The sequence below is a fragment of the Saccopteryx leptura genome, chromosome 1 (genome assembly GCF_036850995.1).
Source record: "Saccopteryx leptura isolate mSacLep1 chromosome 1, mSacLep1_pri_phased_curated, whole genome shotgun sequence".
NCBI lineage: Eukaryota > Metazoa > Chordata > Mammalia > Chiroptera > Emballonuridae > Saccopteryx > Saccopteryx leptura.
This window is the reverse complement of record NC_089503.1, coordinates 159,542,676-160,119,391: the sequence shown is the minus strand read 5'-3', so window position 1 is coordinate 160,119,391 and position 576,716 is coordinate 159,542,676. Positions and strand designations below refer to the sequence as shown.

Here is a 576,716-nt window from a genome sequence, read left to right as displayed (position 1 = left end):
CTCAGAGACAAAAATGGTCACTTCATACTGATTAAGGGGACACTGAATCAAGAAGACATAACAATCCTTAATATATATGCACCAAACCAAGGAGCACCAAAATATATAAGACAGCTACTTATTGACCTTAAAACAAAAACTAACAAAAATACAATCATACTTGGAGACCTCAATACTCCGCTGACGGCTCTAGATCGGTCATCCAAACAGAGAATCAATAAAGATATAGTGGCCTTAAACGAAATACTAGAACACCTGGATATGATAGACATCTATAGGACACTTCATCCCAAAGCGACAGAGTATACATTTTTCTCTAGTGTACATGGAACATTCTCAAGAATTGACCATATGTTGGGCCACAAAGACAATATCAGCAAATTTAGAAAAATTGAAATTGTACCAAGCATATTTTCTGATCATAAAGCCTTGAAATTAGAATTCAACTACAAAAAAAGAGGGGGAAAAACCCACAAAAATGTGGAAACTAAACAACATGCTTCTAAAAAATGAATGGGTCAAAGAAGAAATAAGCGCAGAGATCAAAAGATATATACAGAGAAATGAAAATGAAAATATGACATATCAGAATCTCTGGGATGCAGCAAAAGCAGTAATAAGAGGAAAGTTCATATCACTTCAGGCCTATATGAACAAACAAGAGAGAGCTGAAGTAAACCACTTAACTTCACACCTTAAGGAACTAGAAAAAGAAGAACAAAGACAACCCAAAACCAGCCGAAGAAAGGAGATAATAAAAATCAGAGCAGAAATAAATGAAATAGAGAACAGAAAAACTATAGAAAAAATCAATAAAACAAGGAGCTGGTTCTTTGAAAAGATCAACAAAATTGACAAACCCTTGGCAAGACTCACCAAGGAAAAAAGGCACAGGACTCAAATAAATAAAATCCAAAATGAAAGAGGAGAGATCACCACAGACATCATAGATATACAAAGAATTATTGTAGAATACTATGAAAAATTATATGCCACCAAATACAACAATCTAGAAGAAATGGATAAATTCCTAGAACAATACAACCTTCCTAGAGTGAATCATGAAGAAGCAGAAAGCCTAAACAGACCAATCAGCAGGGAGGAAATAGAAAATACTATTAAAAACCTCCCCAAAAATAAAAGTCCAGGCCCAGACGGTTATACTAGTGAATTCTATCAAACATTCAAAGAAGACTTGGTTCCTATTCTACTCAAAGTCTTCTAAAAAATTGAAGAAGAAGCAATACTTCCAAACACATTTTATGAGGCCAACATAACCCTCATACCAAAACCTGGCAAGGATGGCACAAAGAAATAAAACTACAGACCAATATCTCTAATGAATACAGATGCTAAAATTCTAAACAAAATACTGGCAAACTGAATACAACAACATATTAAAAAAATAATACATCATGATCAAGTGGGATTCATCCCAGAATCTCAAGGATGGTTCAACATACGCAAAATGGTTAACGTAATACACCATATCAACAAAACAAAGAACAAAAACCACATGATCTTATCAATTGATGCAGAAAAGGCTTTTGATAAAATACAACACAATTTTATGTTTAAGACTCTCAACAAAATGGGTATAGAAGGAAAATATCTCAACATGATAAAGGCCATATATGATAAACCATCAGCCAACATCATTTTAAACGGCATAAAACTGAGGACTTTCTACCTTAAATCAGGAACAAGACAGGGTTGTCCACTCTCTCCACTCTTATTTAACGTGGTGCTAGAAATTCTGGCCAGAGCAATCAGACAAGACAAAGAAATAAAAGGCATCCATATCGGAAAAGAAGAAGTAAAGGTATCACTTTTTGCTGATGATATGATCCTATACATCGAAAACCCGAAGGACTCCACAAAAAGATTATTAGAAACAATAAACCAATACAGTAAGGTCGCAGGATACAAAATTAACATACAGAAGTCCATAGCCTTTCTCTATGCCAACAATGAAATATTAGAAAACGAACTCAAAAAAATAATCCCCTTCACGATTGCAACAAAAAAAATAAAATACCTAGGAATAAACATAACAAAGAATGTAAAGGACCTATATAATGAAAATTACAAAGCATTGTTAAGAGAAATCGAAAAAGATACAATGAGATGGAAAAATATTCCTTGTTCTTGGATAGGAAGAATAAATATAATCAAAATGGCCATATTACCCAAAGCAATATACAAATTTAATGCAATTCCCATCAAAATCCCTATGAGATTTTTTAAAGAAATGGAACAAAAAATCATCAGATTTATATGGAACTATAAAAAACCCCGAATAGCCAAAACAATCCTAAGGAAAAAGAATGAAGCTGGGGGCATTACAATACCTGACTTTAAACTATATTATAGGGCCACAATAATCAAAACAGCATGGTATTGGCAGAAAAATAGACACTCAGACCAATGGAACAGAATAGAAAGCCCAGAAATAAAACCACATATATATGGTCAAATAATCTTTGATAAAGGGGCCAACAACACACAATGGAGAAAAGAAAGCCTCTTCAACAAATGGTGTTGGGAAAACTGGAAAGCCACATGCAAAAGAATGAAACTCGACTACAGCCTGTCCCCGTGTACTAAAATTAATTCAAAATGGATCAAAGACCTAAATATAAGACCTGAAACAATAAAGTACATAGAAGAAGACATAGGTACTAAACTGATGGACCTGGGTTTTGAAGAACATTTTATGAACTTGACTCCAATGGCAAGAGAAGTGAAGGCAAAGATAAATGAATGGGACTACATCAGAATAAAAAGTTTTTGCTCAGCAAGAGAAACTGATATAAAAATAAACAGACAGCCAACTAAATGGGAAATGATATTTTCAAACAACAGCTCAGATAAGGGCCTAATTTCCAAAATTTACAAAGAACTCATAAAACTCAACAACAAACAAACAAACAATCCAATAAAAAAATGGGAAGAGGACATGAACAGACACTTCTCCCAGGAAGAGATACAAATGGCCAACAGATATATGAAAAGATGCTCAGCTTCATTAGTTATTAGGGAAATGCAAATCAAAACTACAATGAGATACCACCTCACCCCTGTTAGATTAGCTATTATCAACAAGACGGGTAATAGCAAATGTTGGAGAGGCTGTGGAGAAAAAGGAACCCTCATTCACTGTTGGTGGGACTGTAAAGTAGTACAACCATTATGGAGGAAAGTATGGTGGTTCCTCAAAAAACTGCAAATAGAACTACCTTATGACCCAGCAATCCCTCTACTGGGTATATACCCCAAAACCTCAGAAACATTGATACGGGAAGACACATGTAGCCCCATGTTCATTGCAGCACTGTTCACAGTGGCCAAGACATGGAAACAACCAAAAAGCCCTTCAATAGAAGACTGGATAAAGAAGATGTGGCACATATACACTATGGAATACTACTCAGCCATAAGAAATGATGACATCAGATCATTTACAGCAAAATGGTGGGATCTTGATAACATTATAAGGAGTGAAATAAGTAAATCAGAAAAAAACAAGAACTACATGATTCCATACATTGGTGGAACATAAAAATGAGACTAAGAGACATGGACAAGAGTGTGGTGGTTACCAGGGGTGGGGGGAGGGAGGACAGGGGGAGAGTTAGGGGGAGGGGGAGGGGCACAGAGAACTAGATAGAGGGTGGCGAAGGACAATCTGACTTTGGGCGAGGGGTATGCAACATAATTTAATGACAAAATAACCTAGACATGTTTTCTTTGAATATATGTACCCTGATTTATTAATGTCATCCCATTACCATTAATAAAAATTTATTAAAAAAAAAAAAAAAAAGTAAATTTTTAAAAACCCAGTTAACTGTAGGAAAAGGATAAAGGGTGGTCACACATTAGTTAGTCTGTTATCTGCGGCTGGTATGGCTGGCAATGGGGGATAGAATTCAAGGTCCCTGGCTGCCCCAAGTCAAACCAATATTTGTCAGTAGGATTTAGAGTGTGGAGATTATAGCGTCCATTATATTAAAGGCAGGTGGACTCGGAGAGGAAGTGAGTATGATTAAGGAGGGGGAGGATCATTTAGGAGAGACAGATGGGACCAGCTGTGAAAGTTTTTTGGAAACTGGAAGAAAATAAAAGGGTTCCAAGTATAAGAAAATTAGGAGCTTCAGACCAGGAAATATGAGAAAAGACCAGAGGAATAAGAAGTACAAAGTGTAATAGAGAGAAACAGAAGGGATAAAGGAAAGAAAAAGAAATAGGGCTCAGTAGGGAAAAAAATATAAAAGAAGGATAGTTAGGGAACAGGTCAGGAAGGAACAGAAAGTAAGACTGTTGACATGTCCTACCCAGCGCCGGACATCTGGTCTCCTGCTGGTAGTAGATCTGCCTCATTCAGCCCTCCAGGTGTAGCTATCAGAGCCAAAGGTCCTGCAGGGACTCCTGCGAAGTCCCCTTTGGGCCACTTTTCTTTGGGAGGTTTTTTCTTCCCAACTTAAGTGCACTGGGCCTCTGGTGTGAGCCATTTATTTACATTTTGAAATGTGAGCGTTCCCTCTAGCCTGCTGTATCTGTGTGCCTGGGACAAAAGACATGGCTTAGCTGTCAGTGCACTGATGTCTGCAGCCTGCTTGTGGGTCAGGTCACGAAGCAGAGCTGTTTAAAAAGCATGGGGCTCCTCTGGGGAGACAGCTGCATGTCCACGCAGCACTTGTCAGCCGTGCCAAAGATGGAATTGAGGACAGGAAGGAACATCCAGTGGAGCACTATAGGAATGGAAGGGTGCCACGAAGTGTTTTAAACTGGTGTGAAGTCAGGTTTGAAGTGTGGAGGTCAGAGGACAAGTTCTCTTTCCCCTGGAGTCCTTCTCTGGCAGATTTCCAGAAACCTAGCTGTGGTAGGTACAAAATGGCCGCACTGAAGCACGTTGACCTTGAGTCCTCCTGCTGGTTTACTAAGGTACAGCCTCTAGGGGGAGCCCCATGGTGATCATGTTTCCTCGGGCCCAGGAGGAGGTAGCAGTCATACTCTATCATTTATTTTCTCTTCCTGCCATAGATTCTACTTTTAACCATGGACAGTTGATCTTGGAAATACACACTCTTGGCCAATGTTCAGTGAGTCTGCTTCATAAAATTGACCTTGAAATTGAAAGGGCTAAAGCAGGTGGCTAAATTGCCTTTATTATTCTTGGGGAAGAACTTAACTATCATAAGGTGATTAAATTCAGTACATGGGACAACATGGGTTGAGTAAGAAAAAACTTGCTTTACACTGTGGCCTTGAATTTATTTATGAGGCGAGAGAGATGATTGTGGAGTTGTGCTGTTCAATTTGTGAGCAGTCGCAGAAAGTGGAGTTAGGCAGAGCTGGGACGGCCCAGTGGCTCTAGCGACTCATCCTTTCCTGTTCTTGGCATAGATGGTAGGTAACTTTCCACTTTTTGGTGTTGCTCTCTCATTGGAGTGATTCACATCTAGTACAATGTAGTCCAGAATTTGAACGTAATATTTTATGACCCATGGTGGAAACTATTCTGTTTGTAGATACTCACGCTCATATGGAAAACATTGAAGTTCATTGATGTCTCTGTCTTTGGGAAATTATTATGAAGTTGTGGACATGGCATGGATTTGGGAATGAGATAGCCCTAGATTCAAATCTGGGCTCTGCCATATACTTACTGGAAAACCTCAAAGTCTCACTGTTTTCTCACCTGTAAGATGAGGATAATAATATCTACTCATGCAAATTGTTATGAATGCTAAATAAGAAAATGAGTATAGGCCCTGGCCAGTTGGCTCAGTGGTAGAGCATCAGCCCAGTGTGTAGATGTCCTGGGTTCAAATCCTGGTCAGGGCACACAGGAGAAGTGACCATCTGCTTTTCCACACCTCCCTTTCTCTCTCTCTCTCTCTTCCCTTCCCACAGCCATAGCTCGATTGGTTCAAGCACATCAGCCCTGGGTGCTGAGGATGGCTCTGTGGAGCCTCCACCTCAGGTGCTAAAAATAGCTCAGTTGGGAACATGGCCCCAGGTGGGCAGAGCGTTGGCCCTAGACGGTGTTGCCAGGTGGATCCCAGTTGGGGTGCATGTGGGAGTCTATCTCCCCTCTTTTCCCTTAGAAAGGAAGAAAAAAAAATTAAGGAAAATAAAATGGATATATGTTAGAGTTTTTAGTTATTTGCAACAGAATTTGCTTTTGCTAATTTAAACAGAAAGGCATTTATTAGGTGACGTTAGCTCACGGAATTATTGGGAGTGCAGAAAGAATGGCCTCAAGGCTAGGTTTCCAAGAACCACACTGCAGAACAGGCATGCTAAGAGCATTGCTTCCACAATGAGGCCCAGATCAGCCTCCTGCTGCCTCTGTCCTGATCAGATACTGATAAATCAGAAGCTGTTATGGCTGCTGCCAGTCCTGGGCAAATCAGATGCTTCTACCTTCATGCTCACCAGAAAAGCTGGACTCACCTGAGTGGCTTCCACCTCTCACTGTGCCCTTCTCCCACCTCCAGGCCTTACGCATTCTTCCTCACTGACGAAGATTGCTTCCAGATGCCTTGCATTTTGCCCTCTGATCTTTTATTGCTGCCTTGCTACCCAGAATGACTTCGTTCCTGCTCCGCACCCATCAAACACTCTTGCAACCTTAAAGACACCACTCAGGTCCTCCTATTCCAGGCTTCACAGAATCAAGTCATCCCTCTGCCCTTCAGATTTCATAATGCTCTTTGTCTGATTGCCCTCATTTCTCTGGTAATGTTGTCTTTTCCTGTTATTTTAAATTTTTATTGTGTGATTTTGTTTTTGCATTTTCATCTGTTCTCTGCAACCAAACTGTTTCATGATAGCAAAGAGATAGATAAAATGTGATGGCCTTCAGGGCAGTGAGCACATGGTGTATAGTCAACAAATACTGGCTGGTAACATACCAACTGGACTATTACATGCTTAGAACGGGCTCTGTTTGAACTGTAGTGGAGGCTGTGATGAGCTGCACAGCCCCCGCTTTGCGGGGGGATTTATTCTTCCTGGTGCTTTACTGCAACCTGGAGCAATTCTGCAAGGCTGTTCTGGCTTTAGAAGTCCCTCTGGGGTTAGCAGAAGTGTTTGCCGAGACTGCATCACAGCCCTGAATTTTCCTCGTTCTCAGTCCCGCCCTGAGTTCCTTCCTTTCCTTTGGTGCTGATCTTGAGAGCCCTCCCTGATGAACTGCCCACACACCAACCTGGGTGTCTGCCTGGGACTTCCACCTGCAACGGGAATAGTGTGGTATGATAAAACCAATCAACTTTTTGATTCTGAGCTTGGTTTGAAGTGCTTGAGAGAAAAAGTGGTTCCAATTTTGGCAAGGGTTTTTTTTTATGCCTGCATGTTTGAAATGAGAGCCATGTAATTATTATTATTATTTTCAAATGAGGATCCGAAAAATAAATTAATGACCAAGGTGTGTCTTTGCCGTCAGGTAGGATCTATCACCTTATTCAGAGCATGCTATATGAATGTACAAATGGGACAGTGTTAACGTGCATGTCTTATTTCTGAAATGCTGAAACTTTGAAAAATGACAGTTGAATCCTGCCTGATGGAAACTGAACGTATCATAATGTTGATAAAAGACCATTGCTTATTTGAGTTATATAAATGGGCTCAACATCAAAGGAAGCAAAACTAGAAATAATAAAAGCATGTATAAATTTGTTAAAGAATTAACAGATTTTCAAAGACTCCCTGTCAGTTGAATATAAATTTATTAACTAACTTTACTGATTTGCAGTGAGAATTATGAATTTGGGAAGATACTAACTTTTATTTTTCAATTCTATTTACAAACAGCACTATGTTTTTTTGTTTTTGTTTTTGGTTTTCACATATTCTTTTTTTTATCTTATTTTTATTAATTTTAATGCAGTGTCATTGATAAATCAGGGTACATATGTTCCGAGAAAACATCTCCAGATTATTTTGACATTTGATTATGCTGCATACCCCTCACCCAAAGTCAAATTGTCTTCTGTCACCTTCTATCTGGTTTTCTTCATGCCCCTCCCCTCCCCCAACCCCCTCCCTCCTTCCTTGTCCCCTCCCCACCCCTCCACCCCACCCTCTGTTACCATCACATTCTTGTCCATGTCTCTGAGTCTCATTTTTATGTCCCATCTATGTATGGGTTCATATAGTTCTTAGTTTTTTCTGATTTACTTATTTCACTTCATATAATGTTATCAAGGTCCATCCATGTTATTGTAAATGATCCGATGACATCATTTCCTATGGCTGAGTAGTATTCCATAGTATATATGTACCAAAGCTTTTTAATCCACTCGTCCTCTGACGGACACTTGGGCTGTTTCCAGATCTTCGCTATTGTGAACAATGCTGCTGCCATACCACCCTGAACACGCCCGATCTGGTCTGATTTCAGAAGCTAAGCAGGGTCGGGCCTGGTTAGTACTTGGATGGGAGACTATGTTTTTTTTTTATGGCATTTGTAATTATACTACATGAGTAACATGGCTGTTTCCCCATCCCCCCCAAATCAGAGTCACACGGCTAGAAGCCGTCTGTCGTCCGGCGCACCTAAGTGTATTAGTTTACATATACGGATAAAGGAGATGAGAAAACATGTCCAGGCTCAAGGTCCATCTAATGCCAACTCAGGCATCTAGTCCAGGGCCTTCAAATTCCATCCATTGTGTGTGCGAGTCCCTCCTCTGTGTCTGTCTTTTGGGGATTAGCGATCTACATTATCTCTCGCTCAGGGTTGAAGGATGACTTTTTCTTCCTTGAAATTTTTATGCTATGCAAAACAATTCAGAGCACTCACAGATCAGAGTGCCTGAATTCTATAAAATAACAAAAACCCAAACAAGTTTAATCTGGTCAGGATATTGGTTATTGTGGCCTCCGTGATGCTCAGAAGGCGCGTTGACAGAACTATTTACTTCTTCAATTACTGTTGTCCCAGCAATAATGGCATGTGGCTGCTTGACATGAACAAATACAAAAGAAGTGGAGAGGGAACAATAGCCTTCCCGACCTCAGCTGTGATTGAGTTCAAATCAAAGGCTGAGGAATACAAGAAGGTAGATTCTTAGAGTGTCTCTCCCTCCATGCCCCATAAACCAGCTTTTTGCATTCCTCCCACATGGGGTCGAGTGGCTGGCAAACATGGAGTGGCCAAGTGGCCATGGCCCCTCTGATGGGGTGCATTTCTGGATTTGTTTAGAAACTCGGAATAGAGGAGGAGGAGTGTGTCCATCAGCTTAGCCTAGAACCAGAGACAGAACCAGTGGTACCTGGGCCCAGGGTCAATGGCGATTGAGATTTTATTTGCCAGATCTACTTCTTTATAGACAGCCAAATGAAGATACCAAGTAGAGAAAATGTTTTGACTGTCTTTGTGATCCAAAGCTACCACGTGTCTTTGTGATCCTGCTGCTTCTGGAGTGGTCAGGGCTATCTAGAGCTGTTTTCCTGCAACAAAACAAAAACAAAACAAACCTGATCTATAACCAGAAAAAAAAAAGGGAACATCGAAGTTATGAATATATACACACATTCCAAGAGTAAACTTGCTCTTTGACTCCGATGAACTTTAAGGTATCAGTTACCTAAATTATTTTGTTGGAATTATCACACATTTTTGAAAGGAATTTTTTGGGATATGACCTCCTCAACCTTGAACAGATCTTGCTTATAATTGCTATACATCAGATGATAGAAGCTTGGTTCCAGACCTCAACCCTTTGGTGATAACTCCCTTATTGAATACAATTATTTCTTTAAGGTGAAATAAAATGTCAGCTTGAAATTGTGCAGTTGCCACCTGTCTTGGGAAGGACTCATTCCCTAGTCCTCACACAAGGGTGTTTATATTCTCATTTCCCAAGAGATATTGATTTTGTGCAGAGAGATCACCCCTGACATGCTAACCAGTACTCACAGGTCTTGTGAAGTAGATACTCTTCACCAAATGCAGTCTTCAAAGTTACAACTCTTACCAGTGATACCCCATTATATTCAAGGATTATCATTATGCATGCTGGGGTTTTGCATTTGTACTTGTAAGCTTCAATGTTGCACAAGTCACAGAGGCCAAATCTCCATTATTACCACTATTACTTCCACAATGCCCACTTATTGGATGCTGACCATGTGTTAGGCACTGTGTAGATGCTTTGTAGTTATTAAATTCCTTCTGTAACAGTGCAACTGAGGTATTATAATATCTATTACATTTATGAAAAATACTGAGACCAGAGTAAGTAAAATAACTTACCCAGGCTCCCTCGTCTGATTTGTAACAGATTTGGGATTCAAAGCCATTCTCTATGGATTCAAAGCTCTTAATTTTTCATTTTCACCAGAAAAATAATATCTTGAAAAGCATATACTTTGGAGATGGATTAACCTGCCCATTTTTTCATTTAATAGCTTAATACAGAAAACTATTCTGCTCTCCTTAAAAAAAAACCCCAGTAAATGCTACAAATAACCTTGTCTGTTGAACCTGACATGGTAGTTGTCCTACTCAAAGTCACAAGCTCTCTAGGGCCGTGGTAAAGAGTGCCTGGGGCCTTGGCCGGTTGGCTCAGTGGTAGAGCATTGGCCTGGCGTGTGGGAGTCCCGGGTTCGATTCCCAGTCAGGGCACGCAGGAGAAGCACCCATCTGCTTTTCCACCCCTCCCCCTCTCCTTCCTCTCTATCTCTCTCTTCCCCTCCCGCAGCCAAGGCTCCATTGGAGCAGCGATTGCCCGGGCGCTGAGGATGGCTCTGTGGCCTCTGCCTCAGGCGCTGGAATGGCTCTGATTGCGACAGAGCGACGCCCCAGATGGGCAGAGCATCGCCCCCTGGTGGGCGTGCCGGGTGGATCCCGGTCGGGCGCATGCGGGAGTCTGTCGGACTGCCTCCCCGTTTCCAACTTCAGAGAAATACAAAAAAGAAAAAAAAAAAAAAAGAGTGCCTGGGTTTAAGCCCTGTCTTGGCCACTTACTAGACATTTGACCCCAGGTAGTCTCTTTGCTCAGTCCCACAGAGAGTTCTGCAACCCAAGCTCACCTTCAGTTTGGCTCGCCTGGAGGGAAGGGAGCTGGGCTTTCATACTCCCTCATCAGTCAACTGTTGGCTAAGGGTCCAGAAATGGAGGCGAGAGATACAGAAGTCCAGGCACTTTCAGTGACCTGCATTTATGACAAAGTGGTGTGGCCTGTGTCAGCCACTTACAGCATCAAGAACCTGGGGAAGGTGGGCACACAATTGGCTAACCAGGTCCGGGGCTTGCAGCCAGAGCACAGGCATGGCCCCGTGCCTGTGGGAACCGTCCGTGTTTATCTCGTGTACTGTCGGCGTGTCCTGGGCTGCAGGGGTGGTTGCCTGGCTAGACTGCTTGGGGCAGATTCTCACTGCTCCTCTGTGAGCCCAGGGCTGGGATTCCTGCCATTCTTGAGGGCACCTGGGATGCTTTTCTCTCTCCCTCCTCTTTCTGCCCCGATAAGCAGAGCAATGCTCTCGCCCCCGGTGCCGGGACTCGGAGTGCATGAGAGGAGTACGCCAAGGTCTCTGCCATCTGCAGAGCTCACCATCTGCTAAAGGAGGTATGTACATGGCTATGTACATACACGGACTAAAATAATTTCTAAGGACGATGACATTGGGGCTGGAAAAACTGTGCTATGGGAATATAAGAAGCAGAGAATTCAAATCAAGGCTTTAGGGAAAGCTTCATGGCAGTGGTGGTATTTCACAAAAGCCCTGAAGGTTAAATATCTGTGAGGTTTTAAGTGGGAAAGGGGAGGGCATCCGTGGACTGCGGGACCTGCGTGAGCGAGTACCGTGAGAACTGAAGCATGGACTTTGCTCAGGTTCCCAGACAGCCTTGTGGGACGTGAGTCAGGGGCAGCAGGGCCCAGGAGCTGGGGGAACTCGCACAGGGATAGTGCAGTGAAGGCGGGCTTGGGTAAATTTCCCCTATACCTGACCTGGAACAGGAGATTCTAATGGATGTTTCTATTGAGGCCCAAGGACAATAAAAATAACATTCCAAACTAAAGGGCAAGACCAGGTTTTGCAAAGCAGGTGACTGAAAACTTAGAACCTTGAAACTTCGTCCATATGGAGGGTGGAAAAGGGTTGAGGAGAGGAATACTTTTGAAGGGGACTTGTGGAGAGCATTTTGGGAGAGAGTAGGTTCCAACCAAAGAAAGTCTCCAAATAAGTTGCCCCTCATAACCTCCAAGTGGAGAGAAAGGGGCTTCTAGGACTCCAGGGGGAGTTGTGTGTCCCTTCGAGCTCAGAGGATACAGTGGCCTCGTGTCTGTTATCACCTGGGAAGTCCAGGGGCTGAAGATGGACGCGTGAGTGCCCTGAGCTGGGGAGTGGAGGAGGGATGGCTTGTGTGGGATTAGTCAGCACTTTCGGAGTTGTCTGGGCAGAAAAACAGGGGTCGCAGCAAGAGACAGCTGATTGGGGTCACCCGAAGTCCTATCTGGAAGGGCTTCCTGGAGGGGCACTCAGACCTCACAGACAGAAGCTGGAGAGACAGCAAGATTTCTTAGGGCTGTGGTGGTGGGAGTAGAGGTGCCTTCTGCTGGTGGCGGAGCCATAGTTTTGGAGCATCTCTACGGAACCCAGAGGAGTGCCCAAGAGAGATCCATCTTAGATGTCTGCCAGGTCCCGGGAGTGGCAATGTGGATCTATGACAATCATCTCAGTCCAGTAAGAACGTACCTACCCGATTTCTTTAACCTCTTCTAAGACTTCCAATTCAGAAGGATTTGCAAGCATATTTAGCAAGCTGAAGGAGAAGGAATAAGAGTACTGGGCCACGGGAGAGGGCAGAAATTCTCTTTAGCCTGTTTCCTGCCCTTAGGCTTCCTACAAATCTTGGGGTGTGCCACAAGGAGCGTGAAGAAGTCTGAACTCAACAGCAAGACTGAGGTTTACATGGAACTGGACATTTTATGATGGATTGAGAATAATCATATTTCTTAAAGGTTATCAGAACAGTCATGAGGCTGCCCAAATTTTCATCTAAGGGTAACCATCAATTCAGTTCCACTGAATAAGTTGTTTTTATGGGTAAATCTTATGAGTTATGCTTGTTTAATGTAATGGTGACACTACTAATTATTCTTAAAATTGTTTCTATGGGAAAAGCTCATTTATTTCCCACATGATGGGTGACAGCACATCAATACTACCTTAGTTGCCCATGTTAGGTAATGCCATAATATTTATAAGCATGTCAGCCAATGAACTAATGATTTTGCTATAAGAGCCAAATAAGTGACTTCTATGCTCCGAGGAGCGTACCTAATCTAGTGTGAAATGAGACTGTCTTCAGCTGATTTGCTTCAAGTGGTTCCCGCATCAGATATGTGGGCTTTTGGCACCAGGGTCTGGGCTTTCACCTTTTTTCCTTTGTGCTGAAGCCACAGACCCTTTGGTAAGCTCACCAGCTCCCACCAGGCCTCTTAGCAGGGCACTGATCCCACTGGTTCCCTATCATATGAAAGGGGACATTACTTGTTCCCCAGTGTGGTCCTGGTAGGCCTTCAGGACTTGAATAAAAGGCAAGCGTAGCCTGACCAGGTGGTGGCACAGTGGATAGAACATTGGGCTGGGGCGCAGAGGACTCAGGTTCGAAACTCGCAGTCGCTGGCTTGAGTGTGGGCTCATCTGGCTTTAGCGCAGAATTACCAGCTTGAGCACAAGGTTGCTGGCTTGAGCAGGGGATCATAGACATGACCCCATGGTCACTGGCTTGAGCCCAAGGTCACTGGCTTGAGTAAGGGGTCACTCACTCTGCTGTAGCCCCTTGGTCAAAGCACATATGAGAAAACAATCAATGAACAACTAAGATGCTGCAACAAAGAATTGATGCTTCTCATCTCTCTCCCTTCCTGCCTGTCTGTCCCTCTCTCTCTAAAAAAAAAAAAAAAAAGCAAGTGTTAATGCTCAGAGAGTGACTACATTGAGCTCTTCTAAGAACTATGTCCTAACACTTTAAAGAACCCGTATGTCCTATTCAGTCCTGCTTGAGTGGTTTGTGGAGCCAAGTTTTCTTTCAAACCAAGGTCAGCAAACTTTGGTCCATGGGCCAAATCTAGCCCTCTTCCTATTTTTCTGTGTCCTCTGAGCTAGTAATGGAATTAAAGGAAGTATAGCATTCTGTGATATTTGAAATTATATGAAATTTGTATTATAGAGTCCGTAAATAAAGTTTTATTGGAACACAGTATTGTCTAGGACAGGGGTAGTCAACTTTTTTATACCTACTGCCCACTGTTGTATCTCTGTTAGTAGTAAAATTTTCTAATCGCCCACCGGTTCCACAGTAATCGTGATTTATAAAGTACGGAAGTAACTTTATTTTATAAAATTTATAAAGCAGAGTTACAGCAAGTTAAAGCATATAATAATAATTACTTACTAAGTACTTTATGTCGAATATTTGCTAAGTTTGGCAGAATAAATCTTTATAAAACAACTTACTATAGTTAAATCTATCTTTTTATTTATACTTTGGTTGCTCTGCTACCGCCCACCATGAAAGCTGGAACACCCCCAGTGGGCAGTAGGGACCAGGTTGACTACCATTGATCTAGGATGACTCCAATGAAAGCTGAATACTTTCAACATAGACCTTATGGCAAAACCTAAACTATTTACTGTCAGGTTTTTTAGGGGAAAATGTATGCCAATTCCTGATCTAAACGATTATACTACCTCCCATTTATGGTTCTGTCTTGATCCAAGAAGGTTCTCTTTTCCATACATTAACCATTTACTTTTGATCCTGGTGTTTAGGTCAGCGATTTTCAACTGGTATGCTGCAGGAATTTTGAAAACATGCAATATGTGACTGTTTAGTCAGAGGCACTGACCTCTTTTCCCCTAAATTATTAAGTAAAAAAAATATGACAACACCAACACAACAATAGTCATCTGGTGTGAATGCCTGTCTTGAACCATAGGTCACATAACAGAGTTGCATCTTATCAGTCATGTTGCATAAGTTTGCACCTGATTGGTTAATTCTTGGTACCAGAAATCCTTATAGACAAGTATAGGCACTTGGTTTCTTAAAAAGTCACTTTGGAGCAAAAAGGGGAAGTAATTACTACTACTATTTGTTTTTGTAAAGCAATGCAAAATATAGCTATATTTGTTATCAGATTGGTAATATATATATATGGTTGTGCCACAGAATTTTAGTATTTAATATGCGCCATGAGATGAAATTGGTTAAAAATCACTGGTTTAGGTTATAACAGTCATGGGGTTGCTGATATGGAAAACGAACTCTTCCCCTGCTAGGAGATTTCAGTATATAGCAGGTCCCCACATAACATCATTTCGTTCAAGGTCGTGTCATTCAATGCCCTTTTGTTAGAAGGTTGATGAAAAAAAATAAAATGGGTTCTTGGCCAGGGGCACTGTCTGTGTGGAGTTTGTGTTCTCCCTACACTGTGTGGGTTTCCTCTGGGCAGTCTGGTCTCCTCCCATACCCCAAGGACATGAAATGAGTTGAACTTGCCTGTCGAATTGTCCCAGTCTGAATGAGTGTGGGATATGGGTGTGAATGTGCCCTGTGTTGAAAGAGTGTCATATCCAGGGTGACTTTCTGCCTTGTACCCCGAGCTGCCCATATAGGCTCCAGCCACCTGTCCCCCTGAACTGGAAGAAGCAGGTTATGAAATAGTGGTCTTACTTGTTTCTATTAATCTTTCTTAAATATATGTATAGCTGACATTTATTTCAGTGTTTAATATTAGAAGTGTTTTGAATCCTTATTTAAAAGTTTGGTGATATTTTTGTGACCAGAAACATGTCATAGAAACTGGACTCTTGTTTATATCAATTAGCCTGTAGTAAAAATGTTTTGTTTCGTGTCATTTGGCTTAAAGTCATAGTTTCCAAAAACCTGTTGATGATGTTACTGCAATGTATTGGGCAAAGTATTCACCAGAAAGTTAAGGACCAGGGCTTTAGGCTTGGCTCTGTCATTAGCTTAGAGAGTCTAGGCAAGTCATTTACCTTTTGGGGCTTAAAGGAATAAACTGTTTCACAACTTGTACTTACTTTTAGGAGTCCTTGTAGGATCAAATGGATGAGGGCTCCCTGTACTCAACAACTTGATCTTCAACCAGAGTCCCCTCAACAGTGTGGACTTTCCATGTTGGCCGTTTACATAAATAAGCTTTTAATGGATAGAAAGGACTGGCTATTAAGCATTTTTTTTCTGAAAAGTCCTGGGATCAGACCATTCCCAAGGTAGCTCACTGCTCTGTGAAATGAAGAGGAAGGAAGAAATTTGGGATATGATACTGCTCAGAAGTTTAAGCCGTAGACAGAAGGTGCTGACCTTCAAATTCTAAATCCAGCTTGGGGCACGTTATGTAATAGCCCACCTGTTTCAGTTTTCCCATCTGGGTAACAGAAGGAACACGAAACTTTGTTCTCTAAAACATATGGTTCTGAGGGCAGTGTACACTATTTGAAGAAGAAATGATGGCCTGGCTCATTTATTACAATTTTTGGCTTACTAAAAACTTGTGATTGTGGATTTGACCAGGGAAGCTAAAAGATAAAGAGCCTCTTCTTCCTTTCATGTCAAACCTCAGGGTTGACAGAGCTTTGATAAGTCATTCTAGAAAACATATATAAACTCAGTGTTGTTTTCTATACTCAAGTGTAGAGCAAGATGATTTTGAGTGAAGTTTATTAGAAAGCCTGAAAAGGGTGGAGGTAACGAGCCACAATTTCCCTTACTCCCTGACATAGAATGGGCTGGGTATGTTTGGAGTCTGCATTATGTCTAAATTGATCAACATTTTCAGTTTTCTTTGGAAGGCAAGCTGAACTGAATTTGCAGCTCACATTCTCTGTGTTTTAGGCTCATTTGCAAATGACTATTCATCTGCCTGCTTGAAAAGATTAACCACGGAAAGACAGGCAAATTGCTTAAGGTATAGATCTGATGTGTTTTTACTAAATAATGCTTAATAGTGCGTGCACAGGGAGATGAGGCTGATAATTATTCTACAGTTTAATTTTGGAAGTACGGGTGAGAGAAGAGATGGGAAGGGATGTTCAAAGGAACAATAGAAGAGTCCATTAAGTTATTTTCAATAACCACACTCAGTTTACTCAGTAAAAGTTTATTGACAATCCTATACCAAGCATTGTGTTGGGTATGATGATGGGTGAATTGGACAGAGACCTGCTCGCAAGGTACCTGTTCTCAGGAGAGGAGTTCAGAGGCAAAGAGTGGGTCTTCCTTGTTGAACTCAGACAAGACCATCTTTGTCTGGCCCCTAACCAGTAGCAACTCAGGGTCCAGCTAACAAGGAGGGCTCAGCTTGATGAAAACATCATGAAATGGATAATTCTCATCTTTCCTGATGTTCTTCCTGGTTTCCATTTTTGATAGCATTGACTTAGGTTTGAAATAATCTTCAGATAGGATGTCTGAAGAGACTACGTGGGCTTTTTCTCTCATCTGTTCAGTTTGAGGTCTGAAACATTGGAACATTTGGGAAAAAATCATAGAAGCTCTGAGTCTAAATCTTCCAACTATGATGTTTTACCATCAGGGTTCCCAGGGAAAGCCTGAAATCCCACCCTCTGTCTGCAGATGAGACTGAGTTGTTGGCTTGTCCCCAACCACTTTGTCACTCCTGGCCAATCACTCGGTTTCCCTTGTCAGGTTCCTGGAGGGTGGGTGAGTGTACCTTCCGCCATCTGCTCTCCCTCGCAGCAGTATGATGGCAATTCACTGAAAGACAGCTCTTAATTAGCTTTCTTTGGAAGCCTCCACAAATGTCTATAATCAAGAATGAGAGGGTGTGGTGGAATGAATTATCCCAAGATTTACAGTCACTCTGGGGTGGCTACGGGGATAGAGGGTGTATTTCAAAGCCTGGTTCTATCTCCTGAGTTGGGAACTTTGAAAGGAACTTGGACTTTGGAGAGTTTGAATTTGCTAGTTCTTGGCCAAGCACAACTTTCCATTCCTAAGGAAGAAGTCTATAAAAAGGCCATTTGGACATCAAAGAGATGATGTTTTGATGCATTAAGTATACATATGAATCAGAAACATGTGGATTAAATTTCCCGTTCAAATACGTGGCCTTGAAAATTTCAGGGGAAAGTGTTTGGCAAAGTGTGCCTGGGATTTGGATCAAGACAGTTTTCGTGATTGAGAAGTTTTCTCTTCTTCCACATGCCCCCCGTGAGGTGATTGACGTAGCCCTAACGTGCAGTCCGAGGACGGCAGGGGAAACGTTGTCTTCTGACAAAGGCATCGTGAGTTTAGGAAAGGGGTGGAGGATGTGGACCTTCCTCAGAAGAGTCACTGCAGTTTACAAAACCCCAAACCCAACCAAATAATTTTTTCCTGGAATAAAGGCATGGGAAAGCAAGACACCAATTACACTGGCGACAAGTGCTGTGGGACAGTTGGGTCTGGTTTAATGACTAGTGTCCTGCCCTCTCCGGCCAAGGCCACCATCAATCAATATTAGTGATCTTTGCTAGATGGCCTCTAAAAAACTCAAGAGGAAAACCAGCCCTTCTGAGTTTGCTGCCAAGGCACGGGGCTCTGCACAGACTGTGGTTCATCTACAGTTCACTGGCTGTAGCATGTGTAGGATGCCTCCTTGGGTTCCCTGGGAGACAATGCCCGTGTGACAGAGGGACTAGAAAACCATGCTGGTGTCCATGCAAATGCAGCTCTCCAATAGGCATGTGTGATGACCTTCTGTAAAGCCAGAAGCCAAGGCCACCATCACAGCAGCCTGGCCCATGCAGGTTCGCATTGGATTCGGACAGTCGGCAAAGAAACAACGGAGCCAAAAACTGGTGGGCCATCATCTTTAATCCTAGCTTGCACCCGGCGGGCAAGTAGAAACACACACTGGGCTCCAAAACCCACTCACATTCAGTGCTCACAAAGCTACTGACTTATCCGAGTTTCCTAGAATCAAAGGTTTCTAGCTCACCAGACTTATTCACCTCTGTTCCCCATCTCCTTCCTTCTCCCTGCACAAACTCTGCACAAACTGGCTTCTCACTCAACACTCCGCCATCTTGGCTGCTTCTCCTGGCCTCCTCCACGTGTACTTACTCTGCTCTCCTCTCTGCTCTCTCCTCTAATGATAATCTCAGGAACCAAGAGAGCAAGCTCCTGTTCTGCCCCCATTTTATAATGTAGAAATCAAAACCTTTAATCCAATATACAAAATAGGGAAGTCTCTAATACAAAGTCACTTATCTGAGGCATGATGGGATTGCACCACCCCACATCAAAAAGGGTGGTAAAGGCTTAATCCCAAAACCAAGCCCCAGGCTACAAGGATCCTGCCTACCCACAGCCCGCCCCCAACATACATTAATGTCACGTGGGCGACAGCTTCCATGTGGGCAGTGCCATCTTTAACAAAATTAACATAATATATTTTATCTGCCCAATACCTTCTATCCAAATACTGCAGGGTCCTCCATCCATCCTAGGGAAAGAATATGGAGCCCACATCATGGTTTACCTGGATGTTAGTTACAACATTCTTTCTTTTTGTTCTATGATAATGTATTTTTTTCCCTAAGTATAAATAATTCTTGCTAATTGTATAAAATTTGAAAAAAACCACAACTCTACAGAAGAAAATAAAAATCACCGTAATTCAGTAACTCAGTCACCTGAACAAGGACATTTTCCCATGTCATTACATATTTTTCAAAACCATTACTTTTAACAGCCTTTGTAAATTCCACAGTACAGATGTTTTAGAATATATTTGACCAGTCTCCTGTTGTTAATATTTAGTTTGTTTCCAGTATTTTTTTTGTTATGATAATGCAGAGATAAACATTCTTGTACATAAATCTGTGTTCCCATCTCTGATTATTTCCTTAAGGTAGATTCTTAGGGAGGATATTGTTATATTGCTGATTTAAAGTGTGTGAACATTTTTATACATTTTGATATCTTATGCCAAGTAGGTTTCCAGGAAAGATGCATTAATTTATTCTCCCACCTGCAGTGCATTTGAGGGTCTCATCCATTCTTTGAAGTCATTGCAGTATCGGAGGGCACCCTCTGTATTCATGCACAGACTCACAGATGGGGATATTGACGAATCCTTTGCCATGCTGGGTCCTTCAGTAAGAATGCAGGTGGCCTTGGATGCTACCCCTGTGCCATGGAAGAGATGAGAACCCTGCAGAGCATTTAAAAGAACCTTATTGGTTTTAGAGTGTATTGGCTAAAGTTTCCTCCTCACCCAGCATATCAGGGCTACAATGATCTCCTCTTTTCTTAGAGTTGTTCTAAGGATCTGCATGGCTGCTTCCCCTGGGGGCTCTCTACAAACCGGCTCTAGGTTGAATACGTGGGGTGGGCATCTTCTTCCTATCCCGTTGTATAGTTTATCTCCCAAAGACTTAGGGACCACACCCTTGACTTCCCAACCCAACGTGGCTATATGAGAACTAGGTAGGGACAATTAGGCAGTACATGGCCCAAAGCCAGGCTGTTCTCTGCAGAAGTCTCAGGAAGGGCTGACCATTCCTTAACTGTTAGTCCAGGCAAGGGACTCCTGAACTGTATTATTATCTTACCAATCTCTCCTGGCTACAAAAGCCAGTGGGTCTTTGCATCAAGGGGACAGCACTTGGCATAGAAATGGGAATCCTGTCTCCGGAAATGAAGCAGGGGGTGCCTTCCAGGATCCCTCGGGCCCGCCCACTGCCTCTCTCCCTGTGCCCTCCTGCCCATTTCCCCATGGCTACTCTATGTAGAAATGCAAATTTTCATTAATATTACGTTAAGGAACTCATACTTTGGGAAAGTAAATTTTCTATTAAGCCATCAATTAACAAATTCCAAAGTCAAATACATCGATTTTGATGTTATTTTGTTGAAAAAAAAATCCACTCTCTTCATTAAGGAGGTGCTTATAAGTAGAGTCTATTATAAGCAATACTTTATTGTGAAAACAATATTTTAAAAACATTTTAAAAACTAAAAGCAAAATAAAACAGAAACCCTAAAAAATTTCCATTTACTCTAGGCCACATAGTGCTTTGACAGGCATAATTAACGATATAATTTCCTGAGTGTCCTTATGTCCTGTGTTTTTTTTTTTTTTAAACATATAGCACACACATATATAACAAAAATACAAACAGGTAATTAAAGTGCTTCCCACTTTTAACGAGTGAACCCTTCAGAGACCTGACAGGCAGCATCCGGGCCCCCCTCCCACTCTTTATTAAGGGACATGTCAAAAAAGAAGGCCATAAGATTTTTATGTTCCCATGGCACAGAAACTAATTTCGGGTATTTTGGGCCAGGGAGATTTATAGATCAGCATCCGAAACTTCTCTTGGGCTCCTGAGAGAGCAGTAACATTCCAGGAGTTGGATGAATTTAGTATCCCCCCGGTTTAAAATATGGGCTCCTGTCAAATCTATGGGTATCCCTGAGTAACCCTCTATTATGGCCCAGCTGTTTCTTAAGAGAGGCCATGGAAAATGTCAGGTCAGCGGGGCGAGTGTCCCCTCCTTTGCAGGGTCTCCCCTCCTTTGCAGGGTCACCCTGGGGAGAGTAGAGTTGAGCAGCAAAACTGCCAGAGTTCTCTACGGCCCTCAGGACAATCTCCCACCACATGCCGCTGATGGTGGCCCTTGGAGCTGAGCATTTAGGGGGAAGGGAGAGAAAGGATACATGAGCTTCCACATTTTGGAGCAAATGGTAGATCTTTCCTTAGCTCAACCTCAGGAAGCCTCTGGAGGGAAGAAGTTGATGTTTCAGAGCACAAATTAAAAATAAAAAACCATACCAGATTAAATAAAGGATGCATTTGTTTATTTTTATTTTTATTGATGATGAGTATTTTTTTTTTTTAGAGAGACAGAGAGAAGGGGGTAAGAGAGAAAGAGAAAGAAGCATTTATTTGTTGTTTCACTTAGTTGTGCATTCATTGGTTACTTCTCATATGCGCCCTAGCTGGGATTCAAACTCACAACCTTGGTAGTCTGGGATGATGCTCTAACCAACTGAGCAAACTGGCCAGGGCCAGTATGCATTTGTTTAGATATTCGGTGTTAAAAATTTGTTGTTTCTTTGCTGGCTAAGGAGAAATAAAGATATAATGTCAATTTGATTGGATGATCTACTTTATGATAGCCGCAAAATAAGCTTTTAAAACCTCACATCTATCTGCAACATATTTCTTTTCATTCTAATGGCAGTGATAACAAAATGCTCTTCCTAAGGCCCTTATGCTGCACAACTGGATCTTCAAGGGACACCTCATAAAATAAGCAATGTTGCGATCTGAGAGGCTTAGATCTCAATTCTTTCACGCTATGTGAACTTGGGTCAAATTTTAACCTCTCTGGGCCTGATTTCCTAAACTCAAAATGAGGATAATCACACTGATGTTATAAGGTTGGTTTGAGGATTCAGTGAGATAATGTTAGTTAAGTTTTTAGTGGTGCCTGAAACATGGTATGCCCTCAGTGAATGGAACCTTTAGGACGGTTATCAGGGAAGCACAAGGAGACGTGAGAATAGGCCACTAACTGCAGGGAACATGTAGAGGCTAAACCAAGGACTTGGGAACTGCCACCATTCATACTATATGAAAATTTGACGAGGTCTGGCTGCCTCTTAGCTGGTAAGCTGTGTGAGCGTGAGTACTGAGTTTTGTTTTCACCATCATAATTCCAATGACTGGTACGTGTGTGTGTGTGTGTGTGTGTGTGTGTGTGTGTGTGTGTGTGACGACTTGGTGGATGAAAACGTGAGTGAATAAATGAACACTTCACTTTCTTATCCTCCATGGAGAGTTCTGTAATCCATTCTGATTTCTCTCTTTGAATTTTACAGCCTGACCTACATTTTGGAAACTTCATCACTTCCTCCCTTGTACCGTTATCTAATGGTTGTGTAGGTGTGCATGCACATGCGCACATGTGACTCTGGACAGCAGGAGTTCTGCGTTACACTTATCCCAAGCCTTCTCCGGGCCTCCCCTCACCACTCCCAACACCTCGGACTCCACCCTGAGGCACATAGCAGGAACTAAATACACACACATTGAATTGAACTGAACTTCTGCAGTGGCCTTAGTGCAGTAGTCCCCAATCTTTTTTGGGCCATGGACCGGTTTAATGTCAGAAAATATTTTTATGGACCAGCCTTTAGGGTGGGACGGATAAATATATCACGTGACCGAGACAAGCATCAAGAGTGAGTCTTAGATGGATGTAACAGAGGGGATCTGGTCATTTTTTAAAAATAAAACATAGTTCAGATTTAAATATAAATAAAAAGGAAATAATGTAAGTTATTTATTCTTTCTCTGCAGACTGGTACCAAATGGCCCACGGACCGGTACCGGTCCGCAGCTCGGGGGTTGGGGACCACTACCTTAGTGGATGAATAAGCAAATAGGGTTGGAGATTTGTGGAAATGCAGTCTGCAAGACAGGCTAGGTTTTCTGTGCTCCCCTCATCATTTCAGGAGTGTCCACTTGTCTTCTTTTGAAGAACAGCTCCACCTCTCTAAGCGGGGTCGTCATGTGGTTAAAAGTTCCTTTGCTGCCTTCTCGTGAAATGCATCTTCTCAGGAAGTCCCCCCTTTAAACTTTAGTTGACAGCAGTTTACAAATCTTTGCCAACAGAGAAAATCCTGCTGCTTTTGCAGTCGCTGGCTCTTTGAGTAGACGAGCTGGGGTAGATTGATCGGTTTCTCCACGACTTGGGTTTCCAAGCTGAACAGGTATGAGGAATACGACTCCTGTCCGATCATATTTCATGGCCACCACAAATGGCTGCTGAGAGGTTCCGCTTCAGGCTGCACCTGGGGCTAGCTGGGTGTCAGCCAAGAGCAGACCATGATATATTTGTGTGGTGTATGTGGATGTCTGTTTTCATAGGTATAATATTCATATATATTGCTTTGGGGATTGAGGGGAAGAATGTGAATACTCTGTTCCCCCCACAGTGGTTTGTAGGTTGATTCTCCCTTCTGCCTACTTGGCTTCTAACAGGACCCTAAAAGGACAAGCCCTCAGGAAAAGCTAGTACTCGACAAGGGGCCTTCCAGGAGGAAAGCTATGCATGCCATTCACGAGGCTAGAGTAGGGATTAGGCACAGGGGTTTTAGGACTTGTTGATACGCAATTGTCACGGGTAGCATATATGCTTCTACATTTTCTCTGGGAGCTTCAAGCTCTGTTGTGACCCCTCCCCTCACTAATTACCCTGCCTCAGTCTGGATACCCACCTTAAGGGAATGGCTTGTGGAAGATTTCCAACATCACCCTCCTTTTTATTTAAGGAAGATTCTACAGAGAAGATAGGATTTCAGAAACTGTTTGAATAAAGGCAGGGAGGTCTCTATGACACAAACTTCTATCTCACTTTATTTTTTAATTCTTCAGTGTAAACTTTGGGTCCATCTTTAAAACCCCTGTCATATTGTGTACCTCAGTGCTTTTAATATATTCAGCCCTCTTTAAATATCTTGACGTTTTCATAGATTATAGTAGTGAAGACATCCCGTATTGACCATAGGTAAGAATTAGTGCTTTTCTGAGAACTGCAGGTTCTAGGTCAAGGGAGAGGGGCTGTGTGTGTGTGTCTTAGGTTCTGAGGAGCGGGTGTGAGTGAAGCAGACGATAACCTCTGAGCACTTACTACATACCGGGCTTGGCAGGCACCTCATGTCTACTTCCCAAATTTCCAAAATAGGTATGAGGCCGGCGTTATTGTGACCCTCGCTTTACAGATGAGGAACTTGATGTCTCCAGGGAAATAGCTTACTCAGGGTCACATGGCTCATACTTGGCAAAGTCAGGATTCAAACTCATGTTTTTTCTCACTCTAGAGTTTTAGTTCTTCCTAATGTTAAATCGCCTGAAGGCCCCTAATAGATTCACTCCCCACACCACTATCCCTATCCCCACTGAAGAGTCAGGACCTTTCTCTGAGCGGTGGGATGTTCGATGAGCAAAAGCTCCTGTTACTGAAAGCCAGGATGCCATTTAGGGACCTAATGGTTCAGGTTTCCTCAGGGGAAGGGGCTCATGGTTGTCACTGGCGGGTGGGCCGGTGGGCCATTCTTCAGCTGGTCAGTGTGACTTACAAAGAGGCGTGTGAGCTCACGAGCCCTGCGGTTGTCAGAGGCCACTCACCTGCTGATCTGCAGAGACCAGCCCCTGTCGGATTCCTGGACCTGGACAATCAGCTCGGGCGTCCTGGATCTCTCCCTGTCTGTGCGTCTCCCTGTTCCTGAAGCTGCCCTTGTTCTTGGTTGGTAGCGTGTCTGTTTACTATTGAGCACCATGTTTGCTGGGTGCCTCCGGAGTGTTTTGGAAAGACACGTCTCATCTGCTGTGGGGGGAGAGCTGTTGGCCCAGCTCTCCTTATCGTCTCTTTCACTTTCTCCTCCCATCAGCGACAGAGCATCCTGATCTGGTTTGAAGATTGTGTCTGTAGCCCTTGGACTGTTGACCATAGCTACCTGGGTCCCTAATTATCTCAGAAATGGACCTGGGATTGGGTTCTAATGTAATGTTCAACCTAGGAGCAGAGAGCCAGCTTAAACATCTCAAAGAATAGCTCCTGAAGTGATTTAAAGCAACACTTTGCAAACTGTGATCAATATCCTCAGCTCAGCTCTCACTGAAAGTCAGAGCACCCATAGATTCGATTTCAGTAGGCATTATGCAGCTGCTTCAAGGAGAATCAGCAAGCCACATTGCCTTCACGTGGGTTGCATACATGATGCTCAATAGGGGTGTAGGTGAGTGGAATCCCAAAGAGAGGAGGAATTCCATGAATAGCTCATCAGTCACCGATGACAATAAAATGTCGACCAGCTTAATGGAGCTGGTCACCTGCTTCCAGGAAGCCGCTTAATTCAATTTGTCAGCCTTTAGCAGACGCTGAGGACCGAGGCTCTTCTCCGCGACTCCTAAGGACCTGTATTGAATTCCGATGTCCGTGGTTCTTCATTTCCTTCAAGCGGCATGTACAGAGGGGTCCGCCGGCCCCTACGGCAGGTGGTGTTGTGAGAAGGTTGCTCTGAACTGGCAAAGAACAAAAGTGCTGCAGAAAATTGGTTAAGCAGCAACCTGACACGGTCTTCCTAGCCACCCCCCTCCAGCCCCCCGGAGCTGTACTGCTGCTGGAATACCTTTGAGGTGCCTCTGCACGACCAGAGACACTGGGGAATGGTATCTGAGCCTCATGTTTACTTTTTCATTGAGAATTACAGAATCATCTTCCCTCAGATTGAAAGACATTTTCCTGTGTGTGTACCTAAATTCCTCACTAACACTTCCTTGATTGTGGAAGGTGAGGCAGTAAGTTCCCCTTGAGCCTACCCATTCTCAATAAAAAACAACTCCCCTGGTTCGTTAGACATATATATATATATCATCCCATGATACTTAATATTTACTTAGCAATTCGCCTCTGCAGGGTGTCCAGTTTGTATGGATATTGTTCAGAGACATTGAAAAAGGTATAGAACTACAAAGATCAGGTGCTATTACTTGTTTTAGAACCTAGATGTAAGACCTGGTGTAAAAGTCTTATTCCCTCTTTTAGGGGCAGATGCTAGTGATAACAGAGTCACGACCTGATTTCTCCACCAGGAAAAAAAAAAAAGAGCAAAAATTCAGGAGAGTAGGATTCCTTTTGGGAATGACCAAGTCATTTGCAAGCACCTGCCTTTTGTGAGTGACCTAATTAGCATTCTTGAGGCAACACAGCTTTAAGCAAGGGTCCACAGAGTGTGGCTCTGAGAGCTTCCAGCAAGCGAGGTTATTCAAGAACTTTCCCGGGCCCCGTGGCACTATTGAATATCAATGACCAGTTCCAGGTTGGGAGTGAGGGCAGTGTACAGTTACAGAAGGAGTTGAGCGGGGGACATTTTTTGTGTCTGGCCTGCTATGCAAACAGGCTGCTTGGGTAAACAACATCTAAATTTTATAGGCTTTCAACATGTGGCATTGCACATTTATTGAGCTTTTGAATTGACCGGTAATTTTGACTAAGTAGGATTTTTTGTTGTGTTCACTTGAATTTCCCTGTCATATGTTTTTGATTTTCAAAGCAGTGAACCAGGAGCTTGGAGCTTCCAGTTATTAGGGAACCCAATCTGAGCCGTGCCAGAGACCAAGATCTTAGAAAATTAAATAATCTTCATAACACTTCATAATGCTGGGAATGCTTATCACTTTAGGAGGCAGAAGTCTTACTGAGGGAGTTTTTTTGTTTTTTTTTTTTTTGCAAAGTTAATTGGATCCAGTTGCTCCCCTCCTCTCCGCCTGGATTTGACACAGTCTTGAGAGTGGTTTCATATCTCACCTTTCTGCAATAAGATTTTAAACCCTGTTTTAGAAAAATCTATTTTCCTCTTATCTTATTTCTTCACTCATGTCTTTGATTCCCAAGCTTTAAAAAAAAACAACAACCCATTCTAGATTAGTATAATGGGCCTCCCATAGGCTTGATTTTAGCTAGAATTGACTTGAGTCAAATTTGAAGGTGCATCCGAAGATCTAGAGACCAGGTCAATGAAAAAGTGAACTTAGAATTTTCCCGCAGTCAATGAACTACGCAATTAGCTGGAACAACGCTGGAAGGCACGTGTAGAATAAGCTCACGCATGTGACTCTACGGCTCGCTGTCTTCTACAAAGCACACCCTAGACTGTCCTGTGGGCCCATTCCCTACTCCCCTTTCCGCACACAGCCTCATTCACCGGCGACTCCAGTCCCTGCTCTGGATTCAGTTAGCACTTCTGTCGTCCATGCAGTTTAGAATTTATGCCACCCCTGCACTGTTGCACACACGGTCTTTCTTCTGCGTTGGCATTATATGCTCTTCGCTGGGGCTAGTTGGCAGGAGTGAGGAAGGCACCATGTCCTCCTTTTCTTTTAAACTCCACAGGACCAGGCACACTGCTGAGCACATAATCGTGCACAATAAGTACTGACGAATTCATGCAACTTTTATATTATGCAATGAAAAGGGGCCAGGACCAAAAGAAGGAAGGATTCCTGTCCTGCCTGCTAACATATTAGATGCTGTGGTGTAAAATTATGTTTTTTTAACAGTATAACTTTTTTTCCCTCTACATGAAATATTTCATCTAAAGTACCAGTAGGCAAGAGTTCATTAAGCGCTCTATTTCATAAGTTGCCAAGTAGCCGTTCCTCATAGCTCCTTGTTACAAGGCAGTTGTGTGTGCAGTGCAACTTTCTTTATGAACATGAGCATGGAAACCCAGGCTCATAGTAGCCAGTGCCTTGGCTCCCTACACATTGGGGTGCTTTGGTTAGGTTGCACAATATTGAGAAAACTCCGATTCACAGATCCTGTTTGCAAATAGGAGCAGCTTTTCTTTTTATAAATAGAACACCTTGTTGTTGCAGGCAACCCACCAATTAAACCTACCCAGGAGATTAAAAGAAGAATGGGGAGACACTTTTGATTTACATTTTAATCACTAATAACTTCTAACACCTGACAGTATTATTTCAACAGGCAGATGGGAAAGCACCCCTGTTTTATGAATGTAAAACTGTAAGATGTTATTCATACATCTCATTGTATTAATATTTATCTACTTGTTACACAGTGGACAGCAACACTATAATAAGACAGGCTTCAAACATGCAAATTAAAGAATGTTAGCTTTATTAAAATAGAAACATAAGAAGAAGGACATTAGAAATTTGTGGAATGGTACAATTAAGATTTGTGTATTTTGTTCAATGTAAATTTAACCTAAAAAAAAGAAACAGTATATAAGTACTGCAGGCCGGTTTGAACTGCACACACTGATGTGTTTAGGAGTAAAGGGTTCTGATGTCTGCAGCTTACTTTGAAACATATTGAAGAAATTAAATGGACTGTTGGATGGATAGTTGAACTCACAACGTCCATACACCAGGTCAACTCTCTATCCACTGAGCAACCGGCCAGGGCCTCCCTTTCTTTCTTTCTTTCTTTCTTTCTTTCTTTCTTTCTTTCTTTCTTTCTTTCTTTCTTTCTTTCTTTCTTCCTTCCTTCCTTCCTTCCTTCCTTCCTTCCTTCCTTCCTTCCTTCCTTCCTTCCTTCCTTCCTTCCTTCCTTCCTTTCTTTCTTTCTTTCTTTCTTTCTTTCTTTCTTTCTTTCTTTCTTTCTTTCTTTCTTTCTTTTCCTTTTCCTTCCTTCCTTCCTTCCTTCCTTCCTTCCTTCCTTCCTTCCTTCCTTCCTTCCTTCCTTCCTTCCTTCCTCCCTCCTTCCCTCCCTCCCTCCCTCCCTTCCTTCTTCCTTTTTTAGTAAGAAAGATGAGAAGCATCAACTTATAATTCATCGCTTTAGTTACTCACTGATTGCTTTCTCATATGTGCCTTGACTGGGGGGCTCCAGACAAGCCAGTGATCCCTTGCTTAAGCCAGTGACCTTGGGCTCAAGCCAGCAACCTGGGGCTTCAAGCCAGTGATCTTTGGCTCAAGCTAGCAAACATAGGGTCATTTCTATGATCCCATGCTCAAACCGGCAACCCTGCACTCAAGCCGGTGACCTTGGGATTTTGAACCTGGGTCTTCAGCATCCCAGATCAACACTTTATCCACTGCACTACTGCCTGGTCAGGCACTTTGAGCCATCCAGTGGGGTCATATCACTGATGCGATACCAGTCCAGTGAAATGTTTGTAAGTTACATTTTGTGGCGCCTTGCTCTTTTGGGTGCCAGTATGAAAGTCAGCACCTGTGAGCAGACAGATAATGCTGCACTATCCCAGCTTTGCTTTCTGGTCCAGTTTGGGCAACAAAGCTGCTAGATCTCCCCCTCCCGCCTTCCCACCCCAGTTCCCCACGACCCTGACCTCTCCCCTCATTATTTCCTAGGAAATGGCAGCCCTCATCCTCATTGCCACAAGATAACAGTGGTGCTGTGCCTTGTTGGTAACTTACACCGCCAAGCCAAGTCTCCTTTATGGAGGAAGTGTGTTACTGTTTTTCTTCTTAGTTGTGTAGTCGAGGTTGAAGGACAGCTCTCCTGAGTCCCACTTCCAAACACATGAAGATACAGAGGATTAGTTCAAGGGTCTTCTTAATGATGTAGCTTACTCTTTGGCTTCCACCTGAAGGCTCAGGCGCTGAGGAGGAAAACTGGAAATTACTGGCATCTGTGATGGTCTCCCAGCTGCGGTCCCTGTGCCTGGCTTCCTGTCTCTTCAGCCTCTTCAATGTACCACATCCCGTTTAATCGTCCTACAATACCATGCTTGCTTTTCCTTCCTTCCTTCCTTCCTTCCTTCCTTCCTTCCTTCCTTCCTTCCTTCCTTCCTTCCTTCCTTCCTTCCTTCCTTCCTTCCTTCTTTCTTCCCTCCCTCCCTCTCTCCCTCCCTCCCTCCACTCCTTCCTTCTCTCCTTTCTTTCAAATGTTCTCTTTCAAATTCATCACTACCTTCCTATTGCTTATAGGATAAAATATAGTCTTTTTAACCTCTTGCCCAAGAACTTCTCACAGAGGACTATGGCTCTAATCTGTGTTTTTAGATTTAATTTCCTCAGCTCTTTAGAAACTCTGTCTGCTTCAGCTTGATTGGTTCCACTGTCTTCCTCTGCTCCCTGTACTTCCTAAATATGTGCAAAAATTCCAAGTAAGAGGTGTGCATGTGTGTCCCTTCCTCCAATTGGCGGAGGCAGCCCTTTCTTCCTCAGAGTTTCTGCGTCAGTGACAGAAACAGGATCAGGATGCTTTGGGCTGCGAGTACCAGAAAACCAGTGTTTTTCTTTAGCTTGAGCATGCACCATTGTCTTTTTTGTGGCTTGTTAAACCACATTTTCTAATTCAGTAGGTCAAGGGGGACCTAATATGTGTATTTCAAACAAGTTCCCAGGTGATGCTTATGTTGCTGATGGGGGCTAGGAAGAACAACACATTTTGAGAACTATTGGCTTAAATAATAGGAAATTTGTATCAAACTCGACAAAAAAATCTAGAGCAGTGGTTCTCACACTTGGCTGCACAGTAAAACCAACTGGGAATTTTTTCTTTTTTGAGAGAAAGAGAGACAGGAAGGGAGAGAGAGAGAGAGAGAGAGAGAGAGAGAGAGAGAGAGAAGTGTCAACTCATAGTTGCTTTCACTTTAGTTGTACCATGATTGCTTCTTGTATGTGCCTTCACCAGGGGTCAGACCATGGGCTCAAGCTGAGCAGTGTCCCCTTGCTCAGGCCAGTGACTGTGGGCTTTTCATGCCAGCCACCTTTGGGCTCAAGCTGGCAACCTTAGAATTCCTGGTGATCGTACATCACCACTTACCAGTTAAATCAGATCTCTAGTAATGAAACCAAGGTTTAAGTATTTTTAAGAATACACCAGAAGGTTAGCATGTACAGCCAAGGTTTAGATCTGCTGGTTTCGGGGTTGGTTTCCTCATCTTTCTCCTCTGCTGTCCTCTGGGTGTTAGTCTTTGTTTATTTTTCTCTTCACTGTTGCAGTCACTTGTACCTTTTCAAACCTCACCATTTTTTTAAAAAAGAAACACCGTTCAAAGTTCAGAGAAGGAGAAGCAGGCATGTACCTTTGTATTGTCTCCTAAAACAGAAAAAAAAAATTTCCTAGAAGCTTCCCAGAAGATGCCTTTTCCCATCTTTGACCCGAGCTAAAAAATCACATGACCAGTCCTAAGCTAATCACTAATGATGGGAGAAAATAATTATGTTGACTTAGACCAGTGGTTCTCAACTCTGGCACAACATCAGAGTCACCTGGCAAACTTCTAACATTATCATATGCTGGGACCCATGTTCAACCAATTCAATCAGAGTCTTGGGTGGTGCCCTGTCAGTGAATGTGTTAGCCACTCCGGAACACCACGGCCTCCCTACGCCCACCCATCCGAAGTCCTCCTAGATCAAGGGCAGAAGTGCAGGGTGGCAAGGCGATTTGAATGTGCGGGCAGAATTTAGAACTGTTGGTGTTGTCCAATCAGGGTTTACTTCTAGGACTCTGAAGAAGCTCACCCTTTAGGAAAACACATAGCCACCTGATAATTGAACAAAGTCAGGTGTCTGTTAGCAGGGGGAAGAAGAGTAATGGCTACTGGATGGACAGCTGTCACTCATGGGGCATCCATATACTGCTGTAATTGCCTGGGCTCACCTCCCCAGGGACTGCGGGGCCTTGATCCACTTCTTCATAACTTAACAAGTGCTTATCTTACTGCCTTGCACCGAGAGTAGGTATTCAGTACATTACTGTTTATTATTAATTGCTTTGTCAGTCTTCTGGGAGATTCACTAATGGAGTGAAGTTACTTTGCCTTGACATTTAAACCTGTTAGAAAGACGACTTCATGTCCCCAGCACTGAAGCCAGAGAGAAGACCATGAGAAGTCCAGCTCTTTTCCTTGATTAGCGTATCTGCCTCTTGACCCCGCCGTGGTTTTATGTGACAGGGATATTCCACACTCCCAGAGTGAACACTCGGCCTGACCTGGGCTGTGCGGGAGCTGCTGTGGCGTTCATGTGTGCCTGCTTTTGTCCTCGGGGGGCTGGGGGCCACATTTGTCCTTCCAAGGCCACTCGGGCAAGTCAGCACTGGGCCTCTTTTGTGTGATAAATACATTTGGATGCATAATGAAGAAACTTTCCCCTTTTTGCAGAGAGCTTGACATTTCCCTGTCCTGGTCAGAGAATAGGCATTTGAAGATTGATAGGGTAAAAAGACAGGCCATCAACTTTAAATTAAAGAAGTTGGTGGGGCGGGGGGTTAGGGGAGGGCTGGCTGTGACTTGAGAAGCACAAACTCTCTTTCATTCTGCAAAAGCCTGTGCGTAGCCCGTCACTCACAAGTCCCACAGGAGAGGGCGCTGACTGAGGTCCTTGAGCAGTGGAGGGTCATGTGGTATCTTAACCTGTAAGCTGGCTCATGTTGGGCAGAAAAGCATGTTGTAAGAGCAAGGTCTGTGAGATAATCACTTGGGCTTTTTCCAAAAATTAAATTTATTGGGGTGACATTGGTTAATAAAAGTACATAGGTTTCAAGTGTGCAATCCTCTGATACATCACCTATACATTGCGTATGTGCCCACCGCCCAGAATCACACCAACGTCTGTCACCATGTATTTGGTCCCCTTTTCCCTCTGGGGACCGCCACCCTTCGCCCCTCTGGTGACCACCATGCTGTTGTCTGTGTCTATGAGTTTTTTTTTGTCTGTCTTGTTTGTTCATTTGTTGCGTTCAGTTTTATTATCTCAAGGTGGGAGGAGGGGTCTGATAGTTATTCCCTTTCCTGTAATAAAGTCTGAAATGAGGACTTTATATTCTGTTACACAAAACCTCATTCCCAGGGCATGTTGCTTCCTCTCATTTCCTTCCACTCCAAACTCATAATTAGCGGGGCCGCCCGTATTAGTGACTCGGTTCTTGGTAACTAGAGATGTGCACTGGTCCAGCTGCCTCGATGCTCACCTTGGAGGACTGTCTCACCTCTAACAAGCCGGAGTATGAAGGTCAGCACATGACTTTGGGGAAATGACTATTCTTCTTCTATCATTTGGCTCCGAATTGAAAATCCTTATATCACCACCACTTTGTAGGTGGGCGATTTTGCAAATGTTTTATTTCCAGGACAATTTTCTAGGTATTTAGGGTGGGGAGGCTATGAAGATATTGCCATCTGGTTGAAGCTGACACCAGACTCCCTCTGTGCTTCTGTAAGGGAAACAAGCCCAGGCTGATGCACTTGGAGGCCACAGCTGGCAGTGGGACGGCATGAATGGGGTTGATTTCGCCTTTATTTTCAGTTATGTGCTTTGAGAGCTGCAAAGCCCAGACTGCAGCTTTATGGGGCCAGAGCAGGACTGAATCCCTGCTCTGCCAATTGGCATTCCCTGTAACTTACAAAGCCCCTCCCCACACTGTTTACAAAGATGCGGTGTTTGAGTGGCAGAGCAAGGATTTGATTGCTCTTCTGAAACTTCATGAAGCACGACTCTCATCCTTCTCCCATGAAGAATTACTGTAGAACATAAAAACTCCCCTATGTGTGTTCCTGAGCCCAATATAAGCACCTTTAATTGGCCAAGTTGACCACCATCCAAGGAAGGGGCGTGTGCCGGCCCCTACTCCTCATCATTTCTTTCCTAAGAATTCCTATTAAAGTGTAAAATGAGTATAAACTTGCTTCAACTCTTAAAAAAACAAAGAAACCTCAGTTTTTCTTCTCCTGCTGCTAATTGGTTGGTGCCCAAGTTGAGAGAAGTATAAACTCCACAGCTGGGGATTTTCCAGTTCCTGGCCACACTGGCATGGTGGAGGCGTGACAAGGAGGGGAGAGTGTGCTGTTCTTCTCGGGAGACCTGAAGAAGAGAGAGTGGCCAGGTGCCTCCTCCATTCCCTGCAAACAGCCTCCTGCCGCCTGTCCAGTTCTTCAGGGGTTGGGGGGGAAGTGTGGTTATAAGAGCACCTTGAGGATTTTAGATTTGGCCCTGGCTGTCCTCTGCTCCCCGTGAGTCCCTGGTGCAGGGAGGGGCGGCGAGGGCAGTGCGGGGTGGTGAGCCTGAACCGGTGGGGTTGAGCACCTGGAGCCTCCCCAGGGAGCAGGGGGTGGGCCTGGGCACAAGGCCGAGGCCTGACTCTGGCGCTCCCTGATCCTGCAGGTGATGGATGGATTACTTACTCAACTTTCATACTCATCGCTTGTTCTGAAAAATAGGATGACACCATCGAAGTACTCAGGGTTTCCAACACAGATGACTACCTCGGAATTTGTCGACGGGAAATATTGACTGTTCTGCCTGTTCACGAGCCTGGCCTCCCTGCCACGGGGCCTCCCTGCCACGGGGCCTCCCTGCCACGGAGCCTCCCAGCCACGGGGCCTTACCAACACAGCCCCATCCACAATGCTTTCTCCAGGCCCACCAGGCCTTTGAGTCTGAATCCTGACAGCGTCCTGACAAGGCGTTTTGTGGGCTGGCTAGTTAGCTTTTGTGGGACTGGGAACATGCCAAGTGAAGGCCCCTGGTAAATTGCAGCTTTGTTCCTTGTGGAGAAGCTGAGATGCTAACGAGGAGAGCCATGAAGAGATGTTTGAACCTCTCAGGAACTTGTCCTTCTCCTGGGTGGTTCTCCTTCAGGAGACAGTTGCCTTCCAACTCTGTCAGCCAAAAAACAAAGGATTCATCATAACTTGAAAAATCTGGAAGGAAGGAAGAAAGAAAGGAAAAGAGAAAGGAAGGAAGGGAAAGAAGGAGGGAGGGAGGGAAGGAGGGAGGAAGGGGAGAGGAGAAGACAATCCAATACATTATTATTTGACTGTGGGTCAATGAAAACATCTTATTTGGTGGCTCCCTAGACTAAAGACAAAACAAAAGAAAAACGACAAAAAACCCCCAAACATAGGAGGCTCTGGCTAGTTGGCTCAGTGGTAGAGCATCGGCCTGGTGTGCAGGAGTCCCAGGTTCAATTCCCGGCCAGGGCACACAGGAGAAGCACCCATCTGCTTCTCCACCCCTCCCCCTCTCCTTCCTCTCTGTCTCTCTCTTCCCCTCCTGCAGCCAAGGCTCCATTGGAGCAATGTTGGCCTGGACACTGAGGATGGCTTTATGGCCTCTGCCTCAGGCGCTAGAATGGCTCTGGTTGCAATGCCCCAGATGGGCAGAGCATCGCCCCCTGGTGGGCATGCCGGGTGGATACCAGTCTGGTGCATGTGGGAGTCTGTCTGACTGCCTCCCCATTTCCAACTTCAGAAAAATACAAAAACAAAACAAAAAACCCAAACATAAGGGAAAAAATGTGTATAGCAAAGATATAAATTGGCTTCTATATAAGACTGTGAAGCCCTCAGTTCCTAAGGACATTCTTGTGAAGAAAGCATTATAGTGAATGAACATGGTCATAGACTAGATTAGATTTATGCCTGTTTTATTCCTTCATCCCCACAGTTTTAAGACAGGATCTGGGAGTTTCTGAGGGTATAAAAAGGGGCAGCAAGGTTATCTAAGTTTCCCAAATTAAAACACAATCAAGCCCATCAAAGATGACGTCTTCCCCAACTTTCATCAAGATTCTAGACAGGATCTCATAGGAGTAATAGCAATTGTTACAGGCCAGAGAGAAGAACTCCATTTGTATTTTTATCACTAAGACTCCTTACCACAGATTTAGTGCTGGTCAGGCTGCAGTAGGAAAAGGAATCAATACAAATGAACTGGAAGAGTGTAACTAAGCTTGCAGAGAAGGAAAACAAATGCATTTCTAGAGATTAGAAGGCACTAATTTCCCCATAAAAGGGGCGTGGGTAGGTGGGACCTAATCTTTTTTTCAGCTAAATTTATCACATAGAGGGGCATGCGTATATGTTTGCTCTTCTCTAGAAACTTCCCTTTATTTGTTTTTTAAGGCTGATTTAGACCAGATTTGATAATATGGAAATAGTCTAACCATGATGGTGTTTAATAATTAAGGGTGTTTTAAGAACCCCCCTGGCACTGGGGAAATTAAAGGTGCTGTGGTCATCCTGGGCCATTGGGAAACTGGAGCCACAAGCTGTGTGGTGAGTACCGCCCTGCGCGCTTATGGTTCTCATCAGGTTCGGAGCATGAGGACGCCAAGTGGAGGCGGGGCTCCGAGCCTGACCCTCCGACTGCTCGCTGCTCATCCATGGCTTCCTCTCATCGCCTTTACAGGTCAGGAGCTCCATAACATTTCAAAGCCCTTACACTGCCTGATAGCATTCCTTAGAGTAGAAGGAAGAGTGAATGTTGAACTGAATTAGGGGATGCCTCCTGAGGCCAACGAAGTTTTTATTGAGCCCTAACTGGAGGTTCTGAAAACATGAAGTGGCTTTCTTTGTTTTGTGTTTTATTGTTTCTTTCTATTTCCCTGGAAAGGTAATCTGCACTGGAGTTCCATCCAGCTGAGGTCGGCTGAGAAGTGGGACATCATTCATAGGATAAAAGGAGAGGAGAAGGCTGTGGGAGGGGACATTTTAAAATACTGGGATAGACAGACCACTTGGCTGACCTGGAAAGGGAGTCTGAGAATTTCAGAGCGACCGTTAGAGGCCTTGGTGCACTTACTGGGTGTATCACCGGTCAGGTGGTGAGGGCTTGCTGGGGAGTCTCAAGAGGTTCCCAGCGAAAGGTACCAAAACAGGAAGATGTTCTGGATGCAAAAGTAACTAAGGTGAAGGTTGTGGAACCTGATAAATAAGGACAAGTTGTGACAGAACTAAAGGGTAACAGAGTTATATCACAGAGTCAAACTAGGATAAAGTTATAGATGTGTGTGTGCGTACATGCGCCTATGCTTGTGTGTAAATGTGTAGTCACTACAGATGTAAACATTTTCAACCTAACCCTTATGGAATGCTTACTGTGTACCAGGCACATCTCAAGACTTCTTCCCTCTGAGTGGTGCTTTGCTTTCAACAAGCAAGCTTAACCCACAGACACAAGATTACCCTTGTTTGCCTACAAGGGAATTAAAAACAAACAAACAAACAAAAAACCAATAAGACACAAAAGATATAAACCCACAATGCAATTCAATGTAAGTACTATTATTAATCTCATTTCACAGAGAAGTTGAATAATTTACCCAAAGTCACACAGTTAAGAAGTAGAATTACTGGGAATTGAACACAGGGAGTTTGTAACCACAGTATGGCTGTTTACTGTACAGGCACTTCTCAGTCTTTGCTGTTTGTCATAATGCCAAAATGCACATACAACGATGTTGGTGGGAACATCATCGATAAGTATGTAAATGATCTAGCAGAAGGAAAGGGGGTAATGTTCACATGAGAGAACACTGTGCAGCTCTTAAAAAGACTATTCTGGCCCTGACCAGGTTGCTCAGTGGTTAAAGTGGTATCCTGGCACACTGAAGTCATGGGTTTGATCCCGGTCAGGGCACATATAGAAGCAACCAATGAGTGCACAACTAAAAATGGAAGAACTGAGTGGAACAGTGAGCTGGTGCTTCCTCCCCCTTTCCTTCTTCCCCATTCCCTCCCTTGTCTCCTACATCAATGGGGAAAAAATAATATTCTCAAAGAATATGTATGAATACAAGGTAATATTAAGTGAAAAAGCAGGCAACAACTTTGTATGTATAACTGATACTAATTTAGTTTTTAACAATTGTAAAGGGGAAAAATGGAGGCAATCTGTGTGTCAGTAGAATAAGCAAATGAACTATAATGTAGTCATACTGAGGAATACCACATTTTCTTCAACTGAATGAAAGGGATTTCTGTGGGTCCACCTGGGGAAGTTTTAAAATAGACTGTTGACTGAAAAAAAAGCAACATGCACAAATTCAAATGTACAAAGGTAATATGTTTTTATGGGTGTATAAAACAGTAATACACAGAAAATATGCACAGAATCTATACACTCCAGCTTCAGAATGGCACTTCTTGATTTCTTTTAGGTAAAAGAATGAATTGGATGAGGTTGGGTTCTAGCTGGACCCATTTCATTTTTAAAGAAAAGAGAAAACTTAAGCAAATATGGCAAAATGTTCACATTTGTTAAACTGGGTGGTGTATATTCAGTTGTATCTAAGGTGGCACATAAGGTTCTTTTATATTACCTTTATATATTTGAAATATTTGATAATTAAAAATTAATATAGATAATAGATACTCAAAAATATGTGGAAGAGATTAGCAGATAGGCATCAAAATACAAACAATTCCTATTTTCTTAAGTTGTTCAGTGTTCCCCAAATTTCAGAGTACACCCAAGATAAGGAATACAGACAGCAAATGACTTTTTAGAAAGTGTCAATAGTTTGGGCAAGCAGCACTGCATCGGAAGACACAACCTGCTCCTGTGTGACAGTGGACGGTTGTCTCACTTGCATGGTGGTGGCGTTTGGAGTCGATGTAAGAGAGGGGTGCATGCTCAGGAAACCTACTTATTTTTCTTGGTAACCTTGGTGTTTTGTTGGCCATCTGACTAAGGCTTGTCTGTAGAATAGAAGAAGGCAGTTTGAAGTACGCACATCATCTGTGAAGTTTCTCTCTTCCCTCTGTCTGCTGGCTGGACAAGCTGGGTGTCGTGACACCTTTAGTTGAAATAGTAAAGCCACAGTGTGGCAGTAGCCTGGATCCCATATGTCCCCACATGGAGAAGAGTCATGGCATACGACAGACACGAACATCTAAGGCTGTCTGTCCCAGCTGTTGCCCTACTCTGCCCAATGCACGCTCCATCTCTAGGGTTCTTTCAGGTTCTGTGTTCTATGAGTACGAAGAGGTCCTTGGTTTCAAGTGGTCTCTCCACACATCTGACTCCTAATGAGGCCACTAGTCTCAGGGACAGACTAATTTGAGCCATTAATTGCAATGTGTCCAAAAGAAAGGAATTGTTGTAAGAACAAGTAAATTGGAAAAGATCAAGAATAACATAAAGCAAGCCAAGCAAAAACCCAGAACCAAGTACATTTGGGATGTGAACAATTTGAGGCTATTATATTTTACATTTCCTGAGAAAAAGGACCTGTGCATCTTTGATCTCCTTATAATCCCTTATTTATATATATCATATATATATCATGGCACTTAATCAATACTGGTAGATGAATAAACGAATGTGTGAGAAGAGGCTATCAAGTTCTAACGGTCACATACCTTAAGAAGTGCCATGGTGTAAATGTGTCTCCCTTAAACTTATGCTGAAACCCTACCCCCCCCTCGTGAATGGGATTAGTGCTCTTGTAAAAGAGGCTCCAGAGAGACCTGGAGCCCCTCCTCCCATGGAGGTCACCGTGAGAAGGTAGTGGCTAACCCAGGGAGTCAGCCTCGCCCAGAGCCGACCTTGCTGGTGCCTTGATCTTAGACTTCAGCCTCCGAAACTGTGAGAAATACATTTCAGCAGTTTATACGCCACCCAGGCTGTGGCATGTTGTTATGGCATCCCTAACAGACTAAGATAAGAAGCCAGTACTGCTTCATTTCTAGGGTTATCGTCCTCTTGGACTCAGTTCTCTCATACACAGGTGACAGTGCCCTTTCTGTCTGGTGAAGGGGCTAAGAGCATGTGCCCTGTACCTGAAGGTGTCAGACAGGCTGGCTTAGAACCCCCCATGGCCCTTCCTTAGCCTTTCTAAGCCTCAGTGTTCTTAGGTATAAAATCGAGATAAAAATGCTACAAAACTCCTAGGGTTCATTTGAGGATGAAAGAAATTAATACAGCAAAAGCAATTAGTATAGACCTGCCATAAATTTGAGTAACTTGGAGCTATGACATGAATTCAGAGTGGCCCTAAATTAAATCAAGATGAGACTCTCCCATCCCCCATCTAGGTCTCCCATAGCCACCAGTCTAAGCCAGCACAGCTGTGGTTGGCCTTGAGACAAGATGTAGCATTGCACTAGTAGTGTGCTCCAAAATTGCCTTATTTTAACTCAGGTCATAATCGTTAAAGTAATCAATGGTCCTCATGTAGCAGGAGCAGTTGTCCTGCAGGGTTACTTACTAGCTGCATGACCTAAATAGAGAAGGTGACTCAAGCTCCCTGAGTTTCATTTTCCCATCTGTAAAGTGGGAGAAGAAATACCTATCTGTCATGCAGGTGACTGTGAGGATGTAATCAAATTCTTTAATCTCAATGCCTGGCATGGAGGGGCACTCTGGGATGTCACTCTGACCCTCCATGTCATCTCTTTGAAACCCAGCCGTGGTGGAAGCTCAGAAGACACTTTTCCAGTTTTTATTCAGAACACTATGGTTTTGTTAAAACTCATGTACATTTTGGGAAGCTTTTATTTGTTTGTGTATTTTTTCCCCCAAACACCCATTTTCTTGAAGGAAAATGGAATCTGTCTGGTTTTGATTCATTTACACTCAACTTGTTAGTATTGTTTTTTAGTGCCAGCCAACATCCAAGTAGCCCTTGGAACCTTGTTTTAAAAGCTGCATTTTTTAAAGTCTGGAAAGTTTATTTTTCCTTCTTTCTTCTTTCTCAAAAAATGCTAAAAGGGAACTGGACTTTAGCACTACTTTGAGTTTGGGTTTATTCTCGGGGCATGACTGGCTTCCAACAAATTTAGTAAAAAAAAATACACTGCCATTCCTGCTTTCATAATTTCAACTCAATTTAATTTACTCTTGAAAAATAAAAAAGGTTCTCATATTCCAACTAAGGGAGTGTTTGTGCCTTCTGTTGCTTGTTTTGCTGGATCATAAGATTGTCGCCTCTTGAAGACTTTCGGTTTGCCACTTCAGATGAAAAAATGAAGAGCTTTATTGTATATTTGCACGATACTGGTTTTCTGTTGACTCTGTCCCTTCATTGATTTGGTAGAGGGTTCGGGGTGGAACTTAGTAAGAAGTTTCGTTCATGTAGTCAGACATGAGAAATTACATATAATTATCCAAACCCATACTCAACAAGAGGAAAAACAGAAAGGAGTTGGATGCTACCCTTGGTGTTTCTCAGAGGTTTCTAATGAGTGGGGACCCTGGCTTCCCTGTCTACTTTATCATTTTACCCACCAAACCAGTATAGTAAACACAACCTCAAGACAATGGGCCGCTTACTTTCCATTGTGTACTAATAGGCTTCCTCTGCTGTTTCTGAGCGAACAATTGTTCATTGTCTGTGTTGCTTCAAGGATTAGGAATTGAATTTTCTCCTTGTTTCCCCTGGGAAAAAGGGAGACAGGAAACTGACAAGGAGTAGCCACGAGCATTTGCTGTGGGTCTCAAGTTGTATATCTGTGTATTTTAGGAGATGAGTATGCAACATGTTAGGTTTATGTAAATCTCAGAAAGGAAATCAAGTCGGCTCTTCGGTTTGCAAGTGGGCGCTGGAGGCTCAGAGGGGCGTTCTGGGCAGACTGGGTAAGCCTTGGCAAATTTGATTCGAGTGTTTGTTTGTAGGCAAGGAAGGTGGACGTCTGGTCTTATTAGAGGAGCAGTATATTCCAATCTTTTAGTCTTCCACTTTGCTCTTGTCTGGAGGCAGTGTATAGAATGCCACTCTGATGATTTTTATCTCCCCCTTGATTGTCAGCATTTTCAGCTAAATAAGGGAGACCTGTAAGTATCAAGTCAGTTTTCTTTGCACCTGTACCCAAATTTTCATACAGGAAAAATAGCCAGAGGCCATAGGGAATACAGCTCTTCCTAGCTTAACTAGGTAGGTGGAGCCCAGGGAGAACCTGCCTACTCAAAGCAAAAAATAGGAGTGAAACCTCCTCACACACACACCAACAAAATACTAACAGAGGTGGGATCTGAGAGGAGTGGTTATGTTTACGGTTTGTTTGACTTTCTTTTTCTTTTCTGAATTTTTATGCAATGAATGTGTGTGTATGTGTGTGTATATATCTTCAGTTTTTGTTTACCAAAAAGATGAGCATATATGTTTGTTTCTTTTTAATCAGACTAGTGTATAGAAGTGTGCAGAATGAAATGCACAGGTTCTTTCCATTCATCCCCTAAGCACACTCTGCTGTCTAGAGATCACAGTTGGTTTTGTGTGTAAACTTCCAGACGGTTTCCTGTTAGAGATGTGTAACTATAGGTGTTAAATTAAGAGTGGAGCTCCATATGGTGTTGGTAGAAAACAGTTCCCCCTTGCTGTGTCTATAAATATGATTTGCAGGCTCATTCTAACTTTTCTTGGATACTCATATATATATATAAGGTCTACAAGAAAGTTCTGTCCGTTTCTATCACAAGTTTTGACACGTAAGCATGTGTTTATTTGGCGCATGTATGCCTCTCTATTTTTATCCCTTAATGTATACATACTGACGTAGCAAATTAACTAAAACAAAGTTTATTCACGTTAGTCTTATGTGTGAAGTGATAGTGTACTCATGGCTACTGATAAAGTTCATTTATACCACTGTAATTTTTACAAATTTCAACAAGGAAGAAATGCTACAGAAGCATGTCTGTCGTATCCACCATATTCCCTGGACTTAGCACCCTCTGACTATCACTTGTTTTTGTCCTTACAAAATTTTTTGAAGGGCAAAAAATTCAAAAATGAAGAAGATATCAAACAAGCACTGGTTCAATTTTTCGCATCAAAAGATAAAACATTTTTCAAAAATAGGATATATAAATTTCACTCACGCTGGCAAGAAATCATTAATAATAATTCAAATTATATTATTTAATAAAGTTTATTGATGGTAAGAAAAATTTGTATTTTGTTTTATTCCAAAAACGGACAGAACTTTCCGGTAGACCATATATATATATATATATATATACATATATATATATATATATATATATATATATATACACATACACACACTGTTCCTCCAGTTTTTTCGAGTCCCAAGCGCAGTCCCCAGGCTCTCTGGTTCTCCGTGCACAGAGGCTTCCACCAGCGTGAGGGCATCCTCTGATGGGAGATGCGGGGGCTGCCAGGGAGGGTGCCCCCTCGCCCCTGGAGCAGGTGTGTACGTATGATCCAGAGACTGGACGGGGATGAGTGGTGAGCACTGACTGTCTCTACAGCAGGGTCCCCTTTAGACCGATTCTGGCTGGTTCCCTTGCATGTGGCCCAAAGGGAGCACAGGTACAGTCTTGCTCCTGTGCTTAGAAGTACATTCTGCTGCAATGCAATACACTCAGTGCTTGAGCCTCTCTGTGCTGCTTGGACGTAGCTGCTTGCCAGGGAACAGACTGGACCCGCATCAGTCTGAGCCTTGTGGACTCCAGTGTTCTGAGAAATCTCCTTGAAACTCCTTATATTCAGATCAAGGTCAATGTGGAAATACCACCACACACCAACAAATCATTCCGGAGGAATTCTCTCTCAGGCTTGTCAATTTCTGTCCTTTTACACCCTTGAAGGGGGTGAAGGGCTGGTGGTGCAGGGGAGGTCTTCTTTGCCAGTCCTGTCTAGGGGGCCCAGCTGCTCATTCTGTAATGAGAGAGCACTAATCCCCTATTGCTTTGTTCTGAGTCTCTTGGGGCCTTAGACAAAGCTAAAGAAAAAAATAAGTCTCACTCTAACATGTTGTTTTAGACCTAGAGATGTCATTGTAGGGTGGTGGGCAAGGGGAAAAGTCACGTGAGACACCAGACCCGGGAACTTGGCTAGAACCGCCCACATCTATATGTGCCAAAAGAAACTTCCCAGGGGCCCTTTGGGAAAAAGCGACTGTCCATCAGCCAGTGAGATTTCACCATGTCATATTAGCTCAACCACCCTAGAGACCCTTTTAAATATCCCCCACATGGATCACCCTAGGTGACTTCTCTGGCCTCTGTCCCTGGGACCAGAGAACCTCATCGGGTGGTAAGCGCTGTACTCAATAAAGCCTTTTATTATTCCACACTTCGTGGCTCCAGTCTTCCTTCTTCCTCGGCGGAGAAAAATACCTTACAGTCACCGTTTTCCATAAACTGTAACATATTAATATTCTTAACTGTCAATCTATCTATCTAGCAACCCCTTCATGTCAGACGATGTTAGGCCGCCCCACTTATTTTAATGGCAGCAAAATACTCCCGCAGGTAGATGAACTATGGTGAGTCTAACCATTTCCCTATTGGTAGGCTGTTTCCAATGTTTGGACCTTATAACAATGCTGCTATGAGTAATTTCTGTATTTACGTATTTTGCATGTGTGTCCACAGGCTAGTATTTTTCTAGACTAGAGACATGGGGGTGAAGCAAAGGCTTCTCAAAGGTTTGCACCAGAAAGTTTTCCTGAGATGCGGCCCACGTGCCCCCCGGGAGAGTTGCACGAACGCACTCCCTTCCCCCCGCAGTGCTGAAGAGTACCCGTCTCCCCACAGCCTCCTGAAATGTTTTCATTGTTTTTTCATCTTTGCTGTTTTGTGGGGCTACTGGTGATCTCCTCGTTATTTTATTCTCTATTCCCTTGACCACTAATTAGGTGAGCTATCTCTTCTCATTTCTATCACATAGCCTTCTCCAGTTTAGGGTTCCTAGGGCTTCCCCAGCAGCTTGTAGTTCCAAGCCAGGGGGAATGACCAAGTGATAAAGGAGGGGGAGATCGTGGAGACTGGGTGAGAACCCTGGCCCAGCTCCACGAGGACAGGAAATGGCAGAAATTCTACCACTCAGATTTTATCACTTCTATTTCCAAAACTCTTTGCAAGTCTGAATCTGAAACACAGGCTACCTTTTCCCTCCAATTGACACATATAATTTTATTAGCAAAATCTCAACCAATTCCTTGTGTTTGAGAACATGTACGAACTTACTTTGAATCTTAAGCCCAAGTAGTTGCATCTTTGTCTCTTGGCCTTTATTTTATACGTATTAAAAATTACCAAAGGCATATTGGGTGTAGAGGAAGAACCAAAGGAGATTATTTAGGAACACCTAGCAGCCATGGCAACATGCCCTTTGAAGGAGCTTTTACTCTGCTAAAAAATATTCCACTTACAGGTAATGACATACATTTGCCAAACAGCCCCAAGCTAACCTGAGAAAGAATAGACAGATGGTTTGAGGTGTGTCAGGAGTAGGATTTACAAAATAAGATTATGGTTATGTTGGAAAGTAAGCAATCATTGTAAACAAACAGAACAGACTCACTTTTTGCGTGGGGCAGAGGAAGAAAGGGGTTTTGCATTGCTGCATGTGAATTAGAATTTTCTTCCCTGGATACATAGCTCTCTGCGGTTTTATAGATTCCGTAGGCACTTGTAGAGACCACATGGCTAGGCCTCCCATTGGGCTTCTTCAGCTCTAAAGCAGGGGAGCTGCATTTTAATTCTAGACATCCCTTGGTATTGGACCTGGTTTGGTTGTGATTGGCATACTAATCTACATCCTTTTCTACATGCACAGAACTGTCATACCGTCAGTTGAAAAGATGTTGAAGAGAGTTAGCCTGTTTATTCTTCAATGTCTATTTTTTTTTTAGCTGGGTGAATTAGATTTACAGCAGAAGAGGGTATGGTTGCCCCATGTATTATTAGGCTATTTGTTTATAAGGCCAAATTATAGGCTTTGCAGGTGTAATGAGTAAATCTGCTTCTTTTCAATTTAACTAAGAATTTAGAAAGAGAATGCTTCCTCCTGAGAATATTTTGGCAGCTTCCAAGGGAAGAGAGGCAGGGATGTCAATGGGGATTTGCTGACCACACGAGGATAAGGTGGTCCCAAAGAAGACTGGCGATCTGTGGACTGGGATGCAGATGAGGCTTGCTTGCCTGGTTAGCAACTGTCTCCATGAAAGCAAAGGGTGAAATTTGGCCTCTAGAATACATTTCCATTAGTCCTAGGGTTTGACGGTCGTTCCCAGTGGCTGCCCACAAAGCAGGTGAGGTCTCCAAATTGGCAAGGCCAATCTCTGACTAATGGGGAAAATTACCCAATGAGAATGAACAATATTGCATCACTGATCAAAATTCTTGCATTGCCTTTCATGTAGGTAACAGAACAAGACTACCAAAAGGAATTGGGACTGGTTTTAACATGGCCTGTTGGTCACAGGAAATACTTAACATGAATCAGACTCATTTGGAATATTTTGTATTTGTCTTGATGCTAGGGTTTCCAGGTGTTAGTATTATTGAACACTCATTTAGCCCATTGAAAATGTGCCCTCTCATCATTCCTGGGTAGATTCAGTTGGCCTGATGTGGCTCTATCATGTTCTTTATTTGTACCAGATTTTTCAACTTAACACTTTTTGGAGAAATGGAGTCTCTCAAATACTAAGTTAAGAAAACTAGTCCTGGCCAACTATCCCAAAGAACAGTGTTGCTGTCATAGGCTGAATTGATTCCAGATGGATTCTGGAATGGGAGGGTTAACAATTACGCAGAATGGTCCAAATATGAATTACACAATGGTGACCTTCTGGTAAACGGCTTGACCCACAGCCACAAAGCATCCTCGGGGATGGGGCTTAAATACATTTCCTTCAGCCTTTGGATGGCATGAGATGGTCAAAATAGTTTTAAAATGTTCGGTTAAGCTGGTGTTGGCGACGGTATGGTTTGAGAACAGCTGCCACAAACCACCGAGGCAGTAAACCTGCCTTCCTCCTCACTGATGTCAGAAACGAGGAGCAGAGGGTCCAGGGCAGAGATGATCAGCTCCTCTGTATTTCTGACTGTGGTGAGAAATCTGCTTTTGTACATTTGCTGCCCTGTCCTTTGGTAATAATAACAGCTGAGCAGAGGAAGAAATAGTTGTGGCTTCTGACCCATCTCTAACTGGAGAGTAAATATAATAACAATAATGAAAACACCCAGAGTGCTTCCTTATTTGTTTCTTCATGGGAAGTCATAAGATTGAATGGGGCTTTCATTTAGTGGATTCCATTGCAGGGAAGATATACAGACTATGAGCTGCACCAAGCCTATGCCATCTATCCTGGACCAGAGTTTCCATGTCTGACCCTACGTAACTGGGCTACCCTGAGCAGACTGGAGGATTAGATGGGACTACCTCTTCATATGCTATTTTTAAGAGATATGGGAACTGTGTGGTCAGAAATGGGTTTTTCAGGGCACAGACTACAACATATATAGGCTATGAAATGACTAAGAACCTGGGTCAAAATTATAAATTTTAACAAAGTGCTTTCCTTACCACAAATCCAATTGCAAAGTCCAAATGGCCTTTGTGAACATCTCCATGATGTACAAGCAGTGTGGGACTCTGGGAACATCTACCCACAAACACTATAAATCAAGACTTTTCGGGGGAAGAGTTCTAAGTATTAGGCCAGTGGTTATCATACAAATCAGGCTGCATATTAGAATTATTTGGGAATTTTTTTTTGAGGGGAGACCAATTTTCCTGACCCCATCCCAGACCAGTTAAATCAGAATCTCAGGGCACTGAGTTGTTGTTGTTTTTTAAAGCTCCCAGCTGATTTTAATGTGTGGCCGGAGTTGAGAATCATTTTCTCAGGTTGTTACCCTGACATTCCCTCATCTCTTCCAGGTTTGCTAGAATTTTCCACTCTAGGCTCTTTGAGAGCAGCGGCCACCTTACATAGCTTTTGGCTTTCTAGAGTGTCTAACTTTCAAGGAATAATTTGTGTGTGAGTGAATACTTTCACACTAGAAAGGGGACCTGTTCTAATGCTGGATTCTTTCATTCGTTAGCTGGCTGACCCACAGGGAAGGTAGCTAGATAAAAAACAGGATGTCTAGTTCAATTTGAACTTTAGAGGAACAATGAATAATTTTTTAGCATGAATATTTCCCATGCAATGTATGTATAAGTATTTGTATTTTCTAAATCTGGCTACCCTACCCTGGTCTCAGATTTTGATTTGTACGATGGGAAATGTAGGCTTCAGGGATTAAAAGATTTCATTGGAAAGAAAAAAAATATTTTAACAAATCAGATCCCTTTTAAATATTGTAACTTTAAACTGAAGTGTCTCAAATTCTTTTCTGCCATTTAGGATTTGTAAAACAGGTCCTTAAAATGTGTGTCTGGGTATAGATATGGTGACCAGATTGGGAGGCACAATGGTTATTATAAAAGTTCTTCTTTTTCTCCATTTAATAATGTTTGTTTGGATTTCAAGGGATTCTTTCAGGTTGTTTAACACCAAAATGTGGTCTTTTCAGTTTCTATAAAAATTGGAGATATTTGATTTTGAAAAGCCCTTTTATCATCAAATAGTTTCTTAATTTCAAAGCACACAGAGAGTCTCTAGTCCACCTAACTGAGAGTATATTTATCAAAAAATTTTTTTGTTTCTTTCACACCTAAAATGAAATATTATTGTGTGTCTATGTGTTTCTGTGTTTGCATGTATAAAATTTTGTCCTAGTTCATCAAATGCTGTAATAAGCGGCAATATGGAGTTCTAATGCTTTGTTCTACAATATCTATTATATAGTATTTGTGTGTGTACTGTTTGTTACCCAGTGCGAAGGTGAAGGAAATGGAGTTTGCATCTGAAGGCAATTTCTGTAAATTGAGGTATCATTAAAATTTAAATTTCCAAATAAATTTTTTCCTGTCTTAAACGTCACAGAATGGATTAAGTCAGATGTCCAGGAAGGTAATGCTTTTAAAGACAATCACAACATTTGTGAGGTAAGGACCTTCCTAGTTTCACCTCACACTAATTTAATCACACCAGGAAGCATTCACTGCCTGATGGCAGTGTGCTTTTTAAGAGCACCTGATGGAAATTTGAGGATTTTTCAGACCAAAGTGAATTTTACAATATGGCCAACATTAAAAACAAAAGAAAAACAAAAGAAATATTATAATGTGAGTGGTTTTTTTTTTTTTTTTTTAAATGACTGTCGTAATATCTAAAAGAATGCCCCTCTCTGTTATATTAATGGGAAGGTCAAATGGAAAATAGAAGCCACAGAATCTTCCGGATTGGAATTCCTTTCCTGTTCTCCAGCCTCTTCCCTCCTTCCCCTCTAAGTGTTTAGGGAGCATGCTGGTTACTTTTTTTATTTCAATTGGGATTCTCAGAGGACAATTTATACTCCCATTTCCTCCTTTTAATTCCCCCTTCCCCACGATGTCCCTTGGGACCAGATATCTCAGCCAATGAGGCAAATCCTACCCCTTGTGTGGCTAGTCAACAAGCCTCTCAAAAAGATTGCAGTCCTTGCTGTGTGTTTCTATTTTAGTACCCCAACTTCTAGCATATTCTACTATAAAACACATTATGCAATTCTTTATGCTAATCCTGGTGCCAATCACTTTATGTGCATGATCTCATTTAATCTTCAGAACAATCTTATGAAATAGGCACAATTATCTTCCATTAACAGTTGAGAATTTTGAAGTGTATGGAAGTTAAACATCTTCCCCAAGGTCACACAGGTGGTACGCAGTGCTGGTAGAACTTGAACCCCGGACTCAACAGTTCTTGACCACTATGTTGTGGTAAAATTCTAGGTTTATAATGGTGATATCACTTATTAAATAATGCTTATTATTTTTATAGCAACACTAATTGAGTATTTATGGTGTCAAATATCATGCAAGGTGTTTTACTGAGCTTCTTATTTGTACCAGAGTTAAGTAGGATGATATCTATTCTACGGTAAGACTCCACATCCAACTTTTTCATTCACACAGCTGAAAAGAAGCAGACCCAGCTACCCAAACCAGAAGCATTTATCTCAGACCTCCCTAATCTTTTCTCCTCGCCCCTTCTTTAGGGAGTCTTCTGGCTGTTGCCAGTTCTAATGTAGAAGGGCTTGAGTACAAAAGGCCCTTCCTTCAGCATTGGTCTTCCATCTGCCCTTCTCCTTCCTTTTCTACAAGGCCGGAGTATGGAGCCATTGCAGTTATCACCTGCCTGCCCCATTGAATGTGACACTGGTGCTGCCTGTCCTGAAGTCAATTTGGATTGGATATCCAAGATGGTATCAGCTGCCCTTTTCATGAAGCAGCCTTTCCCTTGGGCTCCTTGAGCCAAGACCATTATTATCAATGAAGACATGCTCACAGCCATGCTGAAGGGAGAATGCTCAGCCTTGCTGGAACTGATGATGGTGACACAGATGGCACTGTTCTATGGAAACATCAAGTTGAAGATTTGGTCCTGAACCAAAGGATTCTGGTCTTCACAAAAGGGACATGATTTAGCAAGTGATGTCTAAAGACACTGTGTGTTTTGAGAACATAGTTGGTAAAGATGGGACATGGAGGAGGAGATGTGGGGCATGGTGACCATATACCCTGGTTTATGCCTGTTTTATTAAGTATTTATAATTAATACTTAACATTCCCCTTTACCCTCAAAAGTGTCCTGGTGTTAATGATCATTTATATGGTTGCCCTTCATAAGAAAGGCAAAAATGAAATGCTATTGGATTTGTATCTAGTCATTTATTTATTCAACAGATATTCATTGAGTGTCCACCTACGCTGAAGCATAGGCAGGGTGCTGGGGAAGTAATGCAGGTGGGGTGCTTGTCCTTGCTGGAGATTAAAATGTAGGTGTGGCCATCAAGTAACAGGTGAATGAATAAATCCATTTTTACCAATTGTGATAGGAATTATGAAGGAAATGGTTGGGAAAAAGAAAAGAGTGCAGGAGCAGCCTTTTGGGGGGAAATCTAGACACGGAGGACTTAAAGGATGAAGAGGAGTCACCAGTGGGTTGTGTGGGTGGTGGTCCAAGCGGAGAGACTGCATCCAGATTGTGAGGTGGACAGAGGTAAGTATGTTCTGAAATTGAAAAGATTAAAAGTTAGCATCCAATTGTGGGAATGAAGAGAAGGTTCAAGGAGAAGGGAGGAGGAGGCTTGTTAGCAGATTCTTGAAAGGTGACGGGGGGGGGTGTTCCACTGGGGAGGGAGCATGATCCAGGTCCAGGGTGGGCTTGTTGAGTTGCAGGTGTGTTAGTTGGACTGGTCTATGAGATCCTATCAAAAAGCAATGGACGCACAGAACCTGAAGATGGCAGTGGAGTAGGCAGATGCACAGACTCCCAGCTCACACCACCAAACTGGATTAAAAATTAATTTAGGAATAATCAGCATGAAAAACCAACTCTGGACCACAAGACCAGCTCTCAAAAACCAAGGAGCAAAGAAGAAGCCACACTGAGCCTGGTAGGGAGCGCCAAGGAGCGGTGAGTCTCCCCTGCTTATAAGAACAAAGGGGGTGTGAGGCTGAGAGCCCAGAAATGCTCTCATTCCAAGGAACAGAGTAGAAAATATCGCTCACAGCCACTTGTCTGGGGACCTGGGAACAAAGTGTGTTGAAAGGGCTGGCTTATCTTTCAAAAGGAAAGGGGGGAGAGAGAAACACATGGTGACTGGCAGAGAAATGCATGGGAGAATCTGAGAAGCTGACTCATCCAGTGCTGGAGGCAGCCATAGCTGGGGGAGGGGTTGATCCTTCCACATAACACAAGACTAAAGTGCTTCTGGATCATACATCTCCAGACATCTCTCCAGCTCCTATCAGTGCAACAAGACTCAGCTAAAAACAAGAAATGGGGAGAAGGAGCAGTAACTCAGGTCTCCATGAAGATCTGAGATACACCCTCCCTTACTAAAGCAGAGAAAGCACACCCAGTCCTCAGAGAGAGTAACTGGTAGATGAGGCCTTCAGAGTCTCAGGTTATACCCACAGCATTCCTCTATACAGTTTTAAATAAGCCCCCTGCTGAGATCAGTAAACAAGACTACAAGTGAGAAGAAAACAAACAAATCAACACTTCAAAGCAGCCCAAATCCAAAAGTAGATTACAAATAACAGCTGATGCCAACCCAAGAAGACCTAGAAATAACACAACTGAAAATTGGAGGCAGACAACACCAACCCTAGACTCAACCAGCCCTATAAACAACACACCCAAACACACAGACATAATGAGAAGACAAAGAAGTGCAATCCAAATGAAACCACAAGAGAAATCTCCAGAAAAGGAACTGAGTGATATGGAAATAACCAAACTGCCTGAAACAAAAGATGCACATAGATAGAGTTTAGAATAATGATTGTAAGGATGCTTAGGGATCTTAGACCAACAATGGATGGTCATTATGAACACCTAAATAAAGAGATAGCAAGTATAAAAAAGGACATTGAAATATTAAAAAAGAACCAGTCAAAGGTGACAAATATAATATCAGAAATGAAGACTACAATGGAAGGAATTAAAAGCAGGATGGAGAAAGCTGAGGATTGAATCAGCGAGTTGGAGGACAAGATGAACAAAGGCATGAAAACAGAGCAGGAAAAAGAAAAGAGATTCAAAAAGTCTGAGGAAACTCTGAGAGAGCTCTGTGACAACATGAAGAGAAATAACATCTGCATCATAGGGGTTCCTGAAGAAGAAGAGAAAGAACAAGGGATAGAAACTTTATTCAATCAAATCATAGCTGAAAACTTCCCTAAATTGATGCAAGGAAAGGTCTCACAAATTCAAGAAGCACAGAGAACTCCATTAAAGAGAAACCCAAAAAGACCTACACCAAGATACATCATAATTAAAATACCAAAGGTAAGTGATAAAGAGAAAATATTAAAAGCTGTTAGAGAAAAGAAGGCTATCACCTACAAAGGAGCCCGCATAAGGATGACATCCAACTTCTCAACAGAAACACTTGAGGCCAGAAGGGAATGGCAAGAAATATTCAAAGTAATGCAGAACAAGAGCCTACAACCCAGACTACTTTATCCAGCAAGGCTATCACTTAAAATTGAAGGAGACATAAAAAGCTTCCCAGACAAAAAAAAACACAAAAACTCAAGGAATTCATTACAACCAAACCAATGCTGAAGGAAATGTTAAAGGGCCTGTTGTAAACAGATAAAAGAGGGAAAAGAATATAGCAAAAGAGGAATACAGCTTTAAAGAATAAAATGGCAATAAACAACTACATATCAATAATAACCTTAAATGTAAATGGATAAAATGATTCAATCAAAAGACATAGGGTAGCTGCTTGGATAAGAAAACAGGACCCTTACATATGCTGTCTACAAGAGACACACCTTAAAACAAAAGATGCACATAGACTGAAGGAAAAAGGATGGAAAAAAATATTTCATGCAAATGGAAATGAAAAAAAAGCTGGAGTAGCAATACTTATATCAGACAAAATGGACTTTAAAACAAAGACTATAGTAAGAGATAAAGAAAGTCACTACATAATGATAAAGGGAGCAATTTAACAGGAAGATATAACCATCATAAATATCTATGCATCTTATATAGGAGCACCTAAGTATATAAAGCATACTTTGATGGATATAAAGGGTGAGATCAACAGCAATACTATAATAGTAGGAGATTTCAATACCCCACTAACATCTCTAGATAGATCCTCAAAGAAAATTAACAAAGAAACAGCAGACTTAAAGGACACACTAGATCAACTTGATTTAATAGATATCTTTAGAACCTTTTACCCTAAGGCAGCAGAATATACATTCTTTTCAAGTGCTCATGGTGCATTCTCTAAGATAGACCACATGTTAGCACATAAAAGCAGTCTCAACAAATTTAAGAAGATTGAAATCATATCAAGCATTTTCTCTGATCACAATGGCATAAAACTAGAAATCAACCACAACAGAAAAACTGAAAAATACTCAAACACATGGAAACTAAATAGCATGTTATTAAATAACAAATGGGTTAACAATGAAATCAAAGAAGAAATAAAAAATTTTTTAGAAACAAATGATAATGAGCAAATACAACTCAAAATATATGGGACACAGCAAAAGCAGTACTGAGAGGGAAGTTCATAGCACTACAGGCATTCCTTAAGAAGCTTGAAAAAGCTCAAATAAACAACCTAACCCTTCATCTAAAAGAACTAGAAAAAGAATAGCAAGTAAGGCCCAGAGGTAGTAGAAGGAAGGAAATAATAAAGATCAGAGAGGAAATAAATGACATAGAAGCTAAAGAAACAATACAGAGGATCAATGAAACCAAAAGCTGATTCTTTGAAAGGGTAAACAAGATCAATGAACCTTTAACAAGACTCACCAAGAAAAGAAGAGAGAGGATTCAAATAAATAAAATTAGAAAGGAGAATGAAGAAATAACAACTGACACAAATACAAAATATTGTAAGAAAATACTATGAAGAACTGTATGCCAACAAATTAAACAACCTAGGTGAAATGGACAAATTCCTTGAAACATATAATCTTTCAAAAATCAATCTGGAAGAATCAGAAAACCTATACAGACCGATTACAACAAAAGAGATCGAAACAGTTATCAAAAAGCTCCCAAAAAACAAAACTCCTGGGCCTGATGGCTTCACTGGTGAATTCTACCAAATATTCAAAGAAGAACTAACTCCTATCCTTTTCAAGCTATTTCAAAAAATTCAGGGAAATGAACACTTCCAAGTTCCGTTTATGAGGCGAGCATAATTCTGATTCCAAAACCAGGCAAAGACAACACAAAGAAAGAAAATTATAGGCCAATATCCCTGATGAATTTAGATGCTAAAATACTCAACAAAATATTAGCAAACCAGATCCAGCAATACATGAAAAGAATCATACATCATGATCAAGTGGGATTTATTCTGGGGAGGCAAGGGTGGTACAACATTCGTAAATCAATTAATGTGATTCACCACATAAACAAAACGAAGGAGAAAAACCACATGATAATTTCTTTTTATTTATTTATTTATTAATTTTACTAGGGTGACATCAATAAATCAGGGTACATATGTTCAAAGAAAACATGTCCAGGTTATCTTGTCAATCACTTATGTTGCATACTCATCACCCAAAGTCAGATTGTCCTCTGTCACCTTCTATCTAGTTTTCTTTGTGCCCCTCCCCTCCCCCTTTTCCTCTCCCTTCCCCACCCCACCCCATAACCACTACACTCTTATCAATGTCTCTTAGTCTCGTTTTTATGTCCCACCTACATATGGAATAATGCAGTTCTTGTTTTTTTCTGATTTATTCAATACTTATTTCACTTCATATAATGTTATCAAGATCCCATTATTTTGTTGTAAATGATCCAATGTCATCATTTCTTATGGCTGAGTAGTATTCCATAGTGTATATGTGCCACATCTTCTTTATCCAGTCATCTATTGATGGGCTTTTTGGTTGTTTCCATGTCCTGGCCACTGTGAACAATGCTGCAGTGAACATGGGGCTGCATGTGTCTTGACGTATCAATATTTCTGAGTTTTTGGGGTATATACCCAGTAGAGGGATTGCTGGGTCATAAGGTAGTTCTATTTTCAGTTTTTTGAGGAACCACCATACTTTCTTCCATAATGGTTGTACTACTTTACATTCCCACCAACAGTGAATGAGGGTTCCTTTTTCTCCACAGCCTCTCCAACATTTGCTATTACCTGTCTTGTTAATAATAGCTAATCTAACAAGTGTGAGGTGATATCTCATTGCAGTTTTGATTTGCATTTCTCTAATAACTAATGAAGATGAACATATTTTCATATATCTGTTGGCCATTTGTATTTCTTCCTGGGAGAAGTGTCTGTTCATGTCCTTTTCCCATTTTTTTATTGGATTGTTTGTTTGTTTGTTGTTGAGTTTTATGAGTTCTTTGTATATTTTGGATATTAGGTCCTTATCTGAGCTGTTGTTTGAAAATATCATTTCCCATTTAGTTGGCTGTCTGTTTATTTTGTTGTCAGTTTCTCTTGCTGAGCAAAAACTTCTTAGTCTGATGTAGTCCCATTCATTTATTTTTGCCTTCACTTCCCTTGCCTTTGGAGTCAAATTCAAAAAATGCTCTTTAAAACCAAGGTCCATGAGTTTAGAACCTATGTCTTCTTCTATGTACTTTATTGTTTCAGGTCTTATATTTAGGTCTTTGATCCATTTTTAATTAATTTTAGTACAAGGGGACAAGCTGTAGTCGAGTTTCATTCTCTTGCATGTGGCTTTCCAGTTTTCCTAGCACCATTTGTTGAAGAGGCTTTCTTTTCTCATTGTGTGTTGTTGGCCCCTTTATCAAAAATTATTTGACTATATATATGTGGTTTTATTTCTGGACTTTCTATTCTGTTCCATTGGTCTGAATGTCTATTTTTCTGCCAATACCATGCTGTTTTGATTGTCGTGGCTCGATAATATAGTTTGAAGTCAGGTATTGTAATGCCTCCAGCTTCATTCTTTTTCTTTAGGATTGCTTTGGTTATTCATGGTTTTTTATAGTTCCATATAAATCTGATGATTTTTTGTTCCATTTCTTTAAAAAAGGTCATTGGAATTTTGATGGGAATTGCATTAAATTTGTATATTGCTTTGGGTAATATGGCCATCTTGATTATATTCATTCTTTCTATCCAAGAACAAGGAATATTCTTCCATCTCATTGTATCTTTTTCGATTTCCCTTAACAATGGTTTGTAGTTTTCATTATATAAGTCTTTTACATTCTTTGTTATGTTTATTCCTAGGTATTTTATTTTTTTTGTTGCAATCGTGAAAGGGATAATTTTTTTGAGTTCATTCTCAAATGTTTCATCATTGGCATATAGAAAGGCTATGGACTTTTGTATGTTAATTTTGTATCCTGCGATCTTACTGTATTGGCTTATTGTTTCTAGTAGTCTTTTTGTAGATTCTTTGGGGTTTTCGATGTATAGGATCATATCATCTGCAAAAAGTGATACCTTTACTTCTTCTTTTCTGATATGGATGCCTTTTATTTCTTTCTCTTGTCTGATTGCTCTGGCTAGAACCTCTAGCACCACATTAAATAAGAGTGGAGAGAGTGGACAACCCTGTCTTTTTACTGATTTAAGGGGGAAAGCCTTCAGTTTTGTGCCATTTAATATGATGTTGGGTGATGGTTTATCATATATGGCCTTCATCATGTTGAGATATTTTCCTTCTATACCCATTTTGTTGAGAGTCTTAAACATAAAATTGTGTTGTATTTTATCAAATGCCTTTTCTGCATCTATTGATAAGATCATGTGGTTTTTGTTCTTTGTTTTGTTGATATGGTGTATTACGTTAACCGTTTTACATATGTTGAACCATCCTTGAGATTCTGGGATGAATCCCACTTGATCGTGATGTATTATTTTTTTAATATGTTGTTGTATTTGATTTGCTAGTATTTTGTTTAGTATTTTAGCATCTGTATTCATTAGAGATATTGGTCTGTAGTTTTCTTTTTTTGTGCTGTCCTTGCCCGGTTTTGGTAGAGGATTATGTTGACCACATAAAATGTGTTTGGAAGTATTGCTTCTTCTTCAATTTTTTGAAAGACTTTGAGTAGAATAGAAACCAAGTCTTCTCTGAAAGTTTAATAGAATCTGCTAGTATAATCGTCTGGGCCTGGACTTTTATTTTGGGGGAGGTTTTTAATGATTTTTTCTATTTCTTCCCTACTAATTGGTCTGTTTAGGCTTTCTGCTTCTTCTTGACTCAGTCTAGGAAGGTTGTTTTGTTCTAGGAATTTATCCATTTCTTCTAGATTATTGAATTTAGTGGCATAAAGTTTTTCATAGTATTCTACAATAATTCTTTATATATCTATGATGTCCGTGGTGATTTCTCCTCTTTCTTTTTGGATTTTGTATATATGAGTTCTTTCTCTTTTTTCCTTGGTAAGTCTTGCCAAGGGTTTGTCAATTTTTTTGAACTTTTCAAAGAACCAGCTCCTTGTTCTATTCATTTTTTTCTATAGTTTTTCTGTTCTCTATTTCATTTATTTCTGCTCTGATTTTTATTATCTCCTTTCTTCAGCTAGTTTTGGGTTGTCTTTGTTTTTCTTTTTTCAGTTCCTTAAGGTGTGAAGTTAAGTGGTTCACTTGGGCTCTCTCTTTTTTGTTCATATAGGCCTGAAGTGATATGAACTTCCTTCTTATCACTGCTTTTGCTGCATCCCATAGATTCTGATATGTCATATTGTCATTTTCATTTGTCTGTATATATCTTTTGATCTCTGTGCTTATTTCTTCTTTGACCCATTCATTTTTTAAAAGTATGTTGTTTAGTTTCCACATTTTTGTGGGTTTTCTTTCCTCTTTTTTGCAGTTGAATTCTAGTTTCATGGCTTTATGATCAGAAAATATGCTTGGTACAAATTCAATTTTTCTGAATTTGCTGATGTTGTTTTTGTGGCCCAACATATGGTCAATTCTTGAGAATGATCCATGTACACTGGAGAAAAATGTATACTCTATGACTTTGGGATGAAATGTCTTGTAGATGTTTATCATATTCAGTTGCTCTAGTGTGTTGTTTAAGGCCATTATATCTTTATTGATTCTCTGTTTGGATAACCGATCTAGAGCCGTCAGCGGTGTATTGAGGTCTCCAAGTATGATTGTATTTTTGTCAGTTTTTGTTTTTAGGTCAATAAGTAGCTATCTTATATATTTTGGTGCTCCTTGGTTTGGTGCATATATATTAAGAATTGTTATGTCTTCTTGATTCAGTGTCCCCTTAATTATTATGAAATGACCATTTTTGTCTCTGAGTACTTTTGCTGTCTTGTAGTGAGCATGATCAGATATGAATATTGCTACGCCTGCTTTTTTTTTGGATGTTATTTGCTTGGAGTATTGTTTTCCAGCCTTTCACTTTGAATTTGTTTTTATCCTTGTTGCTTAGATGGGTTTCTTGTAGGCAGCATACACTTGGATTTTCTTTTTTAATCCATTCTGCTACTCTGTGCCTTTTTATTGGTGAGTTTAATCTGTTTACATTTAGTGTAATTATTGATACTTGTGAGTTCCCTGTTGCCATTTTATACATTCCTTTCTGTTAGTTTTGTGTCTTGTTTGATTCTTCACTTTCATTTTTCTATCTTTTGTTTTGTTTGGTTGTATTCCATACATCTTTCCTCTGTTGCTATCTTTTTTAAATCATGTGCTTCTGTGGTGGTTTTTTCCATGGTGGTTACCATTAAGTAATGAAAATGGTTCCTACCCTGTTCATTGTAGTGCACTATCTTGTGAGTACTTTTGCTCTCCATCGTCCTTTGCTACTGTTAATCTCCGTCCTCTCCTCTCCCTTTTTTTTGTTGTTGTCATAGTTTAAATTTGGTTTTATTGTGTTCTTGGTAGAGCTTTTTCTTGTGGTTTGGTTTTGTTTTGTTCTTTGTATCTGGTTGGAAAACCTCCTTTAGTAATTCCTGGAGTGGGGTTTTTCTGATGATAAATTCCCTCATCTTTTCTGTATCTGTGAATGTTTTTATTTCTCCTTCATATTTGAAAGATAGCTTTGATGGGTATAGTATTCATGGCTGAAAGTTCTTCTCTTTCAGGACTTTAAATATTGGGGTTCACTCTCTTCTAGCTTGCAGAGTTTCTGTTGAGAAATCTGATGATAATCTAATGGGCCTTCCTTTATATGTTGTATTCTTCTTTTCCCTGGCTGTCTTGAGAATTTTTTTGTTGTTGTTGGTTTGTGCCAATTTCATTATGATGTGCCTTGAAGTAGGTTTGTTGGGGTTAAGAAAACTCGGAGTTCTGTTTGCTTCTTGAATTTGAAGCTTTTGTTCTTTCCACAGGCGTGGGAAGTTCTCATCTATTATTTGTTTGAATATGTTCTCCATTCCATTTTCTTTCTCTTCTCCCTCTGATATACCTATTATTCTTATGTTATTCTTTTTGATGGAGTCAGATAATTCCTGTAGGGCTTTCTCATTTTTAAAAATTTTTGAGTCTCTTTCTTCTTCTCTCTGTTGTGCCTCAAGTTGCTTGTCTTCTATTTCACTAATCCTACCTTCTATCTGTCTTTTTCTATTAGCTAAGCTTGTTACCTCATTTTTTAGCTCGTGAATTGAGTTTTTCATCTGTTTGATTTGTTTTTATAGTTTCAATTTCCTTGGTAATATATTCTTTGTGTTCATTGAGTTGTTTTCTGAGCTCCCTAAATTACCTTTCTGTATTTTCTTGTATATCTCTGAGTATTTTTAGGATTTCTATTTTAAATTCTCTGTCATTTAGCTCTAAGCTTTTCAATATATTTAATTTTTTTTCCATAGATTTTTCCTCATCTATCTGTGCTACCTCTCTGTCTTTTGCATCCATGATATTTGATTTCTTTTTCCTTAATGGCATCTGAGAGTGGTTTTGTTTATAGTATTAATGAGATTTAATAAAGAATAAAAAGTTAACAAAATAAAAAAAAAAGAATAAATAAAAAAATTATTATTCCTCCCCTCCCTTTTTTTCCCTCTCCTCTCCTCTGCCCTCGTTCTTGAGAAAATCTTGTGGTAAACTGTGAATTATATTGTGCTAAATAGAACAAAAACTACCTATAATGATGGGCCTGATTTGGGGAGAAGTGATAAAGGGGCAAAAAAGGGGGTATGGACCCAAAAAATGCAAAAAAGGAAAAAATTTGGGTCAAGAATAAAATGATTTGCTTTTAGGTGATGGTTGACTAAGAGATATGATGAGAGAAATAAGAGGGAAACAGGAAAAAGGGGAAAAAATTAAAAAAATTACTATTGTATTTAGTGGAGCAAGAACTAGATGAAATGGACAGCCAGGGTTGGGAGCACTGCTAGTGAGTTAAAAAAGCGAAAAAAACCCCAAAGCGCCACAAAGAAAAATTTGAGACCCAGATAAAGTAATTATTCATGATTAAGAATTGAATGAGAGGAAAAGTAAAGGAGAAAAGAAGAAACTAATACAGAGGGAGAAAAAAAAAGAAAGAGGAAAACACAAAAAGAATAAAAAAGAATAAAAAGAGAGAGAGAGAGAGAGAGTTAAGGGTTTTTGAGTGCAACCCTCATATAGAGAAAGGAAGAAGAAAGAAAAGATAATGGGAGATGTAACATTTATGGGTAGTATAGTTCAAGGAGAGGAGAGACTAATACCAGCAGAGAATTAAATAACCAAATTGGAAGAGGAAGAAAATAATCAAGACAAGAAGAGAAACAAATTAACAAATATAATAAAATGGGATAGGTTATAAAGTCTGTGGATTATTCTTGATTTTGAGAGGTTATCTTCTTGCATTTTCTTTTCTCTCCTTCTTCCTGGTTGGTGACTCTGTACCTCGGGTTCTGCCCCTGTGGCACGCTTAGGTAGAGGTTTGCAGTTGATAAGTCTCTATGGCGATGTCATATATTGGGCTTCAGTCTCATTGGCAGTCAAGACTCATTAGCATTTGTAGGCTCCGCCAATGAGAGAGTCTGTATTCCTGGAGCTTCTCTCCTAGTCTTTGCTTCCTGAATTCGTAGCCTGATGATCCAGTTAAGGGGTTGCTGCTGCCTCTGCCTGGAGAGTAAGAAGCTCAAAGAGCTGGCAAATCCCCACTCTATTCCCACTCAGCGCAGGGCTCTGGGTAAGGCTCAATCAGTCAGAGCCGCTAGTATAATCAGGTGGGGTTTGGCCCACACAAAGACCTCTGACTCTGCCCCTCTGACTGGGAACACGGGCGCCCACTCCCAGGGGAATCTCTCGCCCACTATCTGTGCTTGCCGACCAAGATATTTGGCCAGCCGCCTCTCACTCCCGGTGAGGCCCCTGCCCACAGGGAAAAGTTCCAGCATAGGAAATTTCGCTTCCACTCACTCCCTGTGCGCTGCTTTTTGGGCGCAGGGGTGACCTCAAGACTTTGGTTTTGGCCCACACAAAGGCCTCTGACTCTGCCCCTCTGTCCAGGAACATGGGCACCCACTCCCAGGGTGCTCGGAGGAATCTCTCGCCCACTCTCCCCGCTCACTGACCAGGATATCAGGCCGGCTGCCTCTCACTCCGGGTGAGGCACCCTGCCAGCACGGAAAAGTTTGAGCGTAAGGAATTTCGCTCCTGCTCCCTCCCCGTGTGCTGCTTTTTCAGGGCGCAGGGGTGGCCCCAAGATTTCGCTTTTGGCCCACACAAAGGCTTCTGACTCTATCCCTCTGTCCAGGAACACGGGCGCCCACTCCCAGGGCTCTAGGAGGAATCTCTCACATGTGCTGGTCAGGAGATGGGGCGGATGGCTGCCCCAAGTGCCTTTCTTTGTCTGGGTTTGGTGCGAGTGTTAGCTTGTGTTGACTGGTTTGCCAAAAGCACAGTTTTTCCTCGGCTTGGATGTCCGTGCCACAGCCTGGTTCAGATGTTTGTGCAGTAGTCTGGTTCTATTCACACCCTATGCCCACCTTAGTTCCTATACTCTCAGTTCCCAGTGAAAGCAGCCCTTATTTAGGTTAGTAAGAAAGGCGGAGTGTTTCTTCCTCCTTATTTCCTTCAGGGTTGATTATATATTTAGTCAATTTTTCGCTCAATCATACCTTCACATTTAGTGTGGAACTTCTGGAAGCCCCAAGGATAGATTTTTCTGTCTCTGGTTGAAGATCTTGTTGAATTTTTGGGAAGATTTATTGGTATTGCTCCTTACAGTGCCATTTCTCTGACATCAGCTCCACATGATAATTTCAATAGATGCAGAAAAAGCATTTGATAAAATTCAGCACCCATTCATGATCAAAACTCTCAGCAAAGTGGGAATACAGGGAACATACCTCAACATGATAAAGGCCATCTATGACAAACCCACAGCCAACATTATAATTAATGGACAAAAATTAAAAGCAATTCCCCTAAAATCAGGAACAAGGCAGGGGTGCCCCCTTTCACCACTCTTATTCAACATAGTTCTGGAAGTCCTAGCCACAGCAATCAGACGAGAAGAAGAAATAAAAAGCATCCAATTTGGAAAAGAAGAAGTAAAACTATCACTATTTGCAGATGATATGACACTGTATATAGAAAACCCTAAAGTCTCAATCAAAAAACTACTGGACCTAATAAATGAATTCAGCAAGGTGGTAGGATATAAAATTAATACACAGAAATCAGAGGCATTTTTATATACAAACAATGAACTGTCAGAAAGAGATATTAGGAAACAATCCCCTTCACTATTGCAACAACAAAAAAATAAAGTACCTAGGAGTAAATTTAACCAAGGACGTTAAAGACTTGTACTCAGAAAATTATAAAACATTGATAAAAGAAATCAAGGAAGACACAAACAAGTGGAGGCATATACTGTGCTCATGGTTAGGAAGAATAAACATCATTAAAATGTCTATATTACCCAAAGAAATTTATAAATTCAATGCAATACCAATTAAAATACCAATGACATACTTCAAAGATATAGAACACATATTCCAAAAATTTATATGGAACCAAAAAAGAACACGAATAGCCTCAGCAATCTTGAAAAAGAAGAATAAAGTGGGAGGTATCGCACTTCCTGATATCAAGTTATACTACAAGGCCATTGTACTCAAAACAGCCTGGTACTGGCATAAGAACAGGCATATAGATCAATGGAACAGAACAGAGAACCCAGAAATAAACCCACATCTTTATGGACAGCTGATATTTGACAAAGGAGGTAAGAGCATACAGTGGAGTAAAGACAGTCTCTTTAACAAATGGTGGGAAAACTGGACAGCTTCCTGCAAAAAAGTGAAACTAGACCACCAACTTACATCATTTACAAAAATAAACTCAAAATGGATAAAGGACTTAAGTGTAAATCGTGAAACCATACGTATCCTAGAAGAAAACTTAGGCAGTAAGTTCACCGACATCTATTGCAGCAATATCTTTGCTGAATTATCTCCACAGGCAAATGAAATAAAAGACAGGATAAACAAATGGGACTCTATATCAAACTAAAAAGCTTTTGCACAGCTAAAGACAATATGAACAGAATAAAAAGACAAACCACACAATGGGAGAACATATTCGACAATACATTTGATAAGGGATTAATAACCAAAATTTATAAAGAACTTGTAAAACTCAACACCAGGAAGACAAACAATCCAATCAAAAAATGGGCACAAGAAATGAATAGACACTTCTCCAAAGAGGACATACAGATGGCCAATAGACAAATGAAAAAATGCTCAACATCACTAATCATTAGAGAAATGCAAATTAAAACCACAATGAGATACCACCTCAAACTAGTCAGAATGGCGCTCATTAACAAAAGAACACACGATAGGTGCTGGCGAGGATGTGGAGAAAGGGGAATCCTCCTGCACTGTTGGTGGGAATGCAGACTGGTGCAGCCACTGTGTGAAAACAGTATGGAGATTCCTCAAAAAATTAGAAATGTAACTGCCCTTTGCCCCAACCATCCCACTTATAGGAATATATCCCAAGGACACCATATCACTGACTGAAAAAAAGAAGTGCACCCCCATGTTAATGGCAGCATTGTTCACAATAGCAAAGATCTGGAAACAGCCCAAGTGTTCATCAGTGGACGAGTGGATTAAAAAGCAGCGGTACATATATACAATGGACTACTATGGGGCTATGAAAAAGAAGGAAATATTACCTTTTGCAACAATATGGAGGGACCTGGAAACTATTATGTTCAGTGAAATAAGCCAGGCAGAGAAAGAAAAATATCATATGACCTCACTCATTTGAGGAATCCAAGGAATAATGAGAACTGAGGAACGGAATTGAGACAGAGGAGGGATCAAAGGGACAGAGGAAAAGAGGACAGAGGGAAAGGGGATGAGAGGATGGGATAAACCTGAAGGGAAGGGGGGAGGGCGCTGTAGGGAGGGGGTAAGGGAGATGTTGAGGGGAAGAGGGGGGAGGGAAGGCATTCGGGGTGACCCTAGAATCTATGTAAACACAATTAATTAAACAATAATTTTAAAAAAGCAATGGGCACATTCTGGAAGCTGGGCTGGGGCTGGAACAAGGACATTGCTACATACAGTTTTCACTTTGATGCTTCTTAGTAGATGGCCTGGATTGGGAGTTATGCTGCACGAAGTCCTAAATTCTGCTACCTGCTTTTTATGCTCATGCACTCAGTGGTTAATTAACAACTGAAAGAACTAACCTGATGAGTTTGGGATAGAAACCAGTAGTTTTTCCAGATGGAAGAAATGTCTGTTTCTTCTAAAATTTGAGGTCAGAGTATAGAGTTATGGGGGACATACCAAAGCATAGCCTGTTTTAATGACCACAATTCTAGTTGGAGCCTACTCTAACATATGAGAAGAATAGTGTGTCACAGGGTCTCAGTTCTGATTCTCCCTCTCCCTCCATCTGGTCCCTTCGACCCCAGCTCTCATCTTCAAATTGCATGGGGATTTTTGAACTAAATTTGTAATAAATAAACCCTAAGGGAGCTTTATGACTACATTTTAAATAGATCCTAAGTACATGTAGCATTGGAGTAAGGCTCAGATTTCTAGATTAAAATACCAATTTATCCCTGTGGAGTTGGCTGGTATGTAAGAAGAATTGGGAGTGATCTGCAGTTTGTCTGAAGTAGGATAGAGCTAATGACTCACCCTTCCCCTCCCCATTTACAAAGTCTTCCACTAACACGTATGGTGCCTTATTGCTAACTCAAAAGAGGGACCTCTCCCTCTAGGCAGGAGCAGCCCAGTTCCAGGATGCACACTGGCCAGGACGAGCGAGAGCTGGATCTCAGCCTCCCTCCCGTCATCCTCTTGCCTGGGTGCGGTTGTGCAGTCAACAACCTGCACAGCAGCCCTGTCTATCTGTTGCTCTGGTTCTGAGCATCCAGAAGATCCTGGCTTCTGGCGGAGAGGAGCAATAGGCCTGACCTCTCAAGGAAAGAAACATTGTTTGAGATCAGTAACATCTCTAATTGTCTGCTTATGAAGCCTCAAGTTTTAACACTTTGATTTGGGTTTCTTGGTTCTTACTTGACTTGTCCTTTGCCCTCCTGAATAAGTTTGTCCCAGAGAAATGTTTAACTGTTCCATCCCAAGGCAATATTTTCAAAGACCCACACCAAATTGAAAAAGTAAGAAGTCAACTTTGTTCAGCTCACAAAAATTCCATTTGTTTCCCCCCCCCCCCCCAAGTGTATAGAGCTTCCAGGGAGAGCCCATTCAAGACATATCATTCCCTGTAAGACATACACTTGCCCTCATTATTTTATTATAAATCTCTGAAATCAAAATATATTTTATTATAGACACAGCATTTTTTTTTCCTTTCTAAGTGGTAGAATCATGGTTTCTTGCAATTAATGGCAACTGTGATTTGGTGTAGGTGTGTATTGAATTTCAATGTAAAATGTATTTCTTTCTGTGGGTAGTGACCGAAAGAATTGAAGCAGGCTGACTTAACCTAGGCTTTGCAAGTTTACTTCTCCACTGGAGGTTGGATGGTTGGTCTCTTGCTGCCTGGAGACTTTATGCAGAATTTCTGAGCCTCCAAGTCACCCCATTTTCTGATGGAGAATGGCTTTCCTCCCCGCATAGGAAAATAGGCATTCAAAAACTGCTCACTCCTGTGACATCTCTCTTTGGATGTTGAAAGTGACCGACCCAGGATGGTAATAGTGTCAAAAATCTTGAATAATGGGGCTTCTCTGGTCTAACCCTCTTTAACATCAAATGATCTGACCTTTTGTTCACGTGTGGTGAAGGGAGAGTTCTCTTTCTTTTCTTAGATTTTATTTATTGATTTTACAGAGAGAGGAAAGAGGGAGTGGGTGCGAGAAGCATCAACTCAGAGTTGCTTCACTTTAGTTTTTCATTGATTGGTTGTCATATGTGCTTTGACTGGGCAAGTCTAAGGTTTTGAACCAGTGACCTCAGCATCCCAGGTCGACACTTTACCCACTGTGCCACCACAGGCCAGGCCTCTTCCTTTTCTAATAAGGCCACTGGTCTTATTGGATTATGGCCTTACCCTCATTCAACCTTAATTACCTCTGAAAGACCCTATCTCTAAATACTGCCACATTGGCAGTTAGGGCTTAGATTTTGGGGGGACACAATTAAGTCTACAGCAGTCACTAACTCTCCCTGAATCCCTTTCTCATCTGTAAAATAGGAATAGTCATTTTGCCTCACTGGGTGAGTGGGTGCACGGAAAGATTACATGGCACTCAAAGGCAGGGAATGCTTTGTTTTCTCTCTCTCTTTTTTTTTTAAACTTCATTCTTTTGGAGACAAAATAGTGAAAGTGAGGAACGTCATAACTCCGTGGTGAGGTGAGATCCTATTGATAGGATCCTAAAGCCAGAAGCTCCCACAGATTTTAAATGACTAGTCCAAGGTCACGTCTGAAGTGAATGACAGAGACAGGCCAAACCCTCGGTCTCGGGACGACGAGGCCTGTGTTGTATGACAGCGTCTGACTTCTTTTGCTCAGGGTTGACAGGAGTGGGTGGACTGCTCAGCAGGCTTAGATTTGTCCTGGGTATTTCACAGCAGTGCCGCCCCCGGACACTTGCAGGCATTATGGGCTGAGTGGAACGCCATGTGCCCTGTGTAAAGCTATCCTCTCATTGGATTAGCGGGCCGGGCGGCCTCTTTTGCTATGCACAGGTCTGGCCTGAGAGTATCTAGTTTCAGAAGCGCATGATTGGCCAGCACGCAGGTCAGGGAGAAAAGGTTCTGCAGAGGTCACCGATGTCTTTGGGGAGAAGGGATCGTGCTTCTCTCTGGGCAGGAGGCTGTGCACCAAGTGCATAAAGCACCACAGCTCAAGCAGCTGAAATGATTTGTCCTCCAAGGGATTTGGGTTTTGAGGGGCAATGTCTGTGCTTTGAGTGACTCTTTCCAACTGAACTGCTCATGGCTCCAGTTACCCAGTCAGTCCAGGCTGCATGAACATTCTCTCTCTAGCCCCAGGCGGCTGGGTACATAATCTCAGGCCCAGCGGGCTAAGGGGTGGAGAATGTGCTGTTTACCAATTGTTAGGACTCAAGGGTCAATAGCTAGGCCCCGTGGTCCTCAAAGATTTCTTGGCAGAGTGGCTCTGTGCCTGAACTCCCACCATTAACAATGAATTCCTTTATGTATTGAGGGCTTTGGGGTCATGATTATCCCTCTTTGAGACTTTTAGAACAACTCCATGGGATGAGAGGGGGCCGAGCTATGTAAGTCTCAGTTGGCAAGCCGGTTAGCAGGCCGCTGACCCCAGGGAGGGGTGACAGAGCATACAGAGAACCGGTATAGCTGGAAGTCAGCCTGTCAGGGGTTTATCTCACCCCCTTGCTTTACCTTCAGGGAAACAAGAGTAAAAAGACTTGTCTGAGTTCACACAACTGGCTAGGACAGAGCCAAGTCAGGTATCCAGACTTCTGGCTTTTGCTTCAGTCTTTTTTTTTTTTTTTTCAGAGTAAGCAACAATGTGGAAAACAGAAGGGCTGCAGCAGGTAGGGCGTGGTGGCGCAGGACACAGGGAATGGGACGGAGCCCAGAGACAAACTCTAACTGCCTCCCGGCTGCGCCGAAGGCTGGCCCTGGTGTCTGCTCTTGCGCAGGAAAAACCCTCTTATAAACAGAGTCGTGTTCCAAAAGTTCCTGCGTACCAAAAGTTCCTGCGTATGTTTATTTCTTGAGTCGTGGGGCTTGTTTTCCCCCACGACTGTTTAATTGTTTAAATGTTTTAAATGGCAAACTAGGTTCTGCAAGATCTATCTACAGAAACCTGTTTAATTCATGGAGTACCTAAAGGATGGTGTTAATAGAAGAGTTTCAGTAGGTCCTACTCAATGCTTGTTCCTTGTGACTTCTGTGGGAATATTACATAGTATCCTGGATTTTAGGTCAGGTGTTAAGAAGGCATCCCCCGCACAGACAGGGCCAGGTGGCTGACCTTGGACAGAATCAGGAGGATGAGACTGGACACAGATTAGGGAGAGGGAGGGGAAGACGACGGGGAGGGGGGAGGGGGAGGGCAACCGCCTTCTCTGAACCCCAGCTCTAAAATAAGGACAGTAGGAATAACTTTTCCTTTACCACTTCATGGGTTTGAGTGGAAAACTGAGTGCGACATTAGATAAGAAAATGCTAAAAAAAATTTTGTCTCAGTAAAATAGCCTTTTTTAGGTCAGTTGCTCTCTAGACATTTTTGATGGGGTAGCTGAGGAGAGATGCTGGGGGTGGGTGGGTGGAGCTGTGGTGTGTGTTCAGGCCCCTGCTAACAGTCTAACAGTAGTGATGATGGTAACAACAGCAGTGACGGTAAACCAACAGTTGCAGAGCGCTTGCTAGGTGTCAGGCGTGGTCCTGGGTGCTTCATGATACTCCTCTATCATACCCGCTGTCGTGGTTAATTTTCTGTATGAAACTAGCAGGGCCACAATACCTAGAATTTGGTCACACACTAGTTTAGATGTTGTGAAAAGTAGGTTTCAGACTGAGATTCACATTTAAATCTGTAGACTTTGAATAAGGAGAGTCTACTCCTTATTCACTCCACTCTTTCTTACACACACACACACACACACACACACACACACACACACACACATACGTACACACACGCATGTTCTGTTTCTCTGGAGGACCCTGACTAATACACCCACTTAACAGGGAAAGAACTGGAAACACAGGTACTTTCATAAGTAAGAAGCTGTGGCAGAGACTGGGTAGTTGTTCACCAAACATTTTCCTTTTCCCTCTGGGCATACAGGTAGACTACATTTCCCAGCCACCCTTGCAGATTGGTGAGACCATGTAACTGAGTGCTGGCCCATGTGCTGGCAGGGGAGAGTGATACACACACCTCTAGACAATGATCACTGGGCCCTGACTGCTGACTCCAAGGTCCTGGGTGATGTAAGGGCCAGGAGATGGAAGGAGCCTGAGTCCCTGAATGACTCTGTGGAACAGAGCATCTCAGCCACTAGCACATGTGCAGTGACTTGAGGAACAGTAAGCTTGTGTTATGTTCAGTCTCTGAGACTTTGGGCTTTCTGTTGTTAATTATAGCACTTTCCCCGACAAATACAATTAAGGAGTTAGATTCCAATCAGGCTCCAGAGTCCAAATCTTTGTACCACTCAAATGTCCCTTGCATTCACTAATCAAGAGCTCAGAGTAGGAAATATTTCCTTCACTTTTTCATACCTGCTCCTGAAAACCAAGGATGAGGTACTCAGCACCACATCTTGGAGCAAAATGCTAGACACCATATGGTAGTGTGCCTGAAGCTATGCATACGACAGTGGGGGCCCTGGGGATGGAGAGGGGGCAGGAAAGAAATAAGATGGGCAGAGAGGTGCACTTGGTCTGTTTCCCAGTTTCCCTGGATGTGGCCTTTGTCTTCCCCACAGACAAGGGAGTCCTGACTCTTCATTGACTAATAAGTGTGGTCTGTTTACACTGGAGTAGACTGTGGAAACACACAGCCTGTACTGCCCGGTGCCAACCATTCCTCACTCTGCAGCGCTTTTTCCAAGCTGAGTTCAACAAAGGAAGAAAGAGCTGCCACAGCGCTGCTCAGGGAGGCTGGCGCGAGTGTGTTTTTCCACATAAAGCTTGCCATCTATAAACAAAATCAAGGTTTGGGGGAGAGTAGGCTGCTTTTTTCTCTCCCCCTCCCCCCCACCTTATGCAATTAGGACTGCTTGGCTGCTCCTATCTAGGAAAATCATCCTGTCTACCCCGAAGCGGTTACATTCCTTTGATTTGTCTAGGGTCAGAAAAACGTAGGTTGGAAGGTAAGATATTGGGCTCTTTTGAGCAGATTAAATGAGTTGACCAAGTCTTTCATCCCCTTAAACAAAGAAATCCCAGGGAGGAAATTTTGTATTAGAAAGAGATTTGCTGATACCTATGTGTTTCTATTGATGCCAACCCCAAAGCCAGCCCGTGCCAGCTTTCGGCACTGAAAGGTGACCCTACATACACGCTCCGGTGCAAAATCTGAACCTTGAGGCATGCGTTGTCCAGCTGAGCCTGTGGGAAGAATGTGTTTGGTTTAGGAAAATACAAAGTCAAATATAGTATAAGAACTAATATGAGGTCAAAAGATTTTTTACAGATTTTTCACTTTTCAAGTAGTGTTAATTTAACTTCAGTTTCTGTCTAGAAAGTTCTTTTCAAGTAAAAAAAAAAGAATTCAACAAAGGTTTAAATTGACCAGTTAATTTATTTTTACCATATAGACTGCTGACTATTTTTATTTAAATAAAACAACGGTCGATTTCCTCTGGTTTCGTAGGACTCAAGTGTTTCAACATGTCAGATTTTCAGGGATGTGGGTCTGTGATTTGACAAAGCTCTTCACGTACCTGTGAACTTTCCTACTTTACCACACTTCTCCGTCCTTAAGAATCCCCATTCCTTGGTGGATTGCTGCATACTTCTTGGAGCTTGAGACAATCAGGTTTCTTGATTGCAAGTAACAGGAGCAGGCTTTGACTCCTGTTCCTTTGTCAAGTAAGTGGAGAATGGATGAGGGGCTGGAATACCGACCTTGGGAGTGATGGGGCCCAAGAAGCAGGAAGTGGGAAACAGCGGAATCTCAGGAAGCAGGATGTGGGAAACAGAAGCAGCTGTGTCTGACTCCTAGCAGAAATGATTGGCCATGATAGTACCACCACTACTGCCTCTGCAATCAAGGTGACTTCCAGGCATCCCCTACCTGTGGTAGGAAGAATTCTACGGGTGTCCCAAGATTTTCATTTCCTGGTTATTCAATAGCTCACTAATCTAGGTACTGATGTGAAAGGATTTTGCAGGTATAAAGTCCAACGTCAATTGACCTTAAAATATGGAGATGATCAAAATGGGCCTTATCTAATTCAGGAAGCCCTTTAAAGCAGAAGAGGAAGGCAGAAAGGGATGTCAGAGAGATGAAAGTAGCAGAAGGATGCTCTGTGCCATGGCAGGCTTTGAATATGGAGGGGACCATATGCCAGGACCACAAAATGCCTGTAAGAAGCTGAGAGCAATCCCCAGCCAACAGCCAAAAGGGAAACAAGAAACTCAGTCCTACAACTGCAAGGAACTGTATCTTACTAATGAGAATGAGCTTGCCTGACCTGTGGTGGCGCAGTGGATAAAGTGTCAACCTGGAATACTGAGGTCCCGGGTTCAAGGCCCTGGGCTTACCCAGTCAAGGCACATACGAGCAGCAACTACAAGTTGCTTCCAGCTTCTCCCCCCATTTCCCCCCTCTTCTCTCTAAAAATCAATTTAAAACATCTTAAAAAAAAAGAAGAATGAGCTTGGAAGAGGCATGTCAGATGGGACCACAGCTGGCCAACAGCTTTTCCTTTTTTAAAAAAATGTTTATTTCTAGTATAGTTTAATCTTTTTTTTTTCCTTTTGACAGAGACAGAGAGAGTCAGAGAGAGGGACAGATAGGAAGGGAGAGAGATGAGGAGCATCAATTCTTTGTTGCAGCATCTTAGTTGTTCATTGATTGCTTGCTCATTGATTGCTTTCTCATATGTGCCTTGACCAGGGGACAACAGCAGAGCAAATGACCCCTTGCTTGAGCCAGAGACCTTGGGCTTCAAGCCAGCAACCTTTTGGGCTCAAGCCAGTGACCATAGGGTCATGTCTATGATCCCACACTCAAGCCAGTGACTCAGTGCTCAAGCTGGTGAGCCTGCACTCAAGCCTGATGAGCTCACACTCAAGCTGGTGACCTTGGAGTTTCAAACCTGGGTCCTCCATGTCCAAGTCCAACGCTCCATCTGCCACTGCCTAGGTCAGGCTAGGTGGCCAACATCTTGTATCTTACAGATTCTGTATTACTCAGAGTTCTCCAGAGAAATAGAACCAATAGAAGGTAAAGATATAGGTATAGATAAAGATATGGATATAGGTAGGTTTATTATAGGAACTGATTTGCATGATTATAAGGCTGAGAAGTCCCATGACCTGCCATCTGCAAACTGGATACCCAGGGAAGCCAGTGGTGTCACTCAGTCTGAGTCCAAAGGCCTGAGAACTGGGAGGCCAGTAGTGTAAGTGCTGATTCGAGTCTGAAGGCCTGATAGCCAGGACCATTGATGTCCAAGGACAGGGGACAATGAATGTCCCAGCTGAAACAGGCTAAATTTGCCCTTCCTCTAACTTTTTGTTCTACAGAAGCCTTCAGTTCAATGATGCCTACCCATATTGGTGAGAGCCATCTTTACTCAGTCTACTGACTTTAAATGCTGATGTCTACCTTACACACCCTAACAGACAGACCTAGAAACAATGTTTTGCCATCTATGCGGACATCCCTTAGCCTAATCAAGATGACACATAACATTAACCATCACAGACCCTAAGCAAAGAACCTAGCCATGACATCCCAGAATTCTGACCTCATACAGAATTATAAGCAAAAATTATTGTTTGAAGATGCTAAGTGAGTGACTGTTTGCTACATAGCAATCGGTAACTAATACAGGGTGAGGCAAAAGTAGGTTCACAGTTGTGAGAATACAAAACAAAGTTTATTCTTGGCTTATTTATTATTGTATTGTTTGCCATATGAAAAACTGTAAACCTACTTTTGCCCCACCCTGTATACTGTGCCCTGTTGTCATTTGCGAGTTATATAATCTGAGAGACCATATTCAACTGAGTGAGTTTAGGCCATGTATAGACCCCTAATTATGCCTGTGGGCAGGTATTGGATTAAATGGGTCTCTTTGTGATTGGAGGGTGGGCTCCGAGAGTTACCTCCAGCCGCAGCTTCACACTGTAGGAAAGAGCTGATTTCCCGAAATGGAATCGGGTGTGGTTACCAAAAGGCATGGGTGCTAGGTAGCTCTGGTAAACATCTGCCAAAGATTCCATCAGTACATGTCCTGCTGTACCTCCTGCTCCGCCTGCCCGTGGCTGCCTTATGGCCAGGTGCTCACCACACCTACGTCCTAACACACACTGAATTTGCAGAGCTCTTGTGTATAAATGTGGGTAACGTGTTGTGTCTAAAGTAGCAGCGTTTCAGGCTAGTCTTAGGGATGCTAAAAGGTGGAGTGATGTGATAAGAAAGTTCTGAGTGTGAGGGTCTGGACATCTGGACTGTAATCCTGGGTTCCCACCTGTTCCTTTGGGTAGTCACTGACACCCTGTGGATTTAAGCTGCCCTTCTGAGAACTGGATGGCTGTGATTAGTGGAGTCTGCAGCCTCTTCTAGCTGAAAGGGCTTCTGATTACCTGTCTTTAATTCACTCATTCACTGAATAATTTTAATTATTGAAAATTATATATATATCAGGTTCTAAGGATTTGGCAGTGAGCAAAGCCCCAAAGCTCAGGCTCAACATTACACAGAGGTTAGGGAAAATCTCCCCCGAAAGATGACATTTGAGTCAGACTTGGGCACCTAAACCTAGATCTAGTACCCGATTTTGAGCCATAGGTTGATGGCCAGGATGTTGAACCTATATGGTTGGGCTCAGTCTAGATATGGCGCACGGGCTCTATGTAACCTGCTGCCTGCCTCTGTTCATATGGCCCTTGAGTTAAGAAGTGTTTTTACATTTGAAATGGCCTGCTAGTTTTCTAGGGCTGCCACAATAAAGTACTACAAACAGACTGGCTTAAACAACAGATTTATTGTCTCACAGTGTGGAGTCCAGAATGAAGGTGTTGGCGGGGCTGGTTTCTCCTGAGGGTTGTGAGGGAGAGTCTGCCCCAAGTCCTTCTCCTGGCTCCTGGTGGCCTCAGGTGTTCCCTGGCTTGTTTCCCTGTGTCCCACATTCTCTTTCCTCTACATGTTTCTCTCTGTGTCCACATCTCCCCTTTCTATAAAGACACTAGTCACATTGGATTAGGGCCCTCCTCAATGACCTCGCCTTAACTTGATTGCCTCTAGGAAGACTCTGTTTCCAAACCAGGCCACTTTCTGAGGTACCAGAGATTAGGGCATTAACATATCTTATCTGGGGAGGGGGGAGGGCAGGACACAATTTAACCTACAATAAATGGGTACATTTTAAATAGTTATATAAGTGTGTACATCATATCTTCAGTTTTGCCTCTTGACCACCAAAGCCTCTTGACACATTTGCCATCTGGCTCTTCAGTAAAAAGTGTGTCCACTCTGCTCTAGGGCAGTACTGTACTTTCAAATTTTAGAATGCATCTGTCGTTTTTATGACCTCATCTCCAGGGTTTTGAGAATTTGCAAGTGATGGTGATGCTGCTAGTCCAGACAGTGGCTCCCAAATGCCAGTCCTTGGATGTGTCACATCATCTGGGGAGCTCGTTAACAGTACAAATTCCTGGTACTCCAGACTTAGTCAGAATTTCCAGGGGTGAGGCCGGAGATGATCCTAGTCTGCAGCCAGGTGTGGGAACTCTTGGTCTAGTTTAATTATCTTGGTCAGGAAATGTCACGGGCTGGATTATTCCTCTTCGATTGGATTGGTTGCTTGGGCCTCATCTGTCTGTAGGAGCTCAGGGCAACTGAGGACTCCTGTGCTTCTTGTCAAGACTCGTACTGAAGGAAAATATCATCGAGAAATGTATGGTCTGGATTTTTCCAAGGCCAGAGATCTTTGTTTAGGCTGTTTTTATAAATATTATCGTCATGAAGTGGCTTGTCAGCAGCTCACAGCAAAAAAAAAGACATATTGACTGTAAACCCAGTGGGAGCCAACAACAATGTGGGACGTCTGCCGAGCGACCTCGGGCCTTCTGGGCTGTTCAGAGAGCCATTTACTGCCCAGAGCAGAGAGGATGACAGCCCGGGCCCTGGGGCCCCAGCGCTGGGACTCCCGGGCAGTGAGGCAGGCTTTACGAGGGACATCGACACACAGGAACATTGCCAGGGGAGGGGCTGAGGGGTCTGGAAAGTATATTTAAGGAAGATGGGTTGAAAGAGGGCTTGTAAAGTGGTGGCCTGCAGGCCCAATCCAGCTACAGATATATTATGCTCAGCAGTCCTAATGGTTAAAATTTTTTGGAATTTAAGTGCCCTTGAGCAAAGTATGGTGCTCTGGCCAGGTCCATGGCCTCTTTTGCCACTTCCGACCTCTTTATCCCAACTTCATCCACAGGGGTGTGTTACCTCCTTGCTCTCTGGGCTTTGCAATTTGAAAACCCTCAGGAGGACTAAAGATATACGGTCAGCTTGTAGAAGCATAAGGAGTGGACATAAGCTATTTAAAAATATAAATAAATAAAAATACCTAAAGGCATGCACTCATGTATCCAGTGTCTACTGAGTGCCTAGGATGTGCACGTGCCATAACTAAGACAGCTCAGTGTGACCCCTCCACACATTCTTGCAGAAGAGACATATGAAAAACAATCGCAAATTGTTCTAAGCACTTTGAAGGGACCAACAAAGGTTTACCTAGAGAACAATAAGGAACCTCTTAGTTTGGAAGGTGTGGTCGGGCACCCTGGCTGCTGCACAAGTGGGGGAAGACCTGCCATGTGATGGGGAGGTGTGGCACTCTTGGCTTTCTTCCAGAGATGGATAAGGAAGCCCGAGGGGAGATTTGAAGGGGAGATTTTATTTCCTCATAAGAAAAAGCTCTCCAATTCGAGCTCTCCGTCCATGCAAGAAGGGACCTCGTGAGGCAGTGAGGTTCAAGACAATGGAAATGGTAGAGGTGACCACAGATCTCAGTAGGTGGGAGGTGGTGTGAGAGGGTGTTCTCATCTCCAAGAGATCCTTTGCAATTCCGAGATTCCCTGGCGTGATAAGGTAACAACAGTATAAAACCGGAGAAACCCTATTTGGTGCCTGGATTACACATCATCTCTACGGGGATCATTTCCAGATTTCATAAGTGAACAGAAAGGAGTTGATATGCCTTGTTCCACCGAGAACAGAGTTCGTAGACTGTACCAATAAGACCTTGACTTGGAAAAACCCTGAGTTATTATACAAAGGTTTTAGAAAATGGAGCTGAAACAGTCAATTGTTACTATAATTACATCCTTCTGAAAGAATGAGATTTGAAGTGATCTGGTGGTACAGTCCCTATTATCCTTAAAAGCTGAATACTGAACCTTTTCCAGACTGTGGAAAAACCCTGGTAGCCATTCTGAGCCCTGTTACTGTTTGCCTGTTTGTTTGTTTGTTTGTTTGTTCTGTGGGTGTGAAGGAGCTAACCTAGAATCAGCCTTGTGGAGCTGTCCAGTGAGGGAGGATGTGGTGGTTCCATTACTACAGAAAGTACCCTCTGAGGTTCAAACCTTCCGCACAGGCAGCACTGGGGTTGGCCGCTTTGCAAAGTGAGCCCCTCCCTCCCAACAACATTGGCTCCTGCCACCTCCCCTCAGGCGATCTCCTTTTCATTAGTCATAATTACAGTGACTAATTATGAGAGTCGCCTTCGTGCCAGGCACTAAGTGCTTCCCATATGTTATCTTCTTTAACGTTCAGAGCTGTCCTTTCTCCATTTTACTGATGAAGAAATGGAGGCCCAGGGAGGCAAGGCTCACAGCCCAGTGCCCGGAGAGCCCAGGCGGAGGCCAGCTCTGAACTAGGTTCACCTGGCTCCAGGGGCCAGTTTTTCCTGTCAAACTGCTACTCATTGTCTTTGAAAATAATCTCTGAAACTAGTATGTGACATTTCTATGGGGGGGGGGATCCTTCTTTGTCTTTTGTTTATAGCCTTCGTTTTAAAGTTTATTTTGTCTGATATAAGTATTGATATCCAGATATTTTCTTCGTTTCCATGTACATGAAATACCTGTTTCTACCCCCCTTGCTTTCCATCTGAAGCAAGTATCTTGTTTTCCTTTTTATTCAGCCACCCTGTGTCTTTTGGGAGCATTTAATCCATTTACATTTAAAGTAATTGTTGGTAGATATGTAGTTATTGCCATTTTATTCATATTTGTATCTTTTTTCTTTTTAAAAAAATTTTTTTATTGAATGTATGGGGGTGATACTGGTTAATAAAATTATATAGGTTTTAAGTGTACAGTTCTATAATACATCATCTCTGTATTGTCTTGTGTGTTCACCACCCCAAGTCAAGTCTCCGTCCATCAACACTTATCTCCTCTTCTACCGCCTCCCATCCCCCTTCTTTTCCTCTTGAAATCCCTGTACTGTTGTCTGTATCTGTGAGGGTATTTTTTCTTTGCTTAAACCCTTCCCCTATTTTACCCAACCCTCAACCCCCATAAAAATGTTAAGAAATTCCCCTCAGGCTGGCTCTGACAGTAAACATAGATTGCTAGAGGAGGACTCTCTCAGGTTGTGTAAAAATTTCTCTCTAGAAGAATCCTGATTTATGTGTATCTGTTTTTTAAAGTAAAACTTTGTTAGTTTAATTTAATATGACTCTGTTGCACTTTCCCCTTGCACTGTGAAGTCATGTTTTTTATAATAATTTTAATATTCTGGATAGAGAATAGAATTTAGAGTTTAGTGTGTCTGTGTTGTTTTTCATGGGGTTAGGTGTTTTCATTTTTTTCTCTTTTCTTTACTCAGTAAATAAGTTACAGACAGCAGAACACACAGATCTAAGTGCATGTGGGTTTTGCATTACCATTAATTTTCATTACCCTGAAACAGGGGTCGGGAAGCTTTTTGGCTGAGAAAGCCATGAACACCACATATTTTAAAATGTAACTCTGTAAGAGCCATACAACGACCCATGTACATTACGCATTATCCAATAAAAATTTGGTGTTGTCCAGAGGACAGCTGTGATTGGCTCCAGCCACCCACAACCATGAACATGAGTGGTAAGAAATGAATGGATTGTAATACATGAGAATGTTTTATATATTTTTTTTTTTCTGAAGCTGGAAACAGGGAGAGACAGTCAGACAGACTCCCGCATGCGCCCGACCGGGATCCACCCAGCACGCCCATCAGGGGCGATGCTCTGCCCACCAGGGGGCGATGCTCTGCCCATCCTGGGCGTCGCCATGTTGCAACCAGAGCCACTCTAGTGCCTGGGGCAGAGGCCACAGAGCCATCCCCAGCGCCCGGGCCATCTTTGCTCCAATGGAGCCTTGGCTGCGGGAGGGGAAGAGAGAGACAGAGAGGAAAGCGCGGCGGAGGGGTGGAGAAGCAAATGGGCGCTTCTCCTGTGTGCCCTGGCCGGAATCGAACCCGGGTCCTCCGCACACTAGGCCGACGCTCTACCGCTGAGCCAACCGGCCAGGGCTGTTTTATATTTTTAATGTTATTAAATTTTTTTATTAAAGATTTGTCTGCGAGCCAGATGCAGCCATCAAAAGAGCCACATCTGCCTCACGAGCCTGGTTCCTGACCCTGGCCCTGAGGGGTCCTGGGTGCCACTCTCTAGTCCATTTCCTCATTTCCCCCAGAGACAGCTCCTCTTCTGATTTAATCACCATATATTAGTTTGCTTGTTCTTGGACTTAAAATAAATGAAATCAGACAGTATGGCATCTTTCATGTCTAGCTCTTATTATTCTGTATTCATCTATATTGTTGCATGAATCTTTAGTTCTTTTCTTATGTCTGACTAGAAACCCATTGCATGAATACGCCACAGTTGACTTATTGGGTCTTTGTGATGGACAGCTAGTGTGTTGACAGTCTTTTTATAGTCACATGCTTTTATTTGTTTTAAGTCTGTTCCTACCCATGCAATTGTTGTGCTATAAGGCAGGGTATGTTTAACTTTATAAAAATCTGCCAAACTGTTTTCCAAAGTGATGGTCTCTTTACATTCCCATAATTAATGTATGGGAGTTTCCGCAGCTTCAATACTTGATACAGTAACTCTTTAAATTTAACCAAATTGTGTTATGTCATTGTGGCTTTTATTTATATTTTCCCAATAATATGATATTAAACATAGTTTTATGTGCTTATTGGCTATTCCTGTACCCTTTCTCGGGAAGATTTCTGTTTAAAATTTCTCTTCCATTTAAATTGGGTTATATTTTAAATTATTGATGTATAGAATTTCTTTATTCTGGAAATGAATCCATATATATATTTGGATCCATATACATAAATATAGTGAATATTTTCTCATAGTAGTTTGCCTTTTTTATTTTACTTTTAAAATGGTGTCTTTTATAAGCAGAAGCTTTTAATTTTGATGAAAGTAAACATTATTTTTTTCTCTTGATTAATACTTTTTGTTTCTGATCAAAAAAACAATCTTTGACTATTGCAATCACGAAGGTACTCTTTTTCCCCCTAGAAACATTTTAGATTACTTTTTTGCATTTACAATACATTCATGATCATGACAAAGTAATTTTCTTTTGCATGCTATAACATAGGGAATCATTATTTTTCACACAGAAATCCATTTGTCTTAGTAACATTTCGTGTTACAGCATCATTGAGATTTCTCTATTGAATTGCATTTAATTTTGTTGAAATTCTATTGCTTATATGTATGTGTGTATTTATCCACTCTATTCATTTTCTATTTGCTTTTTCTCATACTAATGCAATATCTTAATTAATGCAAGTTTATAATGTCTCAAAATCTGCGAAAAAAAATCCTGCTAAGATTTTGATTGGCATTATTTTCATCTATAGACTAATTTGGGGAGAATAGGTATCTTAACAATAGTAAATCCCTTAATCCTTGAGCATGATGAACCCCTCTATTTAGACTTTCTTTTTTTTTTTCTTTCTTTTTTTTTTTTTTACAGAGACAGAGAGAGTCAGGGTGAGGGATAGACAGGGACAGACAGACAGGAATGGAGAGATGAGAAGCATCAATCATTAGTTTTTTGTTGCGCATTGTGACACCTTAGTTGTTCATTGATTGCTTTCTCATATGTGCCTTGACCATGGGCCTTCAGCAGACCGAGCAACCCCTTGCTTGAGCCAGTGACCTTGGATCCAAGCTGGTGAAATTTTGCTCAAACCAGATGAGCCCACGCTCAAGTTGGCGACCTCGGGGTCTCAAACCTGGGTCTTCCGGATCCCAGTCCGACGCTCTATCCACTGTGCCACCACCTGGTCAGGCTCAGAGACTTCTTTACTGATTGCAGTTTCTGGTCATCAGTGGGTCAGCCTCTCTTGACTGTCCTTTTTTATTTTATTGAGGGTTACATTTTTATTCTTTGTATGTCTTACAATTTTTCATTGTATATCACACATTTGCATAAAAAAGCAATAAGGACTAAACAAGACTGTATTTTTTGTTTTGTTTTTCCCAGATGGGACCTTCCCTTTCCTTGGGAAGGAGACTTTTATCCAGGTCCTAGCATGAGCTTAGCTGATCTGGGACCGGGATACCACTCTAATTACAATAGTTTCAGTTTACCTCTTGCCGATGGGCTTATGGAGATTTCTCTTGGCCTTTTGTCCTAACCCCCTACTTCTTGCGTCGTATCTATGGGATTGATCGTTTTAGGATCATCAAGATTTGAAATAGCAAGGAATTTAGTTGCAGTTTTAGTTTGTTTGATTTCATCTCCAAGCCCAACTGCAGAAGGCTCTGGAACTCTAAGCAGCGCAATCTGGGTGACTTCTCTCCACTGCCCAGCTCTGCCCCAACTGCTGCTGACTCAGCAAAATTCCCGGGAGAAGAAATGCTGTCCTGACAGGCGTAGTTTTGTGTTTGGGACTTGTTCGGATTCTAATAGTTCACACTAGCCACACTATTGTTAAAAATTCAGCTGATTTCTCTTCATTCTGTCAAACTCTTTCTGTATCAGGCCTACGCTTCCACCTGCCTGGATTCAGGCAAGGCCATGTTTCCCAAGTGTGAAAATAATCACCACTTTTTCTTCTTCTTTGAAGGGCATTGTCTGTCTCTGGAATTCATTAATTAGACTTCTTGTGTGAATGTCTGGTAGTTTTCGATGGCTTTAAAGGAAAACGTAAATTTTATTTTATTTTATTTTTTATATGATGAAGGTGAGCACCTCCATGCCTTTCTATATCTTGACCAGAAGCAGAACTCCTACAGTTACTTCTAGTTTCTTCCTAGGTTAGCTCTGCAGGCAAGTGGAAGGCCTCAAAGCAACATTAACTAGTCGCAATTCTGGATTCAGCCTTATTTAGATTTAGAATGCCAGTTGCCTGAGTCATGAGCAGTATTTGGCCTTAAAAAGTATTGCTGTTGTGTTAACCCTCCCTCCCTCCAACCCAAAGCAGTTAGTTGTACTGCCGAGGCTTATTCCATAGGCCCTTTTTCTTATTCAAATTTAATCCGAGTCTTTCTGGTTTTTCCTTCTGGTCATCTCTGCTGCCAGATAACAGCATCCTGACCTAATCTACCATCGCCTGATAACAGCAGTAGCTTACTCCTGACATTCTGGCTGGTTCCCCTACAGCTGCTCTAGGCTCCCTCTAATGCAGTCCCCATACTGCATCCAGACCGATGGTTATGCAAATGTAACGCTGACCACGCCATCCTCCTGTTTAAATTCTCTCCATTGCTCTTAAGGCACAGACAGAACTCCTCACCATGGGCTCTCTAGCTCCATCTTGCACCCTCCCCCATTTCCCAATGATCCTCTGGCTTTCTTTAATCCCTACTCTCCCATCTTCCTCCCACCATACAGCCTTTGCACTTGTTGATCCCACCCCTGGGATACCCTTCCTTCCTCTTTTTACCTGGTTGATGCCTGTCCTCTTCCCCTTTCAGAACTCACCTCAAGTATCACTTCTCAGAGCATTCTGCCCTGACCTCCTTGGCTTTTCCAGACTCTCTTTTCTGTTTTCTTCTTGTGTGTAGCCACTTGACCCAGTGACAAATTTTGTATTTGTTTGTAAGATTATTTAATTATTGGCAATATCCTTCATTAGACTAGAAGCTCCAAAGAGGGCAAGAAAAGTATTTGTTTTTATGATCACCATTTCATTCTGAATGCCAAGAACAGGGACTGGCACTTAATAAAATGTGTGGAATAAATAAATTTTTCTTTTTTGTGTCAGAGACAGAGAGAGGGACAGATAGGGACAGACAGATAGGAAGAAGGAGAGATGAGAAGCATCAATTCTTTGTTGTGGCACCTTAGTTGTTCATTGACTACTTTCTCATATTTTCCTTGGCCAGGGGGCTACAGCAGAGCGAGTGACGTCTTGCTCAAGCCAGCGACCTTGGGCTCAAGCTAGCAACCTTGGGCTTCAAGCCAGAGACCCCACACTCAAGTTGGTGAGCCCACACTCAAGCTAGCAACATCGGGGTTTCGAACCTGGGTCCTCTGCATCCCAGGTTTATCCATTGCACCATTGCCTGGTCAGGCAACAGATTAATGAATTTGGAGAAAACAAATATATTTATATACTTTCTTTAATCTGGGGTTTATTCTTTATTTCCTTCCTTCCTTCCTTCCTTCTTTCCTTCCTTCCTGATTTCTTCCTTTCTCTCCTTCTATTCACTCTCCACCACCACCATCATTATCACCATCATCATCATCATTTCTCTACTTACTACTTTGTTTTCTAAAATCTTTAGAAGAAGGTCCTTGAACTTCAGAAGTTTGTCTTAAATGAGATTTAGCACAAGGCTATATATTAAGGAGTAAATATGCCTACTTTTAAACTCTGACTTGACCATAATAAGTGTATTATTTGGTTCACCATAGCAAAGTGCTATGGCTCACAGAACAGTAAAGGAATTCTCTAATTCTTCCTTTGCTGGCTGTGTTGACGGGTCAAATGCTATTGACCCTGACAACTAGGGTGGATGGGAATTAAACATTTGCCAACTAATTAACAACTTAAATCACATGTGAAAATGACTGTAAAATTCAACTCAAGCTGTTATAGCTGAATTTTCAGATGCCATGTAAACATAAGTGTTGTTTTCTTTTTCTGTGGTGGTGTCCAAGGAATTGTGGTCAAGACTTCAGATCATTTAAGACCTCCCCCATAGAGTCCTTCTTCAAAGACTGGGTCTAGTTACCTAAGCTATTCTTAAATTATCTCCAGGTTTCCAATTCCATTCCTCATCAGTCTTTTGATCCAGTGTGCAATTACTGGCATTGAAAATGGTGGAATTGTAGAGGAAACATCTTTCCTTTAAAAGTCAAGAAGATCAAGTTTCACTCTCACATGGGAGTGATTTTAATGTTTTGGTTCCTAATAATTCTCTGGCATAACATTTCAAATGCTACTGGCACCCCAAGATGACTCAGAGTTGAGAGGCTCACAAGTGTCTCCGTCAGTGACTTTGCCCTAGCACTTTAAACCTCAGGGAAAAATAGCACACGTGGCCACTCCACCTCTCATGTGCGGCTGGGATCCTCTGCCTCTCTGTCTGTTACATGTGGTAAGAGATACTGCTGGAGTGAAAGCAAGAAGACATAATTAAACTGTTGAAAGGTAGCAGTCGGCTACTTCCTGCCATATCTTTTTTTTTTTTTTTTAAAGAACAAGTAAATAAGTTGAAGAAAGACCAGATTGTATCTTTAATACTTAATTTTCTTGACATTTTAATATGACAAACTGGAATTGAGCCAATATGGAATGGCTTAAAATGTCAAGAAATGCCTGTTTATGGATTGTGTGTGTAAGTGCGTGTGTGTGTGCACACACATGTGAGTGTTATGTGACATAAATTATAAAAGAGGATAATTACACTGTAGTTGAACATGTTATGTGTCTCAAGAAAATAAGATTATGCTCCAACTACTAATTCCTATGCATTTTCCCTCTTTTTACTACCTCTCTTTTCTGTGTGTATGTAAACATGGGGTAATTATAGGCGAAAAGATGTACCATTAACTTTGAACAAGAGTCTTAATAGTTTTTATTGATTTACATGTTTAAGGAACATTATTAGTGAAGTTTTTCTTTCTCAGTATTCACTTCATATGAAATATTTAGCACTGCCTGGATAGAAAGACAGTGTGATTTCTTTATATTTACTAGTTCAACAATGTTATGAGCATCTGCGCTGCATATGTATTATATTGAGTGCTACTAATTACAGTATATATTAACTTGGAAAAAAAATTTTCAACTTTACTTGAAAAATACTACTGGCCTCCTTTCCTCTGCATCACTTATATCCTGATTACTCCTGTCGATAATTACTAGGCTCCTTATTTGAAATTTTTGTGTCTAATATAACAAAGGCTAATAAAAATAAATTAATTGTTTCAGGATTATTATGTTCCCTGTACTATGTGCTTTATATGCATTTTTCTTGTTTAGTCTTCACAGAAGCCCTGTGAAGAACTAACTTATAATTTCCACTTTATAAATGAAGCATCTGAGGTAGACAGTTGAGGTTACTTGCCCAATGTAACAGCCAGTAAGTGGGAGAACTCTGAATGACCTAAAGAACCACAAAATCATATCCATGGTGCTTGGTGATGAGAGCTGATTTGAGAAAAAATTGAGACGAGACACAAAAGAAATGACTCCTGTCAGTTTTAAGGGTGAGGAACCAAAGCATCTCTAAAAGTCACAAGTTCATTCTGCTGATTCCAGAAATATTGATATGAACCCTTTTGAAAATTGGCAGAGAGGCAAAAGTGAACAGATTGATCAATGGAAGAAACCCAAATTCTGGAAACAGTCCCACATATAGACAACTATTTAGTATGTCACAAAGGTAATATCTCAAGAGGAGAAATGAATAATAGATCTTTCAATAAACAGTAGTAATGACAATGTATGACATTTACTATTCTCTATGAAATGTTCTAATCTTATTTAGCCACTTAGAAAAAAGTAAGGTTATGGCCTGACATCATATCTTATGACAAAGAAAACTCTAGATGATTAGGATTTAAAAGAAATATGAAATAAATATACTAGAAGAAAATATAATTAAAAATTGAAATAATTGGGATGGGGAAGGTTATTTCTAAAATAAATATTTTAGACAGCAATCTCAAAAAATATTTTATAATTTTGATTACATCAAACCTAGGACTTTTATATAGAAAAACAACAAATAAACAAAGTAAAAAAAAAAGACAAATGAGAAAATTGTACAACATATGACAAATGTTTACTATTTTTAATATCAATATGTGAGCAGTCAACTGAGTAATGGTATCAACAGACATCTAATTAAATGTTAATAAATACAAAAATAGACATCAGTGGATAACTGATGTGAAAATTATTTTATCTTTAATAATGCTCAAAGAGATACATTTTTTAACCAATGAGATGTGATTTTTGCCTATTGAATTGGTGAGTGATATTATTTGGTGAGGTAGGTTATGGGAATCTGGAATTGCTATACACTGCTATTGGAACTATAACTTTTGGGCAAGGCAATTTGGCAAGATGTCTAAAAACATTAACTTGTGTATATTTTTTGATAAACAATTCAATTTTTAAGAATTTAGCCTAAAAGGATCATCTTATATGCATGCAAGAATTTGTGTACAATTGTGCAAGTTTAAGTGTTTATTCTAATAGTGAAATACTATAAACAACTATAAAACCAATGAGGAGACCGGTTAAATAAATAAAGCCCAGTGATGTGTGCATTGAAATCTATACATCAAAACTGGGATCATACACTATGAAGCATTTTATGGTCGTATTTTATTTAACAATAGAAAACATGATTTCATTTCTGGCTAACATCAATGTTTCTTAATTCTTGGTAATGGTATCTTATAACTCATTTGGGAAAGCACCACTCCCCCCACTGACCTTTTCTCACCTCCAGGGAAGGAAGCTGGTTGATTCAAGTAAATAATCATGTGATATCCTCTGGGCCACAGTGATGTTTCAGAAGAACATGTGTAACGTAAGCATTAGATCTAGCAGGGTGTACCTTATACCTTTTGCTGGGAACTGCAGGACAAAGGCTGTCTTGCTTCTCACAGCTTGCTAATGTGGAAGCAAGTGGCTTCACAAGCTATTGCTAACCACCTTTGCACCATAAAGAGAGAGCCTGAAGATGGAACTAATTAATGCAGCTGAAAGAAGAGATGGGAGGTGGTGAGAGAACCAGGTGCTCTTCTTATCCTTGAGTCCTGGCTAGAGACTTGTCTGAAGCAACTATTTTGCATGACTTCAGCCTCTGCAGGTATGTGAGCCAATCATTGCTCTTCCCCTTCCTGCTTTTCAGAGGCAGTTTGGGTAGGGAAGTCTGTTTCGTGCAATCGAAAGCATCCTAGCCGTCACATACCTTTCCATCTCAAACATATGACACTTTCATGTTTGGGACACACTGATTACAATTCTAAACAGCCAATGGCCAGGAAAGAAAATATGTTTTTTCCTGAAGCAGAGGCTATGGTCAAACATCGAGATGTTTGAAAGAATTTTTGAACTATAAGGGTAAATCTGAAATTGTGTGCAAATGTTTCAATCATTATGATAGTTTCATTGTTAATATTTAATAGTCAAAATTTTAAATTCTGCTATTATGTTCTAGGAACATAATAATAGTTTCTTAGACTTGGCAGTTGCTAGACGGTCCTTCCAGCACTGTTCTGCACATTTCAGTACTCAAGAGAAGGCCACTTCCAACTGGCACATTTAATGTCACCAACAATTTGCGCATAGCAGAATAGAATTCAAACAGGGGTTTCAACACTGTTTTCTAGGAGAAACTTTGTATCCAAGAGTCATAATGTTAGCAAATCTCAAAATCCCTTTATCTTTGTGGAGACAGTTAACTATAGTAATAATTTCAACAAGCTTTTTATTTGAAATGATAGCTTCTATAAGCTCAAAGACTGTAAAGAATTGCTTTATTAGCGAATTCTTAGAAACTTTGTAATTTTAAAATTGGATTAGTGAAAACAAATTGTACCATGCGGGCCCATTTCTCTCTCACACCTTGTTCTGTGATTTTATTCTCTTTATATTCTTATGCTTGGAAAAGATGTTTCATTGTGGGTGTTATGGTTCCTGATTTGGGAACTTTTTCTCCTTATAAAATTTTAAGGTGGCAGAGTTTCCACAGTGTTTTTAATTCACCTTTTTTTTAAAAAGTGAAGAATTCCAAAACAAACTTTTCATGTAAAAAAAAGAAGAAGAAATCATGGCCAAATAGAATTAAGTAACTGAATAATCAGTCTAGCCAATTTTATTATTTAAGTTGTTATAAGCATGGTTTGGTTTAGAAAGGATATCAGGATCTTCCTAAGTTATCTAGCTAATTCAATCTCCATTAATATTTGATTTGTGGATTCTATATTAATATTGTGTTAGTATTTGGAAACTATTTCTTTATTTAACTTCTTTAAAGTTTCCAATAATCATTTTAGTACATAAAATTAATAACTTTTGTAACCATCCTTAATTATTGGAGCATTTTACTCATATATTGTATATTTGCACTTATATATTTATACTTCCTAGATAGACTTATATTTATACTTACAATATTTGTATGCTACCTGTTATAATTTTAATATATAAAGCAACATATAAGAATTTTCTCTCCAAGTTACATCTAAAATGCTTATGTATATATATATATATAAATATATATATTTTGTATTTTTCTGAAGCTAGAAACGGGGAGAGACAGTCAGACAGACTCCCGCATGCGCCAGACCAGGATCCACCCGGCACGCCCACCAGGGGGCGACGCTCTGCCCACCAGGGGGCGATGCTCTGCCACTCTGGGGCATCGCTCTGTTGCGACCAGAGCCACTCTAGTGCCTGGGGCAGAGGCCAAGGAGCCATCCCCAGCGCCCGGGGCCATCTTTGCTCCAATGGAGCCTTGGCTGCGGGAGGGGAAGAGAGAGACAGAGAGGAAGGAGAGGGGGAGGGGTGGAGAAGTAGATGGGCGCCTCTCCTGTGTGCCCTGGCCGGGAATCGAACCTGGGACTTCTGCACGCCAGGCCGACGCTCTACCACTGAGCCAACTGGCCAGGGCCGCTTATGTATATTTTTAAGTGAGTATTCAGATATTAGCTCAAAACCGGAGTATGTCTTGTTGAAGTTACTGGCATTATTGTAGGTATGATAGTACCCTGCTGTACCATGCAATCACTGAACATGCATGAGTTCAAGGTTGCCAGATGGTGGAAAAGTTGGCATTCGGCTCTTTCACTTGCCAAGGCCAAGGCCAGAGATGAAACCAGAGAGCAAATTTTGGATAAACACTGAGGCCAAGGCCCAATGTTGGTGTCTCACACACGTATCCATTTTAGTGGCTACATTTTATGACTGTACCAGAATTTACTTAACCAATCTCCCAGAGAAAAATGTCTGAAAACACATGCCCTCAAATGATAACAGAGCTTATCTCTGGGTAATGGAATTACAGATAATTTTTTTTCTCATTGCTTATCAGTGTTTTCTACTTTTTCTACAATAAACATGTTTTACTTGAGGAATGAAGGAAAAAAACAAGCCTAAAACTTCAACAATTAAGAATGAATAGCCCTGGCCCGTTGGCTCAGCGGTAGAGTGTCGGCCTGGCGTGCGGGTGACCCGGGTTCGATTCCCGGCCAGGGCACATAGGAGAAGCGCCCATTTGCTTCTCCAACCCGCCCCCCTCCTTCCTCTCTGTCTCTCTCTTCCCCTCCCGCAGCCAAGGCTCCATTGGAGCAAAAGATGGCCCCGGGCGCTGGGGATGGCTCCTTGGCCGCTGCCCCAGGCGTTAGAGTGGCTCTGGTCTTGGCAGAGCGACGCCCCGGAGGGGCAGAGCATCGCCTCCTGGTGGGCAGAAAATCGCCCCTGGTGGGCGTGCCGGGTGGATCCCGGTCGGGCGCATGCGGGAGTCTGTCTATCTCTCCCTGTTTCCAGCTTCAGAAAAATACAAAAAAAAAAAAAAAAAAAAAAGAATGAATAACAGCAACAAAAAGTAGACACATTTACAAAAACATCACACTCAAAAAAAAAAAAAAAGTCTCAGGGTATAAGAGGCAGTCCCTTTTGCTAAGACATTGCCAGGATTTATATGGGTCAGGAAGCTTTTGCTAAGATGGATCCTCTATTCCTCTTGCTGTTAGTTAAGCCCTTTCATCAAAGGAGACAGAGCAGCTGCTAATCCCCATCTAAATCTACCTCCAGATCAGTTTTACATTTCCTTCCCTCTGTCTTCTCATTTTTATGTTAAATAAACTTTCCCCAGAATGTCTATTCACCACACCCTTATTCTGAACAATTATAGAATTAAGCCTAAAGGAACCACTTCCTCCTTCCAGGACACGCTCCAGTTGGTGCAATGCTTTGAACCTCACTGGCAGACCAGCTAAAGAGGGTTGGGGGCGGGTGAAATGGATGAAAGGGGTCAAGAGGAACAGACTTCCACTTATAAAATAAGTAAGTCATGAGGATGACATGCATAGCTTGGGGACTATGGTTAAGCTTATTGTGGTGCCTATCTGAAAGTTGCCAAGAGAGTAAATCTTGAAAAGTTTTCATCACAAGAGAAAAAAAATATGACTTTGTATGGTGAAGTAAGGTAACTAGGCTTATTGTGGTGATCATTTTGCAGTGTATCCAAATATCCAATCATTTTGCTGCACAAGTGAAACTAATAGATTGCTATATGTCAATTATAGCTTTAAAAAATGGTTTGTTGGAGACAGGCCTTGAAGCACCAATTTGTAGAGGGATTATAGAATATAGCAAATAAAGAGAGTCAGAATGGCTATCTTAGGAGCTCAAAGATAGAAAAATCATTCAAAACCCCCAAAACCCAAACAAACCACACACACACACACACATACACACACACACACACACATTTTCCGTATTCCCTTCCAGCAAACGCAGGATGAGCCATTTCCAAGTTCACGGGGCGGGCCTTGGCCAGAGGGAAGCACAGTCTTTTCCTGGATTGGGAGCAGCCAGAAAACAGGGTCAGGGCATGGCCTACCTTCCCTGGTGAGGCAGGGAGTTCTACCTGGGGTGATCCAGGCAATGTAGGTTCAAATGCTAGCTGTGTCTGTATAGTTTCAAAAACATAAAGCAAAGCAAAATGGAAAGAAAAAGTTCACAAAGAAGAGTGAGCAGCCTCCTGTTGTCCAGGCTTGTTCTCAGGTTGTGTGGGCCTCAGAGCTGTGTCTGCAGTTGGGCTTCTGTAAAGAATTGTTGATGTACTGTCTGACCCGTGTCACCAGGCAGCTGTCTGAGGGGAGTCTCTGTGATGACCTCCAAGCAATACCCACAGCCTTTGAGGAATGTAGTAAGTGATATATTTTGGGTTTATTTACAATTTTCCTCTTTTTTTTGAGCCTCTAAACTTATGGATTCAGATGAATGTCGGGGCAGGAGGTAGGGGCTGACCACAGCGATGCTGTTATGTTTCCAGAAGAACAACTAGTTGGATCAGTTATTCACCCTAGAACTGTGAAAGCACATTGAATTTTGACCATAAATGATATTATGCATTTTCTGATGGGGTTATGGAATGGCTACATATTGAAATCAAAGTTACAACTTTATTTGATGCAGTATATTATTCTAATTGGAAGAATCCAAAGAACAAATAATATGCCAAAGAATCTGGTGAATTTGTTTGGCATACACACTCAGGGATTTTAGACCCAAATCCTTTCCTTCTTCAAAATTAGAAACTTTTGGACATGATTTAAAAGAACCCCAAAATCTTCTTCCCAGTGTTTTGGTACATTGTTGTTTTCTCTGATTTACAGTATAGAGTGTATTAATTTAAAGCTGCAATTTAATAGATCTAAGCCAGCTGTTCAATCTTGGAAAATATAATATCCCAAGTAGTCTCCTTTTCTTTAAGTTTTAGACTTGGTGCTGAAGCATCCAGGGCTGGGAAGGGAGATGGACCTCATACAAGTCACTGAAATTTGATGACCCCACAATCTCAGAACTTCCCAGCCCAATTAATGCAGCAGGTTGTCATTGGCCAGTGGGTTTGGTCCTGAGATGGGCTATGCCCAAAGATGGAGCCATGCCACCTAGGGCTGTAATTCAAAAACACAGTGGGATTGTGTCCAGGAACTAAGCTCCTGGTGTCCCTAGAGCTGGCTTTGAGATGGCGCTGTTGTGACTGCTGTTGTCTAGGACCCTTAGCTTATAACGAAAGTGATGTCACCAGGGCTGAGTAGAGCAAAGTGTCTGTTCCTTTGCCAAGAGTGAGGCAGTTGCTATGGGAGAGGTAGTGTAAGGAGGGGCTCCCGGGCCTGCTTCCTGCAGAACCGTCTGAGGGAAGGCTGATTAGAGTCGACATACCACTGTGCTCTAGAAACCTAACAGGACACACTTTTCCCCCCTAGTAAGTGAGACAATTGCGGAATCCATGTTTCATAAATGCTCAAGAGGGGATCTCACACACACAAGAAAGTAAACTTATAACTCATAGTCCTCTGGGGGAAAATTGTATTTTCAATTACTAGGCTCACATGGCCTTCTAGTTACTTTGAAACGCTGTTGTCGGAACTGGGCTGGAAGCCAGTTCTCAAAATAGAGTAAATGGGAAATATTTAGGCAAGCCCTGTGATATACACTAGATGTGTTTGGTTATTGTAGCACATTTCCCTTTAGTGCTTTCAGGGTATGTGTGATGGATTATGGGGTTTGAGATTACTGTTGTAGGTGTCACTTCCCTTATATGACACACCTGGGCCAGAGGTCACAGGAATCTGAACTCACTTAGCAAAATCAGGGTACATACGCCTTATTTTGGGAGTGTGCTCAAAAATAGCAAAAGCTTCAGGTGGAGTAGAACACATGACCGTATTTACCTCATCTGTAAATGAGGGAGTGCTGATTGCTAGTTACTTGCAGCTCTAACATCGTACAAAAACCGCCTGACCTGTGGTGGCGCAGCGGATAAAGCATCAATGAGGTTGCCTGTTCGAAACCCTAGGCTTACCGAATCAAGGCACATATGGGAAGCAACTACTGCGAGTTAGTTAGTTGATGCTTCCCATTTCTCCCTCCTCTTTCTCTCTCTCTCTAAAAAAAAAAAAAAAAAAAAAAGGATAACAAAAATAAATTTGTAACCAGTTAATTTCAGATCATCTGTAAGACAGGACAAATCACTGTCAGTACTGTGGGTATCAACCTCAGCACTGATGTGAGGATTAAATGAGTTAGTGTATGGAAATTACCTACACCAGTGGCTGGTACTTAGGACACACTCAGAAAGCATTAGAGGCTGTGATTCCTGTTTTCATTGGTATGTGTTGTGAGACCTCTTTAAACCGAACACTACAGAGCCTGAGCTCTGCCTTCTGTCCCCTGGTCCTCACAGACAGCCTCATAGAAAGCACACATTACTTCCAATAATGTTGTCACTGTGTAATATCTCCAAATTTTGCCTTTAAAATGAAGACAATTGCTAATAGAATTAGAAGAATTATGATGGTACACATGAGATATTTGTAAACAAAAGGAAGCTATTCAAATATAACAAAACAATTTGGATTGGGCTCTTGCTGGTGTAGATGCCTTCCTATTGAAATCTCTTCAATATCTGTCTGTTTCACCATGTGGGTTTTATTATCAGTCGATATGGTGAGGCCAACCGATCAGGAGGTGATGACCATTGGAAAGGTAGGGGGCATCCTAGGCCTTGTGGGGTCACATGGGGAAGCACCAGGGTCAGTCAGGAGACAGAAGAATGAGGGGAAGCATGGGTAAGAGCCTTTCTGTGGTTATTGGAGGAAGAAATGGGCGAGGCTGGGTAAGCAGGATAGGCAGGTTTAAGGATCAGCTGGTTTGAATAATTTCAGCGGGTTCTGGGGTGTAGGGACTGTCCCAGATTGCCTGGTACCTAGCCCTCCAGTGATTAGAGCAAGAGATAGTGGCTCAGCCTGTGAGACCCTGAGAAAGCAGGAAGTTGGTAGATGTGAGCTCTGGTGTGGCCAGTTTGTTACATTTGAATAGCCCTCTTTTGTTTACAAAGTATCTCATGTATATCTCAATTGGTTTAATTCTGTCAGCAATTGTCTTCATTTTAGAGACAAAATTGGATGATATTTGGAGATGTTGAAGGAAAGGCATGCCCTTAGCAGAGTTATTTGCTGTCTTTGGAAATTACCTGATTCTGGGAGGGGCAATATCTCCAGGATCAACAAGGCTCCAGAATGCTAGAACATCAAGAATGTTGAACGTGGTCTGACCTGTGGTGGCGCCGTGAATAAAGCATCGACCTGGAAAGTGCTGAGGTCGCCGGTTTGAAACCCTGGGCTTGCCTGGTCAAGGCACATATGGGAGTTGATGCTTCCAGCTCCTCCCCACCTTCTCTCTCTCTGTCTCTCCTCTCTCTCTGTCTCTCCCTCTTCTCTCTAAAAAAATGAATAATAAAAAAAAAAGAATGTAGAACGTAAAGTTAATACATCATTTCATATTTCTACTATTTTTAGTTTTGTTGTGTTTTACCTAAAGACAGCCCAGGAGGTTTGGATAAAGATGTAAATAGCTGGGGTGGAAGCCATTTGACCCTACCGGGTCCCTTGGACTGATTTTGAGTTCTTTGTGAATAAAAGGGATGAAACTGATGAAACTTCTCTTATCTAGTCATCAGAGATGCTTAAGGTGGCTCCAAGTTAGAACCACAGCATGGAATTGGAGAGGAAACCCCCTTCCTCTCTGCTCTTCTGGCCTCTTCATATCACTCAACTCAGTTCAGGTTCCAAAGGAATTAGAGGATTTGGAGCATTTTGAAGTGGCCCCTGGGGCACAGTGGGGTCTTGGTGTTCCTTAGATGGGCAATGGAAGTAATGGGACATCTTCCAGTGTCGTTGCAAGCAGGTGTGAAGAAGTGGGAGCCATGGCAGAATGAGAACAAGACAGGCACACACATGAGGACTCTTTGGGCATTCCCAAGAATAACTTGGAGGTCCACGCTACACCGCTGAACCTGTAGACATTTAGGGCAAACTATAGAAGATGGCATCATTTTATTTCAGAACCTCATTTAATAGTGAACCAATATTCATTGATCTTTTTTTCCCCCTAGTAACACAAGGAAATCAATCTTACTTATTTTATAACCACTTGTCCTAAATAGGTGTTAAACAGATTGACCGCCGCCCCTTTTCAGCAAACTTGACGCTGTAGTCTGGGTCTGCTGAGAAGCAGGGGCCAAGAAGGTATTAGAAGTGCAAGGGAAAGGAAGAAGCAGGAAGGGAGGGAAGAGCCGTTAGGCTGTAGTGCAAGTCTGGCACCTGTGGAACGGGAGAGGGAAGGCAGAAGGCCTTGGCGGGAAGAATATCAGACTGCAGCACAGTTCAAAGAAATGTTCGGCTAGGCTGGTGGGGATCCCTGGAGTCCCATGTCTCCCCTAGAATGGGCCTGCCCTCGTTTCCCACGATGCTCTGTCACCGTCCTGGAAGCCTCTCGTGGGAGTAGGGTGGATCCCCAGGGACAGCAGCTAGGCTATCCGTCAGCCGTGCTCCCAGCAGCCAGGGCTCTGCGTGGTACATTTTCATTGCTGCCATCGCATAAATGGAATCAACATAAGTTTGACTGTTTCCCAAATCCAATTTAGTTTGAGCAGTTGGGGACTTGCTACCACTGGGAACAGTAAATGACTTCCCCAGGGTTTGAAGGCAATGCTGGATGAGGCATCCTGGAAGGAGGTGCCTTTGAATTAGTAGAGTTCCAGTCACTGGGGGGTGACTGAGCAGGTCTTACAGAGGGGCCGAGATCCAGCCCCCAGTTTGTTTATTAGGATGCCTTCCCGGGGCGGGTGGCCTTGTCCAGAGAGGCCGTTCTTTCTCACTTGCACAAACGTTAACACTGGGGTCTGGTTTTCTGTACATTTGTTGAAAGTTCAATTGCATATATTATAGAGCCACACTTTTGGGAAGAGGGGCATCTATCTACATCTGCCTCAAGGAGACCTTTGAAAACTTCTTCCCCATGATCAAAGACCTGAGCACATCAGAACAAGAGCTGGAAGGCTTCGCCCACTTCTTCCTTCCGCGTCTCTTCCGGCTGGCGGGACTTCTCCCTCACACCTGTGTCCCTCCCCCCACCCCCCACCCCCGCTGGTATCATCTAGGGCTGCTCTGACGTGCTGACCCTTCCGTACCAAGACTTGTGTCCCATCAGGCACCACCCTGCCAGCTAGTTCTCCTAAGAGAAATGTTTGGACCAAATAGCTCCACCAGGGGGTTAAAGACTGACACCACCTCCTGAGGGAGTAGTACTAGGTAATATTTATCCACATTACTCTGTGTCAGGTGCTATGCCAAGTGACTTCATTTCATCTTCATAACAGTGATGAAAGGGTAATATCATCCCTGTTTTTTCAGGAGGAAACCAAAGCTAGAGGGATTAAATAACTCTGCTAGAGTCACATCGTTAGCAAGAGGCCATGCCAGGTTTTGAACCCAGGCATTTCCCCTACACACTCCTTGCCCTTCACCCCTCTGCGAGACTGCTTCAGCCCCAGAACCTTCTGACACTGCCCTCTGGGTCCAAAGAACCCTTCTGGAAAAAGAGAGAAATTCTGTTCAGTGCTCCGTACAGTATGGCACATAAGTCAGTGTTTTTCACAGTAGTTCAAACATTTCCCAACCAATTTCACTGATTGTAAGCAGTATGTCAAAAAAATTAAAATATAAATAAAAAAAGAATGCAATAGACCAGGAAATGCCAGAGGTCATGGCATGTACAAAAGGTAAGTATTGTTCCAGGGAACTTTTGTTTCAGTTTTATATATGAGCTTATATTTGTGTGTTGTCTGGCTAATGTATACATGTATGCATATTGGTTTTTATGCAAATACTGAGTTCTGTAGAACTGGACAATTTACTCTTAACTGTGGGGTCAAGGTCAAATGAGTCTGTTTCACAGTTGGGTGCTGGATTAATCTGCTTCCTCATTTATCTGGCCCTAGAGGAGCCGAGAGCTTAGTAGAGAACTATGCTGGCCTGAGCTCACCCCAGCCCGGCTTGGGGCTCCTGACTATCAGGGAAACAGAGGGCCTGCAGGCAAAGATGTGCTCCCAGTAAATGTTCTCCTACCCACTTGGTTTAGTGCATCCTGGAGGCAGTGCAACAACATGGGCCAGAATAACCAGGCCTTACCCCTGGGAGCTCCAAATTTACATGGTACCAAAAAAAGTGAAATAATTACTATAATTACTTCAAAAAAATGTTTAATTTAAATATTAGTGACACTGCTATGTTGCCAGCACATGAACCCTTTTTTATTGAAGAGGAACAACTGAGTTAAATCCTAGTTAGCAAGAAGAATTAGATTGGCACATGGGACAACTTTATCACCAAGACCAATCTGTGAGCTGTATCATGAATTACAAAGTGAATTTGAGGACTTGTGAGGGTGAGATCCATGCTCTTTGTCTGAAACATCAGAATTCCTATTTATTTATTTACTAATTCCTATTTATTTATTTTAGTAAAAGGAGGGAAGGTAGAAAGACAGACTCCTGCATGCACCCTGACCAGGATCCACTCAGCAAGCCCACTAGGGGGCGATACTCTGCCCATCTGGAGCATTGTTCCATTGCATCTGCAACCATTTTTTAGCACCTGAGGCAGAGGCCATGGAGCTGTCTTCAGCACCTGGAGCCAGCTCGCTCCAATTGAGCCATGGCTACAGGAGGGGAGGAGGAGGAGAAGGAAGAGAAGGAGGGAGAGAGAGAGAGAGAGAGAGGAGAGAGAGAGAGAAGTGAGGGGGGGAAGAATGGAGAAACAGATGGGCACCTCTCCTGTGTGCTCTGACTGGGAATTGAACCCAGGACTTCCACACGCCAGGCCAATGCTCTACCACTGAGCAAACCGGCCAGGGCCTTCTAGTTATTCTTATCTGTTCATAAAGTGGTGAAGACCAGGGCTGCTAGGATCAGTCACTGGCCAATAATTGTGAGAGCTGATATTGGTTACTTACTAAATGAAGGCATTGCTGCAAGCTCGTTGACATAGATTGATATACATAATCCTCATAACAATTCTATAAATTAGGTTTTATTATTATTCCCTTTTGGAGATAAGAAATTTGAGGCTGAGAGGTTAAAGAACTTGTCATGGCCATACAGCTAGTCAGAGCCTACAGAAAGCTCTGTTGATTGCTGTGATGGATAGACTGAGAAATGGCCCTGGTTCTTCCTCATCTGCAACTGCATCTCTTGCATTGTGACTGCCACTTCTCTTAGAAATGGGGGAAGTCCATTTCCCACCCTTGACTTAGGGCTGGCTTTGCACCTCTCTCTGGCCAATAGATATGGTGAAAGTGACTGTGTGTGGGGCCCAGGCCTCAAGAGGACTGGTGTGCTTTTGCTTTCCTTTTGAGTGCCTGATTCCACTAAGGCAGCGGTTCTCAACCTGTGGGTCGCGACCCCAGCAGGGGTCGAATGACCAAAACAGAGGGGTTGCCTAAAGCCATCGGAAAATACATATTTATTATACAGTACATTTTTAAATAAAATATGTATTTCCGATGGCTTTAGGCAACCCCTGTGTTTTGGTCGTTCGACCCCTGCTGGGGTCGCGACCCACAGGTTGAGAACCGCTGCACTAAGGGAACAAGCCTTGGCTAGTCTGCTGGGGGGTGGGAGGCCACATGGAGCTGTGAGACGTCATCCTTGTTGAGGTCATTCTAGACAGCCCCACCCCATCAACCTACCTACTACAGACCCATGAGTAAGCCCAGCTGAGACTGGCTGACACTGGCTGACACTGGCTCCGATCAGTAGAAGTGTCCAGCCAACCCACAGAGTAATGGAAGGTAGTGAATTATTATTAACCACTGAGTTTTAGAGTGATTGGTTTTGCAGCATTATTGTGGCAACAGATAACCGAGTTGTCTACCCACAGTCATTTCTTCGCTTTTCTTCAAAAGCAAAATGCTTCCCACAACAGAGGCTTAGACGGCATATTTTACATTTCAGACTTATTCGCAGTTAGAGTGGTCCAGTTCTGGCAGATGGACAGCGAAGCTCACTTTGTGTGTGTAGGGGGGTGGCGAGCAGAGGAAAATCATTCTAAGAAACATTTTCCTTTCTGAGAAGAAAGAACCCGGAAATGAGACAGAGGCCTTCTCCTTTTCTTCCTATCTGCTCTGGGCCCTATCATGTAAAATTGACGCATGAGCAACAGCAGCCATCTTATGATCATGAGGCAACAGGCCCATGAACAGCAATCTAACATATTTGGAAGCAGAGAAAACTGAGAAGTGCCTGCACTTCTGATCACATCATTCAGTTGTGGAAACAACTCTGGAACTGTCTCATCTTCTGACTTCTTTACTCTTTAAGCTTTGAGTGTTGGTTATTCTAAGTGATTCAGTGCAGAAACCAGAGTCCAGTTCTGGGCAGTCGAGTTTGTAACCATCCTGCTGCCCTTGTGGAACATTGAGTGCTGTTAAGATCATAGAACCCTGGACCTGAGAGGTCCAAGTGAGTATAGGCGGTGCTCATTGAGTGGGCTTATCGTTGCCAATGCTGGAGTAGAGTCTAGCTCCTGCCTGGCCTGGGCTGGTGCAGTTCCTATGAGCTTCAGCTTTCGTGACTATTTAGTAGGGCAAAGGACTTAGAGCTGTCATGTACAAAGATATCAGCACTCAAGATTGCAAACTGAACCCCTTCCTCGAGGTATTCCACCTGCCTAGCAAAGAGTTTTGTGTTTTTTTTTTAAGTAGGCAAGATCTCCCGGATCCTGGAGAAAAATGTGTTCCTTATGGTCGGAAGATGTTTTCAGGAGCACAGCTCATGTGGGCATTTGTGTGTGTGTGTGTGTGTGGGGGGAGCATTTTGAAGGAATGGCTTCTCTTTTTCTATGTTTCCTGCAAAATGCTAATTGGACACTTGCAGAGATAGGAATGGCCAATTTAGATTCATCAGCCTGGAGTTTTACCAAAAAAAAAGAAAAAGATGAGAGAGAGAAACACAAAACTGCTGACCACTGGCCCCTCTAAGATCGCACACAGGTATTGCTGACCCAGCTTCAGCCTGTGAGTGCCGCAGCCACAGGGCACCTTCCCCTACTCTGCCGTCCTGGGCCATCTGGAGCCCCGCAGAGGACATCCACATGGCAAGGAAGGGGGACACACACCAGGCTCTGTCCAGTCTGCTGTATACCAAGTTTTGTTTCAAAATGGAAAAAGCCATGTAGACATGGGTTCTCATCAGAGGATGGCCAGCTTGTCATCCCCTATGAAAGCTTGAAGGATGGGCCCACCTCTGGTGAATTCTATCTAACAGCTTTGCAGACTCAGGAATCCCAGGAGTAGCTCACTCAGTGGGCTAGCTTTCTGAATTGGACTACATTAGCCAAGTTCAGATGACTGGTAGATATAACTGGTCACTACTTTATACATTTACAAAAAAAAGGTAATAATAATTAAAACAGTGACCAAAATACTTATGTCACAGGACTTGTGTATTAGCTCGCTGTAGAAAGACCTGCTGTTGAAAGAAGCCGAATTCTGATGAAAAGATCTCTAGGTCAGCACCAGGTCACATCATTGAACCCTTGAATGGCTCAAGGCAAAGACCACTTGCCACTCCTCACTCCATTTTAGGGACGATCTTGCCCATAGAACCGTGGAACCAGCCCCCCTTTGACAGTGTTCTTGTCCTCCGTTTCTTCGGCTGGTTGACAGTTTCCTAGCTATGTCAGAGTATGAAGTCGGATCACACCATCTACTTGAACAGGCCTCAAAGCCACTCTGATCATTAAAGTGGCAATGCGTAGTTCTGATAAACGGTGTATTGGTTTTAAAATTTCAAATGTCAGAGATACTTTTATTTCACTTCCAAGTTCTCAGGGGACACTGTCTTACCATCAGGTACTGTCAGCAGATTGTCCAGCCATCCCTCAGTGTGTAGGTCAACAGGTGGGCCCCACTGTCCCCGGGTGTCCCTCCCAGCTCTATTATTTTGATTCTGTGTGCTTCTGTTTTATTCTTGGGTTTTCCAAAAGCTCTGTATTTTCACAGAAAGACCAGGGTCCCTAATATTTCAGCTGCTGTTAGAGATTCTCTATATACCCACCTGAAGCTAGAAAAATGCAAGGAACCCTGCTGATTGGATCCACTGGCTTTTCATTTGTGTCCTCACTGCTGCTCAATAGTTATTTTATTCGGCACAGGGCTTCTCTGTGGCATTCTCCTCTGAACAATTTCCATACACTCTCCATTTTCCTCCGGCCCTCAAACTAACTTCTCTGCTCTGGTCTCTCAATATGAAAGGTGTCTGAATACGGGTTTTCACACCCATCCTAAAATTTCCATCATCTTCTCCTTTTTATTCTCAGAGGGAGAAATACTCTTTTCCCTTTCAAACGCTAGTCCCGTGCTACATGTCCTTGGTCCGCATTTTCCTAGTCTTTGGTGAGATTTAGTGGTATTTATTTTATCCCCTCTCTGGAGTTTTCAGATACTCCTTCATGTGGGCTCCTGCTCCTTGTCTTATAAACAAACGCATCTAAAAATATCTTTTTTATCTTAACCTTCTTCTCTCTTGAGTTAACATCTTCTCTCCCAGCCCTATCACTTACCCCCAACATTTTAAAGTGGAGTCTAATCGCTGCCTCTCTTTCTCCCACTCTGTTCTCCCTGATCATCCATTAAGGCTGTGGAGGACAGAACGTGACGGACATCACTCATTCGTAGGTTCTCCAGGAGTCGGAGCCACTCAGCTGCACGTAGCACCATCTGTCCCCACAGCTGCACCAAAATTGCTCTCTTGAAAGGAGGGAGGGAGAGAAAACAGGGAAAGATGCTTCATGCTGCGTTTAGAAGCAAATCTATTAGTCACAAATTTAATTTTAAAGGTAGGGTTTTGAGAAGACAAGCAAGACAAAGGGGTCGACTACATAGTAGTGAGTTAGAGAATACAGTTAACGAGTTCATAGAGTTGGTCACCATTGACACAAAACTTATACATTTGGAGAGTAAAATTCCATTTACCCCAAAAAACATATTCTAGCAAAAATTACTTTTATAATAAATATAAAGTGTCCAAAAACAATTTTTACAGAAACTGTGTAACGGGAGATTTGCTGTAATCATAGCTTAGTAGTCAAGGTTTACATTCCATGGGAGATAACGATAAAACTTTTGTGGTTAGAAGCAGAAAATCACAGGAGAGTTTCTTGCCTTTTTCAATAAACAATTCAATTTTATGATGACAAGATACAGAGTATGTATAGATTTAACTTAAACAGGAACTTCCCCCCACCTGGATAATACTTCTTATTCTTTGTCTTATAGTAACTGGTATGTATAATTTTCTGTCTCCTTTATTTTTACAACCAAAGATGATTTTAATCCAGAACCCTGATATCTTTAAAGCACTTTTGTTAACAGTCTCTTTTTGTACAAACTGTTCTTTCTTTATTAGTTTTTCTTATAAAAAATCTCAGGCCTTCCAACTCTTAAAAAAGATTTAAAAAAATCTTATTTCAACCCTGCTCCCTCTTGAGCTAGCATCTGATGTTTGTCTTTTCTCATTCTTAAAATCTTGAGGGTAAAAGTGACACTGCCTGTCTCTACCCCCAAATTTTTATTAACCATTGTAATCCATGACGTATGATTTGATAGTGATTTTTAATGAGATTCAATCAATGTTTCAGGAACTTATACATTTTTATTTTCATAGAATTAACTTTAATCAATACCAACTATATGTCTGATACTTTGTATATTGTTGTCTCGTTTAGTAATAACTTCAGTGAAGTATCATTTTTTTCACTTAATAGTTAAGGAAAAAGATGTTCAAGAACATACACCTGGTTAAACTCACCCATCTAGTTAAATGTGGAGCTTGGATTCCGCCATAACAGGCAGGATCCCTAGTTGCAAGCAACAGAAGCTAACTAAGGCTGGCTGATCTCGGCAGAGAATGAATTGGTCTTGTGGTTAGGTAGTTCACAGAACCCTAGGCAAGATATATATTTAGAGCTGTATAGCTAAGAGTGATCCTCTTCCAGCCAGAGGTTGATGGGTGGGGACCCTTCTGGCAGCTATGGACATTGTAGCTTTTACTGCTGACCTTACCAAATGGACACTAGATGCCCTCATCAGCACCAACCTCATCACTGCCCCAGGAACATAGTATCTCTGCAACTCCTACTACTATCAGGGAGAATTTCCTGTCATTCCCTGTGATTAGGTATTATGGCTGACAGGCCGAGCATAGATCATGGGCCTGTGCTCTCTTCTCTAACTACAAGTTCTCTTGGGAAAGCAAGTCTGCAATTCTTTTTATGTCTACAGTGGGAAATAGTTTTGACTCCCTTCAAGAATCATAGTTTGTGTATGTGTTGGGAAACTCTTATAGAAAGGAACTTGGGTTCATATATTGGATGATCAAAAAGAAAAACAAGCCCTGGCCAGATAGCTTGGTTGGTTAGAGCAGTGGTCCCCAACGCCCGGGCCGTAGACCGGTACTGGTCCATGGGCCATTTGGTACTGGTCTGCAGAGAAAGAATAAATAACTTACATTATTTCCGTTTTATTTATATTTAAGTCTGAATGATGTTTTATTTTTAAAAAATGACCAGATTCCCTCTGTTACATCCATCTAAGACTCACTCTTGATGCTTGTCTTGGTCACGTGATACATTTAGCCGTCCAATCCTAAAGGCCGGTCCGTGAAAATATTTTCTGACATTAAACTGGTCCATGGCCCAAAAAAGGTTGGGGACCACTGGAATAGAGCATTGTCCTGAAGCATAGAGGTTGCCAGTTCAATACTTGGTCAGGGCACATACAGGAACAGATTGATGTTCCTGTCTCTCTCTCACTCACCCCCTTCCTCTCTCTGAAATCAATAAAATAAATGTTAAAAAAGAAAGACAAATTAATAAAATAAATATTAAATAAATAAAAATTTCATTGCCAGAACTCAAATGTGTCTGACTCCAAGTCTTCCTTATTATTTAGAATGAAACATTTTAAAAGTTACTAATGATCCCAATTTTAATGACTTTCTCTTTTTTTTGTTGTTAGCAGGTTTAAAAATTTGATGCTATTAAATATATCTCTTTTCTTCCACTCTTCATTTGTTTATTCTTTCTGTAAAATAAATCAATATATTGTTTTTGCAAAATAAAAAAATAGAAAAAATAATAATAAAAGAACACAATTCAATGGAATAGAAAATAGGCAAAAAAACCTAGAGAAAATTAGTAAAAACAAAAGTTGCTTTTTTACATTATTAATAAAATTAATAAACCCACAGGTAGACTGATAAAGAAATACAAATAAGGTGACATTTATACAGACATTAGGAGGGTGATAATGGGGATATTATAAATAATTTTATGATGATACATTTGATAATTTAGGGCAGAAGACAATTTTCTTGAAAAAGACAACTTTCTGAAATTATCAAAAGTAAATATAGAAAATGTGAACATTCCTATATTTGTTAAATATTCAAGTTTATAGTTAGAAATCTCCACAAAAAGGAAACCCTAGACCCCAAGTGGCTTCATTTGTAAATACTACCAAACATTTAGGAAAGAAATAATATGCATGAAATATACTTAGCTGCAATTATACCTGCTTACGAAACACCAAGGTAAGTTATAGGGATGAGCACGGAGGAAATTGATAGTTTTGCCAGCAATTTGCCAAGCTGGAGAACTGTTTAAGTGCATCATTTAAAATTTCATGTCAGGTGGAGAGGACCTGCCTACATGGAGACAAGTGGGTTAAATGGTGTGTTCCAGTCCCTTCTCATCCTTGACATCTAGTCTTTCAGAGAACAATACATAATAGATGTCATATGTAAAAGTGAAGTATTCATTTATCAGTAGCTATTCTATATACATGCATATATATACATTTTAGATGTGAGTTTATGCTAAATATAGTTTGTGTAAATGTAGACATTTATTTCCTTAAATGTTTCCATATATGTATAGTTTTTGCTGCCATTCAATCACCATTGTTGTTGTTTTCCAAACTCCCAATTTTCCAGTCGTGCACTGCACTATTTATAATCAAATATAGCAAAACTGATGTAGCTGCAGTGAATCTAGATAAAAAGGGACAAAACAAGTATATGAGAATGGTCATTAAGTAATCCCCTTAGTAGTTGAGATCACCAGGGTCTAATCTAGTGAATATTCAGATTTTCCATGTCAGCTTCTGCTGCTTTTCCTCAAATGTTTTTGTTTTTTTTTAATTATTCTAATCTTACAGGTTTTTAAAAAATCCTATTTAAAAAAACTGCCCTGTTGGAAGGAATCTTAATAAAAGCCAAACACATATTCGGACAATATGCTTGTGATATGATGAAGATCATGTTTGCAATGCCTAACTGAATGTTCACATTCATTTTACATCCAGACAAAATTGGAGGCAAAAATGTGTGTTGCCTCCTTTGCCCTGGTCTGAGCCGAAGCTAGATTCCTGATTCCAGTACCTCTCAGGGCACATTTACAGAAGTTTATGTACATGGGTGATGCAGATACTTTCTTAAGAAGAGGTTATCCTAAAGCGAGAATGAGGCTGGACAAGTGTCCCAGTAAGAAGCATGATCCTTTACAGGGTGGCAGGTCTCAGCCAGTTCCTCCATGAAAGCATGTCTAAGTCCAGATGACAGAGAAGACAGGGAATCAAAACTCTGGGAGACACTGGGGAGCCACATCATGTGAGGAGGGCAGTATTCCCCACCTCACCACAGCAGAAGCTCAGCCACCTCCCAAACGTCAATAGAGTATCAGCCCTGGTGGAAGCAGATGGACCAGTGAGGGTGGTGGCAGAGGTAGATTAAGGTCGGTTGAGGCCCCAGGCACAGAAGAAAATATTGGGCCCCTTACATTAGAAAAAAGTGTCAAGTTGCAGTTTTGTGGGGCCCTTCAGAAGTCGGGGCCCAGGGCGTGTGCCTGTTGCGCTCTCCATTAAATCCGCCTCTGGTGGGAACATATTTTTAGGCACTGGAGACAGTGGCCAGGTACCCACACACAACTTATCAGGCTTGGCAGGGATGACAATGGTGGAGTCAGAGTGGTAGAAGAGGAAAGAAGTGTAAAACTTTGTTTGAAAATGTCCACAATGTGTAATATGTTTGGGAAAGTTTATGTGGAACAGGAAGGAGAAAAGACGATAATCTTTGAAGAAGTTTATCAGACATTTTGCAATGTTTATTTCATTAAAAAAAATACTCATTGAAAGTTTTAACTCTCAAATAAGGCACAACTTGAATCTCTGTAATTTTTATTAACTGTATCACAAGTAGTTTATTAAGTATTTTCAAGGAAAACATTGAGCCTGACAAATGAAATATCTGACTTTCAATTTCATAATAAAAACAAACTTTATTCACCAAATCACTATTAAAGACATCTTAAATGATTCCAAGTCTTAAAGAAAAAAGTCTTATGGTTGTCATAGATTATCAGATTATAGGACATCCTGTCATGGGTGAGGTGTGGTGGCATAATTTATGACAAAAACATAAGGAAAAATAAAAATGGGGAGGGGAATTTGCAAGTATGGAGAAATGACAGCGATGAGGGTTACTGAACAGTGTTCTTAATGCATGAGCCAGTTAAACTAAATGGTCTTCTGCAAGAGGTGCTGCTTATGTGAGTTACCAATCCTGTGATCTAGTTCTCTGATATTAATCACCGACTCTTTGTTGCTAAGGACTAGTAGTGAAAAACCTTAACCAACTGCATTCTGGTTAATTGGAGGAGGATGTAAACAGGTAACATGAACGAACCATGGTGAGGTATCAGAGAGAGGTGTGAACAGAATGCTTATGAAAACACATTATTCTAACCGTGAGTCAGAAAGTTTGAATCATACAGGTGATATTTATCAGGCAAATAAAGGTGAGAAGGGTATTCTAGAAGAAGTAGCAAGAACATGGATTCATTGTGTGTGTGTGTGTGTGTGTGTGTGCACGCATGCACAAGCATTGGGAGTCTGAGGGTTGGGGGTGGAAGAAGGCAATTCACAGGGGGATCCATAGTACTAAGTGAAGGAGAAACAGGGTAGGGGAGATCAAGATAAAAGAGTGCAGAATACCAGGGTTACCTGACGTCACTGATGCCGAAAACAGAGGTTGGACCACTAACAAAGGGAGAAAACGAGACATTGGATTGTGTGATGCCAGCTGAAGTCATTGAAGTGACCTGTTTTTGTATTTTTCTCTTTTTTCTTATTTTTCATCTGCTCAACAGGGTGTGTGTATATATAAAATATGTAATGATCTAAATTATATATCACCAAGTTAATATATAATCACCAAACTGATTTATTATATATAATTAAATGTGTTATATAATTATATATCACAATGATATATCATCACTAAATTTGATAACATTAATATATATCATTGTATATATTACATATATAATTTATAAAATGACTAAATTTGTCAAGAGGACCTTTTTGTAAATTTGATTGGAATGCAGCTGTAAGCACCATACTCATAGGTCAATATTTTTTCCTTAATTGTCAAGTAGTATTTTTGCCCGCTCAGGCATCATGATGATTTTCTCATAGCTTAAATACTTACATGGGCTATTGCAAGTATATAATGCCTTTGGCCTTGCATGATTCATACTCCCTTAGAACTGTTTAGTTTTATGTAATTCATTCCCTCTGGTGAGCACAGATGGTCTGCTGGCTGGAAAGTCACAAGGCCTGGTTCTCACCCATTCTCTGCACAGCAGCCTGGGAGGCCTCAGCATACTCTGTGCCTTCTTCTTTTCACTTCAAAAAGGTGTGCTTGGAGCCCTGGGTGGTGACTCAGTGGATAGAGCATCAGCCCAGTATGTGGATGTCCAGGGTTTAATTCCTGGTCAGGGCACACAGGAGAAGTGACCATCTGCTTCTTCTCTCCAGTGGCTCAGTTGGTTTGAATATGGTTCCGGGTGCTGAGGATAGCCCCTTTGGAGCACATCAGTTGTCCCTTTAGCACTCTAGGTGCTAAAAATAGCTTGATACTTGAGCATTGGCCCAGATGGTGTTGCTGGGTGGATCCCAGTCGGGGCATATGCAAATGTCTGCATCACTGTCTCCCCTCCTCTCATCTAAAAAAAAAAAAAATGTATGCTTGGAATGAATACTTTCTGTATGCTTTTCAGGGATAGCACAGTATGGTGGCAAGATGACGGAACCAGGACCTGGGACTCCTCACTGTGCTGTTTCTGAGTTGGGACTCAGCCCTGTCATCTGTTGAATGGATATAATAGCACTCACTCGGCTTGTTTTGTGGGCTGTCAGTGTGATTAAGTGAGATCACATTGGAAAGTAAAGTACTTTGCAAATATCAGCTAGTAATAGTGCTACAGAGCTCTAAAATTTTGTTACAAAAGATCATGTCACACAAGCAACTTTCCCAGGGAGTCTTACTTTTCCTAGTTCCTTTCTTTCCTTTTAGTTGAATGTTGTAGTGTTAACATGATGCATTAATATGCTCATAGTCTACATAGTAATATAGTTAATGTACTATGAATAATTTAGTACTATTTATTCTACAAACTAATCAGTCTGCCATAATATTCAGTGTCATCTCCAAGAGTCAAAAATGTCCTTTATCACTGATTTGTGGTTTACAAAAAGGATAAAACAGAAGTATGTTTCCTTTAGTTAAGAAAAAACGACAGAACTTTAGTATGGTCTTTTGCTGTCAGAACTACGTAAATAAGTAAGTAAATAAATAAGTAATAAAACACCACTTTCCAAACAGGGGTCACCCTTTACCCTTGGGCTGTGCGAGTAGGAGGAGGTGAGACTGAAGTAGGAAATTAAATTAAAAAATAAATAATGGCAGACTCTGATCCTGTCGTCATATCTCAGCAGACCCAATAAGACTTTGAAAGGAGGACTCCGTGGAATTCATTTTAAGTCATGGGGAAACATGCAATTTAAATATCTGCACATAAAAATGTTGGGGTGGGTGGATGGGTCAGGAGACGTCAGACAGCCCTGGACTCACAGCCTTGATCCCCAGGCCTTTCCGCATTAAATACAATTATATGTAGTCAACCCTGATGGTAACAATGCTATGATTGGAAGTTCCTGGAACTACCTATTCGGGGAGATTTTTCTTATGCAAGTGTGAAACCAAGCTTGTCAGTAGTTTTCAAAATGTATTCAGCTAGCAGAGGAAATTATATTGCATTTGAGTTAGACCTTTTGTTTGGAGACCATCAAGTTAAAAGATCTTTTTCAAGTAAACAGATGAAACCAAGAGAGGTAAAAGGATTTCCTGGCCCACCCCAGTATTTAAGACCAGAGTAGATAATTGAAACACTAAATCCTGCTGGTTGTTTAACTCTTCCTTTCTTTTTTCTTTGCACAAATGTTTATTCATCTCCTATATTCTGGAAGGCATACCAACTCTGTAGTAATACAAAACTAAAACTAAGGCTGCATAGGAAGCTTCCGATATAGACAAGTGTAGAAGTAAACGATCTAAGGCAGAGAGAGTTGTCGCTCTGCTCGGTGACTTTCAATGGGCTGTGGAGCCTGGAGGGAGGAGAGAGCACTGGCCAGCAGGGCTTCACGGAAGGGAAGGCATCTGGGAAGAGCTGGGAAAGATGGCTTGAATTGTGAAAGCCAGAGACGTGGATGGGAATCGACCGAAAGGCTAGAGGTGTGAAAACAGTGAGTCCTTCCAGCTTGGCCAAAGAATGGTCGACTAACAGAGGACAAGCGTGAAAAGCACGCTGAGGCTTTATTGTGGCTGGATGTGTGCCAGGATGGGAGGGCTGGGTTTCAGTTAGCAGCCAACGAAGGGACCACTGGAGGCTTCTTTGCAGGACTGAAATGACTGCAGGATTGCACTATTGGAAAGGGGACGCTGGGAATCAGGGAGGCCGGTTGGAGTCTGTTGAAACTGCTGAGTGGAGAACAGGGGGGAATGAGGTGGGGCATCGGTAATAGGAACTAAACTGAAGAATTATTGTGGAGATAAAATCAGCAGGCCACAGCACCCTGTGAGATGAACAGGCGGAGAAAGAAAATGTTGGCTTAGGCATCCAAGATAATTATTTGCAAGAGAACCATGATGCACAGGAGTATAATGATGAGTTTTGAATACCCTTGAGAACTGTTGCAGGGAGAGGGTCCCAGCGAGATTCAGCTGCTTTTGGAGGGCAGTGGAGAGCTTGGGGATCCACCAGAGTCAGAGATTTGGTTAAGATGGCCTAGACAGGGCATTGTTGAAATAAGAGACTTGAAGTTTGGGCTGAATAGGGGTAGAAGTAAAACCAGAGGTGCTGAAGGGTAAGAATAATAGAGAGGGGGCTTTGGTGGAATCAGAGAGAGAGAAAGTGGAAGACAAAAAGGTATGGTTATCTGTGAGGAGGGGGGATCTTGGTGGTGGAGGTGTTGGGAGTGATAGGAAGGACTGGTGAGGATCTGGGCCATGTTGGCTGCTGTGGAGACTGGCATTGTGGATGACAAGGAACTCAGAGGCTGTCAATGGTGAAGAAAAAGAAAGTTCCAAGAAGAATATCTGAGAGTTTGTGACAGACATGTATGCAGTTGTGGGTGTTTCAGGAGTGGGGGTAGTTTACAGAAAAAGGGAAGGAAATTGCTGTGTGTATATTGTCTCATATTTTTATTGCTTCCTCCATAATTCTTCATGAATTGAGCCAACTTGGAGCTTACTCTTTTTTTTTATGCAATCCATGTGTTTTCTCATGTCTTTGAATTTTACTAGATATAACATCTTTTCCCTTTATTTTTCTTTGTTAAGCCTGTTCCTGGGGAAACATCTATTGCAATGTCTTCTGCCAACTTATATTTTTCTTGACTTAATCTTTGCTGTCTCTGCCAAGGTTAATCTAAATACCTTACACCTGGCTCAAGATTTCCAACACAGGGTTCATTCCTCTGGCTGATATAGCAAAGGAGGGCAAGAAAAACAAGCCAGAGAGACTTCTGGTAGGAGGGGAGAGGGAGAGGCAGGCAAGCAGATTTTAAACCATGGTGGAGGCCATTACTGAGGATGAAGGCATTTGAAAATTATATCACATCCAAGGTTGCTTGGTTATTCTTTGGTGGGGTAAGCAGGGTTTTTTTTCTGGCTCAGATGGTCTTGAGAGGCAAAGTCATGGAGTAAAGGAAGAATTTTGTCTGAACAAGGATGTGAATTGAGAGGATGAAAGAATAACCCAGACCTTGTTTAGCTCTGGCTCTATAACCGCTGCAGTTGGACTAGAACATGTCTGAGTGCTATGTCTACATATACAAGGGGAGGAGCCTGTAAGTTTCAAAATCCCTTTTGAGAGGGCACGGCACCCTCTGTAGTGATCTGCCCTCTACCCTCTCAGTTTTCTGGTTAGCAATGATGGGAGAGAGTCGGAGGAGTGCCCAGGATGCTTCGGGGGGCTAAAGAACCTGCATCCAGTGGAAAGCTTGTCTCAATTTGTTCAAATTCTAAGCCCCATCCCAGTTTAAATCCCTGGGGAAGGTTTCATTGTGGAAGAGGAATTGGAAGGACTCTTTGGTCCCATTCTCTTTGCTCCACACTTGGTCTTGTCCCGGTGGAGCCTGAAAGGTGCGGCTGAGTTTTTGCAACTGCCAGGGAGGTAGCTGCTCCAGGGAGGTAGCTGCTCCAGGGAGGTGAGCACGTTGCTGCCCAAGGTGCTGGCTGGGCGCAGCGCTCCTGCGGGTGAGTCACCTTCGTCACCTGCGGGTGAGTCACTGTCATCACCGCTGACAGCATGGAGGCCAGTGAGGGAGCTGAGGTTTCCCTGCTGAAGCGAGCCTGGCCTAGGGTGGAAAAGTCAGAATCCGGGCCTTGCTTGGAACCCCCTGTTTTCGGCTTATATTATGGCTTTCACAACTGAAAGTGTAGCTTTGAATGCAAATAATGAACATCAATTTTATTCTTTCTTTGTAGCATTCTCCTGCCTTTTTATTTGGATGAGAAGAGGAAAGTGAAAGGAGGAACAAATAACTTCTAAAACATGCAATAGTACCATTACTTAAGCCTCATTGTTTAAATTCTGTGAGACAGTTTTCCCCTTCCTGAATCCAGTGTTAGGTAAGAGGGCTTTTTTCCTTTATTCTAATAAAATATCTCTTTCTATTTACCTTTGGTAAGACTGTTTCATCACTTATAGATGGGCTTTGCTTTGCAGAGACGAATGTGTGTGACTTAGCTAACCTTCGAGAGGAGGAGGGGGGCAGAAACTTTTTTTTTTTTTTATGAAAACCTGTGCTGGGCTGTACTTCTCTCTCTCTCTCTCTCTCTCTCTCTCTCTCTCTCTCTCTCTCTCACACACACACACACACACACACACACACACACCACTTTTCTTTCACCTGGAGACCACCAAGATCGTATGGAGAGCTGGTCTGGTTTTTGTTTGGATTGGATATTTTTATTTTTAATATTTGTCCTCTGAGTCAGTAGTGGTTATCTCTTAAAAGAAAAATTTGATGGCTTGAAAGCTGGGTGTTTGTGCGTTCTCCTTGGAAATGTTAACATTGAAGTAGCCTTCAGTGTGCCTGAGAGCTAGCACCCCGCTAAGATAAATTAGTGACCTTCCCCCACCCTGCCCCCTGCACTGGTGCAGTTCCCTCCCCGCGGCGGCTGGCTGGTAGTCCCCTCCGGCCTGATAGGGCGGTTCTGCAGGAGACTGGGTCAATCTGGGTGGCGTGAACGCCTTGCCAAGACAATGGTGGCTTTTCATGCCGATTTAGTCATCTGAAGAATGCAGCAGCCTGTCCTTGAGAGGAACCTGCTTCTGTTGATATGTTTATGTGGTTTCCGGAGCCAGGAGGTAGAGAGGGGGTCAGGGTTGGGGGGAGTAAGGGTGGAGAGTGACATGTGGATTGCCTGGAAATTTACAAGTCATTTCGAACCTGATTTATTGAGACTTTATGAAATTTTTTTTTAAAAAGAAAAAAGTCACCGATCCAGTTTCCTGACACATTAGGTTAAAGATTGATGAAAACGAGGCTTTTCTGTTTCAAACCCTGACCCTGATTACCGAAAGAACCTATGCTTCAAAGTAGTTTTTAACGGCATCTTTTTGTAAAACTCCAAGGTCCACCTTCTCTGCCTTGTCTGTCTGCTGGTTTAGAAGCCTTACTCGGACTATATTTGTCCATGCTGGATGTTGGTGGCATGTACGGTCTGTTCTAGCAGAGCGTCAATGGGGCCAAGATGGGCATCTACTAACTTGCTTCATCGCCGCCATTGAGGCAGGATGGGATGAGTATGGAGAATTCTCATCCCGTAGCGAGGACAACGCTCCGAGCTTAAATTTCACCTCCGCCACTCTCTTACACCTTCTGAGCCTCAGGTTTTTTGTCTGTAAAATTGAGGAGTATTATAACCTCCTAAAAGGATTGTTTTGAGCTTTAATTAAGGCATTCGCCCAGCACAGCGCCAGCAAAAAGGAGGTGTCAGAGAACATCAGTGAGAGCAGTATACTGAATGAGCACCACCTGTGATATAGTCAAGACACGCTTTGTTTTCTGTTTACTTGATACCTTTACATTTTATGTGGAGGTGGTAATAGTGATCCCCTTACCCAGATGAAAAGTCAAGCAAGCCTGGACTGTCATACTCATTCCCAGGGAAGTGACAGACTTGAGCCCCTTTAAGTCACATAGTCTTGAACCAGAAGACAGAACGCCTACACCGGTGATAATAAATGGTCTACACTTGACCTAGTCGCAAATGCCCCCTTCACCCTTGACGCCCCCAGGTGTTGCAGTCACTCTAGCCTCAGCTGTCTTTCCTTCCTACTCACCAATGACTTCTTCTTGTCCCCTGCCAGTGGTGGGTGAGGAGGCGGGGAGGGAATGAGAAAGGGGCAGAGCCGTTGCTACAGTCTTGGGTCCTAGCAGATGGCTACCGTTTGCCCTCTGGGAAGCCTCAACGGTATCCTTGCGGGACCCGGTGGGGCATCTTTCCCTCAGCTCTCTGGACCCACAGGCCCGTCTCTGTCCTGACTCAGCTTTGTGCTACCTCCATTACTCCAGAGCAGCTGGTCCTCCACCTCCCGCCTCCTCTGTCTGAAGCCACTTGCTTTCCCTGGTGACGCCCTTTGGGCTCCCACAGCCCCTGGCAGTACACACCCTGCCAGTGCTGAGACACATTGGGCTCAATTAAGGGGACCCAGGAAAGACCCCTCATGAGGTACTCTCCAAACTCATTGTGAAGATAGAAAGTTTTCTCTAGAAGTTTCCTTACAATATTATCTTCTTTTCATTCTCTGATCCCTGTTTTAAGTTCCAGGTTTTCAGAGCCACTCCTCTCTCTCTCTCTCTTTCTCTCTCTCTCTCTGTGTGTGTGTGTGTGTGTGTGTCTGTGTGTGTGTGTGTGTGTGTGTGTGTGTGTGAGAGAGAGAGAGAGAGAGAGAGAGAGAGAGAGAGAGAGATGGTGGAAGAATCTGTCTCACTTGAGCCTTGTTATCCTGATACTGATCAAATTGACACCTTTGTCTAAACTGAGACAGGAAATGTCCTCCTTCCTGCCTGAAGGCATGGGTCACAATTTACCATAAAGAAAACTTTAATTGATGGCAAAGATATAGCAGAATGGGATTGAAAGCTGGGGTGTCCTGTGCAAACAAAGCACATGTTTAGGGCAGTTGAAAAGAAATTGGCATTTGATGTTTCAAACTAACATCAAAGTCATGATGATGTTAAAAAAGTAGAGCTTTGGTGAGTTTAATTTATTGTTTAGTTTGTATCTTATTTTGAATTTCTTTTATTTAAGTAAGAGAGGAGAGATAGTGAGACAGACTCTTGCATGCACCCTGATCGGGATCTACTTGGTACCCCCATCTGGGGCCGTTGCTCGAACCAATTGAGCCACTGGGGGAAGAAGAAAAGGGGGGTGAGGGAGAGGGAGAGAGGTAGATGGTCACTTCTCTTGTGTTCTCTGACTGGGGATTGAACCTGGGACGTACAAACACTGGGGCAATGCTCTATCCATTGAGCAAACCAGCCAGGAACTAATTTTGAATTTTGTGAATGTTGGGGTCCAGGACAGCTTAAAGGGTCTAATATTTTTATCAGGTCCTGAGGGTCAGACATGGTCCAGATTTCAGGTTCTACTCTGACAGGGGCTTGGTGTGGGCTGGCCACAGCCTCACATGGAGTTTGCAGCCTGCCTCTGTGAGATGCTGTCCTTTGCATGGCTCATGTGGCCCTGACTTGGATTGTGCTCTCTGTCCCCTAGCTGAGAGCCCACTCACTGGTCCCTCCACCTGGAGAGGCCTCTGACAGGTGGGCACTCCACTCCTGAGAGCTGCCCTCATTTCCCAAAGGCCTGGAGAGGCCCTTTGGTGCCGCCAGCAAGGGCACTGTCTCCCTGAACCTGCCCTGGGCAGCATGCCTAGTGTGGAGACATCAAGGTTTGACGCCCTGTTCGGCCAAATCTGATTGCCCACCGGCTGTGTGACCTGGACCTAACCTCTCGAAAGCCTCTGTTTCCTCATCCCTAAACAAGACGCATGTAAGGACTATCAACCACGTGAGTGTGTGTAAGCATCCAGTGAGGCCAGGCATGCCGGGCAGTTAGCTCAGGGCTTGGCACAGAGTAAACACTGAGAAATCATCACTGTTACTCTATGGCTTGGGAAAAAGGCGGGTCCCTGGCTCCCACCTCAGGGTATTCTGATTCTGGAGTTTCTATTTCTCACAACTTTCCCCCAGATGAGTTGTCTGGTGAACCGGTTTGGAAGCACTGGGTGCACCTGCTCCTTCTAGCCTTACCTTCCGCAGCCAGGTACCCAATGTGATTTAGGCAGTCGAGGCCATGGTGCTCCATGGTTAGAGTGAGGATTCTGGAGGGGTTCTGCACTACAGTGATTACTGCAGAGGTTATTCTCCTCCAGTGCCTCCATTTCCTCATCTGTAAGTTAGGGATGATGATGGTGCTTCCTCCCGGGGCAGCTGTGAGGACGCAGTGAGTCAGTACATGCAGAGTTTAAACCCGCACCAGGCACACAGCAAGCACTTCATAAATGTCAGCGACTGTTAGGGTTACTTATTTTGGAGCACTTATGACATACCCTGAGGAAGTCTTATAAACTATTAACAAAAATTTAAATTTATTAAAAACTCACCTTTATAAATTAGTCAGTTCTTAAGTAACATACAAACCACAAGTTTAAATATGAGCAATCCAAATGTTCAGGATTTTAATCAATAAACATTAAATAACTAAATGTTAAATAGTAACAACTGTAAAAAATTTTTTTTAAAAATCTAAAATATAGCAGAAAGCCCTGCTACCTTTAGCTCCCTGGTCCTAAGCTTTCTTTCCCCCTCATTTAAATTTTTTTGTGGCTTCAGTTTTATTTTTCTCTTTAAATTTGCAGCACCTGTAGATTCATCTGTACAAGTTTTTAGTGTCGCTTTTAAGGTTAATTTTCACTAGACGATCTAATGTAAAATATCATTCTTAAAGCATTTTTTAGAAATTTGGAGGTGCTGATAATTTTTTTTTTCTGAAGCTGGAAACGGGGAGAGACAAACAGACTCCCACATGCGCCCGACCGGGATCCACCCGGCACGCCCACCAGGGGCAACGCTCTGCCCACCAGGGGACGATGCTCTGCCCCTCCGGGGCATCGCTCTGTTGTGACCAGAGCCACTCTAGCACCTGGGGCAGAGGCCAAGGAGCCATCCCCAGCACCCGGGCCATCTTTGCTCCAATGGAGCCTTGGTTGCAGGAGGGGAAGAGAGAGACAGAGAGGAAGGAGAGGGGGAGGGGTGGAGAAGCAGATGGGCGCCTCTCCTGTGTGCCCTGGCCGGGAATCGAACCCGGGACTTCTGCACTCCAGGCCGATGCTCTACCACTGAGCCAACTGGCCAGGGCCTGATAATTTTTTTTTAATGTTATCTTTTTGGCTATTCTTTCCCACAAAAGAATCCTAGAGTTTATCAAAGAAACTTCACTTTAAAACAAAACTAAACAGGACCTAAACAATTTAAATAACTTGCTTTTTAAAAAGCCTTTCTGCTACCCAATCCATACACTTTTAAGGCTTCACAACCAAGTTCAGCTCAATTTACAGTTAAGTTTGGTGCCTGGAATCCATAGGCTGAGTTTCAAGTGCTATTATAAATAACAGTGGTATACATATTGATTCAAAACATCTTTGCGCATACCCATGAATATTTCTTTAAATAAATGATTAGAAGTAGAAATGCTGGATCACAAGATTTGTACTTTATTTAAGTTTTGTTGCATATTGTCAAATTGCATTCCCAAATATCTCAACCAGTTCATACCCCCGCCAGCAATATGAGAGGATGCTCATTTCCTACATGCTCACAACAACATTTGTTAGTATCATTTGCCAGTTGAATAAGTTAAAATGGTATCATATTGCTTGAACTTTCAACTTTATGCACTCTACTAGTAAAGTTGAATATGTTAAATCTATTTATTGATCATATATATTTCAACTTATAACTTACATATCTATGTCCTTAAGGCGTTTTATTTTTAGGTTTTCCTCTTCCTATTATTGACTTATAAAACTTTTTATGTATTAAAGAATCCTCTCAAACATATTACAAATATTTTCTTTTATATTTTAACATATTTTTGATGCACAAATATTTAAAAACTTTTTTCAACTTAAAGTGTTCCTTTATAATTTTACTTTTTTCCCTTATGGTAGGTCTTGCTAACCTCAAGTTTTCATAAATACTGTTTTAAAAATATCCAACTCTTTAATAGATTAGGCATTTATTTACTGTGCTTTTTCCAAATAGTTGAACATTTATCTTGGTACTATGTATATAAGTCACACTCAAGCATAATTCATGTACATACTTATGAATACATAGTAAGAACTCAAAAAAATTTTGGAATTAAGGAATAAATATTTAAGCTAACATTCTTATTTAGTAATTAACTTGTTAGAGTTTAATCTAGGATTTTCTTGTATTTGGAGAAAGAAGAATAGATGGAAATATTTATGTAAATTGCAAAAACAAAATCACAGATCTTGAAGAAATTAACTCATTATAGAAGAAAGTAGATCATGGATGTCATGGAGTCATTTCTTTATGTGACAAGAACCACCCGTTATGCAATGCACCACCACCTCTAACAAATGTTAGGAAGAATGGGATTGTTTTTCCAAAATGGCAGACCCTGTTGGCTGCTTGCTCTATGACTACTTCCACTTTTTCTTTAGTGGTAGAAACTGAGTTTATTTAGGTCTGCAACATGTTCAGGAAGGTGGTTCCAGGGAAAAAATTATGAATCACCTAATATATAATAATCATACCCGTTTTGGGGTCAGTAATTGGTTTAGAGGTATACATGTAACTCAGTTCTGCTAATGGGACCTGAGGGGTAGTCTACTGAGGACTAGAAGAAAAGGAACAATGTACAAGAGTCGTTTCTTCCCCTCTTACCTTCACAGCCCACACACATGGGTACACACATGCAGGCACCCTTCTTCTTTTTGGATAATGGCATGTGAGCATCTGATACTTGAGACTATGACAACCATCTTGCCAACATGAGGGGAAAGTCTGATTCTTAACCATTTTGACTTTCTAAAAAATAGTTTATTCTCTAAATTTGTTGTTATTTGAGATGATGAAGCCCTATGTTAAGCTATTTGATTTTGTTTTGTTGAATGGCCTCAGCTACTGTTCTCTTGAGTGAGTCCCTTAACCTTTCTGGCTTTAGTTTCTTGGAAAATAGCATGAGTGAGCTGGATGTTGTCTAGTCCTACCCAGATTTAAGACTGTAACTGTAGCTGATGACTAGTTGCCCTTTGGAGCATCTTTGTCTTCTTTCTTTTTTAAAAAAATATATACAGTGAGAGGAGGGGAGGCAGACACAGACTCCTGCATGTACCCCAACTGGGATCCACTCGGCAAACCCACTAGGGGGCGATGCTCTGTCCATCTGGAGCTGCTGCTCTGTTGCTCAGCAACTTGGCTCTTCTTAGCACTTGAGACAGAGGCCATGGAGCCATCCTCAGCACCAGGGGCCAACTTGCTCCAATGGAGCCATGGATGCAGGAGGGGAAGAGAGAGAAAGAAAGAGAGAGAGAAACAAAAGGGGGAGATGTGGAGAAGCATATGGGCCCTTCTCCTGTGTGCCCTGACCAGGAATCAAACCTGGGACATCCACACGCCAGGCCAACGCTATACCACTGATCCAACTGGCCAGGGCTCTTTTTATTCTAAAAGAAAGTGCTTTCAATTCTGAAACACAGAAAATGATAACATCTGTAGAATACATCTCACATAGACTATATCTTGTAATCTTCATAACCATTCTGAGAAGCAGATGCACCCATTTTGCAGATAAGAAAAATCAAGGCTCAGAGAGGATAAGAGCATAACCAAGGTCTCTCTGGTAAATTGGCAGATCTGAGACTTAAACAAACCCAGCTTCTCAGGGGCTCTGATTCTATTCCTCCTTCCCCTGTGCCTCACAGCCACAGGCCTCATTATCTTTGGTTGGTTTATAGCGGCAGACAAACTTCCAATGTGATTAATTTCTCTGGCTGTCCAAATGATCACTGATCACTCTGCAAACAACTCCATGAACAGCCAGAGAGAGAGTCCAAAAGGAATTTTACCACCCACCAATGGATACTTTTTTTTTTTTAATGAACTTAAAGGGTCAGGCTCTGCTGTTTATATGAAAGGAGATAAAACACACCTGTTCTTCTGGGAATATACTTTAAGGAAAGGAGAATATATGACTTATTTTGGATAGGATATTTATAACCTACCAATCTATAAACTAAATGATGAATTACTGAAAGTCAGAGGCCTGCAGGCCCTGGCAGAATACCGTTTACACCCTGATGAGGCACCCCAGCACGGAGAGGAGGGAGGAGTTGGTTGTGGTGGTTGGGGATGGGCTCCTTGCTCATCACACTCCATTGCTGATGACTAACCACTGAAAAGCTTGGGGACTCGTGCTTGCATTCTCCATCTCCAAAGCCTACAGTCCTCATAGCGGGAGGCTGACATTATTGGGACCTCCTCTTGCCTTTATGGTTGTATCCTGTGCATCTAAGCACAGAGTCTGGCCTGTAACAGGCACCCATAAATATTTTCTGCATCCTGTTGTTGATTAATGAAGTTGGAGCCTGAAGAATTGAAGTGACATGTTCAGTGTAAAATAACTAATAAATGACAGAGCCCAGACTTCTGGTCTCCTCAGTTTCCATCTGATAGACTTAATTCCAATAAAACTGGAAATATGGACTTGGTTGGAGGTCAGGAATATCACTACACAAGGGAAAATCACTGTTTTAATTGTGTCTAAAATGTCTGGGATCCAGCATAAGTATATTATTCATTTTAAAAGTGGCCAACTATGTCTTCCTGGGTGAGTAGTTATATCGGTAGAGTGACTGGAATAGCTCTGGACATTTAGTTGTGGAAATCAGCCATTGTCCCAGGTCAACCTCCGAGGTCAACAAGGGTCTCTGGTCAGCCTGAGCAATACCTCTCTGTGACTGGTATGACCTGGCCACCCTTAGATGCCCACTGGGCCCCAGGCATAACTTTCTTATAGCACCTCAATCTCTAAACATATGTTGATGGCTTAAATAAGATCTGATGAGCCACCTTAAAGGTGAAGGAAGGGTGTAAAATAGAAACATACATTCTAAAAATATTGCATCTGGGATAGAAGAGTTCAGCCACTTTGACTTGGTGAAGGAAAAGAGGAAGGACTGTTAGCTCCTTGAGCACAGAGACTGACTACTATTGCATCGAGCACATAGCAGGTACGCATTGGTTGAGTAAATGAGATTTGTGGTTTTATTACATATGTATGCATATATAGTGTGAGTGTATAGATATGTGTGTGTGTTTATTCCTGGTTGGATGGAACAAACACCATGTTCTCTGCTCTGTGCTAGCTGAGTCATTGACCATCTTTCTTGGTTCAACAGTAACTCAGGGTCTCCCAAAAATGCAGCTTGACATAATCAGTCGAAATGGTCCCACTCTATGGCTCTGATTGGCAGAGAGGATGGGATCCATATATATAAGGTGTTTCCTGTGTCTACAATGGAAACCACCTGGAGACAATCCTGTTTCCAATGGGCAGAGCCATTGCATGGCACTGTGATGTTGTGATTTACAAAAATATATATATATATACTGCTCATAAAAATTAGGGGATATTTCAAAACGAATATGAAGTGATGAAATATCCCTTAATTTTTGTGAGCAGAATATTTGCTCTTCTGGCATAGTTTTTAAAACTTTTGGAATTCCCTTAATAATGAGAGCAGGAAAAGTGTCTTTTTTTTTTGAAAAGTGTCTTTTATTCTGTTAATGAGGGGAGTTTTAGAAAGCTCCTAGGGTTTGGGGGCTTGTTGCCAGGAGAACCAGCCATGTGCTTTGAGGATTGGAACTTTCTGTTCCACCTCCCTGAGCTCAGGGGAGAGGGATTGGAGGGACAGAATCATTCCTCAATGGCCAATGATCTAATCAATCCTGCTTATGTAATGAAATCTTCATAAAAACCCAAAAGAACAGGTTTGGAGAGCTTCTAGGTTGGTGAACATGGAGATTTGGGACAGTGGTGAGCTTGGGCAGAGCTTGGAAGCTCTGTGCCCTTGCCCTATACCCTGTCCTATGCATCTCTTCATCTGGCTGTCCTTTTAGAGCAAACCAGTAATCTAGTAAGTCAAATGTTTCTCTGAGTTCTGTGAGTTGCTCTAGCAAATTAATCGAACCCAAGGGATGAGGGGGTCCTTGGAACCTCCCAGCGATAGCCACTCAGCCAGAAGCACAGGTTATGACCTGGATTTGTGACTGGCGTCTGAAAGGGGAGAGGAAAAGTCTTGTGAGACTGAGCCCTTCCCCTGTGGAATCTGATGCTGTCTCTCGGCAGATAGCGTCCAAATTAGGTTGAATTGTAGGACACCCAGTTTATGTCTGAGAATTGCTCAGTAGGGTGGAACCCGCGCACCCCATCAGAACTGGGTGCTCAGAATCTTATAGGTAACATTGGTATTATGTTTAATTCAGTCCCATGAATGATATACTCAGAGTCTGTGCAACATTTTAGACCTCAGTGGACTTGAGGAATCATCCATTCTCCAGAGGCTGCTGGTAGCCATCTTGTGGCCAGAAGGGAAGCCAGCCTCAGGGTTCAATACAACATGTAGAAGACACTGGAGACAGAATGACACTGGGTCTTAGGTGACACTGTTGAGCACTGGAGTAAGCTTTGCTGAACCTTTCTACCCCATTATTATGTGGCACCAAATATCCTCCATTGATGAAATCTGTTTGATCTTGTTTTCTATTATTTTCAACCAGAAAGGTCTGAACAGCTACACACAGAGCAATGGATATTTCAGATTTGTAGCATTAGTTTCAACAGTGTAGACACCCAGGTCAGACCACTTGTATCTCAGAGAGACTATTTTGTCCTGAGTGTCCAATTTCACACCCTATTTATAGTCTCAAGATAATTACCCAGAGCCAGTCTTTGCTTAGAATAGACACAAGAGTGGCTATACACATTTAACAAGTCTCATCAACAAACTTTAGACAAAACTTCCTTTATACCAGGCACTTTGCTGAGTGCAAGGTCATAACATATAAATTTAAAATATTAAAGGTTTTTAAAACCAGAACAAGACAAGAACCCAGCCTTTAGGAACTTATATTTTCCTGGACACTAGGAGTTGTAGGGGAGGCAGGAGAAGGAAGAAGGCCACCAATGCTCCTGTCAAACAAGGCACAGTTGTTAACTGTAAAACGTGATTCCAAGTTGAAGCATCAGTAAAGGGGTCAAGAATAAGTTTGCCTATGAGCTGGACTTGAAGAATTCACAGAATTTCCATAGCCGGCCATGAGAGTAAGGTCATCCCAGGCAACAAAGGGTAAGCAAAGGCCAAGAGGCAGGAAATTAGGGATGAGTAGTCTAGTGTGGCAAATGCTGGTGTCAAGGGTGAGGTAGGAAAGGATCAGGCTGGGAAGTAGGAAGAACCTAGTATAGGGAGTTGGAAAGACTTTTAAAAGGAGCTGGACCTTATTTAATAATAGAATAGTATTCACAAAACTAATAATAATAAATATATACATTGCTCTTTTGTGTCGGGAATTGATCTAAGAAGTTTACATACACACACGCGCACACGCATGCACACACACACACAGACATTAATTTAATCTCTTTTTTTCTTCTTTTCCAAGTGAGAGGAGGGGAGATATAGGGAGACAAATTCCTGCACAGGCTACAACTGGGATCTACCCAGCAACCTCTGTCTGGAGCCACGCTCACAACTGAACTATTTTTAGCACCTGAGGTGGAGGCTCAATGGAACCATTCGCAGCGCCCAAGTCCGATGTGCTCAAACTAATCGAGCTCTGGCTGTGGAAGGGAAGAGAGAGTTAGAGAGCAGAGGGGGAGGGGTGGAGAAGCAGATGGTTGCTTCTCCTGTGTACCCTGACCAGGGATCAAACTTGGGACATCCACGTACAGGGCTCTACCACTGAGTCAACTGACCAGAACCACATTCATTTATTCTTAATGACAACTTGATGATATGAAAACCATCATTATTATACCCATTTTACAGATGTAGAAATACGTCTGTAAATACAGAGGATTAGGTGACTGGTCAAAGATCACACCAGGTCATGCTGGACTGGTGGGGTGGGGGTCAAACCCTGGCAGGCTAGCTCCAAAGCCTGAGTCCTCCAGGGTACCCAGAACAGAAGTGACCTAGCTAGTGATGGCTATGACATGACTATGGAGGACAGATGGCAGTCAGGCTGTCCCAGCAGTTCAGGTGAAAATCCCTAAGGGTCTAAGGTCAGGGACAAAGAGAAGGAAGGAGAGAAGATGGAGCTGAGGGATAGGCACAAGTGAGGGAGATGCCCTGCTGGGTGGTGAACTGGGGCACTGCTGTGCAATTTGCCCTGCAGTGTTTATAAATTGAGCTTAGAGTGCATTCCGATGGCGGATGCTCTCTACTTCCCCATGTTATACCCAGACTCCACCTCCCTCTCCCTCTCCAGCCTGGCTTTCAAAGCTTATTACATTTATGATCCCTATTCCATAGAATTTGGTGCTGGGGATAAACAAATGAGTCAGAGATGAATCAGAGATGCCTAGCTTGAGGGTAACACGGATGGTAATGCCATCATTGCTGTGACATAGCACAGGGGGAGGCCAGGGCAAGAGGACCAGCTGCTAGTTGGGGACATGTGGAGTGAGAACTCTTAGGACAGACTTGTGCATGGTCAGTAGGCATGTGAAAATACAGCCTGCAGTTTGGGAGCTAGAAATTGTTCTAAGACAGGCATCGAGAAACTAGTCACAGTCACGGAGGAGTGTAGGGGACACACGAGGGCTGGGTCCACATGCCTGATATGGACAAGATAACTCATGCTCATCAGTTTTAATCATTCAATTGGATCCCATCAAACTCAGCAGGTTTTACCCATACAGATTTAAAGAAACCAGTGGTCTGGCCCCTGGCAGTCCCTTAAAACTTCCGAGGAAGCTTTAAAAATGCTGATTCCGGGCCCCCTACCCACCTATGCATTAAATTAGAATCATCTAGGCATGGATATAATTTTAAAACTCCCTGTGTCCTACCAGGCAATCTGAAAGACCAGCAACACCTGGATAGTTTATCAGAGGACCAGAAAAAGAAGGGAAATGGTCGAGACATGCCACGCTCCGGTCCTGCAAAGTCTGTGGGACCGTGCCCGTGACCTTGCATGGAGCCCAAGAGAGAGTCCGACATGTGATTATTCAGGGCAAAGCAAATGACTAGACTCACGTAATGCCTGTGATGCTCAAGAGCGAGGCTTAATGCTTAGACTCTACATGTTGTCTGGAGCCTAGTTCAACCCTTTTTTCTAAAGCCAGGAATGGCCCCCCATGTTAGAAGTGGGAGTGAGCATACTGGTGGCAGGCAGGTGGTCTGGCTGGGAAAGGAGATGAGATCAAGATGGAACATTAATGCTTCTTAATGAGCACATGGTGAACTTAGCTCATCTTTGACTAGAGAAAAAGTCATCATCAAAGGAAAGCAATAAATAAATTAAAGAGTTCCGAGTGACTTTAATGTGCAGCTAGGTGGATGCTGCTGCCCCAACCTGTCTGAGTGAATGGTTTATTCACTATGGATGAATGCAAGCAAAACAAAGAGTTTGCCTAATTCTAATGATTTATAATAAGATATGTTTCTTTCTGACTATAAAAGTAATAGATGCTCATTGTTGAAAATTTGGAAATTGAAAAAGGTTAAAAGAATATCAGAATCACTCAAACTCTTACTACTGTGGATAACTGTTTTATTGAATTTCTTTCTGTTTGTTTTAAAGTGCATGTTAATACTCATGGTTGACATGTTATATTTATAATTTTATATAATTGTATTTTTTATGTTTTATAAACTTTATTATAATATATAATTTTATTTTTCTTTGGACATTATATCATAAGCATTTCTGTATGTCATTAAAATACCTTTGGAAACATAGTTTTAAATAGCTTCACAATTTTTTTTTTTTGACGGGAGAGAGAGAGAGACAGAGAAGGGGCAGATAGGGACAGACAGACAGCAAGGGAGAGAGATGAGAAGCATCAATTTTTTGTTGCGGCACCTTAGTTGTTCATTGATTCCTTTCTCATGTGTGACTTGACTGGGGGCTTCAACCCCCAGTCAAGCCAGTTACCTTGCTCAAGCCAGTTACCTTGGGCTTCAAGCCAGAGACCTTTGGGCTCAAGCCAGTGACCATGGGGTCATCTCTATAATCCCATGCTCAAGCTAGTGACCCCACGCTCAAGCTGGTGAGCTCACACCCAAGCCAGTTGAGCCCAAACTCAAGCCGGCAACCTTGGGATTTTGAACCTGGGTCCTCAGCATCCCAGGCCAACACTCTATCCACTGTGCCACCTCCTGGTCAGGCAATAGCTTCATAATTTTTAATTTGTGTGACTGAAATTTAATTTATGCAATCATCCTCCCAATCTTGGAGCACTTAGATTTTTCACTTTTTTTATGTTATAAATGATCCTGGTATTCTCCGTTTCCAAATTTCAGATTAATTTCATAGGCCAAATTCCTGAAAGTACAAACACCAGGTCAAAGAGCATGAACATTTCAAAGGTACGGTCATAATTCTGGTTAGTTATGTACAGTTGGGATTACTGGAAGGTGCTAGGAGGTGCTCTGAAGTTCAAGAACATGGTAGGACCCAGGGGCTTGTCGAGCTCTGTCTCCCTGCTCTCAACTGCCAAGTCTAGTTGGCTGAAGTCAGACCCTGGACCAATCAGCAGATAAGGGACACACACACACCATACTACATAAAGATATTAATAAAATTCCTGGGTCAAAAAGGTATAGATATCTTAAAAGTTCTTAATAGAAAAGAACAAAGTTCTTGCCACAAATATACTGACTTATACCCTCACGATGTCTGTGTTTGTATTACAATCCTGTACCTGGCATTGATATGTATATGTGTGTATGTGTGTGTGTGTGTGTGTGTGTGTGTGTGTGTGTAGGAATATACATTATTCCTCCAAAATTTGATAGGAAAAAAATTGTATCTCACTTTTCCATTTTAATTTACTTTTCTTTTTAATTTGTAAGGGTTCTGAGTACCGTATTTTTTGCTCCATAAGATGCACATTTTCCCCCCAAAAGTGGAGGGGGAAATGCTCATGTGTCTTATGGAGCGAAAAATACAGTATTTTACTAAATTTTTTTTTTTTTTTTGTATTTTTCTGAAGCTGGAAACGGGGAGAGACAGTCAGGCAGACTCCCGCATGCGCCCGACCAGGATCCACCCGGCACGCCCACCAGGGGCGATGCTCTGCCCACCAGGGGGCGATGCTCTGCCCCTCCGGGGCGTCGCTCTGTTGCGACCAGAGCCACTCTAGCGCCTGGGGCAGAGGCCAAGGAGCCATCCCCAGCGCCCAGGCCAACTTTGCTCCAATGAAGCCTTGGCTGCGGGAGGGGAAGAGAGAGTCAGAGAGGAAGGAGGGGGTGGAGAAGCAGATGGGCGCTTCTTCTGTGTGCCCTGGCCGGAAATCGAACCCGGGACTTCTGCATGCCAGGCCGACGCTCTACCACTGAGCCAACTGGCCAGGGCTTACTAAATATTTTAACACACCATTTGGTTCAGGATATCTTAATTTTCCTCCTTAAAACCCTAGGTGTGTCATAGGGTCAGGTGCATCTTATGGAGCAAAAAATACGGTATATTAGCAATCAGATACTTGTATTTTCCCTGCTGTGAACTGACTCTTTATTTCTATTACACATTCATTGATTGGGATCTTGGTAATATGAATTAATCAAAACCACCTCCCTCTACATTTACCTCACACCAAAACTCCTCACTAACTAGGTTCCAAAATGACCATATAGTAAAGTAAAAGTATTTGTTTCCTCGGATAACACAAAAGGTTTCAGTTTATACATCATGTGCCTCTTCAGCGTGCCAGAGATTTGAATCTCATTCCAAAAGAATGTTTAAAAAAACACAAAAGCCCCATATAAGTCTTAAAATTTCTCTTTATCAAACATGATTTAAAAGCCTTTGATTTGTAAAGTATTTAAAAATTCCTTTGACTTGTGTGGGAGTTGGGGACAGTCTTTCACTAGCTGCCGGATGATTAGGACTTGGAGAACAAAAATACTTTTCCTCTGTAGGCAGAGGAATAAACCTATCAAAGATTAGCTATCTGAGTGCATAGCCGGGGCTGTTTATGGGTAAGTCTAGGAAGATCATCATAATTATGGGATTTTTAATTATCATTAAATAACTCTTGGTGTTCTAAGGCAGGAGGCCCTTGGTTTTATGTTCTAAATAAAAATTGTTTGAGGCTAAGCAGTCCTTGGCTTCTCATAACTTGCAATCATCACTTTAATCAGGAGAAGAGTCTGTAAAAAGGACTATACCGTTAATGATTATTGCATTATGTAAGCAAAATAAGGCAGTAAGGATCAAATGGAAACAAGACTAAAATCTCCTTTTAGGTATCCATTCCATTTTGTCCTCCGCCCTTCCCATTCTGTAAGTTTACATGGCCAGATGGTTCTATTTCATAGTGCTTATCACAAATGTCCTTTTTGCAGTGGGTTTGATAAGCCCCAAATAAGACTCACACTTGTTGAGTCTGAGGAGTCAAAACATTCCCGGCGATTTCATTAGTTTTTAGAATCATGATGCGCTTGTAAAACAACTGACCTTGTTGAGGATATCCTGGAGATAGGCTCTGTCTAAATTCATATCTGTCCTGTTCCAGGGTTCTATCATCCAGCTTTACGGGGTAGAGGAGGGAAAGGGAGCAGAGGAGAGAGGTGACTTGCACATGGGACTTGCCTTCATTGGCCTGGCCCACTTGGGTTGTCCTTAACCTGGCCACTGGCCTAGAATAAGGTAAGGGCAACACTATGAACATTTAAAATTAATTTAGATATGTATTTTCCACACATCCAAAAGTTTTAAAAAAGAAGGCTCCAAGGTAAGTTCCAACACTCCACCTGGTTCTCTGCCATCCTCTGTGAACCACATTTGCCTTGTGGCCACAAAGTGGCTGCTGGGCCTCCCAAATCACGTTCTTCACACAACAGCTTCCCAAACGGAAATGACTAGAAGAGAGCAGAAGGCTTTCCTTCTGTGACTGGCTACTTTCTATCAGAAATAATCTTTCCCAGAAACTCCCAGCCAACTTTCTCTTATATCTCATTGGGTCACCTGACCCAGAACTGAGTCCCCTGCCTGCCACTGGCTTCACAAGTAATGGTGAATAGGCCTGTTTAATTGGTTTAGACCAGCTGCATTTGTTTTCTGGGGCCGAGCACATTGCTTTCTGTACAAAACTGAAGCTCTGCTACCAGGAGAGGTGAAGGACCGGCTGCCGGAGAGGGACAGGAATTAACACCTTCCATTGACAAGTCACTTTGCGAAGTAATCTGCAGTAGATGACATGATTTCATATTATACAACTAAAAATGGCAAACAGTGAGAGAGAAACATATTTTTGGTGGGGTAGGGGTGGGGATTGGGAAAAGGGAAGATCAAATGAACCAGTTCAAAGCAAAGAAGCAAGTTTACTAAATACATCTTTTGTGCTGGGCATAGCGCTAGGCTCGTGTCAGATTCAAGGCCTTATATATTACTATGGGCTAAGTGGAGAAAATAATGACATGGGAAATCAGGGCCAGGAAGCATCGCTGTAATTCAGAGAGGGCTCCCGGGAAGAGGTGGGTTTGGAGCTGAGTGGGATTTAGATGAGCAGAGAGGACATTCCAGGTGGGAGGCCACTGCAGATCTGAGGGGAGTGCATGATGAAGGCTGACACAGGAATGAATGTGTTTGGGCCTGGGGGTGGGGGTGTCTGTCAGTGAGGACACCTGAGTTTGGAGCAGATTTGGAAAGCCACTGATAGAATTCTTGGAATGTCAACACTCAGAAGTGCACCTCTGGAGCAGGACGGTGTCTGACAAGTAAGGCTTGCTTCATGAATTTTCTGGGAGGAACATGTTTGTTGTTGGCAGTACAGTCTTGCCTCTAACGCTTACAGATACGGAGCCCTCAGCTTATTGGCTGGAAGTGTTACTGATGAGGGGCGAGGCTGGGCTGCCTCCTTCTGGGGACAAATGACAATGTGTTTGTTGCACACGTGGACTGCACAAAGTCAGACGTTCCTTGTAGCTCTGTCCTTACACAGCATTGCATTCAAAGAAATGGCAAACCTGCCCTGGCCTTCCTTGAAAAATTTTCTGAGTTTTCTTATTTCTAGGAATTCCATGTAAGTAGAATCATACGTTATTTGTCCTTTTATGTCTGCCTTCTTAACACAATATTTTCAAAGTTTATCTATGTTGTAGCATGTATCAAAATTTTGTTTCTTTTATGGCTGAATAATATTCTCTCTCTCTCTCTCTCTCTCTCTCTCTCCCTCATGTGTGTGTGTGTGTGTGTGTGTGTGTGTGTGTATACCACATTTTGTTTACCCATTCACCTGTTGATGAAAACTTACACTATTTTTGCCTTTTGGCCAGAAAGAATAATGCTGCTGTGAACATCGGTGTACAAGGGTCTATTTAGTCCTTCTTTTCAATGCCATTGGCTATATATCTAGGAGAGGAGTTGCTGTGTCACATGGTAGTCCTTTGCTTGACTTTTTGAGGATACATTAGACTGTTTTCCACTGTAGCTGCACCATTTTACATTCCCACTATTAATGTACAAGGGTTCCAATTTCTCCACATTATCACCCAAACCTATTTTTTTAATTTAATTATAACAATCCAGTAGGTATAAAGAGATATCTCGTCAGGGTTGTTCTTTTGTTTTGTTTTGTTTTGTTTTTGGTTTACATTTCCCTAAGACTAATGATGATGAGCATCTTCTAATGTGCTCATTGGCCTTCTGCATATATTCTTTGGAAAATGTCTACTTAAGTTTTTTGTCTGTTTTTTAATTGACTTGTTTATTTTTTTGAATTGTAGGAGTTCTTTATATATTCTGGATATTAATACCTTATCAGATATATGATTTTCAAATATTTGTTTTCCATCCTGTGGGTGGTCTTTGTATTCTTTTAACAGTGCCCTTAGATGTACAAAAGTTTTTAATGAAGAGCAGTTTATTTACCTTTTGTTGTCTGTGCTTTGGTGTCTTATTTAAGAAACCATTCCCAATTCCAAACTCATTTAGATTTTCCCGCCCTGGCCAGTTGGTTCAGCGGTAGAGCTGAACGTGCAGGAGTCCTGGGTTCGATTCCCAGCCAGGGCACACAGGAGAAGCGCCCATCTGCTTCTCCACCCCTCCCTCTCTCCTTCCTCTCTGTCTCTCTCTTCCTCTCCCGCAGCCGAGGCTCCATCTGAGCAGAGATTGCCCGGGCGCTGAGGATGGCTCTGTGGCCTCTGCCTCGGGCGCTTGAATGGCCCCAGAGGGGCAGAGCATCGCCCCCTGGTGGGCATGCCGGGTGGATCCCGGTCAGGCACATGCGGGAATCTGTCTGACTGCTTCCCCGTTTCTAGCTTCGGAAAAATGAAAAAAAAAAAAAAAAGATTTTCCTATGTTTCCTCTAAGAGGTTTACAGTTTTAATTCCAAAATTCAGGTCTTTGACTCATTTGGGTAAAGTTTTATGTATGATATGAGGTAACAGGTCAATTTCATTTTTTGCATGCAGATAACCAGTTTTCTTACCACCATTTGTTGAAAGTTTGTCTTTTGCCCTTTGAACAGTCTTGGCACCCTTGTTGAAAAATCAAATGACCATAAATGGGAAGGCTAATTTCTGGGCTGTTGACCCTATTCCATTGGTCTATATAACTATCTTTATATACCTGTTTTGATTACTAAATCAAAACAGTACCATCCTGTTTTGATTACTATAGCTTGGTCCTAAGTTGAAGTCGGGAACTTACAGAATTTTAAATACAAAGAAGGCCTTGCAAAGTCATGCCTTCTCTAATCTTTAGGAATTGTTCCTGCACTGAGTACAAACATCCCTACCAGCCTGTGGGTCTCTTTCCTCGTTCCAAGATTGGCTGTCGTTTAGGTCACAGTTGGAGCAGGGAAAAGCGCATCATTTAAAAAAATATATTGACTAACTTTTCTATTCACATTTTCCCAAGTGGCTGCAATATTAAATAAAAACAAAGTGTAATATGTAGTGCTCATAAAATTCAACCCCAAACTCCCATTGCCTGAGTTAGAAGTGCCCAGTTTTCTCCTTTGGAATGTTAAAATAAAGCAGTACCCCAAATGAACTTATAACCTGGGAAGTTTTGCTAATTATAATTTTTTTTTGTCCCAAAAGAAGCTTCTAATGTCTTCATGCAGGTATCCTGCCTTTCAATATGGAAATAAGTATTAAAGGAACTACTGTTTCTATCTTGTATAAGCAGGTTTGATGTGAACAAATCAGGGCCAAATATCTAATCACAACTCCTTGTACAGGATTTAGGGTTAAGTATGTACTTCCTCTGGATAACTCTCAATTCATCCTACTGTGCAATAACCCATTTCCAATGCAAACATTTTGAAATGACTAGATCGTATTTTAGGACCACTTTTAAAATATTTAATAGATCGCAACACTGTAGTGAGGATCGTATGAGTCAGATGTTAGCAGTTTGATACCAAACCCACACAGACTCAAGCTTCTTAAATACTAGCACCATTTTTAATTCAATCCAGTGAAATGTAAAATTATCCACTGAACAATATTTTTACTGAATATGCTTCACCTTACTCCCTCTTTGCCAATAATACTTTGGGATGTTTTAAATATCAAGTACGATAACATTCCATATATAAAGTTTATGCCCAGGACAACATTACCGACTTAAAGGAGGAGGGGACTACACTAAAGATCTTTTTTAAACCTGCAAACTGTGTTGTATTCTGTTTTAGATGTTATGGTTTCTTTTCCTCTTTTTTAATTTATTCATTTAATTATTTTTTAAGTGAGAGGAGCAGAGATAGTGAGACAGACTCCCACATACACCCCAACTGAGATCCACCCGGCAACCCCATGTGGGGCCAACGCTGGAGTACTGAGCTATTTTTAGCACCCAAGGCTGATGTGCCATAGTGCCTGGGGTCACGCTCAAACCAATGGAGCCACTGGTTGCAGGAGGGCAAGAGGGAGAAAAAAGGGAGGACTGGGAGGAGAAGCAGATGGTTGCTTTTCCTGTGTGCCCTGACTGGGAGTTGAACCTGGGATGCCCATACACCGGGCTGATGCTCTATCCACTGAGCCACCAACCAGGGCTGGATGTCATGATTTCTAATAACTCAAAGTGCCATGGTTCTTCCATGCAATTTAGTTAGCTGAGTTTTCTGGCATAAAAAAATGCAAAGCTATTATGCATGAAGTGGTATAAATATGTGTATACAACACGGTAAGCAGTTAATATAAACTATACCTTATTATACCTTTAGTACACTTAAAAATGTGCTTAGAAATTTTATGGGTGGTGGTGGTATACTACTATATAACCAGAAGTACCAAGTATGAGCAGCCTTATAGGTTTAAAAATAATAATAATAATAATAATAATAATAATAATAAAAATAATTGATTCTTATTTACTTCTCAATCACCTCGTTCATTCCAGCAGAGTGCAAATATTACTTTATATTCAATATTCTATTACTTCCCCTAATAAAAGTAACATAGAAAAATGGTTATGGCAAATTGTTTTAATCAAGAGCTTAAAACCAAACTTTTAATAAGAATGTCTGTGTAGAAATCATTTTATTCCGTAGCTTAATTACTACTGGACTCTTGAGCAATTTCAAACTTTTCAACAGGAAAGGTAATTTTAAACTATCTCACTGTCGCACAAATTGTCCCAAGAATGAAGAATGTGATTACAACCACGTTAGTTTCTAGACCAGTGACTTTCAACTGGTGTGCTGCAAGAATTTTTAAAACATGCGAAACCTACTTTTCTCTTAAAAAGTTAAAAATGAAAGGGATTCACAATGAACTTATATTGATGTACTCATTATTCGTGCACGTTAAAAGGACTTTTAAAATCTTGTTCATTTGTCCTCTCTTTAAAAGTAGCCAGCGTCGCCCTCTAGGCTTTCCCAGATCTCTCCCGGGACCTTTCGGTAGTAAGCCCATCGGATGCCAGTCTGTTTTCTAAAGAAGAGAGTCTGGCTTGTGCAAAGGTTCGGGAAGCTGGGTGTCCGAGGCAGGCAGCCTGTCAGTGTGGGGCCGGGCTGCCTCCTCACTACAACTGTTGGATGCAACAGCGATGCTTGAGCGGGGGCTAAACCAAACATGCAGGAACTGGTTTTAAACACTACCCCATCTTTAAGTCTTGGAAGGGGCAGAACTCAGTGACAGTCTGAAATAAATGCTCGAAGGTCTTGGCACGGGAGCTAATTTTTTCCCCCAAGTAGTGTTGAAGAGGGGAGGATTCGGTGCAATCCCAAATACGGGAGCAAATGTGAATGAGAGGGTATGAGCGTCTGTCTACTTCTAGTGAGAATATGGAAACCATTTTAGATACCGCAGAGAGCAGTGAATTCTGGGAACAGTTACAAAGGGCTGGAGGAATGGGGACACTGAACCAAAAGATAGAGATGATTAAAGGATGAGAAAGAACAGGAAACCCACCGCGACTCTCTAAGTGATATGGGCGAAGAGAAGAAGGCTAGGGCTCAGGATCTACCCCATGGGAGATGGGAACCAGCAGGCAGCAGGTGGGGCTACTGGGGAGAGGCAGGCTCTGCAAGAAATGCCAGCCAAAGCCAAGGAAAGGGAGAAATACCCTGGTTTCTTCCTGGGGCGACCCCACCACTAGCTGAACCCAGTTAGAAGTAGTCACTGGTCCTGGGGTCCTGGGAAAACGCAGTCTGTAGGAGCACTCCCATTCTCCCTGCCTACCCCTTCCTTGCCCCTGTAGGTGATGTAGACCAGAACAGAAAAGGATGCAGAATGAATCTGAGGCTATGTATTTAGGCCCAGGAATTGCACACAAGAAAAGGAAGACCCTCCTAATATTGGTGTGTAGGAATCTGATTTGCAGTGTGCTGTTGAAAAAAAACAATGAGTCCCTGGCTGGTTGGCTCAGTGGTAGAACGTGGGCCTAGCATGTGGAGGTCCTGAGTTTGATTCCTGGTCAGGGCACACAAGAGAAGTGACCATCTGCTTTTCCATGCCTCTCCCTTCTCTCCCTCTCTCTACCCTTCCCACAGCCCTGACTCAAATGGTTCAAGCAAAGTTGGCCCTAGGCACTGAGGATGGCTCCATGGCCTCACCTCAGACACTAAAATAGCTCTGTTGCCGAGCAACAATGCAGAGACCTCAGATGGGCAGAGTGTCACTTACCAGGTAGATTCTGGTTGGAACACATTTGGGAGTCTGTCTCTCTACCTCTCAAATAATAATAATAATAATAATAATAATAATAATAATAATAATAATAATAGACAGTAGTAAAATGACTGAATACGAGATACATGCAAGGCAAACTATTAGGCTCATTGATGTTATCTGGTTTAAATTCATGAAAAGGCCCAATGATGTCAATATGATTGATTAAATAGTCTTAAAGACAGAGAGAATGAGACTCAGTTAAGAGGATTGTCCAAGCTTGTCACTGGCAGAGCCAGAATTGGCATCTGGAAACATCTCTCTCCTCCAAGTCAGTGTTCCTAACCATGATGCTTGCTGCTCTCAGCAAAGAAGATCAAGATGAACAGTTCTTTGAGACTGAAAGCAATTTTCCCTCCACTGCTGCTGCTCCCACCTGACCAGCCGTGACCCACAGACAGCCATGGAAATGCGTGTTATGCACAGCCAGTGCCCTGGAGAAGATGGGAAGAGAGAGGTACCTGGAGAAAGGAAACATGAAAAACATTCTGCCCTCAAGGCCAGCATGCTACTACTTCTAGAAATAATTTCGCCTTCTCTCCAAAATAAAGAATGAGTCACTATGTTGAAAATTCCTGCTGTATTTTAAAAGCAGGGGCCAAGAAGCTTAACTGGATAGCAGTGACAAGAACTGTCCCAAGGAGTCCCGGGGGCAGCCTGGCCCGGCACCAGGCTGCAGGGGCAGAAGATGTGGGGGTGCTCTCAGGTGCCTCACGCGGCATCTGACCTGTGGTTTCTCCGTTGCCTCTATCCTTTTGTAATCGGTTTTCTGCATAGAATTCTCCCTGTGGCTGTCGACCTCAGGAGTCTTTATGGCATGAGATCAGGTGATCCACTGAAGTACTTCCAGGGTTAAAGGAAATGACCTCATCTAGTGAGGAAATCAGGTCCAGTTCAACAGGATCTGCTCGCATACCATCCCTTTGTACTGTTCTCATTTCATTTTCTAGGACTAGCTCACTTGCTCCAGCTACAACTGAACTGTTGTTTGCTTTCCTTGGACACATTAAGCATGATCCTGCCTCAGGGCCTTTGTACTTGCCATTCCATCTGCCTATAACACTTTTTACTTATACATCTGCTCTAGACTCTTCTTTATCTCTTTTAGGTGCTCTGCTCAAGTCACAGGTAGCAGTGAGGCCTTCCCTAATTATTAAGTTATTAAAGTAAAAAACATTCTTCTGCACTACATTTTACTCTCTTGACTTTTCTCCATAGCACCTATACCAAAAGTTCTCAAACTCTAGCAGGATTAGAACCACCTGGAGTGAGGTGGGGGAGCATGTTAATATCCAGATTCTACCCTAATTCTCAGTTTCTGATTCAGAAAATCTGAGGGGCCTGAGGATTAGCATTTTTAAGAAGTTTTTAGGTGGTAATGCTGACACTCATCCCAGGACTACAATTAGAGAATCACTGCCATCTCTCCCTCTCTCTCTCTCTCTCTCTCTCTCTCTCTCTCTCTATCACAAGTTGTCAGCTTTTATTGTTTATTATATTTTAATAATTTTCAATACTGATATATCTATAATTATATTCTCTTTTCTCTATGTATTCTATTTTCAATCTACTCCCCCCTTTAATCAGTCATATGAGGTTTTCAAAACACTGGCTTCCACTTTTCATATTCATTGTTCTCTCTTTCTCCTTGTCTCTCTCACTGTTGACAGCCCTTATCTTCCTAATTTTCTCTCAGCTTGTTTGAGTGCTCCATTGCTCGTGACCTTCCTAAGTTGAATACTTGGCTCGTTTTCTCTCTCCCTTGTTTTCTGTTACATGTACTCAAAGCTCTCACTAGCCCTCTAAGTGCTGCTTTAGCTGCAGCCCATTAATTCTGCAATGTAATGCTTTTCTTGCCATAAAGCTCTGTGTTTTTATTAACTTCTCATTTGCTCTTACACGCAAATGTTGTTTAGTTGGATCTTCTTTTGGTTTCCAGACACACAGAATTTTTGTAAAACTATCACTTTGTAGACTTTTAATTTTAATGCACAGTGGTTAGAGAACTTATTCTGCATGACACTAATGCCTTGAGATGTCTTGACTCTTTTTTGCAGCCAAGAAAATGTCCAATTTTGGTAATGTTTCATGTAAGTTTGAAGAATATAAATTTTGTTTTGTGGGAATGAAGATGCATCCATATATATATGCGTATATATATATATATATGTGTGTGTGTGTGTGTGTTAGCACTTATGTAATATACTATACTATAGCACTTGTACTGTATAATCATGTTATTAAAATCTGTACATATGATTGTTGTCTGCTTGACCCATTATTCTCATGTTTTCCTTCTGAGGTACCTGTTAGAAAGATGGTGATACGTCTGTCTCTTAACTCATCTCTCCTTCTTTTCATCTCTCTAGCCTTTCTTGATGCCTACTGGGTTATTTCTTCATCTGAGCATCCAGCTTGTAAATTTGAACTTTATATCCACTGTTTCCTGGCCCACAGTGGATAGTGGGGGTAGGAAGCAAGCCAGGGAATGTGAGGGAGAGAAGATAATAACAAACAAAAGCTCTTTCTGGGGGGCTAACTAGTGCTTCAGCTGTGCCCAGGCTCCCTTTAGCATCAGGTCATCAACAACCCCCCAACACGACCCCCAGCCAACTGAGTCCCAGTCCAGACTCTTCCCAAGGGTTTCTCACAATGTAGTTATTTGGCTGAGAACACTTGAGATCCATCAACTTCTCCGTCCCTTCTGTAGCATCTAGAGTCCTGGAGTCCATGTGGGAGCCAGCAGCCCATGAATAGTCATTTTGTGTCCATCTGGCTTAATCTGTGGGCCCCAGCTCACTGTCTTTATAGCCACTGCTTGCCTCAATTTTATTTTTTCCAAAATAATACAAGAAAGAAAATAACCAAGAAGTTTGGGGTCATTTTATTAGCAACAAATGTCTGTCAATATTGATTTATCTTGCGTGTGATATATGAGTGAGAGAGGTGCCAAACTATTATATTCTACTTAAGTAACAGGAACAGCAAAGAAGGAACTGAAAATTTTGGCGAGTAGACGAGTCACATTTTCTCAGCAAACTTGACCTGCTGAAGTTCAGGGGTCTGGAGTAAAACACTTTAACAGAGGTGGAGGAAAGTACTGAATCTGGGAGGACTGATTTCTCAGGATAAATTCCTCCGGATTTTGGCTGAGTTGGTTTCTTCATGGAGTTGCTGGACTTCACAAATAAAAAGAAAGGACAACCAGTTAAATTTGTAAAACAACTGTGACTGCCGAATTTTGATAATGAATTTTTTTTTAAAAAAAGCTGAATGCAGGACATTTAAGGAATCCTGATAAAGTTGATATATGATGCAGGACAAATGATTAAATACAGTGACCAGTTTACATAGGTCACCTGACAATTCTATTTTTCTATCCACTGGCGTTATTGGACTTGCCCAAGCTCAGTGGTTGCTCATGGTCATAATAAAAAAAGTCTTCCTTTCAAAAGTGTGATTCATGACACCTTGAAAGAGACTATTTGACATTGGTACCATTTTGGAAGTTCCAGGACAAGTGTTTGCACAATAATAGGCTCTCTGTACAGCAGAGATCCTCAGCTTGGCATGTAAACTCGCATTACCTGGGGGTTGGGCTGCCAGATAAAATACAAGATGTCCAGTCAAATTTGAATTTCAGATAAATACCAATAATTTCTAAGTGGAAGTATATTCTAAACACTGCATAGGATATACTTATACTAACATATATATTGTTTGTTTGTTTTTTATCCAAAATTCAAATTTAACTGGGTATTCTCTAACTGTATTTGCTAAACTTAGCAACCTTACTTGGGGAACTTTTAAGACATATCCTTGCCTGTGCCATGCCCTAGTTAACTTGAAATTTGATGGTGGGCCCATCTCTTTGTCCAGTTAAGAATCTCTCTAGCTGAGCCTAAGGTGCAGCCAAGGTTGACATTCCTCCTCTGAAGTTGCAAGCAGAGCTTCTCAAGCTTAAATTTTCATGGGAATCACCCTGATTTCAGAGATGCCTGTGGAAGCAGGTCAGCCGGGGTCTGTGGCACTGAGGTAAGACCAACCTCAAGTTGACCATGCTTCTGGGTGGGGCTCCTGAGGCCTTTGCTTGTTCTGTCACCGGGCTCCTAGCCCTGATGGTGTCATGTCCATTGTGTGCTCATGTGCCCTTGTACACACATATGTATGCTTTTCCTTTTCTCAACTCTTAGGCAAGTACAAAAGTATACTGCTCACAAAAATTACAGGATATTTCAAAATGAATATGAAGCTATAAAATATCCCCTAATTTTTGTGAGCAGTATATAAATGACTGTTAAGATTGCCAGGAAAATTTAGCTTGTGCCTCTGGAGTTGTGTAATCCAGATGACATACAGTCTTTAAGGGTACACCCACCACAAGGAACTGGTCACTAGTCAATGCTGTCAAGTGTGGAAATTTGAAAAACATCTTTCTAGAAGCTGCCCCATACCATCAGTCCCCAGGAGCTGCCCTCTGAATGATACAGAGAAACGGGACCAGGTAGGATCTCCGTTCTTGGCCCTTGAAAGAGGAAGGGGCAGGTGACCTGGAAAAACAGTGTCGCTTAGAGAGTGAGATTTGATTCCCATTTCAGTTCTCAGTTTTCTACCTGAAAATTGGCTAGTGGTCCTGCCGCGGGCTGCTGAGGGTTAGCGAGAGATGCAGGGTAGCACGAAGATCAATACCTGGCACAGGGCACCTGCAGATAGATCGGGCAACCGGCAGAGCGATCGGTGTTAGCCAGTTCTGCCCCCCTCCGGGGAAGAGTCCGTTTCCAAAACAATTTCGTGCCCTTGCCATCTCCATTTCTCCCTCCAATCCCCCCAGACGGCTCTGCGGGAGGGAGGAGGGCAGCAGAAGGCAGCACCCGGTCTGGGCCCTAGGGAGCTGCGGGCGCGCAGCAGCGGGCCGTCATGCTGACGAAGCATGGCATTTATGGCCCTGCATTTTCCAGGGTCGCATGTTTCAGCAACACAAAACAAATCACACAGAAGCACCAACGCACACACCCCTCTCAAAAAAGTATTTACTACGGATTTTACGAGAAGCTAGCTGAAATGTTGAAAGAATGTTGAAATGAAAAGCCACTTGTGAAACATCGCTTCGCGCTTAGAAACATTTGGGGAATGATTAGTATTATTATTCTTAATCAGAGGGCTCTTCGCCGTCCCCGCCTGCGTGACTGCCCAAGGAGATGCTCTGCTGCGTGGGCAGGACCGTCGCTGGTGTCTCCTCCCGAACATTTGTCCTTCCAAATTAATCATCACTTGGAAGTACCAAGAAACGCCACTTACTTGTTAGATCCAACAGAGTTGCACTCCGTGAATGAATTATTGGACACAATATGCCAATTGTGTCATAAACTGGGAATGCCATGATTTTATCTTTATACTGTGACTGAATAAATGAATTCAACTTCTCGTTCTTAAACTGTGAAGTGGGCTTGTAACTGAATCCGCCTGACTCGTGTGGCCAGACATAGATAACATTGCTTTTGTGAATAATGGCCAAATTCATGTAATCTGGCTTAAATGTATTTTGGTGCATGTATACACATATATGTGTATATGTTAGACTATAAATAGAAACTAGAAAAATATGCCATGTTAAATACATTGTGCTGTATGATATGATCTCTCTCTCTACACACACACACACACACACACACACACACACACGATGGGGCAAAAAATGTTTACAGTTGTTCATATGGAAATAATACAATAATTAATAAATAACAATACACAACTACACTCTGTTTCACATACTCACAACTGTAAACTTGCTTTTGCTCCACCCTGTATATACTGTACAAACCCTAAAAATGAGCAATTAAGAAATATGCAATAACAAAGGGGAGATAGTAAAGTAAGAAGTTGTAAAAGTAGAGTATGATCCTAGCTTTGAAAATTACACACACACACACACACACACACACACACACACACACAGCATACAAAGCAAAACTTAGGATAAATAATTGTTATATCTGTTAATCTGGGGTGGTTGGATTATTAGTAATTCTGTTTCCTTTAGGCATTTCTGTATTATTTTTTTTTTTACATTTTCTTCAGTAAATGTCTTATTTTTATAATCAGAAAGGAAAGCCCCACAGTAAATACACATTATTTTGTGGAAATGAAATAGAAACCCTGGTGTTTTATGGCTGCAGGCCCACCAGTGGCCTTGTCTTGCTGGTTTTATGGCTGAGACCTCAGTTTCCTGACTGGCCTGGCACAGGTTCAGGGTGACACCCCCAGTAGATAGCCGAGTTTGAAGGGTTACTCCAGGAGGAAACAGAGTCCTGACTGACACAAGGCTTTGCACCTGAAGGCAGGACGGATAAAGTGACCCCCGGTGGCCCAGAACCCAGCTCTGAAGGGCCCTGCGCTAGCCTGATGTTCCATGGTCACTATGTGGAAAGTCTAACTCATTTTTTTTTTTGTATTTTTCTGAAGCTGGAAATGGGGAGGCAGTCAGACAAACTCCCGCATGCGCCCGACCGGGATCCACCCGGCATGCCCACCAGGGAGCGATGTTCTGCCCCTCTGGGGCGTCACTCTGCTGCATCCAGAGCCACTCTAGCGCCTGAGGCAGAGGCCACAGAGCCATCCCCAGCGCCCGAGCCATCTTTGCTCCAATGGAGCCTCGCTGCGGGAGGGGAAGAGAGAGACAGAGAGGAAGGAGAGGGGGACTGGTGGAGAAGCAGATGGGCGCTTCTCCTGTGTGCCCTGGCTGGGAATCGAACCCGGGACATCAGCACGCCAGGCCGACGCTCTACCACTGAGCCAACTGGCCAGGGCCAGTCTAACTCATTTTTTAACAGAGCCCCCTGCATGTACATCGGTCCCAGCAAGTCATGTAGCAGACCTTGTGTGAACCTCTGACCTCTCAAAAAGGGAGTCAAAGATTATAAAAGAAAACCAAAAGCAGTTTAGTCTTCTACAGCTTCCAATGTCTGGTCTGCAAGACCACCACCACCCAGGTTGAGTTTACTTGGAATGTTGTATTTTCCCCTTTAGCCTTTTTCACACTATTTCTGTTTATTAAAAACACAAAGCGGACAAGCTCAAGGCCAGGCTGCTGGTGGCTCTCACTCAGCTTGCAGACCAGAATGTTTTAATCCTTCAGTTCTGTCATGCCTCCAGAGTGTGGCTGTGCGGGGGCAGTCTCCCGGCAAGCGCTCCCCGAACGGGGCTCTGTTGGCATACGTGTGCCCTGCTCTCCAAGCTTGCGGAGTGACCCTGTGTTGTCAGATCTGGGGAAGGGCTCCCTGCTCTCTAATTCCTAGGTCCTGTGCCTTTCAGTTTTGTGACTTACATCGAGGCTCTCTTTTTGTTTCAAGAGTAGTTTTACTCAACACCAAATGGTGCCCCCGATAAAATTTGCCTGCTTTGTTGGGTTGGTCTGCTCTTCTAAAGAAAAAAAAAAGAGAAGTTAGCATTTCATTCTGAATTATCCTTAAGGAAACCGACATTTAAAACAGAAGATAAACAGGCTCGTTATTGACTCAATCATTTACCAGAAAAAGTCAGAAAACCATTAAGAAAGTCACCCCCATGACCACTGATATTTTGGGCTTGCAAAATATTTCAAACTACGTTTCTGATATTGTTAGTGCATCAAACACAAGCCTGTGGTGCATGCCTTCTGCACTCACTGCCTTCCGCTGCTGGAGCGAGGCTCAGCTCCGTGTCAGCCTGGGAGGCTGCTGGGGTCTGTGGTCACCTCCCGCCCAGCTGCCTTGCATTCCCCACTGAGCCCCCGGCTTGTCATCTCCGTGTGGGTTCAGCTCTGGGCTGCTGGCCTTGGTCACAGCATGCCCTGGTTAGTCTTGGTCTCACTCGACCCCTGTCGCAGGAGCAGGACTTCTCTTATTACAAAGTATCATCCTGCCCCAGCTGTTGAAACCTGGTCATTTCGCACCTGCTTCGCTGAATTCTGAGTGACCTGTGTTTTTGATGAGCTGCTCACTTCATAAATTTACCCCTCTCCAGTTATCAGCACTCGGTCACCACTCAGCCGTGTCCCCCACTCAGCCTCCTCAGAGGCCACATTGAAAGCCTCTGTTTGCATTAATATTCCCAAATGATGATTTTAAATCTGTCTGAAAACTTGAAGCAGCACAATGGACAGAGGATAAAAGTTGGATCCTGGTAACAACAGCCCACCCACCCTCAGGGATCGTGGCCTTCCAAATCACACTCCCAAGTGCCCTGAACGCCAGCCGGGTACAATGCAAAGTTGTGTTTCTCTGGAAATCCCAGTTGAACTCTGGCTCCCTCTCTCATCCTTGCTGGGGAGGGTTATTGTTTGTTTGTTTGCCCTTCGTGAAATCACTGCCTGGGTTCTTCCCCCCTCAAAGCTTTTTCAACACCACTAATTGCTGGGAATACCAACACGCCAGGAGCTCCAGGGCCCTCCTGTCACTCTGGGGCCAGCTCCGACCAGGAAATACTTCAAGTCTGGTCAGGGAGCTGCTCTCAGGTTTCCAGCCCTGACCAGCCTCGCTGAGGACAAAGCGGCTGTCCTCCCTTTGTCTCCTGGCTGAAAAAGAATCTCCCTGAGGGTTCAGATGGATTAGCATCAACTTCTCTAGATTCTCTAGGGCAGTGTTTGTAAACTGTGTGGTCTGTGGTACCTGATTATGGGTGTGTGCGCTATGGGTGTGTGTCTGATTTTGTGTGTGCGCGCGCGTGTATGTGTGTGCATGCACTTGGTGCAGACGGATGGTGTTTGGGAATCTTCCAAATAATAAACTCACTAGGTTTACACCTATTTACACCTGTGGCTCAGTGGGGAATCCAAAAGGTGAACAGTCAGGAGCCCAACACAGGGCTTCCGTGGAAACCACAGCTATCAGCTTGAGAACTCCTTTTCTGCCCCTGTGGGTGTCTTTTTTCAGCTCTTCCAGAGATACCCAGAAAGACTCAGGCGCACCTTTGGGTGGAGTATGCCGGCCCGGGGAAACTCAGCCCTGATGCCTCTTCTCCCAAGTTAGCCCTTCCTGGGGGCAGGCCCAAGGAGCGCAGGGAGCAGAAGGCTTCCAACCTTTCTGTACTTTTCCTGGCTCTGTGCCCACCCTGCTGATGGAGAGAGGTGCCCACAGCCTGAGAGGATTCATAGCTGTCACTTGGGGTTGCTTTATTGTTTCAATCCAGGCTTCATCTGCCTTCTGACTCCTGGCTATCCAGTTAGGACCCCACTTCCGACCTTTGAGGACTTGACCTCTGAACTTCATCAGGTTCCCCTGTGGGCTTTTAGCTTAGATTCACCTCTCCGGCTCCTCCTGCCTCGGACCAGCCCTTTGGACCCAGAACCTACCCTTGCTGCAGCTGCGGGTGGGATTTTGATCATCTGGTGTGGGGTTCAGAGAGAGGAGATGTGTGTCCCTTCCCCAGTGTGATAGTAGCCACTCTTCTCATTGCTGCTGCCCCCAGTGGGGCTGCAGGCTCTGAAGACCTTGTTCTCCTGGCAACAGCTGCCCAGCTGCCTTTTGCCCCCCATCATGGCCCTTCTCAGGTGTCACTCCACCAGGAATAGCTTCCTGATTGTCACTCTGGCTGCCATCAGTGGGGAAGTATACTTTGGAGCAGTGGCTGCAGTCCTTTGGCTGCGACTCTTCAGCCACTGCTGCTGCCGCTTTTGAAGTCCCCTCTCTTTGGAGGATTAAGAGATAAACCCTTGAGGCCTCACCACACCGGAGGCTGGCTGTGCTGCTCTACCTGGAGAGCTGAGTGGGCAGAACCACCCTAATGGTTCTTTCCAACTCAGCATCTCAGGCCTCTCTAGGCCTCTCCCCTCAAGTCTTGGGTCTCACATGGTGGATCATTCATTTCTACTCACTGAGAGCCACAGTCAAGTCCTCTGGAAGGGGCTTAGCTCAATGGGATGGACATAGTACTCCCAAATTTTAAACTAGGGGTGGTATGTACATCTTGACCCTCTCAAATAAGCTAAGGGCCTTGCCTCTAAGATTCTCCTTCATAAGAGATTTACTGTGTGTATTCCACAGAATTATGGCTTCTTTCATGCTAGGCTGAGTTTCCCCATTCAGCCTCCCTAGTGACCCTAGTTAGGGTATATAGGCAAATAGCCTCTGGGCATATGGCCCTGAGCTCTGGAGGGTGGCCAGGTTCAGACACATACTCCAGGCTTTATAGAGAGTCCCAAATTTTCAGGCACCAGACTCACCTCTTCTCTTGTTATAAATGCATATTCCTTTATCCATTTCTAGAGATTCCAATACCATAGTTTTGAAGGGAGACAGGCATTGGGTAATTAGCAAGACGCTTCCCCTCCCAAGTGATTCTGATGCAGGTGGCTCAGACATCATTTTGAGAAACAATGTTTTACAATCTTTGAATTACATCCTTATTTTCCAAAAATGAATACCTGGTACTGGTATTGAATATCAAAATAATAAGTAGTGATTACACAGTAAGTTTCTGAGTTAACTTGATTTTGGAGAAGACTGAAACTTCTTTTGGCTGAATGATCTCCTCTCTACTCTGTGCTTAGATCTCAGAGTCACAGGACTATAGAGGAAGGAGGTGTTACATGGCTAAAACCTAAGTATGTCAATGAAATTAAATGTCATTATATCATACCATGCAAAAATTATAGAGAATCTTTTCTCTAGGTATGCTGAGGTGGTCTGACTGGGGCATACAAAACAGGCACTTTGGGAGTCTCCAGTAAGATGCCATCAATGAGATGGACTGTCATCTTTTAGAGTCATCACAACTACAATAAAGAGCCAATTGGGAGAGACATGCCATCTGTATTAAGACACCATGAACAACACAGATGATGACAAGAGTTGGCAAGAGTGTGGAGAAATCAGGACCCTCAAACATTGACGAGGGTACTATAAAATGGTGAATGTGCTATGAGAAAAGTTTGGCAGGTCCTCAAAATGTTAATCATAGAATTACCTTACAACATAGCAATTCCACTCCTAGTTATCTACCCAAGGTAAATGAAAAGATATGTTCACATAAAGTCTTGTACATGAATGTTCATAGCAGTATTACTTAACAATAGCTCAAAAATGTAAACAACCCAGATGCCCATTAAGTGATGAATGGGCATGTGACATACTTATACCATCGAATATCATTCAACAACAGAAAGGGATGAAGTACCCATACATGCCACAGTATGAATGAACTTTAAAAACGTTCTAGTTGAAGAAGCCAGTCACATAAGGTAATATGTTGAATAGGCAGCTCTACAGAGAGAGATTAGAGTAGATTAATAGTTGCTCAGGGTTGGGGTTGGAGGGCCTGGAGAGTGACTGCTAAGGAGTATGAAGTTACTTTTGGGGATGATATGGTTGCACAACTCTGCATATTTTAAAAACCATTGTATGCTGAAAATGGGTGAATTTTATGATGTGAAAATTATTTCTCAATTAAGCTACTTTAAAATAAAAGACACTCTGAACAGAAAGAATAATCATTTCCATTGTATTATTATTATTATTATTTATTTATTTATTTTTCTGAAGTGAGAAGCAGGGAGGCAGAGAGAGAGATTTCTGCATGCGCCCAACTGAGATCCACCCAGCATGCCCACTAGGGAGTGATGCTCTGCCCATTTGGGTCATTGCTCCGCTGCTACTGGAGCTATTCTAGCACCTGCAGCAGAGGCCATGGAGCCATCCTCAGCGCCTGGGCCAACTTTGCTTCCATGGAGCCTTGGCTGCGGGAGGGAAAGAGAGAGACAGAGAGAAAGGAGAGGGTGAAGGGTGGAGAAGCAGATGGGTTCTTCTCCTGTGTACCCTGACTGGGAATCAAACCCAAGACTTCCACAGGCTGGGCCGATGCTCTACTGCTGAGCCAACCAGCTAGGGCCTCATTTACATTGTAAACTCATAATAAAAACATCACTAGGGAAGACCCTCCTAATTGGAAACACTGATCAAGATAGAGCTATGTAGCTTGTCCTAGAGTTTCTATGTAATGATGGTTAAAGATTCTGCCAAGTAACAATGAGTTCACAGCTGGTCCAGGAGAGTAAGTCATGTGGTGACAGGCTTCCTGGACTGAAAGGCTCCATGTCCCTGAGTGCCCGGACCCTGAACCCCGGAAGGTGAGCAGCCACTGCTGCTCAGGCACATGCTGGGCGGTGGGATCTCAGAGTCCCATGCTGAACTTAGAGTGCTTTGCCTCTGACCCATTAGCTAAACTGGGGCCAGGCAGCCAGCCATGATCTGAAGAGGATCTTTGCAGAAACTATGTTACTTGTATAAAAACCTTTCCAGTTTGAAAAATTGCTCCAGGTCCACCTGCGCTTGTAACTTTATTTGGTCCATTTGGCCGGAAAATGGATGGAATTTTTCAACATGACCATTTTACAGCTTGAAAGATAAACTTTTTTATTTTTGTTCTTATTCAAATATTCCACTTGTTGCTAAGATTCTGCCAAAGAAAGTTGAACTTCACCCTGAGAATTACTTACACTGTCTTTTATATTCCACTCTGGGGATTGTCATGACCTTAGAAATGGGTCCTCTACTTCAGCAACCTCCAACTCTCTGGAGGTATAACATCTTATTCTTGTTCAATCTCATGAAGTTCCTCTATTGTTTATCAAAGAGCCTGGGTATGAGTCTGAATGCTGAGCCTCAGCTCTATCGCTGAGCTGTGCATTCTGTTGAGCAAATATAAGGTCTACCGGAAAGCTCTGTCCATTTTTGGAATAAAACAAAATACAAATTTTTCTTACCGTCAATAAACTTTATTAAATAATATATTTCCACACCAATCCTATCTTCTGAATATGGTCCAAAATGGTTTGCTGAGCTGAATTACGCCTTTCTGCGATCTCCGATGTTGTCAGAAAAGGATCTTGCTCCAACATGGTCTTAACAACATCGTCATCGATCAAAGATGGTCGCCCAGAATGTGGCTTATCAGAAAGGGCGAAATCACCTGTTTCGAATTTTTCGAACCATCTTCTGCATGTCCTATCAGAAACTGTACCTTCACCAAACACTTTCAATAAATTTCTACATGCTTCTGTAGCTTTTCTTCCTTGTTGAAATTCGTATACAATACAGTGGTATAAATGAACTTTATCAGTAGCCATGGGTACACTATCACTTAACACATAAGACTAACGTGAATCAACTTAGTTAATTTGCTACATCAGTATGTATACATTAAGTGATAAAAATAGAGAGGCACACATGCGCCAAATAAACATGTGCTTACGTGTCGAAACTTGTGATAGAAATGGACAGAACTTTCCGGTAGACCTTATACTAATTAAAACTTAAATAGTGCTGAACTAGACTCTAGGGAACCCTTGGTTCAACCCTTTTATTCTACAGATTAGGGCAGAGCTCCTTTGGAAAACTGTGAGTCAAGTCAAAAGCTAATTATTTCAGGCCTTGGTTGGTTCATCTTTAAAATGGAATAGATAGTATTTTTCCTTCATTGTTGTTATGGCTTCATTCATAGATGTGTTGTGAGAATAAAGGAGATAATCCAGGTAGATGTGTTTTGAAAAAAATTTAGAAAAGCTCACTAAATCATGCTTTTAATAAAAACATGCAAACTCTAATGAATCTTATTCTGAGAAAGTTAGCGTTTCTACTGAGAAAGTCTGAGGTGAGGTCACATCATTAGCATGGACACCTATTGTGCACATCTGATAAACACTGTGACAAGAATGGAAGAGCTAATCCAGTTTCTCAAGTCCAGGAGGAAGACTGTATTTTACAAACTGTGTTCCCACGTATCTTTTAAATGTTCATCAGCTGTGTGATTTGTCACCGAGCTTAGTTTGTAAGAACTGGAGCAATGAGGGAAAAGCTTTGACATGATTTCCTAAGTAGGAGGAAGAAAGCTTAAAGGGAAGCTGTGCCCTGTCGCCCGGGTAAGAGTTGCCCAAAGAAACCGCAGGGAAGAGTTTGAGACAAGGCAAGGGCTGGCTCCAGGAAATGGTATCAGCAGATCTGAACTAGATGTAAACTGTTGATCGGAATATGGAAAGATGGGATGATTTAGACTTTCTTGGTTTTAATCTGAACTGAGGGGCTGTTCTGAAGATTGTATGATGTTATGGTAACAGTGACAGATTTCCAAGCCAGAGTGATCATGTCAAGTGTATCAAACGTACCCATGACTAGGATGGGGTAGAACTACACAGAGAAATTCCCAGGTGGAAAGTACAATGAAAAGACTTGGATGAAGCTAAGGCTGCACCAGAACGCACACCCCTTGACACATCCTTCAGAAGAAAAAGTCAGGTGCTTCTGTCATGTTCAGTGAGGCTGGTTCACCATGGAGGATCAAGGAGGAATGAATTCCAGCTTCACTTCCAGCTAAGAGAGATCAGTACAGTGGTTCTGGTGGATTCTCTGCAAAACTGAGTGGGTTTTAGAATGAGACTGTTATCTTTATGCTAAAACCCACAACAAAAAGTGTTTTCAGTTCAAGTGAAGAAAAAATTTAGAGGTTTCTGCCCAACCCAGTCTCCCCATCTCTCAGAACCCTCTCCTGCCACCATTCACAGGGATGGGCTCCCATGGCATATCTTTATATATAGCCTCTTCTTCATTGTCAAAACTGATTGGATTAGTGGGAGGCACCCAACCAGGTTGAACCAATCAAAGTTTATTTTCCCAGAACCTGAAATCAGGGTTCTGACATGCTGGCTGGATTCAGCTGACCTTTTGGGCTGGACTATCATGAGAAGTGGAGTCTCAGGCAGAGCAGAGAAGACTGGTGTGCAGAAAGGGAAAAGGAGAATGATGCAGACAACAGTAGGAATGAGACCATGGGGCCCCAGAGGAAGAAACTGACTGGGTTCTGATAACTTCACAGTTTCTGGTCCAAGTGCTTAGAAGGCCCAGCTATACTTCCTGTCCTAAGATGCACAAATTTGCTTCAGCTAGTTTCAGCAGGTTTATATTATTATTATTGTTATTATCATTTTTAAGTTATTGATTTTAGCGAGAGAAGAAGAGAGAGAGCGACAGGAACATTGAGCTGTTCTTCTATGTGCCCTGACCAGGGATCGTACCGGCAACCTTTGTGCTTCAGAACAATGCTCTAACCAACCAAGCTATCTATCCAGGGATATTACTTTTAATTTAACAAACCTTATCCAAAATCTTAGGGAAGTTTGTAGATGAGAAAAGGTCATATGGTTATCTTTTATTATAAAATATCCTTCTTGATGCCTAAAACTTTTCATGAACATTTTGTTTTAGAAAACTTTAAGCTACAACACCTCTTTAAAATGTCATAGGAGCATCATTCACATTATTACATACAAATGCCACTTGAGCCAGAGAAAGCACAATTCTTAAACTGAGTATAGTAGGGGCTCACTGAACATGTGTTGAATGAGTGGATCTTTCTTTGACAGGTGTTCGCTAAACCCTATTTCCATTTTAATCCTACATTTCCAAAATCAATGATTAATGTTCTTAGAAGATTGTTGTGTCTTTCATCAAAACATAAATGAAACATTTTATAGATTTCCTAGAACACATGGCCTGCATATGCCATGCAGTTGTATTTGTACAATTTGCATGTAAGAGATTTATTGTCTCATATTAGCAATTAGGAGAGGAAAAATAGCATTGGGCCTTTGAAGACATAGTTTATAGAAAGAACCAGCAAAGTTTCTACATGGGAAAATTTTAGTTCAGGATTTATTCATTTGTGTTACTAAGATGCTTTGTACTTACCTAAACGGCAGGGTACAGTGATTTCCTTCATTTCTGAGTTAGATCTGAAATCAAATCCTGTTCAGTATCTGGGAAGGGGAACGTAAGGCCTCCCTAAACTGCATGACAGTTTCCAGAGTTACCTTGAAATTGTTTGTGAAAATCATCTTGACTCCCCAAGAGGAAGAAAAAGTTGGTCTTTGCTGGTTATATCTTTCAATTGTGTGACCCCACCTAAGGTTGATTTAATGGGGTCCTTACGGATACAGATGGGGTTCATTAACCTCAGGTGACCTTCAGACTGATAGAATCCAGTCACTTGAGGAGAAAATGGTGGTCTCTCAGTATTCCCACATTTGCTACACAGTCTTTTGGCCTAGAAACTTTCTGAAAATTAATTTGGCAAGAAGATATTTCCTGAACTCTTCTGCTGCAGCTGCCCATTTTAAGCCTCCCCATTAGCAATAACATAATTCCTAGTCTATGATTTTATAAGGTTAGGTGCTAATGTATTTTCTAAAGCTGTAGGATATATGAAGGCTTACTTGTGACTGATTATGTAACAAATTTTTGTGTGATTTTATTAGCAATATTATTTCTGTGAAGCAAAATTTGATTTATATAATAATCAAAATAAAGTGAGTAATGAATTATTTTAAGATGTGAAGGGAAATCGCAAGGACAGTTTGTTTGGTTTTGTCTCCAACACACGGAGTCAAGTGCTCATTTGGTTCAACACCTTTGTAGGGAAATAGACAGGTCTGTGTGTCACCAGTCCTGGCAGCGGACATGTTTACAGGAAAGCAAAGATGTTTATTTCCCGATGTCTGTATCAGAAAATGAGTTCAGCTACAAGCAACAATCCCCGCCTGTCGAACAGTGGCTTACACAAATGAGACTTTTCAAAAAGTCTAAAGGGTAGTGATAAATGGCTTTGGCAAAATGGATTAAAGACACTGAGGCCAAGGTATCTGGGAAGATCTGTCAGGAACAAAGAGGTAAAAAGGCTCAGGCCTGCTGGTTCTGTCTTCCTGTAAGCCCCACGCACGTGTCTGCTGCTCTTACCCTGTGGGCTAGTTCTCTGGGAAACAGGGGTTATTGGCTGGAGGCATTGGCCCTCCCATCAAAATGATGGTTTGTGAGGAAGAGGGGTTACTCCAATTCCTTCAAAGTGAAGGTGAGGACAGTGTCCTAAACATCCCTGAAAATAACACCTCACTATGGATGCATCATCCTGGGTGTACCTACGCTTACTTAATTCTATTTCTATTTTCAGTCAGTATACTTTTCAAAGGAAAAGTCAACAATGCTTGAAAAAAAACCCTCAAAAGTGGTTCTTTCTAAGTTAGACCTTTTTGGGGAGATAGGAAGAATGATGGTTATGTAAATTCACCACTTTTGTGGTACTTGCTCACTCACTCAAGATCCACGTGGGAACCATTAATACCTGCAGAGACTTCCCGGCCGTCCCTGTGCTGATCCCTCCACATTCACACATGTCTTCCAACATTGACACAAACGAACTTCCAACCTTCCACCATATGCCAGACTATCCTTGAGTCCCTTGGTGTTCCGAGTTTTGGCTCTTCTCAAAGGGTCAGTATATACAAAGATTTATGATGGAATCGAAGAAGGAATTTAAATCCTACATATGCAGGAGAGTGGATTCCTTTTCAATGTTTCTCTGAGTTTGGTTTAGTGGCCAACTGCATCAAAGCACTTGATGTTTGTTAAAAATGCAAATTCCTAGACTCCAAGGACACATTCAGAATCACTGAGGGAGAGCTGAGGAGACCTGGTAAGGTAACGCCTGCCCCAGGATGCGTAGGATCACCCAGTTTTCCTCCATTGCTGCAGCCTCACTGCCTGGCACAGTGCCTGGCATGAGGTTAGCACTCAACAAGAATTTGTTGAAGATGAGTAAGCACGTATAATACTTCCTATGTACTGGGACTTTTTGTGTATTGACTCATTTAGTCCGTATGACAGCCCTCTGGAATTGGGCACTGTTGTCATCCCCATGGGGCAGGCAAGAGGGCTGGAGCACACTGAGATGAAATGACTTGCCCAAGTTTTCAGTTAGCAGGGGGTACAGCTGGGCTTTGAACTAAAGTTGTTGCAATAACTGACAAGGAAGCTGAAGATATTAGGTTGGATAGTAAAAAAGGAAAGAAAGAGCCTGACTAGGTGGTGGCACAGTGGATAGAGTATCAGACTGGGACACTGAGGACCCAGGTTTGAAACCCCAAGTTCACTGACTTGAGTGTGGCCTCATCTGGCTTGATCGCAGGCTCACCAACTTGAGCGCTGGGTTGCTGGCTTGAGCGTGGGATCATAGACATGACCCCAAGGTCACTGGCTTAAGCCCAAAGGTCACTGGCTTGAAGTCCAAGGTCACTGGCTTGAAGCCCAAGGTTACTGGCTTGAGCCAAGGTTGCTGGCATGAGCAACGGGTCACTGGCTTGACTGGAGCTCACCCCTCGTGAAAGCACATATGAGAAAGCAATCCATTGACAACTAAGGTGCCGCAACTATGAGTTGATGTTTTTCATCTCTCTTCTTTCTTGTCTGTCCATCTGTCCTTGTCTGTTTCTCTCTCCAAAAAGAAAAAATAGAAGAAAAAAGTTACAAAAAACCTAGAGGATTGTGATGGTCTCAGAATGTATCTCTCAAGACTATCAGGAGGTGATGACAGTAGACACAGGAGACACAAGGAAGAATAAGTGGGAGGAGACAGACAAGTTAACAGGGCAGTGGCAAACCATGAGATACATGCCATGAGAGAGGTTGGCTCGGCATGTGCTGGGAGCTCTGGTGAAGCCAAAGGATAGGCAGGGGCGGCAGCTAGGGTAGGGCCATGGTGAGCTTTCAGAGTGGAACATGGCAAAGGGAGGTGCTCGCCTTGATAAGGACACATGTAGAGCAGCAGCGAGTGAACCAGGACAGAGATGGGTTGCTCAGGGCTGCTAGAGGGCACAGGGAACAGAATTAGAAAATGAATAAACTCAGGAGCATGCGCTCATTCATTCTTAGGAGCACTAGTACAGCCAGTAGTCACTGAACATCTGTTATATGCCAAGGACAGTCGTCTACTCATCTGTGCAGTATGTTACTTCACCTCTGCTACAGTCCTATGAGCTTGTTAATGTTCCCATTTTGCAACTCTGAAAGAATAGAACAATTGAGTTAGCCATTTGTAGGAAGAAACTAGATAGTTTATAATATAATATCAAAGCTTCAAAACAGCAGAAAGAAATGTCCAGAAAGGTTATTACAAAGAAACATAAGTGATATGCCAAATATGATGAAGTCATCCTTTCAACGTAATTCAATGTCTTTTCTCTTGAGTGTACACATTTGTCAGTGCCATCCTACTGAAGTCAATTTCATGAGTGTTTTATGTTTCAGACACTCGAAGTACTTCTCCGAAGCTGAATATTTCATATATGAATGGGGTGACTATCCCTTAAACGCAATTTGTTTGTCATAAATGAAGCAAAATCTTTCTTTTGTTAAATGAAGAAACAAAATCTGTGTCAATCTGAATGTGAAATTTACACGTGGGGCAGGGGTGTTTATATGTGCTTCAGTATATGTTTGTTTTCTTGAGCATACACAAGAGTGATGGATGTTTGCATGTGGCAGGTATATATGTAAAGATATTCCTAGTCATAACTCCTTCATTGCCACCCATAACATTTTTCTCTGTGCCCTGGCTGTGTAGCTTAGTTGGTTAGAGCATCGTCCCAATATGCCAAGGTTGCAGGTTCGATCCCTGGTCAGAGCACATACAAGAATCCATCAATGAATGCATAAATAAGTGGAATAATAAATTGTGGTTTTTCTTTCTCTTTCTCTCTTCTTCTCCCCCTTCTTCTCTCTACAGACTCAATAAATAAAAATAAACTTTTCTCTGTAAATTTAGGAAGGATTGTAGATGTAAAAATTGAACATTTAGGGAAAAAAGAGCGTTCTTTTATGTTTATAAAATCCTTGAAATTCATTATATGTTCAACACTAGTAAAAACAAGAAGAAATTACCACATTCCAATACAATAAGCTTTAAAAAACTCCAGCAGAATACAAATGGCCATAAACTTTATAAATAATTATTAGAAATAAGTTTTAAGCAAACTGATAATTTACTAAATTACTAAATTGATGAATGGATTTTCCAGAAATTGATTTCTGGAAAATTGACCTATAATTTTTTTCTATATATATCAGAATTAGATCAGATAGTTTGTAACAGAAAACACAAATGATGGTGGTTAAGATAAAGGTTTATTTTCTTTTCTATTAAAGAAGTGACAGACACAGGGCTCCTATAGATGCCTACAAATTGTCCGTGTTCCAAGCTCCTTCAATCTTTCATCTTGAACATTCTTTTTTTTTTTTTCTTTTCATTTTTTCTGAAGCTGGAAACAGGGAGAGACAGTCAGACAGACTCCCGCATGCGCCCGACCGGGATCCACCCGGCACGCCCACCATGGGGCGACGCTCTGCCCACCAGGGGGCGATGCTCTGCCCATCCTGGGCGTCGCCATGTTGCGACCAGAGCCACTCTAGCACCTGAGGCAGCGGCCACAGAGCCATCCCCAGTGCCCGGGCCATCTCTGCTCCAATGGAGCCTTGGCTGCGGGAGGGGAAGAGAGAGACAGACAGGAAGGCGCGGTGGAGGGGTGGAGAAGCAAATGGGCGCTTCTCCTGTGTGCCCTGGCCGGGAATCGAACCCGGGTCCTCCGCACGCTAGGCCGACGCTCTACCGCTGAGCCAACCGGCCAGGGCTCATCTTGAACATTCTTAAAGCTTGCCTTCCATCAAGTCCACCTCATGGTCCAAAACGGCTGCTAAAGCTCCAGCCATCTCTTGTAAGTTTTAGACAGGAAGAAAGAGAGAGGGAAATAGGAGAAAAGGACAAAAGGGCATGTATCAGCTGCCTGTTCCTCTTTTAAGGAGTTTCCCTTGAAGTCCTACCTGAAAAATGTTACTTACCTCTCAGAAACTACTTCTCACTGCAAGGGAGGCTGAGTAACATCATCTTTCATCTGGGCACATTGTTTCCTGGGATAAAATTAGGGTTAGTTTGATAAGAAAGAAAAAAATCATTGGGTAGACAGTCCCGACCACACTACTACACTCAAATCCTGAATTGATTTTGTGCATTGGGGCCCAAATTTTAAGTAAGGAAGTAAACCTAATGTCATCGTTTGGACACTTAACAAAAATGATGAGATCTCAGATCACTGGCCTAAAAAAGGGACATTGACAACCAGCAGTCAGCTGTCAATTTATTTATTTATTTATTTATTTATTTATTTATTTATTTATTTTTTGTATTTTTCTGAAGCTGGAAATGGGGAGAGACAGTCAGATAGACTCCCGCATGCGCCCGACCGGGATCCACCCGGCACGCCCACAAGGGGGCGATGCTCTGCCCCTCCGGGGAGTCGCTCTGTTGCGACCAGAGCCACTCTAGCGCCTGGGGCAGAGGCCAAGGAGCCATCCCCAGCGCCCGGGCCATCTTTGCTCCAATGGAGCCTCGGCTGCGGGAGGGGAAGAGAGAGACAGAGAGGAAGGAGGGGGTGGGGGTGGAGAAGCAGATGGGCACTTCTCCTGTGTGCCCTGGCTGGGAATCGAACCCGGGACTTCTGCACGCCAGGCCGATGCTCTACCACTGAGCCAACCGGCCAGGGCTCAGCTGTCAATTTAAAGTCACAAGAAACTTCCTACTTTGGTGAATAGTGAGATGCTGGCCTCAGAGATCTCTCTGGCCTTCATGCTAATGTCTGCCTGAGAATCACTGGGCATACCGCCAAGTGATGTACTAAAGGGTGACAGAAGAGAGTAGATTATATTATTCTCCAGACTTCCAGGGGTGTCCATGAAAAATGTACTTCTCCCCCATACAGATCAGCTTGGACATGGAATGATTTGGGAATGCAGTGTAACTGGTTGTGTTAAGTTGCAGCATGAACTGTTGGATCATTGGAGCTCTCAGTTGAGTTAGCTGCGCTTTGAGACAAGGAGAGGGTTTTTTCAGAGAAAGCCTGCACTGCTTCAGCACAGGAAGCGCCCTCTCGGTGGGAATGCTCAGTGTGAGGATGAGCTCCTGCCTCAGGAGTAGTTCGCGGAGAAGAGCGTGATGCCCCTGTCCGGTCCAGGATGCGGTGTGTGATTCTCCAGTAGCGGTGCAGAGTTGCAACTCCAATATCCACGTTCACATCCAAGGTCGACTTGGGATCTGCTGTGGTTCTGAGCATCCTGAAAACAGATGGACTGAATTTGAAGTAGCAGCATTTCTAAGTGTGGTCCCCTGTTGTTGGTGACATGCAGAGACTTTACAGAGATAGGACACACCAAACAAATCTGAACAATTGATGGACAGTTCCCTCCCTCTTTCCAGAAGTGATGATTGCACCTGCTCTACCAGTTCCTCTTTTCCCTCCTTTCTCTTTCCACCTGGAGCCTTTGTTATTCTGATCTTGCTCCAAAAGCACCAAAAGGTTCAGAGTACCCTAAACACACCCCAGGCTTGGCTTGTGTTTCCTTTGATGTGTTGTATGCTGTGAGTTGTTAGAGACTGTTAACATGTACCCAAAATTAGGTGGAAAGTACCTATGAAAAAAGAAGGCAAATCTTTGGAAGGGTAGTAGGGGAGAGAATACTGTGACAAGGGACTGTGAGGAAGACAAAATCTCCACTGTGCCAGGGGCCCCTGGGGCTTGTGGGGGAATTGGGAGTAGAGTGGACTGAGAAAACCCGGGCAGTGCCCCAGTCAGGTGTCTCCCACGCAGGGCTTCTCTGATGCTCCCGTGCCGCCGGAGACCTGCATCCCAGGGACTAGAAGGGGCCGGTGAAGTCAACCTGTCTCCAAAAAGGAACTTCAGGCATACCACTGCCGTTGAAGGATTTATAATTATGCCAGGACTTGAATTTGGAGCTGAGAGTTGGAGGGTCGTTGTGCAGACAGGACGAGAAGTGGAATGCTATTCTGCCACTTCCCATGAAGACGGAGAACAGCACCGCGTAACAGACAGATATGTGAGCCGCATGTCACTTTGATTTTTCTAGTAGCTACATTTAAAAAGTGGAAAGACACAGATAAAATTAATTTTAATAATGTATTTTAACCTCATAGACTCCAAATATTATCATTACAAAATGCAATCAATATAAAAATATTAATGAATACTTTACAGTGGTTTTTTTGTTTTTTGTTTTTTTTTTGGTACAAAACCTTTAAAATCTGGTGTGTAGTTTACAGTACTTTGCAGCTCAGACCACCGACAGTTCCGGAGCTGGGCAGCCGCACGCACTGGGTGGCCACACTGACCCGCAGGCTCTGGAAGCTCCATTGCTTCAGGATCGAGGCGACTTTCATCTGTCCTGCCCGGACACCCCCCTCCGATCTTCCGGAATGCTCCGCCTTCTTTCTCCTTGTCACTCTTTCCTCACCTGCTTTCCCAATATTCTTCACATTTCTCTCTCTCTCTTTCTTTCTTAGGCCAATAACCTATGTAAATCACTTCTAGAATCATTAGAAATGAGAAGAGAGTCAGGACCAGGAGAAAAGGGACAAAAAGAGCATAACTGGTACAGGAAAAGAGATACAGGGCAGATGGTATAGAGTTCTAGCCAAAGTTGTAGCATGTCAAGATCCAGGAAGAAATAATATTTGTGAGTGAATTCAGTGTGAGGAGATCTCATTAAATTAAGTTCATTCAGAGTAAAAAAGGAATACTGACTCTCTTCTATGATATAATTACTCTATGCCCAAATGTGTCAAAATTTCCAGTAGTAACCAGACTGGATTTCTTTCGGTTGCATAGATTGAACAATCTATTAATTGTTCAATCCCTGCCTGTATCAACTCTCTGATCACGTGCAACATGTGGGGAATATTTTCAGATACTACACTCTTCTTTGCCACCTCTAGCCTCTCAACTTATATGCACATTCTTAGAAAACAGTCCCCCCCCTCCATCTTTCTCTTTAATGTTCAAGGTCAGTTGAGCACAACCTGGGGTGCTTGGCTCAAAACTGTGAGATGCGAATTTTGCTGGGATTGAAGGCAGTTCTTCAGTATGGAGCATGCAGAAAGTCCAGCTTTGGTTCCAAGAGGCATTAGATTTTCTTCCCATTTTCTTATTTCCCTCTGGTTCTGTTGTGCTCACTACTACCTATGAAGTTCATCAGAGATCCTTTTTGGTTGGTTCTGGGTATCCTTCTTAATTAACTCTTCCCTCTTGTTGGAATGTACTATAGATATAAAAATCATTTCTCAAGTTTGGATTTGGGGTCCTATGGACATGCCACTTTAAACTCTCAATCCATTGAGTTAAAGTAAGTCAACTTCAGCTTCTTAAATAGAAATTGGTCAGTCAGTTGAATATTTTGACAGCTTGTTGCCACGTTCAGTTACTGTTTTGGTTAGCCTGCCTTTCCCCCCAAGTGCTAGCTCGACATTGAAGTGCTGTACCCCTTCGCCTTAGCCTCGCTGTGTATGCCGAACCAAAGATGTTGTTGTTTTCTGTCTAGCTTCTCCACCACCCACTTCATTTGACCTTATAAACATGTTGAAATAGATTTCTCGGATAATGACCATTTAAGCTGGCAACTTCCCGTTTAGATATTACAGTGGGCACAGTGCAAATTAGAGGGCAGAGCCGAAAGCACTAAGCATCATGAGACCCTGGATAAATATAGTCGACGTGCTCAGCCTCGGGAGGACGTAGGACGAGGCTGGTCTGGTCCCCTTTCCCCCGCTGACTCAGCGAGTGACTCTGGGGAGAAACAATCGTGGGTTTCATCCACTGGTGACTCAGTCATGTTGATCTCTATAATGGAGGCCGAAGAAGGAACTCACTGTCACCCAGACACCTCATTTCTATCCTGGTGCTTCACTGTCCCCTGGGCTTGCCATTGAGTTGACACTGGGGAAAACAAAGACGCCTTTTATGCATTGTGGAGGGGACACAGGGTGATCATCGGGGTGACCGGCCTTGTCAACAGTGAGAAGACTTTCCAAAGCTTAGCGGATGGATAACTAGGAAGAGCTCGCCAACCTGATATCAGAAAGTAGCCTTAAGATGGGTTTGCTCATCTTGAATGTTTTTTGCTGTAATGGGCTTCCGTGCTCCGTGATTTCAGTGGCGACTCAGAGGGTCCAGAGGAAGCTGGGTGCCCTGTGCACTCGGAGCACATTTACACACACGAGGGGCTCAGTGCCTGCTGAGAGAGCGAGAGGGTGGCGAAGAGCTGGAGAATGATTCAGTTGTGAATTAAATAATTAAATTGAGGTGTAATTAAATCGCAAGTGGGCTTGTTCACATTCTCTGACAGTGACTTTGCTTGCTGACAAGTGTCAGACGGTCCATTCTGAACCTCAAGTTTTCTTTCTTTTCCTGACTTTAAGAGTAAGGGTTGACTTAGCAAGCATTCTCAGTTACTCGGTGGCCTTATGAGGGGTCTTGTACATTCAGTTATTTGCAGGAGATCAGGTCTACGTGACATAGAAGGGAAATATTTTGCATAACCTTTAACTAATTTTTATTAAATAAACAACATATTCCCATAATCCTCATTCCCCAGAAATGTATTTCCATATTTTCTGAGTTGAAACAGGAAATGAGGAAGTATAATATATAAAACCACACAGCAATTTGATAAACAACTGAATTGCTTTTTTTTTAAATGCAGAAAACAGATCTGTATATTAGATGAAAAAAAAAACAACTTGCAAAACAAATCACAATAAAAGTTAACCGATTCATACTTTTTCCTCTGGAGAGAGAAAAAGCAGCTTCAAATTGATGAATGATGTTATTATTGCCTAGTTAATAAACTTGTAACCTTATTCTATACAGTTTCATTCTTTTTGCCCCAAACACCTTTATATACTTACAAAAATTGCCTGAGGCCAAAAGAGAACCGTGCTCTTTGAGCAGAGGTGGTAACTGAGCTTTGTCTTCAAAGATCTTGTGGTGTCTTTGGGAAATTAAGGTATAAGTTAAAAAGTGAATAACTCTGGGTAGGTTCTGAGTGCCTATTAAATGGTAAGAATTTGCATAACGACACCACCACCTCTCTGTATCAGGGAAGCTTTCCTGGAGGAGGAGGAATTGTGAATTTAAAGGATTAGTGAAGCCAAAGCAAGTGGGGAAAACTGGCTTTGGTGGATTAGGGATGCAGAGAAAGGGCAAAACCAAATGCCAATAAGTCTAATGATTTTCAAAATTGCTTAAAATGTTTCATCCAGATAAGTTTCCAAGATCAGACGATAACTTGGACTATGTATGTACTGATTGTATTGGGTTTGGGTCCTGGTGTGACTCTCATCAAACCACATTTTGCCAAGTTCCTGAGACAAACATTGAAAACTCTAGAATGACCTTGAGCTAAAGGGTATAGATTTCTCAGATCAGGAATGTGGGGGCCACTGCCCTGCTCTCCTCAGATCCCCTCAAATTCAGTTTTCAAAATGTCCAGTTACTCCAAATTGAGCCATTACCTCAGTTTGGGATCAGTGTAGGGGTGCAATTTATACTCCAGAGTTCTCTCCTGAAGTGCAGGCTCAAATTTCACCTTTTATGAAATTTTCCCTAAAACCATAGCCCTGCCTGGCTTTCCCCCATTCCTTATCCACCAGATTCTACCTTCCTCCACTCCCTCATAAAACAAATCTTCATTTCAGAATCTGCACCTGGGAAAACTGGCCCACAGTAGGGAAATTTGTCTGTCCTCCAGTTCGGGCTGCAGGAAGGGTGAGGGCGTGGCTGAACTGGGACTGAATTTCATTATTCTCCGGGCACAGGAAGTCCCCAAGCTGTGTCTCTCCTCCCCCTAGCCCTGAAGCAGTGGAAGCTCAGGGATGGTAAACTTTGAGGCCTGTCCCCTGAATAGAATGAACAAGCCTTCCCCTCTATCACCACCATCCCCAGTACAGTCTGTGTTCAGAATATGCAATTGGGCGATGATGACAATGACCAAAAGCCTAATCATAGTCACAGTCCTGTATCACTGCCCTGTGCCCACTCAGCCTCCTGCTTACCCTACTGATGCCGACCAGGAGACAGCGTGCTGGGAAGGGAATCAGCTGTGAGGGCTGCATTATTCCAGGAGACAGTGCATCAAGAAGGCATTTGTGACCTTTGGATGGGGCGGGTGGAAGTGGAACAAAGGTTGTGTCTGTCTGTTGCATCATGGGAGCAATCACTACTGACTAACCAATGCTGGTTGATGGGGCCCAAACTTTTAAGGTCATCTTGCAGCCCATTAGGAAGGATAACCAGTGGGTGAACCCACCACCATGACTCTCTCTGTCCTGTTCAATTTTTTTTAGGAGTGCTAATCTGTGACAGGCTGCACTCATGTGATGATTACTCTATTGTGCATCCACCGACACTAATGATGTTCAGACTTTCCAAAGTTCAGCTGTTTTATAATGTTCCAAAATTAATTCCAAGAGCATTTCTGGGAAGAGGAAGAGAACTACATTGACATATGGACCAAATCTGATGATTTGTCTAAAACTGATCAGCTGAGTTTTTACCTCTTTTGCCTCCTTCTAGTTCCTTAAGAAATAAGAATCAATCGAGGTCACATTGTTCAATTATTCCAAAGCAAGAAATAATCAGTAGCACCTTACACTTAAGAGGGGCTTCCTTATAACTTCAAAGTGTGTTGCACAGAATTAGACATTGTGAAATCACTAAAAACTAAGTTTGTATCTCATGAATTTTGATTTATTGAGAAGTCCAATCTTAATAATTATTATTCTCATTGTTAATTAATGACTGAGTTTTAGAATATTTTGTACAAAAAAAAAAACCTCTCACATTGAAAGAAATGTCATCCTAAAAGATGTTTCAAATACCTTGATGAGATTAAGATATGCTATAATTAGCACTGCCTCCCCCACCATTCCAGGAGAAAAAAATGTTTTTTTAAAAAGGTGATTTTGTCATAGTTTGGTCTTAGTGATTCTCTATGATTCCTCACAGGTGAGGCTTTGTGATCATGGTTGAAGGGGGCTTACTGATTCTGAGTCAAATGAATAAGTAAAATATAGGATCATTGATCCATCCACTCATTCACCATCTTATACAGTGCTTTTCTCCTTAACTATGCTTTCTAAAGTGGTATTTACCCTGTGAAAGGGGTTTTAATCGTATAAAAGATTTTTGTTCAACCAATGGTAAAATTCAGTTTAGTCATGGTCTTACTAAAAATACCAAATGAATAAAGTCTAAGTCTTTGAGATTTGACAACTCGATAGTAGTCAGCATCGATAGAATAGACAATGCAGGTTTTTGAAGGATCTGTCTGACCTCTATAGGCTATCTGGCAAGAGAGAGTCTGCCTTCCTCATGTATCTCTTCTGATTTGCAAGGAAACCTTCTCAGAACACCCTAAGCTAGCCCTTGTGGAAACCAATCACTGACACAAGAGATAACTTGACAGTAGTTAGCTAGGACTAATCAGGATGTGCTCCCCGAGCCACATAAAGGAAGGGTGCAAACCTGAACAAAAATCAAAGGAAGGGAGCAATGAATGGCAGCCAAGGAACCAAAGCTGCCCAACTTTCCCAGCTTTGTCCACCACAACAGTGGGGAGAGATCGTTTGAGGAACAGAAGGTGACTTTTTATAAGGGAGGCTTTTAGTGAAGACACAAGGCTATTAAGGTATGGTTAATGGATGAAGTGCTTACCTTCCCAAATGTCTCACTAACGAGTTTTCTGAGAAGTCTTATCTTATTCCTTTGGGTTAAATTATTTTACCCAGAATGAATGTACTTAGTAAAATGCATGTATCATTTTGAAGTGGTATAGCACAGTGAATAGGATAGTTGTTGACTATTTACTAACTCTTGTTTTTTAAGCACCTAATAACAATGAGAGGTGCCTTGGGAGACACAAGTACAGTGTGTCTGTAAAGTCATGGTGCACTTTTGACCGGTCACAGGAAAGCAATAAAAGATGATAGAAATGTGAAATCTGCACCAAATAAAAGGAAAACTCTCCCAGTTTCATACCTATTCAGTACAGTTCCATGTGGGCTCATGCACAGATTTTTTAGGGCTCCTTAGGTAGCTATCCTGTATAGCCTCTACAGACTCATCACTGACTGATGGCCTACCAGAACGGGGTTTCTCCACCAAACTGCCGGTTTCCTTCAACTGCTTATTCCACGGAGTAATGTTATTCCTATATGGTGGTGCTTCGTTATAAACACACTGATATTCACGTTGCACTTTGGTCACAGATTCGAATTTAGCGAGCCACAGAACACGCTGAACTTTCCTTTGTACCATCCACAACTCGACTGGCATGGCTGTGGGCTGCTCTGCTGTATACACGGTGTTACGTCATCATCTGCGCATGCGCACATGCTGCCACATCATCCTACAGAAACTGGGAGGGTTTCCTTTTATTTGGTGCAGATTTCACATTTCTATCGTCTTTTGTTGCTTTCCTGTGACTGGTCAAAAGTGCACCATAACTTTACGGACACACTGTATATATCGCAGTAGTCCTTCACACTGACAGTGTGTTAGTTTGAGTGAGCTACGTGCACAGAAAACAGGGTAGAAAGTGATGCCACAGAGACATGGCTTGTTGGCATTTAGAGGTAAAAGGGTAACACTGAATGGTGTAGAGGACGGAGGGAGAATGGTGAAGAGGATGGTGTTTGAGGGGGTCTTGAAGGTCTCTAAAATAGAAACAGAGGAAAGAACAATTGAGACTCAAGTTTCCATGGCTACAGGGGAAGCAGAGGGAGCATACAGGGAGAACAAGGAGCTCTCCTGTCCGTGGAGGAAAGAATGGTAACCCAGCAGTGGCATTTGATGCCAGGCTAAGGAGTTTGGTATTTATAACAAATATAGAAAGGAACCATTAAGAATAGTGGAAGGAGATGACTTTTTAAAAATAGACTTTATTTTTTAGAGCAGTTTTAAGGTCTCAGGAAAACTGAGCATAAAATGCAGAGTTCCCATATGCTCTTGCCCCCACACGGGCACAACCTCCCCCACTATCAATTTCGCACACCAGAGGGAGGCAATGTGTTACAACCTCCATTAACATGTCATCTCCTTCAGTCCATAGTTTACATTAGGGTTTACTCTTTGTGTTGTGCATTCTATGGGAGTTGACAAATGCATACTGACACATGTCCACCGTCAAGGTACCGTACAGAATAGTTCCACTGCTCTAAAATTCCTTTGTGCTCTGCTTATTCATCCCTCCCCTCTAAACCCGGGAAACCACTGACCACTTTACTGTCTCTGAAGTTCTGCTATTTCCAGAACATCATACAGTTGGAATTGTATATTATGTAGCCTTTTCAGGTTGACTTCTTTTACTTAGTTAGTAATATGCATTTGTTTCTCCATGTCTTTTAAGGAAGTGCCTCATGGTCAGAGATCTTATTAGTAAAATTGTTTTTTGATTGGTGAATAAATTCATCAGAGGAGTGATAACAGACTAGCAGTGGTAAAAGGCTATTATTTATTCATTAATATTTTGAAAGGACCTACTTAATCATAATGTAATTACATATTTTGATATTTGCAATAATCTAGAAGAGGAAAGATGAGACATTAAGGACAACAAGTAGCAGGGTCAGAGAAGTTCAGGTTTACATAAGTCACCTCACTGAGATATGTTGGATATTCAAAAGGTAATTTGAGAGTACCAGAGCCCCCAAAGCAGTGTTTCCCAACCTTTTTTGTGCCATGCCCCACCTTAACCTTTCAAAAATTTTTATGTTCCCCACTATGTAACATTCATAATTTTTAACATTAAAAAATTGATTTGTCCACTTAATAAACATAAATGATAGGTTCTAGGAAGAAATCACTATGAAATTGTTAACAAAACACAGTAAGTAAATTTTCAGAACATATAATGAAAAACAGAAATTTAAATTCCAAATAATTTTAATACAGATTTTTCTATGTTAATTTATTATTTTAATTTAGTGTGATCCTTGCACTTGATGCTTGCTGCACAGAGATTTTATATTAGGTTCCAATTTGGTTAGCTTTAGTCTCAAGTCTCCACGTTGTGTTATATCCAGCCGATTTCTTTTTTTTACCAGTAAATCATTTACAGCACTAAATCCACAATCAGCTAAAAATGAAGATGGAAATGGTAGCAATAGTTTTCTTGCACATTTGGTTGAATTTGGGTATTTGATTTCTGTTTCCTCACAAAGCCATGCCATCGCTCCTTTGATATTAAATAAAGCTTTAACTGACTCATCATTTTGCAATTCTGCGAGTTCTTCTTGATACTGCATATTTGATATATCAGACAAATCCACTAACATTGGCTGCATCATCCATTTTGGGAAATCAATTTGTTTTAAATCAGAAAATCTTTCTTTTAAATCAGCCTATAGAATATTCAAATGATTGACAATAACAAGTAAAGCGGTATCAGTTACTTCACATTTTTGGAGCCAATGAAACTGTTTAAAGTTTTTTGTTGTTAATATGTTTCTGACATAACTCAATATTGGTAATAAAACCAAATATCTTTGCTTTTGCATCGACAAGAGTTTTATTTGTTCCTTGAATTTGCTTATTTAATATATTTAGTTTTTCAAAGATATCGGCTAAATAACTCACAAATGCTTTACCATCTATTGTTAACAGATACTTCATTTCAGGTTTGTCGCTTAAAAAATCACTAAGAGTATCAAACAGTTCCATAAAACTTTTCAAACAGTTTCCTTTAGATAGCCATCTTACTTCAGTATGAAGTAAAAGTCTCACATGGTCTTCATTTTGTTCTTCACAAAATAGCTTGAAAAGACGCTCACATTTGGCACTAGCTTTAATAGCATTAACACACTTTATTACTGTATGTAATACTTCATTCAGAACAGGCGAGATGTTTTTAGCTACCACGTTTTCCCTATGAATAACACAATGCACAAGAATCATTTCTGGATTCGCATCTTTCATCAATTTTAAGCAGCCATTTTTCTTGCCCATCATATTGGGAGCACCATCTGCAGCACAAGATGTTCTATTTTTCATTGGTATATCATTGACATCTAAGTAGTTTTTTAGCTTATTATATATATCTTTGGAGGTAGTGGTGCTTTCTAATCTTTTACAGAACAACATTTCTTCAGCAAAATGTCCTTTATCAATATATCTTACGTAAGTTACCAATACTGCCTCACTGTCTCTCAAAGTTGATTCATCCATTTGCAAGGAGAATTTTCTTGTTTTCAGCTTTTCAATAAGTTGTTTTTTAATATCCTCACTCATTTTATCTATTCTTCTGCTAACAGTATTGTCACTGAGTGGCATAGCTTTTACATCTTTGTCATCTTTTTCAAGAACCGTTTTAAGAAATGCTGATATTGACGGTTTTATTAAATTCTCTCCTATAGTGTGATTTTCTCCAGTTTTAGCGATGAATAAAGAAATTTGATAACTAGCCTCAAGAACATGATTATTAGTTGAAGTATGAGCAGTAAATAGAGACTTTAATGTTGTTCTTTTTTCAAAATTTTTCTTTAAAGTTTTAAAGTAACTCAAATCTGAATTAATATGAGCACTATGTTTTGCTTTCAAATGCGCCTCAAGATGACCTCGTTTCATTGATTCGTTGGTCAAGCATTGCTGGCATAAAAGACAAAAAGGAATCCGCTCATCGTGAACAGCGGATATGAACCCAAATTTTAAATATTCCTCCGAATATTGACGAGTTTTTTTCTTGCTTGCACCACTCATTTTACTATGGGCTATAAGAAATAAAAATAAGATCAATTAAAAACTAATATTAAAATATGTGTTAAAATATATTCAATGTGACATAGAGTAAACGTATACTAAAAATTTGTATTTATTTAAATGTATATAACACATTTACTACACTACCACCGAAAATCAAAAGGTATCTATATTTTTTCCACTTGACAAAATTTTCTGGAAAGTTATGCTTCTAAAATTAAAATTATCATGCATGCACTATTTTTTTTTATATAATTTTTTTTTATTTTTTACAATGTATTTTTTACATTTTTTTTATTTATTCATTTTTTTTTTTTTTTAGAGAGAGGAGACACAGAGGGAGAAAGAGACACAGAGAGGAAAGAGATAGAAAGAACAGAGGGAGGAGCAGGAAGCATCAACTCCCATATGTGCCTTGACCAGGCAAGCCTGGGGTTTCGAACCGGCAACCTCAGCATTCCAGGCTGATGCTTTTACCCACTGCGCCACCACAGGTCAGGCGTGCATGCACTATTATAGCCCCAATAATATTTATAAAATATTAGTGCTTTCTAGCCCCAATGCAAGAAGACCTTAATAAAGAGTTTAATATGATAAAAATAAAATCAAATACTTACCAATTATATCTATACAATATATATATGTATATTTATTAAATCAACGAGCTTTTACAACAGTTTTGACTGACACTTATTTCAAATTAACACCAACTGAATGATGTGAAACACTACAGAAGTTGCGATGGGCCAATTAGGTGAGAATAACTGCGTTGTTTAGCGAGTTTTTAAAACATCTGGGGTTCCCCGCGGCAGACGGCACGCTCCGCGGTGAACCCAGGACGAAGTTTACTTGACGACGCCAATCACCCAGTTGATATTTTGGTCTCGTCAAATGAAATTATACTTAATAATTATTTACCGCAATTATTTAAGAATTGCATTTTTTGTTAAATTTGGCACCAATATCTAGCATTGCATTTAAATGGCCCGGGGCGAAAGAGTTAAAGTCGTGTTGAGTCCATTTTTAAATTGCCCCCCTTAACTATCGAATTGCCCCCCTGTGGGGCGTGGGCCCCACGTTGGGAAACACCACCCCAAAGAATTCAAAGTGGGTACAAGTGTTGAGGTAAGACCCAACAACAACTTTAGCAAAACTCAATATTTGGCCAAGCATAGAGATTTCTCCCAGGCTCTGAGAGGTTTGTTTTCATGGAGACTAGGTTCCCAATCACTGTCTATTAACTCCATTCCCTAAATCAGCACGAACCAGTACCCAAATATCCCCTTCATACTTCACTTCCAAATGACTCAGCAGATCATTATTCATGCCGTCTGTGTTGATTTAGAAAACACCAATATGCTAGATGAAACCTAGTTTCCTTGGGGTCTTTATTCCTCTATGTACATTTTAATGATGGCTGTTATAATTACCTATGCACTTCTGCCAACAACACTAATTCTTTTGTTTGGATTTCAAAGGTTCTTGGTGACAAGTCCAGAGTTCTGGAATTTATTCTCAGCTGTTTGGACTGTTTGTGTCAAAGTTCTCACTGGGGTTTATGCAAGGCCATGCCCCATATGAGGGATCCTAACTGAAGACTGGGAAGTAGGAGGTGATAGAGAACAGCAAAGATGAACTCATTAGACCTTACCCACATTCAGATACAAGAGAAGATATCTATAAGTTTTTAAGACATTCCAGATCAGGGTTTGCTTTAACCTAGGGTGCACTGTTAGAATAGTCAGCATCCCTTCTGTTACTGGTGCTGGTCCATGTTGTACTAGTTAATACATTGTTGAGCTACCACCATTACACAAAAATGCTGAATTATACATTTAAAGAATAAAAGAGGTAGAGAAAAATAAGTTGTTCAGAAACTCGAACCTCTAACTTAACACATTTGCATTGGCACACCCTGTGTTGGATAGATATGGCAGGTATCAGTGATTTTGCATCCACAGATAAGTAGGTACAGAGAAGAAACTAATGTGAAAACTAAATGCTGTATTCAGAAGTTTTTTGGTTTATGAAACATTCTTTTCGAGCAGAGTCAGTAGTTCAGTAGAATCAGAACAGTCTCAGGAAAAAAATAAGTAACATCTAGATAGGTGTATTTGTTTTCTATTGTTTCTGTAACAGATTACCACAAACTTAGTGGCTTAAAACAACACAAATTTATTATTTTACAGTTCTGGAGATCTGAAATGGATTTTAACGAGCTTAAGATGCTGGCAGGCTGTGTTCATTCCAGGGGCTCCAGGGAAGAATCTGTTTCTTTGCCTTGTTCAGTTTCTAGAGAATGCCTGTATCTTGGCGCATGGCCCCTCCCATCTTTAAAGTCAGCAGTGGCGGCTGAATTGCTCTCACACTGCATCACTCTGATACTAACTCCTCCGTCTGCTTCTTTCATGTTCAAAGGACCCTTGTGACTATAGGGCACCTACCCTGACCAATCCAGGAAAATAATTTCCCCTTTTCAAGGTCCTTAACTTAGTCACATCTGAAAGTCCCCATTGCCATGTAAAGGAATGCATTCACAGACTCTGGGAATTAGGATGTTAATGCTGTGGATGGGGCCATTATTCTGCCTACCATAATGGCTTTCTAAGTGGTACAGTGTTCATAGTTAGCCTTAGACCTTAGAGAACCCAGTGGGGACATCATCTCAAACCCTGTCTTCTTCCTGAAGTTTGCAACTGAAAGACAGGATTGTTCTGTCTGTGGGATGGATGATGGAGTTGAATTGGGATGAAAATAAATATGAAAGGTAGAATAAGTTAAGTGGGATAAAGTCAAGAAATGTTTATCAAATATTTACTGTGTGCCAGGTTTTATGCTAAATGCTGTAGGCAGCAAAAGAAGAAAAATGAGAAAAAAAAGAAGAAGGAGGAGAAGGAGGGAGGAAGAGGTAGAAGAGGAGGAGGAGGAGGAGAAGAAGAAGAAAAAAAAAGAGGAGGAAGAGGAGGTGATGGAGGAGGAGAAGGAGGAGGAGAAAGCACCAAACTAACTTTGAAAGAGCTTCAAACTGTGGAGGCAAAGCATATGCACAAATAACTGAAGTTTGTACGTTCACCCATCCTTTGCTTGGAGACTAGATCAACGACTACTCACAGCCTAGAGAATTCCTTGGCATTCCTTCCGTGCTTTGCTCACAGTGTGCCCTGAACCCACATGGCATATCCCAGAAACAGTAAGTGAGTCAGTTTGGCTGGAACTGAGGTAGCAAACCGTTCTTAAAACAGGCTGGGAAAGGGGTTCAGATGCTTGTTGTAACCAGGAACAGTTGACAGACTAATGCCCTGTTCCTCCTGCTTCCTTGTCCTCTCCAGCCTTGGTGGGTTGCAGTACACAGAAGCTGGTTAGTATTCATGCTGATAACTCAGCTGCCCTATGACATTTCATTGCTACCACTGAACAGTACCCAGGATTTGTAAGTGGTCACAGAAAACAGTTTATTAGTATCAAAGAAAGTGCGATCATGGGGAGATGTCTTTGCCACATGTGTACTTTCACTGTCAATTCTTTAGACATAATTCCATTTGGAAATACATCAGTTCCAAATCATTTATGTTATCTCAGAAAAGCAGTTCCATTCTTCCAGTCTCATTGATTGTGTCCTGACTCCCCTTTTATGTCAGAGCTGGACTGTGTTCTACTTTCTTGTCATCAGTGCTTCAGTGAAGGACTTTAAGTAAGCCTTTTAGAACAAGATGTGTGCAGATCTTAAAAACAAAAACCCCTGGAAATAATTTTAAGATGCAAAAAATAAAAAAGATCTAAGACCACTGAGACATTGGGAATGGGCTGAAGGGTTCTTCCTCCCCTCCGGCTTCCCTATTTGCTCAGCACCCCTCTGCCTCCTTGGTCATTCGTTATCATGGAAAGATTACCTTCCAGATCTCCTTATTTCAGCTCAGATGCTAAGATGCAACACTTTCTTATATTTCTTTCCCACAACTTTAAAGATAGAACCTGAAATATACAAAGAGCACAAATTAGAAAAGAGAACATAAATTTCAAAAGCAGTTTTTTGCAAATACTTATAAAATATAAGAAGAATAAAAAACATCCTTGCAAGACTGATTAAGGTAAAAAGATAGAACAAAAACATTAGGAATGAAAATGGAGACAAAATATAGATCCCAGTGAAATTAAAGGAGCTATGAGATAATTCCCCTATGGCAACAAATTGAAAAGTTGAAGTTAATGTATGAACTAGTTGTGCTTACAGTAGGGATGACTTAGCACTTACCAGACTAACTATAAGATATAGACAAAAATACAAATACAATGAGGTGAAGGCACTGGAAAGGCAGGTTCTGGAGGCAGTTCTAAATTAACACGTGGAGGAAAGAAAGAACTTGGGGTGAATCCCCTCCTCTTCTTTTCCTGAGCACAGGTTTCGGTCTACATTCTACAATGTACAGAATGGCAAAGACTCTGGAAGTGACTCTCAATCTTATGGGCTTGTTGCACCAGATGATTCAGAGCAGCCACAGCCACAGGAAAGTAGGGAAATTCTTGGAAAGAGCCCAAAAGGAAGAGTTCCAAATACTGGGTGTAAACTGCTCAGATCTCTGGGTCACTATTACATAGAGCAGACTGAGAGGCCCATTGAAGGCTCAAAGAACGGAACTAAGAGTTGAGGTGCCACCCAAGAGATAGAGTTTGCGGTTTGAATCCAACCAAATTAATTGCTATTAAAACAAAAATGAGAAATAAAAAGTGTCTACAACTTGACATTATAAAAATCAAGATACATAGTTATTTGACATATAAAGAAATGGGAATATGTGACCATTTTCTAACTTGATCTTAGCCAAAAGGCTGAGAAATGATATGACCCATTTTTCAAGAGAAAGGGGAATCGTGAGAGGCCTTAGATGTTGACTGTAGCAGACACAGACTTAAAGCAGTTACTATAAATATTTTCAGTGATATAAAGAAAAATATGTTCAAAATTAATGAAATGACAGGACATCTCAGCAGAGAAATGAAAGCCATGAAAAAGCATGAAAATTGTAGTATCTGAAATTTAGATTTAAAGTGGTAGGATTTAGAGCAGAATGTATGTGGCAGGCCAAAGAGCCAGTGAACCAGAAAGATGGATAGAAATGATCCAATCTGAAGAATGAAGAGAAAAAGTACTGAGAAAATAAACAGAGCGTTAAGGACCTATGGGACAAAGGATTAATATATGTGTAATTGGAGTCTCAGAAGGAGACTAGGGAGAGAATAGACCTGAAAAAAAATATTTGAAGAAACAATGGCTAAAGATTTCACAAATTTGGCAAAAGTCAACAGTTAAAAAAAAAAAAAGACTCAGTTAACTCTAAGTAAGAGAACTATAAAGAAAACCATGCCACATCGTACCAAACCTCTGAACACTAAAGATAAAGAGAAAATATTGAAAACAGAGGAAAAAAGGCCTGATCTGTGGTGGCGCAGTGGATAAAGCATTGACCTGGAAATGCTGAGGTCACCGGTTCGAAACCCTGGGCTTGCCTGGTCAAGGCACATATGGGAGTTGATGCTTCCAGCTCTTCCCCCCCTTCTCTCTCTCTGTCTCTCTCTCCTCTCTCTCTCTCCTCTCTAAAATGAATAAATAAAATAAAAATTAAAAAAAAAAAAAAGAAAACAGAGGAAAATGACATATTACCTACAAGAGAATAATATTTGAATGACTTCTGCCTTCATCAAAAGCTATGGAGCTAACAAGACAAGGAGACAACATCTTTAAAGTGCTGAAAGAAAAACAAACATGAAGACAAACAATGCCTGTCAAGCCAGAAGTCCGTATCCAGTGAAAATATCCTTTGAGAGTCAAGGTTTTCTTAGACCAAAGAAAAAGAAGGGGATTTGCCATCCGCAGATCTGCACTGCAGGAACAACCTGAAGGAGATTCATTAGACTGAAGGGAAATGACACCAGAGGCAAACTGGCATCTCCAAGAATGAATGAGGAACATCAGAAATGGTAAATGTCTGTCTAAATATACAAGATTCTCCTCTTAATTTCTTTTTCTTTAAAAATTTTTTTTCATTGATTTAAGAGAGAGAGACTAAAGGGGAGAGACAAAGACAGAAGCATTCACTTGTTCCATTTCAGTTGTGCGTTTATTGGTTGATTCTCATAGGTGTCCTGACTGGGAATCTAACCCATAACCTCTGTGCAATGGGACAACGCTCTATCTACTTAACCACCCAACCAGGATCATTCCTCATAAGTTCTTTCTCTTTTTTTTACATTTTTATTTATTGATTTTAGGTAGAGAGATAGGAGGATAGTAGCAGGAAGCATCAACTCATAGCAGTTGCTTCTTGTATGTGCCTTGAGCCGGCAAGCTTGGTACTTTGAACTGGTGACCTTGGCATTCCAGGTCAATGCTTTATCCACTGTACCACCACTAGTTAGGCCCTCATAATTTCTTAAAAAGCCATTTGACTGTTTAAAGAAAAAAACATAACATTTTAACCTTGTCTTGGTGTGAAACATATAGTGCTCACAAAAATTAGGGGATATTTTATTGCTTCATATTAATTTTAAAATATCCTCTAATATTTATGAGCTGTATATATAAGATGGAATACACATGACAACTATAGTATATAGTACAGGGTCGGGGTAAATTGACCTATACAGTTGCAATATACAAAATATATTAACTTTAAGGAGACTATGAAATATTACTAATATGCATCTTACTCCATGAGTGACCATTACAGAGCTATAATAATGCAAATAGACATAGCTAAAAAATTTGTTGATAAATTGAAATAGAATTCTAGGAAAATATAAAGTATCTAAAATAATCCAAGACTAAATAAAAAATTTGTACAGGAAAGTGACTAAATTTTTCCACTAAAGTGGTCTTACAGTTGAACCTATAAAAGCTCCCCAGACAATTTCAATGGGCAGCTGGTAGGCACTGATTTAATGTGTTAACCCATCAAAGGAATTCATAAAGGAATGGGGCAGTTGCCAAAGGAGTATATCCTGAATGTGGAATTCCAGACATTGTGGCTTTTGGATAAAGGAGATAGTTTGGAGTTGGGAGCTAAAAGTCCTTTTCATCACATATCAATTCACATGTGTAGCAAATAAAAGTTCTGTCAATGGCTAAGTCAACTTGGCCCCAATGCTTTCTGATGAAAAGTCCCCATTGGGGGATTATATGGTAGCATTCATGACCATTTACTAAGTGCTACTTGCATACTATCTTACTGGATTCTCACAATGATCCTGTGAGGCAGGCATTATGAATTGAATTTTACAAATGCAGAAACAGAGAACATGCCAGAGGCTACAGCTTGGCAGAGAGAAAACTAGCACTAGTGCTCTCTGTGGCCCATGCTGCATCCGTGGGGCCAGCGTGTGATGCTGAGCTGACCAGTTTGGGGAAAGGGACCAGGTGGACTAGTCCCAGCCTCACTCAGCCTAGAGGCTCTGCAGACCCGCAGCCGTGCTGTGGCCTAAGTCAGCTCAGGTAACGTTGGACCTTGACTTGTACTATACTAAATTTAAAATAAACCCCTCTCTCCCTTCTTGAAGTCATTTTCCCTTGGAACATTAGCAGCATTTCCATTCCTCACTATCTTTTCAGAAATGAGAGTTGAATAAAGACATTGTATTTCACATCTACCTTTCCCCCTTTTACCTGCTCTGTTAAGATTGCCAGAGATATTTAGGGCTGGGCAAAATTGGGAGGTGACAGGTTGGTGTCCTTGTCTTCACTATCTTTTCTCTTCTGTACTCTTTCTTCCCTTCTATGTAATATAGAACCTTTAGGTTTTCGAAGCAGAACTTTCTCTCAGTAGAAGGTAGGATCAGTTCATTACACTGCAGTGTAAATGACTGATAGGACCCCAGGTGCCACCTTTCCCGGGGGCAGTCACATTTGAACAGGGGACAAAGAGTTCAGTTTGGGAATCTGATGCACATGAACTTGAATCTGAGACTCTGCCTACGTATTTGTTATGTAATGTTTGGCATGCAGTCTAACCTGTCTTAGTTTCAATTTCCTCATCTCTAAAAAAGGAACAATACCTCAGAGAGTCGTGATGAGGATTGATGAGATCTGAGAAAGTGCCTAACACAGTGCCGGACACAGTAGGTACCTGTTAAAAACGTTGGTTCCCTTTTCCTTTAACCCCTGCGCAGAATTCATGCATCTGAGAGGCGGGAGTGAAAGTTCTTTGGGACATGTTGTTTCAGAAACCTCTCAACAGCAGATGGCGCCTGCTTCCTCTGTTCTGCAGACAACACAAGGAACATACTAGACTTTTCCCCAGTGACACACACACACACACACACACACACACACACACACACACACACACCTTACATTGCTGTGTGACATGGATGGGTCATGTAGGAAGGTCGTGACTATCTTTAGCATCCAGGCTTTTGTCAGCCCTTCCTTTCAACCCCAAAAAGCCTCCCTGGGAACTCAGGTATGAAGATTCATATCTCACCTCTAATGCAGTAAATGTTTAAAAATGTTTTGGACAAAACAGCTACCTCTTGGTCTTCCTTTCCACGGCGGTCTTGCTCTCTACTAGAGGCTGTGTTCATAGAGTGTGGCTGAAATGCAAATATGCGTCGGAATGCACGTCTCTATTTCGACAATGCATTAAGAAGGTGACTTATTAAAGAACAATGCAAAGCCCTTAATTACCAAGCTTTCAGGAAAGCTTTGTGCACAAGCTTGACTTTCATTATCTGTCTTTGTCATCCTTGTGAAAGATCCCATTAGACTTTCCATGAAGGCAGAGAAACCAGGTTGACAATGGAAAGTGAGTTGTTTAATTGCTATTACCTTTGCAAGTTTGAAGTGCATTTTCCTTTCATAATTGTTCCAGGAAAAGAAACCTGGGTTTGAGGACTCGGCTGGGTGGGTTACGGATTGAGGATAGAGCAGGCTGCTGCATCCAGATTCTTCTGTGATTGCAGAGCCCGCCTGGGGACAGTAGGATTCTGACTTCACCTGACTGGATATAAAGGACCAGGTTCGCAGCCGTGGTGATCTGGGTTCAAAACCCAGTGAGGCCACTTTACCAGGTGGTATACCTTAGCAAGTTGCATAATCTCTTCAGGTCTCAATCACCCCATCAGTGAAATCAGTGGAATGGCAATATCCCCAAAGGTCTTTGTGAAGGTAAACAGAGCTTATGTAATTTGTGATCACCCTGTCCAGGGAGAAGCCAGCAAAGGCTGCCCCTTCTTTTCTCTGTGCAACCAAATGTGCTTGGTCCAGAGCAGTTGCATTTGATGAAGTCAGATGAAGTGGGCATCACGGGCACTACAGGAAGGAAAGAAGGAAAGAGAGGTCACAGAGGGAAACTGCCTTCTGGGTGTGTGTGTGTGTGTGTGCGCGTGCGCACACGCACGTGTATGCAAACCTCGTTTTTGAAACTCAGATTATAAACTGTAAAAATTCCAGTGCATTTTGGTAGCCACCTTACGGGCAGCAAGTGCAAAAGGCGCCCCAACACCAGCCTTAGGAGGAATGCCATGTACCTGGCCAGAGATATTTGCTCTCTTAAAATGTCATGTTCAGAGCCCAGGGTTTGATGAGTTAATTCAAACCAAGTCCAGGCAGTAAATATCTTGTAGATTAAATAACAACAGGTCTTGCCTTTCTGAAATGTGTTTTCTGGACTTTTTTTTTTTAAGCCAAAGGCGTCTGTCCTGGCTCCTGAACACAGCCATCCTCGTCTATTTCCTAAGGTAATCCATTATGAATTATGACAGGCTCCCAAGAGCCTGGCGGACAGCGTGGCCCGATCTGCTGCCCACGTCTCACTTTTCTGTCCTGGTCATCTCCGACAAGTTCCATGCGTGACCGGTCAGGAGACGGCTAATTCCAGTCCACGCATTTTTCAGATGAGCTTCATTTTATTTTTAATTTCCCCCACAAATCCACGCCAGGCGCAGATACCGTCAGTTACAGACATAGCTCTCTAATCTCCGCCGCCCTTCCGTAGTTCATACTACCAGATGAATTAAGGTCCAGTTACATATAAAAGTGATTATGATCAGCGAAATGTCTGCCCACAGTGGCCCTCCCAAAATGGGGCCAAGATTCGAGGCTCTGACACTCCCCTTTGGCCACCCTGGGGCCACACACTGTACAATAAAAATGATCCCATCAACAGCTTTCTGAAACCCACACTGCTTTCAGTTTTTACAGCTCCGTGGCCTCTGGCCACCACGGAGCACAGAAAGAAATTGTTTTCTTGTGTTGGATGAAATTATTTGTTTTCTGTCTGCATCCAATGAGATTTCTTTTCCGAAAAACTGACCTCATCCCTTTGAAATTTTCCTATTTCACCTCTACAGCCATTTGGCTTTTGCTTAGGGGAGGGTGACTTCTTCCAAATCCTGACATTTGAGGGGTAAGACTTCATGTCGTCTTTGGGATTCTTGTTAGGCTCATCCGGGCACCTCTGAGGGGTTAGTTCAGGGCTAACTGTCCTGGGGACTGTCCTCCCCTCTGGTCACCAGGGACCAGGAACACCCAGAGTAGTCACTGCATGGGGACTGTGAAGTTAAATCAGGACCAGGGAGGCAAAGAATTTATAGTCTACTTCAGGAAAGAGGAAATAGTCCTCAGGTCGCACTTAGTTATTGTACTTTTTACCCAGATAGGTTAACTGGATATATACAAGACAGAGCCGGGAATAGAGTAATAGAAAGGTTATTAGGGACAAAGGGCTGGTGTGCCACCAGACATATATGTGCTCTTGTTGGCTTTACTGCCTCTTTCTGGGCGGGGGTCCCCACAAGTGTAAAATCTGTAATATATGGGGTTTCTGTGACAAGTGCAGGAAGAGCTGGAGGCATCAGGAAAGCCTTCCTCATCAGAGAACAATAATTACAAAAGCATAACCAAGCTGATTCTGAAAGGCACGCCTTTCCCACCCTCCCACTAGGCTTCTTCCAGTGGCTTTTCCCAGCTTGCTGTGCAGACCCCAAAGCGGACAAGGCACAGTGCATTCAAGCCCTTTGACATGGCTCCTGTTGGGAAGGAACCAGGTTGATCAGAGGTCCAGCAGACTCTCCCACGTCTGAGCTCTGAGCAGAGCCTGCGGTGTACTGGACAAGGTGGGGGACATGCCGCCTCCCACTGGCAGAAGCCCGCCTTGCACCTGCTCCCCCCCCCCCTCCCGCCTGCCAGGCCGGGGCCCAACTGCCCTCTGGGACAAGCCAACTTTGGTCGTCACCCAACTTGAGAATCTTTTGAGCCCTTCCTGTCGCCATGCCCCACCCCATCCCCTTCCACCCTGGCCTCTCTCTTTCTCCTCCCTGGCAGCCGCTCTGTTTTCAGGTGTTTACCCAGAGTTAGAACCGCAGAGGCCAGCAGGCGGCCTGGGGTGGGGGCAGGGGAGAGCGCCCCGAAAGGCAAGTCCTTTGGAAGGTGTCGCCAGTCCTTCAGATGGATGCCCACTGTCTCTCTGCGTCCGACAGACTCTGTGTGCGCGTGTGATTTCACGGGTTGACTGTGGTCTGTCTCTGCCTGGCAATGTCTTTAATCCTAGATTAGCCTGAGTCAGATGCCTTTTTTGCGGGGGGAACCTTGGTATCGCCTGTACTCTGGACGCCCCATCTCAGTGGTCTCGATTTGATCAGGACATCCGGATTTTGTCACATCGTTTTATAACCGCTCCCCGGACCCTGATCCCATCCGTCAGAGCCCTGAGGACGTGTAACTGGAAGCTGCTCCCGTTCCTCTCCCCCTCCGAGTGGACCCCTGTCACCTGCCGCCTTGGCATCATCACCCAGGCATGCACTGTCACACTCCCAACCGGAATGTCAGCTTGCTGTTTGAGATTCACACCGACACTCGGTCCCCAGAGGGCCCCTCGCGGAGCCAGGGCGGCCCGCGCTTGGGAACACATAAAAGCGCAGGAGTCCCCTGGCTTTTTGGAAGCACTTCAAGCACTAGCCCAACGAAGAGATCTTGACTGCATACTCGTAAACTCCACAGGCCCCCAGGGCTCAAACACCATGATATTTATGCTCTTGGGTTGGACAGCCAAAATAGTTGGGTTGTTATGCAGACCTGGGTCTCTGAGTCTGGGCCAACATTTCTGACACCTGTTAATTGGCATTTGAAAGAAGTGAGTCAAGGGGGTGGGGGGCCTTTGGATTGGCTGCCAACCTGTACCTGAACAGCAGGGAGTCCAGCAAGGTTTTGGCCCACCCAGCGGGTAGGGGATTCCCTGGGGGATGAGGAAATGAGTCCAGGGGTTGCCAGAAAGGATGACCAGAGAAGGAAGAAAATAGGAAGGGTGAGAAGAAAAGTAAGAGACCAAAAAGGAAAGGAAAAAAAATAGAGAGAGAGGGCGAGTATTTTTAGATTTGCTAGCGCAGAGCTTTGTGCTTGTGGTGGCCCGGTCCCTGTTTCTGCAGCCCCAGTTCTGCTGGCCCGGGCTGGAACCAGCAGTCCTTGTCCCTTCTCCCCTAAGGCTGAAGACCCACTCGCTGCCGTTCCAGGTCTGCTGCAGGACCACCTCCTCTGTCAGCCTCCTCGGAAGGCCCCCACTCAGGGTTCAGCACCTCCTCCTTCCCTGCTTCTCAGTTCCTCCTCCCCGGCTCCCCTCCCCCATTGGTAGTTCCCGGGGACCAGGATCAGAACTGAGACTCCTCCGCCCCACACTGCCCAGCACCATCCTAAACTCAGCGTGAGTTCTTCATTTCCATGCTGCTGGGTGGGTGCTCCCCTCGGCTCTCTTTCTCTTCGTGAGTTCCAGGCCTCCTGCTTTAACTCGCACCCCGCGAAGTCCCCACTCTGTCCCCACATAGCTTCCACCTGACCACCAGGGCTGCGTGGGTCTCATTCCCTGTATCTATCTTGGGGCTTGGATGGTCCACAGCTTAGTAAGAATGATTTCTGTAGTTTATTATTAGTGCACAAGAAAATGTCTAGCAAGTCCTTATTTATGAACTGACTTATATTCCAAAAGTCAGCTGGTAAATTAGTTGTTTGAATCCAGGGGTCCACAGAAACAATATTATAATGAATTCACTCATTCATTCAACAAGGACATCTTGAGCCCAATGACAAGGCTGGTGCCATTTCAGGTGCCGAGGATCCTGCAGGACAAAACGTATCAAAACCCTTTGTCACCCTCTGGGTGACGGAGGATGATCTCTCTTTGGGTGATGGGTATGCAACAGAACTAAATGACAAGATAACCTGGAAATGTTTTCTTTGAATATATGTACCCTGATTTATTGATGTCACCCCATTAAAATAAAAATTTATTTATAAAACAAACAAACAAACAAACAAAAACCCTTTGTCCTCAAGGAGTGTATCCCCCGGTAGAGGAGACAGCTCACTTGCAAACAAACAAGCAACCTATGCTGCTCACAAATATTAGAGGATATTTCAAAGTGAATGTGAAGTGATAAAAATATCCCCTAATTTTCATGAGCAGTAGATGTGCTGTGTTGGGTGGTTCTGAGTATCATGGAGTGAATAACGGGGAGAGGGGCATACGGAGTGCTGGGTGGGGCTGGGCTGTCAGCAGGGTGACCCCCGGAGGGCCTTCACTGAGAGGGACCGAAAGGAATGAGAGAGTGAGGAAGGGGGGGAAGTCCCAGACCAGGGCGAGTGGGAACTTGCTCTGTTGAAGGAGCAACACAGAGGTCTGATGAGCTGGAGCAGAGTGAGTGCTAGGAGAGAGAGGACGGCTTGGTTTCCCCAGCCTGTCCACAGGTGTGTACTTAGCCCAGAGCAAGTCTGAGCTGTACTTGTAATGCAAGCAGTACATTCACAGAGCCCCTACTGTCTGCCAGGGGTTAGTGCTAAGTGCTGGTACTGATGTCCCAACTGCGGGAACCATGGTTCTCTGGGGACATCCGTGCTGGGTGTCAGCTGGAGAGTGTAAGGGATGCACAGAACCCACTCCAGGTGGCGCAGGTAAGACGCAACACCCAGTAGACAGACCTCCCTCCTGGAGGCAATGTGCAGTGCTAGAACCATCTCTTCATGTTCTTTTATACCACATAGTTTCAACCATCTGGGGGGGTCAACCATTTCTTCATTTGGAGACTCAGACACCTGCTTTGTTGCTGAGTGTTGGTTTTTGTTCAGGACGTGTTATGTAACCTTTCTGATCCTTCATTTCCTGGTGGTAGTAATGACAGCTTTACCTTCTCTGTGTGAAAATCAAATGAGGATAGTGTACATAGCAGAGACTTATAAAATTGTCTTTTGATCTGAGTTGTCATGATTTCAGAGCAGTTGCACTGTCTGCTACATCAGGATGTGAGGGGAAAGATCGACATATCCCACTGACACCTTCATATATGGAAATGGCTGATGTTATATTGGCTGTCTTATTTCCTCTGGAAAAGGTGATGGGGTGGGCAGTTTCAAGGTGGCAAATAGCTCTGCTAAAAGATCCAGGTGGGAGAAGAAACTGGTTGATGCAAGAGAAAGCTGCCTGACTCCAGGGGAGGGTGTGGAGTTGAATTTCAGGAAAGATATAGAATTTATTTTGGCAAACACATCTTCCACCAAGCATGGAGTGCATAGGATAAATGGGATAAATGAAATTCCAGGTCAAGAGCCACCCCTCCAGGTGGGCTGCTGGACACATGGGATTCATGCAAAGGCAGACACAATCACTTATCTTCACCACCACCGACATCACTGATGAAAATATATTTTATCACCCTCATTATCCAATTCTCAGATACAAATTTACACTGGGAGAGTTGCAGCATTTTCTATTCTTCCTCTGTCATGTACACTCCTGGTTGGTGTTTTCCAACATTTATGAATATAGATTAATTATAGTTACACATGCACATCTGTGTCTACACTGAAATAATTTAAGGGAAATCACAGGCATTGTAACAAGAACAGTTAGGCAGAAGACTCAGAAAGGCCTGCATCCTTCAAGTGAAATCTAAAGAGAGATGTGAAGTGACTTGTTCAGATGGAGGAACAAACAGCACCCTTTCTCAAACCTGAGTGACTCTAGTTCATGGCTATTTATTATAAACCCTCTTCTAGTTAGAAAATGACTCAGCTCCCAGTCACATTTGCTCATTCTGCCACCATCTGTCACAATCTTCAAGAGACGTTTCTGATATAAAGATTGTCATGCAGACTTGAAGCTTCAGAGCTAAGATAGACATGGAGATCATGTACCTATAACTGCATTTCTTTCAAATTCTAGTCTGCTTGATGTACCTGGATAGCTAACATTACACCTTATGTAATGGCTTTAGGCGACCCCTGTGTTTTGGTCGTTCGACCCCCGCCGGGGTCGCGGCCCACAGGTTGAGAACCGCTGCTTTAGGAAATTAAGTGGAACTGAGTGCTATAGGGCTGGAAGTCTACTGAGCACAATGGGAACACAAAGAAGGGGATGGCCACATCTACCCCATAGAGCAGGGATCGGGAACCTGCTCGTATGGCTCACGAGCCAGATGTGGCTCTTTTGATAGTTGGATCTGGCTCGCAGACAAATCTTTAATAAAAAAAAAAAAACGTTAAAAATATAAAACATTCTCATGCATTACAATCCATTCATTTCCTACTGCTCATGTTCATGGTTGCAGGTGGCTGGAGCCAATCACAGCTGTCCTCTGGTACCACACCAAATTTTTATTGGATAATGCATAACGTACATGGGTCGTTGTATGGCTCTTACAGAATTACATTTTAAAATATGTGGTGTTCATGGCTCTCTCAGCCAAAAAGTTTCCCGACCCCTGCCATAGAGTGTTGAGGGTGGACATGAGAAGAGGAAGGAAGAGCTTCTGACAGAAAGAGATACATGAACAGAGTCTTGAAAGAAGAGTGGGCACTTGACACCAGAAGGCACGGCAACCCTGTTCAACAGTAATACCGTAAGCAGGAGCTGGAATAGAGGGGACCAAAGGTTATGATGATTTGTAGGGCTAGAGAACAAGGAGCTTTAGAGGGGTAATTAGAAAGAGTAAAACTAGGATTTTCCTATGTGCATTCCTGACTTCTCTCCCCCCCTTAGGGGCAGTGACTTCTCTGGTTGGTAAATTGGGGAAGAGTACTTTGGCAGGCGTTGCTTAGCCCTGTCCTCCTTCCTTGTGGGATCCAGTTTGCCTGCCACATGGAAATCTGCTCCTCTGTGCCCCAGTCTACATGCCTGGGGCCATGTGGGGGTCTGCCCAATCAGGGGATCAGCTGGTGAGCCCACTGGCTCTCATGCTAAGCTGGGTTTTCCAGTTTCACCTTTATCGGTAATAAAGCTGATGATCAGGTCATAGTTGTACCCTTTATTTTATTTTGCAAATTTGTTTAGAGCCCACATGGGAATAAGATGCCATGCGTTAGGGGTTCCAACAGGCAGATGAGGGGCAGACCATGGAGGACTTGGAATGCTCTGCCTAAGAGTTTGAAATTATGTGGACCAAAGCGTCTGCATTACAATGAGCACAGGATGAGAGGGACTGCAGCAGGAGCCAGTCAACGAGCCATTGTAAGAAAAGCATGGATTCAGATATCAGAACAACTGGGAGCCAGCCCCTGCTGTGTCACAAACCCTCTGCTTGACTTTGGTCCAATTGCTCACACTTTTCCAGCTTCAATGTCTTCATTTGTAGAATGAGTTGGTTTATTACAACCTTTAATGGCCATCTCAAATTATTAAGAAAGGAGAATTTTTTAACAGGAAGACATTTTAAACACCAGAGCAGGTTGTGGGATTTCTTTCCTTGGAGGTCTTGAAGAAGAGTTGGTTTATATCCAACGTAGATGAACAATTGGATTCGTATATACCATGTACTGTATTATGATGAGCTTGCAAGATCTCTCTCATTTAGTCTTCGTGTCAACCTATGAAATAGATACTATTCTTATTCCTCATTTACATACATGAAAACTGTATGTAAGAGTTAAATAACTTTCCCAGGAGCCTACAAGTCATAAGTGCCAGTGCTGAGCTTCGAATTTGGGCAGTCTGGCATACTCAGCACTTCTCTGAACCACCTCCGTGCTAAGGGGCAGCTCTGGGTCCTTTACCAGAAGCCTATCACGATCCATGGTATCTCTGGAGGGACCTAGTTTGCAGCTTCTCGGACACGTGCAAAAGGCAGGTGCTTGGCTAGTGAGAGAAACCAAACTCTTTTGGCTCTCTCTTAGCTCTGTGCCCTCGGTTTTGACATTCAGGGGTGAGAAACACTTGTTTGGCAATTAATAATGTACTGGCTTTTGACATCTCTTGTATTGATGTCTTTATTGTTGTTCAGTTTCTATGCACTTACAATTTGTCTCCTCCCTTGATATTGATTGCATAATTACCCCATCAGATATTTGTTTACAAGCTTTACATGTGTCATTCCATTTGACATACACAACCATCTTTCAAGGTAGTTGTTACTATTACCCCCAACTTTCAGCCGAGAAATCAGAAGCACAGAGGGAAAGATACAATTATTATACTCCCGATAGGCCATAGACATGGACAGTATATAATAGGTCTTTGATAAATATTTGCAAGTGGATTAATGGCTTGATTAGTCAAGGTTCATTTATTTCAAAGGTTCTCTTTATCCAGATCCTTTTATAGTCTTCTATTTATTCTCTACTTAGTTCTGGCTTTTCTGTATTTCTTTAATTGGCTGTGTCTAAGGTGCTGGTTATAAACCAACACAGCACAAGTGTGGGATATTCCAGAGCATCTGTTTTAGTGGGCCTGGGAGAGCCATCATCCAGAATACACATAGCACTTTGCACTTAATAATTATGTATTAATTGACTAACATATTGATGATTTGTTGGTTTACTTCATAGTCTGCTGGTAAACATGTTTGTTTATGCTTTTATGAATTTCAGGCCTGATAGTTAAATTTTTTCATTTATTTATTAATTTGTTTATTTGTTTTTGTTCTTTATTTCCCCGACTTTTGGCTTTTCTTGCTACTCAGAAGCAAACATAGGAGAGACTAAGAGCAGTAGAATGAGGGTGGATGGGGTAGACATGCTTTTCTGAACCAATGTGTGTGTGCATACACATATTTTTGAAGGGAGTTCGAGCTGGGAAGAATAAAACCCTCTCCTCTCTGTCTCTTTAATGTCTTATGAACTGTGTCTCAATGCCAAACCCACGATGTCTACTTTTTTACTTTGGACTCTGACAATGAGAGTTTAGTCTTCTCCAGCGGGAAGTGTCCACTGTGACCTGCCAGTCTATATTAGAGTTACACTGCACAAACCAGTCCAACCTGACTGTAGTTGGGACAACAGTCTGCAGTGACATCAGCCATAACCAGAGATGGATGTGCAAGCCAAAGCCGATGATCCTGACTTGTCTAAATCCTAGTGGACAAAATGAATTTACAATGAGAAAAGTTAAGCAAGAGTTAACACAATAGGCTCTTTGCCTCCTCATCACTAACCCTTCTTTGGTGAACACTCTGCTCCAAAGTTGCAGCTAGAGAAATCTCAGATTCAACCTTGGGCATGTTTCCTTTGGCTTCACTTGTGACACATCTCCAAATAAATGTTAGCATTTTGCAACTTTGAAAAATACCAGGAGGACACATTTCTCCATAAACTCCAGGAAATTCTAAGTAGTAGAGCAAGAGTTTCCAGGACTCTCTATGTGGAGAGCGGCGTGCGCGGCCTCCCTAGGGCATGCTCAGTCCTCTCCAGGCCAGGTGGCCATCTGGGATAGAAACAGCATCAGCCCAACAACACATGCTGCAAGGACCCGACTCAGTTCTCTAGCAGGAGACTCACGCTGTCCACTTGCACTGGCCTGTGCAAAAAATATATGGCTACGTTGAATGAACCTAAGGAAAGATAATTCTTACCCACAAGTTCCGATGGTACAAGTGGGAGCTGGGTTGTAAATTTCTCAAGAATGTCATTCACAGTAGTGAGATTTGATCACGCAATCTATGACATTCCCAGGATATGGAGTAAATACAGTTCATCCATGTGAAAAACCAAAGGCATGCAAAGAATATGAATAAGCAGTTCACCAAGGAGGAAACGTGTATGGCTGTTGACAGCATGAACTACTATGGTTGTTATGAGGAAATTTCAAGTGAAAACTATAAAAGATTGCCATATTATCCCATCAGTTTGGGTAGGAAATGTCCGGCAGCACCAAGTGATGGTATAAATGTTGAACACTGGGAAATTATATGCCCTGTGGGTGGGAACAGACATTGGTTCAAGTACTGTTGAGAAAAGTTTTGTGTTATTAAGTCAAGGTGAAGGTGTGCATCCCCTGGGCCCCAGATAGTCCTCTACGAGAGCAAGTCTCACACACGTGCAAAGGAGATCTGTAGGTGGATATTTGGAAGGATGATATTTGTCTTACAAAATGGAAATAACTTAATGTCCATCAACAGAGCATAAATAAATTATAACATCTTTATATAATTAAATACTAGACAAGAAAGAAATGAACAAGTGCTACAAGCATCAACATGGACGAAGGTCACAAACAAGATGTTATGAGAACAAAAGCCACTTGTAGAACAACAAACATAGTAAGATATTGCAGATATAAAGCTAAACGCAATAAAAAATACCATATAATTCTCAGGGATCTATATATATGTATATAATAAAAGTATGAGGAAATGCATGAAAATGAAAAGCACAAAATTCAAGATGGAGGCATCTCCTGGGATGGAGAACATACTTGGGAAGGCTACACAGAAGGTCATTTATTACATTGATAACTTTTATTTCTTAATCTGGGTGGGTATTTATTGTATTCTACTTTAAATCATTTCATCTTCAATATTTTATAATGCATTTTCAATATTCCTTTGAGATGCCAAAGAATCTCAGAGCTGGAAAGCCATTAGAGACCATCTAGTTTAATAGTCTCCTTTAAAATGTGATGACAACTAAAACCAGAGATGAAAGAACAGACATTACAACAGATACCACAGAAATACAAAGGGTCATAAGAGACAACCATGAACAATTATAAGCCAACAAATTGGATAAACTGGAAGATACATTCTAGAAACCTACAACCTGACAAGACTGAATCATGAAGAAATATATCATCTGAACAGACCTCTAACCAGTAATGAGATTGAATCTAGTAATCAAAAATTTCTCAACAAACAAAAGCCCAGAGCCAGTTGGCTTTACTGGAGAATTCTACCAAACATTTAGAGAAGTATCAACACCAATATTTCTCAGATTCTTCTCCAAAATTGAAAAGAGAAGAATACTTCCAAACTCCTTTTAAAAGGCCAGTTTTACCCTGTTACCAAAGTCAGAGAAAGATATTACAGGAAAAGATAGCAACAGACCAATATCCCTGATTAATATTGATTCAAAAATCCTCAACAAGATATCAACAGAACATTAAAAGGATTGTTTACCATGACCAAGTAGGATTTATTCCTCAAGTATAAGGATGTTTCAACATACAAAATGTAATAAATGTTAGACACCACATTAATTGAATAAAGGACAAAGCCTACATGATCATCTCAATTGATAAGGAAAAAGCACCTTATATAATTTAAGCCCTTTTATGATACTGAACAGACTAAGAATATAAAGAAACTCAACATAAAAATGCTGTAGATAAAAAGCCCACAGCTAACATTATACTCCATAGTGAAAAGCTAAAAGCTTTTTCTCTAAGACCAGGAACAAAATAAGGATGCCTACTCTTACCACTTTTATTCAACATAGTACTGTAGGTCCTAGCCAAAGCAACTAGGCAAGAAAATCAGAAAGGAAAAGAAATTATCTCTGTTAGCAGATGAGATGATCTTATATGTAAAAAATCCTAAAAAATAAACTATTAGAACTAATAACTCTGGATTACAGACCTAAATATAAACTGATACTATAATACTCCTGGAAGAAAACACCAAGAAAGACTTCATGATATTGGAATAGGCACTGATTTCTTGTATATGATGCCAGAAACATAGGCAACAAAAGCAAAAATAGAAAACTGGTACCGAATCAAACTTAAAAACTTCTGCACAGCAAAGGAAACAATTAACAGAGTACAAAGGCAATCTACAGAGTGGGAGAAAATTCAAATGCAAACCTTATATTGGATAAGGGATAAATATCTAGAATATATAAAGAACTCTTACAGTCCAATAACAAAAAGACAAATCACTTGATTAAAAATGGGCAAAGGACTTGAATAGATATTTCTCCAAAGAAGATATATAAATGGCCAACAAACATATGAAAAGATGCTCAATTATCACTAAACCTCAAGGAAATGCAAATAAAAGCCACATTGAGATATTGCCTCAAATTCATTAGGATGGCCACTGTCAAAAAACAAACAAAAAAAACAACAAATGCTGATAAACATGTGAAGAAATTGAAACTTTTATAGACTGTTAGTGGGATTATAAAATGTTTCAGTTGTTATGGAAAACACTATGGGGGGTCTAAAAAATTAAATATAGAACTACCATATGATCTAGCAATACCACTTCTGGGTCTATAGCCAAAACAATTGAAAACAATATCTTAAAGAAGTATTTGCACACCTACAATCATTGCAACATTATTCACAATAATCAGATTTGGAAGCATCCTAGAAGTCCACCAGCGGATGAATAGAGAGAAGAAAATATTGTATATGCATACAATGGAATATTATTCAGCCTTCAAAAATGAAATCCTGGCAGGTGTTATAGCACAGATAAAACTTAAGCCAATCACAAAAGACAAATACTGCATGATTCCACTTATGTGAGTTATCTAAGATAATCAAACTCATAAAAACAGGAAGTAGAGTGGTGGCTGCCAGGGGCTGGAAGGAGGGAAAACAGGAGTTGTTGTTTGGTGGGTATAGAGTTTCAGTAATGCTTGCTGGAAAAGTTCTCGAGAGCCGTGTATAACACTGTGCCAGGCATATGGTTAACAATAATGTACTATGTATTTAGACATCGTTAAGAGGGTAAATTTATGTTGCATTTTTAAAAAATCACAATTGAAAAAACAAAAAATCATGGTAAAAGCAAGAACCAGTGTTGGAATGACTCGCCCACAATCCTGTGCTCTTTAGTGCTGGGACTAGATCAGGAGCTGGCCATGTCCACATAATCGGCCTTTCTCCGACCCCCGGCCACCTCTCCTCATCTTGACTTCAGGTTTTTATTTTTATTTATTTGTGTGTTTGTTTGTAACTCCGTTTCAGAGGTATGAGATGGTCATTAGTGGTGATTTCTCTGGAAGGAAATCGCACATGTTACACAGTGATGTCACTACTTTAAAAATGTTTCCTTCTATCTTTGTGAGGCTTGCACACCAAACTTCCACAGGCTTTCAAATGAGCCCTGGATTGACTCCAGCCATCACCCACCAATAATGCACTCGGCTGCCTTTCAAGAGTGGAGCTCAAGGTCCTTCAGAGGCGGCTAAGATTCCTGATTTGCTTATTGGACGACATGACAGCTACATCCCAGAGAGAAAGACGTGAGACCTAGGAAAGTTACAGGACTCCCCTACCAGTACAATGCCATCCTGGAGGGGAACAAACTTTCAGTCCAAATTACTTAAAGCTTCCTCTGCCCTGCCCTCCCCCATCTCAGAGGCCGACTATCTCTAGCAGTGGGATGTGATTCACATCTAGAAATATAGAAGTTTTAGTGCCGGCAGGTGCACCTTTGCCCTTGGGGATGAACTCTTCCCTGTTAGCCTCGGTGATAACTCAAATCTTGAGGATTCGGTGAGAAAAGCATAAAGCATGCCCCTAATTCTAAGGACACCTTTCTGCAGCTGTTCAAAGTCTTGGGCTGACTGAGACCCCGAGGTAAGAGGGGTCATGGGAAATCCCACACAGAGGGGAACATGGATGTGTTGAAAATGAGACTCCTCCTGCCATGGACGGTAGCAGCCAAAGGTGTCCTGATCTTAACCCAGCCCTCGCCCTCAATGCAGCAGTCAGAGTTCCTGGTTTCCTAAGCACTCCTGAGGCTCCTGAGGGTAATTCGGGCCACCTTCTCAGGGGCCATCTGCCCAGTGCGGGTCACAGTTGGGCAGGCAGCCCCCTCTGGGGGTTGGGGCTGGGCACCGGTCAGCGGCCTCCTGGTGCGGCTCAGGTTCTCAGTTTAGAAAACAGAGGCTGCCAGTTGTTGACACCGCCCTCCCTGATGACTTGCTTCCCTTTGGTGAACTTGCCCCTGCTGGGTTCCAAGAAAAGTGCCACTCTGCAGAACACAGGGAGGCAGAGGCGACACGGGGGACTGGGGTGGACGCTTATCCAGGAAGCTGCTCCCCCGTGGCCTAGGGGCGGCACAAACCCCCAACCCCGGCCGTGGGGTGGGGAAGAGGAGAGGCATCCCCTGGTGCCCTTGGACCCCTGTGATCTGAGTGTTTGAGGGACAGCTCTGCCCCGGAAGGCCGGGGCTCCCCCAGCTCGCATTCTCCACTCTCGGGCCCCGCGTGTTGATCCTCCTCCGGCCTCCAGCCTGACCTCTGGGTCCTGGGTGTTGGCACCGATTTATGACCCTGAGCTGCATTTTATCTCTTTGGGAAGTCAACGTTTTGGTTGGGAAGTTTTTCAATTTCCTCCTGGCCTGGACCAGATCGCTCAGATTTCCAAGGGCGAGATTCCCCTCTCCTCCTGGGTCCTCCGGGTACTGAAGGGTGTTAGACAGGCTTCTGCAAGTGCTCAGCTCGTGGCCTAGCGTGGAGGGTACAAAAAGTCCCGCCCTTGCACAGGAGCAGATCTCTCCAAAATGTAAATGGGCTTGGGGGGGGGGGACATAATGGTGGCTTTCCCTAACAGTCCCCTGCAAGTGAGTCCATAGTCTCCGGTACTTTTCCTCTGTGGGCCCAGTACTTCTGCTGCACCCACGTGTGAGAACCACTGCTGTGGAAACCGCACAGCAGACAGAATGGGGGAGACAAGTGTTAGTGCTCTTGCTTGTAACCCTCCTCCAAACCTATAGCATTGTCCCCAAAAGAAGAAAAGAAACCCCGGACCATTCGATGCCATCCTCTGGGTTTCTCACCAATAACACAGCCTTTTTCCTTTTATTTTTTTTGTCTGTCTGTATGTATGTATGTATGTATTTTGACCCCAGAAGTTTTCATCCAGTTACACGCTTTTTTTTTTTCTTTTTTTCTCCACGGGACCCCCTCCTGCTACCCTTACCCTCCCACTCAGTTTTCCCTGGTAGCTGGCTGCCCGACACCGTGTCATTTGAAAGTCAGGGAAAGCGGGAAAGTCGGGGCTCCCCTTTTATACCTTCGTGAATATCTTCGGTTTGGATGGGCCCTTTTATCCTGAAATGCTTCACCCACTTCATATCCCAGGATCACTTCCCCCACCACTGAAGTACCGCCAGCCGGCTCAGGAGGGTCAGCAGCAGCTGTTGCTGTGTTTAGGGCAGGAAGTGAGGAAGAACATGATCTTCAATTAAAACTGCAGGGGGAATTCAGCGAGACAGCAGGGTCTAATGGAGACGGATGGCCCGGGAGCTCAGCCGGACTGAGTCCTGTTCCCATCTCTGCCACCAGCTCCCGGGGGTGACCTTGGGCCTGTCACTAAAACTCTCTGGGCCTTCGTTTCATCTGAAAAATGGTGGTGATGATACCTGCATCCTCACTGGGATCGTTATGAGGATTAGGGAGATTAGGGACACGCATGGGGCCCTTTGATCCCTTCAAAGTAAGCGGCGAAGGATGGGTGGATGCAGAAAGTGGTCTTTGGAGGAGTGGAACCGACTGCCAATTACAGGATGTCGCTGGAGGTGTAATAAGAAGTAGGCCAGTGCTGAGATACGCCCCGGACCGGCTGCTCCGAGGTCCTGCTGGAAGGGCTCAAGGAGAGCCGGTTACAATACAAATGTGACATGCGGGGGTGACAGTACGTCCAAGCCCCGCCCGAGTCGGCCGAGCAGTTTGCCCGTTTCCAGGGAGAAAGGGGTCCTCAGTGACTGAGGCCCCAAACAGCTACTGGAGGAAAGCTTAGTGCAGAGAATGAGAGGACTGCAGTCAGGGAGCCGGAGGGGAAGGGAGGCGGTGTTCTGGAAAGGGGCAGGATAGAACACTCTAATCAACGTTAGGTTACTAATCACAGTGAGATAGCCCTTCCAGACGCTTTGTCTGACTTCTCTGTCCTCTCTGTGGGACACTGTGCATCGTACCTACATATTATGTGCGTGGCGTCAGGAAAGAGTGGTCCGCGAGAAAGCGTGGTGGCGGTGATGAGTGGCCGCGCTGACCCGGGTCCTCCCCTGCACTTACTCCAGTGCACACGTGCTAGGGGCCAGGTGGCAGACTCCGCAGGGTGACAGTGCTCGAGTTGGAGTCCCAGGTCTGTCCTTTTGCCCTGGGACCCCGAGTCCTTGAGCTTTCTGCCACCTAGTTTCGTTATCTGGAAAAGGAAGAGACTAGACCAAGCTTATACTGCTCTCCAGAGCAGGGGTCAGGAACCTTATTGGCTGAGAGAGCCATGAACGCCACATATTTAATTTCGTGAGAGCCATACAACAACCTGTGTAGTTAGGCATTATCCAATAAAAATTTGGTGTGGTCCCGGAGGACAGCTGTGATTGGCTCCAGCCACCCGCAACCATTAACATGAGCAGTAGGAAATGGATTATAATACATGAGAATGTTTTATATTTTTAACGTTATCATTTTTTATTAAAGATTTGTCTGCAAGCCACATGCAGCCATCAAAAGAGCCACATCTAGCTCGCAAGCCATAGGTTCCCCACCCCTGCTTCAGAGGATCAGAAGCAGAGGTACCGTGCTGTGTGAACACATCACCGTACACCGCCCAGGGCTACACAAAGTACACAAAGGGAAGGTGTTGTCTCAATCAGGAGAGGTTAGGTTATGCTTCAGTAACAAAGAATTTATTGATAATAACTCCAACATTCAATGGCTGGAAGCAGCCAAGGCTGGTTTCTCACTCCTGGTGCGTGCCTACCGCGGGGCAGCCTCGCTCTTTGTAGTCACGTGGGGATACGGGCCCGTGGAGCAGCCGCCACATGCTGAGCAGAGGGAAGGGAGGACAGCGCGCCTGCGTGGGCTCTTGGAGCCTTTGGCTTATAGTTCATTAGCCCAAGGAAGTCACACACCATGGTGGCTTCAGGGGGGCAGAGACGTGCCATCCTGTGATGTGTGGTAAGGAAAGAGCCGGAAAGTCCACTCTCAGCCTGACACAGGTACAGCTGCTACTCAGCGCAGCTGGAGAAGGGGGGCTCCCTGCCCTCAGGAAGCTTACTCAGAGCTTACGCCCAGATCCCTCCACAGAGGGTTCAGAGGACACCTCACCGGTCCGCCCCCCTTTCTGCTCTCTGAATCCTCCTGCAGGCCCCCGGGCCGCACAGTCCTCATGGCCTGTCTCATCAATACTTCTGCTAAAGGCTGGTTGTAAAACAACCCCAGAGGCTTCTCTCCCAGAGCTAGTGTCCTCCTCTGTCCTTGGTGCCCTGGCGCCGGACTCCTCAGGACGACCTCCCCGGGCGCAGCTAATTGCACCAGCTCGAAAGCTGCTGGGAAGAGCAGCTCCGCTTGCCTCAGGCCCTTCTCGCGCAGGTGCCTGCCCACGCTGGGGCCCGCCTTCCCATCTTCCTCTGAGGAAGAAACAGGCAAACTTAGGTCAGGCTTTGCCCCTCTCGCTGCCCCTTGGAACCGTTTTCCTGCCAGAGTGCAGACGTCTCCAACGTGCCCTTCTCCATCACCCACAGATCCCTGGCATGGCCTGTCACTCTCCCTTCTTCCTCAGTCATGGCCCGTCCCCTGTCCTTGGACACTTTAGTTGAGGCCCTCAAAGAGAAAATAAACATTAGTATAATACTTATTAGCAATGCCAATAACTATAATATCTTACCACGTGCGAGGCTCTGTTCTGAGCACTTGAAAAATATTAACTCACTAAATGTTCACAACCTCCTATTAGAAAGGGATTCTTGATACTCCCGTTTTAGAAATGGGGACGAAACAGGCCCGGAGAAGTAACGTAAGTTGCCCAAGGTCACACAGCTAGTAAGGTGGCAGAGTTGGGATTTAACTCAGGCAATCTGACATGTCATTGTTCATCATGACAGTTATTTATACAGTCGTTGAGAAAGGTTTTCGAAGTTATAGAATGTATAGCTCCAAATGCTCCTTTTGTGGACGGAGGAGCAAGTGTTTCTGCTGTATTATGAGGCCGTGACTTCCCCCTGGTGGTCATTAGTGAGCATTGCCGCTCAGCGTGAACTGAGCGGAACCCACCTGCAAAGGGCTTGACTGGAAAATTCAAAGGGCCACCTGGCAAATAAACCTGCAGCTTCCACACAGCAGCGACACGTGGACGGTCACATCCCCTCTGGTTTGGTGTTTCGCTCCGGTTTGGTATGAGTGTTTTCCTTGGGGGGTGGGGGGAAGAGAAAGGGGCAATAAAAAGCAGATCTCCACCTCTGTGAGAAGCCGCAGGAGAAAACCACAATCACACAGCTACCAAATAACACGTCTATGTGTTTATTGCCATGGAAATTGTTGTGCAGGTGTAGATGCCCACAAAATGTCATCCTAAACAAGATGCAAAAAGGACATTTCCAGTCATTTAGAACTGAGTCAGGGTAACATGCTTCCCTGAATTAATTAGGGTAGTTTCCCAGTATAGAACGCTGCATGCAAAAATATTCTTCGCGTTCAGCCGCTTTGGATTATCTCCACCCACATAGACACTTGAGGTCATGTTTTGGCTGATGTAGAAAGACAGAGGTAGCCTGATCTGACGTGGCTGTAATCAGGCCCCCCCGGCCTGAGAAGCAGTGACCGCTCTTCCTGGGGCAGCCTGACCTCCCAGAAAGCCCCAGCCAGAGGGCCCCTCAGACAAGTAAGTCTCCATCAGGAAGGGGCAGAGGGGGAAGGGAGTTCCCACCTGCTGCCACAGAAATCCGATCCTGGAGGCTGTGCCTGGGGACTGCCCAGATGGCCCCCGGTAACAGGTGGGTGACCTGAGGGGTCATGGCTCCTGGAGGTTGGGTTCTCAGCCCCCAGATGGAGAATCACCCACATTTGTGGTTCTTAACGTGGCTATTGAAGGTTTCCCTCCTTGGGAAGACTTAGCCAGTGATGCACATTCAGCCCTTCAGTCCCCGACAGCAAGCCCTGCACGGATCAGATCTCTCTGTGGATTCTTTGGCCCCTGGCAATGCACCCCACTTACATAAAGGTGGAAGATCACAAGAAAACTGCTGATGGGAAGAATTAGTAAAAAGACCTACTATATTTCCCCATGTGTAAGATGCACTCTTTTTTGAAAAATTTGGGGTCTAAAAACTGGGTGCATCTTATACAATGGTTGTAACATTTCAAATGCCATAGATGGAACTGAGGATGAGGCAATATATGAAGACAGTGATTTGTCATCAAACACAGATGAGGACAAGCTAATGGATGGGAGTTTAGACAGTGATGAGGAATTGTATGAATTTTATAATGAATAAAACTTGAGTTCAATAACTTTATGAAATTCATTTTTTTTTTCAAATTTTGGGCCCCAGAATTAAGGTGCATCTTATACATGGGAACTTTTTATACATGGAGAGATACAGTATCTTCAGAACATACTTTAGGGTGTGTGCCTACTTGGCCCCACCTGCACGCCATGCTGGACCATGTACGTATGTCCACATCTCGCCCTTGGGTAACATATTCTCATCCACATCCACACCTGTACCCGAGTCACCACCATAGCATGGGCTACCTGCAAGTCCATTGCCTTCCTGCTGCCTGCCCTGGGGGCCTGACTTGCTTTCAACTATTCGATGGATAGCTCCATCCAGCTGTTTCCCCCTCAGCATGTCCAAAGCAGATCCAAGCCTTTTGTCTCTGCAAGTCCCTTCTCCTGACTCCTTGATTTCTGTAAGTGGCCTCTCCACACTCCCTCTAACTCCAGCTCAAAAGCTCGAACTCCTCAATTTTCTCCCGTGGTCTGTACCACCCACTGGACCTAGTCACTTGTCGATATCACTCACATCTGTCTTCTCACTAAGACCTACTCTGAGGCCCCTGATGGCATCACGTAAGGCACAAGAGGGAGTTTCGGAGTCAGATATGTGTTCAGGTGCCAGCTCCATTTTTTATTATATGTATCAATGTGGGCTTTTAATTTAATCTGTCCAATCCTCACCTGTGAACTGGAAACAAATAATATGTACCTCATGTGATTGGGGTGATGGGGTCACATGCTTGGCCCATGGTGAATGCTCAATATAGATTCTTTCTCTTGCCTTTCACCCAGGCCTTGCTGTCTCTCACCATGGCCACCCACCAGAGTAACCTCCTAATTAAGCCTTGCTTCTTTGCTCTCCATCACAAGTATGGATCGAATATGTACCATTTTCTGGGCACTGGGCTAATCACCAAGAAAAGAAACATTAGACAATTCCACAAGGTCCTGCCCACATGAAGCTTACAGTCCAACAGAGAAAGTAAAAATCTCTCCTCTAGGGACTTTTCTTCACTCGTCTTTAGCAGAGAATCTTGCTAAAGCACAGATCATATCATGTCATCTCCCACTCAAGACTATCCATGGCTCCCCATGTCCCATCTCTTGACATATATATTCCTTTTTCCTGGTACTCAAGCCCTCCTTAATTAATAAGGTCCTTACCTCCTTTTGGAGACTAATTTCCTTCTCTTCCCCCCATACCCTCCTTTCTGTCCAAGTAGAACCACTCACCATTTCCACAATCTAGTAGACACTTGGTCTTTTAAAAATTTACTGATCAGGCCCTGGCTGGTTGGCTCAATGGTAGAGCGTCGGCCCAGCGTGTGGGAGTCCCGGGTTAGATTCCCAGCCAAGGCACACAGGAGAAGCTCCCATCTGCTTCTCCACCCCTCCCCCTCTCATTTCTATCTTTCTCTTCCCCTCCTGCAGCCAGGTCTCCATTGGAGCAAAGTTGGCCTGGGTGCTGAGGATGGCTCCATGGCCTCCACCTCAGGTGCTAGAATGGCTCCAGATGCAGCAGAGCAATGCCCCAGATGGGCAGATCATCGCCTCCTGGTGAGCATGCCCAGAGGATCCTGGTCAGGAGCATGTGGGAGTCTGTCTGCCACACCTCCCCCCACACCCTCACCACCGCTTCTCACTTCAGAAAAATACAAAAAAAAAACCAAACAAAAAAAACAATTACTGATCACTGTCACATCCTTCCTGTTTTGGAGCAATCCTCTTGACTGTGGGCGTTGGTGAGAGCCCCAAGCCCTTTCACACATACATGGAAACACACTTCTCCCCACTCATGGATGGGGGGCAAGGGGTACAGGCTCAGGCAGTCAAAGACGCTCCTCAGGCTTCTGAGTTTTGAGGGCGCGTCGGGGCATCAGATTAAACGCTCCAAGTGTTTAACTGAAGAGCTCTTAATGAAGAGATTATTTAGAGAGGTATGGGCAGGGTTAAAGAGCTGAAGAAAACCAACAAGAAATGATGTTCAACGCCAATGGCCAGTGAGTACATGGTGCTGATATTCCCAGGACAGGAGCAGAGAGCTGAGGAGTGGGTGTGAGCGGAAGAACCTAACCACAGAGGTTTGTTTCTCCTCTCTGCTTTTCCGGCCCCTGTTATTGTGGGGTGTTTATGAGCAAGAGTACTTCTCCCTCCCGGGGATTCAAAAATTGCCACATGGAATTGGAAGCTGGACATTTTTGCTTCCACATCCACTGATTGACAGGCAAAACAGGAATTATAATTGGCTGGAATGATTGACTCACCACCCAGAAAAATAAGTTAGCTGTGAAAGCAGATGGAATCGGGATCCCCACCCTGGTGTTTCCTCCCAAGATTCTCCCAGCCTCTCCGTGGCTTTCATTTTCCCAGCTTCACCTTTCCTGTTCTCTGTCTAGAGGGTCTGTAGTTTTTCTGCTGGGCGTCATGGGTGCCATGATACTCCGCCCCAGATAAGGGATATAAAAGTTGGATCTTCATACAGCTCTCCCTTTCTCCCCCTTCCTAGACTGTACGCCCCACTGGAGTTTGTCTGCTTGGGTTCCCTGCCCAGTACCTTCAGGTAGCTATTTTTCCTCATCAGACAGTTTTATTCATTGTTTTCTATGGTGGAATCATTTAACAGGGTCTTACTTTAGGATACCAAAACCAAGGTGAAACTTTGCCGGAACTAAATAGACTGAGTAGAAATGAGTGTTGCCCAGAGATCGGGGATGTGAATATGGATGTAGTAACAGACAACACCTTTGTCCTTTTGGCGGGGATGTTTTTTATACAAATGACTCATAGCAGAACTGGGAGGCAAGGAGATGAACACCACAGCGGGAAAAAGGAGGTATGCACATTTTGGAGAGCTCGAGGGGAGGGCTGTACCCTGTGTTTGTCTTCCTCAGTTACTCAGGAGAGAAGGGAATGCCTCCTGACTTGGGAGAGCTTTCCATCGCATGTCCTGGGGGATGCAGGGGTTTGTCTGATTCTCACTACAGAAGCCACGTGAGGGCAGGTACCTCTTTCTCCGAGTGCCTATCCTAGGAGCAGTTTATAGCAGTGGTCCCCAACCCCCGGGCCGCGGACTGATACCGATCTGCAGAGAAAGAATAAATAACTTACATTATTTTTGTTTTATTTATATTTAAGTCTGAACGATGTTTTATTTTTTTAAAATGACCAGATTCCCTCTGTTACATCCATCTAAGACTCACTCTTGATGCTTGTTTTGGTCACGTGATACATTTATCCGTCCTACCCTAAAGGCCGGTCCGTGAAAATATTTTCTGACATTAAACTGGTCCGTGGCCCAAAAAAGGTTGGGGACCACTGGCTTATAGGATACATCTGCCCCAGACTCTGAGTCTGTTGTTTGCAGTTAGGAAACTGGTGGGTGCGTCGAACGTGACTGCGCTTTTCTGCCTCCGTGCAAATTCACTTGTGTTAATTATTTGCCCTGGAAAGTTTTCTTCCCTCCATGCTTCTTAGCCTCTTTCCCATGTGAGTGGCAGCTGCCCCTTTCTTCCAGCCCCCACGCCCACTCTGCTCAGGGTGTGGGGTGCCATGGCTCCCGCCTGTCTCCCAGATGCCCTTGCCAGTTGTCTTCTGGTTGGTTCTCCCAGGGGGAGCACTGACTGGGTATTGGAAAGTGAGGAGGGTAGAGGGCACACTTGTGCTGTCTCTAGGGGCTGGGGGTCTCTTCTTGGCAGACAGTCCTGGACACATCTAGGCGTTGGTGTCATGCAGCAGGTGCATAGCAGCACAGGGGCTCTTCCCTGGTCCCAACAGCAAGTTCAGTGCCCTCTCCATGGTACCAACACTAGTAGCATGGAGTCCCCTGGGTAAATCAGTACTGATAGTGCTTCCCATCACGGATGTGGCCTCTGTGGTCCCAGCACCGATTCAGGTAGCAACCCCTCTGCAGTCCCTGATCGCGGGGCAGCACCCCCGGCAGTGCAGGAGAATGGGGTTCCAGCTGTGGGCAGCTTCACCTCCTCTCCTTTGTTTCTGCAGCCAAAGGGATCAGCGTTTCTTCCTCCAGCTATGAATCTCTGGATTGCCTGGCATTTCTGATTTTTCTTTCTTGGCCCATTCAGTGTTTTTGTCACTAATCTTCTGAATTAAATCTTCTATGTTAGAAACGTATCACTTGGCCCTGGCCAGGTAGCTCAGTTGGTTAGAGCAGTGGTCCCTAACCCCCGGGCCACGGACCGGTACCGGTCCGTGGGCCATTTGGTACCGGTCCGCAGAGAAAGAATAAATAACTTACATTATTTCCGTTTTATTTATATTTAAGTCTGAATGATGTTTTAGTTTTAAAAAATGACCAGATTCCCTCTGTTACATCCATCTAAGACTCACTCTTGACGCTTGTCTCGGTTATGTGATACATTTATCCGTCCCACCCTAAAGGCCGGTCTGTGAAAATATTTTCTGACATTAAACTGGTCCATGGCCCAAAAAAGGTTGGGGACCACTGGGTTAGAGCACTGATCCGATGCACCAAGGTTGCAGATTTGATCCCCTGTCAGGGCACATACAAGAATCAACTAATGAATGCGTACATCAGTGGAACAACAAATCAATGTTTCTTTCTTCTTTCCTCTTTCTCTCCCCCTCTCTTCTAAAATCAATCAATGAATATTTAAAAAGAGAAATGTGTAGCTTGGTATGTTTTTTAGATTGAAGGATGCTCTCGCCATTCTTTAAAGCACACCCTGAATGCCTTCTCTTTATGGAATTCTTTCTGATCTCCCCAGAGGTCATCAAGTAACTGTTTGCAATTATCTAACACTTTACAAACATCTTTTAGCATTTGTCATTTTTAATCTTGTATACAATTTGCTTGTTTCATCCCATTCAATTTCCATCGGATTGTAAGCGCTTTGAAAACCGTCACCGAATCGTAATCATTGTGGTATTTCTTACAATTAGCTCACTCCCATGAACTCAGTTGACGTTCTCAACAACTGCTAGTTGATTTGAATTGATGTTCCAGATGGTAACCCTAAAATCTCACAGTGAGCCAACAATTCTATTGCTTTCAGCTATACTAGTCATGCTTATAGTCATGATTGCATTTTGGGTTTTAAAAAAATAACTGGGGCTAAATTGAAAAAAAATCCAGCAATTTCATAAACTGAAATGGAAATATTTGCATACCCAGTCTTGCCTTAGGCTTACTCCTTCACACAGTTACAACAGAGCTTTCCACAAACACAATCACACTTCAACTTCACGTTGATAACGTAAAATTGGAATGCATGCTCTCACTTCGCACAGTCCTAACGGCAGAGTCTGGGCTCCTGATCCAGGCTCTGTGGCTCCAGGTCTAGCATGCTTCCTTGCCTTCTGTTTGAACTGGGGGTTCTGGCCAGGCAAGGATCATCATTCTTGAAGTCTTTCCTTCCTGCTATCACAAATGCCACAAGACAGGCAGACTTTCACGTTTTAGACAAAGGTACAAATTAGCAGATTATTTGTGATTCCTTTGTCATATGAAATAAAGAGAAAATGGCTGCTTTATTCCTTTGGCGTGGGGACTGTGGGCAATCATGTTCTCAATTTCACAGTTCATCGCGCGTACATTTATTAGATTAGCGCTGGTTTAGAGGCGCGCTGCGGAACCTCCCAACCACTTGGCAGTCGTTTTTTGATTGCTTTTTGGAATTGTACCGCCTTGTTCTCCCAAGACTCAGACCAAGGTTTAGCGAGTTAAAACTGAATTGCTGCAGGCAGCAATTGAATGTGATCCAGCCACGGCTCAAGATATTACTTTTCTCCACTTGTTTATTAGTTGTTGTTTTTTTTTCCTTGGTACCACTTCTTCTCTCAGGGGTTGATGTTATAGGAGCAGGTCTCTTTTCTGGGCCGGGAGGCGAAGAGCAGCAGTGTACCCTGGCAGAGAGGGAAGTTTCTTCCATCATGGTCCTTGCATTGGCTCTGAATACCTGAAAATATAGCCCCACTAAGCTTGTCTTGTGATCGGGGAAAAGAATTCTTCTGTGGCCAACTACTCATGGTGTGATCAGAAGGGCACTAGAAAGCCCAGCATAAATGTTGCTCTCTCCCCCACACCCTTTGTCTAACATTATAGTTGATGCCTAAATTCCACAAACAGCAAGTCTTTCTTTTTCCCTTTCCATCTGGTTTTTGAATCCTGAGAAATTCAACACGTCAATTCTGATCTTATACAATATGCCCTTATCTGATCAGACAGTTTTGGCTCCAGAACTTGAACCACTCTTAAATGTCAACCGAATGTGGGCAACGTACTTAGAATACTGCCTGGTGTAGAAGTCCTTAAACTGTGGTGGTTATTACTGTTATGATTATTATGACTATTGTTAGATTTACTTTGCTGGCCAACTCGGCTGATAACATTGGCCAATTTTTACCGAACACATATTATTCTTGGTATTGGTCTAGACACTGACTTTGCTATTTAATCAATGCAGCCACCCTGTGAAATAGGCAACTATTATTTGATTTGTTGTTTTGGATGAGGAAATGGAGGCAGAGACTTAAAGCACTTTTCCCAAAGTTAAAGAACTAGAAAATAGAACAATCATAACTCAATTGTTAGTACTCCTCATAGTGGGAGAATGGGAGGGAGGCAGAATCAAGAGCGTCCTAACAAATGAGCCACCTGCTTCTTTCTGTGAGGGCTGGGACAGCATGGCCAGGGATGGCCCAATCGGACACCATGTGAACAGTCTGTGTCTCACAAAGGATCACCTTCCAGGACACCAGACACCTCTTTTCTTTTTTAATTAATTAATTAATTTCTAAAGAGAGAGAGAGAGATTGATTTGTTGTTCCATGTATTTATGCATTCATTGGTTGATTCTTGTATGTGCCCTTACTGGGGACCAAACTTGTAACCTTGGCGTATAGCAACAACACTCTGACCAACTGAGCTACCCTGCCAGGGCTGCCTCTTTTCATAGCCCTGGGGCTGTCACTTGCCTACTTAAAACCTCTACTTTCACCTGTAGATTGGGTGTAAGGGGAGAGGGGACAGGATGTACTGCAGGACCTCAAGGTTTCCTTCAGGCTTTGAATGCTTAAGTTTTTTTGGTTTGGGGTTTTTTAAAAAATTATTTATTGATTGATTTCAATGAGAGGGGAAGGCAGAGAGAGACAAAAGCATCAATCTGTTTCTATATGTGCCGTGACCTGGGTTTGAACTGACAATCTTTGTGTATCAGGATGATGCTATCCAGCCAGGATGTGTTTAAATTTTTGAAAAACGCATCACAAACTTCTTTACCTCTCTTGGCCCTCTCTCCCAAAGTTGTATTCACCTAGCAAGACCTCACCTGGCCTTTTTGCCTACTTCACACTGAAACCCAAGCAAGCTCAGTGTTCCTGAAGGGGGTCGCACAGCAGGGGTGGCCAAGCCCACTTCCAACTTAAGACCAAAAAGCTCAAACGGGCTCTTACCAACCCTGGGCAATGTCCTGCATACTCCTAAGAAATGCATTTTCCAACCTTATCTCTATTCACATGTCCAGTATTTGTTTCCCATCTCATATGAGGTCATTAAGTGATCTCACCCCATAACTGTGTAGACAATATTGACACAGTCAAAATAAAAACACTTCATTTTCCCTCCAATTTCAACAGTGGACCTCCAATTTCCCTACTCACTTGCTCTGCCCATGACGACAGGAGCAACCACAATTCAGACCACTGCAAAGTTCTTGTAGAGTGAGAATTAATCTTTTGTGTTGTATATACCACTGAGACTTGGGAGCTATTTGTTACTGCAGCATAACCCAGAGAAAGATGACTAATACATTTGTCCTTTTTGTTTATCAGACCAGTAACATACAATGAAAGCCACTTTGTCATTGAAAGAGTCCCTGATCTAGAGTTAAAAAACCTCCACGTGAAACCTAGATCTAAAATTGGATTTGTTACCTTTGATAAATTACTTGGCCTCTGAACTTCATTTTCCTTGTTCATAAATTAGAAATAATAAAATTTCATGTGTTTTTGATCATTACTGTTTCTATACTGTGCCCAGTAATAATAACTACTTCCATGGTTTGCTCTCCTAACTATTGAATTCTTACCAGGCACTGGGGTCCAACTTCTTCCATAGGTTTAATCTTCCCCAAATTTCATGAAGTAGATGTATTATCCTCATTTACAGATGTAGACCTCAGGGTCTTGTAATAACAAGTAATCTGGACATGGCCATGGTCATACAGCACACATGAGTGGACCTAGGACTTCTGCTGAAGCTGAATGTGCTGAATTTAGCAAGGATTTCAACTTTGCAGTTAAAAAGAAAGTGGAAAAAAATGAGATATAGAAAACTCCAATCTATACATTTTAGAAATTTAGTATATTTTTAAGATTCATTGTTCTGAATTAAGGCACCTAACAGAATAGCATTGTGCATGGGTGGAACTATACACCATGTTTATTTCTAGATTTAAAAAAAAAAGGAAAGAAAAGTCTTCTTACTTTGCCCACAAGATGGAGCCCAAGGCCAACAAGCTCAGACAGGCTGCCCGTGGGTCCTGTCACTTTCCAGCACAGCTTTGTCTGGCACTCTGGTACATTCATGACAGGCCTCACGTCTTGCTCACACCAGAGGGTCCAAGCTGGAAGAACTGAGAAGCACCCATTTGTCTTCCAGATTTCTGGGCACCTGGGCCAACAGTGAGACTCCCTTTAGAATCCCCCCTCCACAGATTTATTAACATTTTCTCCACAACAAGTAAATTTACCTTGAAACTTCTGTTTAGAAACTCCAGAGGTTCCACAACCCAGAAATGACACACCTGCCCACCTCTAGCCAAGATATATTACTATAAATGTTATCATTTAAAGCAATGACATAGATTTAATGTAATTGAAGCTTTTGAGTTTCTTGTCACATGGAAGGGCCCACTGTACTTGTCAAGTGAGGTCTCTAGAGCAGTCATGTGTACAAAACTTGGGAGCTTACTAAAAATGCAGAATTTCAAGATCTTCTCCAGACCCGGATAGTGTGTTTGAAGGAGAAGTTATTCCTATGATGTTCATGTTTGATGTACAGAGAACCACTAGGCCATAGTGGTCTTCCTGGAAAGGGCTTGTCTGCAGGCTGATACGGCCACACAATCTGAACACAGAGGATTCCAGTGCCCACTAGCATGTGCTGGGCTTTGGTCAGCACGTTACTTAGCATACCTGACAGTTGATGGTCAAATGTGTTTTCTTCTCTCTCTCCAAGCTCCCACCCCCCTCTCTTTTTTATATAAGAAATGTACCCAAAGATCCACTATCGTATACATATGTAATATTTGTTTAATCAGGACACAGCAGCTTACCTTACAAATGTTTCTGTGAAAAGCACCTTTTGATTTTCAGCTACAGTACTTGGGATGTTTACATCACAGCCATTAGCCCTGGTAATCCAGAGTTGGTTGTGTTCTGAATCCTGGGATAAGCACATACACCCGCTCACACACTCACACTGCAGCATGGACAGGAAGAGCGGAAGATGCACACATCTCTTCCTCACCACCATCACGTGACCTCCAAACAACGTGCATATTCCTTTAAAGGCTTTGAGATCTTGTCTAAGAAGTAACAGCAAAATATTCTTGACCATCGTTGCGCTAGGTCTCATCTTGTTCTTCCTAAGCCTTTCTGTCTGATGCCCAGCCTCTAAGGAATTAGGTTAAATCCTCCTGGAAAGCCCTGGCCTGAGCCAACCTTTGCCTTCGATTATTACAAGGGTAGTGACCTCCTTGGTTTCACGAGCCACCAGCGGAGTGAAGTATTACATGTAAGGAGAAGAGTGTCAGAAGGGTAAGAGAGGAGCACAGAAAAAGAGGCAGAGATAGATGGGGAGAGAGGAGATGGGAAGGGGGGAGCCCCCACTTCTGGGAATGCGGCCAGCGGGCTTCTGCTTGGGGGAGTTCGCAATTGCTGTCATCTGTGTTAAACGTGCTTCCCGGGTATCCACGCGCCTTGTTCCCTCCTTTCGTGAAGTTTCTGCTCAAAATTTCTCCCCTGAGGCCTCCCCCCCCATAAAATTTAACAAACATATCTTCCCTCCCACTCTTAATCCTGCTTTACTTTTCTTCTCAGCCTTTATCAGTTTCCTGACATCTTACACGTCTGTTTTCTCTTTGTCTCACTTGCTAGACCAGAATATTAGTTCCAGGAGAACAGGGGCTTTGCTTTGTTCTCCATCCAACCAGTAGCACTGAGGACAGTGACTGACACCCAGTCCGGGGCAATCAAGTTCTGGGGAGCGGACTGGGGGGCGTATCTGCTCTTCTAAGGGCATTGCACATATCAGCCTGTTTAATCTTCACAGTGACCCTGGGAAGTGGGTTTTGTAATGAAGAGAGCCCGCGGCTCAGGCAGGGGAGGGAACCTGCCCACAGTGCCTGGGTTTGGGTACTTTTCTGACTTGTCAGTGACCCGACCTTCGCCAGTAAGGGATGCGCCAGGACAGGCGTCAGCAAACTGCAGCTCACTGGCCAAATCCAGCCCACTGTCTGCGTTTGTAAAGAGAGTCTCCATGGCACACAGTCACGCCCGCTGAGCCTGCCTTTTGAGCTACAATGGCAGAACTGAGTGGTGCTGACAGAGATGGTGTGGCCTGAAAAGCCGAAGATATATACTGTCGCGTCCTCTACAGGAAATGTTTCGCTGACTATTGTTGTTGAAGGCAAGGCAACATGGGAAACAAGCAGAATTCGTGGTCACCTCATTGCCTGTGGTGGTCCCTGACTGTGTCTCGTCTTTGCTAGGTGTTCAGATGAGCTGAGAGAGGAGAGCTCCAGTGCTGAACTCAGGAGGATGTGTTCTCATCTGTCTTCTGTTCCTAAGTAGCTGACGACCTCAGCTCATCATTTCATGTTCCTGGACCTGTTTTCCCATATGTAACGACAATAATATCAGCTCTTGCTAAACACAAGATTCTGTTCTTGGCATTTTACCTTAAAACAATTGTGTTTGATACACTCAGTTAATCAGTTGGGCTTTTCACAGATATTCTGACTGCCCATCCAAGCATATGGTAGACTTGTACTTCCACACTCACTTGGAAGTCAGTGTGGCCTTGGACTGGTTTGGTGAGGGAAGTGTTAGAGCAGTGGTAGTCAACCTAGTCCCTACGGCCCACTAGTGGGTGTTCCAGCCTTCATGGTGGACGGTAGCAGAGCAACCAAAGTATAAATAAAAAGATAGATTTTACTATAGTAAGTTGTTTTATAAAGATTTATTTGGCCAAACAGCGAAAATCCGACATAAAGTACTTGGTAAGTAATTATTATTATACATTTTAACTTGCTGTAACTCTGCTTTATAAATTTTATAAAGTAAAGTTACTTCCTTACTTTATAAATCTTTATAATACCGTTCCATTACTGTGGAACCGGTGGGCAGTTAGAAAATTTTACTACTAACAGAGATACAAAAGTGGGCGGTAGGTATAAAAAGGTTGACTACCCCTGTGTTAGAGGAAGTGATACATGCAACTTCTGACCAAACTCTGACGCCTGTGCACCCATCTCCTCATCCTCTTTCCTCGTGTTTCCCTCTACCGTGGCAACCATAAATGCTCCAGAAAGTGCATGTCTTGTCATCTGGGTCTCAGAGTGTGGACAATGCAGAGCAGAACCCCTGGTTGACCCTCAGGGGTCATAAACATTCAATACTCCTACTTTTGACCCATTTGTTTGTTTGGTTTTGTTTTATAAGCCACTGAATTTTGGGACTATTTGTCACTGATGCATCAGCTAACGTAGCACACAGCCATGGAGAGTCTCACTGGGTAAATTCACAGTTTTAGGAATAAAAGTCCTTCCTCCTTAGTGGTAGGATCTTCACTGTCTTTGTCACAGGGAGCTATTAATCAGTAATGTGGGGAAGTGGTAGAGGGGACAGGAAGGAAAGAGATACGGTTCTTCTTGAATGAAGATGGTAAAGTTTGGCCTTGGCTGGTGGTATAGTGAATAGAGCATTGGCCTGGCATGTGGACGTCCTGGGTCTGACTCCTGGTTAGGGCACACAGGAGAAGTGACCATCTGCTTCCCTCTCTCTCCTTCTCCCCCGTCTGTCCCTCTACTGCTCCTACAACCAGTGGCTTGATTGGTTTGAGCATGGCCCTGGGTGCTGAGGATAGCTTTGTTGGAGCACATCAGCCTCAGGCACTAAAAATAGCCTAATACTTGAGCATTAGCCAAAGATGGGTTTGCCAGGTGGACCCCGGTTGGGACACATGTGGGAGTCTGCCTCACTATCTCCCCTCCTTTCACCCCTTATATAAATAAATAAATAAATAAATAAATAAGAGAGAGAAAGATGTCTGCAAAAAATTTAGTTTGCCTATTATTATTTCAGTATAGTTTTAGGCAATCTGCCCCTGTGTCTACATAAAAATCCCATCACTGTTCATTTCTTTGGATATGGTACTAAAAGCTCCTACTAGAAAGTGGGTGCATGCTAATTCATGCATGTCTGTGGTTTTAAGAAGGGTGGGTAGCTAATAACATTAGGTTATTAGCAATCACAAATAAAAACCAATGGGTCAAGTTTTATTCCCTGAAAGGTAAGTGAATGAGGCCAAAGAGAGATACATTTTGAAAAGGTATAAAAGGAAAGGTTCACAAATGGATATTTCCTGGAAATGGTGAACCCAGAGCATCCAGGGTTCAAGGTCCCTGTGGTTGACAGAGGACTGAGGAGGGGAAGACACAAGTGTTAATTGCTTTAACATAATTTTAAATGTCAGTCAGCCCCAGGATTGGGATGATTTTTAAGTGTAAGAAAGTGAAAGAAAGAGGTTGGGTATTTCATCATTTTTGTCAATTCTATTTAAAAAAGATTTAACTGGCACCAAAAGAAGCTGAGTAGGGTGGCAGATATTATTGGAATTATAAGCATGGTGTGTAGCCTCCATAAGCCACTTACGTTTTCCCCTCCCGTTTTTAGTCAGAATACTTTCAGATGGAGTGTTCAGCTTACAGTGCAGGACATCTAATGTGCACAATGGCCCCCTGGCTCACGTTGGCAAACTCTGACCACACTTGGGCATTGCATGGAATTATTTTACAAGTTGGAGCTTTTTGCATTATTCTAGAATGGGCAATGAGTGTCTGGTCAGTCTGAGGTGTAGGTGGCCTTTTGTGTGACCAGCAAAGCCAAAGTCAAATGGCAGCCAAGTGGCCCTGGTGTCTGAGCACTGGATGACCATGTCACTACATGAGCCACTGCTGCCCAATCTCCAACAATAGCATCAACTGTGCACCAAACACCTACTCTGTGCAGCCCCCGAGCCTCCTCTGAGAATGCTGGCCACCTGGCCACCATATTGCACAGCTCCTAGGGAACCATCCTGCCCTGTCAAGGGCTGCACGGGCGCTGTCACAGAAAACATGGTGTGAGCGTGTTCCCAGGACTTGTACAAAGTGGTCACCTCCTCTGTCTCTCACCTGTTATGAGCATCTCACCTCCCAGGCACCATGGAGGCTAAAAAACTGTTACAAGGCAGGGCCAATGTTCCAAGGCTAACTCTTCTGGGATCAAGGCAAGAAATTGAGTGGGTGGGAAGATATAGAATGCGACCTTGAACTGATGTTGTGTACAGGAGACAAAGGAGGTGCTAGGGTTAGAATGTGATAGGGGCTTTGAAGAGCTCAGGAGCTCTCTCCCATGTCGGGCAGAGCCCAAGAGGAGGGGAGCCTCCTGGGAAGAGTCCCAAGAGTCAGGATACTATATTTTAAGGTGCCCAACTGCATAATAGTACATATGGTTAACACATCTCAGGAACTTAGAGAGACAAGAAGGCGTTGTGGGCTAAATGATGTTATTTCTTCCAATGTGCTTTTCTTTCATTATGTTTTTTACGTTGAACATATATTACTTTTATAATCAGAGAAGGCAAAAGCTATTTCTTTTTGACAAAATTAACTCGTGTTGAAAAACAGGTAGCAACACAAATACACATAGTTAATTTGCTAGTAATTATTTACACTGATTTACAATGATGACAATAATTATGCATACATATAACTATACAGTAATTATAACTTAAAGTAATTAACTTACACTAATTATCCATAATACTAAGAATGAATGAGCATCAGGCACGGCATGGGATGAATTCATCCTTTTTTCAGATTTGTGTCTGAGAGTAAAAAATATTTCCGGCATCTGGACCATTGGGACATGTGAGCTTTTTGTTTCCAAAAGTTTGTCATATCATGTTGTTGTGTTAACAGCTGTGCTTGGTCTAGGCAGCCTCTTTGTAATTATTATTAACTAAACTAAAAAGCACAGTTTTGCTATCCAGGAAGCTTCTCATTTGAAGCAAGGTTTTTATTATGGAAATTCATTTCCCTGGCCCAGCATTACTTTGATGTGTTCTGATCTGAGATTTAGAGACCTAGCTACCCAGGTTTCTAAGCTTGCAATCTTTGGAACATCCAGTGTATCCATTTGAAAAATTGGACTTTCAAATTAATAAGATTTTGCCTTAGTTGTCTGAACTCACAATGCATCCAACAACAAAGAGAAGAAGTCCCATTATGTCTGAAGCCCTGGGCAGGTGGGATTTTTAGCTTACACAATTCCCCGGTGGAGGCAGGATTTCTTTATATCAATGTACACATGAAAAAAAATCCAACTTCCATATCCTTTCTTCTTTGCATTTTCCTCTACCTCTTTTCTCTCCTGTTTCTATAGTTCCATAATTGTGCTAGTCACAGAGGTCTGTAAAGTTTAGAGGGAAGATGCCAATACAATAAAGTGCCATGCGTATAGCTCTACTTTCTCAATGTGGAGGCATGAAGAACACAGACTTATCTTCAACAAGTGCAAATGACATGCACAAAAGATTTTTGTTATATTCTAATAACATGGGGAAGTGATTTCCTGTGGCGTCCATGAGGTAGGAAAACCTTGCTTATGAATAATAAATGTAAAAGGGTATATTAGGTATAGAATGATAGCCACTTGTAGATTCAGGGCTAAAAGGAAATGTTAGTTCATTCAACTTATTCCCAGGTAAGAAAATTGACTCCTAGGCTTGCTGAAGATCTTCCAGGCAGTGGAAGAGTCATGCTCAGAACTTGGGTCTCTTAGTTCCCAGCCAAGTATTTATTTCAGTAGATTGTATTGTCCTGCACTGTGTCCAGCAGGGGTTTGAGTTCACTCCTCCACTCACATCAGAGTTTGTGTCCCATATTGACATAAACCTTCACAGTCATAGGCTTCCAATCTCTGTAAATTGTATAAAGACCATTAGAAAAAGACACCCCATTTTGCTGGTTAATCCCACATGACGGAAAAAAAATGAGGAAGAATTACGAAAAAATGAAGACAGTGGATTTTAAGAAGCGCTGATATGAAAGCTATGGTTTATGCACTTGAGCATTTTCCCTTCAATTCTACCTTGTTACATACTGAAATGCTCACCATTTGGATTCCATTTCAAAGCTAAGATTCCAATTTGGTGAAGTTGACATGAAGATTTAAGTCTTGTTTTAGTGTGATCCAAGTGTCTTACCCATGACAACTTTTTCATTTATTCTTTTTTGTGCATTAATGATGCCTTTTTTTTCCCTTGAAGTTTAACTCCATAAAACATTCTATTCAATGGTTCTACTTTCCACAGTCTAAACAATTCTCCAATCAAATAGTTCCGCCTCCCAGCACAATACGTCCTCTCAGAAAGCCAAAATCACAGATATGCACAGAAAACAAAGTACAACTGTGTTAAAGTTGTTTAAGAACCTGAGGAGCAGCCCACCAGTGGGGTGGGGAAAGCAGAGGAGAGGGGGCAGGGTGCAGAGGAAGGCAGAGACATGCAAAGAAAAGGCAACAATTCTACTTTCCGAAACAATGTTAAAAAATACCTTTTCCAAAAAATAAAAAATACTTAGACTAAGAATGCAAAGTGTGATGGAATAATATAGGATACACATCAGCACTTGCCAGGGAAAGAAAGCTGTCATTATCTAGAAAAGTTAAGCAGATGGAAGACTGTTGCCATGGAGATTGTTAGCTGCCTAGGGCAGAGCTCTGTGGGAGTGTCTGTGACACATTGGGGTGTCCATTAGATGGGTAAGGGAGTCTTATTAGACCAAGAAGACGCCAGGAGTCAATACCATTGGCATGGCCAGAGAGTCTTAACATCCTTGAAATGGTAGCATGTCATGAGGAAGTTAATTCCTTAGTGGTCAGGAAAAAGAAAGGAATCTTGGTTGGGGCAGGAAAACATGGACTGGCTGGTAAAAATGGCCTGAAGCTAGGGAAGGGAGTTTTTAACAATAAGCCATTGATGATGAAGAATTTCAGAGACAAGGAAGAGAAGATATTAATGGAAACCATGGATGGGTCGTGAGACTAAGCAGAATGGGATCTTGTCAAGTGCCCCCCATACAAATAGCATTCTGGCTTTTCATCTTTAGGCTTCTGTGGGAATGTTTCCTGATTCTCACATGCTCAAATCGCTTAATGTCCCAGAAAGCAATGTGTTTTCTTTCTTACTAAGTGAAGCAGTAGATGGAGCAATGTTTTGAAGTCAACTTGTAACCTTCCTTCCTGTAACATTTATTTATTGAAAATGACAATGGCAACAGGCTCCACAATATGACTGAATTGTGTTCTAATTTTAAGAAAGACTTAAATCTTAAAACTTAAAATTTCAGTTTGATATAGTCCCATCTGTTTATCCTGTCCTTTATTTCATTTGCCCGTGGAGTTAAATCAGCAAATACATTGCTGCGAGAGATGTCAGAGTTTACTGCCTATGTTTTCTTCCAAGATGATCATGGTTTCACAACTTACATTCAAGTCTTTTATATCCATTTTGAGTTTATTTTTGTGAATGGTGTAAGTTGGTGGTCTAGTTTCATTTTTTTGTATGTATTTGACCAATTTTCCCAGCACCATTTGTTAAAGAGACTGTCTTTACTCCATTGTATGCTCTTATCTCCTTTGTCAAATATCAATTGACCATAAAGGTGTGGGTTTATTTCTGGGTTCTCTGTTCTGTTTCATTGATCTATATGCCTGTTCTTATGCCAGTACCAAGCTGTTTTGAGTACAACGGCCTTGTAGTATAACTTGATATCAGGAAGTGTGATACTCCTTGCTTTATTTTTCTTTTTCAAGATTGCTGAGGCTATTCGTGGTTTGTTTGTTTTTTTGGTTCCATATAAATTTTTGAAATATTTGTTCTATATCTTTGAAATATGACATTGGTAATTTAATAGGAATTGTATTGAATTTATATATTGCTTTGGGTAGTATAGACATTTTGATAGCAAAAGACAACATGAACAAAATAAAAAGACTACCCATGCAATGGGAGAACATATTCAGCAATACGTCCTATAAGGGGTTAATAACCAAAATCTACAAAGAACTTGTAAAACTCAACACCAGGAAAGTAAACAATCCAATCAAAAATTGAGCAAAAGAACTGAATAGACACTTCTCCAAAGAGAACATACAGATGGCCAATGGGCAAATGAAAAAATGCTCAACATCACTAATCATTAGAGAAATGCAAATTAAAACCACAATGAGATATCACCTCACACCTATCAGAATGGTGCTCATTAACAAAACAACACAGAATAAGTGCTGGTGAGGGTGTGGAGAAAAGGGAACCCTCCTGCACTGCTGGTGGGAATGCAGACTGGTGCAGCCACTATGGAAAACAGTATGGAGATTCTTCAAAAAATTAAAAATGGATATATATATTTTTAATATATATTCTAGAAGTGGGATAGCTGCCTTTTGACCCAGCTATCCCACTTCTAGGAATATATCCTAAGAACACCAAATCACTGATTCAAAAGAAGAAATGCATCCCCATGTTTATGGCAGCATTATTTACAATAGCCAAGATCTGGAAACAGCCCAAGTGTCCATCGGAGGATGAGTGGATTAAAAAGCTGTGGTTCATATACACAGTGGAATATTATGCGGCCATGAAAAAGAAGGCAATCTTACCCTTTGCAACAACATGGATGGACCTGGAGTCTATTATGCTAAGCAAAGTAAGCCAGGCAGAGAAAGAAAAATATCATATGACTTCCCTCATATGAGGAATCCAATGAACAATGTGAACTGAGGAACGGAAGAGAGGCAGAGAAGGGGGTTCAAGAGTCCAGAGGGAAAGGGGATGAGAGGAGGGGATCAAAGAAAGGAAAGACATATGTGAAAGTATGTACACATAACACAGAGAGATAGAGGGCAGGACAGTAAATCATGGAGGGAAGGGGGAAAGTGGTGGGGGAGGGGGCAAGGGGAATATCAAGGAGAACAAGGGGGTGAGGGAAGGAGATATATTCAGGGGTACACCTGTAACTATGTAAACACAACAAATTAAAATCAATAAAAAAACTCTTAAATTTTCATTTATCCTTTATTGCTAGGGTATCTACTTTATTAGATGAGCTTTGTCCAGGTGATACACAGATATTTGAGACCTTTTTGCTAGTTTCACATTTCTAAGCCAGGCTCAATTTTATAAATGAAAGGTAATTTCATCATCTGTCTCAGTAATTTTCTTTTTTTAAATTTTCTTTATTTATTAATTTTTAGAGAGGAGGGAGAGAGAGAGAGAGAGATGGGGGAGAAACAGGAAGCATCAACTCATAGTAGTTGCTCCCTGTATGTGCCTTGACTGGGTAAGCCCAGGGTTTTGAACCAGTGACCTCAGCATTCCAGGTTGACGCTGTATCCATTGCACCACCACAGGTCAGGCTGTCTCAGTAATTTTCAAATAATGGAGTGCACAAGTGAAACTGAAGGTGTTTATGACTTTGGTTAAATTTAGTTTGAAATCCTATCTCTAGAGATTCTCTCTTTCTCTTTTTCTCTCTCTATATATGCGATAGCTTTCTTGAAGCAAATCACAATTATCTCTTTAGTCCTTTGCTGATTATCCTGGGAAAGGCTAACTCTCTCTAAGACCACATGAGAGACAGATTGTCTTTCCCAAAGATGTCTACATCCATCTATCTATCCCATCCCACATATTCTTCTTATAATGTGACAGACACTTCTAACACCTAAACATAGATCTCATTGAATCTGGGCAGGAGTTTGTGACTGCTGTGATCCACAAAGTATGTTAGAAATGATTATTTTGTGACTTCCAAGGCTAAGTCATAAAAAGAATGCATTGTACCTGGTGTTCCCACCTCCCAGTAAGCTTACACTGGGAACCCAGCCTCCATATTGAGAGGAAGCCCAATTATCATGAGGCAATCATTCTGCTATTAAGGAGACTGGGTCACCCAAGTATAATGTTTGGATTAAGAGACATGAAATTTTTGCTCTGTCAGCATTGGGATAATCTCTTATTATCTATACCTGTGCCACAGAGTTTAGGAATTTTCCATTTATGCCTCTTTAGGAATTTTTCATGGCAGGCTGGTTATCATAATAAAGACTTTGATTTTATTCTAAATTCAATGGGAAGCTGTTGGAACATTTTAAGAAAAGAAAAGATATGCTATTATTTACATTTTTAAAAGATAATTCTGACAGGATCATGAAGAATGGGATTGTGTAGAGAAATATGGAATCTGAGAGTTTCATAGGAGGTTATTTTAGGAAAAAAGTTATGATGGTATAGATCAGTGGTAGTCAACCCGGTCCCTGCCACCCACTAGTGGGCATTCCAGCTTTCATGGTGGGCAGTAGCAGAGCAACCAAAGTATAAATAAAAAGATAAATTTAACTATAGTAAGTTGTTTTATAAAGATTTATTCTACCAAACTTGGCGAAAATCCAACATAAAGTACTTGGTAAGTAATTATTATTATATGCTTTAAATTGCTGTAACTTTGCTTTATAAAATTTATAAATTTTATAAAGCAAAGTTACCTCCCTATTTTATAAATCACCATTACTGTGGAACTAGTGGGCGGTTAGAAAATTTTGCTACTAACAGAGATACAAAAGTGGACAGTAGATATAAAAAGGTTGACTAACCCCAGTATAGATAAAGGTAGGAACAGGAGAGGTAAAAATAAGTGGATGGATTGGGGATGTGATTCAGAGGGAGAATTCACAGGCTCTCCTAGTACATTTGTCACAGAGGGTGGTGAGAAATAAAAGTTCTCTTAGCTTTTTACTTGACTTTGTTCGCAGTCATTTTCGGAAATGGTTAAGATAAAGGGAGGAGTAAATTTGGGCTCGAGAGATACAGAAATCAATAGTTCACTTTTGAGTCCCTATTAGTCATCCACACAGATACATCAAAACCAACGAGGGATACCAGTGTGGAGTCCAGGAAAGAGGTCAAAGCTATAAATGTAAATATCAGCCCCATCTGCATATTGATGCCATTTGAAGCCTTGGGGCCAGATGAGACCAGAGAGAAAAGGGCTGTGAGGAAAGGGAAGGGAGTAACTAGAGGCAAAGCCCTGGACTATCTCTGTCTGGAGAATGGTTAGAGAAGATGCAGATGCCAAAGGAGACCGAGAAGGAGACGCCGTTGACACAGGAGAACCAGGGGAGGCTTACATGTTCGTGTGCTCATGGGAATAAGTGAATAGAAGAACAAGGAAGTTGGAGGAGGAACGAAATAACCACAGAAGCAATGTCTTTGAGAAGACATGGGAGAAGAGATTCAGACCACAGGGGGAGGGTTGGGCTTTCATAGAAACGGGGACATTGTCTTTGTGACAGGCCAGATTGGGGACAGACTGTGCATTCAGAGTCGGCAGGCTGGTAGGTTTCATGTAGGAAGATGAGGGTCTTCAGTTTGAGTCACTTGCTCTAAGCCACTTGTTCATTTATTTGATAATCCTTATGGAAAACTGTTTTGTAAAAGTCAGCTGGTCTTCAGGGAGGACCAGAAGTTCACTTTGGCATCACTGGGAGGTGTTTGCATTGCAGAGTTCCTCTCAGAGCTAAGATTGGCCCGGGCAAATAGTGAGGGAAAGAATGCTTATTTTTAGGACTCCTCCCTCCCCCCACCCTTCATCATTTCTCCTACTTTCTCATCCTTTTGCTCAATGCTCCAAAGTATTTTGGTAACTCAGATTTTTTTTTTAAAGCATCAAATTCACCTCTTTATACCAAATTGTAGGGTCTTGAGTATAACACTTCCCAGGACTGCTTGGCTTTTTTTTTTTTTAAAGACTTTATTTATTCAATTCTTTTTTCAGAGAGAAGAGAAAGAGAGAGGGAGGGAGAGAGAGAGAGAGAGAGAGAGAGTGAGAAGGGGGAGGAGCAGGAAGCAACAACTCCCATATGTGCCTTGACTGGGCGAGCCCAGGGTTTCGAACCAGCGACCTCAGTGTTCCAGGTCGACGCTTTAACCCACTGCACCACCACAGGTCAGGCACTGCTTGGCTTTTTAGAGAGAGTTCTGAAAAAAGAGAAGACTGTTCCCAGTGCAAATTCCCAGTGGACAAAGTCCAGGCATGGGGAAGATTTGGAGGCGTAGCTTTCCACTCTCAAATCCCTGTGGGGACCACTTTCATTAAACAATGGCGGGATTGAAAAACAAAACATCAGCCAATTCTCTGTGTAAAATCTGATTACTACTCACAGGCACTGTCTGTTTATCTTCCAAGGTATGTGACTGTGACATACTGTGAACCATCATGGCGGGAGGAGACCAGGAGAAACGGAAGGAGGAGGGAGGGAGAGAGAAGGTGGATCAAAAATATATTATTTGGCATAACTTATTGTTATAGTTTATTGACTCCAGATGGCCATGTAATAATACCTCTCTAATAATCCATTTTATATGTAGTAGCAACTCTAGCTGGCATGCCCAAAACATTGTGATTATATGTGTTCTACATCAAAATGGACTTTTTGTGAAAGTTGGCTTAGTTACCATCCTCAGTCACTGCCTTTATCTTAAATGGTAAGGGATGAAATTTCAGGTAAAGCATTTTTGTGCGTTGTGTCATAGGCAAAGTCAAGAAATATAGCTGGCTATTTCATAATTAAGAGAAAAGTAGAGTCATTCTAACAATAATAACGTTAATGGCAATAGTAGTTGCTATCAAATTGAGCGTCTATGGGCCCAGCACGGTGATAGGTAATTGATATTATCCCTTTTAATTGTTCTCATTTCATCTTGTAGACATATATTTTTTAAATGTCTAAATAAGTAGCTGTAAAACTTGAAAATTTTGTAAGGTCAGAAATAAGGTGACCCTCGAAGCCTGACAAGGGCAAGGGTCTGTGACCTTTGATGGTAGGGTTTTGTTAAGTCCAAAGAACAAATGTTCACTTGTTGATTTCTGCCCCAACTGTCCCTTCACCACGTAAGCTGAGGGAAACCACACCCATACCCTCTGCATTTGCTTTTTTGTCCCTGTTCTACATCTCTGAATCATTTCCAAAATCTCTACGAATATAGATGCTATGGAAGGAAAATAATTGAAAGTTACCCTCAGCATATCCCACACCTGATTCCTCACCCTTAGCCAGCAGTTGACCCAGAGGAACATGCTATTTTAGGTAGGGTAGTAGCTCTGGTGGATGGAAGCTCACAGCATCTGAGTCACAAAACGTGCATTTAGATGTCATCTCTGCCACTGGTGTGCTGTGTAGCCTTGCACAGCTTCCTTACCTCTCAGGGGCTCAGTTTCCTCATTAGGAAAGGAAGACAATCCTGACCCTTGTGAAGATCTGATCAGAGAGTGTATATGAACAGACATGCTTTGTCATGTAAAAAGCAATACTGAGTTCGCTGATTTCTAGTACCTCTCCATCTTGGAAGGAAGTGGGCTGAGAAAGAGATAGATAGATAGATAGATAGATAGATAGATAGATAGATAGATAGATAGATAGATAAAGAGAGAAAGTGCTTTAAGGACTGGGGCTTGTTTTGCACACATGGGAAACATTTGATTATTGGCTATAAGGATGAATGGATTTCAATGAAAGTAATCACAATAAATAGCAAATAGTTTCTCTCTCTCTCCTCCTTCCCCAATAGTTGCCACTATCTGTCCCAGCAAAGTTTCGTAACAAGGTAAAATTGGGCCCTGGCCAGTTGGCTCAGTGTTGGAGCATCGGCCTGGTGTGCAGGAGTCCCGGGTTCGATTCCCCCCCAGGGCACACAGGAGAGGCGCCCATCTGCTTCTCCACCCCTCCCCCTCTCCTTCCTCTCTGTCTCTCTCTTCCCCTCCTGTAGCCAAGGCTCCATTGGAGCAAAGATGGCCCGGGCGCTGGGGATGGTTCCATGGCCTCTGCCTCAGGTGCTAAAGTGGCTCTGGTCGCAACAGAGCAACACCCCAGAGGGGCAGAGCATCGCCCCCTGGTGGGCGTGCCAGGTGGATCCCAGTCGGCACATGCGGGAGTCTGACTGCCTCCCCATTTCCAACTTCAGAAAAATACAAAAAAAAAAAAAAAAAAGAGGTAAAATTGAAGACTACAACATCACCTTCTGGGGGCAATCCTAATGAGGGGGAAAAACAGTCTGAAGTTTTCAGATAATACAAAAGCTGAACAATCAGCCCTTGAATATATTGGGAGTTGGCTGTTTCTGCAGCTTTGCTTAATGCTGGGTCGTGAGCGGGCCGGTTCAGGGACACACAGCCAGGCGTACTGTGCCGATCACCCTCACAGGACCCCATACTCAGGCATGTGTACTCAACCCTGACCTAAACTCCGCCACGTCCAGGACCGTCTGATCTGTGTTTGGTGCAGCATGCTCTGTGTGTGCTTCATACATGTTTAAATTATGTCTACCGTGCTTTCTAATGGCAGCAGGGAGAATAAGGCTGCAACCGTCACCTACGTGATGCAGAATTAAGAAAATATTTTCATTAGTTTATGAAATAGAGTCAGTAGAATGATTGTTAGGCTATGAGTTTAGTAACAGGCAACAGTGTAATGATGAAGTGACATCTATGATATATATATGTATAATAAATTTATACAGTAAATAGCTATACAATTAAGTGAACTCTATTTAGATTTCAATGGAGTTTGTTTTGACATCTTGCATTCTAATAAAATGGTATTTGAACTCCCATAATAGTCAGTTAAAAGAAATAATGCAAGCTCTCCCACTCTTGTATCCTTCTGTACATGACTGCAATGGAATAAATAATCTTATCAGTCAATGCCGGTGATTTTTTAAATTCTTATAGCTCTGCAGCAGAAATCACATGTCAGGGGCTCATTAGGACAGGAGAGATGCCAGTCTTGTTTCAGAAGAGCAGGGCATGGAGGACTAATGCTTTCTGAGAATAAATGGGGTCAGCAGCTGCCATATACATTTCCAAATATTTGGCCTTTCTTTGTGGTCTGGGCATAGAAGATTTGTTTGGTTTTTTTTTCCAGAGGCCACTCTGTCGTCTCCCTTATCACACAGGCTAGAGCTCTGCCCTCAGCGGGGTGCAGAGCTGGGAGCCACCCTTGCACATTCTCCAGACAGGGTTGTGGTGCAAAGGCTCACGATGTCTGATGTCGGGGAGCCCAGCCGTGCTGTACATCTCCTGGGGGCTCTGTGACTGTGTTACCCCCTGTTCATACTTCTCACTTATGATGTGTCAGCTTCTGGGAGAGGCACCACTTTGGGAAGAGTAAAAACAAACAGAGAGCAGCAGGGCCCACAAGGGAGAGGACACAGGTCTGCATATTTGAGAAGAAACGGGCGTGTTTGACGTGGAATGAAGTCCTGATGTTTTGACGTGGGCTAAGTGGGGACTCCCATTCTCAAGGGCTTGGCCCTGCTGTGTTCCTGGGATCAGAATCACACGCCATCTCTGCAGAGAATGACCAAACATTCAGAATGTGAGAGTCAATGTCCCAAAGCACATGCTGTTCCTCGTTGTGACGAGAAAGGAAACCTTTAAGTTCAGTCATCAAAACAGGTCAACACTCTGGTCCACCTTGTTCCGTGACCCTCACGTGTTATTTCTTTGAGGCTGTTAGGTCTGGAGACCTCAACAGCATGAGGTGGGTCAAGGACAACCTCGAACGAGACTCTATCAAGGCTGCACCTTTGTCCTACGGCTCAGATTCTAAAACCTAGTAACTTGGTTTCTAAATTACCAAATTTGGGATAGATTTTTTTTTTAAGTTCATTGGTTTAAAATAATTTCCCTTAAAATGAAAGTATCTAAGGAGAGGCTTGTTGTTTATAGAGAACTTTTCTTTTCTGAAACGTGCAGTAAGCACTATTTCAGGATGGCCTCTGCTCTCTTGAATCAAGACATCTCCGAGGACCGTGTGCTCTGTCCCCTGGGCACTCCCCTGGCCTGTGTGTCCCGGCCTCCAGGCCGTTAGGTGTGACCACAGGTCTGAGCTGAGTGAGAGGAGCGCAGGTGCTGTTTGCTGCCGCCTGGCCCTTCAATCCTCCTCTGCGGCCCTCCAGCCCCCTTGTGTTTACTCACTGGCTGGAATCAGGGGAGCCGGGGGTTTTACCTGGGGTCCTCAGAGCCCCCAAAGCAGGCAGTGGATAGAATTCAGGGGATCTGAGGAGTTAAATGGGGAAAATAACTCATTTTTATTTTCTCGAGCTAACTGAAATTTAGTATTTTCTTAATTTTTTAATGAAAGCAGGCAATAATAGTAGAATTAATAAACAGTATCCATGACACTGTTGCCACTAGAAATGACAGGTGGTTTCATATCATGTTAAGAAACATAGTTTGTTGATGAGATCACAGTGTGATTACCACTGTGACTGGGGTGGTTCTTACTGTAACAAGGAAGTGTATCCACCACAACTTCTTAAATATTTTGATAGCTTTATTTCAATATTATTGGTTTTGCAATCTGAAGTCATTCATTTCATGCATTCCAAAATAACACTTTAAGAATATTATTCTAGGAATGGTCCTGAAGCTTCAACAGACCTCCACGTGGGTCCATGGCACAAAGATGTTTGAGTCGCTGCCTTGGGGGTGGTGGGGCCAGGAGACAGAAGGATCCTGGGTCCTGAATGACTGCTTGGAGCAGACCCCTCCCCCCACTCCTCCCTTTCCCATTCTTCCATCAATCAATCCACATTAAACTGAGATATGAGCAGAAAATAAACAGAGATTTAAATGGCTCATTCCAGCAGTCAGTCTATGGGAACGTAGGGAGGGAGGAAGTTCACATTCATGTTGATGGTAACATTCTTAGTCTGTTTGCCATGTCTAAGTGGCCAGCACCCTGTGCTGGGCTTTCATCTTTGTGATCCTCACTGAGGGTGCCCCTGGTTCAGAGGAATGAAAGCCCCTCCCTCCCAGGTATTCTTAGCCAGAGTTCTATGGCCGTGTCCAAGTTCAGCTTGAAGAGGGGCACAATGGAGCTGATGAGGTTGTTTATGAAACTGCCATGGAGTCACATCTGCCTACACACACTATAGTCATGAGAAAAGCTAGCTGACCCGCTCTTTATCTGGTAGACTCAAAGTGGCAAGCCTTGGGGTCGTAATAGCTCTCTGTCATTTTCCTTTCCAGTTACTATTTCTTTCAGTGCAGAAGCCATAAATTCCAAAAAAATATGCATTTGTTTTGTAAGTTGGTTTTAAAACAACAACCACAAAATTCTGATGCAGTTACCAAATTTGGTCTTTAAGTGAGTTAGGAGATTGTGATTACCAGTGACCAAACATACGCTTCTCATTTTAAGTTTAGCCGGAAATGACTTTTTCTTTCCTTTTCCTTTCCTGATTTGTTTAACAGGAAAAATTTCTACGATTCTGTTTTAATAGACTCCTAATGATGTTCTAAGTATTTGCTTGTACATTATTGGAATGCAGTGAGTTTATGAGCCTAATGAGGTTGATGATTATAGAAATTTAAACCCAAATCACATCTGTAACATATGCAATGCTGTTTTAACCTCAATTTACTTGTCAGTAACTAATGCCTCAATCTTGTTTGACTTTTAGCCTTTTACAGGGGCATGTGGGCAAACAAAATACTGGAACTGCCTTCCCTAGGTTTCTAGCACAGAAACATCAAGGCAGCATCTGGTACACTTGAACTTGTCTTTGTTCTTGGGCTACCCAAACCTTTTTGGGGGCATCTGTAATAATGTCTTTAAAGTGACCACTGTTGGTTTCCTCTACTAGGGAGGAATTCTCCTGAAGAAATGCCAGGAGCCAGCAGCCTGCTTGGCCTCTCTGGGCTGAGCAGAACGGCTACATAGACACAGCAGCCTAGATCTAACGATGGTGGGCAGCAGCAATTTGCAAGATGCAGAGGTGTTTGGGGCTGGTGGTGGGCGAGGTGGGAGGAATGGATGAGCAGACTAATGACATTTAGAATGAAGGCCAGCCTGGCTAACAATGCCAAGAAATGCACGAGCTGTAAGGGTGCCTGTCTGAAAAGGTCATTTGCAGTTGCAGAAAGAAGGAGGGTGCAGAGAAGGGGAGGGGGGAGAGGAGAGAGAAGGAATTCTAACACTGCGCCTGGAATTAGAAGATCAGGGATGGGATTCTGGCTCCACCGCTTACTAGAGCCGTGAGACCTTGGAACAAGTACGATAGCCAAGCTTACTCCCCAAGGTCATGGTGAGGGACAAAGAAATTCCTGGTGAACAGGATGAACTTAACAGCGGTTGGAATCTGAATGAATTTGGTTTCAACTTGTTTAAGCACCAGTGGGTATTAACTTCAGAAAGCTCACCAAAACACCAGCTCCATAGGCTGGACTGTGTCCGGCTTGCTCACTGCTGGGGCCCCTGTGCCCAGAGTTGTGGCTGACACTGAATCAGTGCCCAGTGAATATTCACTGAACAAATGGAGTTCAGGCAATCTCCACAAAGCTGAGGAGCCAAATGGGAATTCAGAGAGAGAGGCTGGTTAAGGTTGGGGGTATAGTTTGGGGAGTCTCCCATTTATAATTGCTAGTCCTAATCATTAGAAGGAAAACTTAACCATACAGATGTTTTCTGAAAACTTGTTGATTGATTAATTGAATGAATGAACTTTTCAGAGAGCTTTTAGAAATTATTTCATGAAGTGGTTGGACTCCTCAAACCCTAGAAGAAGAAAAGAAAGGTTATTTTTGTTTGAAATGTGTCTATTACAGTGACTTAAACTGTTGACAAAGTTAGTCCATATTTTATTTCCTTGTACTTGTAAACTGACTTTTTGACCCATGTTTTGGTTGGAATAGATTAACAATTTTAGTCCCTGTTATTGGCCTCAGAATTCTAAAGCTTGCTTTAAAGTATTAATGAGGTTTATGTCTCCATATGGAAATATGTCATTGGATGAAATTCCCCAAACTTTCTCACTGATCAAGGATCAGTTTTTCAAAATGAAATGAGGACATTGGGTTAGATGATCTTGCATGTCACTTTCTGCCCTAAAACTGTAGAATTTTGCAAACAAATGTATAAAGGGAAAAGCAGAGTTTTAATAAAAAGAAAGAAAAAAATGCCCCTAGGACCTCTGTGGCACAGAAGCTGCATTATCCTACTTGGGACATGATAGTAAACACCTGACATTTATAAAGTGTTTACTAAGGGCCAGGCCTCATGCACCTTGTTTTCCTTAATCCTCACAGTCTCTATAAAAGGGGTGTTGGAAATCCCGCCTGGTGTCAGCAGCTGGGAAGAAGGCCATCTCTCTAAGCACATACCACAATTCAAAGCAGTAAATGTGCTAACAAGAACAAGCTTTGTAAAATGTAATCACTGCCCTAAGTCAAAGAACTGTTTTTTACAGAGTCGAAAAGGCTATTGAATCTGGGGGTGGTCTCTCCAGCCACAAAGACTCGTAGAGAAAATGTCATCTTTGACTCTGAAGGACAGGGTGCTGTGTGGTTGTGACCTTATGGAGCAGGGCTTATTTGCTTGCCTTGTCCCTTTCTCTAGAATCAGTTCTTTCCTTCATGGGCGGTGATACTCTTTCTCCCTTCTGTCTTCCAATTTTGCTGTGAAGTGGCCTAACCCAATGGGGCAGCATAGTGTCCTTATGTTCTTTTTATTCATACTGGGTATGTGTCAGTAGCCAGAGGTAGGTAAGGACCACCCATCTCAATCCCATCATCACGCTGCAGCTAATAAAAGCAAGAGACAAATTCTGCTCCCACACAAACATTATTGATAAGCAGTCATAAAAGCCACAGCTCAGTGACTTCAGGTCCTTGCCATTTTAGATATTCTAGCCTAAAAGTTGGCAAACTGTAGTGCACAAGCCAAATCTGGTCTGGGACTATTTTTGTAAATAAAATTTTATTGGAACACATCCATCCCAATTTATTCACATATAGTCTATGGCTGATTTTGTGCGATAGTGACCGAATTGAGTAAATGTGACTGGGATCATTTGCCTGAAAAGCCAAAAATAATTTACCATCTGACACTTTACAAAGTTTTCTGACTGCCTCATTAGCCAATCCACATATATATGAAGCGCTACTATTTTCAGCAATGAAAACCCATTGTTAATATTCATATTGCTAATTAGCAAAACCTCTGGTATGGGTCAGAGATAAAGACAGCTGACATGCTCATAGCAGCTGCCTCTGGCATGTGGCCTCCTTATTAAGTATGAGACGACACCCCTAAAATATGGGTGTCCTGCTACAGCAATAACTGCTGAGTATTTATTAAAACTAACACACAGTTATAGAACATTGTCAACTTTGAAATTTTAAAGGCAAATTGCAGTCACCATAATACTCTTATAGCTTCTCAAAACCCATTTTTGGTCATGATTATGATTGAACTTTCTGGCTCTCTCAAATCAGTAACAATACTGTATTAAGCCCAGAGTTGAAAAGTATGTTAACTAAGTGGACCTCAATGTAACAGTTAAAGTAGAACAGGTTTATTATTACAGTATCTCATTTTACAATGTGGAAAACCTAGAGTCTGAACTTACACCTAATTTTGTCACAGCTGCAGAATTGGTGAGCGATAGAGGAAGACTTGAATTTGAAGCTTTTCATCTTCTAGGTGTTACTGTCTCTCCCCTGCACTATGGTAGCTCCCCAGGAACATCAGCTCATTAATCATCTTTCTGGAACATACTTTGCAGATTTAAAAAAAAAATTTTTTTTGTCCTTTCCAAATGAGAGAAGGGGAGATAGAGAGACAGACTCCCCGTATGTGCCCTGACCAAGATCCACCCGGAAACCCCCACCTGGGGCTGATGCTCTGCCCATCTGGGGCCATGCTCGCAACTGAACTATTTTAGCACCTGAAGTGGAGGTTCTGTGGAACTATCCTCATTGCCTGGGACTGATATGCTCTAACCAAGCAAGCCATGGCTGCAAGAGGGGAAGAAAAAGAGAGGGGGGGGAGAGAGAGAGAAGGGGAGGGGTGGAGAAGCAGATGGGCGCTTCTCCTGTGTGCCCTGACCAGGAATCGAACCCAGGATGTCCACATGCCAGGCCGACACTCTACCATTGAGCCAACCAGGGCTGAAACTTTGCAGACTTTAACTTCAGTCAATAGAAATATATCCACTCCTCAGAAAAAAATAATAATAATAACATTCTTAAGCATCAGCCTGGTGTGCAGGAGTCCCAGGTTCGATTCCCGGCCAGGGCACACAGGAGAAGCGCTCATCTGCTTCTCCACCCCTCCTCCTCTCCTTCCTCTCTGTCTCTCTCTTCCCCTCCCACAGCCAAGGCTCCATTGGAGCAAAGTTGGCCCGGGCGCTGAGGATGGCTCTGTGGCCTCTGCCTCAGGCGCTAGAATGGCTCTGGTTGCGACAGAGCAACGCCCCAGATGGGCAGAGCATTGCCCCCTGGTGGGCATGCTGGGTGGATCCCAGTCGGGCGCATGCGGGAGTCTATCTGACTGCCTCCCTCTTTCCAACTTCAGAAAAAATACAAACAAACAAACAAACAAAAAACTTCTTGACTATTTTGTAAACTACCTTTACCTACTTTCTTCATATATTTTATTCTTGAAGTTGTAGAGCCATCATCCTGTTTCAGGATTGGTTACTAGGGGTGGGGAGAAATTTCCTAGAGAAATCAAAAGAATGAAGGTAAATGCTTAAAAACGAATCTTTTTCATTAACTACATAAAATGAGACCCTATAGCAGGTGTCCTCAAACTACAGCCCACAGGCCGCATGTGGTCCCCTGAGGCCATTTATCCGGCCCTCCACCGCACTTCTGGAAGGGGCGCCTCTTTCACTGGTGGTCAGCGAGAGGAGCACTTTATGTGGCGGCCCTCCAACGGTCTGAGGGCCCCCTGCGTAAAAAGTTTGGGGACCCTTGCGCCTATAGAGTCAAAGAAGGCCTTGAAGGGCCAGCCTTCCTTAGAAGTCTGTAACTATAGCCCAGTGTAACAAGGATCTAGTACTCGTCATGGACTCATGCATGTTAGATGAAGAAGAAGCTCATTACTAGGTCACAAGTTCACCCCACCTCACCCATACAATGCTGGGTTGTTCTCTCAGCTGTGTTTGACTGCATGACAAGTTCATGTATTATTGATTGGCCAGCTGGGGGTTATTAAAGTTCATGTGCTATCTCCTCACCCTCTTTTTCAGCCATTTTTCCTCATGACTCTAACCCTCATTTTCCCATAATCTATGCTTCCCCATCCCATGGGATCATGGTTGGATTTAAGCCTATAATTTATGCTGGTACATTTTGCTTCTTCCCTCCTGCAAATTCTGAGTTGGAGACAGGAGAGCTTTTCCTTTAAGACAGTTCCTTTATATACATGGGCTCCAGTGGGCCTCTGTCATTACCATAACTTCTGGGGAAGAAAAAAAATGGGTGGATACTATATTCTGGAATAAGAATATTAAGCTATGAGTCCAAGAAGAAAGTTAGAGGTCATCTCTTCTGGCCCCAAGTGGTTGTCTGCAGTGATTTGGATCATAAGTCACAACCATATGGATTCTACTAGCAAATGAGTGCTCCTGTTGGAGACTTTCTAACAATTTTAAAGCAACAACTCAATAGTGTAAAGAGACAAAAATGAGTTCAAGTGTGAATCTACTGGAAGATGTTAATGTTAGGAGAAGCCTCATGTGTGTGCACTGAGAACACGCAGGTCTCTTAAACACAGCTTCTCATTTCTGAACATCTGGGAATCTTCCATGTGGTTCTTCTAGTTAAATTTTGATGATGCATAGAAAAAGCTGTGTAAACATTGGGAACAAGGCAGGACTTTCAAAAGTTTAAGTTCAAAATGAAATATTATGATTCAGTGTCAATAGAAAAAAGGGAAAAATAGCCAAAGAAATCTTGAATTCTGATTTTGGGGTGGAAGACTTATTTTTCTTTTAAAAATAATTTACTTTTTATATAATACTAGCTTTAGGATTATAGAGTGAATCATGGTACACAGAAGGTCACCAACTCAGTGGCTTAAAATAACTGAGGTCTACTTTTCATCCATGCGACATATCCACTGTGAGCATTGAGACTTTACTCTGGGATCCAGGGTTACAGAATGATCATTCTGTGGAACATGGTTGATCCAAGTGACAGAAAGAATGTGAGCTATGGAAGGGTTTGAACCAGGAATTAAATGCTCCAGCCCAAAGTAAAGTGTGCTCACAACTCATTGGACAGTCCTGGTCACATGATTCACTCAAGCACAAGAGCCAGGAAGTAGAAACTTACCAAGAACTTGGAAGACAGAAAGCTGAAAGTGTTTGTAAAATAGTACTAATGGAGTCCACCTGTCATGAAGGTTGAAAGGACAAAGTTCGGTCTGGAGTATGTGCAAAATTGTGCATGTCAAATGCTTCTGGTAATGTTGATAAGTTGACTCTTTAAAGGGGAACACCACAATAGCAAAAGCCTGTACCCAATGGTTCTGTGCACTTGCAGAGTGAACCCTGGGGTCTAAAAGTTTAGAAAACATTGATGCCTGAGTTCCACTCCAGAGATTCTAATATAATTTGAGGTGCAGCTTGGGCATCAGGATTCTTAAAGCTCCCTGAATACTAAGATACAAGCAGAGTAGGAAGTCACTGGTAATATTTTAAAAGACAGGGTTTGGGGGTGATTTTCAACTCCAATGATATCTATCTGTGTGATCTTTTTATTTAAGATTTTATTTATTGACTTCAACAACAGGAGAGAGAGAAAGAGAAAGATGAGGGGGAAGGAGTGGGAAACATCATCTCATAGCAGTTTCTTCTCATATGTGCCTTGACCAGGCAAGTCCAGGATTTTGAACAGCCTACCTCAGCATTCTAGGTCAACGCTTTATGCACTGCACCACCACTGGTCAGGAGATCTGTGTGTCTTAAGTCAATTAACCTCTCTGGGTCTTCATTTTATTACTTGTGAAATTAGGGGTGATATACAATGACTTCTATCAATTTTTCTAGCATAAAAAGACCACTGACCGCTATTTAGAAAGTGTTTCAAAGCTCAAGTTAATGTGTAAATACAGCCAAATTACTTTGTGAGTTAATCTGGGTAAGCTCCTATATTTTTAGTAATGGAAATTGGAAAGAGTCTACAAGGTAAGTGGTTAAGTTTTTCCACCAAATCAGGAAGGCTGGACCAACTTGTGGATAAAGTCATGTTATAAAAAAAAAAAGATATAAAATTAACTTGATCTCTTGGTTGTATGTGGACTGAGGGTGAACTCCCTGACCTAAAATGAAAAAAATTGTATGACCTAAGGCTATTCAGATAAAAATAAGTTTTAAAAAGCCACTTTCCTCAATTCTTCTTGCTGAAAATGAAAAAGTGAAAGGTTTCACAATTCCTTCAGCCTGTAATCCTATCTCAGTGCGTCAGTGTCTTAATAGCGTATTGATTGGCTCCCATTCCCTTTGTCTTTAAAGAAGTATTATTACTCTGTTGGGCCAAACATGAAAAAATACTTTTAAAGACCTTTTTAAAGAGTTTTTTTGATTCTTCAAAAGCTTCTTGGGGGCTTATCGAGCTTCTCTGGCAGCTGGAATTAACTCTACAATGTACTTTCTCTATTTCTGACACCCTGGATTCATCCGCAGCCGGAAATTATCAATGACTCACAGGAGAGAGAAGAAGATAAGGAGACCCTGGAGATAAATTAATGTGGTAATTATTTACACAGATACTTGTAGGCTCTTTCTGAGTGCTACATTGTATTGGAAATGCAGGGTAATTATCAATCGCCATCTTACATACGTGAAGTTGACTTCATATTAAGGGGTAGCAAGTGAGGAGAGGAGAAGATGAGTGGGAAAATTAAACCTGTTAGTGTGTAAAATAGCATTAAACTGTTTTTCAATTATAAAAATGCCTGGCAAATTGGAATAAGACAAAATCTTCATTTCTAGCTCCACTGGATTTATTCAATGTCTCTATCTCTCTTATTCAATTATTTTTTAAAAGCATCAGAATAATTTTTATTGAAAAGTATTTAATGATGAAACACCAAAACGTTATCACTTTGGGTGACGGATCGTATTGTGGGAGTATCTGCTTTCTGCCTTTGAGACTGTCTGTGTTTCATGACTTCTCTCTGTTAATCATCCATCTATATAGTTGGAACTGGCTTTGCTCCTCATTGTTTTTTGGAAAAGTACTTAATCACCCTGAACCTCATTTTGTACCTCAAATGAAAATAAAAATAGTATCTAACTTAAAGGGTTGTGGTAAATATTAGATTAAGTCACATGAAAGAGCTGATATTTGATCATCTTTTGACCCATGAAAATGGCAATTTGAGGCCCTGGCCGGTTGGCTCAGTGGTAGAGCGTCAGCCTGGCATGTGGGAGTCCCAGGTTCGATTCCCGGCCAGGGCATACAGGAGAAGCACCCATCTGCTTCTCCACCCCTCCTCCTCTCCTTCCTTTCTGTCTATCTCTTCCCCTCCTGCAGCCGAGGCTCCATTGGAGCAAAGTTGGCCCGGGCGCTGAGGATGGCTCTATGGCCTCTGCCTCAGGCACTAGAATGGCTCTGGTTGCAGTAGAGCAACGCCCCAGATGGGCCAGTGGGCATGCCAGGTGGATCCTGGTCAGGCGCATGCAGGAGTCTGACTGTTTCCAACTTCAGAAAAATACCAAAAAAAAAAAAGAAAGAAAGAAAGAAAGAAAATGACAATTTGAAATTGTTCCACATTATTGTAAACATTTAGTATTGTGCCTGACTAAACAGTCAGGACATATTAGCTAGGGAAGGAGGTTAAGGAAATGCAGAGAGAACAAATTTAATAATAAAAAGGACATAATATGCAATTTTTTAAATTCAGATTTATTGAGGTAAAATTTACATATAGTATACAAGTCTAAAAACGTTGACAAATACATACAATTGGGTAACCACAGTCAAGACATAGAACTGGTCTACCATCACCCCCAAAATGCACCATGCCCCTTGTAAACAATCCCTCCCCCCTCCACAGTCCCTGGTGACTGCTCATCTTTAAAACTAGTATGGTTTTCATTTATATGCACTTAACTAGATTTATCTTTAATGCTTTTGCCCAAATATAGTTTCAAAAATTTTTAAATGTAAAATATAAACTTTGAAATAGTTTGATATACTTAAATATAATATATCTACTTCTCATCCCTACTTTTTTCCATCTTACTCTTAAGCTTTGATTTCCAAGTTTACACCAGGTCTACTGAGCAGAGCATCTGAGTACTCCCCTTGTTTCCCTTTCAGCTCTGATATGTTTCCTTAAAACGTCTGCTTCTCCACTGGGTCTCAACCTGAGTCCTCCAACTGTAGGTCAAGGGAGTTGTGCTTCTTGGCAAGTCTGTTCAGCATTGTGTCAGGGCTGGGCAAATAGCACCCCGTGGTTCAAGCCTTTGGGCTCCCTCTCTGGAAAAATAGTTCCTCGAGCCCTGATGTTCTCAAGTCAGACAATAATAGAATCTTCGTATCAGAAGGTTCTTCAAGGTCATCTAGACCCTTGCCACTCAAATGTGGTCTTTGGATCAGCCGCTCGGACATCATCTGGGAGCTTCTTAGACATGTAGAATCTCAGGAGCCATTCAGACTTACTGAATCAGAATCTGCATTTTAACAAGGTCCCAAGAGATGAGTGTGCACATTAACATTTAAGCAATGCTGCTCCAGACCAGCCCCTCCTCTAATGCATAAGTTCTATCTGCAATGTCTTCCCAGACCCACCCCTTCCGGCTTTCCCCTTCCAGCCCCAGGAGAGGCTCTCTCACTGTGCAGCAAGGATTCCCAACTTAGCACATTAAAATCACCTGGGGAATTTGGACAAATCCCAGTGCTGAGAACTCACCCTTGACTAATTAACTCAGAATCTCGGGGGCGGGGAAGCCCAGGCACTGGTATTTTGTGAAGTTCCCCTTGTGATTCTAATGCACAGCCAAGTTATGAGCCACTGACAGAAAGCCACCCCTTTGCATCTTAGGCTATCTACTTTACTCCTTGCTCTGATTTTCAGTGAAAATGCACATATCCCCTCAAAACAGCAAAACCGTTATCTCTCATTTACACTTGGTTTAGAAACACAGTTCATTTTCTAATCCAAATAAATAATTTATTGCAAACTCTTTGATATCATGCACTAGTTGGCTTGACGGTTCACACAATGTGAAAGTGTAGGCTATGAGGACAGGTGGCTGTCTTCATTAATTCCTTCAATGAAATCTCAATTTAGGTCCATATATTGATATATTCCACTTTCATTACTGGCTTACATTTATTTCAACAATGGTTTGTCTTTATATTTGAATACATATAAATTAAAATGAAAGCCAACACTCTAGATTAAGTGTCTATTCTAAAGCCAGGTGTACACCGGCATGCATGGGGCTATGGGGGCACACTTGTATACAACACACTTTCTAACTCATCCAAGATAAAAGCTGCATTGGTACCGTCTGCTTTTCACCCCAGTGAAAATGGGTAGCTTAAATTGTGAGTTGTCATTTTTTTCCCCAATTAAACCCATGATTATAATCGAGCTTGGGACCACAGAACAATCACGTAAAGCCATCCCTGTCTGTTCACCAAATGAATACTTTCAGAACTGCCTACTGCCCCTTGGGTTTTCCCATCATCTGGACTCAGCAATTGCTTTGGTCTATTCTTTCAGCTCAGACACCAGAGCCATGGTAGCATTTTTCAGGAATAAGTCGCTGAGACTAGACAGGATTGAGGAGGCTGTGCCAGGGGCTGCCATGCCCCCTGCCCAGTACGCACAAATGTCCAAGCTGGGAAGGATCTTGTGCTTCATGCAGTTCAGTCCACGGAACTGATGCCAGGGAGACACTGTGACTCACCCAGGGACATGTAATAAGTAATAAACAAAGAAAAAGACAGGAAACAAAAAAAAAACATGCATACTGGATCAATTAAGAGGCAGTAAAGCTGAAGGAAACTATGAATTGGCTGATGTTCCCAGCAGCTGTGAGGACTGACTGGCCTCCCACCAGCTGTAGGTGTATCCTGCTGTGTTCACTCATTTTGATGGCTCAGTCATTGTCGCTTCCCGGGACAATCCCTATCTAAGTACATCATTATCTTTTGGGAGAGAACTTTCATTGTCCCAAGATACAAGCCTTGATTTTCCATTATTCCCAGTTCATGTTGAAAATGTTTAGATCAAAGCTTCATCGTTGTCCCTAGTCTTCTGTGATATCCTAGAAATAACCCCCTCGTGCTTCTGGACTTGAACTCTGCAGAGGACTCAGCCTGTCTGTGTGATACATATGAGCGTGATGGAACAAAAACAATTAAAGCCAACACTCAGTGGAAGCCAAGTGCATGGTGTGCACACTGCCTGAGGCTATCCCGTCTGATGGGTACAACTTTTAAAGCGGGTGTCACACCCCTTGTACAAGGAAGACACTGAGGCTCATGTCTCCCTCATACTTTGCAGTTGATCTTTCTTCATATTGTCAATTAACTTAAAAGCATGAATCTAAGTCTTCCCTTCCTACTCTTTGGATAAAGAATTTTCTTTGAAGCTATCCCGTTCCTCTTCCTCCCCTCAGTACTACCATCGTGATGTGCATACAGCTTTTCATGCTTAAATCTTTCCTCTCACACTCTTTCTTCTTGGGGGCTGTGTGATGTGGATGGAACAGGGGCCACGTCCTACACCTGACAGGCTCAGGGGAGGCCTGCAAGGTGGACCCTGCAGACTCAGAAACTGAACATAACCACATAGGATGGTCAGAACAGAAAAATTCCTAACTAAAAGCAAGTCCTGGCAGATAGTCATGTCCTAAGCCTATTGCTTCCGTGACAAAGGTCCATCTTTATGTTAAGTGAGCCTGTCTATTGTCTTTTTGCATCTAAGATGCAAATGTCAGAATGATCTCCTTTTTCCAGACCCCTCAGGGTACTCCCACAGAACCCTCTTTGAGATCTCATTCCCAGCATAGCATCGCTGTGTGCTGTAAATGTTAATTACTAACTACCTGTACCCACCAATGTCAACGAAGCATGTGTCTCTCCGCTTTGCTATCTAATCCCACAGATTTCCCTGCTTTGCTTTCTTCTGCCCCCTTAAGGCTGGGTTCCATGCAGCCTTCCGTATCTTGTCTCCTCCTTTGATTCTAATGTACAAAAGGAGCTGCACAAATGCCATTTTCTGAAGCATTTCCTCAGTTCCTTGAGATTTTACTTCCCAGCAATTGTCATTTTGGCTCAGATAAACACTGATAAGATTTTTCTTAAGCTGAGTGTTCTTTCGTCAGCGGTGCAAACCAAGTACTCTGCTCACCTAGCTACTTTCTCTGTCCTAGACACCTTCCGCTTGGTGGCGTCCATGCCTTCAAATCTTCCAGTCTCCTGCCTCTCCTCACTTCCTCCCTTAAGAAACACACCAATAAAAATATAATCAAACTCCAATAATAATATAAAAAAACTGACTTCTTGCTTCTTTCCACAGGTTTTCTCTTGACATCAGAAAATCTACCTTTAAAAAAAAAAGAAAAGAAAATCTGCCTTTATTTGTAGTCACTAAGTAACCCAGAAACTGAGCCAATGTGGTTCTGCTTCCTACGCCCTCTCCCAACTCCGGTCATGGTCTTCCCTGCCCATCCCTACCCACACCTCCCGTTTCTCCGGGTGGACTGGGAACTGGGTGTTCTCTTCCTACAGCTTCTCAGAGGCAAGCGATTGCTTTTGTCCTGCAGAGGTGTGTGTGTGTGTGTGTGTGTGTGTGTGTGTGTGTGTGTGTGTGTGCGCATTAAATGTTGCATTTTTACTTTTTTTTTTTTGCAACAGACTATTACTTTCCAACTTCAAATTTTTCTCTAAGAATAAACCTTTTTCATGACTCCTTTGTTTTTAAGCATGACATCTGTCTATCCTGGGAAAAGTAAAGAGGCTCTTCTGTGGAAGCTGAGGTTGGCAGCCCTAGGAGGAGCTGAGACATCATCTTCTCCAATACCCTCATTTGAGAGAAGAGAGAAATAAGGTTTAAAGAAGTCAATTGAATCACCAATGTCCCATTGACAGTTAGTGACAGGCTGGAGCTACTGTGCAAGTCCCCTGACCTCTAGTCCACTCAGAGCTTCCTGACATCATGTCGGTCCACAAACAAGCCATGCATTTTGAAATTGCGTGCTGGCTCTCTTAATAGATGCATTCTGGAATTGCATGCTGGCTCTCTAAAGAGATGCCTTTAGGAGGGTGAGCAGTTACGTGTGGCCACTGGGGGAGGCCCCAACATTTTGTTGTGTTGTGTGTGGTCCCTGGTTAGCTGGAGGTCACACAACCCATGAGATCCCCACCGTCTCTACATGCTGCAGCGTCCCCTGCACTTTCGGGAAGAAGGTGGCCTCTTGCTCTCTCTCTTGCATATTAAACCTGGTAGAACTGGACAAAATCACATCCTTGGTGAGGTCTACCTTTCATGTTCCACTCCCCTTTGGCGGCGCCTGCCCAAGACCCTTCATTCTCTCTTTTTCCCAAGATGTGTAGGGCCCCAATTTCTTCTCTAGGTTTCTTAGTCCCTGTAATTCCTCCTGTCACTCCATCTAGACTGCCTATATTCTTTGAAAATGCACTCATACTCCTGAACCCAAACAAAGACATTCCTATGATTAAAATATAAGCAGTAAAGGAGAACACAATGCTCCTTCCCTCACTTATCTGAGGCCCCCCAGCCCCCTCCCACAGTTAACACCTGCACTCTGTTCTGCATCTTGCTTTGTTGACTATGTTCCATTTTCGCACTTGAAGCTCTGAGCCCACTATTTTTAGATAGCTGTGTCACGTACCATTATATCGCACGATGCTTTTTACCAATTTCTCCCCAGTGATGATTTGTTTATTGCTTCCAGGGTTTTGCTGTTACAAACATCCATATCCCACATTCTGGTCCTCACGCACAACACTTTCCCCTTCCCAAATCACTATCAAACTCATATGTTCCAACCACGGTAGACCACGGTGCTGATATCCTAGGTGACAGCTAAATTAGTTAGTAAATTAGCCTTTACTTCTGTGTTAACAGGCATAGTATTAATGGGGCCTTTCTTTCTTTTCAGGAAGAATACGTGCATTTTAAGAGAGATCACCTACATAAAAGTTCTTCAAACATTTCTCTTCCATTTCTCCCCAGTGCCATTTGGAATAGATGGTGTGTACATCCTAAACAAGTTATACTTTTGATCCATAGCAGATTTCAAATCTTAGAAATGTAAAAAAAAAAAATGAAAAGGCCAGTAAGTGAGATATTTTGGAGCAGATGGCCTTTGTTTTTGCTCCAAAACACATAATGCAGGTGGCTATCTACATGGCCTCCACCAGGTGAAGAGGGTGGTCGGAGCTTCCTCCTTGGACATCAGCTGGGCTGCTGCCTGCAGAGGAAAAGATACACTGGAGAAGCTACATCCTGGGGATCACACCTCCTCCCCGTGGAGCTGCAGCTGCCTACAGCTAACACGGGAGGGAGTGTCTAGTCAGAAAGCCTGTGAGCGCCACCCCACATCATACACAAAAATCTGTGGCTGATCTAAGTATGGAAGGTAAGCAATAACTTCTTTAGAACAATAACATGTACTAATATCTTTGTGGCCTTGGGGTAAAGTTTTTTTTGAAGAAGAGCTAAAAAAATGCTAGACGTTGCTGAAAAAAATTGATCAGCTGTACTACATTAAAACTAGGGCTTTTGTTCAATAAAAGTCATCATTAAGAAAGTTAAAAGACAAGACAGAGCAGGAAAAACACTTTTAATATAAATATCCAGCACCCCCCAAAATATTCCTCTTGCTTATATCCAGAGTATATAAAGAACTACCATAAACCAATAAGATAGGTAGATAATCCAATAGAAAAATGGCAAGAGACATGAAGAGGCACTTCACTGAATAGGATATATAATAGCCAATAAACAAGTAAAAAGTACTTGACTTCATTTGTTATCAAAGAAACACCAATTGAAACTATCTGTTATGACTGCACATTCACCAAAACGACCAAAATGCAAAAGACAAACACTGTTAATGTTGGTGAGACTGTGGAACAACTGGAACTTTCATATACTTCCAGGGGAAGTGTAAACTGGTATAGCCACTTTGGAAAACTGTTTGGCAATATCTTTCAAATCTAAACATATGCCTACCATGTAACCCAATAATGTTGCTCACAGATATCACAACAGAAATTTATACTTGTACCTATCAAAGACACATACCAGGGTAATCATACAGGCATTTTTGGTTATAGCTCCAACCCAGAAAACACCCACATATTCATTAGGAGGAGAATGCAAACAGATTCAAATATATGTACACAATAGAATACTAGACAGCAATGGAAAATAGCCACACAACTTGAATGAAAATCTCAAAAATAGCATTATGTCAGAGGCTAGACCCATGATGGCAAACCTTTTTATAAAAATCACCCACTTTTGCAGTGCTGGTCAACCTGGTCCCTCCCGCCCACTAGTGGGAGTTCCAGCTTTCATGGTGGGCCTAGCGGAGCAACCAAACGGCACTGCGATTGGCCCACCATGAAAGCTGGAACACCCACTAGTGGGCAGGAGGGACTAGGTTGACCAGTACTGCAAAAGTGGGCAGTTTTTAGAAAAAGGTTCACCATCACAGGGCTAGACTGATAGTGATGACTAAATTAAACTACTGAATTCCACTTACAGAAAGTTCAAAACAAGGCAAAACTAATCTAGATGTTAGAAATCAGTAAAATGCTTTTGCATTTGGTTGTGAGGAAGGTGGTTATGATTAGGGGGAAGAATGAAAAGGCTTTTAGGGCCCAGCATTGTTCTGTCTCATAATCTGGAGGTTTATCCCATGTGTTTATTCCCTTGTGACAATCTATTGATTTATATACTTAGGATTTATGCACCTTTATCTATTTAAAAGTTTACGTGAAAATGGAAGGCTGGAAAAGCATCAGTTTGCCCAACTTAACTATAATTCCCCAGTCATTTTTAATCAGTGCTGCTAGATGTGCATGCAGAAGGCAGGGCAGATTTGGGAATACCAGGTAATCTACCCTGGTAACTCCAGTTCCGCCCCTGGAGAATCCTATTATGTACACAGGCATAATTTAAACATTTGTGAGGTTAATGGCTCTATTTTTACTGTATTATGGCATAGGTTGTCATTTGTAATACAGAGTCTTCCTCTCTTGACACACAGCATGTTGCTTGCACTGTCATGTCGTGATTGCTTTGTTCTGCTTTGTGGGACAGTTGGCTGGGCAACGGTCTTTGTTCCAACAAACTGTAGTCAGAAGACACTGTTGCATTTTCTTTCCGATTAGTCTTCCTGTTCCCAACACAGAGCCTTATGCAGAATAAGATCAAATCTCAATAATGTTTGTTTCATTTTGAGGGTGGGGAATGCTTACATGTTTTGTGGATCTATTTTTATTTGTGTGTTTCAGTTATAAGTGAATGGGGCCTGAGTGATGGTGGCACAGTGGATACAGAGTCAAACTGGGATGCCGAGGTTCAAAACCCCAAGGTTGCCAGCTTGAGTGCGGGGTCACCAGCTTGAGTGTGGGATCATTGACAGGATCCTATGGTCACTGGCTTGAGCAAGGGGTCATTGGCTCTGCTCGAGGCCCCCATCCAACCCCCCCTTCCATTAAGGCATGTATAAGAAGCAGTCAATGAACAACTAAAGTGTCACCACTATGAGTTGATGCTTCTCATCTCTCTCCATTCCTCTCTTTCTCTCTCATTAAAAACAAGGAAAGAAAAAAAAGTGAATGGAAAGTTTGAACTCTCTTCATATTTCTTCAAAATATATACATCTCAGGAGGAAGCCTGAGAAGAGACTAGGGGGTACTGGTCATGTTCCGGTGCTTATCCGGGGGGTAGTTGTGCAAGTCTGCTCACCTTGCTCTAATGAATCAATCAGCACACTTGTTGTGTTCTTTATATGTTGTTGTTGATTAAAATGTAATCTACATGTATATAATATATAGTTCTATTTTGATAAGACACTCTGCTAATGAGAATTGTGGAATCGTCATGCTTACATGTTGCCTGTGGGAGTATAAATTCATATGATTTCCTTGGGAGGAAATTTGGCCAAATTATCAAAATGAAAAGCCATTTACCCTATGGCTGAGCATGGCTAGTCTAGAAATGTCCCCTACCATCTATTATAACATGTGCAAACTGTTATATATTCAAGGTCACTCATTGCAGTGTTGTCTATAATAGTAAAATTGGAATCAATAGAAGAAAGAACAGAGTGCTTGCTGTACATCACACAGTACAATGTCATTTGGCACTTAGTAAGGGGGAAGCAGATCTGTATTTGCTACTTTGAAAGGATCTTCAGGTTAAGAAGTGTGTACAAGATGCTCCTGTTTGGTTACATTTATGTGTACCTATTTGTATGTTTTTTCCTAGAATATCTCTAGAAAGATACACAAGAAACTGGTAACACTGGTCACTTCTGAGAGAGGAAGGGGTGAAAGGGAACTTACTTTTCACTATACACTCTGCCTGGTGCACATTTCAAATTTTATATGTACATATAACCTATTCAAAAACTAAATCTAAAGCCCATTCTTTGCTGCTGTCTTTCCCTCACTCTCATTTAGGAACTTTCTAAATATTCTATAATTGGTATGTTTGCCTTTACTTTCTTCTAAATCTATTCCATGGAGCAAAGGTCAGAGTCTTCTTTCATGATATTGAGCAAAGCAGGCAGGTCACTTTTTTGCTGGTGACCTTATTAATTGAGTTTAGACCTCCAGTGAATTTGAACAGATTTTTTTAAATGAAACATTCAAAGCCTCTTTGCCCTCTCTAGCTCCCCTCTTCCCAGAAGGTGGGGAGAGAAGGAAGTTAGTGTTCCATTTGTCTTTTATCAGATTTAAAGTGCCATAAACTGGTTGTCAAACTGGAAGAAGAGGGAACCTTGGGGGCTGAGGTTTGATCAGCCAAGGAAAGGAGTAAGTCCAGTGTAACATGTACCCTCAACTGAAGCGAGGTCTTAACCCAATGTCCTGATGACCCAGAGCTTTTGGAGGGTACTCCAAAGTAAAATACAACAATATAATCAGAGGTAATTCCGCAGGGAAGGAACAAGAAGGGCCTCTGGGGAAACCAAGCAGGCTTCCAAATCACCTATGGCTATCTGCAAAAGATGGAAGAGAAGCCCAGGGCCAACTGTGAGGAGGCGGTATGGACACATGTTGAGGAGATCAGCAAGAAGGCTTGCAAAATTTGCAATGGGCAATTTGTACAGGTCTTTTAAAAAGCATATTCAAAGCAAAAATGGCTTGGATTAGATGTTGCTATTTTAACACACAATAAAAAGAAAGCAAAATTTGTTATTCAATGATGATTTCATCCAGCTCCTCTATTTTAGCAAGATATACCACAAGCAAGGCCCAAGATGACACACCCAAATGTCCTGTTTCTCAGTGTGCCACCGTGTCTGCTCTCCACCTGTCTGTTTCCTTAAAGCCTGGACTCTAGGACCAGACTACCTGGATTCAATCAATGGTCTATCTCTTGGGAGTTGCGTGACTTTGGGTGGGTTGCTTAACCTTTCAATGCCTCAGTTTTTTCATCTGTCAAATGGAGATAATACTAAAAACAATACCTACCTGGGATGGCTATTGGGATTACTGAGCACTTCAAAGAGCATCTGGTACTTAGTAAGTGTTATATAAATGCTAGCCAGGATATTAATAGTTATTATTACTTCCAACTTCTACATCAGGGAGAATCATTTTTAAAGTGGAAAGGAGCAAAAGAGAAGAACCAACATGGGAGGTATCCTCATGGTAACACTTGCCTAATTGTGGGTACCACCTTATATCTGATAGAAGAAATCACCTTCAATGAAAAGAGCTTCCAACAGCTTTGGGCTGGTAGAGTTCAAGCCCAGGCACATGACTTGCCAAGGATACTGAAAGAACAATCCCGTGGGTACAGAGGCAGGGCCTGGATGACTTCTAGGGGCTCTGAGAATCCTTAAGGTCTGTGACTCTGTCGCCCTTTAGACTGGGAGCCCTGGGGACAGTCACACTGCCTGGTTTCCAGATGTGGCCTTGTTATCGCCATGGAAGAGAAAAGCACAGTCTCTCTGTTTTTCTGCTCCAGATCCGTGTGAAAGGACAAGCTCTGTCACAGCTAAGACTTCCACATACTCAAGTTGGAGCAGACTTTGAAGTTATCTATGGACAGTTGCACATCTGGGAACGCCAACCTAAGGCGTTAACTATCCTGAGCTTAGCTAACAGACAAGATCCGGCTCATTACAGACCCTTTTGCCGGGAGATACTTCATTCGGGGAAGATATATCAGTCAATATTTATTCCCTCTGGTTCTCCTAACACGGTTAACAAGGAAGGCCAGGGCCAGGACGCCCAAGGAGCCTCAGCCCTGCTACAAGTTGGGGCGGGCCAGCGCATCATCCTCTCAGTTAGCAACCTCGGTCTCCCTCTGCGGGGCATTTCCTCAGGTCTTTGATCTTTCCCCAGGAAATGGTGAGGCTGCCTTTCCCCCCTGGTTTATTTATTGTATCTGCTTTCTCTTCTCCCTGGCGTGGAACTCAGCATGCCACTGTGCAACCGAGTTACGTCCCAGGGTCACCCCTCTCGCAGGGAAACCTGGCAAAAGGCTCATTTTACTAAGTCCTCGGGCAGCAAACCCCGAGGGGAAGGTACCTTGACGGGCAAGAAAGCCAGTCCGGGTACTCCTGTCCCGGGATCAGTACCCAGAGCCCCGCGGCGGCCCCTGGCCCCAGCCCAGGCGGCGGGCACCCGCGCCTTCTCTGCCCTCCAGGGGGCTCGAGGTCGCTTCCCTCTCCCCGACGCCAGACTTAACCTGGAGTTTCATCTCCGCTCTTGGAAGGTCTCCTATTGCTTTCTTCTGCCGCAAGGGGACCCCGCGGCTCCCCTGCTCGGCCTTAATCTCCCCCCGGCGTTGTCGCCTGGGTGGTGGGACATCGGCTGTCCATCTGCGCGTCTTAAATCCCATTTATCTTCTTAGCGCCTGGCCGGCGGCCCCGCCCCTCCTCCTTCTGCCCTCTCCCACTTGCCAATCACAGACCCACTCCTCCCCCCTCCCACTCACCCAAGTGCGCGGGACCGACCCGGGCAGCCCTTGGCGGCGTCGGGGGGAGTCCCCAGGCTGGTGGAAAGCACCCAGAGTGGAGCGAAGGAGGAGGATACAACCAAGGGACGCGGGAGGCGCCGCAACATTTCAGGGTCAGGACCACGGTCGAGGGTCCCGCACTCTCGGTCCCCGCGTCTCTAGTGGTCGAAGTTGCCCCTCCTAGTCCTCCAATCTAGGTCATCAGCCGGCAAGGACTGAGCCGGGGGTCGTTGGAAGGGGGTGATAGGCGGGCTGACTGTCCTAGGGGTGGGCAAAGAGTCAATTGCCTCAGGGCCTGCCCCTCTCACTTCCACCCTATTGTAATTCCATCCCCGGGCGGGTCGAGCCTCCCTCCTTGCGTGGCCAGCCGGTCCCTCCCCGTCGGCCTCCTCCGCCCCCCCCCCCCCCCCCCCGAAAAGCCCTGCCGCTGGCAGCCTGCTTCACTCTCGCACGCCGACCTCCCTGCTGCTGCCCTGCCTCCTCCGACTCCCCGGCGGTGGCTGGTCCAGCTCCCTCAGCCCCCCACCTCCGCACCCTGGCCAGGGATCCGCGTAGCGGACTGCCTACTGGTGCCCCAGGAGACGCCCTTTTCCTGTGCGCCCCGGACTTGGTGAAACTTTGCGGGCGCCTGGGGTGAAATGGATTTAATCCAAGGCATCTTGTTCCGGCTCCTGCTCCTGGCCTCCAGCCTCAGACCCGGCTCCGTGTCGCTTGGAGAAGCTCTCCGAAAACCAGGTAACACGCTCAGCGCGCCAGGGGGCACCGCAACCGGAGCGCCAGGGTCCTGGTCCGGTCCCGGTCCCCGGTGAGGACGCATAGAGGTCTGTGCACCGCTTCTCTCTCTTCCCTTACCAGCGTCAGTTTAACGGGGTTCATCTCTGCTCAGGGCTGAGAAAAGACTTGAGCCTCTCCACCCAACCCCCCCCCCCCCCCCCCCCACACACACACACCCCAGCCCAGGAGGTTCCAGGGATATTTGTTGGTTAAAAGAATGATCTATTATACAGGCACAGTAGAGGTGGAAGGCTCTGCATTTGATCACCGAGAGCTAAAAGCTGGGCTAGAGATCATGCCGTCTCAATTACAGAGGATTGCAACTGTGCAGAGTCAAACAGCTCCTCCTGTGTCTCCAAACATCTTATTGAATTCATATTGTCCAGAGCCCAGCCATTTCCTGTTAAGCGTCTGAAGATTTGCCTGGAGTCCCCTATGCCCATCTCTAGCCCTGCCCACACACTGTTTAGGGATGTGGCCTCTCATGTTAGGAATCTTTTCCACTTTCTCAGAAAGAAGGACCCAATGGGTTAATTTTACCTTGTTTTGAACTCCTGCCTTTGCTCTGGGATTTAAACAAAATGTGTGCCTTGTAAGCTATTAGAAAGAATTGGCTAGAACTTGGAACACAATAACTTGCATTTCCTCTAGTTACACCAGTTTAAAGTCTTCCTGTATTTTTGTTTGCTTTGATTTGGCCTGTGTTGTGAGATTATTCAAAGTAGAACATTTCTAAGCAATAAAGTTCTAACCATTGTTTCCTGAATAATGATTTTTATTCTTCTTTGCTGATACTATATTTAGAATTCTGAAAAATCTGTTTTTTCTTAGTTTACTTTGTAAGCAAGGTTGTCTTATGGGATTAATTATATCTTATGAACAATGGAAAACAATATAACTTTATTTGATTGCAGTCTACAAAACTTTGCAGGAAGTGCAGTTTGTCTTCACAAATAATGTTTTTATAAGAAAGAGACAAATGTTTTATAAGCGGGCAAAGAAAATAATCTTGGCAGATTCCCATATGGCTGCTTAAACATGTTTGCTGTTCAAGGATCTCTCCATTTGGAAATAGGACTTGTTGCCTTTCTGTGCTGGGAGACACCCTCACTTTTCAAACTATATCTACTATCACCTGCACCTTGCTACCTGCCTTGATATTTAGAACATTATCATAATCTGCAGCATACTTAAATTATGAGCTATCCTATTTATCTATTCCCATTGTTCCGTTCCTTTTGGAGATAATAGCAGCAGTCCAAGGTAATATTATGTTAGTTTCTTTTTTTACATGCACATGTATATTCATCAGCCAGGATTTCCATGAACGGCTTCTTTCTAACTTTCCTTCTTAAGATAACCACATCATGATCAATTGCATTCTATGTGTTTACTCATATAAAACCATCTAGTCACAGTTTTGAACAATGCATAGTTCTGTCTGTAGTTCTTAAACATGAACTGTGTATGCAGTGTTTTTCTAAGGATGGATTTCAAACATTTAAGCAGATTTTTTTTTTTACAAAGCATTTCACAAAAGCCTGCTGTATAAAACTGCTCATACGATTCACCATACTTCCTTTCTTATTTTTGTGTAGTTCCTTTCCTAGAAATATTTTCTACCTGGTTCCTCCACAATCTCATTCTGATATCCATACCATGAATATGCCATGTTGGCTTCTTTGGTTTTATTTGAAGCGTAGATGAGGTTTTGATGGTGGCAACTCCATCTGTTAAACATATTAGCATATTAAATACATCAAGTTTGAGGTAGAAGGAGTGTTTGGACTATGTTTCACCTAGACAAATTTTTTATTACTTTATAATTGTATCCAGATACTGGCTTTCAGGTTGGAAAGGTGCTCCGATGAAAATGACAGCTACTTTATAAACTTCAGGGGAAAAAAAATTTCCTCCTGCGCTCATTTACATCCCTTAGAAAGACTAGTTTTTGATCCGGAAAATTGGTCCAGATTAAAAACTGAATGTGCCCCGCTTGGCTCTGATGTGAACAGCTACCAGCTAATTTATAATCTTCCCCAGACACCAGCAAATCCTGCTAGTACCCATATGGGAGAGTCTTTGTATCTTGTTCCCTCAGTAGAAATCGGTCTGTGCACAGTACTTTGAAGGTAGTGTGGCCACCATGCAGGCATGCTGGAACAGTCCTGTTTTATTTGGTTACCCTGACTGTCTCCTCATGCTGCTAAATTGACGCTTTTGACAAGTCCAGCCTTGGTGGAGAAGTCTTGGATTCAGAATCAACCTGAAAATTCCCCACCCTATCTACCAAGTAGCTGCTTCAATTAAGAGTCTAATTTGGGTCCAACATAGGCACCTTCCTTCCACCCCAAGATAGCTCCTCTCTGTCACTGAGCATTATGAAGAAACCTCTGCATTTTCTGAAACCACAAGAAATGACATTTTTCAAGTTAAGTCAAATTAAATAATAATAACTAACACTAAGTGCTTGCTACACGATTCTAAGAACTTGACACATACTGGTATATTTGATCAACCCAACAGCTCTGTGAGGGGGGTACTATTATTACACCTGTTTAACTGAAGATGAAATTGTGGCTTAGAGAGATTAAATATCTTATCCAAGGTCACACACCCTGTAAGTGGGGGAATGGGAATTGAGGCTCTGGTACCCAGAGCCAGAAACAGAGTTCTTAGCACTTGTCTTGGAGTGCATCTGACTCCTGGCTGAATAGGGGAGCTCCATGAGACAGAGCCAGGTAGAGGGGTTACCCCTGCTGCTGTGTGTGGAAGGGAGCCTGTTAAATTCTGTTAAAAATTTGTACATGGGATTATGCCCAGGCTTCCAAAGAAAACAATGTGAATGATACCAATAGGGTATTCTGGAGGCTGCTGTCCACTGATCTCTTCCACAAGAATCACGGGGAGACATTGCAATGTAATGAAGCACTTGCTTTCTCTTGTTGAGTTCCGGGGGGGGGGGGGTCTAAGGCTTGGGAAGGGCTAGCAAGTCAACTAGAGTACCTGGAGGTAGCAAAGGGGGTGTCTGAAGATCAGCAGGACACTGTCATTCCCCCGGGTCTTCATGACGTGGAAATGCCATTTGTTGGATGTCCCTCGTTCTTTTTCAGATTACAAATTAGAATCATATACCTGGAAGGAAGTGAAAAGCCCTCATTTTACAACTGAGCTGAAGGTGGTTAAGGCACTTGCCCAAGTTAACAGCAGAAGCTGAACTTGAACTTGTACCAGAACCCTTTGCGTGGTCTCTGGCATTTCTCTCTAACCCTGAGTCTCACCAAGAAGTGCAGGTGAGCCTTCTGATGTGCAGCAGGAAGAGCGAGAGGGAAAGCCAGGTACACCTGCTGGAACCAGCACGCACCAAGCCACACCTGCTCCCAAAGGCAGGTTGGTGACTCTCAGTGTTAATGAACTTTTATATGCACTGGGAAAACAAAAATTCCATGATTTGCTTTGTTGCGATATCCGCTTTCCCGCAGTGATCTGGAACCGAACCCATGAATCTCCAAGGTGAACCTGCTGTACATCCCCAGCACCTGGCTACTTGGTCAGTTCAGGACCTGTAGCAGAAATATTCAATACTTTCCTCCTACCCTTCATTCCATCTGTCCTCCACCCTTTATCATATCTAGTCCCTATAAAGGAGCCCCGTCTTCTCTCTCTCTCTCTCTCTCTCTCTTTCTCTCTCTCTCTCCCCCCTTTGGTTCTCTAGGAGGTAAAGGGACAGAGAGATCAAGGTCAGGGCCAATGCAGTAAAACACGAGGCAGTACTTGCTTCTCAGAGTTCTTTCTCATGGAAGAGTGACTTGACCAGGAAATAACTGAGTGGTGGTTTTTGTCTTTGTTTCTTATCCTGAGCCCAGGACTTTTATAACCTTAGAGTTCTTTGGGAACTAGAACTCTGTTTGTTCATGGGTTACGGTAGCTCAAATGTGGTCCAGTGACTCCACCCTAGATTCCCTGGAAGAGGGGCTTGAGCGCTGCAGGCTGAGGCAGGACCTCAGCTCCCACAGGGTTGCCCTGTGGACATTCAGTACTCTCCTCCCCGTGCACTGGGCCAAGCAGGACTGCGGTGTCTCCCAACCGAATAAGTGAATGACATGTTGTCTCCATTGCAACAGGTCTTTTGAACGATCCTAGACCCCTGCCACTTGTTTGAGTCGCAGCATGTAACACTGCAGGTATTGGAAGCACACCTGCTCTTTCAGGGATAAAGAAAGGAAAAGGAGGAGATGCCACAGAGCCTAAATGGCAGTCTGTGCGGGAAACTCCCCAGACCTATCTTTGATAACATTGGTTGGAGACCTGTGTTTTAAAGCAGGATTCCAGATTGTGGCTTCAGCCTCATCAAGTGAGCTGGAAGACATTGTCACCTCAAAGAACCCCTGATTTCATGTGATGGGGAAGCCAGGTGTGGGTACATTGGTCATGGGGGTGGGTGCAGTGGGTGAATCAGGTGAAATTCAAATCAAAGTGCTACCAGCAGAGGGCGCACTTTCCACAGCTGGCTCAAAGCAGGTCTTGACTCCATAAGGCAGTGGTTCTCAAAGTGTGTGCCAGGGCATACTGGTGTGCCCTAGAAGATTTCCAGGTATGCCCTATGGTATTCCAGAGAAACATGTGCCTGCTGGGGACCAAAAAACCAACAAGGTTTTTGGAGTTTAGATTTTTGAGGGACAGAGGTGTGGGAAATTGGCTGTAAGCTGACAGTCTGGCTAACCCCCCACCTCACTTGCCTGATTAGGTTGCAAAAGGCTGTTAAGCTGTGGTGCTAGATTGTTTACACTACCCCCCATGTCCCCGGGAAAGACTGGAGGCAAGTTTCTTGTATCCTTTGTTTGGTGTAAAGTTAAGATCTGCTAATGGCCTCACTTTGCCCTATAAATAAAGCAAGATACATTTTTTGGGTGTGCTTTGTTCTTGCCAGCAGCAATTACAGGGCCCTCCTGACCCCGTATTTTCTTAATTTCATATATTTTCTTACTTCCGCACCATTTCCACTCTGAACGTGGAATTACTAGCTGCACTGGTTCTGGCATGTACCCAGATATAAAAATAAATATAGTTTCTCTACTATACCATTTTATTATGGAAATACCACTCTTTTTGTTAACACATTATTATATTATTTTTAGATAAATACACCCAAATAAAATGAGTAGATTTCTCATAAAGAAGCATGATATTGAACAATTCGATCCTGGAAGTGAGCAAAAGTTAAGTGTAAATAAAATAGGACTTGAAGGCTGACGGGCAGAATTTAATTTATAGCATTTTTCATCACTTAACACTGAACAATACGATTGGATTAGAAACCCATTCACGGAAGCTTTAAGTGATTTTGGTTTAACATTAACAGAAGAAGAACTGGCAGCTATATCCACTGATCGTGGATTGATGATTAAACATAAGGAATTGTCTCTTGAAGCCTTCTGAATTTCTATAGAAGAAAAATATGTGGCAATACCTAAAAGATCTTTGAACATTTTTTTATAATTTCTAACATCCTATTTATGTGAATTAGGATTTTTAACCCTCAACACAATTAAGAGTAAAAAGAGAGGAATTCTTCAATGTAGTGACAAGGAAATGAGAGTTTGCCTTTCAAATATATGCCCAAACATTGAAGAAATCACTAGGACACATCAGACTCATGTTTCTCATAAAAACAAGACTGAAAAAACTTAACACATTTGCGCCGGGACCTGCTGAATTTACTAAATCTTAGTAAGACTGTTTCTATATATATAAAAAGATAACTTTTTGTCATTTTTAAATTTTTTAACCCCTCTTTTTTATGAATTCTAAAAAGCATAACTCAAAAAATGTAACATAAAAATGTTTTTTAATGTCAGAATAAATTTAATTTTGTCATATTTATTTTATTACCATAAAAGCACACTTGGGCTTTATATTTTTTCATTAATATTTGACTTAATTATTATAACTTATTTCTCAGAAATTTGTATATAGTGTACCTACAATTGTTTGTAGCAGGGGTCCCCAAACTACGGCCTGCGGGCCACATGTGGCCCCCTGAGGCCATTTATCCGGCCCCTGCTGCACTTCTGGAAGAGGCACCTGTTTCATTGGTGGTCAGTGAGAGGAGCATAGTTCCCATTGAAATATTGGTCAGTTTGTTGATTGAAATTTACTTGTTCTTTTATTTTAAATATTGTATTTGTTCCCGTTTTGTTTTTTTACTTTAAAATAAGATATGTGCAGTGTGCATAGGGATTTGTTCATAGTTTTTTTTTTATAGTCCGGTCCTCCAACAGTCTGAGGAACAGTGAACTGGCCCCCTGTGTAAAAAGTTTGGGGACCCCTAGTTTGTAGGTTTTTAAATGGGCCCTGACTTCAAAAAGTTTGAGAACCACTGACATAAGATCTCAGGCCTCTAACCCAAGCAAGTAATTATGGTTAAGAACTCTTGGGGTGCATTCTAGGTATCTACTTTTTTAACATGAACCTCAAGTGACTTGGTGCATGTGGGTCACAGTCCACACTTGGAGACTTGCCTTCTTCTGCCACTTTGTTTACCCCTACCGGGTGGGATGGCCAGCAACAACAGGGACCAATGCTGTGACCGGGCAGCCCTGGGCTTAGGCTCTTTGCAGGTGTTCCGAAGGTTGGATTTGGGATTTGTGGTTTTCTGAAGGCTCCTGAAGGTACCTCCTCTGAGCAGACCCTTCCTCCTACTCACCCTGGCTTCTGCAACCCATCCCTTGAGAGACAGCTGCAGAAACGAGGGAGACCCTGCGGCAGTATTAACAACAAGCCATGCTGAAGGGTAGATAACCAGCTTTGCCCCCCCCCCCCATTCCCTATGCCCGCCCACCTCCACGCAGCTCCGAGGCCGGCTTCTCCCCACCGAGCAGGAAGGCCTGCATGAAAACACACACTCGGCTGCTGGACAAATTTGGGTTTAAGTTCTGACACTATTTTTTTTTTATTGGTTACTTGATGACATAGAGCAAGTTATATTGGTCTGTAAGCCTCAGTTTGCTCATCTATAAAGATAGAGTAATGAAAGAACTTATCATTTAAGGTTACAAGGAGTAAATGAGGCAATGTCCATACCAAGGCATTAAAAGAATCAAAAGCCTGATGCTTGAAGGCAATATTTATGAAGCAGGGATTGTTTAATCTCGACAGAGAAAGAGAAATCCTGAATGAATAGGAGCAACCACAGGACTGTGTTCCAGGCATGGCGATAAACACAGGCACTTAGGATGTCATGTGCTTTTCTCCTTTTCCATACATATTAATGCAGGGGTCGGGAACCTTTTTGGCTGAAAGAGCCATGAACACCACATATTTTAAAATGTAATTCCATGAGAGCCATACAATATGTTTAACACTAAATGCAAGTAAAAGTGTGTATTTTATGTAAGACCAACACTTTTAAAGTACAATAAGTCTCTGAATTTTTTTTAATAATGTTGTTATGCTATTGTTAACCAATGATGAATAAAGTACTTCTTACCATTAATGCGACTTCTGGTGCTGCATGGTTTTGCTGATGGCTTTGTAGTCTGGTTGATACGTGGTGAGGTTAAGCTTCATGCAGGCATTGAGACTTCCATCCATTAAACGTGATCATAGGTTGGTCTTAATGTTCTTTAGATGTGAGGAAGACTACTCACATGCATACGTAGAGCCAAACATTGTCAGTACAGCAATACTCACATGCTGCAGTGTGTGGTATGTGACGGGAAGCGCGTTCCAAGTTTTGACAATCAGCTGGTCCGTGGGTTGAAGTTTTTCATTTCTCCCCACTTGAGTTTGCTCACCAACTCTGCTTGCTGTCGTGCAAGTCTTTCCAAATCTTAATTCAGTGACTTGAACTTATTCACCCACATGTCTGAGACCTTTGGGTCAGCAGCTTGTAGCTCAAAATCTCTGACAGAGACACCGGGGATGTAACTCAGGTCGGCGCTGTCCACTGCACACTCATGTGGATGGGTGATGAACTTTAAAAAGACGAGTGTGCTCACGAAATTCTCCAAAGCGCGCTTTGAATGACTGCAGGAGATTAGATGTGAAGCCCACTAGCTGCTGGAGATCAAGATGTTGAGCAGGGTCACTTGCTGTGCATGCATCTTTAAACTCTCCCAGTTTTTCAAAGTATAGTAAACGACCTGTTTCAATGTCAGCGATGAAGAGTTCCAGCTTGTTTTCAAATGCAAACACTGCTTGTTGGAGGGCTAAGACTGTATTTCCAATGCCTTGCATTTTCACATTGAGCTGGTTCAGATGTTCACTCATGTCTACGAGATAGTAGAACTTCAGGAGCCACTCAGTGTTAGCTAACTCAGGGTGCTCGACGTTTTTCATTTCAAGGAAAGTCCGGATTTCGCTCAGACAAGCCGCGAAAAGGCTGAGCACCTTCTCTCTTGACAACCAACGCACATTGCTGTGCAGAAGCAGACCAGGATAATTATTCCCAACTTCATCCAGTAGTGTTTTAAACTGGCGATCATTTAAAGCTCGGGCAACAATAAAGTTGACCACTCAAATGACCAGCGACATCACCTCACCCAGCTGCTCGCCACACATCTGAGCACAAAGTGCCTCCTGATGTAGGATGCAGTGAAAACTTAGGATGGGTCTCTTTTCATCTTCATGAGGAAGCGCTACGAATCCTCTGTTTTTCCCACCATGCACAGAGTACCATCAGTACACACAGAAATAAGTTTATCCATCAGTAGATTTTTTTCTTTAGCGAACTCAGTGAAAGACTTGAATAAATCTTCCTCTCTTGTTGTCTCTTTCATAGGCAAAACAGCAAGACTTTCCCATGTAGTGTGTCACTGACAGCATACCTTGCAATCACGCTGCACTGGGATAAATGGCTTACATCTGTTGACTCATCCAAAGCGAGAGAAAAGAATGATGCTGCATTTATGTCCTTCACTTGTGTTGCCTTAATTTGATTTGCCATCATGTTGGTACGATCGTGAACAGTTCTTGTCGACAGAGGCATGTCTTTTATTCATTTGATTATCTTGTCTTTATCCGAAAAGTCAGTAAAAAGTTCATTGGCAACATCAAGCATGAATATTTTGGCATATTCCCCAGCTGTGAATGGCTTTCCATTTCTCAAAATTGCTAAAGCACCAGCAAAGCTAGCCAAATTCCAGTCACCTTGTTGGGTCCAAACATGGAGTTGCTGCTGACTAGCTTGCACTCTGCACAATAGCTCTTGACATGCTTTCTTCTTGCTGTCCCCCGCTGGATATTTCGATGCAAATGTAGTATGGCATGTGTCAAAGTGCCGCTTTATATTTGACCGTTTCATCGATGCAATTTTATCATTGCATATTAGACACACTGCAGAACCTGCTCTCTCCACAAAGGTGAATTCCTCTGTCCATTCCTGCTGAAAAGTACGATACTCCTCATCTTTTTTTCTTTTAGCCATCTTCTTGGTCAAAAGGGTTTCTGCAATTAGCTAGCTGACTACTTGATTAAAAGGAGGGAAGTTTACTTCCTGACCTCACAATGACCTGTGTACGTTACGCATTATCCAATAAAAATTTGGTGTTGTCCTGGAGGACAGCTGTGATTGGCTCCAGCCACCCGCAACCATCAACATGAGCGGTAGAAAATGAATGGATTATAATACATAAGAATGATTTATATTTTTAACGTTATTTTTTTTTTATTAAAGATTTGTCTGCAAGCCAGATGCAGCCATCAAAAGAGCCACATCTGGCTCACAAACCATAGGTTCCCAACCCCTGTGTTAATGTATGGTTGCTTACACGTGATTTAATTTGTGCAGAATTGTAAAATTTTCCAGCTATATTAGTTGACCCATCAGAAAGACTCCTTGGTCAACCACATGCTTTGATGTTTGGTTTGGAAAATGTGGCTGCCAAGTTTGTGGTCTTGAGTGAATGGATTTCTTTGAGAACCAGTAACCCCAAGGGTGATGGATGACTTTCACCTAGTAATTGTCTTGTCCTGGAGGACAATTGTCTTGGGCAAGTTTTGCTGGGTGTGGTGGTGGGGAGGGGTGCAGCTCTTCTTGAAAACGAATTATTCAGACTGATGTGTGACTGGGGCTCGGTGAAAAATCTCAGCGAAGCTAGAGAACTAAGAAATGGTCCAGGTCTGCTCATTGATTGACTGAGTAATTCATGAGCCACTACCTGTGATGTAGAAAGATAAAGACCAGACTCAGTGGCTCTTCCCTTTTCTATTAATGATTCTTGCTTTCCTCAGCTTTAAAAAAATCCCCCACTTACCCCAGATAGCCCCACCAGCTGATTTTCAGAATCAAAGGAAATAAAGCAGACGACTGCTTTGAAAGTTAAAGTGCTACACAGAGATAGGATATTTTTATCTAACAATGATCAGAGTATTTATTATTACCTTAGCCAACCAGAACAACCAAGGACATGCTGTCAAAAGCTTTGATCTCATTTCCAGTCTCTTCTTTCTCTACTTCCCTCAAGATACTTGAAGATTCTTTCTTCATCTGACTCTGCAAATCCGGAGCAATTTACATCTCAACACTTTTGTTTGCTGACAGGGCACCCCAAAATCCCGAATCAGAGTTAACGCCGTGTTGATGCTGTTTATTTTTCTTGGTGCAATAAGTTTACATTAGCCAGTTAATGGTTTACATTGTGCAGATGGGATTGTATCAGTAGGCCCTTTTCTCTCACATCTGGGCAGTTGGAAACATAATACTGAAAGAGAACCTGAGTTTAAAGCTTTCCTTGGACAGATGGCTAATTTTATTGATCTAATCTTACAGTTAGGAACAGGTCTCATGATCCTTTGCTCATAATTCTTAGAGTGAGCAGAGAAACAAGTGAAATGGATGATGGCTGTGACTTGGATGCCTGTTCTACAGTTTGTAATTTATTTTTAAAATACTTCAGTATTGACAGTCACTGTGTGAATTACTTTAATCTCTTCCCTAAGGGGACTTAATTAATACTTGAAGCAATCCAGTGTGTGAGTTTACATCTATTTTAATCGCCTGGTGATTGTGCTATACCGGTGGTTAAAAGCTTCCAACTCCACCTGCTAGCCAGGAACCCACACCCAGAGCTGGTTAGTTACTGTTTGAAGAACTTTGCAATGAAGTTCACTGTCCAAGATGGTTGGGAAAATACTTGAATGGTTGTTGTCAAAAACCCAGGCTAGAGGGTTTGTTAGTTAGTACAAATCATGTTAGAAATCAGTTTTTCATTGGGGAAATATGTGATTAGCTGGAAAGGTTATGCATGTCCCTTGATTTTTACATGGGCAAAAAAATAAGAATTTCAACATGGCCCGCAGTCACGCTGCTTTGCATTTGAGTTAGGCTCCATTCAGGGCTGTATTCCCCCCCTTAGCACTCAGTAGGATCAATCACCCAGACCTCCTCAATGGTTTGCTGGTCCTGCCCATTAGAACGTTGCTGTAGCTGCTTCAGCAAGGTGCTTGTAACAAACAAGTCCCAATCTCAGTGGCCTGACACAAAAATGTCTTCTTCATTTACTCTGAGTCCAGAATGAATGTTGCTTGCAGTTAGTTCTCCTGGGCTGCTCTCCTTCAGATGGTGACTTGAAGACCTGAGCCCTTCTGTCTTGAATAGTTCCATATTGTCATGTCACCATCTTTATAACAGGCCGCCCGGCTGTCGTAGAGGGTAGAGAGAAAGAAGGCTTGTGCGAGAGGCTTTGTGTGCCAGGTCCGGACACGGTCACGCACAAGGTGGGGAAGCGTGCGATGTTCGCCGGTGTGCACAGGATGAAAATGGATAGATATGGGCGGTTGTCTCTGATGTCATGTTTTGGAGTTCCCAAAAGGACACACAAGGGACGTTAAAAGAGTAGAGAATCTTTTTGACTTCTTGCCTGTGAATACTTGATATGTGGCAGAATTTGGCCTGGACTTTGCTTTCATTGTACTGGGGAGTCTGGTTGAAAAGCAGTTAACTACCATACCTGTACTTGTTGGAGGCTGCTCTGATTCCGCAAAGGATCCTAAAAAACTATAAGCCTTCAAATTGACTTAGATCAGTTGGCAGTAGGGCCCCAACATATGCATGTGGCTCCAGGAATATATGCTATTTGTTTCTAATTTTTCCTATATTTTACAAAAAGTAAAATGAATCCCTCTCGAAAATTAACATATCCAGTGGGTTAAGTACAGTGAATTTCTAGGGCTTATCAACTATACCTCACTTTTTCCCTACAGTTTTCTAGAAGCTCTTTGTATTTGTGTCCCATAATTTAAAAAAAAAAAAAACCGAAAACAAAAAACAAAACAAAAAAAAACATTCATGGTAGAATAATTTATTCAGCAAAAGATACATCTGAAAATATAAAAATTATTTTTTGGTCACCTCATCACCGGCTTTGATGGGGATGAGGATGGTGTGGACTGATCCCAACAATAGTAAACTGATGCGTTTAGCTGCGGCCCTGCATTCTTCAAAGCACGTTCGTAGAATGGACATCGTGTAACCCTTGCCCCACGAGGAAGTCTGGAGTTGAGGATTTAGCAAAGAGGAAACAGGCGTAGCCGGGACATGAACCCAGGACATCCAGCCCCTCACCCTGTTGCTTCCTATCACCCAGCTAATTGGCAAGAGCAGGATCGCTGTGATGCACTGAGTCTGGCCCTGGAGCCAGGAGGGACCTTGCCCGCAAGACTTACCACCCTTTCCTGGCTGAGGCTCCAGGCCTGTCCGAGGACACTATGTAGAATGAACCCGACTGCTTTCACTCATGCTCCTGGCAGGTTGGTGTCCATTTTGCAAAACATGGGATGGGATGACAGAAGGATTATTTGCAACTAAGCAGCAGCTGCAGCAGCTGGAGGATAGCTCTAGAAGCCTCCCCGCACTGCGAAGTGTCTTCTGCCGAGACCATTTGCTGGTCTCAGGGACCACCTAGATGACTCAGCTTGGCTTTGAAGCTTTCCATTCTGCCACGATTTAGCCATCTTCTTTAGTGACATGAGACATTTACTAGAACTACAATGTGGCATCTTTCAATATGGCATCCTTCAAGTCTCAGGATTTTCTATTAGTTTCTTAAACATCTCTGTGAGGTTCTAGATAGGGGTCCCCAAACTACCGTCCCGCGGTCCACATGCGGCCCCCTGCAGCCATTTATCCTGCCCCCGCCGCACTTCCGGAAGAGGCACTTCTTTCATGGTGGTCAGTGAGAGGAGCATAGTTCCCATTGAAATACTGGTCAGTTTGTTGATTTAAATTTACTTGTTCTTTATTTTAAATATTGTATTTGTTCCTGTTTTGTTTTTTTACTTTAAAATAAGATATGTGCAGTGTGCATAGGGATTTGTTCATAGTTTTTTTTATAGTCTGGCCCTCCAACAGTCTGAGGGACAATGAAGTGGCCCCCTGTGTAAAAGTTTGGGGACCCCCTGTTCTAGGAGTTCCTAAGTGGTGTAGTTAAGTAAGCCATTAGCTTGAAAAAAGAAGCACTCCTTTGATAGCTATTTTTAAGTGATCGATGGGTTTTTGGTTACAACTTCTGCCCATAACACACATCCCTTCAGCTTGGAGGAATTGTAACAAGAATTCTATAAAATAGACCTGGGTTTAAATTTGAAATTTATGGCTGCCTGATCCCAGGTAGAGTACTCAGTCTCTTCACACCTCTGATTTCTGACCTGAAATAATATAAGGCTCATACTACCTATCATAAGGGGTTTTGTGTGATAAATAAATGGGATAATGTGATGACTAAAAACGCACCTAGGAAAGTACTTAAGCATTTGGTGCACAATGAGCACGCCAAAGCCAGTCCCTATTAATTAGGTCATTAAGGTTTATAGAGTTCATATAATGGTAGAGATGATAGTTTTTTTATGTCAAATATTGCCAACCCTGACACACATGTAAAACTGAGTTTAGCCTATCACGAAAACGGCATTGAGAAGAATTTCATTTCCTTAATTTTATATTATAGATTCTTATATCCCCAAATGAAGACTTTTGGTGTCTTGATCAGCCATAAAGTTCATGTCATTGCTGAAAGACCTAGAGTCAGCTTAGAGGTTAGTAAAAATAACCAACATTTGCTTTGGACTTTGTATACAACTAGGAAGAAAGACTGAAGATCCTGTGTTTTTATACAGCCACTGTGGTAGAAATAGGTTTTCATGTATCAGCTGTATGTCTCCTTATCCAAAAAGAGGCTATTTGCAGTGAGAATATCAATATTTTCCTCAGCTACCTTCTTTACTGTGCTATTAAGAGAATAAATGTAAAAGATGCTACTGCTATGATGTCCACTCTCTCCCCATATTGATTCAGCCATACTCTGCCATAATAATCTTCTCCAAATGAGGTTCTAAGCCTGACACTCTTATGTTTAATATCCTTTCTGGCTTTCTATTACCTTCCAAACTCTAAAGCTGAGCACCTGAAATCTGTCACAGTATGGCCGCAACTTACCTTTCCTGTCCTCTCTGTGGAAACACACCCTGCATCCCCTCCAGCCAAGCTAGGTCATTGCTTTCCCCTGGACCTTCTCTTTGCTTTCTCAGTACTGAACCTGCCCCCTTGTTGATCTTCCCCATTGGCACATCCTTTCCTCATCTCCGCCCAAAGAAATGCAGTATCACTGCTGTCGCCTGTGCTGTGAAACCTTCACGTACTCTTCCAGCCAGAAGCCGTTTCTCCCTCTCCTATTTGCCTCATATCATGTTATTGGTGTAGCCGGCTCAGATACACCAATAACATCAGACTTGTCACTTTGTCAAGGGAAGTTCTATGATGTCTTTCTTCACTTATGCATCCCTCTGTTGTCTGGTGGTGTGTCTCGCATGCAGCCAGCCTTTCCCAGACAACAGTGGAATGGAAAACGATGGCCTCATTTTGGGCAGATATGTTCTCATATCACGTGAATAATTTGATCCTCTTCACAGTTCCCAAGTGCATTTCCTTCCTCCGGTACAATTCCGAAAAGGAGTCACTTCCATGTGTCAACACTTTTGCTTAAAACCTGAGCAGACATTAGAAAACCCACACAACGGTATGATTTAGAGAAGGAAATGGCTCTAGGAGTCTGTCTGCATCAGTACGTAATTTAAATTTTACCTTTCTGCTGCCAGAGGCTGTTGGAATTGTGGGGTTTTAAGCAACATCTGACTGAGTTGATACTGAGAAATATGTCATTTTCGATACCTGGAGAACAGGTAGAATTTAAAGTAACATGTGGAGCTGCCTCAGACCTGCTTTTTATCATGTCTTGGAGGTTAAGAAGCAAAGGCATACATCAAAATATAGTGGGGGATGGGAGGGGAAGTAAAACAGTCCAGTGTTCAATTCCCCTCCTTCCCCCATCTGTCTAGAAAACCAAAGAGAGGAGAACAAGGCTTGAGTGGGAATGGCATTAGTGGTATGACTGAGAAGGCCAAGCTGCAGGAGAGGGGATGAGGACAGTCCATCTCCTGATGAGATCTGACTGTGGGGTCAGGAGAAACACAGTCCTCAAGATCTTCAACGTTCCTCTTCAGTTTTATTGTGCTGACCCTGGCTTGCTTGCAAAGATCAATTATGTAATCCCTGGGAGGTAAAGTAGCCAAAAGCTAGTGTTTGCAAAGATTTTTTGCAGTCTTTGTTGTTAAAAGGACCAGCATGCTTGGTAAAATGAATGCCCCGGGTGGTCCAATTAAAACAACCAATTGATTGACCCATTCACCAATTATATATGTTTAGTTCTTAGAATGTATTCAGCTCTAAGGTGTGTATATGTATAAAGTGAAGCTGAAAGTGAGTTGCATTGTAATAGCAAATAAAAATAAGCTAAGTAAATGATGTGATGAGGAAGTATTTAAGGGGAAGTGTAATGATATCTGAACTTTATTTATTTATTTATTTTGTATTTTTTTGAAGTGAGAAGCAGGGAGGCAGAGATACAGACTCCTGCATGCACCTGACCAGGATCCACCCAGCATGCCCATCAAGGGACGATGCTTTGCCCATCTGGGGCATTGCTTTGTTGCTGCTGGAGCCATCCTAGTGCCTGAGGCGGAGGCCATGGAGCCGTCCTCAGCACCCGGGCCAACCTTGCTCCAATGGAGACTTGGATGCAGGAGGAGAAGAGAGAGACAGAGAGAAAGGAGGGGGGAGGGGTGGAGAAGCAGATTGTGCTTCTTCTGTGTGCCCTGACCAGGAATTGAACCCGTGACTTCCACATTCCGGGCCTGAATTTCATTTTGAAATACATCAGAAATAAGATTCATTGGTGGATAGAGAGAGGGATGATTACTGGATATATATGTGATAAAGCAGGTGTGGTAGAGTGTGAACAGCAGAATTCACACAGTGAGTATACATATGTTCACCCTCCAACAATTTCACTTTTCTGTGTGTTTGATTATTATCCTAGGAAAGTGACAGTAAAGATGAACTATTGGGAAAATGAAATGACGGCAAAGTTGCAAAGTCTGACCTATCAAGAGTGGGGTTCCAACACGTCCTGCTCTGCACCCCCCGATTGACGGCTTTTGTGGTTTTGTCCTGCTTCTCACTCCACACTCTGCTCCCCTCTGCCCGGCTCCATGCTCCGTGGGGCTGCCCCAGCTGCCTCACTCAGACTGCTTGTCCTTGGCTTCCTTTGGGTGCCACCGAGGGGTGGCATCTGGAGGAGGTCGGAGGGGAGCAAGGGAGGGAATCTGGTGGATTTTTCCCCATCTCCCCACTCTGGTGCTGCCTTCCTCTAACCCCGCACCTCTCCGCCCTCCGGCTCCCAGCTCTGCGGCCCAGAGAGCTTGCCCTTCCTGCCCTGGCGCCGTCTCCGGGCACAGCAGTACTCCTGGTTGTTCCTTAAAGCTGCCCACACCTCCATAACTAGTCTTTTAATTAAACAATATTTTAATTAAGTGAGTTCTTCTTTCTGCTGGAACCCTCGTTGATACCTTTGGTACTAATGCATTGCAGGAGAGGCTGTATTTCTCCTATTTTTCCCCTTGAGTTCAGCTGTAAGGTTTTGATTTGTGTTTCGCTTGCATTCAGAACTCTCCGATCGGGTCTGATTTTGCATAAGGATACCCGCTATAAATTCATGGATCCACTGTGAGAGCAATGAAAACCTTGATCTTCTGAGGGTGAGCTTGTCCCCTGGGCCCAAATCTGCTGGTTTCGTGGCTAGGAGCACATGGAAGCTAACCTGTCCATCGCTGTGTGATGTGGAGAAACGATTGCAGTTAATAGAATTTGGGGAACCTAGAGGTTCCTGGAACACATATGAAATGAAAGGAAGATCATTTTTTATCTCTTGAAAAAGTTAAACTAACCTCTTGTAATATAAGTCCAGTGAACTTGACCTACAGGGAGAGAGCACAGCAAGCTTGGACTTCCTCCTGCTTGTTATGTGTGTTGCTGGTGTTTACACTCCTGACATCCTGTAGACTATACATGCCTTTTACCTGATGAAGACTGATTAGGCAATGGTTTTCTCATCAGGTGAGTTATACTGTGCATGATTAGAGCTTCAGCTAATGGGAGAAACTCTCGAAAAGGGCACAGAACCCACGGCTCAGTTATCCCCCCTGCGGGGTGAGTGGCCGGTGTTTGCATCTATCCCTCCCCACCAGAGGAAGCTGCTGCCAGGGGGGCATCAGTTCCCACCTGTCCAGCCTGCCAGGCCGGAGGGCAGAGCAGGTTTCTGTGTCTTCCGAGAAAACTCCTGGGCAAAAAGTTGCAGAGATTGGTAGCTGTAAGCGGGCTGGCCAACTCGGAGGTGGTGAGGCTGAGTGATTATGGTGGGTGCAAACAGTTCTCTTACGCTCATAACTGACAAATTTTATTTATCAAGAATGAGTGTCATTTACCATTTTGATAGATAACTCCTTCTCCCCAAAGGCTTTATATATTATGGGAAGAAGGCAAAAGATGTTTAGATACTCCAGATCCTGAATTCCAGTTCCTAGTCTCAACCTGAATCAAGATTTTTAGGGGGAAAAAAGATCTACATTGCAGCTGAACATATAGGCTAGTGATCAAACCAGTTCTCCTATTAGAGAGATACAAGAAGGGTGATTGTTTGGGCTTTAGATCTAAGAACCACCATCAATACAACCAGAAAAGGAAAAAAATAAACAACTTTATTCATTTGTGCTAATTGAGAAGGCCAGTGGAAATTTCAGTCTTCATTGCATATGGTTAACTCTGTTGTTTAGAATTTGCTTTTAGATTGTTGATTGTTACAATGAGGGTGAATCCATATTTCCATTTAAAGGCAAGCATTGTGCATTTACAAAACAATGGTAGCTAACATTTGTATAATGCTTGTTATGTGCCAGGTGCTGGGAGCAGCAGCACAGACTCCTAAGGCTGGCATCATGAAATCCTAGAGTTTCAGCACTGGAAGGAGCTTGAGGGTAGCTGTCTAACCCTGTGTGGTCTCATGAAGATAATTACTTGCCCAAGGTCATACATCTAGTTAGTGACAGTATCAGCACTAAGACCCAAGTCTTCTGACCCCTGGTCTTGTGCTCTATCCCCTATTCACCACTTCTATGACGGTGAGGTAGGTTGAGACTCACATATGTGCAATTTCTATTCCATTGACTATCTCCTTTTTCCTTTTGAGTTTGGTCTTGCTTATATGTTTAAAGGTAATGAACCCTCAGCCCAAGCTCCTAAGATAGTGCCATGCTTGGAGAAACAAATGATTCGTGAAAGGATAGCCCAAGCTAGTTTCTCTGCTCCCCGTGGCTAGCGCTAAACTCAGGGCTCTGTGAGGACCTCGTCTTCTCAGCGGCTGAGATCTGCAGGTAGACAGGCAGGGGTGTTGAGGCAGAGAAGAGAATACATTTGTACAGCATCAAAATTCTCATCTGGAGCCATCTCCAAGTATACTCTTAAGTGAATCCTTCTAGGAGGCACTCTCGAAGGGGAAATTGAGGGGAAATTTGTGTCATCAGATGGTGTCGGTGGCTTAGTTAATCACTTGGCTTGCCTGTCATTGTTAGGGATAACCTTGAGGACTTAATTTACTATGGCGAAGTTCCCGAACATATTACAGTTATGATCATTCTTCATAAAGCACTGCTTTGTGTGGAATTGATCCTTGAGCATTGAGGTTAGCAAACTGTTTCTGTTAAGGGCCAGCTAGTAAATATTTTATTCCTTTTTATTTTTATTTTTTGGGTCTGTATTGCAACTACTCAGCCCTGCCATTGTAAAGCAAAAGTAATCAAAGGCGATATGTAAATGAAGAGGCGTGACTGTTCCAATAAAACTTTATTTATAAAACAGGCTGAGGGCCAACTATTACTGGAACCCTGTGTTTAAAATACATATTTTAGTTTTAGCTGAAAATAGCAGTGCAAGATTTATTTGACAATGTCCGGATGTAGGGGTGAAGTTTTTTTCTATTTTTTTAATATGGGCCTACTGATTTGAGTTCTTGGTTATCCTTCAAGCATAAACTCAGACAACAGGGAGTTATCTGGTACAGAAAGGGGCTAAATTTTTTAGTCTTTTAAAGTTGTGGTAGTTGTTTAAGAATCACCTGTATTGAGTTCTCTAGAAACAGTAAACCTAGCTTTTACAGAAACAACTTTTTCTTGTTGTATTTGTATTTTATCTATTTACAAAATGAAAGGTCATGTGATTAAAATAACAATGTGTAGCCGCACAAACGACTCCTGGTAAATACAACATTTAGCTGGTGGGGACAGGGCGGCGGGGGTGGGGGGAGGGACAGATGCCAGGGCCATGCAGAGTGGAGCCTGGCCAGCCCCACGCCTTCCAGGGCACCTGCAGCCCTCACTCTCCGTATGCTGTACAGAGGGAATGCAGGCTGTTAATTCATTCAGGACATAACTTACGTCAACTTTCTGTTGCTCACAGTGCTTTGAAAAATTGTATTGTTTTGCTTAGTTAAAACAGATCTTGCCCTGTTGTGCCACAACCATATTTTGCACAGGTAATTTCTTCACAGTACACAAGCTTCTGCCAAACTGTGGTGAAATCATCAACTAATTTTTGTCTTGGTGGAGTTCAAAGCAATGGAAGTCATTTCAGTGCATAACTTTCCAATTGTCCGTAAAATCTGTGTCTTCTGTAAAGATACATGTAAGTAAAAAAAAAAAAATGTGGTAGATGAAAAAAAAGTAAACCATTTTAGAATTTTTTAAAAACTTAAACATTCACAAAGCTTTACATGCCAAACACTATTTCAAGTGCTTAGAAATAGCATATGTTTATTTCTTTTAACATCCCTTTGAGGTACGTCTTCCGCCATCACCATTTTGCAGGTGAAGACACTGAGGCAGAAAGAAGTTCAGTGACTGAGCTGGGATTTGAACCTAGGGGCTGGAAATTTTCTCCTTGGCCACTTCTTTCTGCTTTCCTGGGCTGAGGTTGCCCTGCTGAGAATGGATTGGAGATGTGACTCGAGTGAGCACTCTGATGTTGAAATCTCTGACATCTCACCGTTCACTCCAGTAAGCACAATCCTAGGTTCTCGGCATAGCTATCATGAGATATCATCCCCGGGGCAGGGGTAGGGGGTGTGTGTAAGGTGAGCACAACTCCCCAGATTGCCGGTTCCTCAAGGAAGACACACATAGTGGCCATGGTCGACCTCCAGCCCAGAGCGAGGTCCCACCCAGGGCATGAGAAGCCCGGAGTATGAGTTGGCCAAGCCTCCTTAATCCTCAGCCATGTACTTTGAAGCTCCAGCATACTTAGCTTTTATGTACATGGAATTGCCAATAGGAAACCATATTGCTGGGCTGAACACCTGCAGGTAGGATACTAAGCCACCAGCACTAGACTGCTGTACTTAATACAGATAAAACGGTAAGTAGACATTACTCCGGAATAGGGAACTTGTGCCTATGGAATAACAAGTGTGTGGACACGCTCAAACAGTCATGTCTGATCTAAACAGACCAAGAAGGGGTTGAACACAGGAAGCCTGGCCATAGCCTACCTCAGAGGTCTTGCAAAGTTAGGACTCCACTGATACATTAGTGGTATTTGTTGCCTTCAGACAAGAGGTATCTATGAGGGCAGTGATAGAAATTTAGGGGATTGGCAATTCTGAGGACTATCGCTCATATTGGTATGGCGCTTCAGAGTTTGCAGAACTCTTATCTATATTATTAGAGTTGTGACTAGTGATAGATTTGGGAATCAGATAGAGCTATTTTGCAATCTTACCTCCTAGATTTGTGACTTTGGTCAAGTTCCTTCATCTTTCTGACCCTCAGTTTTGTTTTGTTTTTGAATGTGCAAAATGGGGATTAATCATTGCCCTTTTGGAGTTTTATGAGTTAAACCCTTTAGTGCTCATGATGTGCCAGGCACGGAGCCGAGTTTGCAGTAGGTTTAAGGAAGACCTCTGCATGTGCAGACAACCACAGTTCCAGGAGTGGCAGTGCCAGAACCTGTGTCCCCTGACTCTTGCATGAGTAGTCTTTGCACTTGATTATACATTGTCCAGGAGCAGGCACATTTCTGTATAATGACCTGTAAGGCAAAGGCACCATTCAGTCAGAATGAACACACAGCCAACCAGAAAGCAATAGTCTGAGCTGAGACATGGAAGTGAGTATCATTTGTGCCCTGAGTGGGAGCAGTGACCGATGAATATGCTTTTGCTAATCACTTATTTATGGCTACCTATTCATTTAATTAATTCATCACTTGTTTAGTTAGCAAGTACCATATGCCAGGTATTGTGCTAGCGGCTGGGAATAAAGGGAGTAAGAAATACAATAATTTTTCTAAAACTCATTAATGCTTTGCAAAATTCCAAAGATATAATGATTCCTGATGGAAATAGAAATTACTTAGTTTCTAATTGAACTATATTAGATTTAAATCATCTGATTATAGATTACAGAACTAATTATAAAGCTGAAAGGTACCTTATGAACTGTTTTTCAGTGTAATTTCTTAATATAGACCTTTATTAATGCATTTTTATAGAAATGAAAATTCAGTGCACAGATTAGATGGTCTTCAGATTTTAAAAGTAACTGTTAAAAAGGCTTAAATGTATAAAGAGACTGTTTCACTGTACTATCCAATTTTCTTGACATCTTCTGGCACTTTTTATTTTATTTTATTTATTTATTTATTTTTCACAGACACAGAGAGTGAGTCAGAGAGAAGGATAGACAGCGACAGACAGACAGGAACGAAGAGAGATGAGAAGCATCAATCATTAGTTTTTCATTCCTTGTTGCAACACCTTAGTTGTTCATTGATTGCTTTCTCATATGTGCCTTGACCGTGGGCCTTCAGCAGACTGAGTAACCCCTTGCTGGAGCCAGCGACCTTGGGTTCAAGCTGGTGGGTTTTTGCTCAAACCAGATGAGCCCGCGCTCAAGCTGGCGACCTTGGGGTCTCAAACCTGGGTCCTCTGCATTCCAGTCTGACGCTCTATCCACTGCGCCACCACCTGGTCAGGCGCTTCTGGCACTTTTGATATAATTAGGAAAATAGCTATAAGTTCTGGCATTGTGAAAGAAAGATAGTCATTTTTAAAATGGAAAAAAAATATTGCTGAGAAAGAAAGAAACTTTACTTTGATATTATCTATTATTCATATTATTATTCTCATCATCTGGTCAAATAGAAAGCCCTCATTCCACGTTTGTACTTTACCTAGAAATATTAAATGATTTCATAAAATTGTATAACATCAAAGGGTCCACATGTAAGGTTTGAGAGTGGGATTCTGAGTTGCCGAGACTTTAATCTATAAGTTGAGAAAATATAGGGCGCCTATCATTTCTCCAAGTGAAGTGGTATTTTTTTCATTTATATAATGAAGCTTAGGATGACCTAAATGCTAATTTTTCTTCTGGTAAGACACTTTCAGATTATAAGAAGGAGAAAGATGACAAGTATTCACTTTATTTTCCTTACAAATTATATAATTGATTTGTCCAGACAATACTAAATTCCCATATTTCCCCATGTATAAGATGCTCCCATGTATAAGACACACCTTAATTTTGGGGTCCAAAATTAAAAAAGAATGCATTACATAAAGTTATTGAACTCAAGTTTTATTTATCATAAAATTCACACAACTCCTCATCTGCATGAAAAAGTGGGAAATACAAGTAAAATGATCTACAACCACTGTATAAGACACACCCAGTTTTAGACCCCAATTTTTTTGAAAAAGGGTGCATCTTATACATGGAGAACTATGGTAACCACATTTTTTTAGCAACCCTTCCTCTGGTTATGTAGACCAGATGTGTTATTTCTTCAATATTGGGGCAATTGTGAACGGTAAGAAGAGACTGAATTAAAAGGCAGGGACCCTGAGTACAGCCATCTGTCCTATAACTGGACCCATAACAATGCATGGTGATTGTGGATCCATGATCCCTATGTGGGCAGAGGAGATAGGAAGGCTTCTTTTGGTGGTGAGGGGTAGAACCTCTTCAAACTCGTGGCTCGTACAGTCCAGCCTTTCTGAGACCCACTTTTCATCTTTTGTGTGTGTATGTGTGTGACAGAGACAGAGAGAGACAGAGAGGGACAGATAGGGACAGACAGACAAGAAGGGAGAGAGATGAGAAGCATCAGTTCTTTGTTGTGGCACCTTAGATGTTCATTGATTGCTCTCTCATATGTGCCTTGACCAGGAGACTACAGCAGACCGAGTGACCCATTGCTCAAGCCAATGACCTTGGGCTCAAGGTGGTGAGCCTCACTCAAACCAGATGAGCCCGCGCTCAAGCTGGCAACCTCGGGGTCTCGAACCTGGATCCTCCACTTCTCAGTCCGATGCTCTATCCACTGGGTCAGGCCCACTTTTCATCTTGGTTGCCATTTTCTTCTACCATCTTCTTACAGTTCCTGAGCTTGAATCCCTGGAGTTGTGTTCACTTCCTCTTCTCTTCCCTCTCCTTGCTGATTCTCCTTCCTGGACAATTACTCTTCCCCACCTTCACCTTCTGGTTTCTAGGTCTTATTTCAAACTCTTTTCACTGAGGCCTGTGTAGACTCCTACCTAATCTGCCTTCAGTCTCTCTGCATTAGTCAGGGCAAGCTAGGTTATGCTGCACTACCAGGCAATTAGAAAACCTCAGTGGCTTTAAATAAGATGTACTCGTAAGTCATGGTCATCATAGATTATAAGAGGCTGGTAATTCACAACATCACCTCTCAGTGACCCAAGCTATGCTGTGTAGAATTTTGTCGGTTCTTGATGCAGGGGCTAGGGGGACCTGGTGGATCGCACATTGATAATTCAATATTCTGTACCAGCAGTAACACGCTAATTTTCACTCACAGTCATTTGTCAGAACTAGTCACATGGCAGAAGTGTATAACTCTCTTGTGTTCTTGGAATAAGTGGAGAAATGGATATTGGGGAGTATTAGGGGTCTTTACTATTTCATCCTACAATGAGAGCCATAATTCTACTAAGAAAATGAGAATTCTCCAATGAAGGCCAGAATCCCCCAAGAAAGACCACTGGTAGTATCCTCAAAGCCCTCTTTTCCTTAAAACCTTTAAAAAGTTCCCCACCCTCCATCAGACACCCTAGGTTTCAAGGATCTCTAACATTTATGGAATAGCCCATATTTATTAAGCACTTTACTATGTCAGATACCTTGCTGAGTCTGTTATATCCATTATCTTACCTATTTCTTACAACAATTATTCAAGCTAGACATTATTAATTCCCACTTGACAGATTATGAAACTGAGAATTAAAGAATGTCCTAGTTTGGGTTTCTCCAAAATCAGACCCTGTAGCAAGGACATGGATGCCAGGAAGCACAGTGATGGAAGACATTGTAATAACAGCAATAAAGGAGTATCAATAATGTGAAAATGAGTTAGTTACCACTGTGGACAGCTAGGACTCTCAGTCCAGCTGTGGACCACCTTAGAGAATGTGTAGACCAGAGCTCTATGCTTCAGGCCAAGGGACTGGGGTAGTTTTCTACCAATGTCTGAATGCCATTGGTTGAGGGTTGCTCTTGAGATGTTAACTACTCAGTACTTTTGCCCTGCCTTGCCCTGTCTACAAGCCACACGTGCACTGTCAGCCATTGTGTACCCTTGGGCAAAAGTGCGCAAACTCAGTTTTCTGGAACAGTGCTGATAATCCAAGGGACTATGGGCGTTGGCAGTGCCCATACAGGGAGGGGAAGTTACTTGCCCAAGGATACAGTGAATAAGATTTAAATCCATACACTCCGATTCCCAAACCCATTGTCTGTCCACACTGACATCTTACTACTTCCTAACACTGGATACAGGCCACTGACCCCTCTCCAAACCATCTTGTCCTTTTTCTTCTTGATCTCTTTGTTCATGCCATTCCTTCTGCTGGGAGTTTTCTTAGCACTTTGCCTCCTATTTAAATTCTCTCCATGTTCTGTGCTCAGCTCAGACATAGCCTACTCCATGAAGCCTTCATTGGTGGTCAGAAATTCTGCCTCTTGCTCCTAAGCCTCAGAGTGGTCAGTATGCCACTGTACTGTCCTGCTGGCAGGGATGCATTTGTATGTCTTTCTCTGGATTAGACTGTAGACTTCTTGAAGTAACAGACTGTATCTCATTCATTTTCGCCTAATGTTGGTGGAATAAGGCAGATAAATATCACTATAGAAATGTATGCTAATGTAACTATAGAGATGTATGTGTATATCCATATGCATATTTATCTCACTTTCAGTCCCTGTTGGCTGACTTTGCCGAAGTTCGTGCTGAAGTCTGGATTTCGGGAAGAGGTGTGTTTTTCTGTTTTTATGCTACTGTGCCACCATCAACGTCTCTACTTCCCCAGCTTCTGGCATCTGTGTTTCCACTTGGAGTTTCCACCCTGAGTAGGGACAGAAGGAGCAGACTGAGGAGGGCAGGGTGGTTTCCAGCAGTTGGCAGCTGGTTCCCCTCCACGTGTCTGGTCCTGGAGATGCGTACCTGCCATTATTCCCATTAGAAATGGAAGTGGAATCAAGATGGTTTACTCTCTTTGGATGACATGACTGGGAAAATGCAGTTAACCTTACGGTGACACTCCGAACCATATGCCACGATTGCTAATGATCAGGGAGTGACAAAGACCTTGGACTTTGGTTCCAAACTGGAAAAAGGAAGTGCCTCTTTAAGTGCCTTTCCCGGGTATCAGAGCTGCACTCTGGTCTGCTAAGAAAAGGGGTGTGGACTGAAGGAGAAAACTCCACCCACTCCCGTGTTCCTGACCAATGGTATTTGGTGCTCACTGAGCTCACTGAGAAACAGCAATGGATGGGTGACCTCACTCACTCATGGTGTCACTTTTCTCACCCTGTGAGGGTTCCTAACATGGTGATCCAGCCTCTCCTTTCAGTGTGACAATGCTAAGCCCAAAGAGAAACTTCTGACCCAAGATGATGATTCATTCTAAACAAAGATAGGTGACCATTCTCATGGTTTTCTCCCCATAAATGCGGAAACAGATTTGTCTTAGTCAAATCCTCTGAAAAAAAAACCATATCAGATTACTTGCCTTAACAATTTCCTACACAGCAACTTCTTAAGTTAATCATGTAGACGGTGGGAAAAAATGCATTTTCTTCTAGTTTTTTTGTTTGTTTGTTTGTTTTGTGGGGTTTTTTTGTTATTGTTGTTTTGTATTTTTCCAAAGTTAGAAGCAGGGAAGCAGTCAGACAGACTCCTGCATGCACCCGGCCAGGATCCACCCAGCATGCCCGCCAGGGGGTGATGCTCTGCCCATCTGGGGCATTGCTCCATTGCAACCAGAGCCATTTTAGAGCCTGAGGCAGAGGCCATGGAGCCATCCTCAGTGCCCGGGCCAACTTTGCTCCAAGGGAGCCTTGGCTGAGGGAGAGGAAGAGAGAGATAGAGAGAAAGGAGAGGGGAAAGGGTAGAGAAGCAGATGGGCACTACTCCTGTGTGCCCTGGCCAGGAATCAAACCCAGGACTTCCACTCACTGGGCCGATGCTCTACTGTTGAACCAATTGGCCAGGACCTCTTTTATCTGTTTTTAATGTGTTGTCTTTTGATTTCATTGACTGCCTCTTTGTTCTTATATGGCTGAGCACAAGTTTATTTGAAGAATGGCAGCCATGGATGGACCTGGAGAGTTTTATGTTCAGTGAAATTAGCCACTCAGAGAAAGGCAAGTACTGTATGATCTCACTTATATGTGGAATCTAATGAACACAATAAACTAACAAACAAAATAGAAATAGACTCATAGATACAGAGAATAGATGGACAGCTGTCAGGGGGGAGGGAGGTTGTGGGGGAGGCTGGATGAAATGGTGAGAGGGTTAAGCGGGGAAAAAAGGAAAACTCACAGACACAGACAACAGTGTGGAGGTTACCAGAGGGAAGGGGGTGGGGGAGGTAGAGGAGGGTAGAGGGGGATAAATGGTGATGGAAGGAGACTTGACTTGTGGTGGTGAACACACAATACAATACACAGATGATGTATTATAGAATTGCACACCTGAAACCTATATAATTTTATTAACCAGTGCTACCCCAAGAAATTCAATAAAAATTAAAAACAATAATTTCAATGTTTGTTTAGGTTAGCAATTCCCTTCTGACCATTGGAAGAGATCTGTTCATTCCTGATACGTTTATCTGCAAGAGGAGTTCAATCTTTTCTAATTGTGGATTTGTTGGAGTCAATTATAAAATTACAAAAAAATAGGTTTATCTTCTCTTCCAAAAATAAAAATAAAATAAAGGCACGTCTTTGTCGTGTTTTGCGTGTTGTCCCCACTGCTTAAGCAGAGAGTCCACAAGGACAGACAACATTGACAAAGTCAGTGGCCCCATTGTGAGTCTCTTGCAAGTCCAGGCAACCTACACATTTGCTTTTATCTTCCAGACTCTGAACTCTATTCTATTTATAAATCACCCATGTGCCTCCCGCATGCTATTCTACGTTAACCAAGTACCTAGTGCATTAATAATCATTCCTGTGTAAAAATCACATAAAGATCCCAGATACACTAAGAGGATGGTACACAAACATACACGTGTAAACCATTTAAGTATATTTTGCAAAGGTACATGCTGATTTTATGAGAGTTTTGTGTATACGTGCAGAAGCAGATTGGCTGGTGTGGGGAGGGTGTGCAGTGATTAACCAAGGAGAACTTGCTGGAGGAGTCACATTCTGTGTCAGTGTTAGGAGGGAAGAATGCAGTGCTATAGTGAGGCATGTGGACATTGATTATTATGGTACTTGGTGAGACAGTTGATACTGCTATGGAGAACCATTAACAGTAAAAACTGATCAAGTCCTGCGCTCTGTTCCCCACCACGGAGCATGCAGCAGAGTTGCCCTTGTGCAAAGTGGCTCCATTGTAGACCTCTTCTCTGTCTTGCTTGTTTTTTGGTTGCAGCTTTTATTTTCGCCCTGAGCCTTCAACTTCATATGTTTTTCATTTCCACTTAGAAGAGCTTGGACTGTTATTGAATGGGAACTTCTAGTCTAATAAGGCTTTTTATTTTTAACCTTGTAATTTGCCCAGTGTTTTAAACCGTGAAGACCCTTTGCTCTCCAGTCTGGGCTGTGCGCCACTGTCTTCATGTGTGCCGTGGTGGGAACAACATGAGATTTGAATCAGAAGACCTTGGTTTCAGTCCAGCTCTTTACTACTCTCAGCTGTGTGACCTTAAGTAAGACCTTCATCCTCTCTGAACTTGTATTTCTTTGCTTGAAAAATAAGTTAAATAAGGATAACAATACTTACTTCCCACAGAATTATAGTAAGGATTAAAATCAGTCTTATATACAATACATTAACACATGTTAAATGTTTTTTTTGTTTTTGTTTTTTAATGACCAGTGTTATGATACTGGTGCTGTATGGAGGTGTGGCTGCCAAGAATTTCTACTTTATAGTCTCCCTCAATTCCTCAGATACTTTAATTGTGAACAGTTAACCACACAGAAAACATATTTTTTCTTAGCAGGTGCACTTTACCATTCCCCCAAAGCAGCGGTTCTCAACCTGTGGGTTGCGACCCCGGCGGGGTTCGAACCACCAAAACACAGGGGTCGCCTAAAGCCATCGGAAATACATATTTTATTTAAAAATGTATTGTATAATAAATATGTATTTTCCAATGGCTTTAGGTGATTCTGTAGGCTGGCTGGGGTCAGGTCAGCCTGGCTGGTCTCAGCTGGGCAGTGCTGTTCCAAGATGCAGGTTCTTCTGGGCTTGACTCCTTGTGACAGGTGAGGTTCAGGGCTGCTTCATACAGGTGTATTCAGGGCCCAGGCTACAGGGGCTGCTATGGAAATGACAGAGACACAAGAGGCAAGTTCAAGTGCACAAGAACACTTGACACACTTCACTGTGTAAATGTTTGCTAACATCTCATTGGTCAAAGCCAGTATTATTGCTAAGCTTAAGGACAAGAGGTGGAGAAGGATATCTATATATATGTCATCTATATCTATATCTATATCTATATCTATATCTATATCTATATCTATATCTATATCTATCTTCATTTCTACCCTCTACCCTGATTACTGTGAAACCAAATCATATGGTCAAGCCCAATGTCAAAGGGGCTCAGAAGTATACTGCTTCCATGTTGGGGTGGGAGATTTATTTATTTATTTATTTTTTTACAGAGACAGAGAGTGAATCAGAGAGAGGGATAGACAGGGACAGACAGACAGGAATGGAGAGAGATGAGAAGCATCAATCATTAGTTTTTCATTGCGCGGTGCAACACCTTAGCTGTTCATTGATTGCTTTCTCATATGTGCCTTGACCGCGGGCCTTCAGTAGACCGAGTAACCCCTTGCTGGAGCCAGCGACCTTGGGTTCAAGCTGGTGGGCTTTTGCTCAAACCAGATGAACCCGCGCTCAAGCTGGTGACCCCGGGGTCTCAAACCTGGGTCTTCCGCATTCTAGTCCGACGCTCTATCCACTGTGCCACCGCCTGGTCATGCGGGAGATTTATTTTTGGTCAAGGATCTAATCAACCCCTACTGTCAAGGGCATAAGTTGAGTTCTTATAAGTGAAGTGCATATGTATGGTACAACTCTATAGTATAAGCACAGGTCCAATGCACTCACTGTCCAACAGCCATCCTGAAGTGACACATAGAGGACACTGGTCATAGGATGACCCTTCCATTCAGAATCTTTCCCACTATTAAAAAAGGCCATGTGTTTTATCAGTTTGCCTTGGATCTAGCTATAATTCCACCATTCCCGTACTTTTCCAGCAATTATATCTATCTTGGTTTATTTTAAAAAGCAAACCAGTTTTCAACATTAGTACTTTAGGTATGATTAGTAATTAATTGCTTGTGATGAAGCTCACAGTAATGGCAGTACACCATGACTCAGAGCCACAGCTAGAATCCACGAGCCACTGAATGGTATGTCTGGACAGTTTACCTCAAAGTGAAGTTCCTGGAACTTCATTGTAGTGACTCGGGTTTCTGTTGTTGTTGTTGCTGGCATTTTATCAGTTTCGGCTTGGAAAGGAAAGAATGTTTATAGTAGTAATCAAGACAGAAAGGAGCCCATGTCAGGTCTTTGAATCAGTGGGTGTCTAACATAATACATTACAAATTTTTAAAAAGTATGACTGATGAAAAAGGTATAGATGGACAAACAGCCTAATGGGAGATGCCCAAATAGAACATCTCTTCTCTTTTTGTAGGCATATGTTAGAAGAGTCCCAGTTTTTCACCAAATGGAAAATTTTAGAAAATAATCAATTACAAATAAAAATTTGATGGATTCTTTTTAAAAATTTAGGCTGGAACTGAGAGAGGAATCCTGTTTTGAATTTTGCTACTGAGATATACCTTCCTCCATACCTCAAACACACCCAAGAATAAATAAGATGGTGGTGATGGTTATCAGGCAACTGGTAAAGCTACCTTCTGTGTTTCCAGTAGGAAAAAATGCTCATGGAAAGCAGGATGTCTTCCATTGCTAAGTACCCCCTTTTTCAATCGATAGTGGATTGAAAGACCATTGCAAAGACAAGTACCCCAGTGCAGGCAGTACTGTAGCAATCCTGAAATGTAAAGGGATATTCATTATGTATTTAGGGTTAGTGCTATTTAAGCTGCAAAATGTAATCTTAAGTAAGCCCCAGAATAATTAAAACACTTTGAGGGGTTTAACAAGCTTACTTCTGGTTATACCCAATACTCTTGATCATGCAGTGCTTTAGAAATGAAAACAATAGTGTCCACGGGCCATTGACAGGGTAAGATAGAAAGAAGAGTGGCCTCCATCCAGTCTCTTTATGGGAGAAGCCCAGACAGAAAGATAGAGAGACAGTCCCTTGACTCTTGTTGTTTTAACTATTCTAAACTCAGCTAAAGATTTTCCCTTCAGGAGGCAAGAGTTTTTATGACGATTATGATGATGATGATGATGATGATGATAGAATTGGTTTACAAAATAGGCACCCTGGTAAGTTGGACAGTTTGGATCCCAATAGACATTAGTTTAACTCTAAAGTTCATTGTCTTCCATCTATACTCAGCAGCCCCTCATTGTCCTCAACTGCCTCTCCTTTAACGAGAATGGCCTCTTCTTTATGCAAGAATCACAATTAATAAATGTCAAAGGATTAAAGGATATAGAAAATCACTACTAGTCAAGTGCTGTGATAACAGATATAGGCAATATCCATCAATGGATGCTAAAATTAGTGGGCAAAAGTTTGAAGAGAAGCAAGATACTTCTTTGTAACAAAGTATCTTTTTATCTAAAGGTAGTTATTCATTACAAAGGGAAAACTTTTAATCTTGTAGAGGAAACGTTGGCAGACACTACCTCAACCAAGTGACCAAGGTTAAGACCACTAGTTTAAGACAAATTAACATTCTGTGTCCCTTGATATGATACAAAGAATGGCATTACTTCTGTGGTATTCTTGCCCAAAATGTATAACCTCAATGTAATCATGAAAAAAGTCAAATTGAAGGATGTACTACAAAATAACTGACTACTACTCTTCAAAACTCTCCAAGTCATGAAAGATAAGGAAAGATTTAAGAACTGCTATAAATTGGAGGCTATTAAGGACACATAACAATTTAATGTACTATGAGATTCTGAATTGGATCCTAAACAGAATAAGAATATTTGTGGAAAAACTGGCAAAATTGGAATAAGGACTATAGTTTAGTTAATAGCATTGAACAATGTTATTTTCCTGGATTTTATCATTGTGCTACGTTATGTGAGATGTTGATATTCAGGGACACTTGGTAAAAGATATATAGGAATTCTTTTTACTATTTTTGCGAATTTTCTGTAAGTGTGAAATTATTTGAAAATAAAACATTTAGAAAAAGGAAGATAATGATATAGTTTAAATTAATAGGGGATAGGGATTTTATTGTATCATTAAAATCAAGATTTTATCTAATAAAGACCATAATTATCTATTATTTACCCATTGATAAATATAGAAATTTCTAGAATTTTAAAAATATCCAGTCTCTAGGCAATGAATTTTAAATTATACAATTCTGTTTAGTATTCAACTATCAGTTGGATATTTTCTTGCTTTTCGTGCTGCCCTGTGGATTTTGGACTTTTTCTACAGACTAGGCAATATGAACAATAACTCCAGCCAGAAACGGGACATTTTAAGAACATGTAAAAACAGTTTTGTCCTAAGCCAAATTTGCTTGACTCTCTGAGGCTGTCCTGACTCTGTAGTAATTACTTGGTCTTTAAAATCATCCTTCCCAGAAAAAAAAGTCAGCAAGAGCCATTCATTAGTGTGATTAGCACCAAATTTGAGCTTGTTGTTCCTGGGCTCACTGTCCAAATAGCAGCACCAGGGGGTTTTGCATTCTTTATGGGGTCTGAACACCTCCCAACAAAGATTCAGAGCTATTTCTGGGTACTCCCAGTGGCCAAACGGGGGATGATTTGCAGCTGGGATCTTCTCCCCATCTGTCCAAGGACAATGTTTTCTCGGCGCACTTAAGTCAGGAAACAGTGCCATTCAGCCCAAATCCACATTGAGTGTAGACAACACCATAGGGAGAGTTGTTTCTAGAAAACTGAAGTCCTTGCAGGCTAATGAGGACTCATGCAGAAAACATGTCCACACTCGACGAGAGTGATCATAAAGGAGCTGTGGTCCGCTGGAAGGAGGGAGGCGGCCGTCCAACATGCTCTGTCCGTGAGCTGGGGCATCTCTCTTTGGCATTCTCTTCTGTCTGTGCAGCGACCGGCATTATTCAAAGATTTCCATTTTAATTGACTGTGACTACAGCTTTATCTGAGCCATGTCTGAGTCATCTTTAGAGAACATTTCCCAGCTACTGTCTCCCAGGGCTCTTCAATTAGGAGACATGTAAACATCCCAACTCTTTGTATCTCCTCCTCCATGGCTCCCTTGTAGCACGAGAACCCACAATAGCCCCTTGCTCAGTCTTAAAGAGCCCATGCCTTCACAAGCCCCTGTCCTTGGGCCATCTATAGGGCTATAAATTACTCCTAGATGTTCATATGTTGGGGTTTTAAGATGGTGTCAAGTGGTCCATTATATATTGAATACACTCTTATATAATCATTGGAATGCCTGTGATTCTGAAAGTTAAGACTTCTATTAAATAACACAAATAAAAAGAAGCATAAAATAGAAATATATTTTATTAAATATTAGTCAAAATTATTGAGTATGTATTATTATATATTGAGCATTGTTTTAAGTTTCTTTCCTTGTATCAGCTAATTTATCATTTGTACAATACTGAATACAGCTACAACTGAAATATCCAATTGACAGTTGAGAAAACTGAGGCAGAGAAAGGGTGAGGAAATTCCCCTTAGTAATTATAGCAGCTAGTGGGTGGTAACAGCAGGTTATGAACTCAGGCTATGTGGTCCAGGGGTGGTGCTCTTGATGACTTGTTTTTCTTTCCTTATGAAATATCTGTGTACTATGAAGCTTGCATAAAGGAGCTAAAGTCACTTGAGCTGGAACAGAATTCAGGACGCTGTGGTGAGACCTGTGAGTGAGGCTTGGCCACGCCCATGTCTATTCTGATGCCATCTCCTAGCAAGGTTTTAGGTAAGAATTACTTGATGTGTATTTATTGAGCATCTATTATGGGCTGGGCAGTGTTTAAGGTGCATGAGTTGCCTTGGTGAACAGAAATAGACACAGGTCTCTGTGATTGTGGGGCTTATTGTATTCTGGGAGGAAGAAAGACAAGCCCAGTGAACCAGAGAGTAAATACACAGGTGTGGACTAGTGACGCTGCGGAGAAACTAGAAACACCGAGGAGTCGGGAGTGTGAGGGCTGTTAGGCAGATACAGACATGACCGCACTTTTAAATGGGGTGGTAAAAGAATTAAAGGGACAAGCAATGTGAAGAAGAGCCAGTAAAAGCATCCTGGGAGGGAATGTACTTACCTGACATGTCCCGGGAGCAGCCAGAAGGGCTGTCGCAGGGGTCGGCCGCGCAAGGTTGTGGGGGTCAGACCAATGCTAAGGAAATGAAGCACTCCAGGGTTTTGAGTTTCCTCTCCTCTCCTCTCCTCTCCTCTCCTCTCCTCTCCTCTCCTCTCCTCTCCTCTCCTCTCCTCTCCTCTCCTCTCCTCTCCTCTCCTCTCCTCTCCTCTCCTCTCCTCCCCTCCCCTCCCCTCCTCTCCCTCTCCCCCTCCCCCTCCCCCTCCCCCTCCCCTCCTCTCCCCCTCCCTCTCCCTCTCCCTCTCCCTCTCCCTCTCCCTCTCCCTCTCCCTCTCCCTGTCCCTCCCCCTCCCCTCTCCCTCCCCTCTCCCTCTCCATCTCCCTCTCCCTCCCCCTCCCCCTCCCCCTCCCCCTCCCCCTCTCCCTCCCCCTCTCCCTCTCTCCTTTCCTTTCCTTCCTCCTTCCTTCCTTCCTTTCTTCTTCTTTTTTTTTTATATTTCCTTTTTAAGGTAACAACACTCTGGCTGCTATGGTGAGACTAGGCTTTGGGGGTTAGAAGGAGAAACAGGAGACCCATGGGGAGGTCACTTCTGTAATTCAGGAGAGAGGGAGTAGGTGACTCAGTCCAGGTGTAGCAGTGCAGGTGGAGGGAGGGCCCTGAGCTGGGGCTACATTTCGAAGCTAAAGCCAACGGGATTTTCTGATGCATTGGATGTGGGCGTGAGTAAAAGAGAGGAGGCAGGAACAATGCCAAGACTTTAGCCTGATCGGCTAGAAGAAAGGACTTTGATGGCAGCTGGAGGATCAGGAGTTGGGATGTGTTACATTTGTGAAGTCTGTTAGACTGCCACATGCCAAGAAAGCAGTCAGATAGGAGTCCAGCGTCCAGAGGAGAGGTTGTGGGCAAAATGCGGGCATTTAAAGCCAAAGGGGGATGGGACCAGCAGGGGCAGGAGTGTACGCACTAAAACATTAAGACACCAGAGAAAAGGAGAAACCAACAGAAGCTTCTGCGAGAGAGAGAGAGGTAAAACCAAGAGAACGTAGTGTCCTGGAAGCAAAGTGCACAGTGTGGCAGGAGGACAAGGACCAACTGGCAAATGCTACTGCTAGGTCAGGTAAGGTGGGGACAGAGAACTGGCCGCTGGATTGAGTAGAGGGCATCGGTGACTTAGAGAAAGGCATTTCAGTGACATGATGAGGTGGGTTAAGGGAAAATGGGAAGAGAAGAGACACTGGACTTTGATACTCTTTTAGGAAGTGTTGCTGCCTAGGAGAGGAAAGAAACGGTGGTAGTTACCAGGTAAGAGGGATCAGGAGGGTTTTTCTGAGATGGGGGAAATAACAGTAAGTTTGAATGATTTACAGTGCAGGTCCCGTAAATAGCACTAGGACATCTTCCTGTGCTAGGGTTCACATAGAAAATCCAATAAAATATTACTGGTGGTGTCATGTGGGGATTAGAAGATAGAGCCTGATCAGGCGGTGGAGCAGTGGATAGAGCGTCGGACTGGGATGCGGAGGACCCAAGTTCGAGACCCCGAGGTCGCCAGCTTGAGTGCGGGCTCATCTGGTTTGAGCAAAGCTCACCAGCTTGGACCCAAGGTTGCTGGCTTGAGCAAGGGGTTACTTGGTCTGCTGAAGGCCCATGGTCAAGGCACATATGAGAAAGCAATCAATGAACAACTAAGGTGTCGCAAAGAAAAACTGATGATTGATGCTTCTCATTTCTCTCCGTTCCTGTCTGTCTGTCCCTGTCTATCCTTCTCCCTGATTTTTTCTCTGTCTCTGTAAAAATAAAAAAAAGAGAGAGAGAGATAGAGTGGAACAACATAAAAATGATAAGGAAAGGAAAAGATAGATATTTAAAGATCAACACATCTTAAATATTATGAATTTGGGGAGAACTGGTTATCAGCCATGTCTAGATCAGCCCAGTGTCTTGTGCCAGCTAAGTTGTCCAGTGCCTGGTACACGGTTGGCATTAATCTCCCCCTCCCCTGACAGTCCAAAAGGTCCAGCTTAATCCTGTGATAGAAAGAGATCAGCTTCAACTCTAGACGTATAGACCTCGTAATATAGATGGGAGATCTAAAGCCAGTATTTCCTTGAGTGGTAGTGATGAACCTGGTGTAGACCTGATTGTCAGGCCAGGTGACACTCAACTTTTAGTTCGTCCACTCTCTTGATGTGTGAACCTGGACAAGTCTCTGATCCTCCATTTTCTTATCTGCATCATGGGAACTGTAACAATGACTACCTTATAAGGTTGTTATAAAAATGCAATGAAAAAATAAATATAAATGTTGACACACACATGAAAAAGGAGCCAGTAAATTAGTTTCCTGCTCCCTTCTAAAATAGAAATTAATTTTATTTCCATCTTTAGGTTCATTTTCCACTAACAATTCAGAAGCACTTCTTCAAACTCTTGAAATTTCAGACTCTATTTCTATAAGAGATTTTGTTTTCAAGTGTCTAAGAACAAAAAAAAAAAAAAAGAGCGCCTGGAAAACAAGCCTTTTCACCTGTTTTCAAATAACTGTAAATGGACAATGTAGATTTTTCTAAAGCTTCCCTCACACCTGGTAAGAGATAAAGCCTTAGTTGTCTCAGCGCCTGGGCGATTTTCTGAATGGATTATACATGCTTGAAGTGAGGATTTCATGAGTACTCTCCACTCTTGCTACTCCTTAGCTGTCCTCATGCACTAATAGCCCAGATTCGAAAGGGAGGTCATTCTAGACCCTTGGAATCCCAGGGCTTAGCAGATGTCACCCAACTTACTGTGTACACTGCTTGTGCAACAAGATCAGGGATGGTTGTCATTCCTGTTGTACAGGGGAAGTAAGAAAAGCACTTGCAAATTGTGGAAATGCACCCTTTGTCTCTGGGATTTATCCAGAACATTTCTGGGATATCTTTAAAGGACATTTTCCAAGATAACTGCTCTTCCCAAGTCAATCATGCCATTCTCATTAGTCTTCAGTCAATGAGGAGTGAAGGGGGAAGGCAGCTAGCTGAGCCTAAGGGATGCTAAATATCACATGGGAGTAAAAATTTCACGGGAAATATAAGATGAAGACAATTGTAGTTACCAAAATACCATTTTTTCACTCCATAAGATGCACCCCCCCCCCCAAAGTGGAGGAGAAAAATGCCCATGCGTCTTACGGAATAAAAAATACGGTCTTTTATTAAATATTTTAACATACCATTTGGTTCAGAATATATTTTTTCTTATTTTCCTCCTTAAAACTCTAGGCGTGTCTTATAGTCAGGTGCATCTCATGGAGTGAAAAATATGGTACTTCTCATAGAGAATAGCTGATAATTAGAAGATATATTTTGATAAAGATACTTTGGGGTGAGGTGAATGGCATAAAACTCTCAGGGAGAATTCTTATTAACAAAAGAGTCCTTGAAATTTCCTGTAAGGAAGATGAGTCCAGTTATCTACAGAGCTTCTAAGTTTTTCTGAGTGATCTAGGCAAGTCTGCAGCCAGAGCTGAATTGCTGGTCAATACAGCTAAAGCTAAAGGCTATGGATCACTCACCCTTCTTCTTGGTACCCCAGGCAGTGAGCAGTAGAATGGGTACCCTACTGCTGGCACCCAAACACAGGATGCCGAGACCTCCAGTCTTCCTTACTCATTTCCCATATTTTTGGCAGACAGCCTTCCCCTTGCAGGTCAGGTACCGGAGGATCTCTCTCTGGGATTTGACCAGCCTAAGAGGAAAGACCTAAAATAGTGGTGGTATTAAAAACTTTTGAAACAACTGTAATAAAGTTCACAGTCAAGGAGTCCCACTAACACACACAAGCTTACAATGAGCTTTTTATTCCTGAATATCTAAATATGAGCAGGTAATCAAGGCTTCTCAGGCATCCAAAGAATGTCTCTGACGTGAAAGATAGAAACAAAAATTATAAAACAGAAAGAAGCAACTTGGAAGAAATAGGAACTATGAGAAGGAGAAAAAAATGTAAAAAAAAAAAACACATAAAAATTATTCACTCAGCTCCTTAGAGAGATAAGATATCGCAACCATGAAACATGAGTAGAATAATATATAAAAGGAAATACTAACCAGAAGGGAGAAAAAAAAGAGCTCTTGGATTTCAATAACATGATATCAGAAATTAAAAATTCACTATAAAGGTTAAAAAGAAAGTTGGAGAAATCTTTTGGAAAACAGAACAAAGAGAAGGCAGAGAAGAAAGGAAAGAAGATAAGAAATTTAATGCCCAGCCCTGGCTGGGTGGCTCAGCAGTAGAGCATTGGCCCAGTGTGTGGAAGTCCTGGGTTCAATTCCCAGCCAGGGCACACAGGAGAAGCACCCATCTGCTTCTCTGCCCTTCCCTTCTTCTTTCTCTCTATCTCTCTCTTCCTCTCCCTCAGCCAAGGCTCCATTGGAGCGAAGTTGGCCCGGACACTGAGGATGGCTCCATGGCCTCTGCCTCAGGTGCTAGAGTGGCTCTGGTTGCAACGGAGCAACGCGCCAGATGGGCAGAGCATCGCACTCTAGTGAGCATGCTGGGTGAATCCCGATTGGGCACATGCAGAAGTCTGTCTCTCTGCCTCTGGCTTCTCACTTCAGAAAAATACAAAAAAAAAAAAAAAAATCAATGCCCAGTTCAGGACATTAAATATTCAAATAATACCCATACAAAGAAAGAGTGAGGAGGATGACGACAAACAACAGAGAAACAGAGGCAGCCTTCAAATCACCAGAGACGAGATGGGCATCGTTGCCATGGTTGTCAGCTGAGCTGAGTAGTAATCACAGGACTGACTGGTGGAGATTTTCGGTGTTGGCTGGTACATCATTCATCACCGCATTCCTAGAACTGAAATAAAAATAAGCCTACTAAATTATTACTTGGTTTGTAAAAGTCTAGGCCTAGTGAACAGAAATCTTACTGGAATCAACATAATTTTTAAAAAAGATGGTATCACTTTGAAGGGGCACCGAATTATTAGTCAGTTCACAAATCTGAGTTCAACATTTAGTCTGTTAATGGTATCTATTCTGAGACAATGGACCCCGCAAAGGACACAGTTTAGGCCTAGTGGCTACCTCGTTTAGGCTGAAGATTTGGTTGTTGGTGGCCTGGCCTGCAGGCTCCCAGGGAAGCTATGGCCAGTCCCCAGTGTTGACTTTTCAAGTTCAAAATCTAATGTTCAAGGCCATTTCACTGAATCTCCTTGTTGCTGTTGTCACTCTTCTATAATTTGTATTTTTTGCTCTCATGTAACCCTTGTTCTATTTATTCTGCTTACACATGGACTGAAGTTACACTGCTAAATATATAAAACTTCTCAAGCTCATGAGAAAAGTCACCTTGTGGTGGCCTGTTCCATGAGCCATCCCCAGCACCTTGTGTGGGGACTCACGCACTTCTACAGCCCTCTCCCCTGGAGTCTGGGCCAGCCCTGTGATTCGCTTTAACCTGTAGCATGCAGAAGTGATGCTGAGTTTTAAGCCTCACCCCTAGGAAGTCATGAAAGCACCTGCTTTTTCATACTTTGGGGAAAACCACCTGAACGTAGAAATTCTAACTGCCCGAGAGCGCCATGTTGTGGGGAGGCTCCATATAGCTACAGCAGGACTAGGCCACATGTCGGAGAACTAAGCCCAGCTGGCAGCAAGAACCAAGAACCCAGGCCCTGGTCACCAACCCCAGCTATGCTCTGGGCCCACGGCTGTACCAGCAAGCCACTGTGTGAGGGATCCATCTCGGACCTGGAGCCTCTAGCCCAGTCGGGCCAATACTGCTGACACTGTGCGGAGCAGAGACAAGGTGTTTTCACCAAGTCCTGGCCATATTGAAGAATCATGAGTAAATGAATAAAATTATTTTAAGACATTAATTTTGGGGGTTGTTTGCTGCTCAGTAACAGATAGCTTTATTTCTATTTTTGTTTGTTTGTTTATCTGTTGTACTTGGCACCTGGGTCTGTGTTGGGCTCCATTTACTCATGCAGCTATGAAAAAAATGCTAATTGGAGTTTTCTTTGCATATATTTCTGTGGGCAAGAACTTTCTCTTTGGGTAGCTATCCAACTAAGGAAATATTTCAAACTGCTCAGACATGCAAGGGACCAGATGCCCAAGAAGCTATGAATTCACTGGTCAGAATTGTCTAATATTTTTTTAAGTTTTATTTTATTTATTTATTTATTTACTTATATTTTTTTTTACAGAGACAGAGAGAAAGTCAGAGTGAGGAATAGATAGGGACAGACAGGAACGGAGAGAGATGGGAAGCATCAATCATCAGTTTTTCGTTGTGACACTTTAGTTGTTCATTGATTGCTTTCTCATATGTAGCCTTGACCGTGGGGCTACAGCAGACCGAGTAACCCCTTGCTCAAGCCAGCAACCTTGGGTCCAAGCTGGTGAGCTTTGCTCAAACCAGATGAGCCTGCACTCAAGCTGGTGACCTTGGGGTCTCGAACCTGGGTCCTTCCACATCCCAGTTCGACATTCTATCCACTGCGCCAACGCCTGGTCAGGCAAGTTTTATTTTTTTAATGTTTATTTTATTGATTTTAGAGAGAGATGAAGGGAGAGAAAGAGAGAGAGATAGGAGCAGCTCTTTATCTTCCTGTATGTGCTGTGGCCGAGGATCGAACTGGCAACCTCTGAGCTTCCGGACGATGCTCTAAGTCTAACCAACTGAGCTGTCCAGCCAGGGCAGGATTGTCTAGTATTTTTGAGGCCCAGAGTTCCACTGCCCTGTGGCTTTATTGCCTAGTTTCACCTGGGGCTGGGCGCAACCTCCCTTGACCTTGAGCACGCTCTTGATATTTTTCTGGTAAATTCCAACTCTTGGTTCTCAGCTTGCTCTGTTTCTGGGGAAGACCTACTTACTCCATTCCCATAGTTTGTGTGGGAAGGCATGTTTCTCAGAAAAAAATATTAGAAAGATGTCCCCTTAGAAATAAACAGACTTCGTCTTCTATGTCCTGTTGAAGTAGTTCCTTTCAAACCCTCCCCCATCCCACAACTGCTAAGTAACAGACAAAGGGTTCGCCTGTGTTATATGAAAGTGGCACCGCTGAAAGCCCTTGTTCACAGGTGAGAATCAGCGGGCCTCCCTGCTGCCCTATTCCACCCTTCTCAGGGACGGGAGGCCCTGCCCACCCACGGGGCCCCTCTCAGCACTCCCAGGACTCTTCCCTTCCTCCTGGTGAAGCCTTAGCTGAGTGTGTTCTGCTCATGGGACCCCCCACGTGCTGGGGGCAGGGTTGTGCCAAGAGAGAGGCAGCTGGGTGACCTGGCATGGCGGAAAGCACGGAGTTTGGAACCAGACACATCAGGATCAGAATCCTAGCTCTAATATTTCTCTAGTTGCATGACCTTAAGCATATTACTTAAACTCTCTTGAGTTTCCTTATCCAGAAACTATGTTCTATCACAGGGGTTAGGAACCTATGGCTCATGAGCCAGATGTGGCTCTTTTGATGGCTGCATCTGGCTCGCAGACAAATCTTTAATAAAAAATAATGTTAAAAATATAAATCCATTCATTTCCTACCGCTCATGTTCATGGTTGCAAGTGGCTGGAACCAATCACAGCTGTCCTCTGGGACAACACCAAATTTTTATTGGATAATGGAAAATTTTAATTTAATGTTGTGGTATGGCTCTCATGGAATTATGTTTTAAAATATGTGGCGTTCATGGCTCTCTCAGCCAAAAAGGTTCCCAACCTCTGCTCTATCATGCTCCCTTTATAGGGTTTCTGTGAACTTTCAAAGTAAGGTATATTCAGACATAGAGTGGATACTCAAAAAAAAAAAAAAAGTAGCAATAATAAAGGTGATGATGATTGATTCTAGAGAAAGAAATAGGGGTCCAGCAGTTTTTTTGTTTTGTTTTGTTTTGTTTTACAGAGACAGAGAGAGAGTCAGAGAGAGGGATAGATAGGGACAGACAGACAGAAACAGAGAGAGATGAGAAGCATCAATCATCAGTTTTTCGTTGAGACACCTTAGTTGTTCATTGATTGCTTTCTCGTATGTGCCTTGACCGTGGGCCTTCAGCAGACCGAGTAACCCCTTGCTCAAACCAGTGACCTTGGATCCAAGCTGCTGAGCTTTTTGCTCAAGCCAGATGAGCCCGCGCTCAAGCTGGCGACCTTGGGGTCTCAAACCTGGGTCCTTCCACATCCCAGTCCAATGCTCTATCCACCCGACAGTTCTTGAAGGCTTTATTCTACCAGGCCTGCCTCTCCAAGACAGACAGCCGGACAGACAGAGAGGGTGGGGGAGGAGAAAGAATCTGAGATGAAGAACCAAGAGATGCCCTGGATTGCATATCACCTACAGGTTTGCCACATGGGGCTGTGCAGGTTGGGCTCTGCATTCCCACCAGACACCAGTTTTTGGGGCGCTGACTCTGAGGCGTCCTGGCGGTAGCGACAAGTAACACCTATGTGCTGCTGCTGGGCCCTCCCAGCTCACCCAAGCCAGCTGTTAGATTTTCAAGAATCTTGCAAAGCAGCCATTATAAAAGTTAACATGTAAGTTTACAGTCAAAAGTCATCACTTTCTAAGTACTTACTGTATCTTGTATCATCTGTGTTCATGAGATTATTTACCTCTGGTACTGACACCGTGGAAACACTGCACCATCTCAACTCAACTCTGGGGTCAATGACATCACATCGGTAACTTAAAGTTGGCCATGGTGTGAGCATTCACACCACAGAAGTTGGCACGCACGACCAATTAGGGGATTTGAAAATCCTTTACCAGTGCTGCACTGAGTGCAGACAGGGTTCAGACAAGCGACCAGGAAGAAAAGTACTGCAGCCTTCTGCAGCCCAGGACGCGATAGTTACATTAGGCCGGAAGCTGACACTAGCAAAGAAAAGAAACGGGCCGCGGAAACAGCAAGCTGTAGGTTGCCCTGCCCTCCCCCTCCTGCTCTGCACTTACTAGGCTCCCTGAACCCCCATATTGACAAGCCCACAGCCACCACTGTGTGTAGCAGCGGCTGAGGGACCACGTGGGCACTGTGACCTGCAGCCTTGAGCCACGGGCAGTGTTTGGACCGACCGTAGTGCACAAGTGAAGGCTGCAGTTGTGCCTCGCGGCTGGTGGTCTGGGAAGGCTCATCTCTCAGCCTTGACCCCTGGTTGTACTTGCTTCATCCCTCTCACTCCTCTGATACAATGGGAACAGGGGACAGACAGACCATCCGCTACCAGACTGTAAACTCAACTTTGGGGGGACAAAGTCCAACTTGCCTTTCACTTTAATAAAAGACAATAACCCAACACTATACAATAACACCCGATGCCAGTATAGCACACAACATAATGCTAGACTGACTGCCCCATCGGCCGTGACAGAGAGTGGCTCAGATGAGCCCTAATGGGGAATTTGCTGTCACCATTACTGTTAGAGCCTCAGTGGTCGCCGAATATCTGAGGAACATTAGCTGGTGTGTCTTCCCTAGAACAGAAGTTCCCTCTTATCCTTTGAAGTGTGTTAGCAGATTTGGGTGACCTATCCAATCCACTTTTCTCCAAATCGCCAAACTCTGTGAGCCTTCCCTCTCACTGTTTGGGTGCGTCTCTGTCCGGCCCTGAGGTTGCTCTCTGCAGATCAGCAGAGCGGTTAAGAACTGCGGGCTGAGGTCACACAGTGCAGTTTGAATCCTGCTGTCACTCATAGCTGTACAACTTTGTGCCATAATTTTCTCCTCTGTGAAGTGGGAATGGTGACAGCTACTGCACGTGATTATTGTGAGGATTAAATGTTAGACATATTATGTACTGAGTTAAATCACTCAGAACCTCTGTGAGGGACATTAGGGTTCAAAATGTGTCTGTTATAATTATTCTTTAGTTATTTCCATGTGAAGATACAGCACTCCACCCCTTCTTCATAGTCCCTCCTTATTTAGAAATCTCTTTGTTTGAATGTGACAAGTTAATCACTAAAAAAAGAAAAAAAAAGTTACCAATTTTTTTTCCTAATGTCTTACATAAATTTAAAGCTATTATCATCTACCCTTCTGGCCTGAATTTGCAATTTTTAAGTGAAACATAAGGTTGTAAATGGAGTGACACTGACCTTAAGATTTCCATCTTATAAGCATTTTATCTGACATGCCCCTATTTAAACCAGTTTTCCAATAAACTCTTTCCTGCTCACAAAAAAGACTGTTCACGTGTGAAAACTACTAAAAAATGACACCTTAGGGTGTCACTCTGTGCACAATGCCTTGTGATGGGCAGGCTGTTCCCAGAGGTGGCCAGCTGTGGAGGTCAGCATCTCCCCCTTACTTCCTTTCCTGTGCCCTGCCCCACCCTTGCTCTGCCCCACCCCTTGCCTTTCTCTCTCCTACTTGGAACCCTGGGTTTGTCACTGAGGACATTTTGTGTTTAGCATCCATCTGTCTAGTTTTTTTGTTTTTTTTGTATTTTTTGTTTTGTTTGTTTTAATGAAAGTAAAAATGGAAATAAAGACATCTACAAAACATCATAATGCATTTACACTCTCCTCCCTACCAAGATCTTTATCAAATCATGAACCTGAAGCAAGGTTAGCAAGCCTTGAATTGCAAATGCTGAGAAAGGAATGCAGAAACACAGAGGGAAGGGCTGACTACTAAAGGTCTTGGATACTTGGCACACCCAGCCACTGAGAGCTTTCTTAACTAAAGACAAGGAGGCTGCAAGGGAGAAGAGACAAGTGTGGGAACTGGGTGTACTAGTGATTTAACCAGGCAACTTGTCCAGGGGTTAGAAAGGGGGAGGGACCTCAGTGTTGGCCTGCCCCAGTTCGCCTACAAACTCCCTGCCTGCTTGTCCTGTAGCCACAGTCACTTAACATTCTCAAAGCCTCAGTGCCCTCACCTGTCAAATGATATCCATGGGTTGTTGCCCCAGCTACACGCCATGATCACTGTGTAGTTCCAAGCACTGACTTTGGAGCCTGTCTTGGTTCAAATCTTGGCTCCATGGCATACTCACCAGCTGTGGGATTTTGGAAAAATGCTCGAACTCTCTGTGCCTCAGATTCTTATCTGTAAAAAAGGGTTAATAACATCACCTAAGGACAGGATAATATATGGGATCAGTCAGAGCATGTCTAACATCTAGTATGTATTAGATGTTATTCTGCCTTTAGGTGTAGCTGCTTCTGCCTTGATTTTGTAAAGTACCCAGCATTACACTTGACACAGTCAACACCCAGTTATTACTCTCAGTTATTAAGGTGCTTAGTAGTTAGCTCTCATAAAAGTAAAACTGCTCTTTATAGGAAATTATACAGATAGAAAAGGGGAAAGAGAAGTTGATCATTTTGAGCCAACTACAATAAACTTCTGATTTTTTTCTCAGGGTTTGGCTCTGTATAATTTTCATTTGTATGCGCATGCATTTTGTAGACTGCCTTGTTCTAACAGAAGCATTTCCCCATGTGATTATAAACTCTTCGTGTCATTTTTTTCCTATCTTTTTTCATTTTTTCCTATTTTTTTTTACTTAGAAATTAAATTCAATTGGTTAAATAATGATTGATGCTTCTCATCTCTCTCCATTCCTGTCTGTCTGTCCCTGTCTATCCCTCTCTCTGATTCACTCTGTCTCTGTAAAAAATAAATAAATAAATAAAATTAAAAAAAAATAAATAAATCTCCCACCCTAACATGGAAGCAGTATACTTCTGAGCCCCTTTGACATTGGGCTTGACCATATGATTTGGTTTCACAGTAATCAGGGTAGAGGGTAGAAATGAAGATAGATATAGATATAGATATAGATATAGATATAGATATAGATATAGATATAGATATAGATAGATATAGATGATATAGATATAGATATCCTTCTCCACCTCTTGTCCTTAAGCTTAGCAATAATACTGGCTTTGACCAATGAGATGTTAGCAAACATTTACACAATAAGGTGTGTCAAATGTTCTTGTGCACTTGAACTTGCCTCTTGTGTCTCTGTCATTTCCACGGCAGCCCCTGTAGCCTGGGCCCTGAATACATCTGTAAGAATACATAGGTTTCAGGTAAAGCTTTTGTATCATTTGGACTGCTGATTGTGTTGTGTACCCATCACCCAAAGTCAAATCATTTTCTGTCACCGAATATTTGTCCCTTTTAGTACCCTCCTCCTGTGGTAACCACTAATATGATGTAAATATTATTTTATTAATTTTAATGATAGGCCATTGATTACACATTTGTTACTATAATTGACCTGCCTAGAAATACGAGTACTAGGTCATAGTAGGATATATTTAAAAGTCCTCATTGAATGCCCAATTACTTTCCAAAAGCATTATATCAAGTAAAACTATAATCAAAATGTATAAAACACAGTCTTTATAGAACTGGATTTTATCATTGTAAAACACTCGTTTCAGTTTGTAGATAGGCAGTAACCCTCAGGGCTGCAGTAATTGTACTTTTTTAATATTCATGTGTTTTGAATATTTCCTTGTATGTGTGTTTTTAAACTTTATCTATTTCAGTGACTTGTCTGTTCTGCCCTTTGTCCATTTTTCTCTCTAAACCATAAAATGTTTCTGTTGTATTTTGTATGAGTTCTTTATATATTAAATGATACCAATCTTATTTCTGTCTATAAATATTTGTCCCCAGCCTGTATTTTATCTGATTGTTTTGACAGCAAGAAATTTAAAAATGTATAAATTTGTTGTATAATCTGTTTATTTTGTGTATGACTTGCTCTATTAAGAAAACTTAAATATGTGGGGGTGGTTGAGGTGAAAAGGTGATGATCTTACTGGTTTTTGGCTACAGATGTAGTTTTCTAGGAAATAAATACAGTCCTCTGCTCTACCAGCTGAGCTATCAAAGGGACCAGATGTAGTGTTTTAATTTTTTAATCCATCTGGGGTTAAAGTTATGTTGGTGTGAAGTATGAATTAAGGCTTGAAATTGATTTTCTCTTCTAATTTGCTAACCAACTGTTCTAATGTCATCTGTTGAATAATTCTTCCATTGAACCAAGATACCTTTCTTATCATAAATTATGTTTTTGTACATTGTGGGGTTATCTGTTTTCTTCCATTGATCTGCCTGTTCATTTCTGTGCCAATACCATGGCGTTTTAATTATAGTTGAAGGGTAGTTTAAGTCCACTATTTCAAGTGAGAGACCAGCAGAGCTAGAACAATTATGTTAATGTGAGGACATGGGAAATAGATACTTGCACATGCCTAATAGTTTTGTTCTCCTTGCCCATTTTTAGGCCCTGAGCATGTCCAGAGTGATTGCTATTTGTTGAAAGGAATTACTCAGTGATGTAGATGTGAGCCTAAACAGCCTCCTAGAACAGGGCTCCCCTAGACCACTGTCGTTTGCCTCTGACTCTGCTGTATCTGTTCCAGATGAATCCCCCCACACACACCCCAGCACAGAATAGCATCTTTTTTCACATCTTGATGGGATGCTAATGTTCATCTATAATGTTTACATCTTGAGCTCAGGTGAAGCGATGTGACTAGCTCTGGTCAATGAAGGTGAGTGGTAATGACTTGTGTCACCACTGAGAAGAAGCTTAAAGAACCAGCATATGGTTCACCAGGCTCCAGATAGAGGTTGTTCCCATTAGCCTAGGCCCCACAGTGGGGACAGCATGGAGGCGAGTTGCAGCCTCAGCAGTTTTGTAGAATGAATGATCAATTAGTCTTCATTGTGTGAGCCACTGTGTTTGGGGCCATTTATTACAGCAGCATGACCCAGCCTGTCCTGACCGATGGCAAACGTCAAAATATTTCACAATCGGTGTGACATGAGCACTGACTGATCAATGTGAACAGCAGCCAGGACATCATGGAGGTGCAGTCAGCACAACTGTTAGCCTTGTCCTTCAGTCAAGTCTTAGCATCCCAGCTCTTTAAGGAGACTTTGCATATCTCAGATCTCATTTACTGGGCATCGATTTTCTAACTCAGATTTTATGGTCCTGTCTTTTCTATTACCAATGACATGCTTTTCTGTGCTGGACAGAGACAACTTCATATTTTATTGTTTCAGCTATGTTTATCTTCTCTCCTCATTGGGATCATAAGTCCTGATAGGCATGGTCAATGTTTATGCAACTCCTTCACAGACTGTAATGACATATTGGACCTCCCCTCATTCATTCACCGACATGTAGTACATGCACTTCATATTTTCAAAGCCTATGTGTGAGATGCTCCTTTATACTTTGTTAATTAACCGTAAGACCATATTGATTCTAACTGAACAGATCTGCACAGATGATCTAGCGCTAGAAACAATAGGGGGAAGAGGAATATTGCCATCCTTTTAAAGAGAGGGGGGCATAAGCCCTAGTGATGACAAGGCTTGGTCTCTGGCGTCCAGCCGCTCCAATTCCTACTCCTACTTACGAGGTGTGTGATTGGGGCAACTTATTTTCCTTCTCTCAGCCTCAGTTTCCTCTTTTGTAAAACTCATCATGAAGATTAGATGAGATAATATGTGTAAAGCGCTTAAGCACAGAAATGATTAAATCAGTTATTTTTATTTGCCTTTATTACTAGGTTAGCACAGTAGTCTTTTGGGGTTCCCTTGTTCCTGGTTGGCTGGTTATTTTTGGCACTAAGTTCCCTGTGTTACTCCTCAAGGATCTGGAGTTGTCCTCAGTTCCTGGTCTGTCTCCATCACCATAGGAATAGCTACCTAACCTCTCTCTCAGAATTCTCATCCCTAAAACAGGACAACATTAGTGCCTACCTCACAGAGTTGTCATGGGAATGGGTGAGTTAATACACCCAAAGCCTCTGAAACTGTACTTGACATACAATAGGCAGTAATTTTCAACTGTGTTATTCTCCATTTCAACATTCTGTTTGGCATTGTTTACTGAATATTAGGCTTTCATCCTCCCCTTTTTACAGACTCAATTCCATTACGTTCTTCTGCTTCCAAAAGCCCATGTTCCCACAACCTGCCCCTCACTACCTCCGAGCCGTCTTGAGGCATAGGTCTAATTCAGCTGTTCCCACGATGTCTCTTCTGGGAAATAACTTTGTAAACTCAGTTTGCCCCAACCCTAAATCTGGGGAAATAAAATTTCCCCATTTTCTTATGTTACTGTTTAAGATGCTACTAAAAAAGGGTAGAGGGCAAGGAAAGACTTGCTATCTTGGCCCAAGAGCAGAATAAAAGGATATGCGGTTGATATTTTGGCAACAACTACTGTCCCATGTAGCAAATCTGTCTGTTCCCATCAACATTCCCTGGTTCTTCCAACACATGGTCCTGCAAGTGACTGCAAACATCCATTTTGGGTGGAATTTCTATCCCTGGGGTAAAATCCTGGCTACTCCTATTTTCTCTGATCTTGAACATTTTAATAATTCTCTTTCCTCTGGTTTTCATTTAAAATAGGTATGATGACACCCACTTTATAGAGCTGTTGAAGGAATTAAAAAGAGTAACTTACATGATGTTGGGCCAGTTGTGTGCAGTCAAGAGCTGCAGAAATTGGGACTCCAGCCAGGGATCACCTTGTTAATCCATGAGTGACTGATCATACAGCTGCCTGGGAGTGGGAAGTCCATCCTCTCTCTAAGCCTTGTGCCCGGCCTGGGGTCTGTGTCTGCCAGAAAGAGGAATCTCTTTCCTATTTGCCTAAACAAGCCTTATGGTCTTGAGGGTGATGGAATGGACTCTCTCTGTCAAATGCTCAAGATTGTCAGGCTTTGAGATGATGGTCAATAACTTACAGTTGTTATCATCCTTAGCAAATTCCATATGCTGAAACCATGAACCTACTGTTTTTAAAGTTTCCAGCATTTTGGGGAAAAGGGAAATGGTTGGTTTAGTTTCCATTTTTAAATGACTGTTAATCTCTGTTCCCGGAAGGATAAGAGATGTTAAGCATTTTCTGGTTACAAACAAGGTTAGGCAGCTCATTGATCACGAATCTTCATGTTCTACTAACCCAATGGCTCTGCCAAGAAGGAGCCGGAGGTGAAGGTTTGGCACAATGCTTCTTGCTGCTGTCCTGAAAATTGTAGAGGCCAGATTCCAGCCAGCACAAGGGGAAGACAGAAGCTGCTTCCTAAGACAGGTGTAGCTTCCACACCAGATGTGCTATCATATGGTCAGGGGCCAGTGTTGGCAGGAGGAAGCAAGAGAAACTCGACCCTGAGAATACAAGAAAGAGCTAGAGGTGGTCTCACCGATGAGTTACTATGGCTGCCCAGTCACTGCAAGTGGGCAGTGAAGGATGCTACTGGCTTTCTGTTGCTAGTTTTCAGGCTTGGGACAACTGAGCTTGAGGAGACAGCTTTTCCCAGTGACAAGAGCTCTGACTGAGAGAACAGAGTCTCTGCTGGGATTACGGTGAAAAAACAAAAGGACCCACAGTTTTTCTTTTGTAGTTTTATTTGGGGATTAATTTTAGATTTATAGAAGAGTTGTGGCAATAATATAGAGTTTCCATAACTCAGTTTTCCATAAAGTTAACATCTTACATTGCCATGGGACATTTATCAAAACCAGCATTGGTGCACACTATTAACTAAAGGACAGTGTTTTTTCAAATATCATCGGTTTCTATTCCAATATCTAATCCACAGTGGTGCACTGCATTTTCTTGTCATATTTTCTTAGTCTCACTCAGTCCATGACAAAGTCTCTGTTTTTCTTTGTCTTTCATGTCCTTGACACTTTTGAACAGTATTGGTTAATTATTTTGTAGAGTGTCATTCATTTTGAGTTTGTGTAATATTTTCTAATGAGGAAGAGGTCACCAAGGACTAGGAAACAGGCTCAAGACTCTGGGCAGGAATCTGGGTCTTGGGTACTCAGGGAGTGGTCTACAGTTGGGGACTCCTGGACTCTCAGCAGGCCATGTCCTTTTGGCCTGGGCTGCCACACTCCAGCCTTGGGGAGTGGTTGGGCTGAAGTGCTCGGGTACATCCCACAATTATACTCTGGAGAGATGAGTTACTCTCTGGGATTGTACTCCAGAGTGGTGGGTGACTCTCTAGAACTATACTCCGGAGTGGTGGATCACATTCTGGGATTATACTCCAGAGTGGTAGGTTACTCTCTGGGATTGTACTCCAGAGTGGTGGGTGACTCTCTAGAACTATACTCCGGACTGGTGGATCACATTCTGGGATTATACTCCAGAGTGGTAGGTTACTCTCTGGGATCATACTCCAGAGTGGTGGGTGACTCTGCTGTTATGCTCTGGAGTGGTGGGTGACTCTGCGATTATACTCCCAAGTGGTGGGTGACTCTCTAGAATTATACTCTAGAGTGGTAGGTTACTGGAAAGGGCGGTGGATTTCAAAGGGAAGCACGACGGTGAGCACTACCCTCTGTCCCCCCAAAAGAAGCTTGCAGGGCTCTGGGAAACAGTTCACACTGCTCCTCAGTGTCTGACAATCTCTTAAATCCCTGGGTAACTAGAACAAACGTTGGTCTGCGTCTTAAACTCACATTTTTACTGCTGCCTTGAAGGCGTCACCTTGAAATTGGCCCGAGCAGCAGATTTGTGGTTACATATTCATAGTACTGCTTTAGTAATAATAGTTGGAGCAAGCTTCAAAAAGATGGAAATAAGGGTTTTTTCCTATACAGAATTTCCTGATTATTTTTTAGTTAGTCTGGGCACTTTCCAATGCATCAGTGAATGTAACTTGGTTCATCCTGTGAAAATCAAATAACTAAAAAGCTAGCAATGTATTTCTGTCACAGATGATAGTTTTATTTGCATTTTAAAGTGTTTTTATGAGTTGGATCACAAAACTAATTGAATCAGATGAATTTTGCTCAGGAAGTTGAAGTATTTTATGATATAAAATTACCATAAGAAATTGACCTAATTATTCATAAGTTTCTGGTACAAAATCCTAATACAGTTTGAAAGCCCTCCAAAGACAAAAGCCCAGGATACAGCTCCCTCATGGCAAAGGAACACAGTTTTTATTTATTTATCTCTTAAGAAGTATAGCTTTTAGCTTGCAAGAACACAGGATATATTGTGTAAATGCATTATCCTGGTTTTAAAGCTACAATTCTTCAATACTAGTTTTCTTTTGTGCAATATACTCCTGTTATTGAAACCATTGTTGGTTAAATATGGGTGTTATTTCTGCATTTATCTGTTTAAATCTTGCTCAGTTCACATGTAAGTGACCTGCTACTTTGATATATTTTTTTAAATATTGAGGAAGCACTGGTATGTTTTTATATCATAAGAGATAAACTCCCAGGAAACCTCAGTGTTACAAACATTATCAAAACTTCTTGCTTCATTCAGAGTTTATGGAAAATGCAGCTGGGGCTTGACTTGTCCAAAGGTTAGACTTTCTCCTGGTGACTCAGAAATTGTAGAGAGGTGAGAAAAATTAGTTTCACTCTTATCTTTCACTTTGGTAGCTGAAAAAGATTTAGGGAAATACTTCCATTGGCTCACCCAATTCAGGAACACCTACAGATGTCTCCTTGTCCCCTCAGCTGATATCAGACCATGTTGTCAAGACTTCCCCCACGGGTTTCTCTGGCTTTCCCGTCCTCTACCCTACCCTGTCCAGATCTACTTCTAGGTTGGGGTTGGGGGCACTTGACGGCCTACCCCAGCCTTTTAGCTTACCTTGCTCTGAAACTAGGGCAGTAAGGGTATGATCTGTGTACACACAGTGTGCTTGCTGTGCAAATAGCTTCAGATGCCCGGGCTGGAGACCAGCCTACCCTTAAGGATACTTCAAACAAACACACCAGGGAAAAAAAATGTCGTGCATGTTATGCAAATATACCTTAAGACCAGGCCCCTGGTGCTCCCTTCCAACCAAAAGGCCATTCTTTCCTACACTCCTCCTACTCACAAATTTTAAAGCCACCAGTTCCCTGGCCCCCAACAACCTTGGTGTTATATTCAGCTGCTCTGCAGAAAAAAAAGTTTCATTTAGTTTGCTAATACATTTCTCCAGAGGAGGGTGCAGGTTGTAGTAGCTGCAGGAAGGAAACTGTGTCTCTTAGGTCCCAGAAAGGCCGGAGAAAGCAGTGAGGAAGTCTTGACCCGTGGAAAATAAGTTCCACTGCACGCACAGCTCTGAGCAACGGTAGTGCTGCTCCCTGCACTGGGTTGAAGAGGATTCTGAGGCCCCGTAAAGATGAGAGGATGGATATGCCATGAGACCTATTTGAAGGGGGGATTGACTGCCAGATTTCTGGAAGTCAGGGTGGGTGGTGATGCTATCTACCAGGACAGGGATTACTGGAGAGGCTCAGGTTGAAAAGAAAGATGAAGTCAGCTTTGATATGTTGACTTTGAGAGGCCCAGGTGACATCTGGGTCCACTTGGCAGTTGGGTACATATGCCTGCCCCTCTGAAAGAGAAGGTTGGGCTGGGGAAATAGATCAGGGAACCACCAGCATCAATGTGGGAACAATTGGCAAGGATGAGAGCACCCAGGAAGAGGCCCCGGTGGGAGCTGAGGAGAGGAGGCTGGGCGGGACCACTGAGGACTCCAGTGTTAAGGAGTGGAAGGAGGAAGGCTGTCTCTACCTCGTTTCTCACCGTCTCTGCCTTTTGTTCCATTGATAGGCTCTTCCATCAGTGCACAAGGGTTCTCTATTCTCCACACTTGTCAGCACTAGTTAACTCTGGTCTTTTTGATGATAGCCATTCTGACAGGTGTGAGGCGATATCCCATTGTGGTTTTGATTTGCATTTCTTGACAGTTGAGCACCTTTTTCTTGTACCTGTTGGCTATTTGTATGTCTTCTTTAGAAAAATGTCTGTTCAGCTCCTTTGTCCATTTTTAAGTTGGATTATTTGTATTTTGCTGTTGAGTTGTTTTACATTTTGGGTATTAACCTCTTATCAGATATATGGCTTACAAATATTCCTCCAACTTTATTTCTTCTAAAATCATCTGAAAATAAAAATACAAATAATACTTTTAGCATCATATAAATGTCAGTTATTTTAAGAAAGAAAAAAAATCTTCCAGTCGATGTATAGGGATGAGAAAGTCTATGTGAGAGCGGCATGCTTGGAGCACTGGGCTCCACCAGCTCGTGTTTAGAATCTTCCTGAAGGCATGACGCCAGGGCCCTGTCCTGCCCCTTCAACCCTCCCCTAGACGTTGTGAGGCCTGGCCTGAGCCATTCTCGAGGCTTTCCTGTCCTAGGAAGCCATGTGGCCATGACCCCCTAACTTTCATGATGATGAAGAATTCAAGGGGACAAAGTTGTGAGACATAGGTTATAATCAGAACCATTCTAGGAAATCCAGTGTTTAAAACTGTAAATATCTATTATGTATCTATTATATATAAACACAACAATAAATAGAATACCAGTACTATAAATGTATACATCCATTTTTTAAAAAATTGCATGTGACTAAAAGGAGGTATGCTCTACTAACATATTGACAAGACTCATTTCTGAATAGTGAAATGATTATTATTTTTGTATTTTCTAAATTTTGGCAATCTGTACTTATTGATTTTGTGAGCATAAAATATACTATTTGTAAGTGTAAAACTATTTAAAGTAAATGCACAGAAAAACATTTGAAATTTTCTGACACCCATTTACACTTAAATATATTTTGAAACATTCTGCAATGGGAATTTCCTGGCTATATAAAGACATATCTATATAGCACATACATAAAATATCTGTATGTTACTCAGTTAAAAAACAAAATCATCATCTTGCTTTAATACATTCCAAGCTCCTAGATCAAGCCAGAAGTGTTTGATCTATAATACCCTGAATTTCCCTTTCCTGGTCCCTAAGGTATTGGAGATACAGAGGGACTGAGAGCAGTAGCTGGCCTGATTTCCCGGTCAGTGCTGGGTTGGAAGGGGACAGCAGAGTTCAGGAGAAGTCATGCTGTAGAGATGGCTGCCTCCCTGGCTCTCCATCTGTCCGCACCCTCTCTTACATCCTGTGTAGGCCTACCCAAGGTCGGATGCATGGGCCTTCTAACACAAGCTCTTTTGTTCTGGCAAAAACGAAACAGGCAAGGTGGGGCCTCCTCTGCATGTCCTGCTGGACGCGTTGAACTGTACGGCTTTCAGCATCCAGTGGAATATGCCAAGGCGTCCTCGGCACCCCGTCGCCGGGTATACCGTGAGTACCTGGGCGTTCCCGTCGTGGGTGTGTTGGGATTAACTGTATGCACTGGGATGACTGTATGTGCCTTCTCATCTTTGCTCTTTCATGATGACCTCCTAATAGCAGCCTTCCCATATCGATTATTGCCCCATTCTCCCTCCTGAAACCAGAAGAAGTGTTTCCCTTTCAAGGACATTTGTTAGTGTCCTGAAAGTCAATTAGGATCTTCCCAACCCTTCCTCTGTTCAGGGATAAAAAAAAAATGTGAAGTAGAAGACAGGGTTCTTGTACCCAGCTGCCTGCAGTCGAACTTAGGGACTAAAGCAGAAACAGGGGAAGTAATAGGGAGTCACTGTGGAATGTTGTTGACACATACAGAATAATGTGCAGTCTGCATCACAGTAACGGGGTGGACTGAGAAGTGGAGGGAAGAAGGGAGAAAGCATTCCTACCTATCAGTGATTACCAATGGGACTGACTGATGTTCCCCAAAATCTTCTCTTTAAATAGTGGTTTTAAAAATGAGTCAACTTTTAGAAATCAAAAGATGTCAGATAAGTATTTGGAGTTCTCAAGTCTCTGGGGATATCAGGAGAGCTGGCTGCACAGGACCGGCATTCCCGTGGGGCACCGTGGGCTGGAGCGGCGCTGCCCACTGGGGATGGGAGGCGAGCTCACCCCCACCCCGCCCCACACGCAGTAACATTCTAGATCCACCAGCCCTTGCTGTCGTCATTTCTCCACGGGAGGCCGCCGTTTATCAAGGCCCTTGTCCTAGAGTCCTTTCCTGGAGAAATGTGTTTTCCCAGCTCATGTATCAAACGTGGAGAAATGAAAGATTCTGAGAGTCGTGGTTTTGAGAAAAAAAACAAAACAGAAAACCAGAAGCTGTGAACAGCCCTCTTCATCCCAGCTCCCCAGCACGAGTGTCCCTCTGGGCCTCTGCAGGCTTACCAGTCGGTGACCCTGGCCCGGCGTGTCTGATGTTTGTTGCCAGGTCGTGTGGGTGAGAGGAGGCAGGGCCCCTCAGAGCCCACGGAGGTGTGAGTGCGCCTAGACCCCGGGCCTCGATCCTCTGGAGAAGCCCCGCCCGGCGCTCACCCTGCCGTCTGCGTCTTCCCCAGGTCTTCTACACTGCGGTCGGCGCAGGCGAACCCCCGCAGGAGCGGTACCATCGCGTGCAGCTCAGCCAGGACATCGCCAGCTCTGTAAGTACCTCCATGATGGCAGCTGCTCCGAGCACATCTGGGGTTGGCATTTCTGACGTGCTGTGTGTGTGCTGCTCTGTATGTAACGGTAATAGCATTGTATTGCATGGTCCTTGGGAATGGATGGATGCCTTTCATGAGCATGTGCACCTGGACCACCAGGAAGGCAGCCACGTGAAGAAAGTTCTGGACTCGACCCAGCCCATTGATCATGTGAGAAAAGTCACTTTACAGCTGTTTTCCCCCTTCTTTTCTTCAAAAAGTTCAACTCTACTTTTTTTGAAATCTCAATAAAGCTTTATCAATAAATATGACACAGTTCTGTCTTCCCCACTGCCTGGGGGCACAGTGCAGAAGAAAAGGATGTCATTTGAAGTGTACACTCAAAGGGTCCACAGTGTCTGTTTGCCTTCTCTAGCTGGGCACCCTGTCCTGTCACTAACCAGTTGTTGGCTCTTCATCTATTTCTTTTCTGTTTCCTGTCATGGTCTCACTGGGTGGATTTTTCTCCCTGAGGCACGTTCTGTTTTCTTTCATTCTCCTCCTTTCCCGGTCTACAGTTGCCCCACAGGCTAGCGCGGTTCCCATCACTCTGCAGGGAGTCGCATTAGTGCGCAGAATACTTCTGTACTGCCTGGCTGGTGGTCATGTTGGTAATGCCCACTGGCTACGTGCCTGCTGGGCACCGCACCTGGAAACCTATTTGTCCTCCGTGATAAGTAGCTATCACTGACTGAGCATCTGTTACCCGCCAGGCTCCATCACTCATGCCTCCCATTTGTTTTTGCATTTGATCTTGACGACTATGACCTCATTTTACTGACAAGGATGCTGAGATTCTGGAGTGGAATATCTTTCCCCAAATCATCCATCTGCCGGTAACAGAATCCACTGTCACCCCAGGGCTGCTGAGCTCTGCTCTGGAGATTTTCACCAAAGCCCCCAGGACTCCAAAAGAAGACACACACATTTTCAGCTTGCGTGGACTTTGCATGATATGCTTTTCATCTAAGGCTCTTGCTTATTTGCCTCAGAAGCCCTCAGCCCCAGGCTCTGTGGTTTGCTCTATCCTAACAGGGGAGACTGGATTGACCTCACCTAGGAAATTGTCACTGAGCTTCAGTCTCCCCTCAGCAGCACTAGAACTTTCAACAAGCCTGTGGGCCCATCTAGGGGCCGGCAGTGTCCCCAGCTACCAGCCTCCTGTCCTGCAATGTAGAACAGTGTCGGCAGAAAGGGCACAGTGCTTGGGATAAGTGTGTTGAAGTCCGGATAGTGCCTCTGAAGTCAAGATCCTGTCTCATCATGTGAACCTCGGTGGGACACTGGCATTCTCTGAATGTACATGTCAAATTACATGGCATCTCTGGGACAGTCACCACAGTGCAAACAGAAGACAGAGGGCCAGGAGGGCACACGGCGCCCCAAGTTTCCAGACCTCCTTCCTGTACTTGTAGTTGGGTAACTTTGGCCAGAGTCTCTTATCCTGTCTAAACCTCCCCTTTCTCCCACGAAAGAGTGTAATAATAACACTGCTGTGAGTGCCACATAAAATTGTGCGAGTGCCAGCCCTTGGTCAAAGGCGAAAGCAGCCATGTGGATGTCAGTTGTCATTCCTGATGGTCATTGCCTTTATGTTAACTATGTTCTCTCTGTGAATTACAGCCAGGAATTAGAGTATGCTTTCAAATTTTAGCATTTTGACAACCTTGCCGATTTCACATAACTTCCATAGCGGCTGCGGGGCACCCAGTAGGAGATAACACAGCGCCCCTGTTCCTGGGTGGCTTTCAGTCTTATTGGGAACACCACAGCCACACTGACTAAGCAGTTAGAGGACAGCGTGAGACCAGACGTCATTAACACGTCACTGCGTAGACAGGCTGAGGCTTTGACAAGAGAGGGGTTGGGGTAAGGACAAGTGGGCAAGAGGTAACGCGTGCGGCTGAGAATTGAAGCAGGGGCCGTTGCTGGAAAGGCAGAGGCGGGAGGGGTGTTCAGGTGGAGAGGATTGCTCTGAGCCAGGGGAGTGAGTGTGGCTGCCTGTGTGCCCTGTGTTTGCGTGGGGGCGGGGGATGTGCAGAATACTCAGCCTGGAGAGAGGAAATAATAACCGATATGGAGGCAGTGAGTCAGGCAGAGGGCAGGGGCGGGCTCTGGTATAGCAGAATGGGCTCTGGATTCAGATGACTTGCGTTCAGATTCCTGTATTACCACCAACCAGCTGGGTCACCCCATTGGGTTCCAGCTCCCTCATCGACACAGTGGGGATTCAAATAGTACCTATCCATAGGTGGTGTTGCTCTGACTCCAAACTGCTTGCCAGGGGAACTCAGGGCTCTGCAGCCAACTCCCAGGGGCGCTGTGCAGGAGGTAAACAAAGGGAACAGTTGCGTCTTGTCAAGCTAGTGCCATCAAGTCGTTTGGGTGTAAGTACCAAAGAAATGGAGCTGTCAGGCATGTCTTTTGGATTGGAGGCACTATGAAAAATATTCCCGAGACACTGCAGGTGATGTGAACAGAGGAAGTTTGGGAACCTCTGTCCTGTGTCACATCATCCTGTAGCAGAAGGATGTTGTGAGCGTTAACCAAGCTCACAATCATAGCTGCTTGGAATGGGACCCGAGTGAGGGGCCAGCAGAATTCATCCTGGGAAGATGGGGGCCTGCTGCCCTGGGCTGGGCTGGACTGGGCTGGGCGTGGTGGGCGTCAACTCCTCTACAGCTTCCTTTTGCTCCTGTAAGTTTCTTTTACATTTCACATTGTTTTGATTTTTCTCCTTTGCAGGGGCAATCGGATCATCAGGTGATTTTTGTAAGTATGCCTCAGAAAAGTTAAATCCTTGCCCCAACCCAGGATTCTGGGGCGAAGGGGGGTCTCTTTTGATCAAAGTGCTGTTTTTTCCGCATCTCCCTCGTGCTGATTAAGGCTGAGGTGAGGAGTGCTTAATTCCCCTCTGGCCCGCACTGCAGTGCCTCCCAGGAGCACTGATCACCGATCACCGTTTGGGAAGGAGCCGCCTTTAATCCTTGTATGTGTCACTTCATCTCACAGGGCAGAGTGAGATTAAGGGAACATTTCTAAAGGTTAAAGTCCTTTAAGCTCTGTTCCAAAACTAGGTGGATAAGATTGATATATTTAAACAAGTGAGCACCACTGTGGGGGTAGTCCCCCCCACCCCACCCCCTTTTCTCTTCTTCTTACTTCTTCTAACTGTGCCAGACCTCCCCATAGACAGGACTGGGTCATCCAAAACTAGTGACTGACTTGATGGGTTGAATGCCAAAGGAGATTGGGTTGGCAAATAATGAAATGACCCAAATTACCTGGCTGATGATGTGATGCATTCTTTGATAATCTGCTTGTGTAAAGAGACTCCCGATTTGGTTAGCCTTTGACACCTGCCTTTTTCTTAGGAGAGCAACCTACAGTTTCATCCTGGAAAAACAAATAGGAAAGCAGATCAGGACAAGCTGGTAATTCCTTAAGATTTTGAAACAGAAAAGGATGTTTAAATAGACGGTCTCCATACTTTCTGATCATGCATATCATCAGCTAACAAATATTTGAGGACGTAACAATATATGTATAGTTATGTAGTAATTCATTATACATATGCCACCCTGCTGATATAGTATGTACATTCTAAAACCCCACAGCACGTTAAAAGAGGAGGGAAAACAGAAATAGACAGTTCTTCTGTTTCCTTCTCAGTAGATTGTCTTGCTCAGCCAGGAAGATGCACCACCACACTACTCCAGACTCCTCTGTTCTGGTTGTCACAGAACAGTGGTTCTGTTTGGATCTAGTTGTCCCAGAACAGTGGTTCTGTTTGGATCTAGTTGTCCCAGAACAGTGATTCTGTTTGGATCTAGTTGTCCCAGAACAGTGGTTCTGTTTGGATCTTATCCAGGGCTAGAGAGAGAAAACTTAGCCAGGAACTATGAGACTTGCATCTAGTCTCAGCTCTGTCCCCACAGCCCGGGTAACCTTGGGCAAGGTCACTGAACCCCTCTGAATGTCCCTTTGACTATATATAAAATGAAGAAGTTGGTGAGTAATGGCTCCCAGCTCAGGGTTCCCTTGTCTCCTGTAGGGCATGTGGAGGTATGGGTGGGTCTTAGTGAACAAGCCTCAGGGGTGCTGACTCTTGCAATACATAAGACAGACCCAAGTGAGAAAGATTTGTGCTGGCCCCAAGCCAGCGCTGCTCCTCCTACAAAGCCCTGGAAGATACTCTCTAACTTCCCTTGACCGCCCCGGGGGATGGAAATCCCTCCAACGCCTCCCTTCACTCTGGCCTGCACAGCCTGTCTCTGGACCATTGGAAGAACAGTGTTTGTAAGATATTGCTTTTCTATTTCTTTGGTACCTTCCATCTAATGATGCTAAATATTACTGACGTGTACTAAGGCAACTGAGGCCCAGACAAGACTTGTAGAGTCAACCGTGAAGTTGATTGAATCCAAGGTAGTATACTCGCTACCAGTGAAGGTTATTTATGAAAAATCACAGAATTTTGTTATTGGAAGTTTGGCCTAGAGAAGTTAAGTGGCATAGGTAGCTATCCAGCCCAGAAACTGAGTCTCCTGGCTCCTGGGCTCTTACTTCATGCCCCCTCTCCGCTATGTGACCTGGATGCCCTCGCAGCATTGTAGCTATGTGTCTGGCCAATGAACAGGACAACATCTAGCATCATTTTTTGCAACAAAGGCCTGGGTTGCCGCAGTGAGAGAATACACAGCATGAGTGAGGTACAGGGGAGATCTTAAATCAGGGTCCAGTAGGTAGGTTCTGATTTTTAGTGACAACCTTAAAATTTCTGGTGACAACCAGAATCTTAAAAGTTTAGTGACAACCTATAAACTTTCCTGTTTATAGATAAAATAATATCTGATATCTCCAGTGTTTATGATAAGTATGTTTGGTAGAGTTAAATGTTACCTAATTTTTTCATCTGTGTACTGTAGAATTAGAACTTGGACCTTGGGGTCAAGCAAAGTTGGCTTCCAGTGGCCACCTCGCCATGTCATAGTGTATGTCCTCCAGCGTCCTTAACTTATCAGGGGTCCCTTTCTATCGTCTATAAATGAAGTAGGAGGGACACCTGCGTCACAGGGCTGCAGGGAGAGTCAAGCTAGGCTATACATGTTCCTGGGGCAGAGAAACAACACGTGGTGACTAATAGTAGCTGTATTTGGTCCTGGCTCCTCACTGCTTTCTGGAGTGGCCTGCGAGACCACAGCACTGCCTCCCCACTCCCTACGACATGGTGAAGTCACAGGGGAAAGCACTCTGAAGCAGAAGTCTATGAGAGCATCATGTGGGTTTGAAAACGTGTCTCCACTTCTGGGGAAGGAGGGGGAGACCTAGGAGAGAAGTGAGCACCAGGTCTGGTGTGTACTTGCCTCATGCAGTCTCTGAGCCCAACCTGACATGGAACCAGGGGACATATGGTGGAACTGGAGTGCCCAGATGCAGGAAATTCAAGCCAGAGGGGCTGTGGAAGCAGGTCCATATGTTGAGCAAATACCCCTTGTGTAGCTGCACGTAGGATAGAGCAGTGGTCCCCAACCCCCGGGCTGTGGACCGGTACCAGTCCGTGGGCCATTTGGTACCGGTTTGCAGAGAAAGAATAAATAACTTACATTATTTCCGTTTTATTTATATTTAAGTCTGAATGATGTTTTATTTTTTAAAAATGACCAGATTCCCTCTGTTACATCCATCTAAGACTCACTCTTGACGCTTGTCTCAGTCACGTGATACATTTATCTGTCCCACCCTAAAGGCCAGTCCATGAAAATATTTTCTGACATTAAACCAGTCCAGGGCCCAAAAAAGGTTGAGGACCACTGGGATAGAGTGTATGTGTGAGTGAGTGTGCATGTGTGTGGCGGTGTGTGTGTTGGGGATTGGAGATAAACCTTCTCCAAGTGGCCGTAGAAATGGCCCAGGTCAGGACTCGGAGGAAGTGGGAGAGGGAAGCAGGTCTGAGACGCATGTGCAGGTGGCTGGAGGGAGGTGGGTAAGAGGGAGTCAGCCCTGTTCCTGGTATTACTAATCCCAGGGCCTGGAGTGAAGGCACTGATGTCGTTAATCAAGGTGGAGGAGGCCAGTAGGAGGAGCAAGTTTTTTACGAGGTCATCTGCTTACATTGAACACTGTGGTTTAATTTCTTTTTATGCTCATTCACTCATTCATGTATTTGTTCATCAAAAAAATGCCAAGCATAATTTGGGCATTGGCTACATGTCTCATAATACTATGCTAAGCTCTGGGATGCCAGAGGAATAAGAACTTGCTTCCTGCCCTCAGGTGGGTGGAGCGAAGGTGACAGATAAACAGACAGTTCCAATATACGGTGAGTGGTGTTGAGATTGAGATACACCAAGGACACTAGGAAGCACAGAGGAGGGGTGCCTAACCAGACTGCAGGGGGTGGGTCAGAGAAATGAGGTAATGTCTCAGCAGAACTGAGTCATGAGGGATGAGCAGCGGTGAGCCAGGCAAGGTGGGGGAGAAGGAAGGGCATTTCATATAGAGGGGCAGCAGGTTCAAAGGCCCAGAGGCAAGGGATTGAATGGCATAAATTTGAATCCTGCCAAATTCTTGAGTCTGACTGGAATACAGAATGCAGGGAAGGGAGGTGGCATGAGACAAGGCCGGAAGGATAAACAGGAGGACACAAATATGTTCTTCTAAGGGGTTGTAAAGTAGGAAGGGACATGGTCAGATTTGGAGTTCAGGAAGGTAACTCGAGCAGCGTGGAGTCTACATTGGAGGCCCAGGCAGTATGTTGGTGGCAAGGAGGATCAGAGCCTGTCGTCAAAAGTACAGGGACTTAGACTGAAATATCTGTGAGGACGAAATGACATAAAAAGATGCAAGTGATATGAAAGAGTCCTGGTAACTATGTTGGTAACCTACTGAATGGTGGTTTGGGAGGCATGGGTGAACAGAGAGGAAAGTGTCAAGAATTTCTGGTTTGGATAAAGATAGCACAAGAGGTGAAATAAAGTTTTGCTTTTGGTGGGAGCAAGCAGAAGGATTAGTTGAGCTTTGGTTATGTTGAATTTGAGCGGCTTTGTAGTTACCGGGTAGAGATGTCCAAGAGGTAGTCCTAAACCCACGGCTGGACATCAAAAGGCAGGTCTGAGCTGGAAATGCCAATGTGGGAAGTGTCCCATGAAGGTGAGTGCTAGCCACTAAGAGACTGGTAGATGGCCTTACCCAGGCAGGACCACAGCAGTCCTCCCTTATCCGAGGTTTTGCTTTCTGCTATTCTATTGCCCATGGTCAGTCGAGGTCAGGAAATATTAAATATAAAATTCCAGAAATAAACAGTACATAAGTTTTACATTGCATGCTGTTCTGAGTAACATGATGAAATCTTGTGCCATTTTGCTCCATATGGCCCAGGACATGAATCATCCTTTTGTCTAGCATCTCCACACTGTATATACTCCCCAACATAGGAACCTGTGGTAGAGATCTCAATAAAAGGTAATTCTGCCAGTTTGGGGAAATACAGCATGGCATTGTCCTCTTTGAAAATTTGAAAAGTTGGCCAATCTCAGAAAAAGTTAAACAGCCTCTGTCCCAAGCAATGTCACAGGGGCCTCAAGATGCAGTGCTCATGGAAATTGTCTGGTTTGCCCCACTGACACCTTTATTGTTTGGTCATTGACAGGAGGAAGTGATCGGAGATTTGAAACCAGACACTAAATATCAAGTGAGCGTAGCAGCTTCCAGCCTGACAGGCAAAGGGTGGATTAGCTCTCCTCAGCATGTTACCACCTTGCCCCAAGGTAAATGGATTCAATTCATTAATAATAGGAAGAGGCAGGCCCTCTACTTTTATTCCTTTTTTCAGTATATATCACAGAGGACCTACTATGTGCCAGGCACAGTACTGAGCTCTGGGAATTCAGTTTCCTTTTGGAACTTAGTGGGGTGGGTCAAGAAATCATCTAATCTGTAGTCACAGATTGTGATAACTGCTACCTATAGTGCTGGACTTTGGAGCACTCAGGGGAGAGCACTTCTCCACCTCGAGGCTCAGAGAAGGTATCAGAAAAAATTCTATCTTTGGCCCAACTTTGAAAACTGCATAGGATTTATTAAGAAGAGAAGGCAGAAAAAAATGTTTTTGGCAAAAGCAATAGTATAAATGAATGCTGAGAGATATGAAAGTCTGGGTATGAAAATAGTAGCAGCAGTTACCCTGGGGTGAGGGGATCATGAGTGACTCCTACATCTTTACACATGAGGGCATTTTCCAAATGTTCTACCATTGGTATGTATTTTGATGATTTGGGAGAACACACACACAGAAAGTTAAGTGACTAAGCATTTATTTTCCTTGTAAGTTAATATCAATTCCATCATGCAAACAGATGAAAGGTTGTTAGGAGGTGGAAGTATGACTTGAGGTTTTAAAGGGTACACACTATTGTATGCTCTAAGATCAATGATCTGGATGATAATTCAGTTGGATTTATGACTGGGGTTTAGCGGAAGGAGACACCAGCTCTTATTGACTCAAATCTTAATGGTGAATCCAGTTGTGATTATTTTTTGTTTGTTTGTTTGGTTTGGATTTTTTGGTGTATGTGAAAGGAGGGGAAATAGTGAGGCACACTCCCACATGCACCCTGACCAGGATCTACCCAGCAACCCCCATCTTGGGCCAATGCTTGAGTACCGAGCTATTTTTAGCATCTGAGGCTGATGTGCTCGGATCAACTGAGCTATTCTCAGTGTCCGGGGCCACACTTGAACCAACCAAGCCACTGGCTGTGGGAGGGGAAGAGGGTGAGAAGGGGGAGAGGGTGGGAAGGAGAAGCAGATGGTCACTTCTCCTTGTGTGCCCTGACTAGGAATCAAACCCAAGATGTCAATACACTGGGCCGATGCTCTATCCACTGAGCCACCAGCGAGGGCCTGGTTTGGATTTTGAGACTGTTCTGAATAGAGATGTTTAGGCAGTAGGAAGCACACAGGTTTTTTAATATATTAAACTTCTCCAGCAACAAAGATCACCAGCCCACTAGTTGTCTGCTCTCTTGTCTAGATTCCTGCCTGCCTCCAACAACACCCCAACAGCCACATGTCACTGTGGTTTCTGAGTCCGAAGTGGCCCTATCATGGAAACCTGGAGAGAGTGAAGGAAGCTCCCCTATTCAGTACTATTCTGTGGAATTCATCAGGTAAGTTTGTGTATCATACCCAAAAGCCAAAACTAGTGGCCTCAAGTATTCCAAGCATGATAGGAGACCAGAGGGGCGCCATCTCATAGCATGTGTACACAATAGGTAACAAAGGTAGACATACGTCTATTTATACTTTGTCCTGGGACCAGCACCTCTCCCCCCCTTCTCATTGGTGGGCCATATAAACCTATTCTCACTCATCTGACCTCTTTCCCATTTTCCTTCCACAGTCAGAGATAGTCCTCACCTCTGAAAACCCCTGAGGCGCCATTTCCAACAAGCCTACTTGCATTTCAGGCTTGAAATTTGCCTCCCTGCCTTTGAAACATTGTCTTTGAAGTAAATATTTGATGGTGACTTTTCTAGAGGGAGAGGGGAAAAGCCCTTTAAAAACAAGGACCTTGATAACATTATATGGAGTGAAATAAGTAAATCAGAAAAAAACTAAGAACTATATGAATCCATACATTGAAGGGACATAAAAATGAGACTCAGAGACATGAACAAGAATGAGATGGGGTGGGGGGAGGGGGGAGGGGGCGAAGAAGGAGAGAGGGGTTGGGAGAGGGGAGGGGCACAAGAAAACCAGATAGAAGGTGACAGAAGACAATTTAACTTTAGGGGAGGGGTACACAGCACAATCAAATGTCAAAATAATCTAGAGATGTTTTCTTTCAACATATGTACCCTGATTTATCAATGTCACTGCATTAAATTTAATAAATAAATTAAAAAAAAAAAAAACCCAAAAAACAAACAAACAAAAAAAGAAATAAGCCAGGCAGAGAAAGACAAAAAAAAAACAAAAACAAGTACAATAAATGGTGTTGGGAAAATTGGAATGCTACATGCAAAAGATTACAGTTTGTCCCCATGTAAAAAAATTAATTCAAAATTGATCAAAGACCTAAATATAAGATCAGAAACAATAAATTGCATAGAAAAAAAAATATAGGTACTAAACTTATGGATCTTGGTCTTAGAGAAGATTTTATATCTTTGACCCCAAAGGCAAAGGAAGTAAAAGCAAAAATGAACGGGACTGTATCAAACTAAAAAGCTTCTGCACAGCAAAAGAAACTGACAACAAAGTAAAACAAAACAAAACAAACTCAACAAGGGGTTAATATCCAAAATATATAAAAACTCATACAACTCAATACCAAACAAACAAGCAATCCAATTAAAACATGGGCAGAGGACCTGAACAGACACTCTCTTAAGAAGATATAGAAATAGCCAACAACTTCACTAGCTATTGGGGAAATGCTAACCAAAACTATAATGAGATACCACCTTGTACTTGTTAGAATGACTATTATCAACAAGACAAATAATAACAAATATTATAGAGGTCATGGCAAAAAAGGAACCCTCGTTCTCTGCTGATGGGAATGTAGACTGGTACAGCCACTGTGGAAAACAGTCTTGCATTTCCTCAAAAAACTGAGTAGTTACCATACAACCCAATAATCCCTCTTCTGGGTTATCTACCCAACGAACTCGAAAACATTTATTCACAAAGATATGTGCACATTCCTTGCAGCATTATTCACAGTAGCCAAGACATGGAGTCAACCAAAGTGTTCTTTGATAGAGGACTAGATAAAGAAGATGTGGTACCTATATACTATGGAATACTACTCAGTCATAAGAACGGATGAAATACTGCCATTTGCGACAGCGTGGATGGACCTTGAGAATATTGTGCTAAGCAAAATAAATCAGTCAGAAAAAGCTAAGAACCATAAGATCTCACTCAGATGTAGGATATAAAACTGAAACTCATAGACACAGACAACAATATGGTGGTTACCAAAGGGAAAGAAAGGTTGGGAAGGAGTTAGTAAAGGGTAAAGGGACCAAATATATGGTGACAGAAGATGATCTGATTTTGGGTGGTGGGCACACAATGCAATGTATAGATCATGTATCATAGAGATGTACACTTGAAACCTCTATCATCTTATTAACCAATGCCACCTCAACAAATTTAATAACAATAAATAAATAAATTTAAAAAAAACAAGTACAATTCATTGTATCTGTATTGCCTTGGGCAAGTTTCTTGGTTTGGTTTTAGCTTGTTTGTTTGTTTGTTTGTTTGTTTTCTTAACACCTCTCCAGTCCTTGTTATTCATCTTATCAGAGGGTAGAAAAATGATTAGAAGCTTTTCTGAGAATTTACAGATGTGAAACATGGCTTCCCAATGCTGCCATGTAATTTTAAGCAAAAAGGAAAGAAAATAAGCAAAAGGAATTCCCAGTCTAGCTCCAGTCGGAGAGTCCTCGGGACGCTAGTTGCAGCTGGAGTTGGAGTTGAAACACCTCGCTGATGAAAGTGCTGTTTGTGCAGGTGGTGTTCTCGACATTAAAAGTGATGGGATTCGTCTGAGGCTGGCAGCCTCACGGATTCACAAAGAGACTAGTTCAGTATCATTCCCGAGACTCTCTGAAGCTGGGTCAGGATTTTGCCAAGGTTTGATTAGCTTTGCATCTCGTTCTCGATTTCCCAGCTTATTCCTTGGTTGTGGAAAAATAGTTACGTGTTTCTTCGGAGAAGTACTCACAATGTCTCTTTGATGCTTGAACCTGGACCTGGTTTCAGCAGGTTTGTTGAATTCCAAGCAGCAGATGCTCAAAAGAAGACGAGGCAGTCACGTACTGGCTCCCAGGACTGTGGAGTTCGATGGCAAATCTAAAGTCAAGGAACACTAGATCCGTGTCACCTCGGCAGTCCCTCTCCATCCATTTCTGTGCCACACTTTCCCCTTCGTTGGCTTCATTTCCAGGCAGGCTCTTCCTGAGTGCTGGTGAGACTGCCACCAAGCACTGAAGACATGCAGTCAACTGGCTGGCCTCACTGGAAAATAACCCAACAAAGTCTCAGTAGTCATTCCAATTGGCAGAGCGCAGGTTCCTCTCTATTCCCTGAACCAGTCACTGTGGCCAGGGAGGGGACGGCACTAATTGGTCTGTACCTGTCCTATTCTGAGCTCTGGAAGTGAGGACAGATGGGTCATTCAGACCTGAAGTCCATTACTGAGAGTTGAAAAGGGTGACAATTGCGGTGCAAGTAATGGAAAACAGGAGAACATTAAAAACAAAACAAGTTGCCTACCTTTAAAGTTCCAGGCCAGTGGTTTTCCTCAAGGGTCGTCTACAGTCCCTCTGTTGAGTAGATTTGGTAAGGCCAAGCCAGGAGTGTGCCTGGAGTAATTCTGGTTCTAGTAATAGTTAAAACGCCAACACTGCAAAGTCCTAAAATGTCAGCTTTTTCATGTATGAAATGGAGTGAAACATAACATTTATAATTCACCAGCAAAGCAAAGTGTAATACTTTAAAATTTCTATGAATTTCAAGGTTTTCCAAAAGCAGCTTAGCAGGCTATCTGTATAACCTCCAGCAAAAGTGATAGTTGTCATTTATGATTCATTTTGCCCTAACTCATGCATTTGTTACCCTTGTCTGGCATCTTGGTAAAAGGCAGAAGTCACAGTTGTTGATGTGTATGTACAACTGCACACTGAAGATGAAAGAGGTTCACTGGATTAAGGACCAGAAGAGCTGGGACAGGTGGCCCTGTGCCTGTCACCTTCCCTCCTGAGGCCTAGTGCCCCTCATCGTTTGGGGTCCCCCAAAGCAGAGCCTGAGACAGGGCCTTGGCGCATGTATTTTCTTTTGTTTAGAAATAGGAGTGAGGAGTGAGGAGAGTAACAGAAGGAAGGAGGACCTGGAAGGGTGCGTCACTGACACCACTTCTGAAGGTCGCAGGGTCTTCAGTGGGAGCTCAAGGCCACGGCGACCTCTGATGTGGACAGTCCTTCCTCCAGAATTTCCCTATCAGGAAAACATGACCATTCATTCTCTGTTGATTGATGGTCCCCCACCCCCCGGGGTCTAACTCTCACCTTCTAGGCTCTGCTGACTGTGGATCAAGGACAAAGGGGTGGGGGAGGTCCCCGGAGAGAAGGAGCAGAGATGTGAGCACAGCAGGAGCTTGAGGCTGGAAGCTGGCCGCACAAGGGGAGTCTGAGCTCCCAGGAAACTCTGTGACACAGCTGCTCCCGAAGTCAGAGGCAGGATGAGGCAACTGTCATGGGCCCCAGAGGCGCTGACGACCATGTTCTTATCTGCAAAACGTGGCTGATTAACTCCTTCCAACCTTATAAAGTGTGGTTAGGAGACTCGAGTGAAATCACATATGAGAAAGAACTTTGTAGACATTAAAAACCTAAAAAACTGCCAGGTATATATGGCTGTTCTGTGCCTACATTTAATAATTATACTTCCTCTCCAGCAAAAATGCAAAAATGTATTTTAACATTCAGCATTGTCTCTAATATTTAAGGGGCTTAGGCCCCAAATTCTTAAGTATAAATATTTTTAAAGTGTTCACCATTTGAACAAACTGTTTTATATATATAATCTCTGTTGATCTTGGAAAATATACCTTCAGAATGCCCTGGAAAGCTAACTTCAAATTTAGAATTTCTGGACATCTTAGAGTTCCAAATGGAACATGCACGGTAGAAGGGTGAAAGCCAACCCCTGGTTCCAGCCCCTGAGCTAGGACTTCTGCCTCCATTGTCTCTTCCAGAATACCTAACGGTAGTCATGTGACTGCCTCTCTGCACCTCCACTTCCTCATCTGTAATACCAAGTTAAATGTAACCCTCGTTGCAAGGCTATTGATCATAGATTTTGCATAGCGTTTATATGTAGTAGACATTTGATGTGTTTGTTTCCTTCCCACCACGCCACTATTTCCCTTTGACAAAGAAAGAAATTGAGACTCAGTTGCTTTGGTTGCTTTACTGAGGCAAAACACCTGGATGGGGGACAGAATTAAAATTGGGACTGAAATCAGAAAGCCTTCACAGCGCATTGTGGTATTTACTGCTTGGCTGCAAGGTAAATCCCCACGCTCACCTGTAAACATCTCAGAGCCTGTCCTGCTGCAGGCAAGTGCCTTCGGACACGTGTCTAGAGAGAGCTCTCCTGGGCTCCATATCAGAAACTGCAATTAGTGTGAAAAACTCTGGGGGTCTGCAGCAATTCTGTTTTCCCCAGCAAGGTCTATTTAATGTTTAATATCAAATTCCTTTTGCCCAGATAATCTCCTGCGTACAGAAACACCTGTAACAGGTCTCTGTGCGAGCCCGAAGTTTCTTGTTTATATCCAGGAAGCAGGCCTTTGGCAGGAAAGGCTAGGAAATTGTGGAAGTCAGTTTTTGGCCAGACATTATCCATAGATTTCAACCATCTTAATGTGAAATCTCCTTCTAAGTCCTGGCGTTGGAAGGTGAGGTTCCGGTCCTTTCTCTCTCTTGGTAGGTGCTCACATGTCACTTGTTTTCTTATTTATTAAACAAGGAGAATGGTATAAAGGCATTGATAGGAAATAGTCTTTAAAATCTTTATAAATACTTAACTGGTTAATAAGAGATTGCCCTGAGAAGTTACACTGGGCTAGAGTATGGGGAACCTGACTGTTTATTTGCTAGTTTGATGATGTTTCAGGCAGATATTATGCATTATGACGCTCTCCCGAGTCATGGGTTTATGACCAAGCAAATTTTTGTTCCTCATCTGGCTTCTCTTTCCCCTAAAGTTGGCCCAGGGTTCTTCATTATCTGCCTTGCTAACAGTAGATTTTTTAATTTTTAATCAGTGTAGAAAAGATTTGAAAAGGCAAATTCTAAGTAAGGCTGCAGGCTATAACATAATTTGCAATGTTTTCAAAATTTTTACCTGCTTTTTTTAAAACAGAAAAATCGTGCATTTGTGGTGGAAGAGATACTGAAAGTTTCTTTGTGGGCAACAATGCTTGGTGATTATGAAAATAAGAACCAAGAATAAATATAGCTACCTATGCTTTGAAATATTTTGGCTATAAATATCTGAGAAACTTTTCTCCTCTGCCTAAGAATTTCCCCAGGGTAAGTGCCTTTCTCAGAAGCAAAAAATATATACTATACTGGCAATGAAATCCAAAGTCTTAGAAAAATATTCCTCACCCCTGATGTTCCAAATGGGTGCCATACTTCACATATGCGATCTATCAGATTGGTTAAAGGTAAAACATAGTTGGGGTTTTTTTTTTGTTGTTGTTGTTTTTAACTTACATATAGTTTTTTTGCAGTGTGACCTGACCTCGTAAAATTGTTTCAGAGGTTTGCAATGTCAATTGCTGGAAAAGATAGATTCAAGTTTTTAATGGCTATTTTCAATAAAAAGTCTACCGCTGGCTTTTTTGGTGTGCGTGGGAAAGTTCATAATATCTCTGTGTGTGTTTTAGGGGCACAGGTCAAGAAGTGTCACCCTCTCAATCTCAGCCTGAGATAGTTACACTAGTAAATGAGGAAGAGCAATGCTTCCTGTCTTTTCCCTTTCACACGTTTCTGCATAAATAATTCCCCGATTCTTTGCAGACGCCTTCCATAATAACACTCAAAAAACTCATCTTCACATAGGGCTGCATGAAAGCTGACTTTCACTTGAGAATCTCAAGGTCATGCCCACCTGAGTAGGTTCTGAAAATTATTCACAAGTTGACGTTTTTGTCAAAAGTCATCTATCTTTCCATCCCATCATAAACACTTTGTTAATCCACAAGTGACAAATGAACTTCATTTCCTCACGGGACGTGACCCTGCAAAGGCTGTGACTGAAATGAAGATCAAGTCCAGTATTCAGAACGGAGGCTGAACGGATTCTGGATTTTTCCTTGAATAGTTTTAAGGGATGATGTGATTTGGCTCATGGTCAAGGTCACAGCCTAAGAAAATTAAGGAAGTTCCTCATTCAGAATTGAAGCTGACAGTCTGATTCTTGGTTTCCTCTCTCAGGTTTATGTTTGTCCAAATGTGGAATCAGGAGACAAGGTCTGAGCTGGCCCCTAGTCCCAGGGACAAGTGGCTTGCTCCCAGCTCTCAACTTCTTTACCTACAAAATAAGGTTGGACCATGTGACCTCTGAAGTCTGGTGACTGGTTTTCTGTCCTCATGACAAAGGAGAGGCAGTGCAGAGTGGCGGTTTGTGTGCAGGCTCTGGAGCTAGACTCCCTGGTCTGACCTTTGCCCTACCCCCACCATTTCTAAACCATTTGCTCTTCAGTGGATTATTTACGCCTCTTCTTTGTGCTTCATATAGAACAGGGATAACAGTGTACTTCTCTCTTAGTGTCATTGTGAGATTAAATGTGTTGATACACAGAAAATGCACAGAAGAGCGCCTGGCACATAGTAAGTTCCTAATCAATGCAAATTCTTCCTGTTCATGGGTTTTGTGATAGTCTTTTCTGCTTGTCTATATAGCCATGTACTTTCTGGGCTAGCAGTCTTTATGCTTGCTATTGTCTTCCAGGATAACACTACTACCTCCTTATCTACCTAACTCTTGTTCATTCTTCAGGACCTCTGTTTGATGATCACTTCCTCCAAAAAGCCTTCCCTGAATGCCTGCCCATTCTTCAGACTAGGTTAGGTGTACTTACAACATTTATGTGCAAGACACATCACACTTGCAGTGAATTGCTTGTTCAAGGTCTGTCTTGCTCACCATGACACATGGGTAATGACCGACTCCGTCCCTTCTGTGGAATACAGCACCTAGCGTGGAGTAATTGTACCATGTGCCAAGTAGGTTCCCGCACAAAGTGGGATACAGGCAGTCTTGCGATTGAATCTAGAGAATGTCAGCAACTAGTTGGAACCTGTGCAAACTCCTTTACCCCTCTGAGCCTTGCTGCCCTCTGGGGTGAAATGGGGCCATTAGCAGCTACCTGGGAAGGATTGTGAAGGTGAAGAGATGTCTATGCAGCCCTTAGAAGAGTGGCTCATGGGAGATTGTGTATATGTCCTTACCCTAAGCCTTATGTCCTTACCCCGAGCCACATGTAATGGAAACATATGGCCACACTAGCCACAGGGGGTTCACACCAACCTCCTGCCTCAAACTGATGAAATCAAAGCCAGACAACACCCCAACATGTATCTGCACCCCATCTTTTCCCCTTCTCTCTAATACAATGTTATTTATTGCTTTTGTTTTTTCATCAGAAAAGGAATGGCAGTATGGGGTAAAGCTTCAAGTAATACCTAAATATGTCAGGCTAACATGGAAGTTCCCATTGAATGCTAAGTTGTGCTTTGGAGCTCTTCATAGGATGCGAGTGAATTGCAACTGTTTTCATAGTGTTTTACTAGAGGGCATGCCAGTGACTGGGCAAATGGCTGTGATGTTGAACGGTGGTGTGGCCGGCGATGTGTCGGTTTTCCTGCCCCCCAAACTATAGAACTTTATTTAAATCACTGGGTTTTTTTTTTTCATAATTAGTTAATCTAGGGGAGAATGAGGGTGAAATCCTCCTTTCTTTGTAAGAACGTGTTTAGGAAGTCATGCTTTTTAAGTATCAGTCTTCCCGACCACCAGGAATCGCCTTAGAAATGAGCGAGAGTGGGCTTGCTCGGATGCAGGTGAGACTTCGTGTTAACAAGGGTGCCTCACAAAGCATTCCTTCTTCTCACCTCTCCTTTCCAAACTGAAAATCTCAGAAACACCTTCCAGACTGGTGCCCGGTCTCTGAAATTCTGGTAGCTGTCAAGTTCACCTATTCAGGCTCCAATGGAAAGGGCAATTCTGAATGTCTCTGCAGAAGTCTGACCAACTGTTCTACAAATGGGTCCCTTAAAGCTTCCGTCCCTCCTACCATGAGCGTTTCTGATGTAATCCCCGGTCAGACTGATGGCAGTTGACATAAATTGAATTCTCGTGTCACAGCCGTGGGAGCCATTTGTAAACTATAAATGAAAGGGCGCTTGTCGGCGGCTCTGCCTGGGACAGAATGCCAGCTGGGTCTCTTTCTCCATTCTGTCCATCTGTTTGTCATTTGGTTGGGTTGGACCAATTTGTAAATAAAGAAAGAAAACTGAAGGTCAAATAATACATTTTTTTCTAAACTATGACTACTTAGTGGTTTTGGACGTCTTCTTGCAATTCATTTTAGTGTAGAGCAGATCACACAGAAAACCAATCTGTAAAATTGACAGTGAATTGGAGGCTTTTTTTTTTTTTTTTTTTTTTTTTTTTTTAAAGCATGAGGTTTTCACGCGCCCCTGTCGCATTTGCCCAGGATGATCTCTGGGATCGTGTCTCCTCGAGACCAAGGTACTAGCTTGTAGTCTGCAGATCCTCAGGTGCTCCTTGGATAGAATTCAAGGGGTCTCTGGGCTTTGGCTGGACAAAAATTATATCCTGTTTCACCAAATCAAGTGTTTTTGTTTTGTTTTCAAATATGAATGTAAACAGCAAACCACAATGGTATTAACAATTCCTGTGACTTTGTCACCATTAGAATTATACATGTTTTCTTATCTCATTACAGTTGTTGTACATATCTCCAAATACTAGTTATGCTTATCATGACTTTAAAATTATTAAATCAATTGCTAGGTATTGTTATGTAATATACTAATAAAGAAGTACATATGCTTGTATTAGTATATCACAATTTTTGTTTTTATAATTGTTTCTAATATAATTGGTTTTCTATGTATTTTATTTTATTTATTTAAAAATATTATTCTGGGCCTGACCAGGCAGTGGCACAGTGGATAGGGTGTCGGCCTTAGATGGTCTTAGAGGACCCAGATTCAAAACTCTGAGGTCACCTGCTTGAGGGCGGGCTTGACACAGGGTCACTGGCTTGAGTGTGGGATCATAGACATGACCCCATTGTCACCAGCTTGAGCCCAAAGGTCACTGGCTTGAAGCCCAAGGTTACTGGCTTGAGCAAAGGGTCATTGGCTCAGCTAGAGCCCCCCAGTCAAGTCACATACAAAAAAGCAATCAATGAACATTGTTCTCATCTCTCCCCATTCCTGTCTGTCTGTCCCTTTCTGTCAGTAAATATATATATTTACTGAGAGAGGGTTCATAAGCTTCCTCAGACAATCAAAGGGGCACAAACAAGTTTAAAGATTGTTGTCTCGGGCCAGGGTTCGTACAACTGCTTCTCACAGGGTCAGATAGTAAATGTTTTAGGCTCTGCCAGTTATGTGATCTCTGCCTCAACTACTCAGTTCTGCCTCTGTGGCAGGAAAGCCACCCCGGACAACACCTAAACAAACAAGCATGGTTTGTCCCAGTAAAACTTCACTTAAAGCTAGCAGCAGCTGACATTTGCCACACCTTGGCTTAGAGCATTCTTGTTATTCTTAAGGTCAAATTCTAAAGATATTTCAGTTCAACTCAACCATCCTTTATTGGACATGTACTAGTGCTTATAACCATCCAAACACGTTATATTGAGTATCTTTCATGTGCACATCATACACAGAGCAGATGCTGCTCTGTCCTCCTCCACCCAAGGATGCTCTTATTTCTTTTCAGTTATCCAAACTCAAATACTTTCCAAACCTAACTTAACTTCTTCCTGGTCCTCATAGACTTTTCCCAGGATTTCTGTTCACATTGGCCCCTTTAACTAGAGCTCTTGCAATATGCTCTTGTGCTCTGACTGATCCTTAGATTCTTATCTCCAATTAGATTAGAAACTCTCTGAGAATGGAACTATGTTTATAGTTCCTTGGAGCCTCCAGAATACAGCTTGTGTGATGGATACCCACTTTGATAATCGTTAATCACTTGCCAATTGACCAGCCGAAGGCAGCTACCTACTGGGTTTGATGGTATCAAGAAAAATGATGGTCCACTAAGGATGAGGTTGGCAAGGGGAGAGGTGCTTAAAATGCCAAAAGAAAGAAAGGGAATAACACAGAAAAATATACCACCTAGCAATTCTGTGACTTTGTATAAATTATTTCCTTCAGTGTCCACATGGGTCCAAGGAGAGCCTTGACTAGACAAGTGACAAAGCATTAGTGAATCTGATAAAAACTAAGGACCCTTTACTTAGAAAAATGAAATGATGCTCACTCACAAAATCTCTCATGTGATTCCTGAGAGCCCTTAAGTACTCAGATGAAATGATCTGTCGGGTGCTCAGTAACCAGGTCGGATGCTACACTGCCAGTGCTTCTTCTCACCCAAATGAACCAGTGAGTGAGTCTTGCTGTCTTGAATCAGCTCACTGAGATTTGAGTAGGCACTGCCAACACCTTGCTTGTGCCCCCGAACTCCCTGCCCAGCTGCCTTTCAGAGGTGTTCCACTGATCTCCAGTGATGAAGGATGCCTGACTCGACCCCCACCATTTGGAAAAGTGCTTACAGTACCCACCTGCTGGTGGGTGCCCATCCATATCTGGGATACAGTCTGCTCTTCTCCTGCTAGCCTTGTCATTGTGGGGGAAATGGGCAGGCGTGTGTTGCTATGGTGATTTGACTGGCAACTGTGTAGATGAATAAAATAATTTTCTTTAGTTGAAAAAGGAAGCTGTTGTTTGAGGGTGATCAAAGACAATACCTTCGCTTAGCTATCTCTTTCCCAACCTCACCTTTGCACCTTTGTACCTTGAGAGACTCTAAAAACATTTAAATGCAAACCCCAGAAGAAAAGCAGAGGCCAAATGTGAAAGGTTTTGAGCTGGCATTCAATCTGTGTGGGCTCTCCTCTCTCACTCTATTTAATGAAATTAAAGGTTAATGATTTTAATCTCTTATTCGCCAAAAAGATTGCTTTATTTTCTGCATTAAATGGACAAATACAAAATGATTACCCTTTTGAAGGTGGAAGGGGGCTATAATTTTTACATGCAGATTGTTGCAAATATTTGGGCAAACAATGGCACCTGAGAACAGTTCTAGGTCATTTCCTCTATAAATGCCACAGGGAAGCTTAGCAAAGCATAACAGGAGAGAAAGGTTATATCTTTTATGACTTTACTTTTAGGGTATTCCCTGTGGCTTTCCTCTGTGAAGTGATTTTATTAATGTGAGTTTGTAAATGTGTTTCCTTCCCGCTCAATGAGGTTTTCTTTGATGACAAAGTTAGTTTACATGAGAAGCCATTTTTAGGGAAAGGATATCAAGAAAGAGAAACAAGCCATACTTCCTGTAGTGGGCATGCCCTGTGACTTCTGCTTCTCCAAACGTGTGGATTCTTCTGAGATACCGGCCCCACAAACCACTCCTCTGCACGCTGAGTCCGAGGAAGCATCTTTTCCTGGTCTTAGGGACTCCGTTTGGTGTTCAACAATTCCTGTTAAAGAGAGATTAGGCAAGGCCCTGGCCAGTTGATTCAGAGGTAGATCTTCAGCCCAGTGTGTGGATGTTCCAGGTTCATTCCTGGCCAGGGCACACAGGAGAAGCGCCCATCTGCTTCTCCACCCTTCCCTCTCTCCTTTCTCTTTCTCTCTCTCTTCCCCTCCTGCAGCCAAGACTCCATAGGAAAAAAGTTAGCCCAGGCGCTGAGGACGGCTCCATGACCTCCGCCTCAGGCACTAGAATGGCTCCAGTTGCAGCAGAGCAACGCCCCAGATGGTCAGAGCATCGCCCCCTAGTGGGCATGCCAGGGTGGATCCTGGTCAGGCGCATGCGAGAGTCTGTCTCTCTGCCTCCTTGCTTCTCACTTGAGAAAAATACAAAAAAAAAAAGGGGGGGGGAGAGAGAGAGAGCAACTAGGCAAGCACATGTTAGAGAAATCTGTGTGTCCTCTGAGAACTTTCTTTCAGAAAAATGAGTTTTATTTCCATGTCCAATAAGTTGTTCGGAAAGGACAAATGTCAATCATTTTTGCTTCCTGCCTTTTTCTAAATATCTGTGAGAAGAGGTGTTTCACACTGGAGCAATGGAGGGATGGCCAGGCAGCAAGCTAAAGGATGGAGAATAGTTTCCAACCACGATCCCCCCAGGTTTTCATACAATATCAGAGATCTTCTTAATCTAACTTTCCTCCATCGATCCAAGTGGGCCTCACCATTCATCAGCTGTGTGACCTCTGGCAAGTGACTTACCCATTTAATGCTTTGTTTTCTTCTGTGAAAGAAAAGAGGGGGTTAATATTATAATCTACTGCATAGGTAGTCTGGGAACACATGAGTGAAGCGTTAGAACAGGGTTTGGTGTAGTTCCCCCTGACTCGTGATTTCCCCCTCCGCTGTTCTGGTTACTGGTGGTCAGCCATGACCTGAAAGTATTTCAGAAATAACATTTTATAAATTTTAAATTGCACAGTGTTCTGAGTAGGGTGATGAAATATCACACTGTCCCCCTCCGTCCCGCTGAGGGCGTTATTTACCCCTTTGTCCAGTGTGGCCATGCTGTGTACACGCCCCCAACCCTCCTCCAGTCACTTAGGAGCCGTTTTGGTTGTCAGATTGACTGTTGTGGCATTGCAGTGCTTGTGGTTAAGTCCCGTATTTTACTTACTAGTGACCCCAAAGTGTTAGAGTTGTGATGCTGGCAGTTCAGAGACGCCAAGGAGAAGCCGTGATGTGCTCTCTTTATGTTAGAAGGTGAGTACAGTACAGTAAGATTTTTGAAAAAAAGAACTTACATTTATGTAAGGGTTTTGTTTTTTTTTGCAGTATGTTGCTATAATTCTATTTTATTATTAGTTATTCTTGTTAATCTCTTACTCTACCTATTTATAAATTAAGCTTTATCATAGGTTTGCATGTATAAGAAAACACATAGTGTACATAGGGTTTCATACTGTCCGGGGTTTCAGTCATCCACTGGGGGTCTGCTGTACTTCAAAAGAACTTGAAAAATGGGACCGTTATTAGCTGTTAACGCAAAGCCTCCACTTCAACTAGGCCACCCACACTTGCCCCCCTCCACCCGCAATCTTTCCCAAGTGTCATCTCGCAGCACTTATTACCCAGAATGCTCTCCGTTCTCCCAAAAACAAGGACGTCCAGAGCAACGCTGTCCAGTAGAAATACAATGTGAGCCGATGTGAAAGTTGAAGTTTTGTAATAGTGGCATTATAAAGGTGATAAGATACAAGGGAACTTAATTTTAAGAACATAATTTACATAATAACCCACTAAATCAAAATATCATTTCAATATGTAATCAGTACAATATTTACTTTTTTTTTTTTACACTTTAAAATCCAGTGTACATGTTATACTCACAGCACCTCTCAGTTCAGACTAGCCACATTTCCAGTGCGGACTGGCCGCATGCACACAGGCCTAGAGTTAGCAGGTGGCCTGAGGTGGCCTTCTAGCTCTGTGATGTGGGTAAGTCTCTTAGAGAATGTCTAACACATGCTGAGTGTTAACTGTCTGATGCCAGGTGCTCTGCTGAGGATATAGATCTCATTTCATCTTTATGACATCCCCCTTAGATAAGTACTTTCATGACCCCCATTTTACAGATGAGAAAATGCAGACTTACAGAAGTTCGATAGCAGCCAGTTAGCAGAGGCAGGGTTTGCGTGGCTCTGGCCAGCCCCGGAGTTGTACTGTGAGCCTGTGTGTGTTGGGAGCTCTCAGTGACTGTGCACTCTCCGTAGGGTACGCAGGGTGTGTAAAAAATCCAAGTTGACAGCACGGTTGTACAATTCTGTTCAGAGTATATGAAGAATGGCCATGAACTGAATCTTCTTCGGTTTTCCCAAGGCGATTCAGACAAATTAGTCACGCTATAAAAGTTATATTTCTTTATTTTGTGAACAGATTGAGGGCCAATGGAGTCTGTGCTCTCCTGACTTCCAGGGATAGGGACTAGCAGGGGAAGGCTTGTCTATGAAACATCTGGAGGATGGAGTCCTTGACAACGAACGCCAACGTGGGGATCGCTTTGCCATAGCCAAGGCCATGCAGGGAAAAGCAGCTGATTGAGAAACAGCACTTAAAAACTGACCCTAAAAATGATCTACTTGCTTTTATTGGCCAGGACTTAAAAATGATGACCTATGATTTAAAATCAAGATGACTTTTAGATAGGAAACATTCACTCATTTTTATAAGTGTTGCTTCCAGAGTGCGAATGCCTGTGGTTTATGAAGCCGGCAAGCTTCCTTAGCCTCTGCTGTCCCTGAGCAACTCTTTCTCGTTTTGTTTCATTCCTTAATCAATAAAGACCAGACTTTGATGAGAGTTGGACCTTAATCGAAGAGCAGATCCAGATGGACTCCATGGTTATCAAGGGCCTTGATCCGGATACCAACTACCAGTTTGCTGTGAGGGCCACGAATCCCCACGGCCCCAGCCCCCGCAGCCAGCCCAGTGACACCGTCCGAACCTCTGGTGAGTACTGCGGCCTTTCAGAAACATGGATTTAGCCCCACGGACGAGGTTGCCTCATGAGGACCCCCGTGGTCCCTGCAGAAGCGCAGCCCGGACTGGAGCTCTCCTCAGCCTTTCTCTGCAGTTTCCCAGCCCTTTGGAGGTTAGATGTTTTCAGCAGGGACACAGGCTGTTTCTGTGTACATGAGGTCAACAGAAGATTTATTTTTGCATTCTCCTTAGGGAATGTGAGGTCACTTTTCTTTTACGATCGTAGGAACAGAGTACATACCGCAGCCTCCCTCCACCCCCACTTTTTATCTTTTGGGAAAAAAATGTGTCCGTTTTAAAATCACAGGATTAAAAATAATATTCCAAGACTCTTCAGGGATAGTGTTTGCTTTCAAATCAAGGGTGCACAGGTAAATCAGTCCCTCTGGATGATGGTCAGGGAGAATCAAGGAAGTCACTGTTGTGTTGACATGCAACTGGGGGTCCAGCTGGTGGCATAAGTTTCTTTCTGCCATAGTGCGCCTCGGGGAACTGGGGGAAGCTCGGGTATCTAGCAGATCTCCTGGGGATTTTTTGAAATGTCAGAGTCTTATTATAGTCTAGTGTTTAAGAAGTTCCCACATGACTGATTTAAGAACCACACTTCAACTACTTAGACCACCTTGCCAACACTAGAGTCAGGGGAGAGGTGTGGGTTGAGGCATCCCTTGAGCTTTCTCTTTCTAAACTGAAGCACTGGTGTAGGCTTGGAGTTCTGATAATCATGGCTGCACTGGTGGATCCATTGGGATAAGGTATGTGAATGTTCTTGACAGATATGTAATGTTTATTTTTAATCAATTAATTTATTCATTGTATTGAATGTATTGTGGTGACATTAGTTAACAAAATTATACAGGTGTCAGGTATACAGTTCTATAATACATCATCTGTATGTTGTATTGTGTATTCATTACTCCCACAGATACGTGATGTTTCATTACAATTGATCTCCTATGCAAAGGAAAATTTTATCATTTCAAAGTAATTGTGTGCAGGGAAGGTAGCTGATTCAGTGAAAACTCTCAATTATGAACTATACTTTCTTTCATGTGTGTGACAGAGACAGAGAGAGGAACAGAGAGGGACAAACAGGAAGTGAGAGAAATGAGAAGCATCAATTCTTAGTTGCAACACCTTAGTTTTCATTGATTGCTTCATCATATGTGCCTTGATCATGGGGCTACAGCCAACTAAGTGACCCCTTGCTCAAACCAGTGACCTTAGGCTTCAAGCCAGCGACTTCTGGATTCAAGCCAGTGACCATGACTATGACCCCATGCTCAAGCCAGCAACCTCGGGGTTTCAAACCTCGGTCCCCTGCATCCTAGTCCGCCACTCTATCCACTGCGCCACCACCTGGTCAGGCTGAACTATTCTTAAATAAATGCAATTTAACTGCTTTTACATATATACAGTTACTTAAATCAGGATAACAGAAATAGGATTTATTAGATGGGCTATTTCACGGACACTTAAGAATGGGCTGTAATTGATATTTCAATTGTGGGGTGTGTTTTTTTTCTCATGATCACTGCTAATGTTTTAAAGAACCCTGTGTTCTGACACACTCTAACTTCTAATTTGCTTTCAACTTAGACTATTCTTTTGTTTCTAAAACCCACTTTCCAACTTGTAAAAATACCTAATTACCAAGTAGCACTTATTTGAATTAAATACAATAGAGTCTAGATATCAGAACTACCATTGTGAAAGCCTCCTCTGAGCTCAGGTACCATGGATCACTTTACCTAGCGAACCCCACATGAATCCTCACACACACACATAAAAACCCTTGTGCCAAGGATTGGTATCCCTTTGTGTAGATTTTTAAAATTTGAGTTTTTGAACAGTTCTGTATTTTGCCAAGAATTAAAATTATAAAGGCAGGATTTGAACTCATGTATGGCAGACTGCAGAGCCACCTCTCTGAATGAGATGGAAATTAAAGATGGTTCTTATTCTTCTAATGCAAAGTAGCATGAGAATAGTAAGGTCAGCAATGAAATAAAATGGACTAAAAAAGTTCTGACAGCACAGAACAAATGTATAAGGATTTTGTTTTAGATGATTAAATTTAACAAGGTGACATTGGTCAACTAGTGTACATAGATTTTGGGCAAACATCTCGACATCATTTGGACAGTCAGTTATGTTGTATACCCATCACCCAAAGTCAAATCATCCTCTGTCACCTTATATCACCTTATATTTATCCCTCTTTATGCCCCTCCCCTTGCCCACCCCCTCCCCACCCCCCCTCTTTCTCCCCTCATCCTCAGCCCCCTAGTAATCACTGCACTCTTATCTATGTCCACGAGTCAGGATTTTTTTAAATTTAAAACTTATGGGGTATGCTATACAGACATGCAGGTCTGGACTTCACTCAGTGCACATTGGGACAGCCCCAGGAGTGTATAGCCACCAGCCCTTCTGATTGGTTAGACCCAAGCCCAGTTTGGAAATGGCCCTGAAGGGGTTTGTAAGAACAGTATTTCTACCTGCTGGGCTTTCCCACGCTCACTGCTCCTCCTCCACCCCACATCAAGGTCCTGCCTACCTGGATGTCTTCTTGGTGTGGTGCCCACTTTGCTTGCTGAACAGCGAACTTCAGTACAGAAAGATCAGGTGGACTACTGAAGCACAAAGTGCCCGGCGGGAACCCTTAGATCCCACCCTGGACACGGCCACTCGCTGGGCTCCTCTTGCCTATTTTAGGTCTGCACCCACCTCCTTTCAAAGGAAACATAGCACTTCAGCTCTGCTAACGAACAAGCATGGACTTCCCCAGGACCCATTAATGCCAGACCCTATTAGCAGCTTAATTGCTTAATGGGACAACTGGTAGATGTCAGTTGCTTTTATGTCTGTAGTTGATGAAAGCCAGGGCAGTGTTTTGCTTAATGAGCACTCAGCCAGAGTGAGGAAGAAGGCGGGTTTTGACGGCCTCACTGGAGTGTTGCTAGGTGAGCTCAGCATCCACATCTTAGCTCCACAAGTTACTGTACAATGGAAGAAAATCCTAGGACGTTGTAGTGTCCACGTCTTCTAGTGGAACATAGAGCAGTTTTGTGACCTTGACGAATAATGGTGCTCCCCTGTATTTGCTTCCACCATCTCTCTGGAGACTCACCTCACTTATCAACACTCATTCTGTTCCTCCAGGGAAACGCAAAGGCGAAGATCACAATCTCTCACCTTATACCCCATCCTGCTAAATTTTTAAAGAAATACCAACAACATAATGCCTTAATGGCATTCCTTTATTCCTGTGATGGATTTTATAAATTAGCCAATCACAACAGGGGTCTCAATGGAATCTCACAGACACAGACGGGTCCATGTGTGGCTTTGTGGGACATGTATTTGCCCTGCCGGGAAGTCATTTACTCTCTGGGATCCAAGAAGGATGGAACAAGTAATAAAAATATGAATTATAAATAACAGAAATGGCAACAATCAAAAAGTATTATTTTTTTTACCAAAGCCAAATGAAATGAAATTAAAAATAACTCACACGTGTGACCACCTTCCCTGGGAGGTTATATAATCCTAGTACCCTAAACCATTTAATTTCTCATATTTTATTCTCATGATATAGGCAGAGAAAGAACCAATCAGTTCTTTTTCACAGAAGTAAAATTGGTATCCTCAGGGCTGTTGTCCCCAATTGAAGGTGATCTTTTTTCTTCCTATCCAAAGTCATTTCTCTCTTTCCTGCCTTGGGGCTTTTACACCCTGTTTTCTGGACTGGAACTCTATGCGGAGATTCCTCAGAGAGGTGCACTCTCGCCATTCCCTGTGTCCCGTTCCCTGCTCTATTTTCTCCATAGCCCTTTTTCTGCCTGAAACTATTTTATCATCTGTATCGACCCTCCAGGATAAGCTTCATTCTGGAGTTGGAATGACTTGTTCAAGGTTGTGTTTCCTACACCTTGTACAAAGTAAGAGTTCGATAAATATTGATTGAGTACGTGAATGACTGAACGTGACTTAACAACACAGAGATGGCTTTGGGGGCTGGCTAACCTACCACTGCTGCCCAGGAAATTTTAGGAGGACATGGGAGGAGAAGGTTGGCCCGGAAACTTACCAGGGTGGCCCCATTGGCAAAGATAATAAGCGAAGTGGACCTCCCAGAATTGCACTGTAACACAAGTAAGAAAAAAGTAAATAAAAGAGGGAAGGAGGAAAGAAGGAAGGAAGGAAGAACACCAAGTCAGGGAAGATTAACTTCAAGGCAACAAGGATGGGAAAGAGGTGTCTTGAGAGAACTCTAGGGCTCGAGAGTACGATTTCCTGGTACGGAGGCTGAGGAGGGAAGACGGACATTTTCCAACCAAGCCCTGATTTAGCTCCTGTGTTCTTTCTTGATCATGAGAATAAGCTTTATGATTTCTACACGAAATCTCTCCTCTGGTCCTAATAAGTCTAATTATGGTCTCAGAGCCTTGGAGATCGCACAGGGAGGTGTGAGAGATGTTTGCTGTGATGGGTTTGGCCATCTTCTCCCCACAATCCAATTTCTTTAACAGTTCAGAAACTTCTTCTCCTGAGCTGAGACAAACCCACCCTGGCTCAAAGCAATCAAAATTCTACAATAAACCTGATTCCAGAGTTCTCCACCCCACCCCCACCCCCAACTCCTCACCTGACTTTTCTCCATTCTCCCTTCCTGCTTACTCAGACGTGGCTCTGTTCATCTGTTGCTAGGTGTGTGTCCTTTGTCTCGTCGGCATCTGTGTGTGACTCTGGCGCTCACCCAGTTTTGCTCTGAGATGGAGCCCTTGTTTTTAACTGCCTGACCATCTCCCCAGAGACCAGCTCAGCCTGACAGGGGTCCTGGCTAGATCATCGCCAGGTAGCCACAAAATAGATTTCCTTTGTCCTCGTCACTAGTGAGGACTTCTGTTACGTAGCAGCGCCCCGGAATGGGCTGCAGCAGTGAGCAGAGGGGAAGGAAGTGGGGACAGAAGGTGGTGGCCTGCACTCAAATCCCCACAACTTACCATCATCCTTTGGCAGCTTCCATAGAGCCTGCTGCCTCTTTTGGTCAGTGCCTTTGAAAGTCCTCAGCAACCCTGGATGCTCCTTACTGCCTCCCGGCACAGTGCCCTTAGACAGAGCAGTCTCCGGCAGGCATGGTTCTCCGACTGCCTTGCCGTGAGATCTGGGGAAGTTGTCTCATCCGTCTGGACCTCCGTGTCCTCATCTGTAAAATGAATGCTGTAATATCTGAGGTAGGTAGGTAATATTTTTTACCTCTCAGGCTTACTTTGAGGAAATACGTGCAAACAGAGGGTATGGCCTCTCACCTTCAAGATGAAGGAGGGTTACCACGTGTTTCCTCCACAGAGAATTGCTGAAGGACGGTGTGTCTGGCGCGGAGGCCACCAGCCGGTCCATAGCTTTTTCTTTATGACTCACGCCCTAAGCTCTGTTCTTGGGACTGGAAGGCATTTGAATGTCACGATTCAGAAACAAAAGTCCAGGAGCAAAAGTTTTGCTGACAGAGGTGGAAGAAGAGAAGGGACCACGCGAGTTCGGTCAAGTAGAACCATCGGGATGGGTTCTGGCTGGTTGGTTTCTGACGGCTGCAGATTTAAAAGACATCAGAGAATTCAGACTGCACAAGCACTTCCTGGGTCAGGCAAAAAGGAAAAGGGAAAAAGAGAAACGCCACAGAGTTAGGCTGTACCTCTGGTTTTTATGTGTGTGTTTATTTTTAACCTCCCCACTATTAACCATTTACCGAGATAAGGGCCAGCAAATGTTTCTATAGAGGTCTAGAGAGTAAATACATTGGGTTTCCAGGTCACCTTTGCATGGAAGCAGCCACAGAGCATCAACGCTGTGTATGCCTGTGTCCCAATAAAACTGTATCAAGAGACACTGAAATTTGAATTTCATGTGTCACAAAAGATTATCTATTTTTAAACTTTTTTTTTCTCAACCATTTAAGAGTGTAAAAACCATTTTTAATGCCTGTATTATTAAAGATGATTAAAGAAGACAGTTTAGGTGACAGAAACCAAGTTTATTCAACACTTCATGGAGTGAGCACCCTCTGTTCTCGAAGGCCCAGAGAACTGGAACATGAGGCAGAAGGCAGGAAGCTTTTATAGGATAAAGAGAAAGAATCAGGAGAGAGGAAAGCAGACAGGGAGAGGGGACTCAGTGTGGAGCTCAGAGTTGGCGGGCGTGTGCTGATCGGAATAGTCTGAGTTTCCAGAGAGCTCTTTTATTATTACTATTATTATTATTATTATTATTATTATTATTATTATTATTATTATTTAGTGAGAAGAGGGGAGGCAGAGACAGACTCCTTCATGTGCCTGGACTGGGACCCACCCTGCAAGCCCACCAGGGGGTGATGCTGTGCCCATCTGGGGCATTGCTCTGTCACAACTGAAGCCATTTTTCAGAATCTGAGGCAGGGCCCTGGAGCAGTCCTCAGTGCCTGGGGCCAACTCTCTCCAATTGAGCCATGGCTGCAGGAGGAGAGGAGAGAAAGAGAAGTGAGAGGGAGAGGGGTAAAGAAGCAGATGGGCGCTTCTACTGTGTGCCCTGACCAGGAATCAAATCTGGAACTTCCACACATCAGGCTGATGCTCTACCACTGAGCAAACCGGTCAGGGCTCGCAGAGCTCTTAACACAGAGACAGTGGAGTGGAGGGAGGGCTGTCTCTGCTTGGTGTGACTCCAGGAGCTTGTAATAAATAGGCTAATAAATTGAGGAGCTCACCGATTTGTAAATCCTCGGTGTTGCAAGACAAAAAATGAAACAGGAGGAAGAACAAATCACTTGTTGTGCTCACGGTGCAGGCAATCTGCATGCTAAGTGTGCGGTCTGCACATAAACAAACTTCGTGTGTCATTCGCACACGGGTGCGCTCTGCAGGATCGCTTCGTGGATGCGCTCCAGCCTCTGTGCACGTAAATCTGAGTAAGTCACCTGTGCCACTTTATTGGTTCTGACGCAAATGATTCACTCAGCTGTTTAAATACCAGCTCCCTGTTAATTGCTCTTCTGAGACCTCAGTGCGCCTTTCATCACCATACATTTACTCACAACCAGGACACCAATAGTTTACCCCCTCTGGCTAGTTAAGGAAGAAAGACTTAAAGCAAATGATGGGCAAATACAATTTTTCAAAGAAAAGGCACCCCCAGCGCCAATTTCACAGCCATAGTGTCTGTCCCTCTAATTAGCAGGCATTTAACAGACACATGAGGAACAATATGCCATTTATTCCTCTTGGTCTCAATGGGCTTTTAAGCATTAATATGTTGAAGGGAGAAATACACAAACATTAATGAATTTTCCCTTTGTTCCCTTCTATATCCTTGTTATCTGTTTTGTTCTCTTCCTTTAGACTCATTTCATAGTTCCCCTTTCCTGTTCTTTCCATTGGAGCACTTCCTGCTTTGACACAATTCTTCATTCTGATAGTATGTTAGCATCTCAATCCCTGAATCACTTAGGTTCTTTGATGAGTGCATGTAGGGCCACAATAGTGGCTGAGCCCAGAGGAGTTAGATGAAATCAGCCCAACAGAGTGACCGGACCTATAGGAGGAACATGGTGCCGGCCAGCTGAGTGCATCTGATCGTGCAACCAAATGTATGTGCAGACATATGCAAATTAGAGACAACCATGGGAGAAAAGATGGCTTTTCCAATGATCTCAGGTGTCACCAGACTCCCAGCAGGAAACAGAGGCATGGGCAGTTGGGTCATTTGAAGTGAATTTAGTGAAGGGACTATTTGCAAAAGTTCAGACAGGTATAAGGAAATGAAGAAGAAGCAATTATCAACTCCTAGAGACAGGGAGGGTCAGCAGGCAAGAGCTTTGACCTTCAGACAGGTGTCCTGTGACAGCCTCATAGGACGCAAGTTGAAGAACAAAGACTGACTCCTTTTCCTTCCTCCTTCCATTCTTCTGCTAGGGCTTCCTAGTGGGAAGAACACAACTGGGAGCCAGACAGGTCAGGCTCCTGGGGTCCAGGGCAGATTGGAAAAGGGCAGAGGTGGATCTGGGGGCATAGGGAAGGGCCCCACAGCAAGAAGGAATAGTATCATCTCATATAATAAGAGAATGGTGCCTTTTATGTGGAGTCCAAAAATATGAATTACTTTTTGGTCTTTCATGCTTATAGATTTAGGACACAGACTTTATCTCATTCATCTTTGCCTCTTTTAGTATATTGCAAGGAACATAGGGGATAATCAGATGCCATAGTCAAATTTTAGTTGGTTGAGGGTTTGTAAGTTCAGAGAGCTGGAAAGGATTCCCTCATTCAGCACATGAGGAAACTGAGGCCTGGGCTGACTCAGCCTCCTTCTCAAGGTCATTTAGTGGCAGTTCCTGGCCAAGAACCCAGTCTAGTGATTACCTTGTGAGTGGGACTCCCATTTTCTAAAGAACCAGCTCCCCAAGTTATTTAACAATATATCTATTTTTTCTTCCAAACAACTGTTTAGTGCTTACCATGTGCCAGGTACTGTTTCAGATGCTGAGAATTCAGCAGTAAACAAAACAGACAAAAGGAATCCTTGACCTCACAGAACTGACATTCTGGTCCAGGCACACAGACAGAGAACAAATGAATTTTAAAATTCAGATAGCATGTCAGATGGTGGTAAGGACCATGGAGAAAAACAAAGCATGGAAGGGCGGGGCAGTCAGAAAAAGCCTCCTGAGAAAGTGATCTTTGAACAAGAAGAAGGGAGTGAACTCTCTAGGTATATATATATACCTGGATTGATTATCGAGCTATCTATCTGCCTATCTCTCTGTTTATTCATCATCCATCCATCCACCCACACACCCACCCACATGTGGGATGAGCATCCCAGGCAAATGCGAAGGTTCTGATGCAGGAGCATCCTCGGGTGTTCAGTGTTCAAGGAGGCTCAGGAGGTCTGTGTGGCCATACTGGGAGGTCTGAGTGAGCAGAGTGGAAGGAGAGAGATCATGGTTGGTGGAGCCTGACTAGGACCTAGAAGACCACAGGAGGCCGCTAGACTTTGCTTTTGCTCAAAGAGAGATGAAACGACTGGAAGATGGGTGGAGGGAAGGCTAGCACTTGACTAGAGGAGTGAAAAGACCTCATTAGGTTTCAACAAACCCACTCTCTGTGTAATGGAAGGAAGGTCTCTAGAGGGGCAGGGGCAAGAACAAGGGAGCCGGTTAAGAAAACTGTTGTAATATCCCAAAGCAGAAATAGCCTTTCTTGTTGTTCTCTCTAACAGAAAAAATAAGCTATACTTAACTATTAGAAAAAAAAATTCAAGCAACATAAAAAGTGTAAAAAATGGCCCTGGCCGGTTGGCTCAGTGGTAGAGCGTCGGCCTGGCGTGCAGAAGTCCCGGGTTTGATTCCCGGCCAGGGCACACAGGAGAAGCGCCCATCTGCTTCTCCACCCCTCCCCCTCTCCTTCCTCTCTGTCTCTCTCTTCCCCTCCCGCAGCCAAGGCTCCATTGGAGCAAAGATGGCCCGGGCACTGGGGATGGCTCCTTGGCCTCTGCCCCAGGCGCTGGAGTAGCTCTGGTCGCAACAGAGCGGCGCCCCCTGGTGGGCAGAGCATCGCCCCTGGTGGGCGTGCCAGGTGGATCCCGGTCGGGCGCATGTGGGAGTCTGTCTGACTGTCTCTCCCCATTTCCAGCTTCAGAAATATACAAAAAAAAAAAAAGTGTAAAAAATAAAAATGAAAATTATACCTAATCTCAGCATCCAGATGTAACCACTATCAACATTTTGGTACGTAATCTTCCAGAATTTTTTATAATCCAATGATGAGATCATAGTACATATACAGTTTTTTTATTTGTATAACAAAATGCTATCCACATTTTTGGATACAAGTAAATAGAAATCTGCCTCATTAATTTTAATAACCACAGTATGTTCCATTATAAAGCTCTTCCACATTTATTTAGGTAATTCTTTGCCGATGGACATTTAGATTGTTTCACTGTTGTATACAAAGCAGGGCCACTTTGACAGTGTCTTTATTTGTCTTTTGGCTTGTCCAAGTCGATATTTCCCCTTTTGATATCTCTGAAGCAGAGCAGGTCAGACTGTTTCCTCTCTCTTGTGTTATTGATGGATGGACCAATGTGCATGGTCATTGGTAATATAAATAGCATTTGAAACCCAAGTCTCTTACCTGCTAGTCTAACGATTAGTACTTTGATAGATACTATCCATAGTTAAGTACACTTTTGAGACAATTTTTTGAGGGTTTTTTTTTTTTAAGAAAAAAATCATATGCTAGGAGGATAAAACCACCGTTTTTAAACCTCAAGTCTCATAGCGGAAGTTTTGCTGTTTTCAGCTTCTCATTCCCAGTTGCATAGAGGGCAGAGATCTGTCATGAAACATGGTTAGTTGCCGTCTGACTCCAACTCTGGGGTCTGCCAGATTTTAAAATGTGAATGTATACCCTTTCTGGCCCAGTGGGATGCTTCTCCCATCAGTAGTCTTAGTCACAGGGTCATAAGGGATTCCGGAGTCCAACAGATTCTGAGGATCATGAACCTTATTAGAGAATGACGGACAGGAGGCAGTAGGAGGACGCATGCCCAGATGGCGGTAGTTCACAAGCCATCCAGCAGATGGCGATGGGTCACAGACCTTCAGAGCCCGAAGAGCCGCTGGGAATGGTAGAGATGAGGTCACAGCAGAGAAGGCCCAGGATACTGCCTCAGGTGGTTGACTTCTTCCATGGCCCAACCACAATGGGAAAGAGCCGCTAACTTCAGATTTTAGTTTATGCAGTGGAAAGAAAAGTTCGCAAGCAGAAAGTGAAATCTCTTCAGTGATCAGAGGCCTTTAGAACATCTTACTATCATCAATATTGTGTCTGAATGGTACAAAGAACTAAATTATTTTTACTACTCGCTAATGGGTTTTAAATCAGCAGTTTGAATAAAACTGAATAAAACCTGTAAGAAAATTGAAATAAGCATCAATATATGCATTTAAATACTAATCTTAATATATGTTGCAAACATATGTTCCACTGTGACTTTTACTTCACTTATTGTATCAATTATTGAACAGAAGTATTTTGTTTGTGTGGTTATATTTTAGTTTTTCATTTGTGATTTATGTTTTCTAGGTTTTTAAAACTACTTCCTTTTCCTAAGGCCATTAAGCAAAATCTATATTTTATTTTAAACGTTAAAAATGTTTGTTTTTCATAGTTAGGGTTTTAATCTACCAGCAATTTACTTTTAGGTATGAAGAAGCAGGAACTTAACTTAATACATATTTTTTTCATACCGATAACCAGTCACCGCAGCACCAATGATGAAATCACTCATCATTTCTCCTATTGATTTTAATGGCATCTTCTGATGTATCCCATCTCCACATTATTGTGGATCCATTTCTGTGTTCTATAGTCTATTCCTTTATCCCTCCCTCAAGGCCACACTGTCTTAATTTCTACAGTGTTATCAAGTCATGGTGCCTGGTAGTTAATTCTCCTCCACCTTGTTCTTCTTCACAGTTGCCCTGTCTGCTCTTGACCCTTTGCTCTTTGATATATATTTCAGAATCACTTTTTCAATTCCATAAAAAGAAACCTGTTGAGATTTTAAAAATCAGAATTATACCATGTTGATACATCAGAGAAGCTCACTTTATATAGAGAGAAAAGTTGAAATGCCTTTATAAAAACAAACATGCAGGTCTTTGTAAAATAAAAGCCATCCTTAATTTATTAATAGAAATTTGTATTTTGTGTATTAGTTTTTCTTAGAGTGGAAATACCCTTGAACTTGTTTTGCATTCAGTCAGTGGTTTGACTATTCCAGTTCTAAATAAATGCCTCCTTTTTAATGTTCTCTTTTCCTAATTAACAAAGTGCCAAGTAGAAAGAGATAAGTTATGCACTTTAATTATAATAGCCCCAGGCTACTGGGAGAATTCTTATCACTGGCTTGGACTGAACATTCTGTCTCCATTTAGCAATAGCATTAGTAAAAACTTCATGTGGGCCCTGAGTTTGAGATGGGAGGTGGGTGGGGCTGGCAGGACCCAGCAGCAGGGAGCTGTCGTCCGGGTTTCTCCCGGGCATGCTCATGCTGTGGCTGGTCCTCTCGGTGCGCACTGCTTTTCTATTAAAAAAATGGGAAATGACTACTAGCCTGGATTATTATGAGAGGTAGGGGTAGGGAAATTGAGATGCTGCCAAGGGTACTAGAAAATGGCATTGGGAGTCCAGAATTCTAAATTGGCCACTACTAACGAGCTGTCTCCCTGGGCAAGTCACTTGGTCTCGCTGAGCATCAGTTTACTCCTCTGTGAAATGGACTTGTTGCGCTAGCTGATCACAAAGGTCTGCCTACAAAAGTCAAAAATTTTTTACTCTAAGTCTTTGTAATTCCATATTCCTTTCCCCACTCGTATCTCACACCCTTTCTGTGCCCAGAAATAACTTCTGGCTTCAAGGAGATATATTATATACAGTGTCAAAACAGAGCAATTTTTATAAAGACCAAAGAACTGGATCCAGTGAATAATATGTGCCATATTTTACTTGTTGAGATGAGCAGAGAATCTGTATTCATTTCCATTCTCATCATCATATCATTTTGTACCTTTGGCAACAAACACATCTGGGTCCTTTTCTCAAAGGAATTCCCTTCACGATAGACTTCCTAGCATGGGTTAAGGGGCAGAAAGTCCCTTCTCTTCTGTGTGCTCAGGTCACAAGTTTTCATGAGACATTCAGACTGGATGGTGTCTAAGTTCTCTTCAACCCTGAACACTAGCCTGAGTTGGAACAGTGGCAGTTTTGAGGGAGCGTCTTTGGATTTGGGGGTAGAGTTTCACCATATAAGTATTCCTCACGGAGTCCCACTGTAGTATGATAGCATTGCGGGAGCGTCTCCTCTGCCTGGGGAGATCTCGGCCGTTGGTGAGCATGTGACATGTTGGTTAAATGGAGGATAGGAAAGAATATCAAGCCTAAAATATGGCCTCTACCCTCAAGGGGTTCCCAGTTGAGTTGGGAAACACAAGGGCAGCATTCCAAGACCAGGAGTTCAGAAGGTATCAACACTGTCCTAAACATTTATTGATTTCATTAAGCTATGGGAGCTGATCCCAAGCTCATGATTAGGGGCAAACACCGTGTGTGGACAGCACCATCCAGAGGATGTCCCACAGGTCTTGGCAGCTCCATCTTTGGGGGAGTCACCATTTCTTTCTCCAAAAAAGTCTGATGCTTTCTTTTTAAAGTATCACTTGATTTGGGCCTTTTGATGAAGCATTCTGTTTCCCCAGAACGTGTGTCACTGGGAGGATGAGTGGGCCATGCCTAAGGACGTAGGAGAGGGAACAGGATGGCGGTGTGGAGGAGAGCATAAAGTCCTGGGGTAAGAAAATACAAGATCGATTCAGGAATCAGCTGACAGACTGGCTTGTCTGTTAATACTTTTGAAGAGAAGGTGAGAAAAAAGCAAAAACCGAAGACACAATTTGGAGTCAGAATGTAAGTGGCAGGATGAAATCAAAGCGAGTCCAAGATAAATTCTAGCTTTGCCATCGACTATCTGTGTGCCTTTGAGCAAGCTCTTTAATCTTTCTGAGTTTATATCTTCCCATGCCAAAATGAAAATAATAACACCAGTTCCACAGGATTTGGGGAGGATTAGCAGAAACAATGTCTGAAAATCTCCTGGCACCATAAAAATGATCGATAAGTGTTAGCTTTCTAAATATCGGCCTCCTCTTCCTCCCCAGTGGCTAGTTCTCTTGCAGGTGACAAGAGGAACAGGTCCCCAAATTTTCACTTTTGTAGGCTTGGAGTTAGGCTCAACCAATTACAAAGTCTTTGATCTTAGGTCACTTCATCTCCGTGAGCTTTGATTTATTTCTCTACTGTGTGACATGAGCCACACTTACCTTGCAGGATCGTTGTAAAGTTTAGAAATGTTATGTTAAACAAGCAACAGTGCCTGTTCATGGAGAGAGGAGGTAGGTAGGCTTCAATAAATAATGGTGGTGGGAGAAAAAAGGAAAAGAAGAGAAGGTGGTCCCATTGAGATCCTTCATTCTTGACCAAGGAGCCTGAAATTTATCTTACAGGCAACGGGGGTGGGGAGATCTTTGAAAGTTTTTTTTTTTTTTTTTTCAGATAGGGTATCATAAAATGAAGTGAAAAATCTTGACATTGAGGAGAATGCAACAAGAATGACAATAATCCTACAATTCTGAATAGGAAAGAGACAGACACAGAAATGAATAACAAGAAAGGGATGGAGAGAGGATGGAGACCCAGAGGAAGAGAGAAAGGCTTGGAGAGAGGTTGAGAGATGCACAGATACACAGAGACGGGAGAGGGGAAAGGTGTTATCAGGGGCTTCCTGAGTCTGTGAAGACAGAGTCTGTCCCCAGCTGTGCAGGCTGCATGCAGGGGGTCAGGAAAACTATGTCCAGGTATAAGTCTGGCATCCACAGGCTGGAATTTCCAGCTGACGTGTGGACTGTTTTAAACAAAACTGTGGGGATTGGTGTGGAGGTGGTGTGTTATCCCACCTCCACCAAGATGTGTCCGGGCACCTGAGGACCGCGCCTTCTCCGCATCTCCTGTCTCCACTCACCTGCTCATCGCGCTTCTCTCTTCCTGGTCCCCATCAGATCTCTGCTCCGCAGCTGCCCGCTGAGAACACCTCTCACACTCCCTTTCTGTCATTTCCTTCAGCTTCGTTTTCAGTCTGCTCGCTGTTTTGCCTTGAAGAGGATGAGTTTGCTTTTCTGAGAAAGGTGTTTGGTTTAGTTTATTCTGAAAGCAGAATGTCTCTTAAGTTCAGTTTATGTTTTTAATGTTTTGTTTCTTTCCCTTTCTCTCCTCTTCACCCTCCTTCCCTTCCTCCCTCCACTTCCTTCTTTCCCTCTTCCCCCCTCTTTCCTTCCCTCCCTTTTTCCTTCCTTCCTTCCTTCCTTCCTTCCTTCCTTCCTTCCTTCCTTCCTTCCTTCCTCCCACCCTCCCTTCCTCCCTTCCTCCTTTCTTCCCTTTATCAGTCTTCCAAACATTGGATATCTAATAACCATTGGGCATCAAAAGCCTACAAAGTTATCTCTGTTGTCAGCAACATTACTGCCCTGGAGACTGGTGCCCTGTGTGCCAGTTTGGAGAAGGCAGCTGGTACCTATGCTTGCTGCAGCCTGCTGGGAGGAAGTGGGGCACCACGGAGCAGAACTGGAAAGACTCGCATCCCGGGAGTGCTTCCAGTGTCTAGTCAGGACTGTTGCGCTTTGGTGCATTTCCTGGCTGGCTACTGGGCAGAAATGCTAACCTGACCATCCCCCAAAGGATAATGTCCTGTATTGTCTCCTAAGAGTTCTTCCTTCCAATGCTGAAAGGCCCCATGTCTTGCAAAACGAATGGAAATGGCTGGCCCCCAAGATACCATGTGGGGCCCCTTTTATTCCTGGGTATAGAAGTGCTTGCTGCAGTGTAATATCTCTAAGAAAAAAATTATATATAGCATATAAAAATAATCTGAATACTCATACATACCCAACAGTATCTTAGGAAATAAGAGCACTATAGAGTACTCTGGAAGGTCCCTGGACCACCTTGGGCACACGCTTATAACCTTCCACAGGTATTTGTTTTGTTTTTGTTTCTGTATTTTACTGAAATGAGAAGCGGGGGGAGGCAGACAGACAGACTCCCACATGCACCCGACCAGGACCCACCCAGCATGCCCACCAAGGGGCGATGCTCTGCCCATCCGGGGCTTTGCTCCACTGCAGCCGGAGCCATTCTAGCACCTGAGGCAGAGGCCATGGAGCCATCCTCAGGGCCCGGGCCAACTTTGGAGCCTTGGCTGCAGGAGAGGAAGAGAGAGGTAGAGAGAGAAAGGAGAGGTTAAAGGGTGGAGAAGCAGATAGGCACTTCTCCTGTGTGCTCTGACCGGGAATTGAACCCGGGACTTCCACAACACCAGGACGACGCTCTACTGCTGGGCCAACTGGCCAGGGCCTCCACAGGTATTTTTGTCACTGTCTTACTTTTTCTTCATTGTTTCAACTACACACATATGTATCTTTAAATAATATATTAATTTTTGTTTGCCATTGGCTTTTATATAGATGGCATTAAACTGAATGTGTTCTTCTGCATCTTGCACTTTGGGATGAAATGATGTGAGATTAAGCCCCACTGCTGTGTTACTAAGCACACATTCATTTGTGTCCCCTGCTGTTGTAGATTCCATTCCATAGAGATACTGTCACTCACGTAGCCATTCTTTGTTGGTAGGTATTTGGGGGGTTCCTTGTGGTTATAAAGAGCAAACCTAAGATCTCCTTGACTGTGACAAATTCTGGTGCTATGATGAACATGTTTTGCACATCTCCTGACATGCATGCTTTTTTTGATTCGGTAAGTTATTTGCTGGGTCCAAATGTGTGAAGGTTTTCCACTGCAGTCCCTGTTCCCAGTTGTTCTGCAGAGTGACTGTACACGTCTACCATAGCATGTACAATTCCCCTTTAATCTCATCCTTGGTGACATTTTTTATTGCCCAACTTTTACACTTTTGCCAGTCTTGTCAGTATCAAATGGCAACTCTTTTTTCATAGTTTTTGGTCACCAATGCTTCCTCTTCTGTGTTGAATTCTTTGTGTGCCAACACCTCGCCATGCGTCCGACGCAGCTGCGCCTGACCGAGTGAGGATAGACGGGGTGGGGGCCATGGTGACAGCAGTGTGCTTCTTTCCTTTGAAGGCCCCGAGGAGGCAGGAAGCGGCCGCTATGGACCCCACTACATAACGAACACGGGAGTCAGTGAGGATGACGATGGAGTTGATGACGACTTTGATTTGGATATTTCCTTCCAGAAGGTAACAGAAATCTCTGCTCTTCCAACCCCCAGGGTGTTTTTGTTTTCCTATGGAACAAGGCAAGTTGGACTGTTAGAATTTTACTTAAAACTGACTTAAATTGGCTCATTTCCCTTCAGCACATTTATTTCCTCTGACTAGGATGCCCCAGGTGACCATAAATTAGTTCTAACGAAGCACCGACCGCTCTGATGTTCTGTGGTCAGCCCTGCCTGCTCTACTCACAGTCTGGCAGAAACATGCTGAGATTTCCCACCAGGTGAAATTTTACAAAGTCAGGTATTATCAGGAAATGAGCAAGTCCTTGACAATTCCATTTTTGTGATACTGTAATAATAATTAACCATATGATACCAGCTTTACTGATTTCTGAGTAACACAGAGCACTAAAAATATGTACTAAAATGTACAAAGTACTAAAAATCCTTGAGCCTCACATCCTTTGCCCATAGACGGGGTGAGTACCACCTGCCCCATCTTCATCCCAGGGTTGCGGGACGTCTCGAGAGTGACCATGTTGTCAAGCATTAGGCATGTGCCATAAACAGACCATCTAATTCCTGGCGCTCGGTGTTCATCCTTCCCTGGCTATAGGTTAAACCACTTCCTGCTATCAAAGGAGGGAATGAGAAATTGTTGGTAGAATCCAAGACTGCACTGAGATCAAACCCAAAGACCGCTTTTAGGCTTGTCCCCCCAGCCCCAGCGTCTGTCCCCGCGACCACGGTGGCTCCCCAGCCCACGCCAGGGACAGGAGAAAGAAAGACCGGCGTGCCTACAGTGCCGAGGCCCTTCAGCATGTCTTGTGATGAAACTCTCTGCCCTGTGGACAGCTTCTGTGCCAATGACTACACGTGGGGGCACTCACGATGCCACTGCCACCTGGGCAAAGGTGGCCAGAGCTGCTCAGAAGGTAGGCCATTGCTGGGGGTGGGGAAGGACATGGTGCTGGGCTGGGCTAGCCCCACTGCAAACCAGAGGGTAGTTTTGCTGACCACGTAGGGTTTGTTCTGGCCTCTTTTCTTTTTAAGATTTTAAGTATTGATTTTTAGAGAAAGGCCCAGGTTCTCTCTAAGACTGTCAAGAGCTCAAAATCCCCAAGAATGAGAATTGTAGGTATGAAAAGTAGAGAAAAAAAAGATAGTAAGCTAGGTTTAACAGATTAGAGGTTTGCACTTCATGACACCCAAACACCAGTGTGAATTGACTTTTGCATTTGAATAAGTAAGGAAACAGCCTGTTTTTTTGTGTGTTTTATTTATTTATTTTTTTCAGATATCATTATACAGTATCCTCAGTTCTTTGGCCACTCTTATGTAACCTTTGAACCTCTGAAGAACTCCCATCAGGCATTTCAAATTACTCTTGAATTTAGGGTAAGAAGGATTGTTATTCAATGACTGTCCATTGGACATCCTCTCACAAAAGGGAGGGGGAGGGAGAGAGGAAGCAGGGAGGTCCGTATCAAAGGTAATGCCTGTCCTGAGACCGTTCACAGGGTAGCAGGATGACGGGCACATTCACACATGCAAGGCACCACTGAGGGCAGGGTGGGTTCTGCATGTGATTTAACCATGGCAGTGACTGGCCTGAAGGTTCTTGGAGAGAAAGTTTGGGTCCCAGCCATGTTGCTCATAAAAGTGATGCCTCCCTGGCCAGCTTGTCAGAAGGCATAATGCAGTCTCATTCCAAAATCCCTTTTAAATAGAGCCCAAATATCTGCCTTCATGGCTACCGCTGTAACCGGACAAAGAAAAGCTGAAATACACAGCCCTGGCGTAGCGCGTCAGGCCCAGTAGATGCCCTCTGGTCTGGACCACCTGCAGAGCAGAATTCAGGGTGTGGCTTCAGCTTAAAGTGGTTCTCATGGGTGTCTCTGATGACATGACAATGTCTGGAGACCTGGAAACAAGTCCCTTTGAGGTCATGGTCACCATGTTGAGTGTCCAAAAGATGATCTGGCGCAGTCTAGGACAGCCAACATGGGGGAAGAGCAAAATAGGCTTGCCGCTGGGCACCCTTCTCTGTCCCGTTCTCCTGAGAGAAGCATGAAAGCAGATCTGCATGCTTCTCAGAGGGCGGGAAGTAAGAAATATATAATAACAATAAGGAAAAACTACAGGATGCTTGTCCAGAGAAAATAGACTTGGCAAGTGCGAGAACAGCCTCTCCCTGACCCTGGTCTTTGTGCGCATGGTTTCCCGAGGCTCCGCTGCTGGGTCCACTGAGCCCAGGAAAGAGCAGGTGGGACGGAGGCTGCCTTCCTGTGCCACCTCCCCGCCGGTCCTCACACAGCTGATACCGCCGCCAGTGGTGTATTGGAAGTGAACTGGGACCATGTACCTGGGGATTCGTGGCGTCCACATGCTTGTGCCTTTGTAGAGAGGACCACAGAGAGGAGAATGCTCAGGTTTCCTACTCATGAGTGTTTCCAGGTGGCACTTTATGGACGAGGAGGCGCTCACGGCTCTGTGTGTGTATCCACCAGGCAGAGGCGGAGGACGGCTTACTGCTCTTCTGTGGGGAGAATGCCCACGAGAGGGGCGACTTCATGTCCCTGGCCCTCATCCGACGCTCGCTCCAGTTCAGGTAACTCCCACCCAAAGCCTGCAGTTTCTAATGCTACTCTATGTTATATGTCCATTTTTATAGTGTGAATAAAATAAGTATAGGAGGGGTTCCCGTAGATAAGGCACCATGTCTGTAAGGTGAGCATGGACCAGTTTGCTAAATACTGGAGCATCAGGGTCACAAGGTGACCTCTGCAACATTTGGAACCCCAAACCATCCTTTCATTCAAGATCCAGTGTGTCTCGAGCACCCACAGGATGCCAGGTACTGTTGCAGACCCCAGGAATGCAGTGGTGAGGCACAGCAGTTAAGTCCCTTCTCTCCTGGGGCTCCCTGGGTGACGGAATGAAGGCTGGGATCCTCTCCTTGGCCCTGGTGGTAAGTATGGTTGACAGCCACGGAGAGCAGAGAAGAGCCAACAGCTTCCTCAGGCTTCCCAGAGGCTCACACCCCTTCCTTGTCTGCCCTCCGGGCTGGAGTGGGCTGTTGGGCTCACCTCCTCTGCCCTGGTCATTTATCTCCCAACACACTTTGGAAGCCACTGGATTTGTGCATGGTTTCCCATGAGCAGGGTTTGGCGGAGGTGTGAGTGTTTAACCACCTTCACAGAGGTGTACACACACCTATTTGAGAGCAACCAATGAGAATCAGCCTTGTCCTTCTCCACAGTGCACTGGTTAAAATCCTGTTGGCACCGTTCTCCTCTGCCTGACCCCAAGCAAATGACAACCTCTCCAAGCCTGCCTTTCCTCCCAGGGCTCCTGTGAGAATTAAATGAGTCCATGCCTAAGAGTGCTTAGCGCAGTGCCTGGTCCATAGCAAGCTCTCAGTCAGCATCAACCATTGTTGTCTTTTGATTATTTCAGCACACAAACACACAAAACATCTTTCTGCTTAAGTTGGAAAAGACTGTTGAGCTTCCCACTTGGGGTAGAAAATGGCCCCTCTTCCTTGGCTAAAGGCTTTGACTCCTGGGAGTTTGCTGTCAGCCTCCAGGTTCAGGGCAGGGGCCTAGAACACCCAGAGGATCTGAGACTCCAGCAGACCGGCAGTTATTGGCTGGGGGAAGTTCTCTGTCTCTGCAACTCCTACCGAGCGAGTCTGAGCTCTTCCTGCAATGCCTCTCCATCCCTTTCCACTCCATTGAGGACCACAGACAGAGAGAGGCCAGGAGAGTGGGCTGAAATCAGCTCCAGCCTGGAGAAGGATGCCGCCAGCCATGCTTCCTTCCTTGCTGGTGATCTCAGGACCTGTGGGAAGTGGCATGGGGGCTGTGTGGACGTTAAACAGAAAGGTTCAGAATTCTAGATGCCAGGCATAGTGACCAGCGGGCACCCTGGCCATATGGAGGTTGGGAATAAAATAAAAGAAGAATGCAACCATCTGCAAATGCTCCTCCTGTGTCCACACCTCACCCCTAAGCTCGAGCCCCCTGGGACCTGCCCCTGCATTCGGGCTCAGCTGGGCAAGGACAGCAGTGCTGGCTGGCCCGCCAACACGAATGTGAAGACTTGGCTTTTTTACATTTTATTAACATCACTGAGCCTGCCATTTGGAAGTTGGAGGCAGTCCCCAGAGAAACCCCCGGAAGCAGAATGACTCAAGTTCTGATTCGCTGCACCTTGAATCTACCAGAGGCACCTGGTAACCTCTGGAAAAGGACAAGGAGGTTCTAAGTTGCTATCTCTTTCTAAGCTGCAGAGAAAAGCAGGTTAAAGAAGCCCCACTTTTAACGGTTTCACAGGCAGACTAAAGATAACCAGACGGACGTCGCCCCAGAGAACAGGCCTCTGGTCCTTCTGTGCATACATTTAAACTACCCTCGGTATTTGCACGCCTGATTCTGAACAGATTGACTCTCCAAGAAGCCATCAGCCTGAGAGCGATGTCCATGGGGCTGAAAACGTAGTGAGCCAGTTGATCACCAAAGCTCTCTTTTTGTTTCCTCCTACGCAGGTTTAACTGTGGAACCGGGGTCGCCGTCATCATCAGCGAGAACAAGGTCAAACTGGGGGCCTGGCACACGGTCATGCTCTACAGAGACGGGCCAAATGGACTGCTGCAGCTGAGCAATAACACACCGGTGACGGGCCAGTCCCAGGTGAGTGTGAGCCTCCCTCCCGCCCCTCGCCTGGCGCCCTCGATGGCATCCTCAGGGGACCCCACTGCAGAGGGCTGAGGCAGACTTGGCAGGGTACAAGTGGATGGGCCATTTTTCACTGCCGACCCACGCAGTGGAACTCTGAAGTCCTCCTGCGGGGCCTTGCTGCTCTGGGGCAGCTTTCGCGGCACACATCCATCCCACGTCTACCAAAGAGGAGGAATGAGTTTGCAAGCATCATTGTGGTGGGTACGTGGGGACATGTCCTTTTTCCACAGGACATTAAATCCAGGCGTAGAGGGAGAAGCCACTATTAGGGGCAGACAACGCTGGCTTTTAAGATGGGGGTGTTCCAATCCTGTGTCTTTAGAAAATAGTTCCAAGAGGTTTACTTGGTTCACTAGGTTCACTAGGCAGGAATATAATCCATTTATCTACCTTTTGGGGGGACCATGATTATAGAAAGTGGTAAAACAATATAACCATTGGGCTACTCAGTAAATCACCTAGATGCTCACATATTTGTCGTGGTCGGGACAATTTTAGGACTCTGTTTGGAATAAACAGTTTGGGTTAGCAGTCCGCAAAGACACCGAACCTGTAATTACAATCAGTCAGGTGTCCGTATTCTGTGAGGAAAAATGTAGAAAGAAAGCCTTTGTGTGTATTCCCCGCCTTGGCTCTTCACTACTCTGGGCTGGCAAGGCGTGTTGTGCAAAGGGCCATGCTTTGCTGACCAGCAGTAATCTGGACCCCAGTAGTTCCAGAGGAACAAGAATCCAAATATAGTGAATGTGAAGGAGTGAGATCACTTATGCCTATATTTCTAAGGAAAGAAAAGTCAGAACAAATGAGCTACAGAGTCACATCAGTGATGGAAGAATAGGGCCAATATGATTAAAATTAAATTTGAGAGAAATAAAGAAGCTTTGAGCTTAGGTCCAAAATATATCATGAAAACAGGATGAAGAAGTTATAATAAAAGCAACATCTGTGAAAATATCTCAAGCTTTAAAGCAAGGAAATTTAATGAACGTTAATAAACAGCCATGTCATAACAGTAAGCTAAAGAAATTACAGGTTACATTACTAGCGGCATACCATCTAGAAAAAGGGAGGTGATAATTTTATTTTAGTCTGGTGACTATGTGTACAGCTTCCAGAGCTCTAATGGTGACTGTAATCCTCTAAAAGGATTGTATTCAGATCTTTGATTATGCTTTAAGAGGGTTACAGACAAACTGGAGCATGTTCAAAGAGCAGTCGGTGAAATAGGAAAATGACTTGAAATTCCTGGAATAATTGATTGAAGGGCCATTGTTTAGTTTGGAGGAGAGAAGATGAAGGTGTGGATGGTGGCTTTTCATCAGAGTCAAAGGGAGGGGGTTGGGAAGAAGGACTTTCTCTGTGGGTCCCAAGGCTAAAGCTGAATGGCGTCACTGCAAGGAGCCAATTTTACTTTACCTAATCACACAAAGGTGTACAGAGGTGAACAGACTTTCTCAGTAGATGGTTCCCTGTCCTTGGGGGTATTCAAAAAGTAGCTTATCAAAACTTTTTGGTGGGGATGTTCAAGGAACCCAGCAGTCAGTGGAAGCATGGGTTATATGAGTTTTCAAATTTTTCTGATCCTAAGAGTCTATGGTTTTAGTGAAGCCTATAATTTTATGGACACTCAGAGCAACATTTATCTCTACTACCAGGACTCGCTAAGCAAGTTGTATAAGCAGGACCACGGAGGTGGACTATTTAATAAATCGTTGTAAGAGAAAATGACTCTGTCTTAAGGTGGCACTCCCTAGAAACAGACCTGAGATGAGGAGTCTTGGGCAAACGATGATTAAGAAAGCGCTGCCATAGGAACCCTGTAAGGGAGGGGAGAGATGGACAGGGAAGGGCGAAAGTCAGCATGAGTGGGATCTCAGGCAAAGTTCTGCAGGTTCCAGCTTCAGCCTCATCCCACAGGGAAGCTGGATTGTAAGTTACAGCTCAGAGTGATTCCAACCCAGAGCAAGTGAGTTGAATTTTCATAGCCCTGTGCTCATTAAAAACTGTTAAGGGCTGTGCTGGAATAGTACAAACTCCAGGGCAACCTCAGTTCCCTGCATGAGCAGACAAAGCAGGCTGCAGGAACCTGAAGGCAACCCTCCTCAGAGGAAGGGAGAGGCCAGCCACGAAGGCTGTTGCCTGGGATATTGCAAAGGGGACCTCAGAGGAACCAGCCACCCTATGATGCACAGAATGCTCCAGGGAGGGAGTAGAGGCCTGGGCTGTCAGCCCCCACCATGGTCCTGGGTCAGGGAATGGGCCAGAGGGTGAATACGGATCCAGAAGGAGTGAATTCTGAGGATGTTAACAGAACAAGCCAACAGGGCACTGAGTGTTATGTCAACGGTGTGCCACTGGCTGGCAAACAATCTCTAAAATTCACTGCGAGTGCTTTACATCTGCCTGGCTCATGTTCAGTATATTATTTTCCTATGAGTCTTTATCTGCTCATTAGCAAAGCTAAAACAATGGCTAGGTCTTCCCCTTCTTGGTAACAAAAGTATAAAGAGAAGATCAAGATTACATTTCAGTGGCTTAACTCCTGGACATTTTATAAGTGTGCCAACATGCCTTTTTCCCATCCCTCTTCTATACAGCCATTAATCCAAATGAATGAGATATTTCCATAATCAAAGAACGAGTGACCAAGGGTGCCTTAATTTTGTCCCCCCTAACATTCAGCTCTGTATTTGTAACCTCATAACCTACAATCCAGGTTGTGGTTTGCTCTTGGATTGGAAATGTCTCCACCTAACTGTAAGAACCCTTAAAAAAAAATTGTGTCCATGAGCAAATTTCATAATATTTTGCAACAACATCTGTTTGGTAATCACCCCATCCCAATGTTTTTTGCAGGATATAGTGTAAAGGTGACTAGGCCAGAGAAAGGGTCAATGTCAGCCCACCTATACACAAAATTAGTATTATCACCTTTTGAAACACAGAGTAGCTCTGTGACCCATCCAAGGTACACAGTACATTGGTGTCAGGACTGGAAAGGGAAAGTTTCTTTTGGACACCAGTATGGTACACTGCCCGTTGGGTTGCTCTTGGCTCTGACCTTCCCTCCCTTCCCTTCTAGGCATTCCAAAATCATCCTTTCTCAAAACAGCCTTCTGAGAAGCTCACTGAGTTTCCTATGGTAACTGGTGGTTTAATTTTGCTGCAGGGCAATGTCTTAAAGATAAATACAGATGGCTGTAAACTACATCCTAATCATGTCCCTCGTTAAAATCAGTTGCGTTTTTGGCTTTTGAATTCATTTCATGAATAAGAGTTTTCATCTATCTTAAAGGGCCAGTACAGTAAAATCACCTTCCGGACACCTCTTTATCTTGGTGGAGCTCCCAGTACTTACTGGCTGGTCCGAGCCACGGGAACAGACCGAGGCTTTCAGGGCTGCGTGCAGTTGCTCATGGTGAATGGGGAGAGGATCGACATGAGGCCCTGGCCGCTGGGCAGAGCGCTGAGCGGGGCCGATGTGGGTAAGTGCAGCTGAGTGGGCTCTTGTGGGATTGGCTTTGGGGTGTGGGCCAGGGAGGTGAGCAGCCTAGGGAGTTACAACCCTCAGCGGCTGGTTAATGCAGAACTTCAGGGTGGAGTTGGGCCCAAGGGGCGGGGTGTCGGTGCTCAGTGCTCTGCAGACTCTGAGTCTGAGCACCAAGCCCTGTGATCAATACGGGGAACCAAGCCCTGGGCTGTATGCTGCCGCCGCCCTGGGTCCTCCTCCTTAAATGCAGCAAGGTCTCACCAGACAGAGTGTACATAGTTGGGCCCCTTCACCCTCAGTCACCAAGGCCAATTGAGAAGCCAATGCAGGGAGGAAGAGCTTCCCCATACTCTCTGATTCCGAGAAAAACCGTCACATTAGAGTTCCTGACCACAGTGCTCAGCACCTTCTCCTCTGTCTCCTCATTCCCTTCTTACACTAACTCTAGAAGGTTAACCTTATCATTATGCCTGTTTTATCCACAAGGAAACAGGGGCTTGTAAAAGTTATAGCTTATCCAAAATAGCAGGTGGAGCTGGTATTGTTATTTTTTTATTTTTTTCTATTCCTTTTTTTTTAATTTGAGGTGTTATTTTTTTAGAAGTGGCAGGTTCATATCCGCATTGAGGGAAGGTAAGCAGATCTCCCACACACCCTCCCCCATCCTGACACAGGCCAGGCCTCTGGCATTATCAACAACCCTCCCAACAGCGGTGCGTAACAGTTGTTATGACAGATGAACTTACACTGACACTCCATAGTCACCCAGAGTCCTTCGCTCACATTATGGTTCACTCTTGTGTATTCTTTGGACTTGGACAAATGTGTAATAACATACATTTACCATATGGTATCATACAGGGTATTTTCACTGTCTTAAAAATCCTCTGTGTTCTGCCTGTTCATCTCCTACTCCCACCCATCACCTGGCAACCACTGGTCTTGTTATCTGCTCCATAGTTTGGCCTGTCCCAGAACGCCGTATCATTGGAATCATACAGTATATAGCCTTCTCAGATTGGCTTCTTTCAGTTAGTAATACTCATTTAAAATTCATCCATGTCTCTTTATGGCTTGATAGCTTATTTCTTCTTAGTGCTGAGTAATATTCCATCATCTGGATGGACCACAGTTTATCTGTTTACCTACTCAAGGACATCTTGGTTGCTTCTGAGATTTTAGAAATTATGGATTAAGCTGTTATAAACATCCACCTCTTTGGGGTGGGCATAGTTTTCAGCTCCTTTAGATAAAAATACCAAGGAGTACGATTGTTAGATCTTAATAGAGTATGTTTAGTTTTGTAAGAAACAGTCAGACGGTCTTGTAGGAGAGCTGTCCCATTCTACACCCCCACTAAGAATGAATGAGAATTCCTATGGCTCTACTATTAATACATCCTTGCTAGTTTTGTCATCAGAGTTCCCGAAATGGGCCATTCTAATAGTAGTGTTATTTTGTGGCTGTAAGTTGCATTTGCCTGATGAGATATGACGTGGAGCATCTTCTCACATGCTTATTTGGCATCTGTATCTTCTTTGTTGAGGTATCTCTTACGGTTTTTAGCTCATTTTAAATTGGATCTCTTTAATTGTTCAGTTGTAAGAATTCTCGGTATACTTTGGACAGCAGTCCTTTATCAGATGTCTCTTTTGCAAATATTCTCTCCCAGTCTTTGGCTTGTCTTCTCATTCTCTTGACATTGTTTTTGCAGATTAGAAATGTTGAATTTTAATGAAGTCCAGCTTATCAATTATTTATTTCATGGATCGTGCCTTTGGTGTTGTATCGAAAAAATCATCCCCACACCCAAGGTCATCTAGGTTTGTACCTGTTATCTTCTATGAGTTTATAGTTTTGCATTTTACATTTAAGTCTGTGATCCATCTTGAGTTAATTTTTGTGACTTTTATAAGATCTGTGTCTGTATTCTTATTTGTTGAAAAGACTCGAGTTGTTTTTAAGACAATAGGACATTTATTCTACCATTGAAGGCAGTAGATAAATAATTCCAAGGTTGGTTAATTAAGTGGCTGTTTTAGGTCTTCCAGGGCTGCCTGGACAAAATACCACCGACTGGGTGGTTTAAACAACAGAAATTTATTTTCTCATAGCTCCAGGGGCTGGAAGTTCGAAATCAACGTATCGGAGGTTTGGTTTCTCCAGAGGCTCTTCTCCTGGGCTTGCAGATGGCACCGCCATGCCGGGTCCTCACATAACCTTTTGTCTGTGCACATGTCCCTGCTGTCTCTTCCTCTTCTCATCAGGACACCAGTCAGAGAGGATCAGGCCCCAACCCTAGGGCTTCATTTGACCCTAATTTCCACCTCAAAGGCCTGGCTTCAAGTCCAGTCCCACTGGGGGTTAGGCCTTCAACCTTTAGGTTTGGGGAGACAGTTCAGTCCAGAACAGTGACTCAGCAGCATCAGCGCTCCGTGATTTCTTTGCTTTGACTCAATCCCAAGATGGCCCCCCATCTCTAAACATCACATCCTCACCTGACATTGCCCTTGGAAAGAAAGGGCAGGTCCCTTTTTTGGGTCTTTCCCCTCCAACTCCAAGTTGTTATTTTGGAAGCAGGCCCAGTGAACACCATGTACCAACTACCTAGGTTCTACCATTAACATTTTGCTACATTTGCTTTACCACATATCAGTCCCTCCCTGTCTCCATTCCTAGACAGATCCTCATGTCTCCAGGTACAGCATTTGCAGTTTGTTTATGTTTTGTAGCTACTATTCATTGAGCACCCAGTATATGTAACCACCATTCTAGACTACTTTCAATCTCCCTACAGTGCCTTTGAAGTAGGTGCTATGATTAGCCTTAGCTAATGAGAACTGGTCCAGAACAGATAGGTCACTTGCCCAAGGGCACACAGCTGGTAAGTGGTGGAGCCTAAACCTGACCTCAGCCATTCTGGCTCCCGTGCCCGCCCTCTCAATCACACATGTCACATTGCAGGTTCCCGGGTAGGCTTCAGATTGATTGCCTCTCTCCACCTTGCTCACTCCTGAAGCTAATACCATTGTTAAAACTACAAACAATGAAGTTTGCTTAAAAGGGAAAAAATTTCTATCCACGTGTGATTTTTATATCCATTGTTATTCTCTATGGTACTCCCCCGCCCCCAGTTAAACACTTAAGGAAACTGAACCACAATCAGCAACCATCAAACAATTAGAAAAGCACCCACCATGGTAGGACATGCCATCCAAATCCTTCTTCTTGGGTGTCGGTGAGGATTCAGAACATGAGCAGCCACAGTCCATTGAAAGTCAGTCCCATGTGGCGTTTAAGAGCCTGGACTCTGAAGGCAGATCAGGGTGGGGTGGGGGTTGGCAAATCAGTTAGGCTCTCTGGGACTCAGTTTCCCATCTATAAGTAGTAACTACCTCATAGAATGTTTATGTCTGGGTTAGTTGTGCTGCATGTGCAGTCCTAGAATAAAGCCTTGCATGTAGCAAATGTAAATATTTCCTGTTGTTAATACTCTAACTCCACCCACCAAGCCAGGTGTAAGGTGTTTCTTCTCTCTTCATGACCTGGCAAGTTCATAGTAACCTCTGACAGGTGGTTTAGAAGTTGCAAAATTAAGCAAGGACCAATTTCTGACAGACTCACCTTGCTGGTTCTGGGCTTCTATTTGGATTATGTGATTTCTCCCTCTGATGTGAATAGGTCACATTGCCTCCCCTCTCCCCCCACCCCCCCCCCCGCCGTTTCTTCCCATTGTTTCCCCCCAACCCCGGGGCATAAGAACAGGGCTGGTTATTATTTTTCCATTTCTATATTTGCTTTACTCTGAGTTAGTCCTGAAATAAGTTCTTGTAAGTAAAAGCAGTTCTACCACAAGGAAGACTGGGCCCCTGCAGACAGCAGTAAACTTCTGGCAGAGAAGTACAGGCTTCCAGAAGGGGGGACAGCAGTTTCCGGGTCACGATCTTCCATCTGGTACCTCCAACTTGACGTTGTCACCTTCAACCACAACTTTTCCCCTGCCCCCCCTCCACCCTCACAAACCAGTTTCCACTCCCCAAGGGGGCTTTTCGTGTCTCCCACTCTCCCACGTCACCTCTTTCGTTAGACTGTCCCCAGCTACTGGGCTCTCTCTGAACTCACATTTCATCATTCTCAGCAATTTTAACAGTTTTTTATTCTCTGGCCCAGCCTTTTCTTTTGTTATTTCCACCTAAATTCTCAAACCTAACCTGCCACCACTCATTTTTTCCCAGCCCTGTCTGGGCTTTCCACACCTTCTGGAGTGAGGTCACAGAGCCAACTTCCCAAGCTGTTTGAGACTCAGGAGGTCTGCCATGGGTCTTACTATGGCTTGTGGCTCTTACTCACTCCTATTTACCTTATTACGTGTTTATGTATGCACCTGCTCAGTGCTGGTCTCAATGCCGAGTGCTGGGGATAGAGTGATTGCATAAGACAGAGGGTCCCAGCTCAGCCCTAGTGTCACTACCATGAGGACAGACCAAATTAACAAGTAACCAAACAAGTAAATGTAAATTTGGGCTAAGTGTTACAGAGAGGTGATCGTGCAATGATCATGTACAGGAGGGAGGTCTTACGGCCCACGGGGCAGGGAAAGCCCCTTTGGGGCTCTAAGGGGAAGCTGATGCCTGGAGCAAGAGGAAGCATTAGGAAGCAGCAAAGAGAGACGTGAAATCCAGGCAGAAGAAATGGCCTGTCCCGGGGTAGTGGGGGGGGGGGGCAGGAAGGTAGCTCATTGTTAGCGTCTCCTTCATGTAGCCACTCCACGGGGCCCTACCTTCTCTCCCTCCTGGGGCGCCTGATTTCTGTCCTGCCCTTCACTTCATATCTTGCACAAACCTACACAACGGCTGGCACATCTTCGGTGTCGGTGCCAGTAAACATTATTTTACCTAGTGACGGTGAGCTCCTGCCGGCTCTGCCCACGTGACTTTGCACCTCCTTCCTCCCAGCTGACACTGACGCGTTTACCCACACACCACCCCCATCCTCCCCTGAGTCCCTCAGAGTTACCTCTTCTCTGTTACCACGGGTGCTGGGCCGTTCCCGCACCGTGGAGCCCTTAGGCAGTCAGGGGAAGGCTGTGGACTGTTTCTCAGAACAGTGCTTTTTAAAGGCAGAGAATAATATGCACAATAAGAAACAGTTATGTTGAACAAAAGCCATACAATATTTTAAATTTTTGGTATTAATGATAATGTATGTACTGCTCCCTAAAACATTAAAGAACAAGAGTGACTAATGGTGGTGTGATGGCACGATTTCCAGATAGTAAGCGGCACAAACGGCATCCTGAGGTGCACACGATGACTGGAGTGCGCTAGGACAATCACTCAGGCCCGCCGGTCACGAGTCACTAGAACTGCCCGAGCCAGAGGTCTTTGTCTGCAGCTGTAACGGAAGGGAAAACTCCGTTCCAGCTGGAAGTTAGGGAAAATAAAGATGGGTGTCTTTCTTATCCAAGTTCACGGATCCCCCAGTCCCCTCACGGTGTTAGCTCTCTCTCCCTCTGCTCCGTGCACCTGCCCCGTCTGGGTCCCCAGGGCCCTTCGCCTGTCTCCCTTTGTCTCCTCTGCGGGCTCCTCACCTCTGTGCTTCCCCAGGAGTCCCTGAGGCCTTTCCATGGGTCCTCTCTCAGGGGGCCCGTTCGTTCTTGGTGTCAGGGCTACCCCCACGGGGCTGCAGCCCCTCCGTCCCTCACCTGTGCTTGATCTCCTCCTGCCCGTCCACGGGGCTCAGCAGTGGATGCTTCCTTCCACAGTCACCTGAGCTCACATTGAGCAGAAGCCAGCTGGTCCTCTGCCACCGCAGTTCCCGGCCACAGTGCCTCCATTCCTCCCCTCCTGCCGCTCTTCTTCCCTCTGAGGACTAGAAACCTCAGGGTCACGCTGGGGTCCACCTGCTAATTCTGAAGTGAACTGACTATTTCTTCTTTCTCCGTGTCTCTTGGAGTCTCCACTTTCTCTCTGTTTCCGCTGCCTTCACCCACCACCCCGCCCCCATCCCTGAGGCCTCCTTCCTCCTTCGCCCGATCACTCACATCTGTTGGTTTGCACACACACAATCTTTCTGCAAGACTGTTGTCATTAAGTCAGCAACTCAGGCTGGCTCCTACACACCCCCACCTCCCACCCCCATCCCCCAGCTCCTACCTCTTAACAAATGGCTACAAGGCAAATTTGTAAAAAACTTTTTCCATGTGTGTCTAAGATAACCCAAGGACCCCACTTCTTCATGTGGGACCTGCCTACTCTCAGACAGGATCTCCACCCACAGAAACTGGAGCGTGGGGGCCGGTCCGAGTCTAGTTCTTAAAGTCAAAGTCAACCCAGACCGGTGGTCACTGCTGCTTGGAAGTCCCAGGGGCCAGCCCACCCCAGCCAGAATGGCAAGCCACCTGGGAGAGCTTTCATTGAGTTCTGTCATCAGCACCTGACATCTGTCTCCTCTTTTGGGAACCCACGTGCCCCCTAGTCCTCCCCCCTCCGCCCAGTGAGGCTTTGCAAAAAGAAAAGACCAGATCACCTCAACAAACACGGATGGCTGATGAGGGAAGGATAGGGACTCACTCTGCTGAGATGACACAATCAGGCCGGGGGGCTCTTCATCTCACAGGGGATGGGCCACCAGCTCATGCGGTGCAGCATCGGGGACTGGGAGGCAGTCAGGCACAGAGCTGACCCCTCACAGCTCCATCAGAGATGTACCCCCTTTGTCTTTGACCCCCCGAAATGTGTTTTGTAGTCACCAATGTAGGTCTGGTTCAGATTGTGGCCCATATGACTAACTTATTTCTCATGCACAAGCTGAAAAGGAAGATCAAGGAAGCAGAAGAAAGCAGCCCAAGAAAAGTCATTTTGTTTTCAGGGCATCTGGTGATGTGCACTTGAGCATGACCACGTATGCCCTCGGTGGGACTCTCGGATATGAGTTCCATTAGAGAACTACCCACCCCATCTGATGTCAAACTTTTCAGTACTCTGTGCTTGCGACTACCTTTCTCTCCCTCATAAGATCTTAAATTTGAGCCCTGACTGGGTAGCTCAGGATTAGAGCATTGTCCCAACACACCAAGGTTGCATGTTCGATCCCTGGTCAGGGCATATACAAAAAGCACCTGCTGAACAGCATAAATAACCGGAACAGCAAATCAATGTTTCTCTCTTCTTTCCTCTCTCTCCCTGACATTAATCAATAAAAAACAATTTTTTAAAAATTGTAACTTTGAGATGGAAATCGGGATCCTGAGATCACACGCTGAGGTCTCATGGAGCCCTCTCTTCCCCCTCACTGCAGCAGACCAAGGAGTCCCCAATTCCAGCCAGTTAGAAAGCTTAGACATGGTGTTCATCTTGGTTGCCTCAGTTTTCAACCAATAGAGGCAGCACTTTAGGTAATTGGGGCCATGCACATTAGAGCACTTTCAACATACACACTCTTTGTTGACATTGAAGGATTGAAACACACTCTTGTGGAAACACAGAGAGATAAATTAAAGCAGAAACAACTCAGCTATCCCTGTCAGGGGTCATAAAATTGCCCAAGGTCTATGGAGTGATTTGTCATGTCCACCATGTTTTAAAGCATCTCTATGTCTGTTCAAAAAGAACAAGCCAGAGTCAAATTAAAAGGAAGGGTAGGTCCCACTTATCCTGAAGGCTGGTTCGCAGGTACAGAGGTGCAAGTCAACAAGGGTGGGACCTGAAATGCAGTTATTCAGAGCTGTGAGCTGTGGGCATGGCCAGCTCCATGGTCTTGGACTGGCTCGTGACTAATTGGCCTTGTAACTTCGGTCCCGTGTTTAGGCGAATGCAGCAGCGGAATCTGTGACGAGACCTCATGCATCAACGGTGGCACCTGCACAGCAGTCAGAGCCGACTCCTACATCTGCCTCTGCCCCCTCGGATTTAAAGGCCGACACTGCGAAGATGGTGAGAAAGAAGCAAGTTGATGGTGACTTCTATCTGCATGTTAATTGATGATGATGTAATTTCTCATCAATGTGCTTTAAGCCAAGCTCACACTTGTTTATGGGATTCACATTGCTTTATTGAGAGGGTCAGGAGAATCTTTTTTTTTTTTTCTGTTCACTAGGTTAGATCATTTTCAAGTGTCAAAGTGCCAAACCAAACCTTCACTTTAAGATGCTCCTGGTCCAGGCTTTTGTGGGCTCCTCTTGAACCTCAAATAACTTTGAAAATTCTATATTTGTGAGGCCTATAGCGGGCCCAATTCGACGCATTGACAGCTTATGCTCCTTAGAATAGCTGACAGTTTCAGAGAAAAGGCTGGAAAGACCTACACAGAAACATGGACAGTGTGATGGGACAGGAGTGATCTTGTTCCATGTTCTCTGTACTGTTCTGCTGAGTTACCCCACCCCTCAATACTGTATATATTGATTATATAAATACAATCATTTACATATATACACATATGTATATATATATGTGTAAACACATGCCCATACCAATGCACACATGATAATGGAAAATTTTAAAGATTTTGGAAAACCACACTGAGTTGAATGTGTTTTAACTTTCCCGCCAGTGATTCAGATTTGGACCTAAGATGCCATATTGGAGAAAAAAAAAAATTTAACATGGTATCTTGTAAAATCTTATGTCACCTGGAAGAGGGCATATGAGTCAGGGTAAGCCGAAGCTGTGACATGCCATCTCCCATTTCCGTAGCCTAACATAATAAAAGTTGACCCTTGCTCATGTTACACATCACTGCAGGTCCATGGTGGTGTTGGGGGGGGGGTGGCTTCTGCTCCATACATTCATTCAGGGACACAAGCACCTGCCTTCTAGTGACCCTGCTAGGGGTTGAGTCTTCCCCTGATTCCCAAGTCCAGCCAGCAGGTGAGGGGCCAGAGAACACATGCAGGATGGAGGGAAGTTCTGGGGGCCCGCCCTGAGGTGCTGTAGAGCACATTCCCGGCCACATTCCCCCAGCCTGAATTCAGTTAGACCGCCCCTCTCACTGCAGGGCAGCTGAGAGCTGTCCTTTAACTCTGTGCCCGGGAGGAAAAGAACCTGGCTAGTTCTGCCAAGGAGGGACTCCTAACAACATGCTTGTTTCTTCAGCCTTCACCTTGACCATTCCCCAGTTCCGAGAGTCCCTGAGGTCCTACGCTGCCACGCCCTGGCCACTGGAGCCCCGGCACTACCTTTCCTTCATGGAGTTCGAGATCACCTTTCGGCCAGACGCAGGCGACGGCGTCCTCCTGTACAGCTATGACACGGGCAGCAAGGACTTCCTATCCATCGGCATGGCGGGGGGCCACGTGGAGTTCCGCTTCGACTGTGGCTCTGGGACCGCTGTTCTCAGGTAAGGGATGAGACCTCTTAGGGCCCTCTGCCCCCCAAAAAAGCCAAACAGCAGCCACTTTGGGGAAAGATGAATTTGTCGCTCCATAGCTTGTGATCTTCCTGTCTTCCCTACACAGTTACCTTTCCCGAAGCCCGTCCTGTTTCATACAGAGGACATGCTTCCTACCGATCATGCTGTCCGGGTTTCCTTTTTTAAAATAACTATGCAATGGGTAATGATTCTCTGCATCAAGCCAAGGAAAACAAGCCAAGGCTCGCTTCAGATGGGGGACCCCTTTCCACGCGGGGTCACACCGTGCCGTCAGCAGAAGTTTAATGAGTTGTCATTAATCAGCACCTGGCCTGGAGCGTCAGTCCCGTGGCGGGTGCTCAGCAAATAAATGATGACCAGTAAAAAGGGATTAACAGAAATTTAATGAACAGAAATGTCCTGGGTGACAACCTCACTGTAAATTTTAACTTTCCCCTTGCACTGTTTCTTCGGTGGTGACTATGTTCCTTAGCGAGCCTCTCACTGTTCTCCGACCGTGAATCACCAGCAATTGCAAAGACCCATCTCTGACCAATATACTCAAGAAGGCTGTGTGATGATGAGTGGTTTTAACAGCACGGCAGTAAATTGGTGCCTCGGCTACTTGCTGGATCTGCAGAATTGGTTCTGAGTTGTCCAAACTTCCCTTCCATCCCCTGGTTTGCAGTATTAATTTACTTAGCAGATCGATTGCTCCCGCCCGGTGCATCAGTAGCTTTGTGAGTCCCCTGGAGCCTGTGATTGTTGGGCGCCAGTGCCTTCCTTATCTGTCTGTGTCTCGCTCTTCTTAGCTGTGTTCCTCCCGTGGTGGTGTTTACCTTCACGCCGGAGGCCCACTTATCTAGTGCAGACATGCTTCTTGCTCCTATGTTTTCCCAATTATTCTCTTTTGAAACCCCCTGGGATGTTCTGCTTCGGTGTTGCCCTGCAGCCGGAAACCAGTGAGCAGGTTGTTGTTTTTAATGCAATCACAGGTCATGTTCAATCACTCTTCATATTGCTGAACTGTCATTTTTAGAATGAGCATGTGGGTGAGATGTTGCAATTATATGTTGCCCTTAATTGCTGGTCATCTTTCATGGCTGATGGGAAATGCTCCCCTTGTTGGAGTTCCATAATTTTGCAAAAGGACAGTTCGTTTCTGTCCCTATGGCTGAAGCTCTCCACATCAGCGACACCTCCCACCTTGGGGACAGAATGGACAAACATTTTTGTATCTCTGATTCTGCAAAAACATCCTGTGTCTGAGGACAACTTTGGTGAGTATTTAATTGGTTCAATTTACATACAATTATGCAAACCAGCCTAAGCAAGTCACTAAGAACTATTTGTCAGGTTGAGAAAGGAGGACACCTTGCACATCACCTTGTCCTTTCAAATGGCTTCGTCCTGGATAAGGAATGAGCAGAGAAAGCCAGGGAGGGAGGGCTGAGGCTCATCAGCCCTCCTTCTGGGTAGATTCCTTTCTGCACCTCTGTGGTGGCAGCCATAGCTGGGGGGGTGGGGTCACAGAAGCGTGGGACCTCAGAAGTCCAGCATTTCTCTCTTTTTAATTTGGTGCCAGCTTTTGAAAAGAGTAGTTTTTACTTTAAAAAAATAAATAATAAGTTATTGTTTTCCTGCCTGTCAGGAAAGGCACCTGGACATAGAATATTAGGTTTGAGTATTAGGTTTGATTAACAAGAGACAAGTGCTCCAAGTTCACCAGGAACAAGGGCCAACCGTCACCTCCCTTGTCCTGTCTCCTCTTCAGGGTAGCCTGACCACTGTGACCACTGTTAGTGTTTCAGGCGCTCCTTTGGAAGACATGTATGTTACAAACCATTTCAAAGCCTTCCTGCTTCATTAGAAAAATTCCATGAGAGCCTGGGCTCTAGGAAGTTGTGGAGCATTTTTTAGGGAAAGGGCACGATGGTCAAATTCATTTTGAACTGGATTCAGAAATCGAGACTATTGTAATGCGCCGGTGATGGCCGTAATCAATGCAGCCGTGCCGAGGAGGCAGCACTTTGACACGGAATGCCCTCTGCTGGGACAAGAACAGAACTGGGCGCCATTCCTTCCTATAGACACGGGGCCACTTAGAAAGTGCCACTGCTTTCTTTACTGCATATCGATTTAGCCAAGGTGATTAAATCCTAATTGCTAAGGACAGATCACAAAAGCATCTGCCAAAGCGAAAAATCAAGTAAGAGGGTGAAGACCTTTCAGAGATGGTGCACATTGGTATTCCTGGCTGTTTTCCAAAGATGGTCCAGCATAATCGGGAGGCGCCGTGAAGAACAGGGAACACATCGTCAGAAATACAAATTCAACACTTACACTCTTCCTGCGCCCCTCACTTTCAAAATTGATGTGTAAAACTCTTATCAGTATCATTTAAACTTCAAGTGATTCCACCTTGAATTAAAACTGGATTTTTTTAAAGTATTTTTAATCCTCTTCACAATATCAGACAACATGAAGCCTGACTTTGACCCAACATTTTATTATGAAAAATTTCTAACATATAGAAAAGTTGGAAGACTAGTACAGTAAACATCCTCATACCCACCTACAAGGAAACTTTTTCTTTATTTCCTTTTATCCCGTATCTGACCTCCCTCCCTCCCTCCCTCCATTCCTTCCATTCATCTATCCATCCATCCATCCATCTTACTTCTCTGTGCGTTTAAATGAGTGTAGCAGATATCAGCACACCAAGGAATCTGTTGTACACTATATATAACCCATATAATATTCTCTTCTTCAAAGCTTGTGTGCAACAGTGATCACAGTTTACTCTTCTGTCACCCCTCGTCTAGAAAACAAAGCTCATCCTATCCACATTTCAGACCTGCCGTAAGGAACAAATAAAGTGATAAATGTAATTTTCCTACCACGAAGAGGTGCAGTAAATGGAGCAAACCCTGCTGTGTTTGCTGAGCAGCAGTGATCATTTCCTTTTTGCCGACCAGAGTGAAGCACCTGACGTAGGTGTCAGGGTCATCAGAACAGGATCAATCACTGTTATCTGTAACGTCAAGGATGCTAACTCGTGCTCAGTTTTCTTGTTTCTTGTTTCTTTTTCGTTTCCCATTGATTTGAGAGAGAGAGAGAGAGAGAGAAGCATCAGCTGGTTGTTTCACTTTGTTGTTCCAGTTAGTTGTGTATTCACTTGATTTCTTCTTGTACGTGCCCTCATTGATGGCTTCTCGTTGATGCACTGACTGGGGATCGAACCCATGACCTCTGGCTCACACTTAGTGTTCTTCCTTCTACAGGAGTGAAGACCCCCTCGCACTCGGCCACTGGCATGAGCTACATGTATCTCGCACAGCAAAGAATGGCATCTTACAGGTGGATAAGCAGAAAGTGGTAGAGGGCATGGCGCAGGTAAGAAGGACTCACCTGTGCTCCTAATGATGTGTGTGGATGCGGTTACTGCTCTCCACCTGTCCTGTTCTCTGTTCATATGGGGCTGTAGTACAGCTGGCTCTAAAACCAGATTTCAGTGTTCAAAATCTTGCTTTATTTCCTTACCACTAGTGTGAACTCAGACCTCAAGTTTGTGTTTTCTCATCCATAAAATGGGGATAATGGTGGTGATAGTGCCTACTTCATAGAGTTGTGCGAATTAGAATAACCAGATGTGTAAAACACAACAACAGCCCAGGCATCTGATCAGCACCCCTCAGTTTACTTATTGTTACTATTATTAGTTTATAGTGTTCTATCATCGCCTTAGCTCAGAATTTCTCCTCAAGCTTATAACTTTCACCCACGATTTTATTTCCAAGGATATGTCCAAAGGAAAATGACATTTTTAAGAAGAGATGATTTTTGCTTTAAGTTATAACCAACTAGGATTCTTTACACCCTCCAAAAATTACAGACACCTAAAAGCAGAGGGGACTTCGGGTTTGCAAGTATTTTAACCCCCAACACTCTTTTTCTTGTGCATTGCAAGATATAAAGAGGGCATCTGTGAATGTGGGTACTCTGGTAAGAAAATGGGTCGGTAGGAAATAGAAAGGGAAGGAAAAGGGACTTTTTGGTGGGGAAAGAGGTGTCTGTTTGAGGAGAAGCAGAGAGAAGGACACATGTGTCCAGAAGCCAGCCTCAGGGACGGCAGTGGTGGGAGGTCCTCTCAGGACCAAACCTCCTTGGGAGTTGGGAGAATCCCAAACTGGGTTATGCATTAAGAGGCAAGCACCCTTCACACCTAGACAATGCTCCATATATATCTGTGGAAGGAAGGAAAGGAGAGAGGGAGGGAGGGAGCGAAGGAGGAAGAGAGGGAAGGAGGGAGGGAGGGAGAGAGGGAGAGAGGGAGGGAGGAAGGAAGGAAGGAAGGAAGGAAGGAAGGAAGGAAGGAAGGAAGGAAGGAAGGAAGGAAGGAAGGGGAAAGGAAGAAGGAAAGATGGATGAAGGGAAATGGATTTTAAAGGGATAACAAGAGTCACTGTAAGAATCCTGAAAATTCTAAGGATGACTTTAGTCCAAGACAGAATTAGAAGCTCACAAGTGTTGACCTGACTATAGGTTCACTTAATAATCTAAATTCCAAAAATCATTGTCTCTCTCTAGGCCTTAATTACAAAGGCCTTTAAAAAAGAAACATAAGCTTAGGACAGTAGTGTTTGCAACAGGGTTTAAGGCCTTGGATTAGGAACATGGAACTGTTCCGGATGTGGTGTTTACCATCGGGATCTTACAGTGACGGGCCACCGCGGAGGCACAACCACACCTCAGAGCACCTGTTACCACCCCATCAGGGGGTGAGAATGAAATCGGTGTGGTGGAGCCAGCGCCCTTTGTTTTGGGTTTTGACTGTGCCGGGATGGATGGGGCTGACCGGGCACTGCCGCCTGGAAAGTGATGGAGGCGCGTGGCGTGGGCCATGGCTGCTGTGCGTGCCTTTGCCTGTGGCTCTGCTGAGGCCGTGCCGAGATGGGAGAGGGAAGCCCCAGCAGGCCCCCCTCTGGGGGTGATGCTCCCCGCTGTCTGAACCATGTTCAGAGTCATGGCTTGTGGTCTTAGAGACCGGCAGCCAAGACTCATAGAACACTCTGGGGGCTAACCCAGGACCTGGGCCCTTAAGAGTCTGTGCCCAAACTGAACCTAACCCCCGATGTTCAGCTGATGATGCTGACGCCGCCAGCCCAGAGCTGAGTCGAGCTGTGGAAGGGCTCAAAGAAGAGGCCTTGCTTCGGGGGAGAGGCTCAGAAACCCCAAACCGGGGGGTTGCTCATGTGTCCCAACCACTGCCAGCTGCCATGAGGCCCTCACTTCAGAACAGGCCTCCCGTCACTTCTCTCCTCGGGTCCCACATGGCTGGGGCAGCTTGTTAGCTGGAGGGGTAAAGGGAGGGTTCAGCAAGCACAAAAGTACCTGCTCCACACCACGGGGCCCCACTCTATTGGTGGGGTACAAACATCATTCAAAATACTGTCCAAACAGCCTGCTTCTCGGAAATCCCTTTGACCCTGGAGACCTTTTTCCTTTCCTTCCATTATCTTATTTTAACTTCCAGGTGAGAATGAAGACAGTGATGGCTGCCTTTGGGTTTGTGGTACAGCTCCCGAAAGCCCTTTGCTGAGGGCCCCATCTTCCTCTGGCTCAATAAGAACCCTCAAAGCTGCCTGAAGGGTTTCGGCAGAGAGCAGTCCAGTCTGTAATCTAATCAAGGCATCCCTGCTGTTACCTGAATATAACAGTAGCTGACCATACCGAATGCTGAGTGTGCATCCAACTCAGGGCCAGGAGGGGCCAGACGGGGCTACCGCCAGTTACAAACAACCCCCAAACGTCAGCAGCTTATAATAGGGTTCCTTCCTCACTCATGCTGCGTGTCCAGCAGTGGCCAGCTGCAGCGTTCATCCGAGAGGCAGGCTGAAGGGACCAAGGGTTGCGAAGGAGGCACCAGGGGTTGGGAAGGAGGCACCAGGGGTTGGGAAGGAGGCACCAGGGGTTGCGAAGGAGGCACCAGGGGTTGGGAAGGAGGCACCAGGGGTTGGGAAGGAGGCACCAGGGGTTGGGAAGGAGGCACCAGGGGTTGCGAAGGAGGCACCAGGGGTTGGGAAGGAGGCACCAGGGGTTGGGAAGGAGGCACCAGGGGTTGGGAAGGAGGCGTGGTGAACTCTCCCCAGCTCTGGAAGCTTTTGCCCGGAAGTCACTCATTTCTCTTTAGTTTATGTTGTATTGACTAACGCAAGTTACATGGCCCCACTTGAGACTGACAGGTTGGAGGTCATCTTCCTGCAAGGAGAGGGGTACTGCTGAGTGAGTAGTATGCCCCATTCATTGTGACATGTCCAGGAGGGAGATACTGTGAATCCCACTTTGCAGATGATGAACCCCAGTCTCAGAGAGGTTAAGAAACTCGCCGGCATTCAAAGAGGTGGTCAGTAGCAATGCAAAGCAGGGTGAAAGTCAAGCCAATAAGAAGACAGATTGTCATGACAGGTGCTGGGGGGGACCACACAGGCAAGGATCCAAAGGCACATCATGTGGTAGTCTGAACCATCTCTTCTGAAAGTCCCACTGTGTTTTGTCTTACTCTGTTGGCAGGGTGGCTTCACTCAGATTAATTGCAACACAGATATCTTTATTGGTGGCGTCCCCAATTACGACGAAGTGAAGAACAAATCGGGTATCCTCAAGCCGTTCAGTGGGAGCATCCAGAAGGTACGGGCTTCGCTTTCTCATGACTGTGGCTGGACTTGGACTGCAGACAATGGAATTGGGAACTGGGATCGGTGTGACTCCTGCTGCTACCAGAGAAAGTTTGAGAGGGCTTTAACATTTTTAAGGTCTCATTTGTTTAAGGCTCACAGCATCCCTCTCCAACCCCATCTCGAATAACGGCCGCTCCTGAGTCTATGCCCAGCAGACATAACACACACGCAATTTGATGAAGATGAATTTTTACAGCGAATCCACAAAAATATCCTGGAGCTGTTGAGGGAAGAGGCAGCTGGTACCAGGTTACTCCAGAAACTTCTACAAAAGGGAGGGAGGAGGTGGAGTCTAATAGCATCTCCTGGTTCTGTGCTTCTCTGCAAGGTTACCTTGCTGTTTGCTGAAGGCAAGAACCAACTCGACCTCCCCCCACCCCCACAGTTTCACAGTTGTTCTTCAGTCATGTAACCGAGTTCTCAAGAGCATAGATTAAAGAGCCCCTCATAGGAGGTCCAGGGAGGAAAAAGAACGCTCAGCTAGTAGAAGTTACAGGGCACTGAGCCCACTCATCTTCATTTCGTATTCCTCTGGGGGCTGATCTCTCCAGAGACTAGTGTGTTCTGGCTGCAACAGAAGTGCAGGTTGACTCCCCAACCAGATTTCCAGGACCATCAAACACCAAGAGAACAAGGATCTGAAGCAAAGCGTTTTGGGTGCCTAGATGTTAGTTAGTGTCCAAGGGTGGAATGTGGGCCATCGATCCTTTTCAAACAGGAGATGGGGGAGGGCCAGGGGAGGAAGGTCCTATCTTGATTTGCTCATCAGAGCTGGGAAGGGCCCCTGGGGCTCTGTCCTTCCATGTGTCCCAGTATGGGGTCCAGACAATATTTGCTGACTCTGATGTGTTTCCCTTTGTTGCTGTACTGTGGTGACAATGACACCTCAGTTCAGTGGGACACCTCAGAGCCAGTGGGATTGACCGTGTGTGATCCTGTGGTTGGCATTCTCGCTCGGGATGCAAGCTGAGGTGCTCGGAGGCTCCACCCGCCTCCCCACCTGGGTCAGGCACGGCCCCTCACTAACACACAGCCCTTTCCTCTTCACTTCCCAGAAAGGATACCCTCCCTGCTCAGGGTCCAAATCGTTGTCTGTGCCCTGTCCTGCAGTGAATGGAGCCATTCTTGGCTTCTCTCTGCTACATATGACAGTTTCACAGTCCTTCATGTGCAGTGTGAAAAGGGGGAAGTTCCAAAAAGGTCCTGGCTCCTGTCTGGCCACTTCTGAGGTCCAGAGCTGAGGAAATTTCTCCCCAGCCCTCAGACACTCCCTCAGGACTAGGCAAGCCTGTGCAGACACAGATTAGTGACAAGAAGTACCATTGCTAACCACGTGGGGCCCCCTGCAGGGTGGGGCTTCTCCTGAGAGTGTGTGTGTGTGTGGGGGGGTATTCTCTGTCCCTGAGTTCTGCTAAGCATTCCAGACATTGAAGCACCAACAGCTCAGGGGAGACGCACAGGCTGAGTCAAGGGCTAAAGACAATGGGTCTATTTATGTGGGGTCAGGAGCCTGGTAATCTATTCCTAAAATTCACCAGTGTCTCCAGAGCCCCCTTGCAGGGAAAACGGGGTGGGCAAAGGAGCTCTCTGGCCCAGAGAGTGCACCCAGCAGGGTGATGAGAATGTGAGCCGAGTTTCGCTTTTTCTTTAACTGCAGGGAAGACCTTGTAGAGTGGATGGGAATTCAAGCATGTCGGGCCGGAGGGCGGGGGGAGCAGTGGAGCTGTGGGGAGAGCCCTGGTGATGGAGCTTAAGGAAGTCACGGGAAAACACTAGCCAGAGGAACCACGCGGTCCAGTGCGAGGCTCCTCCTGCACCGCCACCTGAGCCGTGGCTCCCGCCTTGGTCCTGCTGCTTTGGACTGTTCCCTACTCAGCTTTCTAGGCAGCGTCTTCAGCCCTGGCTGCCACTTAGAACCACCTGGAAAGCTTTCAACGGTTCCTGATGACTGATTGCACTCTCAGAGACTCTGATCCAATTGATCTGGAAGGAACCTGGGCATTAGATATTTCCTAAAAGTGCCTGGGGGGTTCTAATGAGCAGCGTTTGTAGTTCCTGGGACTTCTCTCCAACCTCCCGAGTGAGCTGGTCTCCCACAACCGGGGGCGCTTTCCTCTCTGCAGATTCCCCAAGCGCCAAACGCAGTTGTTTCAGTACCAGCGCCCCTTAGGACTGTCAAGGCAGCAACTGAACTTGGCCTCTTCTTGTTAAAGCTCTGTCCCTGCACCTCATTTGGGGTCATGGGCTGAGGACCATGGTACAAACTGCAGAGGTGTTTTCTGAGTTCCTGAATTTCATGACGTTTTCTCTCCCCAAGATCGCCCTGAACGACCGCACCATCCACGTGAAGCATGACTTCACCAGGGGCGTGAACGTGGAGAATGCAGCCCACCCCTGCGTGGTGGGCCCCTGTGCGCACGGGGGCAGCTGCCGGCCCCGCAAGGAAGGCTATGAGTGTGACTGCCCCCTCGGCTTTGAGGGTCTGCACTGCCAGAAAGGTACCCGAGGGCGGCTTGGGCACGGCATCGGGTGGGCAGACTGTTGGTGGACTGAAGAGTTGGGGACACCAGGACAGCCATACTGGTTTATTTTTATCAATGATTTCAATGATACAGTAGATAGTTAATCATGTAGATTAGAAACTACTATAGCTATTTAATAATTCAAATGCTGAAATCCTTCCGAGACAGTAGGTGAATAGCTTCCCCACACCCCTCCCCTGGCTCCTTCCCTGAGAACCCCCTCATGGTCCAGCAACTGAAAGGTTAGCCCATGATATGGGGGTGTTTCCAGGTCCCCCTCCATCTGTGGCATTCACAGAGCCTATCCTAATAGGCTGATAAGTAGTCTGACTAAATACTTGGGCCCCTGCCTGTGAACATTATAAAGAAATCTTCCCCAATACAGAAAAATACAAATTATACTTCTCCAAATTCACATATAAGCAACCTTCTGCAGACTGCTGTTTACCATGCTGCCAAGTTTCCCCTGTGCCTCAGTTTCCTCACTGTAAAATGGGAATAAAAGTAGCAATAGGATCTAATGCCAAGGGTATGGTGTGGTTTAAGTGAGATAATGCATATTCCTTGGAGGAATGCCTGGGAAGCACTCAACCAACAGTAACCATTATTATTATTGGGGAGAGAAATAAACTCCACTAGCAGGTGCTGTGAACTGCTCAGCTTTTAACCTGCACTACTTGTCTGAGACCACGAGCCCCCGCTGGACTAAGCTTCCCACACCCGCTCCCGGGAGGCAGTGCTGTCTAGTAGGAGCCTGCCCACGTATGGCCACCACGATGGGCCACAGAGAACTTCTTGTTGAGGTGTCGGGATGGTCTCACCTGTTCAGGAATTCATAATTAAGAAAAGCAAAGTGGACAGGCCTGGAGGGCATAAGGCAGTCAGCCCAAGTGAAGGAATATGCTCTCTGTCTCTCTTATTTCTTTCCAGGGTCTTGGCTTTTATTGGAGGTAGGGCTTAGAAGGAAACTGTAAATTACAGGTATTTTGGTCTCTGGAATGATAGAGTTGTTTTGCAGCAGTCTTAGGAAATATGAAAGATGCCAATTTGCCAGGTGGAAGATTGAGAAATATTATATTTAAATGGATTTTGAAACCTGCATGGCAAATTGAATGAAATATGTTTATTAACAGAGCTCATTCTAATGATAAGCCCCCCAAGAAGAGTAATTGATCCATTGGTGAACAAGCCTGATTATAATTCTAACAAGCCAACCCTTGTTTAGCTAATAGTGTGTACTTGCAGAGATTTAGTTGAAGAGTGGCCCATTCATTTAGAAAATTGGGTTTGGATTTCACACATTCGTGTTTCAATTTCTTAGGAGTCTGTCTCACCATGGGCAGTGCAAGCTTGCTCCTGCCTTGAGCACCCCTACTAATGGTCAATTTATAAAGTCCAGGCTTTAGTGAACAGTTAGCAGCTTTGGGAATTAAAAGAGGAAGGAAAGGATAATTTGCGATCTTGTTAACCCCCATTTCCAGCTACAGAACATTAGCTACAACAGATAGAAAAAGCTCATATTCATCATTTCGTAACTGTGGTGGGCCCAGGTTCAGTGAGAAACACATCTCACCAGAATGAAGGGGCAGATCTCTTGTCCTCACAAGAGGCTTCCTGGTGAGATCCAAGGAGGAGGGACAGTGACAAGGAGGCCTGGGGTGTTTAGGCCTATCAGCTGCCCCCTCCCCCCATTATATCATTGTCTCCTTGTGCTTTACAAAGAAGATAGGCCTTCTGGCACCATGGCAGCAGTTGCCAATGCCATGGAAACCCACTGTGAGAGGCGTTGTCTGTGTCACATAACTTCCCCTTCATTTTATGAGTATTCACAGGGTTCTGGGTGCCGGTTCGTGCTGTTGAGAACAATTTTCCTGGCCCCAGCAGACACACAGCAGAACACAGACTGCTGTTATACTAGGGAAAGGCCCAACTACAATTGCTCCGTAGAGGTGCAGAAGAACATTCCCAAAGTCTGGGTGAATTCTTAGCCTGAAAGAACAAGAAGGGTTGGAAGTTGTCCTGTGTGGTCAGAGAGAGCCCCGTCTAATCCAGCGAGGTGATTTGTAGCCTCATGTACTTAAAGATTTGGGTTTCTCCCCGCCTGCCTAAAACCCAGGCTGTGCTTGAAGAGCATGACCCTATTCCTAGTGTTCCTCATGGAAGTTAGGCCCATTGTTTTACGTCGAGCAATGTGGTGTAGAAGTCAACATCAGCAGCCCCCACTCAATCCATACCAGGGGACACCTCCTCCATCATTAGTTTAGTTTGGGGCCTCTTCAGTGAGTCTGGTTTTCCCTGGACACTTGTTGGGAGGACTGGGCCCAGAACTCAGATAAGTCCTAGATATCTGTCTAGGCGCGCGTACCATCACGGTGGTTTTGGGAGCCCTCTTGTCTCTGCAAGGTCAGGGCAGTAGCAAGAGAGCCAGCAACGTGGGCATGTGGCCCCCCTCTGAGCTCCTGGGGGTCCCCAGGGCACTACCGGCTCCCTGGAGCAGCTACAGGAAATGGAGCCTCTCTGTCTCATCCTTGGGAACCCACCAAGACAGGAGGAGCCATAGGTCCTTGCAATTCCCAACCACAACTTCCAGTGCTGGCAAAAATCATGAGGCTTGACTTGGGTGGTGGCCTCACCTTCATCTGGGGACACTCTCTCTTAAGTGCCTTCCTCTACCTCAAACATCAGCACCCCAATACCAAGGCCCCTCTCATCTTACCAGAGGGGCGTCCACGGGGCCCCTCCTCCTCAGTCCCCCATCCTTAGAGATTTTTTTCCTTTTCCTCTCTCATCCAAATTCAACCATCTTGTGTTCCAGTTCCTCACAGGTCTTCTATCCAAGTAAGTGGCTAATAAGTTAAAAATTTAAGTTCTAAAGAATATTAATGGCTGTTTTGCACACACAGAGAGACAGACAGACACACACTTTCGCATGCACAAAATGACAAGGATCTGTAGTCAAAGAAGTTTGGGTCAACATGGTTAAACCGCTGTCTCTTCTGCAGGACTTCTCAGGGCCTTTGCTATGCTCTGAGTGTCCAACACAAGGGTGTGGGATGCAGCTGTTTTATCTTGGGGTTCTCCCAACCAATAGAACACTGGCTACTAGGGGAAGAAATAGGACTGTGGTCCTCCCTTCCTATCTCTTTATTACTGAGAACAGTTTGGACTTAGACCACTTAGACCGTGTAGGACCTTGCAGGCCACTAGATGGGGGTGTTTCTCTGTAGCAGGTGAGCTGACCAGTACTCACTGCAGAGCTAAGACATGCGTTCTTCATAGATGCAAGGCCCTAAAACATGGAATCTGGTCTGGTCTATACTGACCTACCCTATATACAATATTTAGGACATTTTATGTTATATTTAGAAGATTCACATCATATTTTTGGATTAATTCTTTTTGGTCCTAGTGTATATGAAAAGTAACTTCAGTAAGTATCGGCCATACTTTAAAATACTTCAGCATATAGAAACACAAGTTAGTAAAATATGCATACTACCAGGAATTTCTTTTCTTGGGATGGTGTACGGCTAAACAGTGAAAAATTGTGGGGTGTTCAGCCTACATGTTGGTCTTCAGGTAGCTGACGGCTAATAGTGTATAGGAAGATGCTTGTTTGTTGGTTTACCCTATGGCTACAGAGTCTGCTTCATGTAACAAGAATTCTGAACTGACAAGAGTCCTGTCCCCCAGGGGCAGGTCCGCCCCAGCTGGGGTGAGTAAGCTGCCCATTGCAGAAAATGCTTCCTCGGGCTGTCCCGTCCATCAGGATGTCGTTGACCAGAGCCCTGGTTGTTGGGAAAGTGGAGTTACAGCACCCCGTGTACTTCCTTTGTCTCAGTCCTGTGACGATGGCATGAAGAGCCAGCCAGCTCTTCATTCTGCTGGGAATTTTCAGTCCCTCAAGGGGAGAATGTGCTTTGCCTGGCTTGGAGACTGTGATTCACTGGGATATTTTTGTGTGTGTGTTATCAGATGGTACATGCTTTCTGGTATAAATGTGAGAAAGTGACAAAAACACATTTCAATTAATTCATCAGTTAGGTCTTCACCACAGAGAAAAACAATGTCAAATATAATTATGTTTTCAATATTTAAAACACAAAGGGTCTGAAAGGGCTGTAAGGTCATGTCCAAACTCCATGTCTTTGGATAAAATGAACATTTATCTATGCATACTGACTACCGTGAGTATAGTTTCACTGTTTTGTATTCAGTGGTGTCATTTCTGGAGGGTCCCCTGGTCCTTTGTTAATCACAAAATAACCAGAACTCTGGAGTCTTGCAAAGGGGGGTGGGGTGGGGTGGGGTGGGGTGGGAATTAAGCTGATATTTTCCACTCCGGAGAGAAAGAGGCAACTGGCTGGCTTATCATTCCGTTTTCACATGCAGCCTAGAGCCAAGAAAAGTAATAATCACTGACAACGTAAGTAACTCTTTAGAAAGGAACGTTTTCTTGGGGTTTAAAATAAATGAGGACTGTCAATTCAAGGTCAGGGGAATCTCCCAGCTGTCAGGCCACCTTTTATACACATCTTCTTGGACCGCTGCTCCCCCACCCTCACCCCCGCCTCCAGCTGAGACCGGGAGGCGAGATGGGCCCTCCACAGTGCTGTGGGAGGAGAGCAAGGCCGGCTCCCCGTGACCTGCAGCCTGAGTGACCGGGCCTGGACAATGACTGTGATGTTCTGACCCTCCCCCTTCTGTTTCATGCTGGCACATGGCAGAGTGTGGGAACTACTGTCTCAATAGTAAGTACAGTAAGTCCTCTGAGAGGCGGCAAAAGTGCTCTGGGCTTGTGCCAGGGCAGGCTCCGGCCAGGCCGTGGGCACGGGGCAGGCCAACCGCCCACAGAGGGTAACTGGGGTGAGCGGCGTGGGACTTGGTCGTGCCTACCAGAGTGGTGCGGGTCCTCCCTCGGAAAGAGCCAGCTGGGAGTGCACTGGAGACCCGGGTGGACTTCCGGAGGCACTGAGCTCCCGAGCTGGGGGCTCGGCGGGCAGCCGGACGGGGCTCACACAGACCCCTTTGAGGCTCCATGAGCAGAACTGACCTGGGACAACCATGTCCTGGCTATTTCAGGGAGTCCAGGGGAGCCACAGCTATTGGCCGCAGGCCTACGTCCATGGCCAATAACAGCGGGAACAGGCCCTGCCAGGTGCTTCTCACCCTGGGGTTGAGCCAAACCCAGCTGGGCACCGTGGTTGCAGTTTGGCTCCAGGAAGGACTGCTCCATTAGCCTGGCTCCTCTGTTCTCAGCACAAGCACCCTGAAATTCAGCCCCCGGCCTCGAGAGCCTCTGGTGCCTCCTGCAGTTGCCCTGTTGTTTCTCTCCTGGTGCCCCATACCTGCCCCCTCGGGCCTGCTCTGCCCCTCCGGGCCTGTTCTCTCTGCATCCTGCCTTCTCCCTTCCCCTTTCTTTCCATCCCTGGGGGCTACCCATCCACCTGGTGTCCATTCTCTTCCTGCTTCTCCTCCTTTTCTTTCTTGGCATTTTTTTTCTCCTCTTCTCACTCTCATTTGCCCCTTCCTTCCCCTGTTCCCCACTGTCTTTCCATTTTGCAAGCCACTCTTTTCTCCCCTCTCTCCTTCCCAGCCCTTCCTTCCCCTCCCCCTCCTTCCCACTTTCATGGGCAGGGAGAGAGGCCAGTGGCACGGTCCAGAGTTCAACGCTCAAGAGCCTTTGCTCTCTGGCTCTGTCCCTAACAGGCCCTCCGGGCCGGCGGGCTCTTGTCCAGGGCTGCCTTGCTTCAGAGAGCAAGTGGGCGATTTCTCAGAAATTACTTTTCAAGTTTTTATTTCTCTTCCTTTGCTTTTTCTGTTTTCTTCTTTTTAAATTTTGTCTGTTCATGAAAAGATTTTGGGAACATGCCATAGGTGACCTGTCAACAGAGGAACTTATACTTGGGTGCCCAGTGTTACTGGCTTTTGGGGTTTTCTGTTATCTCTCTCTCTCTCTCTCATAAGTGAGAGGAAGGATGATAGAGAGACAGATTTCCGCATGTGCCCTGACCAGGATCCACCCAGCAACCCCTATCTGGGGCCAGTGCTCAAATCAACTGAGCTATTCTCAATGCCTGAGGCCGACATTCGGACTAGCCAAGCCACTGGCTGCAAGAGGGGAAAAGAAAGAGAAGGAGAAGGGAGAGAGGAGGAGAAGCAGATGGTCGCTTCTGCTGTGTGCCCAGACTGGGGATCAAAGCCAGGACATCCACATGCCAGGCCAATGCTCTATCCACTGAGCCAACTGCCCAGGGCCTATCTCTCTCTTTTTTTTTTTTTTTGTTTTTGTTTTTGTTTTTGTTTTCCAGGGACAGAGAGAGAGTCAGAGAGAGTGATAGACAGGGATAGACAGACAGGAACAGAGAGAGATGAGAAGCATCAATCATCAGTTTTTCGTTGCGAGACCTTAGTTGTTCATTGATTGCTTTCTCATATGTGCCTTAACCGTGGGCCTTCAGCAGACTGAGTAACCCCTTGCTCAAGCCAGCGACTTTGGGTCCAAGCTGGTGAGCTTTTTGCTCAAACCAGATGAGCCTGCGCTCAAGCTGGTGACCTCGGGGTCTTGAACCTGGGTCCTCTGCATCCCAGTCTGACGCTCTATCCACTGCACCACCACCTGGTCAGGCGGGCCTATCTCTCTTTTTTAAAAAAAAAAGTTTAGAAGTTATGTTTAAACTCTCCTGGCTGTTCATCATGTCCAGTAATTATATATGTTCTCTCCTGCATGTAGGATCCTTACTTAGTTCACTGTCTTTTTTGCACCAATCATGTATTTTTTTGTGAAACTCCAACTCATTTTATAAGCTCTCTCGCTTTGCACATTTCTTTGAAAATGAGACTTATTCTACCTTAATTCTTTACACTGCCATTTCTATATTTCTCTAAAGAGGAAGGAGATATGGCTGTTATCTCTTTGGCAGGAGTCTCCTACATTTCCCCCAGTTTTTGACACCAGATACAACAATATAACCTAATCTTGTGCTGACTCTGTAAAAGAAAGATTTCTCAGGAAAACAACGTGACAGCAAATTGAGGGGCAGGAAATACTCTTCTGAAGTCCCAGAAAGTGAAAAGTGGCTGAGGACCAGAAATGAGGGGGGCTCGTCTGGTTCATGGTCGATTGCTCTCTTAGCTGTATAATCTCAGGGAGCCCCTGGGTGATTTATACACCTCATTTCCTCTTCTATAAAATGAGAATGACCAACCCTCCCTTTCTCCAAAATCCCCGCTACTTCCTGAGCTTTTGGTGAAAGTGTTGTGAAATATGACACTGGAAGGTGATTTGTAAACTCGCCTCAATGGCCTCCTTTCTCCTCCTTGTGGTCACGGCTGAACGGGTTCAGGGGCAGACTGGCTTCAGGTACAGAAATTCCGGTGGGCTTTGTTGGGGGTATTGTGCTCTGCCTCCCTTGGAAAACGTCTAGGGTGGCCCCCAGCTGCTCCCAACATGGTCCAAGACCCGCTTATAGGCTCACAGGAATGACCAGGGGCATGGTTCAAGTGTCAGCGTATTGCAAGCCCTTCTCAGTAGTGCTGAGGGCATTCACCGTGACAGCCAGCCCCTGGGAGGGGACAGCAGGAGGACGCCAACTCCAGGCTGTCAGGCCAGGCAACTCCAAACCTGGCCAGGAGGAAGGCGCTGACACATTGTCAAACGCTACGATTCCAGGAACTGGCCTTCTTTGTATTTTTTTGCCGGGGGGGGGGGGGGGTGAGTGCTGGGATCATGAGAACCACACGCCACGTCACCTCCATTTTCTGTCCTGTCTCAGCTATCACGGAAACCATCGAGACGCCGCAGTTTATCGGCCGCAGTTACCTGACCTATGACAATCCAGACATCCTCAAGAGGTAATGAGTTCCAGCAGGCACCTCCCTGATCTCTCTAGGGGTGGATTTCTCAGTGCCTTCCCCAGGGCTTTGCTTTACTGTCTGTGCCAGAGGATGATTCTCAAAGAAGGCCGCTTAGACGTGGCCTCAGGGGAAAACAACCACACATCATAAATATACAAACTAGGACAAAACAAAACAAAAACAAATTAAAGTTGAAAAAGGCAGCCTTTCGGACAACCGAAACCCTCTCCCGGGAGCGTGCCAGCCGCGGGTTTTCCAGTCCTAACGACCCCAAAGCCAGGGTCACCAGCGATTCCCAGGGAGCTGCGTGCTGTCCCTGCCCGCGCTCTGCAGCTTGTCACGGAGGAGCCTGGTGCTCCTGCAGCTTGACAAACAGGTCCAAGTCCATGTCCTGCTTTGCACCTTCAGCAACAAAGGTCCACTATCCACCTCAGACTCTGTCCAGTTCAGTGAGAGGCTCTTTAGCTCTCTTCATGTGGATACAAGAACAAGGCCCAAGGAGATGCCTGGGTCACCACGGGGGCTGTTAATCCCTGGTGGCTGAGGCTCCAGCCCCTCGCTGGAGTCCCAGCTCCTGGTCTGGAATAGCTGGCGGACATGACCAGGGAAAGGCTGGCCCTGGCGAGACCTGCACCAATGGATGCTTGTCTTCAGTGCTTTCATTTTGCCTCTGCTCTCTTTCTTTTCCCTCCCCTAGTTCTTTACAGTCTGCACCCCCATCATACCGCCAGCACCAACCTCCAGGAATTGCCCTTCTTCTTCAGGCTGTTTCTTAACATACTAAGGCAAAGCTTTAAGCGGAAAACACCCAGTTTTTAGATGAAGGTTGGTGGCTTTTCAAGGAACAAAAGTGGTTGAGTGACATTTTCCTGGGGCATTGAATGAACAAATGTAACTCTAATCTCACATTGTATTGATCTTGGTGGTCTTGACCTTAAGCAGAATTGATTTCCAACCAAGACAGACCCTCTTCTTTCTTCAGCTCTTTCCTCCGCTGATGGAAGGGCCGGCCCCCAGTCCCCAGAAAGCAGGGACAGTGTGAGAGGGGTCCATGACTTGAGCTCCCTGGATGCTTAGAGAGTGGCACTGGTGGTTTGGTGGGAACAGGAGGCATGGGAATTGTGTGCGTGAAGCTACAGATAAAAGTCAAGTTCAGGATCTGTTTCAGTTAGAAGCCTTTGGCTGTAGGTAACAGAAAACTCAACTCAAGAATGTCTTAAATGTGAAGGGTATTTATTATTTCCTAGAACAGGTAGTCAGACTAGATCCTGGCTTAATTAATTCAGAGAATCAACTGTATTCTCAAAAACCCAAATCTCTTCGGTCTTTTTGCCTCGTTATCCTTGGCACGTTCTCCAGGGGTTGTGCCCTTCATGGTTACAGGGCAGCTATCCCTGAGACGCTCATAAGGCGGACATGAATCAGGGCAACATCCAGTGGAAGTGAAAAAACATTCTTTCTTGTGACTCCTTTTAAAAGGAAAAGAATCTTTCCTAGAATCTTCCTGATACATTTCCTCTATCTCATTGGGTAATAACGGGTCCCATGCCCATCCCTAAACCACTCACTGCAGGAGAAATGGAACCGTCATGACTAGCTTCTACCAATCAGTGTATCCAAGCCACGTGGGGGAAGGAAGGAGACGGGGAAAAGCAGGTCTCTAGGGAAGGAGGCCAGAGCTGGGCTGCTAGATTGCTCTGCACCTGGCCTGGGGGAGAAGTCGCCACCATGGACCCTGCCCCCCCTCCAGGCTGGAACCCTGCATGGGCCAGGCGGCCTTGGTCTCATCGTGTCTAGATCAGGCTCCAGAAAGCTTAGACAGAAGTCCCCTCCACTGTTCACTACTAAATGCATCTGCAGTTCCAGGTTAGTGGGACAAGTGACAGGAAAATAGAGGGAGACTTTTCCAACAGTGTCATAATAGTAGCAATATTAAAATTATGTTTATTCTTCCTCTTAGTTAAGGACCTTATAGTTACTCTTCTCTATACAACAGATGAAACTCTAGTCACTTAGTGAGACTGGGAACGTATTCCCAGGAATTGATAAGAGCACAAAAGCCTGTGGTCTTATTAGCAGCCATGGCTGCAGGATTGTGGCCGTGACCTGCCTGAGCACCCTCCCTTCTCAGCTTCTTGTTCCTCTCCACTCTGCCTTTGCCACAGCACCTTTAGGACCACTACCCTAGCAAGCCCCCTTCTGGTCTGACTCACCGCCTCCTGTCCAGTCCCTCCTCTGTCCTCAGGGACAGTCCCCACCAGTGCTGGCCATCCACAGCCACGATTATGGCCCAAAGAAGCTGTCAACTTGAACCTCTTGAAAATTAAGAACCCCACTTTGTGTTGGGGAATGGAGGACACTTTCCCGAGGACCCTTCAGTGGACAGACAGGGAAGAAAGAGGACTGGGGTGTATTTCGGGCACACAGCCTGAGACCATGGAATTGACCAGAGTCTTGTTGATCTGTGACTCATGGGGTACTCTCTCGTGGGGTGACACCACACCTGGGGACAGAGACACTGCTGCAGAGTGAACAGTCTAGGCTTAGACCATGTTGTGTGGCTCGTGGTTGTGATGCCAGCTCTAATCTGGGAGTAATGTCAGAAATGCTGGCCCATCCTCATCCTCCTACCTGGCTTCCCAGGCCTGGCAGACAAAGATGCAGACGTGAATATGGACAGACAGTGGCTAATTTGGTGTAATTGTTTGTGTATTTCTTCCAGGGTGTCAGGATCAAGATCAAACGTATTCATGAGGTTTAAGACGACTGCCAAAGATGGCTTGTTGATGTGGAGGGGGGACAGCCCCATGTCCAATAGTGACTTCATTTCCTTGGGCCTTCGAGATGGAGCCCTAGTGTTCAGGTAACCCCCTTCCCCACCCCCTCCCCACCCCACTAGCTGCCTTCAGCTTCATCTGGTAGGACCTGCCAAACAGAGTGATGCTACCTGCAGCTGCAGGCTTATTCGAGGCTCCAGGTTCCTCCTTTCAGCATCCAAATCTAGAGCAGTGGTCAGCCGTCCACAGCCTGAGGGCCGGATCTGGCCCACAACCCATTTTTGTTAGTGTTTTGTTGGATGACTGCCAGACTCATTTATGCATTGTCTGTGGCAGCCTCCCAGCTACGGTGGCACACCTGAGTAGTTTCACCAGGGACTGTATGGCAAAGCCTGACATGTTAACACCTGGCTCTTGACAGAACAATGTTATGACCCCTGTTGTCCTATGTTTCTGCTGTGTGCTCCCCACTTGCAAATTGGGGAGTGGTGGGAAGCTGAGCACACAGCTCAGTGCACCCCAGCTCCCGCAGAGCTGAAGGTCTTAAGTCAGGGGACATGGCTCCGGACTCTGACCTTGCTCCCCCTTAGCCCTGCAGCCCTGGGGAGGAGAGTGCCTGCCCTCCGGTCTCCCATGGCGAAGGGGAACAAAGCACAGGTTCATATCTCCGTAGATCCACCCAGTATTTAGGGTTTTGTAAATGTTTCTTGTGTGATACTGGTAAGGAAGTTCACAGAGTTCTTAACTCTGTGAAGTGAATGCAGACTTTTCTGTCAGATTTTTCAAATGAGTAGCTACAACACAGCCAAGGGGTCACTTGACGACAACTCCCCCACCCCCCGCCCCAGCATGGAAGGGAGCTGGCTTTCCGTAGGGCAGGGACTGGCTGGTGTAATGGGAGCCACCTCTCTGGGGAGCGTGACAGCCCCTCTTCACTGGAGGTTAGAAATAACTCGTCTGGACCAGTGATTCTCATAGTGTGGTCCCCGGACCCGCAGCATAACGCCACCTGGGAAATGCAGATTCTCAGGCCCCACCCCCGACCAGACAAACTCCAGGAGTGTGGCCAGCAATCTGTCTTCGCCCTTTCTCTGGGTGATTCCGATGCTCGCTGAGGTTTGAAACCTTGGCCCGGTCTCTAGACCGTCCGCTCCTTGGAGGCAGGAGTATCTTTGGCTTTCCCTTCTTTAATCCTCTCTCTGGTGTCTAAGTGCCCACTAAATGGCGTAGAATTCACTGGAACTGAAACAAGCAAAGGCAAGGTAGCGGAACTCCAGAGAGCATGAAGACCTCATTCTGGGCTTCTTTGGGTTGTACGCTGGGATTCCTGACAGCCAGAGTAGGATCATGGAAGTCTTTCCAATTTGAATAAAAAGCATTTTGAGAGTAAATGTCACTTATCCAAGCTCTCACTCGCCCCTAAATAGCAGAGCGTGCTGAGTGGCACGATCCCGTGACAACTGGGGACTCCTGAGAGATATGAGTGGATGGAGGTTGGTGGTTGACCTATGGGAGCAGTTCTCACCGTCTCCGCCCCTCCCCCACCCAGGCCCCAAGGTCAAACGTCAAGTTTTTCACACCCCGGTTTTGGGCTGGCTGCCGCGAAGCCATTTTCTTGTGGTTTTCCTGTGGTTAACCTCACCAAGGCCTCAAGTACTTGATTGTGCCCAGAAAAGGGAACTGAAGCAGTAGCTCGGCGGTGGGGGGGCAGCTTCCCCCTAAACCGCCAGCTGAAACCTACCCACTACCCCCCCCCCAGCAGACAAGGAAACTCGATCCGCTCAGGGCCACCTTGCAGCTCCCACCAGCCTCCCACTGCCGCTGGGCAGCCCCTCACGGGCCCCCCATCTTCTCATACCCCCAGGCACCTTTCTAACAACTCCACTCCATCCGGATGTTTTCTTACAGTTCCGTGTCTTTCTCAGGTTTCTGGAAATTGGCCCCACATTTTGTCTTAAGTCTGGAGCTCTGGCTGTGTTCTGTGTGGAGGACACATGGCCTAACCCCTCCTGCGCTGTCCCTGGGCCAGGGACCACAGCTGCTGTGCTGTCTTTCCTTCCTCTGAGCAGTCACTTCCCTTCATGAAACGCAGACATACGGATGCCCTGTGGCAGGCTGGGCATCGGACTCGGAGTGCAGCCCCGGGGTGTGGAAGCGGCAGCTCTGGCGGGCCAGCTGGGAGCTGGTTTCAGAGGTGGATTCAGGCCCACACCCACAGACCAATGGAGCAGGTCTCCTTGGGCACCAGAGTCTGATGAAAGACAATCTGGGACCACAGCCTGGGAAACGGGGTCTGAAGTGGTCAAAAGTGTGAGCTTCAGGGTCAGACAGGCTCGGTTCCCACGGCCACGTGACCTCCTACAAGTTACCAGACCTCCCTGTGAAAGGAAAGGGTTGAATGAGTTCATTCACTTAAAGGGCTTAGTGCGGAGCCTGGCAGAACTAGCTATTCGTGATAATGATTATCAAAATTATTTTCCTTGATCAAGTGTTTTCTGTGTTCTAAAAATCCCTACCTCAGATGAATAACAAGTATGGAAGTTAGCACAATATAACTGCTTCATAAAATGTAGCCATTATTATTATTACTGTTAGAAAGACATAGGTCCCGCCTTCAAGCAGCTTACATAAGTGGAGCCTAGGGAGTGAACTGGTCTACTGGGTAGAAAAACCATTTTTGAGGTTTTGGTGTTTGACACAGTTTCAAAACAAACGGTAGAAAACCTAAGATAAAATATATTCTCAACTTTCTTGACTTTTTATCTTCATCTTAATGCTGGTCCTTAGGCAAATTTAGAGCTCAAAGCCCTGCTGGCAGAGAATAAGGAAGAGCAATGGAACTCTAAAAACCTTATTTGTGGTTTTTATACAAGATTAAGAAGGGAAAGGAACCCACGGGCTCAGCGAAGAGCGTGGTGTTCCGTTTTTGTTTTGTTTCATTTTGTTTCATCATATGTGGGGCGTAGGACCCAGTGAGCAGGTTTTGTGAAACTCACTGGACTGACAGTCTTTCCCACTAATTTTCCATGCAACCTCGATAACATTTTCCTGCAACAGAGAAAGGGACACGCTCTGACACTGGCCAGCTGTCCTGGGCTGCAGCACCAGTGTCACCCCATGGAGACAGCCACCTGGTTTCCCCAAAGCTTCACCTGGTGGCGTTCCCTAAAGGCTCACCTTGGCACTCAGCCTCACGACCTCTCGTGCTCGCTGAGTTCAGTAGGGTAACTCCCATCGGGGTAACTGGTTCATGCTAACCAGAGTCATAAGACATCGAGAGCGACACCAGACATGCCTTCAATTTGTTCATTTTCTCACTCATTCCTGTGTGCGGGATTCCTGTCTCCTAGCCTCCCTGTCGACACCCCGATCACCTTCTGACTCTCTGCACAAACAGGAGCGTCATCGGGCTGCAGGACAGCCTTTGTCCAAACACAGCTCACAAGGTTTCCATTCCCTGGATTCTAATCGTGTTCCAGTCGGGCATCCCCGCAGTTATGCCTGGGTCACCTCTGTTCTGAGACCGGGTGTTCCTGACCTTGCTGGTTCCATTCTTGCAGCCTGTTGGTTTACACTCAGACATGACTTCTCTCCCAGCAGAGGCCTGGCAGTCGAACTCTCGGTGGCACCTTTCTCCTTGCTGCTGGATCCTGAGGATGTTGTCCACCCTGTGCGCCAGCTATGTTGGTACTTGGGGTGGTGGGACTGTCTGACTTCAACTACGTGCTACACTCTTTACATCTGGGACCTTACTTAATATTCGCCACGCTCCTTCAGGGAAGGTGTGATTACCCCCATGTCACAGATGACGAACCCTACTTAGGCTCACAGAGCATCAAGCACATAGCCCAAGGTCACCAAGCTCATCCTTGGCAATGGTGGAAATCAGGGCGGGTTCATCTGGGTGCCCGCTGCCTCTCACAGAAGCCACACGTGGTCATCCAGCTGGTCATCCAGCTACGTGTCCACCAGCAGCTCTTAGCCCGTCTTCATCATCACTCATTTCTTCAACAAGCCTTTGACACTAAATAATGTAACCTGCAAATTCCACCTCCAGGTTGCTTCCTACAAAGAGACACTCGATGTGGGAAAATTCATTGGAAAACAGTGGATTTTTCAGGGTCTGAGTCACAGCTCTGTCTCAGAGTTTGTCCAGTCACCCAAGTTCTGTTCTTGGTTAAATGCCGATGGGCAGTATGACTCTTCCGAGCCTCTGTTGTGAAACAAAGGACCCACGAGCCTCCCGGGGGGGGGGGGGGAGGCAGGTGCTTTCTGTTCCTGCTCTTTGCTGTGGCCACTGAGAGCACGCAGGAGCTTGGGACCCAGTCCAGGCTTCCTCCTGCCCGTTTTCTGGCCAGAGAAGGGACATGTCCTCTCACAAGATGAGGAGAGAGCTGTCCCAGGTAGAACACATTTTCCTCCAAAAGCAGGATTACTTAGGCTTTATTATATTATCGCGGGGAAGTCTAGGCAGTTGGCCCAGTGCCTGGCCTGGAGTAGTCACTCACTAAATATTTGTTGAATTGAATTGAGTTAGAATAATTGAATGAGCGCTGGACTAAGGGACATAGTCCTCTCTGGTAAACAACACATGCTTATCCTCTGACACCCTTAGGGTATGGGCATCTGGGAACTGAAAGAGAAACTAGAAAGCTACTGCGTGGATCAGATAGCAGAGGAAATGGGAGTGGGGAGTGAGACACCAGGTTTTAGTTGTATACATTAGCTTTGGGATTTTAGGCAAATTCCTTTCATCTCTTTGGGGCTCAGCCTACTCTTCAATGTTCTGTTTTATTTTACTTCCTAAAGTGAAAACAGATGTATTAGTTTCCAAGGGCTGCCATAACGAATTATCACAGACTGGGTGGTTTGAAACAATAGAAATTCTTTCTCTCGCATTTCGGGAGGTTCTGAGTCTGACGTGCAGGCGTCGGCAGGGTTGGGTCTTCTGGGGGCTGCTCCGTGCCCCTCCTCGGTTCTGGCGGCTGCCAGCAGTCCTTGGCACCCCTTGGCTTGGGGCCATGTCACTCCACTCTGTCTTCATCTTCACCGGGCATTTTCCCCCATGTGTCTGTGTCCAAATGTCCTTTTCTTATGAGCACACCAGTAATATAGGATTCAGGGCTGTCCCAATCCGGTAAGACCTCATTTTAACTAATGACACCTGCAAAGACCCTATTCCCAATGAAGGTCTCAGTCCGAGTTTCCGGGTGGACATGAATCTTGGGGGCGGGGGAACGGTATTCAGCTGAGTATTAACACGTTACACGTAGAAAGCCCTTTCTGGTCCTATGCTTCTGTACACGGACCTGAAAATCATCAGCCTTCAGTGGAATAAGCCAGCCGCAGAGAGACCAGTGCTGTACGGGTGTCTAGAGTGGTCGGATTCATAAGGTAGAAAGCAGGATGGTGGTTGCTGAGGCTGAAGGGTTGTAGGAGTACAGAGTTTCAGTTTTGCAAGAGAAAAAGGGTTCTGGAGATGGCTTGTACAACAGCGTGAGGCTATTCAACACTACTGAGCTATACCCATAAACATGATTATGCCATTAGGTTGTATGTTGTTATGCGTGATTTAGCCACAATTTAAAACATTTTTGATCATTCCTGACCTAGCTTGGAAAGCTAGTGTGTAACATGGTTTTCCTTTGTGCTGAGGAAACTAGTTCTGAGTTCCATGGGCCTTCTGCAGTGAGATGCACCTGTGCCTGTCTGCCCGTGCTCATGGCGTTGTTCTGTTGTCCTATTCTTCCCCGACACCGTTAGCTATAACCTGGGCAGTGGCGTGGCTTCCATCATGGTGAACGGCTCCTTCAATGACGGCCGGTGGCACCGGGTCAAGGCTGTGCGGTGAGTACCTACCGCAGCGTGGGACAGAGCTGGAGCCCGGCAGGGGAGGGAGGTGCCCTCCACATCCGTTTAGTCCTGTTTCCTCTTCCTGGCATCCCTTCCTCCCGATTCGGGACATTAAGGACGTTCTGCTGCCAACTCCCACCTGTGCCCTTGACTGACACTAACAGACCTGAGAGGCTGAACTCCCACATCTTCACTCAACGGTGGCTTTCTGGAGAAATAACTTTCTGATGGCTAACCTGGAAGAAGGCCTTGTTATTTAGTGAGATCTGGATCTCTCTAGTGAGATGAGATTTCAGGGCGTGTGGACTTTGAGGAATGCTTCAAATCTCATTATGTAGGTAATTGTCCACTTTTCCTTTGACATCACGTTACCTGAACCTGCAAAGCCATGTGTACCATGTCCCTATTATGTGTCACCCCTCTCACAAAAGTCACTCTCCTGACTGCTAGTTAACTCTGGGTGAATCACTCCCTTACATTATAGTTCTGCTACCTATGTCCATATCCCTAACAATATGTCTATATTGAGATACCACATAGCAGGCCTAGACTTAGCCTGGACGAAGGCCTCTCAATCCTGCCATGTTAGAAGAAGTTTGCAGAAGATGAGCTGAACAGAGACTTTTGATTTGGGTCCCCTGAGAATTTACCATACATAACCCTTTCTAGAGTGGTCGGCGCGTGAGGTCAGAAGTAAGGCTTGAGAAACATGTGGCTACCTCGCTTGGTTCCCTGCTCTGCAGACACACAGGCTGTGGTGGGACTAGCCATAGCTGGACCCCACTCTCTTGTCCACTGTGCCTGCCCGACACCCTAGGATGTGTGGGGAAATAGAGGCTGATCTGTGCCCGTCTGCTGCTCAGGTGCCTAGGAAGCCCTGAGAGAGTGATTTTGGTGACACCCCAGCTCTGAGTTGTTGAAAAAAGAACGGTCTCCCCTCAGTGAATATTTATAGGCTTAATCTAAAATATATTCTAGAACATAAGTTAAAATGCTCATACCCCAAACCAACTTCAAGAAATGTTAAACTGCGTGGCTTCTAAGTTCTTCATCTCTCTCTTACTCGTCTTTATAAGGGCTCACTCAGAAACATCCAAAGAAATAAAATACGTGACCATACCTGATCCCTGTCACTCTCATCCTGTGAGCACCCTGCTCTCAGTTTCCTTAAATAGAGAAAGTTGTTAGGACACTTGGACATTGTGGAAGGATTTTTAAACCCTCAAAATTGTTGTGGTCTGATGATGTGCATCAGCATACACATTGAGGGGGGTCCAGGCACTTCCTAGACATCTAAGGAAACAGATGTTGAGTGACTTGCCCAAGACCGTACAGCTGTGTGTGGGCAGAGTCAAGATCAGAATCACAGATCAAAGCTCTTACCACCCTACTCCGTGGTACAGCCCTCCCAGCCAAGGTTTCAGATGCTTTGGAGGGAATACTCCCTAATACTCCAGCAGAAGAAGTTCAGATGTCAGAGCATCGAGCCTGACACCATGAAGACGGTTTGCAGACATGGTCCTTAGTCTTGTTATCATTGCTATCTCCCGTAGCGGGCCTTAGGTTGCAGTGAGGGCTGAACAGAAGGAAGTGAGGCCAGGAACTGGGTAGTTGGGAGGATTCAAGCAGATAGTGTGAGCCACATTCCAGAGGGACAGACAGGCCTAGCTGGGATGGTACGACAGTTCTAAGCAGGACCTCATCGAGGCTATGGATAGCAAGTGTGGCAAACAGAGTTGAGTGGATAACTTAATTCTCTGCAGCAACTCCAGGGTCAGAGACAGGGCAAGCGATGCAGACATCTCCAAGGGGAGCCCTGCTTTTTGCACTGTCTTGCTCTGAGTAAACTTGGTCTTGCAGGCACTAATGCCAGCAGGAAAGAGAAAGCAAATTCTCATTTATTTAGCACTTTCAGGTTGCCAGGCACTTTACCTACTGTTACCTTAGCTAACAGTCATATTAACTTTTATGATCTTCATTGTATGAGTGAGAATGATGATACATTGATAACAGTAACAGCATACTCCTCCACCACTCTGTGCAGAGCAGGTATGTGTCAGGCGCCATGCTCTGTGCTTTGCATGCACATCACTGACCTCCAGAGTAGCCTTGGGAGATGGGCATAGTTATTCCCATTTCAGATGAGCAGTTAGAGCTCCACAAGTTTGCTCGTTCATTCCTCTACCACTGTGAGCACTATATATTCCAGACACATGGGAGACATCGTTGAATAATACAAGCACCCTTGCCTTGACAGTCCTAATGGGAAGCCATAGACCATCAGGAATAAACATTATGAGAGCATTCATTATTTATTAGATTTATTTTCAAATTTAAGATGCCATTGATTATAATGGACATAGCCTCATTTTAGAGATATAGAAAATGAAAATAAAATTCTTATAATTGATGACCTAATGTGGAAAAAAATGAATTTTTAGAATAATGCAGGGGAAAAGGCAGGTCAGACAAGGCAAGGTGTTGGGAGCATCGCCGATTGCAGCATTCTGGCATGAGATTCTAAACTAGCGTATCCAGACTGGGGAGGCAGTGTGTGGTCTCGGGGGGCGAGCAGAACAGGAGAAATGCCTCTAAAGCTAGTTGTTAGAAGAGTTCCTTTAAGAACTGAGGCTTGAGCAGTCAGATTTCTACCCTTTTGTCCCCCTCGCAAATACTAGTAGAGCCAAGAACCTCTGGAAGGTGAGTGAGGGGTTAAAAGCAGGAAGACTTAAGCATTTACTTGAGTTAACTTGAGGAGTTAAAGCCCACAGCCCTTTCCTACCCCATGTAGCTGGCACACCGCCCTTTCCCTACCCGTGGAAAAATAACAAAGTAGGGAAAAATAACAGTCAATTCACTGAACAAACATGAAAAGCAACTTGGAAGAAAGAGTCTCTGGAATGGGAGACACTGGGCCTAACTAAATACTGTAATAGACTACTGTATGTTGTACAAGTGAGGATGGGACCCCTGTGGCAGGTCCTATGTTGAATATTAAGAACTCCATAATTCTTTCTCCATAGTTGGGATTCCAGGATGCTGGCAGCCAGACTCAGTAAAAGGAGTAGGAAACCTTGGTGTCCCCCCAGGAAGTGACCGAGCCCGATCACAACAGCAAACCCATCTGGACACACAGCTGCCAGCCTGCTTCTCAAGAGCTCAGCACTCTGCTCTGAGGGGGCAGGCAGAGATCACAGGGCATTGAAAACTGTTCCCAGTGTCAAAGATGAGTGTCAGGACAAGCAAACATGAAAAGCAACTTGGAAGAAACAGAGGCAATGAGTGAAAAGAAAGATATAAATTTAAAAATTATTAGAAAGACAAGAGAGGTTATTAACCCAAGAAACAAGAACTTCGCAATAAAAAAAGGAGCATTAAAAGACCAATAAAGAACTCTTACGGGAAATAGGAAAGTGCAGCCTGGGTCGGTCCCCCACCCACCCACCCACCCACCAAGAGCTACAGAAGCAGACAGACTTTGATGAAGAGGGTCCATGGGGTTGGCTAGTCTGGGAAACCTGCAGAGCCCTTGCCACAGACACATGCCTCCACTCCCGGTGCCCTTGCCACAGATACCTGCCTCCACTCCCGGTGCCCTTGCCACAGATACCTGCCTCCACTCCCGGTGCCCTTGCCACAGATACCTGCCTCCACTCCCGGTGCCCTTGCCACAGATACCTGCCTCCACTCCCGGTGCTCAGAGTTACTTTCGGATGACTCTTTGCATCCTTTAAGTACTTCTGAGCCATTCTAGTCCTGCCATTCTTTGTCCTTCTCTAAAGTAATCCTCCACCTCCAAGAACTGCTCTATCAGTTTCCCCTTGTGCTTAGGATACCAGGTCACCAGTGAGTTCTGCTCCGGTTCCCTCTCACCATCAGGATAAATTCTAGCTAAGCTCCTTATGCCCGCCACCAGCAGCTTCCAGCTTCATCTGTCTCCACTCTGTGCCCACCTCCAGCGCTCTCCGCGCCCAGTCTGTGCCAACCCCTTGTCTTGTCTCTCTCTTCCTAGTGACTCCCTGTTGGCATTAGCTTCCTCCTTCGCTTGACCCACCCAGCCTTCAAAATGCGTCTCAGACAGAACCTCCTTGGAGAAGCTGCCCCCAACCCTCCCTCTGCCTCCTGTGTCATTCCACAGTGCCCTGGCATTCTTCTGCCGGAGAGCGGTGACAGTTGTCATTTGTAATGTGTTTGTTTTTTGTCTTCCTCAGTAGACCTGAAACTCCTGGGATTCATGAGTATGTTATTTGTTTTTTGGGTTTTTTTTTTTTTCATTTTTGCAGCTGTATCATTTAGCATAGCACCTGGTGCATAGTAGGTACATTAATACATTTTTACTGAAATTGAATTGAATAATTGAATGAAGCTCCAAACATGGTGGTGGCTTTTACAGGGATGGTCAATCAGGAAAGATAACTGTGGATGACTACGGGGCCAGAACAGGCAAATCGCCAGGCAGGATGAGGCAACTGAACATCAACGGAGCGCTGTACGTGGGTAAGTGACCTGGGACCAAGTCTGAAGAATGCTGGTGCCTTTTCATGTTACTCCTCCATTTGCCATGCAGGGGCCCCTTGGGGTCGGGCACTGCCCGGGGTCACCCAAATGCTTGGAAATAGGAAGCTGTCCAGGTAGTTCTTTCTCTCATTTTCTGAACTTCTGACTCATGGCTGAGGGGACAGGAAGCACTTAGATGTTTTTGTACTTTGGACTAATATGCCAGGAAAACCATGCTTTTCTTATTTATAGAACAGGAACCTGCTAAATATAGCTCCATAAATTCCCTCTGAGGAAGGAGGGTCTGTTCTCTGGCCCCTTTCGGAATTAGAATGAGTGGTATTTCTGTAAATAGCTAGGAACCTGCTAGTGCAGAAGCATATTCATGGAGAGATGTCTCTAACCAAGTATTTTCCAAATGCAAACTGAACTGAAAGCGTTCAGCATCACTGTGCTGCTTTCGGTTTAAGATGATCTCACCTCCGACTTTGTACTGCATATTATTGGCATTATACATTTCAAAATTTACCAGATCCTATTTGGTGGGAAGTGGCCAACTGGGTCAGAAATCACACAGGCGGTAGGTTTTTATAGCCACTGATTGTGTATCAGATTGAATTAAGTCACCCTGTTCCTTCAAGAGTACTTATAACTTAGATATGATATACGGAAGAGTTTGAGGGACCCACAGTCCTCTCTTGCCCTGTCGGCCAAGGGACGCCTTGGTCAGCACTCAGAGGTCCTAACGGGACATCGTCGCCTGGGCTCACCACCTCCCTCTGGCTTCCTGGCAGGTGGGATGAAGGAGATCGCCCTGCACACGAGCAGGCAGTTCCTGCGAGGCCTCGTGGGCTGCATCTCTCATTTCACTCTGTCCACTGATTACCACGTTTCCCTCGTGGAAGATGCCGCAGATGGGAAAAACATCAACACGTGTGGAGCCAAGTAACACCAGCTGGCCTTGCCCAAGGGACAGAGCCTTCTATCCTATCCTGAGAATCCAGGGGCCCCGAGACCCTGCCGATGCCAGACACAGAGGCGCGGGACCAGGGGTGTTTCTTGTCATCAAGGAGGAAGTACACCCTGCTGAGAAACTAGGACCGAGATGGGAGTCCCTGTGTGGCCTTCCCTGCTGACACTCTGGGCCAAACCCAGCGGAACCCTCTGTGTAGGAAGCACGGGACTTTGTCCACTGAATGGGTAGCAGCTGCCAGAGATCACACATCAAGGCCAATTCTAGAGCCTGTCCGTGGTCACTCAGTGACGGTGCTGTGACTCATAGTGTGCATCAAACAAAGAAAGCAAAGAGAGAGAGGCCCAGAGGGCAGCATTAAAATACTTCTCTACTTCCCTGACTCATGACACTTACTGACAGCAGAATGACTGGGTGACCTTGAACCTGGAATTTCTCACCCTGGCCCATGAATTATTAGGATTAACCCCTTCCACTCCTCACTGGCTGGTTCAATGTGCTCTGACTATTCCCTGGAAATAAGGTTGAACAGAGACTGAATGTAGAATCATAATTGTAATGCTGCCACCCTAAAGTTTACCTTTAGTGAGAAGTCCCTACGTTTTATAATGCTAATCTAAGAAAACGGGCACCCTGATTTTGTAGCTGTCCTTTTGTATGTGTCTATTTTTATAGCTGTAGATTGTCCACACAGTATAATTTTGCAAGTTTTGGGGTGGACGACCCTGAATTCTTTGCACAGTTCCTAAAAGTTTTCTCCCAAAGGAGACCTGTTGGGGCCCTTAGTGGCCGAAGTAAAGTAGGGTAGGTGACTCAGGGTGGGCATTCTCTTGGGGAGCTGACCATTTTCTTACTGTAAAAAGGAAATGACAGCTCCAGGAAGTGAATCGGAAGTTTCCAAAATAAGCAGGTTAAAAAGGGACATGTGTTACTGAGGGCCCATTTTTGTTTTAAGGGAGTGGGGTATATCTGTAGTAAACTTGAATAAAGGAGATAAAGAAGGCTAGAACTCATTCATCAGCCATTCATTCACTTGTGGAGGTGTGAGTGATCTGTGCAGAGACCTCGTCCTGAAACGAACGCTCAGACAGTTTCTGTAAGGCTGTGCTGCGGGGTTAGGAGCAGGGCTGCTTCTTTCTGAGCCATTACTATCCCTTTGCTATTCACGCACATGACGCTGGTGACAGCTGGCTCGCTGGCAGATCCCCATGACAGGACTCGCTCAGGGAACAGTGAGACACACGCTTGCCCCAGAGAGTAGGGAAATGCGATCCATCACGCAAGAGCCTATATTTAGTCCTAGTCATGACTCAACTCTTGTTTGTGTGGTGTCCATTCAGTGAAGACTGAGCTTTGGGCAAAGCACAGCTTTGGGCACATTAAGAATTCTATAAAATGAATAAATAAACTAGAGACATTCACCTTGTGCTTCAACCTTCTGCTGCTTATCTTTGGGACACTTTGATGACCAGGATCCTTCCTCCCAGAAGAATAATGGTAACAACAACAACCACGATAACAACTCATCCTCTCCTACATATGGCTTCTTTAATGTGTAGTTTGGAAGAAAGCCACATGATATAAAGTGGGTTTCACCACCTCACAAGCACCCTCACCTCACTACCTTTTCTTTAGGGCTGTGAGGGCCAGTGCTTCCCAAAATATAACAAGAGTTGCTTTCATAGCACATTTTGAATCAATTGCTTCCAGCCAAAAACATCATTGTGATTTTCGCGAAGTATCCAGCTGAGCTGAAGCCAGAAGAGCCATGTTTGTAGATGAGGTGCTCTTCTGTGCAAGCGTTATCCAGGGAAGCATGCTGGGACTCAGGGGTGTGGGCCCGGGGCTGTGTTGGAGTGGATGAGGATTCCGAATCACCAACTTGGGTGGAATGCTGAAGGGGTGAATGGAAGGGGAGGGGTGACAGACACCACGATGGAGTCAGGGCCGTAGAGATCTGGCTGGGGAGAGCCTCCACAGGACAGGAACCCAAGAGGAGCTGACCACTCAGGAGACTCAGGGTTGGAGAACAGGGTAAGAGACAGGACATCCCAAGCTAGTAGGAAGCGGGTCTCTTTGACCCGCTCAGTGACAAAAACCAGGAGATGTGGGATGAGTATACAGCACAGGGGGCTGTGAGGATAAACACTGTCCAAAAGCCAAGAGACTTGACCTGAGTCCAAAAGGTGGGAGAGCTCAGACGATCTGAGCCTAGGTGCGTGGGTTTCTGGTTTTGTCTCTGAGCATATCTGCCCTCTGTGTCTGCCGTAATGCCACGTGAGAGGCCACCACAAGACCCCCATGGCATACCAGTGTACGTGGCCACCTCTCACATGCTTGAGTGGTCAGCTTGGCAGCTTGGCTGATCTTGGCTAGGCTCGCCTAGGCATTGCTTCTGGTCTTGGCTGGACTTGTTCTCATGGGTAGCAGTTGGCTAATTTAGGATGGTCCCACGTGAGATAGTGAGGCGACTTGGGACCTGTGGAAGCCTGCCAGGTAAGAGCACTAGAGGGAACTCATAAGGCCTTGTGCAGCTGAGGATCAGAACTGCCACAGGTCACTTCTGTCACATCCTATTAGTCGAAGTGCATAGGTTTAAGAGATGAAAATGTAGACTGCCATCTATTGTCACCTGGCAAAGGGCAAAGAGGGTGAAAACGCAGGGCCATTAATGCCATGAACCCAAGTCATGTGCTGTTGGGAGAAGCGGTGCAAAAATCCTTCTGCAGGGACCCTTGGGAGCCGGACAGGGTCTGTAAAATTCTCAGGAGCTGGCTCAGCCGGTCCAGAGCCGATGGGGCAGCATTTGCCTTTCCTTCTGCCTCCTGGCTACCTCCCTGATCTCCCTCATCCTTTCCCCTGGTGTCTGCCACGTGGCATTGTCCTTATTCGGAGGAGGAGGACCTGGCAGAGGGAAGGGACCCTGGCGGACATTTGGGTAAGGGCTCTGCAGAGAGGTGTGCCAGAGAAGGCTGGCGGGCTCCTGGCACTGATCAGAGTCTGGGAGCAGCCAGGGAGCTCGGAGCTCCACACAGTCCCTGCCCTGCCCAGGAAGGAGGTTGTGAGGCCTGGGTTCCTGAAAAGCTCTGATACCACCATCAGGATCCGAGAAAATTCCCCAGAACTCCCCCCACCCCCGTGCGCTAAGCAAGGTTGGCCAGAGGGTGGGGTAAAGGGAAGGGACTGTGCTTGCTTTTCCTATTAAAACCGACGTCCAGGGCCCCATATGTTTCCTCCTAGCCCATTTCTGGGAGTTCTCCCACGGAAGTCTGCGGGGTCTTCCTCGTCCCTACACCGGCCCCGGGGCGGAGGAGCGCAGCCGGACGGCAGGACTGCGGGCAGCGCTGCGATCCCCGCCCCCTTGTTTGCCTTTCATTTCCGGAGCCGGCCCGCTCGGCCTCCCTCGGTCCAACACAAACAGGCCGCCGCTGTCCCTGCAGCCCGACCGGCCCGGCCCGGCCGAGTGGCTGCTGCTTTCCTTCCCACTTTCCGCCCCGACCCCACCCCCCGCCTCCCCGGAGTGGGAGGAAGGAGCTCGGAAACGTGCCCGGAGCTGGCAGGGAGCGCTTTCCACTTGGAGGAAACGCTGCATTTTTCACCTTTAACCTAGAAAAATATGGTTCTCAGAAAGCTTGTTTTTAGCACCGCGAGTTCCCAAAGGAAGAAGGGTGGGAGTAGGAGGGGCTCGCAGCCCCTCTCCGGCTCTGACAGCCAGCCCTGGGCCCTAGAAGGCTGCCGTTTCCCGGGAGGGAAACCCTCTCGGGGGACAGCCTGCAGGGGCCCAGCGTTGGGGCAATAAAGGCGGAAAACTCCAGCTCCAAGCGAAGAGGCTTGAAGACCTCCGGAGGAGCCTGGACAGAGCAGGAGCTGCTCCATCTCCATCCCCTGTCTGGCCTCCGCAGCCAGGCCTGTCCAGGAGCGCGCAGGGGCTGCCCTTGAGGTGGGGAAGGGCGCAAAGGTGTGCCCTGTGCCAGCCTAGGCCCTTAGCTGAGAAGGGGCGTGGGAAGCTTATCAAAGGCAGGAAAAGGCCCCAGGACCAGCACGAAGGGGCCTGGGGAGGAGGGGGCTGCAAGCCTCAAATCCCAATTCGGGCTGCTGGGCCCCGCCCTCAGAGGTGGTTCGAGAGATGCAGAGCGGTCATTCATCTGTGTCTCAAGCACAAGGCCAGGGCACACACTACACACAGAAGGGAAAGAGAATCAGCCCTGCCTTGGCCTTGCTTGGGTGTTAAGTCCACGGTTTGATGGCACTGAAGCTGGTGGGCCTTGGTAACAGGTCATCCTTAGAAAGGTCCAGCTCACAGGTGGTTGTATTCAGGAAGAAAAATGACTAATCCACTCAGCACATGGGCCGGCTCATGGGATAGGCCCTGTGAGTAACTAACTGCACTTCAACCTCATGGTCAAAGAATGTTCTTAATAACTGTCGGCCTTTGATGAGGGCCCGAGCAGATGGGCATGGCCTGTTTGACTTGGGAAGACAGAGGTTAGCCAGAAAAACACCTGGCAATGTGCCATGGTGCCACCACAAGGACACAACCATGAGGCTCCACTGGGGAGCTTCTCTCCTGTTACCTCTCCCTTCGAATGCAGCCTGCCCAAGTACCCAGGATTGCTCGGTGGCGTGCTGGGGCTCCCTCAGGTGAGCGGTCATGGGCAGGGTAGCCCTGTGGGTGCAGGTGTCAGGGCACAGGCCGGGTGCTCATCACAGCACCAGGTCTCCCTTCTTCCAAAGTTCTGCTGCAAGGAGTGTAGGTTGGACAAGCCGGAAAGCCGAGGCCAGAGCCATGCCTTCAGAGGGCAGCTCAGGGTCCCCCCGACAGTCAGTGAGTTCTGTGTTTGGTCTCTCTCCTTCTCTCCTCCCCCCCCCCCCCCCCCCCCCCGCACAGTAACGTCCAGAGCTCAGGGGAACTGTCGCAAGGTATTTCGAGGCAGCGGCCTGCTCCCCTGGGCCCTGCCTAGCCCTGGCCACACCAGATCGGAGGAGCAGGGCAGGCCACTCCCTTTCTCTCCTCTTCCCGCCTGCCCTCTCAGAGACGTCTCTGTCCTAGAAAGTGTGTGGCTCCCAGGATTACTTTTTTTCCTGGAAAGACGTGAGAGGAACACTGTGTCTCAGCATTTGGGATGAGGTTGCTCCTTTTCTATTTGTGTATCTTTGTCTCTCTGACTTGCTCAAGTTCCAAATGGTTTACAAAGGCACAGAGCTCTCCCAACATGTGGTATAGCCTCCGCTAAGGTCCCAGCTGCCCAGCTCCCAGCCAGGGCCCAGCCTGGGACTATGGCCTCCTTGGACAGCCTCGTCCTACTAGTATGGAGGGGCTGCAGCTCTGACTTGGCTGAAAAACCACTTGGATTGGAATGTCTCTGAGAAGGAAGGCCAGGGAGGCTCAAGAAATTTGCTCATATTATATACTTATGTTGAAACAAAAGGAACAGGCACCAGGCCAGGGGATTAGCTGCAGAAAGCCCTATTAGGAAACTGGTGGAAGGGAAGGCAAGCAGAAGCAAAGGAACAGGCAGACCCACAGCGTGGAGGAAAGGCATGTGGTTACAAGGCCTGCTGCGCGGTCTCACTCAGCAACGTATATTAATACGTTAATAATATGTATATATGAAAACTCACACATTCACATAGGAATATATGTCTGAAAGGAAAAGCAGTAAAATGTTAAAAATAGCTAATGCCCTTTAAGAAGATAATGTGATTTTCTTTTTTATCTTTTTTCTAGTTTTTCTTCAGTGAACCTGTAGTATCTATTGTATTTTGTTTATTTGTTTTTGTTTTGTATTTTTCTGAAGTGAGAAGCTGGGAGGTAGAGAGACAGACCCCCACATGCGCCCGACTGGGATCCACCCGGCATGCCACTAGGGGGCAATGCTCTACCCATCTGGGCCTTTGCTCCATTGCAACCAGAGCCATTCTAGTGCCTGAGGGGGAGGCCATGGAGCCATCCTCAGCACCTGGGCCAACTTTGCTCCAATGGAGCCCTGGCTGCAGGATGGGAAGAGACAGAGAGAAAAGAGAGGGGGAGGGGTGGAGAAGCAGATGAGCGCTTCCCCTGTGTGCCTTGGCCGGGAATCAAACCCAAGACTTCTACACACCGGGCTGATGCTCTACCACTGAGCCAGCTGGCCAGGGCCAATATCTATTGTTTTGTTCACTCAAAATATCACCTCTTTTAAGCCCTGGCTGGATAGCTCAGTTGGAGCATCATCCTAGAGCAGGGGTCCCCAAACTACAGCCCGTGGGCCGCATGCGGCCCCCTGAGGCCATTTATCCGGCCCCTGCTGCACTTCCAGAAGGGGCACCTCTTTCATTGGTGGTCAGTGAGAGGAGCACATTGACCATCTCATTAGCCAAAAGCAGGCCCATAGTTCCCATTGAAATACTGGTTAGTTTGTTGATTTAAATTTACTTGTTCTTTATTTTAAATATTGGATTTGTTCCCATTTTGGTTTTTTACTTTAAAATAAGATATGTGCAGTGAGCATAGGGATTTGTTCATAGTTTTTTTTTATAGTCCGGCCTTCCAACGGTCTGAGGGACAGTGAACTGGCCCCCTGTGTAAAAAGTTTGGGGACCCTATTCTAGAGAGAAGTTGCTGGTTCAATTCCCCAGTCAGGGTACATACAAGAGCAGCTTGATGTTTCTGTATCTCTTTCTTTCTCTCTCTCCCTGCCGCTCAAAAAAAAAAAAAAAAAAAAATCACCTTTCTTCTTTTGGAGGACTGGTCCTTCTCCAATTCTAATACATGGTTCTTACGTCTACAACCTCTGCCAAGCCACATGACCATACCAGCATGTGACCCAGGCTGGCCAATCAGAGCCCCCAGTGGAAGCTGGGAGGCTGTTCCCACCTCTGACTGTAAGTCTGTAAGCTTGGAGGAGCCTGGAACCATGGGCCAGCTCTTTGGAGACACCTGGCCAGAAAGAAGCAAGTTTTAAATATGAAGAGACAGGCATTCTTTCTAGGAGGTGTGTGCCCTGCTAAAGGGACCAGGGCTTACCTATCCACACAGGAGATGCCTGAGAGTCAGGCAAGGGTGGCCTCCCAGAGGAGCAGGTAGCAATTGGGGACAGAAATGGATCACTTGGTCATGCCAATAGACACTTGGAAGGATACAGAGAACTTTACCCAGGAGAATGAAAATTTCAAAGTAGGGCAGAGGAGAGGAGGGCGGTTGTAGCCGGGGGTAGGAGAAGGGCTCTAACTTGTTGTCACCTCAGATAAAGCCCATTCATCCCCTATCTGCCTTATTTTTGTCAGGGAGCTAAGAAGATGAAGGCAGATTTTCCTGTGGGCGACCACAGGGTAGCTGCATTGCTGAGGAAACAGCTGGGTTAGGCTTGCTTGCTTGCACTTCGCATGATTAGCACGTGAGCACATAGGAAAGGCTTCCACTCAGGGTGGACTGGGATTCGCTTGCCCGCCACTGGGAGGGGCCATTTTGCTGTTGCTGTTTGCCTGCTGCTGTGAGAAGTGATCGCCCTGCCGGTTTGCTCACCTGTCTCTGCGAGCCTCCAATAAACGGGAGGGAACGGCCCCACTGCTCCCTGGCTCCGCAGTTCCTCTGCCATCTGCCCAGATCCAGTGTGGACCTGCCTGGCCTCCTTGAACATAGCCTTAGGGCCCAGGCCCAGGGAGGAGCTGCCTCGACCACCACAGGGAGCCACAAGCTGGATGGACCCCCTTTCTCTCCATAGCTGGAGACCTGCCCACAGGAGGCTCACCTCTGTGTGATATGATGCATTTCTAATACCCAGAGAAACACATTAAGCCACCCCCCTCCCAGCCCAAGACACAATTATTTCAGGAATATTTATCATGCACTTAAGACGAGAGATACAAATGCTATGCTCTATGGATGCAGGAGTAGTGATGGAGACATTGTTCAATTCCTTTTATCAATGCGTTGGATTTGTGCTAATGGCTGTGGAGAAGTGCGGGGTCCTGGGACGCCCGGGAAGGCTCTGGGCTGGCAGTGCTCAAACGGAGCCCTGACGACAGAAAGTGAAGAAAGGTAAGAGGATTGTGTCCGACCACGTGGGATCAGCTCCCGTGGTTCATCTCATGGGGCCTCTGGGTACTGGGGTGTGACCTGAGGTGCGTCTGAACTGGTATGAAGGCATTTACACCTGTAACGTGCGGAGCAGTCAGGTGTTGCTGGGATTTCTCGGGATAGAGGCTCATCTGTTCTGTTGGGAGCAATACTGACACTACCTGAAATTGTCACAAAACCTCCCTTTGGAAAAGTAGCTTATCGAGGAGAGGATGAGTAACATCTCTCCGGTCACTCAGGGAGTAAGTGGTGGCACTGGCCCTGAGGCAGGTCTGGCTGGGCAGCTCAGGTGAGGCCACAGCTGCCCTGCATGGGAACCTGCATCAGCTGCCACGGGTTAGGGAAGAAGCCCCAAGTGGTCATTTTTGAAAAGCTGACTCCAGGTCCATTTCTGAAGGGTGTGGTTGTCTACACTGGTAATTGGGTAATTTGTGACTAGGTGGGTCCATTTGTTAACACCCCACTTCTGGGCTCATCCAGCAGCTCTGGGGGAGAGGGGAGGGAGGGGTGCTAGCACTTCCAGCGATAGGAACACAGACAGACTGGTCCCCGCCTCTAAAGCTGAAACTGAAGCTGGCTCTTCAGCCCTGATAATTTGGCTGGGCTGTGAAGGGAAAAGAGATTACTTATGAGCCAAGGCTTGAAATTCCTTTTCACCTTTCAAATGTTGGGAGGCAGATAAGAATGAGGAGCGCAGGACTGCCCTCCCCCCTCACTGTGACGGGATGATCTCCATCCACCGCGTGGTTTTGATGATCAGAATCATCCTCAATAGTTTGTCTTGTCTCTTTAATCTGAGACTAATCACTCTGGGATAAAACCAGCTACAATTTAATCCCAGGTCAGGTCAAGCCTCTCTGGTTCTTGCAGACCTAATAAATATTTTTAATTCAATTTTGCTGTTAGTCATTCCACAGGAAGGACAATAGATTGAATTTATAGGTTATTCAAAGTGAATTCTTAGCTGTTCTATAAAGAACTTGAGTTTGTAAGCTAACATTTCAGTGTAACATAGAATAACATACATTTAAAAAGGATAATTCACACATTGTTTCTCTCCCCTAATTATGACATCATTCCTCTCTTTCTGACCTTTTCAAAGTTTCAGAGGTTTATGTTGTTATATGTTTTGGCTCAAGAATTCACCAGCTGGGAAACAAGTATGTGCTGAGATCTGTCCCTGAAGGACAGACCGTATGTGTGAGCTCTTCTACTCAGATACTAACAAAATTCATTTACAATTGGACTGCAAGTTCTTCAGGGTAAATCCAAGCCCCAATAGTTCCATTGTTACTCAAGGCAAACGTAAGCTACATATGAATACTTCATTTCTCCCCTATAAAATTCTATTTAAGATCAATTCACACTTGACAATTACTGAGGTTCTGCTGAATCAATTGCTATATAGCCAAATTCAACAACTTACAATATAATTTTGATATATTCCTAGAATCTCCATAAATGTTGAGGTTATCTTCATAGGAAATAAATTTAAAAACCACACCTTCGTGACCAGTATTTTTTTTTATGTTAGATTCCCACTATTGGATTATTTTTATGCTAACTTCTCTGATAAACAGAATACAGATTTAATGGAACATATGAAAGCTTGTATCAATGGCAAAGCAATGTATTAAATATTTAGTTATAGCCCTATGTGACCGCTTTGTCACAGTGGTAATTCTTACAGTATGGGACCCAAAGATGTAAGAAAGCAAAAGCCACATTTTCCTCAGTGCTTAAAACAGGAAGAAATAACAAATAATGCCATATCTATCAGTGTAAGTTGTAAGAAAATATATTTATTTTTTCCATGACAATACTATGATACAATTGTTAAATACATGCATGTTTTAAAAAGACATAAGTAACATCTTTTAAGAGTTAACAGCCAAGCAGAATAGTTTTACATTTAAGGTCTCTTAGTAATAGGTTGCTTATATTCTATGTTCTTGCTATAGTCATGTTTTCCAAAAAGATATGGAAATTAAACTCTGAAATTATACAATGATATAAAATGACCAAATTTTCCATTCTGATGCAACATCATCTCCAAATTTTCACAAGGCAGAAAATACTTGTCATCTCTGTAAGTGGAGCTGTTTTATTCCACATTAAACTCAGAATTCTGCAATCAGACTGAATCACACAAATATCCCACAACCTAGAGTCTGCTTCCTGTATCTGTATTTAAATGTTTCCTTGTATGATTAAGCATGATTTCAGGTACAGAACATCACATCACTCAGGTCAAAAAAAAAAAAAAGAAAAAAAAAAGAAAGAAAAGGTCTGTAGTGGTAACATTTCAAGAAATGAGAAAGGGAACAGTTCTAGATCTGCAGTTTCTCCCTATCTTTCAGCTACATTTGCACACACCTGACCAAACAAAAATTAGTAAAGAGTTGCTAGTATTTATTTAAAAATTGAAAATATTTAACATATAACATCCCCTTTGAAAAAACACTCATTCTACAAACAACCTTATACAAAACAAAAACTTATATCTGTTCACAGTATGTGTATTTTGTAAACAGTAATTCACTATAATGCAATTTTGAGAGTAAACTGATTTCCTAGCATTATTAAGAACTTATGGCCAGCTAGTGAAAGAATAAAAAGTAATACATTCCTACTAAAAAAAGTTGAGTATTTTAAAATGACCTGACCTTTGGACATACCTTTTAAGGTGGTACCATCTCAGATTTAGGATGTCTTTCTATCTAAGCCAATCTTTTCCATCAATTCTGAATTGAATGTTTTTTGTTTGTTTGCTTTTTTAAAGGCCATGCTCTTAGGGGGCAGAAATAATGGGATAAAACAAATCCCAGGTATCGTATAATACCTATCTTTCCACAACAATAAATGGAAGGTTTCTTTTCATGTGTTGTCTTCAACTATTCATAATGTGTTTACATATTTCCTAAACATTATGTTGGAAGAAAATAATTAAACAGAAGGATATATCATAAATAATGGGAGAAAGCATTTAGAATCAAACTGGGGGCAGAATATTTTTTTTTAAATGTATGAAAATCATCATTCAGTATTGTTTTCTATGATCAACTGCAAAAATACTAGTGTCAAACCTAACATCTTAACTTGTTTTATGTTTTAACAAAAATTGTATTATCCCCATAAATCTTTTGATATTCTCTAATACAATACGTGACTGGAATGCTTAGGAAAAATGGTAAGTTCAGAAACTGAAAGTTGGTTTTCCGTTTCTAGGACAAGAGCGGGTAAGGGGAGGGAAAGGGGGAGAAGGGTCCCAGTGCCTCCCTGCCTGGCGGTGGACACAAGGGCAGTTTTGGCAGGTGGGCGAGGGTGCTGCGGGTCCGAAGGGGGCGTTTTCCCTTTCAAGCATGGTGCAGCCCCAGGACTTTTGTTTGCCCAGGGAGGAGCAGCGTGGGAGACAGAGGACCCAGGTACCACATCTGAGACAAAGACCTGGGGAAGATCCACAAAGCTACCAGTGCAGGCAACATAACAAAAGAGAAGCTGATCTGTTGCTCCGGATAACGGCGTAGATGACAGACAAGATGAACAGGACAGCTCTACGTCTGGCCTGTGCCATGACCATCCGAGTGGTGACGCTCTAGCAGGCAGGAAATGCCTGTTGAACCTCTGTGACAATGAAAACAAGACAGCTCTGATTAAGGCTGTGCAGTGCCAGGCAGAGGAAGGTGCAGCTATTCTGCTAGAGTGCGGAGCAGATCCAAATGTAATGGGCATCCATGGCAACACTGCTCTCCACCATGCTGCCCTGAGGGAAATGCAAGCCCTTGTAGAGAAGCTGCCTGCACACGAAGCCCAGATCGAAGTGAGAAACAAGGATGACCTCACAGCACTTCTACTGGCTGAAAGTGAAAACGAACAGATGGTGGAACTTTTAGTCTATACAGAGGCAAGAGTCTATCAGATAGAAAGCAATCACCATCCAACCTTGGAAAGTACAGAAGAAAGGAGATCTCAAAAGTCTTCTGAAAGGAGCAAAAGTCTTGGTCGAGAAGAGTCTCCAAACCAAGAATCAAGAAAAACAAGTTCAAGTTCATAGAGGGAGGAAGAGAGAGACGGGAACATCACTCTATTCCTGAATGTGCCCCAACTGGGGATCGAACTGGAAATGTTTTTACTTTGGGATGGTGCTCTAACAAACTGAACTCTTTAAACAGCCTTTCCAGCAAACCTGACATTAATGAGCCTGGCTTCCATCAGATGATGAAGACTTGGATTGGGAGCCCAAGACGGTCAGTCATGAAGCCAAGCTTAGCTGATGTTACAAAGAAAGAAGCAAGTGCTCCAGAGAACAAAACAACAATTCAACTGATGTTGATGGAGAACCCAAAGGTAATAGTGGTGGTAAAATGTCAGCATTAGCATTGGGAGAAGACAAAGATGCAGAATCACCTGGGGTTTGGGGAGTTCCTGTGCAGCTCTCCCACAGAAGTCTGCACAGAAGTCTGTTTTTACTTGAGGCTCCAGATCAAAGTAGAAAAAACATACTAACTGGACAAGTAGAAGATTCTACTGAAAAACCTTCTCACTCAAAGCCTACCGCAAAAGTGCAGGATCCTGCTCCCGAGAAAGCAGTACAAATGAAGGATGCACACCATCCAGATGAGAACTAGACTGAGCAGTGACATCACCGGAAGAACAAGAAAGGCTTGATGGAGGTGGAAATACCGTCCACAAAGACACATGTAAAAACCAAAGCAAGCAAGTCCCTCTCCCACTTTTCCATCTGCAAGAAGTCTCTCAAGAACCAGAAATAGGCCCTGGCTGGTTTGCTCAGTGGTAGAGTGTTGGCCTGGCGTGTGGAAGTCCTGGGTTTGATTCCTGGTCAGGGCACACAGGAGAAGTTACCATCTGCTTCTCCACCCCTCCCCCTCTCACTTCTCTCTTTCTCTCTCTCTCTTCTCCTCCCTCCTGCAGCCATGGTTCGACTGGAGTGAGTTGGCCTCAGATGCTGAGGATGGCTCCAGTTGCAATGGAGCAGCGGCCTTAGATGGGCAGAGCATCGCTCCCTAGGGGCATGCCAGGTGAATCCTGGTCAGGCGCATGCGGGAGTCTGTCTCTATCTCATGTCCTCTAACTAAATTAAAAAAAAAAAGAGCCAGAAATAAATAGCAAATGTGACAGAGATAATATGTCTGCATATTCAGGACATCATTCTGTGTAAAAGGAAGAACTACTGCATGACGACTCAAAAGAAGGAGCAAGCTTAAGACAAATCCTTCTAACTAAACAAATAACATACTTTGGGATGAAAAAGGTGTATTTGGAGTTTCTGCCTGTGCAGTATCCCAAACATTTCCTGAAGAAGCCACTCTCGAAAATGCTCTTCCGTCTCATTTGTTCCCTGGGTTCTCAGAAGATGCTTCTCGGCTACCTTCTTTGTTTAGGTGAAATTACACTATGAAAATGACCCCAAACCAGACACTGGGCGTGTTTTTAACAAAAACGAGGTGAGTTTTTAAAATGATACAGAAAATAAAAATATAAGGAACTCAGTAGTTACATTTGAAGTGAAGGGAGACCAAGAGTTTGATATGCAGATGACAAAAAATATGAACCCAAGTAGCAGGAGTGGGACGTTAAGCACTGAACGTAAACTTCAGTCTTGTGATCCGAAAGGACATCTTGAACTGACTGAAATAAAAAGGATGGCTATTTCTGCAGTTACAAATACAAGAAAAGAGACTTTTTTCAGAAACCATCATATGCAGATAATTACAGTGCTAGTGAAGTGTAGAAAAAAAAGGCTCTTAACATGAATAATTTTTTTTTTTGGCAAAACTTTCTCTAAAACACAGAGATAAGAAGAACTTACTTTTTCTGAAAGTAAGTTATTCCCTATTCCCAGCCGTGAGGCCGGTCTCTCAGACTGTGGCCATGGGCTAACTTTGCAAAGTTGCAGGTGTATAGATAAACATTGTAAGAAAGCTTGTTTCACTGCTTTGTTTTACTGCTATACTTTCTCCCCTCCCCATTCCTCAGTCAGTATATAATTTTCCCTATAAAAAGCCAGTCCCCCCTCCCCCGTGTGGTCTGCACACATAGCTAGCTAATAAAGACTTTCTAATTTGGCTAATTGATTGTGTGGCAAGACGTTTGTTTTTCGCTGTTCCTATACAACATATACAACACTAGTAACTGTAAGAGCATGGAAATTGAATTTGAAGATGCCGGTAGCTCCCCACAGTATAATGACAGAGCATCTAAAGTATGTCTAACTGAAGAATTATAGCAAGATATGAAGGGTTGGAGAATGACATGGACATGCTGAAGGTAGAGCTGGCTTTGATAAAAGAGAAGTTTCAACTTCCAAGTGAGTCTCAGGATGAAAAGGAGCAATAAAATAAACATACTGAGTTAATCCAATAGCTGCAGTATATACTTCTCACAAAAATTAGGGGATATTTCAAAATGACTATGAAGTGGTAAGAAAAGCATTTGACTTTTTTTTATTAAACAAGAACATCAGAAAAGCAAATAAGTCAAAGAAAGTTGTTCAATTATGCAAATGAGATGCAAAACCAACTTTTATTTCATTGGTGAAAAGGCTGAAAGTACTGAAGTATCTGCATGTTCCCTGATCCCCTAATTTTTGTGAGTATGTAGTTTGGATCAAGAAAGGAAGAAAATGGTGAAGCAGAAACAGAGAACATCAGATTAAAAGAACTCTTAACAATTAAGGAAGTTAAATGAATATGAAAACTGAGAGTTTAGTTTCCTTGGAGGTTCAAAACCAAGTAAACTTGAAATGGATATTCAGATTAATACATTAAAAGATTAAGTTACAAGAAGCACAAAATCGATGTACAGCAGCCGTAAGATGTGCAGAGGAGACACAGGATCAGAGGCACAGGCTTGAAACTGAAAATGCTAAGTTAAAAATTACAATCAAAAATCAAGTACAGCCTGACCCGTGGTGGTGCAGTGGATAAAGCATCGACCTGGAACACTGAGGTTGCCGGTTCAAAACCCTGGGTTTGCCTGGTCAAGGCACATATGGGAGTTCATGCTTCCTGCTCCTCTCTCCCTTCTCTCACGCTCTCTTTCTCCTCTCTAAAATGAATAAATAAAATCTTAAAAAAAAAAGGCAAGCACACATAATTGAACAGCTTCAGACAAACCTGTTAGACACAAGTTTGAATCATGATCTTGTAGCAAAACTGGAAACTGCATCTTCAAAATGTCTATGTCTGGATGAAAAGAGCAAATGTCTTCAACAGGAATTATTATGTATAAAAAAATATACAAAAGAAGTGTGAACAATTAGAGAATGAAAATGAGAAGTTAAAAAAAAAATCAAAACCCATACAGAACAGAATAAGGTAGAATACACGGAGGTCAAAAGGTACAAAAGGGTGACTGAAAAAAGAACAAGACAAGATTTAGTTAAAAAAAATAGAAGAAATCAATTTTTACAGATGCAAAGAGCTTCTCAAGAAATTTCAGAGTATCATAATGCCTCAATAGTAAGTCAACTGGAACTCAGAAATCAAGATTTGAAATATGAATTCTCCAAAATAAAAACTAGAAGATTTGGAGTACTTCCTCTTTGAAATGGAAACTTCTCGATTCTGTAATAACAAAGAACTAGAAAAATGCAAGCAACTCTACCTAGAAGAATCAGAAGGTAGAAAGTCATTGGCAAATGAACTAAACAAGACCTAGGACCGTGATGGCAAATCATTTTATAAAAACCACCCACTTTTTCAGTGCTGGTCAACCTGGTCCCTCTTGCCCACGAGTGCGTGTTTCAGCTTTCATGGTGGGACCAACCAAACGGCCCCGAGATTGGCCCACCATGAAAGCTGGAATGCCCACTAGTGGGCAGGAGGAACCAGGTTGACCAGCAGTGCAAAAGTGGGCAGTTTTTATAAAAAGGTTTGCCATCATGGACCTAGGAGAAGCCAGTCTAGGCCCACACCACACTTATCCTGCAGAAACAGCAGAACATGTCATCATTCAGCACTGGTAACAGGAGGCCCGACTGGGAGATGCCTTCTGGGGGAAATCTTAGTAATAGTTTTCTTTCCAGTAGAATGTCTAATCCAAGAGAAAACTTGGCAATTCCTTCTTCAAGTCCAGAGCCTTCCTTTTCCTCGAAAGAAATGCAGCAGGAGTTTCAAAAAATGCTAACTAGAGGATTAAAAGAAGATGGGGCTCAAGTTAAATATGAATGCTATCGATCTTATCATGCAATACAGTTTTATCATTCAGATTCAAATAAAGATTGCCTTTGAGAGCAAAACAAGAACATGCAGAGATTTTAAAAAAAAATTATATGATATAAAATAAATAGGAAAAATATATTTACTGACTGTTTATATAAAATGGTAATTGTTTTCCATTGATTGCATTGCATTTGAATTTTTTCCTTTTTTTAAAAAAATTTTTGTTTGGAAAGTTGAGTTTGACAGGGTGGCACTAATTGAGGAGAGCACATGGGATTTGGGTGGACATCTCTGTGGCACTTGGGCTGTTCACTGTGTTGTGTGCCCCTCGCCCAGGGTCCAATCATTTTCCGTCACTCCGCTGAAGTTAATTTTCTAAATAAAATTTTAAAATTAAAAAAAAAGAAGGAAACTGAAAGTTATCCATTTAAAATGGGATAATTCTAAAGGGAAGTACATTTTAAATGTACATAAAGGAATTTAATACCTTTAAGTGAGCCATTCAATCAGGCATACAAAATATTTTTGGCTTAAGTACAGCATAAAGTCTATATTGTGATGACTGGTTTTATTTTTAAGAGTTCTGTCTACTGCAAAGACAATCTTAGGAGATATATGTAAATGTAATAAAATGAATTTCCTTAAAAATTAAATATTACCCCCTATTTACATCTCTTAGTTTTTTAGAGTATTGAGTTATAGCAACCAAAAAGAATTATAAGTTACTACTGCTTTGTGTTTAATATTCAATCAGTTATAATTTACTTGAGAGGTTTTACATTTCTTGTTTCTATGGTTCTTCAGCTAGGCACTTGCACATAAAAACATTCAGAGGGTTTCCCCTCTTAAAATACTACTTTTAGTTTTCATCAAAGTGTTGCACAGTTAGAATTTGTCTTGTACAGGTAAACTGTGTATAAATAGTACACTTATAATCTAAAATATTAACATTCTTAATATAGGGAGAAACAAGCACTACTTATGGTTAAAAATAACAGAATCTTATAATATCATAATTATATGGATTTGGATATATTCTACATCAAATCACATCTCCTAAAATTTTACCTGACACAATTTTACCTGACATTTAAATTGAATGTTCTTAATCCTCCCTACTGGTGTTGATAATGGTCCTGGTACATAATCCATGAAGATAGAAATAGACCCAATCAAACCAAGTAATTTCCAATGATATTCCAAGGCCCTATCTAAAAGAGTCATTTCCAGTAAGGTTGGACAGGAATCCTTTTCTTCTGTGAAACATTTTCTTTTGGATATAATAGATGGGCATGGTACTATGAAACTTTGTTTCAACAGAAAATACCAGTTTAAAATAAACACTTAAAAAAAACCAGTTTGTCGCCGTTTGGCTCAGTGGTAGAGCGTCTGCCTGGCGTGCAGGAGTCCTGGGTTCGATTCCTGGCCAGGGCATACAGGAGAGGCACCCATCTGCTTCTCCACCCCTCCCCCTCTCCTTCCTCTCTATCTCTCTCTTCCCCTCCCGCAGCCAAGGCTCCACTGGCCCGGGCACTGAGGATGGCTCCATGGCCTCTGCCTCAGGTGCTAGAATGACTCTGGTTGCAACAGAGCAACGCCCCAGATGGGCAGAGCATCGCCCCCTGGTGGGCATGCCGGGTGGATCCCGGTTGGGCACATGTGGGAGTATGTCTGACTACCTCCCCGTTTCCAACTTCAAAAAAATACAAAAAAAAAACACCCCAAAACAAAAAACAGTTTATCAAAACAATGAGTGCTCATAGTAATCAATTAAGCTTGCTCGTCAAGGTGTATTGTTGGTTTGGTACACATGCTGGTGGGTACAAACTTATCCCAAGCTATATACCTATCCAATACAAAGAAACTCTGGACACATAAAATTAGGGAGAAATACAATATGTAGTGATGCTTTTGCATGAGTCTTTCCCGAGTTTTTACTCAAACTGTGCAGCCACTTCTAGAGTATTGAATCTTGAAGCCAATAGCCTCAGATCTGTACAAGGGATACCTTGACTCAACTGCCCTTCTGAAAAACTCTGCTAAATCAGCAGTCTGGGATGTGACTTAACAAAAAACTACTCACTGAACTTCCATGACATGCTTAGTCTTTGTAATTAGCTAATGATTCCACGTTATTCTTGAGATGCCCAATTTTATACTTTCAAAATAAGAAAAAAGTAAAAGATGCACAGATTTTAATAGAAAACCACAAAAATTACTTTAAATATTAAATAAGCAAAAGGTCTTCCCAGATTATGTGCCTGAGCAGTAGGAAACTTTAAAATAACATTTTCTGCACACTGACATGTTAGGGAGTACTTTAGTTTCAAAATACCATAAAATTGATTTTAAGTTCCTTTTGGAAGAAAATATTCCTTAGTCTCCTTTACTAATCTACATATTGAATTACCCAAATACAGAAAGAACAATAGTATTCTTTAATTATGAAAGGTAAAAAGACAACAAAGGAATTCTAGGACTAATTTCCCACAAGAACACAAGTTGCATGAAGTTTCAAAACTGTGACCTTTGCTACACGGTTAAGGATTAGAGGTTCTAAATGCAATCCTCCAGCTCCACGAGCAGTGCAAGTAATGCTGGTATGGGAGCGTGAGGCCTTAAACTTTCCCGTGAGCAGCTGCTCCGGGGTCTAAGCTGCGGGAAACAGCAAGGCCAACACCTGAGCAAATCAACACATGACTCAACTCTCCAGGTACTCAGGACCAATCTCAATTCCAGGCTTCTACAGGCTCGAAACAGTGAAGACTTCAGTTCTAGATGAGTCTACGCCATGCACTACATAGTGTAAAAGGTCTATCTAATGTTAAAAGCCTCGCTAAGTCTTCTAAACATTTTTTTTATTAACTAGTGATTATTTCAGAGGGTCACTCACAAGAAAAATACAGTCGTAATGACCACCAGGACGTCCCTTCCTCACATGAGAAGCTTGACTGGAATCGGATGGAAGAGACAGGAAAATGAATTTGTGGACAGAGTGAAAGGATTCAAGAGCCCAGTGAGAGCCACCATTAGCCAAACAAACGAGTCATTATGCAGAAGGGCACTGCATCCAGATGGTCACAGTGGGAACACATAAAAATTGATGACTAAGATCACACAATCTCTTCTGGTCTTTTCCCATTATCTCAGTTTAGTGTAGTTTAGACCAATAAACTTCTACCTTAGCCAACACATCTTACAGAGACACAGTGAAGGATCTACAGGTTTCAATGGGGAACGAGGCATGAGCTGGGGAAAAGAGGTATTGTGACACACTTCAGCAGGGAAAGAAGGCAGCCCCAGGTCTGAATGTCTCAGATGAAACCTAAGGGAAGGAGCCCAAGAGGAGAAATAAAGATGACAGAGGGAACTCTGTTAGAGGTGGCCCTGGTTGGAGACCTGTTTCATTGTTGCAAGTCTCTATGAGCTGTTATATAGTTTTAATATACCATGTGTGTACATAACTGTTTCATTCCACATGTCCATATATCATGAAGCTCAGGAATTTAGCTGAATTCTAGTTAAAACCAGGATTCACAGAGTACCTATACAGATTTTGTCCTCTGTCACCCTGTGGTTTTTTTTTCTACAACATAGTTTTCATAAAGATACATTAGAAGCGAGGGGAGAAAAAAAATAAAACAAAACAACCCTGATCCATTATGTACAAATGCATTACAGAACCTCAGATGATTAAAAAAAAAATAAAGGCATATCTTGACTTACTCAGGTATTTCAACATTTTAAGTACTATTACCTTAAGTATCAAAAGACAAAATATATAGACAACTTGAGGGAAGGAGCAAGATCAGATACACTTTGTGGTTTTGCACCTGCTTTTCTCAGAACCACATTCAATCCAGACATCATTTACAAACCCCCAGGGTGGGCAGAGTGTGCTGGGAAGACACAGGGCTCTGGATGGCTTACCAAGCAGCTTGCAATACAGGGTTCCCAGAGTCAAATGAATTTGCTGACATTTCATGTAAAATAGCCCTTGAGTAACTGTTCCTGTAAGAAGCATGATCTTTTTAGTTGGTATTTTAAAAAACTGAGGACTGGGTCGAATAGTCTGGACTGAAAGAGAAGGAACCGCTACAAGCCATGATCAGAAGGAGCACCTGCCATGAGGTATCACAGCCCCAGCCCCAGCCCCAGAGACCAGCTCAGCGGCATGGACTTTTCAGGAAGAACTGAGGCAGTCGGAACTGCACAGAGAGCTAATGCTGCTAGATACTGCTTAGTAGTCGTCTCAAACAGTAAGTCATGGGAACTGTATGCTTATAATATAAAAAAATAACCCAAATTAAAAAAAAACAACCACTTAGATCTACAGTTTTAGGAATTTAAGTTTAAAATATTAGGGTGATCAACTTCAATATGGAAAGCAAGCATGAAAATTAAAAAAATAATGGAGAGGTCTGGAAAACCTACCGAAGGCAGAAGAGACGATTCTGGTTTGGGCAGCTCAGTGTCACGCTCATTTTCCAAGTTTGTACCCCTGAGAAAACTGTTTGATAATCGTGATACAGTAGGCACAGGAATCAGCATTCTTTATCAAACAAAACACTAAATGGCTATTGCTACATTACAAATTATATTAAATTTTGTAAATGCTGTGAATAGAGGAGAATCATGTTAAAAGTTTTCAAATCTGTGCTTGGTTTTCATCCAGAATGGAGCAAATGTCAGGCAGATCCACACTGCCTGCTACTTGGACATTTTTCTCCCTTGCCTGCAAATTGGCCACTCCATGAAGCATACAGGTGAGAAAACCACAAACCACAGAACAGGATACAATTGCTGTGGGGTTTGTTTTGCATGATGGACCAGACGGTACTTAGGTACTAGGCTAGAAGTGCTTCTGGAAGGTAGAGGAACAGGAGAATCCTTTCGCTCAAATGACAGCTCCAAATCTTGAACTGTGTGGACTGAACTTCTGCGTTGCTCTACTCTGGCTTTTAGACTACATTAAAAGCACATGAACACTTTCCGGGTGACTTCCACGCAGTGAAGCCCACCTCACTGACACTTCACAGGATCCCTCCCAGGCGCCCCGTGCTGACACAGTGTTAGTAATGACAGCTTATTGAGATGGCAGGCGCAAGTGACACTTAATCATTTGGTTTGTTCTGAAAAAAGTTTGTAAAGGACCACCCTCCTCCATTAGATTTAGGAGAGTCTTCGTCCTTAGGAGGAATCAGAAATTGTCGGGAGTTAATGGAGCAGGGACTTCCAAAAGACACAATTTCGCTGTTGCTGTCTGTGGATCTGGGAGAGTCTGGAGACACTAAGTTCCAGGTGTTCACATTGGCCTGTGGTCTGTAGCCGGCAGTTTTATCTAAGTCGTCTTCTGCCGCTGCCTCTTCCACAGAAGTCACGGGGAGGTGCATTTGTGGCTTGTAGCCTGCCGCCACCACAGGGTTGGTTTCCTGTTCCTCCTCGGGCTTTGCCTGGGGCTGGTACATGGACTGGACATCGATGTAAATAACTTGTGAAGCCCCTCCAGCTTCATCCGCTCCTGGGTTTGGTATTTCTTCCTCGATGACTGGGGGGCAGTAGGACACAACCACGTGGTTTTCGGGTTCAGCACCAGACCTATCTTCTGGACACTCGGCTACTGGAGAAATTATTTCTGTATCTTCTATTTTAGGAAATGTGGTTCGAGTTTCCAGAACCTCGACATTATTTGGGGTACAAGGATTCATTTCCAATGTTTTAAGAGCACTGTTTCCCTAGAAGTCAATTTTAAAAGAGATTTAAGGATAGCACCAAAGTTGATGTCCAATGCCCCTCCCACACAAAGGGGCATTCTTTTATCTACTTTTTTTTTCCGCCACATTTGCTTGTAAAAATTTCTCTCTATTGTTCTGTAGTGCATACTGGAGCAAAGCTACTTTTTTTTTCTACCTATCAATATTATCCTTGCTATGAATAGTAGCGGGGAAAAGAGCATGATATAAATGACTTAAAATGAATACTTTTAGAAATTCAGATGTCAGAGCACTTATTTTTTTCAGTACTTTTACTTGGGATGACATTGCCATGTTAAAAACTTTTCACAAAAGACTACAATAAGAAAGCTAGGACCCCAAAGATAAATGTAAAGAAAACAAAGGATTACCTCACAGACACTCTTCTGAAATTGTAATGCTTTACAATTTTCTGGATTTGGAATATCTGGGTAGAAGGTTTCTTTTATCCTTTTAAATAAAGAATAATTAAGCACATTAAGATTAGCAACTCGACAACCAATAGTTAATGAATCATGAGGCTTACTTGGACATTTCATAATGAACGTATGATAAAAATGCAATCGCTTTCAGTGTGATCATTCACTGGAACTTTCTACGAACATGTTGAGTGGTCCCAACTTTAAAACTATACAAAAATGCACTACTCTTATTTCTAGATCTACAGTATCCTATGTATCTTATGAAAATGGAAAGCAAAGAATTAAAATGATGATTGGGTTATCAGGCCCAAAGTAAAATGTAGGCTTTGTTCATACAAACAAAATGTTCATCCTGCGAACTGCACTGAGCATGATGGGTAACTCAGGAAACCTATGTGCGTTACACAGTTCACTGCTGCACACAGCAGGCTCTGGACCAGCAGAAAAGGAAAGGCTATTCATCTCAAGCAAAAACAAAACACTAAGAAAAATGAGATTTTTCTCAGTGACATGCCGTATTTACAGCTATTCAAAAGAACCTGATTATTCAAAATTTCTACAGGAAAAAACTTTGTTAAGGTAAGTCTGAACTTTAACTTCAAATACTCTCTCTCTCTCTCTCTCTCTCTCTCTCTCATTGAAACCAGATTCAAGATGGGATTTTTGGTAATGAGAACACACCGTATTTCCCCATGTAAGACGCACTGTTTCCCGAACCATTTGGGATCTAAAAACTTGGTGCATATTATATACAGGGTTGTAGATTTTTTTACTTGCATTTCCCACTTTTTCGCACTTGTTTTTGTGCTCAGTGTTGAAGATAGTGATTTGTGATCAGACAGAGATGAGGACAAGCTAATGGATGGGAGTTTTGACTGTGATGAGGAGTAGTATGAATTTTATGATGAATAAAACTTGAGTTCAATAACTATGTAATACATTTTTTTTTCAAATTTGGGGCCCCAAAATTAAGGTGCATCTTATACATGGGAGAGTCTTATACATGGGGAAATATGGTAGCTATCAAGGCAGGGTATTTAGTCTATAGTTCTCAATTAATACAATTTTGACTTATAAGCCTGGACTGCTAGAATACATTCTTGTCTTTGTCATAAAGGATGGTATTTTTAAGGCCAGAGAGGACTGTCTATGCACAGACACAGCATCTGCCCCAAGCCCGGCCCACAGCAGACCTTGCCGGCTGACCATGAAGTGCTCTGTCCTGCTGAGCCTCACCTCACCCTCACCTCCTGCCATTCACCTACACATAGTTCTCACTTTCTCCATATGATCAACTTCTTTCCAATTCCTGGTCCTCCCAGAAGTCAGTTCCTTTGCCTGGAATAGTCTCGCCTCTCTCCTGACCTTGTAGGCCTCTGCTCAGATGGAACTCCCATGGGAAGCCTCCAGCGACGTGGTTCTCCTGCGGTTTTCACAGCGTGGCGCACTTCCCAGGACCTGACCACACTCTGTACGCGTGCATTTATTGGAGGGCTATGGGTTCGTGTCCAGCCCCCTGCCATGCTGTAAGTCTATAAGGACCATGCTTCCATGCTTATTTAACTCACTACTCTATCCTCCTTCATGTAGGAGGAGTCCTTCGTATCTGCTGAATAAATGACCTGATTTTCTCAGTAGGTCACCAAAACAAATGAGCTCTTAATCATTAAACTACATTACATCTTTGACATAGCTATTGTCATATTTAAGTCTGCAAAGATTTTTTTGAGTACAAATGCTATTACTTTAATTAGAAAGTACAGTAGGGAAAACATTTATACTTCAACTTTATTAATTTTTAAGCCTTTAAATAATGTGCAACGTTCTCACCTAACATTAAATCCAACAATAACTCTAAAACAAATATGTGTGTGTGTGTGTATTATATATGTTTTACTAACTAGCTTCAACTAAAAAAAAAATGTAGTTATTTGTTAAACATAAGCTGGATAACCGTCAGCCCATAAGAAGAAAAAGCAGGTACCATTACCATTCTCGTTTCCGGTAACAGAGGATGCTCGTTACCACTCCCACGATGACAGCCACCGCCACAGGGATGAGGATGGCAATGATTAATCCCACGGCTGAAAAGAGAATATTGCAAATATTAAAATCAACAGTTTTCGTGAGGACTATAGAATAAATTTGCATCAGACAAGATTAAAGTTGGTAAACGAGAAGGAAAAATCTTAACTGCTCCAGAGACATTGAAAAACTTTTAAAATATGATCTTCAAGTACTTTAATTATTTTTACACTAGTACTTAAATTCTTTAGAACAGGGTCTCTCAATCTCGGCACTACTGACATTGCGCATGGGTCTGGGTGGGGTGTGGGGTGTGGGCGGCAGGGTGGGAGGCTGTCGTATACTCTGTAGAAAGTTCAGCAGCATCTCTGGGGTCCTAATCACTAGATTCCAGCAGCACCTGCCAGTTGTGACAACCAGAAGTGTCAGCAGACATTGCCAAGTGTCCCCAAGGAGGCGAAATCACCCCCAGTTGAGAACCATATCCTCATGATCATTTATGGAGGAGTGTGCATGCACTCCAGCTCAGAGGTGGCAAATGAGAGTTTTTTGCTGCTGACAAGGGGGTTCAGTCTATTCTTCTCTACTTTCCAGCTCAGATTTATAGGTTGTGCTTAATACATTTTTTCAGAATATTTATTTTACTCTTCGTTGGATATGTTAAAAAAAACAGGTTAGGGCAAAAAATTTTTAATTGTTTGGTCATTATATAAATTCAACAGGAATCTAGAACTCAAGACTTCAGATGTATCCTTAACTTACTGATTTTTCAGGTACACATTAGGAAATAGCTTCAAATAACAAAAATAAATAAGTCATCTTTTGGCCTTTTAACACTGCCTATATCCACTATAAAAAAAACGTGGAATTTTAAAAAAGGGGATTCCTACATAAACAAAAACCAACAGAAACACTGTGCACTTAAGTATGGGAAGCATCTTAATGGCAACATTTAACTCACAGTTTTCCTTTGTCACCACAAACATGCTTTTCGGGGGGCCCATTCCACCATCCGTATAGGCTTGCATGACCAGGCGGTAACTTGTTTTACCTTGAAGATCAGCAATTCTCAGTGTCTTCTGGGATATGTTAGTGATGTTCTTAGTCTTTATGTCAGAACGACCTATTTTTAAAGTGAAGAATATTATTGTTACTGATCTCGACAGCATTTTAAACACGTGGCTTCTCATAGCTGTCCCACGCACATCCCTGTCAGGTGAGTCTGGCAGTTGGCCATCTTCAGGCCGAAGACCATGGAGCCAGCCAGTGCCATGGTCAGGTTCCCCCTCTGCCAGGGAGTAGCTATGTGAAACGGACCTTTTACTTAAGCCTCCCTGGACCCAAGTGTCTCTTACTCTGATGTAGAATATCAGGGCCCTACCACACAGGGCTGTGTAAAGTTTTCACACACATTCTCCAGAATAATGCCTGGTGGGAGGCGGGGTGCTGTCGCTCTGTCTGGTCCTGCCTCCAGTCAGTGAGGCCGGGGGAGCCAGAGTGCACACCGATGGAGTGACTCCATACCACTCAGGCAGAGAAAGAGGCTCTCAAATGAGACACTAGTGAGGAAGCCTTCAAGTCATTTCAAAGAGAAGTGTAAAGACTTGTTTAAACTATTGGTTTTTTAAATTTTCACCAAAATAATACAAACAAGACACTAATTTTAAAAAATGAAGTCACACTATATGGCTAATAACCAAAAAAAAGCAGTTCCCTGCTAAACGTCTTCCCCCAGCATCTGCACCTACTTTAAAATCACGTCATCAACGTCCTTGTATATTTACTTCCGTATTTCAAAACAAACTCAGATGGGCAGTGCTTGAATTTTATATTTTGGAATTATCTACCCATGTCCCACAGGCAGATGCAGATCTAGTTCACCTTTACCACTCACCCCTCCCCCTAATCCACTTCATTCATACAGGAGCATCAAAACACTTGAACAGCTTGACCAGGCGGTGACGCTGTGGATAGGGCGTTGAACTGGGATGTGGAAGGACCCAGGTTTGAGACCCCGAGGTTGCCAGTTTGAGTACAGGTTCATCTGGTTTGAGCAAAAGCTCACCAGCTTGGACCCAAGGTCGCTGGCTCGAGCAAGGGGTTACTCGGTCTGCTGAAGGCCTGTGGTCAAGGCACATATGAGAAAGCAATCAATGAACAACTAAGGTGTCGCAATGTGCAATGAAAAACTAATGATTGATGCTTCTCATCTCTCCATTCCTGTCTGTCTGTCTCTGTCTATCCCTCTCTCTCTGTCTCTGTAAAAACAACAACAACAGAAAAAACTCTTGGACAACCAGTGTCCATGTCACTGTGACCATATCAATGTAGATTACTGCTAAGACACACCTGGCTATGATCATGTTCCATTTCTGGTTTTTCTATTGTAGCTGCTTTTTACCCTCACTGGATTGATGTACCAGTTCCTACTTAGTCTCACGTCCTCCAATGAATATTCAATAAAATTTTCTACAGGGTCCAGCACAACTGAGTCCCCGGGCCATCAACCTCCTCCACCCCTACCGGTCTCTTCCCCTATCCCCCCGGGCATTCCATCCCAGAGCATGTGCTCTAGACCAGTGGTTTTCAACCTGTTTACACTTGGCAACCAGTGGAAACGGGAATTAATTCGGGGACCACTACAGCAGAAATTTCCCTGGACAATAAGCGGATTCCACTAAGATAATTGGGTCTATAATCTTCATAGAGCATCAGGTTGGTTAACTCTTCCATGGACCGGCATAGAATTTCTGGAGGACTGGTCCGTGGACCCGTGACTGAAAAACAGGGCTCTCGATTGGCCTCCCGGCCCCCTTACTCCCTCACTGCTGCCCCCCAGCAGCTTCTTGGGGAAGGGAGTGGGCGGGAAGGAAACACGTGTGGCTGGCCTCTCCAAAACTGTCTCCATTCTACCCCCATATTGGTTGACAGACGGCCGAGCAGAGAATTTCAGGTTGAAAATAATTTTCACTCAGTTTTTCGCAGACAAGTCTGTGATGCCTTCTAGCATCTGCCGTGTTGTTGAGAAGTCTGGTGCCAGGCTTCACGCTGAATTCTTACCTGTCCTCCTACTCTTTCCTTTTTACAGAGTTGTGGCTTTTCAATACATGCAGTATAGCTCAACAACCCAAGGGTAGTTTTGTTTTAAATTACTGGTTCTCCACATTGAATCTGTTTTGTGAGCAGCTTTCTCAGCCATCTGGTTACCCGTGGCTGATCCTCATGTGTCAGAGTGAGTCACTGAGGCTCACGGGGCTCGGGGTGCATGTGAGTGGGGCTTACTGGTTGGTGGGCTTCACTTACTCCTGGTGGGGAACGGCCACACGTTTCACTGGGACAACCCCCAAACATCAGTGCCTTTTATGTCTCTCACCATGAACCGCTTACTTTTTCTAAAGAATCTCTCATCTCTTTTCCAGGAAAACAGGCCTGGCTGGAGATATCCTATTGGCTGGGTGGGAAGGAGGAAGAGGGAAGGGTCATGCTGTTTACTAAGGTGTCCCGTCTGGAGGCTCTTCGGTTCAGTTTCTCCAAAAAAAATATACACCTCTTGTCTTCAAGCAAGAGACAGAGCATTCATATTAGCTCTACGGCACTGGTGCAGGGCGTGGGAGTTCTAACAGCTCCTTACACAGACTTTCAACCAAACCCCAGTGTCTGGTCCAGATCCATCCTAACCATGGACCTCCAACCTGGCCCCGCAGGGTGACACCTGTTACTTCTTGCTGATGCCTGGCTGTCCATCGGGGTTCCACCACCCTCCACTCCTCAAGGCCCTTCTCTTCCAGCGGCCCCCAAGGTCCAGATCCTCTTTTTGGGTGCACTTTTCCCTCTCCAGTTCTCTGTCTTTGTGGCTTTGTGTATTTTCCCCTCTATCCTTTACTCAGTTTTAGTGACCAACTCACCATGTCTCACTGCAAGTCTAGATGCTAGAATTCTAACTGGTTCAAGAGTAAAATGTGTGAGCATTTAGGCAAATTACACTAGACTGCGAATGTCCGTAGAATTTGGTATTTAGTGATTCCCTCCTTCACAGGCCGCGCCGCGGGTTCGGGAAACGCAGAACGTTGTGATCTGGGCAGGGGTGGGGGCACATCTTTAGAGCAGCTGCTCTGGGGAGGTGGCTGGGCGCAGCCCGGTCAGCATCTCCATGTGGTGATGCCCATGTTCCCGACTTGTCAGGCTAGCATTAAGTAATTAAAATGGTTTCCTTCTGAGGAGAGGTTACTCAGGGAAATGAAAGCTCTCAAACTGATAAGATGACACGCTTGTTCTATGTGGCTACAAACAAGAAACATCTGATCCAACAGAAATCTAATTGGGGGAAAAGTCAGGAGGCTGAACAAATATCCGTATATTTGTAAGTCTAAGGCTTCTCTAAGTCCTTTGGGCATAAACCTACCAGTGGTCAAGGGCCAGCTATACCAGAGCTGACGGAGACACCTAGCCCTAGTCCGGCCACTTAAGGTTCTCAGCTCACCTGACCAGACGGTGGTACAGTGGATAGAGCGTTGGACTGGGATGCAGAGGACCCAGGTTCGAGACCTCGAGGTCATCAGCTTGAGTGCGGGCTCATCTGGTTTGAGTAAAGCTCACCAGCTTGGACCCAAGGTAGCTGGCTCGAGCAAGGGGTTACTCGGTCTGCTGAAGGCCCGCGGTCAATGCACATATGAGAAAGCAATCAATGAACAACTAAGGTGCCACAACAAAAAACTGATGATTGAAGCTTCTCATCTCTCTCCGTTCCTGTCTGTCCCTCTCTATCCCTCTCTCTGACTCTCTCTCTGTCTCTGGAAAAAAAAAAAGGTTCTCAGCTCATGCCAGACAAGGAAGGGAGGTGTCTGTCCTATGGGGCCTGGGATCAAAGGCTTCAGAATAACAAGTCATTTCTGAAAGACAACACTTCATTTCCCACGGACTTAAAATAATTTTAAAATTCTCATGTTCATCAAACAGCTGCATCTCCCTGCTTTATCAGAGTCTGGAAACCAGTATGAAGCCCCGAGTGGCACCCTCTCAGACTTCCTGGCATGAATGGGGCACTCCGAGGAAGCATGGCACGCAGTTTAGGAATCCACTCACCTGAGTCCAGATCCCTCATGTTAGGGGTGTCTCTCTCTCCTTTTACAAAGCGAAAGAAATATCCTCTTAAAAAGCCCCGAAGCTCTTCCACAGGGATATCCTCCCATTTCACTAATATCGAATCTGCAGACGTATCCTCAACGGTAAAATTTGGTGCGACAAGCGGAGCTGCGAAGGGAAGAGGTGAACAGCTGAGGGAGGGTCACAGACTCCGGTCAGACCGCAATGGCTAATGGGACCTCTGGCCTCGAAACACAGCTAAACTTGGAATTAAAACTTTATTTTCTATTTAATCATAACCTTTCATAGATATTACTGTGAAACTAGTAACCAGACACACAGAGGCAGACTTACTATCCAGGGATCTAGGGAAGCAACCTATGCAAACTCTGTAAGTGGCTATTCAACTACACTTCCATTTCTGTCTCCCCTCATTATTGATAGTCTAGAATAAGTTCATAGTTGCTTAAATTTGTATAACTACAACTTAAGTATTTTTGACACCCAAATTTTGATTTTTTTAATGACAATTAATTTGTGAAATATAAACAGTATCAATGAAAAATAAGTAATTTATAAATAAATTTAAATTTATCATACAAATTATTTTTTCTTCCTTAAACTTAAAACATCTCAATTTAATCTGTTTTTAGAACCTGTTGTCAATTTATAATTTCTCATGTTACCTTAAACTCTAAGAAAACTTACCCATTTAACTTACCCAATTCTTCTGTATATCCAATGACAGAACGTAGTAATTGATATCCTTGGTTTCTGCACCCATACAGGAAGAAATTGTATCTTACACCTGCTTGAAATTGATCTACAGGATAGACACAATCAGTAAACTTTCATAAGTGCACATTACCATGAATATATCTTTTTTAGAAATATCAAACTTATAACTTACTCTGAAAACTGTTGAAGCTAATTCTAAATAGACGCTTTCTGATCATAAAAAATAACTTGTATTTTCAAAATTAGTAAATGATCAGAGTGACACAACACTTGTCAGCTACTCAGAAGGAACAGTGATAGTGCAGAGGTCACTTCTGCCCAAGGTCAAGGCTGGCTTAGCCTGCAGGCTGCATGGCACCGAGGGCAGCTTGCCAGCACGGCTCAGGGGAAGCTGGCCCAGCCCACTGTGCCCACGCTCACAGCCACTCGGATGCCCCTTGCTTGACATCAGGCAGAGTGGGAATGTGGGTGCAGATCGTCTGTGCTCAGCCTCTCCCTAACCTCAGTAACCCAGCCCAGGGCAAACACAAGCCAGAAATCACTGCACACAGTGACACATCTGAGAGGGCGGCAGCTGCCCTCACGGGCACGTCCGCCCGCTGTCCCATCTCCCATGGGCTTTAGTGCTTGCAACACTCCACGGCATAACTGACTCATTCTCCCGTGTGCTGTCCTGGTTGTTTTCAGTTTTTATGACTACAGATAATGCTGTGTGTGGTGAACGTTCTCAGATGCGAATCAGTGCTGCCCTCTCATTCTTTCTTATCATAAATTCCTAGACAAGTAATCACTGGATCACAGGACAGAAATCCCTTCACACACTCATGGCCCAACCCACACCCAGCCCAGTGGAAAGGGAGAACGGTCACCTCACTGCCACCAGTCGCCCCACACGTTGCTTTTTTCAGGATAGTTTTGCAGAACTCCGAGAAACACATACCAGACTCTATTATGGCTTCAGTGCTGTTCGCAGGGACTTTCTTCCAGTCCATGAGGCAGGGCTCGGGCTGAGAGGAGTTACACCACTTAATAACATAATCACAGGTCATGTTGGCATCGTAATTCCAGGTGAGGAGAATCCCATTTCTCACTCCAACAGTCTGCTCTATTTGGAGGTCATCTTCAACAAGAAAGAAGGACACTTTGCTGATGTCAAAAACAGTAACATAAGGTGAACCTCATGAAAACAGGCAAGAGTTATAAAAATTACTTCTCTGTACAGAAATTTTAAAATAGCGCTCAAACTATATCAACCTTTATGTAAAGCCTAGAAGTGTCACTCTGTTACCTCTGTTGTGACTATGGCAATTACCTGCACATGCAGATGAACTCAGCAGCTGAAACAAAGGAATAAAAGAGCATGCAGGATTAGGTGGTGATGTCCTGGGGCCTGAGAAGGCTGGGGCAGAGGGCACCAGAGGGGACGTGGCAGGTGGAGGTGGGGCAGAGCACCAGGGGACAGTCTATGTCCCACCCCTGGTCACCATCTGGGAGTGAGTGTGAGGTGGTGGTGGGGGGAGATGAGGGGTGGGGGGAGGGGGAGGGGAGGGAGAGGGAGAGGAGGGGAGGACTGGGGGGAGAGGGAATGGTTGGGGAGGGGAGGGAAAGGGAGAGATAGGGAGAGGAGGGGGCAGTGGGAGAGGAGGGGATGGATGGGGAGTGGAGGGCAGGGGGAGGGGAGGGGAGGGAAGGGAAGAGCAGAGGGGAGGGAAGGGGAAAGATGAAGAGAGAAGGGGGCAAGGGGGAGGGGAGGGGAGGGGAGGAAAGAGAAGGGATGGGGAAGGCAAAGGGGAGGGGTGGGGAGAGGAGGGGAGGGAAGGGGTGAGAGGAGGGCATGTCAGGGAGGGAAGGGGAAGGGAGGGAAGGAGAGGGATGAAGAGGGATGGGGAGGGAAGGGCAGGGTGGAGGGGAAGGGAGGGGAGGAGATAGGAAGGCTAGTGGGGCAATATAGAGGGAACAGCCCAACCAGGGCCCGTGGAGGACAGAGGGGTGAGGAGCAGAGGCTGGTGGGAAGTGGGAAGGGGTTCAGTGTGAGGTTGTGTCCAATCTCAGCCTAGGTGGTAAGATAGGCCCAAGGTAGGGAGTAATAAATTAGCATGGATTAGAACACAATGACCAAAAAAGAGGAAAAATTTTTTGCAGAATAGCAGCAGAAAGAAGCATAGCCAGCCCTCCGTGTCCATGGGTTTTGCATGTGTTGATTCAAGCAGCCACAAAAACAGTACTGTCAGTCAGCGGCTGGGAACCGTGGATGCAGAGGGCCCCCTGAACGCCCTGTCATACACCATCCTCTCTGAGAAGCACAGCAGCCATGGATTGGGGTCTCCTGGAACCTGTCCCCCACAGGAACTGAGGGATGACTGTACTTTCTCCCACTGATATATGGTAAGGGTTTAGTAAAAAGCCACAGAAAGACTTTGTGAATAAAATTTGCACTCACAAATCAACTACTACTGAACACAAGACAAGAATCTGGCTTAGAGTAAAGAAGCCTTTGGATATTAACAGCTTTTTGGCTCCATGAGGTTATAAAGCCACAAGGTAAACTGTGTTGACCAGCCGGGCCTCTAGCTTGGGACCCTTCAGGAACAGCGCTTTATTCTAGGACTTCGGTAATGAAAACGAATGACCAGACTGTTGTGAGTTCTGTAAATTACTGTCTTCTGAGGGGACAGGGTGAAGGTGAAAACACAGCTCTCCAGTTAGACAATAACACGGCTACTGCTCGCCCAGGAGAGCATGGGAGGGGCTGAGCCTGCGTGCAGGCTGAGGGCTGCTCACACCCCCCTCCAGGCGGCGAGGCCAGGGGGACACGGCTCTGGGATCGGTCAGTTGGGACCCTGGGCCTCGGAGACACCCTCCCAATTCCCCTGGCCCCCCTGACACAAGGACCAGGTCAGTGATAAATAGTAAAACTGCCCCAAGAAAGAATTGAAGAGATATTTGAAGGACCAACGTCTTCCTCTAACAGCGGGTGCTCAGAGAAAGGTGCCCCGTACCAGGACAGCACAGAACGGGCCAAGGAGATGGACTCAGAAGAGAAGTTGGCAGGGACAAGAGGCGAAGTGGCCATTTAAAACGCATGATTCAGGAAGCTGCCAAGGTAGCTGAGGCGGAACGGGCCCTTATGGGTAATCCATGAAATTTAAAGGAAAGCATTTGGTGTAATTTTAAAATTACACCTTTTTTAAATTATACTTTTTTAAAAAGTTTATACTGAAGGTGTCATTTGGACTTTAAGAGGAATTTATCAATAAAGGATTCCTATTAAAAGAAAGATTTATCAACGAAGCTGCCAATAAAACTGAGTATCTTTTCCTGTCTGACAGTTTGAAACAGTTTGAAAACAGCCTAGCGGACATAAGGATCAGCTCTCGTGGTGTTGGGGAGATACATGAAAATGGAATCTGAATAAACTGTTAAAACATTTCTCCCTAGGAGTAATATCTGCCACCATAACTCCCCAACACAATGCATCACAATAACTGGGTCAATAATGATCTTATCCATCAGCGTAGATGCGTCAAGACTAGTGACCGCTTTTTCCAGGAGCAGCTGACAGTCCTCTGTCTGTTCCTCCTTTTAAGTCAGCGGCAGCAGGACAATATGAGAAGAAGGCTGAGATCAAGCAACCCCTGCAAAGCAGTTGACTTGAATTTCCTGTTCGTAGGCACGACGCTGTCTTCCACACTCACCATTTGGAATTTCCATACTAGCTATCTTCGAAGGCGGCGAGGAGCCCGCCGAGTTCTTCGCCACGACGCTGATAATGTAGTCATTTTTATCCAGCTGTATCTCTGCCTTGTGCTGCGGATCAGGGATCTCAGAAAAGGACTGTGTTTTCTCCTCTGACGAACACGACACATTATAGAAGAGTATTTTTCCATTAGCTTCATTCACGGGTAAAGGCTATGAAAAACAGCAAGATAAATTCTGTCACAGAAACCTGCAGAAGTGAGCACTTGATGAGGCCAGGCCATCAAGTCTAAACTGGACGCCACATAATCACAAGATAACATCAGAAAAGATGATGCTAACCAGCAGTGTAAACCGCGCAAGTGACTCGGGACAAAAACTTTGTGCAGTGCGAGCACTCAGAGATATAAAAATGAAGTAAGTAAAAAGCAACATTTAGCCTCACATATTTCAGAAGCAAGTCAAAATGTGTTATGAGAAGCACTGCTCTATATAAAAACAAAACATTAAAAAGCATGGCATCATAGTCTTTTTAGAACATTTACTGTTTTCTCATTTTAAAGGAGCACATGCTCATTACAGAAAATCTGTGGTATTTTCTTCTGGTCATCTGGCCACTGCAACCTGCCCAGGCTTCTCCTGCTTCGCTGGCTCTTTAAATGCCCCAATCTTCTGGGGGTCTATCCCCCCCCGCCTCTTTCCACCTGCACACTCTCCCCGAGGGACCCCATTTACCCTGTAGGTTACCAAAGGCTTTGACTTCAGCTCTACTCTCTCCCCTGAGCTCCAGAGCCTTCCTCCCAGCCACCACCACCTACTGGACTCAACTCGACTCGGACAGCCCAGTGACACATGTTTTAACAACCTCAACATGTCCAAAACAACTTAATTTTCCACCCAAACATGACAGAACGGTTAACCTTGTGACTGTAGTTAGAGTCTGAATCACTTCCATGTTTTTAATCCTTGGTTAAACATTCATCTACTTTGAACAATATTCCAAAAAACTTCCTCTACATTGAAATAATTTATATAATCAGTACCATGTTATTGTGAGTTTTGACAGACAACTGAGGGTAGCCAGGAGAATTTCTAGTCAGGATAAGAGGAGAAGAAACAGTTACACAATCTCAAAGCAATGGAAGTTGTCTGGAATACACACCAAAGACTTCACTTTACTCAAAGTGTGATTCATGTCAAATTTTTGTAAAAATCACATTGTTTTACTTTCAACAAAATCCACTATTTAAAGAACTCTGATTATGACTGATATTATGAAATCTGACGTTGAAAGCAATTTTTAATGGTCATAAATCAGATAAAAAATATAGCAACAAAAATGTTTGTTCCACTAGGAAAAAACTAAAATATAATGCAATTTGTATTTTTATATAAATTTTACAAAATTGTCAAATTATAATGCAATTTACTTAAGGGAAACAAATTACACGTAAAATATATAAAAAGTTGGTGTCCTATTCATCAAAAAAAAAAAAAAGCAACATAGACAATCAGGATTTTAACGTGCAGCTTCTGGCTGTATTTCTGACTAAAGTGAGACGGACTAAATTCATGAAATCCTCAGGTACCGTATGGGCCCCATGAAAGCAGAGAACAGAAGGCTGAGATCTGAGCCGTTCATCACGAACATGACTGCGGTGCAGCAGCAGCAGCGAGATGGGAGGGATCCGGGGGTTCTAGGAGCCAGATCACAGGCTCGGCAGTTCCGCATACCCAAGAAAGCCTGGCTTCTTGGTAACCAAGTAGGTAGTTTACCATCATCAAGTTATGGAAATATTCAAGGAGACATGTGACATTTACCTTCCAGTATATTATTAGGTTTTTCCCATCAGAACGCCACTCTCTCCAAGTATCTGGTCCCTTTGAAGGAACTGGGAAAGAGATGTAAGAGTTAGTGTCTGAAGACGTGTCCTTTGTTGGTTGATAATGCCAGTAATTTAGATGATGGTGCTTGCCATTTTTTTTCTAGGGTTTTGGAATTCTAAATAAATAGGTAAAGCACTTAGTGGCTTCCACTTAACAAGTGAAATAAGAAAAAGCTCTCAAAGTCTGCAGAACACAGGACCCCTTATGATGGGTTAAAATCACCCACAAGGCTAAAGTGGTGCGTGTGAGGGTCCCTCTCTGTCTCTCATCCTCCTGTCCTCCTTGCTCAGGCCCTGCCTGGCTTCCTGGCTGCTCCTCCAGCCTGCGCTGGACCTGCCCCAGGCTTTTTGCACATTCTCTGCCCCAGAATAGACCTCCCGGCTAGCTTACCCCCTCCTTTGTATCTCAGCTCACTTTCCTGTTAGTGAGGTCTCGCCCAGCTACCCCGTTTAAAACTGCAACTCTCCTCCCATGTCAGCCCCTTTCTAGGTTTTATTTTTCTCTGTAGCCCTCACTACCACCTGACATACTAGTATATAATAAAAACAGTCATTTGTAATCCTCTATCTGATAAATCTCATGGGCAGAGAGTGCTGTTTTATTCACTGCTGCGCCCCTGGTGACCAGAACAATTCCTGACACATGGTGGGTACTCAATGACTGTGAGGTGAGTAATGCCTTCATCTTAATGAAGTATAAACAAAATGTCCCTTTCCTTTGGGCCACAACAGCTCATCAACTGAAGGCAAAGCACCAGTGGTGGCAAGTCTCCAAAATGCCCAATGAGACTGGTCACACCTCCTGATGTTCCTGCCCTTGTGTGGTCCCCTCCCACACTGTATCAGGGTTGCCCTGTGTGACCTATAGCGTATGGCATACATGAAGGTATGTCCCTTCTGAGGCTAGGTCACGAAAGACACTGTGGAGGCTCCCCCGTTCTCCCCACGATCACTAAGTCCACGAGGAGCTGCTGCCAGGTTCCAAGGATGGCAGCAGCTCTACAGAGAGCAGCTGATGCCTCCTGCTCGCAGCTGTGTGAGTGCAACATCTCGAGGCAGACCCTCCAGCCCGAACAAGCCGGCAGCTACTGCCCACGTGGTGACTGGCTTCATGACATACTCTAGGCCAGAGCTACTCAGCTAAGCTGCTTCTGAGTTTCTGACCATAGATACTGACATAATACATTGTTGCTGTTTTAAGGCACTGAGTTTTGGGGTAATTGGTCTTGTAGCAAGAGATAACTAATATATTCATTTTCTGGACTCATGCCTACGATTCATTTCTGATGATCTAAATATTTCTTACACATATTGCAAAGCTTCTCTCCTCTCTCCAGTCTTCATGTGGAGAGACAAAATCTGGATGAACATTCATTACTTTTTGTTTTACTGTTTGTTAAACTTGGGGGAAGAAGTTCTGTCTTCCCCAGGCTGTTCCGTATAAGTAAAGAATCTGCTATCTTTTGATGAATAATTCCTAAAAATCACACCTATTTCTACTTTCTGTTTTAAAGCTGACATCTGACTAATCAAGGATAGAATCTTATTCTGTCTTTGGGAATTATACTAGGAAAACCAGTTACCTGATTCTATTGCTATTCTGATCCAGATGTACTTTAGAAACCAAAGTTCAAGACCTCAGCCCCATCCATTTCTCAGGCTTCGGTCAAAAATAAAAATTCTCACAAATTCTCTTTATTAGTAATTGTTTCTAATGAAAAGGCAATCTAAATAGATGATGAAAAGTCCAGGACAGTCCCTGGCCAGTTGGCTCAGAGGTAGAGTATCAACTGGTTTGTGGAAGTCCTGGGTTCAATTCCTGGTCAGGGCACACAGAAGGGACCATCTGCTTCTCCACTCTTCCCCCTCACTCTTTTTTATCTCTCTTCCCCGCCCTCAGCCATGGCTTGACTGGTTAGAGAACATCAGCCCTGGGCACTGAGGATGGCTCCATGGAGCCTCCACCTCAGGTGCTAAAAATAGCTCAGCTGCGAGCATGGCCCCAGACGGGCAGAGCATTGGCCCCAGACAGAGGTTGCCGAATGGATCCCAATCAGGACACATGTGGGAGTCTATTTCCCCTCCTCTCAAAAAAAGAAAGAAAATAAAAAGAAAATTCCAGGACAAGGAAGAAAGAGTGTGAGAAAAATCAGCCCCTGGTTTTCCTGGGGTCCCAGTCTGGCTTCCTACGCCATCACCTTACTATAGACATGATCATACTGTGGGGTGGGTAGCCTAGGCCTTCCACACAACACAAGCCAAGCACTGTCCCGTCACAAAACTTCAAAAACACCATCTAAATAATGGTGTAGATATTATATGATTACATAATTTAGTGATCTTTAAAAATAGTTGTAGAATTTCAGGAATCACAGTAATAATTAACCATGAATCATTTAGTTAACTTACTGGCTTCTGTGGTTACATATTGTTTTTCATTGCTCCATCTGCTCCATTTCCAGAAAGTTTTACTAGAACAACGAATCCGAAAAGTATACACAGTATATGGATTTAACTTGTCCACAACAGTGAGATAATTTGAATTTTGTACTCCTTTGATTGTGACATTCCGCTATCAGAAAAAAAAATGAATAGGTGCATATGTGTGTATGAATACACACACACACACACACACACACACACACACATACTTTTTTAAAATAAGAAAGCCTCCCAAATATGTAACATAAATTGACTCAAGGTCCACATAAGTTTACCTCTGTAATCAAAAATACTTCATTCCCTATAATATTTTAAGTCTTTTAAAAAATAATTTTACTGATTTGAGAGAGAAAGAAACACTGATTTGTTTTTCTACTTATTTACAAATTCAATGGTTGATTCCTGTATGTGTCCTGACTAGAGATCAAACCCACAACCTTGGCATATCGGGACAATGCTCTAACCAACTGAGCTAACCAGCTGGACTATAATATTTTAATTCTTATATAAATGCCAAACCAGTGAAATTATTCCCTGCAATAGCAATAAACAAAACTGAGGTGTCTTTTTAATCCAAATATTGAATCTAATAATAGTGGTCAATTAAATTATGCAAAGAGGAGAATATAATTGTAGTAATAAGTCAATGGCTAATGGTGACCTTGAGAATTACATGTATTATTTGGATGGTATCTGGAAGCTTACTGAAGGCAAGCTTCATCTCAGACCTGCTTTTTTTACATGGCTCTTTTTACAGTACGTCTAGTGTGATGCATAATGTAGGCAAGTCAATAAACATTTAAACTCAATAAAATTAAAATTAAGTAATTCAAAACAAATTAGAGGATCTGCATACATCAGGAAAAGCCTCTGAGCTCCCGATTACCCATTACAAAGGAGCCTGTGGAGTTACATTTTCCAGTGTGACTGATATTGTAGAAATCATTAGTAAGTTTCCAAATGAACATTTAAGTATGATTATCATTTATTTTGGACTTACCACAAATTACAAGATGGTGCAGTATAAAAGTCAACCTAAGTATTGAAAATGTATTAAAAAGTCATGTTTTGCCTTATAATAACCAATTATAACCTGCTACTGTGGCTGCACTTAGCAGTTTTAAAAATCACATTTTCTCTTTGCTGCCAATTAGTCCATTATCTAATGTGAAAGGTTACAGCAAAAACTACTCATTGATTCACAAATTTCTTGAGCACCAGCTACATACCAGGTACTACACTAGACCTGGAAACAATGTGAGTAGGACAAGTCAAACTTACGTTCTGCAATATCCAGTACTATAACTGTTTTCAAGTGCTAAATATAATGTTATTATATTCGTATATAATATCTTGGTTCTTAGTAAATCTCTTATAATAATGAGAGCTTATGCATATAAAATTTACTTATTTACTTAGCTATTTTTGAAAACTAAATATTTTATCCAAAATAACCTCTAAGGGAGTTTCTAGAAGAATCTTACCAATTCTTGCACTGAGTTAGCTTTGTTAATTTCAACTTGACACAACAGTTTGATCTTGGTAAAGCTGCCTGGTAAATGCCAGGAAAGTATAACAGCTGTGGAATTAACATCCTTCATTTTAACTGAAGAAGGAGCACGAGGATGAACTGCAAATATAATTTTTAAAGATTAATTACTTTAAAAGATATTTCCTAATATGACAAATGGGACTCAAGGGAAATAAAAATAGGAGAGGTACTGTAAGTGCTGAGCAACATTCTGCTCAGTATTTGTGGAATACACAAGCCTCACTTCACTGCTGACAACAGGCCAACATTGTTCAAGAACCAATCCTGCTAAAGGTTCCTCCACTGCTGTCAAGTATACGGAAAGGTAGTTAGAGTACAGTCTCTACATGTAAGGAACCTCTGATTTACTTTGGGATTGACAAACAGAAGGTAAATCAGCAAGAGCACAGAAGCTAAGTTCTAAATATGGGGCACACATATTAAGAGCTATAGGTAGGTATTTAGAGAGACAGGGTAAAAAGAATCCTATAGTGAAGATGTAAGATGAGCTTTGAAAGAAGAATCAGACTAATGTTGGCAAAACGAATGCAGGACAGCATTTCAGGTTGAGGTCTTGGCACAGTGAAGCTAAAAGCACATGATACCCGTGACAACGCATACACCTATCTGAGTAGTGGGAAAGAACCACATAGTAAATAGGGTTGAAATAGCAGAGGGCAGACAAATGCATATAAACATTACCACACAAGTATAAAATGTAGCCATTTTGTCCTCACATAAAATAGGAAATGACAATGATGGGGAGAAATAATTGATAAAAGTGATTCCTAGTTGACAAAGAGGACAGCAGTGTCATCTGCTCATCGCTTGCCAGGCTGTAGCAGAGTGCGTCTGGGTTAAGCCTTGTCCCCTCAACTGAATCTCCTGGGAGGCAGAGCCTGGCACGGAGCTGATGCACATGGAATGCCCACAGCAATGACTGCCAAGTGATGGACCATATTTTATTTCTATTTTGAGCTATACATCAATAGGATTGGTAACAACTAGTAAATCATCAGCAATAAAAAGGACTGAACTATTTACTGATAATTCACAATAACTTGGATGGGTCTCAGAGGTATTACCCTTAGTTTAAAAAAATGTCAACCTCCAAAGGTTATATACTATGTGATTTCATTTATGGAATATTTTCAAGCTGACAAAACAATAGGGCTGTTGCCTGGGGACGAGGATGTGACAGTGTGAGTGTGGGATGGAGCCGTGACAGAAGTTATGCAGCTGGACTGTGTTGGTTCCATGAATCTATACATACATAAATCTGATTGCAGAGAGCTACACGCATACACGTATACACAACACACACACACACAACTGAATGCACACAAAAACTGGTGAAAGTTGAGCAAGGTCAGTAGTGTGGTTCATGGTACTGTAACCAGATCAATTGCCTAGCCTGGATATCGTACTACAGTGACATAAGCTGTCACCATTGGGGAAAGCCTGGTGAAGGGACCATGGGGTTCTAATTCATTATTTTTCATAACCACCTATAATTATTTCAAAGTAAAAAGGCTTTAAAAAGTGGGCAAAATTTTTTTTAGAAGTTAAAAACTACTAAGTAAAAAGCCACAGATGGTCTCTATGTAAATAAAATGACCAATGCAAAATTTTATCTGGATTCAAGAAAATGGTGACTTGAAATTACGTATTTTAAAGCTTTTAAAATAAAATTTACAAGGTTCATATTAGCAATGGCAAAGAAAATAATCATAAAAAGTAATCCCTAGATGCACTTGTCATTAATCTCCATACATGTCACTTCTAAAGTCATTTTGAAGACACTGGTTTAAATAGCGGCTTACCTTTCTCAGTCACGTTAACCAAAATCGTGGATTCTGTCTGACCCAGGTGATTGCGAGCATACAAAGTAAAGTTGTATACTTCTTCATCTGGAAGTATTTGAAAGTATAACTGATAGGTTTCATTTATGGGAGCTTCAACTCTTTTAAATTCAATATATTTTCCTGAAAAACTGTGAATAAGAACATTAAAATAACGTCAAAATGGCAAGAGGTAAATAGTGCAGGGAAAAAAATGAATGGGTAAATTTCTAATTAATGTTTTTGAAGTGTATAGAGGTACTACATACTCAGGGAAGAAAATGTATAGGACCCAGTAAACAGAAGAAAATAATCAGCCATAAGCTCACTACCAGGAGAGTCTCTGTTCATATTTGAGGGCTGCTCATTCTAGGCTTTGTCAAAAAGGAGACAAATCGAGTCTATATGCATTACTTGCAATATCGATAGTATATCCTATTTTATACCACGTATTTGGTCTTCTATCTTGCTCATAACATAAAAGAGATAGAGCATTTCCCTGTATCATGTATCATGTACCATCCTTCTAACAGGCTTCTTGCTGCCGAAGTCCAGTACCTTTCTCTGGTGATCTTTACCTTTCAAATAAAGTGTAAGCTGTACTGCGAGGGCCCACCAATGCCGTTGGTCTTCCTGGGTCCCAAGTACATATAATCTCTTTTAAATCATATGTCTCACAATTCAGTTTTTGAGGAACATCAGGTGGATCTAAAAGAAGAAAAATGTAGTTACTTATTTAAAATATGTTCCCTGCAAATGTTTCACAAATGGTAATTATATTTTGTACAACTTCTTTAAAAATGAAATAATGTAATTTTTCACTTTAGTTTTTGAACAATAGCATGTTTTTTCAGAACTCATATTACATTAGAAATGACAAATTACAATATATTGAAGAGTGATTCTTAGCTCATTTGAAAACTCCTCAAAGCAACGTAAAGATATGGACTATCTTTTTTTTTCCTTTTGGCCTTACATACTATTTAAGTCTATCAGGTCTTTCAATGGATGGTGTGTCCAGTAAGTTAAGTCAGAAAAATCTACAGGTGACAAGTATTATTACTAATCACCTATACATATATGATTAGAAAAGAAGTACCAAGTCATATTAAGTCAATATGGCCCTGGCTAGTTGGCTCAGTAGTAGAGCGTTGGCCCAATGTGTGGTAGTCCCAGGTTTGATTCCTGGTCAGGGCACACAGGAGATGCGACCATCTGCTTCCCTATCACTTCCCCTCTCCCTTCTTTCTCTCTTTTTCTCCTCTTCCTGCAGCCATGGTTCATTTGAGCAAGTTGGTCCCAGGCTCTGAGGATGGCACCATGGCCTCCCTGGCCTCAGGCACTAAAATAGCTTGGTTGCTGAGCAACAGTGCAACAGCCCCAGATGGGCAGAACATCGCCCTATAGGCGGCTTGCTGGGTAGATCCTGGTTGAGGCGCATGTGGGCCTAAGTCATATTACAAGTTTTGAAGTTCTTATATAAGTTAACAGAACTATTATCTACAAAGTAACTCTAGATAAAATTCAGCATCTCCCTATAGTCAAAGTGATTGCCCCTCTTCTGTCATTTTGGTTCTTTTTATTATTATTTTTAATTGTATATATTGATTTTAGCGAGGGGAAATGAGAGACAGAGACAGGAACATCAATCTGTTCCTGTACATGCCCTACTCAGGGATCGAACCAGTAACATCTGTGCTTCGGGAAGATGCTCTAACCAACCAAATCATCCAGCCAGGGTTTGTTTTTGTTCTTTGTTGAAACTATTCTCTCTGGCCTTGTTCAGGCAGGACTAAAAAGGGAAAAATGTTTTTCTGAGTGTGTTAAAGTGATGAAGGAAAATTATGCAGTCTGACAGTGATTACAGAAGTTGAAATTTCTGTGATATATTTCACCAAGCATATATAAAAAAAACAGTATTTCCTATGGTGACATTTAAACCCTTTGAGTAGTATGAATGTTCATGTACATCCTCATGCCTCTTGACCAACCAGAGTACTATCATACATGTGTAAGGCAACATTAAAAAAAAGCACATGTATGTTCTTCTTGTTTCCATAAATTGGTTATCAAACAAACACGATTTTAAGTTAATAAAACTGTCACTGGAACTAATTTCATTTTTTTAAAAAAAACTCACTCCTGGGGGTCAGCAAGCATGAAAAAAACTCACTACTCAAAAGGGTTAAACAAACTGCCATACAAAGTAAGCTTTATAAAAAATAATTATCTACCTGCTGACAAATTCTGTAAAATTATTTTTTTAAAAAACCCCAAATTTTAAAACCGTGTTTAGTTTATTAACCAAGAGTTAGAAGATACACCTGCCTTCTCTGAAAATAAGAATAATGTCCTCCAGGGGATATTTTAGGCAATACCGGAAGGAGTAATATATATTTATATTACAATCTAACAGTTGGATATGATGCTAATATTGACATATTTGTTTTGAAAACTTTTAAATCTAAGACCAAACTTTCAGTCATTTTATTAAAATGACATACCTAATTTTTTTAGTATATTTAAAATGCAGATATTTTAGTATCTGGCAGATATATTAAAGTTGAAATATTTAAAGTCTAAACAACAGGAGCAAACTAGAAAGATGTGGAAGCAAAGACAGAAGGAGAAAAAATGAAAGAGTAGTATTTACAAGGTAATGTACAGATTTTCTTTTCAAAGAAGTTAACATACAAAAGAAACAAGTGAACCAGGCAAGCCAGATATAACTCAATTGTATTTCTCTATGCTAGCAATTACAGCAAATAGAAAATGTAATTTGAATATCAAAGTCATTTTTATGAAAATATTTTCAAGTGAGGAAGTATAAAATTTGACATATGATATAAATATTTACGTGCTCTAATCCTATGTCACAGTGTCTCATTTTAAAATATCTTTAAAAATAAATAAATAAATAAATAAATAAAATATCTTAAGTATCATGAAAGATTAACATTCAGGTCAATATTTAATGTTGAAATGTCGCTATCAATAAAAATAAGTCATCTGAATGATTACTGAACAAATAATGTTCATTAAAGATCTATATTGCATATGACTTAAGTTAGCTTATGCATGAACACCAACAGGTATTGGCAAATAACTATTCTTCTGTCTGCTATATAATAAATTTATTTTATAAAATTACTGGGGAGAAGAAAAAACCATTATTATTGGAACAAACACACACCTAGGAGTAAATTTACTAAAAAATATAGAACACCTCATATCACCAAGATTACTGAAAGAAGACCTACCTACATGGAGGAATGTACCACGCCCTTGGTTTGGGTGACTCAATATTGTAAGAAAGAAAATTTTCCTAAGTTGATAGATTTAATATAATGCAAATTAGAATCCTGGCAGGTTTTGATTATGAATATATGTGACTAGGGGGAAGATGACAAGCTGATTCGAAATTTTGAAGTCTTTTCTACAAATTGTGGGTTAACAAAATCCCCACAGGAGAAAAGAAAATAAATGAATCTTGAACCCTGACTCACACCATAAACTGCTCTGCTTGTAAGTTTCTAAAGAGCTCCCTGAGGAGGGAAACTCAACAGCTGTTTCTGAATTCACATAGATTGAGCAATATTTCAACTTACAAATATTACAAATAAAGATTAAATTAGGAAATAAATGGGTTTGTTCTAGAATTACAAGAAAAGAGTAGAACACTGTTTGAAATAACACCCGTGGATGTTCTCATCTTTTAAGTTTTGAGGGGTTTTTTCATGCTTTTAAGTGGACATCTCACTTTTAGGTATCACCTATCAGGCAGCTATACTCCGAAAACCACTGGATCTCAACTTAGACTGTAAGTCATTTCCTAAAATACCATTAGGAAAGAAAATTTAATTTTCTAAAATTTAAATTTGAACACAACTTCAACCTCGCTTGAATTCCACGATGCATTACTAGCGAGGCAGAGAGAGAGGGTACAGCCATCAGGCTGCGGAGAGCACCTTATCCTGGTTATTCCCCTGGGAGCAGAGCAGCAACTGAATGTAATTCCTCCTAGATGTCTGCGGAAGTGAAAGAAGAGACAGAAGGCTGCTCATCTGGAGCACAGCTGAAAATTGTAAAACAGCGTAAGACAGCGACGAAGCAATTGAAAAAAAAATCACAAAATCATTGCATTTCACACACTTCATTTCATGAGACCCTTAGACGACATGCAGAGCCTTTTAACTCAGAATGCAGGGAGACAGGCAGCACTGCTGGAGACAAAGCCATCCCTTCACCACATCGGAGGGACCCCGGGGGAGGGTCAGAGAACTGTACACGCAATATTATCTGTGCACATTCAACGCAAGGCACCCAGGTCGGGCAGCTTCTGGATTGCAGTGGAGTTTCAGAGGTATAGGCGGGGACTTGTCAATAAAGAGCGCCTTGCACTTTTGGACACAGTACACACAACGCAGTGACAAAGAGTCTTCTCACCCATGTCCTCCACTACCTTCTTCCCAGATATTCTTCATTTTAAAGCTGGAGAAGCATATATTATGTTAAAGATTTTTGTGCAAAATCATCAGGTTTTTTTTTTAATTCAGGTATTTATTTTAAAAAGGTATGCTATAATTAGGTGGGAAATTATATGGAATAATTCCTAAACAATGTCGGATTCAAAAATGTTCTAAACTACGCTTCACTCAACAAAGTTGTTGACTAAAAGTTGAAACTAAAAGTGGGCAGCTGAATGTTTCAAATATTTTTTACAAAACCTACAAACTATACAGACACAAATTTATAGAAAACAAGCTTAGGCCTCACCTTTAACAAAGTAAAAGTCCTGGTGTCTTATATATCATTTATATTAAAGAACCTAAAAAAAAAAAGAAATAAAATCCCCTCCGCCCCCCCCCCCCCAAAAAAAAAAACATTACGGCTTTCAGAGAGTGTAGGAACCATTTTTAAAAAAATTTTCATACTTACATCCTGCAAAAACAACTGTTCCATAAATGTTTTCCTTTGTTGGGAAGACCACATTTGTTCCACTGTTTTCAGAAACAGAAATATTATGAATCTTGATTGCAACATTTTTCCCATCCAGATAAATAAGGGGGCATTTTGTACTGCCGACATGTGCTGATGACACTGTTTCTTGGGTCACGCAACAAATTGTTATATCTGAGCCCACAAGTACCACTTTGTCTTGAGGAAAAACCTTACTCTGAGAATCAGCAGACCCTAGGAAGATCAAAAGGAATTACAAATACTTTAGAAGTCTTTTACCATAAAATAGCCCAGTGTATACAAAACATACTTTGGGTGCTTTGTAATAATGGTGGCCCAAAGATAAGGTATGTCCCAGGTTTCAAAGGACCTAGACATATTTTTTGTATAAAAAGTAAGTGTGTGTGTTTCACTTATTTATGGGGGTGTGCTGGTGGGGGAGTGGAGGGGATTGTAGGTCAATGTCTAAGGTTACAGGTTAATGTCTAAGAAGTTCTAAAAGTTTGATAAGGTGTTTATATCCAACTGCGAAAAATCAACACCAAGTAAGTCACTCATTACATAATTCCATCCCTCTGAATGAGTCTATGTACTACTGAGGGTAGACCTACTTTCTATCAGCCCAACTATGTTTGTGTACTCCACATCCTAAAAGGCACTTTTTCTTTAATCCCATCTCTCTGCAGCTCAAAGCCACACCTTTGGTTTTATTCTCCTCTTTAGGCCATTTTTTAAATTGCTTCTACTCTCCTTTCTAACTCTTGACTCTTCCCCAGACTGCAATCTGGCTTCTACGCCAGCCATTCTATTGAAGTGGCTGGCTGAATGAACTGCTCAATCCAAGGGCCACTTCTGAGTCACCATTCCCTTGGGTTCCCCCCTGTCCCCTCCTGGGCTATCCTTCATTCCCTTATGGCTGGTTGCTTTGCTGGTCTCTTTTTTCCACCCTCCCCTTAGACATACAAGCTTCTAAGGGATGGGTCCTTGGTCTCTATCCCCCTCTCCCTGAGTTATGGCCTCATGCAGACAAATAGGGACAGAGAACTGAAAGCTTCAACTGTCTCTTACCCTGAAGCAAGGTCAACCTCACTCACTTGAAACAAGACATTCTTTAAATATAAGCTTACAAGAAATGTTCTTCAGGGGGCTCCAGTCACTCCACTCTTTGCGACCAGAGAAATGAGGATCATCGATATAGCATCGAAGTCCCACAGAGTGAGTGGTGCACTCCAAGGGCATGTCTGAGGCCCAACTCCAGTGATGAACTGTGTCTTTGCCATTCAGAGTTGTGGCATAAGTCATCTACAAAGTGAGCACAAACACAAAGTTACATTTCCTAGTAGTGGCATGGGCTGCTTTCCTTCACGATTAAAAAACACAGACTATCAGTTTCCTATAAGGCACAATAGAAGAGCTATAGTAAAAATAATTATGATTCATTTATGTTTACTGCTTCAGCTTCAGGCCTTACACATTATTATACAAAATGATGATATTCTAAAACATTCAATACAGTTCACAAGAAAACAGACAATTGCTTAAAATGATCTCCATTTTTCATGGAGAAGAAAGAATTAATGGATTTGTAGCTCCAAGACTTGAAGTCAAAGAGAGAAACATCATTTTAAAAAAAAGTAATTATTGATTTATACTGGATTTGTTTTTTGTGTTTTATATTTAAATTTTTATTTTTAAATATGCAATTCATGATATAAAATATTAATTTGTTATGAAAACTGACAAGATTTAAACCAAATATTGAAGACCTACTAAAAGAGACAACAGACTAAATAAAAGTATTTCCTCTTCTCTTACTTCCTGAAATCTCTTTTAAAACCAGAGTACTCAGATTTTTCTAAGGTGTAAAATACACAAGAGCAAAAACGGAAGACACGCCGCTGATAAAACCTGGGATGCTAGAGGGTGGATGATCAATGGTAACTGACTCAGAAGACCTGAGAAAGCCGAATCTCAAGCCTCCAATGGAAAAGCCCGAAACAACCTGCCTTCTACCATACAAATGCCAAAGGGCTCAGAAAGTGGCCACACCAGGTTCCCCTGGAAATGCACTGTGAAGGTGAGGTGCAAAACAGGAAGATTGCTTAAAAGTTGTTTGAAGAGATGTTAGACACCCAGATCGCCTCTCACATTCTCTGCTACCAAAGGACTACTACCCTTCTCCACCTTGGCAGAGGGATGGAGCTTAATGCTCTGGAAAAGTAAAACAGACTCCTCTGGATTGAAGAGTCTCAGGAGGAGTTGAAAGTGTGGAATAATGCAACAAAAAGAGTGGGACTGCTAAGCAATACATTCTGAAGGTTGGGATCAGACTCCTGCCTTCTTCCCCTATTCAGCTACCAGAACAGTGATGGCCAAGTTCATATTCACCAGGTAAGAGTCTAAACAGACTTTTCTGTTTATATGAACAGGTCAAGATAAAGAACTAAAATAATTAAGATTTTGCCTAAAATAATAATATTAATAATTAGTCTATCCCAATTACCTATAATGAGCCCCAGACAATAAGCCTCATCTAGGCAAAAAGAAAGTCCAATTATATTTTTCTTATTTTTTAAGAGTCACTCACTTAAAATGAGCAGCAACCAAGATGACCAGAAAAGAAGAAAAAGTTCTAATATAAAAGATCAAAATAAAGAAAAAAGCAACTTGAAGAAAGGTATTTCAGAGAAAGAAAAACAATTAAGTCACTGATACCCTCAGAGATTAGAAAGAGATGCTGTAAAAACAGGATACATTATTTTTAAAAGAACAGAGAACTAAAAAGGGATATCTTATAAATTAAAAATATATTAACAGAAATTCAATAGCAGGACTATAAAACAAAGCTTAGGAAAAATTGCTCAGAAAATAGAGCAAAATGCAGATGCAAAGCAGCAATGATAAGATAATTAGAGGAGCAGGAAGAAGGTCCAATTTTTAAAAGAACATCAATTCTAAAAAAGAAAGAGAAAATCAAAGACAGAAAACAAAAAAATTTCCCAAGCAGAGTGACTTGTTTTTTCAGACTGAAAGGGGCATAAAAGGAGTGTACAACAAAATAGATCCATACGAAAAAGTGAACAATATCTTCAAAACCTTGAGATAATTTAGAATTCTATACCCAGCTAAACTAGCAAGCATGAGTGAATGCAGAATAAAGACATTTCCAGGAATGTCATGACTCAGTGTATTCATCAAGCAGCATTTTACATTCCCACCAGAAGTGTGTAAAAGTTACAATTTTTCTGCATCTTCTTAATAGTGAAATCAACAGTCATTTTAATGCTGTTGGCAACTAATTTAAATTTAAAATATATCTGCAAGCTACCATTAAAAATAGCAGAGAGTATAATAAATATTAAGTAACTACTAAAATATATGCTTTTAACAAAATGAAGAAATAAAAGACAGAGAATACAGGGAAGAGAGGCTCCATTAAAAGAAAAGGTAAAAGGAATGGCCTGAACAATCTTAGAGACTCCTTAGACCACAGCTTCCTAATGAATGTGCCTCAAGACTTGAGGCTTATATTCAAAGAGTTATGGGAATACTGAGGTTTGAATCTGCAAACCAAGGTTGACTGGTAGGAGTTAAGGCCACTGGAGCTCCTTAGGCACTTCTGGCCCAAAGAATCCTCAACTATTCACCACACTCTGTGCTACACAAATATTGTCAGTATCTTTGTGAGCCCTTACATAAAAAGGGTTGGGAAGTAAGCCCTCAGAGAGATTTATCCACAAATATCGTTTAATTGATAAAATACTAGTTTGGTTGAACATTCTGAGAGAAGATTTGCATAATATGGAGAGAATTTAGGATTGAATTAATGAGGCAGATAAATAAAACTAAAAATACAATATAATTCAAGAAATTGTACTAAAAAGTAATAAAGAGAAAGAAGGAAGGAGGGGGGAGGGAGGGAGGGAGGGAGGGAAGGACAGAAAGAGAGGGAATAGTATACACTACTTGGTTGAGATATAATTAGTGTTTATCTAACCATAATACAAACAATAATACTGGCCTACCAAAAATTATAACAAAAATATTGGAAAAAGACAGAAAATGTGTGTGTTTGGGGGGCAACTAGGTACATTCCAAATCCGTTAAGGAAGAAACAAGTAAAAGGATAAAAAGGGGAATTACCAGCTATCACAACTCTTCACTATTTCTCCATTCCTTAGATTAAGAGCAAACTACAGACAAATCATAAGGAAACCATTTAAAATTAGATTTTTTAAAAAAGGATGCATTACTATAATAGTATAAGACCCTTATTTCATATTAAAACATATTCAAACTTACAGATTTATACAAAATTTCTCAACAGTTACTATGGCTAAGTATGTTTTAAATCATTTCTTTTTATGTTTATACTATCAGACAAAGATAAAAATAACAGACTAAGTTATAGGTACACTTTTATTTCACTGATGCAAAAGCATGCATATGACAGATACAGGCTAGACGGGGATACACAGAGGCAATGCTTGCTGTGTTCAAGTAGAAGAATCATGTGTTATTCCTCCCTTAACTTCCTTCTTATAATGGTTGCACATTATTTTAATTTTCGTTTTTGAGTCACAGTAGTTTTAATAAACCCTGAAACAACATCTGATTTACTTCCTTAATAATCCAAAAGTTCACTGATACCACCTTAAAAATTGTTTTAAAAAGTATTATTTCTTTAATGTCATAAGAAAGAAATATATACTTTGTTCAGATTCACCACATCCATATTCTCTTTACGTAGAATTTTAATTTCCCAAGTGACATTTGAGTGACGTGGAAAAACAGAACCCTTGTCATTCCACGTCAGGTATAACGTAGAAGTTGGGAAATCGGCAGATAAATTCAGGATCTCTGGCGTGTCTGGAATGAAGGCTTAAAAAAAAGGAAACAAAAGATAAAGATTAATAAAATCGGTAATGATTTTTCATATTATAATTCCATTAGTCAATTCATCTTAAACTCTATTCCTTCCTGATCAGAAAATAAATGATTAAGAATTAAAAGCAAACTCTTGAACCCATTACTAATGAAAGAGAACAAGTATATGCATTTATTTGTATAAGAGGTTCCCAATGATTCACAGCCAAATCAGAGAAAGTTATTTATCAGCTGGCTGTCTCAAATTCATATCTCTTCTAATAGCAACTAGGTTCCCACCACACTCAGTGTCGTCTGGTGGGGACCTGCAAGCAGGCAACATCAGGGAAAAGTAGAACTTCCTCTGTACAGCTGTAGGTCGGGCCTAAAAAAATGAGGGGATTGGAAAAGCTTATCTGGGTAAAGCTCCCTGTATGCTCTCTCCACAGCCTCCCCACTCCTCTCCCAGTGTGAGAGCCCCCTGTGTTGGGGAAAGTAGCTCACACCAGGATGCCACAGGCTACACCTGGTTACAGGTATCAGGAAATAGCAGCAAGACCACACAGTAAAGACCACGCCATTGAGGAAGGAAGCTAACAGGTGACTGTGCAGATCTAAGAAGTACAGGATCTAGCAGGATCTAGAAGTCCCTCCGACAGGCTGGGTCAGCAGTGTGGTGCAGCACAGTCTGCAGGGGACTGAAAAAGAGGTAGGCAGTCAAGTCGGAGACCGCTGGAGAAAGCCAGTCTAGAACAATAAGGCTTGGATCATGACACGATCTACATTAAAGACAGGACAAAATCTGACTGGCAGTTTAAAGAAACGACTGGATCAAAGAAATGAAGGATTAATACAACAAGAAAGGCAAACACCTAAGATCACCTCAAATTTCTAGCCCAGAAAAGCAAGAAAGGCAAAAGGAAGCAGGGACCACTGTGAAGAGACGCCGGAAACCACTGTGGATGACCAAGTGTCAGGGGAAGAGGCGGTCACCAACAGAGGGATCTGCAGGAAGTGGACGCAGATTCGAGAGGAGCTTGCTGAATGCAGCCGAAGAAATGAACGTGAATGCTCAGACAGGAGAGCCCCCTTGTTGGGGGCTACAGAGAGACAGATACACCTTCTGGAGACCAGAGGCCCTAGAAAGAAGGACAGATAAGAGAAGGAAACCAGAGAAAATTCAGGATCCCTGAGACCAAAAGAAATGGGCTGGCACCTAGGCAAACAAGAGTTCACCAAAGACAGAAAAGACCAGTGGCACTGGTGAGGGGACCGTCAATATCTGAGAAAGAAGTCTGGGTGGGGGGCAGTGGACTCTGTAGCTGTGTTACGAAAAGTACAGAGGAAACGCCTCTTGAAGAATATGGACATCTCACAGGGAAAAACTGGTAAACTAACAAAAAGTATCAGAAAAAAGTAAGGTAGCCTATCTATAAGGCATGAATACGTTACTGAATTTTGCCTGCTGTAGTGGAAGACACCACAAGGTATGAGCTTGTTCTGTTCTGCAAAACTGCAGGCTTTCGGGTGTGGGAGGCAGGAAACTAGGGACTCCTTGCATGTTCCCTCCTCAAATGACAGTCAGGTGAAGGAAAGTTAAAAGAAATGCAGACATACTATCTCAAGCCTCTTATCTATCCTAGTGGCTTCCCACAAAGATCAGGGTCCAAAGAAATAAAGTCCTTGCAAGAGGGTAGTTGACTGTTCAACAACAAAGACGGCAGAGCAAACCCACATAGTACATTCATCTTGGAATCTAAAAATAACCCGACTAAATTTAACTGCCATCTGCTGACCAGGGCTCTACCACGGACTGATGTGCAACATTTAGGGCCACAAGGAAGCAGTGCATGTGTGTGGCAAAGTCGACAGCCACTCAGCTACATAAGGGTATAAGGACGGGGGGGGGGGGGGGGGGGGGGGGGGGGAGGGCACGCTCCACAGGAGAAGTGCTAAGTGGGATCTTGCTTCTTAAAACAGAGCAAATGAGGAAAAGTAGTCGTTTTAGTGCCAAGAGAGGGCAAGTTCAAGGTGCCACTGTGACCATACAGAGCAGAGGCTTCTTTCCAAGAATGTGCTCCTTTCAAATGTTTCAAGATATCAAGATGTAGTAACTCCAAAAGGATGAAACATGGGAGTATCTTACTAAGGCAACATTCATCCATTAAAATGCTTTCCTCCCTGAGAAGTCCACATAATTTACATTTTTTTTTTTTTGTATTTTTCCGAAGCCGGAAACGGGGAGAGACCGTCAGACAGACTCCCGCATGCGCCCGACCGGGATCCACTCGGCACGTCCACCAGGGGCGACGCTCTGCCCCTCCGGGGCGTCGCTCTGCCATGACCAGAGCCACTCCAGCGCCTGGGGCAGAGGCCAAGGAGCCATCCCCAGCGCCTGGGCCATCTTTGCTCCAATGGAGCCCCGGCTGCGGGAGGGGAAGAGAGAGACAGAGAGGAAAGAGGGGGTGGAGAAGCAAATGGGCGCTTCTCCTATGTGTCCTGGCTGGGAATCGAACCCGGGTCCCCCACACGCCAGGCCGACGCTCTACCGCTGAGCCAACCGGCCAGGGCCACACATAATTTACATTTTATCTAATAGCAGTGGGCTACTCTTCAAAACACAGGCATATCCACGATTTAAAGCTAAAGATGGTAATTTACATGAAAGGATTAAACACACACACATATTTTCTTCACTTCATGGTGTACTTGGGCAGTTCAACGAGCTTCATTTCTCTCCAGCTAAAATAGACACTTGAGAAGCAAGCTAAAATGTTAATTTGCTTTCTAGAAATGAGAAACTTGATTCTTTCATCTTATTTGCTTAAAGCTAGAGCATCTTTTCACACCCCTGCCCACTCCCCATTCTTTTTGCCTTAGGACAGCACAGGCTAGGAGCCCTTCTAGCTCTTTAATGCCCTCCCCCACATATTCAATCTCCCCAGACAGGTCCAACACCGCAGATCACAAGAAGCTTAGAAATTAAATGTCTCAGGAAGGCTTATTTTGGTGCCTGACCCTGTCAATTAGAAACTTATTACAGGTATGTAGATATGTTAAATATATCATTTGCTTTTTACCATGCACTTTTGCAGGCATCTTAAGATCTGGAGAAAACATAATTTCTCATACTTTTATTTTAGTGACAAATAAGCAAAGAAGGCAGACCCTCTGAGGCACAGCTGCTTCTCACTCTGTGGCTTCTCTGGCACCCAGCGGGGTCCCCAAGATTTGCTGATGCATCCACCTTCCTTTCTCCTAGTCATCTAATTCATTTTTCAATGTTCTCTTCAGTACTGAGTGGGAGTAGTAATATCTTTGTATTGGGACACTGTTAACTTAATATTTGAATTACAGTCAAGCCATTATTAAAAATGCTACCAACAAATTACATGATATACAAAAACAGCTATTAATCAAATAAGTCGGCTAGAGTTATCTCTCGATTTGCCTTCCCAGTTCTAACACTGTTGTCTTCCAGTAACTTTACAGACAGAACCCTTCTGAAGACTCACTGAGCAATCAGACAATACAAACAGGCTCTCTGACAGAGTCCTGGGAATTTTTTTTAAATTAAGTTAGATTCCTCATACCATACCACAAAATTCCAAGTGATTGAAACATTTAAATCAAGCATGAATACCAAATATTGATCTAGAAAAATAGCAAGAGATTCCATTTATATAAAAATAAAAACCTGTAGTATGAAAAATACCATAAAGTTAACATTTTAAACTTGGAAAAATATTTGTAACAAATATGACAGAATCAACAACAATAATAATTTCAGAAGAAACTGTACAAAAGATGCAAATCATTAAGAAAAAAATAAAAGTGACTGATAATTAAAAAAATAATAGTCAGAAAGGTAAAAACAACAGTGCTATAATCCTGGGGCCATCAGATTGAAACAGCAGAACTAAGATGGACAATAGCCAGTTCTGGCAAGGACATGGAAGAGCAGGTACGCTCTAAGACAAAAGCTGGTGGGAATACAAAGGGATTCAAAATTTTTGGAGGACAATCTGCAATGAATAGTAAAAGTCATAAAAAGTGGAATTTTCTTTAATGCAGTATTCCCAATTCTAGGAATTTAGCCCAAGGAAACCATCACACGAATTCAGAAACATGTATGTGCAAAAGCTGTTGATTAAAGCACTGGTTATAATATTAAAAACTGGAAATAAACAACTCAATATTAATAACCAATCACATAAGGTAATTATGGTACCTCCATTCAATGGAACACTAGGCAGCTTGTATTTGGAGAACAACTGGAAAATCTGGTCTTCTGTTAAGCAAGTTATAGACCACTATGAACCTCACTGTATATTTAGATCACAGAAGATATATATATATTTAAGTGTTTACAGTACCTCTCTGTGGGCAATGGGATTATGGATGACTAGTACAAAAGAATCTCATATACAACTATGGAGAGAAAACAAAAAACATGACTTTGTCCTCCTTACTTGAAAGATGGCTCTTAGTAGCACTTTCCCTGGACAACACTTTGGCCAGAAAATGGGGCAGCTTCTAAGTTGCTGGACATTATCCTTTCCAAATCTGTGCTTTCTCAAACACAGACCACTCCAAAGAGGCACCCTGTCCATGAAACTGGACAGATCGCCAAGTTAATTATATCTTCTTTTCTTTGCTTCAAAGTAGGTCATCCTCATAAGACTCATTATAATATTACTATCATGCTAATTCCATAAGAGTTGTCAGGAGCCAATAAACCTGCTTACCCCACTATTAAAGTTAAGACAACTGGGGCAGTGAAGGTCTCCTTGCAGAGTAAAATTTCCCTCCCTGTCCACCTGGGTTTATTGCATGTTTCCCCTTAGCCCGCAGCATATGCACTAAGACATTCAATCCATATATTGATAAAAGATGCCCACCATGAGCGAGGCACTGGGCTAGGTGCTGAGTGCAGGAAGAAAAAGTCCCTGTCTCATGGAACCTGGTCAGCACCTAATTACATGACAATTAATCAATACAATGGCGAACGCCACAAAGGAGAAATACGGAGAGCCCAAGGGGCAAGGCATGGGGTCTGACTGGGAGGAGATGGTCAGAAAAGACTTTCCGGACCAGGAGCAGCTGAGGAATTCTAACAGTGTGCAGGACTCAACCAGGCAAAGGGACTAAGAAAGAGGCATCTAACTGAAGGAAGGATCTGGAATTCAGTGACAACTTTTTTAACCGACTAGAGCAGTGATTTTCAACCATTTTCATTTCATAGTACACATTAAACTAGTTACTAAAATTCCGCGGCACACCTATATTTTTTGCCAATCTGACAAAAAAAAAAAAAAAAAGCATGTATTTTGATTCATTCACACTGAACAGATATTTTGGTGTTGAGTGTCATCTCTCTTTTTTTTTAATTTGACAATCTAAGGGAAAAGAAGTCAGTGCCCCTGACTCATGTTTTAAAAACCCTTGTGGCACAGTGGCTGTGAATGGCTGGATGAGAGGACAGCATGTCTCCCCTCGATGGCAGTCATACTCCTCAATCTACAGTACAGCTGCGGATAAGTGAAAGCATTCATGTGACAACTGAAATTCAAAACAGTGCTCAATTTCTGCCAATTATAAAGCCCAATAAAACCAACAGAGGCACTGTTCTGACTTATTTCCAAGTCCATTTTCTTCTCAAATACTTACAAACATTTTTTTCACTTAGGATGAATTTACTTATAGAACTTCCAAAGTCATGTAGAGAGTTTACTGTGATTTCATAATCACCAGCTAACAAAGGAGGGATTTTAGTACTTGTTTTCCCCACTTGGTAGCAAGAATGGGACCTGCAATAAAAAAAGTCAAATTTTAATCAGCAGATAAAATATAACAATTTCCATTAAAACTCAATTAACACAGAATGCATTGGAAAATAATCTCTTGTGTATACAACACCCTGATAGGTTATACTGTGTGGTAAGACCGACAAGAGAGAGGTTAGTGGAAAGAGCAGCAATGCGGGTGTAAGAAAAGTAACCAGACAGGATTGGAAAGCTGAGTGAGTGAGCAGAGGATTTCTTCTAGAATCAGGACTGTAGCCTGCTCTTCAGACCCCCACCTAAGTTCCCTCTGCAGCCCTGCGTCCCGCTGCACACAGCCACCTGCCCACACAGCCCTCACTTTCTACAGATACTGACACAGGAAGGAAACTGGCTACACGGTGCCCCTAAAAAATACACCGTCAACTTGTCTGCTCCTGTCTTGGCTCATGGATCACCGAACAAACCTTCCTGATCAACTTTCAAAAATGTGTCCAGTTCCCCACCAGTCTTTTCTCAGACAGAAGAGACTATTTCCTCTGAGCTTCCACGGCCCTTTGTCTCTTTATGAAACACATTTACACTCTACTTACTATTGTTTACCTATATTTTTCTCATAAAAATGTTAATTCAAGCAAAGGGACTCTCAGTGGCTCCTACAGGGGCCTGATCACATTATTCACACAGGGCTGAGGATTCAAAAGGCTCGGCTCACCTCCTCCCAACTCACATGGTGAGGCTTCTTCTGGTGCCAGCAACATAGAACTAATACAGGGAAGAGGCATGAGAACTAAGCAAACAGACACACGTGAAGCCATGGTACACTCCAAGCCTGCTACGTGCCACCAGTATGAAACTTGGCTAATCGGTCATGAGATAAGATTACTATCAATAGCTTGCTTGCACCACAAACATTTACTCATACCATAAAAGAAAAACAGACCACAGAATATGCCTTGTATAGGTTAAAGTTCATCCTAATGATTTTTTTTCCACTCTCTATTTCTCCATACCAGCCATTTTCTATAGAAACGACAACCAGATACAAGCCCAACCTTTAGGGATGGCTGGGGCCTCCCCTGCCTCATGGGCAAGAAGAGACCACTGCTCTGTCTGCGGAGTAGCCCACGCTCTGGCTCACAGCTTTGCAAATAAACCCACTTCCACTTTAACCTCTTGTATAGTTTGGATCTTGACTTCTTTTCTGTGTGGAGCAGGAATCCTCGTGGCTAGGGACTCACTCCCCCAGCCTCAGAACCACTTGAATTCTCCAAATGGTGCTATCTCAAACATTCATGTATTGTGCCCAATATTCTTCCAGCCTAGAGTGTAATTCTGTCCTTTCACTGCTGAGAAAACTGAGTATTCCTGCTCCACAACCACACTTCCTCCGAGAAGAGTCTCTGAAGTGCCCGCCACACTCCTTGGCCAGCGCTCCCTGGCCCTCACATACAGTCCCATCGTGACCTTAACTCACAGCGGTACAAGGACCTGTCCACTGTGAGCTCCCGCAGTCAGAGCTGACTTCCCCCCGGTTCGGCCTGTGCTCCTACTTACCACATTTCTGAGCTTTCCCTCTACTGGATTTGCAGTGAGAGTGCACGTCCCCGCTCCTCAAAACAAGGCACGGTGATGTGACTGTACTTGTAGAGAAATGAGTGACAGTCACACCTACCACTTCTGGTAGGAAGCTCTAAAAGCCCTCTGGGCAGTGCCCCTCCTGGCCACCACAGTCCCTGGGCCTGGAGCCCTAAGGAGAGACAGGGCATAGATGGCAGCTGACCCAAAACTACACAAACTCAACAGTAATAGCCCTTTATTTCTGCAGCAGAAAATAAAGAAATAAAAACTGAGAATTATTTCTGCAACACATCCAATCTAATCCAAACTGATCAATGACCCCAGGCTTAGAACAATGCAGTTACAGCACACTGAATGAGAGAAAAATCTGAGTGTACTTAAACACACATCTATGTTGGTGTACACCAGGAACATACAACAGCACAGCGGGCCTTGGACCTGTTGTGCTAGAGTCCTCTGGCCCTGCTGGGACCCAGGGAGAGCAGGCAAATCGTTCCAGCCAGAAGGCAGCCCAAAAGTCCCAACTCCAGACTTCCAAGTGTCCAGCCCACTCCAGCCTCACCCAAGAGGGTGAGGTGGTGCAACAGACCCGCCACTTGCCTCCTAATGTCCACTTCCGCTTTCCCTTATTAACATCAATCCAATGTTTGTCAGGGCACACTGCCATCTGGCTAGGAGGAGGCGTGGCCCAGCCTCTGCCTAAGTTCCACCAAAGAGACGTGGGCAGAGGTGTCGTGTAGGACTTCTTAGAAGTCTCCTTAAAGAAAAGCATCTCTCTTTTCCTTCCTGCTTTTTGGGATGCAGACGCGACAGCTGCTCCTCATACCTCATCTTGAATGAGGGGATCACGTGCCAAAGATGGCAGAGATCAGAACAGAGGAACCTGGGTCGCCTGTGGCCATAAACAGCCAGGGTAGCCTTGAACTCCTAATCCAGACCTTTGACATGATAGTGTGAAGCCACCATTACTGATATCTTCTGTCAGGCACACTCAGAGCTTTAGCCTGATATAGGTAAACACTGGCTTGGGATAGACCCAGGAACCTTCCCCATAGCGGATCAAAACCCACAGCACACTAGTGTCACCTACTCCTTATTCTAGAACTAAAGAATCAACGTTTTGGCCAGGAGAAAGGTTTGTTTTCATCTTGACGAAAGAGAAGTTTTAGGAAATAGAGAGCTATGATTTCAAATGTCATTTAAAAATTTACAAAACAAAATCTTTACACTCTAAAATAGAAGAGAAAGGACCTTTATTTTTAGGTTGTAGCTGTAAATGAATCAAAGTATTTCTGTTACCTGTTTTCAATGCAAACTTCATAAAGAGCAGGGTGGCCGGCTCTGGACAGCGCTTTCCAAGAGCAGTCCCACACCTGCAGGTCGCTCGTCGTGCACTTCAGGTCCCGAGGAGCCCCTGCGGAAGGAGACACACACACACCATGCTTAATAACTTAAGTGCGCTGTAAAAGTCAGTAAGTGAAACTGTTTTTGGTCCTAAGTACAAGCCCGTGTGTCTGCAGAGGGCCTGTGCGCTCTGTGCTGAGATGAACCTGAGTCACAGGAGGTGACTGGTTTTGTATTTCCTTTTGTAGCTCTGGCTTCAAAGAGGTCGGGAATAACCTGATGAAAGTGGACCAACCGCTAAACCACTTAGGGGTTAGGCTTCTATCAAAAATTCCACTTGCAAGCAACTAAGACAAACAGAAGGAGTGCTTGTGCTGATTCAGTGATGGGACTCAGAGGGTCTGGGAGAATTTTAATCTCTGAGAGCCTCACTTGCAAAAATGAAGATAAAGGAAAAGGAAGAAAAACTCGAGGTAAAAGCCATGTCTTCCCCACCCCACAAACCAGCTCTGGGCTCCCCAGCCAGCATAGCCACCTTGCTGCAGGGTACCAGACTGCCACCTGCAGAGAAATCCCATAACCAACCTTCAGATTTTTATGAAGCGTATTAAATTTACACAGTAATGAGCTCACACAAGGCTCTGAAAAATATATATTTCATGTGGGCCTGAACAACTGAAAAGTATCAAATAATTCAGAAGATTACAATCTAACAGTGCTTACTCACATCTAAAAAACAGCACTGCATCATGGAGTATGTAAGCACTACGCAATGAAAAACATGTCACTGGAAAAGAAAAATGAAAAGAAAGAAAAGAGGAGGGGAGGAGGGTCCAAGGGGAGGGAACGAGGGAAGATGAAAGGAAGGAAGAAAGGGAGGGAAGAAAGAAGCAATTCAAGTGTAAGTGAGGTCCTCTACCCAGACTCTAGCTCAGCAAGTTGCAACCTTTTCATCTTCAGCACACATAAACTGTTACTAAAATTCTATGGCATACCAAAAAATATATTTTTTTGCTGAACTGACAGAAAGTAAATAAAAGGTAAAATTTTGATTCATTCACACTAGATAGCTACTGTTGTGTGGGCTGTTGGCATTTTTTTATTTGACATTCTAAAAGAAAAGAGGTCAATGCCCTTGACCAAATAGGTATTGAAATGCTTTAAAAAATCTTGAGGCACACTGGTTGAAAACTGCTGCTCTCTGTCAACGTCTATGAAAAAGTCTCTTTCTCTAATTTTGACATATAGCTGGCATGGTATTTACTATAGCAATAAATCATAAAACTCTATGTATGAAACAAAAACATTAGAAGCACTCACACTAGAAATTATACTTTCTTACTAGCTCATCCTAGTAATTACAATAAAGTTACTGAATGGTGATCTTGGGGAAATGAGATGATCAGTTTAATTATGGAAATAATATAAAAACTAAACCCAGGGACAGAAGGATAATATTTTATAGATTAAGCTAGGTTATATCTACACACATTCTTAATATAATTAAATAAGATGAAAACAAATAACATATTAAAGAGAGAGACTTGACTTTGTTTCTGACATGCGGAAAGGCCCAGCAGGACAGAAGCAGGTGAGTGCGGGCAGGGGTAAGAGAAGCCGGTGACCCCAGAGGGCAGGGGCGCCCCCTAGAGAGCTAGGACTGCTCAGGTCTTCACTGCGCTGGTGGTTACATTATTGTGCGCATCCATCAAAATTCCCAGAATTTTATCCCAAAAGGGTGAATTTTAGTATGTAAATTGTACTTTAGTGTTTAAAATGGGGAAAGGATACTTAGATCTATCTTTAAGGGCCTTCTAAGAAGAACTGAAAGTACACATAAAAAAAGATGACAAAGAAATGGATTTTAACCCCCAAACGCTATAGGTTTTGATGCAGACACAGGATCACAGGGCAGTCAGTTCATTCTCTGCAACTCAGAGGCACTTACCCCTTTTCTGGCTGTTTACTTGACTCATTAAATACAGAAGAATGAATGCTGATAAGAGCCACCGGAAATTTGATGTCACCCTCATGCTTTCGCTGGCCACCATCTGAGACGGTCGTCTCAAACACCAGGCAACGTCCATCACTTGTACAACGTGGTCTGTAAGACGTGGTCAAGTCCTAGGGGAGAAGGAGAGTTTCAGATGGTACTCCAACCTCTCCACACCCACGCCTCCTGCTGTGCACGCTCACACTGAAACATACTGTGCACTAATAACCCTGGAGACACTGGACGCAAGCTGAGCTGGCTTTAGGCGACATTAGCGATCGGACACAGCTGTTGCCTCGGAAATCCATTAGGGCATCAATTTCCAAATGACAGGCTTCAAGTCCAAGATTATGACTAACCACGTTTATCAACTCTCCACTCTAATGTTACTAGAGTACAGAAAAGCAGCGCATAAAACTCAAATTTTGACAATTTTAAGGGATGCATGCAACATTTTAAATTTTAGATGAGTATATACTAACTTTTATAGTCACTTGCTTATGAATAGTATCAGTTTTCCATTAACATCATGATATAAAGTTTCTATTTCATATAAATTTAAATAGTTTAAAGAGAAAAGAAAATGAGATAATATAGGAAGTTCACAGATGTGACAAAAATGTCTATTACACACAAACAACACAAGTTTAACGTTACGACGAGAGCAGAGGTAGCATGCGGTGGTGAGATTCAGGCTGTTTGGAGATGGGGGGTCTTACCAGTGCACTACAAGCAGGACAGAGTGCTGGTTAAAGCAGAGACGGGGTCCAAACCCCAGCTTTGCCACCTATTTTATGATCTTGACCTCTCTGTGCCTCGGTTTCCTCATCTGTAAAGTGGGGGTAATAACGGCATTTCCCCCCACAAGTTTGTTGTGAAGATTAAATGAACAAATTATGCAAAGCACTTGGAAGAGTGCCCAGCACACTGTAAGTCCTGTATGCATATTGTGGGAGGGACAGGGGACCGATAAGGTGCAGGGACAGCTGACAGGTTTGGAGGAAAACAGCGATGGCGGAGGGCCGTGCCAGTGAAGCCCTCTCTGGGTGCAAGAAGGAGGCGGCGGTGACCTGTGGGGCTGACACTAAAGGCTCTGAGGTCCATTCACAGACGTCAACTTTGATGGCTACTGCTCCCCACTCCACAGAGGCAGTCTACTTACAGACACAAAGGACAGCTGAGGAAAGCAGCGCAGCAACAAAGTCACAACTGGCAAAACAGAAAGCTGTCCACACCTGACACTGAGGAAGTGCCCAGAGGAGATGCCCAGCCACTCTTGTTGAACCCAGCCACGTCCTTCAACGTACTGCGAACTCCGTGCCGGACCTCACATTGCATGATTTTTTTTTTACCAGAACAGACAACCAAAGACCACAGAGCATACAGGGGTGGGCAAAAGTAGGTTTACAGAAGAAGACAAATACAAATAAATATTACAATAACTAATAAACAGTAATACAAGAATAAACTCTGTTCTGCATACTCACTAGTATAAACCTACTTTTGCCCACCCCAATACATGCAAAGAAATTAAAGAGAAATTCAGGATAAACTGGAAAACCAGAAGGAAAATAAAAATTACTCCCAGAGGACACAGAGATAATGTGGGAAACAGGAAAAACCTAGTGGAGAAAGACAGCAACTACCTCTAAACTGTACTCTTGCAGCAAACACAGCACTATGAGAAAGGAATACTCAGATATAAAAACAGCTCTTACAAGTTGAATACGTGGCTTGATATTAACATTTTTTCAAAGACAGATAACACTGAGCAAACTTTCGGAAAAAGGAAGACAAAAATAGAAAACGTCACCAGAGATATGAGGAACAGGGACTTGATAAAGGAAAGGAAACTCAACATCTAAATAACCAGAGCCTGGAAGATAATTCAGTCTCCTCAGGGAAAGGGAATGTCAGGATAATTCAGTCTCCTCAGGGAAAGGAAATGTCAGGACTGTTCTTGGTGACTTCAGAGTGCTATCAAAGCCCAGGACATGAACCCCCAACAGCTTAATTATAATCGGAACATGCATGAGGCCCGAGCATACATTCCTTCACTGTTCAATTATTTTCTGGATGAACAGCTTTCTAGTCAATTCCAGTGTCACCGAAATGACTTATCAGAATGAAAACGTACCCATGAAATGTCTAACACGCCAGTTGCTAACGTTACAGAGTGACATGGCACGTACAGAAAAAAATGGATAACAGAGACAGAAATAATCACAAACCAGAGTCGCTGACTGGCTGAGCATTATCTTGAAGTGACTGTCCCTTACTACCCATTTACAGTTGTTTTAGAAAAGAGAAGTGTGACCCACGAAGTGGCAAGGGCAGGGACAGAGGAAGCCAAGGCCAAGCTCTGGTGCTGCTCCGTGTGGACTCAGACTGTCACCTTGGCTCCATTACTAATTAGCAGCGTGACTGAGGGCAAATCACTTAAATACTGTGGGCTCCAGCCTCAAGCAGCACAGCTCTACTCGGGGTCCATGTGAGAAGCTTCCCAAAGGTAAGCCTCAGCATCCCACTCCTGTTGCCAGGCAACATGCAAGCACACCCTCAGCACAGGTTAGGGCCAGCAAGGGCCACTGATCAGGGCCACCCTGAGGAAGTCAATGAGCATCAGGGTGGTGTGCTCTGGGAAACAGAACAATCAAAGTCTGTGTCACCAATGCCTGCTTGACTGAAAACAGGCAGAATGATAAAAAAGACTTTTTGTACCAACATTTACTTAGAGTAAGTCATTTAGGCAACATAATACTATGCTTGTAACAGATCTGGTTTCTCTACTGAGCAAGACTTTCAGATGGGCCATCTGAGGGAAAAAGAATACATAAGTAGAGTCTTCCTGAGTATTTCCAGGAAAAAAAAAGGACACGTAAACTTGTCTCTGCTCCTCTCTGATCATAACAATTGTCAGAATTTGATTTTTCCTCCCTCCAATGCCTTCTTCTTTGAGAACACATTTTTATAGAATTTCAGGAGCTAATTTTTAAAATGACACTGTCTCTTGCTGTATCAGCAGAATGACAGTGCAAATGCCCAGAGGGCATCTGGAGAGGTAACCAACGACATGGGCACCTGCGAACCAAGCTGCCAACCTCATCCCTGAAGGTGGCAGCAACCGGCCACGCACCCATTCTCTAGGCTACGAGAGGATGTGGGTCAACCCCCAAAATGAGGCAGAAAACCAAACAAAATTATAACAAGGATCCATGAAACTGGTGTTTCATCCCGGGGAAGAAGGCCTGTGTCCCTCGCCCCACCACTGCCAATCTCATTCCGGGTCACATGAAAACTGATACGGTTCTCCAAGCTGCCGGACTCCTTCCTGGCTCCACATCTGCACCTATTTTTCTTTCTAATTTCCTTCGCTACGGCTCTCTGCCACTCTCCTCAATTCACCTGGGAATCTCCAAGGGGAAGAGTGACACTTTAATTACACCCCTATTACAGGGGTTGCACAAACGGGGACCCAGGAGCCAAGTTCGATCCACCTGTGCTTTTGTAAACAGTTTTATTAGAACAGAGCCACACCCATTGTTCAGGCATGGCCACGGCCACTTTCCCACTACAGTGTTAGGGTAGAGCAGCTTTTGCAGAGACCGCACGGCCTGCAAAGGCTAAAATGTGTACTACTTGGCTCCTGACCTTAGGTCTGCTGGCCCCTGGCCCAATGCCTCACTTTGTAACTCCTCCCACAACTTGTAAGCACCTTGGTGGGAGCCCACCATTGGCTGTGGGCTCCCCCACCCCTCCCCCCACCCAGCGCCTAGCACTGAGAAGACACTGAAAACTCCAGGCTGGCTGATGGGTGACTTGGAACAGCAAGATATACATGACTCTATGCCCACACTTGGTGCCTTGTTAGGTGTCATTCTAACCCCAGTTCTGCAAACACTGGGGGCATAAGTCAGGGCTGGGGCCCCAAGGCACAGAAGCAAAGGAACTGGCTATTACAGTACTTCTTACATATTCAGAGCAGAAGAAGTGCTATCCGTTCAGCACTGTCAGAACCTTAGGCTCAAGATAAGTTCGGTTTCATCGCTAGGTCATGCTGCAGGCCTTTCAGGGATGCCATGGTCACCTCATCGTGCAGGGGAGCAAAGGGCACTGGTGGCTGGAAGGAAACACAAGCACTCACTGCAGAAAAAGAAATGGGGGGCAGGGCCAGTCTGTGGCCAGAATCTGGGAAGCTATGCAGTCCCCAACAGGTTCACACAGTGGCTTCCCTTAAGTTGATATGCATTATTTTTTTAAACTGCTATTAACATGTCAGGTCATAAATACTTATTAAGTTGTTTGGACCTAACTAGTTCATAAAAGGAACTGCTGGGTATTTCTTTTGACCTGGGGGCACCATAAAAACATTAATGAAACACTAAGGCACTGTGAACCAAGGACTTTTGGGAACCTAGGCAGAAGGACTGTTTCTGGCTTCAGCGCTGCACTTGTAGGTGTGTCCTGCTCGCAGGAGAATAATTTAAAACTGAAATTCAGCTCTTGCTACATGATAAGAATATATTTTAGTGGATTCTGCAGGAAAATGTTTCCTCAAAAGAATCGCAGTTATTTCTTGGTCTGCAATTCAAGTAGAATATTTTGTCATTTTTACATTTTTCTGTGTCTCCTGGAGTTTTTTATATACTGTCATTAAAATTTTTGTTTTTCAGGACCCTTTCAGTTTTGGTAGTCTTCACTCCAGTGAGGACTTCCCTATTCATTCAAGAGCCCAGGCGTTATCAACTGTGATACATCAAGACAAATCTGAGTGCCTCCTGCTAGTGCTTAAAATCCTTCCAGGGCGCCCACTGCTCCAAACGTCAAGCTCCTGTTCAGTCTGACGATCAAACCCCTTCACATGGCCACCAACCATCCCCTTCCACACCGCAGAGGGCCACCAAGAGCTCCATGCTGCCACTAGCTTCTGGCTTCCCCCTCAAGCCACTGCCTCTGCAGAAGACCCCTTGCAATGTTCCCCACACGCCAGGCCTTCCCACCCCTCAGGGTCCATGGGAAACTCTATCACACTGACGAGTGACATCTGTACCCATCTCCCCTCAGACAGGCTTCAAGAGTGACCAGTATGCAACAAATGTTAATAAATGTCCATCAAACAAATGAGCTTGCTTGTTCTCTCTATAACAATGGTAAAACACTCCATTATTACAGTAAAGAAACAACCTAAAGAACATTCATTCTTGTTCAAAAACATCCGGAAGAGGTGCCCTGGCCTATGGTGAGGCAGTGGACAAAGCGCTGATCTGGAATGCTGAGGTCACCAGCTTGAAACCCCGGGCTTGCCCGGTCAAGGCACACAGGAGAAGCAACTGCTATGAATTCATGCTTCCCGCTCCTCGCATCCCCCTCTGAAGTCAAGAAATAAATCTTTAAGAAAATATAACCAAAATATTTTTAATATCCAAGAAAGCAGGAGGAAAGCTTACCTTCATAAAGAACCAGGAACAGCTCCTTTTCCCATTATCTGCTGCCCACACTCTCAAGACAAGAAGTATCATTTATATGAAATGTTAATCTCTTCCAACTGTTGGACCATAAACGGCATTTCCTTATTGTGTCATCAAAACACCTTTCCTTATGTTTATTGGTAATTTTCAATGCTTTATTTGTAAACTGCTTATTCTATCTTTTGCCCTTTTATTCCTAATTGGGTATTAATCTCTGCTTCACTGCTTGATAACAAAGAAATATCATAAGATTTATGTTAACTTTGTCAATACATTGCAAATGTATTTCCCAATCTGCTTTCTTATTTTCCAATGTCGTTTTTGTTTGACTTTCATTAAGTCAGATTTCTCAATATCGCCCTTTACGGTTTCTGACCAAAATTTCTCTCTCATACCAAGATCACAGAAATAATCAGCTATATTGCCTTCAAGTGCACTGAAAGCTTTTAATATTTTAAGCTTTAATCCATATGAAATTAATTTTGGTGAACAGTATGAGTCAAGAACTCATCCCCCTTATTCTCCCTCTAAAGGGTCACCACCTACCCTAACACCATTAATTAAATAGCCCATGCCTTCCCCCTTGACTTGACAGGCCACTGGGACGCCACTGCTTGTCAGCATCCTCGGTGGGCTGTCCAGCCTGTGGCTTCTTCACCCCCTTCCCCTCACTGAACAGCATTATCTTTTTGTGGTTTTAACCACCACTCATAATTAATGACTTCCAAATCTGTATTTCCTGTATTGGCCTCCTACCAGTTACAGATGAATGGCCTACTGGACGATCTCTTGCCTATCTACACAAATCCACCCAAATGAGGTCCTCTGGGAACGATGAATGTTTTGATACTACATAACCACTTAGATATTTCAGAGATTCCTCAAAAACTCCACATGCACAAAATTAAACACATGTTCCCTCCAAACTGGCTCTCGTGCACTCCAGAGCCACCCCCATAAGGGCAGTGGTCCGCAGGTCGCCAGGCAGGACCCACTGGTGACGGCTCCTCCTTCCTCACTCCTTCCACCTCTCACCAGGTTAGCCTCCAGAATAGGCATTGCCTCCTTCCCCCCACCTCTACCTCTGTTCCCACTCCCAGGGCTCCAGCTCAGGCCCTCATCCACCTCCCCTGCACAAGTGATCTAAGTCACTACTGAACTCTGCTCATGGTCTCCAGCCAGGGCCCAGACAACCCACCTCCCACAATCTCCAGCCTGGCTCTCAGTCATCACATCTCTACCTTTCACCCTCATCTGTATGCTCAAGCTCCTGGCCAAGCGCCAGGGCCGGCCCCACCAAGTCAGACTGTAGGTGGGAACAACAGATTCAAACTTGGACTCTACAGTCTGCCCTCCTCCTGCCGCTCCCGGACCTCCAGGCATCGGCTCCTGGCTCTGCAGACCACCACCCTCCAGGGACTGGAGCACTCTTGTGATCCCATGGCACCTTAACTTCCCCCTGGGCATTCATCATATCGCCTACAGGCACTCCAGGGCTGCCCTACCCTTCCTCCGGCCCTGGTTCCCTGGTAGTTATGACCTCCCCAAGAGCAGAGAAGGGGGCTTGACTGACATGTGCTAGATCAAGCATTCCCAAACTACAGCCCGCGGGCCGCATGTGGGCCACCTGAAACCATTTATACAGCTCCCGCCGCACTTCCGGAAAGGGGCACCTCTTTCACTGGTGGTCAGTGAGAGGAGCACTGTATGTGGCGGCCCCCCAACGGTCTGAGGGACAGTGAACTGGCCTCCTGTGTAAAAAGTTTGGGTACCCCTGTAGATATTCAGCATTTATGCAGTGAACTGAACAAACCCACCCTCGTGGAGTCTTTGGTGAGGACTTAAAATACTTTGATGACTCTCAGTTGTTTCTTTACATTCTGGAGAGAAGGGTGAACAGTATGCTTTTCAATCACTGGTTTGTTACTGAAAAATGTATAAGTAAAAAAACAGTACCAACTCAAACTGCTGGAGACTTTTTTAAACACACATGGAGTAAAAATATCTTTAATCCCTTTCTGCACTCTATGGGGGAAAAATACTAACTATGTAATTGTTTTGTGTAGTTGACATTCTGGTTTTAGCTGAGTCAGCTACGATAACATAGGATTCATAAACACTAATTCTCAGATATCACGCAGTTTATGTTTATTATGGGCAGGAACTACTTTGAGTTCTTTAAATGCAATATTGAGTTTAATCCCATAACAACCCTATGAGGTTAGTATCATTATTCTCTCCTTTTTATAACAAAAAAGTGGGGTACAGAGAGGTTTCTGGCATTTGCTTGAAGTCACTCGGAAAGTCAGGGGCAGAGCTTGGGTTTGAATTCAGTTCTGACTATAAATCTCATCCCTAGACCATTACACTGACTGGAAAATGTGGAGCAAAAACCCACAAAACCAGATTCCTAGGCTCCAGCCCCTATTCCACCAATGACTAAGTCACAGGTATGTGACCTGGGACAATTCCCCTAATAGCTCTGACATTACACACTCTGACCCAGGGCCTACTTTCCCTACTTTAAATGTCATGAAAAATTTATAGTTGTATTATTCTTAGATGTAACACCTTATGTGTCACCTCTATGAACTAGTAGATGGAGAATGTGATCAGAAATGTCAATCACCACCCTGCCTCCCTGGCTCCATGCTGTTTTTGGGGGAGGCACCACCTGCTTTACCAAGAATTTCAATTTATCACATCATGCAGGACAAAGGAGCAACACAACCACCATCCGCCACCTTCCTGTTCTCCCTCCAATTCTAAGTGTGCTTTTAACGACTTAGCTCTTAACGCAGCAGGTGCAAACTCACTCTCTCTCTCTCTCTCTCTCTCTCTCACACACACACACACACACACACACACACACACACACACACACACGGAGAGCCAGCCCTACCAACCAGGAAGCTGGTCAGGGAGATGCAGGGCGGGGCGGATGGGAGGCTGGTGGGCAGTCGGCTCTGGCTCCCTACTGCTCTGCTCTGTTACCACCTGCAGGAGCAGAGTCCCATATAGGCCTGACCTTCAAGGATTTCCAAAAGGGCCAGAAATGCAGGGTGCTTTTTTGTGTTTTTTTAAAATGTGAGATCTCCTTATTTTTAAATGCTGGCAACTAATTCCAATTTTTGCTAAAACCTCATGCTGGCCAAACAAAACACACACGCAAGCCAAACCCAGCTCCTCGGGCGCCAGTTAACAACCTGTTTCAAAATGCATTGGCATTAAAAAGTTCTGGTGTTGCTGTTGAAATAACCTTAAAATATAAGTTGTTTGAAGACTTTTATTTCAGGGCACAGATTTTGACCAAAATGTGCCTGAATGCTTTCCTAACATTCTTTGGGGTCTGAATCGGAAATCTCTCTTCTCCAAAAAAACATGAACAGTCTTTTTGGTTCTGTTTTGTTTATTCCCAAATCACAAAATCCTAAGTATCATTTCAGACAACAAATGCTTCTCAAAAAAACAACAAAACAAAACTAAAAACCCTGTAACATTACTTTGCAGTTTTCTTGAGTCTTCTTTAGAAGAGTGGAATGGAGAATGAAAAATACAACAGACCTTGAAATAATTGGTATTTGACAAAACTATTTAGGAAAGGGACATTCTGTATAGAAAGTAGATCACACAGATCATCGACGTGTGAGCCTGACAGCAATCCTGGACACAGTTAGGGAATGGGCAGGGAAGAGATCCCAGCACAGTGGACCTCAGCCCACTTCATGCCCATACCTGACAAGGCTGAATGGGGAAAGCATGGGTCAAAAAAGACAGGTGTCTCGGTTCGAACAAGAGCCGAAGTAATGCCTGAAAAATACTTATGAGCAAGAGGAAGAAGTACAGGTTGAAGAGAAATAAAGAGAGAGAGAGAGAGAGAGAGAGCGCGTGAAGGGATTCTTTCACCACATGATCAACCTGGCTCAAAGGATGCTAATGAATGGATGCTGTCAACCTGGACAAAGGCGACAGACACATGGACAGAGTTCTTAACATTCTAAGAACTGGATGAAGGTTAACAGGCATCGCAATAAGTAAATCTATCAATTAAAGAAATGGGCAAAATAACAAATATATTGGATGTATCAGTGAGGATTCTGATGAATTAATCCAACAAACTAGTTCAATAAGATTAATTTAGCATTGACAATTTCAGTGTCCAAAATCAAATGATAACGACGTTAACAATGACATGTAGAAAATGGACAAACCCAGGTTGGAGTGGATTTGATTAAGCAGCAGCATGTGGGAAAAGCACTGAGACTGGCCAATCATGTAGGGTAACTGCCGAAATGAGGAAAAGAAGGGCGTGCTCTCTCTCCTCACTTCATCACAAAGCGTGTCCTCCAACGGTGTTAGAATTGGAGGATGTATTTTTAGACTGAAGAATTCATAAACAGATAACCAAACATTATGGTGTTAATATGAAACAGAAGCTATTATTATTGCCTTTATTACGGTCCAAATAATGATAAGTACTCTTCAATACAGATCTTCCTTTTAAGTATCCTTATCCCATCTTTCCATAGGTACAACATGCTTCCCAGCCTCACCAGGGCATAACTGATGAGTAAAACTGTGTGTGCTGAAAGTGTATGGCATGATGGCTGGATATACATACACACTGTGAAATGATTACCGCAACCAAGTTAATTAACACACCTGTCGTCTCCCAGCTACTGTCTCTTGCACGTGTGGTGAGAATGCCTCAGAGCCACTCTCCTAGCAAATTTCAAGTATACGAGACAGAATTACAACTAGGCACTAAGCTGTCCACGAGACCCCGGAATGGACTTGTCACTGCAAGGTCACGCCATCTGGCCAGCGGCTTTAGCTCAAGCAGCTAATCAGTCACTCCAGACTCCACCTGCTCCTATTTTCGAATACCACCCACACCTGGGGACTCCTTGAACATTTAGTGACAGATCTGTGTTTGAGTGCTTTGAACACATTCATGCTCTTTAGTATGCTTCATCAGGAGCTTTAGGAAAGGGCAGGCTGGACTGAGCAGGGCAGGAGTCTGTGGCCATTACTATGGCACATGTCAGTGCCCAGAGACCAGCTTCCAGTGCCAGCCTGGCTGTGGCTGGCAGGGGTCTGCCCTGGGCCTGCGGGGGACTGCCCCAAGCCTGCAACTGCTGCTCCTCACTGCTGCTGGACTCCCAAGTCCTCCATGGCACAACCCAGAGTCCCCTTTCTGAAATGTCAGGCTCACACGTCTGAAATTTTCCATGGCTATCCCTGGCCTACCAGAAGAGGTGCCAACTTCAGCATGGCATGAGGCTCCCCGCTGCTTCCTGCCGCCTAACTTCCCAGTCCTGCTCTGACCACAGGCCCTGTGCCACTGCAGGCAATATACCCTCTGCCTGGAACACCCTTCTCACTCCACTGGTCCCTGTCCATTTAACAAACACTACCTGGCCTTCAAAACTCGGGGGGCATGCTCCTTCCCACTGTCTTTCCTTACCAGTCCCCAAAACTGAGACAAACTTCAGCTGCCATTTATCATCTAGAGCAGGGGTAGTCAACCTTTTTACACCTACCGTCCACTTTTGTATCTCTGTTAGTAATAAAATTTTCTAACTGCCCACCGGTTTCACAGTAATGGTGATTTATAAAGTAGGGAAGTAACTTTACTTTATAAAATTTATAAAGCAGAGTTACAGCAAGTTAAAGCATATAATAATAATTACCAAGTACTTTATGTCGGATTTTCGCTAAGTTTGGCAGAATAAATCTTTATAAAACAACTTACTATATAGTTAAATCTATCTTTTCATTTATACTTTGGTTGCTCTGCTACCACTTACCATGAAAGCTGGAACGCCCACTAGTGGGCGGTAGGGACCAGGTTGACTACCACTGGTCTAGAGCATCACTGTTGTCTACCTTCTACCAGAACTAAAAAGAAAGTGAAACAGTCCTTACCGTCTTATCAAAAGCTTAAGAACAAAAGGCAGATGAGACCCACCCAGCAATGTAGACCTCCATGGCCCCTGGAGCATTTGAATTTCTGACCCCAGCAACTTGGTCCATGGAATGCATGAGCATAGCAATCACAGCTTTGACTATTTGCAAGTGAGCTGAAAAGTTCCAAAACAGAGTCATCTGTAATTTTACTGAAGCTGGCATCTGAGAAGGGTGAGCTGGCTAAACCCTCCGTCCGACCAGCAGTCTAGTGTCTGCATGTCAACACAGCTTCGTTGCTCTCTATTTGCCATTACGAACTCAGCACATCTCATAAAGAGGGCTAAAGAGCATTTCTTTGTAAAAAGTGACAGCTCCCCCCTAACCAAAAAAAGAAAGCTAACTACTGGTTCCAGCAGGGACAGAGGGAGTCAAGTGAGCCATGAAAGCAATGGTGGGGTAGAGGAAAAAAAAGTGACATAAATAAAGTATAAAACATTGACTTTGCTGGTGGCTCCAACCTGTGACGTGACTTAACAAATCATGCATTCTACACTGGAACAACAACAAAAGTGATTTGTGATAGCGTCTTCTTTTATTAGGCTGTGTGAGGGACATAAACTCAAGGTCAGCATTTGCCATGAAAGTTCCAAGACAGCTTTTGTGACTACAGAGGGTCTACTTTATATCAAATATTTACAACTGTTACCAACTCAGAAAAAAACAAACAACTTTCCATGCATAAGGAACAAATTATCAAATTAAAGTCAGATAGAAACATTATTTTCAACTTAATGTTTTATTGACCCTGTCCTCAGTAAGATTATGTGCTAGAATTTCCCAAACAGAATATCCATGAATTCCATTTTCTAAATTTATCAGTAGGGACCCATCTCAGAAAAGATAGTCTCAAAAAGGAAAGTCACTCACAGAAGATACATAGTAACAATTTTAAGTCCATTACCCTAGGATCTTCTCACACAGCTATAGTTTAAGTTCTCACTAAATCATCAGTAAATGCCCAGGAGAAATAACCTAGTCTGTTACCCCTGAAACTTGTAGAATAAGCAAGAGGAATGTTTGTGTTCACTGAAAAATAACAGACAACAAAGTTTCTATTAAAATCGCTGGAGAGGAAATGAAGCCTACCTGATGGTCAACTGTGATAACATTTACTGAGTGTGTACCTCCCGGCCCTGAACAGTACTGGTTACTTCCCGTGTCATTCAAGTGCGGGGTGGGGCAGGGCACGTCTGTCCTGGGCACTGGTGCGTATCTGATGCCTACCCACTGCCTGGCAAAAAAAAGAAAGAAAGAAAAAGAAAAAGGCCCTTACTAGTTATTGAATAATGGCTCACACTGCATTCTAACAACTTTGTAGGAGAAGACTGGACCCTGACCTTCAAGAATTTATCATACAGGATTATTGAAGACAACACTGGAAGAAAAAATTGCCTTCAATTTAAAATAGAATTTCTTGGCAATGGAAAGCATTTCAGTATTAAAGCAAATAAAAAGTCAACAAATATTTCCCAGTGACCAGAAACAACGGAATATTTTGTCAGAATGTCCTGAAATGCTATTCACAACAGTTTTATGTAAGTTAGGAAAGAAAGTTATTCTGCTTAGAAATCCTGTATTAACAGAAACACAGAGTATGATAAAAGGCTAACAGTTGTTCATATGGAAAGTAATACAATAATTAATAAGTAAAACAAGAATAAAGTCTGCATTTCACATATTCACAACTACCTTTGCCCTACCCTATATAATACTGGCCCCAAAAATATCAGTTCAGTGGGGTCAAGGCTACACTTATCCACCTATACCTGCAGACACCAATACGCCAGAATGTTCCCATTTTACAGATAAGGAAACAGACATAGAACTTGCTCAAGTTCACACAACCAGTAAATGGAAAATGGGATCTGATTTCATTCCCTTTAGAATACAACATGCTTTATATGCTGGAAATCAGGAAAATAAAAGAATAACAGTCATCTGTAATTTCACATAAAGATAAAAATCTCATCTAATGTTTGGTATATAATCATTTTGGTATTTTCTCTCTCTCTCTCTCTCTCTCTCTCTCTCTCACACACACACACACACACACACACACACACACACACACACACACGCTAGCTCTCTCTCACATTTATCCTCCAAAAACAAAAACCTTAGATCAGTTTACACACACACACACACACACACACACATATATTTAAAGAATATGGATTTTTTAAGGAATTTTTTAAGACTTTATTTTTTTAGAGTGGAGAGAGAGAGAGGAGGGGAGAGAAGGGGGGAGGAGCAGGAAGCATCAACTCCCATATGTGCCTTGACCAGGCAAGCCTGGGGTTTTGAACCAGCAACCTCAGCATTCCAGATTGACACTTAATCCACTGAGCCACCACAGGTCACACATACCTTTTCATAATCTGTTTTCTCAGTTTACAAATTCTGAGAATTTCCACACCAATAAATACTCCCCTATGTAACCATTAACAAAGAAAGAGTTCTCCATTACATGTACATACCATAATTTGCGTGATCAATTTCCCTATCACTGAGCATTTAAATTTTTTTCTAGTTTATAATTATCATAGTATCATAAAGAAAGCCTCAGCAATAATTTTTGCATATTAGAGGTGGACTTTCTGCATGCACTTTTTGTGGCGGTCACCAGATTCTGGAGACAGGTCTTTCCTAAACTTTCAGGAAGCACACCCCTCCCAATTCTGAGACAGCCCACTAAGCGGACTTCCTACCAATCAGGATGTGCCTTTGGGGGAGAAGCTCCTGCTGGCACTATGATGCCCACAGGCACCATGTGGGCAAGGACCCTGCTATAGACTGGCCTCTGTAAACATGCTTTATTTTTCTCCTTACATTCCTCGTGGTGGAAACGCCTGACTAAGGAACATGGCACATTTTTGAGGCTTTCGATGAGTAACAGAAAACTTGCCGTCCTGGAAAGTTGTAACAATTGAAACACCCACCAGTAGCTTTTCGAAGTGACAATTTCCAAAACCTCCTGGTTGGCTAGATACATATTTAAATAGTCAAATCCCAAAATGGCCCTAAGTTCTAAAAACAGTGAAACTATTAATAAAACACAAAAAATCCACAAACAATCTGACAACAAATGCTAGATTTTAAAGTACATGTGTTTTCAAATATAAAATTTTAATGGCATTGGGTTCCAGCAGACTGAGCTTATTCAATGACTATTGACTATTGGAAAATCCAGTGCCACCAGGCTCAGAAAGACCTCAAGCTAGTAACTACAACACCATATCTTCACTTGACCTCTGGCTAGTATTAGCCTGCATAGTTGGGCTTTAATAGCAACATGCTCTATTTTTTTGAACAAGAAACTCATAAAAATTGTACATTCCACCTGACCTGTGGTGGCACAGTGGGATAAAGTGTCGACCTGGAGCACTGAGGTTGCCGGTTTGAAACCTTGGGCTTGCCTGGTCAAGGCACATATGGGAGTTGATGCTTCCTGCTCCTCCCCCTTCTCTCTCTCTCTCTCTCTCTCCCCTCTCTCTAAAAAAAAAAAAAAAAAAAAAAAAAATTATACATTCCTTCTAGTTTTATAAATACTATCTTATAGCTAATGTGCAATCTGAAGTTCTCAAAATCCTTTTAGATATTCACTGATTCAACAAATCACTGAATGCCTACTCCTCTGGGTCTTGGTTCCTTTTTTTTTTTGTATTTTTCTGAAGCTGGAAACGGGGAGAGACAGACAGACTCCCGCATGCTCACGACCGGGATCCACCCGGCATGCCCACCAGGGGCAACGCTCTGCCCACCAGGGGGCCATGCTCTGCCCCTCCAGGGCTTCGCTCTGCCGCGACCAGAGGACCAGAGCTACTCTAGCGCCTGGGGCAGAGGCCGAGGAGCCATGCCCAGTGCCCGGGCCATCTTTGCTCCAATGGAGCCTTGGCTGCGGGAGGGGAAGAGAGAGACAGAGAGGAAGGGGGGGGGGTGGAGAAGCAAACGGGCGCTTCTCCTATGTGCCCTGGCCAGGAATCAAACCCGGGTCCCCCGCATGCCAGGCTGACGCTCTACCACTGAGCCAACCGGCCAGGGCAATGGGTCTTGGTTCCTTTATCAGTAAATGAAAGAACTTGACCAGATGACTGGGGTCTCTTTTGGCTCTTAAAATTCTATATGGCTTTGGTTTTGTTTGAATGTTTACGTTCCTATTACTCATAAGAGCTTTCCATTTTAGGCTCTATAGTGTTCCTCCATGAAATGAGAACCAGGTTCCCCTCACCCCACAAAAATATTCTATATCTACAGTAAAACTTTGACAACCCAAGTATCTTCAGGGAATACACATAGGATAAGGTCCCAATTGGATGAAGATTTGTGATCCCAATTTTAACTATTTCTCAGAGATTTCTAAAATGCTCTTGCCTCCTTACTTTTGCGCTGCACTATAAATACGAAGACATGGAACATGGAACAGGACCTCACTAGTACAGTGGTGGGTTTCCAAGCCCGTGGAGAGGAGTGACAGGCATTGCAGCTTAAGATGGCACACTGGCACCCTCAGGGGTTGCAGTACAGAAGTCCTGGTGGTGAATTCTTACTACTCTGCAGCAGCTAACCCCCACTCCCAACTCAACAGACACACGACTCTGCCTACAGAACGGCTGCCACACACTGCTCCACTAGCATGTCTAGTATTAGAACTGGGAAGCACTACTTCTGCCACCACTGGTTACTTTCCACCAGAGGCTCCTGCTACCACCTCTGCAACTGTGCTTGAATCCAGGGTCTCCTGGGTAAAGTCTGCTTCTTACAGCAGTTAGAGGAAGGCATTGCAGCAAGGGGCTCAGTATGCGTAGAACCCCCCACTAGAGAAGAGCCACACAAAGACTTTCAGGAAGTAATATCGCCTCCTTGTGGTCTCTCAGGATACTGCCACATAATAATAGCACATGTTCTCAACTACAGGTACAGAGAACGATTCCAAGTCTTCTGGGTACCTGCTCTAAAACCAAAAGAATGAGTAAGAGCCAAGAGTTTCTCACCTCTGCGCAAAAGGACATGAAAATTTTACCCACCAGAAGTTTTTCCTCAACTTGCAACGTAACACCATAAAACACAACCTCTGCTCACATGAGCGACGTCAGCAACAACTGGTAAAAAAGTGTGTTGTAATATTAGACAATGTAAGGCAAATGTGCAATTCCTGAATCTCTATAGTTCACAAAGGGAAATGCAAAGGAAGTAGTAGAAGTACCTTACCTCAAACATCTAAGTCTCTAAATTTACCCCAACCAATTACACATAGAGCAGAGGCCTAAGGGCTTCTGCTGCTTGCCTGAAATGCTTTCCCTTCAATGACAGTGACAAAGGTGACTTTACTGTAGATTTCGGAGTGATAGCATCCATCTCTGATACAGTGTTTGCATCGAATTTATGAGAATGGGTTGGAAAATAAAATTATCTTATGTGGAAACAACTTACTGGGTTCTGGTATCAACCAAGCAGAATAGGAAACAGAAAAATGAAAAACCCTCATTCTGCAAGATCACAAAACTCCTGATGTTGAACAGGAGCCCAAGAGCCAAAGCCACGGAAAAGGCAGCAGATTTTTATCACAACTGCTTGGCACAAAATTTCATTTCCCAAGCTTTCAATTAACATAAAGGAACATATATTTAGAATGACAAACATTAGATTTGGGAAGAGGAAATACTACAGTTCCTGATATTCCCTAAAATAGAGCATGCACACATTCTTCCTGTGAGGAAAAAAAACAAAACACCTTCACAAAGTACATATGTGTGCTGCTTGTCAGTCTGTCATCAGTCCAAAAGAATGAAAACATCAGGACAACAAAAAAAAGGGCATCTCTGAAAACTTTACACTGTAGCAAATGGCTAATCTACTTAAATCAAGGTGAAACTCCTAACTAAATGGCTAGAAATCACTATAATGTCCTGGAAAACTGGGAGTGTTTTTAAGGCTTCATGCTTTAATTTCAGGGAATCGCCATCAAACACAACCAACTCAAGGCAACCCTTTGAAAGGCTGTGAACAGCGTGACGGATTGGGTGACGTCAAGGGCCAGAGCCAAGGTGGCAAGCTTAGATGAAAGACTTTGGAATCTGAGCATTCTGACCAAAAGCGGCCAAGATTATTTTTAAAACTTTTTGATTATTCATTAATTAAACAAATATTCACAGCCTGTTGTGATACTGACTGTTCTTGATGCTGGGGAACCCACAAGAACAGGCAGGTGTGTGCCTGCCCTCCTGGGGGCTTCCAGTAGGTGGAGAGACTCCACCGTCCAAGGTCTCTTCACTTCTGTAAACTTTCCTTGACGTATGCAAACACACAGGGCACAGGGCCCAACTCTGCTCCCTCCTGCCTGCCACTCTGCCCTTCATCACAAATCCCAGCCACACAGGCAGTCCTCTGCTCCTCGGGCACCTGAGGCTAAGCCCGTCCCAGGGCCTTTGCACTTGCTGTTCCCTCTGCCTGAGCCTCTCCATCCAAATCTCCAAAATACAGGCTTCCTCCTGCCCTCCAGCTTTTGACTCAAATCTCTCTATCTCAGAAAGGTTTTCAGAGGCACTCAATGTAAATCAGCAGCAGGCCCCGCTCTTTACCACAGCAACCCTATTTCGTTACTTTTCCAGTACGTAACACTATTTGATATTAACTTTTTTATTACTTCTCTGCTTTTTGTCTGTTTCCCCCACTAAGAGGTGAACTCACAGTGGGGCCTGTACATCCTGTGCACTGCTATATTCTTAGCCCTCCAAAGTGCCTGAAATAGTGTAACGAACACTCAATAAATACTTATTTAAGAAGAGCAGTTATAAACAATATTCGTGTTTTGTACCACAATGACAATTACCAAATAATAAAGAAAAAAGAAAACACCTTAAATACTAAAAGATTTGTTTGATCAGTTAAAACAAAAAGATCACTTACACTGGCCGGGTAGCTCAGTTTGTTAGAACATCTGTCCCAATACTCCACTGCTCTCTTTTCTTTTTCTCTAAAAGAGATCATTATTGCTTGTTCTAGTCTTTAAAACATTCTCAAAAAAAAACGGTAGAGCCAGGCGGTGGCGCAGTGGATAGTGTGTCGGACTGGGATGCAGAGGACCCAGGTTCAAGATCCCGAGGTTGCCAGCTTGAGCGTGGGCTCATCTGGTTTGAGCAGAGCTCACCAGTTTGAGCCCAAGGTTGCTGGCTCAAGCAAGGGGTTACTTGGTCTGCTGTAGCCCCCCTCCCTCACCCCTCATCAAGGCACATATGAGAAAGCAATCAATGAACAACTAAGGTGTCACAATGAAAAACTGATGATTGATGCTTCTCATCTCTCTCCATTTCTGTATGTCTGTCCCTATCTATCCCTCTCTCTGACTCTGTCTCTGTATAAAAAAAATAAAAAAAAATAAAAAAATTAAAAATAAATAAATAAATAAAAACATCACAAAAATGGAACAGGTTGTAGTAACAGTAGTGCCCATAATAAAGTTTAAAAAAAAAACCAGTGGAAATGTAAAGTTCAACATTACCAAATACTCAAATTTTATAATATATTAGGCTCAATTTATACCATTACTCCTTGTACAATTTATTCTTTTTAATTTAAAATAAAAGAGCTAAATATTTTCTAAAAGCAAACTCTCTCTTAAGACTTATTAATAACCTCCTCCCAAACTATAAGATTTGTAATAATACTATAGCAACATTAAAATATGATATATTGGTGATAATCTACAGAAGAAAAGGATTTTAGAGCCTAGAGGTAAACAAGTTTTATAGAACACTAATTACCATAATGTTCAATTTAATCAAAGGCATAAGCCTTTTCTCCATGTTCAAAAACATTTAAGCCCCTAAGAATTTTTCCTATAGATTATTTTTAAAAATGTGTATCTTTTCTTTTACTCCTTGTGTTAAAACAAAGAGCTATGGTGTTAAGGAATATGACTTTAGTTATTGGCCATCACCCTTTGACCATAAAGATAAACAAGATCCTTATGGATCACTTTGAAGTTATATAAAAGCTAAAGATGTAAAGATGTACATTGGAGTGAAGGGCATTTATTTCCTGGAACATGATACAGAGAAGTAAATTACTTGTAGGGGCCTTTGGAAATATTGAAATCCACTTAAAAACCTCAACAACGAATGTTTTACAATTTATAGCAAAATATTAGAAACAATCTACACATATCTCAATAAAGAAGTTAAATCAATTATGGTTTCTCTTTTATGGAGTGCTCAGCAGCTGTTAGGGAATGAGACAGCTCTCTTCAGTGCTGATAGAGAGACTGCCAAGATTGAGTACTCAAAGGGGAGGGCGGGGAGCTGGTGCAGAACAAAGTATACAATGTGTCCTTATTTGTGGAAAGTCAAATAAAAAGAACACATACTAAATGTTTATACTAGCATAGGCTACATCTGGAAAGATGTAAGCAAGGAGCTAGTAAGAATGGAGAACAGGGTGAACTGGAACATCAGGGGGAGACATACAGGGTGGGGCAAAAGCAGGTTTAGAGTCCTGAGCATGGGAAAAAGTTTATCCTTGTATTACTATTTATTGATTACTGTATTATTTTCCATACAAACAACTGTAAACCTGCTTTTGCCCCACCCTGTACTTTCCATTCTATAGATTTCTATTTCCATAGAATCTTCAACAGTATACATATATTGCCTGTCCCGCAAGTTAATAGGAAAATTTTAAATATTAGAATATTCTATATTATTACCAAATTATGATATTTAGGGATGACCATCGAAAAGCAAAAGTGTTTAAAAAAATCACAAACGTTTGTTCTCTTCAACCACACAGTTCCTGATCCTTAATTCTAAGGAGAGAATCCAGTCTCCGCTAATTAGAGAGGTGCGCTTGTGAGCTCACCTATTACAAAGAAAATAAGCCTCCATTCAATACTTGGAGGGAAAAGAGCTGCTTGGTTTACCTAAAAAACCCACCTCATTTAAATTGAGCGTGTAAACTACCTAATGAAGCTTCCAAACCAACACAGTTCCCACCCAGCCATAGAACATCAAGTCACACTAAGAAACAAGTAAGGAGACAGTCTCCTGTTTTTAAAAAACACACCATACCTAGGTTTCCTTTCCTGTCAGGCTCAGACAAGGAACCCTCTGATATTAGTGAAATATGATTTCAGATCTATGGCAAAATAATCCTTTAAGGGGAGGGGCAAGCATCATTTGCACTAAACAAACGCTTTTTAAAGCGTTGTCATTTGTGAGGGAGGAGAGCTTGCTTTAAATTTCAGTTAGGAATCATTAAGTCACATTAATTGTATTTCAAGCAACTTTAAATTTAAAGATAATTCTGAAACTGCAAACGAAGGCAAACTTTAAACAAACTTTTCTGTTGAATGTAATCTTAAAAGAACACATAAAAAGTAATGCAAAAAAGGTCATTTCCACACAAATGCCATTCATAACAGTATACATGTTATATCAATATCTGACTGCATTAAACACACCCATACAGAAAAGAACAATAACCAACTTCAAATAAAAGAACTCATATATGTTTGGCAGTGGAAGGTGAGGACCAGAAAGAGTCATTTTCCAAGCCCAGATGTCAATTTCACAACACTGATGTACAATTTTCTGTCGGTCAGAGCTCATGATCCGGCTCTGTCCTGTGAGATGACACATCAGAAGCAGCATTTGTCATAAAGCATAACTGCAATCTCCAGCACTTAAACTTCGGAATTAATCAGTACAGCCGACTTGGGATATATGCAAATCAAAGTAAAATAAAAATTAAAGCTCCTTCCCATCTCCCAGGTTGACTGGTCTCAGAACTTACTGCCCTGCGTGGGGCAGAAGTTAGCAGCCGCGGAGTCCGTGCCCTCCGGGACCCGAGTGGCCCAAGGGCGCGCGGAGAGCAGCGCGACTCGGAGCGCTCCCCCTCCCCCACCCGTCACTCATCTCGGATGCGCCCCAGACCCCGAGACGAACGGTGGCCGGAGCGCTGTCCCCAACCCTGCCCGGGCCGCCCGGCGCTCGCGCCGACGCGCCCCCGGGACCGGGCTCCGCGGTGCCCGCCGCCCGAGCCGCGCCCACCCGCCCCCGGCACTCACGGGCTGCTCCCGCGCCGCTATCTCGCCATCCCGCGCCGTCGGCTCCGCTGCCTTGGCCGCCGCCCGGGGGCTGCCCGGAGTCCGCAGCCGCCCGGGGCTGGAGGCGAGGAGGAGGAGAGCCGGGCACTATCCGCCGCCGCCGCCGCCTCGCTGCCCTGTCCCCGCGCGGAGCGCGACAGGCGGCCACCGGCGAGGGGCCCGCCGCCCTCTGCGAGCCCCGGGAGCCGTTGCCGCCGCCGGAGCCGCGCGGAGGCAACGGTCACGCAACGGCCACGGCGGAGACGCTCCAGCCGGGACTGCGGCGCGCGGGGGCGGTGCCTGCACGCCACTCGGCTGGGGGCGCTGCGGCCTCGGCCCCGCCCCCCGCCCCGCCCCGCGCGCCCCCGCCGGAAGCTGCCGCGCTCCCCCGCTATGACACCCACCCGAGGCCCGTCCCGGCCGCGCGCGCGGCCGCCGCTCACCCGCTAGGCCGCTCCTGCGAGTCGGCGGCGAGCCGCGGCGCGCGGGCCGCGAACGCCAGAAGAGGCGCTTTCGCGAGGAGTCCGGTCGCGCGGCCGGCCTCGGAAGGTCACGGAAGAGCCAGGGAAAGCGGAGCGGCCGAGCCGGTGCAGCCCTCACGCCAGGCCGGCCCAGCGCGCAGAGGCTCTGCGGGAACGGGAACGGCTCCCCGAGCGCAGCCAAGGCGCTCTGCAGACAGTGCATAGCGGAGAAGGAGCCGTGGGGCCTTGTGTTAGCGTCCCCTGAAAATACACAGGAAAGCCAGCTTCTGCGCCTGAGAGTGCGACGAGGGACGGGGCGATTGCACAGATTTTACGAGTTACCTAAAATGCCCCTGGCCGGGCGCTGCAGCCCAGGCCCCATTTCTCCTCCCCGGTGCTAGGCTTCCTCAGCCCGAGAGGGCCCGCGGGGCATTCTAAAGAATATCCTGGAGCCATCTAGTCTTGCCTCCAAGGCGTGGTGGGCTTATTTGTGCAGAGAAGAAACGACTCCCTTAATGGGGTGAGATTTTTCCTCCCTGCATTGTTCCCATTTCCGCAGTTTCACTTGGCCTTGATTTTCTTCCAGAGTAATGCACCAAATGAAATTAGCTGGAAAGCGTCTGATGGCGCAGAAGCAAGGTTTGAAGATGTTTACGCTCTATGCCGGACGCGTTTGATGATGTTCTCTAAGACACAATTAATTTTGCAAAGTTCAGAAATGTGCCAGATAGAGAGCCCCTGGCACGCAGAGTCATAGGGCTCTGTAGCCCCACCTTCAATAAGAGGCCAGCTTGTTTTGTTTTGTTTTTATTTGCGATTTATTTGATGCACCAGCACCAAGGCCAACGTGTTTTTTAGAAACCTTTGGATGAAATTCCAAAGCAGTTTCTAAATTGGCAAAATGAAGCTTATTTTCTGAAATAACATTTCCCTGTTGATAATGTAGCTAAAACGGGCAACAGACACCTGCCAGTACACTGATTACAAAGTAGACTCCCTAGGAAAATGTTTCACAGTAACGCATGGTCCCGACCAGTTGCATATTTTGAACACCAAAACTACATGCTTCTGTTATCTGTTCTTCTGAGTTTGTATTTGTCTGTTTATCATGTTTGTTTGTTGCCAGAAGGAAATGGGGGTGGAGAAGAGGCAGTAAAGGGTAAAGGGGATCAAATATATGGTGACAGAAGATTTGACTTTGGATGGTGAACATATAATGCAATATACAGATGATGTGTCATAGGATTGCACACTTGAACATATACTTTCATTAACTAATGTTACCCCAATACATTTAATAAAATTTAAAAAATAAAATAATGCTTCTGAGGACTAGAGTGAAGAAATAAAATGGAGTCACCACAATCAAGCTGCTAGATTACTAAAATCATGCAGGCTGAGGCAGAGGCAATCATACCTGCAATGAAAGTTCTGGAAATGAAAGGCTTTGTTCTTTGAAAGGATTGATCATCACAAAAGCAGCAAACATGAGATGATGGGGTTTTGTTATTAAATTACATCTTGGCCCTTAACAGACTTTCTCGGGATGGGTGAGAGAACATGTAGTATAGCATTTATCAATCAGGGGGACAAGATATGGCTTTGTTCCTGGAAGAAATTTTGGAAGCAAATAAAAATCTGCAAATTAAGCATAGTCATTAACCAGTGAATGGTTGAAGTGAGTGAAACTATTCTTCATTTTAAGCCTGAATGATAAATGTAGATTTAAATTGGTTTATTTTAGAGCACAGTTTTGGACAAGATTCAAAACTTTAATTAGATCCCTGTAACAAAAAGACATATGAGAGCAATCAGCTAATTTTCTCTAGATGTTATGTTCTTTACCCAACGTGGTTTGGAATGTTATTTGAGGGTCATGAAAAATGTGATTAACACTATAAACAATCATATCTGCCCGGGATTCTGTTTAGAATACTCTTTTTCATATAAAAAGATTTCAGCAGTGTTATATAAACTGTTTTGGTAAATTATTATATCTCTAGCATAGCCCCAACAGTATTATATTTTGTTTATCTTTTGTTTATTTATACTGTGCTTTCTTCCAAAGAGACTTAGGTGGTTTGCCATGAAAGACAAATATTAAAAAAAAAAAATCAAGAAAAAGTCTTGCTGAAACTAACAATAGCATTTGAGCACAAAACTTAGTTCCAAGCTTCCTCACAGCCAAGTGAAATTAGGGGAAGTGAAGATTTTCATAATTCTCATTGCCAAGTGGAAGAAATCACAGTTTGTTTGGGAGAAAGTCTTTCCTGGGCTAAGCTCTGAGAGGAATTTGTCAGGAGGGTCTTTATTTGAGCAGTATTCAAAAACCTAAGTTAAGAGAGACACTTCGCAACAGCGGTTTGGGCTATCATTTGGTGGCAGACAAGAGTTAATATATTTTCCTTCCCCTGGCAAAGAGTTTTGAAATTGCTATTGTTGAAAGTAAGTAGCCAGGCTCCTACAGAGTTTTGTTTTCTTTCTTTCTTTTTTTTTAATACTGGCCTTTGAAGGCAAGCCAAGGATGTGATATCAAATCTCAGTTTTCCCAGTTTCCTTCTCCATAAAAAAGGTAGCTATTTCATAGGGTGGTGGAAAAAACAAGAATTCATTTCTATAAAACCACTTGGGGTAAGTGTTCAATTTGCTATTGTTTTGTCAGCCAAGGTGTGTATGTATAGAGGTTCCTCCCCTTGTATAATTTGTCTTTTTTTGTAAACACCTCAAATCCCTTTTGCACGAATGCACAGTATATGAGCCTGATACAAAGTAAGCAAAAATGTTAGTGACGGTTATTATCACTGTTATAATATTCTGTTACCAACCCTAAATCAGCCAAAGCAGATCCATGAGCCTGCTTTGGGACTAGTTGAGGTTGTGAGGTGATTATACACTCCTGTTATCTTTAGTGGGTATATTTGGAAGATTGAGGAGTAAACAGGTGTCACTAAGATACCCATAAGATCATCTTGTTCCCTTTTATCCCTTTTATTGTTTGCCTGTCATCTTCTGTCCTCTGACTGCTGAATTGTTTGACCCAGGAGCACTGAGGAATGCCCCTTTCCCCCAACAGGCTGACGATCAGTTAACTCCTTGGGTCTTTAAGACCTCTCACCTGAAGAATGTTGTTAAATTTCTGAGACTTTTGACAGGTAAACTGCCTCACACTGTTAAAGCTAACTCCCAGAGGCAGAAACTGAGAATCGGGAGGGGGGGAGCCCCTGAAAGGACCAGAGACACAACTCACAAACCCTCATTTTCTGGAATAAACTGGCCTGCTCCTCTGCTCTGCCCCTTTTTCCACACCTCCCACTGGGCCCCTCATTTCAAATCCTGCTCCTCCTCTCACTGAGTAATCTTCTTGTCACCCCATCTTCTCTTCTCTGCAGGTCTCCTCTCAGACCTCTGGTCTTTTCTTAGAGTCCTCCATCCCTCCACCTTTTTTCTCTTCTTTTGACTTCCCAAGCCTTCTCCTTTGTCCTCGCTTTGCTCTTTGTTGCCCCGTAGTATTCTTTATCTGTTGTCAAGTCATTTAAGGGCAAAGCAAGACGTTAAAATGGATGCTACCCTATTCCTTATAGTCCATCATAGACCCACAATCTTGAGCTAATATTCTCAGTTGAGCTAATGGATCCCACAAAAGAGTAATTTACTCCATTCTCAGTGGTGATATTAAGCCCATTATTTAATTTACTCCTACAGCTACTGCACTCAGTGTGTTGCCAGCAGCATCAGAGCAGATGGAGGAAGAAGCCAAAAGATGAAGGAATGGAGCTGAGGTCAAGCCAGAGGTAGAGGAGTAGTTCGAAATTGGACCCAAATTCCTTACATCTTTAAATATATTATTCTAATTGATGCACTTAATTCACAGCCTTCAATGGTCTGAACACCATAAAAAAAATCTAAAACCAAAAGAGAGTGAGTTTTTATTTCCATTTTCTGGTGAAGAATTTTTAATGGTTGCACATTTGCCAACAGGCTCAACTCAAGGTCTCTGACACATTGGGTAGCTGAAGAATAACGAGTCAGTTAAATAATTTCAAAAACAGCAATGTCCCTCGGGTTTCCTTTGGTACCTAGTCTGGTCCACCACCTGAGTATCCTAGGGGAAAACAGAAGTGACCGTCACTATGGCAGCTCTGGTCAACAGGGACACTTCTGCTGATGACTTCCCTGCTGGATCTCAAAGAGAAGGTCTGCAGCTCCAAAAGTCTTTCTGACACAAGCCCAAGACATCGGTTTCTGGCTGTTTTGTTTAATCTCAGAATTTTATGCTCAAAGAGCTAACACTAACAAAGCTTAACACTAACAAACTTAAGGTGTCATACAGTTTGAACTCGAGTGCTCATAGACTCTCACTGTACCACCCAGCTAGGCCCAACTGGACTACACCAATTATCTAGACTTGACAAGATTCTTTTCTTAACTCTAGGAAGGAGAGATAGCTGTACATGCACCCCCCTGGTTGGGAGATTAACACTAATTGGTTATCAGTGTATGTATTCTCAGGGCTGGGCACTTTTTTTTGTTACAGGTATTAGTCCCATTTTAGAGATGAAGAAGCCAAAGCTTGTTCAAAATAACAAAGAGTGAACATCATCTAATTTCAAAGTCACTGTAGTGTTTTAGAAGACACTGGCTAGGCATGAGGTTCAGAATACTTCGTCGGCAGGTACCAGCAATGAACATGCGTTGCATCCTCACAGCATGCCTAGTGCTGCGTGCCAACTCATTCCATCCTCTCAGCAACTCTGTGGGTTGCAGGGAGGCCTGTCATCCCCATTTACAAAGAAGGCCACACAGATATTGACAACAGTGTGATGCAAACCACAGCCAGCTGGCTCCAGAACCCACCTTCCTATCACTGGACCCCATGTCCCACTGTTAGTGCCAGCCACGAAGCCTTTTGCCATTTATAGTTTCAGGAACTTCACTAGGACTTCGCCTACAACTTGCTGACACTGGAGGTGAGGCTTTGACAAAGTTGGGTTTTGACCAAGAACTATGCAAAGCCCTTCCCAACCCAGAGGCAGGCTCTTCAGTCTCTCTTTAGTCCAACTGGCCCCTCAGCTCTGCCTCTGCTTGAATCTAACTCCATCTCTGGCACATCCCTGCTTCAGATTTTCTCATTCACCGAGATAGATGACATGCTGTTTCCTCTGGGTGCTGAGTTCTGCCATATTGTATGTCACAGTGTTTCTGCGGGGGCTGGCTCACCCCACTACCCCTAAGCTTCCCTCTGCATTGAGACCCCATAATCATATTTTAACACTATCATTTACCTCTGTAGGAGGAGCACTTCCTTCAACATGAAAGTATCTTTATATTTAAAACCCCCAACAGACAGGGTTAAAGCCCCCCATACACAGCCATTGGATTTAGAGAGAGTGTTGTTTTTACTTATGCCTTACAACAACACCTTATTTTATACACATAGTTATACTCAGTATTTTGAGCCCTGGACTTTCATACATTTGTCCATCTTTAGTAAATAAAAAAATTTCAGTTAAAGAACAAAGAATGTTATATTCCATATGTTTTCAGTATAACAGATATCAATGAAATTTGATTGGTAAAGATTTCATTCCTGCAAGTGGTAGAAATGCAACCAACCCTAATTTTGCAATGTCGGGCAAAAGGGAGGGGTGAGGGGTCACAAATAAGCACAGAAACTTTCAGATGGCTGTGCAGAACTATGATCAGGGCTGTGGGAGGAAAGGTCAGTTCCTATATATAATAAATACATAACAGAGGTATGACGGGGACGTTTATGAGGAAGCATAAGGCGGGGTAAAAATATACCTCTGTCATCATTATTAGATTTATAAGTTCATATTAAACAAATATTTATTGAACACTTGCTATGTACCAGTGAACAAAACAAACAGAGACTTTATCTCCATGAAGTTTACATTTTAAGACCCATTTAAAACAAGATCAGAATATTCTTTATTAACCTGAGTTGCAAAAACACTGGTGTACCCTAGAAGATTTCCAGGTGTGCCCTATGGTATTTCAGAGAAATATGTGCCTGTTGGGGACCAAAAAACCAACAGGGTTTTTGGAGTTTAGATTCTGGGGGGACAGAGGTGTGGGGAATTGGCTGTAAGCTGACAGTCTGCCCAACCCCCCACTTCACTTGTCTGATTAGGTTGCAAAAGGCTGTTAAGCTGGGGTGCTGGATTGTTTACACTACCCCCCATGTTCCCTGAAAAGACTGGAGGCAAGTTTCTTCTGTTCTTTGTTTGGTGTGAAGTTAAGATGATAAGTATGGTGGAGGTTTTCTGCACTCAACACAATTAAGAGTAAAAAGAGAGGAATTCTTCAATGTATTGAAGAGGAAAAGACACTTTGCCTTTCAAATATATGCCCAAACATTGAAGAAATTGCTAGGCCACATCAGGCTCATGTTTCTCATAAACACAAGAATGAAAAAACTTAACACATTTGCAACGGGACCTGCTGAATTTACTAAATCTTACTAAGACTGTATCTATATATATAAAAAGATAACTTTCTTGTTGTTTTTTTATTTTTTAACCCCCCCCTTTTTTTTACAAATTCTAAAAAGCATAACTCAAAAAATGTAACATAAAAATGTTTTTTAATGTCAGAATGAATTTAATTTTGTCGTATTTCATTTAATTACCATAAAAGCACACTTGGACTTTATAATTTTTTCTTTAATATTTGACTTAATTATTATAACATATTTCTCAGAAATTTGTATATAGTGCCTCTACAATTATTTGTAGGATTTTAAATGCACCCCGACTTCAAAAAGTTTGAGAACCACTGACATAAATACTTTCACCACGGCTAATTTCAAGTTTCCAAGGAGAAATCGTGGAATGTGGAGCTGGGAAGAGACACACACTGTCAGTTCCTGGGAGCTCTGCTCAGCATTTCAGACATGTTCTGGAGAAAGTGAATCAGATTGTTTATCCCTCTGGGTGCGTAACTCAAGCCAGGCCAGCCAGCTCCTTAGGCCCAATTCCTTGAATATTTTTGGAACTGTTGTGGAAGAGTCATGTCTTTAGCTGGGTTTGCTGAGAAGAAGGAATTGGAAGTAGTTCTGGTGATCTACCTGCCATATGACCCATTTCCAAAGAGCCTGGCTAACAGAGCAGTTGCCTCGGAGGGAGAAGAGCAAGCTGAGAGGTGACGAGACCAACTGCTGACAGCATTGATAGGGTCCCTGGGCCCAGCCCGGCCTGGCCTCTGGCCTTGGCAGTTGTATGAGCCAGTAGGCCCCTTCTGCTCTCTCCCTTTGCAGGTTTGTGCTATCTATCATCTATCTATCTATCTATCTATCTATCTATCTATCTATCTATCTATCTATCTATCTAATCTATCTATCTATCTAATCTATCTGTCATCTATCTAATCTATCTAATCTATCTATCTATCTATCTATCTATCTATCTATCTATCTATCCATCTATCTAATCTATCTATCTAATCTATCTGTCATCTATCAAATCTATCTAATCTATCTATCTATCTATCTATCTATCCATTTTATCTTTATCTGCTTCTCTCTCCCTGTTCTTTCTTTCTTTGCTTATTCATTTATTTTTCTTTTATTAAACCTGTTTGAATTGGGTTCTATTCCATCAAACAGCCTCTCATGAGATTCATACTCCCCAAAACAATTTGAGAACTGTGGTCTAGCTCTTTCTCCTCCCCCTACCCCATGCCCACTTCATAGGGAACATCCTCTACTCTGTCTTTACTTGAACACCTGAATTGGCTGTTCAGACACATTTTCAAAATACAACTCACATTTTCTGCTGAAAATGCACTCCTCCTCTATCCCCTGTTTTCATTAACATATGCATACATTGTGTGCCTGACCAGGGACGTGGCAGGGAAGAACACCTAGTTTTTGTCATCATAGAGATCTCATTGTAGAGAGAGAAACAGATGATAAACACATCTACAAGCAAGTAAGTAATATAATGTCAATGTCAACTTGAAATAAGTGCTTTAGAAAAAAAAAAGATTTAAGGGATAGAGAACAAGAAGGGTTGCTATTCTAAGTGGGATACTTGGAGAGGCTTCACTGAGTTTTTGAGCAGATAGGCTTAAACAGAATGAGAGATGGGGCCTTTGGAACATCTGGAGACCAACAGCATGGCTGACATGTTCCAGGACTTCCAGGAAGCCAGGGTGGCTACAACATGGGAGCATAAAGAGGTACCTGGGGTCAGGTCAAGTGCAGCAGTGTAGGCAAGATAAGGACTTCTGATTTCCTTCTGTATGTGATCACTCTAGCTGTGTGTGAAGAGTAGCTTCCAGGGGTCAAGAAGAGAACCAGGGAGGCCGCTGAGGGACCTAATAGAGTTGTCCAGAGGAGAAGTCATACCAGCTCAGACCATCATTCTTCTAGCCACCTTGGTCAGGCATCTTCTTTGATTTATACTTCTCTTTTACTTGCTATATTCCAGCATAGATGCCCAGCTGTGGGTTTTGTTTCTACAATGAACCATATGGCCACTGGAAACAGGTTGAGTTTCCCAGGATACAGATTCTAAAACATCAGCACAGAGGAGGGTTACTAGGGAGTCCTCCTGGGATAACAGCCTGTTAAAAAGAAGGGAAGGAGCAGGCTTGGGCAGAGAAAAAAGTTCATGGCAATGCAGGGAGTTCTAAATCTGTGATGATCCTTCAGAGCTGTCTTGAGCTATGGTGAGAAGTAGAGGTCTTTAACCCACCCCCCACAGTAATCAGTCAGTCATTTGATGCCAACCGTACCAGAAGGGGGCGTGATCTTGGGTAAAGGAGCTTGGCAGCTGAGGGCTTTCTGTGGGCAATATATTTAGTGGCTAGGATAGTGAGACCTTCATTCTTGAAGAGGTTCTGGGCACCATATTACAACATCTACCATTCCATCCCTTTTTCTACTTGTCTCTGAAATTGCCCTGACTTAATTTCTCATTCCTTCTGCTTAGACTATACTTCACCATGCTCTCTCCAGAATTATGCTCCAAAGTAAAAGCCAAAGTGCTCCTTACTGCCTATGGAATGACATTTAGACTCCTCAGCATAGCATTCAGAACGTTCTAAGAGCCAAGCATCATTCCCACTGCATGCCCCACAATCTAGGCAGACGCATCTACTTTGCACACCTGAAAATCCATGCTGTTACTCAAAGCTGAAGTGCTCTTCTCCAAAATGCTGTCTATTCAAATCCTGCTCTTAGAGGCTAGTCCAAATGCAACCTTCCTTCTTCCCTGGAAACTCTATTCTACTGCTCATTTCATCCTGCCTGGAGTGAGTTGCTTAATGCTAGCTGAACAAGGGTAGCAACGAGGTCCTCAGCCTTTCACCCCCCTCAGCCCCTGACAGCATTTAACACAGTGAGTTTCCCATGAATGTTGGGTGACTGGGCTACCTCAGCTTCCATCAGTGGCTTAGAGGATATGCAGAAATGACTGCATAGCAGAGTGGCTCAGAGCAGGGCTGCTGCTTCCATTCTACTTGGGTTCAAATTTGGCTCCACCACTTGTTAGGTCCATAACAGTGGGAAGATTTAACACACCATATTACACCTCAGTTTTCCCATTTGTAAAATAAGTATAATAACAACACCTGCTTCACCGGGTAACTGTCAGAAGGAAATAAATTAGCACCAGTAGAGCATTAGACCCGTGACTACCCCTTCATAAGAACACACAAATGTTGGCTTACAGAGATTATTAGGGACCTGCCCCTGTCCTCAGGCCTCTTGTTGACTGTCTTCACCCACGCTCATCAAATCTGCTGCAGAGTAGGCTAAATTCATCTGCTCAGTGAAGGGGACTTCTACAGGGACATCTGTTAATAGAGCTCTTGTTTTCTTCTTACACGCATTCCTTTAATGAGAAGATATTCTTGCAAAACGTTGGAATTCTTTGATTTCCTGGGGCCTTGGCAATCTGGACTAAGACATTTTAGGGTGAAGATTATGCACATTTACAATGTTGCAAGGCGAAAACAAGCACAAAGCATCACATTTGTAAGTGAATAGATTCATGGACACTTTTGAACTGAAAGGGACTTTAGGGATCACCTAGTCCACAAAACAAGCAAACAAGGAGATTATGTGATTTGCCTAATGCACACAAACACATCCAACTTATTAAAGGACAAAGTTACTCAATCACATCATCCAGTTTTTTTTTCCCCAAAGGCACTATTTTCTTCCGTAAGCATAATTCAAACAAAAGTAGACCTAACTTGCTAAATCTGCAAAGAACAACAAAGACGTTTTGTTTACTTCTCAGACTTACTGTTTTATTCAAAATTTCTCTGAGGTTTGGCATAATACCTACTGGTTTCATAATTACTTTCTCTGGTGAGGACAAATAGTGACCATAATTATTCATTCAGTTATGTTTTCATTCATTTACCCCAAAGACATTTGTGGAGTATCTTTTATGTACCAGGCACTGAACTGAGAATTGGAAATGAATTTTAAAGCATTTTAAAATGAATAGGCCCCAGTGTTGTGTGACTGGCTCCATCTGTGGGATTATGTGTCTGCTGGACAGACCGAACTCAGGCAACTTCAGAACATGGGTTCAGGATGGGCGTCCATCTTCAACAGCCAGAGGCTAAACCTTGTCAGTCATGGAGTCCGTCACGGGGTTCAGAGCAAGTGCCACATATACAATCAATTATCATTAAGTGATAATGCTTTTATAAAAACAAATACTACGTACGGGGTGCCCCCTCCCTTCCTCTTTTTCCCTCTCATCAAGCTCTATAAAAGGCAGGACCAAAATAGAGGACATCAGACATTTTGTAGCACAGCCTCATGTTACTATAACACAATATCAAAGCAGATGTTATCATTTCTGCGAGCTGTTAATAGGTATTAGGTGTAAAAAAGTTTCCTTGGTCAAGTCAATTTGGAAGACTCTTCAGTGTGCTTGCTTTTCTGGACATTTAACATGCTAGTCTGCCTTATGGGTCTCTGCAGGGGAAAGAAAGTGTTTCACCTAAATCAAACCAACTTGCCTGCTCATCCTCTGTTTACAGTGCGTTTGTCCATCAATAGTTCCAAACCCAAGGTCACTTGTGTAAATTTCTATAATCCACCATCTGTCAGGTGTTACTTTGTCCTAATGAAAAAAAATCCTTTTATAACCTACCTATTTCTTATATCACATAATATTTCAGGTATTCTAATATTTTTATAGTGAGGAAAATGACTCAAAATCATCTGTATGAGAATCTTGTCTCTACTTGAAACCAGATGAAGGTATCCTGGCGTGTGCTCCCCGCCGCCTGTCCCGAGCTCATGGGGAACCCCACTTACCCAGCACGCATTCTCTCCACGCAGGGCTGGAAGAGGCTTGGAATCGTTCTCAGTTCCAGGCTGTAGGGAGCAGTCTCCAGTCCATGAACTTGGCCTGGTCGCTTGCCCTCATGGTTAACAATAGCCACCTCATACAAAGTGCCCGCAATGGCCCAGCGTTTTGCAAAGTCTTTTCTTTAGAATCTCTCATCTCATCTGCATGTTAACTGCTCTCACCTTGGTCTAAGTGACCAGCATCCCTCACTCAGACCCCTCAGACCTCTGCCCTCTGCATGATGAGAGCCATCCGAAACACTCTGTGGCCCACAAGGCCTGCACGATTTGAACCGTGCACCTCCCCTGTACTCCTCCCACTCTGCTGAGCCCCAGTCATTGGTCCACAGCTGGCTTCGCAGCTCAGTCGTCTCAGTCCACTACAAGGGGATGACACCCTCGAGAACGGAGTCCTGCACACCAACTCACAAGGTTAGTGTGTAATAAACAATGCCAATTTATTAATTGATCAGTTTAAAATGAAACGGGAGCAGCCAAACCAACCAGATATTTTTGTTGACTGGTTTGGGATCTCCTTCTGCAGGCTACAGGGAGTGGTCCCTGAGAGCCCTGGGTTGGCATCAGACAGAGTGCCTGAGTGTGAATCCTGCCTGGCTAATGGGATGGTCAGTGTGCCTTCAGGTATCTACTTCCCCTTGCTAAGGTGGAGACTAGAATAAAACCTGCCTCCCTGGCTTGTGCTGAGGATAAATGCGAGAACACACCAGCTCCATACAGCTTAGAGTGGAAGTTGCTGCATAATAACAGAACAAATATTAGCTACTGTTGCTAGAATGGAAATCTACCAAAAGAACGAAGTTAATGTCAGAGCAAAGGCGAATTAGTCTTAAAGAGTTTTTTTTTCAAATTGTGTTAACCCCATAAATTTCTCTTTATGTATTCACTGATTCGATAGTTACTGATACCCAAACAATTCCAGGCATTACCAGAATCACTTGGTGGTCCCTCATCCCATAAATGTGATTGAATTCTTGGATGAATGCTGAAATGCAGATTCACAGATCGATCTGTATATCTGCACTCACCCTATTCTGTCACCCTTCCTGCTCCCAGCTCTCTCCTTACTTTCAGTTTCAAAGGCTTCAAAATCGATTAAGACAAAGCCCATGGCCCATGGGCCTGCCCGCCCCTGCCATCTCCTCCCAGCTGCTCTCATTTCTGCTTTCTGTTCGCACTGGCACCGTCTGTTTTCCTCACAGGCTGTGCCTCACCCTCCTGAGACTTCCCTCCTGCTGTTTCACCAGCCTGGGAATTTTCACTGCCAGCTCTGGGCTGGTTCACATCTACTTGGGCTCAGAAAGTGGCCTGACCCCCAGCTTAGGTTAGATCCCTTCATCCCACGGTTGTAATTAAATGACCACTGTTCATTGTATTCGTTCCCAGTAAAATCACTGAGGGCTAGGACCCTAATTTTCTGCTCATCACTGAATCCCTAGTACCCTGTACGTGGTGTGTATTCCCTTCATGGTTGTTGAATGCTTCGTCTTCCACTCTTGAGCCTGTCCAATCCATCCTAGTATATCTCTACTAGTTGTTACTGCACCTGTCATGCTACATTTCATCTTGTCCTGATGGCTTCTCTCTCCAGCAACCCTGCAAGTCCACTCCTACATGTACACCCAGCAGAATGGGTACCTGGCTTCACCAAAAGGCATGCCCTGGAAATTCACAGCAGCACTGTTCATGATAACCCCACACTGGAAGCCATCCAAATGCCCACCCAAGTAGACCAGATCAGCTGTCCTACAGTCACACAGTGGCCCAGCATATGACAATGAGAATGAAAGGCCTAAACTTTATATAATAATATGGATGAATCTCACTAACAATGTTGTGAGGGAGGGAAGTCAAGTACAGGCTATTTGATTCCACGTATTAGAAGTTCGAAAATCGACAAAACTAATTTATGGCATTGAAAGTCAGGATAGAGGCTACTACTCTTGGAAGAGGGCTGATTGGAGAAGGTGGCACACGGCTGTCAGTGTACTGAAAATGTTCTGTTTCTTGATCTGGGTGCTAGTGAAGTGCTGGTATTTTGCTTGAGAAATTCACCAATGTACACTGTTCTTTATGTATATCATACTTTAATAATAGGTTTTACAACACAACTTTGTATCTGTTTGTTTCTGACTACTTCAATCTATAGACACCAGTCTGGAATCTAATGCCCCTGTCCAACATGCTGGCCACCCATTTGCCCAGATAGGAGCTCCCTATGCATGCAGAACGTCCACTTTGAATTGTTTCAGTCGACATTGGGACAAACAGCCCCAAACTGTGCCAACCAAAAATGTCTCCAGACATTGCCAAATGTCCCCTGAAGAACCTGACCCCAGCTGAAAGCCGCTGGCCTAAAAGGGCTGTGCCGGCCTCACCTGCAGCTCCATCCCGCTCCTTCTCCTGCTCGCCTCGCACTCCTACGGATCCGACATGCTCCTCCTGGCTGTCGGTGGAGTATACCAGTCGCACTCACGCTCATGGCTTCGGCACCTGCTGCTTCCTCTGCCCGGAATGATCTTCTTCCAGGTATCCGCATGGCTCACTCCCTCCCCTCCTTCAAGGATTTGCCAAAGGTCACCTCCTAGGTGAGGCTTTCCCCGACTTCATGTAAACTTTGAATCCTCCACACTCCCCATCTCTCTATCTTTCTTCGTTTTGCATATGGCAGGCAACCAGTGGGTATGGGTTCCCTTCTCCTCACTGGTCTGTGCCAAATCACTGCTGGAATCAGACTGCTTCTGGATTTAATCCCTGTGCTCCCATCTTACTGGTCTCCTTGTAAACGCTACGACCCACGGTTAGGGCCCACCCCTTAGCCCCAGAGGCTGCCATGATTTCGGTTGCCTAGCGCTCTTGATGCTGACGACCTCGTTCCTTCTCGCCAGTTCCGGTTGCTCACCTGCTCCTACCGCATCCAGCCTTCCTAGTGCAGATACCTTGTTTGGAAAGCCCCTTTCCTATGCCTAGCCTCCTAGGTGCTGTGCCCCTACTGGGCCCGCACACTGTCCTCATCCCCACTCCTACCAGAAGCACCCCACCCACTGCCTTCCCAGGGGCAGAGGCAGGTCTGGTCTCTAGTTCTAACATGACCTACCCACATCTCCAACTCCACAACTTCTTTCCGTCAAAATCTTGGGAAAATCAAGGGAGATTACATCTCCCTCTGCTCTGTTCACTAACCAAGAAACCTGAAGTATCGGCAGGCCTGTTTTTCCATGAAAGGCTTGCCTGAATTTTCTTGCTTTCACTTGACTGTAATGTGAGCCAGCACTCGGAGCCATAGAAACCCAACACGGCTCAATAAGCAAACAACTGTAAATGCCAAGAGTCAACATGCCTTTAGCCTCGCATGAAGCAGGACTTGCACTTGGGTTGGTCATTACTTCTACTACCTTAACATGACATTAGACTGTTTTGTTGGCAGGCCCCACAGTAATGTCAGCAGGGACTTGTGTACCTACAGTAGTCAGCTGCCTGAGATGAGAAATGACCAGGTAACCGAATACACAATGTTTTTACCCTAAGTTTGCTTGTGTGCCTGTTGTGGGGAGGGGCTTGAGCAAAATCCAGATGCATACAAAGAAGAAACTTGTGAAAATCGGTAAAGCAACATGCTGGAAATGAAACTTTTAACTTGAAATAGGTTTATAGACAAAACCCCGAAGTGCTCACATAAGCAAAACAATTGACTGAACCATAATGCATTTGTCTGAGATAAAATTGAAGATCATTTATCAAGCTGTCTGCAGAATCCACAAGTTGAACCAACACTGACGACATAAACAGATATTGGAAGTTGTCAGAATTTCACGACCTGCTCAAGGAATTCAAGGACACCATTGCAAAGACTATTATGGTTTGGTTTCTGGACATCTGGCCATGTATCCGGGCAACTCACTGTTCACTCTCCTCTCTCTTTCTGACAGTTTTCCTACAAGCCTCTGCAGGAAGGGACCGACACAGACAAGCCCTCCATGCCCTTGAACTTTTCGGTTCTGGAACACTATGTGGGACAGCAGCCATGTATCACCTTCACAATGGTCAGTAGGCTACAGGGGCAGTCTGGCTTCCTGACTGGGTTTATGTTTTCTCCAGTAAACACACATGTCACTATATCTGCTGTGCAGAGGAGGAAATGTACAGGGAGAGAGGGCAGAAGTCACTGGAGCTGCGTGACCACTCAAGTTCCACGAGAATTATCCACGTCGGAGCTGTTCCTCTGCACAGTCAGATGTTGAAACCTTGAGGCCGAGGCTGTCAACAACTAGAAAGAGTTTAATAGTTTTCCTAAATAAACCTCATTTTATCCATTGTGCTGCACTTCATAGTTTAAGCATTAACATATAAACATAGTGATGTTTTGGTTTTTTCAAGTCACATTTTCCAAAAAAAAAAAAATCTCATTTTTAGAATTTCCCAAGTTTCTGGTAAAATATCTAAGTATCTATAGCTTGGCAAAACTCCAAGTTGTCTCAAAAATGACTCCAAGTGGTTCAGTGGGTGGTGGCATAATGCAAAAACATGTTGATGTGGTGCTGAGTCATTAATTAGTGACTTTTACTAAACACGCATTGTATACAAGGCATCATACTAACTAACACATTACACAAAATACAAACATTTGAGAAAAGCATCCTGGTTATATGGGGGAACATGCAGAGGAAGCTTTGTTCAGGTAAAAGAAAGAGGTCAATGGAGAAACATCTTTATCTGTAAACTTCCTTACCCCTAAATTGTTCATGACAATCAATATGTGAAAATATGAGCATAAATAAAAAGGCACCACAAACCCTTTTTTAAAAAAAATACTGAGACCTGATGTGTAGCATCTTGCTTTAAAATCAACAGTGAGTCAACAGAAGTTATGATGAAGGCTGAACTGCTTTTCTCTGTGATATTTTGAGAATTCTTTGTAGCAAATGGCTCTGATTCCAGCCTTTAGTAATTGACTTACAGGGACAAATGGATGCCAGCACTTTTCTCATTAAACCTCATGCATCTGAAGAAAATACAGTTTCCATGCAAACTAAATAACTGTGAATTTAAAGGTTAATAGGTATGTAGGTTCAATATATCTAGCAGAAAATCTTTATCAACAGACAATCTTGATGTAGAAAGCACAGGTTCCTATGACTGCAATTAGATCTAACTGAGGTCTATCATATTGAAGTCCTTTCTTATATTTTCTCATAAAGGAATAAATATCATCAGCTTACTACTTCAAACACTTTGGAATAAAATTGCTTGCTTTACTTATTTCAGGAAAAAATCTCCTTTAGAGAAAAAAAACTCCCAGTGTGTGCGTCAGATTGCAGGTGCACAGTAGGAGAAATGTCATCAAGTCAACAGTGGAAAGATAGAATTTTCCCTGCCCAGTCTTCATTGCCCCCTTGCTGCTGGGAACAGGGCCCTCATCTCTTTGAGGGGGAACATTTGTGATTCAGGGAGCAATAACATCATCCCTGTCTCCGGAGTTGGGTATGTGGCCCAAACAGGACATTTCTGGTCAAAGACTGGCTTTCCCAAGCCAGACCAATGAAACCTGGTATGGGTGTCACTAACATGGTGGCTGCCATCTTGCTCCCGGTGGGAGAGACACCAGAGAGTGAAGCTGACATGGGGTAGAGCGGAGCCGAGTGTAGAAAGACACACTTTGAAGCTATCCTATGAGCATTTAGATCCAGCTATAAATGAATATAGTTGACGGACACCCTTACTCTGTCTACCTACTCCATACTCCCTGGCCACTCACTACCCAGCTGCCAGGGCTTCTGTCTGTTCACATCTGTTGGAAATCATTGAACCTAGACTCTTCTGGTCGTGCCTTGCCTGCTGGGTCTTCCTCTCAGGAAAGCCTGCACACCATCCTCCACTCCGTGCTCTTCCTCACTCTTGACACCTTCCGGAAGGCAGATCTGCTCTCCAGTTCCAACATGTCCTGCTCATTCAACCAGCAACTGAACTTCGTGCTCTCAAAACCATGGACATTTTAGTTTTGTAACCTTTCTATTTGTTTGTTTGAGGTTTGAATCAGGTTACTGTCACTTGCAACTTGAAATAACCCTTGATCTTCATTGGTAACAGAAGTTAATCATTTTAGAAAGGATTGATTTTTTTTTTATTTTTGGAAAGAGCCAAGGGTCACTTAGAGCCAGGCTTTTTGAATAAGATAGACATTCAAACACGAGAGTACGATTTCGTGCATAAACTATTTACATGATACTATAATAAAATATAATGAATAGAAACTGAAATGTGGCAAAAACAATTTCATACATACCTCTAGTGATTCAAAACAGGAGACTCCATGTGCCTCCTTACATTGGAATGGATTTATATAAATACATGTTATCATAATATAGTTAATAAAGTGAGTGGCGTTAGAGCAAAATACCTGCCAAGGTAGAGCTGACAGATCACCTGCACCAGTAATATTGTGGGAGGCTGGTTTCAAATTCAGATTCCTTGGACACCTCCCAGGCCCATTTAATCAAAATCTCTGAGACTTGAGCCTGGAAATGTTTATTTTGGCCAAATATCAGGCAATTTTCTCAGCATATGAGAAACAGTATGTGTGCCATAACACTAAGCCCTGATATATATATATATATATATATATATATATATATATATATATATATATTATATATATTAGTTCACCTTCAAGTGTTACTGCCTGAGCCTAAAAGATAATTCTAAAGACATCTTGTCATGTATGAGATTGAAGCTGAATGAGGCACCTGCAAGAAGCAGTGAGATTCAGACAACTTGGAAATGCTCAGTGGTAGGACAGAGTCAGTGCAGGCTAAGTTAGCCGTGTGGACAGATAACCAACATATTAGTGCAATGGTTCTCAAAGTGTGTGCCAGGGCATACTGGTGCGCCCTAGAAGATGACCAGGTGCGTCCTATGGTATTCCAGAGAAATATGTGCCTGTTGGGGATCAAAAATTCAACAGGGTTTTGGAGTTTAGATTTTGGGGGGACAGAGGTGTGGGGAACTGGCTGTAAACTGACAGTCTGCCCAAACCTCCACTTCACTTGCCTGATTAGGTTGCAAAGGCTGTTAAGCTGTGGTGTTAGATTGTTTACACTACCCTTCCTGTTCCCTGGAAAGACTGGAGGCAAGTTTCTTCTATCCTTTGTTTGGTGTAAAGTTAAGCTTTGCTAATGGCCTCACTTTGCCCTATAAATAAAGCAAGATGCAGTTTTTGGGTGCACTTTGTTCTTGCTAGCAGCAATCACAGGGCCATCCCAACCCCGTATTTTCTTAATTCTGCATATTTTCTTAATTCTGCACCATTTCCACTTGGGACCTGGAATTACTAGCTGCGTTGGTTCACAGCATGTGCCCAGATATAAAAATAAATACAGTTACTCTAGTATACCATTTCATTACAGAAATACTGCTCTTTTTGTTAACACATCATTATTATATTTATTATTAACACATCATTATATTATTTTTAGATAAATACACCCAAATAAAATGGATAGATTTCTCAAAAAGAAGCATGATATTGAAGAATCCGATTCTGGAAGTGAGCAAAAAAAGAGTTAAGTGTAAATAAAATGGGACTTGAAGGCTGATGGAAAGAATTTAATTTGTAGCATTTTCCATCACTTAACACTGAACAATATGATTGGATTAGAAACCCATTCATGGAAGCTTCAAGTGATTTTGGTTTAACATTAACAGAAGAAGAAGAACTGGCAGCTATATCCACAGATTGTGGATTAATGATTAAGCATAAGGAATTGTCTCTTGAAGCCTTTTGGATTTCTATAAAAGAAGAATATGTGGCAATATCTAAAACAGCTTTGAACATTTTACTACAATTTCCAATATTCTATTTTTGTGAATTAGGATTTTCTACCCTCAACACAATTAAGAGTAAAAAGAGAGAAATTCTTCAATGTATTGATGAGGAAATGAGAGTTTGCCTTCAAATATATGCCCAAACATTAAAAAAAATTTCTAGGACACATCAGGCTTGTGTTTCTCATAAACACAGGAATGAAAAAACTTAACACGTTCGAGCCGGGACCTGCCGAATTTACTAAATCTTACTAAGAATGTATCTGTATATATAAAAAGATAACTTTTTTGTCATTTTTTAATTTTTTAACCCCTCTTTTTTATGAACTCTAAAAATCATAACTCAAAAAATGTAACATAAAAATGTTTTTTAATGTCAGAATAATTTAATTTTGTCATATTTATTTCGTTTAAGTACCATAAAAGCACACTTGGACTTTATATTTTTTCTTTAATATTTGATTTAATTATTATAACATATTTCTCAGAAATTTGTATACAGTGCGCCTACAATTATTTGTAGGATTTTAAATGCGATCCGACTTCAAAAAGTTTGAGAATCACTGTTTTAGTGGCTTACGACTTTAAAGGTTTATTTCTTACACACTTACATTTTCATTACAGAACTCAGAACATTATATAGTACAGAACTTGTTACATTACAGAACACTCCAGAACTCAGCGTTAGAGGGACACACTCTCTAGAACACCACTGGTCTTGTAGCAGAGGTAGGGAGGATAGGTGGGCTACAGGCTGGCTAATGTGTCCGCTTGGAGAGGTGACACGTGCTACTTGCAGCCACACAATATTGGCCAAAGAAGATCACATAGCCACTCCTGTATTCAGTGGAGTAGGGAAGGATAGAAAAAGAATGGTTTAGGAAGAGGCAGCAAATATTTTGAACAGAAATATACTCCACCACCTAGGACAGTGAATAAAGTAGGTCATGTGTTCTTGAAAAAAAATGGCACTCTGTGGTCACATAAGATTGAAGACTATATAGTCATCTGTGGAGTTACACAATGTAAACCAGCATATTAACGGCTCTCAGAAATCCCGCAATGGAAAAAACATTAAGATCGTTTTACCTCTATTGTTTTGAAAGTATTTTTTGAATGCTCTATGATTTTCTTTACATATTAAGTTTTGTTTCTGTGGAACCCTTTTCCAATACCATCTCAACATCACTTCAACAATTTGAGGTTCACTGGACAGAGATTCATTTGTACTGTAGACATAATAATAATATCTTCTCCCCGTACTACAAAGCATGCATGTGGGATGTTTCTAGTAGAATACTGCATAATAAATTCTGTGCAGCTTCAAGCTATTTGTATGTAAAAAAGATTCTGGTTTTCTTCTAAGTCAAAAAACTGGGGGAATTCTATGCAAATATTTTTGACATTATTCTAACTAGTTATAGGCAGTTGAAATTTAATAGTGTTACCGGAGAGCACATAAGAAGTAAATCTAATAAGCTGGTTCTTTCAGGTATGGGAGTATTCCAGAAAAGACTGTACTTTTAAATCTTTTTCATTACCATATTTGGAACCAGGCAATTCCTGTAAATTGAAGTAATGCACTTTTTCCCAGTTATGGGAACCCAATGTTTTAAAAGTCCGTGAGCAGTTCTGTAGTCTTCAATGAGTGTACAAGTGCTCAGCTCTGGGGGGGGGGGGCATGATTGGGGAAGCTCATCCTCTCCACCTCCACCATGTGCACCCTTGCGCCTCCCCTGGGATGCTGGTGTCCACGCTGTTTATGTCGCCACGTGGAGGGTCTTGGTTCTCACAGTCATTAGATGGCTGGAGCATGGCACAGACAGAAGTGGTTGTGGTCACCTCCTGGTTTTCCAGTGGTAAGTCACTGGTGGCAAACACCTGTTTGCAATCCCATTCTCTGGTCTCTGACACCTTTCCTGCCTTTTTCACTGTCTCTCAGCCTCTCCCTGACTCCTCCTTCTCATCAACTCCTTCAGTGTGGGGTCTTCTGATTTCTGCCCCTGGTCTTCTTCTCAGCCCGCTATCTGCATCTGCTGGAGCATCATCCTGCTCTGGCCTTGTGCCCCCCGATCTGTCTCCACCCCTCGTTGCTCCTGAGCCTTGGCACCATGTTCTAAGCACCACCAGGCCATCTGTACCTGGGATTGCCTCAAAATTAACATTTCCCCAAACTCTTTAGTTTCTACCCCAAACATGTGCTTCTGCTCATTGTTTCACCATTTATTTAGTCTTTTAAGTTAAAAAATGGGGCATTGTCTATGGCCCTTCCATTTCTCTTCCCCTTAGCCCCAACTCCTGTCATATTCTGTGCAATCTCAGATATATGAGACTCGAAACCTTCTCCATCTCACATACTGTCTTCATTCAGATGCCAAGCGCCATTGGCCTGGATTTTGAGAGCGTCGTGATGTGGTGAAGAGTATGGATTCTGGTCCCAGGGGCTTGGGATGGAATTCTGAATCTCCTGCTTCTTGTAGAGTGACCAAGCTGAGTTACTGAACCTATCTATGCCTCAGTTTCCTTACTGATTAAAAAAAGGACCATTATAATACCTACCAAGTGGGGCTGTGAGGATTGCTTTGGTAAATATATACAAAATGCCTGGCAGACAGTAAGTGTACCATAAACATTAGTTCCTAGTATTCCAACAACTTTTCTCTGGTGCTAGGCTCTGCCCACTCCCATTAGAATCATCTTCCTAAGAAACAAATCTTTTCATCTCACTCTGTAGCTTCTACTGGCTTTCTACCATTTAAAGAATCAAGTTCAATTTTCTATATATATTTTTTATTTTTTTCTGAAGCTGGAAACGGGGAGGCAGTCAGACAGACTCCCGCATGCGCCCGACAGGGATCCACCTGGCACGCCCACCAGGGGGCGATGTTCTGCCCCTCTGGGGCGTCGCTCTGTTGCATCCAGAGCCACTACAGCGCCTGAGGCAGAGGCCACAGAGCCATCCCCAGTGCCCGGGCCATCTTTGCTCCAATGGAGCCTCAGCTGCAGGAGGGGAAGAGAGAGACAGAGAGGAAGGAGAGGGGGAGGGGTGGAGAAGCAGATGGGCGCTTCTCCTGTGTGCCCTGGCCGGGAATCTAACCTGGGACTCCCGCACGCCAGGCCAACGCTCTACCACTGAGCCAACCGGCCAGGGCCAAGTTCAATTTTCTTAGCAGGACATTAAAGACGCCTAAAAAATCTGTTCCCAACCTACATTTCTGATTTCCAAGTCTCTAAACACTGAATCTATACTCCGGATCATGCAACACTTCTCACCACCCCTCAAACATTTCATAACCATTCATAGTTCTACACCTTTGCACATACTACTTCTGCGTTAGTCAGCTTCCCTAAGTTGCTGCTGTAACAACCATCCCCAGGCTTCAGCCACACAGGTGGTTTCAGCAACACAGGTTGATACCTTGAGTATGCTACATGTTGTCTACAGCTCTACTCTAAGAGTTTTCTTTACTCTGAGAAGCACCTTTCTGAAAAATAATTTTTTTTTCCCATGTGGCACAGGAAAAGGAGTAATGTTGGAATGTTGTGATGAATCTATTAGGTTTTGCTCAGAAGTGAAACAAAACACTTCTCACATTTTCTTAGCTAAAGCAAGTCACGTGATCAAGCCAGACTTAACAGTAGCAGGAAAATTAACAGGGGGATGGAGCAAATAATTAGAAACAATGCTATCACCTCCCATTTCCCTATTTTGAAATGCCACTATATGTCCCTCTTTGTCCTCATTCTTCAAAACCTACAAAGCTATAGAATCATTTCCTTTTTGTGAAGTTTTTCTGTTGGCACCAGGAGTTAGGTCACTTCTCTGTGTTCTATAAGGATGCTGGCCTCACTTCTAAGAAAGAGTAACCATTTACATCTCCCTTTGCTTGTGAGCAAGGACTACAATTTCTTTTTTTTTTTTTTTTTTTTGTATTTTTCTGAAGCTGGAAACGGGGAGAGACAGTCAGACAGACTCCCGCATGCGCCTGACCGGGATCCACCCGGCATGCCCACCAGGGGCGACGCTCTGCCCACCAGGTGGCGATGCTCTGCCCCTCCGGGGCGTCGCTCTGAGGCGACCAGAGCCACTCTAGGGCCTGGGGCAGAGGCCAAAGAGCCATCCCCAGCGCCCGGGCCATCTTTGCTCCAATGGAGCCTTGGCTGCGGGAGGGGAAGAGAGAAACAGAGAGGAAGGAGGGGGGGGTATGGAGAAGCAAATGGGCGCTTCTCCTATGTGCCCTGGCCGGGAATCAAACCCGGGTCCCCCGCACGCCAGGCCGACGCTCTACCGCTGAGCCAACTGGCCAGGGCCTACAATTTCTTGACTTGTCTATCCCCAGTTCTAAGCATCCTGTTACTCAGAACATGTCCACAAGATGAATGAATGAGGCAGTCTGCTGCTTCGCCCTTCCTAACCAGGGAGGCTTTCCTGCCTATATGCAGTGGTAGGTAGCCAAGCCATCCCTCCTTCACACAGAATGGAGACTCCCAGACCGGTGAGGAAGCCACACTGGCTTTTTTTCTCCACGCCCACCACGTACAGAGATCATTTTCTTATTTTGTTCTAGGTCGTTGCTATGTACCAAGAACAAATGCCTTGAAAAGACACTGTTTACACATATAGCCTTAGGCATTTATATACGTGTAACACTCAACTGAAAACCAATTATGCCTACATCATATTTGTCAAAACTTTGCCTCAGATCAGGTTATCTGTTGAAGAGACAATACCAGCAAAATCATCTTAAGCTTCATCTTTTTAAGAAGACACTAAACCAAATTGCTGAGGTGTTCCATTTAACCTTCTAAGTGTTGCAAATTCATCCCTGCCTCTCCTTCCCTGCGCTAGACTGCACACCCCACGTGGTTTTGCTCTGCCCAAATGACGCCCACCACGCTCAGCCTCCCTCCGATCCAGAGCTTCTCATTGGGCGTCACCTTCCTTCCTGAACCCTCTTCAGCGCCCTTCCTTCACCGTCCTTCAACAGACTTAAACCCTGTTCTGATGTAAGTTCTTATCACTGTGTTTTATCATACTGCACTGCAATTATTTGTTTTTGTATCTGTTTCCTCTGAATGGAACAAGGGCCTTTTGAGAGCAGGTCCTGGTATGTGCAGTGCCTCTCTACTCAGAGCACGTACTTATGACACTCAATGTTTGCTACATTGAGTCCTTGTGGAACTGAAGGAAGAAATACAGCATGCATTTTGTGGTAACTTGAAACAATTGAAAATGCTTTTTGATCCAGCGTTTTAATGCAAGCTAATATTTTCACGGCTTATGGAGAATGTGGTGTTTCTAGTAATAACCAATATGTTTTGAGTTAATTAATGTAAATTTTAACTTTTATACATCAGCACCATGCAAAACACTTTGTAAATGAACCAATTCTCCTGACAACTTCCTAGTCTACTAAGAAAAATAAAGTCTTTAAAAGAAATAGTCTTCCTAGGATATCATAGAGTTAAAAAAAATTTAGAAAATACCATAGTTTCTTTATTATCTTTGCCACAGAAAACAAAAATGAAAGTTTCACTAAGACATAAAAAATGAAAGGAATAAATAGAATTAAAGTGACGCATGCCTCTTCTGGTCAAAAAGAAGCTAAATGCAAATTACATCCATTTAAATCGTTCAAGAAGGACATTTTTAGTTTTGATATCTGTACCATATGTTATGTAAGAGATTGTGAGTGTAGGAGGGAGAGAAAAAGACAAAAGAGGTTGTAATTAAAGTGAATCTTCCCAGAACCCTGGACTGCACCAGGAACGTGGCCAGAACAAGCAAGGCTACTAATTCTGCCAGGGTCATGTTTGGAGGTTAGTTTATCATAGCCCTCACTTGAACAACATAATTTGAACATCTAAGGGCTCCCAACTCAGGGCTCCCCATGTGCTTCCCATTAAGGTCAGGAGGAGAAATGCTGTGTGGCTTTTGCAAAGGAATGGAAGGGGAAGGTTCAGGTCTCCGCCCAGCCTGGCAGAATGGCTGTATGCCAGCTCAGGGCCTGAGGCCCAGCTGTTTCTAGAGTACAGAGACCCCCATAGTCATACAGTCACCTCTCAGCCATTATGACAGGTTCCTTGGTCACTCATTTTCTGTGTTGTAAAACATCTAGCTCAGCTCAGAAGGGCTACCTACCTTATTTTTGAATAGTATTATAATTTTTCAAGGATAAGTTAGTAGCAAAATATAATTAGTGAGTTTCCTTGCTAGCTGAGCTCTTATGGATTTGGAAGCCACCAGAAACGGCCAGTCACATCTTCACTTACACTTGTTCTCTGCCAAAAGAACGTGACTGATCACTGCCTACGTCAGTCCCCTTTCCTACTTGCCATCGGCAACCAGTATAGCATGGAGACTAAGCCGAGTGCAGCATCGCTGTTAACTGCTTATCTAATATCCACATCCATCCTTTTCCTCACTCAATACTTGTCCAACCAACGCTCGTTTTCATGGCCAATGAAACAAAAGTGGATGGTTTGCCTGAGAATGCTGATACAGCCTTTAATTTTCTGTTAAAAAGAGACAGAGACAACACACTTTTCCTGCTTTCAAAGCAGATGTGAATTACAGCAAACATTTTAGACTATGAGGGTGTGAGGATAGCAGAGCAGAAAGATAGAATGCTTGGGGTCCTCAGGACTTACAAACAACACCAGCAGCCACCTCACTCTGTATTTTTGTCATGTGTGAAAAATAATCTCCAATTTGTTGAAGCCACTATTGTTTGGATTTTCTGTTACTTGCAGCCAAACGCATTCCTAACAGATACACCACAGCTATTAATAGAAGCTCATGGGGGTGGTCAGAGAAAAGCCAGGCTCAGGCTACCAGCTGTAGAGCAACTGTGGTCTAGAAGAGGTAGAAACTAGTCAGGTTTCCCTTCCCTTTCCCAAATGTCCCTTCATATCCTCTCGCATCCTCACATTCTCGTGCAGTTCTGGAGCAGTCTTAGAAGATGGAATTGAAGTTCCGGTTTTATAACATCAGTCCTGATACATGACATACCAACATCAAAACTTCATTCCTCTGAAACATGAGGTTTCTTCCAACACTAAGAATCATTAGCATTTATCCTGCTCATGTTAGATTTCCAGCAAAATTTATGACACAGGAGACCTGGACAGTTGAAAATAAAAGAAGGTTCACACTTATTCATAACCTTTTAATAAAAAAAGATGCAACTCGATCATACCAAATTTTACATGATCTGGTCTCCACTCGGAAAATCCTACCTTAAACTTTCAGCTGTAGATACAGTACTGACCTTCTATCACTCGGGTATAAGACTCATAAGACTCGGGTATTGACATTCATATGGATGCCATAATAACCTTCGACAAATTGTGTTTTCATATGTTATCCACTGCAGTCACGTTCGAATACTAACATGTAGGTTTTGAAAGGCATAAATTATGATTTATTTTTTTTAAATAACAGCTCTCCAAACTGGTAACATCTGGTTGAGGGACTGAGTTATGATGTTTGTGCCTGGAGTGCAGCCAGACCCGAGCCCATGCAAACATACAATTTACACTGGAGCTATCACATTGAAGCCATTTTCTCTCCTGGCTCTAGTTTTAGGTTTGGTACATTGTTTTATCTCATTCTGCTCTAAAATGCTCTGATAGAATTCAAAAGAATGGATGCAAAAAGCAGTGTGCTTATCTTGCTTTGACTCTCTCATTTGGAGATGTGCCCACCAAAGAATTTAGAACTGAAACAAGTTTATCACTGAAGCAATCTTATTAACAACAGTAGTCACCATTGACTGAGACATGGACCACGTGCCAAGAGTTGTGCTAAACTCTGTTCACACATCTCCTCCTCCAGCCATTGCAAATCTGTGGGTCAGTACAGGTCTCCTGCTGGGAAGTTGTCGTGCATCTAGTTGGTGAGTAGTACAGGCTGCTGATGGGCTCAACTCAGACTGCAGTCACAACAAAGGTGGACCTAATGCTCCCCTACTGTCTGGCCTCACCCTCTACACATACACTGCTATCTCATGCAGTCAAGGCAGGGATGGGGGTGGGGTGGGGAAGAAGACATCACAGTATAGTCAGCATAAAGAAAGGAAAATCAGGAGCATGGAGTAGGGATTCTCACCTAGATGCCAATGGGAGCGAAAATCCTGCTGAGAAATGTTTATGCCTAGATATCCCTGTTACTCATGTCATTGAGAGTTGACAGTGAAGCTGGGGGTGAAAATCATTCCAGGCCAAAGAGACAAGAAGATGTTGAATATCAAAAGGGCCACTGCTGCTGGAGCTGAGAGGACCAGGGATAGAGCGGGCAGGGAGAACGGAGAGGCGGGCAGGGACCAGGTCTTGTGGCCATGCTTGGGCCTTTATCCGAAAGGCAACACAAAGCCATTCGAAGTGATGGATGTTGTCATTGGTGAGTGTGAGGTGGCAGGCAGGAGGGTCAATAGAAAGATTAATGATGAGACTTAATCGGAGATGCAGAGAAATTAGGCACTTTTGTCCAAAGTCGCTCTAAAGCTGGAATTTGAACCCAGCATGCTTAACTTCCATGCTTTGCTCTTAACCCTTCACTCCCGAATGTCTGCTAGTTCTACCAGCTGCATTCCAGTCTGGGTCCCTTATCTCCATCAAACGCCCTGGAAGACCATTCCAAAGCACATGTCTGGTGCTTACCGCATACCGGGCCCATGGAAAGGCCCTGGCCAGGAGCTGCACCCTGCCTTCTTTCCTTCCTGTGGCTCCATGAGAATTCGGCATTTGTATCCTGACCTCACCCATTTATACAGATCCCTGGGCCCACTTTATCTGTGACTGATAACAACATTATCTCAGAGAGAAAGTTCAGCTGGGACTGGTGGCTGTGAGGAAAACCATTTTCCTTCTAGCAGAGTCCCCACTGTCCAATTTAATTATGAGAGCAACTTTGTGAAGTGGGTGCCCTGTTGCAGATGAGTAGACTGAGGTTCAGAAGGTTAAGCTCACACTACACATGTGGAAAGTTCCAGAACTGGGAGATTAGCATCTCTCTTCTGAGGAACAAAACTCTCAGAGCTCCACCGCCAACCAGACCCTGTTGGTTTTTTCCTTTTCTTCTGCCAGCTGATCTCCCCGACCCTCTGTGTGAACTGTCTCTCCACAGGTCCGCAATGTGTGTATGTATTCTCTCCATTGGAACACAATGGAGTAGAGCATGCATATATTTCTTAGTGTTTATTGTACTTTTACATCAAGGAGATTTATGATACTATTCTCATTTTTACAATTACATTCTTTAGGATACTGTTTTAAGTCTCACACTAACTTCTCCCTCATTTTTTGTAAGTTAACTATTGATCTTGCTAGATAATGTTTAAACAAGAAATAGTAATGCATAGAGTTATAATTCAAAGAACTATGAATACTAAAATTTAGAAATTTTACAGTTTCTAAACTGTAAAAAAGAGAATAAAATAAATCAATGTGATTTTACCTATTAAAAATAATTTGATGTTAACAACTGTCAGTTCTCAAATAAATAAAATTCAATCCCAAATACAGACAAAACCTTGTTCTTGAAAATGCCATAAAATTTAAATCTAATGTCATTAAATCAAGAAAATTGAAGGAAGGAGGTAAGGATCTGATAACTTTACTCCATTATATAACTATATATGAAAAATACCGGATGGCTAGATTTGGAAGGGTGGAAAGTGGCAAAATTTCTACTTTTTACAATTTAGAAACTCTCTTATCTTAAATGAAACTAGGTCCTTTTACATATTTACCTTATTTAATTGTCATAAGCCCAGGAGGTAAATCACATATTGATCATTTCCACTGAACTGATAGTATTCTGAGACTCACATAACCAGGTAACTTACCAGATGTGACTCAGTTAGTAAACGCAGGATCTAAACTTAGCCTCAAGTCTTTTCTCTTATTTCCCTTCTTGTCCTGAGTATGTCATAATAATATAGGTTTCTATCATTTACCTTCCGGCAATAAATTGTTTCCACAAGAGAACAGGTTGCCAAAAAGCATCCCTTAGCTGTGATGGTAGAGACAGATCCTGCAGGGGAGGCTGATTTGCATGCTGGGAGCTTTCTGGGAGAACTGGCCAAATGGAGATGAGAGCAGGGTACCAGGAGGTAAGAGAGGGATGAATGTAGTGCAGTGGGAAACGCTTGTAAAATTTCCATGTACCACTGTGAACATCATTTGGGTGTCTCCTTTGACACACTGTCTCTGCCTCTGTGCCAGCATAGCTAATAAAGGGGAAACAGCGGGCCTGTCACAGTGTAACTAATACTAATAGCGGACCTCCGTATAACTGATACTTCCAAGGGCAAATACCTTTTCAGTAATGACAGTATATAATAAAAGAACTGTCATTTATGAAGTGCTTATTACACATTAGCTTTCATCATCATCATTACTAAAAAACATTGACATTTCTTGAGCCCTCCCTACCTGCCAGACGCTGTTCTAAGCTCTTTGCATGTATTATCTCATTTAACGTTTACAATTATTCAGTCAACTAGATACTATCATTATCCTCCCTTACAGAAAAAGAAACCAAGACCTAGGCAGGGCAACTACTTGTCCAAGAGCGCAGGATCAGGCCCAGGGATGTGACTCCAGTGACTGCAAATGGCTTCCGTGTTTCCTTCAAAAGGTTTTTGTTGACTCTTCACTATATGCTCTGAGCAAAAGTTGACACAATCCCTGCCCTCCTGAAACTTACAGCCCAGGACAGAGAGACAGTAAGCAAGTGATGCTGTAAAACCAACACACAGCTGCCAGCCGCCACAGAGCCGAGGACCCCTCCGGAGGGCTCACTGCGCTGTGCCTTGGTTTCATTGCGCAGGCCCGGAACTGCTCCTCCCAATGGCTCGCAGGGGCGGGAAAACTGTCTCGGAATTTGGCAGCAGACACTCCATCAGACCCTCCCAAGTTAGGTATCAATTATTTCACTCTGTGTCATGTCACAATTTAGTTGCCATTAGCAAGTCATTTAGCTTGGAAACCTAAGTGCTAATTAAGTGCACACTGAGAGTTTCAGCGCATTGATTTCACTCTAGCACCAACTCACCCTATTTTTCTGTGCAAAGACCTGCTCTTGCTTATATAAAACAGAGAGCAGGCCTTTAACTGACCACTCACATGGGCATGCAGGCAAGAGACACTTGGCCCGGGTGTCCGTGCCTCTGTATTCGCTTCTCATCTGTTTGGTGGAATGTAGACTTTGGCTTAATGACTGTGTTTATTTCTGTTCAAAGCACTGGAAATAAAAGGTTTGTGCTGATGTTTTAAGGACACCATATAGACTATTCACAAACTTCTGTGGCCAGTTAAGCCACTGCAGTCCGACCGATGACTCACTCTGAACTGGGTTTTGTTGGTTCTTAAAATATTGTTCTGGTTTTGTCCTTAGCAAAGTTGATGTGTTCATCAGAAACACTGCTAGTTGGGGAAGGAGGTGGTGGGGGTGCGATTGTGTGAAATGTTGTGGGTGACAAAGTTTGTTTCAACATACCCCGTTAATCCCAGAGTACTTTTGACACAGGGGCATTTTAATCTGAGAGGCGTCTTAAATGGGAGCACCTGGTCAAAACCCTGCAGTGTATGAAAGGAAAGCTGAGTGCCTAGGGAGTAAGTAAGACTTGGACCCATGTCACGGGCCTGCTGGCAGGTGGCACAGACGTACTTGGCACTCCAGCCCCCTGAGAGCCACAGTCCATAGCAACTTGCTCCCTCCGTGCCGAGTCCTGGATGGAAGCCCTTAATTTCTGCGATGTTATTGTTTCTTCTCTCCTCCCCTTTCCATACCTTACGTGTTGTGCCACAGTCATCTACGAGGGCACCATTCACCCACCAACAATGGCTTATTGTCATTGCACCAACTAAAGCATTAGTTAGGTAACTCAGCTGTGTTTTCTAGGAGTAGAGAGATTGGAACAGACAATACAGAGGGAGGCATAAAATGCATAGAAAAGGAATGCGGAAGAGCCTCAGAAATTAAAGAACTCCTACAAGACATCTTAACGTCATGAGTGAGAGAAGATATGTGCACATTTGATGGTGATGAATGTGACAGACACGGAGCTGTAGATTCCAGTGACGTCACACAGAATGCTGTATCTTTTCTAATTATTCTGGGGAGATTCAAGAGGAAGGGAAGGATTTCAGGTATGAAGGGAAGGGGACAGTTTATGAGAGCTATCGGAATGGGTGATCTGGCATGTGTCAAAACTCTAACCTGTGCTATCCGATACAATAGCCACTATCCACATGGGGCTACACTGGAATTATTAAAATGAAATAGAATTTTAAAATTCAGTTCCTTCATCCCTGTGGCCACATCTGAAGTGCTTCATGGCCACGTGAAGCTAGCGGTTACTGTACGGACTCACAGAGGTTGAACATTTACATCATTGGAGGAGGTCCTTTTGGGCGCACTGACATGGAAGATGGTGGACCAGAGGAGAGAAGGAAGGAATGCGTGGGAGGGAGGGGAGCAGAAGGACATGTTCGTCAAGAAAAGGTGTGTTAAATAAGGAGAAACAAGGGAGTTAGGATATGTCAAAATGACCTAAGGAAATGTCCTGAATTGAGTTTGATCTTACGCTCCAAGTATTCGCTAAATTTTAAAAATGGCAGGCCTCTGGGCAGAAACACCCCTGTGATTTAGGCTGGCAGGTACTCTTCTGTACAAAGAAAAGTGTACCTTCCGCAAAACTGTGAAACTGCAAAAACCCAGTGGTTTCCAGGGCTTGGGGAGGGAAGAGGGGGAGTGAAAGGGTGAAGACGTGAAACACAGGAGATTTTTAGAGTGTGCAGCTATTCTGTATGATACCAAAATGGTGAATACATGTCATTCTCTAATTGCCAAAACCTGTACATTTACAACAGAAAGAGCGCACCCTAACCTGAGCCACGGACTTGAGCCTATGACAGTGTACCTACCGTATTGGTTCATCAATTGTAGCACACTTTTGCAAGATGTTAGGAATAGAGGAAACTGGAGGTGGGGTGGGAGGGAGTGGGTAGGGCTATATGGGAACTCTCTGTACTTTCTGCTCAGTTTATCTGTCAACCTAAAACTGCTCTAAGTCACAGAATCTATGAATTTACTATTTCCCATAAAACGTTTTCAAGCACTCTCAAGCCTTCATTTTCACATAAACAATAAGATGACAATAAAGCACATTAATATAGTCTCAGCTAGTAATCTCATGTAATTACGTGTATATATAAACATTTGTCATGTAAAAAAAAACAAAAACAAAAAAAAAAGGAAAACAGTGCACCTTCCTCCAGGTGTCCCCAGCGCAGAGCCCGCCACTCGTCCCAGTGAGCAGAGCGTGAGCTGATCTTAGCCTGCACTTGTCCCATCCTCCGATGTCTGTGCAGGTGGCACTGTGCCCCTCTGTAGGCTCCCACCAGGGACTGGCGCGGTGATATGGCTGGGTGCTGGGGACAAAGGACGACCATCTCAGTGCGGTGCCAATGACAGACTAGAAGAAGAGTCATCGAGAACAGATGACAGTCAACCTTATGAGAAGTACTGTTTTCATTAGTGGAAAGCTAAACATAGAGCCCCCGAGAGGCCCTCAGAACTGACATGAAAGTGGGGTGGTGAGAAGTCTAAAGGGACAAAGGAGTCAAAGCCAGGAAGGCAGGAGGCAAACTGCGGCACTATTGTCCCTGAAAGCTGCCATCTGAGACACACAGCTCCCTCTTGGAACAGGTAGTGGTCAACGAGTGCAGTTCTGCAGAGTGAGGGCTGGGACCTGGTGGGATAGACGGCTTTTGGGAGAGAGAGGTAGGAGCTGAGGATACTTATGCCATGAGGCTACATGTGCACAGATTACTAAGTCCAGGGGCCGGAAGGAAAGAGGAGGAGGAAAGTGCATCTCAGCAATGCCTGGAATGCATCAGCCTGCAAAACAAAGCTCCTGGGAAAACCAGCTGTGTCTTGGATTGTGGCTCAAAGAACTGGTAATGGGATAAAAAGCATTTGCTTCCAGGCCAGGAGCATGGGCCCAGCCCAGGTTCGGGGTTAGCAAAGAGCTTCAGATGTCAGCGTGAAGGGGTTGAGAGGGCCAGCCTTCCCTTCCAGAATGAGAGGAATCCTGAACAGAACCACCTGCCACCATTGGTAACCCTAGCAGCCAGCTTCACCACTGGCCGGGAGGGAAGCCGAACTGTGATGCCTGCTCTTACTCAGCCATGAAGGGAGGCTCTTCAGAATAGAACTGGAGCACTGGAAAACTTTCACTGCCCCTGTGTCTACGGGTCAGTGTTTCTCTAGGCCTGAATCCAAATCGCCCTGGGATGCTTATTAACAAGGCAGAGGCGTGTCCACAGTGGGGCCATAAAGAGCCCCTGCACTCACCTCCTGCACGGACACACAAATCTGGAAGTACATACACGTAGAGCAGTTCCTCCTGAAGCACCAGGGAGGGCTGATGGAGCAGCTTTTGCACAACAAGGTCAGGAGAGACAGAGACGGCATACCTGGGGGAACTCCACCCCCAAATGGATGGCCTGCAGTGGGGGGGGGGGATATCACTGAGCAGCGTGTAGGATCATACAAGCCTGCTATGTGGCACAGTGATAAATCAGCCATTTAAAGACTAGAGTATACTTGAAAAAATTCTGTACTAACCCCAAGGCACCTGCCCAGTGAATGGGAAATGGCAGGAACATTCCCAGATCAGCAGGGAAAAGAAATTGAGAAAATAGTCCCAGTTGCACAAAAAAGAATAAAGTACTTAGGAAACAATTTAACCAAATACTTGAAAAACCTGTATTCTGAAAACTATAAGACATTGATGAAAGAAATTAAAGATAATACAAATAAATGAAAGGCTACACCATGCTCATGGATTGGAAGGATTAACATCGTCAAAATGTTCATATTACCCAAAGCAATCCACGGATTTAATGCAATCTTTATCAAAATACCAATGGCATTTTTCACAGAAATAGAACAAATAATCCTAAAGTTTATATGGGACCACAAAACACCTGAATTGCCAAAGCTACCTTGAGAAAAAAAGAACAAAGTTGGAGTTATGCTTTCTGATTTCAAACTATATTGTGAAGATATAGCAATAGAAACAGTAAGGTATGGATACAAAACAGAGACTTAGGTTAATGGAACAAAATAGGCTGCCCAGAAATAAACCCAAGCTTATACAGTCAACTAATCTATGACAAGGTAAGCAAGAATGTACAATGAGGGATATGACAATCTCTTTGATAAATGGAATAGAAAAAATTTAACTTGACCATTTTTGTACACCATATAAAAAAATACACTCAAAATAGATTCAAGACTTAACTATAAAACTTGAAAGCACAAAATGCCCAAAAGAAAACCAGCAGTAAACTCTGTGACATCAGTCTTAGCAATATATATATTTGTATATGACTCCTCAGGCATGGGCAACAAAAGCAAAAATAAAGAAATAAGACTATATCAAACTAAAAAGCTTTTGCACAGTGAAGAAAACCATTAACAAAATGAAAGACAACCTACTGACTGGGAGAAGATATTTATAAATGACATATTTGAAAAGGGGTTAATGTCCAAAATATATAAAAAACTCATACAATTCAAAATAAAAAAAAAAAAACAAAGAGTTTAATTAAAAAGTGGGCAAAGGACCTGAATAGACATTTCTCCAAAGAGAACATAGAAATGGGCAACAGACATATGGAAAGATGCTTAGCCTCCTTAATCATCAGGAAAATGCAAATCAAAACTACAGTGAGGTATCACTTCACACCTGTCAAAATGGCTACTTTATTAAAAAGTCAATAAATAACAAGTGTTGGTGAGGATGTGAAGATACAGCAACACTTAAGTGCAGTTGAGGGGATTGTAAATTGCTGCAGCCACTATGGAAAAAAGTACGGAGGTTCCTCAAAAAAATAAAAATAGAACTACCTTGCCCTGGTCAGGTAGCTCAGTAGGTTAGAGTATCATCCTGATACACCAAGGTTATGGGTTCAATTCCAGGTGAGGGCACAAACAAGAATCAACCAATGAATGAGTGAATAACTGGAAAAACAAACCGCTGCCTCTCTCTCTCTCTCTCTTTCTCTCTCTCTCAAAAAATAAAATAAAATAAAATTGGATTACCACCACATGAGCCAGCAATTTTAAACTTCTGGGCATTTATCCAAAGAAAACATGAACATTAATTCAAAAAGATATATGTACCCCTATATTCATTACAGCATTATTTATAATAGTCATGATAGAAGCAACCTTGGTATCTATCAATAGAGGAATGGATTAAAAAAGAGGATATATATATATATATATATATATATATATATATATAATGAAATATTATTCAGCAGTGACCATATGGATGGGCCCAGAGGTATTATGTTGAGTGAAATAAGCCAGAGAAAGACACCTACAGTATGGTTTGATTTATATGTGGAATCTCAAAAAACAAAACAAACAATAAAAACAGAAACAGACTCAAACAGAAACAAAGAACAAACTGACTGTTGCCAGAAGGGAGGGGGGTGAAAAGGTGAAGGTGATTAAGAGGTACAAACTCTCAGTTAAAAAATAAATGAGTCACAGGGATTAACGTGCAGCAGAGGGAATGTAGGCCCTGATCTCAGAATAACTTTGTCCGGTGACAGACGGTTACTGGATTTACGGAGGTCACATTGTAAGGTATATAAGTGCCACTATGTGGTTGGTATGCCTGAAACTAGTATAATATTGTTGTCAAGTGTCAACTATATTTTAATACAACAAACAAAAACACAGACAAAAAACAAGACAGACTTCCAGAGCCCACCCTAGGCCAAGTGATCTGGGATCTGTGTCTGTAGGGACAGGACCTGGGAATCTGCATTCTAACCAGCTACCTAAGTGACAGTGCACACCTTGCATTTGGGGGTGTGAGTGGACACTGCTGGCCCCACCTCCTGAGTGTCTGGGCAGGGGCCTGAGAATTTACATCTGTAATGAGTTCCCTGGTGATGCTGCTGGTTTAGAGACCACATTTTGAGAACCCCTGCAATAGGCAGAGAATCTCTCTTGACCTGCCAATTTCTTTAAAAGTCAAAAAAAAAAGTAAAATTCCACTTGCCATTCATCACAGGATTGAACTAGCTCCTACCACCCTGTTACTCAGATGACTAACACCCCTGCCCTTCTCTTCACCTTGTTAAGTAACCTGAAGTTTACAACTCACCTGGCCAGCCCTAATCTTGTATATTGTCCTGGTTCCAAATGTTCATATTATCATCGGACCCTCCTTTCCTCCTGTGTGGCGGTGACCTGCGAAGAACCATTCAGCTTGTGTTACCTTGAGCTTCGAAAACTAGAAGCCACCTTGGGCTTTACTTGCCATAAAAGGAGACCCTGCAGAAAATGCTTATGGAGAAAGAGAAACCCGAAAATATTCTGAAATTCGGAAAGTGTTATTTTGGGGAGCTTTCTGGGACAGGATGTCCCCATCATTAGCTAAAGGAAGCTCGGCTTCTGATAAACACTATTTCGCCTTGTGCAGATCAAAGAGAGCCATTTCGTGAAGGAAGGGATGGAAGTGTTGGATGAGGCCCTTCTGCAGACGCCCCGTAAACAGGATAAGCCCTATCGATGACAGCCTGCACTGGCCAGGCCACAGGCCCCAGGAACAATGGAGCAGCCAGGACATATGTGGCAAGGAAAGGGCCTCGCTCCTGACAAGACTGTTCTGCCAAGAGGATGGCTGTAAACAGGATTAGTTGTAATGAGATTATCAACTCGGAAGCTGGAGCTCAGAGCTGGAGAGTTCAGTGTTGCACAAAGAAGCAGGCGCGGTTGGCAGGGTGGGAGGGATGCAAAGCAGGGGCAGGTGCTTTCCCTTCCGATCCCTCTGGCCTGGGGATGCCCTCTCTCCCCGGCTGAGCAACCTGTCACTGAACTCACAGATAGTGCTTTGCAGGAGCAGAAGAAATAGCGCCGAAAGCACCAACGTAGTAACTCCCACCCAATCAAGGGACATCAGCCATGTCGGGAGACATTTTGGTTGTCACAACTGGGGAGGAAGGTGCTACTTGCATCTAGGGGCAGAGGCCAGCGATGCTTCCCAGCATCCTGCAGTGCACAGGACAGCCCCTCACAGTGCCCATTTCTGGGCCCTAAACCTCCAGAGACTGATGGCCAGGAGAGAGAGTGAGCGAATCCCTCCGGGGGCTGTGCGTCCTGTGGAGGGCACAGTTCAGAAAGGGGTCACCGGACAAACAAGCAGTGAGGACAGAAAGTGAGTCAGGAGTATAGGTTTTCATAAATACAAGACCTTTGCATTCCCCTTTCTGGAAGATAAACCAGGGGCCATGCCTAAGTCCCCAGGTAACCCTGTTTGAAAACCAGGGCCTCAAAGTCCCAGAGCTAAGGTAAGCCCTTTTGGTCAAGTGGCCCCAAATTTGATTTTCAGTGTCCTGGCACCACTGCTAAAAGAATAAGCAGCCCCGTTACAGAATCTGTGGAGTGTAGGAAGGATGCAGATGGGAGACCTCAGCTTGCAGGCAGAAGTGTGGAGCTGGAGGCTGGAGGTGGGTCGGGACCCAACGCTGAGCCCAGCGCCATGTCAGCATGGAGGGCTTACACCATAGGTGGTCTTTGAAGCTGTGGCTGTGGATAAAATCATGAAGGAATGAAAGTACAGTGAGAAGGGGGCTGAGCATGCGGCATACACTTCCTCAGTGTCTTGTATTTTCACTCAACTTAGGCTAGCTCATGTTCTCAATTCTATTGCAAGTTCCTTAGTGTTAGGGGAAGCTATGGACTCTTACAATTTTTTTTTGAGCCCTTCTTTTTGGTCTCCATTCCCTTTTAAGAGTTTGAGCTCCACCACTGGACTGAAATGTCTCTTTAGCAAACTGTCTGACTTCTGCATTGTCAAACCATTGGTTTATTCTCCAGTCTCCTCCTGCAAACTCTGCAGCATTCTGCACTGCAGACACCCCTCCTTCATTTACTAGTTGCCTTCCATAGTTTCCATGTCACTATATTTTGTTTTGTTTTGTTTTCAGTCTTTTTAAATATTACCCTCCAGGCTCCCTGACCTTACTGGCCCTGTTACTCTCTAGGTCCCCTGAAGGCACATTAGTGCTTCGATTTCTTTTTGTCTCTCACTTTTCCTTTCCCAAACTTTGCCCTTAACAATCTCATCCATGATCTCAGATATGGCTTCTGTGACAATGACTTCCAAGTCTAAGACTCAAGCCCTGTGACATTCCTGATCATCCTGGGCCTGGTCTCTGGAAATGAGCGCAAGAGCTGAGTGCAGACACCTGTTAACCAAGTGGCCAGCGCCCAGGGTTGATGCGGGAAGCCACCACTGGTCTGATGCAGAAGACAAGGTTAGGGGGCCAGTCAGCCAGGACGTAAACTTGAAGGACTGGAATGACAAGAGGGAGAGGGAAAGATGCAAGGTCCAGGCAGGTCTGATGTCAGTCCAAGGTTTCTCTCGGGGACCCTAAGCTCTGATGCAGGCACAGCTCTTCTGTGGGCTGGTGCACACCTCCTGAGACCAGGAAGAACACGGAAGTCCTGACTTACAGACCACAGTTCCAGGAGGCTCTGGTGCATTGCTCTGCTGGGAACACCTTCCCGCTTCCTCCGCGTTCGCCTGGCATTTTGTTCTCCAGGGTTCTGCACTCGGCGTGCTTCTTTTCATTCCCTTTTCACTCTGCTGAGTGATCTCATCCACTCCCATGGCTCGAGAGATTATTTTTAAATTGACAACTCCCAAATATGTATCTCCAGCCCAAACTCGAGACCTGTGGGTCTGCCCATCGATGCCATAAACACGTAAGAACCAATATGCCCCAAACTGAAGCCACTCTCTTCTCCTCCCAGCTGACCCTGTCCCTCTGCCTGTGTTTTCCTCCTGATAATGATACAGCCATCCAGGCCGCAAACTGAGCAGTCATTTCTGACTCATCTTCCCTACACCCGCAAGTCAAGTTTGCCTCCTCATCATTTGTTTGTCTGGCCACTCTTTTCCTTGTCCACTGCCAGCTTCTTGGTTGTCCCCCATCATCATCACCTGCAGTGTCCTCCAGTTCTGCAAGCCCCCAAACCATCCTCCCTGCCACCCTATAATTTTATTCTCAGAGTGGGAGGTTGATGACCTCACTCCACGTTTCAATGACTTCTCATTGCCTATCCCCAGGAAAAATTTAAACACGATCCCTGGCACAGAATCTCCTTCCTGATTCGCCCTCCTTCTAGGTAGGTACAGTTGCCTTCCAAGTAGCAGCTCATGCTCATCTACACCTCGTGACAATCTCCTAATAGCCATGCTTTCTTATTCCCTGCCTCCGTGTGCATGGGTACCCCTTCCTGGAAGACCCATTTTTTTTCTTTTATAACGTTTAAACACATGTTGTTGTTGTTGTTGTTTTTTAATTAGGGACTTTAAAGGTAATTCATTCTTTAAAAAATTTTTTTGATTACAGTTGATATTAAGTATTACATTAGCTGCAGGTATTTTTGGATATGTCTCCTTGGGCAAAGGAACCAAAAGAAAATTAAAGAAATGGGACTACATCATAAAATTGCACAGCAAAGAAAGGAAGCCATCAACAAAATGAAAAGACAGCTTACTAAATGAAAGATGATATTCACCAATGAGACTTCCAGTATGGAGTTAATATCAAAATATATAAAGAACTCAACTCATACAACTTAACACCAAAAAAACCCCAAACAATCTGATTTAAAAATAGGCAGAGGACTTGAATAAACATTTGTCCAAAGAGGACATACAGATGGCCAATAGACATATGACACGATGCTCAACATCATTAATCATGAGAGAAAAGCAAATCAAAACCACAATGAACTATCATCTCACACCTGTCAGAATGGCTGTCATCAATAAATCAACGAACTAGTGCTGGTGAGAATGTGGAGGAAAGGGAGCCCTCCTGCACTGCTGGTGGGAATGCAGATTTATGCAGCCACTGTGGAAAACAGTATGGAAGTTTCTCAAAAACTTAAAAACAGAGCTATTGTATGACCCAGAAATCCCACTCCTGGGTATTTATGCAAAGAAATTCAAAACACTAATTCAAAATAAGCATACACCCCTATGCTCCTTGTAGCGTTATTTACGATAGCCAAGCATGGAAGCAGGCTAAATGGAAGGCCCTTTCCTTTTATCCCGGTGGAGACCAACTCATTCTTGAAAACGCAGTTCTTGCATCAGCTTCTCTTTGAAGTCTTTTCTGACACTCTTTTTTCCAGACCTTTTCACCACCTGTCCATTCCTAGGACAGACCTGTAATCTGGCACTTAGTGGACCAAATTATGATTACTTACTTACGCTCTTATCTTCCCCTCTCAAGTCTGAACTCCTGGAGGGCAGGGCCTGTTGGGGTTTCTCTCTCTTCTGCAGCTAGCACAGTGCCTCTAACACTGTTCTTTGGAGTCCTAGTCTCAAGAATGATCAAAAGCTGTTCCTCACACGAGAACGTACAGTCAGATGTGTTTCAGGAGAGCTGTATGTTGACACTACACATGAACTCAGGGAAACCTTTCAGCAGAAACCTGTTTGATCTGGTTTCACTCCATCTCTCTAAAGCCCAGGGCAGGTGGAGACCCTCAAGGAAAATTTCACAGGTGCAAGGGGCCCAGATGGAGATGGGCCCAGAGTGACCTGGGGGACCAGAGGCGGGGCTGGCTCAGGTTCAGGGGCCAGGGCGGCATTTCTGGAAGAAATGATCACAGCGGCTCATCACAGAACAGTCAGTAATTTAATTCCCAGGAGGGAAACTCTCTGGTACCCTAATACTTCCAGAGCCTGAACTCAGGCTTGGAAGTGAACTTCAGAAGAGTTTCATTATGTAAAGAAAGTCAAGTCATCCAGGATGTTCTGGTCTCCGATTCATTCCTGTGGTCAGACTCAGCTTTGAACTGGCCTGCCTCGGGCTGAATCACACCCCTGAACTCTACTCACTGAATGCCTTCCATCCATTATCCTCCTGTTGGTATTTTCCTGTGCACGCCTCACCATCCCCAACCGCAATCCTCCGGCTTCCTGAAGGCAGGCACTGGCTCTCCCGTGGACTCTGTGAGTCCCAAGCACACAAGCACCAAACAAATGTTTACTGAATGCAGGAAATACAGGTATAATTTAATATTTCCTGTTTGCATTGAGGCAGCAGAGATACAAAGGTGACAGTGCAGAGCATGAGGACCTGTGCCGCAAAGCCCTGGGGGGCATTTTCTGCAGCTGCTGAGGCTAATGGAAGCAGACCTTCCCCCCTGCTGCTGCCCAGAAGAAAGTGAATTCACCGGCTCCCATTTAACTTCCAAACCTGCGGATGGGAGAACGGGGCAGACTAACATCTCTAACCTGGATATCAGGTACAATCCTCCCAAGAAGGCCAATTGTTTTAAAGACATCGAACTTTATTTCCAGCTTTGCACGGAGGCAGCATTGCACAGGGGTTTAGAGTAAGCATTGCGCCAGGTGAGCGGGCTGGAATCCTGGCTTCACCGCTTGCTGTTTCTGTGACTTTGGGCAAATTACCTGACCTCTTTGTGCTTCAGTTTTCTCATCTGTAAAATGGGGATGATAATCATAATACCTACCTCCTAGGATTCTTAGGAAAACTAAACAAGTTACACTACACATGGATTTGGAAGAGTGCATGGCATGCAGCTATCTGTGCTTGCAAAATCAATCAATCAAGGTTAGTTTCTGGGTTGGAGCTGATTTGGAATGAGACCATGGATCATGACCGGAGAGTGCAAATTATCTGTAGTGCCAGCACCTACTATTTAGACATGAGAATAAAAGCTGGTGCTTCATTGTCTGATTCCACCCCCTGATGACCTACAAAGTGGTACTGTGTTCATGTTTTTATTGGAAACAGACTCAGAGGTGGACACATTCAGGCTGCCAGGTGAGGCGAGGGGGCTGGCCCTCAAGTTTACACTCGTTCCACTGCAAACCCAGCGCCTTCTCATCAAGAACACGTCCTCTCACGGGGGTGTCTGGGTTAGAGGCAACCCATTATTTCCATGACTCTCTGCCCCGGAAGTGCTTCATAAACCTCTTAAATCACACAGTTCATGCCATAGCCCACCTGGATGTTTGGAACTAATTAGTACTTTAACTGGAAATGTTTAACTTGCACATGACACCCTCCCCCTTTTTCTACACACTACCATAAAAAGCAAGCCTCTTCCCTCCCTCACCTTCTGCAGTCCCCAAATCTTGGGCAATGCTTCAGAAACAGATGCAGAGATATTTTATTTATTTTATTGTTTATTGTGCATTAACTCAACCGCTATCTCTCAAGAGGATGCTTACACATTTTAAAATATATACAAAGGAGGGGATGCTTTCCTGGTGTTACGGGCTGCCTGGCTCACAGCCCCAATATGCAGACGAGGATGGGGAGGCACAGGCGTGACGCAGCGGCTCACAGAACACTCCCTGGATGTCTGCCTGGTCTTCTGTCTGATCCACCTGGTTAAATTTCTATTCAGTATTATTACTGAGGTCTTATTGTTAGGAATATGTTCTTTGGGTTTCCTGCTTATCTCTAAGTTAAAAAAAAAAGGGTGTTTTTTTTTCTGTTTGCTTTTTTAACCTTCAGCTTCCACGACCTTAAAAAAAAAAGTACTCACAAGCTGAGCTGGTCTGAAAGCAACCTGTTTGCAACATGATAGGGGACCTGCATCGCCACCAGCTGAACTATGATATAAGGTTCTCCAAGCACATTTTAATAACTTTTCCAAGTGGCAATTGGTTTATTTCCATTGAAACACTTGAAGATGCTGAATTGCCAGTACATCCCCTGGAACGAGCGTGGCAAAGTGGTGGTGATACACGTCAGAGGGGAGCTAGACTGCTCATGAATTCTTTTTTCAACTTTGAAACTTAGACACCATTTAACATCTTTTTTAAGGTTAGAATTGCAAATACAATGTTCTAATAATCTCTAGTTTTTATTGAGATTAATATTTAATGAGCCAGATAAACTTTGACATCACTTTCTGCTTAAAAATTTATAATTCTCTACAAAAAGAAAGTCGTTTGCTCCCTAAACTGGAAAACCTGGTGAATTATGTAAACCAATTCTGGAAAGTATTTCTGAGTTGTGTTTTGTTTATTTCAAAGAGTTCAGTGCACATATGGAAAAATAAATGCATTGTGTTATATATTGTTTACCAAAACCTTAACTTCCTGTGTCAGTGTAGATACAGTCGGCGATCTTTCTGTATGAGAATATTATCGATAAGCACAGATGAAATAATGCTCTCTTCCAAACGTAAATGGTAGCATGATGTGATGTAAAATGTGAACCTAGGACTAATCCCTTAGGCTATGAAAATTGCTCTCTCTTATCCTCTCTAGCTCCCCTTTGGCCTTATTTAAGGAGGCAGCGTGAGGTAGGTAAATACAACTTTTAAAGTCCTAATTTAATGCCTGTGACTAATGAAACAGCAATTATAGCGTTAAATAAATCTTGAGGATATCACAAAGTCCATTCTTCTTTTTATTCTATTAACTTACTACCCAGAAGTCCCACCCTATCAAGCATAGCTCCTTCTCATTGGTTGTCCTCAATTTTCCAACCCAAATGTGACATTTTAATTTTTTTTAATTTATTCATTTTAGAGAGGAGAGAGACAGAGACAAAGCGGGGAGGAACAGGAAGCATCAACTCCCATATGTGCCTTGACCAGGCAAGTGCAGGGTTTCAAACCACCAAATGTGACATTTTAATCCCACAAAAGTGGCACCCAGGTGCCCTCTGAACCCTTCCACATGCCTCCTCTTTCTCCCAGCCACAGTCAAGGTTTAACGCATACCTTCCCTCTTCTTGCAGAGCCTGCAGCTGCCCCTCACCCCCTGGCTGCCTGGCGTCACCCCCTCAGGCCAGAGCCTTGGCACAACAACCATGGAGGCCTCTGCCACCACACCATGCTGCTGGCTCGGAGTACGATCACTATGACCCCTTTTAGGGTTTTTCATATGCCTTGTCCAGAATTTCCATCCCCACCAATGTCATCTCCGGCACAGGCACGCTTGCCTTCCTCTGCAATGATTACAACAGCCATGCTGCCCCAGCGACTGCCAGAGTTTCCGTCAGGACTTCTGCCGCTCTGATGGAAAATCGGGCGATTTTGTTCCCCCTGGGGTCATTCTACAATGTCCAGAGACAGTGTTTGGTGGACACATCTGGGAAAAGGTGTGCAGCTGGTATTGAGTAGGGAAAGGCTGGGGCTGCTGCCGCACAGCTTCCACTGGACGGGACAGCTCCTTACAACAAAGAAGTATCCAGCCCTAAGTGCCAACAGAGCTGAGGTTGAGACACCTTGTTCTAAGGATAGTGGAGGCCTTTATTCTCTTTCTGTACTTTTGGCAGAAAGACAAAAGCAAAACAAAATCTGTCCTCTAGGCACATACCTAGAGGCTGCTGCTGTTGTCTTCCCTGCTCAACTCCGATTGGAGAAAACGGCAGTCTTGTGCAACCAGCCTCTCCATGCCCCGTGTGGGTCCTCGTCCCACTGGGTGCAGGGGGGGGGGGGGCAGAGGGCTCCCTCTGCTGAGAGAGAGACTCCCAGTGGTTTCCAACCCTGGCTGCACAGTGGGTTCAAGTCATTTCAAATACTTAGAATATATATAGATCCTCAGAACTCAAGTTAAATTGGTCTTGGATGGGGTCTGGGTGACCTTTTTTAGGGACTCCCCAGATAATCACACTGCGCAGTCCGAGCTAACACTCCTCCAGGACAGGCAGCTTGTTCAGTGGGCACAGAGCAGACCTGCCCAAAGAGCTGTGGGAATTATAACTGGGACCTGGGAGCCCTCCTGGGCATCAACCTCTCAGGTAGAGGAAAGTGTTATAACTCTGTGGTCAGCCTGGTCATCTGGGCAAATTCAAATTCTTTGAGTGTCTTTTTTTTTCAGAGTCTTTTTATATTTCAAACTGGGGGCTTATACTAATTTTAAATATTTATCAAAATCAGAAAATGAGGGTAAACCAAATGTTAAAAGTTATCTTTATAACTAAGCACGCTCTGCTATTTATTTGTCATGGGGGAAAATGTTTTTATCCTTGTGTAGAAAGATAAAGCAGGCCCTGGCCGGTTGGCTCAGTGGCAGAGTGTTGGCCTAGAACGTGGATATCCCAGGTTCGATTCCTGATCAGAGCACACAGGAAAAGCGTCCATCTGCTTCTTTACTCCACCCCCCTCTCACTTTTCGCTCTCTCTCTTACCCTCCTGCACCCATGGCTTGATTGGAACAAGTTGGCCCCAGGCACTGAGGATGGCTCCATGGCCTCCACCTCAGGTGCTAAAAAAGAGTTCATTGCTGATCAACAGAGCAATGCCCCAGATGGGCAGAGCATCACCACTTAGTAGGCTTGCCAGGTGAATCTCGGTCAGGGCACATGCTGGAGTCTGTCTCTGCCTCCCCTCATCTCATTGAATAAAAAAATTTAAAAAAAAGAAAGATAAAGCAATCCTGAAGTAAAGCTTTGAGATGAATTATGGTTTGTGAAAAATAATGGGAGAGTATCATAAATCACACAAACTTTGTCTGTATGAAATATGACCGATCTAATTCTGTGCATTTCTCCTCTGTTTCAATGCAAGAGGGTCTTTAGAAGAAAAGTTAATCTAACATTAATGTTGGAATCATTACTCTGCTTTCCCTATAGAAACTGATAGAATAAAAACACTTCTCAATGCTTAAGAATCTCATTAAGTAATCTGTAACTTAAGTGAATACTACCTAATTTTTGTTCCTTTTGTTTTTCATTCTTCTGAAGCCACACAGTCTGCTTTCTAGAGCAGAGTCAACACTGGACCCCAAGGTGAGAAGCCTGAAGTCTTGTTCATGTCATGGTACCACTTCAGCAAGTCACTGATGTTCTCCAGACTGTGTCCTTGTCAGAAATGTGATGGTGTCACCAGGTAGTATGCAACATTATTTTCAAGTTTGAATTGGCAAGAACGCAGATTACCAGTTTGACAAGCCTAAATAATGCTGAAGTGCCTGGTTTATTGCCTTGGCACTGGGTGTGGAAACATGCTATATGTCAGTCAACAAAAATGTACTGAGTACTGTCTCGACCAAAAAAAATGGAGAGAGAGAGAGAGAGAGAGAGAGAAATGTCAGGGCATTGCTATAGAAAATTCAAAGGAATAGTAATTATATCTCTATGGTTTTACTATCAATAAGACTATAATTTAGTTGAAGAGATGGAGTTCTATCAGATAAAAACATTCAGAAGCACCAATTGGTATTTCATTAAATCAATGAACATTTATTGGAAGCCTATTGCATAAGTTAGATCCTAACTTAATAAGTATGACAGATAATAGTGCTGATATATTTAGGAAAAATTTGTGACTTTCCTCCACTCATATGAACTATAGTAACATGTTGCATGAACACTTCAGTTAGTAGCATGGTGTTATCAACCATCTCAAGTATCTTTCAATGATCTAACTTACTATGATGCAAATAACATTGGTTTATCTTATTCTTGTCTAATTATAAAATTTTCTCGCTATTGCCTGCTTCTCCAGCTGAGATGATTACCTTTGTTGGGTTCCACTGAGCATTTCTAAGTTGAGAGCCAGTGGTCATCAATAATTTGATAGCTAATTTAATTAAATATGCATTGATTAAGTACTCGGTAGGCTATGTGCCACCTCGAGCAATGCTAAATGCTGGCAATACCAACAGTAAATATCATTTATAACTTGCCTATATAGATCATAGTCAAGCAGGCAAAGACACATGGAAATAATTAAATTGTGGCACAGTGTGATAAATGCACAACAACAGGGCCTGTTCAATGTTCAGCGGTAGCTGATTCACTCATTCATTTAACAAATGTGTACTTAGTGCCTATTCCCTGCAGTCACTATCCAAGTTGTGTAGTACACACGGAGGAAAAACAGATACTGTCTCTAACCTTACGAAGTCCGTAGATTAATGGAAAAATAGATAAGTGGACGAACAAACAGCAAAAAACAGCATGGAATTTCCAAAAATAGCAAGCTTTGTAAAGGAAACTAACAGGGCACAGTGATAGCAGAAAGGGAAGACCTGCACTCTTGAAGGTTTCTCAGGCTCAGCTGAGACCCTAAGGACAGAAGAGCCATCTCGCAAACAGCAGAGGCGAGAGCCCTGCAGGCCAAGGGCGCAGCCTGGACTAGGGCTGGGGGACAGGAACCAGGGAGCGTGTCCGAGGACCTAAACTGGGCACTGTGGTTAAAGGGGACGGTGGCAGAGGTGAGGCTGGAGGGAAGTCAGGCAGGGTTTTGTGGACCATGATGAAGAGTTTTATTTAAAGCCCAATGAGAAGCCACTGGAGGATATTAACTTGGGGATGGCAATGATCTATTTAGGTACTAGACAATTGCTCTGGGTGCCAAACAGCGACTATATTGGGGCAGGATATTTGTGGTTACGGGGAGACCATCTGGAACATTGAGGTGACTTGGGCGGGGTTGGTGGCAGTGGGCTGGATTCAGACTGTGATGAAGAGTGAGGGCAAGAGAGACACATGTGAGGGGGTCAAGGAGGTCACTGCACACACAGCCTGAATCCTGGGGAAGAGTCTACGGCTCAGGACAGAAATGAACAAGCTTCTGGCACCTGCATAGCATCAAAGAACAGGAACATATATGTTACTCACAGAATGAAAAAGAGGGGAGCTCTGTCCTGAGTGATTGCGACATTCCCAGGAGCTATACAATGTGCTATGTTCAAGGTCTCTTAAAGGGTTTTGTATCATGTGTGTATAAAAAGCAGCATGTGCGAATGAATTGGTCAGGGGAGGAAGCAGGGCAGATTTCCCAGGAGGCAAAGGGGACATAAGCTTCAGGCTCCTTTGCCAGCACGGGCCCCTTACAAGACCCTGGATATAATTTTGTATTTGTGGTTGAGTACTCTTTTTTTTTTTTTTTTTTTTTTCTCTTCCCCCTAGAGAGCCTCTACATTCCATATATTTAGGCCTCACAAAATTTGGTTCTGCCCCTGGTAGGGAAGATTAAGGAACAGAATATACCATCAAAAACCACCAGTGACCTGACAGCGTGGTTGCTGATGGGGTCTTTTGAGACAGCCTCCCTGCTGGGTCAATTAGAAGTTGAAGAAAAGCCTTCTTGTTCCAAGCTGCTCTGCGACCTCTCACATGTGCCTTGACCAGAAGATTGGTGCTGGCCCTGTCGGCAGGAGGGCAAGGCCTCGGTCAGGCTGGGGAAGTGGAGCTGAGCGGGCAGCACTCTGGCCGTAAGCACACCTCGTAGGTAACCAACAGAATGGCCCAACCCAGGAAACCAAGACCACATCTAGTATTTCAAACCCAAAAAGTTTGAAAAAGGGGAGAGAGAGTAGAGTGGCGGACTGGCTACATAATTTGCAGGGCCCAGTTCAAAATGGAGATGTGGGTGGGCCTCTTGTTCAAAAGGTCTTAAAAATTTCAAGATAACGAGAGCAGAGCATGACACCAAGAGCCGGACCCTTCTAAGCACGGGCCCCGTTTGGCTGTCTAGGTCCCACGGCCATGAAGTCAGCCTGGAAACGGAAGGAGACTTAAGGCAGGGCTCCCACATTTACTGGGTGTGTGCCATGTCCCAGGCACAGGGCAGGGCAGTCACAACCCATTTTTTCTTCAGAACAACTCAGACAGAGAAATATTACTACAGACATTTCACAGGTGAGAAATCAAGCCTCATAAAGGTTATTTGCACATAGACGCGCAGATGGCATAATAGATCCTGAACGGAGGAAGTAAAGAGGCCAGAAGTCACTGCCCAAGTATTGGTCAGAACCAGAAACACTTCTTCTTCCATCGTTAATCTCACTTAACAAAGCTGAGAGGTCAAAATGGCTGTATTAGCACTGCCGTGAAGCACACAGAGGCAACAAACAGGAAACTGAAAACACCACGGTTCTTTACCATCACCTCGAACCCTTCAGCTCTGAAGTAACGCAAGCAACTTGTCGTTCCAGCAAAAGCCGACATGTTTGCTTTTCTGAAAGCTTCCAGACTTTTGATTTTTGTATTTAGCTACTCTGGTTGGCGTAGGGTTAAATGACTACTGCTTTATTTGAAATTTATTTATATTAAAAGTGAAAGGTCAAATTCACACAGGGCAAAATAAAGGACTCTTTTATAAATGTGCAAACAAACACAAGTGTTTGCTGCCAAAAATATCCAAACAAACCAAACCAGAGACAAGAAATATCTCCTCAGTTCTCCACATTGATGAAAGGAAATCCTGAAATTCAAGACCAAACTACTTATCTGGCCAATGTGAGCACTGTGGATGCCCGCACTGCAGGTGGAGGCCTGAAATACCTATTAAGGAATTGGCATTTTCTGATAGTTTGCTAGCAGTCTTCAGAGTCATTGGAACACTGTCCTATTATCATCCATGCTTGTTTATTCACACATATCTATACAGCACAGTAAATATTCCTTTTATTGAAAGAAAACTTACTTTTTTTACTTGAGTTCAGACACAGAGACATGTGCTTATACATGAAGTTCAAACATAGGTGTTCTTATCCTTGATGATGATGTTTTAGCAAGGAGAGTAACGGGAAGACCTGCTCACGCCTGAATCTTGGAGATGACAGATGAAGGATTTTTAAGGTACACGTGGATCTGACATAATGATCACCAAGGAGACACGGCCTCGTATCAGTAAAAGGACCTGAATTTGAGCCTGTCATGTACCTGTGCCAATGCTGTGGCCCTAGAAACTGGTGAAACGGGTTTGGTATTGACTTTGATCTACACACATGAACCTCGGGGCTTCCACTGAGAGAAGAATTTACAGGACTGTGGCTCTGGTACCTTTTTTGAAAAGGGAGGAAATGGAAATTGACATCTTTTCTTTCTCCCACTGCCCTGTCTAAAAGCAGCAGGCAAGCTTACAAATTCAATTGCTTGATTTAAGAAAACCAGCCAGCATGTAGGTAGGATATTACGCTAAGTGAAATATGTTAGAGAAGACAAATACTGTATGATATTCCTTACAGATAGAACCTAGAAAAGCTGAACTTATGTAAACAGAAAGGAAAATAGTGGTTATCAGGGGCTCAGAGGTGGGGAAAACGGGGTGATGTTGATTAAAGGTACAAACTTCCAGTTATAGATGAGTACATTCTAGGAATCTAATATACAACATTGTGACTGTAGTTAACAATAGTGTATTATAGATCTGAGAGAACTAGATAGTGAATATTTTCACCACACAAAAACCATGGTGTTATGTGACATGAAGAAAGTATTAGCTTCATGTCAGGGAGGGGGTGGGGGGTGGGGGAAGGAGAGAGGCACAAAGAAAACCAGATAGAAGGTGACGGAAGACAATTGGACTTTGGGTGATGGGTATGCAACATAATCAAATGTCAAAACAACCTGGAGATGTTTTCTCTGAACCTATGTACCCTAATTGGATCTATGTCACCCCATTAAAATTAACAATAAAAAATTTTTTTAATTAAAAAATAAAAAAAAGAAAGTATTAGCTAACTGTATGGTGGTAATCATTTTGCAATGCATAAATATATCAAACCAACTCATTAAGTTATCAAATCAAAACCATAAAATTACACAATGTTATATGTCACTTATATCTCAATAAAGATGAAAAATAAGACTAAAAAAAAAAATGGGGAAATTGCCTCATTGTTTCCCAAAGTGATTGTACCATTTTGCGTTCCTAGGAGCAAAGTATTGGGAGTTTCTGTTTCTTCACATCCTGGTTAATACTGACTTGGTCTTTTTCATTGTCGCCATTTGAATTGGTGTGCTATGGCATCTCATCATGCTTTTAACTTATATTTCCCTAATAACTAATCAAATTGAGCATCTTTTCATATGCTTATGTGCCATGAATATATGCCATCTATAGTGAAGTGTCTTTTCAAATATTTTGCTCCCTTTTTAAAATTGGGTCAGTTGCTTACTTATTATTGAATCTTTTAATTTTTAATTTAGAAAACAATATTTATTATGCATATATGCAACTTCTATCTAGATTTTTTAAAAACTGTCTACCAATTAATTTTTTAAAAAGCAGACTAGTAAGAAAAATAGGCAAAGACTTTATCGGGTACTTTACAAAAGAAGATTTTCAAGTACTAAATAGCCTATGAAAGTTTGCTTAATTTTATGAATAATTAGGGATATGATCCCTGAAATTATAATGGATAAAGAATATTACTGTCCTGGGTATCAGCAGTGAGGAGCAGCAGGAGCTTTCATACACCCCTGTTGAGGGCATGCATCTGTACAACCATTTTTCTTGAGTCTTTCAAGTTCTTTACGTATTCTGGATACAAGTCAGATAGATGCTTTGTAAACAGTTTCTCCCAATCTATGAATCTATGACTTATCTTTTCTTTCTCTTAATAGTATCTTCTGAAGAACAAAAGTTCTTCATTTTGATGAAGTCCATGTTATCAGTCTTTTCTTTTATTGGTCATGGCTTTGGTGTTGCATCTAAACAACATGCCTAACCCAAGCCTGTGAAGAATTTCTTCTGTATTTTCTTTAGAGAAGTGTTACTGTTTTGGCTTTGTATTTAGGTCTCTGATCCATTGGTATGTGGTATGAGGTACAGATTTCAATAGTTCAATTTTTTTTTCTTTGTATGGACTATCCAATTGTTTCAATACCATTTGTTGAAAAGAATCTTTTCTCAAGGAAATTGTCTTTTCAGCTTTGTTGAAAATCATTTGCCCCTATATGTGAGGACCTATTTCAAACTTCCTAGTCTAGTCCATTGACCTGTTTGTCTATTTTTACACCAACACCACACTCTTGATTACTTAAGCCTTATGATAAATCCTGAAATCAGTTGATAGTTCTCCAACTTTGCTCTTTTTCAAAGTTGCTTTGGTTTGGGGTTTAATTTGCTTTTCTTTTTCTGGTGTCTCAGGTGGAAGCAGATATCATTGATTTGAGACCTTTGCTTATTTCTAATACAGGTGATTTTGCGCTATAAAAAAATCTCCTAAGTACGGCTTTAGAGGAATCTTATATACTTTGATAGGCTGTTTCTAAATTTTTATCACTTCAAAATACTTTTCAATATTTGTTATTTCTTCTTTATCCCATGTGTTTAGATGTGTGTTATATAGTTTCCAAATATTTGGGGAACTTTGTTCTGTTATTGACATTTAATTTTAATTTAATTTAATTCCATTATGGCTATAGAATATGCAAGATTATACTAAGACTTGTTTCATGGCCCAGAATATACTTTATCTTGTGTGTGCACTTAAAAAATATATGTATTCTGTTGTTAGTTGGAGTGTCCTATAAATGACAATTAAGTCAAGTTGGTCAATAGAGTTATTCATGTCTTCTTGAATTCTTCTGTTTACTCGTTTTATCATTGAGAGAGTGATACTGAAATCTTTGACTAATTATGGATTTCTCTATTTCTCCTTGCACGTCTATCAGTTTTTGTTTTGGGTATTTTGATTCTCTCTTACTAGATGCAGAAAATTTTAGGATCATTATATTTTTCATGAAATGACCCTCCTTGTCCCAGGTAATATTCTTTGCTTTAATTCTACTTTGTCTGATATTAATATAATCACACCAGCTTTCTTTTGATTAACATTGTCATGGTATATATTTTCCCATTCTTTTACTGTTAACTAATTTGTGTCTTTCTATTTAAAGTGGGTGTGCAACTAAGTGGGTATAAACTAAGAATCTTAGTTTTCTTTATGTGATCTGATAATCTCTGCCTTTTACTTGGGGAGTTTAGACCATTTATATTTTATACCATTACTGATATGGTTGGGTTTAAATAATTCATCTTATTACTTGTTTTCTATTTGTCTCATCTGTTCTTTCATTTTATCCTGCCTTCTTTTGAATTGAGTATTTTTTATAATTCCATTTTATTCTCTTATCTCCTTTGTTGGCTGAATAGCCGATATCCTTGTTATTTTAGTGGTTACTTTAGAGATTACAGCATGCATGTTTATTTATCACAATCTACTTTTAAAGACATGAACCACTTCATGAAGTGTTCATTTCTCTCTCTGGTCCTTTGTGCTTTTTCTTTTGTCATGTATTTAATTTTACTTATGTTATAAATCCCACACTAATTTTTAGGGTTTTTGTTTAAATAGTAAATTACACTTTTATATGATTTAAATATTTCTTAAAATCTTAAAGATTGACCCAGGTAGTTAGTTACAATTTCCAGTTTCCTTCATTTCTTTGTGCAGATACATAATTCCATCTGGTATCATTCTCCTGTTGCCGTAAGGACTTCTGTTAACGCTTCTTGTACTGAAGTCCTGATCTTCTGTCTGGAAAAAGTCTTTATTTCACCTTGTCTTAGAAACATAATTTTGCTGTTGTCAGCTTTTATCCTTCAGAACTTTAAGGATTGGAATACATAGTAGAGCATACATATTGCTCTACTGTCTTCTTGCTTACATATTTTTTCTAACAACAAATGTGCTGTCATCTATATCTTTGGGGTGAATCTTTTTTTTTACTCATTGCTTTTAAAATTGCCTCACTGTCACTTATTCAGAATAATTTGATTATGATATGCTTTACTGTAGTTTTCATCATTGTTCTGTGCTTAGAATTCATTGAGTTTCTTGGATCTGTGGCTTTGTAGTTTTCATCAAATTTGGAAACCTTTTGACCATTATTTCTATAAATGCTATTTCCATATTAGTTATTTATTGCTGTGCAGCAAATTTCTCCAAAATTTAGCAGCTGAAAAGCAATAAGGGCATATTGTATCACACTTTTTCTGAGTCGGTAACCAAGGCGTTAGCCAGTAGCTACTGGAAGACCTCTGAAGATCCATTTTCAAACTGATTCACATGCTTGTTAGGCACCTTAGTTCCTTGCTAGGTAGACCGCTCTACAGAACTACCCTGTGACATGGCATCTGGCTTCGCCAGAGAAAAGAGATCCAAGAGTGAGAGAGAAAGTGCCCAAAATAGAAAGCAGAGCCTTTCTATAAACTAACACGGAAAGTGAGACACCATCACTTCTGCCATATTTTCTTCTTTATAAGTGAGTCAATAAATTCAATCCACATTCAAGAGGTAAGGATTTAAGGAGATCATGAACTCCAGGAGTTGAGGATCATGGGGGGGGGGGACCTCTTGGAGGCTGCCTGTTATGTCTGCCCTTCTTTCGGGAACTGCAATTACATATGTATCAGGCCACTTCAAGCCATATGGCTCACTGATGCTCTGTTTACTATTTTTGTTAATTCATTTTTCTCTTTGTACTTCATTTTGGATAATTCTCTTTCTATGTATTCAAGTTAATTAATATTTCCTTCTAAAATGTTTAATTAGCTATTAATCTAATCCAGTGCATTTTTCATCTCAGACATTACACTTTCATGTCTAAAAGTTGAATTTGGGTCTTTACTATACCTTCTATGTTTCTACTTAGCTTTCAGAATGAGGAATAGAGTTGTCCTAACTGTTTCTAATGTCCTTTGCTGTGATTTTAACACCTGTGGAAATCCCAATTGACTGCTTTTCTCCCCCCACATATTTTCCCATTTTTTGGTACTTTTTTTTTGGATGCCAAACATTGTGAGTTTTACCTTGTTGGATGCTGGATATCTTTGTATCCCTATAAACATTGTTTAGTTTGTTTGGAACAGCATTAAGTTACTGGGAAACAGTTTGATCATTATGCTTTTCGGTCTTGTTAGGTGGGAATGAAGAAGCGCTCTGTGCTCAATAATCAGGGCTAATTATTCCCCACTACGAAAGCAAGACCTGCTGAGGACCCCGCCCCATCCCCCGGGAATCACATCAGTGTTCAGTCTACAATGTGCAAATAGGCACGATTTCTGACCTTACGTGACCATCAAACATTGCCACCTCTTCTCCTTTCGGTGGTTCTATCTTTGGTCTCCAGTCGTTCTTCACATGCTTGCACTTACAAGCTTTGAGTAAAGCTAAATGCTTACTCAAAGGAGTCTTCTTTCTGGAGTTTTCTCCGTGGCTCTCTCTCTCCTCTCTAGAGTCTGTCCTGAGAACTCAGGTGGTCTTGCTCTCTCCTGTCTCTCTGCTCCCTCTCCTCGACTCAGGGCACTCTCTGGGTTTCCCTTTGCAGCACTGTGCCCATAAATTAACTCAGAGAAGCGAGTGGGGACAATGGTAGGACTCACTTTGATTTTTTTCTTATCTCACACAGATCACTCTCCTTTCTTGACTGATAATCAGTGTCTTGAACACCATTGTTTCATGTTTTTGAAAATGCTTTTAGTTGTTTCAGTAGGGAGGGTAATTCAAGTCCTTGTTACTCCATCATGGCTGGAAGCAGAAGTCTGGTCTCCAGGCAAAACGTTTTACGTGGATATCAGCAACCTCCAGGCGAAACACTTACTCTTTCCTTTCTCTGCAGTGGACAGGGATAAAGGGGAAGCCCTGGTGTGTGCTGGGACAGGTTAGGGGAGAAGGGAAGGCAGGATTAGTCTTTTTCCTGCAAGGGTCACAGTTGTTTTTCATACCCCCACCCACATATTATTTCTCTCGAACAACTCAGTGCTGTTACTGGATGTCTGTCCTAGGCTAGTCCCCCATGGTTTGGGGCCCACAGAGTTCAAATCTTTTGCTTAGAACCTGGAGTCATGTGAAGGCCAGACTCTGGCTAGGGTCTTAGAAGCTAATCTATCTTGGTTCATGTCTATGAGGCTAAATTAAGAAGCTGATTCATCTCTAGTAGTTTTGTCAAACTGTTTGGTCCTGTTCACCAAAGACCATTAATATGTCCATGGCTCCACTGTGTAAATCCTATCTTCTGTCTGTGAAAAGAATACTGATTAGTTTGACTACATCAGAATACAATTAGCTTTTCCTCTTCTCATATAATTTTTTCAATGTAATTCTGTTCATGTGGATTTTTATAGTGATTTATAGCAGCAGCGTTCCTTTACCTGCTCTTGTGACCAGGTGACTTCTTCTTGCAGTCAGAGTGTGGCAAGAGCTGCCTTGCCCCATAATCCTCATTCTTTTCCATCTCCTGTTGTAATATTTTTGTTACATTTTCAATCTTCTACCTTTGATCAGACTTCACTGCACCCCATCCTCGGGCTGCCTGGGGCACTCTTCACTTGGGATTGTATAAAGCAGGCATTTCCTGGAAGGGCTGCTCTTCGTTAGCAGGAAGGACAGGAAATGTTGGGTCAGCGCCCCAAGAACCATCGGCTCCCAGGCCAGAGGCAGAGAGTTCACACCAAGTTATGCGACCCAGGGGGCTTATCAAATGCTTTCGTGGGGGGTAGCGGGACAGTGTCAGCTGACAAGCAGCTTGGACATTTCTAAAGGGGTGGGGGAAATGAGCCTTGATAAGCTCATCTGATTAAATATGTTTCCTGCCCTGGAATTTGTTATGAATCCTGACATTCCACAATCCACATAGATAAGTACCAAACAATTACCAGAAAAATAGCGCTGCAGTGTGGGAAACACCACCCTCCCAGGCTGGAGGAGCCAGCACGCTCTATTAGAGAGTCACCAGAGCACCAGGGAGAAACAGATGTGACCACCGCCAGGACGCTTCCTGGAGCTCCAGGAATTTGAGGCGGTCAAGATCGCTGTGGTTAAGAGCATAGGGTCAAGAGTATGGCAACCTAGGTTCAAACCTCAGTTCTGCTACGTTCCAGCGGGGTGAACTTGGGCAAATTACTCAACCTCTCTGTGCCTCCTGTAAGTGGGGGGCATAATAATATCTCCATAGGATTGTTGTCATATGGCAACGCAATTAAAGTAAGTTAATATGTGAAAATATTTAGACCAGTGCCTGACATATACTACTGTCAGTCGCTATTATTCTTTCTTTAGAAATTCAAATGTTTGATATATAACACTGTGTCAACTTAACGTGTACAACATGTTGATTTCATACATTTATATATTTTAATATGATGGCCATTGTAAAAATAGCACTCTACCACATAGCATAATTGTTTTTTTTTTGGGGGGGGAGTCAAATCTCTTAGTATTTTGGTGATGATAATACAATGCTGTTTATGTTCCTTGTGCTGTGCGTGAGCTCCCGGGACTGGTTGGTCTCTTGGCTGCAAGTCTGCACCCTTAAGCAACATCTTTTGTCCCCCACCTGTAAGCCTCTAGTAAGCACCATTCTACTCTTCGGTTTTTCTGAGTTTGACATTCTTAGATTTCACATATAAGTGATATTATTGGTATTGGTCCTCTACTGCCTGACTTATCTTACTGAGCATAATGTCCTTGAGGTCTTATTGAGGATTTAAAGACGGGTTAGATGTGTGCTGTTTGATGTGGCAGCCCCAGGCACCTGCTAGTCAGTGCTTCGAGTGTGCCTAATGGGACAGAATAATTGTGTGTTGACTTGTGTTTGATTAATTTTAATTTAAACTAATACTTGGTTCAGTTATTGGAATAATTTTAAGTATGTTTTAACAATTTGGATATGTGAACTTACTCTTCAAAGTATAGATTTTATGAACTCTAAAAACAGATTAAGGATTTCTAATAGAAATTTGTTGTTCAGATTTTGGAGATATAATACAAGAAAAAAGACTGAAAACTTTTTTCCATTGATATTTTTAAAATATTGATTGCATGATGAAATAATATTTTTAATATATTGGGTTAAATAAAAGATATTAGAATTATTTTCTCCTGTTTCTTTTTACTTTTTTTTTTTTTTGTATTTTTCTGAAGTTGGAAATGGGGAGGCAGTCAGACAGACTCCCGCATGCGCCCAACCGGAATACACCTGGCGCGCCCACCAGGGGGCGATGCTCTGCCCATCTGGGGTGTCGCTTTGTTGTAACCAGAGCCATTCTAGCTCCTGAGGCAGAGGCCACAGAGCCATCCTCAGTGCCCGGGCCAACTTTGCTCCAATGGATCCTTGGCTGCGGGAGGGGAAGAGAGAGACAGAGAGGAAGGAGAGGGGAAGGGGTGGAGAAGCAGATGGGCGCTTCTCCTGTGTGCCCTGGCTGGGAATCGAACCCAGGACTCCTGCATGCCAGGCCTACGCTCTACCACTGAGCCAACTGGCCAGGGCCTCTTTTTACTTTTTAAACATGGTTAATATAACATTTTAAATAATACATGTGGTTCACATCATATTGAACAGTGCTGGGCTAGATTATGAGGGAGCTTATTTGCTCTGCTAAAATGTTTGGACTTTAGGCTCTGGCCCGTTAACTTGTTGTTTAGGATGATGCTCTTGATAACTAAGAGCATCATCCTAAACAACAAGGTTGCAGGTTTGATCCTTGGTCAGGGCATACATGGGAAGCAACCAAAAAATGCACTGCTGAGTAGAACAACAAATACTTCCCTTTCCCTTCTCTCTCCCTTTTCTCTCTTCCTTCCTCTCATTCCCTTCCTCTCTCTGTCTCAATAAGAATTAAGCCCTGGCCAGATAGCTCAGTTGGTTGGAGCATCTTCCTAGAGCATGGAGGTTGCCGGTTCTATTTCCCAGTCAGGGCACATACAGGAGCAGCTCGATGTTCCTGTTTCTCTCTCCCTGCCTCTCTCAAAAGATAAAAAATAAAATAAATAAGTAAACGTTTGGACTTTATCCTAATAGCATTGAGAAGAAACAGGATCAAATTTACATATTACATATTTACATATCAGGAAATTTACCCTGGCAGCTGTGTGGGAAATGGATTTGAGGGAAATCAAACCAGCGCTATGGAGACCAATTAGTTGTAGAAATGTAGGCAAGAGAAAATCATGAATTGTGAAGGGCGGATATGGCATATTGGAGAAGTGGGTTCCCTCAGTAAGATCAGGTCTGGGGAGTCCAAGTTGACTCTTGGGGATGTGGCTTGGGGACCTGGGTAGATTCTCTGAGACAGAGCCTAGAGGACAAGAAGAATACAGTGTAACTGTCAGACTGAGTCCTTTTAAGAAAACCATCCTGATCTCTCCAGCTCAGTTAATCACATTGAAGAGTCTCCCACACCCGAAATATTGCTTTTAGGAACTACTGGCTCTCCTATTCTTTCCCAAATCTGCTCCTAAGTTAGAAACATGAAATTAAGTCCAAAAACTGTCTCTGTCTACCTCTCCTTTGAAAAACAAACAAACCAGACATATCCCAATATTGTCACTGCCATTTGGTGAAGTAGTTAACAGTCCTCACTTTGTACTCAAAGAGCTTCCAGAAGTCAAAGGGAATATTTTTAAAATGAGGATGAAAGAGAAGAAGCGCCTTTGGAGACATTCCTCCCTAAGGGGAACAAGACAGTCCTGGGGGAGGAACCCTGGCTCGGAATCCAGTCACACGTGTCCCAGACTCCTAGTTCTACTACCTGTTGGTTCTAAATCCTGGCACTTGAAAGGCTCACAATCAGTATGTGTTGAACAGATGAAGCTTACTTCACTCCTCTGAGCCTCGGTTTCCTGATCTGTTTAAATGGGGTGATTATTTCCACCTGGAAGAATAGTTGTACAGATCAGATCACCTCATACATAACGTGACTGGTACTTAATTGATACTTATCAAATCAAATGAAAGTAACCATGATTACACCTTGGAATAAAATTAAAGCAGAGGGTGAAGCTATCCATGGTATGATTCAAATACCACACGTGGCCTACTTTGCTTTCAGACTACTGTTTGAAGCCAAGGAGACATGGCTGGCATACAGCTAAATCTAGAGGTGATCCTAAACCCCAAATTTTTGTTCTGAGCATAACCTTCTGCCTTCTCTGCAGCCAGTCTCCAAGCAGGGCAATGTGACCGTTAACAACGTCTCCTTTGTTACTTTGTCCTCTTTCCCTTGTTCTTTTCTATCCTCCATGCCTCCTGGGAGAGAAACCTTAGAAACTCAAAATGGAGGAAGAGGACAGGCGGGATATGAGCAGAGCAAAGGTCTTGGATCACATACTGATTAACTACGGTTGGCTGTTCTTGCAGTGGAAGCTGACACTATTGTGTATCAGCTGAAAAGATCACCAGCTGACCTGCCCTCCTTTCCACGCGGAGACTGTAGTCTCCAAATCTGGCTCAGACAAATATTTGAGTATAAAGTACAAAAAGAAAGCAGGTTGTTCTTCTCTGTCTTCTAAGAACAATGCAATTCTTCTTTTCAAACATTTTGCAAGGAGTTAGCACACTCACCCACTGGGCTGAGAAGGGAATCCTGCAGAGCCATCAAGAAGCATGATGTCCAAGAAATGGCCGAGAAATGGAAAGCTTCCCCAGACAGGGACATTTGTCATGATAATGTTCCCAGAGAAACAAGGTCCTGAACTTTCAATCCACCAAACCAGTGCTTGCAAAGTGGTTCCACTGTTTCCCGCAATGTCTCCTCCGGCTGGAAGATATCCTAGTCCTCAAAGACTGTATCCTTTGTTGAGATCAACAACACATACACTTCAAATAAACAAAAATCAACTAAGCACTTAATGGGTGATGCCAACTGTGAGCAGAAGGAGAGTTTCCAGAAAGTGGGGTGATGGTGTGGATAAAGTCTCCACAAAGAAGACAGAGGTTTCAACCAGGCTGTGAAGGAGGAGCTCAGATTCCAGTAAAGGAAGGAAGGAAGGGAGGGAGGGAAGAGGAAGGAAGGAAGGAAGGAAGGAAGGAAGGAAGGAAGGAAGGAAGGAAGGAAGGAAGGAAGGAAATTGGAAAGTGATAATGAGGAAGAGGAAGTGGGATTCGAAGGCGAGGAGTGCAGACCAGTAAGGTCGGTGTGAGTCACTAGTCTTCGTGGTCACTCTACATTTCACTCAGTCCTCTGCTTGGTTTTCCTCCTCTCTCAAGCCCTCACAATTCTCTTTTGTTAACTTTAAAATTCCTCTTTTCCTTATATCTTTATTCATCACTTTTACTAACATATGGACCTAAAATTATTTCTAATGTTTTACGTGTGAAAGTTGTAGCTTCTGAATGGAAGCCGAGGACCCCTGTGCCTGCCCAGCACCCGGCGTCTGCGGCTCAGGAACGGGTACCCAGCGCTGCGCCCAACACGTCCCCTTCTCAAGAGCCCCTCCGAGGACCGGGAGCCCACGCTGGCATTCTAAAGACAAGATGTGAGGACTAAAATATTGCTAGCCACGGTAAATGAATCCTTCGGGGGAGACTGCAACTCCGAAATGGTAGGGTCATTTGATACCTAGTACTGAAAGGACTTATTTGTCTTTTTCTTTCCTCCTTCTTATTCTTTTATTTCCAGAATTTTCCACAAATGGGTTCATTTACAAAGAGAAAGGCAAGTTTTGGCTACAACACCTTCACAAAATGAATGCCTTTGAAAATGTTGGTCTGGATGGAGGCACATGCCCCACCCCACCCTGTCCCTAAATTACTCCCTATAATTTGTTCTGCTTGATTCTACCCTGAGTGTCCAGGCGGTGGGAAGCCACAGCCCCTCTGGCCGGGAGGGGAGGCATCTCTCCTCGGCCTCCTCTCAGAGGACCAGAGGCGGTTGGCCCTCTGCCCGGCTCTGCCAGAAAGTGGCATGACCACCGGGCGACTGTGGTCAGCACAGGAAGAAAACCCGGGTGTTCACAGTTAAACGAAGGTTTGAAGAATGCTGGCGACTGAGGGTTGGCTGGGGAAAGGAGCAAGAATAGCAGCAGAAATGTACTCTTTGACTCTGCTTCTCCCTAGACCAGGTCCTGAGCGACCCAGAAAAAGGATCCCAATGTTGGTGGGTGAGCAGACACAGGTCTAGCCCCTCAGTGAGAACGCGTGCGGCCACCAGGGGGCGTTTCATTTGGGGTCTTTCTAAGGCGGTGTGGGAATTCTCTGAACCCCTCCTACATCTAAGTAACATTTTCTTTTTCTCTCTTTCTTTCTTTCTTTCTTTCTTTCTTTCTTTCTTTCTTTCTTTCTTTCTTTTTCCTTTCTCTCTCTCTCTCTCTCTCTCTCTCTCTCTCTTTTGCTAAAAAAGACCCTCTCATGTCCAGGACTTTCCAGTCCAGTTCAAACTTCCAGGTGCCTTGTCCCGGAGATGGTGCCCCGCTCCATGACTCCTGAGCTCCGGTCACAGCAGCAGGATGGCCCTCGGACCTGCGCCACCCACGGCGTCGGCGGTCTACCCACATGACTGAAGTTTTTCTTTCCATCGCTCCTGTCTACAGTGATCAGAAGGAGGACGTGCCTGGTTTCTGGATAACTAATTGCTTCCATCGTAGCTCACGGCGGGTGTAGGCCCAAAGACCTGGGAAACAGAGAGGAGGTCTCCCTTTCTGTTCCACCTTTCCTTTAAAGCTAATGGGCCCGGAACTGGGCAAGCATATTTGTAGCAAAGGATTGTACAGAGTAAAAGCTCCTCAGTTATTTTTACACACTTCAGGGAATCAGAAAAGCACATGGCCCTCATGACATGCAAATTAAAGGGCCTGAAACTGGCATCTCCAGAGCAGCCCAAGCAGGAGGGCCCCCAGGCAAACATTTAAAAGGAGTTGAGACTCTAACCAAACTGAGGGACAGGTGGGGAGAGCAGTTTAAAGAAACAAGTCCCCTTGTCTTAGGTCCAAGTTTGCACTCTGTCCTTTAGCGAAAGAGGGTGGGGGGGGGGGGGGCTTGCTTTGTGAAGGGAGATTCAATGTGGATAACTGGGTTTTCTTCCACCAAGCCTGATGTTTGAAGAAAACCCTGTGGCAGGCTCAATGCAGTCTTGTTTGTACCAGAGCAGTAGAATCCTTGGTTATACAAACACAAGGCCTAATGCAAAGACTGTGGCCCTGCACTGGGGTGCACACTGTCCTGGGTTGTTGACTGCACGAGGAGTGCCTTCCATCCACCCCGCTCCCCCGGCGATCCCACACATGGAGGACAGACACGCTGCCATGTTCCCTTTCTCTGTGTCCAGGCTGGCCCGTGCTCTGGACCTGGCCCCATGGAAGCGAGTCGCCACATCTGGATGGGAAGGGCCAGTGGAGGGGGCAGTGAAGGAACTGGGCTCTCTGATCCAGGACCGGCCAGCCTGTGGGGGCTTCATCTTGTTCTGCATAATGTTTGGCTCAGACGGATAGGGTTGGTACTGGACTGACATGACTTTGGGTCTGCTTCCACGATTTCTGAGCGATGAGAGGAGCATGTGTTGAACTTTCCCAATGTCCGCTCTGGCATGGGTGTGCATCAGTAGGGCCAGGACAGATCTGTTCTAGAAGGTGATTAAATAGGTGGTTGAATCCCAGGGTTGGAGTTCCTGCTCTGTCATTTATGAGGCCTGAGTCTTTGGGTGTCACTCGGCCAGCCCCCCCACAGCAGCTTCTCTGTCCTGTGAAGCTGAAATGAACCAATGAACGCAAAGCATCATGACCAGGGCACAAGGGGTGCTTGGTCAATGCAGCTGCCACTAGAACGGTAGGCACACGAGTGGCAGGGATGGTAGGAATGGCCATTCACTGCCCCGTCCATCTCTCCATCCCCAGAGCCCATGTTGACTTACGTCTTTCCTGGCCTGGCTCTGCTGAAGCCTGTTTCAGTCTCCCGTCTGCCTGGGCCTGCTGCTACCTGTGCCAGGCCCATGCCAAGTCTCAGTATTCGCCCCCTCTCTTCATGGGCAGCTTTGTATTTCAATCCTTCTCTCCTCCAGCCTCCTGCCTGGTAACTTCCCACAGGAAAACAGCATGAGCCACCAAAGCCCCGAAGGAGGCGGAAGCACTTCCTCGTTGGATTCAGAATTACGCTTTATATCTTGGAAGGCCTCGCTGGGGATGTCCTAATCTAGAGCAAGGAGGCGATGTGCACCTGGGTGCTGAGCTGGTTCTGTAAGAGCCGGGCCCAGAGTCCCGTCTCTGAACCATGGAAGAACCGGACCGGTGAAGTGATCCCCCAGGGCCCTGGAGGAAGCACGGCACACTGGGACTGTCCAGCGTGCGGGTTTCATGAAAGCGTGATTGACAAAGATGTGAGCAGGGGTCGGGAGACCGGAAGGGGCAGTCAGAACCTCAGAGCAGCTGACACCTGGGGGTAGTCAGCACCCCTAAGGCAAAAGGGGCCGGGCGGGGGAGCTGTCAGCAGAACGCAACTCCCAGAGCTGTGCAGAGGGGCTGTGGGACAGGAGCGGTGGCCCTCAGTGGAGGAACGCATCCAGCCTGGGGCAACCTCATGGAGGGGAGCGAGGAGGAGAAGTCCGCCAGCCTCCCCAGCCTCCCTCCCTCCCTCCTCAGGTCTCCTCCCCTTCCGCTGAGCTTCCGGGGGCTCAATCCTTCCAGAGGCCGGAGAGAGACCGGTATGGTCACCTCTACTGGTCAACCTTCCCTCCGAGGTGGAGAGCAGGGTGAAGCAGGCTAAGAAAAGACAAGAATTTGGGGGGGGAGGGGATCAAAATACATGACAGATTGCACTGATCTCAGTGCGAATAAGCTCTGGGATCCCACGTCAGTGCCCCCTCGCTCTTTCCACACATGGCCACGTTCCTGCTTCCCTTTCTCTCCCCGGCAAAATGTCACATGTCCAGGAAACTGTTTCTTCTTTTAAAGAGGCTACAAGTTGTTTAGTAAGATGTTAATGAAACTTAAAAATCACAACTATTTATACTAGAGTGATCACAACAAACAAAAAGCTGCACGACAATAATATCCATAAAGATTGCGAAGAGCCTCGCAATAATTTCCACTCGTCTCCCTCGGGCGAGCTAAGGGAGACCGGCCGCACACCTGGTCCTCTTTCCTGCCCATCCACCCATGCTGTAAGGACAGGCTCAGTTTCCCCGTGGCCACTAACAAGCCAATCAGACGCACCGAAGCCAACATTTCCCCTACCTTCCTAAAATGTATAACTTTTAGTTTTCCTCTCTAGGGGGCTAATAATGAAAAGCATGGGCTTCCCTCTGGCCTGTTTTTCTTTTCTGTGTTGATTGAGTTTAAAATCCCTGTATGGAAGCTGTTTAGGTTGGGCTCCCTGGAAGCACACCCTGGGGCCGAGTGGCATGTGTGTCTACTGGGGGCGTGTCCTGAGACACACACCTGCAGGGACCCGAGGAAGGCAGGTGGGGAAGTGTGGACGCTGATCCACAGCACAGCTGCACAGGGGCCTGAGCCGTTCCTAGGGGCAGCTCTTACCTAGTGCTGACAAATGCCTCTGCCCTTGTATTCTCTCTTCAACCATCCGTTGGTCACTGGCTGTCCCTGGGAGAAAACATGGCCTTAAGTGAACTGGTTTTCAGTGGCCAAGGGCAGTCCTCAGTGATCCACGTAGCTCTGACCTGTCAGCAGCGGGGAGTCCAGCAGCTGGGGCACGAGTACAGGGTTCCTGAAGAAGGTCCTCAATAGAACACTCCAGCACCCACTACAGGCCACTTGGATACACTTGCATTTACTGGCAATTTTATCCCATCTGGAAACAATATCTCCAGGGTGCTGGGTAGTCTTGTTTCTTACAAAAACACAGAAGTGTTAATGGGATAAACAATAGCCCCACTGCTGCAGTTAATCTCACATTCATGATAGATGCTCATCGTCTTTATCCTCCGCCACTCACCCTAGATTTCTGCCATCTTTAGCCAGCAAGTCTACTGGTCTAGGTGGCTAGCCTGGCGGAGGACCTAGACCAGCCCCCCGAGTTCCCAGGCCCTTCTCAGGCTGTGATCCTGTGCCCTGTCCACTAAATCCAGGCATGGGCACCAAAAGACATCCAGCCAAAGCCCTGCAGGCAAGAAAAGCAAACCTATCTTAGCATACGTGCCCATTCTAGTCAAAGTAAATTGTTCCTTCTACAATTGAAAAGATTCAAAAGAACTGATTTGCTCCCAAATGATTCATTGGTCCCCTTGAGTGAAGGTGCCATAGTGGAGACCCAGTGTTTGTTGCCAGCAGGTTGGGTGAACTCTCAGCAGCACTCTTGGCTAAACTGGCCGTTGTGAGTGTGCTGTTGGGTCCGTGCATCAGCCTTCATCTCTGCCAGCAAGGCTGCTCTGTCTGTGAATCCACTGTACAAGCACTGGGTTGACGAGGACAGAGGCTGGCTGACATCTAGTAGTTGAGCCACTTGATTATTTAATGCCTCTTCTATAGTACATGCTACTGGTGCCCACCCATAAAGGCCCATGCAAGTGTTGCCTCCCCAGACATCCTTGTCCCCATTCTATAAATTACCAGGACCCGGCACACCAACCAGAGCATCTGCCTTATGGTCTGCTTCCAAGGACCACTACAGGTCCCACCTGTTTTAGGTTGATTGCACTGGGAACTAGACTCTGAGATAGAGTTGCATGTAGAAGGTTAGTTTTGCAGAGAATTCAGGAGATGCACCTTTAAGGAATTTAAGGAAGCAAGACTGTGGAGAGGGAGAGGGACATATTGAAGCAAAGGTGCTAGATATTTTTATCTCCACCTGTTAGTCATTGGTCACAGGCTGCCCCAGGCAGGGGCCATAATTCTGGATAAAACATAACTTTAGCTTAGAGTAGTTTCTATTAAGGGACAGAGCTATGTGTTGTCATGAAACAATATTTTCAGGAGATGGGAGATGGTTATGTCAGTTTTGAAGAAGCAATCTAAGGCAGTGACCATATATTCATGACAGTATTAGACCATCAGTTTGTTCTCTGATCTGCATTTTAGTTATTGTTATGTAAGAAATTACCCAGAACTCAGTGTCTTAAAACAACAACAAACATTTATCTCACAGTTTCTGTGGATCAGGAATTGAAGAGCAGCTGAACTGGCTGGCCCTGGCTCAGGATTTCTCACAAGGTTGTGGAGGATGTCGGCTGAGCCTGCAGTCATCTTAAGACTTGACTGGGGCTGGAGAAGCCACTTTCAAGATGGCTTTCAATATTGCCAACAAGTGAGGCAGACAAGAAGCTGTAATGGCTGGTCATGTGAACATTTCCATAGGGCTGCTATGAAAGTCCGCATAACAGAGTAGCCAGTCAGGTGATCCAACAGAGAGCGAAGCAACATCCACAATGTCTTTTATGACCCAACATTGAAACTCACGTTCTGGTGTGTCTAAATCCTGTCGGTTTCGCATGTCAGCACCATTCATTGTAGGAAGAGACTACACAAGAGCATGAATACCAGAAGGCAAAGACCACTGTGGTCATCTTGGACACTAGATACAACAAACAGGTTTCATTGATCTAGAAGTGTTGAACCAAAGATCCTTCTATCAAAAGCTCCGCTCTTTATATTTATTTATTTTTATTTATTTATTTATTTATTTATTTGTATTTTTCTGAAGCTGGAAACGGGGAGAGACAGTCAGACAGACTCCCGCATGCACCCGACCGGGATCCACCCGGCACGCCCACCAGGGGCGACGCTCTGCCCACCAGGGGGCGATGCTCTGCCCCTCCCGGGCGTCGCTCTGCCCCAACCAGAGCCACTCTAGCGCCTGGGGCAGAGGCCAAGGAGCCATCCCCAGCTCCCGGGACATCTTTGCTCCAATGGAGCCTCGCTGCGAGAGGGGAAGAGAGAGACAGAGAGGAAGGAGGGGGGGGTGGAGAAGCAAATGGGCGCTTCTCCTATGTGCCCTGGCCGGGAATCGAACCCGGGTCCCCCGCACGCCAGGCCGACGCTCAACCGCTGAGCCAACCAGCCAGGGCCGCTCTTTTTATTATTTAACTCAGTGTCTAAAGGGGGCGAAGGAGCTAGAAATATACAGAACTTAGGGGTGGCTGAAATTCATTCTACTTGAGGACTGTCATTTTTCTCCTTGCTACACACAACTACATTTACTCAACAAGACGCAATCCATCACCGCAATAATCTATTGCAGCAGATTGTGCCACAATTTAAAAATATACTGTTTATTATCCTAGAAATAGGTTGAAAAATCATGTCATTGTGCCTGTGTCATGGAATTGCTTCTTTCTTCTCTCTCTTTCTTTCTTTCTTTCTTTCTTTCTTTCTTTCTTTCTTTCTTTCTTTCTTTCTTTCTTTTTCTTTCTTTCTTTCTTTCTTTCTTTCTTTCTTTCTTTCTTTTCTTTCTTTCTCTCTCTCTCTTTCTCTCTTTCTTTCTTTCTTTTTTTTTGAATTGCATATTTTCTTCTTGAGGTCTTCTATTCTCTAGGGTTCCATAGAGAAGCTTATGTGTCATCACCTTGGAGATCTAAATACTAAATGGTGGTTTTATGATTATATTTTACTTATATTCAAGAAAAGAATCCAAGTTTATGATTGGTAACTATACTCATAAACAATTATTAAGATCTATTGGCCAATGCTCTGAAAGCAGACAGCTAAACTTGGGACATGACAAAGGAAAAAAAATATGTGGTTCAAGCTCTTAAATACATTGGTATCTTGTGAGGAAAACAGCACGAACCCATGATGAGCCCATAAGAACTACACAGATGTGGTAACCAGACCAGAAACATGCATGAGAATAACATCTTAGCAGAATTCTCTCTGGCCTCCATCTCCCAGAAAATGCTTTTCTACCCTAGAAACCCCACTGGAAGTTAGAAGTGCAGGTCCCCTCTGCTAGCATCAAGTCGCGGACAGACTGGAGGAGAGGAGAGGAGGAATCAGTCCTTACTGCCTGTCACCTTAGTGGCCCAAGGAAGTCAACACCAATTATAAATAGAATGTTGTCTCTAAGACGCCCTCTCTGCCCACCAGATTACACCACATCCCCTTGACTGAGGGATGCCCTTTTGCCCAAGGCTGTAATTCATTTCCATAACTACCAGGAAGGCCAGAACAAACACATTACTCCCAGCCTCCCCACAGGAACTACATTTATTTTGAAGATAGAAAATCAATATTCAAGATATTTATTTTGTGGAGAATGTGCAGTTGGTTTAGAAGCATTGTACTCAGGTCTGCTAGGAAAAGTCTGTGAGAGCCAAACTTAGTTCACTTGCTGGACTTGGAAATCAAGAGGAATGAGGTCTTTCACTTATTCACTCGTTCCTTCAACAAATTTATTGCTCATGCAGGCACTGTGTTGCGCTGGAAGTCTACAAAGCTTAAAAGAATAAATAAATAAAAGAATCCTCACCATAAGAAACTCAAAATCTAATGGGAAAATAAACAGACAAAAACAATAAAAATCAATAAATCTTATGCTAGAAATTGGCGTTGAGCATCGAGAGAAAATCTTAGAATTCGCTGGGGGAAGATGGGGGAAGACAGTGTGCTGTGAGCAAAGGAAACGTTTCCTGAAACGTGGAAACCAGAAAGAGGGGGATTTGTTCACTTAATTGCTCATGTGAAATGGAGCTTAGGGAGTTTGCAGGGCAGGGGGAGCCATGAAGTGAACATGAGTCTGGTCAGGAGAGGTTTGGTAAGGCCTGTGTAGGAGTCGGGATTTATTCGGAGGATAATTGGGAACTTCTGAAAGGCCTTAAAGGGAAGGAAAGGATTCTATTCGCAAAAAAACCCCAAACAAACAAACAAAAAAACCCACTCTGGGAACAGCAAAGAGGGACAAGAATGTATCAGAATAGATCCCCAGGGGACTCCCACATGTATGAGGGAAACAGAGCCAAGAGGAAGGCAGAGCAGGAGAAGCCAAAGAATTCAGAGGAAATCCAAGAGTGAGTGGTTTTGTGGACTAGAAGGAGAGTGTTTCAAGAAATAGAAAGATACAAGAGTGCCCAATGCCACAGAGGTCAGGAAAGGCGAGGACTGAGGCATGGCCATGAGACTGGCAGCCAGAAAGGCACAGGGCCCTTGGGGCGAGCCTGGCCTGTGAGGTGGGGGAGGGGCTGCAGGCGAGGCGAACTGGGAGGAAGAGGCGATGCCACCTTGTCTAACGCTGTGGCCCCGAAGTGATTAATGCGCCTCGTTAAAGGAATGTACAATTGAGGGTTTTATTTTGTTTTTCTAAAGATGGAGAGACCCAAGCACATTCCTGTGTGTGCAGAGGACAATAGGAAAGAGTTGGGTGAAGAAAGGAGCCAGTTCCTGAAGATGTGGGAAGAACTGGATGGAGAGCACAGCTGGACAGACCCTGTGACACTGGAGGGAAGTCACCTCTGCAGTTGTGTGATGGCAGCCCCCCGGGGGAGGGGCTGCTCCTTGAGGCCCCCTGTTACCTGGAAAGACAAGATAGTGTCCCTGCTGGGGTGGATGGCAGGTGTTGAGGGGCTCAAAGGCGGAGACAGGTGGGAGAGCTTGGCTCTCCATGTTGCTATGCAGAATGGGAGAGAGCGGTGGTCCAGGCCAACCTAGAGGCATTCGTGGGTTAAGACGAGGGCTCCTCGCCTCTGTCCTAGAGAAAAAGAGCCTGATGCTGCCAGACTCGGTGACATTGGGCAATGCCCTTGACTTCCCACACTCCTTCTTCCTTGTGTGAATCGTCTCTGAGGTTTCTGTAGGCTTAGCTCGCTCTCGATTCTGTTTCTTTTCTTATTCCTTGTAAAAAAATAAATAAATAAAAAGAAGTAACTATACATCCAGTAACTGGCAGTATGTCATAACTGAGGGGAGATGGCACTTCCTCTCTGTGTGCCTGAAAAAACAATGTGATTCAGCTTCTGGTGTATAAATTAGTGTCCACGCATTCCCCTGAAAATAGAGCCCATTGTGCCATCCTTATAGATTTCACCCTTGGGTGACATCGAGCCTTGGAATGTAGCCAGAGCAGAGCAGTTGCCCACGGGGCCCTCGGACCACCACAGGGCTTGTCTGGAACACGTTGACTGTTCCATGCGATTCCATAAGGATTTCGGGGGCACCGTCTGTGTACCCACAGCTACTTGTAAAGTCTAGATAAAGTGCTCCATGCAGTTCTGTGCGGGACGTGAGTAACAACTCTGCTGTGCTGTTGCTCACTTTTGGAAAATGCTATGAGCACGGTCATGCTATAATCCCTAAAATTTTATTTTTGACCATTTTTCCTTATAAAATTCTTCTGATGTATAAATGAAATAAAACTAACTAACTAAATAAATAAAACCCAAGCCCTCGTTTAGCTAACACTGCTCCCATGGATGGACACCCCAAGGAATGAAACGGAGGGGGAGAGGCTTCAAGATAAAGTAGTGCGTGAGAATAAAAAGGAAAATAGTGAACTCAAATCCCCAAACCAGTGATTTCTCAGGAAAAACACTTGTGTTCTCTGGCCCTGCTGTTATTTTGGGAAACATGGGATCCCTGGTCCTTCACTTTGCCTTGATGCAGGGCCACCCCCACTGAGAGCTCAGGGAAGCGCCACAGCTATTACCCTAGCATTGGGGAGCCCACCTCCCCAGCGTGGCCTGCAGCAATGACAGGCACTTGCTTGTGGACCAGCAGTCACTCATCTGCTTTATATTAAGGGCAGAAGCATGCGTCTTGCAGCCCAAGGAGCAGCCACAGTGCTGCCTGCAACCTAAGGACAGGCTGGGAGAATGGGCTCTTTTGCTTTTCTCTTTCTGGTGACCTGGGTTCTCGTATGCAAGGTGCACATTCTTTAAAAGTATTTTACAATGTGTTAGTGACCACACCTCATATCATTTATATACTTGTTGGGTTTACCTTCTGTTTCCCAATGAAATTGTAAGTACCAGGAAGATGGGATTAAGTCTTTTTTATTTATTTATTTATTTATTTATTTTTTTTTTTTTTCATTTTTCTGAAGCTGGAAACAGGGAGAGACAGTCAGACAGACTCCCGCATGCGCCCGACCGGGATCCACCCGGCACACCCACCAGGGGCGGTGCTCTGCCCCCCAGGGGGCGATGCTCTGCCCATCCTGGGCGTCGCCATATTGCGACCAGAGCCACTCTAGCGCCTGAGGCAGAAGCCACAGAGCCAAGCCCAGCGCCCGGGCCATCTTTGCTCCATTGGAGCCTTGGCTGCAGGAGGGGAAGAGAGAGACAGAGAGGAAAGCGCGGCGGAGGGGTGGAGAAGCAAATGGGCGCTTCTCCTATGTGCCCTGGCCGGGAATCGAACCCGGGTCCTCCGCACGCTAGGCCGACGCTCTACCGCTGAGCCAACCGGCCAGGGCTCTTTTTTTTTATTTTACCGACTATTGTGGTAACATTGGTTAATAAAATCATATAGGTTTCAAGCATACAAATCTATAATACATCATCTGTAATTGCATTGTGTGCTTATCACTCAAAGTCAAGTCTCCCTCCATCACCATCTATCCCCCTTTACCCTCCTCTACCTCCTCACCCCTTTCTTCCAGTAGTCACCATACTGTTGTCTGTGTCTACAAGGTTCTTTTTCATTTGCTTAATCTCTTCACCTTTTTATCCAGTTTCCCAACACACTCTCCTCTATCAGCTGTCAGTCTGCTCTCTGTGTCTATGAGTCTGTTCCATTTTTTTTGTAGTTTATTTTGTTCAATAGCTTCCACATATAAGTGAAATCATATGGTACTTGTCTTTCTCTGTCTGGCTTATTTCACTTAGGATAATGTTCTCCAGGTCCATCTATGCTGTTACAAGGGATAAGATTTCTTTCCATTTTATGGCCCAGTAGCATTCCATTGTGTAAATGCACCACAGCTTTTTTTTTTTTAATTCACTCATCTACTTATGGGCACTTGGCCTGCTTCCAAATTTTGGCTATTGTAATTAATGCTGCAGTGAATATTGGGGTGCATATATTCTTTTGAATTGCTGTTTCAGCTTTCTTTGGAAATATTCTAAGAAGTGAAATCACAGGGGTATGAGGCAGTTACAGTTTTAATTACTTGAAGTAACCCCATGCTGTGTGCCATAGTGGTTGTGCCAGTCTGCATTCCCACCAAAAGGGCAAGAGGGTTCCCTTTTCTCCACATCCTTACCGACACTTAGTTATTTGTGGATTTACTGATGACAGCCATTCGACGGGTATGAGGTGATATATCATTATGGTTTTAATTTGCATTTCTCTGATCAGTAGTGATATTGGGCATCTTTTCATATACTTATTGGCCATTTGTATATCCTCTTTGGAAAAGTGTCTATTCAGGTTTTTTGCCCATTTTTAATTATATTTTTTGTTGGTTTGGTGTTGAGTTATATAAGTTCTTTATAAATCCACCAAACCACTATTACAGGAAATGTTAATGAGTCTTCTAGAAGAAGAAAAAGGAGAAAAGTGAGGAGGAAGAAGAAGAAGGAGAAAGAGGAGGAGGAGGAGAGGAGGAGAAGGAGGAGGAGAGAAGGAGGAGGAGAAGGAGGAGGAGGAGGAGAAGGAAAAGAAGAAGAAGAGAAGAAGAAGAAGAAGGAGGAGGAGGAGGAGGAGAAGAAGAAGAAATCAGAGGAACATAGTTTTAAACAATAAAATTACAATAATATATGCCTATCAATAATCACTTTAAATGTAAATGGCTTAAATGTTCTATTAAAAAGAAATAGGGCAGCTGTATGGATAAGAAAAGAAGACCCTTATATATGCTATCTATGAAAAAAACTCACCTCAGAAAAAAAAGACATAGATAGACTAAAAGTAAGGGGATGGAAAAAAGATATTTCATGATGTAAAAGACCTGTACCTGAAAAATCATAGGACTCTGAAGAAAAAACACTTGAAGAAGATGCTAGTAAGTGTAAGCATATACTGTGTTCATTGAGAGGAAGAATTAATTAATATCATTAAAATGTTCATACTACCATAAGCAATCTATAGATTCAATGCAATTCCTATCAAGATATTAATGGCATATTTTACAGAACTACAATAAATATTCCAAAAGTTTTTATTGGAACCACTAAAGACCCCAAATAGCAAGAGCTATCTTGAGAAAGGAGAACAAATCACACTACCTAATATCAAACTATACTACAAAGTCATAGTAAACAAAACAGCATGGTACTGGCATAAAAACAGATGTATAGGTCAATGGAACAGAATAGAGAGTCCAGAAATAAACCTATACCTTATGGTCAGTTAATATTTGACAAAGGGGGCAAGAACATACAATGGGGTAAAGACAGTCTATTCAATTAATGGTGTTGGGAAAACCGGACAGATATGTGCAAAAGAGAGAGAGAGAGAGAGAGAGAGAAAGAAAAGAAACCAGACTACCTTCCTATACTATGCATAAGAATAACCTCCAAATGCATTAAAGACTTAAAAACAAAACTCAAAACAATAAAAATCCTAGAAGAAAACATAGGCAGTAAAATCTCAGACTTTATTTTGTAACAATATTTTTTCTTATGTATCTCCTCAGGCAAAGGAAACAAAGAAAAATAAACAAATGGGACCAGATCAAACAAAAAAGATTTTGCACAGCAAAGGAAACTATCAACAAAATAAGAAGACAACCCATTAAATGAGAGAATATATTCACCAATAATACATCTGATAGGGGGTTAAGCCTTTTTTCTTCACTCCTGTTTCCCCAGAATCTACAACAGTACCTGGCACATTTAGATGCTCCTAAGTATTTGCTAGATTAATTAAATAAGAGATCAATTTAGACACGTTGATTTTCTTTCCACACTCATACATTACCAGAGGCAAAAGGAATATGATTCTTGAGCATCTGAAAACTATGAAGAGCCCAGCCTAGATGATAAAACGAGGTTTTCTCTCCCTTGAGATGCATGGCTAAAGTATGTGCTTTGTTCTAATTCTTGTCTGTTCCAAATTAGGCTGAAGAACCTGTGAGTAGTTGTCCATGTCACTCTCATGGGACGAATAACGGATGTTCTGGATAATTCCAGTAGTATCACAGAGTCATATATTTGCAGGGTAAAAGATCATCTATCTCAAACAATTTTTCCAATAATAGAGTCTTTTTAGCTACTTTTTAAAAGAGGTAGCCTATGGCATCCCTATATATTTCCAAAAACAAACCATGTTGGTGCTTATTAGGATCCCCATACACCTTACTTTTCAAATGGGATACTTAGAAATTGGAAGGGGAAGCTCTTAATAATCTCACTGGTAAAAGTCATAAAGTGGGACTATCCTAGAAAAACTAAAGTGAATATATGACTATTTAATAAGTGGAACTGATTTACAGAATTTGTCAAAACATAAGGTCTATGGAGAGAAAACAACCTGAAATGATGAGAAGGTAGCTTTTAGGAGTCTTTCTTCTGCTCTTAGGCATAGTTTTTTGTTTGTTTGTTTTTGTTTTTTAATCATTTATTCCAAATTGGAAAGACCAATCCTGAGTCACTGTTGGAAACCATTCCCACTTCACAAGTTTCTTGACTTTCCAACTCTCCCTTCTGAGAATCACCAGATTTTTAGAAGATCAGATTCATCAGATCAGAACAACCTTTTTCTCTAAGCTAAATAATTCCAAGGCCTTTACATCATCTTCCTTCGTCCCTTATTTTCTAATAAGATTTAATCAGATTCCTCGGTCTCCTCTGTGCCTTTTCCCAGGTTCTCTGTGGGTTCCACTAGCATTTGGTACTCAGACTTGGGCTCAGGATTACAAGAAGGACCCAGTTGATATTATTATTCCTACTCTGACATAGCTGTGAACACTATCTTTGATGTTCAGCCTCTATTACAGGTCAATGTCTAGCCATGAACATGCCTTTAAAAATTTAAAACACACCAAGACCACCTATTAAGCCTTTATGATGCTGGAATTTTCCAGACAGCAGCTTTTAGCAACAAGTTATGCTGAAGACCTCCAGCTTATCTTACCTAAACATTTGATGGAGATGACTTTTCTGATTGTGTGATTGTAGAATGCTCCTCTCACAGGTGTTTGGTGTGAAGAAAGCAGTGAGCAGACACCTGAATGCCACACACCATGATGAGACTATGAGAACTGCCCTGTGCCGGGACAGTCAATACCCAGGAGGCACAGTGAGCAAGAAGAACATGCTGGTTGAACACCTGCATTGTGTCAGTCCTGATCCTTGCTTGGCAGACCCAGGCACACAGAATCCAAGACTGAAAGACCCCCCAGAAGGGCCCCAGAGACGGGCAGGTTCAACCCCCTTCCTGAATGGATGATGGGACCAGATAGGACGTTTTTGTTGAGACAGGTCTTGGAGATGATGAAACAATGTGTCTTCAAACGTCATTTTTGTTTTAGTACAGTCTGTGGCTCTTTTATTTGACATGATTCCTCTCCCAAAGCAAAAACTAGTCTTATCTTCCCGATCTCTTTGAACACAGTAATTTGCGTAAGACACTAAAGGAAAATGCATTTCAGATCTCTTTAAAACTGAAGTCTTCCACTAGGCAGATAAAGCCAGCCCTCCACATTTTTATTCAAGTTTCAACAAGCAACTAAACAGTGAGTCTTAAATTGTCTTCTTTCACAAAGTAGATGGGGTCCAGAGAAGTTCCAGGAGCGCTGAGCTGCCATACCCAGCGAGGGAGTATGTCATGTATCCTGGCAGACATTATTTTGGAAAAGAAGAAATTCCTTATTCTATCCCCTTTACTTTCTTTCTTTGATGTTTTGTAAATTACACAGGGTGAGGCAAAAGTCAATTTACAGTTGTTCAATTAGAAAATAATAAAACAATAAATAATAACACAAGAATAAAGCCTGTGTTTTGTGGCCTCACAACTGTAAACCTGCTTTTGCATCACGTCGTATTTTCAGATAATAGGGTTGTTCAAAGTGAAGATTGTTTATTGTTTGTAAGTCTGAAGCTTATACTCAAAAATAGAAGGATGGGGAGGTCTTTCTTTCTTCCACACAGACTCCTTCCAGAGGTTGACCTTCTTCCCTGCCTGCCACCCTCTGCCACCTAGGTTCACACTGAAGACTGATTCTTTAGATGGCAAATTCAGGGCCGGAAGGATCATTGCATTGTGTGCCTCTCTCCTGCCCTTAGCTTCTGAGAGCTGGGCTTTGCTTGGTCGGTCACACAAACTGAAAGTACATTTTTGTCATGTCGTGGACCAATAGCTTATTCCTGCCAGCAAGAATGACCCCAGATCATGTCAGAAATAGAAACATAGGAATTGAAATCATGTGGCCTCCCACTGTAGGGACCAAGAAGAAACAAGCTTCATACTGGAGGGGAATGTCTCCTTCAAGGAGCCCAATCACTCACACAGAAATACCTGCCATTCACCTGTCAATAAACTAGCAAAGGCAGGTAAATCCAGCAGAACCAGGTGGCTCTTCATTGTGCATTTTAACATGGTACTCGGCAGACCTGGTCCTGGAAGTGAACTCAGTTTGAGTGAACCAGACCTGTGGGGGTTCTGTGTTTGCTTACAAACTCAAGTGTATTTCTTCTCCTCCTTTCTTTTCCTCTCTCTCTCTTTTCCTTCTTTCTTAGTACCCCTCTTTGCATATTTCTTTTTTTAAAGAGAACATTGTGGTGCTGGGCAGTGAACAGAAAGGTACAGCAGTCCCTGGAAAACCTTATTAGTGAGTGGCAACGTGAGAATGTGCCAAATTCTGCAGAGGCCACATGATGCCAAAGTTATTGATCTATTCCTTTTATCTTCCCTAGGATAAAAATACATGAAAGGCAGAGCAAAGATCAATCTCTATGAGACTCAACATCAGCAGACTGTGGGAGGTTGATAAATACAGTCTGTTGAAGTTTTACAGCATTTGTTGGTAGCTTCCCAAGCTCTCATGTACTGATTTGACCTTCCCAGCTTCAGTTTGGGGATCCATATCACCCAGGGAGGCTAGCCTAAGCTAATTTGTATATCCAGGGGGTCATTAGGCTGAATACACAGTTTAAGTTAGCCCAGACAAGGATTCTCAGGACTTGTGTTGGGAATGCTGGGACAAAGATGCTCTCTATTGTCTGGATGTGACCAAGGATGTGCAAATTGTCCCAGGAGCTGTTAAAAGCCATCCTGCAACAACAACAACAACAAAACAACAACAAAAGTGCAGGATACAGCCAGTTTCACGGATGGTGAAGCAGAGGGACTGAAAGAAATCAGGTCTGTTTTGATATTCTTAATCCATGGATTGAACCTCACTTGAAACCAAACCAACAACTGAATTTTGTTGTTGTTGTTACATTAAGCTAATAAAGTCCTTTTATTGTTTAAACTGAGACAAACTGAAGTTTCTGGTATTCGTAACCCAAATAATATTAATTTAGATAAAGCACATCTTTGACTAACAGAACCAATAGGTGACAGGGTGGGGTAAATGTGTGCACACACAGCACTTAATCTCTGCACAATGCATTAAAGTTCTCTTTGGAGGATACACAATGTGTAAGACATACTAATCGTGATAAAAGCTCAATGCATGTGTAACTGCTAGAAAATAATGTGCAGATGGCAGTCAGTACCAGATGTGGTGCTTTCGACGGCCGCTGAAGGAAGAGGAGGGCTTTGTGGAGGAGCTGAGGTGTGGGCAAGAGCAGATGGCTGAAGGAGAGATAAACCAGGGGAGCAACGGGAGCTGAGAGGCCCTGGACTCTAAACCAGCTTTAGAACTGCGACCCTCAAAACCACCACCCCGTCAGTGTGGCTTCATGTCGCAGTCAGTACAGTTTCTGGTGATGAGATGAAAATGAGCTGAAACTGACCCTCTGTGCTGAGAAAACCAATACGAGCTCTCTCTGGGTATACACTCCACCACCTTCCCATGTGCGAAAGTCCGGGTGAGAGTCCGCTGTCTACTCTCTCCCCTTTCAGTTCCCTGCATAATGTCTGCCTCTGAGTTACAGGAAATTTCTTTCTGAAAGCCATTTGGAGACAGATTGTAACATAATGCTCCCGAGCATTCCACTCTAACAATCGATAAAGGCGGTGCTCACTGCAGAAGTAATCAACACAGGATGGAGTCTAATATGCGCCAAGCTGATATTTTAACTAGACCCAAGAAGCTCACTGAGTCTGTGCTCAAAGCTGTGGCCTGGTTCATTTTCCTGCCTTTGTCTTACATTTTTATATACTTTTTAAGGTCAAACTTTTTGAAGTAGCTTATAGTTATTTTATTCTATTTTAGTTGTTCAAGGTTGCAACCAAGGTCAAATCTACATAAAAATAAACATGCTGGCAACCAGCAAAGAAAATGTTATTCTAGGAAGAAATAAAATGGCAGTTGTGACCTTGGATCCCCTGCCACACCCTCCTCACACTCTCCTTTTGACTCCTTAAGGAAGAAGGCTGAAGGCTCACCGCCAGTATGTGCCAAGCAAATCAGAACTGCTTTCTCGGGAAAGATAAGCTTCTCTAAGTAAAAAGACATCCTGTTCCTACTGAATCCCCGCAGGGTGGGGGAGGGGAGACAGTATGGGGACATCGTTTTCATTCTATAATTTCGGTTAAGAGCAAGAACAGTGTTTCTCATTCTTTCTTTTCTCCTACAATAGCGTCTATTCACCTTCTCTTTCTGGAACTGTTCTCTGTAAACATGTCTCACCATCATCCGATCACCATTCTGAGCTTGTGCTTAAAAACCACACCTGGAAGATACTTACTGTATCTTTTAAAATAATAATAAGTCATAAACAACAACAGCAACATCCTCTGCATAAGATTTAAAGAAAATCATTCTCCCTACAATCATTGTTTCAGTCTTTAGAAAAGGTAAAGGCATTTATAGTATAGTAGTTAAAGAAATAGGATCCCTCGAAGATACCATAGCTGAAGGCAGCATTCACAGAACTGGTGGGTAAAGCGATTTTGGTGTTGCCTTAAAGTGAAATTTGGTGTCACTATAATTTATTAGATGGATGTTCCTCTGTCCTTGCCCTCAGCCAGGCCCAGCGCCACTACCTACGTACTCATGCCGTTACAGAACTGAAAGGCGACATAAACTTTAGATCCCTATCTGAACTGTGGTCAGGAAAACACAAGAATGGGATGATAGGGCAAGAATCTATTCATGTAGGAGTAGGTTTATGGAGCAAGATTGATCCAAGGCCAGCGGGTCATGAGAAGTACAGAAGCCACTGAAGACCCGAGAGAACTTCAGGACATCCCCTTCTAAACCCTCCCCTTGGTTAATCAGCAGTAGGATGTGATGGATTGTAACTTAACAGGAAAATGGAATGAGCTACTGATGCTCAGTACATCACCGATGAGTTGCAAAATAGTTATGTTCAATAAAAGAAGCCAGACAAGAGTACATACTGAATGACTCCATTTATATAAGTTCCTGGAAAATGCAACCTAATCTATAGTGATGGTAGTCAGATCACGGTTGTCTGGGGTAGGGAGAAGCTGAGAACAGAGGCAGGGGGAGCAGGGGACAATTACAATGCAGTGCCTAGAAACTTCAGGTTGGATGATATCATTATTATTGTGAAGTTGGTTTCACAAATATATTCATACCTCAAAATGTATCAAACTGTACACTTTTAATATGTGCACTTTATTGTATGTTACTTCAATAAAGCTGCTTTTAAAACTCAGTGATAGAAAAAATAGATAACAGGACGAGGGAAGAGAGAAAAGTGGGCAATGGATGGAATGTTTCTCCAAGTGCAGCCCAGACTCTTCCATTGGTGAGTACTCCCTCCCAGTTCCAATTGATTGCCTCCAAACTGAGTTCGTGTCCTGCTACTGTAAGCTATCTCTGGAGAGAAGACTGTACCTAAATGACAGCAAGTGATTTATAGGGTAACCCTCCTTACTAACCAATTTCAACATCGGAGGACATTTTAATTTTTTATATATCATCATCATCACCCACACATTGTCTACACATTAATAATGTCTTCTTTCTGGATACATAATGCTTTTTGTCGGTTGCTGAGATTTTTGGTAAGATGGGCTTTCCCAACTCTTGGTCCTCGAATAACACATGTAATTGTGGGAAAGCAATGAGCATCAGGACAGTTGACTTGGTTCCTCCAAAAAATGTGTGGCAGGGAAGAAAAAGATAAAGAAAGACAAGAGATGTGCAATGAGAGGCCGTCCATAGGATCCTTGCTCAATCAAGTCATGCAGATAGACTTCTCTGCGACAAGTCTATCAGAAGTTTTAGATAGAAGAGTAGGGGAGAAGATATTAAGGAATTTCTTATGTGGGAAAATGGCATGTCTACACGTGAAAATATCTGCAATGCTTAGGCCTGTGTATGGAAGTACAGCAGAATGTGACGGGGGTCTGGGATTTGCTCTAAAATAGTCTACTAGAGAAAAGTGGGGGTGACATGGGGCAACTGTGGCAAAACTCTTGATCATTGTTGAGCTTAGGTCATGGCATATGAGGTCCAAGATACTATTCTTTCTAGCTTTTATATATGTGAAGTTTTCATAATAAAAGTGTTTAAAGACTTTGTTAAAGTACTTACCATATTTTAAAAGAGGAGAGAAACATACATCACAGTGATGAACAGAGGAGAGAAAAGAACTAACCTGCAAATTAGAAGATGTGGGGTGAGGAGGGGAATGGCGGGTACGCAGCTGCCCCAGACCTGTTCCTAGCCTTGACCTAGCCTGACTGAGCGACCTTGGAGAGGTTTCTTACTCAAGGAAAATGGGCCAAGTACGCGCCTCCCGGTGGCATGGTACTGATGGCGGCTCTGCGTCCCCCATGAATGCGTGAGCTCTTCACCGGCCTCAGATTCTCCTAAGTGTCTTGCTGAGCTCTGGTGGTCTTACTGACCCAAACTACTCCTGGATCGGGCTGCCCTGGTTCTGCAGCTGGCCCCAGTGAGGTGGACTTTGCCAGAGACACTCCATCTCAGGAAAGGGCAGCTTTCTCTGACATGTTTGAAGTTGGACATCCATCTCGCCATGTTGGGGCCCTGTATGCCTTGTGGTCCCTCCTCCCTGTAGCCAACAAGACCCAGGCGACAAGAAAAAGTGAGCTGACCCCAAACAAGCTCTCCCTGAACATTTACAAGGCAAACCAGGACTTTTTCAAGGCCCACAAATTATAGGGAAGCTAAGGGTGGAAAAATCCAGAAAAAAAAACAAACACCAAACCCAACCATACCACCCATAAAAATACGCCAGATGGGAGTGGAAGGTGCCTGTTATCCGACTGGCTTTCCAGTGTATTTACTTCAGTGATTTATGAAACAAAACCCAGAAATTGCAGGCATCTCTCCTAAACAAAAGAACCACTAATGTTTGTTTCTGGTCAGCATGTGAAACTTGGTTAAAACCCAAATGTTAGGCATAGGTTCCAAAGGAAGGTCCCTCACAGGCCAGAGCTCAGCTATGGGGAGGTGGGAGGCCTTGACATGTTTCCTTACCTCACTGTCAAACTAAGAGTCCAGCCCAGAGTAACCAGCAACCAGGAAAATGTTCGGGAGATGCTCTTCCTACCTGTGTCAAGGGGAAACTTACTTCAGAACAGTCACCAAAAAAAGAAATAAGAATAATTATTCAAACCATGGCAAGAGGAAGATTTTTCTGACTGACCTGAACTCCCCAGCCCTGAAATCTTGGTTGAGGCCATCTAGATTTCACAATGTTATCAGCCATCAGCAGATCTGCACCTTCCTTGAGAGTGCTTCCAATTGTTTCAGTGGCTAAACAGACCTAAATCAACACTGGATGAAAAAAGAAAAAACAAAACCCACTTAGAAATGTTCCCATACCTGCCAAAACTGGAATGCTATAAATAGGGGTACCAAACACTGCTCCAAAATATTTCTTGGGGAGAAAACAGGCGGAAAAGAGTGAATAATTTTCAAAGAAGTAGGATATTTTTTTAAAAGCTAGTTTATTTTGCAACGTGGAATTTCAGGGGCCATAAGGAAGAGAGAAAAATATAACTCAGCCATGATAATATGTTTCCTACACCCATAAGAAAGATAAAATGTCAGCTTGAGTGAAGCAATTACACTGTATGCAATAGTGATGTGTTGTTTTTCTTCTGTTTCTTTCTTTTTGTCATTCCTCCTGTTGTTTCTGAGAGAAGGTGGTGTTTTTTCAATACCATTAGCTCTTTTGTACTTTTAAGAAAATAGGCTCTTTTCTCCCCAGAGAAAACTCTGCTTGTCAAGGTCATTTAAATACTGAACCAGAACTCATGTTCAAATCTATAGTAATTTCTCATATTGAATTGCCCAACTATCTCTTTAATCATACAGTTTGTTGTTATTTGTTTTTTAAACATTTAACTCTATTGTTAAGTGTTTACTGTTGCAGTTCTAAGGCACAGAAATCTTGGAGTTTAACAGTTTGAGGCTGAATCTTGCTTCTTGCCTTACTAGCTGTGGAACCCATGGAAGTTCTTCAACTTTACCTGCCGTGGTTGTTCCAGAAGCGCCCGTGTGGCTCTCTCCTTACAACCTTATGACTGATGTAGTGATCAAGATAAATCTATCTAGAAAAAACTCTGAGGGAATAAAATTATCTTTGGTGTGTACAATCTTATCACATTATATAACTTCATCTTCTGTAAATTGGAAATTAATAAAATGAATGGGCATGTGTATCTGAAATTCTTAACACATATTTAAGTATTCAATAAATGCTTAGTTATATTTGTAATAAACATTATGATTAGAATCATAGAGCAATCATTTCCTAGATTTAAAAGGCCTCGTTTATACATATGTATATGAATATACTATATCTATAGGATTGACACCATTCTTCCAGTGGATGATTTGATCCCAGAAGGTTGGTGGAGCCATGAACTTCATCTTCCACAGCACAGCCTTGGCAGCCCCTCTTCAAAACAGACGCTTTGTTCATTCTCTCACTAGTTTCCTCTCTTTTGTTTGGGATACAAAACATTTCATTTCAGTTTCTGACGCTATAAATGAGGCGAAGTCCCACAAGACCAAGAGTATTCAGAGCCTGGGGTTAAATTCTGAGGTGCTCTGGCCTTTATGCACAATAATTTGACCTTGGTGAGGTCACTAAGGACTTATCACTACATAAAACAGTTCCCAAAGTCAAGAAGAAATTCAGCAGGACTAAGGACCACCTATGAATCCCAGCATGATGAACTGTTTCATTCTTTCTGAAGGGCATTTTTAAAACATGCAATTGCTTAATTTATATAAGAATTAGATATTGTGTGTGGTTCATCCATATGTCTACACACTATATATATGTAGTTTTAAATTCTTTTTTCATTTTTCTTATTGCAAAACCATGGTTGGAAAGCTTTGCTATTGTTGACATGATGCTCGTCTAGAGAGGGTAAGATGGGAAAGATGAATGAGTCTGGGTCCTCTGAGAAGCAGGTGCTAAAATGGGACTGAACATGCAAGGATTTCATAAGAGAACCATCTGCAAGAGACCATGGGGAGGGAGCTGGTGTGCCTGGGAGTGACAACTCAAGTCTGACCCAAATAGAGGAAAGAGGTAAGGGAGGTTGTGTGGGTGCATCCTAGATAGCCCTGGAGTCTACAGAGGTTCATGATCAGGAGGTCCTTGAGTGAAAGTCAGCTGGCTGTCACAGGAGTCCATGTCACCCAGGAACAAATCTGCCTTGGTATCCCTGCTCTGTGCAGGGATCAACTGGGATCCACCTAAAGAATGCATAACCTTAGGGCAAACAGAAGATGGCTGTCAGACCTCAGCTGCTGGGCTCAGTTTGGGTCCCTGAAGTGGAGGTCTGCAAAGTGCATTCTCACCGCCACCCCAGGGAAGAGGGCTGCTAACTGCCCCTGGCTCTCTTACAGAGACTTCAGGCAGCTGGAGAAGCAAGAGAGGCCCGCCTGTGGAAACAGGGGCTGACCTCTCTGCAGGTCCCCTACACACATGCACACACACATGCACACATGCACATGCAATCGCATACTATGGACATACATACACTACAGGAGAGCTACATATTCCAAAAGGCATGGATAGATTACTTTCTGTAAAACTGTGCATCCAAGCAAGTCTCCCGGTTTCACTGGGTTGATGTGCAGGCATGGGGGTCACTCTGCCACGCTGATCTGGTTATGCACGTTTGGTTTGTATTTCCATTGGAAGGAAGAATGTCTTAGAAGTGGCTTTGGTTGAGGAATTCCGAAGGAGAAAGCAGAGAAGGAAAAGGAGAAAAAGGCAGAGAGAAGAACAGAGTTTCTGCTTTGCATCCCAGGCCTCAGTTCTGTGCTCTGCCTGGAGCAGAGGAAGAGCTGGGAAGCCCAGTGAGCTCAGTCAAATCCTCAGTGTGGGTGACACGGGCAGCCTGGGGCAGTTACATCAATGGAATGGCTCTGAGGAGGTGGGTGGGGCCTGTGGGCCGCAGTGTCAGGGATCATCCTTTTGTTCCCAAGTCCCACCCTAGTGGGGTCACCTCTGTGGGAGGCACAGAGCAGAGGAGCAGGACAGGCCTTCACAGGGTAGCAGTTGAATCCACCAGGGAGGCAGAGGAGCTGAGGGCGAATAGCCCAGGGCATGCGGGTGGTGCCCCGCTCCAGCGATGTTCAAGGACCTTGTGATTCATTCAACAGTTACAGACAACCTACTCCTCTTTATGCCAGACACCGTGGACGCAGCGCATCATGAGCAGAAAGAGAGGGGTCCTTGCCCACGTGAGGATGCACTGTAGTCGGGGAGACAGGCATCAATAAAATGTGACCACAAATAAGTGTCCAATTGTGATACGCTAAGTGCCCAGAAGGGGTATGTGCGCTGGGGCCATGAAATGATGTGACTGAGCCTCAGTGTCCCAGGACGTGACTGCTGGACGCTATCTGGTGTCCGCAGCCCCACACCTGCAGGGGAATGCAGGGTGTTGCAAGTGGGAAAAGCACGTTTGTCCGGGGCCTTTGGCAGGAGGAGAATGGTACCCAGGAGACAGGGCTGTGGAGGGAGGCCGAGGGGAGTGGAGCTGGCCGAGGGGATGGAGATGAAGCAAGGGCTAGATTAGGGTCTAACTGGTCAGTGGAAGGGCTTCATTTTCATCCCAGGAGCAAGAGGAGGGTATGGAAAAGCATTAATGTGGAGAAGTGCAATGATGAGATTTGCATTTCGAAAAGAAAAAAAATCATTCTGGCTGCAGTGTGGAGCTAAGCTGGAGACAGGGCGAGAGGGGGCGCAGGCACAACAGTTAGGGCCAGAGAGGATGGTGGCACTGACCAGGAGGGTGGGGAAGGGACACACGAGATCATCAGGGGAAAAATCGGAATGAGTTGGCGATGACTTGGGTATGGGCTGAGATAGCAGGAGGGACCCCCAGGTTCCTGGCTGGCACATCTGTCTGGGTGAGGGTGACTTCACAGATATAGGGAGCACAACAGATGGGCCGGGCTTGGGACGGAGATGAGGAATGTCCCTCTGAGAGGTCTAGGAAGAAATGTCAAGTAGGCAGGAGCATACATGGCTTTAGTTTCTGACCATCTCTGCACTGTGTATGAGAGAAGGTCCTCTATGTTGCATTTGGTGGCACTAGCTTTAGGATGGGTCGAGGGGGACACATTGAAGAAGAGAGTCAGTGGGACCTGGACATGAGGGTCTTTGCAACAACCTGCCCATCTCTACAGAGCAGCTAGAGCAGCATCCCACCCTGGGTACTTGAGTTCAGGCTGGCCAAGAATTTCTGGCACTGAGTAAACAGGGTTTGAATGAGCCCAGTTAGCAAAGGGTCAGAGGGGACTGGGAGTGGCTATTGAGCTTTGATGGAAGGAAGTCGAGGGGCCTCATATTTGTCTGTCGTACCCTAACCATGAGCTATCCACAGTCTAACAACACTGTTGACCTTGACTGTGATTTGGCGTCCGGGAAACCTCAGAGTGCTCGGACACAGTGTTATTGGCTTGGCCTGAGGCTGCCCCGGATCAGGACAGTCCATGGTGCTTCTGCCACCTGGAGGACAGAAGTGGAGGTGGCACCTGGTCCCCCTGCCTCTCTCCCTCATTGTGCAGGTGTATGGAGGTGGAGGGTGGGGAGGGAGGACAAGGACCTGGCTTCCCTATGAAGTTGTGCAAATCAGTGTCAACAGGTCCAACAAAGGTTTCTGGAAGTCAGATATGGGCACAGGTCTATTTCTTAAAAGCCTGGGAAACAACTGGACCCCTTCTCTTAGAGATTACCCCTGGGTACTGCCATTAGAAAGGGAATAAGGAGTGGATGAACCACGAGTCTGTCTGACTTGCCTGTTTTTACACTCCCTTAAATGTCATTGGAATTCTTCCCATCAAGGGACAAGGCCAGCCTTCCCCCCTGCGTTTGGGAAGAAGAACCACGGACGGTGCCTCAGCTCCTGTCCCTCCTCTCATGGGGTCTGTCCATTTGCATGAAGTATATACTTCCATTTGCTCAAGAGATTGGCCATAAGGACCCTGCCCCTGTGGGCATGGCCTACACCCCTCCAGCCGTGCCTCTGACTGCATGGACTCCTCCAAACAGCCTCAGGAACCCGTTTGTTCGGCTTCCCATGACATGTTGCTTTCTAATGCCACCATTATTAATACTGAAGGTGACTTTTAACAAAATCTTCATCTGCCCAATTCCTATGTCTATGTTGAGCAAGGAACAGAACTGTCACTTTTTGAGCTCCTGAGAACCCCAACATATACAGAAGACTATTGAGACCACAACCCCTTGAGGATCTTTCTATAGCTTAAAAGTAAAACATCCTCCCAGGCCCTGACCGGTTGGCTTACAGTAGACTGTCAGCCCTGTGTGTGCAAGTCCCAGGTTCGATTCCAGACCAGGGAACACAGAAGAGGTGCCCATCTGCTTCTCCACGCTTCCCCCTCTCCTTTCTCTCTGTCTCTCTCTTCCCCTCCCACAGCCAAGGCTCCACTGGAGCAAAGTTGGCCTGGGCACTGAAGATGGCTCCATGGTCTCCACCTCAGGTGCTAGAATGGCTTCATTTGCAGCTGAGCGACGCCCCAGATGAGCCGAGCATCACCCCCTGGTGGGCATGCTAGGTGGATCCCGGTCGGGAGCATGCAGGAGTCTGTCTCTCTGCTTCCCTGCTTCTCACTTCAGGAACACACCCCCCCCCCACACACACACACACACTCAAACGCACACACACACACACACACACACACACATACACACACACAAGTGAAACATCCTCCAAGTTGAGAGAATTCAGCTCCTTAAGAGAACTGACCTTAACCTTCCAACTGCCCAATCTCATATGACCTGGTACAAGTATATATAATAGATACTTTTTTCCATCAGCAAGTGTGAATAAGTCATAGAGCCATTATAATGCAGGAAAAACTGAGGGAAGTAATGTTTTTGTTCCTCTCCCTGCAGTCATAGGCTGGCCACACGTTAGTTTCCATCTGCCCCTCCAAGCCCATTTCCACCTTTCTTCACTCTGCACGGCACCCAGGAGGCTGGCCCATGTGGAGTACATCAACAGGCTTCTGTTGGGTTCAGTCAATGGCAGGCACTGGTAGGAGGTCAGAGTGCATAGAGAGGTCAGGGTAGTTTTGACCCCTTCTCTCCCGGCCATGGTGGCCTTGTTCACCTGCTGATGGCCACACTCCTATCAGACAGCCCCTTTCCCACATCATAGTTCTTACTAGGATCTGGTAACCACATCTTTCCCCTGGACACTTCGAGTCTAGAGTGGTGATGGCCGCTCACTGTTGTCAGCCCCTGGTGCCTCGTGGTCCCTTCTGACTCCACACCCTGGTCCATACTACCCTTACAAACAGTCCCCACTTTGACACCTCTCAATCACTGCCTTGAACACACTCCTTGCTTTCATTGAGACCTAAGCACTACACTACATTACCAACAGTGGATTCAAAGACACCTAAGCACTACACTACATGTGGACAGTACAGTGGATTCAAAGACATCTGCATTTCAGTCTGGATTCCTGGCCGTGTTCACACATCCCCTGCCATGTACAACAGCCAGCTAGTTACCTTCTGGAGAGCTGCCTCTTTGGGAAGCTCTGACCCTCACATACATAGACACAGTCTACAGCTGCCTCAAACCAGTCAATAGGTGAGAAGAGCATTTCAGTATGTGGATAACTGTGCATTAGAAACACCTGCCACTCAGCATGACTTAGAACTGTTGACAGTCTAGAAATCTTTCACCCCCGTAAAATCCAGAGGTTAAAAAAAGTTATTGATGTGGTTATAAATTCCACAACGCCTTTTGCTTTCTGTTGAATATCAATTGAAAATAGAAAATAACACTATTCTGATTAGCTTGTATATATTTGAAAATCAGAAATTTATATTACCTCATCTTTCTTCCTACAAGAAGAAAAGAAATTGAAGAAAATGACATGGTTTTAAAATATAAGAGCACACTTAACATTTCTTTAGCAAGAAGAAGAAAATGAAATGTTTTCATGCCCTCCTAAACATGTACTACATATATGTGCTGTGGAGGAAAACTTATGACTACTTATTTGATAAGAAACTCTTTTATTCTTTGTAGTGTGCAAAACTAACTGAATTGCTGGGATCCAATATGGTATGCCCTGGTCTGAATCCAGGGGACATCTGGTTTGCTTTATAGCGTGTTGAATTAAGCAGGAGTAAGTTAAAAGATGACTGTCTTTATTGGACATTTTCCTGCTGGCTCCCAAAGTGGGGAAGTTTAGTCTTGCTGATTATGGATAGGAGAGAATAATGCATTTAATTATCATGTATTGAGTACAGATCATGAGGTAGATGTTGTGTCAGGCATTTTACATGTAAAATCTACTGACATTCGCAACAATGGTGCAAAAGGTTATCACTACCATTTCACAAATGAAGACACTGAGGTCCAGAGAATTATGATCTAGTACTGGTCAGGACTGGGGCCCCGGTTAAAAATGTCTAACCCTCTGAAATGCTCCCATTCTGCCATTTTGGTTCCTTGTTTGGGGCAAAGATATGGTTTATACTTTGTCACTAACTAGCTACATGATGTTGGACAATTCTTGTTACCTCTCTGGGTTTCAATGACCTCAGCTAATAACATAGAGGATAAAAAGGCAGGGCTAAAAGAAGTTTAAGCTCTAAAATAATCTGATATTAATATTTACTATATAAAAAACATTTCTGAATAATGGGTTGTACCAGTCCGAACTCAGAAGTCATGTCAGCCAAAGACATTTAATACAGGAAGTCAGATGCTTACGAAGGTGACTGAAAGGGTGGGAGGAGCGGCTACTGAGCAGTCTGACAAGAGTGATTCCCAAAACAACACTGTTGATTAACAGGCTGGGAGGTGGGACCCTTAGACTAGAGGCAGGCGTTACAGCAAAATAATCATGGCTCAAAGTCAAACAGTCCTTGGTAACAGCAACGTTTCCACTCATGAGTGGGGCATGTGTATAACCTCTCCAAGCCTTCATTTCCTCAGCTATAAAGTCAGATAACAAATGTAAAAATATCTAGGACAGTGATTAGCACATAGTAGGTAGTCAATTTTTGTCCTCTCCCTATTCCTTGGGGGTGGAAATATGCTTATTAGAGAATAAAGGGGGGTATGCAAACTAGAGCAATGGGGAATAACGATAAAGAGGCAAGAAGGGGCCAAAGAATAAAGGTTCTTCTTTAAAAGATGGGGGGTTGGTGCAAAGGCCTGACAGCAATCTTTGGATAGGAAGTGAGATGAGAAATTTTAATCTGAGAAATTTGTTGCTCTGGCAAAAATATGTCAGCCATATTTACAAGAAGCAAGTTGTTTTCACAATGGTTAATAAGAGACGCAGGCCTTTGCCAACCTCTTTAAAAGAATGTTCCTTCCAATTTCATGGAAAATGCCCCTTGGGAAGCCACAGAAGTAGGCTAAAGTCCTTATTTAGTGGGAAATATTTAATTGAAACAATGCCTCTCACTGTTAGCCTAGAAGTAGAGTGCATCCTCCCAAAAAGAACAGTATAGTAGGCTTGGGACATTCCCCCGAGTGTTAGGGGACAGGCTTAGAAACAGAGTGGTCATGGTAAGACAAAACTGATTTAATTCTGATATGCTTATGTCCCCCCTCAAAGTAACTATGTGGTAATGGCAGAGATGAGAAAACAGGCCTGGGTTGGGAGCTGAGGAGTCATGAGGTCTCTTCATAGCATGGCATCTAAAATCACTGAAGATCACAAAATGATTATGACTTAAGTGATCTCAAGCATACAAACAAGTATAATTCCTTCCAATGTCAAGAAATTTAAAAACTGAAAAGTGCCTTGGAGTGTATCTAGAAGTTGCTTAATAGATTATAGCCTCCTAGCAGCTGCTGACCAGATCACCTACCCCAAAGCCTTCATGTTTTAAATGAGGTAACTAAGTCCAAAGGGCTAAGTAATTCGGACAAGGTCACCAGCTATATATAGTGACAGAGTCAGGACTGGAACTTAAGTTTCCCGACTTTCAGTTCATTGTTTTATTTCTCACTCCACATTGCCTTTGGCTCCTGTTTCTGAGGAAATTGGGTATATGTGCATCATGGTGTTTTGTGAGAAATGGTTTTCTAATCAGGTCATTTATAGCCATCTTCCTGGGGCTGTATGAAGTTCTGGTGGCCAAGAGGCCTCCTTGACAACATCCTGGAGGGGAAGCATCACTTCTATAATGCACTGAAGAGAGCTGAACCAATAACATGACTCAGGCCGTCAAGCCAAAGGACAAGTTCTAGGGCAGGGGTTGATTCTGTATGCATGGATTTCTTCTGAACCCTTCCTTGTTACTAAAAGTATCAAGCATTTCCTCCGGCTTCCTTTGGTGTCCAAACATGAACACCACAGGAGCAAAACAGGGTCTTGAAATTCTTGAGATACTACTGACAAATCTAACTTACTCAAGGGACCAAGTAAGTGACGACCAAGGAACCAGGGGAAGGAGGGAGATCAGGATAGATGGAGACAGAGATAGAGGAGATACACACAAAAAAATAAGGACTATCAGAGGGAGAAGTAAATATATACATATGCCAATGAAGCCATTTTTCCCTAGACCACACCCTCTACCAGAAATCTGAAAACCGTGCTCTACTTCAGAACTTCTCAATCTGTTTTGAGTTTCTTTTCCTAGTTTCTAGGCATTCTGATTCTTACCAAGGATTCCCAGGGGGAAATTGTTATTTTTCAACTTAATGGGGATTATTGACAAAGACCAAATCCCTATTCTTCCCTGTTGGTAAAAAGTGACTCACGTATGGCTGAGGGAGAAGGTCCAACATTTCTAAGAGCTAAGACACCCCTGCTCCCAGTCTAGTAACTGGCCGTAGCAGCCACCCCTTCCAGCCAGTGGGAGCATCGTGACACAGTTCCCTTAGCGGCAGCATGTGCTTCACAGAGGGTGGCCCTCAGTGAGAGCATTCACGGGGAGAAACTGGAAGAAGGGCTGTGTCATGGCGAATTTCCTTGTCTTACACTAACTGCTGCATAAATAATGAAAAATAAAAGAGAGAGAAAGAGTCTAATTCTTACATGGTCTTAATATCAAATTCAGTTCAAGATGACAAAACTGTCTATAGACGAATTTCACTTATGAACACGAACGTGAAAATCCTAATTAAAGCATCAGCCATCAGAATTCAATAATACATTTAGAGTGTAAAACATGATCAAATAGGGCCCATTCAAGAAAAATAGCTTAAGAAAATAAATTATAAAACCACTAAAATATTTCATCACATTAACGGACTAAAAGAGCAAAATGACATGATTATTTTAACAAAAGCATGAAAAGCATTGAATAAATTCAACATCTATGTTTTTTAAATAAACTCTCTAAAATCAGGAACAAAGGGGAACTTCTTCAGCCTAATAAAGGCTTTCTAGAAATGACCTACTGCAATCATAAAACTTAATTTAAAAAAATTAAATTCAATTTCTTTGAAGTTAAGAAGACATGAATGCTTTGGTACAAGTGCCATTCTCTGACAGACAGAGACAAGAAGTCCTGGTCAACCCATTGAGACTGGGAAGGAAGGAGACCAAATAATTATTTGCTGTTACAATACTGTGATCAAATTCATGGGAGACCTAAGAAAATCAATAAACTACTAAAATTAAAAGGGAGTTCAGCAAGCTTGTTAGATATAAAAACAATATACAAAACTCAATCATGTTCCTATAAACAAGCAATAACCTCACGGAAAATACAATGGAATATAAGACACAATTTATGGTAGCACCAAAAGCTACAAAAGTATGTAGACATTAACCAAAGAAAACATAAGGTCTTTATAGAGAATAAACTTAAGACTATTAAAGCACACATTAGAAAGTTTAAATAGCCCAGAGATTAATAGCTTGCTTTAACATTATATAGCGTTCATTTTTCCTTGATTAATCTTTAATTCAATGCAATTACAATCAAAATCCCAGAAGGATCTTTTAAACATAAAATAGATTCTAGACTTTATGTAGGAAAATAATAATTCTCAAAGAGTTAAAGCAAAACCAAAAAAGAAGATATATCAGATATTGGGACACATTATTGATAAAGCTAACAGAAGTAGCAGACTATGAGAAAATAATGACAATAACCAAAACCCACAAGGAATTATATTTTTAAATCTATGAAGAAACTCTAGCAATCCAGTTAAGTCAATATTGAAAGTGGAGTTCACAGCAGAGAACATGGAGAGGCTGAGGTTCCTTATAGATAATTAGACCAATTAGAAAGCCATATTATAATAACCAGCCAAGTTAAGAAACACAGTAAGAAAAAGAAATGGGCAAAGGTTTAAATAAACTAATCACAGGAGGAAAGCCAAATGTCTAATAATTGTATGAAGAATGGTCTTCCTCAGTAGTAGTCAGATGAATGTAAAGTAAAACAAGAATGATATAACACTTAAAAAATAGAGAACAGCAAAAATTAGAAGGCCAGAAAACAGCAAGTGCTTGTGTGGTTATGGGCAAACAGTGATGCCCACGCAGGAAGCGCAAAGCAACGCAGACTTTCTAGAAAACAACCCAGCAACACTCATTGCAATTAAGAATGATTACACACGGTGACCCTAAAGTCCTACTCCTAACTTTTGGTGAGCATTAAGACATATTAGAGGATGTTCATGTCCAGATGCTTGTGGTAGCAAGGAGTTGGAGGTAATCTAAATGTACACTGATAAGGGAATTGATAAAGAAAATGTGATATGATATGATGAAATCCTGTGTGACCACCAGACAAAACGGACAAGAGTTACCCACAGCAACATGAATGATCTCAAAACAAAGCATTGAGTAAGAAAAGAATAAAAAAGGATGAGAATCAAAGCTTGATAGTATTTATGTACATTTAAAACACTGATACAAAATAACTTTATTGTTTAAGGATCCATGTGTTGAAATAGATGTCAGGAAGACAGATCGCAAAGACAGAGACTAAGGACACTATAGTGAGTGCATACAGAGGAAGGGAGGGAGACGAGGGGTAGAGTGGAAAAATATGAAAAAAATAAGAGGTGTCTTGCGTGCACTGATGTTGATCATGGATCACGAAAAGAAGAGTTTTAATAATTCTACCTACCTGAGGCTTCAGAAAGACAAAGGGAAAAAGGGGAGGGGAACCGAAGGTATAAAAAACCTGGCTGATCTCTTTCTGTCAATGTTCAGAAACATCTGCCTCACTTCTTCAGAATAAATATAACCATTACCTAGGACCTTGTCAAAGGAAAGTTGCCTTCCCTGGGACCGCACAACTCCTCAGCCTCTGTGTCATTACCTGTGAATAACAGAGCCCACCTTCCAGGATGGGTGGGTGCATCCCAAGAGCTGACCAGTGCGGATCCCCACAAGTCTCTGGTGCAGAGTAAATGCTCAGTATTAGCACTTGCCCAAATCTGAGAGGCGAACGAGTCAACTCTTGCTTCAATACTGTGAGGTTAGACAACCAGAGGATTTAGTGACTTGCCCACAGTCTGGAGATTAAGGGGGAGCAAAGAAATGAGACACTAGCTCAACTCATTCTTCACCCAGTTCTGTCCACTACCACTCATTGCCTCTCCAGGCTTCCCTGAGAAGACATACACGAATTCACTTTTCTGGACCAACTGGAATTTTTATTCATAATGTTTCAGTCCACATGGTGTCAACATTTCTGGCTAATGAAGCACATGAAGGGAATAACAAAAATACAGAAAATAGAAAAGACTATTTATCTATATCAGCTCCTTTCAGAGACATAATGCAAGTTCCAAATCATGCTGATGATTGTCCAACATTAGGGGGGAAAGTGCCTATAGAGCTAGGAGGAGGAAATTAGGGAGCGGGTTATGATGCATGGGGGGCATCATAAGCCAGGTCAGCAGACATACCTGGAAGGCCATTATCTTGAGCTCTGTCAAAGTAGAAACGGAAGAGAAGTGTAAAGCCGGGGCTCTCTACCCCTGCTCCAGGAGACTGCTTTAATTCTGTATCTCCAAAATTGAACGTGGAGGCCAGCACACACGCAGCTGCCAGCAGCGTGAAGCCTGCCTCTTTGCCGGAGTGCCACTGTCCCTGCGAAGGCGTCAATACCATGAACCATTCTGGACACATGAGGAGAGCCACCAAGGCCATACAAAATCTGGGAGCCCAGCCAGGATCAGAACAACAGCTTCAGCCACGATGTTAAATACCATAGTGAGAGTTCATCTGGGGATTAACATCAAAACAGAATGGCCTCCAGTATGCCAACGTTTGCAATCTCAAAGCCAGAGTCTTGATCATGCCCTGGGAGAAGTGGCATTATTATTTAACTAAACAGACTCCTGTCCTGCCTGCTTTCTTTTCCTATCCCTGTCTCCTTCAGCTATTTTCTGTTATTTTTCCACACACAAAAAAATTGTACAGTGTTTTAGGACTTGCTTTGTAATCCAGGTCATGTGTTCCCACTTCTAGGGGCAAACATTTCACTGTACCTTGTTTTTCCCCTACTGTACCCCAAGACAGAATCAACAGTCCTCCATTCTCTGTCCGTTACACTGTTTTCCTCTCAAATTTCTTCCCGAGAACTCTTTTGCTGGTAATCCACTTTCATGCTTTTAAGAGGCATGAAAATTCAGAGAGATGTGCAGTCTTTGTGGGGTACCACAGAGCAAATCACTAACTCTGTGTATACTAAAAAACCAAGCAAGGCCCTCCCCAAAGTCACTCGTTGAAACAAGGATCACTGTATATTCAGAACCCCCCACTACAGGGTGTTCTCAGCATTGTTACATTTCAAATAACACTGTCCTTTCTGGAGAAGCGGCATTCTCCTGAAATGCCCTTAATCAATGCAAGATTTGAAAGGGAACTCAGTGAACTTTAATACATATTTCATTGTTCTTTCACTGGGGTGACTGGCCTCACAGTTGCAAGAGTGAGTGTTGAAAAGAAGCCTTTTAAGTAGCACTTTTTTAAAGTGTTACAGGAATAGGCTGAGGTTGAGAACATGCAGCGGCAGGAAAGAGGAAAGGAAACAAAAGACTTCAGTGCGGTGCTGGGGTTTGGGATGGAGTTGAAATACAGGAGCGGAGAAAGAGAACTATAGTAATATTTCTTTACATGACATATAAAATAATATATAATACTAATATTTCAATTTTATAAACATGTACAATCATTTAAACTTTGCAGCTAAATTGGTAAAGTATTATATTTATAAGTAAATAATTGGTGATTCTTACCTACATCTCTAAAATTGTGCTGAGGGGAAAGAAAGGACTTACTGGAAAATGGAAGCGGGTCTCATGTTTGGCCTGGTCTTATACTAAGGCATATACGGTAGATCTATAGAGAATGGCGGCATCCTAAGTGAGGCCTATGGGGGAGGAACAACCAACACTTCCACTGGGGTGAGTTCTTTTCTTTCCTCAGTGTTACTGAGAGTATGTTTACCTAACAGCCTTTACCTTGACTCTGGATCCTAAGCAAATGATGGCTCTTCACTGCACGTGACCATGCTAGTTTGTGCAAAAAAGCACTCTGCATTTTGTAGAAGAAAATGCGCATTTGAAATGCTACTTCGAAAGCAGCCACTTTAGGAGACTATACATTGATTCCAAGAATGCCAGTCATGGGCCAAAGTTGCTTGGGAACGCATGCCTCTTTGAGGACTGCCTTCAAAGAGTCGGCTCACAGGCCAAACGGCAGGGCCAGCCTCCACACTTCATAGACAGCCTTTTTTCTTTTTTAACCCCAAAATGGTTATACTCACACCATTTACCAGATTGGCCTCTGGATGACTCTTGGCTCTTTCCAGAAATCATTAAATCCACTCCCTTCCATGGCTCCCATCCCCCACCCCACCCCAAGGATGGAGACTTGGCACAGAGCTGGACTCTCAGCAAAATGCTTTGCAGACTCCGAAGACAATCCCACAAGAGGAGTTCCAAATGTTTGGAGCAAAAACAACGCAATTAGAGTAAGTATATGACCTCCCAATGAGAATGTGCTGAAGAGAGACCGCATTCCTTTGGGTTCTGAATTCTGGGAGATTTTTTTTTTAAAGAATAATTTTCTATTCCGACCTCGTTTGAAATATACAAGCCTTGCATTTCATGCCAGGTAGCCAGGTTTAGCAAGTAATCTCATCTGCTTACTATTCAGTCAGAACGAAAGCCTAAAGCTTTTCTTTTTTATAACCCTATACACAGAAGCACAATTTACAAACTTACTATGCACATTAGCAAGAATCAATGAAGCAAAAAACAACTATTCAGTCTTGGATTCTTCAGCAAAACAGTGAAACCATCATCCCCAGTAACAATGCTAAACGTGGGAGGACAGAGGAGCAGGGAAGCGGCCTAGAAGTCATGAATCATCGTCTCCAGTTACTCGCTTGCAGAGGGGCTGAGAGCTATGTTCTGTGGACTTGTCTCCTGTGCAGGTCTAGTTAGTACAGCTCTCCTCTTACATGTTGGTTCCAGCCTGTTACATTGTCTCCGTATATCATATTCTGGTTTTAGTCTTCTGGACAATTATTTTGTTATGAATTCATCACTATTCAGTTTCAACAGAATCTCCCAGCACATAAGCTATTCCCTGTTTGGAAATTAGGATGTTTTCAAAACTTATTTTAACTCTTTCAAGCCAGTAGGCTATTATTTAGTAAGTTCACTGATGTGGCAGTTTCCCAAGTAGGAGTTGCTGGCCCTTTAAATGTTGTCAAGCAGCCAACTTGCGAGTTGATAAGATCCACTAAACGCAAACATAACGCAACCCAAGCCAGTTAAGAAATAAGTTACTCTGGGGATTTAAAAAGAGAAAATGAATCCAGGGAAATTTGCTAATCCTTTTGGACAGAACTTTAAAATTAGGGAATTAAGGAAAACAAATTGGACTTTACATATTTGGGTATCAGAAGAGCATTCAATTCAGAAAAGGAATTTTACGCTTAGATTAATTCAAGCTGGGTTGACTATTTGGAGACTAAAATGCATTAATTCTAATATGATACTGATTAAATTCACATTTCCCATTACCTCTGGAGAGTGTATAGTGCCAAATGCAGGCATTTAAGATAAGTCCTTCCACTGTGCAAAAGTTTTAGAAAGTTTTTCCAGGAATTTAACCCGTAGGAAAACCCAACAGAAAGTAAAACAATTTACACTTGTCCACACAACAGCATTTCTCTGGTTTCTGCCAGATTTCTTTTCTCTGGTATCTTAAATCAATTTCTCATTCCCACATCTGGAATCTCACCACAATAACACCAGACATGGTAGAGAATTTGCAATCATCCAATGCTTTCTTTGTACGTGATCTGCACAACCATTCTGTGGGTTTAGAAATGCTTCCCCACGTGAATACTCTCAAAGGGAGTAATTTTGTCTATCTGGTCTACCATTATATCCTCCAAACCCCCAAAAATGCTTGGTACTGGGAAGCATCAACCACCATTTGTTGACTTCTGTAAATAAGGAAATCAGGGACCCCCAGATGAGTAATAATGATAATGTTTGTTAAGCTCCCTAAAGTCTTCAGACAGCTGTCCTTTATTCTGGTTTTTCAGAATGCCACATTTTATGAGAACACTACTTCCTTTTTTGTCATAATTATATATCACACACACACACACACACACACACACACACACACACACACACACATTCCTCACACATTTGTAATAGCGGCCAGCAGCAATTTAACTTTTAAGAATTGGTGGAAGGTCTCTAATTAGGACCATTTAAAACCAGAAGAGATTCAACATCATAAGGAAATAATGACAATTTTGAATAATAACACTTTAAGCTTATTTCTTTGGCAGTTGTAAAAGAAAGTCATGGGTATATTCATATTTATTCTTTGATTTTTTAAAACCCTTCATTATAGTAATTTTTAAACATACAATAAATGAAGAGAGCAGTATACTGAATCCTTATGAACCTAAAATACACTCATCAGCTCAGGATAATCCCTGTTTTATCTGTAACACATACGCATTCCCGTCCTACTTTCACCATTTTATTTTAAAGCAAATCCCAGATATTGTGTCATTGCATCAAAAATATTTTAGTATATAGATAGGTAGATAGATAGATATAGATACATAAATACACACACAATGAAGATTCTTTAAAAATTGCATGTAAAAGCATTTGAAATAATTCCTTAATGTCATAAAATATCCAATTAGTGTTCGAATTTCCCCAGTTTTTAAATCAAATTGTTTTTATAATTGCTTTATTGAAATCAGGATCTAGAAAGTTCCACACATTTGCATTTGTTTGACATGTCTCCAGTCTCACCATCTTTTTTCTTTTGTGTTTGTAATTTATTTGTTGAAAACACCAGGTCATTTGTCCTGCAGAGCTTCCCACTATCTAGATTTTGCTAATTTTATTTCCATGCTGTTCGATAAGATACTTGGTCCCCTTGGTTCGTGTAAACTGAAGGCTGGATCTAGAGGGGCCATCAGTATGAGGTTCAGGCTTTTGGTTATGAATACTTCACAGATGGTGTTGTATACAGTCTTCAGCAGGCGCATCATTATAATCTTTTTGTGATGTTAGCAGTCATCATTTATTCTACACAACTCTTTACATCTCCATTTTGGGGGGGTGATATTTACATATTTTAAAATATTAATTAAAATACCTGCAAGTTTTATTGTGGTCTTAGCCATTTTTATTTCCACTAGTTTTATAACATTCTTTCTTTTAAGCACCAGCTTCCATAATTCCAATTATCATTCCAGTGTGTCATTTATTCTGCCACAAGATGGTTACTCCTCCTTCTTCTACTTCCTGTCCCCCCTCCCCAACTTCCCCTAGGAAGAGAATATGCACATGACCGTGCAGTGGATTCTGTAACAATTCTTTCAGCCTGTTGTCCTGTTTCTACAGTATTTTCCTCTGCCTGCCCCATAGTGCCTTATATAATCTAGGCCATTAACTTGCCTTCTAAGACTCTGATCACCAATGTGTGGGTTTTTTCTTCACACCATCAAGCAATTTTCTGACACCAGCAGTGTCCCACAATTCAACTCAGTTCTGAGACTACCTGATAGCACCAGACTCCATAGGTTAAGGGCTCAGTCCCACAAGATTTCCCCCATCCCCCCCATTTTAGATGTCAACTGCATGTCTAAGTTGTCACCTGGACTTCAGATGGACTGACTATAAATGAGAGCTTCCAAGACCCCGTCTTTGGTTTTGATTAATTCGCTAGAGTGGCTCACAGAATTCAGGGAACCCATTCACTCCTTAGATTACCAGTTTATTACAAAGGATTTTAAAGGATACAAATCAGCCAGATGAGATGGATAGTGCAAGGTTCTGAACAAAGGCGCTTCTCTGTTGTGGAGTTTCCACCCAGCACAATGGCACATGGCAGTGCTTTGGTTCACCAACCTGGACTCTCCCCAAACCCAGCCTGTCTGCATTTCCATGGAGGCTTTTTACACGGGCAAGATTGAATAAATCACTGACCACTGGTGTTGGATTCAACCTCCAGTCTGTTTCTCCCCACTCTCACCTCCCCCAGGACTGTGGGTGGAACTGAAAGTTCCAACGTCAATCACAAGGTTTCCCTGGCAACCATCAGCCCCTGTCCTTAGGTGCTTTCCAAAACTCACCTGATTACATAAACTCAGGTATGATTGAAAGAGGTTTGTTATGAATATCAAGACTTTTCTTTTTTTTTTTTACTCTTAACAGGAAATTCAAAGGTGGTGTTTTCTTTTTAGGAATTCTGTGCCAGAAATGGGATAAAGACCAAAAGTATATTTTGTATTATGAATCACAATATCACACCTTCCTTTATCATTTTCATTTCTGCCCTCACACAGTCTTCACAATACAGGAATATGTTTCATGTCTTTGCATTTGATATGGAAAGGCCCCTGCCGGAGAGCCCTGCTGAGCCTTCTCTGGCTTGTCTCCAGTGTCTTGCCTAATCTGGGTGTGCTAACCACTCCCCTTCATTGAAAAGTCCTGCCCTTTCTGGGCACCACCCTCTCCTGGTTTACCCCTTACCCCTCATATTACTATTTCTTGGTCTCCCAAGTTGCTTCTTTGCCCATGCCTGAAATGTGATTGTTGCTCAAGTGTTTGTCTTTGGTCCTCTCTCCCTTCACAAGGCTGAGCAATGTGACCCAGCCCCTGGGCTTTGACTGCCAAAATAGGCAGAGGACTCTCAACTGCAGACCTTCAGCCAAAGCTTCTCCTTTGGCTCCAGAATCATGTATCCCACTGTTTACAAGCAATGACGCCCAGACGAGCCCTCCTCAGTAGGTCCAAAGCAGAACCCATCACCCCTCACTCCCAGGCGGCCATTCCCCCTGCCACAAACCCATCTTACTCCATTTTCCAGCTCTGTGAAATCTATTGCTATCAACCACAGCCATCAGATCAGAGCCTGGACTCCTCCTTGGTTCCTTCCTCTTCTGTCACATCTGATCTGTCACCACTCAGCTGGCTGCTCCTATTCATGCATTCTCACACTTGTCCCCTTTGCCATTCCCATTACCTCACTATTGCCTAACTTGTTTGCCTGCTTCCTAAACTGTGCCCCTTCCACCCTTCCTTCACGCTGCTGCCAGAATAATTTTTCTAAAATACAACTCTGATTTACACCACTTTTCCATTTAATGTGTAAACTCTTTGATAAGACAGTCTTCATTCAACCTTTGGCCAGAGCCCTCTAGCCCCTGCTGTGTATGCCTCAAGGCCCATTCAGTCATACCTGCTAATTTACTAATATAGAGCCTAGCTAATATTATAGCAACTACTTTCCTTTTTTGGCCCGGGTATTTGCTCTTCCTCTTCTGTTGTACGCCTTTTCATGCTGTTGTGTGTTTGCACGCACTGTTTCAGTCTCCTTATTCCCTTCTGTCTTGTGTTCTCTTTTCTAGCTGGGTAGTGCTTACTTAATCTTCTAAGCCTCAGCTCCAGCTTATTACTGCAGGAAGCCTTTTTTGAAATGATATGTGATTAAACAGTTCTTCTCTGTGCTAAGGTCTTTCTGTTGCCTCTGTCATGGTCCCTACATGATTCGGTGTTGGTTTACTTGCCTCACAGACTGTAATCAATGTGCAGTTGGTCTTGGGCTTTAATATCTGTCCTCCATCCATTCTTATGTTGTCTTCCCAACACAGGAATGGGAAGCTCACTCTTCTGATTAGAAAACCTTGCAGAGATAACTCCCTGGCTCAAGCATTACTGCTTCCTTCACCAGAACTCACATGTCATTTCTGCCTTTAATCACATTTACTTTATAGTACCCATAAAGCAATAAAGTATCCCAATCCGCACACTATGCAAACAGTTAGCTGCAGCCAGCCATAACTTATGAAGATAAAAACTGGTTCCCGAGCTATTTGATGAGGTGGGCGGCAAAAGACCTTTCTCCTGTGCTTCTCTTGTTCTTTCACCTCCTTCCCAATGGCCCCTCTGTTGCCTGGCTTTTCGCATTTGCTCTGGCAATGTGCTTCCTCTCCATCTGGATGTTAATGGGCCTTCCTTTCCTTTTCATGCTCTTTAAAAGGCCTCCGCTTGTACATCTCAGTCTACACTGATGTGAATGGCCTCAGGCCTCTTCTCTGTAAGTTCACTGTAGATTTCCACGTGGTCCATGTCCTGTCACATGTCTGCAGAGGGAGCACAGCGTGGAGATCAGGGCCCTTGCTGGGGCATCTGCCTGCATTTGGATGCTCTGCTCTGCCATGTTCTAGCTGTGTAGCTTAACATCTTAACGGGCCAGTAGCTTAACATCTTTGAGCCCCAAGTTCTTCATCTGTAAAGGGGCAATAGGAATAGGCTCATAAATAATAGTGGCATTGGCAGTCATTACCATTAATATTTGGGTCATTTTTATTACTATATAGGTTCTGTTCAACCACTTGCCAATACCACCATTTTTAAAACAGGTGTGTATGTGTTTGAAATGGAGTGTTTCAGGCACAGAAAAAAAAAATTAGTAGGTTGTATAACTATCCCTGTTTTAGACCATTTGACCCAAGAACTCAGGGGTCTATTAAGTTTCTGGGCCTATCCCAAAACTTTGAAACCACCCAGGATGCCTTTGGAATCTGTGTCTTTTTTACTAAGATGC

General features: G+C 43.4%; 2 protein-coding genes and 1 non-coding gene across 7 annotated transcripts; 1 reads left to right on the top strand and 2 right to left on the bottom strand.

The window, feature by feature from the left end:
- Positions 1 to 116,543: 116,543 nt before the first annotated feature.
- On the bottom strand, positions 116,544 to 116,619 carry TRNAS-GGA (transfer RNA serine (anticodon GGA)). The gene has a single exon. It is a non-coding gene; the product is annotated as a tRNA-Ser (tRNA).
- Positions 116,620 to 242,279: 125,660 nt separating this feature from the next.
- EGFLAM (EGF like, fibronectin type III and laminin G domains) lies at positions 242,280 to 390,391 on the top strand. 4 transcript variants are annotated; one of them, XM_066378830.1, is made up of 24 exons: positions 242,281 to 242,593; positions 298,017 to 298,126; positions 299,236 to 299,319; positions 302,107 to 302,133; positions 307,013 to 307,130; positions 308,396 to 308,531; positions 323,533 to 323,699; positions 340,487 to 340,602; positions 341,197 to 341,515; positions 341,878 to 341,978; positions 343,091 to 343,191; positions 345,130 to 345,274; positions 348,618 to 348,807; positions 356,621 to 356,746; positions 357,908 to 358,151; positions 361,448 to 361,559; positions 364,737 to 364,853; positions 367,221 to 367,401; positions 372,153 to 372,176; positions 375,201 to 375,279; positions 378,005 to 378,145; positions 383,823 to 383,906; positions 388,306 to 388,409; positions 389,204 to 390,391. In XM_066378830.1, exons 1-24 carry the CDS (start codon positions 242,497 to 242,499, stop codon positions 389,356 to 389,358), a joined length of 3,078 nt encoding a protein of 1,025 aa, XP_066234927.1. In that variant the 5' UTR covers positions 242,281 to 242,496; the 3' UTR covers positions 389,359 to 390,391. The 4 variants fall into 4 exon arrangements, with proteins under 4 accessions (XP_066234952.1, XP_066234927.1, XP_066234936.1 ...); XM_066378845.1 differs by lacking the exon at positions 242,281 to 242,593 and adding an exon at positions 278,101 to 278,124; XM_066378839.1 differs by lacking the exon at positions 372,153 to 372,176.
- Positions 390,392 to 399,223: 8,832 nt separating this feature from the next.
- Positions 399,224 to 473,361, bottom strand: LIFR (LIF receptor subunit alpha). Of its 2 annotated transcripts, XM_066378817.1 has the most exons (21): positions 473,065 to 473,361; positions 464,091 to 464,235; positions 451,522 to 451,697; positions 449,529 to 449,643; positions 446,536 to 446,675; positions 440,711 to 440,880; positions 437,127 to 437,301; positions 435,979 to 436,233; positions 431,619 to 431,748; positions 431,023 to 431,192; positions 429,153 to 429,298; positions 427,636 to 427,798; positions 425,162 to 425,232; positions 423,340 to 423,553; positions 420,585 to 420,764; positions 419,628 to 419,729; positions 418,907 to 419,074; positions 414,786 to 414,947; positions 413,790 to 413,883; positions 411,749 to 411,827; positions 399,224 to 411,359 (listed from the first exon to the last, which is right to left on the bottom strand). In XM_066378817.1, the coding sequence occupies exons 3-21, from the start codon at positions 451,658 to 451,660 to the stop codon at positions 410,739 to 410,741; spliced, it is 3,294 nt and encodes a 1,097-aa protein (XP_066234914.1). In that variant the 5' UTR covers positions 451,661 to 451,697; positions 464,091 to 464,235; positions 473,065 to 473,361; the 3' UTR covers positions 399,224 to 410,738. The 2 variants fall into 2 exon arrangements, with proteins under 2 accessions (XP_066234914.1, XP_066234906.1); XM_066378809.1 differs by lacking the exon at positions 464,091 to 464,235.
- Between the last annotated feature and the right edge of the window lie 103,355 nt (positions 473,362 to 576,716).

Coding starts and splice junctions, on each gene's coding strand:
- LIFR (XM_066378817.1), bottom strand. CDS start 451,660: ATGGACGTTGCCTGGTGTTTGAGACGACCGTCTCAGATGGTGGCCAGC. Junction 436,234..437,126: donor CCCCCTGAAGAACATTTCTT/GTAAGCTTATAT, acceptor TGATCTTCCTAG/GGTCTGCTGATTCTCAGAGT. Junction 427,799..429,152: donor CTAACTCAGTGCAAGAATTG/GTAAGATTCTTC, acceptor TTTTTCTGATAG/CGGAATGTCACAATCAAAGG.
- EGFLAM (XM_066378830.1), top strand. CDS start 242,497: ATGGATTTAATCCAAGGCATCTTGTTCCGGCTCCTGCTCCTGGCCTCC. Junction 367,402..372,152: donor GGGTCTGCACTGCCAGAAAG/GTACCCGAGGGC, acceptor GGCACATGGCAG/AGTGTGGGAACTACTGTCTC. Junction 372,177..375,200: donor TGGGAACTACTGTCTCAATA/GTAAGTACAGTA, acceptor GTCCTGTCTCAG/CTATCACGGAAACCATCGAG.